We start from the raw sequence: 547222 nt of genomic DNA, 5'->3' as shown, positions 1-547222 counted from the left end.
GCTGCTGCTTAGTTTTTTTTTTCATTTTTCTTTCTTTTCGCTCCTGACAGTTATTTATACAGATAAAGTCATCACTGACATCCCCCGCGGCTCGCGTCAGCGTGCGTGTGAGCGAGCGCGCGATATATTAGCTAAGCAGCTCGCACTCACTGCATAAACTGGCATAAAAATGTTGCCGTAATGTGGAAAATTATGTGCTGGAGTTCGCGCTGCTCAGATTGGGCTTGGCAGACGATGTCGGGGCTCGCGGGCTCGCGGGGGGACTCGGTCGAGTTGCCGACTGCGCTGCGCTGCGCCGTATCTTAAGAAGATAATGACTAAATTAATGCTTTTATGTTTTTGGCAACACATAAACATCATTATGCGCTCAATCCTCGCTCGGGCGCACGCTCCTCCAGCGATGGGCGGCCGGAAGGGTGGCGGCTGCGGCTGTGTCTGCCTATATACGGGCCAGTTGAATGTGGTTAGCTTGTATATAGAAAGTGTGGTAGAATCCCGAGAAGTCGGCGCCATTTACTGATTAATTGGTGGGAGTAAAGGGGCGAGCATTACGAATTGGTAGATCCAACCATACTTATGCATGTGTGTGAGTGTGTGTGTGTGTGTGTGTGTGCATATGAAAATATTTTAATCTAAAGTTTCCACATCAAACATGCCCAAGTGCAAATCCCAAATTTCCTCGAGGCACAGAGAACCAAGCTCTGACTAATGATAAATGCAATGCCAGCCAAACTGGACCCCAAAAACTCGATGTGTCAACTACATGGAAGCAGCTTATATGCATCGTGCATACTTCAGCTCCAAGGCGGAGCTGCAGTGTTCGTATGTAACAAACTGATTAGGTGGGCGCCACAGCCACCGCCACCGCCTGCGCCGTCCTGTAAAAGGATGAAAGGATCTGAGCAACATGGGCGACATGTGCGAGCTGCTGCTGAGGCCACGCTCCGAATGTTGCCAATGCTTTTAGAAATTATTGAATAATTAAGCAGGCCAGCAGCAACTGCTGCTGCTGCGTTCCCCTTTCCCAGCTCTCTCTGCCTGTCAACCATTGGAGCGTTAATAGTCAGCATCGAGCTCGGCTGGCTTGGGGTTATTCGACTCCTCCGCCTGACTACTATTTGTTTTAGCTCTGAACTTCTTACATGTACCAAACCAGCCACTCCCGACGGGAATTGGCGACACAAACACACACACACACATTCTCGTTGTTGGAGTGCGCCTCGATAAGCTTAAAAGTTGCGCCAGTGTAGAGAAGCATCCAATTCTCGAACTTTACCACGTCCAGCATTTGGATTTTTATTTCAATGCCCTTGCAAAGGGTACCTTTAATATGTTAGCTTATGCGCAACGCACTCTACAAGACATTTTTGAGCTATTTTTGACTAAATATTCTTGATTGGGACAAACATTTTCTCTCTTTAACTATGTGAACTAAGCTCTACTTGCTAGATAGTTAAGAATCGAATACGAGGAAGCGTAGACTCCCAGCAGAATACTCTGTAATGTTTGTTGTATTCATCATATAGGAACGGAAACTATTCATCCATAGTTAGTTGAACAATATTTAAGGCAGAAAGGTGTATAATTACAGGTCGGTCTTGTAGGGACAGATATAATATTTATCTTATCTCAAGTTACAATAAATAATAATATGAAATAATTTGAGGAATAAGTAACAGCTATAATGATTTAAGTTCAATTTTTTTCCAGTTATTTAGAATAAACAAAAATTGCCTAGCTTTTCCCTTATTAAAGAAATTCTTTAACAATTTTGATAAGGTGTTTGGGAAACCCTCTGAATGGGAGGTTCTTTGCGGCTTTAACATTTTTAAGCGAAGGTTGACTACGGAAATGGTTAAATGGAAAATCATACTTCTTGGTACAGCTAAATCGAAATCACGAATGAAATATTCCATTTTTTTATGTTTTATATATTTCCGCTAAGTTTGCTGACAATTGAAATACTCTATAATAGAGCTTACATACGATCAATTGGTCGCAAATGGAGTTCTTGTATTATAGAATACTTTTACATATGTCTAGTAGAGTGTATTCTTCCTTTTTCTCTTCTCTTCTTCTTGTTCAGGCGTGGCTGAACTTTGAATAGGGCAATATTAAAAATAACATATTTCATATGTCTTAAAGAGAATTGTATCCATTGTATATATTGTGTGTATTCCAAGATCATTCGAATATTTAAATATTATGAAATAAGATTCAGATTTCACATAAAGTGTGTTTAGATTGCGGCACCTCAAAATTGAATTCTTTCTCTTTATCCTATCTTCTTCTTGGTCAGACATGTTAGAACGTTGGATATGAAAATATTAAAAATTGTACATACATATGTCTTAAAGAGTGTTTAGATATCGGCACGCCAAGAACTGTATGCTTCCTTTTTATACCCTGAACTCATTAAAAATGGGTAAACAGGGTATAATGTATTTGTGCAAATGTATGTAACAGGCAGAAGGAAGCATCTCCGACCCCATCAAATATATATATTCTTGATCAGCATCAATAGCCGAGTCGATCTAGCCATGTCCGTCTGTCTGTCTGTCCGTCTGTCCGTATGTATGAACGCAAGGATATCAGTACCTATAAGAGCTAGAGACTTGAAATTTTAGCTGTAGGTCCTCCTAGCGCTGATCGAGTTTGTTCCCGATATTAGATAACTTGCCCCGTTTCCAAGTAATCGATTAAAATCGATATCGAAATCCTGTTTTTTGGGCAATTCCGGCAAATAATGTAAGCTAGAGTCACCAAACTTGACATGTAGCTTCTAGAATATTATGTATACATCAAGTATTTATCATATGGTACCTATCGCCTGTCGGAAGAAGAGGGTTCTAGGTATCCCCTAGTCGGGAGCTCCCGACTAGAACCTCTTACTTATTTTCTTATTGTTGAGACTTGACAGATCTTTGTAATATGGGAATATTATCCATAAAGTCGTCCTTTTCTTCTTCTCTTCTTGTGGAGACATGACATATTATTCGATTTTAGAAGAGTGTTTAGATATCGGCACGCCAAGCATTACATTCTTCCCATTTTTTTCTGTTACGTTCCTCATCAGATTTTTTCTCGTATTTTTTCGCATTTCCTTGTTTTGCAAAGTGAAACTTTGGTTTCGTTTTGGCTGTGTAACCGGGTCTCTGGCACTTTTTGTTTTAGTTCGTAGATTGAATTTTAAATAACAAATTAAATTAACTCGTCTAAGTATTGTGCGACTCTTTGCCAAACGATTGCCACACCCTGCCCCCCCTGCTGCACGATCTACCCCGCACCGCGTGCCTCGGCCAGTTGGAGAAAAAGTTCAATTGGCAAAGGACTGTGTAAACACTGTGGGAATAAAAGGTTTTTCTACTTTCGTACAACTCCGTGTAGTCCGGCTGCCTTCTGCTTGTTGTTGCCATTGGTCGGTCGCTCCTGATTCCTTGGCTCATGATGGATTTTTATTTCGATTCTCAATTCGATTTTGATTTCGTTGCGCAAAAATGGCGCCGCCGGCTAAATTTGTTGCCGTTTGCTTGAACTCTGCGCTTGCGAAATTAGAAAAGTTTTCGCTTTTTTTTCTGTATACCCTGAACCTATTGAAATTGGGTAAGGGGGTATGATAGTTTCTTGCAAGTGTATGTAACAGGCAGAAGACATCGCTGAGCCCATAAAGTACGAATATATTGTTGATCAGCAACAACGGCAAGGTCGATCTTAGGGATTATAAGAGTTAGAAGCTTGAAACTTTGAACGTAGGTCATCCTGTTGCCCGCGCAGATCTAGCTTGCCTTGAAATTATCGATAACACGATAAGTTTCAACAAAATCGATAATAATCGTTATAGACATTCTTCTTTTTGGTTATATCTCGGTGTTCTTTAGAGCTAGAGACACCAAATTTGCTTCAAGCGTGCATCAAATCACCGATAACAGGAACATCTTGTGTAAAATCGATAAAAATCGTTATTGACATTCTCATTGTTGATTATATCTCGCAGCTCTTTAGAGCTAATGCCACCAAATTAAGTACGTTGGCCCTTTTATATTATATGCATGTCTAGCATATTTCACTTTTTGACTAGCTCCTCCAGCTTCCCTCAAATGTGTGAAAATTATATTTTTGTAGCCATAGTCTTGGGCATTGGTATTTACACACATTTTGATGCTAAATTAATGCCCTGAAAATTGTATACAGATCCGAGCATAAGAACTCGAGTTATTCAAGAACGCATATTCTAGAAAGTGGGGTTAGGTAAGAAGAAGCACAGCTTGTACAGCTTGGAGCGTGGTATTGTGTGTGTGTGTGTGTGAAGGTGTTTAAGTGTATGTATGTACATATGCTTAGAAGAAAGCTGGAATGTTGGGAAGGGCAACTGGGCGTGTGGACCAGCGTATCTCCTAGTCGAGTACGCCCGTCTAGAGCGCCTTTAGTTGTTTTTTCCACTGATGATTGCTTGGCTAGCTAAGGTATGGGTGTGGGTGTGTTGTGTGTGGTGTGTGTGTGAGCTTTGGGTATTTGTGTTGTTAAAAATTTAAGCGAATTTCGAGTGGAAGCCAAAAGCAGCCGTCTGCTGCCGCTGAAGCTGACATTGATATGTTAATGGAATCGTCGTCAGCCAAACGCCTAATCCTCAACAGCAGCCACCACCCCGGTTGGCTGCCAGTCACACCGGTTCTCAATTTGTATATTTCTTACTCGTCTAGTCAATTAAATGTTTAATCCAAATATCGTTTTATGCGTCGCAGTTGCTGGCATCAAGGGATCAGGGCCCAGGGCCCAGGGGTTTAGCGATCCGGATCAGTTTAATCTTGCGATATGCGTAAGCGTGCAAATTGCTGTGATTACGCATGCGTCGCTGCCACAATTGATGGAGTTGTTGTGATCCGATGAGCCCGACAAAGATGACGATAGCAACAACATAGCCAGAGCTAGATCCAGAGAGAGCGTGAGAGAGAGAGAGAGAGAGAGAGAGGCAGGGCAACAAAAAGGTGCAATAAAAGCGAACGTGCGGCCGTGCCGGAAAACTGGAATTGCACAAAGAATTATTTTGTGAGAGAGACAGATTGCATTGTCGATGAATGAATGAAGCGGGGCGTGAGGGGCAAACAAAATGGTTGCCCACCGAAATGTCGATCCGGGCACAAGCCGCCCCGCACAGCAAAAGCAGCTGCTTTTCCCTAAACACAATCCAGAGCAAATATGAACACACTTTGCTCTTCAGAGACCAAAATATTGTTTGTGTGTGTGTTTTGTGTGTGTTTGGGCTCGGTTTGGGCATAAACAAATTGTGAATTGAGCATATTTCTGGCATTAATTTCAATATCAATTGTTATATTCTATTTTTTTATAATTATTACTACAGTTTATTGCCAAAAATTAACCAGACTTTTAATTTGCAACTGCCCAAGTTCCTTGGAAGTGCTCCTAACCGGTAAAAACTCCCGAACATATGTCCAAACTGAAACTTTCGCTCAGGCCTTACTTCATTATTATCACTTGACTTTATATATCTTTATATACCCCCATAACTCGATCAAAACTCAACGAATTTTCATAAAGACTTGTTTTTTGTCCATGGTTTGACCTCGAGATCAATTTGTCTTTTAAAGCTGGCATCATAATTTTTGGTCGAAATTCATGTAAAAATGTTACTCTCAAATATCCTAAATAGGCATAGGTCGAAATTTCCCACCCCCATAACTCGGTCAAATCTCATCCGATTTTAATGAAGTTTGGCTATTTCTTCATGATTTGGCATCTTCATCAATTTGGCATCAAAATCTGACAACATTATTTTTAGTAAAAAATTCATGTGAAAATGTTACCCTCAAATATCCTATATATAAACATAGGTCGAAATTTCACACTCACATAACTAGGTCAAGTCTCTTCCGATTTTCACGAGATTTGACTCTATAGCCAAAGGATTGATTATATTTGTTTGAAATATTTTTCCATTTAAAGTATACGATTTTTTGAGAATTTTCTTACTTTCTTTTTTACCCATTTTAAAAAGGTTAGCTCTTCAGCAAAAATACTTCAAACTTTCATAACTTTGCTAGCAAATCTTCATGCTTTAAGGAATAGTTCTTATAGGAAATTTGTATATGGAAATAAACTTTCATTATGAAAGAAATATTAGTATAAAAGAGTTTAAATAAGAACAGTAAACAGACTGGTTCCCTGTGGGTCTGTCATAATTTTTGTTGATTTGCTGCGTAATTAAAAATTTAAATTATGTGCCTTGAGGATGTGCAGAAGGAAACAAATGGGCGGCAAATATTTGCGCACGGCAATGACTGGGAAAGCCGAGCTGAGAAAATCATATTTTTGGCAAGCCGAAAAAGGCTGTGAATAAATCATAAGTGGCAAAAGTGAAAAGTGGAAATGTGAAATGTAAGTCGACTCGAAATTATTTCAACTCAATTAATTAGCCCGTCCTGCGTGTGGCCCGCTCTGCGGAGTTCCAGTTTTCTCGGTCTGGTATTTGCCTTAACTCTTGCCTCTTGACAACAATCTCACAAGCGGCCACAGGAATGGGGCATTGTTTGGGGTGTATCGACAGCTACGCACCTTTTGTCAAAGGCAGCCAAAGCCAAACAGTATTCCACTTTTTACACTGGGACACGCAAACAAACAAACAAGCAAACAAACAGACAAATAGACAAACGAGAAAAGGCTTGCAAAAGATGCCAGGGAAAACATAGCCCGAGCTGCAGAAGCGGCCGCAGTTGCCACCGTTTGGGGCAGGCAGGCAGCTCCTCGCAAGACACGCGGCGTGTGTTTGTTTTCACAATTGTCGGAGCCTAGGTCCTCTATTTATGCCCTGAACCGATTGGAAATGGGTGAAATGGTTAAAAAAAGGGTTTCATGTTTTTGTGCATATGTATGCTACAGGGGAAGGACTCGATGAAGAATCAACATCAACCGTCGAATGGATTGAACCATATTGGAAATTTTGGCCGTATTCATATACGCGATAATCTCGGGGGACCTGAATTCCTTAATGTAGAACATGTAATGCCACAAAAAGATCGAGTTTAATTCAAAGCATTGATAGCTTATTTTCGTTCCACAAAATCAATAAAAATCTATATGGATATCCCATATTTTGGTTATATCTCGAAGTTTATGAGAGCTAGAGACACATCAAATTCGGACTGCAGGAGATCTTCCACTAAATACAGATCCAGATTATGATACCTTCAAGTTACTTTCAACATGACCCACAAAATTTGTATGTCGTGAAAATGTTAAGAGAATCGGACTATAGCAACCAAAGTTATTCAGGAATTTTTGGAGGCATGGTCTTGGGCTTCAGTATTTACACACATTTTAGTGCCATTTTTATGTTGCGAAAATTTCATAAAGATTGGACAATAACAACCTGAGTTATACAAGCATTTTTCGAAGCATAGTCTCGGACTTTGGTAATTACACACGTTTTTATGCAATATTTATGTCCTGCAAATTTTATAAAAATCCGACTGTAAAAGCCCGAGTTATTCAAGAACGCATGTTTCAGAAAGAAGGGTTAGGGAAGAAGAAGTACAATGTGTGCAGCTTGGAGCGTGCGTGCGTGTGTGTGAGTATGTGTGTGTTCTGTGCTTGTATGTATAGAATGAAGCTTGTAAGAGCAGCTCGGATATCTTCTGAATAGAGGATATCTTCTAGTCGGGCATTCTACCCTGGAGCTCTTTCGCTTTCTTGTTACAAATGTCGGAGTCTACGCTAGCCTACACTATCCCTCGGTCTCCCTTTCCCTCTCTCTCTCTCTCTCTCTCTCTCTCTCTCTCTCTATCTCTGTTTCTCTCCCTCTCTCTCGCTTCGTGTTGTTTTGCTTGTTATGCCGTGTTCTGTTTTGTTGCCTCTATTTGCCGCGTCGGCCATAAAAAACAATGGCAAACAATGGCAGCTACCGAGCTGCCGCTGTTCTGGACCAGTTGCCCGGCTGCAGTTGATGCATTTGCTTCTGCTTCTTCTACTTCTGCTGGTTTTTTGTTGTTGTCGTTTTCCCATTATGAATGCGAGATCGTTTTTCTGGTCGCTTTTCAATTGACCGTTCAAATCGCAACAAGGCTCAGCCGGGATAAGCCCCGTTCTAGCCGCAACACACAAACTATAGAGAGAGGGGCAGGGGCAGGGGCTGGGGTAGGGGCAGGGGTAGGGAGCAAATGCTGCTCGGCTCTCTCTTCACACGGCGGCTTCTTCTGGCTCTTCTGGCTGCCACTTTGTGCTGTTTGCTGATGCGCATTTGATTGCTGTTGCCATTGTTGTTGTTGCTGCTGTTGCTGCAGTTGCTGGCGATCCTGCTAAGTCCTTGGAAAATCGCTTCAGTTGCGTTTTTTGTGCGCTGCCTTTTCTTTTTATTTTTGCCAATTTCCTGCAACTAATTGCGAGAAAAATCCTTAAGAGCTGGCGCAGATTAGTCGAGCCTCCGTTGGATTGGAGCTGGACCAAGGCCTGAATCGCAGATGGGTCTGAAACACTTCAGCCTCCGCAGGCAAATTAAGATAGAGAAAAAAAAGGGTGTGTGTGGTGCGTGGTGTGAAGTGGTGCAGCGGCGCGGCCACTTGAAAATCTCGTTATCCTGTCAACGCCAGAGACAAGCGGCACTCGGCTGCCGCGGCTGGGAAAACTGCCAGTCATTCCGCCTGAGTTTTGGGGTTGGGGGTTTGCCCGGCCCCAGCAATTGGCAGCTGCTTCTGGTCGCGTATCGCTTACAGCCAAGCTGAATGAAAAGAGCAAAACAGTTGCCCGCCTACAACCACCAAGTGGATCAGCAGCAGCAGCAACAGAAGAAGCAGCAGCCCTTTGTCCCATTGTCTGTTATGTCCTACGCGCTGCTCGGATTGCCGCTCGGTTTGGCTTAGGACGCGTGGTTAAAGCACAAACTGAGTGCACTCAAACGCCTCGACGGGACTCAATTGTTTTGAGATCAATTTGCAACTTAATTGAAATCCATTTAAAGTAATGAGAGTTACTAACTTGCCTACCCCTGGCCCAACTCTGCCACTCTACCCTTTTTTTTTTGCCTATCTTTTGGCTAGTCTGGGCCAAGCTGCAGCTCATCCCATGCTCAAGAATTATAATCCCACTAGCTTGTACCTGCCGTTCGGCCGCGGACTAGATCAATTTGCAAACCCCTTTGTGAAGGCAAATTGTCATTTTGCCACGCCCGAAACTTTTTGCATGTAAGGCGTGGCATGCGCCCGAGCAGGGACTTAAGTGTTGGTTAATGCTTGGAAAACATGTTGGAGCTGTACCGCAGATAAAATGAAAACTATGCTCATTTAGCAGCGTCATTTAGAGAGTCTAGTGCTGGAAAGGCGCCCTAGCAATGAGTTAAGTGTTGGTTAACGCATGAAAAGTCAAGTGGGGTATCATGTGTTGGGTATAACAGCTAAAGTTGTGAGGATACCCACTTAGCAGTTCCATTTCGAGGGTCAAGGACCTGAAATGGGATTTAAGTGTTAGTCAACGCATAGAAAAAGTTTAGTATTATGTGTTGGAGCTTTACCGTAGATATAATAAACAGACGTCCTTTTAGCAGCGAGAATTCGAATTTGTAGAGCCAAAAATGAACTCGAGTTGGAAGTTGAGTGCTGGAAAATTCAGAAAAATATATAAACTAGTTAATTAATTGATGAATCTATTTAAACGGTCAGTTTGCTAGCCTTTTAAAGACAAATTGACATATCACAACCATTTGGCCGCATTCCTAGGCAAAGGCATAAAACTGCAGTGTTGGCAAACGCATAATAACCACACTTGCATAGCCTTTTCACTGACTGTACATCAAGAAATTCAATATGCGAGTTGAGTAAAGTCCAATTTTCGTTTTGCCAAGCTCAGGATGCTAGTGTAAAGCGTTAAAAGCGCCCGAGCAGGGACATCAGTGTTGGCAATCGCTGACGAAAAAAAAAAACCGAGGGAAAAAAGTGGGGCATTATCCGCCGGAGCTGGCAAATATATGCGACAAAAATATGCAAAAAAATTGGCCCAAAAATATCAGGCGGAGTCCATTAAAAGGGAATAAGTGCGTGCAAATCCTGACCGCAGGATATTTTTCTCATATTATCAGCGCATATTACTTCATCGAAAATGAAAAAGCTCGCCCCACAGCCCAACAGAGCCTCCCCCCTCACCGCCCACAAGCTGCCAAAGTAAACATGTGCGGAGTGCCAAGGCTCTGAGTAGCTCGTGCGAGTAGTTGAGGAGGATTGAGGATTGCTTTTTATGGCCGCGTCCACGCGCCTTGCCACACACACAAACACACACACACACACCCACACCCTCAAACCCACAGAAATATAGAGCGGGAGAGAGAGAGAGAGAGAGAGGGAAACTCTATGCTGGACCACATATAAGTTGATCCCTTGTAAATCTCTAAATTGTTTTATGAGCATATTGGAAAAGTAGGTGTAAACCTAATTTTCCTTTATAGCTTGTTGCCGTGCGTTCGACCTGCGCCCGTCAAAGCAAAGCTCACCCAAACGACGACCGCAGGAGCAACGAAAAAAAAGGACATTTGTTGTTCCGGCCGGCCGAGTGCACACAGCAGGATGCACTCAATCGGCCGCTTCCGCCTTTTGTTTGAACGCTTGTGCTGAGCCTCATTTAAATCATACCGCTGGCCAATTTGCATTCGCACCACAAGCAAATTGATCCGCCCTAATCCCAGGCCAAAACTACGAACGCAGTCGCAACTCCTTCGAGCCCAGCGCAGGCCGGCCATAGAGCACGGCCGAGGGCCGAGGATTTGAATTTAAAAGAACAACACAACAATCTTTGCCTTTCAGCGCAGGCCTTCGGCTTCCAAATTGAAGTCAGTCGGGCGAGCAAGCTGCTCAGCTCTGGCAAAGGGGTTCGCCAAAATGGTCAATCTGCCCATATAGTCCGTACAATAGTGTTGCAAAATGTTCGAAAGGGTCTCCACTCGTTGATTTAAATTTCTTAAAGTTGATAACAATTATACCATCGATCGATTTTCATTAGTATTTCTATAATTGGGCATATATTTGATTAGGAGACTGTACAATAGTGTTGCAAAATGTTTGAAAGGAGCTCCACTCGTTGATTTCGTTTGTTGATAACATTTCTACTATCAATTGGTTTACTTAATCAAAATAATTGGGCATATATTTGATAAAGTGACTGTAAAATAGTGTTGAAAAACGTTCGAAAGGGGCTCCACTCGTTGATTTCGATTGTTTATAATTGATAAAAATTATCCCATCGATAGATTTTCATTAATATTTCTATAATTGGGATTATATTTGATTAAGTAACTGTATAATAGTGTTGAAAAACGTTCGAAAGGGTCTCCACTCGTTGATTTAAATTATTAATAATTGAAAACATTTAAACTATCGATTGGTTTTTATTATTATTTCTATAATTGAGCATATATTTGATTTGGTGACTGTACAATAGTATTGCAAAACGTTCAATTGTGGCTCCATTCATTGATTTGGATTGTTAATAATAGATAACATTTATATTGGTTTTAATGAAAATTCACATTATGGGGCATAACTATGATAAGGTGACCTCAGGTTTTAGATGGATTTCCTGAGCAACCTTCTTTTTGTCATTTTTCGTCCATTGGAGAAAAGGCACGTTTTCGAGCTTTGTTTTTTTTTAATAGGTTTCATAGTACAGTTTAAATGATAATTAGAAGGTCAAGAAGTTTTCCCCAGAAATCAAAGCATTGCTAAAGAGTTTTAAAAGATTAAGAAGAAATAGATTTTGAATAGAAGGCAAAAAATTCTTAATTTCACCATTTTTAATATAAATGTAAGCATATGACTTCCAAAAACTATAGAAACTTGGTAGGGTATAATCACAACAGGCAATGTAAACGTTCTGATTCGCGAGTGAACACTGTACATGAATGACTTTTTAAATTTGAAACGGTTAATTGAAAAGGTATGACTGGCGCCCTCTGTGTGTCATTTCACATTGAGTTAAACCAGCTTTGCTCAGCTGGCAACGCTGTCACGCACAGCTGTTGCTGGCAGACATCTGGCAACATGGCGACGATAAACACAACATTTCGATAGACAACAAATGCAGCGCAAAACGACAAAATAATAAACAAAATAATGCGAAGCACATAATAAATAACATATCAAAATAAAAAGGAGAGGAAAAGCCATGGAAATGGGCAGGCAGAAGAAGCGACGCAAGCAGCGCAAACGCAAACATCAGCGACACAAACAAAGGGCGTCAGCAGCGGCCGCCGCAGCGGCTGTGGGCGCGCCCAAGCTGCCCGCCGAGATCTGGAGGAGCACGTACAAGACGCTGCTGCAGTGGCATCAGGCGCAGGTGCGCAGCGTCTGTCGTGGACAAATGGAGCCGGCGCAAGACGAGAGCTTCAGCGAGGGAGAGGAGGAGGAGGAAGAGGAGTCGGCATACGAAGAGCAAGAGCTGCAGCCGGAGGCGCATTTGGAATGGGATGATGATGTGGATCAAGTGGATGTTGAGTATTTAAAATTTCTGGAGGTAACGCTGCAGCATCAGCAGGAGTTAAAACGTCTGCGCGCCGCAGCTGCAGCCGCAGAGGCATGACTGCCAAAAAAAACCCGCCGTAAAACTTGGTTTAAGTTTAGGTTTAAGATTCCTACAGTGAAAGCTCAGCCACAGCCACTGAGAATAACAGTACAGTAAAAACTCTGTTAACAATTAATTTAAACGTGTAGCCAAAACTTAATGTTTGTATTCATAATTTGACACAATTTTTTGTTTCTTAATGTCATAACTAAATGTATTTTTGAAAAGTTTTCTATTTTGGATAAACAATTTGCAAATTGACGACTGTAATAAGAAATCTAGCTGCCATTCAAATTCCAAGTACACTTTTTGATGAATGTTTTCGACTAGGATAAGTTTATTGATGGATAATATAAATTAATTATAAATTAAATATTTTACACTAGTTCTGACGCGAATATATGTTCCAAATTTCAAGTCACAAAGGCAATATGCTCTTTAAGATTTATCTGGAATTTATCAGCTTGGAAAACTGTTCGTTAATAGAGACATCACTGTATACAGTAGTCTAACATCTGGCTGAAAATGTTGTACTTTGCATCACAAAAGGCGCCTTTAGCAGCCAGGGCGTGGGCGTTGCGTATCCAACTGTAAATGTGGCCAGAGAAGCTGCTTTGCCGCATTCCCAGAACATTTTTTTTGGCCAGGCTAATGAAGTTGGGAAGACGCACATTAAACTGACCAAGACAAATGGTGGGCAATTTGTAAACAACACAAAGAAAGCCTTAAATTAAGGCTACAAAGCCAGAGAAAGAGATCGCGAGAGTGAGAAAGAGAGACAGGGTGGGAGCAAGAGGAAGAGAGTTGAAGTTGAGCTGGGATTTCATCAGGGCAACCCAAAAAATATATATAACACTGTAAATTTATGCGGGACGCCCATTAATATAGAAGCTGATCCCTCACTCTCTCTCTTGCCCTCTCTCTCTCTCTCTCGCCCCTCTCTCTTTCTCTCGCTGACTGGGTCATCAGGGGCGTGGCAACGCATTAGCCGCCTTTCGCGCCGCTTTTCGACAGAAAAACCTAATTAAGTTATCCGTGAGGTGTCTGGTAACAAGAGCTCCAAGAGCGACCTGTTTGTGGTGCTGACAACCATTTGCCTGGCTTAGCCTGGCCTGGCTTGGGCCGCAGGTGTCGCAAACTAGAGACAAGAAGCGACCTTTCTATAACTGCCCGCTGCATAAATCATGCAGTGGAAGCAGCTAACAGTGGGCAACAGCTGAAAAAACTGCTGCTAATGCGATGAAAATTCAGGGTAGAGGCAGAGATAGATGGGAACTTATTTGGAAAATGTGAACGGAAAGGCGAAACTTTTAGTATTCGCCATTACAATAAACCTCTTTACAATAAAATCAAACTTAAAACGATAAAAAGATTTTCTACAAAAAAGTCAAGTCTAAACGTGAACCAAACCAACTCTTGAGAAAACAATACAATTGGTTCTTTTGAACCTTTCTTAATGCAATATGAACTTGAACTAAACCCAATTTTCCAATATTTTTATTTTTTCACCAAACCTGAACCAAAGCATTACCAAAAAAAAACATGTAAGAGGTTCTAGTCGGGAGCTCCCGACTAGGGGATACCAGGTATAAAACGAAGAATACTTGATATATATACTACTCTAGAAGCTACATGTCAAATTTGGTGTGTCTAGCTCATATTATTTGCCAAAATTGGTCAAAGTTCAAGTCTCTAGTTCTTATACGTTCTAAGATCCTTGCGTTCATACATACGGACGGACGGAAGGACAGACAGACGGACAGGGCGAGAACGACTTATGGGGTCGGAGATGCTTCCTTCTGCATATTACATACATTTGCACAAATACATTATACCCCTTTTACCCATTTTCAATGGGTTCAGGGTATAAAAAAGAATTTGAAAACATTTGGGCAAATATTTTACTGTCTAACGAATATAAATATTTAAACTAAAGCTAATTAAGTTAATAAAATAATAAGAATTGCTTTGTTAAGAACTAGAATCTGGTTTTGTGTTGTGTTATCCAAAGAGCAGGCATTGGCAAATGAACAAAAAAATTGTCAGTGGTTCGGTTCACGGTTCAAATGAACTCCATGCCTTACATTTCGGTTCGTGAATCGGGCACTTCACATCTGTGAATCCAGGATTTGGCTTGAATCTGGGCTTATGCCTGGCAACTGAGTCGTCTTTAAAAGCGTTTCCTTTAAATTAATTGTTGTATGTGGTTCGGTTCGGTTTGCGTGTTCTAGTTCGGTTCTTAGTAACCTTCGAACCTCGAACCATGAACCATGAACCAAGGTTCGAATTTTTTTTTTGGCTCTGACAGCAATCATAGAATTTGCTTGAGCCGAAGGGAAAGCTGCTGCCCAACGGGGAAACTGCTGCAGTGCTTGCAGACACTCATTTGCGCCAGGATGATGCAAACATTATTGAAAATGGCCGCCGGTTCCGGCTGCTAAGTGACGCAACAGTTGCCAATGTTGTTGTTGTTGTTATAGTTGTTGTTGTTGCTGGGCGACAGCTATGTGAAGCAGAAGCAGCAGCAGCAGCAGAGGCCTCTAATTAAATGGGTGTAGCCGCTGAATGCTGCTAATAACCAACAGGGCAGCAGCAACAACAACAGCAACAACAGCAGCAGCAGCAGCAACAACAACAGCAGCAGAAACAACAACAACAGCAGCAACAACGAGCAGCCAACGATGTGGAAAACAAACAAGCCAAACCCAAAGGGCTGCTCTTGTTCTTGCCACCTGTTGCCATCTCTTTCGGCATGCGGACTCTTCTTTTCTTGTTATGCCTCAACAATGGGGTATTTCGATTTTGTCACTTAAAGTGTGACATATTGTAGGGAAACCAATCCGAGACCTTAGAGCATACATACATATATGTATGAACATTGTCAAGAAATAATATATATATAATCATATATATTATCATAATCTGTGAACTAAGCTTTCGATAAGGCTAATTTAATGCAACTTGGTACTGAATCCTTCAGTTGATATAATAGGTTGAAGCAAAGCTAATCGGTTCACTATAACTATATATATATATCTACCATAGTCGAGAATTGAGGTGTTTTATGTACAAGCTTCTTGTTTTTCTAGACTTCCTTCAAGACTGCAACAACAACATTTTGATGATTTGATTTTGAGATATATTATTACAAAATTTCCTGTTGGCATTTTATAAAATTTAATGTTTTATAATTATGGGTTAAAGATTAATTTTTGTATGATAAACATTTTAGTTCTTCACAATTTATACAATTTATCAAAGAACTATATAATATATTTTCCCTTTAAGTAATAAAGAACATATATCTCTATAGAACTTAATCTGATAGCTTTAGATTACTTTAATGTATATTTTGCAGAAGGAATTAATATTTTAATATTTAAATTTATGATAGTCCGTATATCTATATATATATATATATATATATATATATCTTCTTAAGGTTCGACCCAAGTTTAGTCTCATTTTATGTCCTAATCTCTATATATATGTATAAGGATATAGTATCCTGTGGCACTCACACATGTCTCTCTGTTAGGGTATTTAAATGTTCGGTAATCGCTTAGCTTCTTTCTTCATTTTGCTCCTCTGTTGTTTTTGTGTGCTGTGCTACGTGTTGTGCCGCCATGTTGGCAAGTTTGTGTCGCAAGTCTTTTGATTTAGCATGCGATATGAAACACCCCCGACACAGAACAGAGATTTTTGAGATCTGGGCGATCTTGATGTGCTGTATGTTATGCATATATAAATGTTATGACACACACAAACTGAAAAAAACCTGCTGCCAGGCGAATGGAGGCCAGCGAGCCAGATTTCTGGCTGCTGGAGATACGAAGGCTTGTGGTGCCAGACAAATTGTTGCCTACAAATCAATTAAATTGCTAATGCAGCGCGACAACAAACAAAACGGCAGCAGTAGCAGCAAGAGCAGTAGCTACAACAACAACAGCAGCAACAACAACAACAACAACAACTGCAGCCAGCAAATCGTGTATTAGGCTCACAATTTAATGGAGCCACATTCCAGTGGCCGGGCAAAAGCGCCATTGTCGTAGCCAAAGTCAGCCAATGCCGCCAAAGCGACCGCAAGAAATGCATAAACATATTGCAGATTGTTTTTTGGCCACAGCCACAGCAGCAACTGCTGCAGCAGCAGCAACATGTTGCATGCACCTTGAAACGGACACTGCGCTGGGAATACGAGGCACCAAGGCGTTGCACGACGGAGGGCAGCAACGAAATCAAAACACAAACTGAAACAGAAGCTAAATTGGATGAATAGGAAAAAAGAAAAAAGAAAATAAAATTGACAAAAAATGATTTTCTAATCAGCGGGCGGGTGAGCTAAGTAGAGTGAGTGAGACAGAGAGATGAGATTAAGTAAGATCAAGACTTATAATTTACGCTAAGATCATCAAAGGTTTACGTTTAATATAAAAATTTTAATTATGATTTAGATTGTATTCATAATTCTCTCATTTGAATTTTTTGTATTTGCAACGTTTCTATTTCTGTCTCTCTTTGATTCTCTTTCCCTCTCACTCTCTTGAACGGTCACCCTCTCTTGCTAGAAGTAAAGTAAAGTCCTATCTAAATTTTAAGCTTATCTAAATCTAGAATTCTGCACTTTACGAAAACATTTTTCTTTCTCGACTCCGCTTTCAAGGCTTAAAATTTCCATATCTCTCTATTACGATCTCTCCCCCTCGATCTCTCTATCGACATATTGAGAGAAATAAAGTGAAGTTCTCTAACTTACATTTAATTCACCTCTTATGAAAACATTATTCCTATATTACCTATTTTAAGGCTTATAATTCTTAACTATATCTCTTTAACTCTCTGTCCCCCTCGCTCTTCTCCCTCTCGCGAATTTAAGTTAAGTTCCCTTATCTTAGATAAGTTATCTAAATTTAATTTCGCTGCTTCAATTCCGCCCCTTCCGATTCTGCTCGTTTCAAGGTTTACTCTCTTTTACTCTCTCTCTCCCTTGATCTCTATATCTTCTTCTCTCTCGAGAGAGAAAGAACTTAAGAGAAGTTATCTTATATATATTTAATTTCGCTCTGTCCCGAAAACATTCTTTTGATTCCGCCTGTTTCAAGATTAATAATATCTAGCGAGATATTCTTTGATTCTCTTTCCCGGTCTCTCGATCAGCCTCCCTCTCGAATTTCGAGAATTAAAGTGAAGCCTTCATATCCAAATTTAATTTCGTCCCTTTTTTTCATTCCTGATGGCGCCCGTTTCAAGGTCTTAAACAACAAGGGACTTTCCCTTGTTTTCACTCTGCAGATCATCTTTGATTGTTTTTATGCCTTAAATATTTTGGTTTTTTTTTTTTTAATAAGTTGTACATTCTCTCCAGCAATAGTAACATAGTTTGCTAACAAGATAAATAGGCGATTAAACTGTTTGGGAATTATAGTTTGGAAATGACATTTATTACACTCGATTTGTGAAGAGTAAACCTAAACTGTGGGAGAATAGAGTTGTTGAGTCTGTTTTTAGAGATCTCTACAAAATTTGTTAGCGCTGGGCAGATAAGTTCTCTTACTTCTCTGAACAACGAGCAACTGGATTCGTAATCCCGACTCCTGTACGGATAAAGAATTATCTTAACAGCCAGCGCTATTTAAATGTTATGAAAATCATAATATTAAAGATAATTTCAAACTAAGCATTCACATTAATAATGGGCAGCAGCAAAACAGCAGGACGAAAATCTATATGCATAAAGTTATTGTTATATGCTAACAGATTATATCATACGATATCGTATTATGATGATTGTCGATAGCTGTTGCCCATTTAGTTCTATAGCTATTTATGGCTAGTGCTGGCCTGAACGCTCTAATTCACACATAGCCTCCCACTGTTTGGGCTGTTGTCGTTGTCACCAGCAGCAACAGCAGCAACAACAGCAACAGCAACAGCAACAACAGCAATTGTAAACTGGTTGTTGGTCAGGTTGTGTTGCTGGCAATTCTGGAGTTGGCCGCTGAGTCGCTGTCGAAATTCATTGAATTCAAAACCAATTTCAAGTCCAGTTTCAAGTCGCATTTGTTTTTTCTATGTGTCTTTTTTCCATTTGTCGGGGCGGGGGAAGCCTGAGACAGACACAGAGAGAGAGACGGAGAGAGAGAGAGAGAGAGACATCTCAGGTACAAACTGCGGCAGTGCACGCGTTCAATTAGCTGCAAATTGCAAATCGTGCGGCGCATGCGCAACGTCCGCTGTCCAGTGGCAACAACATGTTGCTGCGGCTGCTGCTGCTGCCGTTGCCAGCAACAGTTGCTAATGTGTTGTCAACAGAACTCGCGCTGACAGCAGCATCGAAAATATTTCATTTCAAATTTGCGCTGCGTGTGAGAAAGTGTGCGAGTGAGAGAGAGAGCACAACTTGTGGCAAGAGTGAGCAACAGTTGTTGCTGTTGCAGTTGCAACAGTTGCTGCTGTTGCAGTTGGAGTTGTTTTTAATTGTGCGCGCTGAGTTATGTTATAGACCCAGAGCTCACATCCTGTGTGCCTGGTCTCAAATGTCGCTTTGTTGTCTGTCGCTCATTCTAAGCTCAAGCGCTGCTCGTAACTCAGCTGCAACATTTGCATCTGCAGCAGCGACAGACAGCAGCAACAGCAACAGCAGCAACAGCAACGTTTCGCATTCCTTTTGCAGTTCGGTTTCAGCGCGCATTCGCCTGGCAATTTTTGTCATTTGAGTGAATGATAACTGACAGTTAAACAGGCGCCCCCTCGCCAGCTGCCCGCTTTCAGTCTACGCTGCGGCAGCAACTGTTGCTGATGTTGTGGCCCTGGCCTGTCGTTTGCTGTCGCTGCCGCATCCTGAGGGCATTTTTTTTCGTTGTTGCTCTTGTTGCTCCGGCCAAAGGTAAATGTCAATAAATATTGGCAATGCTGCCTGCCGATGCTGTCATTGTCATGGCTGTTGCTGCTGCTGCTGCTGTTCGGCTTGTTATCCAATCCGCGCTCAGGCATAAATTCTATCAACCAAGCAAATGGAAATATTAAGTAAATTTAGATGTTGCACAAAGCCAGGGGAGTGGCAATCCGGCCGTTGACGTTGCTGTTGCTTTTGTTTACGCGCTCAAAGCGACCGCCGCCAATATTGCTGGCTCTAGCAGCAGCAGCACGCTTTGGTTCAGGCTCAGGCTCGGGCTCAGGTTCAGGCTCAGGTTCGAGCTGCAATGCGAAACCAACCGCAGTGTAACATACATCATTTTCACACCGAAACGCAATTGATGATGAGACCACGACGTCGACGACGACGACGACGATGAAAGGAAACCTGTGGCAAACCTCAAGGCGAGAATTATGAGCGACAACAACAGCAGCAACATCAGCAGAAACAGCAGCAACAACAACGCCGGCGCAGCAAATGACTTTGAACTGAGAATTTGCAGCTAATAATTTACACAAAAGCGTTTTTAATCATCCTGTGCCGTGGAAGCCTACACGAACAGCCAATAAATTGCCAGCGTGGCAGCAACAGCAACAACAACAACAGCAACCAGCAGCAACAGCTAAGAAATATTTACAACAAAGCAATCAATCAGCGCATTGCTCAATACGCGCCCATAGTCAATGATACCGCTGCATTTTGTACCACTGTGCCGGGCCTCCAGCCACTGGCCGAGGCATTGTGTCAGTCAAGAGAGACGGACAGAGAGACATCGGGACAGAGACACTGGGAGCAGTGGGAATGCCATTGGCAATGGCAATAGCATTGCCGATGGCCACCAGATCATTGATAATGATCTCGAGCCGCAACTAGAGTGCAAGCTGCAAGCTGCTAGCTACTCCTCCTCCTCCTTCTCCTCCTCCCCCGCCATGCCCCCGAAATGGTGGAGAGCGCCAAAGAGACCAAAATCACAAAAGTATGCGTAATGGCCCCAGGGAGCTGCAAGGCCTGCGGTTGTTCGCCTTTTGTCTAGATTCTCGCCAGCGATGAGAAAACGCGTCATAAATGCGTAAAGTTGACGACAGCAGCAACAGCAGCAGCAAGAGCAGCAAGAGCAGCAGCAGCAACAACTGATGGACAAGCTGTGTGCGCATGTGTGGGTTGGGCTGGTGCAGGGGGTCTTGCAGGGGGTCTGGGCAGTGTGTGCTTGTCTCGGCAGTCTTCATCATATTTAATGGTTGTGTGATAATATGCCACGTTGCTGCTGCTGCTGCTGATGCTCTGACTCTTGCTGCTTGTACGCCAGCAACATGGCCATAAACAGTCTGTTGCAGTTGCAGTTGCACAAAATGCAACGCAAAACTCAATTAAAGAACGCATTGCAGTCACATTGCAGCCATGATACTTTTAGAGCTACACGCGGCAGCAACAGCAACATGATGATGAGCAACTGTTGCTGCTGCTGCTGATGATGATAAACAACTGACATTTTGAAGTGCCAGTTCGACAGCGTTGTTGCTGTGGCTGCGGCTGTTGCTCATAAATATGGCAATTGCTGAGTCGTCCTCATCATCATCATCATCTTCTTCAGCTGCAGCTCCAGCTTCAGCTTCAGCTTCAGCTGCAGCTCCATCGTTGTGGTCATCTACAACTTGGTTATTAGTCGCCCGGAATGTTGGCGATGCGCGTTAATTAACTCATCAATTTTTTCTTCTTTTTTTTTTTTATTTCGCCTGCCAGCAACATTCGCGTATTGCCGCTGCTGCTGCTGCTGTTGCCCAAAAGGATTTTGGGGCCTTAGCTAACAAATCAACCGAGCCGGACAGCCTTTGCCCACCCTTCAAGTCACACCAGCAATTGTTGCTGCTGCTGCTGCTGTTGTTGTGCGTGTGGTGTGGCATTCCTCTTGCACCCTCTTGGCTTGTTGTTGTTGTCGTTTTTTTCCCTTGTTGCGAAATTAAGTACCTACTAGAATGTAGTTGAAAATGTCTTTAATAATGACAGCAACTATGTGTGGAACTTGAAAAGCGCGTAAGCATCATCAGCTTCAGAACACGTTCATGTGTCGTCGCTCATGTCCATGACTGTGCCCCCCTGCCACGCCCCCAACAGACCGAGCCGTTGTCCCAACTCGCGGCTTGTCCTTTAGCTGGCTGCGTGCTAGTTGCTGATGTTGCTGCTGTTGCTGCTGCTGCTGTTGTTGCTGCTGCTGCTGCTGTCTGTGCGCAATAATCTGGAACGTCATTTTTATTGCTGCCACTCGCTGGGGCATTCCTCGTGGCTCGATTCGTGTGTCCATTCCTTGATGCCATTCACATTCGTGTGCGCACAGCTCACTGGGCCACAGTTCAGAGCCACTGACTCAGCCCCAGCTCCCAGGTTCTGGCTGCCTCTCAGCCTGCTCGTTGTCATCTTAAGCAATCATCTCATAATCGGCAGTGGCAGCGACTCAGACTCAGACTCAGACTCTGGCTCAGACTGAGACTCCTGCATTTAAGCGGCGTCTTCGCTGTCAGCAAATCCCAAACAGCAACCGGCGGCAGCCAAATCGGTGCAACAGCAGCAGCAGCGGCAGCGGCGGTGGCAACAACAGTCGCTGACACATCGTCAAGGCGCTGATATAAATCTACGCATCGGCTCCGGATCTGGAGCGCATTTTGATTGATTGCTCTGCGCGGCCTGAAGGCGGCAGCAGCAACAGCAACAACAGCAGCAGCAGCGGTGGCGACTTTTTGCCGCATTTGGTGTTAATAATAATTATTTGAAGCGAATTGCCAGAAAAAGGCAAATAGAAAGAGAGAGAGGACGAGAACGACATATAGGCATAATATAAATATACATAGAACTGATATATATATTATCAAAAGAAATAGATGGAATATGGATCAAGGATAGAGAAATAGAGAAAGAGCGTAATATATGAAGGGAGATAGAGAAAAAGAAAGAGCATGGCAAAGTGGCAGAAAGAAGAGTGAGAGGGAGACATAGGGAGAGAGAGAGAGAGAGAGAGACAGAGAAAGAAAGAATGAGAGAGAGAGAAAGATAAAGAGGGAGAGAGTAAGAGAAAAAGAGATATAGAGACAGAAAGATACAGAAATAGAGAAACAGAAAGAGAAAGTCAAAATAGAGAAAGAGCTGCAAAGAGAGAGAAAGATAGAAAAAGTGAGATAGATAGAAAAGAACAGAGAGAAAGAAAAGAGGAGAGAGTAAAAAAACATAGAGAAAGATAAATCTAGAGAAAATAGGGTCAGAAAGGGAGATAGGAGGAACCAGAGAGATATACCGAAACAGAGAGAGAGCAAGAGGTAGAAAAGAGAAAATTGGGAAGGATAAGAATAAAGAGAGACAATAAAATCAAAGAGAGAAATAGAAAGAGAGAGAGCAAAATAGAAATAGGGAGAGACAACATAATCTAAGTTGCATGCTTTGCTCCAAAAGCATCAACACATTGCATAAGGTAAGAGAAAAAGAAACATAGAAAGAGACAATGAGAGAGATAGAAAGGAAGCGAGAGAGAGAGAGACAAATAAAGAGACATGCAGACAACAGATAAAGTGAAAAATACAGAAATATATGAATCGAGGGAAGTGGGCAGAGATATAAATATAAGTAGTCCAATTGAAAAAGGAGAGATGAGAATGTAGACAAAAATATAGTGAGAAATATTGAAGTAAAGGTACAATATTAGTCCAACTAGACAACGAGCTCATTTAGTTAGTTCTAATATAAAATGCTGGACATGTTGCTGATGGGCTGCGGCGACAACAATAGCAACAAAGCATTTGGATGAGAGTAGTCAGAGATGAGAATGTAGAAAAAAATGTGGAGAGAAATATTGAAGAACAGATACAGTATTAGTCCAACTAGACAACGACGAAGTCTTTATATAATTTGCTGAGCTCATTTAGTTAGCTCTGATATAAAATGCTGGACATGTTGCTGATGGGCTGCGGCGACAACAATAGCAACATAGCATTTGGCATTGGCCGCGACGCTGACGTGTGTGGCATGCAACCAAAATTTGTTGGCTGCTGTTGTTGCCGTTGTCATTGCTGAGGGAGCAGCAGCAGCAGCAATGTTACATTGCTGCAATTTAAATAAGTGCCCAGCAGCAACAGCGCCAACAACAACAACAGCAGCAACAACAACAGCAGCAGGCAGAGATAATTGTCGCTCGTTTTGTTTGTTTCGTTTCTAGCGCTCGTCTTTAATTTAATTTTTTTTTTGTTTTTGCTTTCCTTTTGGCGACGCCGGCAACACGAAGGTCAGCGGCAGCCGCAGCAATTGTTGCCGCTGTGGCCGCTGTTGCCTGAAGCCTTTGGCCAGCCGCTTACAAGCGTTGCAAATTCCGCGCGTCTGTCGCCATAATTGTTGCATTGCCCCACTGTCCCTCAACACTTTGAGAGATCAGCAATTGCTGCGGCTGTTTAATGAGTGCAACAGCAACAACAGGCAGCAGCAGTAGCAGCAGCAACAACAGCAACAGGCAGCAACAGGCTCTGGCATGCGAGGTGTCTAAATTAGCTGGGAACGCGTTTTTCGGGTGGAGAGCGCGGCCATCAAAAGCGGCATATCATCGCCGTTGCCGTCGCTTGTAATTAGGAACAGAGCAGAATGCCAAAAAAGTAGCAGCAGCAACTGTAACAGCAACAGCAACAGTTGGTGGGGTGTAGAGCGGAAGCTGCACACAAGATTTGTCAGTCACAGCGGCAAATAATAAAAATCGGTAGCAATTGCAATTGTTGTCGAATGTTCTGTTCTGCTGCTGCCGCAACTGTTGCTGTTGCTTCTGCTGCTGCTGTTGCTGTAGCTGGTGCAGCTGCACAAAGGGTTGCGGCTGTACTGTGGTCTTCCAGTGCTCCTGGTGGTGGCCATGGCAACATGTTGATCACTGATATCGTCTGCACGATTTGCCAGGCACAGGCACAACAGGTAGACTGCAGCGCCAGGAGAAGCTGCTGCCAGTTGCTGCTGCCAGTTGCTGCTGCTGCTGCTGCCCGCTGTTTTGTGTGGACAGCTTTTTGTGCTGCTGCGGCTGCGGCTGCTGCCCGTTGTTGTGGGTTTTTGTTGATCTGGCAACTTCATTACTTGACAGCGCACGACTTTGATATAGAAGCCCCAGTTCAACTGCAAAAATGCATTTCAAATGACCAACAGCAGCAACATATTTATATGTATTTTTTGTGCATATGGCTGTAATCAATTTTACAAGTTTTTATTGATGGCAACATTGTCGCCGCATGTGGCAAGCTGCGTTTGGGCCTGTTGCACGCTGGTGTGTCCTTGAGCCACAAGCAAACAAACAAACGACGACCCACTAAGACAGGCGAGCAGCACGCTCTTGTGTGGCATTGTGGCAAACGCGGCTGCAACGTGCCTCAGCTGACACCTAGACACATTTTTGCTGTGGCACAAATCAAAAGGCAAACATTTTCACTTTCAATTACAGCAATTAAAGCGAGCAATGATAATAACTTATTTAAGACGCGCTCGGCCACAACGTGGCCAGTTGTTGCTGCGGCGGCGGCAGCAGCCACAGGCCAAAACTGGACGCGACGAGGATGTTGCTGCTGCTGCTGCTGTTGCTGTTGTTGTTGTTGTTGCTGTTGTTGTTGTTGCTGCTGCTGTTGCTGGCATTCGCAAAACTAGTTCAGCTGCCTTGCTCGCAAATTGAATTTTCGAAAACTATGCAACACTCATACGCCCCGTGGGTCCTTGAACCCCGTCGCGTGCTGCTGCCGCATGCCGCCTGCCGCATCTCAGCAATTGCAGCATAAACGCTTTTTAATTGAATACGAATTCTGTTACGGGTCGCCACAGCCAGGCTCCCGAGTAAGGCGGGGGGCAGTCAGGGGGCAGAAGGTCTGTCCTCGATATGCGATTCGCGATCAATGTTGCTGCTGTCGTTGTCGTCGTCGTCGTCGTTGTTGCTGTTGTTGTTGTTGTTGTTGTTGTTTCTGTTGTCGTCGCTCGTTTTTGAAGTCATCGCCCAGTGGCTCACTTACAACTGGCCGCCGGGCATCCTTTTTGGTTAGCTGCTTGTTGATTTTTTGTGTCTATAAAGTTATATATATAAATATATATGTATGCGATATATATATATATATATATACATATATATATTGTTAATTTATAGAAGTTTTTTGTGGCTGTTGCTGCTGCTGCCGTTGAAATGCCTTGGTCGTTGTCATTAAAACGCGCGATGGGACATCGATTTGTTGTTGTTGCTCCTCTTTTTGTTCTTCTTGTGCCTTTTGTTGTTGTTGTTGTTGTTGGTGTTGCTGCTGCTGGTGCAGTTTCTCGTTTTGTGTGCTGCGTTTTCTCTTTGCTGCTTGTTGATTTTTGTCGTTTGCCTTTTAAATGAAAATAACGATAAATCAAAGGTCGCTGTCCACAGTGTACCCAAAAATTGCATTGCATTTTGAGTGTTTCATTTGGCTACACTATGCTACACTATTCCGATACTTCAACTAAGCCCTGCTGCAGCTTGAAATCAAATTATATTTCAAAAGATATTAAACAAATTTATATGTGAATTTAACACTTAAAAAATGGGGAATAAATTAATATATTGATTTGTTTGTTGTTTAAATTAACAGAAAAAGAACACAAATATTTGTGCTTATTTACAAAAATAACAATCTTTATAAAATTCAATATATTTACACAACCAAAAATAACATATGCTAAGGAACATTTTAAACATATTTAAGAAATATATTTACACAAACTCAGAAATTCCCGTGAAATTTGATTAACTTTTCATTTATTTCTACAAAACTGTTTGCAATGCAGTTCCACGCCTCACTGTGGAAAATTGGTGGAATAAAATTGGTGAATCAAACATTTAAGTTTACCTTTCGTTCGACTTTAAATGCATTGTTTTTTTTTGTAATATTTGTGCAAATTCATTTGGGACGTGTTTCACATTTATGTCTTGATATAAATTTTCATTGGGCGGAAAATGGGTGGAAAAGTCTTATGTCTAAAATTTGTGGCAAGAAACTTGGCCTTGGAAAAGTTCTATAAAACAGCCATATTTTATATAGAAGAAAGAAAAAAATATAAAAATAAATTTTAGCCCATACTTCAATAGACATATTTTAACTATGCTTTCTTTTTATACCCTTGGAGAGGGTATTATAATTTGGTTTTGAAATGTGTAACGCATAGAAGGAGACATCTCCGACCCCATAAAGTATACATATACATTCTTGATCAGTATCAACAGCCGAGTTAATATAGCCAGGTCCGTCTGTCAGTTTTAAAGCTATCGTCTTGAAATTTTACATAGGTCCAGAGAGACTGTTGCAGGTAGTACATATGTCGGAATGTTGAACGATCGGTTGATAATAAAGTTATTGTATGGAAAACGCTTTTGTTTTTCAAGATATATTGACCAAACTTGGCCAATGGGAAATGTTCGGTCTGCAAGGTTGTTAAATCTGTGGCCTGTTGAAGATAGCCCTTCTTTCTCGTTTTTATATGAGTCTTGGCTGGCCTCAAATGGGCTGCTGCCCAGCCAACAGGTGACCAGGTGGACTACCTATTAGAAACATACCGACACACACATGTACAGTCACCCACAGCAGCGACGCCTGTTGCAGCCGCCACTCTCCAAGTTTCTGCTGCTGCTGCTGCTGCGGCTGCTACTGATGAGGCACGATGATTAGCTGAATCCAAACTGAATCTGCGATGAAGCACGAGCCGCATGCAGCAAAGCTAAGCTAGATCCTCCAGCCAGCCTGCCTGCCTGCCTGCATACATATGCCTGTCTGTTGCTTTCCAATTGCAACTCGAGCGAAAGTGCAGCCCAGTCACCTGTGCCGAAGCCGGAGCCAGAGTCTGAGCCTAAACTTGGTATTCGCGTATCGTTTGGCTATGCTGCGAGTAGGTGGCCCACTGTAACGGTGCCCGATCCTGAGAACCTGGCACAGAGGTTAAGGCAATTGTCGGCGGCCAGACCAGAGCACAGCGATAGCCTCCACCGGCTGCCAGTTGCTGTGCTTTAGACTTCAGACTGTGGATGCCAATGCGGAGGCCTAATTAATTACCACGCCGGTGGCTTTCTCTAATGGCTGTTACGTCTGGCAATTGCGCCCGCCCGCCTGTGCCGCCCCAGCTCCTAATGTAGATATTCCATTTGCCATTAACCAAAAGAGCTGCGAGTGATGAGCGACTGACGACGTCATAAGCCCGACGTATGCCTCCCCCCTCCAAGGGGGGGGGGGGGGTTGCCGTTGTCGATGCTTGATCTGCCTGCGCCTAACTCTGACTGCTGCACTTAATCTCTGAGACTGGGAGACAACAACAACAATCGAGATTATATCTCATCAAAGAAGCACGTTTTTGAAATTACCGTACTAAGTGGGCGTCTAACTGTGCCAGTGTGTGTGCCTGTGTATGTGTGTGTGTGTGTGTGTGTGCGTCTGTTGTCCGCTCTATCTAACTAACTTAACCCCCCCTGTCCTCCTTTTCCACTCATTCAACAAGCTCTGCAAATTTTCTTCAAATTTTCCACGCTTGCTTTATGCAATTTGTCTACTTTGGCGAATTCTGCGCCTACACTAAACAACACGAAAATTGCACGCAGTTTACTAAACAGCACTGAAAAATGTTGTTAGACTCGCGAACACGCCCCTTTAGCGCAGTGTTGTAAAAGTCACAAGTCTCATTTCGTCTACAACAAATAATTGGGAACTTTCATGGGTTGATGTTCTTTTTAAGATCTGATCGCGAATTCAGCTGTCTTTTATAACTTGCAGCTCAGTGTACTACTGAATAGTTGTAATATACCTAGATAAACCGCAACTTCGGCTCCATTGCCGAAATCAAAGTCAAATACAAACAGGAATATCTTCGAGTGGGGCGCCGTACTTATAATACCCTGGCAGACATATAAATGTAAAATTAAAATGTACATTTAAGAATTATTAAGCTTATCCATACTAAATTCTATATAAGTAGGGCTCAGAGATAAGTAGGGTTCAGTTCGGTTAAGTTAGGTTATGTTAGGTAAGGTTAGGAGTCGTTAGGTTGGATTAGGTTAGCTTAGATTTAAGGTAAGGTTAGGCTCGGTTCGACTAGATAAGGACCTTAGGTGAGGTTAGGTTTGATTAGGTAAGGTTTGACTTAGTTAGATTAGTTTCAGTTAGGTTGGGTTAGGTTAGAAGAGGTTAGGCTATGTTAGGTAAGGTTAGGTTCGGCTGGCTAAGGACTTTAGGTGAGGTTACATTAGGTTAGGGCAGGAGAGGTAAATGGAAGAAGTATTCTAGTTTTTTTCTGTAGATTTTTATGACGTTTTAGCTGTAAATCATAGACAAGCTTGAAAGAAAGTTATCAGGACTTGCTGTATTTTTAACGTAGAGTTGGGCTGGTGTAGAAAGTGCCGTTTCGACTCTATATTGGGGATTTATGCTATTGTAAGATATTAATCAGATTTCAGCTTTAGTATTTTGAGAAATGTTAAGTTTGTTCTTGAAAGATCTAAATTTTGGAATGTTTCTGTCTATAAGAACTAATTGTTGAAAAAATGTTGTTAAGATTTTTTTGAAAGCGAAGCTCGAAATTACTGAACCTGGTGAAGATAAATAGTAAAAAAAAATCATATAAGTACTCACATTTCTTCCGATAGATCCCTAGGAAGCTTTATGTTGTATTGTTTGAATCCATTCAACATTGAGATATAGAATGCAAATGAAAAGAAGTTAAGCAGCTGCAGCTTCTTTTATTAGAAGAGATTCCCCAATAGCTGAGCTCGTCTAGGTGCAGACGGTAGGAATCGGTCCAGTATATTTATGCGCTTTGGCTGCACCTTTAACTGGCATCAGTCTCTTATCAGTTAAATTACCCGCTGTCTTACTAGTCCAGGGTATACAAATGTTTTATTAAAAATATTTTAATGCCATTTAGGATTAAACATGAGGCAAGTGTATTAACCTCTGGCGTTGAGGCAAGGGGGGGACCACACCGAAACAGCTGACCTCGAAACCGCTTGACTACCGGCGGGGTCAAATGTGGCTACCAATGGCCATTGGCCATTGGCCATTGACTTGGAGCTGGAGCTGGAGCTGCTGCGGCGGCGTTTCGCATTTCGCGCGTTGCGTTGTTGTCGTCTTCTTCTTATGCTGCTGCTGCTGCTGCTTGGGGTCAGGTTCAATTTGGTGCGTGGAGAGACGTGCAGAGAAATGGAGGCGGTGCTTGTTGCTGCAACTTGCAACCGGCAACTTGCAACTGGCAACGGGCAAGTGTTGCATGTTATGTTTGGCAGCCCACTGACCAACAGCGCGTTGCAGCTGCAGTTGCGCCCCACAGTGCATGGACAATTTCTGGCTAATTTCCCAATGCTGCGCCCCCTTGAACACCTTCCTTACTCCTCACTTCCCCCCTTCGTCGCGCGACTCTCGCGCATTTCTAATAATGCAAATCTCTGGCAGTGCATCTGCAAATGGGAAATGCGCCTGCTGCTTCATGCAGAGCGACAGATAGAGCGAAAGAGCGAAACCAGAGAGAAAAGCAGAGCGAGAGAGGGAGAGAGAAGCCATGCTTAACAAACCAAGTCAGAGGCTGGGGCAGGGGCAGGGCGGGTTGAGGGACCTAGCAACGGCACTAGAATCGCAGCAGACAGGAAAAAATGTTCGCAATGCTTAAATAAATAAAATGAAGAAATTGTAGAATCACGACGAGGCAACAGCAACAACAACAACAGCGAGCAGCCAGCAGCAACTGTTGCTGGCTTGCCATTGGCAATCGCTGCCATATTCTGGGCATATCCGAGGCATATCCATGACTGCTTCGGTTTCATGGCCATGGTTTCATTAGGGCCAAGATTATGCAAACAAACTCCGACAATTGTTGCTGATGAGGCAGCCCCAAAAGGGAGGGTGTGGCGCGGGGAACTACCGGGCAGTCCCGTTCCCGTTGCCAATGTGGCATTTGATTTGTGCCATGAATGAAACTTAACTTGCCATCGTTTTGATACCCTGGAAAAGTGTCTAACAGACAGCATGTTAAGCTGCGAGACCATAAAGTATATATGCCCATATCTTTTTGATTAATCTCAGAGAGAAAATATATAGAAATTTCAAATTTAGTGCAAGATACAAATCAAGTACTCAATCAAACAAATGTTGTACATCCATTGAGAAGATTCTACGCTTATTAAAATAATGTAAATTCTTGCCAAAAACATTTATTTATATTAATTTAAGATCAATTTTAAGATCTAGAGTAATTTAAACCTAATTCAAAAATATATATGAGCATAGTTAGATGCAGAAAACGCATTGGAAATTTATTTAAAGCTATCGATATTAATCGTATTAATGATGACAGCAATCGGTTACCGATTAAATGTTTAACTTAAAAACTAACTAACCAAAAAACTATTCAAATTACAAACGAATGCTATTCTTGTTATCCAACTTGCTAATTTAATTTGTTTATTATTGTTTATCGTAAATAATATTCATATACTGTAGACTGTCGATATACATTCTATTATCGATAATTAAAGATTATTGATAATTGATTATAATAATGTCTATTATACCTTGTGTCAATACCAACTTATTTATCAAACTAAAGTTTAAAGGCTCTTGGGATACAGATATAGAGAAACTTATCGAAATAATTGAAACTACGACAATTAGTTTCGATAGTGCAAACTTATCGACTATTCAAACTATCGTTAGCAATATTTTTGCAATGCTGCATATAAACTAAGTAGGAATGTGTCTTGACACACTCTTCATTTACCTACAGGGTATCTGCGAGTCGTGCTGATGTTCCCATTGAGCGCATTCTTGACTTGTTTCATAATATGCCGTTAACTGCAACTGGGCTAACGGCAACGCTTGTAATATGTCCAATTGGTTAGCCAGTTGCCTTATCATTGTTTTTGGCAGATTAACTAGCCGACCGCCCAGAGGGGCGGTAAGAGTCGAGGTGGCAAGGAGGCGGGTCGATGGCAGCAGCAGCTACTCTGCTTTTACCAATTTTTCTCACAGCTCGCCAGCGGCGACTGCACTGAATGCATGTTAAATGATCTTATCGCCGGGCCTAGCATTTAATACCAAATTTGTTTTATGCAAATGAACCGAGCGCAGGCAGCAATTGCAATTGCCAACTGGCAGCAGCAGCAGGCAACAGCAGCGATTGCAACTGGCAACAGTTGGTGACAAAGTCGCAGCATATTGCAGGCGTTAGATTTGATGTTGCTGCCACTGGCGCTGCCACTTTACGTTATTTAATTGATGTTTAACCTTGGCATGGCCCACCGACCGACCGACCGCCCGCCCGCCCATTGAAAAACGATACCCGGCGACAACATGCAACGCAATGTTGCAGCTAGCTGTTGCCCCAACTTCTCCCCTCTGCTCTGTAGCCCAAAAAGGCAGCCACAGATCGTGTGATTTTGAGCTTGCGATAAGCCTCGGATTTGCTGCCCGCCGCCGTCGCCGTCGCTGTTGCTGTTGCCAAAATTGCCGGCTTTATTTAATAAATCTTTTTATGAATTCAATTTATTTTTCAATTTTTCAAACGTTGCGACCAGCCCCAAGAATGAGGCACAGCTAGGGAGGAGGAGCCGCAGCAGCAAGGTGTGCAGAGGCAAGCGCAAAGGCGATTGCGCTGCGATGCGGCTAAAGATTTGTATGGTGGGTAGACAGGGGAAGCAGGTGGTTCGTTTGCGTGTTTCATATTTAATCAATTTTTGTTTTTTTTTGGTTTATGTTGTTGCCTCAGTTGTTGTTGCTTGCGCTTGAGTCGCACGCTCTTTTATCTGATTAGGCTTCAATTTCTCAATTTAGTCCATTGAATGTGGATTTGGGCGCGGATTTTTTCGGATTTGGAATTTAAATGTGGAACAGAGCCAGGAAATTAGAGACCCAACACGCAGACGACTTATTTCTTGTTAACATTGAACTTTTCGTGTTTTGCATCGGGTTTGGGGAGGGTAAAAAATGGCTAAGCTAACCTCGGTGAATCGATGAAGCGATGCTTATCGGATCGAGTAAGTGTTATATAGTGGGGAGAGGGCGACCAGGAGTTGGTCTGTAACTAGGTCTAGTCGAATAGCTGCGCCTTTCGATGCCTTTGTAGCACAGATTAACAGTTCAATTGTTGCTGAAATACTATCGATAACGCTGTCGATGACACTATCGATAGTATGATGCATTTTCAGCTTGTCACAAACGATTGCCTTTTTGAACTATCGATATCTTTAACCATGTCACTATAACTTCACTAGCGAGTATACCCCGGCTTTGCCCGTGGTACGTATAGAATAAATTCTCTCAAAGATCTTTGAACATGTGTTTAAAACTGATCGGACGTTAAGCTCATCCCTAATTGCTGAAACATGTGTTCATTAAGTCTTTATGTTGAGTTTTGACCGAGTTATGGGGGTGGGAAATTTTGATCTATGTCTATATAGGATATTTTATGATACCATTTTCACATGAATTTTGACTAAAAATAATGTTGCCAGATTTTGATGCCAAATTGATGTAGAGGCCAAATAATGAAGAAAGAGCCAAACCTTTTTAAAATCGGATGAGATTTGACCGAGTTATGGGGCTGGCAAATTTCGACCCATGTCTATATAGGATATTTGAGGGTACCATTTTCACATGAATTTTGACTAAAAATAATGTTGTCAGATTTTGATGCCAAATTGATTAAGAGGCCAAATAATGAAGAAAGAGCCACGCCTTTTTAAAATCGGATGAGATTTGACCGAGTTATGGGGCTGGCAAGTTTAGACCCATGTCAATATGGGATATTTGAGGGTACCATTTTAGCATGAATATTTACTAAAAATAATGTTGTCAGATTTTGATGCCAAATTGATTAAGAGGCCAAATAATGAAGAAAGAGCCAAACCTTTTTAAAATCGGATGAGATTTGGCCGAATTATGGGGCTGGCAAATTTAGACCCATGTCTATATAGGATATTTGAGGGTACCATTTTCACATGAATTTTGACTAAAAATAATGTTGTCAGATTTTGATGCCAAATTGATTAAGAGGCCAAATAATGAAGAAAGAGCCACGCCTTTTTAAAATCGGATGAGATTTGGCCGAGTTATGAGGGTGGGAAATTCTGATCCATGTCTATATAGGATATTTGAGGGTACCATTTTCACATGAATTTTGACTAAAAATAATGTTGTCAGATTTTGATCCCAAATTGATGTGGAGGCTAAATCGTGAAGAAAGAGCCAAACCTTATTAAAATCGAATGAGATTTGACCGAGTTAAGGAGGCGGGAAATTTTGACCCATGTCTATATAGGATATTTGAGGGTAGCATTTTCACATGAATTTTGACTAAAAATAATGTTGCCAGATTTTGATGCCAAATTGATTTAGAGGCCAAATAATGAAGAAAGAGCCAAACCTTATTAAAATCGAATGAGATTTGACCGAGTTAAGGAGGTGGGAAATTTTGACCCATGTCTATATAGAATATTTGAGGGTAGCATTTTCCCATGAATTTTGACCAAAAATAATGTTGCCAGATGGGTAGATAGATTTCAGTAAGCTCTAAAGGTTTTTCTGCTGCATAAAGTTTGTCGTTACAGTTGTATTTTAGAAACAAGTTTGAATTTATCGAAAAACATTCACATGCCTCTGAACAGGGCAGAAAGAAACTTGTGTACAGCTCCCTGACTTTCAAACTTGTGATTTCTTTGGGCAAAGGCAATATCTAGAGCAACTGGCTGCAATTCGCTTCAAGCTTCATAACCAGAAGGGGAATCAAAAGTTCGAAACCATTTTTAGATGTAAAACAATTGGCCGATATTTGCAGATATTTTGCAGCAAATACAATAGATTTTCGTACGATAGAATTTCTTGTTATTTATCTATTACAAGCTGGGGCTTTGTGTGTTCCCATAGTTTGTTGAAACTGTTTTTGGAGCTCGTCTAATGAGGCGGCTGGAAAAGTATCACGCTGCTGTGCTGTTGTTTCGACTGTTGTCCGGTCTGGAAAGTCGTGCAAGCAGCAGCGGAAACAAGACAAATCCCAAGCCCAAACCCAAACTCAAGCTCAAGCTCAAACAAATCCAATTCCCAACCAAATGCTAAAGACAATGCCAAACCCCAAACGCTGCACATCATGACTTATGCGCTGAGAGAGTTTTCCGCGAAATTTTCGCCCGAAACCCGGCAACAAACACCTCTCGCTGCAGCCCCTGCCCCCCCCTTCCCCTGTTGCTGCTATTGCTGCTGCTGCTGGTTGCATTGATTCAAATGGCAGCAGCAGCAGCGACATTGTCGTCATTCAAGGCCAACAAACTGCTCACAATGAAACCTGGTCTTGGACTTGAATCTGGCTTTGACTGTGCCCAAAAGCTGAGGCCATAAATTAATCAAGCTCTTGGGCCCTTGTCTCGCTCTCTCTCCCTCTGTCACTCTCTCTCTCTCTCCTGCTCTCTCTGTGTGTATCCTTGTCTATTTGCCAGGGGCGCACTTTTGCTTTTGGCTGCCCAGCGTCTGTCTTGAATGCGTCCATCTGCAAATCGAGCCGAGATTCGGTTATTGACAGCCGGCGGCGGCGGCGACGGCGGCAACTGTTGCTGCTCGGTTAAGCTTTTGTCTGCGCCTTTTGGCCCAATTGACAGCCAGCGACGTGGAGTTGGACTCGGACTGTCTTGGTTCTGCATCGGTTGAGCATTTTGTCCGCCGCCTGGGCGTAGATAATTTATGTCCTGGCATTTTTGCATACACTCGTAATCGCAAGCGCACTTATTTTTACTTTTACTTTTGCCCAGTTGCTGCCGTGTTGCTGCTGTTGCAGCTACTGTTGCTGCTGCCCTTTGTGGTTGCATCACTTGAAGTAGCCGCCGTCTTCGTCGCGTCCCTTTTTGTTTTAGTTCTTTTGTAAAAAATAACTCCTTTGTCCTGTCAGTCAGCGGTACGGACGATCGCCAGCTCGACGCTCGCTTTCGGTTAACCCCGCCGCGCCCCTCCCCTTACCCACCAATTGCTGTCGCTTTGCATACATAAATTCATCTGTGCCAGTTGCACTGGCTGTTGCCCTCGCAGTTGGCAGTTGCCTCAACTGCGGCGGCGGCAGCAGCAGCAGCAGCAGCAACTCTCGGCCTGCACATTTTTAGCATCTGTCGCTGTTAGGGTTAATGTCAATTGGCCTGGCTACTGCCAATGCCATAAATACGATTGCAGTTGCTGAGGGCACAAAGGTGAGCAGGCACAGGTAGATAGAGTGCGAGAGTGGGATAGAGAGAAGGGGAGAGGGAGAGCGAGTGAGCCCTAGGGGCTGATTGCATTGTCTCACATCCTGCAATACAGAATCCGCCTTCAATTTAATTAGTAGGTTCTGCGCTTACTTTCTAATTGCCTGGCGAGAAGAGGCAAGAGCATAGGCATGCTATAGGGAGGGTTGGGGTGCGGGACGGGGCGTTGTGTTGTAGTCAAGGCAAGTCAACTAGTAATCATTGTTGACAATCACGAAAAGTCTGTGCAGCCAGCAACAGCAACAATTGCAACTTGTTGCTGCCTGCATTTCAATATCGTGCGCGGGTCGACAAGCAACAACAGCAACAACAACAACCACACACAAAAAACATTTATACAAATTCAACTGGCAAACTAACAAAACGCCAATTAATTGCCAAATAGAATGTTTATCTATGAAATCGTACGCGCAGCAGCAACAACGACAACAACAGCAACAGCTTGTGCTAGGCGATAAAGGCGTGAAGGAGTTGCAATTGCTACAAAAACACAAGAAGAAAAAAAGCATTAGTAAAAGTTAAGCATTTGTGACCGTAACACATTTGAGTTGGCCAATTGAAGTTGCTGCTGTTGCTGTTTTTTGCCAGCAACAATTGCTGCTGCTGCTGCAACTGTTGCTGTTGATTATTTGCAGTTTTTTCTTATTTCGGGTGAAAAGCAAAACAGTCGACAGTTTAGCCAAATGGCAAAAGTGCGGCTGTGGTTGTTGCTGCTGCTGTGGCTATTGCTGCTGTTGTTGTTGCTGTTGTTGCTGTTGTTAGTCTAGCAGCAACATCGGGGCGCTGCCAGCAATGGTGACGATCTAAGCGGCCAGCGTGCATCGCAAGCGGCATCTTAGATGCTTATACGACTCCACACATACCAGCACACAACACACACACTTACTCACACCAACACACACACATAGACAGCGCGTCGTGCAGATTAGATGCCTCTTCATACATATGCAAAAGGCAGGCCGAAAGTCGTGTCGGTTGCTGCTGCTGCCATTGTTGTTCTTTTGTGCTGATTGTTGTGGCTTTTTTTTTATTTTCTTGTTGCAGAAGAAATGGCTTCGACTTGTGGCTTGCCAAAGATCAAAAGTGAGTGAGTGAGTGAGGGAGAAAATTGTGTGAATGATCGAGGGCGAGAGCGAGAGCGAGAGGCGCGACTTAAGTGCAACTTAAATTTTAAATGCCACTTTAATAGCATCATTTGCACGCGGCGAGCTTGTTAAGTTGAACATTTGCAAATTTCTGGCCAAGATTGCAAAACCATGAGCCAGGCACACACAAGGGAGCAGGGGCAATTGTTGCTGTTGTGTAGCTTTAAGTTATTGTTTAGCATAAGGAACTGCTACGCTTCGCTTCGTTTATTTGCAAATGAAATATCGAACCGGAATTGTGAACGTTAAAATTTTATTTATATTTTTTTTCATTTTATTCAGCTACGAGTCGCTGCGAAAATAAATCAAATTCACGCAAATTGCTCAATTAAAATTACTCAACATTTTGGCGGCTGCAGCAACTGTTGCCGCCGTAGCTGCTGTTATTGTGAAATTAGCATTTGAATAATGAATAACAAACTGAAATGCGCTGCCTGCAGTCCAGACTTTAAGCCTGGGCCAACAAACTGCTGTCATGTAAGCGACTAATTAACATGTCACTCAGTCAGCAGCAGCAGCAGCAGCAGCAGCAGCAGCAAAAGCAGCAGCAGCAGCAATAGTCGCAGCAATTGCAGCACCCTCACACCTTGAGCTACCCCTTTCAGTCTGAGCATTTACTGTTACGTATGCTACGCATGACAACTCCACAAATGCAACTCGAATGGCTTAGAAGCAGCTTAATGAACGCCAGCAACAGCGGCGGCAGCAGCAACCTGCACAAGTTGCTGTCGTCGAACTATACAAATCTCTCACGAGTTTCAAATTTGCCAAGGCAGTCGCAACCAAAAATCGCCGAAAACGTTTAAAATTTTTGAATTTATTAGCCAAAAATGTGCCAGTCTGCGTGATGCGAAGGGAGCGGGTTGCGGATGCAGCAAAAGCAGACAGCAGTAGCGGCAGCAACAGTTGCAGTCAGTCAGCAAGCGAGCGACTGTTGCTGCTGGGTCTGGACTGGAGCCTGTGCTTGAGCTTGGGCCGTGTGGCTTCCTGTGGCAATCTCTGGGCTGTCGTTGCACGGCGCTAATTATCGCTGCTAATGATGCTTTAAAAGGCAGTCGTCGACGACAGGCGGTCGACGCGCCAGCAACAACAGCAACAACAGCAACAACAGCAGCAACAGAGACTGGCCAGCCCGCAGTTGCGCAACTGTTGCTGCTCCTTTCGCTCATCGCATGAGTAATTGACAATTTGCTGAAGTCAGCGTGTCTCCTGCGTCTGCTTTGGACCCTCGTTTCAAGCCGCACACGATACGTGACCGTCTGTTTGCAGCCAGATTCGGCGCAAGAGAGAGTGAGAGAGAGAGAGAGAGAGAGAAAGGACAGTCGCGTTCGCTTCCTGCAATATTTGTATATGTTAATTGTGTGACTAATGACAGTCAACTTGTCATATTTTTATCAACATGTGAAGTTAACATTTTTGTTTTGCCGTCCTCGTTTGCTGTTGTTGTTGTTGTTGCTGCTGTTGTTGCTTGCATCGCAAGTTCGGGTTCTAAGTCTTTCGTTTTTCATCCTCGTCTTTTGCCGCTTTGCCGCCAGCGGCTTTAATCGGGTCACTTGTGTCAAATTAACGCTTTTAGCGTATGCAACGCAGATAACGAGACAACGGCAAAAAATCGTCTATATATATATTCACTATATGTATATATATGTATATGGCATACCCCTCCCACACACCCATGCACACGGTCTCACAAAAAAGTCGGGGGTCTGGTTGCAAAAAAATTCGTTAGTACGAAAACTCAATCAAATGTCGAAACTTGAAAATCGTGATCATGGTCCTGGCTGCTGCCTTCCTCTGTTAGCCCCCCTCCCCCTGTTCACCGTCGACCCCTCCCCCTTCCCTCCGTCCGTCGGCCTGTCTATGCCAGGCGTAATGGCTGTTGCTTTGGGCGCACAGTAAAAAACAACAAACGGTAGCTGCAAACAAGACAAAAGACAAACTTATCGTTTGAATTATCGGCATTTATTTGCATTTTGGAAACCCCACAGCCCTCTTGCCCCTGCCCCCCTCTCTGTCTAACTGGCCGTTGCTGTGGCTGTTGTTGTTGTTGCTACCTATGCTCTGCCTTTAATTCACTAAAAACTTTAAAGCAAACAGAGAACAGGAGAAAGAGTAGGAGAGAGACATCCCGTGCTGGGTTTGCAGATACCCTATAGCTAGCATTTCAGTTATTTCTATATAAGAACAATCGTTGAAATCATAAAATAAAATAATAGCCACAAATTGATATAAACAGATTATAGGCACTGAGATGGACATGTTTGAGCAGAATTCAATTTCTGATCGGCGAGAATTCGAAATTTTAGGAAACTACACGCCACACAATTATGTGGTTAAACTCCCTTTTAGCCCAGGTCCCAGGTCTTTCTAATTTATTATTTTTATTATTATTATTATTATTATTATTATTATTATTATTAATATTACTTTTATTATTATTATTATTATTATTATTAATATAACTTTTATTATTATTATTATTATTACTTTTATTATTATTATTATTATTAATATCATTATATTATACTGATCTTTATTATTATTGTTCAACTTTTAACACTGTCAGAAATTTGAAAAAATTTCTATTATTTTCCTATTAATAGACTGAAAAATATACAAATCAGTTGGCTCTCTTGCCATATAGCCCTTCCACACATATTAGCTACAGGGTATCTATTGTAGCGGAAGCAAGAAGCAGCAACGGCTCTTCAATGACAATTGGCTACTTGATGGCAAGAGTTGAGCGCTGTTGAACAAAATCACACATACGCGTTGCCAGCAACAGTTGCTGCTGTTGCAGTTGCTGCTGCTGCTGCTGCTGTTGAGTTTCATGCTTCATGGCTCACTTGGCGAGCGCCTTGCGTTGCATTTTACAGTTAGCATCGAGGGCCTCGCAGTCCTAGATTTTATATATATATACTTATATATATACGCTATAGTGCTGGGCAGTCACACAACAACAACAAAAATTAGCATGCGCAAAGGCAGTAGCAACAGTTGCTGCTGCGGCAGCAACAGCAGCAGCAGCAGCAGCAACGCTTGGAATGTCAACGGCAGCCGCAGCTGAGATTTTTTGTTGCTGTTGTTGTTGTTGCAGCGCTTTTCCTAAGGATTTTGCTGCTGCTGTTTTGTAGCTGGGGAAAACGTGATCACTTTAACATTTTTGCTTGTTGCTGCCGCTGCTGCTGCAGTTGTTGCTGCTGCTGCTGCAGTTGTTGCTGTCGCTGATTTTGAGTGGTTTTAGCAATTCTAATGCTGTTGTTACCCGGCACAGCTGCAGCTGAAGTTCTCATATCGATGGCAGACACATGCCCCAATAGCTGGCAATACCGTACGATGAGCGGTTTCTGATGGTTACACTTGAATTCGCCAACATTTCTCATGCCCAAGCACAATTTGTCTCTGCCTCTCTCTCTCCCTGCTGTCATTCTCTATCCATCTCTATCTCTATCTCTCCCTCTCACTCTGTGTCAGTCCGGAAATGTCTGCACTTCATTTTGGCTATCACAATGAAATGTTGTCGCTGAAATTAAAAACAATTGCAATGTCAAACAACAGCAACAACAGCAACAACAACCACGTGATTGCCTTGTTTTGTGGGCTGTGGCTCTCAGCTTGAACGACTGTCATGCTTTAAGTTCTAGCATTGTTCCATTTATGCAGAAAAGATAGTCCAATCGGTGAAGGGGGAGAGGGGTTGCATGGGCAACAGACATCAGCGTCATATTCTCCACCCACATGACAACAGCAACAGACACGGATACAGATAACAACAACAACAACAGGAACAACAACAACAATGTCAGCATCATGATCATCATCTTCGTCATCCTCAGCCGTCTTTCTGTTCTAATGTCTGTTGGCGGCACGGCAATTAAAAGGCGCGCTCTTGTTGCTGTTGTTCCCTCATTGTTGCTGTTGTTGTTGCCCGGCTGCGGCAGATGAAACATTGAAATCAACGTTGTCTCCGGCAACAAGATGCGCGTCCCCAGCCAACATCTGGCGACTGCGTCTCTGCGTTCATCTAACAATCACAGAAACGAGAAATGAGAATGAGAAAATCGCGCACGATTGCGATTAGGAGCGACGACTCGAGAAAACGAACAGACGAGAATCTCGCGCGCAGTTCTGACTATCTAATGCCCCCATCTCTGTGTGTACCGCAGCAATGTCGATGTCGACAGCGCCACCTACATGTGAGCGACTCCTAGAGGAGTGGGGAGGGGTGTGTGTGGGGGGAGTAAGGCAGTTTGGGTTGAAAGGGGCGTGGCGCGGGGCGCTCGCGTTTGGTTGAGGGCCCAGGCTTTTGTGACTGCCGCCCGTTGCATTCAACTTGCCGAGCTGCTGCTATTGCTTTCTCTATCGCTGCGGAAGTTGTCGCTGGGCTCAAAACTATACTCCTTAAGCATAAGGCTGAAAGGGTATATTGTCTTTAAGAATATTTGAAATCAACTCTACTAAATACTCGAGGAAATTACCCAAACCAAGACTTAAAATTTGCTGCTGGATTTGAACCAGTGACTTAAAGATTTTCATTGCCTTTAAGAAAATTTTAAACCAATTTAATTAAATACTTAAACTGCAGGATTTTAACCGGCGACTTTTCGCTTGTCAGTCCGACGTTCAGAAAGATAATTAATGCAGGCTTATGACGTTATGAGCTTAGGTTGGTTGCGTTTCTTTCTGATATTTTTTATAGAAACTTTGACGAGCGTTCCCTTCGCCCCCTCGGTCATCTGGAGGAGCCAAGCGAACGCTTCACTAGCTTCTTCAAGTTTGGGCTGAGCATTGATTAAAAATCAGTCAGCCCGAACACAATCTTTCATATAAATAATCACATAGGGCTTTAAGATCCAGATGGACTTCCATTTGCTTTCCCACTTGTCTATTTTACGCTAGGCTAGGGTATCTCGCAGTCAGTCGCTTGCGTCTAAAAGTTTCTATTTTTTATGCATTCGCATAATTGTGCATAATTTGTGCAGATCAAACAGGCAACTGCAGCTCCCCCCTCCCACAATTCTAAGCTGAACGCACACAATTTTTGATTAGCTGCCTTTTAGGAGTGCGGGCGGGCGGGGGGTGGGGGTGTCGGTTGTACATTTTCCCCTGGGCTCTGCTTGGTTTTTCCGTTTGGGCGTTGATTGGCGTCCATTTGCTGTAGAATTTCTTGTATTGAATGCTAATTTTGCGAGGCAAAATCAAAGCGCCGTTAGAGCCAGATCCAAGAAGCTGGGCCAGACAATGAAGCGTACGCTCCATTAATAACTGACAGGCGCAGGGCGCAGCCAAAGAAAGGCGGAGGAGTAGGACCAGGACGAGGACGTGGACGAGGACAAGAACTGCTCGCAGTCAAAGCCAGCGACAGGCAAGAGACAGGCAGGCAGACAGAAAGACAGACAGACAGACGGACAGGCAGGTCGAGGAGTGGTGGGCGCATTAGCTTAGCTTTTGTTTTGGGCGGCAAACCCTTTTTCGCTGGCAAACAATAAATAATGAAACGTTGACACGACAACGTCATAACCTTTGAACGTGAAACCTAAAGCCAGCCACACGACGCAACGCTGTTGTTGCCCCAGTTGGCGGCGCATGGTTGGCCCATGCTGCTGCTGCAGATGGTGTTGCCAGATGCTGTTGATGCTGTAAACACCCCCACCCACACACACACACACACTCGCAAATGCATTCAATTAGTTACCTGTCCTTCTCCCCCAGCCCGCCCTTTACTCTTGATCCTCCATGTCAGTTTTTTGTGATCTGCTCTGAGTTATGGCCAATTGCTGTTGATTGCTTTGACATGTTGTTGACTGTTCACTCGCTCTATCGCTGCATCTTTTACACACACACACACACACACACACACATACACGCTAAATTGGTAGCAACTGCAACACAATAGCAACAGGTGGCAGCCACAGCTTCCAATTGCCAACTGCCAACTGCCAATTGGCAATTGCCATTGGCCATGTCGCACGTCGCTCATTACATGCCTGCCTCGGGCTCAGCTTAGATTGGCATGGACCTCTGCTGTTTTCCATGTTTGTTAATCGCAAATGAAATCGAAAACTACGCGCAACACGTATGCATATGCGTCAGCCGCATGTTATAGACTAGCATATACCCTGTACAAGTGCATGCAGCGAATGATGAGTTTGTTTCGCTCCAGATTTGAAGCATAGGATTCCGATCAATCTGCCCCGACTCACACAGACAAGAACTCGTTTACAAAGAATAAGAGGAAAAGTAAATTTTTTGGAAAAAACCCGAAAAGTTTCTATGTATATCGACTAAACTGCAGTTTCAGACGATCAGAAATGCCTTTTTGACTAACTTCGGTATTTTCAATCAAATTCTTATGTAATTTTCAGTGCTTAAATATGTCTGGTCAGGTTTCTTTAAAAGTGTCTAAACACAAAAGCCCACGGCGTTACCTTTTGAAAATGGGATTTTCCAGTTCTTTGGGAATGGCGCAATGTACCTAAAAAGTAATTTATTCTTGATCTGTTAATCCTGTAGTAGAGGCAAGATACCAATTCTAGGGTGTCTAGCTTCTATATTCGTCGAGTTATGCCTAAAGATCCATGTCACAAAATCGATATTTATCGATATTTTGAAAATTATGGGAGATATCGAACAAATATAATACACTTTTGTTGCGCATGGTATAGGAGAAAAGATATTTCAAATTTCCCAACTGGCCTTAACTAGAACTCGAGTCCTTTTAGTCGTCCCTTAAATGAGGAATGAGCTAAGACAAGTTTATTTAAAGGCGGTTACATACGATCGCCTGCTGTTGTTATGCCTCACTTAACCCAAATTTTATTGTTTACTGGGTATACAAATCACACAAAAACTTGCCACATGGATAACGCTGCGTCTTCTACCCCTCAGCACGTCCCTGCCACACACTTCAGCTTTGGCTTTAAATCAAATTAAAAGTCCAAATAGTGTGTGTGTGTGGCTTGTCCGTCGTTCCACTGTCTCTCTAGCTGTCTGTCCGTCTGTCTTTGAGTGTGTCTGCGTTTGATTTTCATTTCGATTTGCTGGCATTTTCAAGTTTAGTTTAGTCTCGTTTAGTTTTTTGTCTTAATTGGTTGCCTGATAAGATGTGTTCATGTCGTTGGCCGTTTTGCTCAGCCACTCGTCGATAGGCCCCCCCGTTCCCTGCCGACTCCTCGCTCGATTGGACGCTGTCCATTCACCGGGGCGCAAGTAAGCCCCAATGCGATTAGCCAGCGCAGCGGCTAATGAGCCTTTTTTTTCTGGCTGCTGCTGCTGCTGCCTCCCGTTGCGTATACGCAACGTTGCCGCCGAGCCAGACACGAGTCCCAACGGCTTCGGGGGCCGTTCTAGCTGTTTGCATAATTCTCTCATTAGTCAGCTGTCGTTGGCTTTTCGAAAGTCGAAGTTCAAGTTTTAGCACAATGTGCGGGTGCAGCAAAGCTCCACATAAACACGTCACCAGCGGGACACAAACAACAACAACAATAACAGCAGCAGCAGGGAAAACCAAAACAAAAATACTCGGCCACTAAACACTTGGACGACGGCGAGATGCAATGACACTGGCTTAAAATGACACTTGCCTGGCAATAAAAGCTGCGTGAAAACTTTAGTTAATCAAAGTCTTTGTTTTTTGTTTAATTGAGCGTGAGGGAAGAGCCGAAATTCTTCTCTTTCCCTCCCTTTTTCGTTCCCTCTTTGTTCTTTTTATTACACTTTATTGTTTTAAAGCCCAATTTTGTCGGCTTTTTATATAGATCACATCCCGCTTTGTGATTGCATCCACTAAGAATTGATGTAATCGATATCGATAACTCTTATCGCTAAACCAATTGATATCAGTTGTTTACAAATGATTGCATTTGCAATCTATCTAATCAATAATAAACTTCAATAAGTATGTCTAAACCAGTTATCGATTAAACTTATCGCCCAACCGACTGGCGGATCGGTAAAAGTCATTAATGCATAAGTCATTAATAAGAGCTGAATATCAGTTTACGATGGATGCCGCTGCAGTCATCGAAAGAGCCATTTATAATAGCTTAGCAGTTAATAGTTATTGACTGATAATATAACATTTATCGATATATGTTATGGATTACAGTTGTGTTTTCACTTAAATAAAGTTACCCAAAACAATAATCGATAATAGGGGAAGATTATTGATATCAGTCATCGATAATAGTCATCCATAACAGTAATCAATAACAGTCTAAGTCTAACAACAATCGATTATAGCCATCGATAAAATACTTTCTTTAAACTTGACATTTATTGTAATCAGTGGTCGAGAACAGAAATTGGTATAAGCCATGAATAACACAAATTGAGACTTATCTAATTAGTTACCTTCAGAAAATTATGAATAACATTCGATTTTGCTGCTCAACATACATATCATTATATGGTTGCAACAATCGATTAATTTGTTGCAAAGTTTTATATCTATCGATTTACGAAGGCATCGTGTCGTGCCAGCTGGTGTCATTGCAGCTTAAACGTATTGTTAGCAGGCCGTTAAATATGAGATAAACAACTCGTGTGTGCGCCACATTTTGGCAACAAATTAAGTGGCACAAATCGATCAGCCGTAGAACAATGTGTGTGTGTGTGCTGCAAGTGTGTGCGTGTGTGTGCGACTGTGTGTGGGCTGCTTAGGCAAAAAATAAAAAACGTTCAATTGCTGCGGCGACTGCGCAATGTGTCAACGCAGCTAGCCAAAATGCCAAAATGGCTGCCAGCTAGATCTGTTTATGTGGCCAGCAAAGGGGGCAGGAGAGAGGGAGGGGAGAGGTAAGTGTGGGGGGGGGGGGTAGATTGTTTACTCGCCTGCAGGCGCCAAGTCTTGCGCCTTTGTTATGCAAATGCTGCGCGTTCCTGATGCCCGTATGCCAAAAATACATTGAAAAAAAAATATAAAGAAAATCAACCAAGTTGCGATACACGTATGTGGCGCGCATTTGTGGCAACACTCCCGCCAACCCGCCCAGCCGGCCGCCTTGCCACATGTGGCACAGCACTTTGCTCGGCATTGGTTTTTGGATTTTTGGTTTTGGGCCAGTTTCACGATGCGAATGCAAATTTATTTTTCTGCTGCTTTGCCTCAAATATTTTGGCATTTGCGCATTCATTTTAAATTTTCCCAATCGGCTCTGGCTGCAACTTGGCGTCTTTGCACGGCAAGTTATTTTTTATTTTCATTTTTTCTTTGGTTTTTTTGTTTTTGTTTTGAGTGTTTTTTCGGTTAGCTGCTTAACCGGTTGCCGTTTCGGCCCGTCTCATAATTTGGTTTCTGTGGCTGTTGCTTTGCCTAATACGTGACTATCATGTCATAATAGCGAATTATTAGAATTTAATGCGCCTTGCAATGTGGAGCCGTGCTGCCGGCTAACAGCTAACAGCCAACACGGCAGACGGCAGACAGTAGACATCGGGCGGCAGACAGCAGATGTGGCCGCACCACTGAACCACTGAACCACAGTGCCATATTTATTCAAGCCTAAAAACCAATAACTGGGTCAACAACTGTTTGCCAGCCATCGTGAGGGGATTCCGAAAGCAATGCTTAATGAACAAAAAAAAAAAAACTAACCAGCTTTGGTTAGATAATAATATTTCTTTCTAAAATTGCTTTAGCTTTTTGCATCTAGCATCAATGCGTTTGGCTGCTGCTGCGTGTGGCTGCTGCGTACCAATTGGCCGCAGCTGATTGGGAGTCGAAGCGGGTCAGCGCACCAAACTGGCCAAGTTAATAAAGCATGAGGCAAAGCTTTTCCTGCTTTGCAGTTGAGTATAGTCCAGTTGCTGGATGCTCTTCCTTCTCTCGGCAAAACTATGTTTATCCGAATTCATGGCCGCATGATAATATTCAGTAGTTGATCTAAAGGTTTTCCTTTCGAACTGGTTCCGTTTAAAAATCTTCCTTTTATTTCTCAGCATATTCCATATAAATAGAATCACATCCTGATGCATTTGAAGATATTTGAGTTCTCTTCATATAACTAATTATATAGAGTACATATGAATATATTTAAATTATAAAAAATATGGTACGAATATATTAGGACTATAAAATGAGAACGTGACGAGTATTTTCTTAACGAGTTTATTTCTAGTATAATTCGAGTGTATAATTATGAATAAACAAGTATTTTACGAGTATTTTATGACTATATTACTACGAGTATTTTCTAAGCATAAAACGAGTTTAATTCCAGTATAATTCAATAATATAATGGACTTTGTAAACTAGTATACTATGATTATTTTATCAGTATATCACGAGTACATTTCGACTATATTATGAGTATGTATCGAATATGTTACGAACATTTTTCATATATCTTACGAGTATATTATCAGTTTATATCCCATTTATTACAAATACATATCGATAACATTACGACTATATTATGTGTATTTTAAAGATAGACATCGAATATATTATGAGTATATTGAGAGTATAAACCGAGTCCATTATGAGTACACTACTCAATGATAAATATATTATGACTCTATGATTCTTTGATGAATATATTATGAGTATACGAATCATTGATAAAAATATTATCCATATATTAAGAGCATACTATTCTCTGATGAATATATTATGAGTACGCGATTCTGTGATGAATATATAATGAGTATTAGATTCTTTGACGAATATATTATGAACACAATATTAATGCGATTCTTAAATATATATATCTCTATATATAAAACTGACTGACTGGTCGAAATTCTATAGAATAGATATATAATAGATATAGGTCGAAATTTGCCAACCTCTTTAACTCGGTCAAATCTCATCTGATTTTTACGAGGTTTGGCTCTTTGTTCATGGTTTGGCCTCTCGTTAAATTTGGCATCTAAATCTGGCAACATTCTTCTTGGTCATAATTCATGTGAAAATGGTACCCTCAAGGATATTTATCCTATATAGACATAGGCCAGACATTTTCAAAGCACATAAAGAATGCTTTTTTCAGCGATTTACAGCGACTCTTTGAGGATTATATCATAAATATACGACTCTCGGATGAATATATTTCGAGTATACGTTTCTCTGATAAATCTATTATGAACATATTAAATGCATACGATTCTTTGATATATGTAGTACATATGTATGAGTATTAGATTCTTTGATGAATGTAATATGAGTATATGATGCTTCGATGAAAATATAACGAATGTATTATGAGCATACGATTCTCTGGTGTATTTTTGAGTATCTAAGAAACTGTTGCTGCAATCGCAAGGCGTTTTAGTTTTGGGCGTCGCAACGCTTTCGCCAGCAATCGATTCTCGTTATCGATTGCTAAACGGGGCGCAACTGATTAGAGGCATGAATATTCATATCTCTGGCTCAAGATCTGCTGCTGCTGCTGCTGCTGCTGTTGCAGCTGTTGCTTCAATCATCGTGATCATGGTATTGCGCCAGTTGGCGGCTTATCTTTGGCCACGCCCAGCGTTTGTTGTCGCGCATTATGTCTTGATTAAGTATACGCCGTGTGCTTATTGATTTAGTTTCACCTCAAATTGCGCGTTTCACGCTTTAAGCGAACATAGAGCGAGAGGGGAGAGTAGGAGGGGGGGGGGGGCGATTAAAAATTTGGAAGTCAGCTATTTGCCAAGCGCTCGCTTTGAGGGGAACACCTGCAGCTGTGGGTCTCACGTTGCCGCAACTCCATTCCAATTGCAGCGAATCGACTCGTTCGAGTGACGTTTACATGTTCACACTTTATGCTCGTTTTGGTGTAGTTGTTGTTGTTGCTGCTGCTGCTTGCATACCCTGTAGTAAATTTAAATGCACAAAAAGGGTGTAATAATGTTGGGAAATGTGTTTGTAAGAAATCTATATGCATAAGCTGTAATATTTGGCTTGTGGAATCTTGCATGCTCTCTGAAAACTTTTGTCACTCTGATAAAAGTTGCTAACATAGAGTAACAGGATACTAGATTTCGTAATAAACAAAATATGTTCGAAAAATAAATTACAAAAAATCTGAAAACTTTACTCAAGAATGGCAAAAAAGTTTAGGACAGAGTAGCATTTCACGTGTGCTTATGTGAAAGGTTATATGGACTGTTTAAAAGTAGCGTGGGATTATATTGAATATTTTTATTGGATAAATGTGAAGAGGTAGAGAATTCCAAGAAGCTGACCAGATTTCGAGTACTGGGATCTTTTCAGCCGCATAAGAGTTATTCTTTCTATTTATAACAGTCTCTACAGCAATCGATTGATAATTTGACGATATTTTGACATAAGCTCGAATAAATCACATGTGCTTACAGGGTATTAGCTAGTCGTTAACACTCACGCAACACAACAATATTATTTATTATTTTTGTTATTTGGCAATTCTTTTATTTGTATTTGGTTGCATTTTTTGACTGCTCTTGACAACTGCCGCAACTGCAGTTGTCTCTCCATATTTGGCAACAAATTATGGTAAGGGGAGTGTTGGCGAGGGGAGGGGGGGGGGCGGGACGGTTGGCTGCTGCAGTGGTGCGGTGGTGCGCACCACTCGCCTGTTGTCAACGGGGGCGTCTCTCTTTTGGCTGCAAAGCCAAACTTGTAGCGAGCTGACAAACGGGAATCGTTGCGAGGCGTTAAATTTCATGTAGGTATTGATTTCCATTTGATTTGTCGACATTCTGCCTACCCCCCTCCCCGCACGCCATAAGGCCAATTCTCACTACCTCCCCGGCCCCCCACACACCTGTCGGGAAAACAAGCAACTGACAATATTTCACAACATTTCACCTCATTAATCAAACAAAATGCAAGGGCACAAAACTCCGAAAAGCGACTCCAACAGCGCGTCTCACATTCAGATTGTTGTTATTCTTTTATTTTTGTAAGTTTGGAATTTTTTTTTTGTTGGGCATATTTTCGGCAAGTGTCAGACCAATTTACAGTTAGCTGGCGAAATCGGCAACGAGAATCACCTTCGTCGTTTTGGGGCGGCCGTTGACTTTTTAATTGATTAAAATGAGAAATCGTTACGATTTGTGTGCGCTGATTGTGCGAATGATTTTCAACAAGGATCTGATTTCAGAACTATATACGTACATATATATGTATATATATAAATGGATAATGGGGCACAAAGAGAAGCTGCCGGCAGAGGTCACTGCAAATTTGCCATTGTTCGGCATCAGAATGACAAGTGAACGTTGCTTTCTATAGGGCCAAAGCCTGGGACACAGGAAATGAAATTCGATACTTTTCCCAGTTGTTGTTGTTGCTGTTTGGGATTCTGCGAAATGCCAGGCCCAAATGACCAGCTCCAAAGCTCTCCAAAACTGACCAATAATAAGCAATAAAAATTCCGCTTGGATTTTGTTATATGCGCTTGAAGATTTATTGTCGGCTTAGCCGCTTTGATGAGGCACCCGAAAATTCGATGGACCATTCGGTGCATTCGAGCAGCATTCGCTGCCTAATTGTGTCCTTTTGATGCAACTGTTTCGCATATTTGCCAAGCTGCCAATAGAACTCGCTGAAAGTCTCACAGTTTCCCCTTTTCTTTCTCTCTGTTTCTCTGGCGACCTCTAGCCTGCTGCCGCCTCTCCCCTTATTGCCCTAGCCTTTGGCTGACAACTTTTGTACATTTCTTGCTAAATTAACTGAATTTCTGACCCAGCGCAGGACGAGCGACAACTGCCCAAATCAAAAGAGAGAAAGAGAGAGAGCGGGAGAGGGAGAGAAAAAAAAAGAGTTGCCAACAACAAAAGCGAATCGTTAAGAGTCCAAAGATCGCATAACTCGCACGCTGCACTCCGCTCCGCCGACTGCTGCGACTCCAACTGTAAATTTCGAAAAGACCCAAAGCCGAAACTTGGCTGCAGCTGCGCCTTGACTGGCGACTGGAGCCTGGAGACTGCTGCGGTGGGGGCCCAGGCAACTGGCCAGCGGCTTGGGGAGGGGAAATATGCGCAAACTGCTTGATGTCCACTTAAAAGTGTCAACGTGAAATTCTTGGCTGCCCAGTGTACAAAAAGTGAGTGTTGCCTGGTCGCGAGCCGCCGCAAAAGGGAACGAGCTGGAGGAGCAGCTGCAGCAGGCCAGGGAGCATTTGCAGGAGCAGCAGCAACAGCAGCAGCAGCAGCGGGCGGGTGCAGTTCTTTTGCTCTGGTCGACTTCTGTTTTTGGGGGGCTGCCACTCGGAGTGGGCTGAGTGCAGCCAGCCTGGGGCTGCCAATGAGCTACAATTGTTAATAAAGAAGCTAGCGAGGCGGCAGATAAATCCAGGCCTCAAAAAAAGTTTGCCAGAAGGTTCTTGACGCGTGGCTTCTTGGTCGCAAAGGTACGGTACGAAGTGTGGAAAAGTGAGTCAAGGTTTTTTTCATGGCTTTCCCATTAAGCACTTTCCGTTATTATAATCGATTTAATAATCGATAACGAATTCGATTAAGATTTATTGAAATCAAAGCTGCAATTTATTAAATCGATTTTAAAACTTCTTTTAAATGTATTAAAAAAAATAAATGCTAAAACAAAATGATTTAAAAAAAAATATTAAAGTAATATATATATAAATAAATGGAAATATATAATAAAATTAAAAATATATGAAAAATTAATAAAATAAAAATAATTATATAAAAAATAATAATTAAAAACAATAAAAACCAAAAAGAATTCTAGAGAAAATAAAAACAAAATTGAATAAATAAATACAAAACATAACAATAAAATTAAAAGAAATTCCGAAAATTAGTTTGTGACTTTAGGCTAAATAATGCTAAAATTTAAGCAGAAAGTAAACCCCATTGAAACCCCCTCATTTATATGTGATCTTTTATAGAAGACTTCCAATTGGATTTATAAAGGAATCAACTTGCTTAAAGGAATCAACTAATTAGCAAGCTTTCTCGTGCGCTGTAGGGCATTGATTAATCGTGTCTAAAGAGCCATTTGCCATTGCTCAGCACATTTGTTCTGGCTGCCTACCCTTTTGTATACCCTGTAGGAATTAAATATCTTTAAAAAGAGGGTAATCATGCTGTGATAATATGTGTACTCATTAGAGCCATGAAACTCTCTTCTTCAAAAAGTCGATCTAGTCGATCAAATAAGTTCAATTGTCTATCAGCATCAAGCTCTAGATTTGTCTATTCCTTCAATTGACAAAGAACTCAGCGATAGTCAAAGCTAGGGACCGCAAATTTTGTATGTAGATTCTGTTTACCAAATGAAAATTAAATAAAAAATTTCACACTGAAAGCTCTGAAACTAATTGTCCGGAAATAAAATCTGAACAAAATATATGTTAAATCGAAATTTTTTAAGCATTCCAAAATCTAAAATTTCTAATTAATTTGAGAGCAAATATTTCTTTTATTGATGCCTCTTTGGGAATATTTCAAATATATACTATATTTAAAATTTATGTTTTAATCTTATTTATTATTGTTCGTAAATTTATAAACAAAATTTAATATATATATATATTTTTTTTCAGGAATCGATTTTGCTTTTACAAACACATTTTCCTTTGGGATTTTTTATATACGAACGATCACAGCCATCAAAATCGGTAAGTTTATAATTTAATATATGATAGGACGAAAGTAAAAATTTCATCCTAATTTACAAAAATTTTAATATTATTTTTTACTGTTATATATCATTATTTTTTCTTATTATATTCTTCTTATATCAATTCTTCTGCATCATTTTTTCTATATTCTCTCCTAATTATTGCTATAATATTTTTAATATTTTATTAAATCGTTTTTGCTGCACAATTTTTGGACATTCTCCATATGCTGTTCTCTACAGGGTATCCGAAAGTTATGTTCTTTTAGGTCTGAAGCATTCTTGTTCTGTTTTTTTGTGTTTTTTTTTGGCTTTTGTTATTTTGGCAGTTGAATTGCGCCTTTCGCCAAACCATTCGGCTCATTTATCTGAAACTTTTCTTCTTTCATTTCGGCTGCAGTTTTGTGGCCAGACATTGGCCCAGCTGGTGGATGAGGGGGGGGGGGGGAGTTGGGGAGGAGTTGCACAAACTTTGGCTGAAGACTTGTGTGCTTTTTTTTTGTTTTTCTGCTGCTGCTCTCTTGCGGGCCAAAGTTGCAGCATTTCGAGAATTTGGGTTGCTCCTTTTTGCTGACTGTAGCTAAGTTAGTGTGTGTGTGCGAGTGTGTGCTGGTGTGTGTGCGCTTGGCATTTTGTTGCTTTGTTTTGTGGGCAACAAAAATATCACACGAGTATAATTGAGTTTGACACAATAAATTGCTCATCGCGGACGAGAGCTGGGCCAAAGCAACAGCAGCAGCCGCAGCCGCAGGAACAGCGCGAGCTGCCTCATTGTTGCTGTTGTTGTTGTTGTTGCTGTTGTTATCGCTGACCTTTAAAGCCGCTGATTTATAAATTGATTCTGTTTAACTTTGTGGCACAGCGGGTTAGCTCCTTGGGGCTACTTCTTCGTTAACTCTCTTCGCATTCTGAGTTGGGCTGTGCCGCCCAGCTCTGCGGCTGACAACTGCTGCCTCGTTTCATTTGGCACATTAACACGTTTGTGCTTAAATTCCAGCTGGTGAAACTCTTGCCCCCGCCTCTCTCTCTCCCTCTCTCTGTCTCCCTCTTTCTCACGCGCTGCATGCAAAACGCTGTTCGCTGTTCGATTCCTAAGCGCTGCTTTAATGAGTATCAAAAGCGACTGACATTGACGACGAAGACGACGGCACGAATATTTCAATTAACTGACAGCTCGCCGAAAATGACTGAGCAGCAGCTCGAAGGCTGCATCTACTGCTGCTGCTGCTGCTGTTGCTGCTGCTGCTGCTGAATCCAGCTTCAATTGCAAAACTGAGCGACTGTCAGCGGGCATCAAAGAGCGACAACGACAACAGCGTTGCTGCTGCCTGTTGATTTTGTTATTTCCGCTGCGCAATGCGATAAAATGCAAATCTCTTTTGATGCTAAAAGGACAACAACAACAACAACAATGAGCTGGCGAAACAATGGCTGCATGTTGCTGCTGCTGCTGCTGCTGCTGCTGCTGCTGACGTTGATGTGCCACCAACAGCAACAGCAGCAGCAGCATCACAATCTGGTGCCGGGTAGCCAGGCTAATCTTCATCAGCCGCCGTTTGTAGTTGGCATTGGATTTGCGGTTGGCGCAAAGTGTAAGCCGCACACAAATCCCTAGACACATGACCAGCAGCTAGGCCAAAGGGGGGGGCTGTGTGCGGGCTGTGTGTGTGTTGAGTTAGAGAAGAAGATGGTGCTGCTTTATCTGCGCAATAGATGGACATTTGGATAGATTGTTCTTGTTTAGCTTTGACGTTGCCTGCGCGCACACACACGCGCACACCCGCACAGCTTGACTGGCTTTATGAGATTCGATCATCGCAAGCTCCTTTTGGGCCAGCTCAGCTGGCTGGCTGTGTCATGTTCAAATTGTTTGGCCACGGTAGCTGCCGCTGTTGCCTTTGCAGCTATTATTATATTTTAATGGCTGCCTTTGTGCGGAATTGAGTTTTTGGTTGCCGTGGACGGGTTGGATGGATGGATGGCTGCACATCTATTGGCCAGAGCCCGCTTGCCATTATATGGCAAACATTGCGCGTGTTTCATTATGCGGCCGCCTTGTTCTATGCTGCTGCTCCTTGTTCCAGTCTCTAATGGCAAATGCTGCCCCTGCCCCTGCTGCGGAGGAATTGGTATTGGTTTTTTGATGCTTGAAATACAAGCTGGCGCAGACATCGCTCATCTTTGGTGGGGAGCGGCGCCAGTGCCAACTCCACAAACGTATCGAATTACATGCGGCGACGGCGACGGCGACGGCGCATCTTTTCTTTGATGCATGCCACTCCCCCCTACCCCCTACCCACTCCCGCCCCTCTCGATGAGTATATGCGGCGCTTGAGATGGCCAATATCCATGCTGTTCCCAGGCTGTGGGCAGTTATTGCGCTAGCGGAACCGGAAATGGTCAGTGCCAAACAAAAGACTTAGGCAACGAACTTGTGCTGTAAATATAAGCAGCAAAAGAAATCTCTTTATTGTTGTGCATTTGTTGTTGTTCTTGCTGTTGCTGCTGCTGCGTTTCTCGGACTGCGACTACGCCAATCATGTCGGCAATTAGCCAAAGCCTCGCGTTCCAGCCCACCTGCCCGCGCATCTTTTCGTGGTAGCAATTATTTTCGCATTTGTTGCCCACTTGAATGCTAATGCCAAGGCATCTTTTTGAGGGGAAGAGCTTGCTGCTGCTTGAAAGGACTGGGAAACGAGCTTATTAGTGCGCACATTGCAATAAATTTTGGACAATAATCAAGCGTGCGCTACAATAAAAACTGCTCGCACATTAACTGAGCCACAACTTCAAAGGATTTGCCAAAGTGTTAAACTGACAGGCGAGACGGACAGATGCAGGTACACAACAAAAAAATGTACAGTACATTTATAGAAAATGACAAAAAATTAACTTAATTTTAAAATATTTTTTAATAAATCATTGAAAAAAGTTTTTATTTATATAAACAATATTGTGAAGCGCCTGGAAAACCTTTCCTTTATAGTTTTTGGAGCTATTTAGTGCTTTTTTTTTTGCTGAGTGTAGAGATGCAGCAGCAGCTGGGTGGAGAGCGAGGGAGGGAGGAGTAGAGTATAAGACTGTAAGCCATAATTCTGAAGGTGTTCACGCCGTGAGTTAAGCAAAAGTCCAAGCTGCTGATGGCTGCCAGACAACGTCCCGGCTGCCAGTTTAGCGTCAGCGACAGGGGTTAGGGGTGGGCCAGTTTCTCTCCTCTCTCCCTCTCTGTTGCTCGCTCTCTGCGCCCCCATAACTCTGACACTTGCAATGAAGACATTAGCCGCTAATGGAATTGTTATTAAGCCGCCGTCGCAGTCGAAGCGCGGCTCAGCTTAGGCTTCTGACGGCTGCGGCGGCTTTAATTTTCTCATCAGGCGATCATTTGAGTATAAAATAAAATTATTATTGTATTTCCAACAATTCAAGCGCAGTCGTCGCCGTTGGCCAATGTCAAGAATTTGGCAGCCGGCAGTCGACAGTCGGCAGGATGCTGGAGAATGGCGATTTGAAGGCTCAGCTCGTTGCCAACGTTGGCAACGGCCAATCGTAATCGTCATCGTAATCGTAATCGCTTTATTGTGCGCTTGAAATATTGACAAATTATAAAGGCATAAGGCATGGCCGCAGCATCGCATCGCAGCACGGTTCTACGACTGATTGCATCTTATCACGCAGCAGCAGCTCGCAAATCACTTATTTTGCCATCAGCTGGGCCAATTCGCAGGCGCAGGCGCAGGCATGGAACAGGCCCAGTTTCAAGTTCCAGATCCTAACCCTCAATTCCAAGCCGTACCAATTGCTGCGAAAACTATGCAGCACACTCTCAGCTATAATATAATATGTTTGTAGAGCTTACGACTAGCAGATACCCTGTACCCAAGCTGCATAAACATTTTAGTTATCTTCTGAACATACATATTCTCTATGTATCTGCTGTGCATCTTCCTTTTCCTTCTTTCCCTTAGCCCCACTCTATGCTTGGGAATGTCACTCTTAAATTACTTCGGAGCTTATAGTCTGATCGTTTTGAGAATTTCAGGGCTTGAAGATTGTTTCTAAAAGTGTGTATATACCAAAGCTCAATACGGTTTCTTTAAATAGAAGATCTTTTCCAATTTCTGGGAACAAATGGGGACGGTGTCCAAAAAGTGAAATATTTGTATTTTAGGAAAGATTTATACAACTTGCTAGATTCAGCTTTCGAAATGGGCGTGGCAAACTATTATGCCAAATTTGTAATACCAAATTGAATCGACCATTGAACAAAACCTATATACCCCATAAGCCAACTTGGCTACAGCGTTTAAGGGAAGCGGAATATGGCCAATGCACTGCCTAGAGTCGCGAGTGCGTTGGTAAGGGGAGGGGCAGGGCGGGGCGGTGCATGCTCTGTTGCGGCTGTCAGTGGTGTGGCCTGGTGGCGCTGCCCTGTTTAAAAGCTGTCGATGTCCCGATTTGACAGGCCCAAGTGAAAAATGTCCATGCGTCCAACGCGCAGAACAATGTAAAGGCCCGGCTAGTACGTGTACGTGTACGTGCTTAAAGCTGAGACAGGCGCACACAGCCACTTAAATGGCTTTAAAAATAAACCCAACGGGCCTGGTCTGTTGTGGTTGTTGCTGTTGTTGCTGTTGCTGTTGGTGTTGTTTTTGGCCTGTAACAAATTAAGGCTTTTCACTTTCCGCCGTCGCGTTGTTGTCTGCCGTACACACCCCGAAAAAGCCAAAGGAATGCTGCGTGCCCCAAATGAATACCTAGGCGAGAGAGCATACCCCATAATCATCATCAGAGATGTTCCTGTTCAGTTGTTGTTGCTGCAGCTAATCCCACAGCTAAAGCTTCTAGGCTGCACTCTGAAAAATCAAAGTTGTTGTTATTTGTATTGGCTGTAATATGTATTGACGCGGCAACTAATAATAATAACCCAGTCAGGAGTAGAACGCCAATGTGACCAAAAAAAAAAAAAAAACAGAAAAAAGAAAAACAAATTTCCGCAAGATCCACTGCAACTGATACCAGTAGGAGCCGCAGCAAAAGCAGTCCAAAACTCGAAACTGGCAAATGGAAATAACTCAACTGGTCAAAAGGAGTGTGCAGCAGAATAATGATAATGACGACAGCAGACAGTTAAAGGGCTCGAGGGGAGTGTGTGCAGGGAGGAGGACAAAGAGGAGGACGAGGAGGGCGTGTTTGTGGCCAGAAATCAGAAACAAATAAATGAGTTCATGCAACGGCTTTGAAATGAAGACAAACTGCGACGTCGCGTTTGGCTCCCTGACGCCGCTCTTGCCCCGTCCCCGTCGCAGTCCACCGGCAACTGTCGCTCCTTTTGGCTGCTGAGCGTCTAGAATTTGAGGCAGCAACTGTGGCAGCAGCTGTGGCAACAAGGCGGCCACCGCCTATCGTCGACTCAGATTGCAAAGCGCGACAACAGGCCAGCGTGCAGCAGCAGGAGGAGGAGGATGTTGCAGGTTGGACTGGGGCTTGTTGGTCTCCAGTTGCTGCGTATGTGGCATGCCGGTTCAAGAGTTCAGCTACGTTTTTTGCCACCTACAACATGCGCGAACAGCCGCCATACAAGAGCTTTATTGTTAACCTTACCAACATTCTTCCTCTGACAGGGGCATGGCGACCACTTTTGCTTTTGGCCCCCCGAACAAATGTGAATAACAAGTGAGAAGAGCAAAAATTTCATACACTCTGCATGTGTTTTAGACATATTTTAAAGAGGAAGGAGCATTGCTTTATAGGAATATTCTGTTTTGGGTGGGTACAAATTGAATAGCAACTATTTTGTAAGAAAGCAAAACATATTTTTTAAGGTCTCCCGAAAGGTGATATGAAGAAATTGATATCGGATTTGGGAAAGAAACAGTTTTCCTTATGATAAATCGATTTTAATCATGTTAAAAAAGTATATATAATAACAACTTAATAGATATATAATTAAATTTTGTTAAGATTATTCTATTTTAATTGGATTAGCAAAAAGGCTTAAGCCATAATGCATAGAAAATATATCAAGATTAGGACGTGCATAAAAATACCTTGTTTTATAAACTGAAAACTCTGTTTCTCTGATCCTTTCTTTTCCACCTAAATGATGTATGGTACTACGATAATGTTAAATTCTTACAAATTGTAAAGACATAAAACCATTTTGAAGTTCAGCTGAACAAAGATTTTGTACAGCTGTACGATATAGAGGATACGCTCTCGATCTGCCTGAAGTCTATATAAAAGCTACCAGGAGCAGATTTTAACTCACATTCAATTCAGTTCATGTCCATGATTGAGATTAAGATTTATATGGCCTATGGGCTATATGGGCATATATGTGTCTTCTTTAATGTGTAACACATTGCGTGACATAATTATGGGACCCACTAAGGGTAAGGGCATGCAAAGAAAACAACTGAAAAAATAATAATAATGAAGGCGTTCGCCCGGCAATCCATTTCCAGGTCGTCTCACAAAATGCATCGTCGATGGCCACAAATTTGCAGTCCTTGCGTTTGCCAGTTGCGGCTCGGTGGTTGGCGGTTTGCCGCCTGGGGCCATTGAAACCTTAATGGAAATTAATCACAAACACAACAGCAATTTGTAAGAAGCAAGAACTCGGCTTGTATTTTTTTTAAGTATATTTCATATTTATTTTTTGATTTTCTTTCGCTATTACCAGCTAAGGCTTAAACCTAATGCTATCGATCTAATGGGCAATACAAAGTATATAAATTTATATATGTATATGTATTTATTTATATTTAGTTTTAAATTTTTACAGCTTTGCTAGATCGTAAGGCAATTACACAAGTAGCATCACACATAAAGTGAAAAATAACTAAGAAACTAAACTTAAAATCGAATATCGTAAAACAAATATCGTTAATCGTATACCGTATATACTTATATGGTATATATGTACGAACTCTTCGCGTGGAAAAACATTTACAAGGGCTCTCCAATGATTACTAAAAACAACTTTTTACAAATTCCTCCCCTGACACAACACTCTACGCTCTTTCTCTCTCCACAAATTCTCGGTATCTCAGTTGATTATTCTCTTTATTTTGATAATGCGCGATATTATGGTATGGGAGGGAAGGGCCATGGGGAATGGAGGCAGACATGCGAGCGAGCCTTGCTTATTCTTCCTCTTGTTCGATTCTAAATGGTAATGTTTAATGGTTTAAGTGCACTTGGTTCGTTTAGTCGCGTTTCCTTTCGTTGCGATGCGAAAAACTAGTTTAGTTCCTAGGCTTAACTCTACGTTTTACGTACTACTTATTACGTACTACGTTAGGGTCTACGTTTATTTTTATTTCGTTTTTCGTTCTTTTTTTTTTCTGTATCTTTTAGCTTTTAAGAAATGCTTACAACTTATGGCTGGCTTGGTTTTTTGTCTGTTGGGGCCCGTTGGCGCTTCGAGGCGGCCAACCAAGCGTATTTATCAGAGAGTCTTTGTTGGCTTTGTGGTCGTTTACTACTACAATCGTACATATGCTATATATACATTACATACAACAACTAATGTGTGTGTGTCTGTGTCTGTGTGTGCGTGTTGGTGTGCGTGTGTGTCTGTGCGTATAAATATGTTGGTATGTTGATCTGGCTAATGAGTTCCCAGCAACACTCGGCGATAGAATGCGGCATCAAAGGCATGCCTGACATTTATAGAACTTAATTTAATTATGTTTACTTTAGTCGCAGACGACTTGAAGAGTTAACAGCTAAACTGATTAAAATACAAGCATAAAATTCATGGGCACAGCTTAATCAAAAATCGCCCAGCTTGGCAATTGTCAATTGCTTGCATCGTGTTGCCAACTATAATACAGATAGTGCTAATGTGTTGCCAACACTTTAAAAATGTTAGCTATAAAGAGATTTGTTTTAGTTTAATTAAAAATTAATTTGAATAATAATTTTTAGCATGAAGTTGGCAACGTGAACATTAATATCATGCTGTAGTTGGCAACGTGAACACAATTGTTATGCTGTAGTTGGCAACGCGATTCAAACATCTAATGCATATAAGCTGTTAATTAGAACTCGTTTAATTTTCACCTTGCTTTTCTAAATTGAGATTTTCTTTTTATAACATAGCCTGAAAGCTGCCTGTACTAATTATGCCCTAAATAATTTGTCTACAAGGGAATCGAACTCTAAACCCACACGTATCTGCTTATTAAAGAGCTCGTTTAATTTTCGCCAAGTTTTCTTCAAGTTTTGTAAATTGCCTTTGTTTTGTTTGTTTTGTTATTGGAAGCATACATTGCCTTCAAGGATCTCGAACACCAAGCTTCCTGCACAGATGCCCAATACGCTGCTTAAGAAACTGAGCTTTCTTCAAGTCTTTTGCAGCTAAAGCAAATATTTTAATCAAATTTGAAATGTTAAGCAGTTAAGACATGAGGTCATGAACTCTATATACTACTATATATTGGGCAGAAAGATAACTACGATTAAATAAAAAAAATAAATATATTTAAGAAAAATATTGATAATAACCAATATAGGAAGAAGAGCTGAATAAAATATTAAAATAGTTGGAGAGATGAGGAATATTTAAAAGGGAGTATAAAGTGTTGCTGAGACTCTGTTGTGTAGGCATGTTTATAAGTATGTTAGTGTGCGTATGTGCATGTATGTATTTGTGTGTATGTGGGTGTGTGTGTGTGTGTGAGGGTGGTGTCTTATTGTGTGGTGCAAGTAATACTATGCATGTGCAGCTGCGCTCCATTCAAATTCAAGTCTCTGGCACTAACTAGAACTAAGTACGCTATGCTAAACTCTAAATGGTGATCACACAGATTTTGGGGGGAATTGCGGCTTCAGTTCCTGGTTCCTGCTTTCTGGTTCCTGGTTCACATGCGTGTGCCCACATTGGCGCGCTGGCTGGGCTGTGGGGCGTGGCGCGGCAGCGAGACATGCGACATGTGGGTGGCCGGCCCGCCCAGCGGCGATATCGACGGCGAGCGCGTCGCCAGCGGCGACAGCGAAGGCGAAAACGACGGCGACATAGCCGAGGAGGTGCTGAAGCCGCCGCTGGCCTCGTGCCCGATTGGGGAACGCGGCAGCCCGGACATGCTGAGATGCGGCGGCAGACGCAACCCACCCACCGCATTGCCCAGCGCGGGCAGATTGATGGCGCGCGGCGCCACATTAGTCAGCAGAGGTGGGGGGATGTGCGCAGGCGGCGCCTTCAGCACCACGCTGCCGGCGCCGGTCGAGGAGAGCGAGGAGTGGGCCAGCGATTGCTTGCTCTTGGCGCTGGACGAGGCGCCGCTGCCGCTGTGACCGCTATGCTCCGACATCGTGTCGTCCTTCAGTCTTGCGATCTCGGAGAAGACGTGCGCCAGCGGCTGATACTGCGGCCCCCAGTCGAGCAGATAGTCCCAGTTGTAGCTGCCCGTCAGCTCCTCCTCGCTGTGCACAATCGAGCTGAGCGAACCGCCCACATTGCTGCCCCCGACCACAACGGGCACAGGGACAGGAACCTCGCCGTAGCTGGCCATCACGCCGTGTCCATGTCCGTGTCCGACGGTGCCGATGCTGCCCGCTGTGGTGGCCGCGTCGTCGGCGCTGCTGCCACGCTCGGAGCCGGCGCCGCCGGCCACATCGTTCAGCTTGGCGTAGATCAGATTCGTGATGTCCGAGCGCGCCGTCTCGTCCGCATCGAACATGTGCAGCGTGGGCATGGGCATGGCCATGGGCATCGGATGACTGGAGCCGGCCATGCTGGAGGCACCGCCAGTGCCGCCGCCGCCGCTCGGATCGTGATCGACAATGCCCAGGCGTGCCAGATACTCCTGTGTATTCTGCACCGAAATGTCCGAGATGCGTCCATCGTCGCTGCCGGCGCCGGCGCCGGCACGATGACTCAACGGCCCCTCGTTGATCATGCGTATCTCCTCATCCTCGCCATCGTCCTCCGCCGAGCCGCGTCCACTCGAGCCCGACTGCTCCGAGCCGGATAGCTCCGATGTGGTCGCTGCGCCCGAGCTGCCCGCATGCGGTCCAAACGGCGGTATTTCATCGTATTTGGGCGGCGCAAACTGACCCGAGGCCACTGCACCACCGCCGGCACCGCCGCCCGTCGACGTCATGCCGCCGGCGCCACCACGTATGGGCATCGTGTCAAACGCACTCGGATCCACATAGCTGTTGGAGTTACCCACGCCCACAGTTTCGCTGCTGAGATGCGGCTTGACCGCGTTGCGCGGCCGACGACTGCGCATGTGGATGAACAGAAAGATGCCGGCGGCGGCGCACAGAATGAGCAACAGCGTCACCAGCAGAGCCACAATCCAATCGCTGGGACCGCCGCCGCCGCCGCTAGAGCCGCCCGCACCAGCTGCGCCCGCGCCGGCAGCCGCAGCACCACCAGCGCTGCCAATCGATGCCAGATTCGTGTTGGGATGTGCCAACGGATCGAGGGCGATCTCGACGACGGTCATGTTGGTCAGCGAGTTGTGGCGGCCCGAGGAGGCCGAGATCACCAGACTGATATCGCGTCCGTCGTCGATGAGGCTGTCGTCGAGCTTCCTTTTGATCAGGACCGCGCCGCTGCTGCGATTCACCTTGAAGTGACTGTGCGGTGCGCTTAATTGGTAAACCACACGCCCGTCCGCACCGCTATCGGCATCTGTCGCCGTCACCTGGCCGACGACAAAGCCCAGCGGCAGCGCCGCGGATGCCGGCAGCACAAAGCGATATGTGCGCTCCGTGAACTGTGGCGTGAACTCGTCCCTCGACTCGATCTCGATGCGCACCGCCACCCGCGCACTTCTTCCGCCCATGTCGCTGGCCCGCAGCTGTAGATGATAGCGTTGCCGCTGCTCGTAGTCGAAGACCGCCGCGGAGCTGACAATGCCCGTGACGGCATCGACGCGAAACAGACGCCACGAACTGTCGTCGACGTCGTCGGCGGCCGGCACCAGGCTATAGTTGAGCTGGCCAAAGGCGCCGCGATCCAGATCGCTGGCGCGGCCGCGAAACACGGAGCTGCCCAGCGGCTCGTTCTCGGCCAGAAAGTGTACATACTCGCCGAGCGGAAATTGCGGCGCATTGTCGTTCTCGTCGTGCAGCGACAGCTGGAATCTCTGCAGGCTGCACAGCGGTCGCGGCTGATGGCTATCGCAGGCGCGTATGATCAGCTCGTAGCTGATCGCTCCGCTATCGTAGTCCAGGCGATTGTTCACGAACAGCACGCCGCTGACCAGATCGATGGTGAACATGTGCTCATCGTTGCCGGAACTGATGTCGTACACCACCTCCGAGTTGGGCGTATTCTCCTGATCCGCATCCACCGCCAGCAGCTGGGCAATCGAGTAGCGCAGCGGCGCCAGTTCGCTAATCTCCGCCTCATACTTGGCGCTCGGATCAAAGATGGGCGCATTATCATTGGCGTCCAGCACGCTGACAAAGACCGTGATGCCAGCGCTGGAATTCGAGCTGGAGCTGGAGCTGGCCGTGTTTCCGGCTTGACTCAACTGCAGCTGCAGCTTGTAGAGATCATTGCGCTCGCGATCCAACGGCTTGACCAGCACGAGCGCCTTGTTGGGCAGCAGCTCGAAGGCCTGCTCCTCGTTGCCCGCGGCTATGCTGAACGCCTGATCCCGGACATCGTGTCCCAGCTGCAGCACCACCGCGCCCAGCGGTGCCGCCTCGCTAATCTGTGCACGGTACTGGGTCTGCTGGAACTGCTGGCGGCCCGAGCCGCTGTCGCCGGGCTGCACGCGCAGCAGCGTGCTGCCGCTCAGTTGAGGTTTGCCCGCATCCCGTGCCACAATGCTGAGGAAGTAATCCCCGCTGCTGGACACGGCCGCCGGCAGCTGGCTCATGTTGACAGAGACCACGCCCGTCGTGGCGTGTATGCTGAAACCGGCCAAAGGTGGTTCGATGTGGTAGCTGAGCTGCGAGTTGCGACCCTCGGCATCCGCATCCGTGGCATTCACCGACAACAGCTCCACGTCCATGGAGGAGCTGCTCTCCAGCAGCTCCGTTGCGGCGGGCAACAGGGCAAAGTAGGCCGGTGGTCGCTCGGCTAGAAAACGTGGCGCATTGTCATTCTCATCGGCCACGCGCACCGTCAGCGTGGTGCGTGCCTCGTGCGCCGCATCGGATGCTATGATCTCCAATTGGTACTCCTGCTGCAGCTCGTAGTCCAGGCGGCGCTTCAGCACCAGCTTGCCGCTGTAGCGATCCAGGCCGAACAGCGACAGGTTCTCCATTTCCACGGGCGAGTCGCTGCCCAAGCGATAGGTCAGCGTCGGATAGGTGTCCACGTCGTTGGCCGATAGCGAGGCTATCACGGCGCCCAGTTCGGTGGCTGTGAAAGACAAGCCGAAGAGCAAGTGGGAAGATATTGGGGGTTAGTCGGGAATCTCTGATGTTCAGCTAAAGGAAGGTCTACAGAACACTATTCTTTTGATCTAGCTCGATTATCTATAGGGATTTGATCAATTGGTTAATCAGCTGATTCTTTGGATCGTTTGGGATTACTTTTTACACAGTTTTTAATTACTTATGAAAATCTAAACGCCTTGGCAGAAAACATTGCAGATGATCTAATCGTTCCGATGAGGTATATATCTTCTTTATTGGGACAAACTATATTCTAAATTTGTTGGCTTAAGGCTCGTGTATTCCATAATTCCATTATATGCCGCTTTTAAGCTAGATCCAGCTGAGCACATTTTTTGCTTTTAAAGATGCAATTTTTCTTTTTAAGTATGTTTTGTTGGTATGGGAATATTCCATATAAATCGGACCGACCAAATCTGATAGTTATATCATTTAACTAACATAGATATTATTGGAAAAGGGGCAGTATCTGTTCATAATCTCTATATTTGGCTTTGCTTAAAAACCCATGCCTCAAAATCGATATTTATCGATTTTATGAAAATCTTTAATATTCAAAGTTGTTTCTAATTTAAGAATTGCCTTTTCTCTCACTTATATGATTTAACTAACACACAAATTATTGAAACGGAGCGAGGTATCTATTCCTAATTTTTATATTTGGCTTTGCTTAGAAACTCCTGTCTCAAAATCGATATTTATCGATATTTTTAAAATCTTAAACATTCGAATTAGTTCTTAATTTAAGAATTGATTTTACTCTCACTTACGATTACAAATTGAAAACTTACCTTCGCTGACGCTGACCACATTGTTGGGCGGAAACGTGGGCTGGTTGTCGTTGACGTCCACGATGTGGACGCGTATCGTTGAGGTGCCCGTCATCTGGGGCACACCCTCGTCCGTGGCAATGATCTTCAGACTGTAGACATCACGGATTTCGCGATCCAGCACAATATTCGTTCGCACAATGCCGCTGAAGGCGGGCTCGATGACAAACGCGTTGTCATGATTGCCGTCCACAATGTGATATCGTAGCCGGGCATTGGCGCCCTCGTCGGCATCGAAGGCCTGCACCTGGGCCACGAAGGTGCCCTTGCTGTTGCCCTCCCAGGCGGTGGCCACGAACTGACGCTGCGAGAACTGCGGACTATTGTCGTTCTCGTCCTCCAGCTCAACCACCAGCTCCGCATAGCTGGACAGGAAAGGTGCCTCCGTGGTGCGTGCCACCAGCACCAAGCGCAGCTCGTGCGGCTGTGTGGCAGCCAGGGCGAACGAGGATTGGGCCAAGGCGCGTTGACTGCGCGAACTGTTCGTATTGTCCGGCTGTTGCAGTTGCTGCTGCTCCGACTGTTCTGCCGGCTCCGTCTGCTCGTAGTGCATGGCGCGTCCGCGACTAAGCGGCGTCAGAGTGGGCGTGGCAAAGCGATCATAGTCCAGCAGCTGAGGATTGGCTACACGTATCTCACCGGTGGCTGCATCTAGCGTAAAGATGCCCTCATCATTGCCCGCGCCAAACGAGAAGTTCAGTTTCTGGCGGCGCCCATCGCTGCGCACAGCGGCCACATGAAGCAGCCGGGTGCCCGCGGCTGAGTTCTCGCGCAGCTTGCTGCGATACGTTTCGTTCTGGAAGTGCAGAGCTGGTGCTCCCGGGTTGGGCTCACCCACCAGCAGCTCGATAAGACCCACGCTGCTCTGCGCTGGATTGCCCTTGTCGCGCGCAATTACCTCCAGCTGCAGCAGACGGCCCGTCTCGCTGGCCAGGCTCTGGGTGGCACTGAGGGCGCCCGTGTTGGGATTAATGCGAAACTTGCTGCGCATGGCGGGCGTTGTCAATGTGCTGTCCGCCTTCAGGGCATAGAGCAGCTCGCCATTGGCGCCCTGGTCCGCGTCGTGCGCCTGCACCTTGAGCAGCGTCTGGCCGGGCTGAATGAGCGCCGGCACCTGCCCACTGTAGGGATAACGCTCAAAGACGGGCCTGTTGTCGTTGATGTCCAGCACATTGATCTGCACGGCAACGCTGCCGGAACGAACCTCATAGCGTCCACAATCGGTGGCCAGCACCATGAAGCTGTAGGTGGACTGCAGCTCGCGATCCAGTTTGCTGTTCGGAAGAGCATGCAAAGAAATGCAGGCAATTAGTGGGTTGAGCGTCAAGTGGCATTCGTAATTAAGACAAGCAAGATTGAGGGCTAGCGAAAGGGAGGAATTCCAATCTAATTCAAGCTATGGGTTGGTTTAGGCTTCCGAAAGGGTATCTGTAGAGGAATTCCTAGCTAAGTCAAGCTGAATTCCTATCTAACACACGCTATGGGTTGGCTTAGGCTCCCGAAAGGGTATATGCAGAGGAACTCTGGGCTAACTCAAGCTGAATTAGAGGAATTCCTATCTAATTCAAGCTATGAGTTGACTTAGGTTTCCGAAAGGGTATATGTAGAGGAATTCCGGGCTAACTCAAGCTGAACATCTGTGGGATCAATGATTGCGAAAGGGTTTCTTTAGCGGAATTTCTAGCTAAGTCGAGCTGAATTGGATGAGTTCCTATCTAACACAAGCTATGGGTTGGGTTCCAAAAGGCTAGCTGTTGAGGCATTCTGGGCTAACTGAAGGATCAATGATTGCGAAAGAGTATCTTAAGAGAAATTCCTAGCTAAGTCAAGCTAAATTTGAGGAATCCCTAACTAAAGCAAGCTATGGGTTGGCTTAGGCTTCCGAAAGGGTATCAGTAAAGGAATTCTGGAAGACCGAGGAATCAATGATTGAGGTTATCGTTGGGCTAACGAAAGGGTATCTTTAGCGGAATTCCTAGCTGAATTGGAGGAATTCCTACCTAACACAAGCTATTAGTTGGCTTAGTCTTTCAAAAGGGTATCTGTAGAGGAATTCCGGGCTAACTCAAGCTGATTGTCTGTGGGATCAATGATAGCGAAAGGGTATCTTTAGCGACACTAATTAGTCGCCCCGTTGCTATGCCTAAACGTAATCCTAGCCACAATTAGCCGCACGAAATGATGTGGAATTAATCCAGCGAACACACACAAGAGACGACTCATGATACGAAAAGGGAGGGGGGGGGGGGGGGGGGTTATCTGGTAATTAAGTCATTTGCTTGCCAGCAAATATTGCTGTTGAAATGATCCACTCGCGTTGCAGCTAATCTGACTGCACGCTGCACGCTCTCGAATCCCTCCCCTGGCTGCGGCTGGCTGCGCAACTGGTATTCTGGTATGTGGTATCTGCCACAAATAATAAACCAAAATGATTAAAATCCTAGCCATAGTCAAAGGGTTGAGCAAGTTTCGCTGTGCTCGTCGCCGTCGCCGTCGCGATTGCATGTCGTCCAATAAAACGAATTTAGCAAATTACGAGCTCATCCAGTTTCAGCTGTAGCTATGCGGCTCTGCAGCTCCAGCTCTACCTCTAGCTCCAGCTCCAGCTCCAGCTCGAGCTCGAGCTCTACAGCTCCATGTTACTGCTGAACCTCATTATACCCTAACAGTGGGGTTTCAATATTTGAGCAATAGCTATGCACTCTCTCGAACCGAGCTATCAGTAAAGCTGGTTATATGAAACTTATATCTGCTATCGAATTTACATAAATCAAAGTCTGCTCGGATCGCGTTGTAAGCTTAGGGATAATGGATCAAAAATTAAGCTAAATTACCCAAAGGTCTGCAATGCCTATAGTCAAGACTTGAGCTCCTCGATTAAATCTTCCTTAGCCTTTGGATAAAGGATTTGACCCTAGGATTGAATATCGATATTGTTATTGAATTTTAATCTCTATCAACGCTTTCTCTAGATGTCAACCCTTTGCCTAACTGTTAATAAATATTGCCCTGGGCTTGTTAGGGTATTTATTGGGCGTTATGCCCTAGTTGGGCTGTGCTTTCTGGTTTTATGAATTGAATCAGTCAAAGTGAAGGAACTGGCTGCAGAAACATTCCTGCGCTCGTCGCTAGCAGTTTGTTGTTGTCTATTTAAAACAACAACAGAAATGATTTTTCCAAGGGTCAGTCAACAGTTTTGTTGTTGTTGCTGCTGTTGTTGTCATTGTCGGCTGCGCTTGCTGATCATCAGACAGGCGAAGCAACAAGCGAGAACCGCAGCAACTGCGCCTAGTCTTGTCCAGCTTCAAGCGGCCAGTCAGTCAGTCAGTTCGTCAGAGCCTGCTGCTGCTGCAGAAAAAGTAGCTAGCAACAACAACACATTTTGTTGTTGTCGCTTTTTTTTCTCTCTGCCTGCTCCAATCCTGACTTTATTTAGGCCCCAGCAGCGGGCAGCGTCCAACTCCAAGTCCAAGTCCAAGTTTAAGAGCGCGACCGCGAAAGCGATCCAAGACTAACAACAACGTCACGAATTGTCTGTCCCGTCGGTACGTTCCTGCCTGTCCCGCTGTCCCGCTGTCCGTCTGTCCACGTTGTCCACGCTGTCCAGTCTTGACTGTCGCTCTACAATTCTTCTACCTCGCCATGTGGTGGTGCTCGGCTCTGTTCTCATCGCTGTTCGCGGTGGTTGCTCGCGTTGGTTGGGTTTCTTTTATTTTATTTTTTTTCTTCTGTTCTGGCGGGGTTTTTCGTTTTTATTGTTTGCCGACAATCAGCGCAAGATAAAAATTGGTACATGACAGCGGATCGCGTTTGTATAAATGGCAAACACTGACGCTACTGTCAACTCAAGTGTGCTTCCAGCGCTAAAAAGCTAAGGCTAAACCCAAATCTAGAGAGGCTCAGGCGAGTGCAACTCTGCAGCTGGAGGTGGAGGATCTGCCCAACCTCCCCCCCCCCCCCTCGTTCGGGCCGGAACTGAGCAGCTAGTAACGCACCCCTCCTACACAACCTGCTCTCCTCGTGCCCTGTTTTGTGGCATCAGACGGAACAAGCAATTGTTGTCATCATTGATTGTCAATAAGCATAAATTTGCACCAGAGGGGGCCCCCAAGTACAGGCTTTTCAGACCAGCTCCGAGGCCTCAGACCTTATAAGCCAGCTCGCTGAAGTAGCAAAAAAGTAGGGCCCTATCCTTTTTGTGCGTATGCGTTAAACACACACACACACACACTCGCACACACACAGGCAGCTACAAGCCCTATTTATAGCCGCAGCGGAGGGTTTTTGCCGGATTGTCGCTGCGTAGGATGTTGTCGACTTGTAGTTGTAGTCGCAATCGTCGCAGTCGCATTAGTTCGCGTTGTTATTGAGGAAATTAAGTATTTCAATGTTGTCCTTGCGTTGAGATCTGGCCCGCAGATAAGATGTCGCACTGCATTGACCCAAGGCAAACCACCTTTTACCTTTTGTCTTAAACCAAATCCGTTTAGACTCAGTTTGCTGTCGACTTGGCGTGCACTCAAAAATTGTTTTGAGGATTTAATTTCATTTTTATTTGAAATTAGGGATAGAAGCAGGCTAAATGTGGGATAGGGTTAAGTTTCTAGGTGTGTTAGGAGCTATATTCAGTCGTACAAGCAGGCAGTATTAATAGGAGTTCCTGTGCTGTTAGATGGCACATTTTTGGTTCTTAGGTGATTCTGTTTTGTTTTAGCTAGCCTTTAGATTTAGAAATTATCTAAAGAGCAGCTACACGGCCTAAGATCCCAAATGTCAGTTGAAGGAATGTTTCAGTTTCAGATGAGCATGAGATGAGGAGGCTAAGATTTTAGGAAAGATTCTTTTGGAGGAACCTTTCTATAACCGACACGCTATAGACTCTATCGTGTCATTCAGTTAAATTAAGAGAGACCTCAGTATTTGTAGGCTTCCGTTAAAGATGTGCGCTTCAATGGGTCAAGATTCTACTATTAAGATCAATTGGATTTCCGATTCCTTGGTCTGGCTTAGACTCTTACTAGCCTTGACATAAATAGCAATAAAACAGTAAAGGGGAATATATATTTGTGGAAACTTACCCAACAGTTGTAATCAGACCACTTTTGCTGTCGATGGCAAACTGCCATTGCGTCTCATTGGCCAGGGAGTAGACCAGTCTGGAGTTAACACCCAGATCCGCATCGCTGGCCTTAATGCTCAACACGCTACTGCCAATGGCCGCATCCTCCGGCACACTGGCCACATACTTGGATAGCTCAAAGCGCGGCTCATTATCGTTCTGATCTTCGACAAAGACACTGATATTGCAATGACCCTGCTGGGTGATGGGCTGACCCCGGTCCGAGGCCTGCAGCTGCAGCGTGTAGCGAGCGTGTTGCTCACGATCCAAGGAGCGGGCGCTCAGCTCGCCCGTGCGTGCATCAATGCTAAACTTGTTGCCCAGATTCCCACCTGTACGGAGGAGAGAGAACAAAGGGAAAAGCTTGGCTTAGATCTGTGTCAAATACGGGATTCACCCTCAAGCAAGAACTTACCAATAATGCTATAAACGATCTCCGCATTGGCGCCCTCGTCCAGATCGCTGGCCACCACCGTGTGAATGACGGAGGATTCGCTGTTCTCCGGCACGGATAGACCGTAGCACGCGCCGGGTCGGAACTCGGGCGCATTGTCATTGACATCGCCAATGCTGATGATCAGCGTGGCCACATCGAAGTGCTGTCCACTTGCCGGCTCCGAGTTGCTCTCCGACGATCGTTGCTTCCGTATTGCGCTTGTGGGCGTGGCAGCCATGCGATTGGCATCCCGCACATATATGGGCAGAGTATACTGTGACTGGGTCTCACGATCGAATTGGCCGCGTGTCGTCACAATGCCGCGTTGCCAATCCACATGGAAATGATCAGCGGCCACCCCAGCTGGTATTTCGTAGCTGAGATTTGCTGTGGTTGGGCAAGTAATAGGAGGGATTAGAGTTGGAAGTTAATGACTGTTTAAGTTAAATGTAAGTTCCTAAACTTCCTATATATCAGAAGATATAGCAATCCTCGATCTGATAACTTTATAGTATATGCAATTCGAAACTTAAGTTATAGGACCTCCTGTAAATAAAGTAAGACCTGGGAAAGGTCTACCTATAATCTCGAGAGTTCAGTAAAACAATCTCAATATGATTTTGTGTAGCTTAAATTTGAGCCTTGAATATATAAAGAATATATATTTCACATATCAAGTCTCCAGTTGTATTAGTTTCCAAGATAGACACTTTTATACAGACGGACAAAAGGTCATGGTTAGATGGACTCGACTCGTCCATCTGATTAAGGTCGGGGCTGCTTTCTTCTGCCTGTTACATACTCAATTTAAATGTGTTTAAAGCTACATACCGTTGTCCGCTCCATGGAAGGCTTTGGCGGCCACCTGCAGCACAAAGCTGCCGCTGGGCACGTTCTCGAGGATGGTTGCCTGGTAAACAGCCTGCAGAAATCTGGGCGGATTGCTGTGGCTGCCCTGCACCAGCAGCTGCAGGCTGAGCGTTGTCTGCTGGGCTGTCGGAGCGCCATGATCGCTGGCACGGATCGTCAGCATAAATCGGCCGGTCTTGTCCAGCTGCTCGGAGGCCGGCGGCAGCGTCTTGGCCAGCTCAATGATGCCCGACTGTGGCTTGATGCGAAAGCGACCCTCACCATTGCCGCTGACAATGTCGTAGCTGATGCGTCCGTTCTCGCCGGCATCGCGATCTACGGCCACAATGTGGGTGACCATTTCGCCAATGCGCGTGGCATCGCTCACATAGACCGTGGCTGCACCACCTGCACTTGTGCTGGGCACCACAAACTGTGGTGCATTGTCATTGGCATCCAGTATGCGCAGCCGCACCGTGACCGAGGTCTGCAGGCGTTCCGTGACGTTCGAGGATTGATCGAGAGCCTGCACAATGAGCAGATATTCCTGCAGCGATTCATAGTCCAGCGGTGCCTGCAGGCTCAGCGAGCCCGTCAGTGAATCCAGGGCAAATAGTGGGCTGACCTGCTCCAAGCTCTCGTTTAGTTGCGGCGTATAGCGCAGCAGACGATACTGCAGCTCCCCGTTGGTGCCGGAGTCCGCATCGGTGGCCGTAAAGTTGTGTAGAATGGCGCCAACCGGCAGCGATTCGCTCACCTCCAGCTCAATGGGATCTTTGGGCCAGCGGGGTGCATTATCGTTCACATCGGCCACCTCGATCTTGACGGTTATGGCGCTGCTCTGCGGATTATTGCTGGCCGAGGTGTCCAGGGCGCGTATCTCCAGCCGAAATTCCGACTGCAGCTCACGATCGAGCTGACGGGCCACAACCAGATTGCCGGTATTCCTGTCTATGTCGAAAGCGCCTTCAATGAGATCCTTGCTCAGCGGATTTAGCGTGTAGGTGACGCACAGCTGGTCACCCAGCTCGTCCAGGCTATTGCCATTCACAGGCGGCAGCTCCGCGCTGCGCTCATTGGGACTAATCGAGCCAACCACATGACCAACGACCGCATCCTCGCGTACCTGCAAAGAGGCACCCAATGAAAAAAAAGGAGTAAATAATGCAGCAAAGGCAATTATAGATTATTTGCTGTTTGTGGGGGCATTAAGAGAGAGGGGCTCTCCACAGTTCTCAGGCTGGACGCTCTACTTGGTCGCCTCTGCTGCCGCTGCTGCCGCTGTTGTTGGTTGTCGTCTGGTCCGGGGTATCTTAATCTCAACAACAGTGTTGAAAATCCAATCTTAAAGCAATAATTCATACTTCAAGATTACGAAGGCAGCAAACATTTAAAAATTTCATTCCACCAAAAAACAACGTTGTCTGCCGCTTGCCCCGCTCTCTGCCCAGGCCCAGGTGAGCGGTTGATCGGTTGAGTGGTGCGCGGTGTGCGGTAAGACGGGCTGGCCAGCACCAGCCAGCCAGCAAGTCCGTGGCATTGGCCATGGCCCAGACACAGACACGGGCATTGGCAATGGCATTAAAAAGAAATTATGCATTCCGACCAAAAGTTGCCGGCCCCGAAAAATCACTGAAGAAAAATGTGAGTCGACTTGGGTGGAGGTGAAGGAGGGCAAGGGGGAGGGGGGGGTCAGTGTGTGGTGGTGCAGCGCATATAAGAATTTAATATGCAAAACCGCAAAAACCGTTTCGCAGCATACAAAAAAAAAACAGCACAAGAAAAGGTTTTGCGTTCTTTTTGGCTCTTCTGCAGGGCTCAGTGCGGTGTGTTGAGTGTGTGTGTGTGTGTGCATCGTTATTTTTTCATAATATACATTGAAAATATTGTTTGGGTCGCCAAAATGGAGACACAAAAATGACAGTCACGAGATTTATGCCGCAGCCAAGATTACGCAGCAAGAAGGAGAACTTGGAGCTGCGGCTGCGGTGGTGCAACTGCCGCAGCTCCTGCTGCTGCTGCTGGCTTTTGGTTTTGCTAACGACTACTGCGCCGGCTGAGGCAGCAAATTATGCACGGGCATATTGCCACAAAAATGGACACTGCCAAAATGGCGAATGATTTGTTGTGTACTTTTATAGCTGACTGCATTTAAGGAGGAGGGCGGGCTGCATCATTGGAAATTGCTTAATTACAACGACGCACATTTAGAGAGGCGAGATTTATTTGTGAGCCGCCAAACGGACCCAGCTCCAGCTCCAGCTCCAGTCAGAGCCACAGTCAACGCCAACGCATAAGAACAAAGCGAGAAGAATGCAGATGCAGTTGAGGACAAAGCGAGTGGAATCAAAGGCGGCCGCCAACGAAACGCAACGAAATGTGTCAATTTTAATTGTTGCCGCAGCGGATTTAAAAGGCGAACCGCGCCAGAAAAGCCAGAGTGAGAGAGAGAGACAGAGAGTGACAGAGAGTGTGAGCGAGACAGAGAGACAGAGAGAGGGCGAGGCAATTAAATGCATGTCAAAGCGTCGCAGCCATCAGTGCCTCGGCTGGCTTTTCGTCCTCGTCCACATGCACACACAGTGTGTATCGGAAATGATCAACAGAGCAGAGTGGGGGGGGGGGGGGGGGGGAAGTGGGAGGAGAAGCGTGGGGAAGATGAATTGGTCACAGGAGCAGTCCGAGCCTGGGCATTGGGAATGCTTTCGGTGCCGGATTGCTGCGGATAGGCATGTGTTGTATGCAATAATGTGCGGGGTATGCAAAACATGTGCGAATCGAACGTGATAAAAATGTTAAAAGTCGCAGCATTTTTAACTGCCGCGCGCTGCAACATGCCGAAATCTAAACAGCATGAAAAGATACTGCAGAGCACCGAACTGTTTAATACACTCGCTGACATAATCACTAAATGGGCAGACATAATGTAAGCTGTTCTAAGGCAAATTCTCGTCAATTATTTAAAAGGATTTAGATTAAGGATTTTGTTTTCTATCTTGGTAATCGGTTTGCTAGCCCCAAGCTGAGCGATAAGTTGATTAAATTTGGAAGCTCTCAAGTTTTCCTTTTTAATTTTAAAAGCAAGTTTCTTTTTTCAATAATTCGTTTGTTCTTATGTGAATCTTGTTGCCCAGTAAAAATTATATAATGGTATATGAATAAGATATCGCAAATAAATATGATAATTGTTTCATACAGTTCCTTTTGACAGATAGTTCCTCTGACAGCTTTACTAGCCAGATCCGTCATTTGTAGAAGCACCAGCATAAAGAATCACAGCTGCCAAGTTTTGCCAAGCTGGCTTTACTGTGAGCTTAGTTCAAATAGGTTTAGACAGTCCTACATGGCTATAAGGACTCTGAACGACTTCCTGTTTGGACAGATATAAACTTAAAGGAATCCAGAGAAGTCTTGATATATTTCATATTGCATTCATAATACTCTTTGGTAGAGTATAACAGTTACGAATCGCAGTTAATGGAAAAGGGCCAAGGCCAAGGGGAGATAGAGGGGGGACTGCAGTCACAGTCACAGTTCACAGAGTGACAATTACGCGTGCGCCATGAACAACGACAGGCAACGAAGATGTTGCTGCGCCCTCCCCCCTCAACCCCCCTGCCCAGCACAGTGCATGCAAATCGGGAAGCGTTTGCCGCGCTGACCACCCTGTGCCGCCCGAGCTGCTGTGATGTCTGTTTCCCCGAGGCTGTCGCTGGCAACTGGGAGCTGGGAGCTGTGAGCTGGGGGAATCGTGTTCTTGGCCATTGTCACGTGACGCCCGATGCAACAAATCATCCGCACAAAAGGCAGGCGACAAACGCGCAGATCACGACTGGCAAAAAAAAAAAAAAAAGACAAGAGTAAGAAGAAAACGAGAAGCAGGAAATCAAACGAGAAACGTTGAACGCGTCGCGTCGCGTCGTGTAAAACTAGAAGCGTCAAATAGACAAAAGTTTTCCTGGAAAGAGCAGAGGGACCTGCCACGTCTGCCACATCTTGCTGCCTGTCGCTTTGTGGCCGGGGCAAATGACCCGCCCATAAATCTCTCACTCACCCTGAAGACCAGACTGGAGCTGGTGAACGTTGGCCGATTGTCATTCAGATCGAGCACCTCGACGCGCAGCATTCGCAGCGTCTGTTTGGGCGGATTGCCGCCATCGGTGGCCGCCACCGCCAGGCGATAGATGCTCCGCTCCTCGTGGTCGAGCATGACGCGTGTGCGAATCAGGCCCGTGTTGGCATCAATGCTGAACAGGCCGTGGCCATCCGAGTCACGACCCTTCAGCAGCGAATAGTTGATGGATGCATTCTGGCCGTGATCGCGATCGATCGCGCGTATGCGCACCACCTCGGTGCCCGGTGGCTGCTCCTCGCGCACGCTAACCACATCCTCCTGCGGATCGGCTATCTCCGGCGCATTGTCATTCACATCTGTCACATGGACACGCACCGGTGCCCTGGCACTGCGCATCGGTGTGCCCTGATCCCGTGCCTCCACCATCAGATCGTATAGTTCGCGCATTTCCCGATCCAGCGGCTCGCGTGTGCTTATCTCACCTGTAATTGAAGGGGGGTAAAGAGAAGGATTTTTGTAATTAATCAAGTGTCAATAAGTTAGAGTTTTCTAGTCCGCAATGGTCGACTAGCAGATACCCTTAACTCAGCTCTCATGTTAAAATTATTCTACCTTTCTTCTATGCATACATAGACAAAAAAATATACACACACACACACAAGATCTCTACAAAGGGACTGCTCTTCTTCTTCCCTTGGTCCCACTCTATGAATAGGAAATGCACTCTTGATTAACTTCGGTGCTTATTGTCCGATCTTTATGGAATTTTCTGTGCTTGAATATTGTTTATAAAAGTGCGTGCATACCAAAGCGCAAGGGTCTACATTGGAAAGGAAGTTTTCTTTAGTTTTGGGTGGGAAAGTAAGGAGATATTGAAAAAGTGAAATGTTTTTAATCTGTATTTCATATACGAGCAGCTACACACCAAGTTTGGTGGATAAAACTCTTATGATTTTCGAGCTATGCTTAAAAAACAATGTCTAAAAATCGATAATTATCGATAATATGAAAATGGACGGATATATGGAGAAGACAAGTGATAAGCTCCTTTTCCTATTGGTACAGTAGAATAAATATATAAAATTTCAAGGCTCTAGCCTTTGTTGTTTCCGAGATCAACTCGTGTACACAGACGCAAGGAGTAGGATAGAGGTCAAGAAATATGAAAGGAGGGTGGGAGATGTCTTTTCTGGTTGATATATGTAAATATATTTATATTCTGCGCCATTTTTTGAGTACCCTCGTTTTTTGCTAGACACTCCAAGCTCTCTCAACAAGCGGCAGCAAGGGAGAGAGAAACAGAGAAAAGAGGGAGCGAGACAGAGTGAAAGAGAGGGAGCGAGAGCTAGTGCTAACAATTGTTGATTAGTTTGGAAAATGTGGCTCGTAACTGGGTCGCAGATGATTAATGCCAAAGTGTTGGCTGGTGGTTGTGGTTGTGCTGGTGGTGCCTCCGCCTGTTGCCATCAAAATGTCATGCCTGGCAGCGTGGCGGCCAAAAGAAAATCATGTCAGGAAAAACGAGTTTGCCGGAGCCTCTGTTTTGGCTGCTGCTGCCTCTGTTGTTGCTGCTTCCAGGATTAGCTGCACGCGATTTCCATATTTAATTTAAATGAAGCGAGACGCTGGCGCTGGCACAGACTGTGGCTCCTTTGGCAGCAAAGGCCCCTAAAGCGGACACGCACACACACACCTGCACACACACTCGGACACAGTGGCCGGCAGAATGTCAACCCAATGATATTCCATTGACGGATGAGCTGACAGCGTTAAAACTGTTGTTGCTCAAACACTAATGGTCATGCGCTACTCCCGGCCTGCAGCCAATGCAGCCAGAGCAGCCCGAGATAGTTGCCCGCCGGCTGCCGGCTGCCCCATCTAGCCATATCTCAAACAGATCGCATTTTATCGCTTCGCCCCATCGCCGCATCGTCAGAGAGCGGGAACAGGTTTCCGTTTGCTCGTGCGCGTTTGATCTATGGGCGACGTGGGCAATGCCAAGGAGCAGTGCAGAAGCGACAGCCAAGTGGAGCAGTAATGAATGACCATGGGTCATGGCTGCTGGCTTGACAGTGGCTTCTCCTTGCCTTGGACACGAACTCTAACGGCCGAGCTGAGCTGAGCCTAGCTGAACGGAGCTGAGTGGAGCTGAGCTGAGCTGAGTGAGTTGTTCGACTGGGACATTTGCTTGGATTGGATTGGCGGCTACCGCGCCGCGACACTAATTTATGGCAAGAGGATGCATCGACTCACCTGTGACGGGATGCACCTGAAAGCTGGAATTCGCTGGCAGCAGGCTGTAGCGTATGGCCGCATTCTCACCGAGATCCGCATCGCTGGCACTGACAACGCCCACAACGGCGCCGCGTCGCAGATTCTCCTCAATCCGGAACTCGTAGCTCTCACGCTGAAAGCGCGGATCATTATCGTTCGCATCGAGCACACGGACGAGCACACGAGCTCGTGCATGTGCCGCCGGTGTCCCATTGTCGGTGGCCAGAACGGTTAGCTCATAGCGATCGCGGCTCTCTCTGTCGAGAGCGGCGCGCAAATAAATCCAGCCGGAGTTGGGAAAGATGCCAAAATGCTGGGCAAGTGCGGCATCCGGGCCGCCAACACTCGCCAGGCTCGGGCTGCTGGCATTGTCCGCACCCGCATCCACAATGCGGTAGGTGATGCGCGCATTGTTGCCCGTGTCCAGATCGCTGGCATTCACCTGGATGATCTGCAAACAAACAGAGTTAAGAGTCAGTGTTAATTTGGAACAGCCCGAGAAACAGTAGATAGCGGGAGAGAGAGTGAGAGAGAGGGAGAGGGGAGGCAACGATCTACATGCCAAACACGGCTGGCGGTCATCAATCATCCGCTGAAGCGGCGGCATTGGAATCTCTGATGCATGTCTGCGTAAATCTCTAGAGGAATCCCTAGAACTGCTGCAACTCGTTTCAGCCTCGTGATGCCAAAAGATATAAAGTGATTTTATGATCAAAACTAGTTCAGCGCGAGGCAACAGGCAAAAGGCAGCAGGCCGCATGCAACATGCAACACAGGCTGCCATTTGGCTGTCCAGAGCATGGACGTGGCTGCAACAGCAACAGCCGCAGCCGCATCTTCTCTGGGGTGTTGAGATATTTTAAAAAAGATATGACGCCTGCCTGACAAAAGCGTGACTTTTACGGGCTGTTAATCAAATTTATGTTGCGCATTTAGTTTGCATTACAAAAATTTATTTTTCAATAAAACTTCAGGCAGCCAAACGTGGCCAGTTGGCCAATGTTGGTGGGCGGGCGGCGGGGTTGGGTGTGCGGAATAAATGCACTTGGAAAAATATATAGAAAAATATAAAATGAACTTAGATACGGCCATAAAAATATTGTCTTCAGATCATAGAACAGAGCTTTTGCCAGATTTAATTTGTTTTCCAACTTCTTCTTGCCAAAACGTTTATAATGAAGTATGGAATATAACTGAAATATCTGGGATATTGTAAGTAAAGTTTCGAAAAGATATGCCATTGTGGACTCATACGGATAAGTACTATAGATTCCCAATCTAAAACTTGAACTATTTTCACAAAAATGTTTCGGTTCTGATATCAAATATTGGATATGCCAATTTCCATGTTCTTTGGAGTTTCACGATTTCAAAATCCCATTTTAGTCTAAAATCGAATTTCATTTACCCCGAGTCTTAGTCATCTTAATATTTTGAAAAATAATTAAACTCAATTTCTGGTGAATTTTAAGTCGGATTTTCGACCTCTTTTATATATATATATACCTCTTTTAAATCGAACGGATCACAACTATCGATTGGCATTCAAAAATACTCGATCTAAAAATTGATCTGTTTTGACAAAAGTGACAAAAGGTAACATAAAAATTTTTGCAAAAATGTGGTAGGCTATAAAGTGAAATAATTCGTTCTATGGAGTTTCACTAGTCCAAAAAGATATATTTCTCCAAAATCGGACGTTATTTAGCCGAGTTATAGACTTTTAAACTTTGAAATATTATTAACGAAAGAACTCGGGTATATCTAGACCCAGATAGCTCGGGTATATCAGGACTATGAACTCTTAGGCTATGAAGGCTCTTCTTGTCAAGTTCTTAATACTGAAAGCATTCGATTTTGGGCAGCTTTCCAGAATTGGAGAGCAATTTATTGAACATGGCAGAACATGGAAAAAACTTAAAACTCAGTATATCATTGAAAAATCTTTACAATTCTATAATCAGAATTTAACCAGATTAGCAGACATAACTTTTTCCTTTTAAGATGATTCGCAAATATTTTACTTCGCTTATAAACTTGTAGACTTGAGAACTCTTTTCTATGATTCAAGTAGACTTATTTTTTGAGTGTAATCTTACCTGTGCATTGATGGCTCGCGATTCGGACACATTCACCGCATACTCGTCGCGCTCAAAGACGGGCGGATTGTCATTGACGTCCTGGACATCGACGAGTATCGTGAGATCCGCCGAGAGAGGCGGCAATCCGGCATCGGTGGCCGTCACTATTAACGAGTGCCGCTGCGCCGTCTCGTAGTCGAGATGCCGTGATAGCACCAGGTGGCCCGAGCGTGCATCGATAGCGAAAAGCGGCGTGGAGCCGGTGGCCAGCGCCTTGCCATGCTGCTGGGTGGCATTGCCCTTGAGGCTGTAGGTCACCTGGCCGCTGCTGCCCGAGTCCTTATCGTGGGCATGGGCCGCAAACAGCGGTGCGCCCAGCTCGGCATTCTCGGGCACCGAAATGCGCACCATGCTCGTCTCGAACTCGGGCGCATTGTCATTGACATCCTCCACCTCGATGTTCACCTGCGTGTGGCCATAGACGGGCGGCTCCCCGCTGGTCGCCTGTATGTTGAGCAGAACCTGCGCCTTCGCCTCATGGTCCAGCGAATGGGCAATCCGTATATTGCCCGAGGCTGGCTCAATGCTAAAGTAGCCATCCGGGTCGCCCGAGTATATCGAGTAGCGCACCGGACTGCGTTGAGCTGCAAACAGAGAGAAAGAGAGAGAGAGAGAGAGAGACAGAAAGATGAGCACAAGACACAAATTGATGAAGAAGAATGTCAAAGGAGGGGGGTGGCGCGGGGTTAAAGGGTTGCCCAAAAGGTGCCTCATTAAAGGCAATTCAAATGCCAGCGATGCAAACAAAGGACGCGCAATGAGTTTGCAGATGGAACAATAGAACGAAAGAATGAACGAGCGCTGGGCCTGGTTCCAGATTGACACATGAGCGCGGGGCACTGGGAAGGTTTTTGAAGAGATAGATGGAGGGAGGGGGAGGGGGGGTTGGGGCAGCAATGAAAGGAAGTGCACAGCGAAAGCAGCAAATTAAAGCTCAAAATTCATTTTGCATAGCCGGGCACACACAAAAAAAAAAAAGAGACTCCCAACTTCAGCCAAACCGCTTCTCTCTCCCCTGCCCCTGCCACTTGATCGCCTGTTCTCCCCCCCTCCCTTCCCAGCAATCGGTAGACAGGCACTCGAGCTCGTGTCTTGGCCTTTTGTATCAGCGAGCGCTGACGAGGACGTGGAATATTGTTGATGGGTGCAGATTTCTGCCGAAATTTGCGTTTGAAGTGTTTTGCTTTTGCTTTGTTGTGCCAGTAAGACCCCCACTCTGTCTGCCCCCCTCCCCCATCTCTGCTGCTCGTTCCCCTGCCTTGTCACTGACTGTGCCTCTCCCTCTCCCTCTCTCTCTGACTGTCTGTCTCTGTCTCTGTTGGCCAGTGGCCCATTTTGTTGCAAGCAAGCGCTTTTTGCTTGTACAAATTTTATTTTAATTTTTCTTGGCTTGTTATACACTTCACAAAGGGCATTTCAGCTTTTGCATGTTTTGTGCAACAGACTTGCGCTTCATTTGGTAAATATACTTAATCTGGACCTAGAAATACTTTATCATGCAGCTGTCATAGGAACGATCCATGGAAAACCGAGTCTTCCGACTAAACAAATTCTGCTTTTAGTCTTCTATCCATCAATCCATCTTTTTAGAATAATGATTCTACCACACTCAACAAGTAAGAGTTCACTTTAGTATATATACTTTGAGTTTGCCCAACATAATGCTTATATAGCATAACATTTCGCTATGCAATTGATCTCATATATAAAAACTTTTTAGGTTTTTCTAGATTAATACTTGTTCTTTCTTCAACTCTGCAAATTATAAGTTTTTTACTTTACAATTTTTCACAATTTTATAAGACTCGGACTAGTATATCATATAAGTACTATAGCAACAATCTAAACTATATTTCAATTACTTTAATTACTTAAAATCTTTTGTAGATTCGAACATGGTTTTTAAGATTTGGCTAATTATTCTGGAAATTCTACAACTATATACTAAGTATAGAAGAAGTTGGGCCAAAATCCATTTCAGGTAAGTGCGAAAAACAAATTGTTTTTAAGACCTTACCTAAGCTACTTAGTCTGAAATGTTTCAATTAATTTGGGCAATGGGTACTGAAGGTTTGATGCTTAAAAGAGTTCGCGTCTTTAAAGTTAACTACATAATATATAATTGAAGTTCGCTCCCAGCTAGTTGACTAAGACTTGAATGAGGTCGGCTTAAATGCCCAGCAAATCAAAGCAAGGGTATTTAATATTCGCTGTATCTAACGTAGGCTGTTCTCGTTTGCTTCTCTTATTTTTTTTTGTTGGCTCAAACATTGGACCATTCAACCGTTGGTCCATTCGATCGTCAGTCCGCTCTGTCGTCCGTCCGTCTGTCCATCATATGCGCATATTTTGTTTTCCAGCTCAGTGAACTAATGAATGCAATCCAATACAAAGACGTCGCGACGCTGGCCACGGTCAGACTTAGGTAGCCACGGTCAGACCCAGCATACATGCACATAATTTGGCCAAACAGATGAGTCTGCTGCACTCCGAGTTGGGGGTTTTTTTTTTATAGAACTCACCCGTGTCACTGCTGGTGGCTATCACGGAGCCGACGACTGTGCCGCGTGGCACATCCTCCTTCACGTAGTAGTTGTAGCGCGCCTTCTCGAAGATCGGCGGCCGTTGCTGGGCATCGATGATGCTGAGAAAGACGACGGCATCGGTGCTAGTGCGCAGACCGCCGCCGTCTGTGGCCGAGATGTTGAGCATGTGCATCGCCTGGGTGCGCACCGAGAGCATGTCCGGCCGTATGACGAATATCTCGCCGCTGGCGCGATCGATGCGAAAGATGCCCGCCTCGTTGCCGGCCACAATGCGATACGACACCTGGCCAAAGCTGCCCGCATCCGGATCCGTGGCCACCACGGCCACAATGGGCATGGGCGTGCCGCTGGCCTGTGCCGGCCCAGACTCACGCAGCGACACATTATATTCGCGCGGATAGAACACGGGTCGATTATCGTTGACATCCGTCAGCTGGAGCTTGATCATGGCCGTGGTGCTCAGGCCGCCGCGATCGGTGGCCAGCACGGGAAACTCGTAGCTGTTGCGTCGCTCGTAGTCCAGTTCGCCGGCAATGCAAATCTCGCCCGAGGCGGAGCGCACCTCGAACTCGGTCAGATGCTTGAAGCCCTCGCCGAGCGTATAGTTGACCATGGCATTGACGCCGCAATCCGGATCGCTGGCCGAGACCTGCGGGCGAAAACAAAAAAGGGAACGCGATATAATAATGATTATTATGGTGGTTGTGGTGGTGCTTTTTTTGCTGCTGCTGCTGCTGGTTAAACGGTTGCGCTGCCAATTACAAATGAAGTTGTCAAAATCTTAATTTGATTTAAAGGCAGCGCGGCTTAAGCCGCGCACAGCTTAACTTAATTTGCAACAGTCCGTGGAGCAATTTGTTTTGGTCATGCTTTGTTCTCCTCCTCCTGCCCCAACTCGAGCTCGAGCCTCAGGCGGCGGCGTATTAAGCGTATGTCAACTTAAATTTCGGTTTTTATTTATTTATTTTTTTCTCATATATATATATATGTTTTTTTTTTTGGGGGGGGCTCGCAAGGGAGCATTGACCTGGCTTTAATGGCTGCCAATTAGCTGGCATTTGCGTAATCAACATTTACATTTTACAGGCTGCACGCCGCTGGCCTACGCCACCCTAAAAATAGACCCAGACCCAACAACCAGTAGCAACCGGTGGGTAGGTGGTGTAGGTCGACGGGGGGACAGTCAAGAGTCAGAGCTCTGGCATTTTGACGCCAACGAACAAGGAGCAACAAAAAAATCAGCAATTAAAACTGTCATTATTTCACTTTAAATAGTGGAATATACCCCCCGTCCCCTCCCCGCCCCCTCTCAGACAGTTGCAGGGCTAAACAGACGACAACAAGACGAGTGATCCCCACCAGGCTGCGGCTCTGTCCCTGTCCCTGTCCCTGTCTCTGTCTCTGACTCGGTCTGGGTCTCGAGACTCCCAGACTGATATGCATTTAAAGCGAAACGTGTCCACGTCGCGGCGACTCCTCACGTTCAATTTCTGCGCTAATTACACTTTTTGTAAGCCAAAGGCATCGAACTGCTCGGCTTCGGTTGGGTCCGCCTGGCGAAGATCTGCTTAGATTGTTGCTGCTGGGCTGCCGGACTGCTGGGCTGCTGTGCTGACTAAAGACTTTCATTAAGCTTAGTTGGCAGCCGTTTAAACCCGTTTAACCCGAGCGAAATTGTCGCCAAGCCAAGACGTCGACGACGACGATGTCGTCAGAGCCAACAGATTGGCAATTTTATCTGTCAACAACATGGAACTGCTGTTGAGAAACACGGCCCAAAGACAGTTCCCGACGGCGACGGCGACGACGAGGTTGCCAGCTGCAAAAACGCCCACACGAATTTCGAGCGGGGATGAGCAGCAGCCAACGCCTGGCCGGGCCTGGCCTGGCCTGCCCAGACGCCTCGTGGGCTCAGCCTGGGCCACTGATAACTACCAGCAGCAGCAGCAACGGCAGCAGCTGCAGTGAAAGGTAAATCAAAACGAAGCATTCGCCAATTGCCAGAAATAACGACAATGAGACAAAATGTAGAACCAGTTAAAAAACAGTTTTCGAAAGGAACAAACACATTTGACCAGACCAAAGGCAGTTTTTGGTTATATTAAGCTGATCCTAGCTAATCCTAACTAACATGTGGCTAAACAATATGTTGGTCTTTTTAATGTTGTATTTCAGACATGAACTCAATTGACAATCCTTTATTCTTGTGTGATTTACATGCGAAGGTAGTCAAATATCGATAACATCATAAATTTGATGGAAACGGGAAATGTTATGTTAAATGTGATATATAAAACAAAATAAATAGGTGAAAATGGGTTGTTATAGGACTGAAAATCTCGACATATTCTCAATTAACTCAAACTTGAAACCGATATTTATCGTTATATAAAAAAAAGCGCAGTTGTCGATTACAAGAAATATAATTGAGCTGCGTTCGGTAGAAGAAAATATATGCTTCGAATTTCTGCTTTGTTTTAAGTCTTATAATCCTCCACGTAAGGCCAATGAAATCAATCTAAAAATCGATATTTTTCGGTTTTAGCTTAAAATGACATCGGTTTTAACTTAAAATGACATTAAAGAAAAACATAGATGTGTTCCAATTGTTATGTTAACCTAATAGTTTTCGAGATTAAGGCATTTGTATGGACAGACGGGCAATACATAGAGGAACGTGATCCTAATTTAGAAGATTTGTAGAGAAAGACATAGGTAGACATAGATGGATGGTAGTTATCGTGTTGTAGTCCGTTTTAGAATTTTGTCAAGCTACATAAACCATAAAGAAACGGAAACTCTTTAATTTTCATTGCTCTTTACGACCGATTGAGCCTTGGCGGACTGTATGATATAGAAGTAATAAGGTGGCCGATATCAAAAATATTTTCTATATGCAGAAAAAACTTTCTTGCAGCCTTAAAGCTTGGTTCACCTAGGGAAAGGCTAAGCGAATAAATAAATAAAATAAACTCAACTCTTCTTTAAGTTCGAAAAAAATATATATTCGAATGGATTTCGAAATGTCACACTCAATGCGTTACGCATTTCGTCACTTAAGTACTTCACAATACAAGGGCTGAGTTGTCTGATAAAAATCAAGTTCGTTGCTTAAGTCAGTCGTTTTGCCTGCACACAGCCGAAGAAATCGAAGCGAAGTTGTCGTCAAAACTTCTCAAGAGTTATTCATCTTTGTCAGCACGCACTTCCGCACACACTCAGGCGCAGCACTTGTGGGGTGTGTGTGCGAGTGTGCGAGTGTTTGTGGTGTGTGTGGTGTGTGCAGCAGCAACAGCATTCAATAACCAATTATGGCCTAACAAGGCCTCAGTTTCTCGACCTCAGCTGTATCCAGCTACTGCGACCGCTGTTGATGTATGCAAATAAGCTGTCAAAAGTAATTTCATTCAATTACCTTATTTATCGTACGAAACAACCAAAACGACGGAGAAATTCTGTCATGGCCAAAACCAAACACGAAGCACGGCCAACAACAATGCGGTCGAGCCTCAAACACACACACACACACACACACACAGCAGCAGCAGTTGGCCAGTTGATTGCCCCGCTTCTCTGGCTAACTGGCGTGTGAGGCTCGAGGTGCTGAGAAACTATCCGAGCAAAGCTCCCCATGCAGCCAGCCAGCCATCCAGCCAGCCACATCCTGAGCCATCGGATCGTGGTTTGGCTTGATTAACACCTCGGCCAAGCGACGGGGAGTGGACTGCGGGGAGCGGGCATTGCATTTGGGGCTAATAGAAGGTGGCCAAATGTCGGTCGTGTCTCTGCCGTGGATTATCAAGCAGCCAGCGCTTTTGATAAGAGTCGGACATGTCTTGGGGCCCGTGGCTTACTGTAGTTGCACTGTTGCAGCATTTCCATTCCTGCCCCTGCCACATGCAGCATGTGGCAGTTGTTGCTGCTGTTGTTGTTCTTGGCTAGGCCAAGCAACAACGCAGCCTTGCATATTTTTATGCAATTTCCGGCAGATGTGGATGATTTACCTGCCCCATGAGTGTGCCGCAGCGCGTCTGATGAGAAATGACTACGTGCCACAGAGAAGAGCGCCAAAGTGAAGACTGGGGCGTGGAGCACGGAGAGCGCGAGTGTGGAGAGTGCAGGCTGAAGAGTGCCGAGTGCCGAGTGCTGATTGCCAAATACTTTGTGCTTATCCGCAACCATTTGAACAACATTCATTCTCAATGTTAAATGTGAGTCGTGTTTGCCTAACGTGACACGTTAGATTAAATGGCAGCTAGCTCTGCTGATGCCGAGAAACAACGATTAATCGGATAATCGAAACAGCTTCGATTCGCATTCTATTTGAAATTTACAGGTACTTAGGAAAAAGGACGGCTCGGGTCTTATCTATTTTACTGTGCAGATTTATTAGTTCCCATAGAAATGAATTGCTTTTATTATAAAATATTTGAAATGTAATGTGTGCGTAAATTTCATGGCTTTTTTAAGGTTCGACAAAAGTCTTTGAAAACTTTTTATAAATTCTGCAGCATCATATTCCTTTTTTCTGTGCAGATTTATATCCCCATATAAATGAATAATTTATATTATAATATATTTAAATGTGCTGATCTGTGTACGCCAATATTTTAACTTTTTAAAGTCTCATAGGCAATCTCCATTCCCTTTTCTGGAACAGGAAATTATAAGGAAAGGCAATTCAATTGTATACATTTTAGAAAGAAAGTTTAATGTATATAAATAGGGAACTTCTCAAGCTTTTAATGCTCACACAGAATTTTATGTGAAACCCGTATCCGTACATTTAAAAATTGTTTAGCATTGGCATTCAATTTATTAATTGTCTTGCAGAATATATTTTTATATATTAAAATATATATTATATGTGCGCAGCTTGTGCTCGTGTTGCCAAAAATATGCCACACGTGCCCATCTCTAATGCTCTTGGCTTAGACTCTAAGCTTTGAGCACTTTCTGTCTCTTGTCTATGTCTCTTGTCTCTATGGGGCATTAGCATACCCTACTTATGGATCAATCAAGAGTCTCTGGCGACGCTATCGAGCGACGCTGTAATCCAATCTGCATGGCACACATTGCAATTGGGGGCAATGAAAGTGTTTGCTTGTTGACTCTTGCTGCTTGTGTGGTTGTGTGGTTGTGGTTGGTGTGGTGGTGCGCGTGGGTGGTGCGCAGAGCAGCCATGTTGTGTGCAGAAAGCGTGCAGTTGTATCGATGGCTCGTTGGTTGACCAGCAGGCGAATTAGTTTATAAAAAATATGAGACCTACGCAAGCTGACTCCGAGAAGCCCCTTACAGCTTACAGCTTGCAGCTTGCAGCAAGGAGCATGCCACAGTTGTGGCTGCGTCGTGTGAAGATTTCGCACTATTACATTGATTAGTCATGGGTCCCCATCAGACCCGACTCCAGTCTCCATATTTCCGCTATGCTCTATGCATTTGCTTGTGCTGCTACCTCTTCTTCCTCGTCTTCTTCTTCTGCCTCCACATGCCACCTGATTTATGTTGACGCCTTATCAGCGCCTCTCAATATTTATTGCAATTTTTAGAAATTATTTTTTTGAACAAAATTCAACGCGTTCTCGGCACCCTTTAGCCAGGCCGCAAGATTTATATGTGAGCAGATGTGAGGCTTTGATGAGGAGCTCTTCCCTCTCTCTCGCTCTCCCCTTTATAGCTGTGTGTGTGTGTGTGTGTGGCAACTATTTGCGATTGCAATTTAAAAGTTGAACCACATCCAACATTCACATTCACCGCGTTGTGTTCTTTGTCGCTGCTTTGCTGAGTCGCAAACACCGAAAAGCAATTCTAACAGTTGTTGGCAGCGTCAGTGTACCGCCGCACCACTGCACCGCCGCACCACCATGCTTGTCGTGTTATTAACAATTTTTAATTTTCCGGTATAGATTTCTGAGCCACAAGTGCGACGATGCGACGTGTCTTGAGCCTCAGTCTCTCTCGGTGTGTGTGTGTGTGTGTGTGTGTGCTCCACCTTGTCGCCGGCTGTGGCTGCGGCTGAGGCTACGGCTACGGCTGTGGTTGTGACTGTGACTGTGACTGTGCTTGTGGCTCGGCCGGAGACTGGTTGCATCATCAAAATGCATCTAACAAGGTTGTTAGGTGTTAAATAAGTGTGCTTAAAAATTTATCTTGTACATTTTCCTCCATTTGATTTATGTTTTGCGCGCCCCAGCCAAAGAAGTCAAATGAGCTGGCGGTGCCTCGATGCCTCGGTGCGGCGGTGGTGCGGCGGTGGGGCAGCGTTAGTTTTAATGTTAGTCAGCCATGGAGACGGGCATTTGGTGGCAGGCAGCTGTTGCAGCTGTCTGGCCACGGCCAGGCCACGTTTCAACTTTGAGCCAGTCGCCTTTCGCTCAATGCAAACTTTTGCTTTCGCCGCAAAACAAAACAAAACTTCCCAGCACCGAGTCCAACTCCATTTTGGACTCATTGGGCGCCCACTGCCATCTATTGATAAATCAAAATTCCAATACATGCGTGCCGAGTGGTGCCGGGGCGAGGCGGCGCAAGATTTGCATAGAGCCGCGCAGAGCTGGACATGGGGCTGAACCTGGAGTCTGTGCCTGGACTTGACTGTGACTGCAACAACAACAACAACAACAATAACGATCGCAACGCCAAATGGCCAAAAACATGCGAAGCCCAACTGCCAGACAGGCAACTAAGTATGCAAAAGCTCAGTCAATGCTCAGCCTGGCCAACATCAACAACAACAACAACAACAATAAACATGAAGAGGGGAAAAACCTCAACCTCAGCCACTGCCACTGCCACAACCAGCGTCACAACCACCGCGAATGCGTTTCTTGTGTTTGCGCATTGGCTAAAAAATGCTTTTTTGCTGTTCCTCTCGCTTTGTTTTTGTTGTTGTTGTTTGCAGTTGCAGCTGCCACCCGCCGTTGTCCGTCCAGACTCCAAAAAACAGAAAAAAAAAAAGGAAAAACAAATCTTGGCTTAGATGATGGATCGTTGCATAAACTCGTGAACGTTGCCAGCTCGCATGGAATGTGCACGTCCTCACGTCGCTTAGAAATGTGCGTCGCATCGCAGCTGGCCAATAGAGGGAACGTATCCAAAGTGCTTGCGACAAAGTTCAGGGATTAGATATGCATGGAGCGCATAGAGTGGAGCGCGTGTCCACTTTTGCTGCGTGTCACGACGCAACACACAAGTCGTGCGTGCTACGATTTTACACAACGGAATGGAACGGAGTGTTCGAAGTGTGAAAATGTTGCGTGTTCGTCTTTATCTCAGTGGGCAGAAGTTACACGAAAACACGAGTGGTCTAAATTCAATGCGACCTTATAAGAACTGATACTACTAACCAAGCTCAGCAAATCAGCACGAAAACACGACCCATTAGGAATTTACATGACCAGAATAGGGCTAAACACAGGGCCGACACGACTAAACTAGTCTTAACACGATCTTAATTGATTTAACACGGTATTATATGACATAACATGACTTTATTGGAGTCAAGCACGAGTTCAACACGACGTAATTTCATTCAGCAGGGCTTGTACGATATAGTGTGATACTCAACACGACGTGCTTTTTCCGGTTTGTGTTCGTGTTCGTGAGTATTGATCATGAAAACAGTCCTGACACTATGCTATCATAAGAAGTGGAATATAATTTATGTATTTATATTAAACCGTACAAACTCTCTTTTATAAGCCACATTCGTGCTTGCAATTTGTTGTTCGTGTTCGTTTCAGATTCCCCGTGCTTGACATTTTAAATTCGTGTTCTTGTTATGTTCCCCGTGCTTGCAATTCGTTGTTCTTGTTTATTTAATGCTCTATCACGCGCTCATCTCTAGAACTAAGCTAGCGCCAATGGAGAACGCTTATCGATGCACAGCCATTTCTCATTAAACTGAAGTTCCTCTCGCGCTCAGAGCTAATTAAGTTGGATGCACGCTTCACGGGCTCTTCAACTCGTCCTGCAGTGCTCGCATCTTTGCCGGCGCAGCCTACGCGGCGCGTTAATGAAATCAAGAGCGGACGGAAGTGATGCGGTCATGGACAAAATCAGCAACAGAGCAGCAAATGATGCTGCTGCTGCTCCCGCTGCTGCTGCTGCTCCTTCTGCTGCATGCGGGTGCCCAGTGGCTGGCTCTGAGTCAGTGGGAGCAGCAGCCTGGCTGGATGTGTCGTCTGGCTGCCACACAAAACATTCTAATTGGCAGGCAGCGTGGGGCCACAGGCCAAGCAACAACAGCAAAAAATCTGATTTGGACATGGCGCCCGCTTCTGTTGCTGTTGTTGTTGTTGTTGTTGTTGTTGTTGCGCTTGCAACGGGTAGCTCAAAACGCGGAGCTCGGAGCTGAGAGCTTGAAGTTGGGAGTGTTTTGCTAAGTGGAGCAGCAATTAATCAAACTATTTCAAATGTTGCTTGGACAACATCAATTAAACTGTTGTGGGAAATTAATAAGAAAAGCTTTTGACGAGCGTAAGCGATTACAAGATACCCTGTAGAATCAAGGAGTGGGCATATGTGCATAAAATGAAGACTTTTACTGCTATAATGTATTTATAGAAGGTTAATATATCAGCAATTGATGTTGATATTAAATATTTAACTAGCAGAAATTAAGCGGCGTCGGGCACAAACTAATGATCTACTTTGTGAATAACAACAAATGAAGTAATCGTATGTAAAAATTTAAAATTTCCCTCTCAATTTGCACCTGCCGCTTGCTACTCCAATGCTCAGACTCTTAAGCCACGCCTTCACATGACGTCATGTGCACACTTTACAGGGTATAATAAATGACTTTCTCATTCATGCACCATAAACAGTTTTATGTATGGCTGCGCCTGATCAGCTGTCGCGTTTCTCAAATGGCAATTTGCTTCCGCCCCAAAAAAAAGAGAAATAAATAAAACCAAATATAAACAACCAAAAACAACGAACAAGGTACGCGTTGTCGCATTGCCAGTTGTTGCGCGATTTATCGATTGAAGCACAAAACAAAAACAACAACTGAAAACTGTTAAAAAGTCTGGGAAACTGCGTTCACTGGGCTTTTCCTGCACATCTCTCAAACAGCGACAACAACAACTGCAACAACAACTGCAACAACTTTGTTCAATTTTCCTGTTAGGTTTTAATAAAGCACTTTTTTTTAATGGCCAGCATTTGTGTTTGTGGTTTTTGGCGCTGTTTGACTTTCGCCTCTGCCACAATCAACAAAAGTCGCACCAAAAATTGTCAAACTAGGAAATTGTTCAATGAGCTTCGACTGAGTTGTTGTTGTTGTTGTTGTTGTTGTTGCTGCCACAAAGCTGTTGCACTTGCTGCTGCAACACACTGTGAACTGACCATAACTGCCAGTTGCATCTCCAACTGCAATTGCAACTGTGTCGCCTCTGCTCCGCTCTTTCGCTCGCATGTCTCCATCTATGTCTAACTGGAGCAAGTGGGCCACACAACGCGCGCGCCGGCTGCCAGCAGCTGGCACAGTTAGCCGGCCGTCTGATCCACTCCTATTCAGCGTTTATATCGGGCCTTTAACTAAAAGGCATACGATAAAAATCACAGCAGCCCTTCCGCGGATGCCGATTCCACAACTCGCATTCGCAGTCCCAGTTCCAATTCCGAGTAGGAGCTCAACGCAGCTCAACTCGGCTTAGCTCCTACCACGCATTCAATTTTGTCCGCCCACGTGGTTCCATGTTTCGATCGTCGATCGCTGATCGCTGATCGTTCTCTAGGCCAATAACAATCACAGCCAGAGTTTGTGTTTTGGATATTTGCATAAATTCTGCTAGCAGCAACAAAAAAAAAAACAGAAAAAAAACTGGCACTCCACGTCCCAATTCCCCTGTGTCTCCCCCCACCCCCAGTTCTGGACGCAGCAGCCGCCGACTGGCGAGCGAAAAAATTGCAAATTGAAAATGTGAAGAAGAGCGCATAAATTTATTGAGATTGTGTAAATATTTGCGCAGCATCGCTTGGCCGCAAATCAAAAACGTAGACAACGTATATAAAGGCTCCCGGAAATTGGATGCTAGGCTCTATAAATCAGCCGGCATAACGAGAAATTGCCAAAAAAAAAAAAAATATAAAAAAAAAATATTCAAAAAATCAAAGTAATGTTGTTTTGATTAAAGGCCGGAAAAGTGAAGGAAGCATTTATCAACTGCGAAAAATTTTTGAAAAGTTGTTGCATGCAACTTTTATTTGTTTTTCGGGGTATTAAAAGCTTTCTTCTCAAGCAATAAACTTAATAAGCATTGGGTTTGGTGAATTTAGCCTTGAAGTGCGCAAAATGGGCGGAAAAGAATCGTTTGCAACTCTTATCTTTCCCCAATCCATTTCGCATTTCGCTTTATAGTGAGGTGAATGGGTGGAAAATGATGCTATGCAATTTATAATTTTTGTGGTCCGTATTGCGGACATTTCCAATATTAAAGGCACATAACTAATTGACACGAATTTTTCCAATTACGGACAAATTGTTAGCTTAATGTGGAAATAATGCTCCAAAGTTTCCTTATTAATATATGTACATATATTTTTTTAATATTAAGAGACAATTATTTATGCCGAAAAGTATTGTATGAAAAAGCGAAAGATACGAAAAACTATTTCTAAAATATAAACATTTTTTGCAGTTCTAAGAATCGAGTGCTTGGAAAAGATTCTTTGAATGAATTTTATCTTTATGGTAATATTTCAGGTAATACATTTACATGAATAACCGTAAATTGTAGTGCCCGTTAAGGCTAATAAATTAGGCAACATTTTATGGCATTTTATTTCATTGTCGCTGACTTTGGTCACTTTCGATTTTCGAATTTGAATTCGAAGTAGGAGTTGCAGTCGGATTCGGTTTCAGTTTCAGTTTCATTCGGCTTTGCCATCGCTGGCTGATAAATGCGCGCAATGGCACGTAAAGTGGACAAGTCTGGAGCTGGCAAGTGCCAGGCACAACCAGGCAGGCTGGGTGGAGTGTGGGGTGTGGGGTGGTTGGGTAGCAATCCATAAGTTAATCAAAAGTTCAAGTTTTGCCAGCGACTCGCTGCGGTTCGTTGTTTCGAAAATTTGCGTAATTTAAAGCAATTCCTGTTATTTGGCGACGCACCCACACGTCCGCGCCCCCGCGCCATTCGGCCAGCCAGGCGGGCAGCCAGTGGGTCCAAGAGTCGCATAAATCAAACCACAAAGTGGTTGCAGCCGGAAAGCCAGCAAAGTCTGTGGAACGCATGTGGACTGCAAGTGGAGCGTGGAGCCACAACGATTTATGCGATTTTAAATATCGATTTTGTTGATTTTTACAGGCGGTTTTTCAGCCTGGCAGGTGGTGCAAGTGCTGTCTGAGTGGTTGCTCTGCGCTGCGCCAGCCGATAAGCCTCACAGTCAAATTAATTATGAGTGTGGCCCCCTCGCCGCCCCTCGCCACCCCTTGCAGTCGAGGCAAATTCAATTTTCACTTTTGGGCCTGGTGTTGGTCGCAAGTGTTTTTCAATGTTTGGCTTGAAATATTTTCAGCCATTAGCCAGGCGCAATGCAAGCGCACTTTTTCACTCCTAAAAGCATTATGCAAACACACTCTGCAATTAAGTTGCCAGTCGCCCCGATAGAGCAGCCCCCCTCCACTTCTCCACTCTTCTCCCCTTCCTCTTGTGATTTATCTGAATGTTAGGCAGTGGGCGTCTAGCGGGGCGTGTGTTAATTATGCGCTAACAATGACAAATGCCTGTCAAGTTAGCTAATCAGTTCGATAGGCTGGCAGGAGTTCAATGGCCACCCTGCTTCGTCTATAGATTCCCCCCTCCCCTCCCCCCTAATAGACTGACCACTGAGAGGCCATGGAAGAGCGCACATTCCATTGCGAGCAGGCTTCAACCACAAACCGCAAATATCAATTTTATTGTCTGGCCCGAGCTGAAAACCGCAAAGAGTACAGATCGACCGGGACAGGTCCAGCAGCAGCGGGAGCGGCAGAAACCCAATCAAAATCAGCTACTACTCATCTGCCTCGGCTGGCGATTTGTTCCGACCACAGGAACAAATGACGGCGATAATGAAAATGTAAGAATCACAACTTGGCAGGCAGCCACCTATTCGATTTCCATTGCCCAGATATCACTTTCACTTGAATCTAGTCGGGAATTTGGACTTGTCGACTTTTGATAGACCGCAATTTACGGCTGACTTCAGCGAACTATCTGTCTAGTATGTGTGTGTGTGTGTCTAACTGTCTGCCTAGCAAAACATTTCGTTGTACAATAATTTTTGGCTGCTGCTGCACAGCTGCTGCTGGCGGGCATAAATTGGTTTGGGCTTTATATTAATGCAAATATCTGTTGGGGTCTCTGCGTTGGCGACCCCCCGCCAGCATCAGCATCAGCAACAGCAACAGCACCAGCCACATCCACAGCCACAGCTCGAGCAACAGTCGCTCAGCCTGCCATTGGCGATGGCTGTGCCGATTGTCTCTCCTGGCCAGTGCGCAACATGTATATAAGTACAATATTTTTATACCCTGTACACATCAAATTGCCAAGAAGGGCATCTAAATACTGAAAGTCTAGACTAGATCGCGTCTGCTGTGTACCACCCACATCTTTATGGGCTATCTATAAATATCACTTAGTCATATGTCAAATAGGCAGTATAATATAATGTATGGATACATCGATACAAAACTAAAGTATCGATATATACATATATATAAGACCTTGGAATATATTGATAAATTTCGCTTTATTAGATATTTTACAGATGCATAATGTAAAAAAAGCATTCCAATCTAAGGACATGGCAACGCCAAATTACAGGGTAGCTGCTGGTGTGGCACTCCCAGCTGCAGCATTCTGACTTGCTTCATTTTTTTTCGGCGCTGTAGCTGGGTGCCTTCCGTTAGCTTCCAGAGCTGTGGCCGAGCGCTAGTTACAAACGAGTTACAAACACCTGTCATTACTATGGCAAATGGTGGTGCATATTGCTGTGGTGCATATTGCTGCCAGAGACGTGGCCGCTGCCCAGACTGGGCCGAGTCTGACACTCAGAATTGCATAAGTTGGCGCGTTCGTCGTTTTTATTGTGCAGTTGTTTATGAAAATGATAAGCAGACGCGATTTATGACCAGCAGCAATAGACAACAGCAACAACAGCAACAACAACAACAACAGCAACAACGACAACAACAACGGACAACAAGCGACAACAACAATTGGCAAAACAACGCGCGACTTTTTAATTGGGACGCGCTCCATTGTCGTTGAGTGGGAGTGTAGGATTGTGTGCGGGCAACGTTTTGCAAGTTATGGGAACTAAAACAAAAGACTTAGGCAACGAACTTGCGCGTGCACTTCCATTGACCATTAACAAACATCTTATGCAACGGCCCCGAAACTCGTTGCATCTAATGACGGAAATATAATGCGTTTGACTGCACCGAAAGCTGCACCGCACTGTCGCACCACTCACTCGGCTTATCGCATGCCATTTTAATAAACCATTTTTTCAATTAGCCTTCTCGTCGAGGGAAGCGCTTGCCACAAAAAAACAAAAAAAAAAAACAGAAAAAAGCGAGCAAATCCGATGCAAAAATGCGCATAGTTTAGGCCAAAAAGCCAGCCAACAGCTGCAACTGGGGCAAGTGGGCCATCGACGATGCGGTGGCCTAATGGAATGGCCAACAAGTTGACTTGGCGGACTGCCGCCTGACTGCCGGACTGGTTGCCCAGCTCCAACCAGTCTCTCGACCGTCGAGCTGTTGTCCGAGTTATGAAGACGCAGCCAAATAGTTTTTGACAGTTTCCAATTGGCCGCGAAATTATGTCGCTGCTCATGGTGGCCCCCAGCCTCATCATGATCATCATTATCATCATCATCAACATCGTCATTGTGATACGGTCACAGAGTTAGACATGGACACGCACACATCAAGTTGACAACTTCAGTGAACGGCTCAAGTAGTGCAATGAATGACAACTGGAAAGTAGAGCTGGGAGACAAACAATGCTGCTATCGATAATAGCAATCGATAAGTAGGCAAAACTGGAAGACAAATAATGCTGTTATCGATCAAAGAAATCGTTTGGTGGGTAGAGCTGCAAGTCAAATTATTTTATCGACAATAGCAATCGATATGTAGTAGCAAAGCTACAAGATAAATAACGCTGTTATCGATAATAGAAATTGTTAGGTAGGTAGAGCTGCGAGGCATATAATGACATTATCGATTATTACTATTGCAATCGATGGTTATGTTATGTTGTTATCGACAATAGGAATCGATAAGTATGCAGAGCGTCAAGATAACCCATGTTATCGAAAAAAGCAATAAGCAGTGCAATAAAGTCGGGTTGAAGCATACACTATTTTCTAAAAGTCTGACATAAAACTTTTGAATTATCGATCTACTCTGATCACTTTTTAGTCTGCACACTGATATTCTCACTAAAAACTATCGATTTATCGATCAATGTTGCAACACTTAATTAAAATGGCAATTGTAATCAATGAAGCGAGCTTTTAGTAGATTCAACTTGCACTTACAGCTAAACCAAGTGTTTAGCACATCCGACACCCCTTTTGATAATTATCGATTTTAATCGGACAACCGATCAGCTGCAGGATCTCTGAATCGTTTCAAGCTGCTCTGATGGACACTAATTGATCATTGGAATAGCTTAATGACATTGGTATTCGATGCTGGCGTTTGGAAAGTTGCCGCAAAGTAAATAAAAATAAAAGCATTGCATTGCACTTGTAGCTGCTCATAAATGGCACGCATGAGCTAATGGCGGGGGTTAGCTTGGATGAAGGGCGGGTAGGGGAGGGGGGTAGGTGGAATGTTAGGCGCTGGTTTGAACGTCTTTCAAGAGCTGGGAACAAAACTTTTTTGTTAAACTTTCAATTAAAGTTTTTCTTATTGTACACAATAATCGACTTTCTATTTGCCAGTTGTTGCCAGTACTTACTTGGCAGGGGGTGGGTGAGGGGGAGGGGGTGGGGTCGGAGAGGCAGGGACAGGGGGTAGGGGCAGTCAATGCAAATGGTATTTGATTGCTCAACTTTTGGCAAAAAAAACAAAAACAAAAAACCTCGCAATCTCCCATTGCAGCGTTTTGTGTGCCAATTTTGGTCAGCGATGCGTGACTTTGTCGATGTCGTGTTTGTTTTTGTTGTTGTTGTTGTTGTTGTTGTACGGGCGGTGGGCGGTGTAGGCGGCAACGGGGGCGGGTCAGTACATGGCAGCGACTGCTGCTGCTGCCGCCACGGCTGCTGCCAGTCAGAGATGCCAAAATGCCAAAAGAGCCACAAAGACTATAAAACAAATTTGGTCAAGCCAAAAAGGAAGCCTTTTTTGAAGTGATTTATGCTAATTACGAGCAGCAGCAGCAGCAGCAGCAACCCACAAGCGACAGCAGCAACAGAAACGGCAAAGGCAACGGCAACGGCAACTGTTGCAACAGTCACAGCAGCAACAGCAACAGTTGCTGCTGCTACAGGAAAGGGCGTTTAGCAAACAATTTTCCGACTTGCAGCGACTGCACGTGTGGGAAACTCTGCTCTAACCCATACACACACACACACACATACGTGCACAATAATATATATCGTATCGTTCGCATATGTTCGTTATATATAGAAAAGTAATTTATTTAGTGACACGCCCACCAGCGATATAAGCGAAATAATCTTAGTTTTTCTTGGCGCTGGCGCAGGTACTAAGCAACCGGGCAACTGGGCAACTGGCCTCGCCTCGCCCGGCCTGGCCAGCCTGGCCTGGACTGAAGTGGTCACAATATATAATTAAAATCAAAAAGGCCAGATGTTACCAGCGCTGGGCTCGCAGCGAAGCGTAAAACAGTCAATGATAGCAGCAGCAGCGGCGGCAGCAGCAAGGCGTGCAGGCAAAAAAGGGAATCAACGCAAGATCGATAGAATAGAATGTGGCAACAACAACAACAGCAGCAATAAGTAAGCCCGATCTAATCGAATGGGTATAACTTACAGATACCCTAAACTCAGCTCTAAAAATCATGAGGCTAAGCTAAGCATTTAAAAATATTAAGAAGCCGCTGCAGAAAACCGAATTATGAGAGCTTATATTCCAAATTTTTCTCGTATAGCTTTGCAAATCGATAATTATCGAACTTAAATTCTCAATTTTGTGTGTCTAGCCTTGTAAATCAATACTTATCGAAGTCAAATTGTATGTCTCTTGTGTCTGGCCTTGCAAGTCCATGGTTAACAAACTTAAACTCTAAACTTTCTGTGTCTTGCTTTGCCATTCGATATTTATCGATTTTGTCATCGTAACTTTGTTTGTTTAGCTTTACAAATCTATCGTATCGCACTGTAATGTCAAATTTCTTTAAAAGCAATATATATCGAATATATATCGAGACATATTTTTTGTATCTAGCTCGCAAATCGATACTTATCGAACTTAGAGAAACGGAAAAATTATACAACAACCAATATACCATATTAATGTCATCTTTTTATGCCTTGAACTTAGCTGTAAATCAATATATAAGGATGTGGGGGAAATGATAAGAGTTGTAGGTTCAATAAAGACCTCAATCGACTTGTCTGACATATTTGTTCTCTACGATCTAATATGCTGTCCCATTATATCCTCTCCTTACGCATTTTCAATGAGTGCAGGGTATAGCAACAACTTGCTAAAACAAAGAGCACAAACTGGAACTCGAACTCGAAACTTGAAGCTTGAAATGTGCAATGAGATTGAAAAGGGCGCAGATTGCCAGTTATTAGCTTAGCTAAAAGTGGGACGAGGAGAGGAGAGCAGGGGTACTCAGGCTATAGCCTGCTATTAAGGCAATAAGTTGGACAACGAAAATTGCACATTGAGTAACGCAGAGTGCTAGGAAAACGAAAAGAGGCACTGGAAAATGGGCAGCAGGCAGCACAGAGCCGAGAGCCGAGAGCACGGCATGAGCCTGGAATGTGGATTGAGTGGCTGCCATGGCGAGTGCGTCACCGCGCGGCAATCCCGACAAGAGAAGCGTGCGCTCTCGCTGGCTGCTCGTGCGTGTGTGTAAGCCCAGTCAGGAGCCATAAAGCCGAGTTATGTGGTAATGATGGCAACAAATGGCCAGAATGCATCGGAGCCACGCATAAAGCATGTGCGGCCACCTCTGGCCAAATTACTGTACTTGCAATTGATGGCCAGCAGCCGTGTAATGGTCAGCGATCAGCCAAACAAAGGGCACCATGTAGACTGCCAAGGCACAAAATAAAAAGGAGATATCAATAAACTGTCGATGGGCACCAGAAGAAAGTGTTGGCAACAGGTGCAACTTGCCAACTGCAACCAGACAAGCTTTCAAGCTAGTGAGCCAGCAAAAATGGTCTATGCTGCTCGAATTCCAAAGTGCCGATACTTTTTCTTTACTTCAACAATAGAAAAATACCGCTTAATAAATTTATGAGCAACTAGAATATTGGTCGAAGAAGAAATAAGAAAAGCAGCAGAAACTATCGATAGAAATCAACCATCGCTTTGATCGGAAAATATCGATATATAACGAATATAGCACACAATTCGATATCGACTAAAATTATCGCAAAAAATAGAGTCGTCTCTGGCAGAGTAGCAAAAAGCCCCCGAGCTATAATATATTGATTTAATTTTCGATGAAGAATTGAGAAGAATTAATCCTATATAATAAGTATATGAGATAACACACTTGATATTTAGAAAAGGAATTGCATAAATGTAAAATATATCGATAAATATGTCAACTATTGACACTATCGATAGTTTCACCACTTGCACTCTGACTGTGTCCATTAAATGCGCTTGGAAAATTGAAATTTCCAAACATGACTGGGATAATCACCGCCCCCAAATCGCAGGATGATAATGGACAGACTATAGGTACGCTCAAGTGCTCCAGTAATTGCAGCTGCTGTTGCCGCTGCTGCTGCTGCTGTGGAGCTAAACAACTTCTAGATGATTTTTCGAGTGAACTAAACAATAACAACAAGTGCAACAAGTGGTGGGCAAGGGGGAGGGCAGGGTCTCCGTTAATGGGTATGCGAACCAGATGCGTGGCCCGGCGATAGTTGGGGTTGGGGCTGGTTCTCGCTTCATAGTCTCAAGTGTTTGATGGTACTTAAAAACTACATTAAAAAATAATAACAGCAAGCGACGCCGAAGTTTATTGAAGGCACAGATAAGTGATCTTGTAATCATCGTGTGGTGGACTTACGAGGGGGAAAGAGAGGGGTGGGGGTATGAAAACAATAAGAAATAAAATCGATAAAAATGCTAAAAGAAAAACGAAACGAAACACAACGAAACGAAACGAAACGAAAAGTTGGCATTAAAAGCTGATGGCCTGTCTGAGACGTAGACTGGGAATCGGTTTGGTCTGCGTCGGGTGCGTGCACTGCCATTGTCTGTGGCCGGTGCGGGGCTGAGTTCAGGGAGTTGGGGGAAGGGGTCAACATGTAAGCCAAGTTAAGGTGTGTATTTGCCATAATTTGCCACAGCGAACACAAGAAAATGGCTGCATCGAAATGGGGCGGGCGAAAGAGAGAGAGCGGTGAGAGAGAGAGTGGGGCGAAGAAAAGGGGAAAGGGAGGAGCGCTGCGGCTTGTTGCATGAATGAAAGCGAGGACAAGTCAACTGTCGAGGAACTTGAAGACCACTCGGACCACTGACAACGGCACGTCATCATCAGCAGCGTCATCAACTTTGATGGGGCACTCGAAGCGACGGGCAATGGTGCAACGGCAGCCCGAAAAATAACATTACATATTTTTTGGGGGCTGAATAAATATTTCTCTCTGCTGCGATAGCAATCACAACACCAACACAACACAACACAACACAACACAAAACAGACCTGACTGCGTGGAATGTAGGCAGCGGGCGCGGCGCGGCGGCAATTTTGATGGTAGATGCAAGATGGAGACGTAGACGGCGCTCGCATGTGCGCTAAAATTGAACAAAATCATCAAGAGTGATCGACATGTGAGCCAAAGTTAATAACAAAGCCACAAAAGGGGCATTGGGCAAAAGGGAAGAGCGACTGCAAAGCAGAAATGAAGATTTGCCAGGCCTGAGTGCGTGGTGGGAGGGGAGGGGGGGGGGGGGTGCAGCTGCTGCTGCTGCTGCTGCTGATGGAGGTGAAACTGAAATACGAAGAGCGAAATGATTTTTAATAAGCGATAAAGCAAAACTGCTTATTGGCTTCTCGCAAAAGGCCAGGTGGAGCCGATGTGCCACAGACAATGTCGGGCTGGGTCTTTGCCGCAAATATTTATGCGCGCACGTTTGCTGCACAGGTCGCTCGAACGGGCGACAGGCGGCAGGGGGCAGGGGGCAAGCGGGGGGACACGGAAATTATATTGAAAGCAAATCGAAAAGCCAACAGCAGCCGTCGCAGGCAGCCGAACACAGAGAAAATAAAGGACAAGCGGACAGAACATTTTCGATCATACTCATCATTTTTGAAATTGCTTTCAACACCAGTTGGCTGCATTGCTTGGCGGCGGTGGTGCGATGGTGGTGCGGCGATGATGCGGCTGGCTGCAGGTTGGTGGTGCACTCAATCCACGGCTGGTGCGTAAAACCATCAACGGCGACGCTTGCATCAGCGATTGGCAGGCTCTCAGACAGCCGTGGCGGCACGCAGGGTGGGGGCGGCGGCAGCGCGCGTGGGGTGTAACCCACGGCGGCGTACGCGCGCTTCGTTAGCCAATGCAACCGCCAGAGACTCCATTTGGACACGGCTCTGCGGTGGTTGTGTGGCTGTGTGATAAGCATTTTGCGTTAATTTGCGCGAATGTTGCTTAATGTGCGCTCCACAAAAATATATATATAAAAAAAAAAATGTGGCAGATCGTCCAATGGTGAGGGGGAGGGGGGTGGTTACGTCCATTCTAGATGGCTTATCGCTAATTGGCGAAAGCAAGGCATATATAAAAAGCTTTTATTTACTATAAGCAAATAACAATTAAAATGGCAAAAGCAAAAGCAAAACAAGTTCAAAGGCAGCTGCTGCAAAACAAAACAAAAGACTTAAGCAACAAACTTGCCATGTGCTTATCGCAGTGGAATCTGCTGATGCTGCAACCAAATTGATTGACAGCTACGCTAAATCATTTGTGCTGCCAAAGTGTCAGGTTCAGGTCCTTGAGCAAACCCAAACGAGACCTGAGAACAAGCTGCAGCTGAAGCTCAAGCTGGGAGCTTCAACTGAAGCCGGAGCTGGAGCTGAAGCTGAAGCTGGAGCTGGAGCTGGAGCTGGGCGCTGGAATTGAAGCACAAAGCGGCACCGACTGCTTCAAGCGATCCACATAAATACACACAATTGACAATGATAATCAAATGTTATGCTAAAAATCTGCCAATGCCAATGCCGAACAACAACAACAACAACAACATCAGCGTATGCAAACGATGAAGAAGAAGAAGCAGCAGCAGCAGCAATGCGCGCAGACAATGCGTACAAATCGTTGACAAAAATTTATAGTAGCAAAAGAGGCAGCCAAAGAAAAGAAACTATGGTACAAAAGGGGCTTGGTGGGAGAGGGGGCAACAGCGAGGGGGGGGTCTGCAAAACTAGACAGCAGTCGCAGCCGCCGCATGTTGCTGTTGCCTTGTCCTTGTTGTTGTTGTTTCTGTTGTTGTTGTTGTCGTTGTTGTTGTTGAACAACAACAGAAGACAACAGAGCTGAACAGCTCCAAGTCAAGAGCGCTGCGCATCCTTGCTGCTAGTTTGCATACCAGACTGCACAGTTCCCCTCGCAGCTGATACACTTGGAGAAAAAGGAGGAACCAAATTCTAGTTTGACAATGCGAGAATTTAAAGTATTTTGGGTTCTAATAATCAAGTGAAATACACTTTTAAACATTCTAAAATTAAGCAGAAATAATTGTTAATTTTTTAATTGAGCGTAAGTCTAAGTTTTTATCTGCCCGATCCATAAACTTCTTGCTTAGTGTACCAAGGATAAGCTTTCAAGCAATTAGGTCAGTAAAAAAAAGAAGTAAATAAAATGTTTGAATTAAGCGTTGAATACTTACAATAAGAATTTGTATGCTTAAAATAAGCATAGAAAAAAGCATTTAGTTCTAAGAGCAACATTTCTCAGTTTTGAGTTCTGTATTCGAGTCTTTCATTAATAAAATCTGGCAAAGGAAATCATGTTTAATGGATTAGAAATTTCGTTCTTAGTCCAAGAAATCTTGTAATCGATTTGAGCAAAACAAAATTTTGCATTTTTTCTGAGTGTAGCAAGTCGAGTCGCCGCCGAAATCAGTCAGCCATGCGGCTTCCGACGACGACAGGGACGGAGACAACGATGCTATCCCTACGATAAGAAATTAAATTAACGAGATATGTCAACGATGAATTCATTGCCAAGGTTTAAGCGCAAATGCCGCCATTCTTGAGCTGCTGCTGCTGCTGCAGCCGCACCACAGCCTCTTACCCCTCACCCCTTACCCCGTTGCCCCTTTGCCGTTGTGGTACGTTTTTGCATTTGTGGCTTTGCGGCATGCTTGGCGCAGCGATTAGCTATGCTTTGGCATTGCGTTTAGCCCAGCGCAGCCAAGCAGCGACCCACATGGACATTCAGTCAGTCACAGGTAGCACACACACACACACACACACACAGCGTCAAAAGGGTCTCGATTTGAGCTCCTTTTAGCATTTGCCTGTGCCTGCTTTCAATGTCAATGTCTGCCCCTGGCTGCCATTCTTCAATATAATGACATCACAAAAGCTTCAGCTACGGCTTCTCCTTTCAGCAGCCAATAAGCCGCACGGCTGGCAGTTCCGTCCGGCCCCAAACCAAACTGTGGCCGTCCGGCGCAGTCCTGCCTGCCTGCCTGCCAGCCTGCCTGGGCTGTACGATTTTAATCACATTTCTTTTGAATTAGATTCGAATTGTTGTTTCAGCACACACACACAGACGCTGCGCTGCCTTTTCATGAGTCAATCAATAGTCGCGTCTTTTGCATATGTAAGCAACCCTCTCCGCCCCACCACCGCCCGCGCCCTTCTCTGCGCTTCTCAGAACTAAACAAAAATGTGCATATATATGTATATATAGATCTCTTTTTATTCGATTTCGATTCAATTTAAGCTGCCTCGCATTCGATTTTGTTGCAATTGCCTTTCGCTTTTCTTGGGCAGGCAACTGTCAGCGCAGGTGAATTTATGTGCACAAACCTAACTGGACAGTAAATCATCTGCACCACCGCAGCAGCAGCAGCAGCAACACAGTGGTGCAATGGTGCGCTGATTGTCTGGCACCCAGGGCCAGGCCAGGCCAGGGCCAACAGTTTGCCTTCTTCGATTCTTTCTTTTCACTTCATTTCTGTATAAAAATATTTGAACTTCTGGCTATGGCAATGGCGACAAAAGCAGCAGGCAGCAACATGTTGCTCTTGCACATATTGTCGCTGTTCCCCGTTTGCTGTGTTGCTGTGTTGCTGCGGGCTGCTGTTGCTGTTGCTGTTGCTGCTGCTGCGGCTGCTGCTGCTCTTAGGCTCTTCTAAACTGACAAAAAATGTTCATATTTAAAATGCAATACGCTAAAATCAACTCTAACCCCGGCCCCATTTAAGCCAACAGCACCAAACGGCAATAGCCATGCTTATAAAACACAACAGCAACATCTACTGCAGCAGCAGTCGAAGCAAAAACAACAGCAACAACACACTTCGCAAGAGGTTAACATCATTATTTCACCTTCTAATCAAAATCTAACCATGTTTGTGCACATTATAAAGTCGTGTGTGTGCATGTTGCTGGCGTGCTGTTGTTGCTGTTGCCGTAGTTGCTGTTGTTGCTGCTGTTGCAGGCGGCGCCTTTTGCTTGCTTAAATGTCAAAAAAGTGTTCACAGCCTTTGCTGTGCCTGATATCAGGCTCACACTTTAAAACGTATTTATTGCCATTTATTGGCAAAGCAAATCATGCGCGACTTGACCCAAAGACAAGGCCCCAAGAGAGCCGCGGTACAGGCCTGTCCGATTTTTCTGGGCAATTTGTGTCATATTGTCGATTGTCCAGAAATGAAGCCATTACTAGCCATGTTGTTGTTGCCAGTTGCCAGTTGTTGTTGTTGTTGTTGTTGTTGTTGTAGGTGCAGTATCAAGCTATCGACTGGGCGCCTGGACTAGGGCTGTGGCTGCGACTGCGGCTGCGGCTTCGGTTGCGGCTGTTGCTCCTTTTGGCATGTTTAGACGCTCCGCACTTCATTAGCGTGCAATTTAATTTGCACACACACTCGAAACTCAACACTAACACATGTACATACTCCTATATATATATATATATATATATTCATATATATAGATACTGCGGCATGCAGCAGGAAGTCGTTGCTTGGGTAACGTCTGCCAAAGTTAGCATTTGCCGCTGCCCCCAAGATTTATCAGCAATATTTTTGTGGCCTGGCTGCAGCATGGGATGCCTCTGCCTGCCTGCTGCCTGCTGCTGCTGTTGCTGGCCAGTTGTTGGTGCGGCTATTTAGGCATGCGCATGGTCAACAATGTACAGGTTTCTTCAACTTGCAACTGCCGCATTTGCTCGTATGTTTTTTTGGACTCTCTTTGGGTTTGTTTGTCTGTTTGCTTTTGGTTATATTTACTAATTGAATCGACACCAAAAATGTAAATGCAACAACAAACAACGCGCGCTCGCCGTCTTCTGCTGCTGCTGCTGCTGCCCGGACCAACTGACACTGACAACAACAATGGCAGCAACAACAAGCAGCAGCAACAGGCAACAACAAGCTGCGGCCACTTCCAGTTTGGACTTTGCCACGAATCAAGTGAAGCAGCAGGCAGATGCAGCAGCAGCAGCAACAGTTGCTGCCATAGGCTCAGTCCCTGCCTCAGTCCCTGCCTCAGTCTCTGCCTCGCCAAGTAAACAATGAGAAAATTTATGTTAGTCAAGTGCGCTTTTCAGCGGAAAATGAGCGAAAATATATAAAACTATTGCGCGTAACGAGCGCAACAAAATGCTAAAGTTGTCTCTAGTTGTGCTCCCTCTCTCTATCAATCTCTCTCTCTCTCTCTTTATGCCCTTGCAGAGGACATTATAATTTTGTCGCAAAGTGTGTGACGCATTGAAAGAACATCCCATTGATCAGTCTTAGTGTAGCCATATCTCTCTGTGTTTGATCTTACAGCTTTTAAGCTATATTGAGAGATCTGGGGAGCGAATCGAACGGATCAGCATATCATATAGCTGCCAATCGCTCGAATCGCTGAAATTTTTACTAAAGCTACTTTTTGGGTTATAACTGAGATCTAAGACGGGGATTAGGAAGTGGAGAAAAAAGCTGAGTACGCTTTGTATGAAAAATATCGACAAAAATGCAGCTTAGGTTTGTGAGCGTCGGACTAACAAGCGTGAGGTCGCCGATTCGAATTCAGCAGCTATTTAAAATATCTTTATTTGTTTAATTGCTGTTATTGTGAGGGAGAACAACAAGTAAGAGTTCTCCTGTCTTCTGTTAGGGTATTTAATATTCGGCAAGCCGAAGTTAACTGTTCTTTCTTGTTCTCTTGCGCTCCATTTCGCTCGCAGCATTTTTTTTTGTGTGGGGTTTTCGGGGCTGTGCAAAGTTATGCAGAAAGTGTGGCGGGCAGACTGAAGAGGAGTGCAGTCTGGGTAGAGAAGGGGACAACTGGTGACAATCAGGCGAAGACGACAGATGTCGCAACAAGCTGAAGAGCATCAGCTGCAGCTGGACGCAGATTGAGCCAGCTTCTAACTGTACTTGTGTGTCTATGGCCTTGCCGCCGCCGGCATGCGATGTCCGAGACGCAGACCGAGAAGAAGACAAAGACAGAGCTTGATAAACAACAGCAACTGCAGCAACAACAACAAGCTCGGAAAGCAGCGCACGACACGCAAAACAGGCATCAATCATGCGGCAACTAACCACCATTGAAGCGTGTGCTCTTGGCCAAAGGGGGGAAGGGGGCGGGCAGGTGGGTTGCGGGCTGTTGCTAGCTGTGGGCACTGCGCCATTTACATGAGGCGACACCTTGAACTAGTCGGCCAAGACAGGCCGTCGACTGTCTTGCAGTCGGAACGCTTTTGGCCAGAACTTGTCATACGCAATCATAACGTGGCAGCACTAACAGAGGGGCTGGGGTTGGGAAGTGCGGGACTTGGCATAACCGTTTCCCGTTTGATAAGCGGCGCGAGTATCAGTTGCTCCTAATGAGGCTGCGGCTAATTTTGCCGCTGCTACTGCCGCTGCTAGTGGGAAGTCGACTGATGCGTTCAAATGCCCACGCCCCGTGCCATGCCTCAAAAGTGGGCGCACAAAAGTCACGCGAAATGCAAATCGAGGCAGTCTTGACAGCGACTGTGCGAGTGCTCCGGCCTAGACGGGCCGTGTAAACGGGCCAAAAAGCTCAAAGCGCAGCAGCTTGGCCCTGGCTTCAAGGGCCAGCTGCAGCTGTTGCTGCTGCTGCTGTTGTTGTTGTCGCTGCTGTCCGTAAAAGGGTAAAATGCCGTAGAGCACATAGACACAGATGCTGTGGCCACAAGAAAATCTGCTAGAATTTGCCATTTTGGGCACAAAACATTTAGCCATTTGGCTGCTGCAGTCATGTACCCTGTTCCATTCTGGCCCTGTCTTTGGCCAAGGGGTCTGGGTCGGGGCTGTGCAGTGGCCAGCACAACACACACACACACACACCAACACACATGCATATGCATATGTGCAGTGTACATGCAAAGCATGGCCATTTGTAATTACCAACATGGCCGTCTGCCAAAACAAAAGACTTAAGACACAAACTTGAGCCAAGCTACTTTTTTCTTGTTCTCTTCTTGTTTTTTTTTTCGTTTGGCAACTTTTGTGCTCGCAAATTGTTGACCAATTTGTGACCCAAAAATGGGCTAAAACAATATGACAGCAGCACCCACAGTGAACACTCGCTGCACGCACCCGTCGAGCCACTTGATTGCCCACAGCAGCAGCAGCAACAACAACAACAACAACTACAAATGACCACTGACAGACAGCAGTCAGTGTCGGGCGTCATTCTCAGTTCGAGAATCTCACAGTCACGTCATCAGCAACATCATTATCAGCGTGCAGATCATGATGAGCAACAGGCAGCAGGCAACCGACAGCAGCAGCAGCAGCAGAAAAAAACTTGACTGCTGCTGTTTGTCAAAATGGCCAACTGCGAAGGTCTGAGAAGGCGGTACATGTGAGTACCTTCTAGAGGCAATCAGTAGCACTCCAAGGAAAAGCATAATATGAGAATGTAAAGCAGGAAAGACAAAAAACAAACAACAACAAAAAAAACTGGCAGCACAAGAGCTAGAATGGGAGACAGTGAGAGAATGAGAGACTGAGAGAGAGAGAGGGAGACGAACAGCGAGAAAATGGCTACCAAATTTAGTGCCTCCTTGGCCAACTGGACTTAAGGGTTCGGCCCCAAATAACATATGCACGTACTATAAATAATACGCCCTCATGTTGTTGCTGTTGTTGTGGTTGTTGCTGCTGCTTTCTTAAGCCGCTTTTGCGGCTTTTGGCTCTTGGCTCTTAACTCTCACCTGGCAAATTATCTTTAACGCTTCGTTCTTTGTCTTTTTATGGCCAGCAACAGGGCGTGGCCATAATTGTCTTAGAGACAACAAACATTGTTTGAGTTCAGCTTACCTGCAAGTTGAAAAGAAAAAGCAAATGTGAATGCGAACATTTTTCTAGCTTTTAAATGCTACAACTTAAAACTAGGCAGCAACTCAATTAGCTATTCACAATTTACATAATTTATATTGTGAACTGCGATAAGAGCTAAGTGAAACCGTCGGGTGGTCCCGAGCAATGTGATTAATCTATGTGAAAGTGGAAATTAAATATTTTAAGACGGTGAAAGGATCGGTGTGAGAGAGAGGGGGGTGATGGAGAGAGAGAGAGAGAGGGCGAGTGACAAATGCCAAATCACATGAATCAAAGATAGGTCTTTGAGAAGTTGAGAATGATACAGATGGGATGCACACTAAGATATGCCCTTTAAATGAAATTTAAAGAATTTCGTTGAATTTCATTTATTTATTTCATCAGAAAAAAAGGGGCGAAGGAACTTTGATCTGTGTTTAACTAACTATTAACTAAAATCTAGAGCTAACCCTTATTATCTCTGAGATGTGCTGAAAATATTTAGTTGGGGAATGGTCGAAAAAATTAATGTATTTTCTATGTGCAAAAAACGCGAACTTCATTTTGCGAGCTAAATAATAATATTTATACGAGGGCAAACTTCAGGATAAACATTAATCAGACGACCTCAAAAAAAAAGACGACAAAATTTATTTAAAGCAACTGCTTGATCTGCATTAACCTCATTTAATTTATCTATTCACACAAAATACAAATATTAACATACCCTTTTTGAAGCCATGCCAAAATAGTGCAGGGTATACAAATTAATTAAGGCCGATCGGCTGCCGAACAGATTGAGATTTTTGTCTTAGAGCTGAGCTACTGGCGCAGCGTTTGCTTTCGCCTCGTGCAAATGTTCTCTCTTTTGGCTCGATGGCACTTCATCAAATGACACGCCCACGCCGCCCATTAAATGCCACCATATTTGGCCAGCTGAGGAGTGTGTGTTTGTGTGTGTGAGAGCAATTACCGGCAACTCATTTCACTAAACGACAAATGAGTGCGGCGCCCACTCGGCCAAAGGCAAAGCTTTTGGCTCGTCGAACTGTCAAATTTGTTGACAGCCAAAGCTGGGCCACCAGCGAGGGGGAGGCGTCAAACACGGATGCAACACGCCAGCAGCAGCAATCTGGCTGCCAATGAAAGCATCTTGAACTGTGTCAGCTGTGGGTGGGTACGCGAGGCGGGCGGGCGGGCATTGGGATTGTCGGTTACGCTTCACAGTACGAGTAGCTGCCATTCCAAGTGGCCATAAAAAAGCATGAGCAGCCCATAAAACTGAAAACTTAAAACTTACAACTCGAAACTATGGCAGAGGCAATGCTCGAAGCGCTCGCAGCCAAAAAAACAACAACAAAAAGAAATAAACATTTGTGTGATTTAGTTAACGAAAAATGAAATAACAAGAAAGAACAGTTAGTTGGCTGCCACTCGCCGAAGATCGGATACTCTTTTTTGTTATTGTTAATTAGTCGCAGACTGAGCAGGAAGTTAAGGAATCGAACCTCAGCAAACAGAGAGAATACAAAATATTTGCTGGGTTTTAAATGAAGATCACTAAGTTGGGAGATCGAACTCCAGTAAATACAGATTACAAAATATTAGCTGGTCTTTAAGTTAAGGGCACAAAGTTGAGGAATCGAATACTATTTTTAATGAGATTAAAGTTAAGGGATAAAGACAGAATATAAAATATTTGCTGGGTTCAGAATATAGGGGTCGAACTTCCGTATATACAGAATATACAGCCTGCAGCATTAAAAAAAAAAACAACTTTACCAAGTATCTTCGTACTCAGAGCTTGGTTCTGTATGGGTATAGAAAATCGAGCTTGACTAACTTGGCTTTTAAAGGGCTCAGCGATTTCCTAGGCAAAGCGTTACATATTTGATGGCAAATTAAGTGTGCTCTTGCGAAGGCAGTGCAGTAAAAATGAAATAAAACCCAAAGCTGGAAAAATCTTTGCTGCGGCGCAGTCAGAAGACAAAAGACGGAAAACAAAGAGACATAAACGTCCACCCACTTGTTGCTGCCTGTTGCTGTTAAAGTGTCAGTTACAGCCAACAGCCAGCCGAGTGGCAGTCGCAGTGGCTGCGGCTGCGGCAGTAACTGCGGCAGTAGCAGCTAACAGTGGCAAGCGCTGGGAATTTGGCTTCAACTGGGTTATACGTGTGTGTGCGCCGGTCGCCCTTTTTAATTCGTTGCTATCGCTTCGGCCTGTAAATATTTGGCATTACTGCTGGCAGTAAATGAAGTTGTTGTTGCTGCTGCTGCTGCTGCTGCCGTTGCTGCTGGCAACTCATGTAGTGCAGCGCGCAGTTTGGCCAAAAATGTTGCCAGCCCGTTCGACATTTGGCAGCTTAGCTAACGCCCTCGGGGCCCACAGGCAGTCACTGCCACAGCGACTGTCTACTGCCAACTGCCAGCCGCAACTGCAACTGCAGCAGCTCTCAACTTCAACTGCCACTTGAATTGCAGCTCCAAGTCGAGGGCCCATCCGAGCTTGTCTTGGCCGCTGCTGCTGCTGCTGTTGCTGTTGCTTTTTTATTGACCGCTCGTTTACTTCAATTATTTATGTTTAGACACAGGCACGCCCCCCCCACCTCCCCCTCGAAAGCCCACACTGCAAGCGTTGCTTAACGGTTGTTTTTTTCGGTCTTTGACAAGCGACACTTTAATGTGTCACTGGGTTGCCTAACCCCCCTCTGATAGCCTCTGTGCCTGTCGCTGAGTGTGGGCGCAGTTTCAGCCATTATATTGGGCAATTAAAGCCAGCGAAGGATGATAGCAACTGTTGCTGCTGCGGCTGCTGCTGCTGCTGCTTGGTGGCATGCCCCGCATAGCTGCTGCATAAATTCCTTTTCTAATTATTGCGCCATTTTGTTAGCCATTTGCTTTGGCGCATTCTTCATCCACTCATTACACGCATATTAAAATTTATTGCAAAATTTCTAAAGTAATTTCTCATAGAAGACGAGTAGCCACAGCCCACAGAAGAAGCAGCTGCTGCATGTTGCTGCTGCTGCTGCTGTTGCTGCTGCTGCTGCTGTTGCTGCTGCATGTTGCCTGATGAGTACTCAACGCCTGCAGTTCCCTTTCTGGCGGGCAAACGATGCTCATTGCTTTTGCAGTAATTAAAGCGATTCAATTTTCTGATTAGTTCGCCGTGGCCATGAACACATTACAAGCCGGAGTCGAAGCCAAGTCGAAGCCAGAGCAAGAGCCAGAGGTTCGCGCTGCCGGTCTGCCGGTTGGGTTTCGTTCGAAAGCCTGAACCATAAAATGCAAAGATGCAACCACCCATCGATGTGGCAACAACGTGGCGATAGCCAAGCGGAGCAGCCTTTTCAGCTATCAAGCGGCACTTGTTGCCGCTGCGACTGTGTGTGTGTGTGTGTGTATGTGTGTGGATTGCATTTACGAGCATGAATACTATGAGAGTACTCATATTTTATGCCCATTGGGCATGGGCTCGTACAATTTTGTCACGAAATGTGTAACGCATTGCAGACATAACTGTACACATATAGAAGATATATAGATAAGAGATACATATATATATATATATATATATCAGGAATTCCTTTAACCATGTCCGGCTAGCTCCTAGTTTGCCTTTCTGTAATAGGCAGTACCTATGGCGAAATTGTTCCATATACATCTTTTGGCTTTTAAGATATGTAACCAAGCTCGACACGCTTAATAGTTATTTTAGGCTCCCTTAATATAAACAAATCTTATCAATATCGTATCACTGTATCATAAAACTGCCATGAGAATGAGCGCTCGAAAGTTTAGTTCTTGTAAGAGCATCTTTTTTTTTAAGAGTTTTGCCAGGCTCTACACATCTTGGTGCGGAGATCTTACGTTTGGAAACGACATAACTCCGCCGTTGACCATGGCGGGATTATGTTTCTTTAAAGCGACATAACTCCGCCGATCTAGAGACGAGATATCTCCGAGCGGAGATATGAATTTTTAAAACGTCATAATTTCGGGCGGAGTTATGTCGTTTGTAGAACGGCGGAGATATTTCGTGCGAAAGTATGTCGTTACCCCAAACCAAACCTTATTAAAATTGGACTAATATATGAGATGGTGGGAAAAGGTTGGAAAATGTTTTTCTTTTTCAAAATATTTTCTCAAAACCCAGCACTTATGAGCTTTACAGTTTTCCTAGCATTTCTAAGCTAAGCCATTAGTCTTTTGTTTATAAGGGTATTCAATTTTCGACTTGCAGATGATAGCCATCTCTTCTTCCTACTTGAGAACTTTTCTATATAATATTGCTGACAACTATTTGACAGGATGATGATTAAGACGCTTTAATCTTTAATCCCATTAGCTGCTCTTGCTTTGTGTGGCTATAGCTGCCAAACTATCGATTGCACTATCGGTTTATCGATTAGTATCTGTCACTATCGACAATAGTCATTGGACTATCGATACTTTCGAACTAATTTTCTAACCTATTGATAATCTAGTTCCTATACATATACAAAAATTTTACTTTGTTAGTTTAAAAATTGCGATAAAATCGATAGCATTGTTTTTTCTTTGTCAAAACTATCGTCTAGTTAGCAGCTATCGGAGTTCAACTCTCACGTTACGACCTGTTAACCCCCCTAGCTTTTATAAGTCTGACTCACAGTCTGTTTGCTTGACCCGCAATTATGAAATAATCTGATGGCTTTGTTGCATTTAGCCAACTGCATTGTGGTTGCATTTTTGTGCGTTAGCCTCGTTGAATTTTAATTCACGAAATTGTTTCAAATGTCCAAGAGAGACCAAAAATGGGTTCACGATTTACGCAACGCACACACAACACGCTGCAATTTAGTTGGGTCCAGTTGTTGTTTTCGGATTGTTGCGGTCAGTTGGAGACGTTGTCCGTTTGACGTTTCGGCCAGGCTATTGCGATTTCATTCATGGAGCCAGCCCGGCCATTCATCGCAAAACTGTGAAAAACTCAATCAATCGGCGCGCATGCCGATGCGTTGCTAAATTGCCATTTGGTGATTTGGTCATTTGGCGGATTTGATACGAACCGTTTTTAATGGCAACATTTTCCAGCGACACTTTTGTCATCAACTTCAAAAACTGAAAAAACTGTCAGCCAGTGCCTACGGCCTACTCGTCCCGGTCTTGGCCAAATTTGAGCTGTACGCCTATTTTTGGCAGCAATAAATTACGCACGGTTCGATTTGAAACTCTTCGCTATCGATTGGGCTAAGCGGGTCCCACAGCTCGTCTCGCTGCGGCGGCTGCTGTCGCCGCTGCTGCTGCTGAGGCTGCTGTTAATGAGCACTTTGGCATTTTGGCCTGGCTAAAATATTTGCACGGCGCATTTGTTGTTTTCTATAATAAGCGTTTGCTATACCCCGAACCATTTGAAACTCAGCATTAAGGCTATGATGTTTTTAGAGGCATGTCTGACACTGAAGAGTATATCTATTCTTGATCAGGACGAAGAACTGATTTAATCTAGTCATAACTGATTTTCCGTTCTTCAACAAAATCTATAGGATTGGATATTCGATATTCGATATCTCTTCTCATTTAAAAATTAATCGATAGCAATAAGATTGATTAGGAGATAACGAAAAGATAATCAAGATATATCAAAAAGATAAAGAAAAGCTAGCGAATTGGCATTTTAAATATAAATTAATTCTTTTTGATATCTCCTTTCATTTCAATGAAACGCGCAAAGCAATTAGATTGATGAGGAGATATCGACATATATTTTCAATAAATCGATAAAAATCGATTTAAAGACAAGTTTATTTGAGGCTAACTCAAAGATTATGGGAACTCGGTACATCAAACGTGGTATGTGGGCTCTCGTATTGTATACTCAGATCAATAATAATTCACTTATTGGATAGCTCCACTCTTTACGCCCAAAAGTGGAAAATACCCTAAACTTTTAAGAGGTACACACATAAACCTTGGTATATAGACACTTTTCTATGCCTTATTTAAGCCCTGAGCATTTTATAAAGATCGAACAATTAACATCATAGTTTACGAAGAATGCACTTATCATGTATAGATGGCAGCTTAGGGCTGGCTTTAGGGTATCTTCTAGTCGAGCACTTCCCAGTAAAGCGTGGTTGTGCCTAGAAATTTATTTAGCAGCGTTTTGGGCGTTGCGCTGCCGTTCGACAGGCAGCAACAGCAGCAACAACAGCAACAACAACGACAGCTCATAATTAATTGAAAATAATAAATTTATGACAGATTTTCGACTGACGTTGCCGCCTGCATGTGAAGTCGATTGTGTGTGTGCCTGTGTGTGTGTGTGTGTGTGTGTTGTGTGTGTCGCTGGGCTGGTTAATAGTAACGGTTAATGGTGTAACGCCAGATGAGAGAGCGCACAGCAACAACAACAACGGCTTAACAACATACAAATAGGCCAACAGAGATTTTTAATTAAAGCATTTTGTCCATTTTAGCCATTTTGACTTTAGCCGCTGCCTTTAGCCTGTTCCTGGCCAGCCAACAATTTGTGGGTGTTGGTCGCCATTACCAAACATGTACGAGCACAAGTATCTGTATATACATGCATCTATATACATTAAGATACATGAGTAGCTAACTATCTATAAGTTGGCCAACGCACCGCATTGAACCTGGCCCAAGATGTGGGCAAAACAAGTGGCTGCTGCGGCTGGCCTAGCGGTATTCAATGGGATATAAGGAAGTGGAGTAGAGAACGGCTTTGAAAAGTGTATGAAAACAAAAATAGTTAACAAACCGACTGCGCAATGCTCTACATAGAGACTGTGAAACCCTGGGCAAGGACTGTGAAACCCAGAGTGTCGTGACACGGCAGCTCACGACGCGCTGGAAACAGTTGCACATTTCAATGGGTATTTGATTAAATTCCATTTCTATTCCAAGTGGAAAACCTTTAATTTAAATGCTACTTTCAGCTAGTGTCATTTGTGGGAGATTCGAGACGCCAGCTCGAGCTGGGCCTAATGCTCATTTAAATATATGGCCTCAACTCTGCTCCCGACTCTCTGTCCCACTCGCTGCTGCGGCTGCGGCTGCTGCTGGGGTTTACGTTTGGGTTCCATTTAAATTTCCATTTTGTGTTTATTAATCAATGGATGACAAGGCCCAACGATAAGCCTTACTGAGTCGCTTACGCCGGGCCTACCAACATATATTTATGGGTAGGAGCTGACTTTTTTTTTTGGGTTTTTTGGTTTGTTTTTTTGGTTTGTGGCTGCAGAGTTCGACTGCCGTTGCGGCTGTCCAAATGTTTCTGTTTGGTATTTAAGTCCAATCAATTTGCGGCCCGCTTTTGCTGGCCATTTTCTCCACGGCCCTGGCCCTGGCCCTTGCTCTCGGCCTTTCTCTTGCTTTTCTCTTAATTCCAATGCGCTATCAGCGCAATTAATAGCAGATTATGCAAATCAAATGCGAGATATATGTGTGGTATACGATAATATTATATATGCATGCATATGTAGAATATATGAAATACGTTTCGTATAGTATATGAGAAGACGTTGCTGTTTTTTTATTTAACCCGTTTTTGTTTCAGCCTTGTTTACAAGAATTTGAGGCCAAACTTAGAAATCTAATTAAATTCTTAAGCTAGGCAAGAAGGAGGGCTGGCTTTGCCTGGCAAGGCGGGCCAGGGTTAAGGGGTGTGGGCTAGCTCATTCTAAGTAAATGAGTGCTAAATTGAAAATTGTCTTGTGTCGATTAGGCGCGTAAATCGATAAGCGCAAAACCAATTTCCGATTGGGGCTGAGTTATGTGCGGCACGATTTATGGCTAAAGGGAGCGCAATTTACAATTTGCAATTGCATGCAAGAGACAGACAGAGAAAGATAGTCAGAGAGAGTGAGAGGGAGAGAGAGAGTTGTAGATGTGCTGGCCAGATGCTTCAGCCTCTGCTGCTGTTGATGATGCTGATCAGCAATCGGCAGCAGCAGCAGCTGCTGTCCAAAACACAAGCGCGAATAATATAAAATTAATTAAAGATGCTAAAGATAATTGATTAGGCAAAGCGATTTATAACGCTTCGTTTACTAGAAGGCTCACGTATACTCTACAAAATGGCACCAATTACACGGCAATTGATAAACAACTAACGAGACTTTCATGCAGTCCATCAATTCAATTCATGTGATGTACTTCGTTAACATGCATTCAGCCATTTGAGATTTCGAGATTTATCGGACAATTCGATAAGGAGCTGGATTTATTTTAAATTGAAAATTAAATGCACCGAGCCGGACAGACTGGCCGTTTAGATCAATTTCAAATTTTACTTCAAGTTCTCAGCAAAAGTCACTTCTCAGATCCGGGTATCTTTAAGTTTTATAAGACTCAATTGATTTTCTTGGTTGATATTTATTCTTTTTATTCGTCTAGATAGTTGCTGCTTTCTCAACTGAAAAATTGTTTAATGAAAATTTTTCTGAAGTCGTTTTGGGAAAAATCGTATATACTCTCCTCCTGCTCTTTTTGGTAAGTAACGTTTTCTCTCTTTTTTTTCAAACTCAGAATCTTAAAGTTTTCATTTTAATCAATGTTTGGTGTGAAAATATGTATAAAACAATATTTCAAAAAGATTTTGATGATGAATAATTCGGTTAAAAATCATGCTAAAAATATCACAAATTTTTGCATATAAAACTCTCAAGTTCTCCAATCTCCTCAAAAGACTTCCTATAACGTGGTCAAAGATCAACGACATTCATGATTGATCACACTTTAGTCATGGTTTGAACTCTAGATTAATTGGGCATTAAAGATTGAGATTTATAAAGATAAATATATTGGACATATTTTTGCCTGCATACTTGGAATTACTTGGGAAAACCTTTTTGTTTTAAATCGATAAAATATTTCAATAATTATTATATTGTTTTGGCTCTTTTTGATTTGAATTGTATCAAATCCAATTTTGTAACTTTCTAATCCAACACTAATCCAATAAATTGCGACATATCAAGTGGGTAAATATCAAAAATAGATTCATTCTATGAATAAAATTCTGGACATTGAATATACAAAAAAATGCGAGTTAGATAAAAAAACATATTTGGCTTGGAATTTCATTTGGCGTATTCATTTCTACTGCAGAGTACATTTCGACTTGTACTCGTGGCTGGCTGCAACTTGCAACTTGCAACCTGCCACTGGATTCTTGCAACGTGCAACTGGCCAGTTGCAACTGTTTAACTAAGCAGCTTCCTGCAATAATTCGCCGCTGCCTCATAAAATTTTGCAAATTATTTGCCAACTTTTGTTCTGTTCTGCTTTAAGCATACAAAATGTTAACGACTTTGCGCGGCACGGGCTGCGGGATCTTGCCTGCATCGGGAATCGACAGGCTGCACTCAAGTTTGGCTCTGCGCACGCCGTGCAACTTGTGTGGCTGCTGCTGCTGCTGCGGCTGCCTTGCCAATGCCAATGTTGTTATCTTTTTTACTGCAAATTATTAGTTTTTTACGCTGACGACAAAAAAAAAAAATAAAGAAGAGAAACCAAAAACAACCGCAGCAAAAATACGATAATTAAAACTCTAATTGTATGCGCTACCGCCAAGTCGCAAAGTCCAACTGCAACTTGGAGTCCGACTCTTCGAGTCGTAAACTTTTCGATTGCTGGCACAGAGAGCGAGCCCAGAGCCCCGTGCTGTGAACAGTTCACATTGTTGGCTGCTCCTGCACATTCCCCATTCCCATTTCCAGGCAGGCAAACAAAGTAACCAGCCCCCAAAATGGCCGCCTTGCCGATGACAACAACTGCAACTGCAACAACGATGAAAAGTTGTTGTCTTTTTTACAGTCTTCGCTTGCATATTTGGCAACTGCAAACCGCAAAAGTGTCTGTGCGTTGCCCCCGCCCCCTCCCCTTCCTCGCACTCTGTCAGCCTGTCTGTCAATCCGCAGCCCAGAACCGACACCTGAGCTCAGCCATCAAAAAAGAAAAGCCAGACAACCCTGAGCAGCCCTGAGCATGAGCCCGCTTTGATCATTTGCATCGAAGCGCGAAATCAATTCGTCTATTTCACACACTCCACAAGCTTTAGAGTAGGTGTGGGGAGGGGGGGGCATCTCCTAAGTACCGAGGCGTTTTGTTTTACATTACATGCAAGCTCAAAAGCCCACGAGCGTGTTGTTGTGTGGTTAACTAAACACTTTTGTTACAACTGTCTGTCCGTCCAGCTGTCTGTCTCTGTCTCAATTGGAATCTCTGTCCCGCGTCTCGCGTCTCGAGTCGCGCGTCTCGAGTCTCAGTCTGCTGGCCCCATTAACGAATTGAGCTGGTAATCCGATGCTGCCGGCTACGTTGGCGGCCATACAAAAATCCCATTCATAAATAGCCAAATGAAGTAACCCAAAATACGCTGCGCGGAGCGATAAACGATTTCAATTTCAAAACTAAGCCAAGTAAAAATTTTAGGTAAATTACCTTTATGTTGATCTGGAAGTATTTATATCATATGTGATACATGAATATGTCATAATAACTATGGAGAGAGAGGAGGTATCCAAAATGTGAAATATTCTTTATCTGTGTATACTTAACGAAAGGCCACATACCAAGTTTCGACTATCGAGCTCTTATAATCTTCGAATTATGCATAATGAACCAAGTCTCAGAATTGATATTAAGAAGAAAATGGGGAGAGATATGGAAACAAAAAATTGATAAATTTATTCTGCGAATAACACATGAGTAAATATAATTCAAATTTCAAGTATAGCTATAGAAATGTCCGAGATCAACATATTTACGCAGACGGAGAGACTGACAAACCTGACTAGAACAATTCAGCTCGTCGTCCTGATCAGGAATATATAAAACTTAGGAGCTCGCAGATGCCTATTTCTGCCTGTTACACATTTATAGAGCAGCAACATATCCCTTTAAGCCATAGGTAGAGGGTATAAAACGAAGAGAAATGCAGTTTAGAAGCTGACACATCAAAACAAAAGACTTAGGCAACGAACTTGAAAAATGAAATCAAAGTTGGTTTCGACTAAGTTAAAATTGTTGATAAAATACCAAAATCTATAAAGAATATATACGAGAACTAGTTGCTGTAGATCAAAATAGTTCTTAATCTTTGTGAAACGAACTTTTTGTCAAAATATGATCAAGCTCATTCTTTCTCTGCTTTGTTCCTTTCCGCTCTTCATCTTTCTTTGTCATTCTTGTTCAGACTTTTGCCTAATTTGAGGCAGAAAGGAAAGAAAGAGGATGCAGAAACACAGACAGTTGGTAATTTTCAGTTTTTATTGCACCTCGGCAGCTCCCCGGCCCGACACGGCGCTCTGCACCTTTTCAGGCCCCGATTGCAGCATGATTATTGCGTTGATGAAACTAATTATATAGTGCAGGGAGACGACGACGCAGACGCCGCTGCCGCTGTAGGCCCCCCCTCGCAGAGCCTACACGGCCAGCTAGCTCTCAGCCCCAAATGAAATATACACGTCAAGCATTTTGATATATGAGTCGGGCGATTGCATAAGTCGCACGCAGCGGGATCTGATGGATACGAGTGTGTGCGTGTGTGTGTGTGTGTGTGTGTGTGGAACTGTGCTTGGATCTGTCCAATGTGCTGGGTTTCCCGCATGGCTTATCAATAGCAAAACTTGAACAATGCCAAGATGCATTTCATGTGCATCTCGTTGATGCTTGGCGATAAAACAGAACGGGCCACAACTCTATCGATAGTAATCAATGTCATATTTAATTCATTGTTATGGCCTTCATAAATCTGCGCTGCGCCTCGCTCCAGCGAGCGTTAACGGAGTTGCCGACATGCCCAAGCATAGGGGGGAGGTGGGGGAATGGGTGCGTATGTGTGTGTGAGTGTGTGTGTGTGCAGGCCGTGCGACTAGCTGTTGTGCGTGTGTGTTATTAAGGCAAGCGTTAATAAAAATGTCAACGCGATCATAAACAGAACAACAGTCGACATTAGGGCGTCGCTGTTGCTGCGAGCGTCGCTGCCGACTGCGCTGCACATATTCATAGACAGCATTGAAAAGCGCACATAAAAGTCTAGAATTTCGTTCATGCGTGGCTTGAGCCGAGCTGATACCAAAATAAATGACACTGAGCGGGCGAGAGAGAGCGAGAATGGGAGAGAAAAGGAGAGAGAGAGAGAGAGCGCGCTTGCGGCGCTGTTAAATTGGTAACATGCGCGCCCGTTGGTTAGCTGAACGCGTTGCTCGAACTTTATGGCTTTATGTGCCACAAAAGTTTTATTGCAACAACAAAAGCTCAGCCTTGCCACAGCAGGGCAGCGCGTAGAGAACTATTCTTCTTCTTCGACTGCTGCAAACAGCAACTGACGTGTAACACAAAGTGAACATGGCATTATTATGGCTGCCTGAGCCCCATAATGACAGCTGATTTGAGCTCCGGCTTCCAGCTGAATGGGGTGTGGTCAGTGGGCGCAGGTGGCGGCGGCGGCGGCAGCGGCCGCTGTTGTGCCTATTGTTGTTGTTGCTGCTGCATCTACTTTAGTTAGCGGCAACTTTAGCCTCAGATCTTGACATGTGTTGACAAACGTCTGACAGGCAACCAGAGAGAAGTCACATAATACTCACGCATAGCTTAAATTTAATACGCCTTTAGTTTGCTTAATGTGCAAACGCAGCTTACCTGCAAAGGGAGAAAGAGCGAGAGAGGCAGCGTATTAGTTAAGTGCATCAAAAGAAAAGCTGCAAGGAAAAATCATGTGCTAATCGTGTTGGCAACAATCGATTGGCCAGCAACAATGTTGCCAAGCTGTGCGCGGCAACAAATCAAATGTGGCCATGCAATGTGGCCAACACGAGCAGCGGCGGCAGGCAACAAGCCAACAGCCAGCAACAACATTTATGAGACAGCTGTGCCAGCGCCAGCTGAATTCTACAATTTCCTCCCAAAGCAACACACACACTCACACACACACTTTGTACAAGCCTGCTTGGCTGCTTGGCTGCAGCAAATGCGAGAAATGCAACAAAATTAACATCATCAGACAGAAATAATCTATAATGAACATAAATCTCTTTTACAACAACAACAACAACAATAAGAAGAAGAACAACACGCCGCTGCCTCCTTTGAGGAAATACAAATTTACGTTTGGTGTTGAAATGAAATGCTAGAACCGACTCTGACTACGTCTCCGAATCCAACTGCAGCCCATAGCTCCAAGATCAGACCCCAACTATAACTGCGAGTGCGATCTTCATACTCGGGCGTGTGTTAACTGCACGTGTGCCTGTACTTGTACTTTGTACTTATATTTATTGTGCACGTTGGTGTTGTTCTTGTTGTTATTGCTGTGCTTGTTGTTTTGATACACTGTTGCCAACCGAAAAGAAAGAGTATGCGATGTATTCGTTCTAGCTGTTACTGCAGATATGCTTTTGTGTGCAAATTATTAGACTACAAAGCTATCGATATGCATAATTTCGATAGTCCATACGTTTAAAAAAGTTCCCATTATCAATGCTGGGGCTGTCATATAATGTTTTTATGCTGCTGCAAAGCTATCGATAGTTGCAGCAAACGATACTTTCAATAGCCGATAGCTTTTCATTGATAGATATTACAATCATCTACCGTCAGTCGATAATATTATAACTTTTGATAGTCGCTACCATTGATAACATCGATAGTAGCAGACAGATAGACAGTTCGATTTGAAGTGCAAGTTATCGCTGTCATCGATAATATCGATAGACGCCCCATCAATACCATATTCTGCTGCATCGATATTATTAATAGTGTCAAGTGCCCCAAATCTATCGATAGTGATCCACTCTCTAGTTTCGATAGCAAGTTGTTTAATTCAAAGAAACTATCGATAAATCTAATGTATTTCGATTAATGTTTCCTTAACTAACGAAGCCCATTCGCAAGTATTATTCCACTCAAAAGAGAGCATCACGCCGTCTTGAGGTTTTTACTCTTGGATATTGTCTTTATCTGGCCGAGTCGTGTTTTTGTTGCTGCCTTCAACGTTGAAAATATTTGAGAAATTTATGCGTTTCTGATAAATAGAGGAAATGTGTGCACAGACATTGAGCAAATTATTAGAAATATGCGCGTTTAATAATCAGCCAAGCAGGCGGCCAGGAGACTGCCAGGAGGCTGCCAGGCAGCCAATCAACAAGCTAAACTAAGCAACTAAACTAACCAGCAACTAAACTAACTGACGACTAACCAAGTGGAGAAATTTTTCTCTCTAGTCTCGCAACGTTCGTCGCGCATCGCTCGAGCTGCTCACTCAAAATTTATTAAGTTGTCATCGCAGCGCGGCTCGCAAAAATGTTGGCAATGTCTTTGGCAATGGCAGCGATCACAGTCAGCGGGGCGAGTGCGTGAGTTTTTTCTTTTTTTCTTTATTTTTTTATAAGTATGGGAGCTGCCGCTGCTTCTTCTTCTTTTACCTCTACTGGTGCTGATCGCGCTGCTGGTGGGCCAGTGTCCAGTGAGAAGCCGTGGCCATTATTTGCGCCGTCTTATTTGGCTTTGACTCCTCATTCCGCCATCACATTCATATTTATTTGTGTTTGTCTTTGTTTTCTTTTTTGTGCGTTGCGTTTAATGAACTTTAACAAATGTCGGCAAGAACTATGATTTGTTATACCCTGTAGTCGCTAGACAAACGCAGGGGTATTATTAAGTTGTGCGAATGCATGTGACAAGCAGCGGGAGGTATCTACGGGTATGTCCATCATAAATTGCAGAGCTGTGCCAGGTCCTTCTAGGCCTCGTATCTGTGCATTTTGTACTGTGAGAGTTATACACACAAAGTAAGGTATGTAGGTTCTCGCAACTCAAAGATATTTTAGTTTTTATAGATTACATTTTTCGTGAATATAACAAAAAGGCAGCAAACTTGCAAAGTTCACAACTCAAATATATTATTTAGTTTTATAGTTTACTTTCTTCGAGATGAATATAACAAAAGACTTAGGCAACAAACTGGCACACTCCACAAAGAAAACAGAAGTAAATATAATAAACTTTTTTCCTTGGCTGCTTAAAGACAGGGTATTGCCTAGGCGAGCACTCTCAACTAGAGCACTCGTATTTGTTCTTGTTCTTGCTTCTTTCTTGTTTTTTTCCAGGCAGCAGCATTTTGCTTACTAGCTTATTTGCATTTTTAATTTGATTGCTGTTTCCACCCCGCTTTAGCCCCGGCTCATTGTATGCCCTGTGAGCATTTCCGATTTGGTGTCCGTTAAAATTTATTTATATGTGTCTTAAGTGTGTCCAATTGTCATTAAGAACGCAACATTTAAAGGCGCGCGCAAATTATAGGGTCGCCCACACACAAGCCGAACGCAACAACTCGAGGCAAAAGAACAAAAGTTTCTTGAGCTCCAGAGCAGAAATCCCATGAGAACGCATAATAAAGGAATGCAAAAGATCAATATTTGATTATGCAAAATGTTTAGCTAGTTTCAGGCACTCCCCATGGATAACAACAAGCTGCGACTGCAGCTTAAGAGGGCGGCCAATTTAACACGCACGCATCTTGCCAAGCCAAGTGGCCAAGTGGCATACACCCGCCCTCGCTGCTGCTGCGGCTGCGGCTGCGGGTGCACGCTTAATGCGCATCAAGTTGGTTAATTTTAAGCTGATTGCCAACATAAGTGGAGAGCAAAGCAAATAGTTGCGGCTGCCATGCACAATAAATGCTAGCAGGCAGCAGGCAGCAGTCGCTAAACAAAAGACTTAGGCGACGAACTTGCCAACGCATTTGAAATTAAATGTTTGCTAATTTGCCCGATTGCTGGCGTGTTCGCTTTCGTTCTGCCCATGGCAATGCCAACGCCAATGCCAATGCCAGTGGCAATGAGAATGAAAAACAACAACAACAAAAAAAAAAACATAGCAGCAACAAGAAGAAGAACATAAGCTAGTAATACTCCAGAGAGTTTCCACTTTCAATTTCAGAGGCTGCATTCGACTCGTTTTCAGTTCGGGATTCGCAATGCCCATCGGCGCTGCCTAAAAATAGTGTTGAGCCTGAGCCCACTTAAGAGTTTGTACGCGTTGCCCCAACCGCAGCCAGACCCTGCCGCAGCTCATCCCCAATCCCCAATCCCCAGACAGGGACACGGACACGGACACGGACAGGGACATGGGCTCGGACAGCGACGCTCTGCGGCTTTGAGCTTTTTTTTAATTGTCGACAATGTTTGTTGCAGTTTTTAATGAAATTCATTTGTGCAACGATGTCGATTGCAACAGCAACAGTCCAAGCGACAGCAACAGCAGCGGCCTTTGTGGCATGGCCCTGAGCCAGTGCCTCGCGTTGCCGTCCGTCTGCGGTTTGGGTTTTGGCTTGTGGCTTGTGGCTGTTCCTTTCGTTCCGTTCCGTTCGTTTGTTTGTTGCCCTCGCCTGGGCACATTGCGACGTGTCCTCCAAATAATTCATTAACACTTTGTCTTGTTAACTTTAATTTGATGCTGCTGCTCTGCTCCTGCTGCCATATCCCCTGCCCAGCCTCTTTGGCACAGTTTCAATCCCCTTACAACGCAGCTGCTGACAATTTAAAGGCTACGCTGAGTGAAGTTTATTACTTTGCTTGACAAATACTTTGGCAGGCGTCGCGTAATCCAAGTATTTTCACTTTATTTCCATTGTTGCCAACTCCGATTCTGTGTGAGCCGTAACCAACTCATTTGCCTTCTTTATTTAGTCAGACTTCTTAAACTGATATGATTATTTCTGCTCTAGGTATAGCTGATTTTATGGTTTCATTTTACTTATTCTCGTAGTTGTACTCTTATTCAATATCCTACTCTTTCAACGCTTTTCCCACCTTACCATATTTCTGCTTACTTCTTCACTTTTCCTTTCTTCTGTCTTATTTTTTTCCTTTCAGTCTGTCTCGTACTTATTATTCTCTCTCACTTACTCTTACCCTTTCTCTTCCTCATACTTCTACGTCTACTTCTCTTGTTTCTTTTGCTATTCCTACTCTTTGCCCTTGTCTTAACCCTCTCCCACTTTCATTTCTCCTTTCTCTCCTCTTGCCGCTCCAATCCTCACATTATTCGTAGAAATAATTACTCATATTTCTTGTCCGAATCCCATACCTTTTCCCACTCCCACTTCTATTTGCATAACATAATTCGTTAATTTCTTGCCTAATTCTACTTCTGCTTCTATTTCGTGTCCAACTTCCATTCCTCAAACTAGGAATATCTTTCATTCGGATCCTTTGCATACTTTTACTCCCGCTCGTATTCTTTCTCTGGTTTCCATGAAATTTTCATCTGCTAACCTAATCCACATTCTTCAACTCATCCTTGTCTTGACCTATCTACCTCTTCTCCCTCAACTTCTAGTCGTTGCCAAATTTCTATTCCTTCTCTCATGCTCACAATTCTCCTTCTAGTTTTTTTCCTCCTCCGTTCACTCTGACTTTTATAACATCTTTTTCTTTATCTACTTAACTTTTTGCTGCTAATTCTTCGACTTTCACGTCTATTTTTTTCCTTTTACTCCACTTTCTTCTGTTTCTCTTCCAATTACAGCTCACAATTTTCCTTCGTACCATATATCTCCCCCTCCTAATCCCACTTTAACTTTTTCACCTCCCAGTTCTATTTATTTCTTTCCCCCAATTTGCCTTATTTTGTTGACTTAGTTTTTGTTCAAAAAGCTGAAAGAATCTCTTAATCCACCTCCCATGTGTATAAAATTTCAAACATGCCATCATCGATCCACTTTCGTGTCCATCAAGCCTGGCTCCAGCGAAACGAAGCCGGCGATCGCCTACGTCTGAGCCTGAGCTTCTATGGAAGTAAAGAAATATGTTCTCGCTCGCAAACTCTTTTAGCCTTTCTCTCCTCCTCTCTCTCTCTCTTTCCCTCTCTCTTTCTCTCTCGCTGAGCAGTGTTGGTAATCGGATACTTTTGGTTCCCTTTGCTGTTTAATGAGTTGCATGCACAAATTTATGATCCGGTGCTCAGGCGCAGTTCTGTTTGAGCATTGCCTCAGATATTTATTAACATATATATGTTTGTAAATATATATAAATCGATATATATATCGATATATATGGTATATAGCTGTGCATTAAAGTACAGTTAGGCGGACAGGCAGCTAGCTAGTTGGCTGCAATTGATTGATGCCAATTGATGGCCCGTCAGAGGTTACAATTCGACTAACGAGCGGCACGGCCAGAAGACGTTATAAATTTAACAATAAACACTGCCAACAACAACGACAACATCGACAACTACAACAAAACCACAAAACAACTCGAAAAGAGAGTTGCAAATAAATTTGTTGAATTTGTGCATAAAATGAAGCCACAAAAAGGCAGCGGAACAACAGCAACAGCAACAGCAGCAGCAACAACAACAGCTGCAAAATAAACAGGCAGAAGAAGAGAGTGCAAAAAGTGCATAAATAAACGTTTAAATAAAGCCAAACGGCAATTTCGACACCCTGTGCAAAACAGTTACTTTTTAATCGCCGCGCGATGTCCTCGACCGCAAAAAAAATAAAGTTGGGAGTTCAATTTGCCAGCGCGTCTGAATTTAAGGCTGAATGTGCCACAGCGCAGCTTCATGCCACATAAACTATAAGAAAAGCAGCAACCCGCCGCCCGCCCCTCCCCTCCTAACCGCACTCTGGCCCCGCAACGCTGCCAGCCAAATTAAAATGTTCTTTCAACTACGAACTTTCGACAATAAATTGAATTGAACAACAAAAGCAGCCACAAGAACCAGAGTCAGGGCCGGCATTGGGCATAGGGGCAGGGCGAAGAAGGGTGCAGGAGGGGGTAGGGGCTCTTGTTGCTGCCTTTGGGTGTCGTCTCTCTTGGCCAAATCGCAGTTTTTTTTTTGTGTGTGTGGAGTGTCAGTTGCAGGCGCTGGGCTCTGGTCAAAGACATTTGTCATGTCATTTGTGTGTCGGCGCAGGAAACGACATGCGTGCTAATGTGCGAGTGAGACGCGCGGAGCTTGCTGCAGAAGGGGGGGTGGCAATAACCCAAACCAACAGAAAAGAAAAAAATGAGGATGAGTTTATCGATATCAAAAGATCAGAGGCGAAGCGGGTGCAGTGTGGCCGCCACAGCCAAAGCGAAAGCACAAAAGGTGAACCAATGCGAGCAGGCGCGAGTGTATGCCAGGAGGAGCTGCAGCCAGGCCCAGGGCCAGGGCGACTGCGGGCGTGGGCTGCCAGGGCTTACACTCAACAGAAAGAAAATCAAGAATATTTTGCTTAAATTAAGTAAAATCTTTTTGAAGTAAGTAGAAATTTTGTAAGCTAAGAACAAGAGTCTAAATTAAAAAGCTTTGTTGAAGTCTCCTAAATAATCATAGAAACAGAACTCAAATAGAATTCTCAAATTATGTAATGTTGTACTTAAATTAAGAACATTTAAAGCTGGCTCTAAATAATATGTGCTTAATTCAAGCAATATTTTCTGAACTATTCTCAACATTCTAGAACTTTTTCTGTGCTCAAGTAAATGAAATATTGAACTAATAAATTTCGAAGCTAATTTAAGATGTTTTAGATTTTATTTGAGAACGTTCTGTAATTGTTTTAAGAATGTAGATACTTGTAAAATCTTTTGGACTCTATTCAAGCATATTTGCCTATTTTTTAAGCTAAGCCTTCTTAAATCAAGATAAGACTTAAAACAATATTTAAGAAGGAAAAGTGTTTGAAATTTTGATAAGAAAATGTTATGATTTGCAGCCAGTCAAGCTAGAACTTAGTAGGCAGTTTTTCTCTGAGTGTAGTGGCAGCCCAGCTACAGCTGCAGTCACAGCTACAGCTTCAGCTTTAACTTTAGCTTCGGCTTTTGCTGGTGTCACAAGTTCGCACTGCGTCCATATACGCATTTTTTCTGCGGTTATTGAGGTCGCAGAATATGTGGGGGACTCCGAGTTGAATGTGGAGTTGAGAGTTGCGAGTTGGACCCGAATCGGCTGCGTTATCGCTTCACAAATTAACAATCAGCGGCAATAAATGTTTGCGTTTGTTTATGGCGAACCATTGAGTTCAGCAACTGGCCCACAGGCAGTGCGGTGTGAACTTGCACGCCGCACTTCTTTTCCCTTTTTTTATTGTTTCTTTTTTTTTTGATTGTAGGAAGTGCGAGAGTACGTATGTGGAACTCCTTGGTGCTCCTTTGCTTATCTGGCGGATTCGGCGCTTCGCCGTCTTTTTGTGTTTAACAAATTCAATTAAGCATTTTAATATCTCTCTGTACCAAAGTAGGTGTTACCACTGGGTGTTGCGGCGAAGCGACACTGAAATATTAACTTGATTTAATTTATGAATTCCAACGGACTATCGAACTCGACTCCGCCACACAATATTTCAATATCAAGCGCTTTTGTGCCCAACAATAAGAATCGCGCTTTTAATTAATGCGATAAGCAAAACTTTCCCGACCGCAAATAGAAAGCTGCGCAGAAAGTTGCTCATAGAAATACTGCAAAAGTATCGATGCTATCGAAAATCAAACTTGATTGTGTTACATTTACTTACATTGTTAGAAATGCCAATCTACCCATAATTGGCTTGCACTATCAAGCATATAATTTTACTGTTACAAACAATCGATTCATTTGCAAACAGTGAGTATTAAAAATACCATCAATAGTATCGATTTTATAACAACAATCTATCGATTCTTCTAAGCAACTATTCGTATCGATAACATCATCAAAAGTATCGATGACAGTTACAGTTGTTTGCTACGACAGTCTGTCTATCTCTATCTTAAGAACTCGCTGAATCGATAACAGTATGAAAAGCATCGATAACACTATCAATAGTATTAGAAAAGTCAATAATATCGATGAGACTTTCATTTGTATGCAACTAATAAACGTATTTATCTATCTGCTACTATAATTATAAACATATCTTCGACACATTGTTCTCAATGACACTTTTATTTGGATGAATACTGCACTTTTCTTTATCAAAAGTATCGCTAGCAATAAAAATTCTCTCAACGGAAATGTCAATGGGTTAATCGATATTTACAATACCAACTATTAAATTTATTGTGTAGATACCTCAAATAATCATCTTACACGACTTTTAACAACAATTTTAACTGTCTAGAATATCAATAGTGGCATATATCGACTATCGATTAATGTTAAAGTCTGCCCTTGTCGATTGCTTTAAAGCTTTCATTTGAAGTGCTTCAAAGGTGGTCACCTTTTTGGCTGACTTTGGCCTGCTGGGCTGTCTAGTAGCGCTTTGGGTTGTGTGTTGCCCTCTCCCAAGGGCAAACAAGGTGAAAACTTGAGCGACCAGCCGCAAGTATCGAGTATCGAGTTGCGTTGCGAGAGCTCTAGAAAGCCTGTAGAGCCCCGGCGCGGCTTACTTTTGTTTCGTTTTGCAAATTGCAACTGCAATTACTCGAATTTGGCTGCACAGTTATTTTTTGTTGTTGGGGGGAGATTCTTTCAACGCGAGTTTTTGTTTTTGATTTTTCGATATTTTTTTGTGCTGTGTTTGCGTGTTGCTCCCTTTGTGATTTGTGCTTTGGCTTTCAATCAGCAATTTTGCTTTGTTATGGCCCTTAATCAATAACTGTGCTGTGGTGTGCAAAACCCCCCGCTCCCTCTCGCCGACTGTGCCTTCCTCCCCCTTAGCCCGCCAGCTACAGCGGTTCGCTGATGTCGTGGCAGCTCATCAACAACTTACAATGTTGCAGCTTTATTGCCACCGGACGACGACGACGACGATGGCGACGGCGGCGGCTGCTGCTGCTGCCGCGGCACAAACAAAGTATTATTATGTTTTACTGCTGCTTCTTCCACTTTTTGTTTTTTTGGGCCAAGTTTTTAATTTTTACGGTTTTTCTTTTTTGTATACATTTGCAGCATGCAGCATGCAGCGCGCATCGCGCATCGATAAAAGCCGCTTTGGCATTCCAATTGTTTTTGAGGATTCTTCTTCTTTTTTTTTTGTTGGCCAGCACGCGCTTGATTTATGGCCAAGTAGCTCATTGGTAGCGGCTATTGGCCATAAACACTCAAATCAGCTAATCACTGTGATTTTTCAGCTCTCTGGCCAAGTTTTGCATAAGTCACCTAATAATCAGCATAACTCATTATTTATATTTACGCGTTCACTCAGCAACCGAATACCTTAAGATCGTTAGATCTTTGTCTTTTTAAATATATATGTGTACTTCTTTTTTTGTTGTCTGTCTATCGTATCTTCCATCATCGTCAGCGTCGTCAAATCGACAAAGTGCCAACAACGGACAAGAGACAACAAACAACAAGCCTGCCAATGACTGTTTAAAATTCAAGCAGCGCACACAGGTGATATGACTAGAGTTATGGGCTAATAGATACCCTGTAGTAGATCTATCATATTGCTTCATTATGGTTGCTTAATAACGATGCATAAAAAAATGTTGTTGTTAAAACCTGGAGATTTTCATTTTATAAGTGCTTTAAGCCTGTCTATAGTTCAAAGAAATATCGATAGTTGTGCAGCTTTTTGTATTGTTAATTGACTAATGATATTTTTAATAGAAAATTGACAGTTGACATTTATTCCATCGATAGTTATCAATGTTATTTATATGTATATATTTCAAAGACCATTGATATATTTTATACAGGTGAACTAACATAGTCGATCTAAAGATGTTATCAGAGCGCTTGCTACAATTTTGAAGCTTTACTTATACAAACTTACAATGGAGGTAACAGAAATACTTAATATTAATATATATACAGTAATAATAATAGTATCGATATGGGCAGCAACAAATGATTGTCACAAACAAGATATAATCTATCGATACTAATTGCGATACTTTTGTAGCAACTTTTTCTAACTGAGCGTACGGCAAGACAAAGGAAATGAGCCTTTGAATATCCTAGCTCTTAATTACCTGATAACTCCAGAAATCTGTCTAACTCAGCTGTCGAGGCAGGTCAAGAATGCCCCTCATTTCATGCTACCCACTTTCAACACTCAACTGTTTACAGGGCATAGCTAAACATAAATACTTGTATATCTTGTATCTATAACTATGCTTTTTGCTTTTCACATATCATTTTGGCATTAACTTCTTTTCACACAAGCACACACACACACAATCACACATACATTCTCGTGAGCTGTGGGCATGTTATAAAAATGATTGACAATTTAATTTCGAAGTCCGCTGCGGCTGTGGGGGATTTATGAAATATTTGGCTTTGATTCGAATATTTTGTTTGTTATTTGTTGGCCCATTGAAAATATGCAAATCCGTACACATGTTAACAGTCTTTGTTTTCTTTTTTATTTCGGGGAGAATAATAATTTGTTAGAGTCTATTGATGGGCCCACAATGGTCCGGCAAATCACAGACATCTCTTGAGCGCAGCAACCCACACGCTGCGGAATTTAGCCGAAAATTGTAGCGACTGCTGGTCAGATGTCGATTTCGAGAGCTGCTGCATGCCGGACCAAGGCGGAAGCAGCAGCAGGCGCAGCAGCAGCAATCGCCAAGCGAATCAGTTAAGGCAAATGAAAAAATCAGTTAAAAAGGGTGCCACGAGAAGAGAGAGACTTAAGACCAGGACGACAAATAACCAGGCGTAGATGAGAAGCTCAGCGAAAGAGAGACGGACAGAGCGAGAGAGGGGGAGAGGGAGAGGAAGAGCGGCAAAGGGCGCGCTGCGGCAACTGTGGCAAGATGCACGTATGCAGATTGCCGGCCATGGCTAAGAAACTAAGACTGTGTCTGGCTTAGACACAGGCACTGGCTGCAGGCTGCAAGCTGCAGGGATTTTTTGTTTGGTTTTCGGGTTCAAGCTGAGCCGCTGCATGTGGGATTTGGCCAAAAGCGGCTGCGGCTGCTGCTGCTGCTGCCAGTTGCCTGTTGTCTGTTGACTGCTTTTTATTTGTCGCTGAAATCTTGTTTGCTTAAAAGTAAAAATAATTAACTAATTAAAATTGTGAACTCGCTTGTTGCTGTTGCTGCTGTTGCTGTCCGCATGCGGCGCTATGCCAAATAAACAACGACAACAACAGCAGACATTAGGGCCAAATAAGCTGCCAACTTGCTGTTTGTGCTTTTTTTTTGTCTTTTATTTTGCTGTGGTAAATACTTCGACTGCGACCCGACAACGATATGCAAAAGCTATCAACGCTGCATCTTGCCAGGCAGCCAGCGAGCAAGTTTGTGTCCTCAGTCTTTCGTATTTCGTCTGTAGGTACTTGTTGCTGCCGCTGTTGCCGCTGCTGCTGCTGCTTTTTGTGTGTGGCTCGCTGGTTCGTTGCCTTGTGGTTTTGGCTTGTAAGCTGTTGATATGCTCATTTAGAATCGCACGTTTTTCAGCAGAAATTGTTAAGAACACACGGCAGCAGCTTCAGCAGCAGCAGCTGAAGTGTAGACGAAGCCAGAACGAGCTGCTGCGTTGATTGCTACTCCAATATGCAAATGCCGCTGCTGCCACACACACACACACACACACACACACACTCAAACACACACATACACACGCACTTGACCTCCAACACCAATTGGCCAACTAGCCGTGGCCAAGAGGTACCCAAAGCAGCCCATCAATCAACGCACTTTCAGTTTTTTTCTTACGCTTAGCTAATGGCGGCTAAGCGCGTTTTGAGCCGCCCCACAAAACTATAAAAAAGAGCAAGTGTGTTCTAGTCGGCAGTGAACGACTAGCAAATACCCTGAGCTAAGCGCCAAGCTGTCGTGGCAGAGATTCCAGCTTCCTTTTTTAAATGCATATACATATACTGCTTTTTTATGCTTCTTCTTGGATCATGCCCACACTATTCTATATAATGTATTTCTTTACCCAATAAGAGAAAGTTTATTACCAGGTTTGGTCTATCTAGCTCTTATAGTTCTCGAGCTATATCGATATTACTAAAGGGGAGCGAGATATCTTAATATTGCATATGGCCTGTGAGACCATATATACATACATATTCAACCTTTTAATTATCTATTTCTTTATGTTTTTGGTTTCGATTTGTTTTTTTATATGCGTGCGGAGAACCAGGCTACATCGCTACATCAATCCTGATTAGGAATATTTATGCTTTATGGTTTCAAATACCAAAGACTAAATCGATATTAATCGATATTACGAAAAATAAAACGAGATATCGGGAAAATAATAAGGTCAGTAATCGTATGAAATATTTCAACTTTCAAATCTCTAGCTTTTAAAGATTTTGGTTTCGATTTGTTTTTAAAGACGGACGACTCAGCTGATCAAGCCTGATCAACAATATATATATATAGATTTTAAGGTGTCTTCTGTCTGTTACACACATTTCCACAAAGCCAATACACCCTTTCTGCCAATTTTCAATGGGTTCAGGGTATTAAAGAATAAATGGCGCATAAAGTGCTAGGCGGAACGCGGCTGTATTGATTTTTGGAGCAGGCTGCAGGGGGGCGAACGCTTGAGCAGCTAATGGACAGCGAGACGAGTTAATTGTTTGAGCTGTGCACACTTGACAACGCAGCCAGAAACAGCTCCAGCTCCAGCCCCAACTTCAGTTTGAAAAGAAGCTATTTTGGCCAACATAACTGAAACTGACGGCCAAAGTCGGGCCAAAAGGTACGGGCAGAAGGAGCAGCAGTGCATATTTTGTGCTGCCTGCTGCCTGCTGCCAGGGCCTGTCTTTCTTTCTTCGCCAGAGAGTGAAGGGGAGAAAGAGACAGAGAGAGAGAGAGAGGGCGAGCGAGCGAGTGAGTGGCGGCGGCTATGCAAATGCAGTAGCCAATGCCCTCGGGTTGTTGTGATGTGCGCAAGCGAGCGAACGGGCGCGCGCGCGCCTCTGCTCCACAGTTTGCAGTCCTAACAGCATTTCGCGATATATATATGAGTGTGTGTGTGTTGGTGTGTGTGTGTGTGTGTGTGTGCGCTTTAATTGCACGTTTAAAGGCAGGCTACAGAAGCGGCATTTGCTAAATATGGCCAGAGCCAAGGCAGAACTTGCAGCAGCAGCAGCAGCAGCAACAGAGCTCAATGCTCTGGCCCAAAAGCGCCGCCGCCTGCCTGCCTTGCCACAATGTTGCACGCGTGTCTGGAACGGGGTTTTGGGCCAGAGTACGCGGCCTGTTGTCGCGTTTGGGCCGCAAATTGATGCGCATTTGATGTGTGATGACGACGTGCACAACCAGACAGACACACACAGAGAGAGAGAGAGAGAGAGAGACGCGCTGCAAGAGTCGAAGAGGATGACGCAGTTTTCGGTCAGTGGCAATGCAAAATGTGCAACATCAACTGTGGCAGCAACTGCCGCTCCTTTTGGCCGCCTTGGCCGCCTCGTCTGCCTTGGCTATCAGTTAAGGTTTATTGATGTTTTGATTGTGATCAGCGCTTGTGGCTATTGTGGCTGTTGCCCGGGCAGCGCTTGTGGGTTGTTGGTTTCTGCATGGTGTTTGTTATGGCTGCCTCTTCATGTCGCTGTCGTTATTATTATTACTGCTGCTGTTGTTGTTGTTCTTGTTGTTGTTCCGCATGTTGTTGTTGTTGTTATCCGGCTGCTTTTTGCATAGCAGGAAACGCTCGGGTAACTGGCGATTATCTGGCGATTTTTAACTTTGCAAAATTGTGTCAAAAATTATGTTGTTGTGCGTGGCGTGGTCATTCAGCTTATCGCTGCCCCCCTCTCTTTCTCTCTCTCCCTCTCTCTCTATGCCTGCGGGGCAGGCGAGGCGTGGCATGGTGCAACAAGAAAACACAACTTAATTAATTTATTAAGCGTTTTAAATATCAGCGCCAGTTGGTAGCACAAATGGTAGCCGCAGCCACTGCATATATTAGGCACCCCGCAAACACAAATACAAACAAGTCGAGACAAACACACACACACACATACGCAAAGTTGTAGCGCGTTGTTTGCTATGATACAAAAGACAAGTACTACAAAAATATCGAGCCCAAAAACCGGCTCGGCCGCTGCGCCTGCGCCATGATTTTCCAACCATTTTGTCTCACACACACACATACGCACGCACACTTACAGAGAGAGCGAGAGCGGGGCAGAGCTAGAGAGACAGCGAGCGAGCGAGAGAACGCGCTGAATTTCTGAATGACAAACGCTGAATGCGCCGTTTGCCAGCAGCAGAAACAACGTGCCGCAAGTGAGGTGAATTCAAGACGCGCTCTCTCTCTCTCTCCCACTCTCTCTCACTCTCGCACTGTGTCTCTGCGCTACGCTCTGCTGTGGCATTTATGGAATGTGAGCGCACAAAAATGCGTTAAAGGTGTTTATAAAATTAAAATTGTGCAAAACAAGTTGCGTACGCAGCGCAAAAGAGAGCGGGAAAAGAGAGAGAGAGCGAGCGAGAGAAAGAGCGTCCTCAGAGAGCGAGAGAGAGAGAGAGAGAGGGCAGCCTGAGCCCATGTTTAGAAAAAAGTGAATTGATGCAGGAGACAAAGAAAAATTGGTGCACAGCCAACGCATGTGCAGCAAGTGGACCCGCAGGGGGGGCGGCGGCAGCTGTGCGGGGGGCTGCCAAACGCAGAGGGGGCGCGGCAAACCTGCCACTTGCACCCTCGGCACAAACCAGTTCAATGGCATTAGAGGAGAAGCGGCCACATAACTCGCCAAATGGGCTGGCCGCAGTTCGCAGCTAGAGCCCAACTAATATCGTCTGCCCCCCCCCCCTACACCTACCCCTCCCCGCGCAGCAGCTGGCACTTTTGTAATTGTGGGAGCCTCTAAAATGAGATTTACGTAGATTAGCCAAACAATGCGAAATTACAACAACAACAGCAGCGGCAGCGGCAACAAATGCAACTAATTTCAGCGCCGGCTGCTGCAGCAACAACTTTGGCTGCCAATCTGCTCCGCGTGCTGTCCGTCGTCGCCGGAGTGGGACAGGGAGAGGGAGAGGGAGAGGGAGAGGGGGGTGTGTGGGGGGTGCCAGCCAATTGCCAGTCAACTAGCTGCAACATGTAATTGCATGTAATTTAGTGTGTAACTGCAGCAACAACAACAACAAGAACAACGGCAACAAATCCGAAATGACAACAACACGCTGAACAAATTATGTTGTCTTAGAAATCAACTGACTGCTGCGGGGGCGGCTGCAAGGGGGGACTGCGGGGGGGCGACTGCGGGAGGACCAGAACGTAGGGGACGCTTCGCAGTTGGCGCTCCAATTCGTATTGTGCTTGGACTCTCGCTGGCAATTTGCATAATGAGTTTTTAATTTTGTTTTTTTTTTTTTTCATTTCAATATTAATGCTGGCATAGCTGGGGCAAGTTCGTTGCCTAAGTCTTTCGTCTTGCGGCCCGAATTAAAGTGTAATTTGGTCAGCCATTAGATGGCTACCAGGCCAAGTAATAGTCCATCTCGAGGTCGCAGTCAGACTTGGAATTGGAGTCGGCGTCGGCGTCGGAGCCGGAGACGGAGTTAGGCGGCATTTGATCGCCTCTAATTAAATAGCATTTCCGCTCCCGCTCGAAAATGATACACTCGCTGGCGAAATAGGTGTGGCCTAGATGGGAACGGCAATGGACGGACGCGCTCCGTCTGCCTGTCTGTCCGTCTGCCTGTCTGTCTGTGTGGAGGGCGAAACTGAGTCGGGCAACATTCTGAGTTTGTAGGGCACCGAATTTGGAACAAGTACGTGGCATTTGCCATCAATTTGTGGCATTTCATTTGGTTTAACAATTTGCATTATGATCCAAGTAGCTGCCACAAGAAGTGAGTGAGAGGTTCGAGCTCCCAACTCTTAACAATACTTTGCTCTATTTACAGCTAAGCTAGAGTATTTATAGCCATAAAAATTGTGGACTTCGCTTTTTACATGCGAGTTCATTTAATCCATTACGAATAAAGAACTTATTGGCAATTGAGCCTGGGAGCTTGAGCCTGACTTCAGTTACTTTCCTTATACTAAGGGAAAAACTTCCAACTTCTCTAATAGTCAACAGAAATTTAAGCGTACAATACATTGATATCTGTTACGAATCTTAGAATTTGTAGTGTAAGACTTATGCATCTAATGGATTTCTTAGCTTTCTTTTAGCATATTTCTTTGCACTTAGCTCAAGACTTCTCATTAAAAGCTGTACAGCTTTCTGAATAGTTAGGTAAAGGGTTCGAGTCCCTGATTAATATTGTTCTATATAGAAAAGTGAAATTGTTTGTTATTTTTTAGAGCTTCATGATGCGATTTTGAGTACAATAACTGATCAGATATCTTTGCCTTGTCTTTAGGCTAAATTATGGACTTTAATGACAAGCGATATGAATTACTTATTATAATGGCAGAACTTTCCCTGGGAAACTCTCAGGGTGCTGAAAATGTTGTGCTCTGTTAACTTTCGCAGCGCTGCTCTGGCATATTTCTTTGCACTTCCCATCTGGAGCAACCCGCCTGTTCTGCGCTGTGTTGGAAGGAACGAAATTAAAGTCAGCCTCGTCTGCGGCTGCTGATGAAGCTGCAATTATCCTCGATGATGATGGCGAATTCCATTCGCAGCTGCGCTGCCTGGCTGCCTTACTGCCAGGCTGCCCGTCAATCGATGGAACGCAGCGAGTCGTCTCGCCACGCCCCGCTCCACCCCGCCCCGACTGACTGACCGCGCCTTGCGCCCACGTGCAGTGCCAAAAGTCGAGCAAACAATGACGAGCAGCTGGCAAGTATTTGTTGTTCTCACTCGATCGGGCAGCGCAGTTATTCGGCTTGGGGTTTTGGGGCCCAGAGAACTGGGCCCCGTTGCCAAGTTTGTTTTAGTCAAATATTTGGCTTTTTGTTTCAGAATTGTTCGGTTTATTGTTTGTTTGTTTGTTGGCTTTGGCGTTCTCCAGTTCTCTCGTATTAAATATATTACGAACTTTTTTTTTCACTTTTTGGTTTTTTAATTTTCTTCTGGTTTGCGCCATAAAAAATGTTTAGTTCGTCGTCGTTTTTGTGTCTCGGACCCTTTGGAACAGCTTGTTGCCCTTTTTACTTGTTCTGTTTTTTTTTTTTATTATACTCCAAATTCCGATTTGCGTTTTTTTTTTTTGTGTTTGAGGTAGCTTCGACTTTTTATTGTGTTCACAACCACAGATTGGCTTCAATATGAAAAAGAAGTAACCCGAGCACCGAATTTAGTTTTTGTTTTTGTGTTCTGTTTTTTTTTTCTGCTTGCGACCGCCGCTTTTATGATTATGGAACCCCGCGCTCTACGATCCGGCGATATTGCTATCTCTTTCCCAAAACTCAAGATGTGTATCGCAGACTGAATCTGAATCTGAATTTGTTTTTTTTTTTTTTGTTATTATTATTATTTTGTATTTTTGTATTTTTTTCATTTTTGCGTGAGCCAATTATGCGTTTTGTATTTCGTATTTTGTGTTTCTTTCTGTGTCTGTGGTTTATATTTTGCTTCAAGGGCTCAGCGAGGAGGTAGGGGGGAGGGACGCTTGGGGGAGGCGGCAACACCGAGACACAACTGATTTTCTTTCATTGTAATTAAGGAAACGTGACTTTTTTCAGATTTCATCGAAAATTTTGTTGTTGTTGCTGGCGCAGTATTGGCGTTGTTATTTCAAATTGTTGTTGTTTTGGGCCATCGCAGCCTTTAATTTCGTTCAACTCTCGCATTTGCTGTTTCTCTTTCTTTGCAGAGATACGATTTGATTTGATTTGATTTGCGGAAATGTCTACCAGAGCGCCCTGTAATTGTTTATAAGTAGCAAAACTCGAGATTTTTGACTAACTAAGACCAGGAAATACAAAAAATATGAAATCAGCTAACAAGTTGAGTTTAAATACACTTACAAAGCGCTTTGAAACACTAAAAACTGTTGACGAAAAAACACTTAAGGTAGTTTTATATGTAAGTAGAGCATGTATTTGTGGTCAAACTTAAGATTTGCAAAATTAATGATAAAAAGCCTAGGAAATACCTAAAAAATGCAAATATGTTAAATGTTGGCATTTAGAGGCGCTTTACAACACTGAAAACTCAAAACAAACCCGAAAAATACTAATTTTATATATGCTACTTCTATTTAAAAATGGGTTTTATAAGTTTTTTTGTCAACTGACCTAATTTAAGATTTTACACCTAATGAGATTCCGGATTATACATAAAATTGGAGACAAATTCTCAAGCTTACACTTACAAAGCGCTCTACAACACTAAAAATGTTGTACGAAAACGGTAATCAATGTTTTTTTTTTATATGTTACCCGTATTTATAAATTGTTTTTGTTGTTGCGTTGAGTTGAAACTCGTGTTATTAAATTGCTGAGAAGTTTTTTTTTCGGAATCTAAGCAACATTTTAGATGTTTTTTTTTTCATTTCATGGGCTTTTTTCTGCTATTTGCGGCTGGCGCACAGCGAGAGACAAGAGACAAGAGAGGTCACATTTGATAGTCCGAACAAAATCTTGTCGACGTCGTGTATGTATATGTATGTGTGTGTGTGTGTGTGTGTGAAAGAAAAAAAATGGGTGATAGAAAGACAAGAGTCTGAGGCGGGAACTGAGATGGAGACGGCGATGGAGTTGGAGACTGAGACTGAGAGCCGACCAACAACAGCGAACAAAATGCCTTCGTTAAGCGCTAGAAACGGTTTTAGGCCCCGGTTTGATGCTGTTGTTGTTGTTGTTGTTGTTGCAGTTGTTTCTTTTTGGTTGCCCATTTGTATTGTGAGCGGGGAAAAATGTTATAAAAATGTAATTACCCGATGATGAATGGATTAACTACAAAAGAGTGAGAAGCCTGCATTGCTCCGGGTGCGGATGGCAACGGGGTAACGCCAAGGGGGTTGCGGGGACCCGAACATGCTGGAAACGATTTGGAATTCGACTGCCTAAAACAGTTAACAAGGAGGAAATGCCAACAGGTGAGCACCGAAGCGGATATACACTAGTTGTCAAGTGAGCAAAATCGTAAAAAGTAATATTGACTATCGAGAGAATTCAGGCGTGCAATAAATTTGAGTACATAGTCCCAACTATCGATATTTCAAATGTCAAAAGTATTAATTTTGGCCTATCGTCTATCGATGTAATCGTTGTTTTCGGAAATTTCGATTACAATTATCGATAAATAAACTGTAGAGCACATCAGTTGCTGATTATATATATAATTATATAATACTGAATGCCACAACTATCGATACAATCGATCAATTTGCCCATACAACTCAATTAATGAAATCTATCGATATTTAAACCTTAATGTTATTGATATTGATATCAACTATCGACCTCATCGCGCATCGACATTATATAAACGATATAAACGATATATAAGTTTATTCAGTTCAAGTAACTGTAGACGTAAGCTATTATAATTTTGTAGATTTACTGACCACACAACATCAATATTTAGAGCTTGTTTAAAAAGAAATATCGATCGATATCGATTGTAAAACTCATCGACTTATCGCATGAAGTAATTTAGGCTAGTTTGATAGCATTCTCAGTCCTGGGCTTCATCGCACTTCTTTTCACCTCTACCATTTCTTGGAGTTAGGTTTTTTTGTGTATTACAAGCTTGGTTCGAAAGCACAAGTGCCTCTCACCTGAGGTTAGGGTATGCGCATAACAAGCTGTGCACAAATGTGTCTACGAGGCAAAAGGCAAGCGGCATGCGGCAAGTAGCCGAAACGACAGCCGCCGCAATTCCCTACGGATGTCGATGTCTGAGTGATCGGTCAGAAAGTTTTACTCGGACTGAGACTGGGACTGGGACTGGGTAATTGATGCATGAGATTAGCTTGGGTTTCAAGTACGTAGAAAATCCATAAGTGACGCTCGTTGTGTGATTCGAGTCACTAGGCGAGCCGAGCCAAAAACAAAAAACATACAAACAAAATGGGTCAAACAAAAGCTGGTAAATAGGTAAATAGATAGATGGTTATCCAGATACAGACATCTGGTACCCTTGGTAGATGGGGAAGTGACTCACCTTGAGTATACACCTGCCCACGGGCTCGTTCTCGGCGACGGACACGTTGTAGAAGCTCTGATCGAAGATCGGTTCGTTATCGTTGACATCGTGTATGGTGACCAGCACCGTGGCCGTCGAGCTGAGCGGCGGCTGGCCGCCGTCCCGTGCGATGACCGTCAGCTGTGGCACCGGCTCCGTCTCGCAGTCGATGTGCGAACGGGTGGTAATCAGCCCGGTCTGGGCATCAATCTGAAACCATTGAGCATGCGTGTCGGGCGTATCCGCCAGGGCGTAGCTCAGTGCCGCATTGTTGCCCTCGTCCCGATCGCGGGCCAGCACCTGCAGCACCGAGGTGCCCGGATCGGCCACCTCCATGACATTCGCATGGTACACGTCCTGCTCGAACTCGGGCGCATTGTCGTTGACGTCGGTGACGCGCAGGAAGATCGACTTGGTGGCATGCAACGGCGGCGTGCCCTTGTCCGTGGCCACCACGCTCAGCGTGTAATTGGAGGTCGCCTCGCGATCCAGCGGCAGATTGACTATGACCAAGTAGATGCTATTGTCGCGCGTAGTCAATGCGAAGTGGCCATCGCCGCCTTTCAGCGAGACATTCACGTTGGCGTACTCCGTCTTGGAGTCTGGGTCATGCACGGAAATGCGTGCCACGAACTCGCCCGGCTGTGCCGACTCCGAGATCTTGGGCGAGGCATCCTCGCTGAGAAATATAACATTTATAGTGGGCTGATTGTCATTGACATCCGTCACGCGTATGGACACAAAGGCTGTCGTTTCCAGCGGCTGTTCGCCGTGATCCTTGGCCACGACGACCAGCTCGTGCAGCTCCTTGGTCTCAAAGTCCAGCGGCTTGTTGATGTACACAGCGCCCGTGCGCGCATCAATGCGAAACATTTGCTCCTTGTCGCTCTGCCTGCGATTGATCGCATACTCCACGAGTCCATTCTCATCCGCATCCGTATCGGAGGCATAAACCTGCAGCACACTCGTGCCCACGGTCGCGTTCTCTGGCACCGTGGCAAAATACCGACTCTGATTGAAAATCGGCTGATTGTCGTTCACGTCCTGGATGGTTATGTTGACGGTCATGAGGCCACGCAACGGCGGCGTGCCGCCATCCAGAGCTTCTATCAGCAGGCTATACGCAGGCGTTGTTTCCCTGTCCAAGAAACCGCTGATCTGCAGATCGAGGTAGAGCACGCCGTCCCGTTCCCGATGCGAGGACAGGCGAAAGGCATCGTTCACATTGCCGGACACAATATTATACCTTTGCGTATTGTACGGCTCCAAATCCAAATCTCGCGCGGGGAGCAGCGTACGCTTCACCTCGCGCGGCGTATTCTCGGGGAACTCGATGTGCATGGCGGGCTGTGGAAACGTGGGCGCATTGTCGTTCTCATCCCGCACGTCGACCACAACGCGCACATTTAGGCCACTCATGGGTATGGCCACCAGGCCATAGGAGGCGCGGGTCTCCCTGTCCAGCCGTACCTTGGTGCGTATTTCGCCCGAGATGTGATCAATGGCCAGATCCGATTCGACGCCGGGATTGGCGACTATGATGTAGGGCGGACCGCTGTCAATGCTGTCAAAGTCACCGATATAACCAATCTGATGGCCAATGGGCACGCCCTCAAAGACCTCCAGACGACGTTCGTGCTGCTGCTTTTCCCCCGCGCTACCCGCTGCACTGCACCCAAACAGTTGGCTGCAGGAGACTAGGAGCAGCCAAAGCAGCGTCCAGCTCGTGTTGTTCTTCTTGTTGTTGCTGCTGCTGTTGTTGGCGGGTAAACTTGACCTTGAGCTGTGCCGGTTGCGTCGCCGGCATCTGTGAAACATTGTATAATCTTTTTGGGGCGTTCTGGGCGTGGCACGCCGGCTTGTGTTTGCTTTGCTGCTGCTGCTGCTGCTGCTCTTGTTGTTGTTGTTGTTGTTGGAGTTCACAGAACTCGCACTCGAGCTGGAGCTCGAACTCGTATGCATCTCGTTGGGTTTTTTTTGGGGCTTTCTGTCGCTTTCGCTGTTTCAGTTTGTCTGCGTTTGGGTATTCTTCTTCCTGTTTCTGCTGCGTGCTAAGAACCCAACATCACGCTATTCGCATATCACCGACTGCGTATGCCCTACGCTACGTCCAGCAGCAGGCGCCATTTTGGGCTGCAAATGGAAGGAGACAAAATTTTGAAAATTAGAAAATGTTTATTTTAATGTTAATAGTAAATATATATTCTATGCTCTTGTCCTTGACATGAAGCGTTTAACGCATAGAAAGAGACACGACCGAACCCATAATATAGATATATTTATATATATAATCTTGAACTCAAGAATACATTTTTAGTCTTAGCCATGTTCTTCCGTCTGTTTCTATGCAAAGTCTAGTCTCTAAGTTTTTAAAGCTCTCTTCATAAAATCAAGCACAGGTCCATCTTAATGTGGCAAGATGTAAGTAAATGGGAACTAACTGAAACAAACTCCTATATCATATAGTTGCCAGGGGAAAAGCTTTCTGTTATTCCAATATTCTCATCAAACTAAGTAATAACGAGCTTCGAAGTTCTTCCCATATATTTGCACAACTCTTAGTCATACATCTATACGAATATTTAATCTTTGGCTCTCACAATCAACCCGTGTTCTTTCTTGTTGCATTTCAATTAGAAACAAACTACATTTTCTGCTCCTACCGAACACACCCTAATTAATACAAAAGAGTCAGGAATATTACGAACTCGGCTCAACACATGCATAAGTGTCAACACATGGCATTGATTCACCAAGCGATCCTTCGACAAACTGTGATTAAGTACTGGAACCGGGCTTATTTTTCTTTTCGAAAAACAGGGACAAATGGGCGACTATAAGCGTAGAGCATAAACGTGACCAACTAATCGCTGCCCACGCTGCAACGACTTGGTGGACAGTTGGTGGGTCTTTGCGTTAGATATCTTCTTCTTAGGCCCGTGATAGATGGCAACTAATAGACTGATAACTGCACTAACGCGCTTAGCGGACTGATGAAGCTCATCACGTTGATGGTTCTGAGAGCGGCTTACGCATTGTCCAAGCATCTGCAGCACAATTTGAAATTCAAACGAGACAAATGCCGATAGACCTTTGGGGTGGGGAGGAAGAAACAAGACTGGATACACACATAAACTGAACGAGCTGAAGACAAAAGAAGCTCCGGCAGGCAGCAACAAAAACTACCTGCGCGTCCAAAAGGTTCAAAGGCTAAAAGGGTCTGAGACCGAGGCCGAGTCCGACTACGAGTCCGAGTCCGAGTCGGGGGTTCTGCTTGGCTCTATGCTGGTCTGAAATATTAATGTTCTAAAACTGTTGGTAACACACACACACACACACACACGCTCACTCAAACATTTAGAAATCGAACAAATAAAATACAAAACTAAAGTTTTTATTGTATTGAAATTGGATTGGATAGCATGGGATCAGCCAAAGAACAGAAGAAAGACAGTGTGTGTGTGTGAGAGAGAGAGAGAGAGAGAGAGAGAGGGGGCGAGTCTTAACTGCGGCTCGGCTGTCCAGCGAATTCGTGGTCAACAATTTAGTTAACAAGACCATGACTAACACTTTTCATATTCGGCACATTCGAGTGGCCCCGAAAAAAACAAAACAAAAACAACAACAAACAACGCTGTGCGGCGGCTGCTGCAATTTTATAGATTTTTCTCGCGCGATAAGCAAAAAAATACAAAAACAAAAAAGGAAAATGAAAGAAGTAAAAATACTTCAGACGGGCATGCCGCACTAGTAAATACCCTGCAAACAAGTTTGCTATTGAGTTGTAAAACATTCAAGAAAAGTAAATAACAGAAGAAATGAAAACATTAGCTCAGTAAAAGTGGATGAGGGAATGCTTCTTCAAATTATCAGACTGCGGGGCATAATAATTATTTAAACTCAGCATTTCAAAAGTGTACAAGATTACTTTGAACTAATTTTAACAAGCTCGTTTTTAAATCAAGCTGCTAGCATGCCAAGTCTTAAGTTCCCAGCTCTGATTGTGACTGGGATCAAAAGGATGTGCACATAAAAGTAGATGGATAGAGGTGGAAATGTGAGCTGGTGTCTTTTATACTTAGAAGTATAGAATCGCAGCCTTGTCATTAGCTTATTTTCATAGAAATTATATGCTCTCAGATACCAAATACACATAAGAACTGCAACAAGAGATATGCGGTTCACATCCCAAGAATGAAGATTTATTTATGATAAGTTAAATCATTTCTAAGCATAATTCAAGAACCAAAACTATACAAAATTATAAATTAGAAAGAAAAAAGATAAGTCAAACAGTTTAAAGAATTTTATAAACTCGTTTTAAAAATTATGTGCTATTTAGAAGAAAATAACAATAACAATTTAAAATTAAAGAATTTTATTTTATGGAAACTCGTAAGAATTTAACAGATATATATTTATTTTAATTTGGTAATCTACCAATTAAATAGTTAAGACACCCCTCTTACAAATTTTCTCTTAAACTCCAGGGTATAATTATGATTATTTGTTTGTTTCAACAGGCCGTAGCAAATGGTGGAAATGCCCAAAATAGAAATTTGTTAGTTTCACATGGTATTTGGGTTCGTGATGTTCCTAGCGATAGAAATCTAGCATTAAGGGCGCCCTCCAAGAGAAAAGAAAATAAAACTGCCCGCTCATCGCCAGATGAACGCAGGATCAAAAAGAAAGCGAGCAATTAAAAGTGAATTAATAAATAGACTATGCGAAAGGCAATGGCATTGCATGTGTGAGTAGCTTGCCTTCCGCGGCAGAACTCAATTATGTGACAGCTTGAATGCCTGATTGATATAACGTACAGGCAGGGGGGTACAGGGTATGGGGGGCAAGGCAGGCTGCGTGTCCATCAGGCCTCTAATAACTTAATAATGATGGTCCGAGTACCTTCCTGGAAACGCAGCCATGACATGAAAATGTAATTTAATAAACTGCAAACCGGGTTGAAAAATCGAAAAAAGAAAAAAAAAATATGAAAAGCACATTAGACATGAACCCCCGGTTCTGGCTGGGGCCAGGCTTGACACTTGACGGCGGCCCATACGCAAATTACCTCTGCAAGATCGAGGCTTGGGCTGCTGCTGCTGCTGCTGCTGCAGCTACTGCGGAAATGTCAGTTTGATTTGCACTTGTCATAAGTTTAGATGAACTGCTAATACCCAAACACATTAGAAAGCGCACAGAGCGCAACTGGTTGCGTGTGTGTGGCTCCAACAACTCGGCTCCACTCGGCTCCACTCGCCCCGCGGACTGTGCACTGTGCCGTTGTCTAATATCGAATGACAAACATGTAATTAGACATATTGTAGTTTTGGCTTTGATTTGCCTGACCGTCTCATAACTTGGGCATTAAAAAAAATATTACTTTTCCCAGGACTGTGTTCGCCTCTTTTTTTTCTACTCTTTTTACGAGCACAAAAGCTCGTAAAGGCTGTTCGCGTTAATAAAATCTACTTAATGGCAAATAAAAGTTACAACAAATACTATATAACCATAACCCCATCAGAGTGGGGTATACACACATATACGATATTAAAGAAAAAAAAACAATAACGAAAAGCGCATAAACTTTACGGCTCAACTAATTAGCCAAAGGGGGGCTGGCACAAAACTGACAAAGGGAGGAAAGAAAGAAAAGCCACAATATTCTCAACTCTCGACTGCTGTGCACAGTGGACACTCGCCTGGCATTGCTCTGATATCAAACGAACATCAGACGCAAAAGCAGGCGCTTTTTGTGAGCGTCCAAGCATGGCCGCCGCAATTCGGGGCAGCCAAAGGAGCCGAGGCGCCTCCGTCCAGCTGCCAGGCAGGAAGCGGCCCAGAGCGCCGCGTACAGTGCTTAACATGAGCACTGCACATGTTTCGAGTGCCTAGGATTCAATTAATTGCTTATAAAAACCAGAAGAAAAAGACTCTATTTTGGTCTGCCTTTTAATACCCTTACAGATTTATGGCAGATATAAAATATGTTCATCTGATCTGAAGCAACAGCTCGTGAAATAGGCGGGCAAAAAGTGCATTGCCAAAATATTGAAAGGGGTCGTCCACATAAGCATTCAATTTACAAGCAATTTTCAGTTGGGTTTTCTGTCGAAAAGCTAGACATGTAATAAAAATCTATTGGGAAGATTAAATGCCCTATATATTTGTAAAAAATATGCAAGATATTGGGCAGATTAAAATGCCTTGCATAATTATAGATCATATGCAGTATATCGCTATGCTTAGCACAGAGCAGTTTATCTTCCATGAGCTCTATTCTTAACCGATTATTCCTATATAAGCTATATGTTATGACAGTTGTGATAAAATTTAAGTGAAGCTTATCATCCCTGAGTGGGATAAAGATAACATGAAGAATAAAAAAGGTTTATCATTCAGAAAACCTTTTTGCTAGATCGATCGATCCTATGACAGCTATTTGATATAGTAAGCCGATCAGTTCGGTTCTGTCAGAATAAGACCAGCAATTATAAGAAGCAGCTGTTAAAAGTTTCATAAAGATATTTGCACTGAGATCTTAGTTCATAAAGTTAGCGGAAATGTCCTTCTCCTGGGGAAAGTCCTACTATATATATTATATTATACTCTATTCCCATTTAGTTAGCTATATATTAATTGAATACTTATATAACTATGATATATTATCGGGAATTCCTTTCTCCCGGGGAGAGTCCTTGTCAGTGCAACTAAGAGGATCTCGCTCTTCGCTCTTTGATCACATCCAAATATAATTTATGGCTTTAGAGTTGTCTTGTTCAACGCGTTACATATGCCTTAACGCAGTTACAATACCCATTTAAAGGGCATTAAAGAAACTTCAACTTGTACAATTAAAAAAGGCAAAGAAACGAATCAGATAATCAACTTGTCGTCTGTTGTTGTCGTTGTTGTTGTTGTTGCTGTTGTGTATTCATGATTTAACTTCAAATTATGCAAAATTGTTGTCTAAAACCGGCGGCTAAGTAGGTGGTAAGTAGCGCTTTAGAGCGTGTTTAATTAAATGTTGAGTAATTTATGAAATGTACGAGATGGAGCATGCCCAGTTGCCCCTGCTCACTGAAGTGGCCAGTGACAGTGCCGGGCAGCGGGGTGGGGTAGTGAGGGATGGTGCTCTTGGTCTTGTGGGGGCTGCGGTTGTTAATAAGTTATTTCTAATGGCTTTCTAATTGCCGTACACGATACATTCGAGACAGTCGCGTTGGACTCGTGGCATTAGCCATAAGCAGTAACATTTTAATTGTTTGCATATTAATTGAGCTCATTTAGATGCAAATCTGCGGCGTACATATGTGCATATCGTCTATAAACTGAGTCGCTGTTGATGGCCAGCCGAGCAGCAAAAAACACGCAGACATGCAGACGGACGGTTTTCAGAAAGCGTGAAGTTCGCATGAGATTTTCTGCAAGAAAAAGTGCGAAAATGCAAGTGAACGCAAACGGCCCAACACCTAAACGCTTCAGCTGACCAGCAAAGCACGAAACGGTTTTCCATTTTCATTTAAAATTTTCACCATAGATTTCGCTTTCAAAGGCAAAAATGGGGTCTATCTGTGTCAGGTTGTGATATTTGGAAAATATAAGCGAATAAACAATATGTTTCCGAGAGATATAGGGATATATATTAAATTTTAAAATAGTTTTACTGCATGCGGAATTATATTCATATTAAGAATTCTCAAATAAACCCTAGAAAACTTAACTGAAGATACTAGTTAATAAACCTTTATCAGGTTATCGATATTTATCCATATGAAAAATCGATTTTCGAAATTGTCAGTAAATCGATCGATATTTATGCGTTTGATATTCAATCATTGGTATCATGTTATCGACAGAAGTCAGTTTGACTTATCGATTGTTATAAATGAGCTTCTTGGCTTATCGATAGTTTGCTTCGTCGATGTCTTTGTTAGCAATTTATCGATTTTTGTCTATGTAAACAATCGATATTTTCTTAAGGAGAGTTATAATATCGATTTTGCGCTAAGTTTGCATCATGTTGACTAAGAAATCGATATTTTTCTGTATCAGTTATCGATATTCATCAGCCTAATTAGAGAACTGCCGAACCTCTTCATGCAATAACAGTTAAATATTGAAATTTAGCCAGGTACACATAACTATTAGCTAGAAAAGCGCCCTGTTATTGCAATTTTCTCGTAATTAGCCTGCAATGAAAATGGCAGAGTTGTCGGGAAAAAAGAAGCAGAATGGGGGGCAGCACACAGGTTCTCTGGGAAGCAGCAAACAGTTGATCTGCCTATATTTAGCATTGGCATTGGCTCTTTTCATATTAAAGTGCCATTAATTAGCGGCATTTATTATATTATTTATCATATCTTATCGGAAAACAGCGTCCGTCAAGACGTCAAGTGCACCAATTCCCAAAGTGTAAGAAAATATGAAATGACGCTCACACAGATTACAGATTGCCCGCCGAACTGAACCTGAAGCTGTAGCTGAACTGGAATCTGAATCCGAATCCGAATGGGCTGCAGCTTGTCAAGTGTCTGTGTCTTCTAATCTCGACTATGTGTGTGTGTATGTGTGTGTGTGTGTGTGTGTGTGCTGCACCACCTGCCTTACCTGCCCCACGTTTGTTTGCGCTACCCATTGCGGTTTATGGGGCTGCGCCCAGTAACATCTTTCACAAATTTATATGGGATATTAATAGATTTGCGAGAACCGGAAGCTTCGGGCAGCAGCAAAGATCTAGCTATAAGGAGCGTGTTTATTTATTTGTATTTTTGTTTTCGTTATTTTTCGGGGGTAGCCAAAAGCATTTAGCAATTATTGCCATGGTCTGTGTGTGTGTGTGTTTTTTGGCCATTGTTTGGCCACGTTTTATGGCCCATCATAAAACTGCAAATCAGCCAGCGAGAAGCTAATCTCGCAGCGCGTTCATTAACCCGCACGCGATGCCATAAAAAAAAAATTAAATACAAATATGTTTTTCAATCGAAATCGGAAAATAAAAATTGGTAACATTTCGTTATATTTATCGCGCTATTGAGCTGCGACTAGCTTGCCTCCATAAAGAATGCTGCTCCCATTAAAACAATCAAATTATGTAGACCGAGTGTTTATGGGCTCGATGTCTCGATGTCTCGATGTGGCCACAAATGCAAATGCAGACAAAATGCTTTGCCACACCGAAGCCACAAATACACTTGCTACAACTGTTTTGACGGGCAAAGTGCCCTGCTTTACGATCGTGCTTGTTCTTGTTATAGTTGTTATGGGCTTAATCTTGACTAAATTTAATACCTCTTCGTGCAATATAAACACACACACACACATGATTGCTACGTGGCCTGGCAGCACATGTGGGTCATAAAACCAAATTCCAAACTAAACTTAATCGAACTGAATTAAGTCAAGCTGCACGACTAATAAATACTCTGAATTAAATCATAAACATTTGTACACTAAACACATATACATAAGAAAATATATATAGTATTTATATATGTATATATATAATATGTATGTAGCGATCGATCTTTAATAGTAATAGTTGGGTTTTTATTCACATCTTAATGGTACAATGATACGTTTCTTCTTATTATACTCAACGAGATCACACGCACATCTCTTTACTGCTAAGCCCCGAACCCGAATCTATTCTCTATTATCGTATGCTCCTGTTAACATCCCTTCTGTTACGCTACAGGCTCCAATCGATATATATATATATATATATACATATATCTGGCAGAGTTATATATATGTATATATATATACTTATGTGATATATAATATTTATTCATATTCTCTTTACCCAGACACACAAATGAATACAGAGCAGCCTCAGAAAGGTGTATCCAAACCAGATTTTGATTATCTAGATTCAGCCTTATTTCTTTATTAAATAAGTTTGTCGTATATTAGGTTACATTCAAAATATATTCAAATATAAAAATTTATTTTCTGAAAGCCAAAGAACGTAGCTTTCACAAGAGTAACATCTTTGCCAGCCGAAAAAGACGAATGCAAGTTAATGAAGTATTAACTTAAAATATTTTTTTTTACCAAAGTTTTAATATGAGATGAAATTCAAAATATATTCATTAATTAAAAGTAAATGTTCTTAAAGCCAAAGAACGTTGTTTTTACACATAATTGCAGGCGTATTTATCTAAGGCCTTATTTCAATATAAGGCACAAGAACTTGAACAGACAGACGCGCGCGTCCAAATCGGCTCGTTTTCTGATACTGCTCAAGAATATATATATACCTTATAGAATCGCAATTAACTTCTTTTATGCACCACACAAATCTTAGCAAATAAAACTCATAGAACAATTAAATAATTAAAATTAAAAAATTAAATTTCATTACAAGTTCGTTGCCTAAGTCTTTCGTTTTGTTCAGCTCTAATTTCAATTGATTTTCATTTTTAGCCTGGAATAGTTAACTTGTATAGTAAATAATCAGAAAAATGAATAATTAAGTGTCATTAGCTGTTCTAGTCGCAGCTCTAAATCCCGATCCAAAATCCAATAAAACATCTCTATATAAGTTTAATGTTCTCTTGTCCCCCGCCCGTTGCAAGCAATTTGCCAACTCAAGCGGTCGCCTTTAATAGGCAAATGCACATCAACAGTGCCTGCAAACTGTAACTGCTCTGAAATTAACAATGTTTATTGTTTTATGCCTTTTAATACGCATAGAGAAAATATTTATGCGTAGTTAGCACGACCGAGCAGCCGCGGGCACAAACTCAATCACAATCCAGCATAGAGGCAGGCAGAGCCGGGCCGCAATCTCTCTCTCTAGCTGTGGATTGTGGCGGATGAAGACACTTGCACAAAACGATGAACATATTCCAAACTTAATCGCAGGCTAGCACATTCGTATGTCCGCGGTGCCAACTCGCATGAGACTCAACAAAGAAATTAGCGCTGAGCTCAGGGCAAGAGCCGGGCGGGTGTTTAGTTGTGGGCCTGCGCTTGCAGCAGCCAGGAGCAGGTGGCCATGGCCTAGGCATTGTATATGTTGGCTGCGGGGGGTCAGCAGGGGGGTGGTGTGTGTGTGTGTTGCATGGAGCTTGGTGCGTTGCTTTAACCGAAGAGCAAAGCTGAAACGTTTCCACGTCTAATGTAATTTTCTTGGCACGGTGCACGAGACGCGCGTGTGGTCCGCAAAAAGGGGGCAGCTGCTGGCCTGATGCCTGTTGTGCGTGCCTGTGTGTGTGTGTGTATGGGGCCGGGCAAAAATAGATTAAAGCGTAATTTTTGTTTGTATAGCGCTAAGCATTGCAGCAATTAGACAGGGGGAATGGGGCACGGTCGACGTCTTCGGCAATTTAAAGCGCATTAAATTGCGTTTTGCAAGTTCGTTGCCTAAGTCTTTCGTTATGTCGCACCGCATACGTCACAGCAATCGCAATCACCCGCATCTGACGCACCGGCGCATAAAAATGAAAAGGAAAATGGGCAAAGAGTAAAAGAAAAACGAAACGGTCGCGCGAGTCTCGACCGTTAGCTGCCATCCAAATGCCGCCGCCGCCGTCGCCGCCGGCGCTGATAAGGCAAAAATATGCAGAGCAGCAGCCGCAGCGCAGCAGCAGCAGCCGCAACGGCGAGCGTTTTGCTGTGAGAAGCATGGAATGAAAATGGGAAATGAAAATTATATTTTGTTCGCTTTTGCTGCCGCTTGCGCCTTTGCCTTTGGTCGCCGCCGACAAACTAGAGAACTCGGCGATCTTTTGTTTCACTCCCCATCTCTCTCTCACACTCTTTTCTCTACGCAACGCATTGGAAGGAAGTGTAAATTAAGGGCCATAAAAATACAGAAAACCCCGCGACTCGCTGCAGCCCATTGTTAGCCCAAATTTCAGTTTTTTCAGTTAGCCTCTTAGCTTGCCTTAATGTCAAGCTATTTTGGCTTTTAACAGCAGCACGAAAATTGGTTTATAAATGCCTGCGCACACCACACACACGCACCGACTTTTTGTAATAATTTCATATAATTTTCAGTGGAAAATTTAATGCACTTTAATGGCAACAAGCATTAAAAAATCCGAGCACGACGTCCACACTTCCTGCATTCTTTTTTTGTTGTAATTTTTATTACACCCCGAAAATAGACCCAAAAAGTAAGCCCTACATAAAATTAGCTGTTGGGCGTTTAGAAAATACTTGCAGGTCTCTAGCTGTCAATTTTCCGGGAATCCGCACGTTTGGCGACACTTTGCGCAGGCAGCTCACGTATTGCTCGCAAAGATAACGATAACTCACAGTTCAAATGGCCTATTGAGAGATTTACGCACCGATATATCTTTATGAACACAGGTAAAAAATAAAACGAACCAAAACTCGAATTTTTCAATACGAAAATCCAAGAGCACAACCTTGTTGGTTTTTCACATTTTCCTCACACAACATTTTTTCTTCTTTTTTTTTTTGGAACCAAAGGCAAAGCGGCAATATGAAAAAACGTTTGAGAAAGAGCAGAAGAAGAAGAAGAAGAGAAGGAAACAGATGCATGTAAAGAAACAGCAGCGGCAAAGTGTGTGTGTTTTGCTTTTCTACCTTTTCATTTTGTGTACATTTTGTGTCTACCGTGGCTCTGAACATTTAACGAGTCAACTTCGATTACCAATTTGACTATTTCAAGTTGTTTTCCTTGCTGCTGCAGCTGCCGACGCAGTTGTTGTTGTTGTTGTTGCTACCTTTTACTTTATTGAACATCTAATTAGGCTGCGTAAGTTGCGCTAACTAATCAAACAAATCTGATGAGTACTATGCCTGTTTATTTAAAGTACAATGCGTACTCTGATGAATACATTGAGTATAACTTTGCGCACAATGCGTATGTTGAAGACTACTACGAGTAAAAGTGTGTGTTACGACTAGTATTATGTGTGTATTACTAATGAAAGCTGTGCGTGTTTCGCTAAGTACTGCGCGAGTACTAAGTGTACTTTTCCGACTTTTATAAATACAATGCGTACTCGTACGAGTGAAATGCATATTTCGATTAGTACTATGCATTCATTGGAGTACAATGCGTACTATGCATATTTTTTTGAGTCCTATGCGTATTTTTATGAGTACATTGCATACTCTTATGTATAATTTACATAATTTGATGAGTACTAAGAATACTTTTCCCATTACGGCGCAACTCGACTATTTTTTTCAAATTTTTCCTGATTTATTCTTTGCTGTAGTTGGGAATAACATGAATTATCTGTACAACCATAACGATTTGGGCAGCAACTGAAGCTGTTGGGGCTTTAGAATAATTTCGCGTTCAAAAATGTCACATGTGTCCTTATGTATTATTTATCCTTTTTATTCTCTTTTATGCTGTGTTTTTCTTACATTTTGTGGCTAAATGCTGTCAATATTTTTCACCAAAGGCGCAAACAACAAAACTTGCTGCCTGCCACTGCCACCAAATGCGATGTTGAGTCGATTTGTTGTTGTTCTTGTTGTTGTTGCTGTTGTTGTAGCTGCTGCTGCTGCTGCTGGCCACACGGCCAAAGCGAGCCAAAAGAACTCGTTTGACTTGTTGAACAATATTTCTTTTCGCCTTTTTCTGGTTTATTTCTTTTTGTATTTTTTTCTTTTGATTATATATTTTTGGTGTGTGTATTTTTGTTGTTGTAGGGTGCACAAGCACACACACATACACACACACACACACAGAAACACATACACAGAAAAACGCGTGCACACACGGAAATTCTTGTGATTTAATTAAAATGCAAATATTGCAATTTTCTTAACATTCGGCATTTATTGACTCGCAGCCCACTCCGAAGTTTTCTCAAACTCAGTCAAAGACTTGAATTCAGATTCGGTTTTTTTGTTGTTGTTGTTGTTGTGTTTGCAACTCTTTTATTTTACATTTTTGCTGCACGGCGAAAGACGAAAACGGCGACGACGACGACGACGACGGCGACGGCGACGGCTGCGGAACCGCGACGAAAACAAAATAAAAACGCGGCGACAAACGCCAACAGATGGGAGTTGGGTGGGGGTCGGTTAACGCGGGGCGGGCGGAGACGCCTTCTATGGCTTAGAATTTATGCTTAGATTTTCTCGAAGAATGGAAATTTCGTTAGCACTTGTTTTGTGCCGCAGTTAACGCTATTCGGCACTTGTCTACACTTGCACTTCGATATCGAGCTATCGATATCGTTTCTAATACCGATAAACGGATTCTTGAAGCTGTGTTGTTGCGAGCACGACGACGACGACGACGACAACAACGGCGACGGCGACAACTGCGACGAGAGTTGCGTTAATCCGTTCGCTGCAATTGCTTAATGTTTCTGCGACGAAAACAAACGACAGACTGAATTCTCAGCGCTGGCTCTCTTCGCGGCGATGCCCGCAGCTCACCTGTGGTCAAGTGCATGCGGCAAGCGTGGTGAGTGAGTGAGCGAGAGAGAGCGAGAGCTTGTGTGCGTGGTGTGTTGGCGGCGTCTGGCAACTCACCAAAAGTGGTTTGGTCGGTTTATTTTGGCCACACTGAGCCAAAGGCTGGAGCTCAGCATCTTGGTGCGCTGCACAGCACGCGGTAGTTTCTTGGCCTGCAACATGGCAATTGCATACGAATGCCAAAACGGAGACAGCAGAGGCTGCAGCAGCAGCAGCAGCAGCAGCGGTGCAAGACAAGAATTTTAAAAGGCAGCAACACACCACACACAACAACAACAACAACAAGAACAGCTAAGAAGCCAGCGACGACAGGTCCACAATTAGCTACAAAGCACCACAGCAGAAACAGCAGCAGCAGCAGTCGGAGAGAGAGCGGCAATTCTTTGCTCAGCCGCGTTCTCACTCATGCTCTCTCTCTCTGGCTCTCTCTGCTGAGCACCCACACGCACTGTGTTGGCGATAGTTCGTGCCTGAGTTCGTGCTTAAATTCGTGCCTCAATAAAAGCATAAAAGTCAAGTCCAGCAATGCATCCAACGCCTCGCCAAGTGCTGCCCACAAGAATCAGGCTCAAGCTCTGGCTGAGGCAGCGGCAGCGACAGCGGCTGCGGCATGTAAATTAGCTGCACAAAAAAAAAGAGCGAAAGGGTGATAGATAGACAGAGAGAGAGAGAGAGAGAGAGAGAGAGAGAGAGAGAGAGAGAGAGAGAGAGCGAGCGAGCGAGTAACAGAGAGCGAGGCAGCACATGCGAGCATAAACCGGTTTGAGCGCTCTCCGCTGGCTATGCGCGCTCCCAGGCCAGCGCTCACCTGTGTACAAGTTCACTTTGTTGTTGTTGCTGCTGTAGTTGTTGTTGTTGTTGCTGTTGTTGCTGTTGTTGTTGTTTGGGCTATGTTTGCCGCCGAGTGCAGTGAAGTGGCCGAGTGGAGTGCGCTTTGGCGTTGAGTGTTTGGTATGCTGAGCTCTGCACCGCCCCCTGGTACCCCTTGCCTCCTGTTGCTTTTGCTGTTATTGTTTGTTGCTGCTGCTGCTGCTGCTGCGTGGAGTGCTCGCAGCCCAAATTGGGCTCAACAACAACAACAACAGCAGCAACAACAATGCGCATTAACAGCAACTTTGTTTCTTACGCAACATGTGCGAATTTGGCGCCCCCAACAAAAATAAAACAACAAAAAAAAACAACCACAGCAGCCTGAGCCTAAGCCTGAACCTGAGCCTGAGCCCAACCCAATCCAGCGACAAGCTTCCAACTTCTTAGCAACTTCTAGCCCCAGCTCGGCTTGTGGCCAAAAGGACCACCATAGATCCCATAGTGTAGATTCCGATTCCGCAGAATTCTCAAGCATTCGCCAATTCTGCAATTTGTCTGGGAATCGTACACGAAATGTGCGTGCCATCGTCAGTGTTTGTTGTTGTTGTCGTTCTTGTTGTTATTGTTGTTGTTGTCGTCTCTCTGTTGTTGTTATTATACCCTGTTCTGAAAGGGCAACAACAGAGGTATTTGCGACTCTGACTGCCTAGATTTATATGCCACGCCCAGTAAATCAGTAAATAAGCAAAATGTGAGGCAGTTAAATATAAACAAATGGATTTGACCGCGAAACTTCATCCACCAAATCCTGGGCCCTCATTTATACCTAGGAGAAATGGATTTTCAGAAAAGTGAGGCCTTTAAGTCAACTTTAATAAAATTCTTTGAAAATGAGTTTGAAGCTGATCGGACCTTAAACAGTAAAGTTTTATTCAAACGTTTTTCACGTATTTTCCACACTTGCCGGTGGAAATATCCAAAAACCCCATCTTAGCTTTCACCTCCTTTACATAAGCTAACTACATTGAAAATTTTAGCTTCCTAACATATAGAGGATCTTAAACCCTTTAATACTTTGGACTACCGCACTCAGATTAGATAAATTAGGGCATAGTAAAGAATCACGCATATAGTATATCCCCTGATAGTTTCTCGCACAGTTTTTCATGTAATCTTCCAATACATAAGAACCACCTATAATCCTCTAGCAAAAGATGTGACCAAAAGTTGGTCTATCTCTACACCGAAAACTCTATAACTGCCACCATTTAAAAACTAAAGTCTTATGTATAAATGATCATATTTAGCAACAAATAATTTTCTTGTATGCTAAGGCCAATATGTATGTATGCCCCGCCCACTTGCGCCCCTGTAAGCTAGTCTATGTATCTCATTTCAGAGCTGGACTTACCAAATTTTAAAATCTTTACAAACAGCTTATACCCTTGTAAAAGACACCAAGCTGTCTTATGCGAGACTATCTGTTGTCTTTCATATAAAGACTCATAATGATTTCTTTTAAAAAACAATCGAAAATATTTCAACTAAGATCCCGTTTGAAACCCCAGTTAGGCCCTCTAAAGGGTGCCTCTATAAATAACACAAAAGCTTTTGCTAAACTAGCTAGCTGATAAGCTTGAATCAACAAACTAGTTCATCTCTATATGAACTTGTGTATACCCTATAAGCTCAAGAACTTTTCTAAAGAGTCTCTATAAATATATATATATATATATATAATCAGAATTGACACAGGCAAATCCTCCAGCAATTAGGTTAGACTGTTACAGAGTATCTGCTGGTCGTGCGCTTGCAGCTGTAATTATGCTCACTTGTTGTTGTTGATGTTGTTGTTGTTGCTGTTGGCTTTTAGCTGGAATGCACGTTGGTGGCACAAGCTCTCAACCGAGCTCCGTGTTAGTCGTCGGCGCAATTTGAGGGCGTCCATTTAAGCATTTGGCCATTTGCTGTGCTGCGCCGCTTGTCAAAACTCTAAATGACGTCGCTTAGCTGTCGGCTTGCATTTGCACTTTGAAATGAATGAGTCGCACACAGAGCAACAACAACAACAACAACGGCAACAAGAGCGACACTCTGACAGGCACTTGAAAAGCAAAGCACATGAGATATATATATATACATATATATGTATATATGTATATGCGAGTATATCTCAATGTGTGCCAGTTGATCGGCGATCGTTGATCGACGCCACCCACACGTCGAGTCTCAGTCGGAGCCCCCTCCCTCGTGGGCTGGGGTAGGGGTCTATCTAAACAAATCAGGTAATGGTAATGGCAATGGACACAATTGCGCTCGGCTGGATTTATGCATCATATGGCAGCAGCAGCTATCCACAACAATATTTGGGCAGCGCATCTGAGATCGAACTCTCTGACGACATTTGGAATCTTGGCCAGCTCCAATGAGGCGCTGTTCGGGCCCACACAAAACGACCAAACCGAATCCATCATGCAAGTAATATGCAAAATCTATCGCAAAGCTCAAGAAAAAACATCTCCAGCGGGGAGCTGCTGCCGGCAGGCAGAGTTGGGGATGTTCAAGTTTGGCCGCGGCCAGGCCAAATCAATAGCTGTCCCGTCGACGTCGTCGTCGTCCCGTTCGTCGCATCCTTGGAATCATCATCGTCATCAACAACTGCAAACAACATTCGCCTGTCAGCGGCAACATCATAAATTGTTGTTCTGCCACATGTTGCCAGTTGCCTGGTTGCCTGTTGCCTGTTGCTTTGCAGGCTTCGCTCTGGCTGCGCTCTGTGTATGTTTGCTTGTTTTTTGTTGTTGTTTGTTATACCCTGTAGCCCGTTAAAACGGATGTTACTCGCAGCAAGAGGCAGCTGCTGCCCTTTAAAGCAAAAATACTAATGCACTTTAACAACCTCAAACATATTCTGCCTGTCTGATAGATAAAAAACTATACCCTGTGTCCCATAAATATATATATATATGGCATTGGAACTTGGTAGTTACCAACGCCAGAGTTCCTTTTAGTTTTTATCAATACTTGCAGTTGCCAACTTTAATTTTCTATATTGAAATCGTCAAGAGGATCGAATGTAAAATCTTTTTTATTTGAAATTTTTCTTTACTTCATTACAGGTGCAGGGTATCCGTCATATATATAATCCTCTTCAATTCAACATACTTGGTTATTTGGCTTTCGTACAGGGTATGTATCAGTCGCCTTAAGTATTATGTCAACATATTTTGTTATTGGTAAAGGGTATTCCCAGAATATTCAAATTATACATAGTTACTTACCAAACCCATCGTACAGGGTATGTATCAGTCTCGCCTTGCGCATTAAGTCAACATTTTTGTTACTTTTTTAAAGATACAGGATATTCCGAGACAATATACAAATATCATATTTTTTTTCATATTTTACATAGTTATTTACTGAAGTCTTCGTACAGGGAATCTTTCAGTCGAGCACCCACGGCTTGAGCATAATGTTAACATTTTTTGTTTTTGCTTCTACAGGGTATTCCCAGGTGACTAGCACTTAACAGAGTATCTTTTTGTCGATCATGCTCTCACCTAGAGCATAAATCCAACATTTTGAGATACAGGGTATTCTCAGACGGTATACATATAAATTATAATACTTCCTATTTTACATAGTTATTAACTACAGCCTTCGTACAGGGTATATTTAAGTCGTGCATGCTCTCACCTAGAACATTCCTGCCTGCTTTGTTGATGATGCTGTTTGTTATGAGACATTGGGCATTCTAATTCTCAATACGCTCAATACGTTCGTTAATTTATAAGCCATTCGCATTAATAGTCGCATCGATCTAAGCCCATAATCACAGGGTATGTGCTTAATGAGCTGCCGTCACAAATCAAATCGATGCGAGCTGCTCGAAATGGCAAGCCCGGCCGTGCTGTGCCGTGCTGTGCGTGGGGTAAACGGCAGGCAAATGAAATGATTTCTTTATTACAGGGTATACAGATATCGGTTAGTCAGATCGAGGCCTAGTGTGTGTGCTGCTGTTCGTCTTGTCTGGCTGATTTCTTGTGGCTGATGTTAACTTTTATTTATTTGCGTATTTGTCCTCTGCCCGGCTTCTGTCTCCCGGCCCATCCGCGCATATCCATCTAATCCATTGTCATCTGGGCATGCAAATGCCGCCGTTTCGGCTCTGATCGAACGACTCATAACTTTGATACGCTCCATATATATATATATATATATAGTATAAAGTTATTGGCATCGCCCCCGCTGATGACGTCTATGCGGGACGCGGATTGGCATCAGCTTCAGCTTCAGTTGTTGACATAAATATCGCTATTTTATTTCGGTAGCTGGCGTCGACCTCGGCCATATGTCGGCAACATTCATTAATCTATAAATTATGCGAATTTTTAATGAGCGCACATTTTGTTCGATTTTTCATGTGGTTTGTGCCCCAAGCCGCCCCCTACCCTACCTACCCCCCCTGCACCCATTTCATCGAACTTGTTGCTGCTTCTGCCTTCTGTTTTAGTTTTAATTGAAAAGCGCTTTCGTTATAAACTTAAGCTTGGAATGGCTCTCGCGACTGGAACTTGACTTCGGCTTTTTATACCCTGCACCCATGAAATGAGAATCTGTAGGAAGGGTATAAGTGTTTTTTGCAAATGTATGCAACAGGCAGAAGAAATCATCTGTGACGACCTCATACAAAGTCTATATTTTTGAAGGAGAAAGAGCTGAGTCGATCTCCGTCTGTCCGTCTGTATTTACGCTTCGATCCTGAAGGGTAAAATAGCTTGAGACTCGATATTTGATAAATATATACTCTTACATCCATACAAAGAACGTGTTTATCATTTTCTTTTCAATATCTTTTCCCATTTTCATAATATTAATAAAAATCGTATTGTAGATTTTTTAAACATTACTCGAAGATTTTAAGAGCTAGTCACACAAAACTTGGAATGTAGACTCTTGTATATACCACATTTAATGCTCGAATTTCATAGAGATCGGACTATGAGGACCGAAGTTAATAAAGAATGTGCTAAACCGTGTTCTTCCCACGGTGCAGTGGCCGCTGTATAAAGGGAAGCTAAAAGGTGTCAAATCACAGCTTGTCGCTGGGTGCAGGGTATTTGCTAGTCCAGCACTGGAGAGAACTAGTCTAGAACTTACTTGTTCTGGTTGGTATTTAATATTTAGTCGCTTTGATAAGGCGGCGTTCCAATTACATGAGTTTAGCTCGCATTCAGCGGCCACTTGGGTGGGTTCCCAGGCCTGGCAGCGACGGCTCGCTAATGAAGTTCGGTCCATGCATAAATAGTGGCATAATATATAGATATATATATATATATATATATGTATAAATAAATATATATAGATATTTCAACAAGAAATGAATTCTAATTTAGCTTAACCTTGTGTCTTGGCTCGATTTCTTTTGATCTTTGCTGAATGGCCGAAAAGGTTGTCGCTCGGGCCTAATAAAAGCGCCATAAAATACTAATTGACTCCAGCTGAGGATTAATTCTAGCGGTGAATTTATGTTACACAACACGGCAAATTAAATATTTACTTGGTTTTATGCGAAATTTATTGAAATCTCACCGCACAAATGAATTATGGGCAAGTTGTAAAAGCCAAAAAATTAAATAAATAAACTGCTCTATTGATCTGGCTCTGATCTCGCTCTGATCGATGCTTGTCCCCTGTTTTGCTCAGTCAAACAACAAGCATATTATGCATAAATTCACGGCATTTTGTCTTCTTAAGTTTGCCTGAAATCTGAGAACGCACAGCTGAGTTCCAACCTATTTGCTTAGGTTCAACGAACTGCACACTAAGTACCCCCAAGTATTGCGATGCCTATTTCTCATATTTTCTTCTTGTTTTATTTGACTCACACACTTCGAATGCACTCAGCGAAAATTATAGTAAATTCTTAGAAAAGTTGAATATGTTTCTTATTCAGGCTTTGAGGTTTGAAATAAAATGTTTGTTTACATAGTTTTTTCATTTTTTTCATGTTAAAGAAGCCCTAGAAACTTTTTGAGCTATTTGAATGAGAGAAAATTCTACACGGCTAAACTCCATTCAAAAAAGTTTAAAGCTCCATCGATTAAAAATATGCATCAACATTTGATTTTTAGATCTTTGTGAAAATTTCATTCAAGACTTGTTTTAGCCTTTTCGGCAAATCCCCTTTTCTGTGCGGAAATTTTTCACTATGGATTGGTGAGATTTAATGAGCAACAATCGAAAATTAAAAAAAAAATGTTAACATCCATCGATTTAAAGAATGCTTCATAATTTAACATTGTGATCTTTGTGGAAAATTCACTTCAGACTAATTTTAGACTCTTCGGCAAATCCACCTTTCTCTGCGGAAACTATTCTCTAAAGATTATTAAGATATTTGTATAAGCAAATATTCAAATAAACTTTTAACTCCATCCATCAAAATGTAAAGCTCCATTGATTACAAAAATGTATCAAACTTTGCACTAAAGACTTATTTCAGGCTTTTCGTCAAATCCACCGTTCTGTGCGGAAAGAATTAAATATAGATTGTATGACCGCAAAATCATTTTCCGTCTTGAATATTGCGATTCAAACGAATTCGGATTATATAAAATGCTTGCTATAATACAACTATCGCATTAGATTTGTATCAGAAATAGCTTATTTTTGCTGTATAATTATATAGTTTTATTTTTTAAGTGTAGCTTGTACGGTGGCTTTAACTCTGTGACTTTGCAATGCAAATTTGGTGGCAACCTGCGTGTGTTTGCGCATTATCCTTATAGGTGCACAGATCTTGAATCTCGGAACTTGCCATCCACATTGGCTCTGACTTTCGCCTCATATGCATATGACGCTCACACCCAGAGCGACAGAGAGAGAGAGAGAGAGAGAGAGAGAGAGAGATAGAGATAGAGATAGAGAGAGAGAGAGAGGAGCCTCTACTCCGCCCTGACGAGTCATCAATAGTCAATAGACAACGCCGGCTCGACGCAGGCATCAATCTATGCCTCGTCTCTGTGTGTGCTGCAGCGACCCAGGCCCAGGCCCTGGGTCCAGGCTTCATCATGGGCAACAAGCAACATGTTCCATGTTCTTTTTCCATCCTCGACTCGGTTGTCCGGCTGTCGGGTTGTCGCTGTCGTTGGTTTTCCTTCTTTTGTTGCTGTTGTCGCCATTACGAGTCTCAGTCTATCTGATGTTGGCTATCTCTGCTCCTGCTGTGCCTTCCGCTTAAGTCTCAATGTCGCTGTCGTCGCCAGGCCGGGAAGGAGCTGCAGTTGGAGCTGTGCTGCTGCTATGGCTGCTGCTGCTGCAACTGTGGCACGCATGTTGTAAACTGATTTCCCATATTTACTGACAACTAGACAAATTTCAGGCATAAGTCATGCCTCGTCTCAGCCTGGACTCACTCGCCATTCGCCGTTCGCCATTTGCCATTCGCGGTTCGCGTTTCGCCTTTTCCCATTTGCATAAGTTCGCGCATTATGTCCAAAAGTCGCATTTGTTCTTGGTATTCTAGCATTGCCTCCAGTTACTGCTGCTGCTGCTGCTGCTGCTGCAGTAGCTGCACTCCGCATAAATTATAGTTGCGCATTAAACAACAGTTTGTTAAACATTGCGCTTGTTGCAATTTGTTGGCTCATTTAGTGAAAGAGAGAGTTCCACTTGGCCAACTAACTAATCAAGCAACTAGCCAAGCACCCAGCCAGCCAGCCAGCCGGCCAGATGGCCATGTTGATAGCCAGATCTGTTCCATAGATTTCACTGCAAAGCAGCTCTCATCAATTTACTCACTTGCGTTATATCTCATCATTTAGGCATATTTTTTAATACCCTAACCCGCGTTGGTTATTTTCTTTATGTAAGGTGACATGTAACACTTTAAGGGAGACATCGAATCAAACCATTTAAACATATTCTATTCTATTCTAATCTAGATCGAACTATAGCCCTGTTTATTTTAGAGAAGCTGTCTTGATAGAAGTACGCTGGATGTTAGCCTGAAGAATTGATCAATCGTGCGGCTCACGGCTGAAGCCAACTCCCTTAAGGTTCAGCTCGTAAACTTCAATCTTACTATATCATAGAGCGCCTATATGAAGGATCGTTCTTGTATATAGAATAAAAAGATTGCTGAGTTATAAATGTGAGCCACTTATTGAGAAAAGTGAACAAGGCAAATTCAAATCCACGTCAAGGTGTTGAATATTATGACGTCTAAGCCAACGGTTCTAGAAGCTTATGCTATTTAAAAGCTAGGTTGATGCAAAAATCTTCTATTATCAGTCGACCCTGCTGTCGACTCTAAGGATTGCAATAACCTAGCTCACTATTCGAAACTTTAACTAGTTGGAAATTGTAAGCGCAAAACAACAAAGATATAAGCTAAGTTAATTCAAAAATCTCCCGTTTCTATTATCACTCTGCGAAGCTTCAACTAGTTGAGAATTTTAAGCGCTAAGCAATGATTAGAGCGAAATGAAATTAAATTTATTTATTTCTTACGGTAAATATTACAGCCGTCTAGTTTATCTTAAGATATTTGAACTTGACTGCAAAGATCTTGCTATATATATTCGCATATTCGCCAAGGGCAACCTGATTATAACTAAGCTCGTAAGGGCATTAAATCTTCGTCTATGCCACACTTGTCACACGGCTGCAACGTTTTGTCTGCCATTAAATTTCCATTTTCCATTTGATTAGAGTTTTGATTAATTGCGCTACAGCGCAGCCAACAACTTCATTAGGCTGCCACAAAATGATAGCGGACGCATTTTTGCCCCCCCTCCTCCTCCTCCTCCTCCGAACACACTCCAAATCATATTCTAATCAGCGGGCTTGCTGGGGCCGCCCGCCCCCTTTGGCTTTCACAGCGAACTGGCAACAACTTTGGCTAATTAAGCTACACAATGTCATTGTGTGTTTGGTCTGTTTGGTCAACGGGCTCGGGCTCGGGCTCGGAATGGGAATGGGAATCGGACTTCGTGGTGCTCCGAATGTTAGCGGCTACCAGTGCGACGCTTGTTGCTGTTCGCATATTAAATTTCATTGATGATCTATGTATGACTAGAGTTGCATTTAATTTTTCATCGCCACGGGAGATTTTCACACATTTGCTGCAGCTCAACAGCGGCGACGACGCGCCAGAGAGAGCGACAGAGAGAGAGAGAGCGAGGGAGAGAGAGGCCGATGCGAGTCCGGATTCGGCGCGTCTCACATGGCGTATGATTAATGGCCAGCATTTAATTGAGTTATTGTTGCGCCTGATGGCGGCGCATTAACCCAGCGACCTTGCAGAGAATAATCTAGATGCGAGTCTAAAGCGAAGGACACACGCAGGACATACCCTCAGCACCGAGAGGAATATGATGTGAAATGTGATTTCCAATTTGCCCAATTTAGTCTTTCTTAATTATTGCCCCGAAATATGACTAGAAATAATCATAGTCTTCCAAAAATCTTAAATTAGTATTATGTGCATGTGTATGTGAATGTGGGCGTGTGTGTGTTAGTGTATGCATGACTGTATGTATATATATATATGTATGTATGCATGTATGTTTGTTTTCTTATAACAAACGCAGACCAAGCTTATTTGTCGCTGTGCCTTCAAATTTAAATATAACGAATTTCTACCAAGTGCCCTACTCCTCGATTCTCAAGAACTCAAGTAGGCTCTGCAGTTTTTCATGCTTAGCTAGTAGTGTAGTGATTTTTTTTTTGGTATATGTATGTATGTACTTGTGTACAAATTTATATGCATACATACATACATATGCATATATGTATGAAATAATGTATATATGTATGAATGAATGTATATATGTATGTATGTATGTATGTATGTATTTATGAATGAATGTATGTATGCATGTATGTATGTATGTATGTATGTATGTATGTATTTATGTATGTATGTACGTATGTATGTATGTATGTATGAATGAATGAATGTATGTGTGCATGTATGTATGTATGTATGTATGTATGTATGTATTTATGTATGTATGTATGTATGTATGTATGTATGTATGTATGTATGTATGTATGTATGTATGTATGTATGTATGTATGTATGTATGTATGTATGTATGTAAGTATGTATGTATGTATGTACGTACATATGTAGGTATGTATGTATGTATGTATGTATGTAGGTATGTAGGTATCCAAACATGTATTCATACATGTACGCCTGCATGCATGTTTGCATATACACAAAACAAACATGCAATGTACAAGCAGTCAAATATACATATATATAGGCAAACTTAAAACTTTGCCCGAAGATTCGTTTAATCGCATTTCTACTGAGGAAGCTTGAATTCTACGAAAAGTGTGAAACACGTCCCAAATAATTTGGAAATGAATTTCAGTGCGAAACGTCACCCACCAAATTCTTTAACCCCATTTCGACCAAGGGGAGTGCATTTTTAGAGGAGTCTGAAACACTCCTTCAATTAATTTGAACAAAGATCTTTGAAAATGGATTTGAGGACGAAAATAAAGCAAAAAAGGTTTCATATAAATCATCACATAAGGTGTAAAGTTGTAGTTCATAGTAGAAATAAATTGGAATTCTCGGATCGAAACGCTTTGCAGCCTTGGTTGGACGCATTCCAAAATGTAACTTAATAAAATCGAACCACTTATTTCACATAGAATTCAATGGCAAAAAAGAGTAAAGCATAAGAAAATGGAATCAAGTTGTTGTCATGGCGAGGCTAGCGCTCCAGCTGCTTTGGCTTTGGTCAGTGGCCCCCAAAACGAACCTATAACCCAGCGCTGGAGCGGACATTTATCAGGTTTGCAGCGGACGCAGCAGCTACGCGTAGTTCTACATAAATTTTAATCAAATTAAAGGAAGCCACGCACTGCAAGGCGCAAATAAATTGAAACTCAGCTCAGGCTGAGGCAGCCCAGGCAGCCAAAGCAGCTCAATGCCCAAGTGCGCATAAGTAAGGATTACGGCCCGAATGGCTGGAGCCCAGTGCTTGGCTTGGAGGCTGCTGCTTCATGGGATAAATCCGCGACTGGTCGCGTCTGCGGCTCTGCTGCCCAACAATGGCGCATAATTTTCGCAGTTTTGACCTCTCAATTCGCCGTCGAGGGACCCGTTGGAGGCAGCCAAGCGGCCAGTCGAGCGTCCAGACTGTAGGAGGAGTAGGGCATCGGGCTGCAGGGGCACCGAGTGTTATGGGCCATACTCTCGGCCCGGCTTGGCGCTCCAGTTGCGCGGCCTGGGCTGAGCTGCTCTCAACGTTCGTCAATTCAAATTAATCAGAATTAGGCAATTACAGAAATTACAAAAATTACAACGTAATTTCGTTGGGCCTCTTCACTTTAAAAGCTTTTGAAATATTGCGCATGCGTATTGAGAGCGAGCTCCAGTACCCCGCATAGCCCGCCCCTCGTCCCCCCCTCTTTCTCTTCTGGCCCGCTGGCTGCATCAATCTGCAGCTTGTTTGTGGCCGAGACGCGACGCGTTGTCTCGCTTTCTTCTTCTTCTTGTTAGTTTTGTTGTTGCTGGTCAGGAATTTATCGCAGTGTTTTTTAGTGCGGGTCGTGTGGTGCGGTGTGCGTGTGTGTGTGTGTGTGTGTGTGTGTGTGCGGAAATAATTGTTAACGGCAAATTCAATTTTCGGCAACGTCAACACGTTGAGCATTGCCGCTAATTGGTTACGTCAGGCCATAAAAATGCATAATCATTTGGCATTTTGCATGCTTTTTGTGCCACTGTGCAGCGGCGGCCCATTGGCTATGGTGACCCTGGCTGCCGGCAGCTGCCAGCTTCTCCGCAGCCCTTCCTCGGGCCACGCCCCTTTTGCCCATTAAGCCTGTCCATGTCGCTGTCAATGTCACTTAATATACAAAGTCGTTAACATTCCGCCCTTTTCAAGTGAGAAGACTCCATTTGAGTTTCAGCTAAGAGTTACAAAGAATATTCTAGTCGGGTGTGCTCGACTGGCGAATACCCTGTGCTCATGTGATTAAGTGATTTGCTATCATTCAAGAATACTGAGTTTAACCTATTGAAATGAAGAAAATCAAAAGAAACGCAGCTAATAAATCGATAAGTTGATGTCGTCGATAAGCTCTTAATTATCGATATAGCCCATAAATCGATACTAATCGATGTCATCGAAAACATCGATTTTATCGAGACATCCATAGATAACACTTACTGATAAATCAATATGGAATATTTTAATCGATAACTCGTTAAGTATTTATCAATATACACATCGATAGTCAATACTTTTCGATTCATATCGTTCATGTAAGCATGCAAAAATATACTTATATAGTACGGAAAAATATGTATTTATATACCGATAGCATTGGTAGGAATATGTGTCATCGATAAATATTCTTTTTCTTGAACCTTTCGATACATCGATATCTATGAATAGCTTGAGTATGTTCGCTTGCATACATTGAATGGAATATACATCAAAATGAATAAATATCGATTTCTAAATATTCTTCATACATCGATATTTATCGATTATAAAAATATGTCAACATATTAAAATTGATAGAAACTGCACAATTCCCTATAACCCCTTTTTAGCAAATGTTAGACATTTACAGGGTATACAAGCCTAATCAGGCGCGTACAGAAGCTGTTAGCCTGGAGTTGAACCGCGGCTAACTGACAAAAGCAGCTTGCTATAGCACTGCACTGACAAATACGTCAACAACTCAATCGCAGTGGATCGAAAAGGCAACAAGGCTACCGTTTTGGGATATCGGGCTATCAGCTGCTCAATGCGCTTCACTTAGCGTATCGGCAAATCTCTAAATTGCCACAAATTAACAGATAATTCGCCGCAGTTGCAACAGAGACGCAACTGCCAAGTGGCAACTAGCAACTGGCAAGTGGCAAGTGGCAACTGGCAAGAGGCAAACGACAAGAGCGACTCGCTAAACAGATTCCGTTTGACTCTGGCGCGCAAAGGCGACGCTAATAGATACTTTGCGTGCTCACACATTGCCAAGGGAGGAGGGGTTGGGGCTTAGGGGTAGAGGCAGGGGCAAGGGCAGGGGGTAGAGAGAGGTGCTCCGACCAGCTGGACGGAGCCAACGAGCGAGCTGTGTGTTGCACAATACCCAAATCCAATTTTCGAATTCCCACATGCGTTCATTATCGGTCTGGACGCGGACTCAAACACACGCACACACACGCACACACACGCACACACACGCACACACACACACGCACACACAGTCTCTTTCGGCTGCTGTGGCGGGTGCGCGCGTGCGCATAACTCATTTCGCACTTTGTCCATTTCATAAGACCAATTAAAGCGCCTCGCTCTGAGCCAGAGTCGAAGCAGCAGCCGAGCAACCAGTCGCAGCTCGATGAGATTCGGAATCGCAGTTGGATTCGGCTGGAGGGGGCGCACCGTGGGGCGCCTTTTGGCTGCGACAATTTTCCATGCATACGCGCTGCCAAGCGACGCGTCGGATTAAGTGGGAAATTTGACAAATGCGCTGAGATTGGCTCCCAGCCTCGAACTGGATGATAATCACCTGCAGCCCCTGCCGCCTGGCAGCCAGTCGGAGCCCGTCTCGAGCAGAGATTTAGCGAACATTTGCGGAAACATACAAATTTGCGCATTTGTCCAAAGCAGCGTGAACATTTGCACAATCAGCGAGGCAACGAGGCAACAAGGCAGCGATTCAGCGAGCCCGAAAACCAATGATTCGCATCATCTTCAGCAGCGATTGCAGACAGTGGCGTCGCCCGGCAGGGGCTGACAATTAAACCCCCCTCAACTTGAAATAAGTAGCTATTGGATTGCAATTGTAAGCTGATGTTTCAATATGAGAAAACTATAAGTGAGCTTGTGGAATGTGGAACAATTAGGCTACAGGATTTGTATCCCAGAATGTTAAACTTTGTTAAGCAATTTACAATTTTCTGATTTTTTGCAGGATATTTAGAAAAACAACTTGAAAAAAAAAACATATTTTTCGACGGATCGTTCCTTTATTAAAAAACTGAAAAAACTTGAAGTGACCTTATAGAATGTAGCATAAGTAAGGTCCAGGGTTCGAACCCCAGACAGTTGTCTGAATGTAGTCTAAGATTAAAACCCAAAATTTCGAAAATTTAACCTAAATAAGATGAAACTTTCAAACTTGACAAATTTAATGGCATATTTCCTTTTGGCGGGTTTTTCTTAATGATATTTAGAAAAAATATAAATATACCTTGAATAGATAAAACCTATTCTGCGACGAATCGTTCCATAATAGTATATCTTATCGATAAACTTAAATGCAAGCCAAATTGTATAAAGTAAGCTTTAAGCTTGTTGTTTGCTTTAATATATATAAATCATCTATATCTTGAAAAGCGAAAAAATTGTATTATAGAAAACCTCAATTTTTCAAGTATACTCTCAAGGATAGTTATTATATATAACTATGGCTATAGCTTGATATAGTTGTAAGATTTAGCCATAAACGTTATATATGTTGTCTGTGGCTAACGCTGTGCTAAATTTCGTTGGGTTAGCTTCGCTGAGAGCTGAGCTCTTATGGGTTCATATAGCCTTTTTTTATATAGTCTCAACTTTTCATTCTGGCTAAAATGTTCTGTTCTGTAAAACCTACAAGACTTTATTGAATCCCTTAAATATTCTTTATATTATATTTATATGCATATTTTAATGTTTCTTTTTAGTTGGCCCCCCTTCAAAAAAATTCGTGCAGACGCCACTGAGTGCAACTGCAGCTACCAAAGGGGAGCCCAAGTTAAAAAAAAAAAACAAACGAGATTCTGACTGGCTCTTTTAATGCGCACATTTCGTTTTCAATGCGATTCGACCACGAAATTATGTCAATAACTGAGGTCATATGCATAAATTCTGGTCAGGGGCCGACGTCGTGTCTCGCCTGCCACGCAGACCCACAGACCCATAGAGAGCCAGGGCTTAGTCGGGGCCAGGGCTCAGGCCGGGGCCAGGGCTCAGGCCGGGCCAGTGGCTGCTGCATGTTTAACTGCATACTAAATGCAAGAGGCAGCCCGCTCGCCACACCCCGCGCCACTTGCCGCTGCTGGGCCCAGCTGGTGCTTTTCATTAAGAATTAAGTCAAATGCGGATAGTGGAGCTGCTGCGGAGCTGCGGACTCGTTTGGCAAGTGCACGTGGCTCGTGTTTGTTGTCGACGCCACCAAAAGAGCGCTGCAACAGACAACGGACAACAGACAACGGACAGCAGACACCAGAGCGAAGCCATCCATAATATAGCCCAGCAGCATACGCCCGCGCCGCCGCGCAACACAACGCAACCGCGGCATGCTAATAAAACGATATTTTATTGCTTTTTGGCGGCTCATCATGGCTAAAATGGTAATGGGAGCTGTGAGCACAGGCTGCGGCGGGGCAAGCGGCGGGGCATGGCAAATTGGCTGGCACTTGTGTTAGCCGGCAGTCGTGCGTGGCCAAACGCATTCATTTCCAAGCCACAAAGATTAAATGCTCCATTTGCAGCCGCCTGATTGACAGCCGGGTTGGCGGCGGCTGCGGGTGGCGGTGGGTGCAGCTGCTGCTCCTCCCACAGCTGCCTAGTTGTGGAAAGCAGGACTTGCAGGTTCTGACCTAGTAATTGCCTTGTAAGACCCGCAGCAGCAGCACCACCACCAACTCTTAACGGGGCGAATTGGTTAGAAACTAGCCCAAAACACGATTAACCCACATCTTGGACGACGCGATCATAAATTATTATGCAGCCAAGGCAGCCGGCTAGAGCAGGCATGTCGCAGCGTTTTTTCTTCTTTTCCATTTTTTTTGGCCATTTGGCGAATGCTGCTGCTGCTGCTCTTGCTGCTGCTTCTCCTTCTGCCAGCCACGAGCTCTGGGTACAAGCTGCAGCGGCACGAACATGACTTTCTAGCGGATTTCTTTGCATGCGCCTGGCGCGCTTTTGTTGTCGCTCCTCGCGGCGGCTGCCGGGTCTGAGACGGCCAGCAGGCAGCGGGCAGCGGGCGGTGGGCAGAGCTGGGTAGCTAGACACACATACCACGCTGCTTTTTGTACCCCTTAAGAAATTGTTTAAATGGGGTATATTGATATGACACTCAGCTGTGTCAATCTAGCCATGTTTCTCTGTCTAGAACTAGAGACTCGAAATTAGTTATAAAAGTATATGAAAAAACAAACATACATTTTTCGATAAATTGTATGTTGCTTAAAATCGATAAGTATCGAATTCGCGGCGATAAAATATTTCGATAGTTGTTTCATTTCCTGAAATCGATAAGGCAATAGATACATTTTTGTGAAGTTTATTTCGCTCTTTGCATGCTTAAGCGGATTTTTCGCAATTTATATCTTATTATGCTAGTATGTAATTGTGTGTACTCACTATTTTGTCAAAAACTTTAATTCAACCCTTTGATTTTTGAATTGTTTGAATGCAATTCGTTAGTAGGGATCCGCACGAGCTCAAAAAGGTATAACATTCCCAAATCGGACATTGTTTACCTGAGATAATCAAAAAGTCCGCGCGCAATTATGTCGTCATTAAAATTACAGAACTTTTTTGATCATTTTTTTTAATATCTCGGCTAAATAACGTCTGATTTTAAAATCTTATACCTTTTCGAATTCGTACGGATCCCTACTATAAATAAGCATTCAAACAAATTAAAAATCGATGGGTTAAAAAAAGTGGCTGACCAAAAACCGATTCGTTTGTAAAGTCAAACTTTTTTTGATAATTTTTTGGAATATCTCGGCCAAATAATGTCCGATTTTGGAATTTTACACCATTTTGGTTTCGTAAGGATCAGTACTATCGATTGGTATAAAAAAAAATAAAAATCCAAATATTGACCAAAACCAACAAAATGGCAAGAGGTTACATCACGTTTTTAACCTAAAACTGCGTTTGTTTGAATTTAATCATTTTTTGATGATTTTTTTTTAAATATTTTGGGTAAAAACCATCAGATTTTTTTAAAGTAATACCTTAAAAATAAAATCAAACAGTTTCCGCGCAGAATTATGTCGTTTCAAAACGTCATATCTCCGCCCGAAGATATGTCGTCGTTAATATGTCGTTTTCTAACGTCATATTTCCACGTGGCTCTAAAAAATCAAAATTTGTATTGCTCTGCCGATTTTCAAGGTTTTTTAAATTAACAAATTTTTCATTTTGTATATTTCAGCCAAACCTGGCGTTGCAGATTGCACATGGACAACATATAATCAGCAAATGATCGCTACTCATGGTACCTAGTTGACCTATATATCCTTTGTTATTCCATATCATGGATATAGTCCTAGCGAACCTAAAGGACCGAGCTCTCGCAAAATGCGCATGAAAATGGTCCAAAAATATGTATGCTTTTCTTTTACAGCCGCCCCCAGCAGCAGCCCCGCCCCCTGGATGGTTTCTAGTTGACTAATATATCCTTGGTCATACCATACCATTGATATAGTCCTTGAGAACCTAAAGGATCAGATCTCTGCAAAATGTGCATTGAAATGGTCCAAAAACATGTATGATTTCTCTTTCAGGAGCCCTTTTACATTAGCTGCAGCTGCAGCTGTGGTTTAACACCCGCCTTACAGCACTCATTTTACATGATCTGTTACTTAACAGTACTCATTTTTAATGAGTTACATTTCTGCCCCTTAGGGCTATGCAATAAAAATTTTTATTAAAAAACTCATCGACCTTCTGAGCATTTCTGTTCGCCTGGTATTTTTGGGAAATTTTAGTTAAAATTTGGCACCCAGCCGCGGACCAGGGCGCTCCTTTCGGGTATGCAATGAAATTTTTCGGCAGCTAAAAATATTTTTTGTCGACCTTCTTCTGATTTATGTTCGCCTGGTATTTTGTCAGATTTTAAGAAAAGTCTCGGCAGCCAGCGGTTGCCAACAGATGCCCCTGGCGGGTATGCAATGGATTTTTAATTTTTAAATAAAAAAACAGGATTTTCGTTTTTTATTTTAAATAATTGATTTATTTATGCTTTAATTTATAAAATTGTTGTTTTTAATTGTCAAATTGAGCATAAATTGTAATTGTTGCTTATTTGAACTTAAAATAGCTATATCTGGCTTAATTAAAGTCCGATCCTGGAAAAATTTGCTTTGTCAGTCGTCGAGGTCCTTAGAGCTCATTGTAGTCCTTTATTTGTTAGTCTGAAAAGATAAAAACACATATAATTTAAAAAAGTTGCAAATTATATGAGAGCATTTTTTGTAAAGAAAATAGGCCATAACTCGGGCATGTCCTTGCAGATTTTCAAAGGACATGGTGCGTTACGATCGTATGGACCCCCTGCATCGATCTGCATCATAAAAATATGGGGTCATCTAAGAATCATATGGCCCGAAATTGGACTTGTAAAATTTCAGTCCCGGAGCGCAAGGAAATGGCCCGAAAACACAAATCCTTGTATTTCTCCAAAACTACCAGGACGATCTTAATGAATTTTAGCCAGTTGATAGTCCTGGTCAATACAGTTTATTTGGCACAGGACTTGTCAGGATACGCCAGGATATGGCCGAGTTATGGCCTATTTTCTGTTGCAAAAATTGCCCTAAAAACTTCGCCGTTTGAAGGACTTTCGTCCTTTTTTTTGTATTTTCTTAAATGGGAGGACGAGCACTATCTGCTGTCCAAAGGACATCCCGCTAGTCCTTCAAATGGCCAATTTAGACCCGATTTTTACGATTTTGGCCACTTTTGCGACTAACCCCTATGAAAAATTTTGGTGCAATTTTTTGTCGAATCCTGGAAATTTTTGAATGCCAAACGATAGACCTGCTCTCCACGAGTTCAAAAAGGTATATCCTTCCGATATCCTTAAGGATTTGGCCGAGTTATGGCTAATTGAAAAATGTCCTTTTTAGTAGAATAGCCATATCGCCGAAAGTACAAGGACGATTTTGATGTCCTTTGGACAGTTGGTAGCTGTGATCAATACGAGTTGTTTGCCACAGGACTCGTCAGGATTCACAAGGATACGGCTGAGCTAGGGTCTTCCTAGTATACAAAATAAATGTCCTTATATCGTGGCTCTTAGGACGATTTTCGTCCTTTTCTTTGTATATTCTGAATCGGCAGGATGAGCACATTCTGCTCACCAAAGGACATCCGGTTAGTCCTTTAAGTGGCCGAGCTATCGCCGATTTTGATATCATGTCCTTTTTAGAAAAATAGCCATAATTCGGCCATATCCTTGCAGATTTTCAAAGGATTAGGTGCGTTAGGATCGTAAGGACCATCCGCATCGATCTGCATCAAAACATTATGGGGTCATCTAAGAATCCAGGACTTGGTGAAATTTAAGCCGGAAAAAAACAGAAAATCCCTGATATATCCGAAACTACATGAACATGATCTTGTTGTTTTTTGGCCAGTTTATGATCCCTGTTCATACAAATCGATTGACATAGGACTCGTCAGATTCCGCAAGAATGCGTCCGCATAGCCATAGCTTTGTTAATTGACAAAAACAATTGTTTCGGCCAAATATTGGACTCGCAAGGATCAGGACTATCGATTGGCATTACAAAAAAGAAAATCTAAATTTCAACCCAAAGCGAAAAAAAAACAAGGGGTTATGTTTTTTATAATATCTTGGGTAAAAAGAATCAGATTTTTGAAAATAATACCTTTTTGAATTCGTACGGCAGCAGTCCACCAGCTACATGGCCCGTCTTTCTGCTCACCCTAGTAAACTGGCTGGAAGGCTTTGCCGGAGAAAGTGCCGGAGAGTTCACAGGATTCATCCAATCGATCTTCCAAGCAGGGCACTAGAATAGATATAAATAATTAAATAAATAATATAAAGGAACGACGTATAAGACTTAAAAATAAATGTTATTGTTATAAAAATAAGAATAAATGAATGTTAAGTATGTTAATCCCCTAATTGTACCGTAGAATTGAAGGACTCCGAACGCGGAGGAGACTGCGAAGGTCTCACCCAATAGATCTCCCAGATCGATTTATATAGTCGCCACTGTAAATTTGTATATTAGACTTACCAGTAGAATAAGTAGTTTGTAAATATTCATATAAATTTAATTTAAGTTGTTCCTGATAATAACAGAAAAATTAAAATAAAGCAAAACTTAATAATAATAAAAAAAAAAAAAAAAAACCTAATTGTACAGCTAGGTTAAGATGCTAAAGAATAGTATGAAAAAATTAACGAATAAAACAATTTAAAAAAAAAATGGCATTAAAAAAATGAAAAAATAAATTTCGACACAAATCGACAAAAAAAAAGCAGCAAGATGTTTGTTTTACAGGGTATCTGCTCGTCTAGCACAGATTAGCTAGGCACTCTTACTTGTTAGTTGTTGCTGTTGCTGCAGTTCGCTGCCCGCTTCTCTACATTTAATTATTTTGTTTAAAAAGTTTTGACACCGCGACGCGCATGCAGATTTACAGTCTGGCAGATCGGAGCTTGGAGCTTGAAGCTTGGAGCTGGCAGCTTCTGCCCGCTGCCAGAATGACAGCCGTGGCCAGCGGCAGTGTTGCAAGTGTCTCTACGAGTGTGTGTGTGTGTGTGTGTGTGTTGCAAAGGGGGGCAAGACGTGACGCTGTGGCAATAGCCAAAAAAAAGAAACGAGAGAAGTTTTTTGCCATTCAATTTGAGTTGCGGCTTGTCGGAGATTGGATGGCAACGCCGGCTGATGGCCTCCCTGGCTCCTCGTTAGTTTGTTGTTGCCGTTGTTGTTGCCGTTGTTGTTAGCCAAAGTGTATCTAGATGAAGGCGCGACAATTGGCATGCATTAAGTTGTTGCCGCAACGGCCGCAGCTAGTTTTATGGCAGCGTGTGAAGTTGAGCGTTGGATTAATTTAAGTCCAAGATGTGACAATGCGACAATGCGACAATGGAGCCTACGACTAGGCAGTATTTGGCCAATTGAGTTGCATTTGTGTATACTAAATTAAGATGTTTTTTAATTTATTATTTAGTTGCAGCGAAGGCTAACTAGACGTGGCATGAATAGCAGCTCTGGCATTGAGGTTAAGGTTGGAATTCGCGCGGTCGACTAAAATGATAAAAGTGATAAGTGGGATATTCAATTGTAAATAAGAACCAAATTATATTTAATATTTGTTACTCTTTCCTATACTTTCTGCTTCTCATCTACAAGGCAATCCTTGGCCCTTTGTTGCGATATGGTCTCCATGTTTACGGTATAGCCGCAAAAACTCACTTGAACAAAGTTCGCATCATCCAGGTCAAGACCTTGCGTCAAATTTCTGGAGCCGAATGATATATTCGCACACGAGACACCGCGAAAGACCTTAATGTGCCGATGATAGGCGACATTGTCAACAGACAAGCAGCAAGGTACCTCTTTAAGCTCCACCAACAGCCTAACGTCCTGGCAAGGAACCTGCAAAGGAGACGAAGAGGAAGAAGGCTTAAAAAGACCTTCCCAACAGACCGATGCCTCTAGTGTCAGCCATGCAATTCCTCAGCCAAACAAACTGGAAACTAGTCTCGTCTAAATACATATACTAAATGCAAATATTATACTACTCAAGCAAAAAACTATTGTTAAGCTACCCGATGCTCACTCTGAGGAAGTAAGATAGAAAGTTAAAAGAATATATGATAGAAATAAAGATGTAAATAGAAGAAAAAGAAATCAGAATACTTTCTGCTACCAAAGTATTGTTATATTCAGATTGTTCCTACATCAAATCCCATTTATAAACATTTCACATTATGAGTGTAGGCTAATATTATGTAAATAACAACAAAATAAATGCTTCTTTAATATGCATTTGTGTCCCATAAATTGTTATTCCTAAATGCACTTAGCTGACATTTGCAAATGATTTATGCAAATTCAAGGAACTCGGCCCGCAGCCATGCTAATTATTTGCCCCGAAACTGAATAATAAAAAACAAATAAACTAACCAAAAGCGCTGGCAATTTTAATTGTTAGTCAGCGGAGTAGTTTTTTTGGCGCTGGAATTGAGCAGACGCAGAAACAAATTGAATTCGACGCATTCCACGGCTAATCAAGCGGACAACTGGCCAGCTTGAAGCTGGTGGAGCTGGTGGTTGCGGTGGCGGTCGCCGTTTGCACTGGAATTTTAATTGCAACGAAATCGAAATCGCAGCCAAAAGCCACATACGAGCATCGATACGCCCCAGCCTAAGACCAACTCGCAGTCGCAGTCGCACCTGTCGATGGGGCCAACAAATGCCACCGGTTACTCAGCTGTGGCTCGCGGTGGTTCACATTGGCTTTGTGGTTTACTTTCTGTTTCGGACCGAAAGTCAAATCGAGTCAAAAAGTTAATTACGAGCGGCCAAAATTGTGTGCACTCTTGACACCGCACGTGACGTGACAATATGAGTGGAGGAGGAGGAGGCACCGTCTCAAATACCCTGCATATTCCGTTTACACATTTACAAACATTTAGCTGCCTATGGGGAAAATTTGTTTTAAATTTTAAGCATTTTGCACTACGAAATGTTGGTGAGATATATGCCATCTCGCTAAAAATATCCATAAAAAAAAAAAAACAAATTTATTCTAAAACAGAAATTGATACTAAATTAAACAAAATTAAAAGTAGCCAATTCAATCCATAAATACTTACACAAAAAAAGGCTTTAATGGGTCTAATTTCTCCCCACCTAAAGATAAGGAAACATCTCTTGTTAAATTGAAGGAATATCAATAAAAAATAAGAAAGAAGTTTCGGCCCGCCGAAGATTTAATACCCTTGCAGACTAAAACTTTTCATACTGATCATTTTGCTTTGCACAGGAAAAATATTTAATGCCGAATATGGTTAAGACATCTTGGAACATAAAAAGTTGTTCCTCATTTTCGACCGTTCGTTCCTATGGCAGCTATATGATATAGTGCTCCGATTCAACCGGTTCCGACATATGTACTGCGCGCAACAGAAAGGATTTATGCCATGTCTTGAAACGATAGCTTTAAGACTGAGAGACTAGTTCACCTAGAAACAGACAGACGGACATACATATGTCTATATTAACTGTTGATGCTGATCTAGATTATATATACTTTATGAGGTCGAAGATGTCTTATGCGTTACACATTTCGAGACGTAATTATAATACCCTCTGCAAGGGTATTACAAAAGTTTAAACTTTTGTGATATTCCTTATCGCTTGAAATTTCTTACAGTGTATGGGAAGCTGGGAACTGGGAGCTGGCTAAATGTTTGCCGCTTTGCACTAGAATGTTTTTCATGCACTTAGGCAAATGGCAATTGAGAGCCTGGCTGCTCCTGAGGGCTCATTAAAAACTTTCTTCTGGCCAACATTGAACTCGACTTCTCCCGTGCAATCATTTTGTTGTTTTTGTTTTGTTTTTGTTTTTTGGCCAAAACGACTTCATTGGCTGCGGCCAGTTCATGAATTTAATGACAGCTTCGTTATGGCTGGGCAAATAGGAAAATTTATACATTTTGTTGTTGTTGTTGTTGTTGTTGGAAATCATCGTCTCAGCCAGACATAATCTCAGCCAGCGGTCAGTGGGTTAATCACTGGCTATATAGAGTTTGCGGCTGAGAGTTGCTGCTGATGTTATTCGCGGGGCGCCCAATTAATCATGCCCTCTGACTTGCACGGGGAAGAGTCGAACACAGAAGTTGGCGAATCAAGCCGAAAAGAGGCGAAAGTTAACGTTGATTCTATTGCTCGCGGCTCGACGGGGTGGCCAACACTTTCACAACTGAGCTTATGCTCCAGCTACAGCATGCAAATGCCTCATCAATCAGATACACACACACATATACATACAATGCGGCTGCTGCACGACCTTTTATGCAGATGCTGGCAAGTCAAACGTCCGGAACGTAGCTGACATTCCAGCTGGCTACTGTGCTGCGCAGCGCACGGCAATCAACGCGTCAAATGTGCAGGAAGCACTGACTGCCGCCCCCCTCAACCCCCCTCGCCGATGTAAACAAACACAGTTAGGCAAACCGTTTGCCGTTTGGCTTCCAGCGTTATGTGTGAAATCTTGACCAGTGGCAGCAGCAGCATCCGAAGTTAGCAAAACGTTTTTGACAGCTGCCTACCAAATGGCAGCCCGTTCCAGCTGGGCAGCTGGAAAAGAGCGGGCGGCAGAGAGTACTCTTATTAGCTGCACGCTAATTTATGCCAGAAATGGGAAGAGAGCTGCCAAATGGAAATGAAAGAAAGAGCGAGACAAAGCGGCGCCAGGCGATTTGTGAAAAATGGCAATTGCCTGCAAAATTAGTGCATACAATTGCAGCTGTGCGCTGACCTTGAAAATTGAGCGAGAAACCAGAAGAGAAGACGAGAGAGAGAAAAACAAAGGCAGAGAGAGAGAGAGAGGGAGAGAGCTGCCTCAGCTTAGCTGGCGCATATGTTGCCTATGCACATACATGCATATAAATAAATAAATACAATCATAAGTACAATTACACATACAAAAAAACAATTAAATACATTTTTATGACTCACCGCACAGCTAACTGTTCTTCAAAAGCGCACACGTATAACACAACATAAGCCCGACACGCACTAACCCTTCGGCAGCTGCGAGAGCACTGAACGCATGCGAACAGCGGCTCAGATTTAGCTCATTGAGTAATTAATATAAATTACTCAATGGGATTAGCTTAGGCGCCGTTACAGTTATGATGCGCTCTCAATTGCGGCCTGCATTGTTGTTATTTTTGGCGCTTTTTCTGTTCACTTTTGTGCATGATGCGTAAGTGACAAATTTGAGTGCGTATTAGAGTACCAAAAGCTGAGCAGCATTGCTGTTGTTTTTGTTGTTGTTGTTGTTGTTGTTGTTGTTGTTGTTGTTGTTGTTGCTGTTGTTGACGGGGGCTTCTCTATTGTTTCTAGCATGCGAGGCCAATGCGATATCGAATTGGAGTGAGATTTGCCAAGCAGCACTGTTATCGTTGTTTTCAAGGTGAAACATATACACCAAAACTGGTACTTTATTTACTTTATATTTCTTCAATGGCACACTGAAACTTTTTATTAGCAATTAGTTTTTGTTTTTTTTTCTTTTATTCATTATGATATTACACATTCTGTGCAAATGTTTACATTTCCTTTGTTCAACATGTGCCAAAAAAAAAATATATAAAAATATATGTTTTTTTTTCAAATGCCCAGAAAAAAAAAACATTGTTAGAAAAAAATTATAAATAAACAATTAGATCGAACAGCTTATATTTAAATTCATTATTCGCCTATATATATGAACATGGTACTTCTTCATTGAATTCTGCAATTTCTAGTGCAAGTTCGAAATCGAGTTAGAGCGCTTATTGAACAGCAGACCAGTTTTTGTTGCTTTTCTCTTAAATTTCGAGTTCGAATTTACACTGCTTTCATGCAAGTGACATGTACCAAACAGCCCTGTGACGTCACGGCTAATATAAATGTACACGCCTAACCTAACTTTCACTCGTCCCGAATCGAATCTTAGCATAATATTGTCCATTCTCTTTATCGCGCTCTCTCTCTCTCTCTCGCTCTCTCGATCGCTCCGCATTCACACTTTCGGTTTTTAATTGCAAGCCGAAATTGAAACGGGCAGCAAATGGCAGAGGCAAAGGTAACCAACTACAACCTAAACCTGTAACCCGCGCCCCCCAGCGACGTGGCGATCATTTGCATAAAACAAACAACAATTTTTCGCATGCAAGTTGTGAGTGTGTGAATTGCGCGATTGCGCGCGAGTACTCTAAACAGCACTGTAAATGTGGCCCGCAGCGACGACGAGTGCAAAACGAAATCGACAAACACGAGCAGCGGCCCGCGACTGCGCAGTCGCCAGCGGCCCACGCTGATAGGCCATGGGTGGGTAAAGAGCAGCAAAGTGAAGAGGAGAGAGCGGCAAGGCGAGAGCATATGAGGATGGCAGGGCAGCAAAAAGCGTCACATCAAACATGCATCAATAACTACACACACACACACACACACACACACACATGTGCGCATTTGCAAATTGCAAATTTTGCATAGCCAACCAAAATGGAGGCCGGCCTCAGCTCTCTGGTTGCGGGGCCCAAGGCAGGTGCGGCTGTTGTCGTCGTCGTCGTCGTCGTCGTGGCGCGTTGAAAAGGAAATTTTTCATCTGGCAAACAAATGGTCCGAATGGAGTTGTTGCCCCGGCCGAAAAGCGCATAGCACAAAAAAAAGGCTATCGCTATCGCTTGTGGCCAATCTGCATGCGCCGCGGCCCGGGCGAACGTTGCGCTGCGTGTGTGTGACCAGCCGTTGGAGCTGCTGCCGCTGCCGCTGTCGCTGCCGCCGCAAAGAGCGGACAATGACAACAATGAACAAATCATGAGCACTTTGCATTTGCCAACAATCCACCCACCCCCTAGCCCATCTCCTCCTCCCCCCCTTCCGCTGTGCCCGGCCCAGCCAGCATTACATGCCACACAAAAGGCTAAACAGCTTAGAGCTGAGCGCGTGCCAAACACGACTAAGCACGAGCACGAATTTTAAACAAATCTTGAAGAGTATTTGAAAAACAACTATTTTCAAGTTACATTTAACTTAAAATAAAATTGAAAATTTAAAGCAATTTCCAGGCTTTACGTATCAATAATATTTCGAGAATATATTATCCTATTCCAATTTCATAGCGAATGCATTTCGTAGCCTTTTTTTTAGGAAATTCATATTTTAGCCAAAAATCTTACCAAGTCCTATTAAGTGTCTTTTCCAGACTTCAAACTCTCGTAAACAAGGCAAAATTCAAGAGATTTTAATGATTTTTGGAGGGTAGAGTGCCGAGAGCTATAAAATAAAAGATACTTGAACTGTTTATAATATTCTAGAAGCCACATGTCAAGTTTGGAGACTTAAGCTCTGAAAACCCAAGAGATTTGCTCAAAAAACAGAATTTCGATATCGATTTTTATCGATTGCTTGGAAGCGGGCCAAGGTATCGATTATCGGAAACAAATTCGATTTGCGCGGGCGCTGCGGGGAGCCACGTTTCAAATGTCAAGTCTCTAGCTCTTATAGGTTCACTTTCATAGACGGACAGACGGACATGGCTAGATCGACTCGGCTATTGATGCTGATCAAGAATTTATACACTTTATGGGGTCGAAGATGCTTTCAGTGAGATTTGAAAGCACATTTCATTGAGGTTAAAAATTAAAGATAAGTTCGATAAGTCTTAAGTTACTAGACTCGGAATTCTAGAATTCTTTTTATTCCAGCTATTCATAGCTGCTTTTTGTTTTGATCACAAAGAGCACGATACACTTTTGAATACGTAGTTCGTGTCACGGCACGCGTTCATAGTTGCATAGAGTATAGATTGTTGTGTGTGTGTTAAAGTGAGTCGACAACAAATGGCATTTTTAGCTTTTGACATTTCACGCGTTGCGGCAAGCGTTGCCCGTTTAGTCGTCGTTGTCACACACGTCGTATGCGTGATGTGATAATTTTTGGCATGCCGTGACCCGGGTGCCAACAACAACAACAACAACCTGGTCGGCACTTGAAAGCTGATCGGCAATGGCAGTGTCAGCATCATCTAATGCCAGACATTTGATTTGGCCAGCTAATTCACGACAATTTGCGCTGATCGGCGATTGCACTTGAAGAATTCCCGTTGTTGCCGCGTGTTCCTGTTCCCGGCTGCAATTCCTAGCGGCAGCCAACGCGGCGGTCTACGCGCCTCTTTAGGCCGCAAATGCATTTTTAATTACATTGGCAAACATTTGCGCGTTGCCAAGCAGGAGCAGGAGTAGGTGCAGGAGGAGGAGCTGGAGCAATGGTAACAATGGGCTTCGACTTGTTGGCAGCGACTGCAACTCCATTTCCATTTGCCTGATTGTTGTATTTTGGCCCGAACTGTTTAATGCGCGGTTGCAGCTTGGCTCAAATGCCTCAGTTCCAGCCGCATCGAATCTGACCACATATCGATTTCAGACTCTCTCTCCCCCTCTCTCTCTCGCACTCTCTCGCACTCTCTCTCGCTGGTCGAATCGTTTTCCCACTCCCAGCGAGCTTTTTGCCAGTTCATCTTCGGCTGCTGCGCGTAAATTTTCATGTCGCTTCTTGATTTGCAAGCATTTAACAAAGTCAAAACAATTTTAATGCGCAGACGCGGCAGTTAATTAAAATTGCAACGAGCTGTTGACCATTTGTTATACCCTGTAACTATCAGTAATTGGGTATGCGACAGACAAATCAGCAACTTGTGCACGAGCAGAAAAAGGGCATAAAATTAAAAGAGTAAATGAGTATAAGAGTGTCTTAAATTAAAGAATGTTAATAAATAAAGGAAATAAATAAATAGAACCAAAAACTAAATAATTGAAATATTTAAGAAATTGTAAATATTTAAACAAAATAAATAATCAAAAACTAAAAATTTATATTAAGAAATTAAATTTTGAAATAAAATAAATAAATAAGAGCAAAAAGTAAAAGAAATAAATGTGAACAAAAATAGAATAAAATAAAATATTTCAATAACATATATAAATAAAAATAAAATAATAAAAGAAGTTTTAAATATTCAAATAAAGTAAATAGCCAAAAAAAAAAATAATAATAAAAATGAAATATTTAATAGCGTAAAAAACTACCTATAAAAAATGGATTATTAATACTATTAGATGCAACAAAAATGAGTACAGAAATTGGATATTCACATGCTCGTTAATTGTGCATTGATCTTGGTCAATTTCTGGTTTCGAGCTCTTGCAGCACAGCCCAGAGTTCTGGCTACAGGGCATCACATAGTCGGGCATAGACGGCAAGAGCATTCACTTGTCGTCGTAAATGCTTTAGCTGTTATTGCTCGCTTGGCTATTTTGGGCAGCTCCCAGGGCAGCAGCTGGCAACTGGCAACTGGCGACTGGGAACTGGCAACTGGCAACTGGAAGCCACCCGACACTTGTCAGGCGGTGCTCGGAGCGCCACCAACAACTCAGGACGGCAGCTTGGCGAATCTTTTGGCCGCTGGCCCGGGGCTGTGGTTGTTGTGCGCCTTTGCCTTTAACCAAATCAAATTAATTTTAATGCCGTCGGCAGCTTTGGCGCACATTAATTACCGCAAGCATCTTTCTGCAACTGCTCCCGGTCCCGGTCCCGGTCCCGGAGCATCGCGCATCGCGCATCTGCATCTCAACTTGGCGACTGGTTTATAATTCAATAAAATTTGATTAGGCATTAATTTGCCGTCGCAACTAATTAATGAGCGCACAAATGCGCCGATGCCGCGACCTCTGGGCTCGATCTTTGCTTCCGCCTCGCAAATGCAGCCCATCCAAGCCCAACTTCCCCCCTCCCCCTCCCCAGCTAGACCGATCTGAGCGCTTGCCATATTTGGTTGGATCTGAACGTTTAATGCCAACTTTTAGACTAAAACATATATTAAATGCTTTTCGCTGTGTCAAATGGGCGTTCAGCGGGGCTGGGCGGTGGGCGTGCCACACACACACTCTGCCACTAACAACAGCAACAACAACAGCAACAGCAGCAACAACAACAACACTCAGCAAAAATGTTAAGTACTTTGCGTTCGCATCAAGTTTCTAGTTCAAAGTCTCTTAAACTAAGCACAAAGTTATTATTTAAACAATTATTTTATTAAGTGACGCAATGCTGTAGTTCATTTAAGTTTTTTTTAACTTAATTTAATCACGTTTTGCACTTATTTCAAGCACGTTTTGCACTTATTTTAAGTATACTTTTCTTGATAGAAATATTTACTATTTTAAGTATTTTTGTACTTAGTTTAAGCACGCTTTGCATTTATAAAAAGTATGGCAGTTCTTGGTATAAATGTCTACTGCCGAATTGAAGATATTTGTTCTTATTTTCCAAACATTTCAGAGCATATGTGAAAACAAGAACAAGTCTTGATTTAAAAAGTATTTTAAATTTAATTTAAGCAGCTTTCTACTTTGTGTGAGAAAGTTTAAGGAAATGAATGAATCCAAATTCAAATAAATACTTTAATAAAAGATTCTTGTAGTAAGTATTTTGTGCTCAATTGATGCAATTTTCTTTAAGTCTTGTATTATAGAATCTAATTATGAGAAGTTCCATACCTGATTAAGGAAAGTTTCTATTTAATTTATATCCTTTATCAAGTATGTTTTTTGTTTTAAGTTCTTTGTGCTTATATTCGTTAAGTTCTTAAAATTCAAGCGCAATATTATAAAATTTAAAAAAATGATAATTTTAAATCAAGCATAGTAAAGTTAATTTGAGAAATTTCTTGCTTAGTTTAAGAAGTCTTGTCGTTAGGCAGACTCTTGTTAAAAGTATTTCGCGCCTTTCTCCTTTCTTTTCTGCTACATTAAAGAAAAGTTTTAATTTAAGAAACATAAACACTTAATTTAAGAATATTTTTGCTTAATTTAAGAAGTCTTGCAGCTTCTTGTAAAAATTATTCTGCGCTTTTTTTCCTTTTATTTGAAATTTAAGAAGAGTCTTAAGTCAAGCAATATTTAAATTTAATTCAATAACATTTTTTCATACAAATTGCCTGTAATTTTTGAAAAATCTGAATTCTCTAAAGATTATATTAGTTGTCTTTCTCCGAGTGTACTTGGAACAACAACAATGTTGTGGTACAGTACGACCTACTGCCTGGCTCTGTGGCATAATAGGCCAATTATTACTGCAATTTGCATTAGAACATAGCCGCTCTACGGACGGACACACACACACACACACACACACACAGAGACACACTGGTTGTTTGAGATGAGCTTTAGCTGCATATTCGCATTATGAGAAGGAAGCTGCAGACGTCCGCAGAAATTCTTTAGCTCTGCGGCAGCGTGTTGTTATTATGAAACCGTTTAGAGAACGTGTTTGTGAACACCACAGTAATTTAGTTAGATTACCAAGGCGACGGCTCTGACGCGGCGGCAACGTATGACGATGAATGCAATGTAAGCATATGACATGGAGCACGGGGGCAGGTTGGGTGGCTGCAGCTTGAAGCTTGAAGCTGGGGGAGCTGCCGCTGCTGCTGCCGCTGCTGCTGCCGCTGCTGCTGCTGCTGCGGACGTTGCCTGGAAAATTGGCAGCCAAACGCGACTCACAACGAATGTGGGCCAATCTATCACTGATGGAGCAGCAGCTCTGCTGGCGCAGAGTCTTCCAGGCTGTACCATGAAGCAATCGCGTTCCCGTTCCCGTTTCGGTCGAGGCGTGTGAATAGAAACGTTAGCGCTGGCACGTTCTGGTTGCCCAGCCTGATAAAAGTTGATTGCAAATTTATAGAGGAGCTCGGTGTGTGTGTGTGCGCGCACAGATTGGCCATAAATGTCAAGTTCCCTGTTCTCTCTCCCTATCTCTCTCTCTCTCTCGCTCTCACTCTCACTCGCTCTTTCTCTAGGTACCACAAAACAGCCAACAGCGGGAACAACTTAAGCGCCCAGTTTGATTAGAATAGCAATCTATCTACCGCTTCAGTTATCTATCTATCTATCAATTTATCTACACACACACACGTATGTATGTCTTTAAAGTGTCATGGTAAACTATCAACGTGATTCGTTAGTTCCAAAGAAATACATATATCTACATATGTTACTTCAAAACAATCGATAACTCTATAAAATATATCGATAACACAATCGAGCTCATTATCGCATATATCGATATTCATGTAACATACATATATAAATCAACTTGATTTGTTAGTTCCAAAGAAATACATATATCTAGTTATATAGTTGCAAAATAATCTATACATTTATTAAATATGTCGATAACACAATCGAGCTTGTTATCGAATATATCGATATTTATGTTATATATGAAAATCGGATTGTTTATATCAAATCAATCAATAGTATTGATTATTGGATTTATTTTAAATAGTATTTTTCCAACTCATGCTAACAATTTCGATTGCACCAATAATTTTCAAGTTTTGTTTAGATTAAAATCTTTAAATTAAAAATCCTACTTGTAGTTATCGATTATCAAGTTTCATTACATTCGCGATCCATTGGCTAACATTTTATGTCGCCTCTTTTTAACATTACTTTCTGAGTATCTATGTATAATAAATTAACATAACTCCTTTAATTAGCCATTCATAATGCATTTAGCTTTGTGTTTGTAGCAGTTTTAATAGTATAGAGATATCGATAGCACTTTATATCGCATCGATTGGCTGCACTTGTAACTATCGACTGTTCTTGCTAAAATCGATAGCTATTAATTTTTGTTATTTCTCCTTAATTGCAAAGACAACAATGAATCATGCAGTTGCAATTGTTTTTCAATCAATATACTGTGTTGATATATATCATATATTAGTTTTACATACCCCACTTCAAATATTTCCAACAATCGATTGAAACAATAATTGGATCTATCGTTAATTGTCAATTTTCGACAGATATTCGATAAGGGCAGCAATTGACTATCGATAGTCGTTAAAATGTCAACTGGCAGAAGTATCTAATGCATGCATTATCGATAACTTTGCAAATGGCCTATTTTCAAAACCAAAACACAGCGCTTCTATTATTTTTTCGATGCTATCTATCTTCTGTCCGTCAGTGTCCGTAGATAAGCTACCTGTCAATTGTCAACACGAGAACAACTTCCGCAAGCACTCAATCATCTGGCAGCTGCTGTAACATCAGCTTTAACGGCAGCGTTAGCATCAGCATTTGCCACGAAAGTGAAAACCGATTCGAGGAATTGTCCAAAGACTGCTCTTCTAATTGAATTAATTAGCGGCAGCTATGCAAATGCGGCAACTTGTTGCACATTTATTTTACGATTTTTATTCGACTCTAGATGGTTACTTACTTAACGTGTTCGCCAAGTGTCAACACAAACACAAGCACCACAAATAACGTGAGCTTAACAGTCGCGCATATATACATATTCACATGACTATTCACATAAGTATTCACATGAGTATTCACATAAGTAATCACATATGCTGGCCCATTATTCTTTAAACTGCGCCGCAAGCAGCCGCAATCTGACTGATCTCGATCTAGAGCTCTTACGGGCCATACTCTATCTAGAGATTCCTTTGGCTTTGTCATGCGCTACAGAGGAAAGAAGTTTGAATATTTTATATGTTAACTTTTTACCTATTCCTTTCTCATAAAATAGTATGGAAGACCCAGTTCTCTAGCATAAATAAATGGGCGTGGAAAAGCAAACGCACCTAAAAGCCGAAAGCTGGTTCGAACCGCAAAGCCCACCATCATCTTTGGCTTTGTCTTGTTTTACATATGATAGAAATATGAACATTTTATATATACTTTTTCCATATGTTCTTTTCTCATAAACTTATATGGGAGAATAAGAATAAGAATAATCCTCTAGCATGAATACATGCCCCTGAAAAACAAGGTTCATCAAGCGTATCTAAAAGCAGGACGCTGGTTCAAACCGCGAACCAAACCATCATCTTAATATTTCTTTTTTTTTCGATGGTTATTATGTTTATCCCAATACGAGTCCAATCAAAAGACATCCCTTTATTTTCACACCCTTTCAATTCTAAGCCTCTTGGCGTAATTTAGTAAAGGGCATCTGTGCTTCGGCGTGTCTAGCTGTGCATTCTTATGGCGGTTTGTTTGCACTCGTATTTCATTTTAACAGCAGCAGCAGCGACGACGACGGCGAAGGCAACGCCAACACACTCCAAAGCTGCTGCCAAGTAGACCTTCAGACGCCAAACACTCCAACGCCAGCCGCGAACAGCCAGCCAACGCGACAAGAGCAGTCAGCCAGTGGGACAGCTGGACAGGTGGGACAGGTGGGACAGGCGGACAGGTGGGACAGTGGGACAAATAGACAGCGAGACAGTTGGACTGGCAACAGCCGACAGTTGGGCTTGCAATTGCGCACTTTTGAATGCGACTACAATTTTGATATGTACAACACCACAAAAAGCACCACAAAGCACCACCGAGCAACACGCGGCAACACCACACACAGAGACCGCACGGTCTTCCATCTTTATAAGTAGAAAATAGCTTGCATTCAAATTTGGCAAGTCGATGCGTTAATGCCCTGCATAGAAAAGAGTTTGGCCAGACTGACTAACAACTTAACAAAATGTAAGAGCTAGCGGCTGGAATTTTGACTGCAACTACCTTTTGTGCCGATATAAGAGCTGGTTTCGGACAATTCGACCTCTAAGTGGAGGAAAGCATGGATCAAAGTTTGCGTGAAAACACAAGATCAACAACCGATCAATACAAGTTTGCTTGGCAAGCGTGACTTCATAAACTTGCGTGCTTTTCTTTTTTCCTCGCTTTATCAGCTACAATTCTGTCATATTCCTTGACAGGAAGTTTAAGAGATCGAACCCCATGAATAGAGCGGAGCAGGAAGTGTAGAAATCGAGCCCTTTGTGAGTAGAACGGAGGAAGTGTAGTAAAAAAACAAAGTATTCTAATAATTATAACAGAATACAATTCTGTCGTATGTATTCCTTGACAGGGTCTTGAGTAGCGCACGGACCAGGAAATATATGGAGCGAGCCCCTTGAGTAGAGCGGACCAGGAAGTTTAAGGATCGAACCCCCTTGAAAACCGAGTATCCCAATATAGTAATAATTAAATGGTTTTGATCTTGACTTAAATAAAAGAGGCTTACCATATGTAAATCCCTTTTTGGGATGTATTATTACTCCCAATCAAAATCTAAATTTAAGACCTTTAATCCTTGGGGATCAGCTATTTTATATGGAAAAGCAGCAGCTATATCAAGTTTCTGCAGATTGGCAAGCCTTTAAGTATTCAGCACACTTCATGCCCAAACGCGTATACCCGCATTGTTAGGGTATATGCATATAAGAAATATAGCCGCCATGTGTTTTGCAGCTCATTTGTTTATTCAGTGCTTGATTCATTCACCTGCGCTCGCAGTTCGCAGTTCGCAGTTGGCCTCAAGTGCATTCAGGCAGCGAGTCGGCGGGTCGGCGGGTCGGCGGGTCGGCGGGTCGGCCTGACTGTGGATATGTATGTATGTTTGTGACTTGGCGGATTGACACCTGACATGGCTGCAGAGCCGCAGAGCTGCACAGCTGATAGTCAGTCGAGTGGCCCGTAGCTCAAATTGCCTTATCTCTAGGGGGCTGCTCCGGCTGCGAGCTGCGGCGGCGGAGTCTGCTCTAGTTGCTTGCAAATATATACCTAAGTGTATTTATATTAGATACGACTCGTGTCTATATAATTATATAAGGCCCGATTTGGTTTGGCCTGTGCGCAAAACCACTCGCAGCGCTTGGCAGCGCAGGCGTTGAATTATTAGAATGAATAAACTTGTAGATGATTCATGCACTCATTTACTCACCCATCGATCGGTCGATCTATCACACGATTTATGGCCATGTTGATAGGCAAATATCCGTTTTAGCGCTGCAACTAATCAAAATGTCGAAATGAGTACTTAAGGGTTACATTTTTTATCGATTGGTGTGTAATAAATGTATCGATAAATCAATCGATTTGAAGGTGTAACAAGATATGATTGCTTAATATAGATATAGATTAAAGATATAGCTACAGATACAGATAGATATAGAAATGGATAAAGATTGATATAAATATATGGATAAATTTATATAGATATATTGATATATACGTAGATAGATACAGAGATACATAGATAAATAGATAATTAGAAATATAGATATATAGATATATACATAGATATATATACAGATATAAAGCTAAATATATATATAGATATAAGGATTTATAGATTCATAGATTTATAGCTTAAGATTTATAGATGTATGTAGATATAAATAAAAATCAAATGCAGATTGACATTATAACTTTCTGTATTTTTTATTGTATTCAGCGTATGCGTACAAATCGAATGTTGGATATGGTTTAGTATGCTTTATAAGTAAGTTTATATGTTTCAATATAATCACACTAATACTACTATCAGTCTACGTATGCATAAGGGTTATATAATCATATAGATATATATGTATATGTGAGTGTTAACAAAAAAAAAGTTGAAGGACTTTAACTGAGGTGGAGTCGAATAACTAAAACTAAAACTAGGCCAACTTCGTTTACAACCTGCGCATTTGCACTTTGAAATCATAGGTATATACATATAGATATAGATATAGATATAGATGTATATTAGGAAATTGTTATAAATCATAAATATATATTATAAACTTTCCACTTTCCGTTCTCGACGTCAATGACACAATCACAAAAATAGGTCGCCTAGCCGACCGAGGCGCTTATTAAATAATACCCATAAAGATTATGCATATAGTTTAAAACACATCACAAAAATGTTTGTTTTTCCTTTTTCTTCTTCTTTCGTCTGCTTGAAGTAGGTTTTTTGTATATAATAATATTTGTTGTCTACCATTTTTTTTTTTTTTTTGTTTTAGTTTTTCATATGCCTATTAATTGATTCATATGTGTGGTATATATGTCTATATATGCGAATCTGCAATGCAAGTGGACACTACTTTTTTTTCCAACTATTATTATATATTTTCTTTGCGATCCGAGTCGCTTGTATATATTTTTATCTACTGATATTTTGGTCAGATCTTATGGAAACACTGCGCTCAAAATTCAAATTCGAATACGTGCACTCAACGAAAAAAATTGTTACCCAAATTGAAGAAATATTTGCCACAAATTAAAAAGGTTTTTCCAATTTTCAACAAACTTTAAAAATTAAAATAATTATTTAAAAAAATTTTTTAAATTTGGAAAAAAGTTTTCATGTTGGCAAATTTTCAAAATTAGTAGCACATTTTTTTTTTTGAGTGTGTAAGTATACAAGTGCATATATATATATGGTGTATATATGTGTGTGTGTATATATATGATATAGTTTGCTTCTTCTTATTTGTTTCGGGGTGGGCTCAAATCATATTTAAATTCTATTTGGACAGTCTCTCAAACAGTTGGATTCATATTGCTAAAAATTGTTTTTCTATTGAAAAGTTTCTTCATCAAAAATCAAAAAAAGTCTTTCAAAAGGTGTTGCTGTTGTTGTTATTGGGGGAACACTGTGGTCTATTGGTGGTACTATACGTGCTGGTGCTGCATGCTGCATCCATATCCGGCTTAGACCCGTCGATTGCTCTGCTCCTGCTGCAGATTCACATTGTTCATCACTGCGTTCATGTCCACGACGACGGCATCGTTCAGCTGGCATTTGCCCGGCGACTCCAGCTCCGTTTGACCCTCGAGCAGGCCGACATGCAGTCCATTGGGCGTGCCAGCTGGCAGATCCTGCATTTGAATGCATCAAACATCAGAGGGGGGCTTGCTTGGGCAGTGCGAATCACCTGAGTTACCTGATAATTGACAGCAGCAGCGTCCAGGGCCATCAGCTCCTTGCGGGACAGCTCCTCGACGACGGCGGCGGCATAGCAATCCCCGAGCATGTTGTTGGTGGTGCGAATGCGATCACTGCAATATCTCAGCCTTAAAATATCCACGCAAATACAGTGAACACCCTGCCTAACGGACACAGCTGCCTTGCGAACTAGAGCTCTAATTTGTCTTCTATTTTCTCAGATTTATCAATATGATATATGTATATATGTATATATATATACTTATCATTAGATATTTGTAGATATTTCCTGGAGGTAGCTTGAAGCCTGCGAGATCAGTTTGCTTAGAAACGGACAGACGTACAGATAAGCCTGGCTATGACGAACAGTTAACTTATAATATATACTACTAAATATGCATTATAGTATCAGAATTATCTTCCTCTAAGCGAAACACATTTACAGAGAGAGAAATAATGACTCTGACTCACGTACAGACAGACCTGGCTATGACGAACAGTTTACCCATAATATATGCATCTATATATGCTTTATAGTAACCGAAATATCTTCCTCTAAGCGAAACACAGTCAAAAAAAAAATAAATTATGCCTCTGCATTGCTGGTCCGCTGAAGGGAGTTTTCACTGTATGTGTCTATGTTCACGTGGTTTACTTACACAAACCAATCCACGGCAAAGAGCAGCGTCACATCCTGAACGGGCGCATCGATGGCGGTGAGGACAACTAGGAGCAGGACCAGAGCCGCGCTCGGCACGCTCGCGGAGCTCATGGAGGCCGCCGTGGAGGTGAGCAGCACGGTGAGGAGTTCGCCAAAGCCGAGAACCATGCCGCTCATCTGGGCTATGAAGATGGAGGCGACGGCTATGAAGAGGGCGGTGCCGTCCATGTTGATGTTGCAGCCGATGGGCAGGACGAAGCGTGTGATGCGCGGATCGATGCGCAGCTTCTCGTTCATGCAGCGGAATGTGAGCGGCAAGGCGGCGGCGCTGCAGGCGTTGCCAGATCAATTGAAGTGCGTTTCGAGCGTGGTTTCAAATTCGTTATCGATTGTGATTTAAATTCGATGGTGTTGTTGTTTTTTTTTTGTGAGTTTTGTGAGTTTTCAAATCAAAAGAGTGTGTTTTTTTTTTTTATAAAAGACAACGTATGGAAAATCAAATCGAGTGGTAACCAAAAAGAAGGAAAAATACTTGTAACATGTTAAACGTTCGCATAACAACCAGAGAGAGAGTGAGAGAGAGGGGGCAATATATCTCTCCAGAGAGAGAGAGAAACAAAGAGAGAGAGAGAGCATAGATTTTAATGGCTTACGTTGATGCGGTGGCAAATGCGGTTAGCATGGCCTCAATGAGGCCCGCGTAGAACTTGAAGGGATTGCGTCGCACGAACACAAAGTAGATGAACTGCATCACAATGAACTGGTAGATGATCACACCGATGGCCACCGTTATGATGAACCAAACGAGCTGCGCCATCACCAGACTCAGATTATCGACACTCAGTATTTTGCCAGCGATGACCGAACTGATGCCCACCGGTGTCAGCCACATGACGCACGTCACCATTTTCATGATCACCTCGAAGACGGCCGCAAAGAAGTCCACAACCACCTGACCCTTCTGCCCGATGGTCCCCAGCACGGTGCCAAACACAAGGCAAAAGAATACAATGCCCAAAGTATTTGTGCCGCTGCGATATTGCACATCCCGCACCAGCACCTCCACCTCCTCCAGTTCCGGCAGCTGTCGTTGCGCCTCCACGCCGTGCACCAGCGCCGCAGCCGTATCGTTTGTCACCGTGTCATTCGGGCTGTGGACCATGCTCGGCTTGGGCAGGTAGACGGTGTGTGCCTGCTGTATCGATGCCTGGAATAGGTTGTCCGGAAAGACGTTTCTGCAAGCATTCAAAATATTCACAGTCTGTAACGGACGCCGCGAGAAGTTAACAGTATTGTAAGCAGTGTAAGCTAACAGTAAATTAAGCAGTGTAGCAAGCAGTTGTTCCAGTTCCAGTTCAAAAGGTAATAAGTAGTGTATACTATAGTCAAGCAGTTCCTGCTGCCAGGTAACAGGGTAATAAGCAGTGTAGTTTTGCATATCATTTCCCAGTTTTAATGCTTCAAAGCAGTTCATAATGCTTCAAGCAGTGGATTATTCATATACATATATTTACCGGAAAAAGTCCACTTTTACCAAATTTAAAAAAAGTCCTGTCTTTAACACTAAAGGTTATAAATAGGTTATTAAAATAAATACATAAAAATAAATGCTTCAAAGATCTATCGAACTTATTCCATGTGCATAAAAAGCTTGTATAAACAACGATAAGTAATCTTTTACTTTTAATCACTTTTCAGGACGCTTACTCTTAAAATGTTAAAAGGTTCTTTCAAAATATTTATATATAGGTTAATGGTAACAAATATATACACCTGCGGCAGCTGACACCTTCAAAACCTGGAATATTGCTACTAAAGAACAATTTAAAGCTCAAGCCTCAGAAAAACATATCTTCAACGTACGAAAATCATGAGTGCACCTGAAACCCCGCTTAAGAAACGTTAAGTTCTTTAAACTACAAAAAGCAGTGCACTGCTTAATATAATACGACTTGCAAGCAGTATATTTTCGCTCACCTGCCCAAATCCAAGAGGCTGTCCAACAATTTGACCGCACGCCTGTCCGACGCACGATCATCCGCATTGTGCAAGTCCGGATTACCCGGATGGATGAGCAGCACCAGAGCAATGCCCAGCGCCGCGTTGAACAACGAGGTGCTGGCGAAGTAGAAGAGCGTGCGCAGAGCAATTTTGCCATTCATCTTGGCATTCAAACTGGCCGAGCCGGCGATCAGGCTAGAGATGACCAACGGCAGAATCATTAGCTTCAGCACGCGCATGAACAGCTCGCCCGGATACGAGATCAGCATGATCGAGTCCTCGTGCAGATGCAGCGGACGCAACGAGAGGCCTGCGCAAAACGAGAAGAAAACATGTGAGGATGAGTAGAGAAAAAATCAAAGAACTAAAGTTAAAATCCGGTCAAGGTCGTTAGTACTTAAACTGAGTACAAAATTCTTAGTTCAAGCATTTTCTTTGGAATGGTCAACTTTTAAATGCAGGAGTCGGATATTGGGAAAGTTTCATGCTTATGCGAGCTTGCTAGTTCTTGTTATACTCTGTTCACAAAGTGTGAAAGAGTATATTGGTTTTGTTCATAACTTAAAACATTCTTCAGTTAAACATCTAGCGAGCTAAATCAAGAACATCTTTAATTTAATTAAAATAGAAGTAAACTTAAATTAAATTCATAAATTGATCTCAATCCCATATTGACTTGATTCTTAGCCAGCTCCGGTATGAAAAAAACGTATTTTTAAAGCTATCTTCATGAATTCTGGCATAGCTACGTTTTTTTGTTGCAGGCAGTGCATATGTATGTATGTGGAAACCGACTGGATCGGAGCACTATATCATATAGCTGCCATAGGAAAGATCGATCAAAAATCTATTTTTGTTTCAAAAAGTTTTTGTTTATCAAGATATTTTGACTTAAGCTAGGCATTTGCTTTTATTAACAATGGACCACTATATCATACAGCTGCCATAAGAATGGTTGGTCGAATATTTACTTCTTCCATGAATTCCTTTTTTGTTTATCAATATACTTTGACAAAACTTGGTATTTATCTGTTTAACTATGGTCCTTTAATATAAACAAACCCCTTTTAACAACAGGAACCCAGATTATGTAGCTGTCATAGAAATAGATCGTTGAAAATTTAGTTTTTGTTGAAGATATCTTGATATCTTATTTAATAATTTTACTATACTCCCTGCATATAAGCTTAGTCTTTTCAACAATGGATGAAAAAATTGTTCCCAAGATGTTTTAAACAAAATTGGCACCTGGTTTTACTCTCTTCTCCTTTTTATGTGGGAACAAATTTGTATGAATTTCGGACTACTATATCATAAAGCTCTACAGAAGGAATCGGTTGGGTATTCATTTTTGTCATCATTCCATACAAAGTTCCAGATATCATGACTGAACTCAGGACTTACGAGCTTTATATGTAATATGTCCATAAGAGTATTTTAAAGTCGAAGATTGCCTTTCTTTCGTGCGTGTTCATGTAAACAGTACTTTGTGCTTAATGCGAGCTTCTTTTCTAATAGCAAGAATAGTTAATTTTAATTTGATCATATTTATGAAGTTGATTTAAGAATCAAATGCTCGCTATAAATGTCAGCACATTCTCATTAAATTTTAGTTGGGAGCTGTGTCGGTAGAGTATATCTAAGTCTAAGTCTAACTAAGCCAGTTGGGCCATTTGAGGTCTACTCACCGAGAATGACGCCCAGCATGACGCCGGAGAGCGTGACAAGGAGCATGAGATTATCGCAGAGCCATTTTCGATATCCGGTCAGCTCGATGGGGGCATCGCTGCGCTCCGTGGTCTTCGGTGGCAGCTCGGTGCCGTGCACGGCTGCCGTCATATTCGATGGACCCATTTTGGTGAAGAGGTAATCTGAAAATTTCTCAGACTTTTCCATTGTACGCGCGGCCGTCGACAAATAACAAAAAGGGCAAAACTTGCAGCAAAAGCAACAACGAGAAGAACAAGGAGAACAAGCAATGCGAGCGAGACAGCTAGAGTTGTGTGCGTGCGTTGAGCGGAACGGAGCGTGTATCCCTTTTAGCGGGGGCCCACTTTAAAATAATACTTATATTGCTGGGCTGATAAGCTGTCTCCACAATTGACAGACTGTGCGCGCGAATTATTGATTTTTTAAGTACTTCACATTGAACTTGAGTATGTTAATTAGGTAAGCCATTTGGTTGACTTCAGCTCCGACTGCGACTGCGACTCCGACTCCGACTCCGATTTCGACTCCCACTTGGCTAGCCACGCCCACTGCGGCAACGCCTATCGATGTGGCGTCGTCTTTTTCAGCGTCAACGTGCGCGTTTTACTGTTAGCGGCGTCTCGGACAGCGCCTAACACCAAATCTCGCTCGTTGAATGGCTCCGTTGTTGTGGCTTTCTGTGCGGCCGCTTTCCCTAGAATTGGAGCAACTGCGTCCCGCTGGCCGGGCGCTGACTGCGGCTTGTTGCACCTGCACCTGCACCTGCCGCACTGCTCGAAATAATCGATAATGCTCCTGCAGCTGCTGCGACTGTGACTGTGGCTGTGGCAATGAGGCTCACGCGGAATCTGTGTCACACTGCCGGACGGACACGGCGCCTGAGCTGCACTCACTCCACTTGGGGACAACTACGGAGACGCAGACGGAAACGTAGACGGATACGTTGACTTTGACGGGCGAGAATGCCTCACTTTCTTTTAATTGGCCTTTGGCTGCACACTCTCCTTTTTAGCTGCACTTCTTTTGCTTTCGTTTTCACTATGCACTTTGCTTCGTTTATTTTTCCTTTTATTTCTATTTTTTTTTTTGTTTTTTTGTTGAGTTGCGTCTGCTTTGATTTCCACTTCCGTTTCCGTTTGCTGCGCTGCTCGAACCGTCGACTTGAAGCTTGCTCCTGTGAATGCGCTCCGCTCGGCCTGTCGCACGCTTTTATGCTGCGTCGTCCTCGCGGAGAGCGCGAAGTTTCGTTTTGCCATAATCTGCCTTGGAGAGCGCCACTCTCCCTCTCTCTCTCTCTCCCTCTCGCTCTCTCGCTCGCTCATTATGGCATCAAATGCCGGCAAGTCGAAGTGGAACACAGGCGACACGCATTTGCAGCTCGTTTGATTGACGCTCACAATTATCTTGAAGCGGAAAATTCCAAACGGACTCAAGACTTAAATTGATTAGCTTAGAACTGACGCTCCTTGAGTCCCCCCACAGCACCCACCCCCCCCCCCACCAGACTCCTCACCATCGCAATATTATTATCCTTGTTCCTAGGCAACTCTTGACTTTCTACCTCAGGCACCCCTCCCCAACGCAAAGCTTACTCAATTTAATCGCCTTTTTATGGTCTTGTAGAGGGTTTTATCACTTTGTTACGAAATGTGTGACGCTTTGAAGGAGACATTTAGCAGCTCATTAATTGTGTACAAATATTTCGGATCGGAACGATAAGCTGACTTTATTAAATACCAATTATTAACTTTTGTGCTTGTATAAATCTTCTCCTTTTGATTAAATTTGTTGTATATGTTTACAAGTGAATTCAAGTCATTCAGGAACTTATTCAAAAAAGGAATCAATAAGGAACCTATCTAAACAAGGTTCCTGAACCGTTTGAATTAACATCTGGACCCGATAGGTGGCGCTGCGATTTGGTTATATAGAATTTTCATTTAATTTTTTATTTTTGGCGTATCTTTTTTTTCGGATTCTTTTGGTGAATCTTTTTTTGTACTTTTTTTTTTTTAATATCAGAATATATATATAACAAATTTATAAAAACCTTGATATAGGTTGAATTTTGATACCCTTGTAGGGTTATTATATTTTGTCTTCACACGTGTAACGCATAGAAGTAGAAATCTCTGGCCCCATAGAGTATATATACATTTTTGATCAGCATTAACAGCCGAGTTGACACAGACATGTCTATATCTGTCCGCTTTTCACAATAAGTCTCGGTCTACAAGGTTAAAAAAGTTTCGGTTTGTCGAAGATATCCTAACTTTCACGTCATTTTGGTTTTAAAAGAACAGCTTCGGGCATCGACAGACAGCACAATATATTACTTAGGAAGAGAACATTAACTCACAGATCTGCCCTGCTGCAAGGGTATTAGAAATGCAGCTAACCCAAAGCTCAACTGTCTCTGCCTGTTAATGGTTTCTAATGAGCTGCCTGTGGTTGGGTGCTGTGGTGCAGTTGTTCTGTTGTCTGGCTGACTTGCGGCAAAGGTCAGACCAATCGATCCATTGCAGCGGCTCCTGTCAAGCTGTCATTTCTCAAATCATGTGCTCAGTGTGTTCTCCTGGCCATATTAACGTTTGGGCAGACATCCAACTGAATAGGGCACATATATATATTTGTCTATATATATATTTAACAGCGGGTCGCATCGATCCGTTTGAATTTGGTTGTGGCCTAAATTTACCGAAGCACCATGTGCCAACTAGATGACGAACGTCTGCAACTAGCTGACACGCCCGTCCGTCCGTCCGTCCGTCCCTTCGATCCTCTGGCAAATAATTAAGATAATTGCGCGATATGTTTGCAGTCGCGTATCCACCGCAGCCATCGGCTGTCCGCTTCGCTTTGATATACATTTTGTACGCTGTCAGTGGCGATTTATTATGATGTGCATCTATATCTATATCTATATATATATATATATATATTTATGTATTTGTATATTTATGGTGTGTGCCGCGAACTTGAACTTGAACCTGACATTGGCTGCGGCGCCCTGCGTACCCGTTTAATCGAATGTGCCACCATTTTCAAATCGAGCCCAAAATGTTTGCCAATTCAATTAAGTTGTGCGCTCATCTTTAATTCGAGTATATTTTTTTGAGTATGGCCGTTGGACACGATTTGCTTTTTGTGGCCCTCTCGAAGGTCATTTGGGATTCCCCCGGCTCAGGTGTGAGCTGGCGTGTGTTCCATTTAATGATTACCTTCGAGTCGTAGTCGTCAGCAAAAAACTTGCTGCTTCGAACACGGTGTTAATGTCCACAACTCTTATCTCTAGCTGTCTTGTCGATCGCATACACTAGCCTACAAAATATGGGCACAACTGTCAGTTGCCTTTTGATTTTGGCTCGAAAATGCGAACAAAAATTATATAAATATTTTTGACCATTTTTTGTTGCAAGAAAAGATTATTTTTAAATCATTGAAATTAAATTTAAATGATTTTTCACTTTGTTAATTATTTCCAATATTTTCATTTTATTTACTTTACTATTACTATTACTATTATTATTAATCTACTCAAGAAAAGGGGAAGTATTTCTAACCCTTGCTCCTCATATATATATAATTCTTATCAACATCGGACGATTTTATCATATAGCTGCCAGATGAACTATCGGTCGAAGTGTAGGTTCTTGTATGGTAAACTTTTTTGTTTATCATTGAAATCCTGATCAAACTCGGCTTTTATAAGTTTCTCTATGCTCCTCATACATATATACATATGCAACATCTTATCAGACCACTTTATTACTTAGTATTATTATGTATTCCAAGAAAGTTTCGACAAACTCAGCTTCAAAGTTCTCACATATCTACAAAATCGTTTGGCATATGACTACAAGAGTATTGAATCTTCGGCGTGCCTAAAATATCGCTACTTCCTTTTTTTATACATAAATTGTATTTCAATTTATTTGCTTGCTTCCATCTGTCTGTTTATCATCTTAAAAAAAAAATTCTAATATATGTCCTTAGCATGTCTTAAACATTTTATGTACGTCCTCTAAAGCCTGAGAAATGCAAATCGCATTTAATTTTGACGTATAAGTTGCCTAGGAGTATACAACTGCATGCCAGAGAGACTAGAAGCCGTGTGAAAAGTCTACAAAATTGTTTTGGACAGAATATGAAACATATCGAAAAGTATTTAAAAGAAATGTATATTTGAGATTAAGTACATTTGACTGAAAATAATAAGAGGCTTTGAATAATGAGCCGTCTAAGTATCTATTTTTACTAACTGAGTTGTTGTACTAGGATAAAACAGAGCATGGAATTGTTGCTGCTCGCTTGACGCTTCTAATTCCCAACAAGTTAAAGGGAGACAAGACGCTTGCAAGTCTAGAATTAAAAGCAAAGTGCGCTGCTGATAGAACCAGAAGTTTCTTGTAAAAACTATAGAGAACTTTCTGGTGTTCATATTTTATGGTCGACCTCGAGCCGGCCAGCTGCATAAAAACCTAACGATAATTGCATTTGAGTAAATTGTATTTGCCAGACTTTGCGAATGCCTTCAACGAATTGCTCAGCTTGAAGTTGACTAACAAAGTGGGAATTTATTAAAGTAATAATAATAAAACTAAAATTGTTATTTGAAGAAAGCAAAACAAAATTTTAATACGAAAAAAAAGGTTGTTTTCATTTTGAGTCGCATTTTCGTGTAGGAAATAAATTACAGCTGACTGGCATGCGAAATATTTTGTGGACATGTGTTATTTTTAATGAGCTTTTAATAACCATATTTGGACACATAATTTGTTGCTTCTGCTGCTCTGCTCTGCTCTGCTGACATTTGATGGGCTTGTCGCCAGACTTACCTCTAATAATAAGCCACAAGTTACCCAGGTTTATGCTGGTTTCTAAACACTTTGCACTCGACACTTTGGCGCCTTGGCAGCAGCTTTCACTTTCCACTTTCCACTTGCGACTTTAGCTTTAACTTTGAATTAATTTGTCGTTGCCACGGCGCGTATACTTAACGTTTGTGCCAATGCAATCAGCTGGTGGAACTTTCGCAGCAGCTTGAGCTGCTGTTGCATCAACAGTTGCAGTATGCGTTGCACCGCTGTAGCCGTTTTAGTGATTTTGCGGCTGGTTTGGGTGGTGCAAGGTCGAGTTTGGCTGTGGCCCTTTAATCACCTCTGACACCTGTGCGCCGCAAATTCAATTAGGTCAGGCCAGGGAAGCGAGCGAGCGAGCGAGAGAGAGAGAGAGAGAGAGAGAGAGAGCACGAGGTAGCCAGAGCAACGCAATCACGATGCAATAACTAAAGCCCGCAACAACAAAGGGCTTAAGATTTTCCTTTCGTATTTGTTTTTATTTTTTTTTTTGCCACGTTTGCTATGCTCTGTGCACCTGCTCGCTGTCTCTGGGCATTATAAGTTACGTGTCGTTACCTCAACACGGAAAAGCGCGAAACGGCGAAACCGCTCGAAATGGAAACGTTTTGTAAACTGCGGCACGAAATTGCGCAGGGATCGCGTTTTAACCAGACGATCGTTAATATATAGATTAGTACTTTATGCACACACACACACAATTTGTATGTACTTATATTAATCGTAGACACTTGCCAACTGTTTAACAACTGCGATTTGTTTGCTGGCTCGGAGACGCGTCAGTTGGGCTCGGCTATTGAATGCGAAGTGAGCGATAATACTTTTCTTTTAGGCAGCTGCACAAATTGAACAAGAAATAGGCGGAAAAAACAGAAAAAATAAATAAATTGTATTCTACATTTCTTTGGCTTTGTTTTGGTCACACACACACACACACATGTCGGAGAATTTACATACGTAGCCATTATACCCAAGCAATGGGGTACTATAAATTTGTCACGGAATGTGTGACGCTTTCGAAGGTGGGCTTTTATGATGCCATTAGCTATATATATACAAATAAATATATATTCCTGAATAGGGGAAGAGCTCATTAAATTGGGCGAAACAAGCTGATTCGTGGCCGTCTAAACGTGTGCCATTATTTTTAATTCAAATATATTTATACACTGAATAGGAAGTAAAGGGATCGAGCCCCGCTAAGACAAAGCTGTAATAGACTATAGTATTTTATTTTATTTTATTTTATTTTATTTTAGTTAATTCTGTTTCATTATTCCTTTGGCTACATACTATTATATTTAAATTAGGGATCGAGCTACCATGAAGAAAAAATAAGTTTAAATATAGTCTAAAGTCTTTTAGTTAATTTTAAAGTATTTATTTCCTTTGCTGCAGGTAAATATGCGAGTCGAGCGATGCGGACAACTCTTATATCTTATAGCTGTGATTGGCTGAAAACTATTTTTTTTTTTACAAGCAAATATGGTTGTCCTTAATAGTCAATATCGGACGACTATATTCTATAGCTATAAGATATATTATAGCTTGTTCTACACTCGATATTTTCCAATTTGTATTATATTTATTTATATTTTATAGTTTTTTGAAAGAGGAAAGAAAAGGCAATGAAAGCTAGTTTATTTTCATGACTTTTTCTTTGAGCTCTTTACTACCCCAATAATCGATAATAATTAATATCGACATAATAATCGTTAATAATCGTTGTTGGGATAATAATCGATAACAAACTTATTGAAAATTTCGTAATCAATGTGGCAGCTCGTAATTCGAGCTCTTAAACTTTAAAGCGACAAATTGGAAGAAAAGAAAACAGGATCAATACCTCGCTAGTCTCTTCAACATATCACAAAATAGATGTCAAGAGCAGCTGACTATAAAATGTTCTTAACTGCCGCAGGCCAAGTGTACTGTATTAAAGGTTCGGTTTCTTGAAAATAGATTCTTCAGGCTTATTTTCATTTTAAAATTCCCGCAAGGGTTAATGCTTGACAACGGTGCAACGGGGGGGAGGGGGGCTGAGGGGGTGGATTAAAGAGATTAAAGGGTGGATTAAAGAGAATCTTCTGGCGAGGCGAGAAATGAACAACCCCAGCAAAAGGTGACGATCAAGCAGCGTAAAAGTTACAGTTGAAATATATATACTATATAAAGATATCCACACGAGATCGTATGACGCTATAATTTCCATTAGTTGCAATTTATGCAAAACAAATTGAAATTGTTTTTCCACAGCGCTCATTGAGTCGACTTCAAGTGGAAAATTGTGTCCGAAAGGTGCGAGAATAATGATGATAAATGGGTTTGGCCGCCATAACGCAATACGCCTCACGTCCACCCCCCTGTGTCCACCTCCCCGCGCATAATAGAGAAAACAAATAAACGATTTAGCTCTTTCGTAATACGCATTACACTCTTTTCGCAGCAGAAGGCAGACGAAAACTAGAATTATACTCTATAATAAGTTGTTGTGATAGCTAGTCAATGTGTGAGAACTATTATTGGACTATAATAATTCATGTAGAAAACGTGGCCTGAGGGAGAAGGCAGCCTTATTATATATACATTTTTCATTTTATTTAATTGGTTTTCTCGTAACTGAAGAAATTTTTGAATAAATAAATAAAACAAAAAAAAAATAAAATATTAATGTTGAAAATAAATGTATATAGGTTATATATGACGAAAGCTATAAAATGAAAGTTGTTTGATCTGCTTATACGATTCGAGAAGCTAGATGTCAAGTTAAGTGATTCTAGCTCTAAAAACTAAGAAACATAATTTAGATATAGATTTTTATCAATTGCTTGGAAACGGAGCAAGTTTTGGATTATCGGAAACAAACTCATACAGCGCGGGTACTAGAAGGACCTACCTTCAAAATTTCTCTGGGTCTTATAGGTTCTGACATCTTTGTGTTCATACATACGGACGGACGGACAGACAGACGGACATGGCTAGATCGAATATATGGGGTTGGAGATGCATTCCTTCCTACTGCCTGTTACATACATTTACTTAAATACATTATACCTTTTTAGCCATTTTCATGGGTTCAGGGTATACAAAAATAAAATAATAATATTGTAAATTCAAATTTCAAATTGCATTTCATTGTTTTATTTTCTTTAATTTGTTTTTAATTGTTTTGTCACTCACGTTTTTTCCTTTGCTCAGTTAAATCAAGATAACTAAAAACTGAGCATTTCTTTTGAATTTGAGTTGGCGACTTCACCCTTATTGGTTTGACGCGCAGACACATCAAGCCAGGCGTACTCATGACGTCACATTCGCAAAGCACATTTGTATGGCTTGATCAGGTTTTTTCACCACTTGGTATCGTGGAATTTGAATTGTATTGGAATTTTAACCGCCTTAAGGCTCACTTTCGAGCCAAAAGAAAGCTGCTGTATTACATTTTAGCTCCTTAGTTGGATGAGCCAGTTAGTCAAAACAAACTCCTTTACTTATATAGATGTAATAACCCTCAATTTTGGAAGTTCTCCAGCACTTACTACTAATAAATTTCATGCAGATGACACTGAAATTTATATAAGCCAAGCACCTGTCAGAAACAAGGCTCGTCTTCCAATTGTCTTACGTCAGCTTTTATACTGTTTGCAGAGTATCTACAGGTGTGACATGTCCAACTGCGCTCTTCCCAGTTATTTGCATTTGTCATTATAATTATTAGGCATATATTATATGCATATTAGAGCAAGGCGGCCAGCTGACAACCCCCCAAAGCGGAGGGGTGCGCCCGCAGATTATAAAAATAAATCAGCCAACTCACTGAGAAAGAGAAAGCGAGACCGCAAGAGAGAGAGAGAGAGAGAGAGAGAAAGAGAGAGTAAGAGAGAAAGATAGTATGGCTGCATCGGGCAATTTGCATAAGTTATGAGCACGCAAATTGCGTGATGGGTCGCAAAATAAATTAGTAAGTAAACCAGGTAGTCAGGCGAATAGTTGGTCCGACTAACTAGTCTGTTTGTCGTTAAACAGTTAACCGATTTAAAAGGCTGGCTGACTTGCATAAGAGCCGACTGCCATCAGAAGCCAATTAGGGGTCAGTTCTAAAAATTGCACTCCAACGCAGCGGACAAAGTCACGCGCAGCTGGCGCATATCCAAGTTGATGGAGCCGGGCGGGGAGGAACGGGGCTGGGGCTGCACCTGACCCACTCAGCGCACGTAGTTGCGCTCTGTGACTGTCCCCCCACCCCCTTTTTGATACCCTGTACAAATTTGAAAAGGATAAGCTGAATTTGGTTGGTTGCCAAGTTATGTAACAGGCAGAAGGAGGCCAGAAAGAATCTATAGATCTATATCTATATCTATGCATATATATATATATTGGAAAAACTCTTGCGCGTTATATATATATATATACATATATCCATAAATATATCCTATGACGAATATATATTGCGTATGTCCGGCTCTGCAACCGTTATTATAAACATATATATTCTCGTTTTGCCCTCGCAGTTGAATTGCATTTTATGCTAACGATAACTCTTTATTTTTTCTTCAAAATCGATAAATATCGGCTGCCTGCACATATCTATAACATATATCGGGGCTATATAAGAGAAAGTTATACAAAATTAAGCACGAAGGTGCATACAAAAGCCAATAGTATTTCATTCTATTGATAACAATAAACCAAGTCTCAAAATCGATATTTATCGATTTTCCAAATAAGAAACGAGAAATTGAAATAAGGATAAACTCGTTCTGCGTATGGTGAAGATGAATAAATATCCCAAATTGAATGTCGCTAGCTTTTGTAGTATTCCAGATAGATTTTGGGCGTTAAGGCAAGGGATAGATAATAAAACTGCAAAGTACAGCCTTAATTTTTGGTATATGTATGAACGTGAAAGACATCTTTATTATGTAAAAGTTTGGTAAAGTTTGAACCATAAACACAAAGAAATTGAGCAATGCATTTAAGCGCGTGAGTGATTTGTCTGGTTACAGGGTATCTGCTAGTCGACCACTGTGCACTCGAGCACTCTTCGTTTTAGCCGTTTTTTTTTTTTTTGGGTTTATTCACAATGAGCGCACGCAAGAGGCGGCGCGCCGAGCCGAGCAGTACAATGACACCGAGCAGCTGTCTTTGTTTACGACCCATCTCTTTCTAGCCCTGAGATGGACAATCGAAAAACCGAGTGGTTCGCCGAGTGGCGTCCATTCAGTTTCAGTTTTACCGTCGTTTTGTTTACGATGCATCCCTTTCGCACCTGCTGCAGCGGGCGCTCTCGCTCTCGCACCTGCGCAATGCCCTGGCCGCCTCCTTATGGCAAAAAGCTGCACCCAAACGTTTATGGCGAACATTTTCTTTTTTTTTATGGCAGCTGTTAGCCATAAATTTGGGTGTTTGTCGCTGATAGCCCGAAAGCTGTGCACAGCACAGGGTGACTCGAGTTGGGACAAGGCAACAGCTGTGCTTTGTTTACGGCCGGCGCGAGAGAGACCATGAGAGAGAGAAAGAGAGAGAGAACGAATGCTCCGTTGAAAGCGCCCAAATTGAAAGTGGGATGCCCTTTCAATGGGATGCTGGAGCGGGCCTATAAAAGCAGCCAGCACAGCGCCAGGCAGCAGCAGTGCGCGTTTTTCCGGCGGCGGCAAATTTACTAAACTAACTAATCGGCATTAAGACATTTTTGGCCTTTATCTAACAGTAAATCAAGTGCGAGAGTGCGTAACCAAATCAATGCCAAAGCCAACACACAAGCGTCAATCAATGCGGCAATCGAGTTAAAACTGCAGCAGCAGCAGCAGCCTCCCCTTCCCTTCCCTTCCCTTCCCCGCCCCGAACCGCTACGCGCCCAAATCGAATCAGCCTCAATTTGTTGGGCAACAAAATTCAGCGCATACATTTCGATTGTGGCCCAAAAGAGAAAACCGTTTTGACTGCTCGCTAATTTAATAAAACGCGGCCCGGCCACAACAAAAACAATAACAAAAACAACAACAAAAACAATGAATAAGCCAAGGAATCAAATTTTATCAAGCATTTTATGCAATTAGCAAGAAAAGCGCCCAACAACAAATACGCGAAATTCTCCAGGGGAAAAACCGCCTCATAATTAATGCTAAAAAATATTTAAAAGTTTTCCTCTTTCTGCTGCTTTATAATATCGTGATAATATGTGTTAGACTTGGTAGAAGAAAACTTTGCAGCCCTTTGAGCTAAATGTACTCTGCTGGGGGCAGCCACATGGCCTATGTGAACTAGGCTGGGATTAAAGCTAGCTGGTTAAAACTTGGTACAGTTATTTCTTATATGCTGCGGATAGTGTATAATATAGAACCGATCCGTAGGTATTACTTTATCATATAACTGCCAAGAAAAATGCTTGGAAATTTAATTTTTTGAAAGCTTGGAAATTTCAATTTTTTGGTAGAAGGATATAAGCACGAAAATATCATTTTTATTTTAAGAGAATCAGAGCTTCAAAATTTAATTTTCTTGTAGAAGGTTCAAAGCTTGGAAATATCACTTTTATTTTAACTTGGATATTTTTTTTTTTTTGTAATAGGATCACAGCCTGAAAATGTCACTTTTTTGTAGAGAAGTAGCAAAGCTAGGATATTTCATTAAAAGGTAATTTTCTTTTTAAGAAATGAAAACTAATTTAATCAATTTTTCGAAAATGACTTTTCTTTGACTGTTAAGTGTTTTTATACAATGACAAATAGCCTTATATAATAGGCATAATTAAAATAAATTTTATTTCAAATCAGTTAAAAATTGTCAAAAACAATCAAGTATAAACACCACTCTATACTATATTACAGGCTTTCTGGTTAGCTATAGCATCCTTTTAGTTATGTTAGTCTTCAACGAAAAGGTTAATCTATTGATCCGATGCATCTACGTGCGTTAGGTGAACGATTTTATGCATTACAGGTCATTTGGAAATTCATTAGCCTTACATAAGTCATAAGGCAACGTCAGGGACAATGATATCCCCATATTCAATTCGTAAGTCAAACGTATTGGTGTTTTTACAGCTTGAGACCAGAACCCATCCTAATAATCGAACCGAAATCCAGGCTTATGTTTATAGCTATCATATATTTGCAAGAGTATTCAAGCTTCGGCTTTCGATCGACATGAAAGATTGAAGTTATTCTTTTTGAATTTTTTGTTGGCAAGAGCCTCTTTTGCGTATGGTTGGGGCATTTAGAGCAGGCAGCCCAGGTAACCACAGCAGCACGCATTAGGTACACACACACACACACACACGCACACGAACACACATACACATACATACAGAGTCGCACTGCCAGACCGTTTAGCTAACACTGTAAATGTGCAACACCTGAAAATTGAATATTTTCATTAAAAGTTAAAAGCTTCACATCGATGGCAGCCGCGGCTGCCAAGTGAGCCACAAAATGGCCGCACACACACACACACACACACACACACACACACACGGACTCAGACGCAGACACACACGAGACCCGCTAAGAACCAATAAACTTTGAAAGTGCTCGAAAATGTATTTGCAAGGACTGCGTGGCATCTAGAACGTCTGCTATGCCCAGCCTGCTGCCACGCCCATTCCGGTTGCTCTTTAAGCAACTAAACTAATTTACAGAAGCTTCAGGAGCAGCGCCGTGACTTGGACATGGACAAGGACAAGAAACGCACGTGTTGCTTGCCGTTGAAGTTTTGCGCTCCATAAGAAGCCGGGCGCCATCATAATCAGGCGCTGTGTTCATCATCGCAGAAGCGCCGCAACGTCACTAAATATGCTATGCTCTAAAAACCAGCTCGAAAACCCCAAGTCAGCTAACCAGCTAAAACCGCCCTTTCCCCCCTTCTCCCGTCTGACAGCCAACTCAGCGGCTCAGTCTATACGCCTGTTTTGCTTTGTTAAAAGGATTTTCACGGATTTCCGTTGTAATTTGAAAAGTTTTTTATGCAACTTTTTTCATTTACAAAACACAGCGGTGTTTGGTGGGGGGCGGGCGGTGGTTGGTGGGGGCGTGGCCGGTGCTGGTTTTTGTGGGCGGTGTGCGAATTGTTTGTTGGCTTGTGTGTTAGTTCTCAAGTAGCTGCCAAAAGCAGGCGACCAGGCCGACAAACAGGTGTTAATTGTTAATTGTTTTCAAGCCAATTTGCCAGAAATAAATGAATTTTTCGCCAAAAAAAAAGCAGAAGAAGAAGAAGAAAAAGTCAATTTATAATTAAAATGCTCCCAAAGCGACGCTTGATTAAGATTTAGATGCTTCGTTATATGCCGCTTGCATCGCTCAGCCATTCAGCATTCAGCATATTGCGCTGTTAGCCTGAAATGAAGCCGTTTTTTTTATTTGTATGCCACTTGCAAACAAATGAAGAGTACGCAAGTCGGGAGTGACCGACTGGGAAATACCTTCCATCTAGCTTACAAGCATTCTACATATTTTCTTAACATACATAAACACACACACAAGCACATGCTGTGCAGCTTACTCTGCAGCTTCTTCTTCTCTGCTGAGCTTCTTCTTCCCCCCTAGTGCCACACTCTGTATTGGAAGCGCAATCTCAATAATCTTCGGTGCTCATAGTCCGATTTTTATAAAATTTTCAGGGATTAATGATTTAGTTTTTTTTTAAGTTTGTGGGGAACGGGAATGGGAATCCATAAGAAGTTAGTTGTTATCATTTTAGTTATGCTTTAAAAACCAAGTAACCAAATCGATATTTAACGACATTTTAAAAATGGGGCGTAATGTTGAACAAAAATGAATCTAGTTTGTGTGAAACAGGGATGGTATCGAAAAGGAAATCATTTCTTATCTCTTCATTTACTATACGAGAAGCTGTAATGCCTATAATTTTCGAGTTATGCTTTAAAAACCATATCTCAACAGAGATATTTATATCGATTTGTAAATATTATAAATATGGGAGGAGATATCGAAAAAATAAATTATAAGCTCATTAAGCGCATGATATAAGAGAATATTATAACAAATGTAAGGTCTCTTTTGTAAAGGAATACAACTTGATCGACCTTCCTCGTCCTTCTGACCAAGAATATATATACCAAATAGGTTCGACGCTGCCTCCCTTTACCCGTTACATACATGTGCACAAAACCATTATACCCTCTTCCAGCCATTATTAGTGGTTACGAAGTTTAAAAAAGTGAGCCGCTGTTGTTGCTGTTGCAAGCACACCGCAGCCGAGGTACGCTTTGGGCGGCCCCTGCAAAGTGCCTGACAGACAATAAAGTTGTCGACTCTGACTGGCAAACTAACAACGCACCACCGCACCACTCAACACCTGCCGGAGACGGCCTTGAAAAGGCGACCAGGTGCGAAAAGTGCGTACAAAAATGGCAAAATACAACTTTAGTCAGGCTTCCTCTCTGCAGGTGTGCGTGTGTGTGTGTGCTAAAGATAATTGAATTCCTAATTTTAAGTGCTGCGCTGTTAGAGAACATACACCACACACCACAGCACACACACACACACACACACACAGACAGGCAAAGAGTGTGCGGCTAAACAAGTCACAAAAGTGCAAATTTGCGCCGCAAAGTATGCAACACTAAATTACGCATACGCCATGTGCGACGACAAGCAAAACGTGCAAAGTGCTCGAATCTCTGCCTACGCTTATCTCACACTGGCCAAAGTCCAAAGTTAGCAGTAGTCAGTTACCAGTCATCAGTTGCCAGTTGCCGGTTTTACTGTAGTTGTTACCACCTGACAATTTGCCAAGTGTCCGCAAACAAAAACAACAAAACCAAAGCAAATGAATGAGAGAAATTAAACTATTTTCAAGCTAACGAAGATTTAATGCCCTTGGATAAAGGTTATAATATTTTAAGTAAAATATATAAAGTATTGGTAACTGATAGATTAGATAGAAAACAACTAAAAGTCAAATTCAATTGGATAAATAATCGGGGCTTACATAAAAACAGATTGTTTTTGGCAAATTAATAAATATGCTAAACCTTAACTAAGATTTTGGAATAGGTTTTCTGCCTGACTGACTGACTGACTGAGTAAATTACTGACTGATTGACTGATTGACTGACTGACTGACTGACTGACTGACTGATTGGACGTCAATGTACAACCCAAACTGTAAGAGCTAAGAAGCTGAAATTTTCACTGTGGTTACCTTATGTAATAAAGGCGCAAGCATCTGTGGGAAATTGCAAAAAACGTTTGTATGAAACTTTTTTGTTTATCATCTGATTGGCCTCAAACTCAATTTTAATGATCATTGTTCAAATTCATTTGAGGTGTGTCTTATACTTTATGGAAACTCCATCCCTCCTTGTTTGATATATATTTGTAAGTTTTCAAACAAACAATAATCAACAACCAACATTTATTTCTAATAGATTATACTTAAAAATTGACGAAAAAATATTCGTCCCAAAATCTGACCTAAAAATTAAAGAAAAGAAAATGTTTTCTAAGAAATATCTATACTATGTGAAAGTATCTATAATATATTTTGTTCTTGTTGATATATTATTAAACTTTATGTTTTAACATCATTTACTAAATAAATAGCTCCATACATTTATATGCATTTTGAAAAAAAATATTAAAAACAAATGATTCTAAAATGAACAAATAGTTTCTTACGATAATCCGAACAGAACTTAAATGTTTAAGATTAATTTATTGAATATCCATAGAACTTTTATTAACTAATATTGATAGTTCGTTTTGAAAATTAATGCAAATATATAAATTTGTTAAATAAAGATACGGAAACGACAAAAAGATCGAGTCAAAATAAGTAATATAATATGAAAAGCCTATAATAAATTTCAGAAGAACATTCCGAGTTTAATTAATTTAAAAATATGTTGTCAGACTTCAATTTATTAAGCAATTTGTTTGTCAATGACAAGCATTTAGAAATGATTGTAGAATGCAATAGAATCAAAAACAAATCAGATTTTGCATGTGTGCATGCCATATATTTTATCGGCCAGAGAGTATACAAGAAAGGTTTATATATGTATATATATATATTTTGTGTGAAGCGCTTGACAAACGAGATTTGTGATTTTGTGTTAGCTTCTAGATAAGGGAGTAGGACACACAGCTGGCAAATCAATTTGGCTGATCGATTGCTGGGCAAATACTCGAAATGGAAACAGTTTGGATAACAGATTTAATTCGCATTTCTTTGCCGTTTGCCAGCGCAACGAACTCCATGACAGAATTATAAGACTTTATTTAAGCCCCTCAAAAAAAACAGCCGATGTGAATGTTTTTTGGCTACATAAAAAAGTTGCCAGCTTCATTTCAAATGCAAATGAGGTGTGTTTGTCTGTGTGTGTGTGTGTGTGTATGTGTATGGGTTCTCGACCGTCGGGCAAATTAGTTTAGCTAAGGCAACATGATATAAACAAGGCTTATATTTCACACATTAGGCCCATCAAGAGTCCCTCCAACTCTCCCCCTCTCGCTCTATCTCTCTACCTCTCCCTCTGGGCTGTCATGTTTGCCTTCATATTTGGCCATTTTCGAAATTCAACGTAATCCGCTTTATTTTGTTTTGGCCGCTTTCAGACTTTTCACCATTTTGCCCACTCGAGACACACGAAATGGAAATGGCCCCAAAACAAAGGCTAAGGCCGGAAGGGAGGTTCCACGTTAACTTCTTAAGTGCAGCGCAACTTTTTGACACTTGAAATTGAGTTTTGTGGTGTAATTGCATTTTATTTGAGCTCCAAGTTGGAAGAGAAAAAAAAACAAAAGCCCAAATTCCGCGCCCATTGTTGCCGCGTATAAAGTCGCATATAGTATTTATACTATATACTGTATATATTCCCAGTGAGAGCGCTCAGTTGCCCAGCTGCAGCTCCAGCTCCAGCTCCGGCTGTAGCCTAGGCAACCAGATGCTCTTCAGCTCCTTTGCTGCGCTGTTGCATCAAATTTGCATGAAGTGGGCCTGCCAGACGCTGTTTGGGGATGGAAGTTGTTTGGTCCTAGGCTAAAACTCAAGTCAAGTGACGATAATCGCAAGTTGTTGCCTGCCCTCAAGGCTAAAGGCTGCGCTCGCAGCGAGATCTCTTTCTCCTTTTAGCCAGCAAAAAGTTTGGCCCAGCAAGCAGCTTGGGCCTGGGTAGCAAAATGCATGGCAAATGGATTTGCCAGCATTGGGTGTTAAGTTTATTTGCAAATTGTGTGTGTAAATTGCAGTTTTCAGTTTGTTGTTCGCTGTTTACTCGGCACGCTGTGAAGCCCATTGAGAAATTCAACTCAATTTGCAGCCGAATCAACTGTGCGTGGCGCAAATATTAATTACTATCTTGTGTTTCATTTTTGTTGAAAAGCTTTTCGCATTGAAAGGCGCAAAAAAATGTATGTGCAGAGATCAAAAATCAAATTATTTATTTGTTTTAACTCGAATGCACAAGAGCTAAGGACAAACGCAATGAGCTGTAGCTCAGCTCTTAGAGCGGAGCGCGTGTCGCTCTTTCTTGCGTGACACGAATGCACATGAGAAGTTACACAAAGCCAGCGTGTCCTTGTTGATGAACAAACCTCTAATAAAACCGTTTACTGGCCTTACTGTAGATTCCAGATGTACAAAAGCTTACTGCTTACTGCTTAGCTGTTAATCTGAATGCTTAAACTCATTGGGAATTTCAGCGCGAAAAGCTTATTCGACCAATGCCTATACAGCATATTTGAAGGTACATCTTTCACATGAATATTGACCAAAAAACTTAAAGCCAAACCATGAAGAAAGAGACAAATCTTATTAAAATCGGTTGAGTTTTGACCGAGCTATGGGGGTGGGAAATTTTGACCATGTCTATATAGGATAGTTTAGGGTACCATTTTCACATAAATTTTGACCAAAAAATTATGTTGCCAGGTTTTGATGCCAAATTGATCTTAAAGCCAAACCATGAAGAAAGAGACAAATCTTATTGAAATCGGGTGAGTTTTGACCGAGTTATGGGGGTGGGAAATTTTGACCATGTCTATATAGGATAGTTTAGGGTACCATTTTCACATGAATTATGACCAAATAATTATGTTGCCAGATTTTGATGCCAAATTGATCTTAAGGCCAAACCATGAAGAAAGAGACAAATCTTATTGAAATCGGGTGAGTTTTGACCGAGTTATGGGGGTGGGAAATTTTGACCATGTCTATATAGGATAGTTTAGGGTACCATTTTCACATGAATTATGACCAAATAATTATGTTGCCAGATTTTGATGCCAAATTGATCTTAAGGCCAAACCATGAAGAAAGAGACAAATCTTATTGAAATCGGGTGAGTTTTGACCGAGTTATGGGGGTGGGAAATTTTGACCATGTCTATATAGGATAGTTTAGGGTACCATTTTCACATGAATTATGACCAAATAATTATGTTGCCAGATTTTGATGCCAAATTGATTTTAAGGCCAAACCATGAAGAAAGAGACAAATCTTATTAAAATCGGTTGAGTTTTGACAGAGTTATGTGGGTGGGAAATTTTGACCATGTCTATATAGGATAGTTTAGGGTACCATTTTCACATGAATTTTGACCAAAAAATTATGTTGCCAGATTTTGATGCCAAATTGATTTTAAGGCCAAACCATGAAGAAAGAGACAAATCTTATTAAAATCGGTTGAGTTTTGACCGAGTTATGGGGGTAGGAAATTTTGACCATGTCTATATAGGATAGTTTAGGGTACCATTTTCACATGAATTTTGACCAAATAATTATGTTGCCAGATTTTGATGCCAAATTGATCTAAAGGCCAAACCATGAAGAAAGAGACAAATCATATTTAAATCGGTTGAGTTTTGACCGAGTTATGGGGATGGGAAATTTTGATCTTTGTCTACATAGGATATTTGCGGGTACCATTTTCACATGAATTTTGACCAAAAAATTATGTTGCCAGATTTTGATGCCAAATTGATTTAAAGGCCAAACCATGAAGAAAGAGACAAATCATATTTAAATCGGTTGAGTTTTGACCGAGTTATGGGGGTGGGAAATTTTGATCTATGTCAACATAGGATATTTGCGGGTACCATTTTCACATGAATTTTGACCAAAAAATTATGTTGCCAGATTTTGATGCCAAATTGATCTTAAGGCCAAACCATGAAGAAAGAGACAAATCTTATTAAAATCGGTTGAGTTTTGACCGAGTTATGGGGGTGGGAAATTCTGAACTATGTCTATGTAGGATATTTTAGGGTCTTATAAATGATGGACCTTAAACTTAGGCGTAATTTCGTGACGCATTTGAAGAAATACGTGACACGCGCTCATCTCTAGCAGCTACCCACACATAAGCACAATCATTTTAATGCCGAGATAAAATGAACTCTTCGGAATAATAAAGTGGAAATTATGCCCCAAGTGGATGTACTATAAATACGATTTGTTTTCGAAATCAATGGCAACGAATTGTTTACAAGTGCGCAGGAAAATTAATGCTTTTCAAAGAAAAAGCACAAAAGAAATTCAAGTTGTTCAAGGAAAAGCTAACTAAACAAGTAAGAGGGCGCAGTCGGGACTAGGGGATACCCTGAACCCTTATAAGATGAAAGATTCTTGATATATATATATATTATTCTCAATGATTTGAGATCCTTGACGGACGGGCGGACGGACCGATCGACTCGGCTATTGATGCTGATATATACACTTTATGGAGAATATATATACTTAATGGAGTCGGAGATCTGCCTGTTAACATTTGCACAAATACATTAAGCCCCTTTTTACCCATTTTCAATGGGTTCAGGGTATACAATTATGAGTTCCCATTCATTTCACTTCGTCAATTGTTACTCTATCATTTTGTTTTCCCTATTGAAATGATTTTACTTGTTGTTCAATCAAAAGATTGAGCTACAAGAAACTACAAGCTCTTAATTTTGTACCCATAGAAGACAAGCCGAAAACAGAGTCTGCCGGCAAGCATTTTATCCTGTCGGGCATAATGAATAAATGTTGGAATACAAAATTCGAGAGACGTCTTCAAATGCAGCCATAATTAAAAGTGTCCTGGCTGTCAGCACGCACCAATTGTGCCAGCATCAATTGCAGCCTTCGGGCTGCTTAAGAAATGCATTGCGCATCGACAGGCTGACAGCCGAGAGGCCAACTGCCGACAGCTATTGTGCTCTATTGTACTTGCCCCCCAACCGCTTTCCCCCTGCGCCCCCTCCTCCCTGCTGGCAGAGCCTGCTGCTGGCTGTACAATAATAAATGAATTTTTCATTAGGACAGTTGCAAATAATTTAGTTTCCATGTTGGGCATTAATTTGCATAATTTAAAGTTAAAGTTGTTTGGCACGTTTTTTAAATTTCCCAGGCGCAACTTTTGCGTCAGCTTGTTGCTTATTGTCGGGGCAATACACACACACACACACACTCGCACACACACACAGACACTCTCGAGCGGAAGCTGTTGCTTTTCATGAATGAATTTTGGCGCCTTTTCTGCGACGCGTGCGCAATGCGGCGAGAGCATTGAAAGCCGATTGAAATTGTTGGACCATTTACGATTGAACGGCCGCAGCAGCATCCTTCAATCAGATTGACATCAATCGCAATGCTTCAACTTGCCGTTTTATCAGAAAAGCGGCGCGCATTCAATTGCCGACAACAGTTGCGGTCTGGAGCTCATCGCGTGCGCCTCGCCTCGTGAATCCAACGCGCAGCAACTTTTGGGGGCTGTTTATTTTCCACCCCGCCCCGCCCGCCCGACCGCTTGCCAACGGAAAATTAAGAAACAATTTACGCACAAAAGTTAATTAGCGAATTTTATGCAATTAATAATAATTGTAAGAATATTGTGTGAGTGCTTTCATTAAAATATGTGTGCGTTGTGTTTGTAAGGCGTATACGTAATATTGTGTTGGGGTTATTAAAAATATAAAAGAAGTGCGGAAACAAAATATGTAAATTATGCTAACAATATAAAAGAGAAATAATTAATAATTTAAAATAAAAATTAATTATAATAATAGTACGAAATGTAAAAGTAATTAAACAAAATAAAAGAATAATAATTGAATGAATAATAATAATTATAACAATAATAGTAATATTAATAATTTTAATAATAATAAAATAAAAAAATAAAAATAATAGTAATAATAAAAATTTAAATACTAATAATAATAATAACATTAAGAATAATAATAGTTAATAGTTATAATAGCAATAATAACATTATATTAATAGTAAAAAATATGTTAACATTTATTATTATAATATAAGTAACAATAATAAAAAAAATAATTATTATATTAAAAATAATTATGATAATAAATAATAATAATATTAAAAATAATAATAATGATAATTAATAATAATAATTATAATAATAATGGAAAGAATCATAATACAAAGATAAATTATTTATATAAAAAGTGCCACAATTCATAAGCCAAAGCTTGAGGCACTTCAAAAGCCAAAACTGAGTTAAGAATAATGCAATTATGCATACGCAACTCAAGCCTTAACTCGAGTGTAAATGGATCAAAAACAAAGCAAGCAATTCAAAATACGAATTATAACTAACATTGTTTTTAATCATTCAAAGTGAAAACTCAATTGTACATACCCGACTGTTGGGCTTAAGTCTTGCCCAATGCCAACATATTCTGCAAATATAAAAACGTTTTTCAATTAAATGAGTTCAAGAGGAACGACTTAGCCTACAGAGATTTTATTGGGAATTCATTTGTATTCGCTTTAGTCAAATCGAGTGGCAAATGCGTAAACGTTGTCAAACATGTTCTGAGTTCTAATTGAGCTCAAAGAACATACAAAGAACACATGACTTATTATATGATATTTATTATTATTCATGCTCTGTACTCCATGTGGCAACATTGGTCGTATCCTCCTTATTTAATTCGTGTTGTAAATTTTAACCATCCAATAAACCTTATCCACCAAAGATCTGACTCTTACATGCATATGAAATTCACATAAATTTTCATAGCATACTTTTTGGAGCGGAATTGATTTAAGAACTGACAGCTCTGTTGTTGGCTTCTTTAATCTATTTAGCATCTCTAAAAGTATAAAATATAAAATGTTAAGGCGTTAATTGGAAATATGGAGCTAATAACACGTGTTTAAACATTAAACATTTAGTGTTTTTGGGAATAGGTTGCCTCCAAGAGCAAGAGATAGAAGAGCATTGAGGCTTTAAGTAAGGCTTTAAATGGAAGGATCTTTATATTTAGAATATCTCCCAAGAGCAGCAAAGTGTAATACATGCATTTTAGGCCTCTATTAACCAGAAAAGCTTCTTGAGACTCACCCCAGTAACCGCACTTGTAGACTCTAAAGCCCAAATACCTGATACGTCAAGCATGATATATGTATATATGTATATATACATAGAAACTGTTTCAAAGCCTTTCCATAAGCCTAGAGCTATAAGCAAGATATACATATGTATATATACATAAATATACATATACATCTCGGTATATACTGAAAAACTGTCTTAAAGCCTTTCAATAAGCCCAGAGCTACAAGCAAAATATAAAGCTAATTTTGTATAAATTGAATATGGCTTTCAGTTTCTTGGCTTTTGAGCGCTCAAATATACAGAAAGACGACAAAATAAATACTATATTATAGCCAAGAAGTGCCACAACACGAAACAGGAGAGGTCACATGAGAAAGCTCAAATTCAATGTGATTTAATATATATATACACAATATAGATATATGTATGTATGTAATATTTGCTGCTTATTTTATTTTATTTTATTGTGTGGTTATGCCAGTGTAAATCCGGTTTTTGTGTTGCTTTTGGAATAATAAATGTTTTTGTGCGAGTGTGTGTGCGAGTGTGTTTGGCCAAGTAGATGCAGTGAAAAAACGTGCATAACAAATCGCATCAACTATTCAGCAGATTCAAGTGCATAAGAATGCACTTGGGCATCTCAATTTCGAGCAGCTGCCTTCGTGATTCGCTTGCAAGAAATGCCAACGAACTGCACAAGCGATACACACGCACACACACGCACACACACACGCACATGGACAAAGCTAGAAAAATGTAATCACAATTACAAATGCAGGCAGCAGTTTGCATAATTTATGTCAAGCACAACAACAGCAGCAGCAACAGAGCCCAGGGGAAGCGGGCGAGTAGTGGGTGGTGGTAGGGGGGTAAGGCGGGGCGACTGTGGTAAACTCACACGCTTGCATGCCCATAAATAAGTGCAGGTTTAAATACCACGGCAACAATTGTGAAATATGGCAGAATAATAGAAAGAAAGAAGAGAGCGAGCAGAAAGCAGAAAGCATAAAATAAAAATGTAAAATGTATGAAATGTAACTACAAGTAGCCCGCTGACATGCACCAACAACAGCGGAGGTGGGGGAGGCAATGTGTGCTCGCGTGCACAGTGGGGCAAATGTCAAGTTGCGCCAAAACTTTAGGCGACGGCAACGACATGTGCATTAAAGTCTTGTCAAAGGCTTTAAATGATGTACAGCTATATGTGAGGGCAAGCGAACCGTCCCGCACACACACACGGCACGCCACTGTGCTGCTGCTGCGCTGCCGCAGCGCTGCTGCTGCCTTAGCATGCAATGCGAAGCTAACGAAACGCAAAACAAAAGCCAAGAAACAAAATGGGCCAAAAAGTTATTTTAAGGACACGGCAAAAAGTGCGCGCTTCTCGTTTCGAGAAAACTAAACGAAACGAAACGCAAGAAAGCGCCCAGTTCTCTATATGTGTGCGTGCGTGTGCGTGTGTGTGTGTGTGTGTGTTAGTGTGCGTTTTTAGTAATCTCGAAACAATTATGCATACGTGCATACACAGAAATCTGTGGCGCGTGATGCTCAAAAGTAGCCCAAAAGCCTCGAAATGAAAGCGCAAAATGTTTTGCCATTAGCATAAAAAATAATGGCAATGGGCTAACTGGCAACTGGCAATGGGCATTGGGCAAAAGGCAACCATCGACAGCAACAACAGACGCAAAAAAAAAAAAATGGCAAAAAAAAATCAGCTACAACAGGCGAAAACTAAATACTCTAGCTGACAGTCAGTAAGAGTAAGCAATAGGCCCTCTTAATGTGTCTTCACTGTGCCGCAGTCTGAGGCGGCTGCTCACTGTTGAGCTATTATCCCAATAAATTTATACTTATACTCTTATACTTATACTCTTATAATTTTGGAATTTATTTAACATTTTGTAAGGGCTTGAATACTCGAACAGAGCCTAGAGAGCAGAACTTAGAGCTGCGATTTAATTCAAATATAAGGCTAAGGGCAAAAAACTTGGAAAAGTCTAAGAAATTAATTAAAAGTTTTAAAGTTAAATTGTAAAAAAATGTAAAGTTAACGGGAAGAAAGCACGTCTTATACGGAATATCCAGGGTATTCATAGCTGACCTCAAAGCTTAAGTAAACTTCTTTACTAACCTACCAAATGTATCTAGACTTAAACAAAATAATTCGAATTGCGATTTAAATCAAGCTTTAACTTCAAGACAATACATTTTAGATAATCAAAAAATCATAATAAACATACAAAGTTAAAATAATAAAAATAAATAAATAAATATAAAAATTAAATGGGTAGTAAGCACATCTTATGCCAAATCCGTAGGGTAGCTATAAATCTGCATTCAGAAAACTTGGGTAGATTTGCTTTCATAAAATATATTTCTCAAACTTCTATTCTATTTCGTAACTGTAGACTTGCAAAGCTAGTGTTGGTAAATTACTTCTTTACTCTCATTAAATTCCTTCAGTGTTGATTAAAAGTCAAATAAGAGAATGTTTGGGTAGTAATCAAATCGTATACCAAATCCTTAGGGTATTTGCAGCTGCATTCAGAAAACTAAGGCAGCTTTATCTTTTCTTAATTTATCTTAATCTGCACTCTGTAGTCTTTTGAACAACTTTCTATTCCATTTCTTAACTGTGGACTTGCAAAGTTAGTGTTGAAAAAAAGCTGCTTAATTCTCATAAAATCCCTTCAGTGTTGATTTAAAGTCAGACAATAGAATATTTTGGCTCGTTGAATTTGGAAAGCTTGTTAACGCAATGCCAGAAAACATTTAAAAAAAAGGAAATACAGCCCTAATTCTATTTAATTAAACAAACAACAAATTCAATTGTACAGCAAAGTTTCTTTTAGCCAAGCAGTTTTTTGGGCCACAGGTAGTTCGAGATTCACTTCAATTATCCCTGGAACACTTGAAATGCTTTTGTAGCCAGCTACCGCAAAGGACTCCAACCACGCCCATTCATCAGGAAATGCGAGCGAGCGTGTGCAGCAGTCTCTTGTAGTTGCCATAGAGATCTCGACCACAGGGTTTATGCACTGGTAGAATTCTCGGCAGCCTGTCAAGCAAGACAAAAAAAAAAACGTATCAAAGGCAAGAATCCTCAAAGGACGACGCACCACAAGCCACATGCCAGGAATTGAACTTTCGATAGACACAAACTCTCCTGAATTGTAGTTTGAAGTCTGAGCTGAATGGGCATCAATTAATGCAGCAAACAAACGCTAAACTAAGTGATAAATACTTTATGTGACCAAAGGTTTAAAAGACAAAATCAAGCTTACGACAACAATACCCTTTAACTATAGACAAGGGTTTAAGAAATGGTATCATTAAGGTGCACATATATGTAACTGGAGTCGATCTAGAGGGGTTACGGGAGAGCAAGAGATATTCAATTTGTGACACAAGCCCTGGCATATGACATAGGCAAGACATATATTTCATATATCGCCGTTATCGATAAATGTCGATAACCAGTCTTGGTTTGTTTTTAGCAAACCTAATAGGTGATAAGGGCACGAGAGCTCATATTTCCTATAAACTCTTTTATAAAATTATAAGATGAATGTAAATTCAATTTGTGGTACCTCGCCACGCTCCGCCATTTTTCCGATATCGATAATTTTTATAACTTTTTATAACTTTTTGTTATAAAAATCCTGTTATGCTTTACATATAACATGACAAAATGCATGTACTCCATTTAAAGGGCATAAATGGCAGCAACAACAAAGCAACTCGACAATCTGAACAAAAGTCTATGGCTTTGGCATTTCACGATAGCCTTGATAGCCACGAGTGTGTGTGTGAAAGTGTGTGTGTGTGTGTATCTGTGAGTGTGTAAAGGGTGTGTGTGTGTGTGTGATGGGTGTGTGTGCGGCTATTTTCATTTCATCGAAGACTTAATCCTTTCTCAACTGCCAACTGGCAATTGTTTCGTTTTGTTTTTTTCTTTTTTGTTCATTTGCAAGTGCTAGAGGTTGTTTGGCGGGCAGAGGGAGGGGTAAGGGGTAAGGGGTAAGGGTTCTGCTGTTGGGCGTATGGGTGCATATTTTTATGAGCCACTTTCCCTTCACAGTGTGTGCCCAGTGCGAGAACAGATAAATGGCAGCCAGGCAAATGGTCAGGCAAACAAAATGAGACCAAAAGTGAGGCCAATAAAAAGGCGATAAAATTGACGCCAAATACAGAACGCACAAACGGAGAACTGAAGTGGGGCAAGTGTCTACATAAAAGAGCCATAGATAGACCTACATAGAGGGAGAGAAAGAGATATATAAATAAACGACGCCTGGACAAACATTGTTTATTGCCATCCGTACATCCGTGCGAGAGATAGCGGAATTCAAATGCTGGGCTGATTAATGGGCCAGTGGCCATTTAGCCAAAACGGTATGCGCATAATTCACGTGAGTTCCAGCCCAAATGGCCAGCGCCAGCGGCTGCTGCTGCTGTTGACGGCGCTGCTGGCGCTCGGCCTGGCCGCCGCCGGCATGGAGTCGTCCGCCGAGCTGCAGGCGCTGCAGCTGCCGGAGCCGCCGTCGCCGGACAGCGAGACGCATCGTGCCGCATTCGGTGGCAATGGGCGCAAAGTCAAGCGGCGACAGCGCCTCAATTCGCACAGCAATTTGCCGACCATCACAGCGAACACGGGTTCGCTGGCCACGAATCTGAGCAGCTGGCAGCAGCAGCGCTATTTGAAGGTGAATCAGGTGTTCGAGAGCGAGCGACGCATGTCGCACGCTGAGATCCAGCGCAATCATGGCAAAATTGTGCTGCTCGGCCTGTTTGAACTGTCCACCAAGCGCGGCCCGCGGCTGGACGGGCTAAGCGAACTGGGCGCGGCCACCATGGCCGTGGAGCACATCAACCGCAAGCAGCTGTTGCCCGGCTATACCCTCGAGCTGGTCACCAACGATACGCAGGTGAGACTCGCCCACAGCTGCTGCTGGGGTTGGGGTTGGGTTGGGGTCGTTTTTCCATTACCAAATTGAAATTTCATTTAGTGGCGCGTGCAACATTAAAACTTAATATGAAAAATCTGCAAGCGCAGCAGCAGCAGCAGCAGGGGGCAAGCAGCTAAAAAGAAATTTGTCATCAACGTTTTTTTCATACCCTGTTTGAAGAGTGTTAAGGAGCTTATTTGGTTTGTCCGTTTTGGCTGTATGTCGGCAACTGGAAACTGTTTACTTTCAGCTGTGAAAGTTTGACACGTTCGGCAATAGTTTTAGGGCCACAGTTTAAAAGTCAGTTACAATTTGAAAGTTTAAAGGAATTATGTCTATAGTTTACGTGCTTTGCTTTATAGTTACTATGTTGAAAGGGTAAAAAATTTACGCCTACATTTTCAGAGTCACACGTTTAAAATCACAGCTACAAATTCACATTCTTGGCTTCACAGTTTTAAGGACACTTATGACAACAGGTCTGTTTATTATTTCTTTTCACCTCTCCCTCAACACTTTTAAGTCAGTATATACATATACACACATACAGTTTTGAATATACCGTCTTGGATTTACAGTTTGAGCTTTTAGCTCCTTTCATGGACATGGCCCTTTTAAAGACACAGTTTAAAGGCCACTATATATATGGCACAGTTTGAGAGCCACATGTGCCGAAAAGACTGATTTTAAGCTTCTTTCAAGAAGTCTGATCTATTATAACACTGCGAACAGAGTATTACATATAAAAAGATTCACATATGCAGCTTTCAAAATCACAGTTTAACAGTCACTGCCGTAGACTCAAAGTTTAGTAGTAACTTGTGCCAAGAAAGTTCTAATTTGTATCTATATTCAACTCTTTACACTGCCAACAGAGTATTAAACAGTGGGGAAATTTATACATGCGGTGATAAGAATCACAGTCTAACGGTCACTGCCTCAGAATCACAGTTTTAGAATCACTTATGCCAAGAACGTTGAGTTTGTTATTTTTTCAACTATTTTCACACTAAGAACTGTGTAATAAACAGTGGAAAGATTGAAATATGAATTTTTTAAAAGCACAGTTTAACAGTCATTGAATATTCATCACAGTTTCAAAGTCACGTATGCCTCTTTTAACATATTTTAGCTCTGTGAACGGAGTGTTGCACAGTGAGAAGATTTATGAAATTAGTTTAAGCAAGACAGTTTTACAGTAACTGAATAAGAGTCACAGTTTGATAATCACAGGCTATTTGAAGGCTTTGCCGTCTGCTGCTCTATAGTCGTAAACAGTGTATTACGCAGTCGGTTGCATCCGACTGCAACTTTTTTTTACTCGATTTCTTATTGCGAACAGCAGCAGCAGCAGCGGCAACGATAAGCGGGCTGGCGGCGGGCGCGGGTTGTGGGCCGCGATTTGATGGCACTTGGAGACACACTGAACGAGACTTGGAGTCGCTGGGAATCGCCTGATATCGGGGCGTCGGCATCTCCTATCAAAACTTGAAAGTCGACATTTTAAAAATGTTTATTGCGCCATCTTGACGCGCGATTCTTTTTATGGCTGTCGCTGCTGCTGTTGCTCCAGCAGCTACTCCTTAAGTTAACCCCAGTCGGTGCGTTTTACACCTTTCCGTTTTACTTTTTCGACTGCAGTGTGATCCCGGCGTGGGCGTGGATCGTTTCTTTCATGCCATCTACACGCAGCCCTCGACACGCATGATGATGCTGCTGGGCTCCGCCTGCTCGGAGGTAACCGAGAGCCTGGCCAAGGTGGTGCCCTACTGGAACATTGTGCAGGTAAGTTCAGCTCAATCAGGCTCTTCTGGTTTTCAGGTGGGCGTGGGCATGGGGAAATACGCTGATTAAAATATGCAAATATGCTGGGGCGATTACTCAAAAATTTAATCAACTCACGTGCCGAAAGGAAACTCACTCGATTAGCATAAATACCACGAAAGCTAAACTCAAAAGGCAGCCAATAAACATTTCCGCGCTCAAATAAACAGCCTTCTACAAATTACACTAGACAGCACAATTTTCTTTTTGGCATTTATAAACAGGCAACATTCATTCTGTTTCCCCTACACATGTTTTTGCTGCTCAACAGAACGGGGGAGAACCTTTAATTCGGTTGAGCTTGAACATTTTTTGAGATACCTATTTGTATACCCTTTGCTGTGCCGAAATTAGCTTTTTATTTAATATTTGTACTTTTATTGGGATTTATGTGAGCCAAATAAGGCAGCATAATGAATTTAAATTAGTATTTTTTTTTATTCATTTGATTAAGGTGAAGCATTATAATTTATAGAACAAAATAAAATAAAAGTAAGAATAGAAAAAAAAAAGTTAATAATTTAATTGGGGCTATTTGTGGGATTACAACATATTTATAATTTAATATAAAAACAGGTTGAGAATATTTTGTCAAGGGAGGACTTTTTACTCAGTGTGCCAAGGTTTATTTTTGTTGTAGACTTCAAGTTTGAAATTAGTTCCAAATGAAATCGAAATGTATTACTATAATCATTATTTGATCCAAGCCAAGATCACGCTCGGAGGTTCGAACTCTCAAGCTTATTTTCTTTCGATTTCTTTCCATTTAAGGCCTTAAAGTAAAGTTTTATATCTTATTTCAAGAGAAATCGAAATACTTAGTTATATGTTGTATTCATTACTTAATCCAAGCAAGTTAAATAAACTCATAAAATGTTATGAAGCTGCCATAAAAAGTTCATAATTCGGTAGACCCGTGTTATTAGACAAGAAATACGTAAATATGGCTGTGTTTTTTGAGAGGGGGATATGGTTTGACTTCCAGAGGAGTGTGTGGGGGGTGGGGCGGGGGAGTAAGAGGGGCAACATAAATTCAGTGGGAAGCGCGCTGCATGCAAATGCCGAGTTGTGGCCTTTGAAGTTCAGTTTTCGGCTGCTTGAGTCGCGTATGTGGCGACTAAATGGGCCGAAACTTTGGGGCGCACACATGCGTGGCACAAAACTTTGTCTGCCACATGCGTGCAGGCAGCAGGCAGCAGACAGGGGAGGGGTAGGGGTAGGGGTGGTGTATTGCTTGACTTGCTAACTGGCTGTTGATTATAGGTCTCCTTTGGCTCGACATCGCCGGCGCTGAGCGACAGACGCGAGTTTCCCTACTTCTATCGCACAGTTGCGCCGGACTCGTCGCACAATCCGGCACGGATCGCGTTCATCCGTCGCTTTGGCTGGGGCACGGTGACAACATTCTCACAGAACGAGGAGGTGCACTCGCTGGCGGTCAACAATCTGGTCACCGAACTGGAGGCGGCGAACATCTCGTGCGCGGCGACAATCACATTTGCGGCCACCGATTTCAAGGAGCAGCTGCTGCTCCTCCGGGTAAGCGTCGATTAACGCGTGTTGGTCAAATTGTGGAAAATATGTTGTTGTTCTGCCACGCAGGAGACGGACACACGCATCATCATTGGCAGCTTCTCGCAGGAGCTGGCACCGCAGATACTCTGCGAGGCCTACAGGCTGCGAATGTTTGGCGCCGACTACGCCTGGATATTGCACGAGAGCATGGGCGCACCCTGGTGGACCGACCAGCAGACACCCTGTACAAAGCACGAGCTGCAGCTGGCCGTCGAGAATCTGATTGTTGTCTCTACGCACAACAGCATTGTGGGCAACAATGTCAGCTACAGCGGACTGGTAAGCACGGACAATCGTTCATCGTGTTTTCTCTTTGCGTGACACGAACCAGCACGACTTTACACATGTTTAAGAAAAACATATCGTAAGAGTATAGTCCAAAATTGATGGTTCATACATTTTATCTTGAGGATAATATTTTAAAATATGGAATAAATTCGATTATAAGGCATTCAATGTCCTTCCCACGGCTTGGCATACTTTACACGAAATCGATAAGTATCGATTTACACATTTTTTTTGCGCACTTATCGCTTTCAATAACTATATATAAATTAATATTTGAAATATGGGATTAATTCTATTACAAGACATTCAATGTCCTTCCCTGAACACGGCTTGGCATACTTCACACGAAATCGATAAGTATCGATTTTTTAATTATGTTTCTTTGCGCGATTATCGCTTTCATATGGGATGTAGATTGTTGTAGAGAAAACACAGCTCCAGATTATTTTACTTTTTGGATATATATCCACGTTTCCTCAAAATTCGAAAAGATTTTAAAGATATATATTTTGGGCTTTGAATGACTTATTTATGCCCCGAAAATTTTTGATAAAGATCGAACTCTAATCACCGAAGATAAAAAAATGCAGTTCCCATTAATTGTGTGGCATTGAGGGAAGAAGAATCATAGTCTCTTAGTCGGGCATTTCCGGCTTCAATATACCCTTTTACTTAGCCTTCCTCAATGGGCACAGGCTAAAACAAGAAATTAAACACATATTAACCTTTAAAGATTACAAGCCATAGAACTCGATAGGTTTGTTTTTTTTTTTGTTCGAATGAAATAAAGACATAACATTAACACAAATCCAGCACGAGGCCAGATCCAGCTGCCAACTCCCCACGCGCAGAGCCCAAATGAAATGCTACATTTGATTCGAAGCGGACCCGAGGCAATGATAAAAATGGTTTTTATTATCGTTTTAGTGCCAGCCATGAAATCGGCGGCGCATAATGAGCTGGCAATCTCATTACGATTGGGGGGACGATGGGGAGGGGGACTGTGGGGGGACTTTGGTTCGGCTCGTATAGTTGATGAGCGGTCGATTTAATCGTTGCAATTTTTGCATTTCCTATATAGAACAATCACATGTTCAACTCGCAGCTGCGTAAACAATTTGCACAGTTTCACAGCCAGGAGCCGGCGGCACCGCAAGCGGATCTGCGGTCGCGCCAGAGGCGTGGCACTGCCAGTCATCATCATCTGCCGGATGCGATATCCCGCTATGCGCCACAGACCTACGACGCCGTGTGGGCCATTGCGTTGGCGTTGCGGGCCGCCGAGACGCACTGGCGCCAGAATGCGGCACAGTCCAAGCTGGATGGATTCGATTATACGCGCAGCGACATGGCCTGGGAGTTTCTGCAGCAGCTGGGCAAGCTACACTTTCTGGGCGTATCGGTAAGTGAACGGCGGCGGTTCAGCAGCCCAGCTGGTTAACTAACCCACCCATCCACCCACTATTATACTCGACAGGGTCCGGTCTCGTTTAGTGGTCCGGATCGCGTAGGCACCACAGCCTTCTATCAAATACAACGCGGCCTGCTGGAGCCGGTGGCGCTGTACTATCCGGCCACGGATGCCCTCGACTTTCGCTGTCCGCGCTGTCGACCGGTCAAGTGGCACAGCGGGCAGGTGCCCATCGCCAAGCGGGTGTTCAAGCTGCGCGTGGCGACCATCGCACCGCTGGCCTTCTACACCATCGCCACGTTGTCCAGCGTGGGCATTGCGCTGGCGATTGCGTTTCTCGCCTTCAATCTGCACTTCCGCAAGCTCAAGTAAGTGTCAAGTTTTGTCTCCGTCCACACTCAATGCGGCCCCGTCCCAGTTGCTCGAACATCCTCCTGAACATCTCTCCATCTCCACAGAGCAATTAAACTTTCGAGCCCGAAGCTGAGCAACATTACCGCTGTGGGTTGCATTTTCGTGTATGCCACCGTCATCCTGTTGGGGCTGGACCACTCAACGCTGCCCTCGGCGGTCGACTCCTTTGCCACGGTTTGCACGGTGAGTTCTCAAGTGTCTGCCAGGCTCTCTGTGAGCCTTTGTTTGAGTTTCGGTTATGCAAGCAATACAGCCTCCAAGTGGGAGTTAAAAAGGGGGCGCACACACACAATACCACCTACATTCGCGCCTCATCAAATATGACTTTCAGTTTCAGCGCAACTTTCACGTCGCTCTCATGTGTTTGTTATATACCCAGTAAAACCATTTGGCTTCAAGCAGTGTGAGCATAACAGACCGAAGGAAGCAGCCATAACAGTCAAGTCATAAAGCACAGCTGTCTCTCAAAGTCAAAGAGTCTAAGTCCCAAAAAGGCAGGAAAGAATAATAAACACAGTGGGTTTTCCAGACAACTTTTCCGTCAAGAACTTCGAGAGAAACTTTTTATTTTGACTGGCTCCCTTAATGATTGTCGGATGCATCAATTCGATTTGGGATAGAATTCCTTTCTTTCCGTGTACTCAGATGATAAAATAACCATATTCCTTTCCTCCATAAATTTATTTTGCTTGGCTCCCTAAATCTTCGATTTGGGATAGAAGTCCTTTCTTCCATATCATAGGTCTTCCGTATATTCAGCAGATAAAATAACAATATTTCTTTCTCTTTAGAAAAGCAACCTTAGTCTGAGTCTAGCTTGGATGATTTGATGCAGGGTATGCTTCAACAGGGTATCTCTTAACCCAAAACTCTTGGCTTAAGTACTTTTGCTTATTTTATTTATGAAAGTTGTTGAGTTGTTGGATTGTTGAATTGTTGGATTGTGTGTGTGCCGCTGCGCCATAAATAGCTGCAATTTTAAAGCCAAATCTTTTTGCCGAGCTTAATAAATCTTTAACTTTACCGCGCACTTTGGGCTAGACGAGCTCTACCAGGCCGGGATCATAAAGTCCAATTTGATGCGCTTGTCATCGGCATTGCGTTTTTTTCTTGTTGTTTGTTTTTTTTTTGGTTTTTGTTTTTGCCAGCCTACCGTCAAAAATGCGACTCGAGGGAAATTCAGAGTGTGCTGTATGTTGGGCATGTTGTTGTTTTTGGCACATGTAATGCCCAGAGTTTGTGGGGGGTTAAGGGTATGCGCGGGGGAGGGGGGGTGGGGGTATAGCTAACAACAGCAAACACATGACACGGACACGTAAATTCACAACTTTTGTGATATTCTTTATTTTGCATAAATTTGAGAATGCCTCCTTGGAGTCCTTCGGCTGCTGTTGTTTTAGCTTGTTACGCAGCCCATTGATGACTTGTTTAGGAGCAGAAAAACACACACATGCACACACACACGCACACACACACAACCTGACACCAGCTTATGCCTATTCTCATTGCCTCTCATCCTCATCCCATCCTCTAGGCACGCGTGTATCTGCTCTCGGCTGGCTTCTCATTGGCATTTGGCTCGATGTTTGCGAAAACATATCGGGTGCACCGCATCTTCACACGCACCGGCAGCGTGTTTAAGGACAAAATGCTGCAGGACATTCAGCTAATACTGCTCGTGTGCGGCCTGTTGCTTGTCGATGCCCTGCTCGTTACACTGTGGGTCGTTGCCGATCCCATGGAAAGGCATTTGCATAATTTGACACTCGAAATCAGCGCCATCGATCGAAGCGTTGTCTACCAGCCGCAGGTTAGTCTTGTGCATCTCCTACTCCAAATCCTTGTTCCACGTAAATGCCTTGTTTTTATACCCTAAGCCTATTGAAAATTTACAAAAAAAAGGGTATACTGTTTATGTGCAAATGTGTGGCACAGAGAGAAGAAAGCATCTGAGACTCGATTTTATATATTTGACCAGGATGATGAGCTGTCCGTCTGTCCGTCTGTGAGAATGCGCCGAACTTGGGCACAACATAAGCTCAAGAGCTCAAATTTAAGAAATTTTATTCGCCTTTACCCAACGTAGTACAAATTTATCTTATTTGTTTCGATATCTTCCCACACTGTAAGTAACATTTGTATATATAAATTTTGAGACATATTCTCTTAGGAATAACTTGGAAGAGTTTTATATACCAAAAATGGTATATAGACTCTCCTATAAAAAAGGCATGCAGATCGGACTACAAGCACCGAAGTTAGTGAAGAATGCCCTTCCCATAGATAGTGTAGAGCATCTCTAAGATCAAGATATACCAAACTTGGTATGCAGGTTCTCCTATAGAAAATTGCATACAGTTCTGACTATAAGCCTCTAAGCTACATAGATAGTCTAGGGCATCTCCTAGTCGGGCACTATCGACTATACCGCTCCTGCTGTCCTTGCTGGTGTCTTTTGACAGACTCAGCTTTGTAAATTGACGCCCACATCTATGTTCGACCTACTCCTCCGGCCCCCCCTTTAACATGACTGCCTTTTCGTTTGCCATTTAACGATAGGTCGAGGTTTGTCGCTCGCAGCACACCCAGACCTGGCTGGGCGTGCTCTATGCCTACAAGGGCCTGCTTCTGGTGGTGGGCGTGTACATGGCCTGGGAGACGCGTCACGTGAAGATAGCCGCCCTGAACGACTCCCAGTATATAGGCGTATCGGTCTACAGTGTTGTCATAACCAGCGCCATTGTTGTCGTTCTGGCCAATTTGATATCGGAGCGCGTAACGCTCGCGTTTCTGACGATAACGGGCCTGATTCTAACCTCGACGACGGCGACGCTTTGCCTGCTCTTCATACCCAAGCTGCACGACATTTGGGCACGCAGTAAGTGTGCGAGCTGCGAGTCGCCAAAATTGGGTAATTAGCTTAATGCTCTACTCCGCAGACGACATCATCGATCCTGTGATACACAGCATGGGCCTCAAGATGGAGTGCAATACGCGTCGCTTTGTCGTCGATGATCGCCGGGAGCTGCAGTATCGCGTCGAGGTGCAGAATCGCGTCTACAAGAAGGAGATACAAGCGCTCGATGCCGAAATACGCAAGCTGGAACGCATGCTCGAGTCCGGCCTGGGCACGGCTTCGACGAACACCTCCTCCTCCACCTCGCTGCTGGCCGGGCATGGTCATCTAAAGCCCGAGCTGACTGTGACCAGCGGCATCTCACAGGCGACGACAGCCGCGGCTGGGTCGGGGAATGCCAAATCGCGTACGCCCAGCATCTCGGGCATTTTGCCAAATCTGTTGCTCTCCGTTTTGCCACCAGTTATACCACGCGCCAGCTGGCCATCGGCAGAGTATATGCAGATACCGATGAGACGTTCCGTGACCTTTGCCTCGCAGCCGCAGCTGGAGGAGGCCTGTCTGCCGGCACAGGATCTGTTCAATCTCCGGCTGGCCCATCAGCAGGCCACCGAGGCCAAAACTGGGCTAATCGATCGCTTGCGTGGCATCTTCTCGCGCACCACGAGCAGCAACAAGGGCTCCACGGCCAGTCTGGCGGATCAGAAGGGTCTAAAGGCGGCCTTCAAGTCGCACATGGGCCTCTTTACACGGCTGATACCCTCCTCGCAGACGGCCTCCTGCAATGCCATCTACAGCAATGCGAATCCCCTAGGAGTTGAGGGCAACAACAGCTTGGAAGCGGTTGAATGTGGCGCGAATGGCGCCCATTTGCAGCCCATACACCGTGGCTCGCTGACCAAGAGCGGCACACATCTCGATCATTTGACCAAGGATCCCAACTTTTTGCCCATACCCACCATTTGCGGTGAACGCTTCGATCTGCAGCAGGAGGCGAATGTGACAGGCGGCAAGTACGTAAAGCTGCCCGAGACCAAGGTGAACTTTCAGCTGCCGAACAGTCGACGTCCCTCGCTGGCACAGCCGGCGCCCAGTTTGAGGGAGCGCGTCCGTGGCTCTCCGCGCTTTCCGCATCGCATTCTGCCACCCACCTGCAGCCTGAGCGCTCTGGCCGAGTCCGAGGATCGTGTCGGCTCGGAGGCATCCACACTGGCCGGCAGCTGCAAGTCCATACCGCGCATATCGCTGCAGCAGGCGACCAGCGGCGGCACCTGGAAATCCATGGAGACGGCGGCCAAGTCGCGACTCTCGCTGGACTCGCAGGAGGAGCAGCCGATGCCGCCGCCGTCGTCAGCGGCCGCAACAAATGGTCTTGATTAATATTGTAAGTTCAAGCACACACAGGCCCACCCAACATTTTCCGCCCAATCCTTGTCAATTAGATGTGAACACCAAGCAATTATTTTCCAAACACGCGCCCGCCACGTCCTCCTCCTCCAGCCCGGGGAAAAGAGCGCGCGCGTGTTCAACTGACCAATCATCGGCTTAAAGCAATCAAACGCATTAGGATAAGTTACGATACGCGTAATCCTTCTACAAGTAGCTAGTCACGAGTTCCCCTTATTGACCCTCCCCCTGCTCTCCCCACCACCTCATCATGCTCTTCCTAAGACCCATAATGTGATTCGACCTAAGCTCATTCTAGAATTTTTGCTCTTCATAGGCTAAGTAGAGGACTTTGCTGCATTAGTTGCACAAATCGTAAGGCAACTCCACTTCCATTTCCGTTTCCGTCTCCGTTTCCGTTTTAGCATAAGTTTGATGTTCCCTTGTGCCAAACGGCACCAAGTTTCGTTGTGCCCATCTACGGTATCCCATAAGCAATACTATAATATATAGGCTAAGTCCAAAAACAATCTATGATTAATTAGCAAACGGGATTCGAACCGCCCACTTTTAAGCAAAAGGGGACACCTAACGATGCGTCTCACCAAAAAAAAAAGTAAATAAATAAATGCAAAAATAAAAACTCTGTTGTAGCCGTAGCTGTAGTTGGTAGTCGTAATTGGTAGCCAGCTCAATAGAAACCATAGCATAAGTGACTAAGTTTTAGCATTGTAATCCTTGAACCCGAAATTCTACCCTACACACAACAGCCCACTATCGATGCTATGCGGCATTAAGTCAATAAACAACAAAAAAAAAAAGCAGAACAGCCCTGCCAAAAAAATAATGATTAATTAATTAACTTGTTTTATTGGGTGGCGCCAAGCGGGTGGCTAGTCTAAGTGGGCGTGGCATGGAGAGGGGGCGTGAATGCCAGAGAAAACAAAGAGAAATGACTTTCTATAGAGCCGAAATATAAGTTTACCTACACACAGCATGGACGGAGCAGCTGCCGAGCAGTGCTGCCAGACTTGAAGTAGCAAAAATTGGAATTGGAAAAAACGCTAAGAAAAAAAAGCTAATATATTGTGGACTAAGGCAATTCCTGAGATGTATGGAATCTTTGAAAGTGTCTTGTGGCATTAAGAGTCAAGAATTTTTATTTTCTTATTGCCAGCCTAACAAGACTGCACAGATTTAAAATGAGTTCCCCGTGAAAATATAGCTTAGCTTAATTGGAGCACCTCTTCTAACAAAGTGTTGCATGGCGTCTGGTCCATATATTCTATGAAACATATGCCAAATGCCGCAATGCCTCGTTAAGTTGTCCAACAGTATCAGCTCGCCTTTTCCTACAGAAGCTCGGCTGTTTTCTGAGTATTTAAGCGTCGCCAGACTGCTCAAGGGCCATATAACTGTTTGCGAACTTTCCTGACATTTAACGCTTCGTTTATAGTAATTCATTTTGAATGTGTTAACACTTGCAGCGGGCATTAAAACTTTGTCACCAAGCTCGTAACGCATAGCTGTAGACATCTGCAAATTTTTGTATAGCCATACCTATTTCTGCTGGGCAATCGTGGCAATATACAAATGTCTATCGATAACTTATAGACAAAACCCGATAATATATCAAATATAACATAAACTAGCTATCCATAGCCATCAAATGTATACTTCGCTTTGATGTTTAGTCAATCAAACACAACAAACATAACTTATGGACAAAAATCGAGACTATATCGAAGACTGTGTCGACAAGTTATCAATAGCGGTAAGCTTTAAGTACTGTATATAAGTTGTAGGATATAAATTGATAACTTATCGATAATACATCGTAAACTACGTCAACTATTTATTCAAAGTCGTTAATTTTAAGCAGTTCACATAAGTTTTGTAATAGAAATCGATAACATATCGACCAGCATTGATAACATGTCAAAAAAATTATCGAGTAGTTATCGTCAACTTAAAGCTAGGAATATGTTTTGCGACAAAAATTGATAAATAAGAAAAAAGAATCGAAAGTAAAATCTATATTTTATCGACTACCGACAATGTGAATCTCTACCTATATATTAATTTAAAAAGCTAACAAAAGTAAATCACATTGAGAAAAAGGCTAAGATTCCCGCTGCTCACCGCATTCACGTTCAGTTCCGGCAGAATAAAAGCCGGAATGGCCGCGACAGCAGCAACAGTATTAGCAGCAGAAACAAAGAGCCGAAACTAATAGAGTTCGGTGATTAAGTTGACATTGCAATTTGTTACTATAAATAAATAAATAAAATCGTATCAACGAAATACCAAGACGGTCCAGAGGCCAACAACTGAAACGGTGCTGACCTGGTCGACCTGCTGTCGAGCTCGAACTCCCGCAGCCGGATCGTGTGAATTTATCTTTATGCTCGTAAAAACAAAAAACAACAACAACAGCAGCAGCACATGAAACGAAATCGTCCAAATAAACAGCGACAACTGGGACAGTGGAGGCGACGCCTGTGACCCTGTGGGGCGGCGATTGGAGGCGATGGAGGCGACGCTGGCGATGGCGATGGCGTTGACGGCAGCATCCGCAGCCATGCCGAATGAATGCTCCCGACATTTTTCATGGCTCCATTTCGCAATGGCTTGGATGCGGCAACGAAGATTTATCTCGCCGACACGTCGCTACCAGGCACGCCTTCCGTCCATCCCCTATCCCATCTCCCTACTCCCCTCTCTATCACCCTGCAGCCAGCCCCATACAGTTACCGGCTGTTTTCGTCGGCCGCACATTGCGCATACGTCGCGTGTGCCGCATCAATAAAAGCGAGCAGTTTGGTAAGTCTTACATTTGGTTTATTACAGCGGTACATGGACCATGAAGTACCTAGGGCCGGCGCCTGTCACATTGAGAACAATAGCCAAGAAGTGTTTATTTATTGTGTGTGTGTGCGTTTGTGTGTGCGAGTGTTTGGGTTTGTGTGCGTCGTTTCCCTTTTGGCAGCAGCTGGCGACAGCAAAGAAAAAATAAAAATAAAATACTTGGGCAAATATTCATTTTAATCAAGCTAATTAATATGGTCCAGTTATGCGGAGGAAAACCCCAAAATACAAATGAATAAAAATGCGACCTTATAAACGAGCCGGTGACAAATGACATTGCCACGCCCCGGCCTGCACTATAGCCCGCCCGCCCTCAGTTGGGAACGAGGCCACAAAATTCTTGCTCGTTGCGGATTCCCATTGTCCCGGACGACCCTCAAATGCAGCTCATTAATGTTAAAGGACCCGAACTCGGCGCACTTAATTAGCAGCTGCTTGGTCGGCACTTGTACAGAAGCTGCTCCTCATACCCCTTAACTCAGCCAGTGCCTGTCTCTCCCGCTCTCCCTCCTCTCTGGAGGCTCAGTACACATTCAGATCGGATTATGTTAAAGATTATCGCAAGACGCTCAATAAATTAAAGCTGCATACAATGCCCAGGGGCAGCTGCTCCCGGCTTTCCTCAGTTCCTCAGCTCCCAGCTGAACAGTTTCCTCTATATTCCGTCGCGTCCAGGCAAAAGACTGTGGCACGTCGTGTCTTCACTTTATTTACATACCTTTGGCATAAACTGGTCGAGTTTATTTCGTGCTGCCTACCCATTCCCAGCTCAGCACAGCACACACATAAAGCGGCACTAAGTTATTTTCAATCAATAAAAATAACATAAACAACAAGTATGAAGCGGCATGTGCCAAATGCCGAATATCAAATACCCTTGCAGGCAAAGGAAAGGCCACCATTTGTGGTATGATGATATAAAACAACTTATCAAATGCCCCAGTCTGACAGGTGTTTCTTATAAAAAGCAAAATTTGTAGTTGATTAAAATCGATAATTATCGATCTATGAGCAATATGATATATTGGTATACTAGCATATTGACATGATGATGGTATATGATTTTAATCAAATCTCGTCAAGATTTTTAAAGCAAATAAAACATCGATATTTATCGATTTTTTGTACGATATCTGAAATGAAACAAAATTCAGCTACGAACTCATAGCTATATGATAAAGAGGACCGATAAAAATACAATTACTGGAAAATTTTGAGATAAACAAAGCTCAAAAGCTCCATTATACTTGATGAAAAGAACATTAAAAAGAAAGAAACATTTAAATTGTTAATTTGAATTTCCTAATAAAAAAAAGATCTCGAAGTTAACAAAAAATATGTTATAAGATATGGTATATTTTTAATAAATGTCGTTTTATATGCGGGCTCTGCTACTTGGAAAATTGAGCGAAATATAATTTAGTAGGATGGTTAAAAAAAGAGATTAAAATATCAAATAAACGTTGAAAACAAAATGTTAAGGTATATTAAACTGACATTTGGCCAGTTTTCAAAAAAGCAAATATTTTATATACAGATTTATTTTTTAATCCTTATGGAGATAATATTGTATATTTTGGCTATATAAATGGATGCGTTAACCAAGCAATTTCAACATTCTCACCCTCTACACAATCTATTCCAAGTTTCGAAAAGAAAGCTTCAGTGAAAGATAAGATCGCATAGGTATGAATAAAGCTAAGCACTTTTATTGACAAATTTCTTCGCCTTGAGATTAGATAAAGTTAAGCAAATGAGCTGTTCGATATCCTGCAGTTAGTCACTCTTATAGCAGAAATCCTGATTTATATGTCTGTTCAGGATGCATTCAGTAATTCAGACCTTAATGTAAGAAGTCAGCTCTGCAGCAATTCAGACTTTCAATTTGGAAGTCAGCTCTGAAGCAACGCAGACTTTAAAGATGGAACTCGTCTCTCTTAAAGCGTTGCACATTTCGTAACAAAATTAAAATACTTGGCTACGGCAAAGGGCATGACAAGCTGTAAAAAACACACTCAAGTGCTTTTCACACACATCTCTATACACAGTCCCACACACCCACGCGCACACACAAGCCCACACACACACCCACACAAACCCACGCACACATGCATTAGTTCTGCTGCTTGAGGAGCAACAATTTGGCTTTGCCTTTTGCTTTTGGCCCACCCATCGAGTGGAGCACAGAAGGAAAAGCACTGTGCTCCCAATTTGCCAATAAATTTGCCTGCCAATGCATGGCCCGTAACTCAAAAGAAGCGAGTTCAACCAGAAGAACCAGACAAAAAATAAAATTAAAAACCAAAAAAAAAAATTAGAAAAAGCAAGAAAGCAACAGACGTCGACAAATGGGTGAAAAATATTTTTGGAAAATGCGAAAATGTTGCTAAAAAGTTGCTCATCGACTTTCCATTTGTGGCGCGCCACGACAAATGAGAAAATATATGTTCACATATTTGGTTAGCTGGCAACTCTGCTCAACCCTCCTCACCGCCCCTCGCAGGGCCTAATGAGGCGTGAAAACATGCAGTTGAACAATTTTCGAGCACACGCTTTTAATTGGTAAGCAGCACGAGAGAAGATGTCTGAAAAGCTGTTGAGGATTATCGAAACGAAAGGTGTTCTAATTGGTTATCAGACAACAAGCATTAAATGTCTTTAAACTAAAATAGGAATGGGTAGCTGGCGGGGTCTGCTCAATTCAATCGGCAAATGACAAGCGGAAAACGGATTTCTGAGCGACTGAGTCCATGATTGACGTTTCAAGTGCCACAGCCAAGTCGCTGGCGGAGAATATGCGACGGCGTTTGAGACAATCCGTGCGACAGAGTCTCACGCAGAGATTGCTACACAGAACAATCGCAAGACATTATCATGACTCATGCAAATGCTGCTCATAAACAGCAGAGATATTCCGCTTTTTTATAGCCGATTCTGGCTTTACTGGGCGGTAGAAATGCAAAAATAGCCAGAAAATGTTATTTACGTTTCTCGATTTATATTAAATTTAAATACAAATAAACAAAAGAAACTGTGGGTAGAGCGTAGTTCATGCATTTATCGATAGCATGTTATCGATAGTTATCGATATTCGTTACTGCACTCAGCCAATAAAATTATTCAGCAAGTTTTCCTTATCAGAATTACCGTTTGATTTGGCACCATAAATTCTCAAACAGTGCTCGAAAGCACTTCGATATTCCGACAGCGATAACATGTTAAGCGATCTGGCAACCCTTTGCCAGCTAAACATGCAGCTGGCTCCAGCTTTAACCAGATTAGTATTTCTTAAACTCTATACAAATAAGATGAGAAATAGGAATGGACCAAAGTAAAGAAAACAAAAGAGTAAAAGTAAACCAGTCTGACTGGAAGATACCCTATATCTATATATAAATATACTTATTGACGTGTTGATAAATACAAAATTTTATGTAAATTCATTAAATAAATCGCATAACAAGATCTGAAACTTTTCTGCATTTTTTTAAAGCTTTTTTTAAATAAAACTTGTCGGTTTTCTCATTTTTAGCCGCTTAAACCTAGCTATTTATTTGACAGCCGCAAACGCTGGCAGCACTGTTCAAAAATGCACGCTGAAACAATCAGCATATGTGCGTGGGAGATTTGAAAAGCTGCTCCGGTATGAAGCACACAAACTTACAGGTTATTACATTGAAGATGAGTGCTGCAGACGAGAGAGCGGGAGCGAGAGAGAGAGAGGGAGAGAAGGCTGGGAAAGAGACAGCAACAGGGACAAGTTGTTGATTTCATAGCCAGAAGGCAAATGAAAAGGAGTTGAGCGAGTCGCAAATTGTTGCGACAACTGACGGTGACAGCAGGGGAAACGTTGTGGATGGGGGATTGGGTTTCGTTGGGGTTGGGTTTGGTCTTGGCGCGAACAGATGCACTCAAATGTTCAGATGCGTAAAAATACCATGGGAAATTACGCGAATGGAATACCAGCCGAGCAACACATACACACACACACATGGAACGCGTGGTAACATATGTGAGTGTATGTTGAGTGCGGATACCAACGTATGTATATAACATAATGCTGTTGACATACTGCAGAAAAGGACGCGTCCTGAGCTAAAGCTAACAACTAGCAGCGGAAACGGAAGTAGCAACAGCGACAGCGACAGATGCGCTGGAAAAGCGAAAGAGAATGTTGCCGCGAGTCTCTTAGAACTGATTGCCAAAGCACAGAAAACAGGTGAGCTATGCAACTGACTGATAGATACCCTGTAAAAAGTGTAAAGCTAATGTAGAGCTCTTATTGCAAATGTGCTGAGCTGTTCTACACTTTACTATAGGGTATAACTTATAGGGTATAACAGCGAAAGCAACGACGCTGGCAACATTGCGGCCTGCCAGCCCAAATGATTAATTTCGACAAGCTGCCACAAGCGTTGGAAAGTGTGGCGGAGCAGCGGCTTGAGGGGCGAGGCAGCGGCTTGAGGAGCGTGGCAGCACACAATAACAATGTCTCGCGCATACGTGCCAGCCAGTCTGAGTTTATTGACTATGTAAACGGAATGCAAAGTTGCGACAACGTGCGTTGATTTTGTGCTTCAAAAAATAAATGAACCACAAAATAACACAAAACTGCAAACGTAAGGATAAAAGGATAGACACATATATATCTATATGTGCACAGGCAGCTAGAGGAATGCTAACTGCAATTCGTGTCATGTCTACAGTCAAATGCATTTCTGTGCAGCCTCATGGATGTGGATGTGGTTTTGGATGTGGTTGTGTCTAGACCCTGGTGTTGATTGTCAGCTGCAATTGTAATTGATGGAAATGCCAGTATTATTGTACCCCGTCATGCTCTTATATATAAGATATCTTTGTCTTGGCTACAGGCCAAAAAAATAACCGCCTGTTCGATTAACGAATGGAAGCTCAACTTTGTCACATTAGAGGAAACTAGATTCTGATTGAATTCACATTTTTTTTATATTTAAAATCTCCTTTAGTGTTATGGCAATTACTTTTAGTAACCTTTTTAGCATAAATACTAAAGATTTTATATAAATACTAACGGGTATACCCAGGCCTTGCACGTGGTACGTTTAAATTATTTCTCTTGAAGATTTTTGAATAATTAGTTTGAAACCGATCGGACGGTAAGCCAATTTACCACTGTTGCGGGCGAAATATCCCAAATCGCTGAAACACAGATTTTTTAAGTTCTAATGTATGTTAAAACAAGAAGAATATTGCCAGATTTAGATGCTAAATAAATCTAGAGATCAAACTATGATCAAAAACCCAAACTTTAGGAAAATTGGTTCAGATTTGACCAAGTTATGGTGGTGGGAAATTTTGACCTATGCCTATATAGGATATTTGTGGGTATATTCATATGAATTTTGACCAAAAAATTATGTTGCCAGATTTTGATGCCAAATTGATATACAGGCGAAATAATGAAGAAAGAGCTAAACCTTATACAAATCGGGTGAGATTTGGCCGAGTTATGGGGGTGGGAAATTTTCATCCATGTCTATATAGGATAGTTTAGGGTACCATTTTCACATGAATTTTGACCATAAACTTATGTTGCCACATTTTGATGCCAAATTGATCTTAAGGCCAAACCATGAAGAATGAGACAAATCCTTTTAAAATTGGTTGAGTTTTGACCGAGTTATGGGGGTGGGAAATTTTGACCATGTCTGTATAGGATATTTGAGGATACCATATTCACATGAATTTTGACCAAGAATAATGGTACCAGATTTAGATGACAAATTGATGAATAGGCCAAACCATGAACAAAGAGCCAAATCTCGTGAAATTCGGATGAGATTTGTCCGATATGTCTAAATAGGATAACAGCGGGTATAACCCGGCCTTGCCCGTTTAAAATGTACGATGCTTACACACTTAAGAAAGGCCATAACTGGCTACAGGGTATCTGCTAGCCGTGCACTCTTTTCCCTTTACCATTCCTTAGTCGATGTTTGAACTGCTCTGCAAATGCTGCCATAGCTAGGCAACATTTTTGGGCCAAGAAGAGAGACGCAAACATTGCAGACAATCGAAAAGTGGCAAGCCGGAATTCTAGCCCCGGCGAACAAATAACTGAGCAGAGTTCAAGCTCATTTCGGTCTATTTTCTTACCTGGCTGACAGCCTAAAATTTGCCCGCACTCGCATCTTCTTGACCATTTGTCTGAATTTGATTTGCGGTTGTGCATCCATTGCACTGCAAATGAAGCAAACGAGCCGTGCGGTCATTAGATGCCCAGTCCGGGGTCCGAGCCCGTGCCCGTGGCCGTGGCCATGCCCGAGTCCGTGTCCGTGCCACAAGAGTGTTTGCTCAACTGTCCTCTGGCTTGTCATTGTGCCGCATTGGCCCACGCCAGGCGAGCCGCGCCCGTCGTCCAATCACCTTCTGCTTGCTAAGCGAGGCATTAATATTGGTACACATTAAATCCCTGGCTGACGGCACATTAAATTCAGCTCTATCGCCTCGCATTGGCCGGCAGCAGCATCATTAATTTGCGGCCGCTGAAATTTTAATTAATGCCAAATGCGAATCTGACGCGCCGACAAAAGCAAGGACATGCAAACAGATAGACGGACAACCAGACAGACAGTTGGGAGTAGCTGGAGCTGAAAGCTGAGCGAAGAGCACAAAGGGTAGGCGTGTCAAACGCAGTGGAAAAGTTTCGGCAGCTGCGCTTCATTTAACTTTTCAGTTAAGCTAAGTAACCTTTATGCCAACAACACTTGACACTGACACTCACACGCACACGCACACATATAAAAAGAGTTCGGCAAACACGGCGTATGCGTAACCTGCAGCAAGTCGAATGCAGTTTTTGCTGCGATGACTTGATAAATATTTTCATTGACGCCAACAACAACAACAAACAAGAAGAAAGGGGGGTTAGCACAAGAAATACGTAATTGCAGCAGCCAGAAGCGCCCTTTGCCTTGGCAACTTTAATGAGCGTAAATCAACACGACTTGTAGTTACCCTGCAGAAAAAAGCTCAAACCCCTCATATTCAAACCTAAAAATACAATAATATAAATTCAATGTGTATGATAGCCTGATTAGCAACAGCGATACTATCGATAGTACCAGCTATCGACTACCGATATAGACATTATCGATTGAAAGTGTTAATGAACCAGAAGATATATCGTATGTATTCATTTAAGCATATTCAGTGCTATACAAAATATTAATAAATATTGTCAAAAATCAATACTTTTTCTATTTTCATATGAGCTAAAGGTTTAAAACTAAATGTTAAAAACTATCGATATTATTCCGACTATCGACTTTATCTGTCAACGATAGGATTGTTTCAATTAAAATATACATCATTTTAAGCTTTTCTTACTGTATTTAAAGCTTGAGTTTTCTGGTTTAAAAATATTACAACTACGTAGAGAAAAATTTCAATAATCGATAGCAGCTATCATCAGCACTATTGACAGTGTTATCCGTGTCAAATAGAATATATATCGAATATAATTTTCATAGTTTTTAGAGCTACATTTTTTTGCTTCAATGCATCAATTAAATTGATAGATCATTTTGATAATCAAAAGATACTTTTGATTATCTTTTTTATTATCGAAAGATGACTTTGGTAACCGATAGCCAACATTATCTCTCTCTCTTTCTCTAACATTGATAATTTAGCAGCCCTTTTAAGTGCATCAGCAGTATTTTTTAGACTTTCATCATGCACGCTGAATAAAAAAATGCAAGTCCTCTTTAATTTCCAAATATAATTAGTATTTATCGATATCAAATGTTAATGAAAGTCGTTCAGCATCTAAATATAACTTGATCTGCCCATGGTACACAAGAATCTACCGGCCAAATTTGATGCATCAGGCTCTCATACACTCTCAGATCGGATAGTTAACTATGAAAGATCGTAGCTGTAGATCGTAGAATATATACAATTGATATGCTTTTCAATCCCCATTTCTGCCTGCAGCATGCACCAATAACACACTAAGAAAACATTTTTCTTATCACGTTTACAGGGTATTCAAAAGTCTTTTAATTAGAGGCGGCTACACGTTGTTCTCTGTTGGCGCAAAACTTTTTGGCTTGGCGTACGCGACGTATGCGTAATCTGGCAGCCAAACGCAACTTTTAATCAAAACTTGTGCAGCGCTGCTTTTGGCAATTAAGCGACAAGAAGTCACTTCAAGTGCATCCCCTTTCTTGTCTTGCTGACGGAGCCCACCCCTTCGGAGCCTTCCCCCTCCTTCACTAAATATACGCGCTTTAAAGTACACTTTTAATTAAGCAATGCGCAGCATTTAAGAGTATGAAAATGAGGCAATGCAATATTAATGCACACACACGCACACAATAACACCCACACCAACACACTCACACACACGCACACACCCACACACACACACGAAATATGTGCGCCTATTCTTGCTTACCCCGCGAATGGGCTATGAAGCGGCCAATGACAAGGACACAAAAACCAGGATCTAATAGCTCCTTTAATGCCACAGTTTAGTTGCTGCTGTGCACACGTAGGCAACATAAAATTATATATATATATATATATACTTATTTTTTTAGACAGCCGCCGTGATTATTATGAAGGGTCGAAGGTCGTTTGGAGCAGAGCCAGTGTCAGAGTGGGAGCTGCAGCTAAAACTGGAGCTGGAGACATGCCAGGAGAATGCTCGTAATTTCATTAAAATTTTATTAGCTCGATATGAGTGCGGGTCGTTATGTGTGTGCCGGTGTGTATGTGCGTGTGTGTGTGAGTGTGAGTGTGCGTTGCTCATGTTTTGATATTATTTGAGCAGCTGCGCAAATGAAATTATCACCTATGTGCATTTTGTACATAAAACCAACTCTCGAAAGCACTTCTAAACATTTTTTAAGGAGCTGCACTTTAAAGCACGCAACGCAATGTTTATTAAATAACTCTGAGAATATTAAAATAATTTTGTACACTCCATAAATTAGCTATAAATAGCCAAAATTTATATTTTTCTGGTTGGGCATACAAAACATCAATTTACTGCGATTGAGAGCTATTTGCTGTAAAGATTTCTTCTATGCATAAGAAATAGTTCTCATAATTGGTCGCTTTTGTTTGAATCAGGGCTGCAAAATATAACAATAATTTGTCGGTTCAAGCCTTTAGATTCGGTTCGCAAAGCTGTTTCATGGAGGATGAGCCCAGGTTTTTGTTGAAGCCTGGCTTTTTCATAATTTTTCAAAGTTTTTATGACCCAATTCAATTTTCTTTTTTTTTCATAATTTAAACTAAGTGCAATGTTAAGTTTATATACACTTGTATAGAGTATTATAGTGTTGTCATAAAATGTGTAAAGCATAAAACGAGATATATCCGAGCCCATAAAGTATATATATTCAAGATTAGGAACAACAGCCGACTTGATATAGTCCGTCTGTCTGTTTCTATGCGAACTAGTCTCTCAGTCTTAAAGCCATCGTCTTAAGACTTTGCATAGGTACTATGATCTCTATATCATATAGCTACGATCGGTCGAAAAGTAGCTTTTTGTATGCCAACATACTCAGTTTGTCAGGATAATTTATCAAGCTCAGCATTTACGAGCTTCACTACTCTCACATATCTGCAAACGGCAAATGTCTACAAGGGTATTAAATATTCGGCATGGCGAATTGATTGAAAACTATTTGCTTGCCCAGCCAACGAAAGACTTAGCTCATCGTTTAGATCAAAAGGGATGTATATAATTTTTGGCATCATATATCCCTTATTGTGTATCCATTGTATGCCTTAATAATGAAAACAAATGTAAAATAATATAATAGACTCCGCTCTATGCTATTGGCATAGAAATTTCAATTTAGTTGCATTTCACTTCGATAGTTGAATTTTTAGCAGAAAGTCGATTTTGACAGGCAACGTTCTGGCCATAAAACAATGATTTTATTTCCAAATCGAGGTAATATTTCATATTTTCAATTTCTGTTTAATTATCTAGAAATCAAACCAAAATTTGTTTCATGTGTGTGTGTGTGTGTGTGTGGGCGAGTGTGTGTGTGTGGGACTGTGCATGAATTTGGCATATTTCAAAGTCCATTACGAGGCACACGCTTATGGCACTTACAATACCGTTGGACGAAGGGCTTTTAATTTACATTTTGCTATTAATTTCAACCTCAAAGGTTGCACAGGTTGTGCGTAGGAAAAGCTGGGAAAACGGATGCGGATGCGGAAAAAGGGGAGGGGAGGGAGGCGATGGGGTGTGGCAGATGTATCAGTGTTGTAATACACAAAGCCGCAAAGCCGAACATGGGCTTTGCTTAATCCGGGCAGTTAAAGCGGCCGCCGCACACACACAGACACACACACGCACAGACACATGCATAGGTAAGCCCGTAGCCCTGGTTACTAATACAGGCACAAGGTGAAGGCAGCATTGAGCATATGCAGGCGCTGCCTTTATGTTTTCTTGATTGAGTTTCACCTTTTGCATATGAAATTCAATTTAATCAGTTTGCCAGGTCATAGGCTGCCATCCTGTCAGTGTATCACAAACACGCACACACACACACACACACACACACCCACACGCACACACGCGCGCGCACACACAGTGCAGCCAATAATAATGAAGTCCTTTTGTTGTGCCCGACATTGCGTATACGCAATGTACAATTTCTCCTCCACATTCGGCAATTTGCCGACCTCAATAATGTTTTCACTTGGAAATCAATAAATACAAATAACAAATATAATATGTATATAGGTTTGTGAGTCTGGGTGTGTATGTGTGTGTGTGTGGGTGTTTACATACAGCATCCAAAAGCAAACAGCAACCGCAAAACCAAAAGCAGCGCCGGGCTCTTGTAGCCATAAACGGGCAAATTGTATGCAAATAAAGCGAAAGCGAATGCCGCAAGATAAAAAGCGTCGCGTGCCAACGACCACGCCCCCGCCTCCAATACAAAACGCCCCCTATTCAGGCCCCTCTATATGCCTCCAGTTTGAACGGGATGTACTACAACAGCTGAAGCAATAGAATCGCTGACGCTGCATTGGCTCAAGCCCCTGCTCAGAAAATATGCGTGAAATATCTAGGCGGGGCTGCTCGACTATGAGCTACCCTGTAGACATTTTTTTAAATTTATAAACAATCTTCTGTTTTTCGATTAATGAGTAGCCAAAAAGAAAAAAAATTGAAGCTCAATATTTTATTCTAATAGATAAAAGTTGAAGCTCAATAATATATTCTAGTTGTTCACATAAAATGGTTTTTACTATCGCAAATGTATCTTCCTGGCGATACTGATCCTGATGCGGAACCATTGCCTTTCTTCCCACCAGCAAATGGGAAATCGTAGAAGTCTTGTCTTTTGTTAACTGTCACAAATGTATCTCCCAGTCGACACCGATTCTTAATGCCCTTTAAAAGATTTTTAAAATCGTAAATCTATCTTCCAGGCGATACTGAACGACTTGCTTACCACCAGCATAAACAAAAGAGTTTTATTTAATGCAATTCTATCTGATGGAAGATACAAAAGCGATACAAACGCGATACAAAGACAAAGACAAAAATACAAAGACGATGCTGATCATGCAGATATGTCTGAAGATTCTCCATCTGCTTGGCTTATACAAGCCACTCTACTAGCTCCAATGCCTACAGGGTATCTTGGAATAAGAACAAAAACTGTGCGCGTGGCGACAAGACAACTTTTTATTAACTCTTTGGCTCTCTGACCGCAGCTGCGGCAACTTCAACGCCCCAAGCCCCGAACCCACAAAGCGGCTCGAAGACTTTCTCTGTGCTTTGTCTCAGCCGCACAGAATTGGCAAAAAAAATGTTCGAGACGTACAACTTGTTGTCTTGTCTCGTAAAGTTTGTCCGGTCATTTCTCATTTCTCATGCTGCATGCAAATCATCATCAGTTAGCAGGATTTCGGTGGGGTAAATGTCGAAATGGTCGTTTTCTGGGTTTGGCTTTTGTTTGTTTTTTTTTGAAGGGTATTTTTTCTCATTTGTTGGCCGTTTAAATGGTCGAACAATCAACTGAAATTGCGGCTACTATTGATTTAAGTCAAGATGGTTGGGGGACTACTATCCCAAGGGCAGGCATATGTTACACACACACCCCACACACACACACACACACACACACACTGAGGCACACACATATTAGTTGACTTGAAGCACAAGTCCTTATTGTCTGTTAGTTGACATGTTGTGAGCTTTCGTGCCCGTTTATAATAGCGTCTGTCTGTGCAAAATTTAATCGCATTTAGCTCATTTAGCGACAAATTGAATTTGCCAGAGCACATCAGCACACCCGCCAGCCAGCCCTCCGCCAGCGTCTCTTGAAAATGAGAAATTCAATTAAAATCAAATTTTGACTGGCGCGTTACATATTTATTTTGTTTTTTTCTTCTTCCTTCTTTTTTTTTTCGTTTGGCCAACTTTAAACAGATTTTCGTGGAGGCGGCTTTAATGCCAATTGCCAGACAAACACACAAATCAGCCGAAAAAATAAATAAGGCAAAAATAATTGAGCCAACGAGATGAGAGCCGGACTAAAGACAGCTTCCCAACCAGCTCCAGCTCCAGCTCCAGCTTCGGGCCCACCCCGCCGCACAGGGCAACATTGACGCAACTTTTATCAAGGACAAGGAGATAATCCTGTTGCCGCTTCCATCAACATTTTTTTTTGCTCTTCATATTTTGTCTATGGCTGGGCCACGAGCTGCGGCTTGAGGCACATCCCACCCGCAAACTCAATCAACCCAATGCTGATTAGTTCTTTGCGTTCGTTCATATTCGGCCAGTCCTCAAGCGATAATTAGGCGTTTACGAAAAGTTGCAAGCTCTCTGGTCCAGAGATGATTTATGATGTGTGCACTGCAACAGTTCAGAGCCTCTCGATTTGTTATACACAAAGGCGGCTCAAAGCCCGAAGTGCTGCTATGACTAATGCTTTGGTTTTCGCACTAGATCTGCCCAAAGCCTTAAATTATGCCAAATGCCTCTCACTCTCTCCTCTTCGCTGTATCTCTTTTTTTTTTGGCTCTGTCTCTCTGCTGGGCTGCTGGACTGCACTTAGCGATGGCCACACACGAGTTCGGTATTTCTTTAAAACAGATTTAGACTTTCCCTCTTATTTTTCTTGCATTATCTTTAATTCGTTTTTTATCTCTTTACCAAATATATCCTTACATCTGTCTGTCTCTCTACATCTTTCTCAGTGTTTCTTTCAAGGTTCAAAGTTAATCTTCCACAGAGTTGCACTCTTTAGTTTCCTGTGTCGCCTTCGGATCCATTTCTCTCTCTCTCTGTCTGTCTATAATATGTCTTTCTCCTAAACTGGTTTTCTCTTCTTCTAACTCTCCCCTCTCTCTCTCTCTTTCTCCCTCTCTCTCTCTCTGCTTCTTTCTCTGTGTCTTTCTCTTTCTCTCTCTCTCTTTCTCTATCTTCACCGTCTCCGACTCTCTCCAGCTTCAGTCCTCTCTTGCTATCTCTGTCTCTATATTTTGCTCTCTTTTTTCTCTTGCTAACTCCCCCTTTCCATCTCTCTCTTCACCTCTCTTTCTCTCTCTCTTTCCGCTTACAAAGCTGCAGTTAAAAATTTGAGTTATTCTTGTATTCTGAGTTCGTCGATAAGCAAATATTTTTTATAAGCATGTTTAGCTTTTTGTGTAAATGATATTTTTAATAATTTTGCAATCGATAGTTATCGATGTAGTAGATTAGTAGTAGGGATATCGCCCTTTGTGTGGCTGTGGCTGCTCGTGCTTACTCGTGTCACGTTATGAACAAAACAAGACCTGCATTTGCGGCAAGTCTGTGTGCCGCAAAGTATGCAACACTTGCTGTAGCAGCTTCTTTATGTTAAACCACTCGAGCGCAAATCCCAAAACCATTCCTACCCCTCCCCCCACTCCGCTTTACCTTCTAACGCCCCGTACAAACAGATGGATGCCGCTGTAAGTGAGTGTCGCATTCCCGCCCCCCCATCTGCTGGTCGTGTTTTACAAACTGCTCGCCATTTGAAACAGCAGCTGGCGACACATCAGCAGCTGCAGCTTGCTGCTTCCACTAAATTTGTGACAAACGGGCAGCTGTTGAGTTAAGTTGCAGTCTCAAATGGCTACCAGAATGAAGGAGCGCGGTCAGGGACGGAAGAGTTGGGGCTAAAGACGAATGCGGTGGCACATGAAATGCAGCCAATGCCATACACAAAGTCGTCCTTATCACAGTTAGCGGTTGGTCTGGAGCAGTGCCAGAGGCGGCTAACAGACTGGACTTGCAGGAGAATTGGATGGAGAACGTCAGATGTGAGCATGGGCGCTGTGCCAAATGAAAGAAGGGAAGAAAAGCTGAAAAATAAACTATCGATAATACCTATCGAGAGTATCGATAGACCACGCTACGATTGGGACAACCGACTAATTATCGATAATCGATATCACCAAATACCAATTTACAGGGAACCACAACAAACATCGATAAGACTAGGACTATCGAATATCGGAGGTATCAGTTGATTCCAAGCACTGTGCATTAATTGTGAACAGAGAAATTTTAACAAAGTCAAGTGCATCCCTGTTAAACATTCTGCATATTCTAATTTACGAGAGACCAATGTATAGAGACTTACAAAATAAATTAAAAGTGTCGATAACATTGTTTAGACTAACTATCGATTGTCTTCGGCATCAAGTGCAGCCACTGTTAAACATTCTGCATATTTCGATTTACAACCGACCCGTGAAGGAAGGCCTAAAAATCAAATTAATAGTATCGATACCATTGTTTAGCCAGCCAGCCACTGCAAAACGCTTTACAGCACTGTACATTATGTCTTATTTGTAGTGCTGTTAAGCGATTGTTTTTTGCTACTAACCCCTAAGCCAGGTTCCTGGCTACGCCCATGAGTCTAGCGCAGCCAGCCAAATGTTCAATTGATTTGCATGCGCTGCAAGCGAATGCCAAGCTGCGTTTTACTACCTCCACAGCCTGTACTTCAGCTGCTCCTCTTGGCTTGGCTGGGGCTATTAAGCCGGTTCGGCGAGCGAGGCAACAGCTCGCTGGGGAATTGTAAATCACGTCGAGCGCAAAGCGCAAATTGGTAAGCGAAACATACAAATATGCATGTGTGCGAGTGTGTGCTTCGTTTGTGCTGGCTAAACTCGCGCTTTACAAACATGAAAGCTGCTCCAGCAGAAAATACTAAAGCAGCAAAAGTAATCTGTTAAAACGAAGCAAAGGACTGGCGCCAGAGGCGAATGGAGGGGGGTCTAGAGCGGGCAGGGTGCATGTCAGTGTGTGGCAAGTGGCAGTAAAATCATATTACCCTTATATAGTATACGAATTAGTTGGCCATCTCGAACAGGAACATTGCTCGGGCAGGATGCAGGAAGCAGGATGCAGCAAACTGCTCGCACATAGTTTGCTGCTCATCTTCAGCTGCACACAAATTGGAAATAAAAAAGGCGGCAAGCAAGCATTTTACATTGAAGCGGCTGCCACAACATAGTTTGGCCTCAACGGCACATCCTGACAACAACAACAACAACAACAAGGGCGACAGCAACAACAATATAATAAAAGGAGCAGCAGCAAAAAACAAACGTCAAATAACTGTCAAGTGAAATGCAGCGCATGCGATCGAAGCCGTTGAGATTTTTCTGTCCCCTTTCAAAAAATAATCACAACAATTGTCAGCGAGAATGCTCGACTAGCAGTTATTCTGTAAGCAGATGTCTATATCTAATTTTCACGCGGAATGCCGAAAATCATTAAAACACATTTAATATAATTGCATTGTAGATAATGAGTTTAAAGCTTAACGGACAAAACAGCATTTAACCCATATTCCACAGCGTAAAGTGGATTGCTGGATAAATAGTTTAAAGCTGAAATGAAACATTCGCTAATTTTTCTTAAATAAAAGTGAGTTCTTTGAAATCACTGAAACATGTGAAAGTGCTGAAATCGTTGAATCACGTATAAAGAAACATTGGATGGAGTGCTACGAAGGTTTAGATATGCGATATGTATAATATATTTTCAAAAATAATCGGATTGCATTTAAGGCAGAACAACAGTGAGTAAGAAAAGTATATTCACTATCATGCAAGAGAAGAACAGATGGGTACCAGCAGAAAAGAGTAAAATTAAGAAAGCGTTGGCTTTAGTAATAATATAGGTACATGCAATACCTCATAATTTCACAACTTTATGCTACCCATTTCGCAAAATTTTATGAGTACAGGGTATAATAATCATAAATATTGCACGCTGCTCAGCTTGTTGTGCCCATTATGCTGACAGGAGTGAATGCATGCAGCTGCCATTAAGTATACGCCACGTTGGCTGACAAAAGCTAAGCCCACACACCCCTCCTTAGCCCACCCCTCGACCAGCCCGAAAAAAATAGCTCATACCCGCCGCCGCTACCTCGCAATATTTACAAGGCACTACAGCCATAGAGACTGGGTATATTCGAAAAGCGCCAGCTCGCCGTAAAAATGATTTGACGCCAACGAAACGAGGTTAAAAAGGTGTTACAAGCCACGGCTATGCAAAGAGCATTTAAGGCGCTTCGGGTTGTTTCCACTTTCAGCAGCGAAAGTTTCGTGCAGCAGCCCACACACTGCCATCTCAGCCCAGCCGCCCATTTGATCCGCCGGCTTCTTAAGGATTTGGTTTTGCGACACCTTTTTCGCCATTCGAGCACCTTGCGAAATTAAAAGTTAAATGCGTCAAGTCAATAAAAGCATGATACTAAAAATAAAGATAAAGATAGCTGCGAATGGCAATGCAAATGGAAAAACGAGGGAGGGATTTGCGGAATTGGTGCCGACCAGTGTTGCAAAGTTTGGCTATTTGAAAAATGTATAGAAAGCGGGAATTATTTTTGCAATGACTGAGAAGGAAAAGTGTTGATAAGCTTTTTATGAAGGAATGTTAAAATTAACAAAGGAAACCGACTGAGCTTAAATTTTCATTTATATTGAATATTGTTTTCTATTTATTACGAGTTTTTTTTAGAACTTTTGAAACTGAAAAGTTTTAACTGAACGATGTATCGATAATTATATGTTGACAACAAAGATTTATCTAAATTTATCATTCTAATCTGCAGCACTGGAATTCACACATTCTCTAAACGATTCACTTCGATTCACTTATCGATAACTCGTATATAGAGATGTCAATTTATTTTGGGCATGATGTACATTTAACGATAGGAACAACTAGTTAATATTTCTCTAAATACTTTTTTAGGCACAAACTCAAACCGAACAGGCGGAAAACCTCACTCTACTCCCTCAAAAGAGAGCTTATGCTTTTCAGCACTTTTCTTTGGCTTTCTTTGGCACAAAAAGCCAGCTTTTTATTCTGCCTGCTCAAGAGTTGGCAGCACTACTCGGCACATTTATGCCCGAAAAATCCCTTAATGCAGCTAGCATTTGCATGGCACACCAACGGCAAGGACAATGGCGACACTTCATTTATGTCTTTTGTGCGCCCAATGCGACGCCAACTGTTGGCCGAAAGATAAAAAACAAACTGAAGCCCGACTCTTTAAATAGGAAGCAGAAGTAGCTGAAGCAGCTGCAGGAACAACCAAAAAAAACTAGGTGCAGAGCTGACTAATAAAATGCAGTTTGCTTTTTATCTTTGCCAACTGACTGGCTGCGTTTGCTTTACTAATTGATGCACTGGCATTTGTATATCCTAGGAATTATAAAAAGCAGCCAGCAGACGAGAGGCTGAGAGTTGAGAGCTAAGAGCTGGGGCTATGGAAATTGCACATCGTCAATAAACGGAAAGATGGATGGTAACCAAGCCAAGTAGACTGGCAGTCGTCAGGGACGTATCTACTTATCAATGCGGCTGATCCAAATGCCAATTGAGGCACAACAAAATCACCCGCAGCAAATAATTGAAGCCAGTTGCCAGCAGCTCATCCGCCAACTGCTCGCCATAGCAATCGAGGCTGCGTTTCACTCAAGCGAATATCAATAGAAAGCGCATTGTGGCACGCACAATAGCAAAAAAAAAATAAAGCGAAAAAAAATAAAAATGAAAATCAATGGAAAAATATGCAAAGCGTTTTTAATTAAAATTTGAAGATCTTTGCCAAGCGGCTAAGCCGAGGCAAAAATTATTACGTGTTCGCCGAATGAACTAGTGAGCGCATCGAAGCGTGGATTATTGCAGGCCAAATTGTTAAAATTCTGAATGTTTAATACCATAAAAATAAAAATGCAGGAAAGAAAGGCGAGAATTGAATACCCTTGTAGACAAATGACTTTAGGTGTTAAGAATCTGTGAAGAGAATTGCAAGTTTATTTATTCATTTAACCAAATTGATTATTTATTTACTTAATTTTGTATTCACTTATTTATTCATTTCGTTAGTTTATTTATTTATTTATTTGTTTAGTTATTTATTCATTGATTTATTTATACACATATTTATTGATTTATTCATTTGTTTCCTTATTTATTTTTTAATGGCCGACTAAACATATACCTAAGCATTGTATACATTGCAAGTAAGGGGCTCTAGTCGGAAGTTGGCTATAAAATGAAAGCTTGTTCTATAATTGATCTGTTTATACAATTCTGGAAGCTACATGTCTAGTTTGGTGACTCTTGCCCATAAAACGAAAGAGATTTGCTCAAAAAACATAATTTCGATATCGATTTTTATCGATTATTTGGAAACGGGGCAAGTTATCGTACTCGTACTCGTATATACCAAATTGGAGTCCCTAGCTCTTATAGGTTCTGAAATCCTTGCGTTCATACAAACGGACGAACGGACGAGCGATGCTTCCTTCAGTCTGTTACAAACATTTCCACAAATACATTATACCCTTTTTAACCACTTTCCATGGGTTCAGTGTATAAAAATACACAAATTAAGAGCTAAAAGTCTAATAAAAATACACAAATTACTAATAACAATTAGGTATTTTATTTGCCAAGCTTGCAATTAAAGAGTTTGGCTAGGATATCTTGAAAGTCAATCAATTTTTTCATTCAAACACCTTTTTTTTTAATCCAAGTTTGGTCTAGATATATTGTCACGATTACAAACACAAAAATCCAGCAAAATTAACCCAGTTAATTGCATTAATACTATTTAAACTTTAAGGCTTATCAAAAAAGTTAACCTTGTTATGCATTGCACATTCATGACCCAGTTATAACAACGCCGCATGGCAAAGGGCATACAAATTAAAAGCGATTTGTTGCAAGCATTTTAATTGCAATTGTGCGGCTTGCATTAAAGCGCTGCAAATGCCAAGTGCAAATTCAATTTTCATTTGCAGATCGAAATCGGAATCGGAATCGCAACTGGTTGGGATTTTGGGCGCCCGTATGGGCGGATGTCAAATAAGGAAATTAGTTTGGTAAATTCTTGCACCGAATGCCGGGCAAAACATATGCATATGCGAGCAAATGCATTTATTTCCGGTCTTGAAGCGAGTGCTGTGTTGCACTCACACACACACACACACACTGAGGCACTTGCTTTTAACACTAATTAGTCAATTGATGTATGTGCAATTTGCTAATTTGCCAATATCCCAATTGGAAGCCGGTAGGCAGTTAACCAATATGCTGGCCTTTGCTGCCCTATGTGCTGGGTCCCACAGTGCGTATGATTAATATTTAATTGCATTATGCTTTTGCAACTAGAGTGCTCCACTGTCTGTCTGTCCATGTGTGTGCCCTTGTGGTAGTTGCAATTTAAATGGCATAACAAAATTAAATTATAATTTATATATATTTTACATTGGCAGCACATAAAGTGCATCCGGTTCCTCCAGCGCACAGCTTTGAAAATTTCGAGATTGGCCACAACCAAAAGCCACACGACTGGCATCAATGATGACAATAGACAAAACACATACTCACTTCAATATCATGATTACATTTGTGTGTTTTATATTCAAGTTTGGTTTTGGGTATACGTTGTCAGATAAATGGCCAATAATCAAAGCAGCAACTGGTTGTAAATTGTGAAAATTGCGCAAAATTCGTGTCAAGTGCAAAATTCACTTTGCAAACTGTTTGCATTACGCGACAAGACTTGAATTTAATATTATATTTTCTGCTGGGTGTGATTTAGGTTTAAGTTTGGAAAACCAGAACTTGCCAAAAGCAAAACCTTTTTGGTTTGTGGCTTGATTATAATATAGATATTTTTTTTAAAATTGATTAGCTCCTTGGCTGACCAAGGCAACTCTCAAGCTCAGCGGCGACCTTTGTTAGCAAGTTTGTGGCTGAAAGTGTCCCAAGATGAATGCCGCCTTTGAGAATTAAACTCATGAACTTTCGACGCTGGGCACAGCTTGGAACTAGTCCTGTTCAGGGTCATTTATAAGCTAAACGCTTGCGTCAACAGTTCCATTTGCAATTTCTATTTCACTCAACAATTCTAAATGACGCAGAACTTTAAACTTAAGCTTGTTGCTAGATGTAAATAATTTTTTATATTCATTTATTATCAGGCAAATTTGTGCAGGCACATGTATTACGCTGTTATTCATAGAATTTGCTATTGATATGATAAATCTGTATTCAATTACTTGTGTAGAGGCTGAAGCTCACTCCGCCGACCACTGGAAGCTAATCTCAAATGCCATGCTTGCCTTATACATATTAATAAAAGTTTTTCTGTGCCCGTGCAAAAATCGAATGCTGAACACATTTTCCGGGCGGATTTCAAGCGATTGCGACAGAGACAGTTGCATAATGCACTTCTAGCAGGACGGGGGGCGCAGGGAAGTGGTTGGGACAGAGAGAGAGGAAAACGGAAATCGAAATGTAATTTGTTCGCTGCACAACGCAATGATCAGCTCCAGTTGACAGCTGGCGGCCATGGCAGCTGGCAGTAGATGTGACAGTCGTTCATGTGGCAGCCAGACAACGAATGTGGCACGTACACAGGCAACGAAGAAGGCCTTGAAGTTGAAGCTAACTCGCCAACAGCAACAGCAGCAGCACGAGATGGCAAGGCCCAACGCAAAGACAGAAACGCAGCGCAAATCCACAGACATTCTGCTGCTGGCAGGACCTGGCCATAGAGCTGGCCGCGTGACACGAACAGGCACGACTTGAATAGTTGGGGGCTCGTGCTCAAAAATCGAATTTCTCAAATGGACTTTAAGGCAAACGGTATGTCATTAAAAATTGAGTCAAAATATATTAATAAATAAATATGAAAGATTGCTCTCGATTAGCAAGCGTAGCCGACTAAAAGATACCCTCTGTACACAGATCTGAATTGGCTTAAATATATATATGTACTGCACTGAAGAAATTTCATACTTATGTTCACACAAACATGCACAAAAACACACATGAGTATCCACTTCTTCTTCTTGTCTCAACCTTACTTTTTTAAGAATTAACTCCTGAATAACTTCGGTGTTTACGGTCCGATCGGTATGAAATTTAGGACACATAAAGAGGCGCAGTTCTCCAAAATTCGTAATACACCTCATACGCGTATGAGGTGGCGTACAGGAATATACATTCTTTTTAGAATCGAAGCTGTCTTCTTTCGCGAATTGCATTTTATTATGGCAATCTAAAAACGATTCGAATTGGTCTTAAGAGACTGTATATCTTGATAAATGAATATATATACATATATGAATTGATAAATTGATAAAGAAATTAATCTAGTACTTGATAGTATTATTGGTTCATATACAAAATTTTGAAAGATTTTTTTTTTATTTATTAAAAAATTCATATTTAATAGTTAAATTTTTTAATAATAATATTAATCCCACACGCACCCATCTCCAATTGCAATCAAGTTGGCAGCGCTTTGGCTTAAAGTTTGGTCAAGGGTTTTTTTTTTTTTTGGTATGCCTTAAATTTGTGCACATCTTCCGGCCAACTTGGCTGCAATTATGTCACACAAAATGTTTATCCTGCACATCCTGCCATAAAAAACAAGCTAAACACTTTATTTATTTGGTGCTGCTCGTCGTTAGTTCTCAAAAGTTTTCGCATTAAACGAAAGCAGAGTTTGCCAAACTATTGCAATGAAAATAGCACAGACGACAACAACAACTACAACAGCAGCGGCAGCAACAGTATGAAGAAGTATGAAGAATAAGAATAGGAGATGCAATGCAAACAAGAGAGACAGGGGAGGAAATTGCAGTCGAAAGCGCCCAACGGCAAGATACCCTGTTTGGAGGGCAAATTTAGCTCAAAGCAGTTGGGCAAATTCTTGTGTTTGTTTTTTAAAGTGGTTCAATTTTTCAAGAACCTCCTCTAACATAGCCTAGGCCGACATATTTTCTGACCATTAGGCATAGACTTGATCCTCCTCAAACATGTAACATTTTTAGGGACTCTTAACTATACATTTGGAAGAATATAAGCCTGCAATAAGTAATTTTTATTTTTAGTTTGATTTTCGAGAATTCAAAACAAAACAAAATAATTAATTCGAGGAATTTATTGCAAAAATAAATACTAATCTCACCTATAAAATATTTCTGCAGATGTTTAAACAGACGATCAGACACATAGCACTATATAAGCCCAGATTATCGACTTAAACAAATGATATATACTTTATACAAGAGACGATATTTTGACCTTCAAAATGTGCTTTGATCTGAAATGGGCTGCAAAAGAATCAATCGATTGAAGGTTTGAACCAGCGCTTAGCCTTTGGGTCCGGTGCCTGAAGCTGGCTTTTTACATTCCCAAGATTCAAGTTTAATTCGGTTTACGATTCGATTGTTATTTTGTTACAGTTAAGTTTAGGTTCTTAGTAAAAAAAGTGGTATTAGAATTTCGGGCACAAACCGTTTCTGTGCATAACTGGCTTGCTTTTTTTGCATTTAATGCGTAACACATTTAATGACAAAATGTTCATACCCAATGCAAGTGTCTAAAATGCCAAAAAGTAGGCAACAGTTGGCCAGGCGCCCGAAAAATTAAATGCTGCCTTTGAAGTGCTTGGACTTGAGCAAAGTCTATTTTAAACACATTTCAAATGTTGCTGACTGTGCACAAACTGTGTGTGAATGTGTGTGTGTGTGTGTGTGATTGTGTGTGTATGTTGAGTTGCTGCCAGAGTCAGGCACAGTGTGATCTCTGAGCTAGCTGTTGTTGTTGCTCCTGCTGCTGCTGCTGCCTCAATACACTTTGGCTTAAGTCTTGAGCAGGCCTCAAGTTGACTTTGGCCTTCAATAACTCAGGCAGAAATGGATCAAAAGTCAGGAACACACACAAACAGAGAGAAAGACAGGGAGAGAGAGAGAGAGAGAGAGAGAGGGGGAAGAAGGGCATACGACGGGGCGAAACTACATTCATTGGGTCAGCGGCGGCACAATTTTTATTGGTCATTAGTGCGAGCCTCTATCGGGCATTCGTAAGCATTTACACATCGTTAAACTTTCATTTCCGGCAAATTAAGCGCATTCTACGTACCTTCTGTCCCGGCCCAAACACAAACCCACACACACACACACGGACACGGACAGAGGGTCGCAGGGGCGCAGCATTATTCACACCAAGTCCTGCCCCCGACTAGGCACCCGTTCGGCTCTTTGTCAGCAGAACGAGCACAGGACACACTCAGAAAAAACCAAAGAGCCCGGAATCGACTTTACATTTAGAAATTCGCCTTTGAAATGGGGCCTGAGGCAATGCGCCCTATTTTTTTTAGAAAAATAAAATTAAAAACAGTTCGTAGATTTTAGAAAAGCACAAAAAAATGTCTGAAAAAGTTCTTTAAGAGAAGTTTCTTAAAGAACAAATAAAAAGCTTTCTAAAGTATAGGAAAATTTTATGTATAGAAATTTTTTATGCTAAAAAGCCGAAAATATTTTTTGGAGAATTGCAATTTTTGCTTCTAATAAGTAAACATTTTTTTCTGAAAAATTGTAAGAAAGTTAAAAATATATTTTCTACAAATTTATATTATGGCAATCATTTTATATGAGATCTAGAAGTATCTTCTATAAAAGATTGCCATAATATAAATGTGTAGTAAATATTTTTTAATTTTCTTACAATTTTTCCGAAAATAAGAGAATTATAAAAAGAAAAATCTGAGATATTCTAAGAAAAACATTGTTTTAAGTAATGTTAATTTTATGGTGGATTTCAATAGCTAAATATTTTTGAGTGCAGACCGCGCTGGGCACAGTCGCGTCGCAGCAAATGACCACAACAAACCCCGCCCCAGGCACATTTACAAATATATATATATATATATGTGTATATATATATAGCGGGTCATATTTAATGGACAGCAAGCAAATAGCGACACGCCCCGTGGGCGGCATATTCGCACTTTTGTTTGCTTTTCAATCAAAAGTCAATAGCAGAAGCGACCATATAAAAGGCAACGCAAGAATTGTGGCTGCTCCGCTTCAGGCTCTGTCTATTGTGCTCGTCATGTCCTTCTGGGCGGTGAGTCGCGGTTTAACGCCACCGGGCAAGGTGGCGCCCATGTTGAATCCCAATCAACGCCAATTTCTGGAGGATGAGATGCGCTATCGTGAGAAGCTCAAGATGCTGGCGGACGGCACAGACCTCGAGGATGGCTATGTACGCAAACCGGATACCGTGGATGATCCGTTCGAGCTGGACAAACATGATGCATTCTATCGTGCCACCAAAAGTCTGCTGGTGCTGTTTCAGGTCATGGGCGTGATGCCCTTGATACGTAATCCGCCGGTGAAGAACCTGCCAAGAACTGGCTACTCCTGGACATCCAAGCAGGCCATGTGGGCCATGTTCATATACACCATCCAGACGACAATTGTGGTGCTGGTGCTGCGCGAGCGTGTGAAGAAATTCATAACCAGCCCGGACAAGCGTTTCGATGAGGCCATCTATAATGTCATATTCATCAGTCTGCTCTTCACGAACTTTCTGCTGCCCATCGCCAGCTGGCGCCATGGACCGCAGGTGGCCATCTTCAAGAATATGTGGACCAACTATCAGTACAAGTTCTTCAAGACGACAGGCTCAACGATTGTGTTCCCGAATCTCTATACGCTGACCTATGTGCTGTGCAGCTCCTCCTGGGTGCTGAGCATCGCCATAAATCTTTCGCAGTATTTTCTCCAGCCGGACTTTAGCCTGTGGTACACGTTCGCCTATTATCCGATTATAGCCATGTTGAATTGTTTTTGCAGCTTGTGGTATGTCAATTGCAATGCGTTCGGCACGGCCAGCCGTGCCTTGTCGGATGCTCTGCAGGCGACGATACGTGGCGATAAGCCTGCCCAGAAACTGACAGAGTATCGGCATCTCTGGGTGGATCTCAGCCATATGATGCAGCAGCTGGGTCGTGCCTATTCCAATATGTACGGCATGTATTGTCTGGTGATCTTCTTCACCAGCATCATTGCCGCCTATGGCAGCATCAGCGAGATTATCGATCATGGCGCCACCTACAAGGAGGTGGGTCTCTTTGTCATTGTGTTTTACTGCATGTGCTGGCTGTTCATCTTCTGCAACGAGGCGCACTTTGCCTCGCGTAAGGTGGGCCTCGACTTTCAGACCAAGCTGCTCAACATCAATCTGACAGCCGTCGACACGGCCACGCAGAAGGAGGTGGACATGCTGCTGGTTGCCATCAGCAAGAATCCGCCCACCATGAATCTCGATGGCTATGCGAACATCAATCGCGAGTTAATCACCACAAACATCTCCTTTATGGCCACCTATTTGGTTGTGCTGCTGCAGTTTAAGATCACGGAACAGCGCAGATCCAACATTGCTTAACAGATGATCGTCGTTTATTTGTATAGATGGATTATAAATTGGATCAAAAATAGCGTACATTTTAATTACAACACAATTGGCTTAGGTGATGTTTCGCCAAGCCTACTCTCTACAATTAATCGGAGAGTTTGGAGCACATTCTACGGAATAGCAATAAATACCAGTAAATAGGCATATTGATTTGTAATTCTTCTAAAATAGTTTCACATAATAAAAGGGTAGCTTAATAAAAGGAAAAGGCCGTTCGTTGTAGAGTGTCAGAGCTATATGATAAAGTAAACAAGTAAGAGGTTCTAGTCGGGATCTCGCGACTAGGGGATACCCGGAACCCTATTCTTCCAACAGGCGATGGGTATAAAATGAAAGAAACTTGATATATATATATACATATATATATACTTTTCTAGAAGCTACATGTCAAGTTTGGTGATTTTAGCTCTTATTATTTACCAAAATTGCTCAAAAAACACGATTTTGATATCGATTTTTATCGATTACTTGGAAACGGGGCAAGTTATCAAATATCGGAAACAAACTCGATCTGCGCGGGGACTAGGTCATGGCTAAATCGACTCGGCTGCTGATGCTGAACAAGAATATATATATATAATATATATAATCTATTGCCTAAATACAACAAAAAGGAAGCGCTGTCGCCTCACCTATCAACGCGTGGGGCAACATGAGGAGTTGTCAGTATGTGCTTGGGTTGGGATAGGAGAGCGGGGAGCGACAATCAAAGCAAGCGCATGCGCAAGCATTTTTAAATTCCATATAAAAATTTTTAGTTAACTCCTTTTAGTTCAACCTGTGCCCTATGTGTCAACCGCAATGTGCGATAGAGATGCACCGGACTACAGTGGCAACAGTTACTTGGGCATCCACATGGATATGGAGAAGATTGAGGGGTTGGTGCTAAATGCCGAACTCCAGATGACATACAGCGCCGTGGTACGCTTCGATGTGGATCTGCACGAGTATAATACCACAGGTGGTGCCAATGCACGGTCCGAACCGAACGAATATGAAATAAATCCGGTAATGTATATCAAGGCGCTGGACATGCTGTTGAACTGTCTGGCAACACAGGGCGCCGATATGCATTCGGTGGCCGCAATTAGTTGTGGAACGCATCATCATGGCGCCATATATTGGTCCCTTGCCGGTTTTCGTGCGCTCTGTGGCCTAAGTCCAAAAATGCGCCTGCACGAACAGCTTACGGAAAAGTCATTTGCGTTGCCCACGCTCTATTGGATGAACGACTCGCTTGAGAAGCAGTGCGTGGCCATGGAAGATCAAGTTGACCCCATTGAAATACAAAAAATAACGGGCTCCAAGCCGTCTGTGCGCACGACGGGCCCCGAAATCCGTAAAATCTATGAGGTCTATCCGGAGAAATATGAGCAAACCGTACGCATATCCCTAATTAGCAGCTTTCTGGCATCTCTGCTAATTGGGAACATTGCGTCCATTGATTACACCGATGGCTCCAAGATGAATCTCTTGGATATAGGCAATAAAAGTTGGTCGCCCGAGTGTCTGGAGGCATGTGCGCCCGATTTGCAATCACGTCTGATGCAGCCAATTGCCACGAATCGGCTGCAGGGACGCATTGCCAAATACCATGTGAATCGTTGGAATTTTCGACCCGACTGCATGATCGTTGCCGCCACGGCCATCAGTGCCAGCATGCTGTCCAGCGTGAGGGAGCAGAAAGATTTTTTGATTTTGTCATTGTCCAAATCGGACCGGATCATCATGCACTTTAAGGATCGGCCCGTTGTGCACGAGGGCTGTGTCATGTGCCATCCGACAATGCCCGATGAATACATGGGCTCATTTATCTTTCGCAATGGCAGCGCGGTGCGCGAACGCATCTGCCGGGAGGTGGCCCAGGGCAAGTGGTCCGTCTTCAATGAGATGTTGGCCGCCACGCCCAAAGGCAATGCGGGCCACATTGCCATACATTTCGATGAGATGGAGTATTTACCGGAGGCGTGCGGCTCGCTGCGCTGGGATAGCGACATCAATGAGCTGTTGGAGGAGGCGTTGCACGGACGCCAGCAATTCCCTGAGCCCAGATTTGAGGCTCGCGCCGTCATCGAGGGTCAGTTGTTGCATCACCGTGCCGCTGCCGCCAGCATGGGCCTGAGCTTCTCTGCGGAGACCAAAATCATTGTCACGAACGATTGCTCCAGTAACGATAGCATACTGCAAATAGTTGCCGATATCTTCAATGCATCCGTCTACCGGCTGGAGGGACCGACGGAGGCGAGCGTTCTGGGTGCCGCCTATCGTGCTCGCTATGCCTTCTATCAGCATCGCGAGGTCAACTGCAATTGCCGTAGATGCAAAATACTCCGTGGCAGACAGCCGCAACTCAGCTACGCTGAGTTCTTCCAGCGCACTCCGGACAATCTGAAGCTGGTGGCCCAACCTACGCCTGGGTGCAATGCCATCTACGATCCAATGATGCTGCGCTGCATGCGGATGTGCCAACTAATGGCTGCCAGCAAATCCATCGACGAGAGCCGCATCAAATACAGCGATGACAACTCACTTCGGCCCCTCTAAAGGAGCTCTTGTTAAGTTCCCATATTAAAATCTAATTATTGCAATAAGTCCAAAGTCAAATTAAGTAGTTGAAATAAATTAGTTAAATTTTGACCAATGTCTATATGGGATATTTGAGGGTACCATTTTTACATGAATTTTGACCAAAAAATTTGTTGCCAGATTTAGATGCCAAATTGATTTAGAAGTCAAACCATAAAGAAAGAGCCAAATCTTATGAATATCGGTTGAGTTTTGACCGAGTTATGGGGGTTGGAAGTTTTGACCATGTCTATATAGGATATTTAAGGGTACTATTTGCACATGAATGTACTCCAAACAATCTTTGTTATATTCGAAAAACATTCCAAAAACCTAGCACTAAAATCGATATTTATCGATAAGTAAGGCTTGTTATCAAAAGTGAAGATATTCTAATGTGCTTTTATTATCTTAGAGCCTAAATACCAATTTTTGCGAGCCTAACTCTCATAACAACCGATACATGCTCAAAATACTATACCTTAAATCGATATTTATCGATGTACAAGGCGAGTTATCAAATATTTGAAATAAGCTTGACTACACAGATCAAATTTTGTAACACTAGCTGTTAACGACGGGCGAACAGACAGGCAGACATGTCTAAATTGCCTCAGCTCGTTGTCTTTATCAGGAATACGTATACTTTATGGAGTCGCAGCTGCGTCCTGTCGTATGCATTTTCACAATATCAAATACCGCATGTCTTTTCACTATAACTCTAAAAGTCCGCATCCCAGCCGGAGAGCTCATCCGGCGGCTCGCTGGGATCACAGGGAAAACGATCAAAGTAACGCACGTCCGTGGGATGAGCAATTGGTCGCACGAAAGGCGGTATCAGTAGCTGACTGGCCAGGCCATCCCAATCGAAGCCCAGAAACCATCTGAAGAGTGCAGCAAATTGGAGTTTAAGTAAATACGAAGCCCAGCTGGAAGTAGATCCACTCACTTGTGCTTCTTGATGTCCTGTATGCCGCCAGTCTGATAGCCCAGACGCTCGGAGGGCACATCCCGGCACAGGCGCTTGATTAGTTGCACGGCCCAGCGTGAGATGTGCTTGGGAAAGGTGATCATATCAATGCCTCTTAGGATGAGATTGTACGTCTGCATGGGATCGGGAGCGGTAAAGGGTGGACTGTTAGGGAAATAATAAAGGAACTGTTAGCTGGAATAGGTGGCTTGATTGCACTTTCCCTGCCAGACTTACGCGCCATTGAGCAGCTCGTGAATGAGTATGCCCAGTGCCCAATAGTCCACGGCGCGATCGTGTCCCTTGTTCAGTATGATTTCCGGCGCCACATACTCCGGCGTGCCACAGAACGTCCACGTTTTTGCGCTATTGCCGATATACTTGGCAAAGCCAAAATCCACCAGCTTTACATAGCCGCGCTCATCCAGCATCAGATTCTCCGGCTTCAGATCCCGATAGAGTATGCCACGTGCGTGTAGATACTCAAAGGCTTGCAGAACGCAGCCAATGATAAACTGTGCGGCATTGTCTTCAAAGGAGCCGTGATCGCGTAGCATGGTCCAGATCTCGCCGCCCATGCATGCCTCCAGCAGCATATACACATACTTCTCGTCCCGGAAGGTGCGATAGAGACGACAGATGAAGGGCGAATTGGAGCTGAGCATAATGGCGCGCTCGCTATAGATGTGATCCTCCTGCTTGGTGTCCACAATGTGCCTCTTCTTTAGGCATTTCAGCGCGAATATATCCTCACGGCCCTGATGATGCGCCTTCACCAGCTCGACACGTCCAAAGCCCCCAATGCCCAGTGTGCTGACCACCTCCAGGTCGGTTAGCTTTAGATCCGGATACTCCTGTTGCGCCTGCGCACCAAATGACTCCTCATGGTGAGCCTGAGCCTGTTTCATGGCCAGCATGCGATCCTCATCCCCGTAGTCCTTCTCCTTGAGCTCGCACAGATCACCAATTAGCCGCTTAAACGAATCCCGATCCAAGCTGAGACACTCCACGCCCGGCGCCAGGGCTATGATATTCGCCGTACGCTTATCCTCATTGATGAGCGCCTGTTCCCCAAAGTAATCCCCGCGGCTTAAGGTGCGCAGCTCGGTTTCCTCCAGCGCCGAGGGCGTCAATTTCTGCGTAACCCGAACATTGCCCTGCGAGATGAGAAAGAAGCTGTCGCCCGCAGTGCCCTGGCGTATGATATAAGTGCCCGCTGCATAGAACTCCAATTCCAGAACATCGGCTATCTTGGCCAGCAGCTGGTCGCTGAGATTACGCAAAAGCGGCACCGACTTGAGGAAATTCACGCTATTCTCAATACGCTGCAATCCGGTGCGCATCATAATCTGCTGAAAGACGCGCCGATCCAGCACCCACACACGCGCCGCCTCGCTCACCACACGAATGGAGGCGGTGCGCGTGCAATTGTAGAGTATGGCCAGCTCACCGAACGCCTTGCCCGGCCCCATCTTGTCCAGCACTTTGCCCTGCTGCATGACAGCAAATTCACCCGCCGCGGATACATACAAATGGGCGCCCGCCTCACCCTCACGGATGACAAACTCGCCCGCATCAATGCTCTTCGAGTACATGGAGTCCACCAGTTCGCGCACCTGTGAGGCATCAATATTCTTCAGAAAATCATTGTCCATAATGGCATCCTTGATCTGCTGTTTGGCGCTGCAAGAGTTGAAGGTTTTTATTTAACGTGCCGTGTCGGCAAGTAGTCCGAGACATTATTAGACACTGGATGTTGGGCAACCATGGCGCTAGAATCCTGCGGCTTAAAGAGACTTTTGCGGAAGGAAGATACGGGTTCACAGCTCATTTTCACCTGTCCAGCTCTATGCGTAACTAGACGCCCTTTTCTTGGAAACTATTTTCTTTTGGACTTATCGGATCTCTTCAAGCAAAGTCCCAAAGTAGACTTCATCCGTGACTAGTCGTAAAGCTGAGTCCTTCATTTATTTTTCCTTTGTTCTCTGGGAAGCGGAATTTGGAGGCTAAGCTCCAGTCGAGGGCGACTAGTTAAATGTTTCTTGCGGGTACCAATTGAATGCATGTTGGGCGGACTTGAAGCTTAACCTAAATCTCTGCTGATCCATGGCTACAGCCCTCGATTGATACGCAACTGCTCGCAGAAGTTGTCTAAAGGTCGGCTCACCTGAAATCCTTCTCATATTTTGGTATGGTTGTGCTGTAGGATTGCTGTTTGGACTGCACAGAGCTTTCGGCAGATACACCCTGTTTTTTTATGGCCGCCAGCAGCGGCTTTGGACGCAGCTCCACAGGCGTCGCCACATCCTTTTGTAATGCATTTCCCGCTGCTGTTTCTGTTGGTGCTGTTGATGTTGTTGCTGTTGAGTCCTGGCTTAGCGCCTGCGGTTCGAGCACTGTGCTGGCGGCCGGCCTCACCAGACCGCAGGCGCTGCAGACATCCTCTTGCTCTCGACTGCTGCTCACCACGTCACACTGTTCCGGCGGCTGTTGTTGCTGGCTGGACAAGCTCACATGATTGTTGGTGGTTTGCTGCAGCACACTCTGCATGGAATCAAACGGAATGACAATTGAAAGGCGTCGATTAATCAATTCGACAGCCAATTGAGCGTTCAATTAGCGACACATGTGATGCAGCCGAAACTCAATTTCAAGCCAACAGCCAATAACCCCGACCATGCCACAAAGTGCGGAGGGCTGGGCACGACCTTCGCCTAAAGTGGGCCAACCGTTGTTTTGTCCGTCAACTTATCTTACACGCCGCGCAAATAGCATGCAAAAATTGACCCCAAAATGAAAAAAGGCGTAAAGATAAGACTGCCAAAATCTGAACACGGCTCGTACAGATACATATATATATATATATATATAAATAGCCGAAAAAAACTAGATAAGCCAAAAGTCGCGACACCCTGGCATTCCCCTGGCTAAACACACACATTTTTGTGCTACAAATTATTTACATAAAAATTAGCAATTCAAAAATTGTCTGCATACCCTATAAACGCAAGGGAACAAAGGGTATATTGCTTAAGCCGTGTTTTCTTATTGTTGAGTGTCTCCTGAACAACGAAGATCCGAGTTTGAATCCCGACCTAATGTTAACATATTCCAACGGCGACGCGACCGGCTGCTTACAGGGCACCTGATAGTCGAGCACCCCTGCACCTACTACATTTGAACTATTTTTATATTTTATTATTTTGTTCATTTTTGTGGCATTTGCTTTATTCTCTTCTGGAGCGCGCGTGCTGGCGCCCGTCGAAAGTATGGAATATAGCATGGTATTTATTTACACCAAACAAACACACAGAGCGCACACAGCTCGGCGGAAGAGGGAGGGCTGACTTTGGGGGGAGAGGTAAACGCACGACGCGACGTCCAGCTGAAGTCGGACTCGCAGACGCAGTCAAAGCTAAAGCCGATGGTGATCCGGCAATTAGCAGCGCACAGCAGCAAATCCCGCAAACGAATCTGTATCTGTATCTTTATCTCCAGCTCTGTATCTGCATCTGTATCTGTATCTGGCTGTGGTCTCTCTGCGAACTAAGCGCGCAACTTTTGCTCTTTGCGCGACGGCGCTTTGAAAATCTCACGAAGAAGTGCTAATCGCTTAGCTCAATAAAAACGCTTTACAATTCAAATACACACGCACACACATATACACACGCACACTAACACAAGCTACGGCAGCTACGATGAGCAATGCCAAATGCTGTTCAAGTACAAAATTAACAAGAAAGCACCGCCAGCCCAGTGAGGCCGAAGATGAAATACCCTTTTGAGAAAGTAGATTTCCATTAATAAAACTTAAACTATTCTGAGACTGGAAGAAATTACTCGCGCTTGTTATCGTCAAATGAAAATTGTTGAAACCGAGATTTTCAAATATAAGTAACACAACATGTATACTTTTTTTTAGCGGGTTTGAACCCTAAGCTTTGTGCCTAATGTAGCGACCCTTCGCCTAGCTCAATAGAAAGAATAGTTGACAAAACAATCAGAACAAAAGAATAATTTAAACTATTATTTTTTTATTATTATTCTTGCTTTGTTTACTGTGAATATTTAACAAACCAAATATGTAGAGAAAACAATATTTGCTTGATTTGAACCGGCGACCTCTCGCTTGTCAGTCCGACGCTTAGAAACTCAAGATTTCAGAGGATGATTATGCTCTGTCTTTAAACGACAGTTCACATAAGAGTTTCAAATTGAGACAGAAACTTTTTATGCTCTATCTTAGAGCGATAGTTCACATAACAGTTCCGAATAGAGACATACAAACTGTTATATGGTTATGCCCAGTTTTAAGAAAAAGCCTCAAAGCTGAGATACTAAATTGACATAACTGTGAGCACTGAGCAGTCATATATTTGTATACCTTATGGGCCTATAAATCTCCACTTCAAGACGTTACATATTTCACTACAGAATTATAATACCCCGCGCAGTCGAGAGTCTATTCTCTCTCGTGCCCAAACAGAACCCAACTGAATCCAACTGAATGATAGCCACAAGCTGCTAGACTAGATATCACCGGACTGTTGCAAGGCCATAGGGCAGGGGTATCTATATAATATCTAATGTTGTCTGCTGTCTATTAGATAGTATCTAATATCTGGTGCTTAGCTGCGGCTGCTGCCGTGCTTGAGATAACGACATGCGACGCAATTGATGATATGAGAGTGTGCAAGCAATTCAGATACTTTTCTGTATCTATACAAATTAGTCGAAAACAAGAGAGAAAAAAACAAAAACAAAACGCGAGCAATTGTTGCTGCTGGTGTTACCGTGCCGTTATCTGCGGAGCGACAACAATAAACAAACAAAACAAACGGCAAACAAAACAAACAAACGATGCACAATGACTTGGGACATCTGCCCCCCATTTGGAAAGGGCAGCGCTTCTCCAGGTGACCTAGACTGAAGTAGTTCTCCAGCCAGTTCTCCAGCAACCCAAGTAGTTTTCTGTATGGCTTTCTATATATTCTTTGTAAGTGTTTCTTCGCTTTTAGTTTTTGTTGCTGAAACTTTATGACTTCAATTTTTATTGCACTGATTCTTTTTCCTGCAGTTGTTGCCCAAGTCTCTTGTATTCGTTTTGTTGTTTCATTCAAGTTTTCTATTAGTTCGAATCGAGTGCTTCTCGCAGCTAACTCAATGCAAGCTTATTATATTTCCGCTTATTTACACTTCTCTGGAAATGGCTCTCAGCTCCCACGTCAATCCCTAATACTAATGATGCCTTTGTGGGCCGTAGACCGTATTGGTTTCCTGGTAGCTTATTAATAGTTCCCTGGCAATTCCTTGTCGCGTTCACATCATGAGTTTATGTAGTTCCTAATGTCCAATTAGTTATTAGCGAATTGCTTGCTTCAACAAGTCTCATATTGTTCTACTACATGCCTAGTCATTCCCTTAAAGTACGCTAGTGGTCCTCTTTTAATTCCCCAGTAATTTATACAATTATTTTTAAATTCCCTACTAATGTCCCTCATAAATCTCGCTTATTTCCCTTGTAGTTGCTATTCAGTGCCCCATCACTTCTTTAGTAGTTCCCTAGTTGTTCTTTAGTAGCTCCTTAGTGGTTTATTATGAGCTCCCAAGTAGTTCCATTTGAAATCCTTTTTAGTTCTCTTCTAGCTATCTAGTAGTTCCCTGTTACACTCGCATCTTCAGCTTGTGTATTTTCCCATGCTTTAATTGTATTTTTCACTAGTATTTTCACTATTTCAATAAATCCCTAAAATAAATATTCACTAGTTCCTTAGTAGTTCCCTAGCGATTTCTTGCCGCGCTTACTTTTTCAACTAGTTTATATCCCGATTCCCAGTTCCAATTTTACGGCTTGCCTTGTCTTTAACAATGCCCTAGTTCTCTAGTGATTCGCCCCTTCTATCTCATTAGTTCCATAGTTCGCTAGTAATTCGTCGTGTCTCAGTACTTCCCTAGTTCGTTCCATTTGGTTTTCTGGATGGCTTTCGCGCCATCGTCTCTCACCTTTAACTTGTGAATTTCCCGGTGCAATTTGATTAACTCGTTCTCCTTTTCGCGCAGCTGCTCCTTCAGCGTGTGCACCTCACTTTTCAGACTGCTGACGATCGCATCTCGTTCCCGATCATCGATTGTGTCGACCATGTCAGCTGCTCTCTGTAATCAACGTATCGTTCGATATCGAATCCCAATTAACAGCTGGATGTCCCATTCAGGCAGCCATGCACGAGTGTATCTATTTGTTAGCTATCCGACTCGTATCGCTTTCGCATGCGTTTCGACAACGACTGCCGGCTGTTGACTGCCGAATTCATTAGCCGATCGACGCGGCGTATGTGTGATTTGCCAAGAGACCGAGCAAAAGAGACAGAGAGCAAGCCGAAAGAGAGCGCCATGAAGAGAGTGTGCAAATGTGCGAAACCAAGAGAACTGAGCGTTCGCTATCAGCTAAAGATAGTTACAGCGAGATAACTAAAGGGGTTGGGCGAATCCCATTTAATTTGCCCACTAATAAACTGATAATAATAGCAAGTGCAGAAATGCTAGACTAGTAAATGCCCTGTAACTAGGGTTGAGCTCTAAAGGTACTATGCACATTAGCGTTGAGTAACAAATCGATTAATATCTATTATAGCTATCGATAGTCAAAAGGCAACGTAATCGATACTAACGATTGATTCATATCTTATCCTAAGGCTATTTAAATCAAAATTATAAAGTATTATAAGAAATAAAATCAGACAGTAGTATTATTAAAAAACAAAAAAACAGCTCGACTCTAAGATACCCTATAACCATGACTAAAGCACCCCTGCACAGTACAAATATTCTATTTAAACAGATTGATAAAAATCTAGGATTTTTCTCACAAAATTGACAATGCAAAACGATTATTTATTGAGATCGATATTTATCAATCTGACCGACCGATGTGGGTTATCGATAAATCGAAATAAACTTGAGCTTTACTAATGCTACATTTAATGCCTCCAAATCTCTAAATATTAGAGCCCAACTTTAGGTTTCCCCTTGTGGCAGCGGATTTTTAAAGCGAACAGGGTATAGGAACAATAATCAGCGCAATAACAACAAGAACAACAGCGGCATAAACAAATGCAGAAGCAGCGCAGTAGCTTCTTTTGTGCTTTCGCATTAAAACAAAACTGCGAGACAAAAGCTGAGCGTAATTTGATGATGACAGCTACGCTGGTTAATGGTTAGGGATGGGTTGCTCTGGGTTAGGTTGAGGTTGGGGTGGAACAGGGCAAAGCCGGGCACAAAGCGTAAAAATACGAAATGAAAATGAAAATGGCAGCGCAGATGTGAAAATGAAAGCTAAACGAGGCGCGGGCCAACAAACAGCCAGAAATAAAATTGCTTTACAGCCATAATAGAATTATAGTGCCCAACTATGAAGGCGGCGACTGGAGATGGACCGCAACACGGTTGCCGAGGACACAGCAGCACAGCGCGTCGATGGGTGGAGGGGGGAACGGTGGAATAAAAAGAAGAAGAAACATTGCTGCTAAAAGCAAGTGAAATAAAATGCCAGCATGCCAAACGGCAAGGCAAGGACACTGATTTGCTGGCGGCAATGGCAGCAACCGGAGCATCGCTTCATCCGCTTCGCGGTGGCCCACATTTAATGTGGCCATATCTGCGGGCTGAACGGGGTAACGGGTGGGCGGGCGGGTGGTGGCTAACAGAAGCAGACAGTGATATATGTGGGCGGTGAGTGCGTGCCAGCTAAGAAAAATGCTATTGCGATTTGTGGGACGTGACAACATGGAAAAATCTTTAGGCGCCTAAAGGCTGGCAAAGGATTAGCCAACGACACACACGGCGTATGCGTAATGATGCAGCAAATGATCTATTACAAAGAGAGAGGGGGAGAGTGACAGAGAGGGGGGAGAGAGAAAGAGAGAGAGGGAGGGGCAGAGGGAGCCTGATGGAGCCAAAATATTGTATTTCGTAATTTAATGGAGCTCCGACTTGAAAGACTCCTTCAAAAAACTTTGACACTTGAGCGCCAAAAGCTGCGATAATAATCTACAGCAAAAATGTAATGAATGAGCCACGCCTAACCCACCTTCCAATACCGCCCTCAATCCCCATCCTCACCCCCCTCCATCCATGAAGCAGGAGAGCGAACTAATTGCCCCAGGGACATGTCGCATTACTTTAAACGTCAATCTGCAGGGCGACTAATTAATGAACGCTAATTTGAACTATGCCCCGAGCCGAGGTAATAACAGTTTACTGAGCTTGCCGAGCTATCATAAAAAGTCTGTGGCACATTAAGTGCAGGATGCTGTAATGCAAGGATTTGTTGGTCATAGAAGCGCCGAAGCCGAAATACATAGATAACTAGCAGAGTTTGGCAGCGAGTACTTGTTTGCGTAGTACTCATAACTACTCATTTGACTGGGCTTGAGTACTCGCCAGTAAATTTGCGAGAAATTCCCAACTACTCAAATAATTGGTAATGTACTAGGTAAACTACTTCTATGGTTGGGAATTAGTATATTTGTGAGGGCTTCTACTCAAAGAATTTGGAATTTTCAGTCAAAGACAAGAAACAAAATTTGAGTTTGGTTAGCAATCTTTTAAAGTAATTTGCATAACTTTAAATTGATTGAGTCAATTAATTGATTTAGTTTAATTGATTGAGCACTTTAAATATATCGAAAAAAGAGCTATATGCATGATTTATTGTTTTGCGTATTACTCGTACAACTCATACATTTTGTACTCATTAATACTCAAATTCCTTTTGGGAGGCACGCTAAACTACTCTAATAAATGAGTTTGACTACAATGAGTAACTTTCGACTCATATAAAAGGTAATGAGTAATAAATAAACAAAACTAATCTTATTATATCCGTGTCTGTTTTTCGAGTATATATGCTATGCATACTCTTTTTGACAGACTACTCATAAGTACGCTTTTGAATCTCCAATCATGCATTTGCGCTTCGGGCACTCATTGCATATGTCTGATATAACGAAGCAAAGCAGACCTTCAATTACAAAGGCAAATCCTGGTCATGGCAATCAGTCTAACGGGCTAACAGGATTTGTTCACCAATATTTACATAATAAATATTGCATGTCAGTGACAAGATGAGAAACAAGCTGAGGTACAGAAGCCCCACCCAGACCACAGGCCATAGCTATCGTCACAGCCATAGCCATCTCCATATCCATTTGCGCTTTGCATTCCATTCCATGCGCTGTCACTGGCATATGCCAGAAATGTCATGCACTAGCGGGAGACGAATCAGGGAACTGAGCGGAAGATAAGTGTGATAAGTGCCTCACACAAACACACACATACACAAAATACAGGCAAAGACAATAAAGGAACAAGTAAGAGAGTGCTCTAGTCGAGGGTACCCGATGATAAAATACCCTGCACCCGGCGCGGAGAGGAACATGCGGATGCAACATACCTTCTTTCTTCTATTCATGCTTTGGAAACGTTTATCGAGAATAATATCGTCCGATAGTTTAGAGAAAGAAATCGGTTTTGATAAAAGAAATCGGTATTTAATGAAGAAATTGATATTTCTCAAAGAAATCGACATATCTCGAACACTTGAATATTTCTTGAAGAAATCAATACTTATCGAAGTTATAAATATTTATCGATTACGGAACAAATATGAAAGACATAGCCAGGTAAAGTTAGGCTCACATCAGATCCTTTGGTTCTTTCCGAATTTATATATTTAATGGGGTCAGAGATGCTTCCATCTGAGTGTTCCATACACTAACAAAACTTTTTTTTTAACTTTTTCAGTGGGTACAGGGTATAGGAATGCCCAAAGGAATGCGCATACATGCATAAAAGGTGGCAAATCAAGTGACAAACTATGGTTATGAGTTTATAAGTTTTTTTTTTTTTTTTTGGTTTTTCTGTTATTCTACAGCCCTATCATATTCATATATGTAAACGAGAGCTTAGGCAGGCTTTGACAAATTCCACAGTCAGAACACAAACAGTTTCAATTGTCTCAACCTAACAGTAGGATAGATATTACACAATAATTTTACAAAAATATAGCAACGATTTTCTATATATTTTGTAATTTAGAGGGAGGGAGACATATGCAAGGAAAGGCTCAAGACGCAAGACTTAAGGATTTCGTCACGCACACTAAACGAAACCCGTTTTAAGTAGGTGAGCAAGAAATTCCGCAGCTGCAGCCGCAACCCTTAAGCCTGGCGGGCCTTAACCTAAGCGTTAGCTCAAGCCGCCGGGATACCAAGGAGCTGGACAGGATAAGGCGAAACAGACAGTGAGCAGGTACGCACAAAATCCGTCTGACATTCGTATAGTTCTTCAATTAAAATCCCGACGCACTTCAAATCCAACGCCACAAAGTCCTCTCACGCATTGTTCACACAGGTGTAAGGCTGTGCAGGGCGGGCGGTAAAAAATGCACGCCTGGGATTAATTCCAGACAGACAGCCAGCCAATAGCTGGCCTCCAATCCGGCCTCAATCCTCCGGCATTATACCACCAACACCAACACCACTCTCTCCACCAGCGCCACCTGTGCCGTGTGCTGCTCATTCATTTTCGGGCTTTTGCTGTTTTATGCTCGGAAGTCGGTATCTCTTTTATTGCCTCCTGTCGTGCCCTTTGTCATACGCTTTCCCCGTGCGGAGCAGACAAACTTTTCACGTTTCACGAGAGAAGTTAAGGCAATCAAGATATGACTTCGAGTGTATTTCGCACAAGTGGACTATACGTATTTGTATACCGACTGTGCATCGAATTTTACGACTTTCAATCGACACAAATCAGCGAGAAGATTTATCGAAATGAACCACTTGAAATACTATATACAATTACAATATACTGCCACTACAGTCTCCGTTTCTGTCAATGAAAACTTTTTCGTACTTTTTTTTTATAGTCTCATTGAAGCAGACACTAGAGTTTTCACGTAGTATTAGTATAAATTTATGATCAGAAGGACGAGCTGGAAAGGTACATCAGATATATAACAGATATATCTAAGTTTATGTAAAATGATCTCTCAGTTAAACTATATTAAAAATGAATATGGGCAATATAGTCTAGTATAGGAAATATCTTACATCAGATTACTGTGACTAAGAGAGAAATTATAGGGGTAGGGTATATATTGGTTTATATATTATATCGCCCCATAAAATATGGATCAAAAAGATTTAAAAATATTAAAAATTGTATGCCAACTTACTCGACCAAACTTGATTATCTTTTAAAGATAAAATCTAACTCAGAAAGCAGAATTTCCATTCTATTGCGAAAAATGCGAAAAAAATATTGTTCCAAATGATTCTAACTAATTTTCATTATTAGTAAGAACAAGCTACGGCTTGGTCGGTAGTAAATGAGGTCGAAAGTTCAATTTCATACTTATGTTCGATGGCATAGTGAAATAAAATATATGTGCTGTTGATGGAAAACTGTTTTAGAAAACTCATGTTTTCTAAGATCTTTGTAATATATAGTTTTCACCGATTTTTATAAAGCTTTACCTAGGTTTGGGAAATGGGTACATAACTGTAATAGGCAAATTTTACTTTCTTTTTTGCTTCGGATCGGGCCTAAAAATTATAATCGGGTACTAAATTAATCTATTAATAAAGAATTTAATTAATATATATAAATTAGAACATACGGGGAAGGCAAGGTCAGATAATATCCGCTTAATAAATAAACAAATAAATAATTAACCAAAAATAAAACATACGATTCAGCCAAAAGCGGGAAGTATAAGCTTTAATAATGAATAAATTATATTAAATTAACAAATTAAAACAAAAATAAATTATCTACTTCAGCTATATTAAATAACTGTATAACAAATTATAGAGCCAAGATTTTGGATATTATTATTTATCCATATATGTGCTCTCACAAATTCCAGTCAATTTATAGTAATTGCCAGCAAGGGTATTAATTCTTCGGCAAACTCAAAATAAGAAATTGCCTGCCTCTTTTCTTTGTTGAAATTCTTTTACTTTTGTTTTTTTTTTGTGCTCGCTTTTTTTTGTGCTTTTGTGTGTTGCAAGATAAATAGTAACACGTTTGCTTTGGCTGCCCAAGCTCGGGCAGCATTTTAGCCGTTGCCCTGCCACGGTCAAAGCCAATCTCAATGGCCATAAACCCAGCTGATATCAGCGGGACATACATCATGTGGCGGCCAGTTGAATAATTCAATGGGCAATGCTTGAATGAGGCGGCTAATTTTCGTTATTTTCCTAACATGCAACATGGTTTTATTTTATACAAACACACTAACTATAATCTCTTTTCACTAGATAAGTAGCTGAGCCGCAGTAAAGTCAAGCAGACTTGTGTTATACACTAACCGGGAGGTTTTTTTTATAGATATTTTATGTCATGGACAAAAAACTGAGGTAAGTTGCAAACTTTTCACACTTTTCATTTGATTTTCTTTTTGCCCGCGGCTAGAAGGAGGTCTCACGCTTTCGCTTTGCCCCCCCCCCCCCCCCTCTGTCACCACTCTTTCTCTCCCTCCTCAAACTTTTACTCTTTGTGATTTTCTGTTGCAAATAGATTTAGATTTTTGCCTTTCATGATGGTTGTGGACTGACTGCTGGTTTCTGGACTGGATGTGCTGCTGGCTGTGCATGTTTTTGAAGTTTTGCAAATTGCCAGGCACACTCACACACGCACACACACATATGCATATGTGTGGACAATGATAGATTAGCTGTGTGAGTGTGTGTGTGCCCTTAGCTTTCCCTTCATATTTTTCTAGCTCTCACATTCTCAGTCAGAAAACTTCAATTGGCAGTTCCAACAAATTTCTTGCAACAAAATTAAACTGTAATTGAAAAAGTCAATTAAAAAGTTTCGCATTTTGCCGCTCAATGAGGGCCAGCGCAAGACTTGACAGAGATAGAGATAGTTAGCCAGAGGGAGATAGACTTGGACACTTTCTCCTTTTCTTATTTTTTTTTGGCTTTTGCCTTATTTTAGGAATTTTGTACAGCGATTTTTGTTGCCCGGAACTTGGCAAATTGCCAATTAGCGTTAAGTTTTCATAGCCGTAACTGATTTTAAACAAGTTTCGAAACGGTTATGAATTAATTTCATGGCAAACAATTCACTCGCCAAATTGCACAAATGTTTATATAGGTTAAGGTTAGGGTTTGCGTTGGTTGAGTTTAGGAATTGTTTTTATAGCGTTTTTTTAGTTTTGGCTTAATTATTTAATGGCGTATCGATTTAGAGTCCATGCTTCATATTAGATATGTAAAAATAATAAAGTTCTTCTTTCGATAAACAAATAAATAATTATGAAATTGTTTTTTCGATTATTAGATTCGATAAGTCGATAAATCGATGTATTAATATCTCTCGTTATATCAGATCTAGTTTTAAAATTATATCTTTAATAAAATATATTAATTACTCGTATTATCCTTTATAATTTCTGAATAATCGTTTTTAGATGTTTTCTTAACCTCAATCAATAGCATTTCGATTGTCCTGATAAACATATATCGATAAACTTTATTTTTTGCTTTCCCAATCCCATTTATCGACTTTAGAAAGTACAAAAACGTTCAAAATCAGTTATCGATGATACAATATGTATTTTTACACCCAATTCCTATTTGATACATTTGTTCCTGCTTGCCTAATAGAATAATATAATATAGTATAATTTTCCATGCAGCTTACAGGACTATGATGCATTCTATAAGAGTGCCCTGTTGGCCCGTCAACATGTCTATTTGAATGTACCGAATACAATTGGTAGATTGGATGAATACCAGCAGATATGTCGAGTGTGCGGCTGCCCCAACGATGGTCATTTTGTTGATCTGGATAAGTATCAGGAGTTCGAGTTCGAGCCTTCGATATGCAGCTACCGTATGCTCTTTCAGCGCGCCTCGTTGCAGTTTGTAAGTGTCCAGAGCATAAAATCAGTTAAGGAGTATATATATAAATTGAGAATTTCCCTTAACCAACAGCAATTCCATACCATGCCCGATCTGCCGGCCTGCATTTGCGGCACGTGCGCGTACAAGGCGAAAATATTTTTTCTGCTCACGCGTCAGTTTCTGATCGGGCAGCAGGTAATGCGCGGAGCCGTCACCGATTTTTACCGGGATAACTATGGCATCGAGCCGCCCGAGCAGATGGAGGATCTCCTGCAGCTACGCAAGCAGCTGGCACTCATACCCAAAGGCAGAACAGCGCCCTTTAAGGCAAAAACCAACAAGGAACTGATCAGAGCCTGCGGCGGCAAGCGTCCAGACAAATTGAAGCGTTCAGCTTCCGAGGATAGTCGCTTAAATGCAGTAACTGGTACTTTTAATATGCGTGCGAATGACCAGCCGAGCAATATGACAAGTCGCCGCAAACCCAACATGAATTGTCAGCTGACACGATCAACTGTCAATTTGCGACATCAGCCGAACAAGAGTCCCAGTCCAGTTAAGAAGGTGCCGCCCATCCAACAGGGATCAGTCATAGCAGTGCCGCGCATTCAGACGCAACGCAGGGAACGAAATGTGACCCTTAGGGGAAGCGGGCAAACGGAATGCATTGTAACTCCGCGGGTGACAGCTAAATTCGGTCGGATCGAGGAGCCGCTTCATAAAACTCATGTAGCACATACCAAATTACCGGAGATCTGTAAAGCGGAGGTTGCAGCACAAAAACCAAATGTGCCGCCATCGAAGGCTCAGTTGCAGAAAAAGCTTCAGGATCGACGGAAACAATGGCGTTAAATCTGACCCGGCTTTATTCTAATCGATCGCAGTTTCAATTCATATTTTCTTTTCTTTTTTTTTTTGGGTGAGTTGTAGTGTTGTTCGGCTTGGATTTCGATTTAAACCATCTTGAAATTATTCACTTTTAAATTCACGTATTTCACCAATTTGTGAGGGTTGCCGCAGCGCTGAACCAGAAACAAAGCGAGGCACCAAAATAGGTCAAAATAAATATAAACTGTTAAAGCCAAAGAACACGTTAAATTTCTAGGAATTGTGAGATATACAAATATTGTACATATAGTACATATATATCGATTATTGAAAATCGATAGCGAAACCCATTCAAATGGTTTTCTCAAATTCGTTTCTATATATGTGTATTTTGCGATGTATCGAATCTTCGAGCCTACATCGTTGCCGTGATCGATTACCTGCCAATACAATATTGGCATATCGATCAAGCATACTCTAGTTGAATCGAAACGTGGAGGTGATATCGATGTTACCTGGCTATACAATTTGCATTCATTCATTTTCATTCATAGTCACAAAGTAAAACAAGTTAAATGAAATCGTGCTTTAAGTAAAAGATAGAGATAAAAATGTTTTAACTGAATTAATCGAAAGGCTTGCATTTTATCGAAATATCAAATCTGGCCACTCCTTAAACGATCAACCCTAAAGATACTATAGGGAGACTATCGGAGACTATAGATATACTTTCACAACTATCGATATTGCTCATTCGATTATTTGTTGCCAATATCCCGAACCTTCTTGCCGACTATTCAAAAACTATCGGCACTATTATTATTATTACAGCACTGAAAGACCGAACATAACAGGAAATTTTACGAATTGTTCAACTCATCGAATCTTAATAGAATCTTAAAAGGCTAGAAAAGAGTGATCAACTAGAAGATACCCTGCAAACTGTTAGTCCTTAAAATAAGATATGTATTCTCCTTTCTTGAGATAAATGACTTGAAGAACTCCGCTTTTGATGCAGAGAGAGAACATTTCTTAATAGAGAGGTAAAGGCATTTCTTCTGCGTGCTGAACACATTTTCATAACCTCAAATCAGCCCCTATTTGCCATTTGTAATGTGTAGCCTTAGCCTTTGGCGTTCGACTTTTGCAAATACAAAACTAAAACTCGTTGCAGTAACAAACAAACAAGAAGTTTCTTTGACAGGCGGAAGTACAAACTAAGATGGATTCGTTGCTGGCCTTGCTCCTCCAACCCCCCTATCCCCTGTCCAACGACGAACCAACCGACCGTATTTAAAAATGCAACAAGCGAACGCAACTGAATGGAAATGTTTTCTGTTTTTTTGTTCGGTTTGTGCTTTGAGATCGGGGGCCCAAAATCGATAGAAAGCAACACAACACATGAGGAAGAAAAAACAGGCACTGCGAATATTCACAGCACACTGTGGGTCAAAAAGTGTTGGCATTTCGTAGTATGAGGCGTTCCTCTATGGAGCTGTGTGTGGGGGAAGGGGAGGGGGTGGATTGGATGCGAGGAATAACGCCAGCCAAAAATGCCAAACAAATTGATTGGAATCGAAAACGTAACGCAAACGAAAACGATTCATATGATTGACTAGCTGACTGATGGACGCCGGACAATATGATGAAGGCGACCCGTACGAGGAGCAGCATATGAAGTTCAGTTCGATTGGAACGGATGGCATCTGATATTTGGCATGGATTGCATGCTTTTAAGCGCAGCACCTGCCAAGCCAGCCAACGGCTTGTGCCAACCGTACAATATATGCTCACGAATGCATGGGGCACAGAAAAGTCCAACAAATTTTTGCACTGCATTTCATTTGATTACATTGAAAAAGTCAAAACTGCAAAAAATTAAAACAAAACCTATGAAAAGTCCTGGAGAGAATGCACGACTAGTTGATATCATATGATGGACAAGATGCACACCAGGAAATCGCCTTTAAATTAAAAGTTCTCTGATGTGATGAAATCTTTTTGAATGTAACATTTCGTTTTATAAAAGAACGTTTGAAATTAATCCAAGGAAATCGATCTTTATCGATTTGTTACGCAAAATTTAAATGATCGATATACTCATTGCATAAAAGTAGCGACATATTAAATGTCATAATTTTAGCCGGTTATAACTTTGACATCAAGTCGCATAGACAAACACAATTAGATCGCTGATCACGAATATATATGCTTGCTACGGCCTGTTGCATACACTAGCTGCACCCCAAGATACTCTTTTTTTACACACTTTTAACATGTACAGGGTATACTTAAATGAACATGCCTTTGCATTCATTTTGATGAATGCAATTACGCAACGAGCTTTGTGCCAAATTTGTTGAGCATTGACGTTGTTGTTGCTGCTGCTGTTGTTGTTGCTTTTATTGTTGTTGCTGTCACTGGCATTGAGAGATGCAAAATTTTGCATTATTTGCTGGCCATTGCCCGAGGCTAAAAGCTGCCCGCGGCGCGGTAGATGCGTTGCCATTCAGAACGAAAATTGAATTGAATCGAAACGAATTGAATTGAATGGCATTCAAAATGTGAGTTTCATACTAGCACAATGCAGCACAAATACATACACACGCACACACGCACACACACTCAATGCTGAACTCTTGAACGAATCGAACAAACTCGACGTGTTTATTCACTGCATTTCCTGTTGATATTCAACAAATGCCAACACCACATTCACATAGCTCAGCAGTCAAACGTTTCCACCCTCCCCCCTTTCAACCCCTTTCACGCCAACCCTTTCGCTGCCATTTTAACTGCATCCCGTTTGGTGCTTCCCCCATTTAAGGAAACAGGAAGCGCATTTGCAGCAGCCGCCGGCATTGCCCAGAAGTTCTCCATTGATTTTTGTCACTTATTGTTCGCAGCTCGCAGATGTCCTCGTTACCAGTTACCATTCACGTTGTCCCCTCCCCCTACCCCTACCCCACCGCACACAATGGCAACCCATTTCTAGGAACCGAAAAAAAAGAAATTTAAGTTTAATCGTTTCTGGTTCACTGTCTCAGGTTTTCAACAATTTAGACGATGCTCCACTGCGCTGAGCTCCCGCCAACCCCTTTCCAAGGGCTTCTTTGTTGCTTACCTTGGCGCACAATGGATTGTGCCACACCCCGCCCACCGCGCCCCATCTACAGCTTTTGTGCTGTATTTATAGACTGTACTTGATGGCTTCAATTGTTGTGCATAATATTATTTTGAAATTATTAAATACAATTGCTTTTGAGTTGCTTTCTGAATTCTCTTTATGCTTATGAGCGAAATAAGCTGCTTCAGCTGCAAATAATATTTCTTGAGAAATGGCTGATGATATTATAAAGGAAAAATAAAATACAAATATATTTAGTTCCTGACATTTTTAAGGTACCACACAATAAAAGGAAACTATTGTGTGTACCACAGCTGGATATGCAAAATTTATAAAATATTTTATATTAGAAACAATTTTTAAAAATATTCGCCGAAGTAAAAATTATAGATTTAAATATTATACATTATTTTTGACGATAATATTATTGGGGAAATTTTAATTTTGTGGAAGTTATTTTCGAGCAATGAATTGTCATAAGTTATATTTTTCAAGTTAAGATAACATTTCAAGTTCCTAAGAATGTAGAGTATATATATTTTTTTAATAAATGTGAACAAACTTACCTGTTTTTTATAGAAACGAATGTTTGAATGTTTAAACAAATAGCATAATAATGTTATAAATGTGGAGCCCATCATTTTTTCGGTTCGATAGCATAGAAAGAAAGAAAAACAATTAATATAATTTATACAGATTATAAAATAGAATATACATATATAGGTAATAGTGGGTAAAGCTAAGAAAAAAAAAAGTAAGTAAGGATAGAAAGATTTAATAACTATCTAGACAATTGCCTTTTACAGATATGTGAGAATAGTGAATGCTGAGTTTGAAAACATCTAAGAAAACAGAATATTCTGCCATACAAAATCCTAATTTTCGAACGAAATGATAGAGTGGTCGGATGCTGATGAGCTTGTCCATACATGTAGAGAGCACGATGAGACGTTTTCTATACAAGGAAATACTTTTCGACCGATCCTTCGTAAGTATCGTTATATTATATAGTGGTCCGATCCGACATATATATCGTCAGCAACAGAAAGAGGGACCTCTGCAGAGTTTCAAGAAAACAAACAGAGAGACGAATATGGCAATATGAACTTGGCTTTTGATGCTGATCTACAATATATATGTGCTTTAGGGAATCGAAGCTGTCTCCTTCTATGCGTTACACATTTCATGACAAAGTTATAATACTTCTTTACTCTGATACCAGGAACCAGTTGCTTAAGTATATATTATTTGTATATTTCTCATGTGCACTCAGTCCATCTAGAAGCAATAGGGCAATCAAATTCGTACAGCCGAGTAATCAATAATGTTAGGTTGCATTTTTCTTTATTTAAATTGTATTATTTATGTTTATTTTTGCGCTTGCAGTTTTCAATTTTTAAGCTGCGAACGGACCTTGTGGCCATTCGTTGTGCTTTGTTCATGTGACCAAGCGGCATGCAAAAACATTTTCTGTATTGTTGGCTGCAGCTGAAGGACCTGCACGGCCCGCCTGCCACGCCTACCACACAACCAGTGCGTCGGGCAGGGCAAAAAAAAAACGATACATATATATGTGTATATAAAAAATAAAATGGAAAAAAATATAAACTAAAAATGTTTTATGCATGAGCAAACCACAACAAAGCGCGTAAATGTCATTTCCTTTGCACTAAAAGGATACTTTGAAATTGAAATTGTGGTATTTTTCACACACACGCACACACACCCACACACTCTCGCATGGAAAGACCAGCCAAAGAGCTGCCACGTTTGCCATGCAACGCCTGATGTTGCCCTTGCGGCCTGCCGTTGCAGCTGGCCGCAGCTAGCTCCACAAGCACCACGACCCAACCCGTTCGCACCTCCAATCCCCAGCCTTTCCGACAGCTGGGTAGAATGTCTCAATAAAGGCAATTGGCGATAGCGTTGACCATGCCTGGCTGCACAAATGCAAGTTGCATACTTTGCGGCTAATTACGCTCGACAAATAGCAAAGGCGGGGGAAGCGTGAGACTGGAAGCGTAAGACAGAAAAGTACACAGAGCGAAAAGTAAACATATCAATGATATTTAAATCATAACTTGAAAGCTCAACACATTAGACACTTTTTTCAAGTAAGACAAATTATGAGGGCTAGGAACTTTTGACTTATGTCTACAAAGGATATTTGAGGGTACCATTTTCACATGAATTTTGACCAAAAAATTATGTTGCCAGATTTTGATGCCAAATTGATCTTAAGGCCAAAGCATGAAGAAAGAGACAAATCTTATTAAAATCGGTTGAGTTTTGACCGAGTTATGGGGATGCGAAATTTTGATCTATGTCTACATAAAATATTTAAGGGCACCATTTTCACATGAATTTTGACCAAAAAATTATGTTGCCAGATTTTGATGCCAAATTGATCTTAAGGCCAAACCATGAAGAAAGAGACAAATCTTATTAAAATCGGTTGAGTTTTGACCGAGTTATGGGGATGCGAAATTTTGATCTATGTCTACATAGGATATTTGAGGGTACCATTTTCACATGAATTTCGACCTACAAATTATGTTGCCAGATTTTGATGCCAACTTGATCTTAAGGCCAAACCATTAAGAAAGAGACAAATCTTATTAAAATCGGACGAAATTTGACCGAGTTATGGGGGTGGGAAATTTTGCCCTATGTCTATATAGGATATTTGAGGGTACCATTTTCTTATGAATTTTGACCTAGAATCATGTTGCTAGATTTAGATGCCAAATTGATTTAGAGGCCAAGCCCTGACCAAAGAGCCCAATCTCGTGAAATTCGGATGAGATTTGATCGAGTTGTGGGGTTGGAAAATTTTGACCTATGTCTATACACTAGCATAACTCGAAGAAAAACCGTATAATAAGAAACTTATGTAGAATTTATACAAAACTGAGAACAACTCGAAGAAAAATTATATTATGCATAAAAATTATAAACATGACTACTAATTTTCGTGCCAAATTTTTGTTCAGTGTAAATACTTCTTGACTTTCGTGCGAACCAAACATCATCGTTAGGAAAGGACAGCACAATGAAAGTTCTCAAGCTCGATGCTGAATGCGTTCGCTTGGCGTATGCCAAGGAGTAAAACAAGAAGAAGAACATTGTTGTCTGGCATCGAGTAGAATTGGGCATTGGGCATCTGGCTGTGTGTGTGTGTGTGTGTGTGTGTAGCTGTGTGTGGCTGTGGCACACTGAAAGCGCATAAATTATTCAAAACTTTGTCCTCAACAGTTGCAGTCATATTGCCCCGACTACTTGCAACAACTGAAATATTCATGCGTATGCAGAGAAGGGCCAGTGAAAACAACGACAATTATGCAAAAATAAAAAAAACTCAAAAATTCCAACAAGAATTGCACAAAAATGCAACAACAAATGAAGGGTGGCGGCGGCGGCAAATGAAAACAAACAAAATTAAAGGGCAGTCGGCGACGGTGTTTGGCATTGTTTGAGGTTCGCGGCGGCATTTGCATTGCGAATGAATGAACTTGGAAGTGGCGCGCGAATTAGCGATGCGGAAGGGTATGGCAAATTGGCCAAAACCGCGACGAATCACGACACACACACAAATCAACAGCCACGAAAAAGGCCGAGACAAAAAATACGAACCTCAAAACCAACGGAAAGACCAAGCAGCTAACCCAAAGCCCAGCACCAGATCCGGTTTTTGGCCAACATTTGCCACAGGCTGTGCGCCGAAAACTTTTGCGTGGCTGAACCACTCAAATGAGCGCCGAAAAGTTTGCTTTATGTGCCGTCGACGATGATGATGGCGATGGCAACAGCAAAGTTCAATTACGGTCAGCAAATTGTTTCGCAATTTGAAAACACATTTTCATAGTTTTTACGCTGACAGCGCCTGAAAGTAGGCAGCAGCTTTTCTCAGTCATTGTATTTATGCACCGACAAGGCACCGTGGCACAAATTGCCATAAGTTGTGACCAAAAGTCTTCAGGCTCTTGAAAGTAACAGCTCGTGTGTCCATCAAATTGTCATATTCTAACGTAATATATTTCATTTAAGCATAAATATTGCCTACACTCGTTGGCAATCCACTATGTCATCGAGTTCTGGTTGAAAGCGAAGCAACTCCCTGCCTTTAGGTTCAATTCGTGAGCATGTTTTTTTCTCATACATGAAGGCAGGTTTTGTTAATTTTTCAATTTGTAAATAAACCATTCTACAAAGTATTGGCAAAGATTAGATTACGGTTAGGTTGTTTTTATTTCAACTGGCTTAAGGTTTGATTCAAATTAGAAAATTATAGATTTGAACCGGTTTGCAATTCGAACATTGCAACAAGCAATGTCGAGTTCTTGATAGCCTTTCGGTTCAGTTCGTGCGTCTGCTTTTCATCCTAAATGAAAGCAGGTTTATATTGATTGATTTTAATTTCTAAATTTTAATGAAGTTATTCATTTTTCAGTTTATAGAGCAACCATTTTCCAAAATATTCAGTTTGGATTTCGGTGGGACTGTTTTTTAAGCAACTGCATTGGTTTAAGGTTTGCTTCAAAGTAGAAAATTGATTGGAATTCCGGGCTCGAACCTTAAAAGCCTGGTGCAGCCTTATTTGAAAGTAGTCTTTAACAAACAATAGCGAAATCTTGATAGTAATATATTATATTATTACAGCTTAGCTCACATTTGTTCTTGGAAGTTATTCTGTCAGCTAAGACTGAAGAAACTTTTGGATTGCTTCGGGCAGAATAAGCTGCGCAGAAAAGTTGCAAATAATTGCAGATTTTTATAATACAGAGAAAATGACTATATATGTAATACTTGGTAATTCGACAGCTTGTGGTCTACATTTCCTGGGCAAGAAATAATTAAATAAATTAAATATTTATGTTCACATTTAGGGCTTTTTACACTGCGTTAAATCCTGCTCCAATAGAGACCTATGCTCGTTATTTAAAGAAGCTATGCGAAGATTAATTCATTCAGCATGAAACAAATGCTTGTTACCAATCCTAATAGAACCCGCCGCATAGTTAGATTACATTCCACATTATATGTGTGCCAAGCAGCACATATTAATCTCTTCAACGTTCTCATTAAATAGTTGGCTTAGTTATGTGTTATCTCGCCCAGGTTTTGAAATCCCCTTTCATTCGAGCAATATGCACAATAATCTTAAAAACATTTAATTATCACTTAACGCCACAAAGCGTGTTAATTTAGCCCACAGTGGCAGGAGCTTAAAGGCGGCTTGAGTTGAGCAGGGGCAGGCGCAGGAGTAGGCGCTAGAGCAGGACTGGAGCAGGGCTGGAGCAGGAGAAGGAGGAGGAACAGTTGGAGCTCACCGCAAAGTATGCAATGAGCGAGTAGCACGCACAGGATTTTAATCACGATTTGCGCATATTGCGTAAAATTGAATTTTCAAGTAACCAAAAAGTTTGCCCAAGCTTAGCATTTGTATTTCTTTGTATAGGTGTTTGTCTGTGTGTGTGGGTGTGTGCGTCTGGGTGTGTGTGGGTGTCTGAGAGGTCGAGGGGGGGGGAGGGGCATTATAATGACAGATGCAGTTGTTGCACAGTTTGATGTGTTTACATGGTCTGCGCCAACAGCTGCCTCGCCCACACAAATTGTGCAGCTATTTGCTTCCACTTAATTGAGGCATTGCCAGGCAGCAGCAGTGGAGGGGGGAGAGGGGAGAGAGGGAGGGGGCAGTGGCAGTGGTAGCTGCAGCAGAAGAGTCTGGCAATGCTTACAATACTAAGTCCTGGCGTGCTGCAGAGTAATCTCTTGGCTGTCAGACGCCCACAAGCAGCAGTGGCAGTGGCAGGAGTAGGAGTGGCAGAAGCTCAGCTGGAGTCTTCTGCTTTGCTTGCCACTGCCCCACCGCCCCCTTCCCGGACAAATGCACAGCTTTTAAGCAGCTGCAGTCACGAACAAAACACGGCAGTTACAGTTGTTGCTGCTGCTGCTGCTGCTGCTGGCGTCATTATATTTGAACAGAGTTTTAATTTCATTTGAAATTCATGAGCTGCATCGTCGCCGCTTTAAGTTTTAGCCAATCTGCAAATTGAATTCCGTGCGAGTTGCCTTAAAAAACGAGAAACAACAGCTTCTTTTCAGCAAGCCAAAGTTTAAATGTGAATAACAGCTAAAATACACACAATAATATATTCTTCTAAAGCTAAAACAGTTTTAAAATAGCCTGAAATGCAGGCCGCTGCAAACTTAAAGAGCTTCCGGCTGACGACCATTGCCAAGTAGCCAAATTTAGCTAGAAACTAGCTGATGTGCAAAGACAGAGCTGAAAATCGAACTCATAGTTAAATGAATCCTTTTGGCTTTATAATTTAAAATTTGAGTTGGTTTTTTTATATTATCCAGCTTCAAATTGTAATTATAAGGCCATCTATGAATTAATTATAATTTTATCTGCATTTTATTTCATTTCATTTCTATTTTTCTAGATAAAAACATCAAGTACCCTTGGTTAAACATTAACAAAACAATTGTATAAATTTTAAAATTAACTAGACTCACTTCGAGTCAGTTTAACAATTGAGAATAAAATGAACTGGAGATTATCAGCAACAAATATATCAATTATTAATCTTGGGCAATATTAACATGTTTCTGTTACTTATCTATTTATTGATGGTCAACAAAGTACTTAATGTATAAGAATACAAAATTAAACGCTAAAAGCCTAATGAGAATGCAAAAATGTCTAATCGCATTCAAGGATGGAAGGTTTTCTTTAATAGAATTCTTGTGCTAACTGGGTTAAAGTGTAATATGCAAGTCAAATGTGCTTGCCAGAGAACAATCCAATATACTCCTTACTCCACTTGTGTACAGGGTATTCAAAAAGTAAGAACAAACAGCTGTAGCTTGATTTCAGTCTCGACGCGAATTCAATTTCGGCTCAAGTCGCATCGCGTGGCGCGGTTTTTAATAAGCTCGCATTTTTTATTGTTTTCACTAAGCCTTTGGCACACAACACACCCACACACACACATGCAGAGGGGTGTACTGTATATAGGTAATATCAAAGGCTCGTTTTTGTTGCAGCATAAAGGGGCGTATGCGCGACATTTGCAGTCGCGCTGCAAATGAAACGCACTTTTTAATTTAATATTCATAACCGGCAGTTAATGAAAAACACTTGTAGTCATGATTAGCCCCGACCTCAAGAGAGCCGTCCACGCAATATCCGTGCCGCAATATGCCCGCCCCCAATCCCGACGCCGCCCCGTTGCCATAATAAAATGTCAAATATGTTTGGCGCAATTTAACCGCAAGAACGCAACAATCTCCGCCAGCTTCAGGCAGCAGGCTGCACAGCTTTGACAGCACTCGAGGACGCTTAAGGACACTTAGGGATGCTATTCAATGTCGAGCAGGCGGATGAAGTGGAAACACAAACGGCAGCATCGAGATTGTGTCGTGCGGCAGGTAAAGCGACCAAAACGGGCGCGACAGAGATGAAGTTTGAAGTTTAACCTACACTAACAAGTTGCACGTGGGCGAAGGTGAACCGCCGCCAATTGTTGTTCTCGTTGTTCTTATTAGCATTAAAGAAAAGCCATACGTGCCACGTGCTCTGTGGCAAGCTTAAATAGCAGCCAAAAGCGTGCCCAAATCCAACTATTGATTTTGCTAAACATATTTCACCTACAACCCATACAAACCGAAGGTCGCAGACAAAAGACGTTGCATGCCGCACTACGATATGTGTGCGTGTGTGTGGAATCGACATTGCATGCCACTTGAGCAGCAAAAGGGCGAGCATGCCACACCATTCGGACAGTCGGACAGTCGGACAGTCGGACAGCCGGACAGTCGGTCAGTCGGTGAGGCAGCCAGTCAGGCAGCTCAGTCAGGAAGCAGTCAATAAAAGTCCACTTGAATTTCAGCTGACATCTCAATTATTTTTGCTCTTACGCTTCTCCTTGGGTTTACCTTTTAAAATTAACGCTAGAGCGGAGCGCGTGTTGTGCGAGGGCACGAACGTGCACGACTCGAAATTTATGCATGTTGAGTTGTTGTCGTCTTTCATGCGTGCTTGAGTTAAGTGCAGCAAACACGTCCTAACATAAGCTGGAAATTCGCTTCATTACACAACACTTAGCACTACTATTTAACACCACTAAGCACTACTGTTCAACACCAGCTTAAACGAATCAAACCGTGTTTAGCGTAACATAACACGACGCAACACTGCTTAACACGAGTAAATGCGGCGTGGCAAGACCTAACACGACTTAACTTAACTGAACACGACCACGACCTATTATAAATTTATGATTATAAACAAATTTGCACAAATTTCTACGAGCACGATATGGCACAACCTAAAACAAGCTAACATTCATTAATCAACCAAACTTAACACGAGTTAACGAAATAGTAACTCTCCCTACTCAAAACGAACTTTAAAAATAGCACACCTAAGCACGACCTAATACGAGCGAAAACGACTCTACACGACCTACATATATAAATTTATCGCTGTCTAAGTATAGAACATCGATGGTTAGATCGTGTAAGGCTTAATATAACCAATGTACGCCCATCGCTAGTGGGCAAAGTGGAGATAGACAATGAGACAGAAGTAGAATAGACGGAGAGAAAACGAGAAGGAGAGAGTAAGAGTTAGTATAGGTTAGAGAGAGAGAAAGAGGCATACACATAAGAGCAAGACGTGCCCATCTCTAATGGATACAAAGAAAACGAGAGAGACAGGGGTGAAGAAGGGGGAAAAATAGCTAGTAAATGTAATCAGAGATAGGTTACAAAGAAAGAGAGAGAGAAAGAAATGGAGGAAAATACAAATCAGACTCTTTTGTAGTACATACGAATGAGAAACACATCAGCAACACGCGCTCATCCCTAACAGATAAGCAGACAGAGAAGCGAGCGCGATAGAAACATAATCAGCACGTGCCCATCTCTAGCACATACGCAGACAGAGACACAGACAGACACAGAGTGAGAGCGAGAGCGAGAGTGAGACAGCATCTACATCATCTTGAGCCACCTGAAGGATCCAGGTCTCAAGGTCTGAGCTACTGTGACAGCTTCTGACACCGTGCGTGGCGAAAAATCACTTTTGAATTATAAACCACAAATCGCACATAGCATTAAATATTTAATTGGCTCGCGTGGAGCTGGGGCGGCGGCAGGCGGCAGGCGGGTGCCAGGTGGAAGTGTGATTAATTAATTATAAGCGACACCTACACATGTGCAGCTGCTTTGCGGCAGACAAATCCCAAAAGGATGCACAATTTGCATGCCACACAAATCAAAGCGCAATTAAACGCAGAAAACAACAGAAAATTTAAGCCCAAGCCTGAAGGGAGTTTAACAATTAATCCAGGGAAAACTGAGTAAAAACTGAAGACAACTGAAAGCAAAGCATTTGGCAAACATTTTATTTTTGAAGTATTTTCCTCTTATTTTTCTGTGGCCAGGAAACATTGCCAAAACGAAACAAACTCATTTGACCAACTTAAGTTGATTACGCCCGAAGAGAAATGCGAGGACGGGACATGAGAAGAGCAAAAACCGGGTGAGGGGGGGAGGGGCCTGATAGAATGAGGGTGTAGGCGTGCAGCATCGAGTAACAAGCATAACAAACAATTCATTTTGTAAGTAGAATTGTGCGTCGCGGATTTAGCGACAAAATCCGACCCAGTGTTACGTGGGAAAAACTGAGATTAGAGTCGGAGGCGAAATGGAGACATTTCAATGGACGGCTGGGCGACTGGGAAAATGTAAAGGAATTCTGTCAAGCTGGCATAATCTGCGCTCAGCGCCGTTTGCTTATTTGCATAAAATAATTGAAAGGCGAAATTTAAAAGAATCAACAAAGGCGCCTAAGCAAAGAGACGAGAAACGCTAAAGCGAGAAAACAAGAACCAGCAACGAGCCAAAGGACCACTTCAAATGGACAAAGGCAGCGCACTAAAATCCACAACCAAAGCAATTATCGAGAGTGTCTGACAAGTAGATATCCCGTAACCAGTAAAGTGTTGCATTATATATGCGACAAGTGGAAAGCTGTCTCTATTACCCGCAGGCTTACACTATGAACAAATCTTATTTGACAAACATCGGTGTTTATTGTCCGATCGATATACGATATACAGAGACTATTAAATATATGCTTTTACATAAAGTGAAGATCATATCTGCATTTTTTTGTATTACGGAAGATAGAAAATGTACCAAAAAAAAGTGTTGCATACTTGATTTGTTTGTACATGAGCCTACGTTCTAAATTTGGTATCTATAGCTCTTATAAGCTTCGAGATAAGCTAAAAAATCAAAGCCAGCTAATCGATATTTATCGATATAGAAAGTTATCAATCATTTAAAGGAGGCTTGAAATAATTAAGTATAACATTTAGTGTCTAATTAAATAAATCTTCAATATATTCTCTTATGATATCCGAGATATGCTAAAAAATCAAAGGCATCAAATCGATATATATCGGCTTCGAATAGAAATAGACACTTATCAATCATTTAAAGAAGGCTTGAAATACTTAAAAGTTACATTAAGTGTCTACATCAATTAAGCTACGATATGTGCTTTAAAATCAGTAGCTATAAATCGATATGTATCGATTTTCGAAAAAAAAAAAAGGGAGCAATTACTAAAAAATAACTTGATTTACAAGAAATACACACAAAATCTGTTCCTTCTAGCTATTACAATCTCTCAGCTCTGCAGACAATTTCAATATGCCCATTTTGACAAATTTTCAATGTTTACAGGGTATAACAAGAAAAACTGTGAAATAACAACGGTCAAGTGAGCGCGAGCCCAGCAAGTGCACTAATTACTTGTGCAGCGCGTCCCAGTGCAGGAGTCCCAGGCAGCCGGCCCCTACCAACAAAGGGAACGTTTCCTTTTTTGAACAGGTTCATCATGATTATGATGATGGGTTAGCCTCTGGGGTGCCATTTGCCAATTTAATTGCTCGACCAACGACATTTACTGGTTAAGGCTGATGTAAAATAACTGTCTGCTGATTGACTAATTGGCCATGGCTTTGAGCCAGCTCCCAACAGCCCGCTTTTGGTTGCCTTGTGTATGTGTTGTGGCAATTACACGATTTGTGCTGCATCCTTCGCTGGGCAATTAATAAACGGCAGCAATTCAATTAAATGGTATTAAATATGGTCAATACCTGAGCGGCCATTAAAACGTGTCTGCCCCAGTGCATGTCTGGGCCCCAGCCAATGCTCGTCGCCTGCACCTCAATTAAACTCACAGCTACAGCAATTCAGAGTGCACAAGTCAAGAGTGCTCGACAGAAAGATACTCTGTAGCCGAAACCAAGCACAAACATATTTCTAATTACCCAACAACAGAAAGGCATTTACATATTTGGGATGTGTGTGGATATTGCCAAGGAGAGGCTGCATTTCGATACTTATCGAATTATCAGAAATAATATTGAAAATCTTATTCAAGAGGTGAAATATTCTTGGTCTCTGTACACTATAGAAGAACCTAAATAATAAAATGGGTGTCTCTTGCTCTTTTCTAAATTACAACTCATTTAAATTAATCGATTTTGTGTGGGAGCTCTTCGGGAAATTAATCGATTTTGGAAGAAATTATGGAAAATTATCGAACCTAAAAATAAATTAAGTATATGAGAACATACTATATATTTCATATGCTCAAAAAGGGGAGGCTGCAAATACATATTAATCCATTTTTGTGGAAAGGGTAAAAAGTTATCGAAAGAAAGGACACTCCAGATCCAGGTCGCATTACCCATATCCGTCTGTGTTTTTCGTTCTCAGGATATCAGGATATATTACCTTATGATATCAGAGATGCCTCCTTCTGGATGTTACAACTTCATAACACTCTATTTTCGCTTGTTAATGAATTACAGGGTATCACAGCAAACAAGCAACTGTCCCAGTGGTCAATAGTGAATGCTGCGCTCGCCATGCTCGCTGTGGGTGGGCGAGTAGAGAATGGGCCACATTGAAATCGCATCACGTCAACAGAAAGCTCAGCACTTAACTGTCACAATTAATTGACACACACGCATACACACGTTCACAAAACCGTATTTAAATGCCAAGGACGACAGACAATCACAAAATGCGAAGCCTGGCCGGCGGACAGAAGCAGCTGTATAAATACGCATTGAGATTTACACCTACCACGTCGCACCAACCGACCCCCGACCCCCGACCCCCGCCCGCCGACCATCGCCCGCAACGCTTGTCACTTGCCAATTGTCGTTTTCATCAACTTAATTGAATTCAACTTCGAACATTAAAAGCAGCGTATAGCGAGGGATGTGGGCGGGGCAGTCGTTTGGGGGACTGGCAACCACGTGTTGCAGCTTTGTTGTTTACCCAGTTAACGCAGACATCAAATTCGGGCCAGTCTTTGTATAATTTTTTAAAATCCCCACGCACGTCTCCGAGAGCCGCAGCCGACACCTGAGACAGATTTGAACGTCACCGTCTCAGACTGCGCTCCGGTCTCTTTTCAAAAATAAACAAGAAAAGAAGTCAGCTATACCTGACTGCGAAATACTCTGTTCGCAGTTTAATAATTGCATAAAATTGTTAGACGGTCGTTTTGGCTTAATTTTTTGGATTGGTGACTCTCAAACTGTAAGCACAAAGGCAATAAGTTATTGAAAGGCAATAAGTTTGAAAGTCAAACGGTGAGCCTGAAAAATATCGATGTGTGCGGTTTTTTGGTCTAAAAGACACCAAAAGACGTATTCATTACTTCAGTTGGTTACTCTCAAACTGTTACCCCCAGAGGTAGTGGCTTTCAAACTGTGGCCGTAGAAAATATCGTTGTGACTAATGGTGGCTGTACGCGGTTTTATTTGAATTATTCTGCTTGATTAGTTGAAGGAGTGACTCTCAAACTGTAAGCCCAATTGCGGTGGCTTTCAAACTGGGAACTTAGAAATTTTGACGATGCCTAATATGTAAATGCAGCTGCTATCAAACCGTAAAGTTCTGAAATGTCGATATGTGTGATTTTGGTATTGGTATATTGCCTCTCAAACTGTAACAAACCGTGAAAACATATACAGTTCCTTTAAAACTGTCACCCAGGAAAATATATATGTCTGGATTTATGGTGGCTACAGTTGATGTGCACTTCATTTTTATCACTTGGTAAGCTCACGTAATTTATGTCAAACTTGTTGACTGCAGCTTCAGTTCTAGCCGTTAGCACGCCCTTCCAAAGGGGGCGTGGTCAACAAACATTAAGCACCTTGTACGCCGCACATACACAGGAGTATAATTTGCTAGTTTTAAGGATACGGATATGGTGGCAAACGATATACTCCTTTTCACTTTGTAAACGGGCATAAAAAAAGAAGACGAAGAACAAAAGCAACAACGGCTGACGCAAACAGGTAACGCATCAGATTTTAATTATGCAAAAAGCTGGCGCTGAAAGACGCTGATTGATTGCCGACACTCAACACCAATGATGAAGCTTAAAATGGCACTGAAAGTGGGAATTGAAACTTAAGAAAGGCAACTGAAACAATTGACGTTGTGCACAAAAATCAATAATTAAAGTTGTAATTTCGCAAGAGCACAAAAGTGGACTAAAAACTTATGTGCTTCAGTAAAAAGGTGCCTTTTTTGTTGTCTTCTAAAGGATTTTCAAGTTGAGATAGATATTTGGGTAATGCGAAAAATCAAGTCTTGAAAAGGTAAGGCGAAGTTCGATATTTATCGATTTATGGATTTATCGAAACACAGGGTACTTATCGAAAATCGTAATCAACCGTAATTTGTGTATTCGCCCTATTAATCAAGTCCATTTTTGTTATATCTTTTACATTGTTTACACGCAACTTTATATATACGTTCAAAGGCTTTTGAAAATCGATATTTATCGAAAGATAAGCAGAGTCTGAGTCGTATTTAGAGTGCATTTATAAGCGAGCTTATATAGAAACTTTTGTCTCTTCTGCTTTTAAATACCCCAATATTACCCCAAAATACACCTCTAAAAGTAGCTTGGGAAACTATTTTTAGAGATTTGACTGCAGAGGGGAAACGTTGCAGTGAGCAATACCTAACGGAGAAACAGAAAATGCAAGTATATTTTTATTGCAAATGAAATACAAAAACTTAAAGAACACTCTCTGAGACTGGAAGGCTTATAAAGATCTACATAAACATGTACATATGTAGCCTCTTTATAGGATTGAATATCTGTGCTTTAATCTTTTACAACATTAAATAGCAGGTTGGCAACAGAAATGTTCCACGAAAGCGGGGAAAACGTATTCCATTAACTATCCAGCTTTACGCCGGCATTTAGTGCCTGACATTCTTAACCAACGAAATAATTGTCTATGAAATTCCGGAGCGTTGTCCTGCACCCATTTGGTCGTCCTGCGTTAAGCCAGGCACTATGCGCAGCCTGGTTGGAAACACCCGAAAGGCAACGCACCGAATAAGAAGTTATGAATACTGACACTGCCTGCCATTACCGTGACTCTGCCGCCGGGCTGACCTGTTTGGCCAAAGGCTTGCACTGCTCCTCGCTGTGCATTCGCCTTCTACTCCTGCTCCTCGTCCGCCTCCGCCTCCGTGCTCCTCCTCTTGCAGACTTATTGGCGCTATCGATGTCGCCGCACTTTTTGGTAAATGACAAAAATGTCCATTAAATTTATTGGACGAATCTGTGCTGGCTGCATCATCAGCACTCCGCCGCTCCAACATGGCTCGCTTTTCAGATTTTTGTTGTTGTTGTTGCTGTTATTGTCAGTCTGTCCGAGCGTCTGTGAATACTTTCGTTAATGGCTGCATTTTTGGGGTTTGGTGTGGCGGGCCAAGCACTCATCGCCATTTCGGCGCTTTTACGCAACACTTTCGCATAAAAACAGATTTTCATGTTATTTCAACATTTCCTTCAACTCGGGCCAGCTCCTTTTGGCGCACTTCAATTTTATTTAAAAGGAAAAACTTTATGCGCGACGTTTCCTTCTTCTTTTTTTTTGCCCTCAAAGAAGCTGCACAGGACGCATTTCCGAGCTCGTTAAACTTTTTTTTTTTTTTTCATTTTTTTCTTGACTGTCAGCGGGCATTGAAATTCGAAATGTCACAGCAATAATCTGTCAAGTTGGATTCGATGTAAGAAATGCTCGCTGCTCTCTCTCTTCTCTAATCGAAAATGCATGCTCTCAAATTTGATTTGGCGGAAGTGCGCTTCGATCATGGGCCATACGAGGACGAGTGCGAGCAACTTTCAAATTTCCTGCCAGGACTTGAGAGTAGGGCCTGCCGACGCGCCTCCTGACTTCATAAAGTCCGTACACACACACATACATCGCTGCACATTTTATTTCCGGCAAATTAGGCTCCGGCTCTGGACCTGACCACAGCAAAGTCGTTTTCCTTCTTAGCAGCAGCTTTTCGTTAGCGTTGACATTGCTCATACGCCCCCTTCCCCCTTCCCCCGCCCCCTTCGCACTCGGACGATAGACGACAGCCAATACTTAACTCCCAGCAGACCGTCATCAATACAAAAACATGAAAATGATAACAGACAATTTATTGAAGCGCAGTTCTATGTCAGTTCAGCCACACCCACCACAAGCAGGCAAACCGCACACACACACATAGAAATACTGCCAAATGAGTGGGCAGCACATGCCTTGCCTCACAAAAGTAGGCAACACAAGATTTGGGCCAGGCACAGTGGGCCCAACAAACAGCATAACAAGCACTTTTTTTGATTAAATCAAATATTTAAAGGCTTTTCTAGGCTGACCGAAATTCACAATATTCTTAGGCTTAAACATGTTTCTTTTTTAACTCCACAAACTTTTGAAGTAGGCAGCTAAGGAAATCAGCCGTTCCATGCTTTTCGTCCAAGCCTTACGTTTTGAATTCACTTGATGGATTTTTGAAAATGGTGAATAAGTTTTACAGAGATTAATAAATATATATATATATTGTGAAGAAGAGATTAATTTCATATTGAGAAGCGATGGTAACAAATAAAGTGATGATACCAATAAAACATTAGTGGAAATATTGTAGAAGATTCGAAGGGAAATTCACGTACCGATCAAAGGGAAATTCACGAAATGAATCAAAACTCAATGGGTAATTCATGCATTTGCTTCAAGTTAACTAAACTTGTAAAATATTTGAAAATAAATATAAGCTTGTTGCCAGATGCGAGATTAAAAAGCAATGTTGATTTGGGCAATTCGAAGGGAAATCGAATAAAAAAGATTGATTAAATCGTAGTGAATAGGTGAATCAGGCCCATGCGGTATTGCACATTGCTCCAAAAAGCAATTTTGTAGACATGTATTTATTATTATTTTGCCCAGCCTAGTGTTTCTATTATTTTTAATTTTTCCTCATCATCTTTCCACCCATTTTTCACCAATCGAAATTTACTACGTTGCTCTCCCAGAGGGGTCGATTTTTTGCAATCAACTTAAAGTCTTTTCACATTTTGGCAATCTAAGCACATCTTTCAACCATTGTACATTGCACACAATACTGTGCTAAGCCGGGAATCGCAATTGTAGAATAGGCCAGCTCGAGTTCATGATTATTATGATTTGTCGATGCCCGTTTCGTATCTGTATTTCATATTTTGCTAGAAGTAAAAATCAGACGCAGTTTCTATTCCGCTGCGTGCGGATGTTTATTTATTGCTGGCAATTTATCGATTGTATTTGGCATTGTCGAAATCAGCTTAAATTCGATGTCATGTATTTGTTATCGGGCGTCGAACTCCCAAATGGAAAACTCATTCGCAAAACTCAAGTCATGAATCTCATTCACAAAATTCACGCACTGACAAATGTGCGCGCGGGCCCATTTTGCAATGCAAAGCTATTTTGCATGTATTTTGATTTTGTCGCTGGCTTCTCTTGGCCTTGTTTTTGCTTTTGTTGTAGTTGTCTGCCAGGTGCAAAACATTTGCCAGACACCCCACGCATTTCCCATGGCCACCCCCTTCAAGCAGCTTAGCAGCCCGTGTCAATGGCTCGGTGCGTGCGAATTTGTTGCTTGCCAGGCTTAGGGGCAGGCGCTGAAGCAGCCGAAAAACCACTGACAGGCAATTAGAGCCGGGCGCTTGTCGTGTTTTTCCTTTCGTGACACGAACACGCACGACTCATTGGGAGGTGTATTGTTAAGGTTAAGGTTTAAGGAATGATTAAGGAATATGAATTAGGAACAAATCTAAGAAAATGAATTAAATTAAATTAAATAAATAATTAATCAAATATATTATTATCAATATAAACAATACAATATTGTAGAAAAATCCAAATTCAAAAAAAAAAATACTTTTAAGAGCCGAACCAATCGAATATATTTAAAGGAAAGACCAATAAAAATTCAAAATCTTGTTAAATATCGTACGTGTCGGATATATTTAATTCGTCAAAATTATGCTTCATGTGTTCATTTTGCGCCCATCTCTAAAGAGACTGTTGGTAGTAGCTGAAAGAGGCTAAAAGATGAAGCCGACCTTTAGCTAGCTGCTCAGACATACAACATATATCATGGCGACGACTCAGCTGGGGCATTTCACCTGCAGCTGTGCCGCAGGACGAGTGTTAAACAGACATTTTTATTTACGTTGATGGCCATAAACATTTGAATTACAATATAATATTTAAGTCAACCCCCACAGAACGCAACCAACAGCAATAACAAAAAAAAAAGAAAGGACAAAGCCAATGCGAGAGCTGCCACTCCGACTCTGACTGGAAGAAGGATTTATGGCTGCTGCAAATCTACGCTACTCACTTAATGCATTTTAATTTATTAAGCTGTCAATTCACACACACACACACACAGAGACACACACACATGCTGTCTGATGTCTGACTTGAGCGTATGAATACCATTCAGAAGAACAAACGAGTGCAGCTCATTCAGCGACCACTTAAATGTTGTTAATTAACAAACAACGCCAGCTCATACATGCATATATCTCCACTCTATATATCCATCCATCCATATATATACAAATGTATATGCATATATATAAACCGTGTTCCATGTTGAGGTTGCATTGTTGTCCGTCTCTCAGTTGCGCACATCAAGCATTTATGCGTGTTCGCCGCTTGCTGCAGGGCTACCAAATCGTGTTGCCTGTCGGCTAACAGTTTGTCGAAATGCCACTCAAATTGTTGCTGCTGCTTCTGTTCGAGTCCTCTCCCCCCCATTTCAATTAGATACGTGTAAGCCACAGAAACGGATGCAGAGAAACACACATGCAGGTAGAACTAGCATGAGTGCTACAGTCAGGAGTGCTCGACTTAAAGATACCCTCAAACCAGAGCCAAGCTGCCGTTGCAAGCATTTTAGATATGTTTTTATAAATAAGTACATACATATGTAGATACATGCATATAAATACATATACACCTGTGCTTCTTCTTCTTCTATTTGTGCTACTCCATGGGATAGTTTTTCTTGATTAACTTCGGTGCTTATAGTCCGATCTTTCTGAAATTTGCAGCCCTAACATATGACATACAAACCAAATCGCGCGGTCCTGTGTTTAGAAACGAATTTTTCCCAATTTTGGGCGGAATGGGTGGAGATGCTCAAAAAGTTAAACATATTTTTAGTCTGTATATACTTTATAAGAAACCCACACAGCAAATTTGGTGCATCTAGCTCTTATATTGTTGGAATTAGGCCAAAAAAAACATTCTTTATAATATAAATTTTTTTTTTTAATTATAGAAATAGAAGACATACATAATTTAAACGTCTTGCTGGTTACATTATAAAAGAATATATATATTTAAAATTTTAAGTCTCTAGCTTTTTAGTTACCAAGATCGAAATATTCACACAGACAGACAGACGAACAGTTTCGGCTTGCGATGCTGATCAGGATTGTACCAATATAGCATATATATGGTTATACCCTTTCTTGAACACAGAACTAAGTCATGCAGGGTATAATTCGAGTGACCCTAACAGAACCAGAATGCTGAGCACTTTTGCACACACGTTTTGCTCCTTTGCTATATATAGCTGGGCAAACTTATGCATATGTGTCTGTGTATCACACACACACACACACACACACACACACACACACACACACATACGGTTAAACCTATTGTCTGTTTAAATATGAGCAACAGATTAAAATCTAATTTAAAGTTGAATCGGTCAAGTTTTTGCATGTTTTTCCACTTCAAGTTTAATTAATATGTTAAGCCCATAAAAGCTTCGACTGTAAACTAAAGCCCTGGCAGCTTTTGTTGTTGCTGTTGTTGTTGTTGTTGTTATTAAGCCTCTGTAAACACATGGCCTTAAGCACACACACAAAAGTTGTAGTAGCTGAAGTCGAGGCAGATTTATGCGTTTGTTTTTGAAAAAGCTATAAAGCTATAAGAATCACACATTAAATCAGCATAACATATAATAATTAAATAAACAACGACGACAAGTTGCGCTTTGTGTCTCTAATGCACATTTTAAAGTGTTGTTAAACACTTGTAGAGCACACACACACACACACACACACACAAAGCGAGCAGCACTCGACGTGGCTGTAATTTGACGCTGAGAAGTAGGCAACAGAAAATTTTAAATGCATTTCATGCACTGCGGTTGACGCCCGCCCCCCCCCCCCCCCCTGAGCATGGGACTATTTTGCCACTGTCTGCTTTTTCAGTGTCTGCCAGTGTCATCGAGTGTTGCACGTTAATGTTGACATGGGCGTGGCACATGCCGCCTGTTAAATTTTAGGCATTTCGCAAGCACGCATTGCAAATGCCACAACCCAACCCGCCCCTCTGCTGCTGCTGCTGCTGCTGGTGCTGCTGCTGCTGCTGGTGCTGCTGCTGCACAGGACACTTTTGAAAAGTTTATGCAAATTTCAATTAAACAAGCAACCCCTCTGCCCACATCGCAGCCGTTGTTCAACTATTTTTATCAGCCAGCTTTTACGCTTATCCCCGAATGCAAATGTCCTGACAACATTTTGATGCCTGCCAGCGACCAGAGCCGACACCAGACGCATTATCCGTTCACGCCCGGCCAGATGTGATTTATTTATTAGATTGGCTGGCGAACTAAGGCCTGCGGTCCTAATGTGGCCACAGCCAATTTTGGCGGCTATGTGTTTCTGTGTGTGTGTGTGTGTGGCGTATGCGTGATATTTTAGAGCCTCATTTTGCGGCAGAGGGAGCGACAGTTTTTGGCATTAACATACTTCGAACTTGTTGCACTGCGTTTCGCTATTATTATTGCATTAGGTTGATTATAAAAACATTATAAAAATATATGGCGTCAGGCGTATTAGTACACTTAGCCAAATAAAACAGTTAAAACGACAATTTATCTAATTTATGTCATTTTTATCATGTATGTAATCTATGTAACAGGCAAGATGCAGTTAACTCTTAACTTGTAGGTATGTTTGAATGTAAGTGTGTAAAATGCTCATTAGAAATTTCGTATGTGGAAATGCTTCCCTACTATGCGATTCTCATAAATTCAAGTTAAAAATTTTTGTTTTCAATCTAATAGAAAATATTTCTGTTTATTAAATTAAATTTACAATCGTCCTCTCGCCCTCTCTCTCTTTCTAACTCCCTGCTATTCCCTCTCTATCACCCTATCTCTCTCTATCTCTGTCTCTCTCTCTCTCTCTCTCTATCTCTGTCTCTATCTCTTTCTCTCTCTATCTCTTTCTCTCTCTCTATCTCTTTCTCTCTCTCTATCTCTTTCTCTCTCTCTATCTCTTTCTCTCTCTCTCTCTTTTCTTCTCTTTCTCTCTTTCTGTCTCTGTCTCTCTCTCTCTCTTTTTCTGTCTCTCTACCCCTCTCTCTTTTTCTCTCTTTTTCTTTCTCTCTCCCTCTCTTTCTCTTTCTCTCTTTTTCTCTCTGTTCCCCTTTCTCTTTTTCTCCTTTCTCTCTATATCCTACTGTCTCTCTCACTATCTCCCACTGTCTCTCTCGCTATCTCCCACTGTCTCTGGCTCTCGTGCGCCCTTCCTCTCATGCTTCCATTGACTTCTCTCTCTTTCTCTTTCAATCCTTTTGTTTTTATATATATTAAATAAAGTGACTTAAAAAAGCACCCTTTTTTGTCTCAGTGTGTTAGTGCATGCAAAAATTCTTACACATGTGTTGTGCAGGACTTGTTTAACACTTTTTCATTGGAATTGCAAATTTTTTGTCAGTTACTTGAGAAAGACACATGGCAACAGCACAGCACGCGTCCCAAACACACACACACACACACATACACACACTCGTTGGGGAGGGTTGGTTGGGAATATGTGACATCAAAAAGGTAGCGAGTCCATGCGCAGCTGGTATTTAACATATTTAAGCCCAAAACTAAAAGAGCAGAATTAAAATTCAGCCCAAATGAAAAGGAAGCAAATGGAATAAATTAAGTTGAAAATCGCTTTTATATTGAGGCCGAGAAACCTCCACATCGCATTCCACCAATTGTATTCCCGGAACTTGTATGTGTGCTTCTTATGTACACTCAGAGAAATCATAAAAAAAAAATTAATCAAATGAAGTAAAAATGCTGACAAAATCGGTGCCAGATTTCGAAATCACCTGCCTTATAATATTTTAGTTTTGGAAGATTCAAGAACGGAAAGAAAATCGTATAAATTCTATCTCGTTTATGATGTCCTATTTCTCTGAGTGTATTTATGTATGTGCGCGTGTCTTCAAATGTTCCCCGAGCTGAATTGTTGCTTTTATTGCACGTAAATAAAGTCATAAAGTCATCATTACACGCTCGCCAACAAGCACTGACATTGAGCACAAAGCGACAGACAGTGGGACAAAGGGCAAGCAACCAAAGACAGAGGGTGGGCAGGAGGGCAGGAGGTCAGAAGGTCGGGGGTTCAGAGGCCATCATCAGTTTGCAGTTGGTGGCATTGTCAAATTCAAAAGGACAAAGTTTTGTGGCCGCGATAAAAATGCGAAAATGTGCACAAATTACTTAAAACATATTAAAATGTGGGCGTATCATACACGCCCATCATACACCCACAACGTTGTCAAAATTAACAATAAGAAAAATAATCCAACACACACGCATAAAAGTGAATTCCTTTTGGAAACTTTTGCTCTTGCTGCCAAAATGCGGGCAGATTTCATGCACTTTAATGGGCCGTTTTGTCGCTGCAATTTCACAAAAATTTTACGTCAAGTTTTAACTTTGTTATTAACGTTAGTAAATTCGAAATTGCAAAGAGAAGCGTTTTTTTTTTTGTACATGATATACCTACAGACAAAAGCAGATAATATCGCAGTAACTTAGTTTATCTGTGTTAATGTGTTTCCCAAAAACCGATGTATTTTCCGGGGCAACAGATAAATCTGCATGGAAAAATGCGTTTATTTTTTTCCCCTATATCGAAAGCCATCAGCTGCTGCGCTGAAAAACTTTCTGCCAAAAAAATTTCAAGAGTTTTTTATAGTATTTCGGTTCCAGTAAATCGAATACTCAGTCGAACATTAAAGCTTTTTAGAAACTATCCCCTCCTTTTCTATTCATACATATATATGCTTTAATTAAAACATATTTTCTTCCCTCCCTTCTGTTTTGATAATAGTCTTGTGTACTAAATATCACTTGTCCCCTGTCCCAAGGCTTTCTAATCTATATAAATTTAAAGCTTAAAATGTTAAAGCCCCTAACTTGACCATTTAAAATTCATATTTTAAAATCCTTTCCTAGGCTACGCACATTTTTCTTATATAAAATGAGATTCAGTAATTTAATATTTTTCACGAAAAAAAAACCAACAAAAACTACTTGGTAAGTACCAAAAGTGCATATTTATACTACAACAGGTGAAAATAGAAAATAGAATAAGCAGTAGCTTTTGCAGACAAGCAGGTCCGACTGGGTCTCTGAACGCAGGTGCGTGCATGTGCCTGCAAATGTGCAATGCACGTTTATGTTCATGGGTACATATTCATTCTTTTATTGCATAGACATATTTATGCACATATATGTATGTATGTACATACATACTTTAATACTTGGCCGAATTGCTTGCACTTATATATATGTATGTATGTATGTATATGTATTCAATTCTGACTTACCGCATGCACCATATGTTCTGATCTAGGCTTGTGCCGGCTGCTCTGCTCATGCTGCGTGTATATCGCAGAACTGCACATTCGTTTTGATTACATATTGTTATTATATAAGCACTTAAATACACATTAAACGAATACACACACACACTTTACTTAAACATATTTATTTTTCACGCACAGCTCAAAAATAAAACTTTACACTCGCGACATTTGTTAATTGGCGCGTACAACGGTTCTTTTTGTTATCGATATACGCTGACAGCCAGCACTGCAGCTGTGGCCTTTTCCAACACTCCAATTCCGTTACATGAGCCCCAGCAAAACAAAAACAGCTGACTGCGGCGTGCAGCGGCAAACGAAAAAAAAGTGTTTGGCGGCGAAATGTTGCAAAATCTTTCGCGGACATTCTTGCGCCGGCAATACGCCAAGGCTGCCGCACAAATCAAGACAAAAGAATCCGAACAGAGCCACAGTAAGCCGCTTATTAGCTGCCGACGCACACAATTCAATCTGCTGCAGCATGAGCGAGCGGACGCCAAGTTTGGCACCCTGCCACTGTGCTCCAAGGGTTGGCTGCACAATAAATCCAAGGGCGATCACTTTACTCTTAATGCCAGCATCACAAGCGCGCAGCTGAAGGCGGAGATGAAGAGTTTGAGTGACTTCCTGGCCACATCGGAAATTCAGATGCATCCGCAGCTGCTAGAGAACCTGCAGCAGGAGCTGGGCATCAAGCAGCTGACGGGCATTCAGGCCCAAGCCATGCCCATTGTGGATGGCAGCTTTCACACACTAATTGCCGCCGAAACGGGCTGCGGCAAGACTCTATCCTACCTGTTGCCCGTGCTAAATAGAAGGCTTAAGGACCAATCCCCAGAGCCCGGCGAGCGACGCTTCAATACGCCCAGCGTACTGATACTCACGCCCGGACGGGAGCTGGCCACACAAATCGCACAGGTTGCCCAAAAGCTGTGCGCGAACACGGAGCTAAAGGTGAAGGCACTTCTCGGCGGCAATACCAAGCAGTTAATGCTGAATCCACAATTCGAGGAGGTGGACATATTGGTGGCGACTTTGGGCGCCGTCAGCAAGCTGGTAACAACTGGCATCTATCACATGGAGCAAGTGCGTCATGTGGTGCTGGACGAGGCAGACACGCTGCTGGATGATTCGTTCACGGAAAAGCTCACCTACTTCATGCGAAGATTTCCCGTAAGTCTGCATATTCCAAACCCAAAAGCAGCTGCCTAAATTTATGCTCCCTAGTTCCACAGAAATCACGTGCAGGATGCGAGCATTGTGGGCACCCAGCTGCTGCTCGCCTCGGCCACGATGCCCACCAATACACGCGAGATCCTGCAGCGCGTCATCGATGTGGAAACTATTCACGAGGTAGTCAGTCCACATTTGCATCATCTGATGGCGCATGTGACGCAAAAGTTTCTGCGCATGGCCAAGGCGGATCGTCCGGCCAACCTGTTGAACCTGGTCAAGCAGGATTTGGCCAAACTTCGGCCCCTGATTGTCTTCAGCAACAAGTCAGCGACCAGCGACTATGTCTCCATTTTTCTAAACAACAGCGGCATCAATTGTCTCAATCTAAATGGCGATATGTTAATGAAGATACGCTTGGGCCGCTTCGAGGAGTTCCAGCGTGGCCAGTGCGATGTCCTGTCCACCACAGATGTGGGCAGTCGCGGCCTGGACACAACGCGCGCACGTCATGTGCTCAATTTTGATTTCCCGCTTCACATCTCCGACTATATACATCGCTGCGGTCGCATTGGACGCGTGGGCAGTTCGGAAAAGACGCTGGTCACGAATTTCATTTCATCCCGTCGCGAGATTGATGTGGTGCAGCGCATCGAGCATGCGGCACGCACGGGCGGCCTGCTGCCCAATGTCAATGCGAACATTAAGAATATCATCAACAAGCGCATTATGGCTGACATGAAGGAGGCGGGCGTGCCGTTGCCGCAGGAGGAGGCCTTCTAGTATACATTTGTTAAATAAAGTTTTGTCACATAGAACACGTTTCCCATGATCCATATATTTTCCTGGTCAGAAGCCAAGCAGCTCCAACCAAAAATCAGACTTCTATATCATATAGTTCCTTTAGAAACGAATCGGTCTCAATTTGTTTAAAACCTTCGTTGGGTAGTTAAGTTTTTTCTTCATTTATTTTAATTTTATTACCTGCTTCAGATGCGCAAATAGTGATAGCCACTGTTGGCCACCGGGCGCCGCCCATTGCTTGGCGGCCTGAAGATCTTGCGCTTGGCAATGAGTATATCGGAGTGGATAATGTCGCTGCCGCCATTCGTTGAGGGCGAGTCCATGAAGTGCATTGCTGCCACACCCTTTGGCTTGAGCAGCACAGGCCGACAGCCGGCGAATTTGAAGCGTATGGTGCCGGTGCAATTGAGCCGCAAATTGGGCTGTACCAGCTCGGGAAAGGCCTCGCACAGCGTGGGCTTCGGTTTGAGCGCCTTGCTGGGATCATCGCCATGGCACATGGCTGCCGCCAGCGTGCTCCATTCCAGGCGACGCACGCCTGGCTGTGCCACGAATCTGAAGGCCGGCTGTCTGGCATGTATATAACGTTTGGAGATCATTTTCTTATATGCATCTGCAAGCACATTCGAATTAGTTATCAATAAGCCAGGTGTTTTGGCGCCTACTCACTCGCATAGTGTACTAGAAAGGGCTGCAGGCTGCCGGCTCCGCAGCCGTATTCCAGCCACTCGTACAAATGTATATCATCGCGCCCGCCCAGGTATACAGCAGCTGGCGCCAAATCCCGCCAGAGACTGTCGGGAACATCGTTAACATTCAGCTTGTATATGTAGGGTATAAACTCCCGAAAGGCGTATTCACCCAGCGCGATGAGCCCGCGTATGGCACGACTGATGTACTTGAAATCTGCAGAAGGACAAGGAATATGAAGGAATATATATATATATATTGAATGAATTAATACAAAAAGTTGTTTTTATAAAGACAATCGTCTTACCCCGCTCATTGCACACGTCGCGTCCCTCAAAAAATCTGTTCAAGCGTCGATTAATCAAAAATAAACACTCCGCATGCAGATATCCACTTTGTGCCGCCATTTGGCCAATTGTTTCGCAGAGCTCATCCACGTAGCTGTTGCCCACGGGGCTGGCAAAGTAGCTGGAGAGCTGCTGCGGCTCCTGCTGCTGCTGCTGCTGCTGTTGCTCGGCGGCTTCGCTGCTGTCATCGTCCAGCTGCAGTTTGTAAATGGTCTGCCCATCTGAGGTGTCGCTGGTGATGGTAATCTCTGGCACCGTTGGCTGTGACTGTTGCGGCTGCTGTTGCAGCTGCTGCTCCTGTGGCTGCTGTTGCTGCGGCTGCTGCGTGTCTAGGTCCATGCCTTGACTGGGATACTGTTCAGCCTGCGCTTCGCTGCCCAGGCCCGGCTCAAGCTTAAGCACTTTGTCTAGCTCCATTGGCACCGATGCTGCTTGCTGTGATTGCGGTCTGCCATCGGCCACCTTGATGGTCTCATACGGCGCCATCAGCTGGCTGATGAGCACCTCGGCCAGATGAAAATACTCCGGACGGCAATTGATGTGATTCGCCTGCGTATTGTAATTGCAGGCGCGCAACAGGCGCCAGCAGCGTTGGCTCACCTTATCGTGCTGCTTGAACGCGAGCAACTGCAGCAATTTGCTGACTATTACGCGATAGCAGGCGCCCATTAGCGGCGTTTGAAACGCCTGCGTAACGGCCACGCTGCGTGCCTGCGAGTCGCCAAAGATTGCCGCTAAAAGAGAGAAGTATTTGCGATGAACACTTAGAAGCAACAGATGATCCAAACACTTACCAGTCACCAGGCTCTGCACAAACTGTTTCAACTGTTCGGTATTCTTGTCCTCCACCGGGCAAATGCAATGAAAATCCGCATCATTTGGCAGCGAGAGCGTAATGTTCTTTTGAAACTCATCGCGTAGCTCAAATATCTTGTCCGAGTGAAAGAAGTAGCTGCCATCGTAATCAATGCAATCCCAATCGCTGTCAATGGCGCCCAGCATGGGCGGCACATCCGCATCCTTGAGCACCTCATTGACCAGATCGTAGGTGACCACGCCGCCCGAGTGACGCGAGTAAATCTTTACATTCTGTGAAATTATATGAAAATAAAGCAATTTTTATAAACAGCAAATCGGCGGACATACATTAATCAGCTCCCAGACTTTGTAGGATGCATCTTCCGCGAGGCGCGCGCAAACATCCTGCGAGAGCTCCACATCCGTCTGGTCATGTTGCTCCCAGAAGATTTTTATGCTGCGCGGATCAAAGCCGGCATAGCTTTTGTGATGACCCTGCAATGCGACAAAAAATGCTGAAAACTTGACAATCTCCAAGTTTCCTTTACCTCCTCCTACCACTTTGCCGGGATTGTTTGCCATTTCCGCAGCCACACCCACGCCTTGCCCATGTCCAGCCACAGCAAAGGAAGCATCAAAGAGATTATAATTACTTAAACTGGTCGTTGGCGTTGTGGGCGTTGTGGCCATATTAACATGCGTGGGCGTGGCTGGCAAGCTGCCCATGGGCACGCCAACATTTGTGGCTGAGACAGCATTTTTGCTACCAGGCTCCAATTTGGTATTCTTGGAACGTGACTTTGTAGACTTTTTGCTGATTTTGCTAAGCGACGATTTGGCCGGCTCCTCCGCCGAGCCACCGCCTGATGTTTTCATACTGTTTTCTTATATTATTTGCGCTATTTATTTCACCTTTGCAACTGCGCGACGTTTTAGGCGATATTTTATAAACAAATTTGGCAAACAGCTGATTAATGCGGCCGATGCCTTGTGGCGGTCGGTCGATAGGCAATCGATACTTTGATCGAGCCAACGATACATTAATAAAAGTACTCGGACAATTGTTGCGGCTGTCCGCTTAATTCTTATCATAAAATTAGCAAAGGCACCAGATATTATTTGACCCACTGTCAGCGCCATGGCGGAGGCAGCCAATGTGCGTCAGAATCTGCAGAATGTGCCGTCGATCTTTGAAATATCAGCAGCTGAGACGCTGGACAATCTTATCTATCCGGCACTGAGCAAAGTTTTCGATTACTTTGGCCTGCGTTTGGACTTTAAGCTTTGGGGCAACATACGCGTACGCGAGGAGCTATCGCCGCTCGTTACATGGATTCTACAGTATTTGTATTTGCGCAAACGTGCCTCCTCCTTCGGCGAAAGCTTCTACGGACTGCAGCGCACGGCCAGCACAACCGGAGAGCTGCTCACCCGCCGGCAACAGTTCAGCTCCGCGACGCTGTTGACTCTGCTGCCCTATGTCGAGCGCAAGCTGCGAGCGCGTAGTGCACAGCATGAGGACACCTATGCCTGGGAGTCGCAGCTAATTAATCTGTTTCATGTCTATAACGCCTCGAAGGCGGTGCACACATTCCTGTACCTAATCAAATATGCGTCCAGCCACTCGCCCGTGTTTCGTGCGCTTCGCCTGACGCTGCGCTATCCCAGCGAGCCGCCCAAGGAGGACAAATGGACGTATTTGTTCCTAAAGATGCTCGAAGTGCTGGCCTTTTTCCTGCAGTTCATACAGTGGTGGTACTCGAACGATCAGCGCCGCAAGCTGGGCGGCACACTGCAAAATCCTGATGCCATGCCGCAACGTGAACTGCCCCAGGAGCTGAGAGAAATATTGCCAAAGTGCGGAGAATGCCCCGTTTGCCTGCTGCCGCTGCAAACGCCAACAGCGTGCGCCGTATCCGGCTATGTCTATTGCTGGAAATGCATTGTGACGCATCTGAAGGAACAGGGCACATGCCCCATGACCAGCTATCCCATTACCATTGAGGATCTGGTGCGCATCTATGAAGCGTAGCAGCCACAAATCTGTATTCATATATATTTAGTATTGTCTTAAAAAGAGTTTATATTCCATAATTATGCGTCTGCCAAAAAGCAACCAAAATGTAAATTGAGGCACAGATAGACATCATAGAAATCCAGATATGATGTCCATATATGGCACGCTATAGACAAGGTCAATATGTATTCACAAAACGAAAAAACGGAATAGGCTGTAAGTAGAAAAAATATAATATAATAAATGCATATTTTATTAATAAATATTTATTACTAATAATAGCACACAGTGAGAAGGAAGTCAAGGGAAGACGGACAATATTTTGAAGATAACCCCGAGATCCAATTAGATCCCACTTTCTTATAAGAATCGAAGTATCTGGGATACTGCTGTTCAAATATTTGCGGAAATCAGGTCCATATCCTCACATTCTGATAAGAAACCATTTTCTTATAAGAACCAGCGTATCTGGGATACTGATGTACAAAGATTTGTGGACTTTAGGGCTATATCTTCACTTTCCTAGCGTATAATTTAAAAGATATATTTTAACAGACACTCGGACACGTCTAGATCGAGTCTTCCAATGATATTGATCAATAATATATACATATATTTAGTCGAATAATTAAAAGGCTTCATCCAAAGCTTACCCATTGTCAGACAAAAGTTGACGTGCAGCACATAAAATGGCCACATGACCACCATGGCGGTGCAGTTCGTGAATAGCATCTTGCGCTTGATGCGATTGGAGAGCCTCTCGTGCGGACCCATTGGCTCATATGCACCGAATTTCTGGCTCATGTGGGAGAGGCCTATATAGCCAAGGCCCGTTATCCAACTGGAAAGTGCTGTCGCATTGTGAAATGTGCCCGAAAGATGACCATATTGCACCGCTGAAATGGAGCTGACGCTGTTATAAACCAGAAGCAACAGCGACAGGTATTTCAGTATGCGTGCCCGCAATGGCAGCCCGCGTCTCCGATAGCGCCAGTAGAGCCAAGCCGCTAGCAGGCGAGCCGGCAGCTGCGCCCATATGATGAATATCCACAAGGGTTGTTGTTGTCGGATCACCGTCGACATGGACGGCAGAATGTTCATCACCTGGCAGTGCGTATAGGTGGAGCCCGCATAGTCGAATATCAATGTCATCAGTATAGTATAGACCATGGTAAAGGGCGCCAGCGCGCAGCCAACCAGCAAAAGATTGGACATCGAGATCCTCAATTGCCGGACAGACGACTTCGTCAGATCTTTGTCAGAGATGGGCAGCAGTTTCTCCATATTTAAGACATTTACAAGTTGACAGTTTTCTTCGTTTTTTTCTTATTGAATTAAAAGCTAAATCGATTTCTGAATGACAATGTGATTCAGTTGATTTCTTAAATAAAATTAAGTAAACTTTGAGCTTAAGCTAATACCGCATATGTATATACACAATACGCCGGAAATACGGTCGCTGGACGTGGAGCATTCGTTGGCAGGCTAAGAACGCGTTATATGCAGACCGTTCCGGGCATCGCAGACAATGCTGAAGGCATAAAAGTCCCAATAAGCTGTCATATGGAAGCCCATATTGGTTAGCACCACAATATACTCGAAGAGCGCAAAAAATGTGTAAACTGTGGAGGGTAAAGATTGGATAAATGGATGATTCGTTTGGAGTTGGAGTTGTTTTGCTTACCGCCGGCCTCGCAGCGCGCATTGTGCCGCATGAAGCAGTAGCCGGCCAGGCCGAAGGCCAGCACATTGACCAGAAAGAGATTGCGCTTGTAGCGCAGCGACTTCTCCTCGTGCGGCAACAGCACGGATTTGCGTGCGCCCCGATTCAACAGATACGAGATCAGCATATAGCACTCGCTGCTCGCTATGAAGACCACAAACGAATTCCGATGGATCTCATAGTTGTCCGCCGAGGTCCACAGCGACAGGCAGAACAGAGCAATGTCCTCGATAATGTTCAGCGTGCAGGCCAGAATGCCGAACATGCGACGATTGCGCTTAATGTGCTCCCTATAGTATTCCAAGTACGTGTACGCCACCGTCAGACGCAGCGGCAGATGCAGGATTACGGCCAGGCGCCAGACCGTCTTCTGTGGCTCATAGTTACCAATTGCCGCCGATACCGAGGGCAAATAGTTGGCCACGTCGCAGTGCGTAAATGTGGAGCGCACAAAGTCATAAAATAGCGACCAGACCACACAGAAACAAAATGCGCCCAATGGCAGGCTGAGGGCAATTATCGATAACCGGGCAAATGTTAGGCGAAAGAACGCCTTTTTGGGGTCGTTCAAGCGCTCGTAGGTGGGCAGCATGGCGGCGCTTTAAACTCTACAACAATTTTTGTTGGTTTCTTTTCTCAGTGGGCGATGGGCGACTCCGCATTATCCGCACGCGCCCAATTGTTGTTGCTGCGAACAGTTATTAACCTTTCAGACCGAAGCTACATTTTTGATTGCCAGCGCCAGCGCGTAAACAAATGGCAATGTCTGGTATGCAGTTGCGCAAAAAATTTCCCATCATCTATTAAAAAGTACCAAACAATAATTAGCCAGCTAATTTTAACATTCATGTTTATTAAGTTGCGTACGATTTTCAAATGATCACATTAACGGCTTGCAATTTAAAAAAAAAAAAACAACCTTTAATTCGATTAGCAAATATATATCAGCTTATCGCTATATAAAAAACCCCTTAAATTACTCGATTAACTGGCAAATAACTTTTACTTAATTCAAATTTATTATTGCATCTATGCACTTAATATGCATACGAAAAGTAAGGTGTAAATATTGCGCTGTTGTAAATCTTTTTTCTTGGTTAAAAAGTAAGTTAATCATTTTTGTTGGATTTTATTATTATTTTTTATTATAATTAATAAAACTAGCAAATCAATCTGGCTAGTAAGACACCAGTTACAAGTTTTATAACTTGCAGGCACTGCATACTTGCTTTCTTATCCAAGTATCGATAAGCAGTGGCTGATTGCAATGATAATATCGATACTTTGGCGTGTTATGCCAAAAAGAAAAAAGAACAACAAATCCCAAAACAACGCGCTCTTTTTTTTTTAGTTTTTTTATGAGCAAAGTACCGCATCGACATGGATATACTTTTGGCGAACGTGAACAGTCTGCAATTCAAGGCGGAGCGCGACCTGATTGAACAGGTGGGCGCCATACCGCTGCCGTTCTATGGCATGGACAAGTCCATTGCCGCAGTCTGCAATTTTATCACAAAAAATGGCCAGGAGTGCGACAAGGGCAGCGCGTGCCCGTTCCGGCACATACGAGGTGATCGGACCATCGTCTGCAAGCACTGGCTGCGCGGCCTCTGCAAGAAGGGCGACCAGTGCGAGTTTCTGCACGAGTACGACATGACCAAGATGCCGGAATGCTATTTCTATTCACGTTTCAATGCCTGCCACAACAAGGAGTGCCCGTTCCTGCACATCGATCCACAGAGCAAGGTGAAAGATTGTCCATGGTATAAGCGCGGCTTCTGCCGCCACGGGCCGCACTGCCGGCATCAGCATCTGCGGCGTGTGCTCTGCATGAACTACCTGGCCGGCTTCTGTCCGGATGGACCCAACTGCAAGCACATGCATCCGCGGTTCGAGCTGCCGCCCCTCGCCGATCTCAGCAAGGATCAACTGCACAAGAAACTGCCCACCTGTCACTATTGCGGCGAGCTCGGACACAAGGCGAACTCGTGTAAACAGTATGTGGGCAGCCTGGAGCATCGCAATAACATTAACGCCATGGACCACAGCGGGGAGAACAACGAAGACGGTGTACCCAATCATCCGCCGCCGGCGTTTATAAAAGTGCCTACGCCGCTGGAGGAGATCACATGCTACAAATGTGGGCACAAAGGTCACTATGCCAATAAATGCCCCAAAGGTCATCTGGCCTTCCTATCGAATCAACATAGTCATAAATAATGTTAAGCCCTGAACACCCATTGTACATCTAAGAATTCAGTTAGTAGTACAGATTAAATCTTCCGTCAGACCATCAAGCATCTCAACTGTTATACATTCCAGCGATAACATGCGAGCCCATAAATAAGCTGTTCTCACTGGTGCACATTAATATAACGAACTGTTTTCGATTGTGTTCATTCTTGCATTTTTTAAAAAGTCTAGCTACTTGAATATATTAAATAAATAAATGCCTTACAAGTTCAGCTAGAATACAATAATAATAAAAGAGAAAAACAATTGCAATCGCAACACGTCAGACCATCAAACATATCGACTGTCATACTGTACAGCGATAACCAATATGCCGACTGTCCTACAGTCCAGCGATTAATAACGGTAAGATATCGATATTTGGAGAAACACTTGTTCCCACTGGAACGCAACAACTTGTAGTGCGCAACTTACAAATGCACCAATTACTTAGTTAAAAGACTGTTGGAATTGTTTAAAAGCATTTAGATACTGTAATTGCGTAGGTATATAAATTACTCATTATTAAGAGCAAATATAGCGGCTGTCTTCGTTACTCGATAGCAACATATCGATAATGCTAATGCAAGTAACTGCAAGCAAGTAAGAACGATATATCGGCTACTTGGCTACGCAGTTTGCTGCGCAATACAAAAACAAAGTGAAAAAAATAATTGAAGAGTAAACACATTACAGGTGTAGTTGGCAGCAAACGTCTGGGTTTTTTTCGGTTAACTATTCAACAAAATTTCAAACGAAATTGCTCAATAATCTAGAACACACCGAACATAAAGTTAAACAAGGAATTATGACGATTTTGGCTAAATTAACAGGTGAAAAGAAGGATCTGGAGAAGGTGCCGTTGCCATTGCATCTAAATGACGAGGCTATCATGCATCATGGCTCACTAATCAGTGTAAGTTATGTGCAATTAGAAAGCACATACATACATATATATTTTGCGCAATCGTTCGTGTCCTTGTCAGCCCTTACATATCCAGTGTGTCCTTCGTGCAGCACCGCTACAAGTTTCGTTTTCGTTTGCCTTCGCGTGTGTTTGTGTGGGCGGGCGTCTGCTGCTGTGAGATTTTCTATGTACATGCATAAGTATGTATACGTTTATGTGTGTGTGTGTGTGTGTGCTCTCAGCAGCATGCATATCTATCGATTTTTCCATGTTGGAATTCCCATGTGTGTCCTTGCACTCCTTACTTCGCTCCTTTTGAGGTCGCGCAGCGTTGGCATTGCCAGCCAGCAGCACGACTTCAGTTCTGACTGCCTCCACCCTCTCCCATTTTCCTAGTCTTCGTTTCATTTGGTGACTAAATGTATGCATGTTGTTTTTTGCTCTGGTTCTTTGTAAATGCTTCCATTGCAAGTTTTATATGCATGTGTGTTGGTATGTACATGTACATATGTAAATGCAAATATGCATTCTGCTGCAAAGCTTTTGTCATTTGCATTTGCGTTTTGTTTTTTTCTTTCTCCAATGGCGCCGCTTTTCATGCATGGAAGTCAATTTGTGCCCTTTGCTCATCAGCGATAAATCCACACACACACACACTCACACTCACACACGCAAGAAAGCGCATATGGCGGAGAGCTCAGCAGTGTTGCCAGAATAGAAGAATGCGTAAACAGCTAAAAAGTTGCAGTAAAAAGCTAAACAGAGTAACAAAACTGAGTTTAGTATCCCCCAAGTACCGTTTAATAATATTTAAATAAGGAAAAAGAACCTGGTTAAAAACCCATGATAAATAAACAAGCACAAGGAAGTTTATATTCAAATTGATTTCCCTTATGCATATTCAAATATGAAATTCGTGAGGTTTTAAGCTAAAAAAAAGGTCTTTAAAAATGTCCCGGCTTCAAAATAGCTAAACTCACAACACTAGACCACAGCCATGTTTATATATACATATGTATATGCAGATGCATTACATATTCATGTATTAGTAACATTCTGCATGCAAGTTGCTGTAATTTCTGTTTAATTGGAACTGATTGTATGCAGTGTTCCCTTTTGAAAATCCGTTGGATCCAATAAGCGAAAACGATAAAGAACGTGATAAGAAACGAACTTTACTTGAGAACGTGCAGAAACGGACCGTTATTAGTCATTAGAAATTCATTTACAGTCCTGGCCATGTAATTAGCAACACTTTGTTAATAGTTATATTTTTGGAAGTATTTTCAACAGACGCAATATAGATAACATACAAAATAATAAGTTTTACTTGAAAGATATATTAAATTAAAGTGTTCCTCATTATATGGCCACCACTGTCTAGTATTTATTGTGCATAAATAAAATAAATTTATTGTTGATTTTCTAATCGCAGCCTAAAATAGCGTACAGCGATGCGGACACAGAATCGATGGTCTTCAATCGGCCGCAATATAACTGTCTGAAATCGTTTCTCTTGTTCCTGATCGCCATTATCGTAATGCTGATGGGCGTCCTGGGGGGCTGGACACTTTACCGGCTATATACACCGAATCATTCGAGCATGCGCTACCATGCCCTCTGCGATATACCCTATGCGGAGGACTCAATGGAGATGCCACGTTTCTATGCGCGCAACGATGACGCCTTCACCCTAAACTGGCGCTCCCTGTTGCCCCAACTCTCCGGTAACAGTGCGGGCAGCCAGTTGGGCGAGGTCAACGATAACTACTTCCGCGAGGAGATCGAGCTGGATAGCAGCGATGAGGATGGCTATGCCAAGATCGATGTGCCCGACTTTAAGGAGGGTCGTCACGGGCGTTTCATGCACGACTTCAAGGAGAACCAGTCGGCCATCATCGATACCATCACCAACCGCTGCTTCATCATGCCGCTGGACCGCGACACCACCCTGCCGCCCAGCAGTTTCGTTGATCTGATGCAGAAAATGGGCTCCGGCTACTATAACATCGACACGGAGCGTGTCCGTCGCAATATGCGCATCATAACACCCCGCATCACCGATCTGTCGATGATCTCGGAGCGCATAGCCAACGAGTGCTACGACATGAAGGTCTACATGATGGAGAAATATGTGTCTGGCGGTAAGTGAAAGTACTTCTAGCCTGTTCCCATTCAAATTCTATAGTAGCAAAGATATTGTCAACTGGTTTTTATTCTTGATCAGCAAAAATTATCGATTCGATCCAGGTCCAAGGTTCTGTATTAAATTCTCAGATAATAGTTCTCGTTTCCTCTAAGTAATATATATCGCAATCCAACTCGATTTAATCCCAGCTTTTACATCTTACAAAATCGCTGAATATTGATTTCCAATTAATCTACGGATAACAATTAAGGAAGCGATTTCCTAGGAACCTTATAAACAAGTATTTATATAGGGGTATATACTATATACCCGCAAATCTTAGAATGTTGAACAAAAAAAAAAGAAGTTATTTAAGAATTATTATAGTATAAGGCAGAGTTAATTTTTTTTACGCTTGGGTACAGGGTATCTCCACAATCGGACACGTCCGACTAAAGCACTATAACTCATTTTTTAACGATTGTTTGTCCTTTGCAGTTGCCAAGCGATCAGCCGAACCTCTTCCAGATGCCGGCAAGTATGCAGAGTTCATGGGTAAGGGCGTAATCGAATACGACCTGTCCAACATAGCCGAGGTGGAGGCCTACGAGGCGAACGAGGCCCGCCAGCAGCAGGTGGCTTGAGCTACAGTTGGTCGTGCGCCGCAAATGTTTTAAATTATTAACATATGAAGAGCAAAAACAAAACTAAACGAAAAAAAAAAACAAAAACAACAAAACTAAAACAACAACAAAAACCCAAACAAAGACAAATTAGTATTGATTTCCGTAAGTTTGTGTGTAAAACGATGATCTATAGGCGAAAGCCTCAACTTGTGTAGTCTTTAGTTCTACTTAGAGATGGGCGCGTGTCTAACATTTTAAAGCACGACACGAATATCAATTTATCAAACACGCGAGCAACTGGCTCGATCATTGATGTTGAGGGCGCGACTTTCTGTATATTCCTGAAATTGAACTACATTTTTTATAGAATATTTATTCTTGTCTTATTTTTATTTGTGCATATTTTTATATTTTTATTCAAGACTTGATTGCTTTCAAGTTAATTCAATTTACTAAATACTTTTGCTAAATTACATTAATATATATATTATTTTAATCATTCACACATTAAAAAAAAAAACAATGTTATGTATGAAAAAAAATATTTCTTAATTTTAATTCGAATTTTTCTAAAACTTCAAAATATTTTCTTCCTTCCTTTCGATTGAGTTTACATAATTTTAAATAGCAATATAAGCCAAATTTATAATTAAAGATATTTATTCCATATATGTAAATTGTTGTCGTGCGCAATTTTGTTTTAAAACACGAGCATGTCGTGTTCGTGTCGGGCTAGAAATTAAGACACACGCCCGGCTCTCTATGTACGATGTAACCATGCTTATCAACCGGAAACAGATCGTATTGTATTGGCCAAGCGGCTCGACGAGCTGTGCGCTTCCTGCACTGCCGCTCGTTGAGCTCAGTTAAGAATAGCGAATCATATACATATAAATATATATATATCTATATATATATATATAGAGAAGAAACCCTGTTAAGAAATGTACCTAGAAAGCAATTAAATGCGATTGACGAAATTGTGACAAATACTAAAAAATACGAGTGCGAATTGGGTTTGATAAGAGTAGAGATTTAGGATTGCTGCAACTTTCTATTGTATATTTAAATATAAAAAGGGGAAACCAACCCAAATAAAACCCATTCCCAACTTGATACATATAAATACACACTGCATTCGATTCCAAGTTCATATTTTATATTATATACTCTTTAAACTCTATAACTATAAATGCGTACGCGTGCTAAACAATTATTTATATAGAAAACAAAAATCGAAAAAAAAAGAAAAGCTATTTACATTTGCGAGAAGAAACAAATGACAAAAACATTATCAAGAAAATAGAAAAAGGAAACCTAATCTAAATGTTCTTTAATCGATTTAAATGTATTAAAAACGCGAATTTGTGATCTTTAAATATTTTTGGCTTTATTTATAAATGTGGCCGGCATAAAGCAATGGTATGATCCACGCCGTAGGCCACCTTCAGCACCTTGCCATTGATGGCCGCCTTAAAAGGAAAGTACTGATCCTTTTTGTGGCCCACGCCCAGATGGCCAAAGCGATTCTTGCCCCACATAAAGAGATCCCCATCGGAATTGATGGCGCCCATGTGAAAGACACCGCAACCTATCGACACCACAGTGGTTGCATTGCTGAAATCGTTGCGTCCGAACAGAGGTGGCAGCAGGTGTTGCGGCTTCGACGTTTGCTCCACAAACGGACCGAAGCCCAGGATGCCGTAGCCCCAGGTGTAGACCAGGCCCTGATCGTTCAGAGCCATGCAAAACGAGCCGCCTGCAGCCACATCCTTAACCTTCCCTATGCCCCTGGTGAGTTGCAGTGCTCGGGGCGTGCAGATTTGTGGCGCTGCATCGGGTGAATCATCCAGCTGGCCGTATTCCGAATTGCCCCAGCCAAAGACTTCGCCCTGCTCGTTTAGCGCCAGCACACAATCCGAGGCACAGGCAATGCGCACAATGCGCTCCTTTTCAATGTCGCCGCCAACAAGCGTAAGCTGACCGGCGCTGTAGTAGTTGCCCTGCCCTGTCTGGCCATCGGCACCCCAGCCGCAGCTGTAAACGCGTCCCAGCTTTGTCAGCAGCATGGTGTGATCCTGTCCACATTCAACGGCAACAATTTCATCCTCCGCGCCGCATATATCCGTCTGGGCTATGCGGTGGATGAGCGAACTGCCCGTGTAGGCCTCGTCCTCAATGATGGAGCGCGCACACTGGCCGTACGCATTGTGTCCCATGGTGAACACGGTGCCGTTCTGCGTGACCACAACGAGGTGTGCGCGTCCGGCAGACATACAGCGCACTTGCATATCCTCATCCGTTTCGCCCTGCTCGCGCGGCAGCTGAATTGCAGTAGGATAAATGATCACATCCAGGTTGGGGGGATCCTTTTTATCGCCCTTGACTTGAAAGCCCAGCTGCGAGTCGGTGTTGAGTCCGCTTCCAAACAAGGTTTGCCCATCGGAGCGCTTCACCGCATACACCGTAAATCCATAGCCGGCGGTCACATCGGTTATTTCATTGTTATTCGAGAACTGCAGCCGGGTCGGATGATGCACCATTTCCGTGTAACGTTCTTTGGCCTTCTTCACGTTTGTTTGCAGCCCGAGAGCTCCTGTCTCCTGGAAGCCCCACACATAGACGCGATTCGTATGGGCATCACTTGTCTTTGGTTCATAATCTGAAAGAGATTTTGCTTAAAAGCCAAACTCAACGTGCTTATTCCGCTATACTTTTTATTTTACTCTGGTCCTGTAACAAGACGCTGCGCTTAGCCTTCGACGTGTACTGGCGGCTCAGGCGGACGGTCGCCGTTTTCACGCCGGGCAACATTTTTAAATTTAACATTTTAAACATTAAATTAGCGGTTATTTAAATAAATAAGTTGAATGCTTCGATGCCATGGTTATGGTTATGTTTATGTGCAATAACAAACAATGTATCGAGTATCGATTAATTTTGGTATTTTTTAAATACGGCTAACTGAACAGTTGTGGTATTTTGGCAGTTGCAGTAATGTGGCTGGATAACTGTAAAATTTGAATATCATGTTAACTGTTAACTTCAAAGCACTCGCAAATTTAATTTAAAAATGTTTGTCATTTAAAATCTATAAAACTTTATTCTTATATTACTTAGGGTTCCCTTTTTGTTGTGACTTGTATTCTATAACTTAATCCTATAACTGATAAAAAGTTATTTAGCGCTTCATTTTCTGCTCAACATCTATCTGTAAGCCCAGCATCATTACTGCAAAGGATTGCCCGCAGGCAGCCCATTCCCAGCTTTAGTTGGCACCGCTTCTTGAGGAGTTGGCTTTTAGACACCAGACCAATGCTGAGCCAGAGATCTGTGCCGTTTCCATCATCGCGAGCCTGTCCCCTTATGATCGTCCAGTCGTCAGTGTCACAGTCCAGATTCTGCCGTTTTATCATGTCCAGTACCAGCTGGTTCACTAAAACTGGAGGAGGAACCCACACCTTAATGGTCGTACGCATGGGCAGCTCGCTTCTAGCGACAACATCGATTTTCGCCCCTAACCAAAGTTCGCGAACGCCCTGGATAGTGTCCCTGAGGAAACTGACGGTTGCCTCGTTGGCACAGGCCACGGCTTTGGCGCCCTTATACCACTTGATGCCATTGAACTCCGCGATAAACGGGTTCTCGCTGCGGGACATGGCATCATGCTGGGCCTGCATGATAACTTTTTCCAAAATGAGCCAGTTATTGGTTGAAATCTTCCCTTCCGGGTCGTTTCGATCAATAATTATCACTTGGAGCTCCGGATTGGAGCCAAGGCCGGCCAGAATATCTTCCGCGTACCGGCAATTGGCATCCGTGGTCTTTGCTTTGTCATCAAGCCTTTGCCTACCGCCGCTTACGCCGTCTGTTCTCTCCCTTTTGGGCAGTGTAGTCGACGTTGGAGCTGCTTTCGGCTTGGGAGGTTCCATTGGTGCCGTTTCGCCTGGCTGAGCTGTCTGCTTCGGCCCAGGCGTTTGAGCGTTCGTACTTTGTGTGGGGTCAGCCCTGGTGAGCCGCTCATATCGCCGCACGTTGTACACGTGCTTTTTTTTCAAATGCAACTCCCTCGCGGTCAGCGATTCAGGCTTACGGGCGTCAAGTCCCCGCAGGTACTTAACCGACGCCCTGTAACCCGAGCGCTGTTTGCGACGGAGAGCGGCGGCCGCTTCGTCACCCGGTTCTACTTGGCCTGCTTCCGGCATATCGGAAGCGTAACCGACACGCCACACGCTTCCAGATTTTCTCTCACCCATAGTTTTTTAAAGCAAACAAATCTTGTTTCTTTTTGTTCTCTATATATTATTGTTAGTTAATTCGATAAATATCGCGATGATGCGATAAGAAATCGCAAGCACGAGCTTGCCTATCGATGCCACAGCTGTTCACAATAAGTACTCGATTCGTGAGAGTAAAAATATCGATGTGGGCGACACATAATATCGAAATTGTAGAGAGCGACGAAGAAGTGGCTCCGGTAAAATTGGTTAAAAATTATTAATCAAACGCGAAATAATTCTTAGAAATTATTGAATAGCATACATTGAATGTAACGTAGTGCGGTTGCGTCATTAACAACAAACGAAAAGTGTCAAATACAAGCGAAAACGTGATTTTCAACTGGCCAGCTATTATATATATACACATACAGACGAACAGATGTACACATAATGTACATTTAATGTAATATTATTATTATTAGTCGAGTGAACGTATGTTAAGTGAAAAAATACTGTTTGGCAGGCGCCTGAAAAACATTTGAATATTATTCGCAGTTGAGTGAAGAAAGTGCATTTTTATATGGTCGCTTCTGCTGCTGCACAAAGGGCTGGGGCCGTTGGCTGCTGCTAGGAGTTGCCGTCGTCATCGCCGTCGTCGTCGTCGTCGCCAAAAACTTTCGTCGTCTCCGGTAGGTACACACAAAATATACGGCTGCTCCTGTTTAGCTCCTGTTTTGTGTCTCGCTCATACTTACTCGTGTGCTCCGTGCTCCGTGCTCCGTGCTCAATCACTCTCTCTCTTTCTTGCTCTCTCTCAGAACTCGCTCGTATTTGTTATGTTTGGTTAAACTGTTCTCCCCATTTACATATTTATCGATTAACAGCGCCGTTTCGATTGCTCCACACCACCGACCAATACGGTACTTTTCCCAGGATAACACACATATGAAGGTGTCTGAGAAGGAAGCAAAAAATTGCGTATCTGCTGCGCTGCGCTCTCTCTGCACTTTCTCAGTTACTCTCTCTCGCTTACTCCGACTGCGTGCGCAAAAGCAACCCCCATTCGACCTAACATTTTTCTCTTCGAGCGCAATCCTTTTTATGCAACGCCTGCTCGTGTTTTCCTTCCGCCTTGGCTCGCATTGTACCATCTTTTGCAGTTTTTGGTAACCATGGTCGTCGCCATGCACACCGCCCGCGGCTATATATGTGTGTCAGCAATCTGTTCTCGCCACCCGCTCAACCCCCTGTGCGTTCAAACAACCACCGCCCGAACTTCGGATGCGCAGTTCACTTCGGGGCGCAGTTCAACCCACGACCCAAAATACACATGTCACAGGTTTCTCTTCAGCATCCATTCTAAATTCAAACTCTGGCGGCAACAACAACAACAGCTGCGCAAAATAACTAAATCAACTCGAATGCACTGAATTCAGTTCCGTTATTCTTTTCTATCAGTGCTGCCAGACTTTGGTCGTGGATATAGCTATATTGACACGTTAAAGTTGCCAGAAAAAAAGCTAAACATTTTTAGCTTTCTTCGGCGGATATCTCCTTAAGCCGGCTAATTTAATTAATGCCATTTCATATCTTACTTTTGAGTTAGCTTTTTTTATTATTATTATTATTTTTTTTTTCGTGCAAAAAGCGGTGTTAAGTAAACCACTTTTGTGGCAGAAAAAAGTATACGAAAATTACGCAAAAAAAAATCGACAATCTTTTTGAGGCACAAAGCTCCGAGGAGCTTTCACTCAGATTTTTGACGGGCTAAACTTGTTAAACCTTTTTCAGCAATTTAACTTTTTAATGGCTTAGTTAAAAGTAAAATGTCAATATTTTTAGATGAAAATATAAAAATTATAAGTTGAGCTATTTACATTTTTTTTTTAATTTTCTAGCTACTTGTTCCTTCTCATTGCTTGATCTAGCCATCTTTTAGCAGCTAGAATGCCAGCACTGATTCCGATGCTTATGTCCACATAATAGATGCACATTCATTTATAGAAATATATGTTTATAGCTTTCCACGCAAGCTGCCTGTGGCTGCCCTTTGGCTACGATAACGCCGCACCCTCGACTCACTCAATTTTCTTGTTGTTTTTAGTGCATTTCGTTGCACCATTTTCTGTGATTTAAGAGTATATTCGCCCCAACTCTATGAAGATCTGAAATAATAGAGAATTGTTTACTTTGTTTTCAATTAGTTTCAATAATTTTAAGGGCCACTTTTTCGTGTATTTCTTGATATGGTTGTTGCGTTGCCCATCCGTTGAATGGAACGAGCATTTCCTATCCGTGAAACAACTTTCCGCCTCATAAACCCGTCGAGCACGTGCAACTCTTTCAATTTTCTCTTTGACGAACTGTCTCCGAAACAAGACAAAGGCACTACCTTGGCAATGTCTTGACTCAAACAAAACATACAACAAATGCGACAATATAGATCGAAGTAGCAACTAGACTCAGCCCAGTTCAATGGCCATAAGCAGTAGCCATCCAAGCATTTCAATGTTTTAGCTCTGTTGGTGGCCTTGTGCCAGAGTTGCGCAGCGCCAGCTGGTGAAGCGCTACACGAAGTCACGTTTTTCTGTGTAAAATGTAAATTGTGCATCAATTTTATATAAGCTGCAGCCTATTTATTTATTTAAAAGTTGTTTAGTATAGTAAAATGTTAACTGCAGCTAACTTGTAACATTTGCAAGGTACTTCATTTGCATTGTAGATTGTACATTAATCTTACATAGGCTGCAGCTTATTGTGTATTTTACAGTTGTTTACTAAACTACATGTAACTGTTACCATTTGCAAGGCACTTCATCTGCATTGTATATATTTTTTGAATGCGAACTGAATTGTACATAAATTTTACATAAACTTCCGCTTATTGATTATTTTGAAGCTGTTTACTAAACTAAATGTTAACTCCATGTAACTGCTTACATTTGCAAGGCACTTCGTCTGCAATGTAAATATTTTTTTTTAAGCGATTTATATTACACATCCACTTTATATAAGTTCCAGCTTATTGTTTATTTTAAAGTTCTTTAGTATAGCAAAATGTTAACTGCAGCTAACTGGTCACATTTGCAAGGCACTTAATCTGCATTGTAAATATTTTTTATTAATGCGAATTGACCGCACAGCGATAGTCAGGCACATTATTTGTACAACAATGCGATTAGACATCTCAGCACTTGCCAGGCACTTTATCAGCCTGGTAAATATTTACAGTGCGATTATAAAGATAGTAATGCCGCCTTGTTTGTATGCCCCTGTAACTTTTGGGTTATCATTTCCAATTTCTTGGTCTCCAGCATAAACACGAAATGTCTGCACTTATGGTTTTTTGCTCATGTCTTCTCTACTGTCCCTGATATATTTATCCCCATGGCAGCTATCATCAACTGTACAATGAACATGAGAAAACGAGTCTTGCGCAAATATGAATATAATCTATTAAGTGGTTCTTTCGTTGCGCTCAGCTTTCTCTCGAGGCCAGACACTAAGCGAAAACCGAAACGAAAAACCCCAAAATAGACGGAAATGCTGACAGCGATACGGAAGATAAAATCACATTGTGTCAAACAAAAAAACAAAAAATGCTTTCGCCTTCACACACCGTACACATTTTCTTTCTATTTCGGAAAAAAAAACACAAAACTTATCGCTGATGACAGCAAATCTTTTGCTTTTGGCGAAGGTGTTGGTCGAAACACGCTAATCAAGCTTGCAGAACTTGCGAACTTGGCCTTCAACCCTGTCGAGTCACAAAAGTGAAGCCACAAAAAGCCGACTGAAAATCTAAAAATGTTCAATACCTTTTTGGGTCGCATAATTATTGATCTTAGCAAATGTTGTATGGCCTACGGCTGTTGACATTGACTTTGGTTACGCTTTGGCTTTGGCCAACAACCTCGCAAAGTTGGCTTCATAATGTAAACTGTCGATTATCTCTTTGCCATTTACCATTTACCTGCTGGGCATTGCGTAAACAGCAAATGCTACACGTCTGTCTCATAGAATTATTTTTGCTCTGCATTTTTGCGCTCGCGCAGGGCATGAACATTTTCTCATCAAGTATGTAACGCATGGAAGGGGGTTTTAGTTGTTCAGAAATAATAGTCTGTTGGCTGCAGGCAGTACTAATTTAAAGACTCAAAAGAATCGATGTACTATATCATATATATATATATATATATATATATAAAAGCTGAGGGAGCAATAGGTTAAAAACTAACTTAAAATGTCTTAAATCTATTTTGCTTTTAAAATCTCTTTACTCCAACATAGCTCTGGCATATCATATAGCTCCCATACGATCTATCAGTAAATTTATAAAACAAAACAATATTCTTTTAAACAAAGTATAGAAATATATTTCATTTTAAAGGGTATTCAAACTTCAGCGACCCGTTCATTATTTTTTTTCGCTCCTCGTTGTGCTACTTGTCCAAAGAGTTATTTACTTGAACAAAGTTAAAGCAAAGAATAGAAATATTTAATTTTAAAGGGTATTCAAACTTCACGTTTATTATTCACACGCTTATTATTCTTTTTTTTTCTCCCCCTCGCTGAGCTACTTGTCCAGAAAATATTGTTAGTTGGTTTGTCTTTGTGTTAAGTACGAGTCAACCCAATCCAATTTCAATTCCAATTCCATTTCCAATACCTGTTCGTGACTCATTGAGCGTTTTGGTCGTTTGCTCGTTTGGGCCAGTCCCAGCGCCAGACGCAATCTCGGCCGCGTTTCATAGCGGGTTTTTTTCTTCTTCTTCTCCGGTTATTGCTGCTGTGTGGATGCTGTTGCACGTACTGTGAGGCGACTCCCCGCGAGCCGCGTTGCCAAATCAATTGAAAATTCATCAATTAAAATCAAGTGGTTCCTCGTTTTTATACGCTAGCCTCAAGGGGTTGTTTGCCTTTTGTCACGAAATTTGTGAGTTGCAGTCAAGCAGGCAACTCCCAACCCATGTGGCATATATTATACCTGATCAGAATGTTAAGCTTAGATGACATAACTGTGTGTTGACCCTGGTGAACTAAGCTCTCCGTGAAGTTATCTGGCTAAAACTTGGTACAGCTGCTTCTTTTGACTACAGAAAGTGCTCAAATCGAAATGGGCCGGGTGGGATTACTATATCATAACTATATCATATCCTTCCACAGAAGGAATCGCTTGAGCCAGTCGATACAGCTGTGTGTGTCTCTTTTGACCCATGTGAACCAGCTCTCAGTAAAGTTAAAAAAATAAAACTTAGTACAGCTTCTTCTTTTGGATACAGATAGTGCACAAAACGAAATGGGCCGGATGGGATTAATATACTTATTGTCTATAGCTGCCATAGGAACAATCTGTTGATCTCAATCGATCTTTGTCTCTTTTGACCCATGTGAACTAAGCTCTCCGTGAAGTTATCTGGCTAAAACTTGGTACAGCTGCTTCTTTTGACTTTGGTGGGATTACTATATCATAAAGTTTCCATAGAAAGAATCGCTTGAGCCAGTCGATATAGTTGTGTGTGTCTCTTTTGACCCATGTGATAAAACTTGGTGCAGTTGCCTCCTTTGGCTAGATAGTACATAAATCGAAACGGACCATGTCTGATAATTAAATGATATAGCTGTCATAGGAAGAATCTTGTGTCTTTTTTGACCTATGTGAACTAAGCTCTCAATCAAGCTATCTATACAAAACTTCGTACAGCTGCTTCTTTTGGCTACAGAAAGTGAACAAATCGAAATGGAAAGGGTGGAATTACTCTATCATAAAGTTTCCATAGGAAGAATCGGTTGAGCTCAATCGATTTTGTGTCTCTTTTGACCCAATGTGAACTAAGCTCTCAATTAAGCTATCGAAAGAAAATTTACTTCCTACAGATAGTCCACAAATCGAAATGAGCCGGGTTGGTTTACTATATCATAGGAACAATCGGTCGAAAACTCGTTCCTTAACAACTTTTTTGTTTTCCAAGTTATCTTAACCAAACTTAGCATTTACGAGCTCCACGTTGTTACTCTCACATAAACAAAAATTTCAACAACATCTGATTGCTATATCGCATAGCTCTTATCTTTTATGAAGTCTGCAATTGCGAGCTTCAGCTCGCATAACTATATGTCTGTAAGGGTATCTTGACTTCGGCTTGCCGCTGTTAAATGTTCTGTGTTTTTTTTCGCATGTTTTTTATTTTATTGAATTGAATTCAATTACGAGTTTCAAATCTGAGTGTTGCTGCCCCATTTGAGTGGGGGCAACTTTCACTTGGCGTCCATTTCTCGCTTGGCCACATTTGTGGCCAGCAGTTGTCTGCCTCCAAGTAAATATGTCCATCAGCATAATGATCATTGCCATCATCATCATCATCAGCATTATCATCCCTAACACACACACACACACTTTCATCAGATCTCTGTCATATCCTAGCTCGAAGGCCCGTTTTTAATTCCTTTTATATATTTGTGCTTAAATTTGTTTTTTGCTTTTTTTTGCCAAATATATATGTATATATAGATATGTGTGTATGTATATCTATATTTTTAAGTATTTAAGCACTAGTTATAAATGCTTTCACGCAAATGCTTTTTTGAGTAACACACACACACAGCCAGACACACATACACACACACACACACAGACACGTATTAAGCTAAACACACACAGCTTTAATTTCATCTTGTTTACATTGTTTCTTCTTCTTCCTTTTACGTTTTCTCTTTCACATCTTTGTTTTGCATTCGCCGCATTCGTAACGTTTAATTTGCTGCCAAACAACAACAACAACAATTATCACAACAACAACAACAACAACAGCAGCAGAAATATGCGTTGGCTGAGGAAGCGGGCAACATGCAGCAACAGCACCAACAACAACAACAGCAACAGCAACACACAGCGTAACACGAACAACAACAACAACAACTACTCACCATAAAAACAGCAACAACTACAACTACAACATCTTCATCAACATCATTATCATAACAACAGCAACATAATCATCTTCATCTTCATCAACAACAACAACAACCGCGAATTGTTGTTGCTTTTGCTGCAACTTCTGCTGTTGCCAACACTTATTTGTTGTTGTTGTTTCCACATTTTGCCACAATTTGTATCTTCGACGCAGCATTTGGGAGCACATCAAAAGGAATTTTGTGCCCCATTCGCGCTTCTCAAGCCTTTGAGGAGCCCACACTGGAATGTTGGAATACCCACAGCGATTCGCGCGCAACATCCCCAACTCCTCCTCTGGCAACGCGAATAGCTCGCCGCAGTATCCGCCACAGCTGCCGCAGCACCAGAACTATCAGAGCTGTCGTCAATTGGCACCTGGCTCGCCCGCTCATCATCAGCGACACTCTTCGCTCTCCCACCACCATCAGCAGCAGCAGCAGCAGCAGCAGCAACAACTGCAGCAACTGCAACAGCAGCAATCGCTGCAGCATCATCGCACACTGTCGACAGCCTCCAGCTGCAGTGCCCAGCACAAAAGTGTGACCTTTGGCCAGCCAGCGAGCAGCGGCTGCCCGGCGCCGATCGACTACAGCAACGGCGGCAGCAGCAGCGGTAACTCCAGTTGCAGCGCCGGAACTGGCAACGCTGGACAACAATCAATGGCGGGCAACATGAAGCACGGTGAGTTATGCACATAATACTCTAAATATGGGCAATTCCGGCAGCTCGCGCTTGATATAAGGCAAAGATAAAGAAGAGTTCTGGTAACTTGTTCTCTTTTTGGAAGGCAAAGCTTTCACTAAGGAGTGGATCTATTAGTTCAATATATGCAACCATAAATATCGATTGTGCGTAAGAGAAGAGAAGAGAAGTCAGAAGAGCAGAGAAGATAGAAGATAGAAGTTAAAAGAAAAAAGTTAGAAGGTAGCAGATAGAAGGTAGAAGATAGAAGATAGAAGATATAAGATTGAAGGTAGAAGGTAGAAGGTAGAAGATAGAAGATAGAAGATAGAAGATAGAAAATAGAAAATAGAAAATAGAAAATAGAAGATAGAGGATAGAAGATAAAAGATAAAAGAGAAGAGAATATAGAAGGGAAGAGTATAGTAGAGTAGAGTAGAGAAAAGAAGAGAAGAAAATAAAATAAAAGAAAAGAAAAGAGATGGGATGGGATGATAGAAAAGGCGAGAAGAGAAGATTGAAGGGCAGAGAAAAGCAGATAGAAGAGAATAGAAAAGCAGATAGAAGATAAGAGAAAAGCAGATAGAAGAGAAGATAAGAGAAAAGCAGATAGAAGAGAAGATAAGAGAAAGGAAAAGAATATAAGACAAAGAACAGAATATATGATAGACAAAGAAGATACAAGAGATATTTATATCCGCTCTCTTCTATCGTCTAACATATAAATATGCTACCATAAATGTAACTGGATTCAGCGTATTTTTCATTATCATAATTAAAATTTAATGAAGTGGGTTTTGTGGTGGGAGCTGTTTCTAGGAAATGGGCAAATAAAATTGTGTGGCATATCTGAAATGGTTTTTGTAATATCAATTTATACTGATATAAAATTATGAGTAAATACTATTAAACCTGATAAATTGTTTTTCTTTATAACTTATTCAAGATTTTACTTACATCATTCTATATCTGAGCTTTTTTATGTGAATCAAAATGGTTTTCGCTTGAACCTATAAAAAAACAAAGTCTTCGCTTAGTCTTCCAAGTTTCCTAATGGAATTTATTTCAATAAAATCTGGGGAAATCTTTCATTCAATTTGTTATTATATCGTTGTAGTACCTTAGTTTGTTCTTCAAGCCATAAATTATTTAGTATTTTCAAAAGTAATGATTTATTGTTTTTATAGGTAAAGTTTTGGGGAAATTGGCAGAAACTTGTTTGGAAATTAATTTAATTTGGGAGACAATTTTTCTTTACTGGTTTTTCCATTAAAATTGGATTATAAATAAGTTCAAATAAGAGTAAAATGAAAGCAACAAAAAAAAGTTGTTTCTAGTTTTATGTTCAGCTATTTTCTGGAATTGCCCATGTACAAATACATGAATATTATCAATTGGAATTTTGACTAAACTGCATTTCTTTCTAACAGGCAAATCTCAGGAAGACGTTTGCTACGTGGTAGCCAAATACGATTATGCAGCCCAGGGGGCTCAGGAGTTGGATTTGCGGAAGAACGAGCGCTATTTGCTGCTGGATGATTCCAAGCATTGGTGGCGCGTCCAGAACAGTCGCAATCAATCCGGCTATGTGCCCAGCAACTATGTGAAGAAGGAGAAGCCCTCGCTCTTCGACAGGTGCGTGTTGCCCCCGGTTTCCGGTTGCAGAGCAATTCCATTCAGCCCATCCAACGAGTAAACCTCAAACAAAAAGAAAAGTGTATATAGCTATGAGAACTCACTAAAATTTAAGTATTCTTTTTATTCTGATTTCAGCAGAAAAAAGATACCAAAAAAAAAAAAGAAAAATATGTCGAGTTTGTTTTCTACTCCAAAATTTTTGCTTTCTTCTTGTAATTAGTTTCTTTTCGACTGCTTTTCGGCTTTTGTATTGTATAAACAAATTCGTTTAATGCTTTAGTTGTTTTTTAATATTCATTTCGAGTAGAAAGCCTTTAATATTTGTCCCTCCCCCACAAAACCCCGCACGCACCACAACCACACACAAATTGAAGCCCCACTCTGGTTGCCCCTCCACTGCAAGCCCAAGAAAGTAGGGCTAGCAAGAATCTCTTACACCCAAAAAAAAAAAAAGAAACCCCGTTGTTACATTCAGTAAAAATATATTTAAATAGTGGAATTATTTGTTATCTATATTTATGCTCCTTCTCTCGTGTCTCTCTTGTAGCATCAAGAAGAAGGTGAAAAAGGGTTCCGGCTCGAAGACTCTGCCCAATTGTTCGCCTTCACGCCAAATCGAGAGTCCAACCATGTCCCGGCGCTTGCCACCCGATCCGGCCGAGGCCATTGGCACCGCCATTGTTAAATACAACTATCAGGCGCAACAGCCGGACGAGCTCTCCCTGACCAAGGGCACACGCATACTCATACTGGAGAAATCGAACGATGGCTGGTGGCGTGGCCAGAGCGGCAATTCGGTTGGCTGGTTTCCCAGCAATTACACAACCGAAGATTGTGATAACGATGGCGAGATACACACCTATGCCATGGCGGAGAATGTGCTCGACATTGTGGTGGGTCTCTAGAAGCTAACTTAAATAAATGTAAATCCTTTCTTAAACTATACTTCCAATTCGCTTGCAGGTGGCGCTCTATAGCTTCACGTCGAACAATGACCAGGAGCTGTCGTTTGAGAAGGGCGATCGCCTCGAGATAGTTGACAGGCCCGCCTCCGATCCGGACTGGTATAAGGCACGCAATAATCAGGGTCAAGTCGGTTTAGTTCCACGCAATTATCTACAAGAGTTGAACGACTACTTGGCCACACCCTATCGCAATACCAGCGGCAATGCTGGCAATGGCAATGCCACCGGCAGCAATGGCGCCAATGCCACCGGCAACGGTGCCGGCGGCGGCGGCGGCGGAGGCGACTCCATGGAGCGCCGCAATGACTGCAATAACAAACAAACGCAGCCAAGTCAGCCCATCGAGCGACCCAATTTGGCGGGCAAATCCTGGTACTATGGCGCCATCACACGCAGCCAATGCGACACGGTCCTCAATGGCCATGGACACGATGGTGATTTCCTCATCAGAGACAGTGAGACTAATGTGAGTGCCCGCTGCAGATTCTTTGGGGCAATTCCCGGGTTAGCCAAAGACGACTCATATTTGTAAATCGTATCGAAGAAATAGCATCAAATTATTTTCCAATATGGAAATTATTATCTAAAGTGAGGCATGAAAATTGTACTAGACTAAAAGTATAAGTAAGTTTTGTTGCATTCGGATGGACTCCTTTGAGGAGCCCACCAAATAGACTGTACTCAAAATTTGGGCACTCGAGCTCTAGAAATTTCAAATATGTATTCATATAATCTGTCTGTTTCCAAGCGAGCTTATCTAACTAATCTCAGTCTTAAAACTATCGTCACATATTGTCTCGAGTATGTATATTTTGGAATTGCCCTTCTTTATATAAACCCCATCCACAAGTAACCAGCTTACTCATTATGCTATTTATCTTTCAGATGGGTGATTACTCGGTTTCCCTGAAGGCGCCCGGCCGCAACAAGCACTTCCGTGTCCACGTGGAGCAGAATATGTACTGCATTGGACAGCGAAAGTTCCATTCACTGGACCAGCTGGTCGAACACTACCAAAGAGCGCCCATCTATACGAACAAGCAGGGCGAGAAACTGTATCTGGTGCGGTCGCTGCCAAAGGCCAACGGCACGTAAATGGGCCCCGCTATCCAAACTCATCATCTATAGGTCATCAATTTAATATATTACTCGTAATATAACTAAATACAAACTTAAATACAACTTGATATGATATAGTATATACGTATCTAAACATGGCATAGCGCGTTGACCAAATTGTTTTCTCAGTTTTATATGCTTCGCAAGACAAATGGAAAAAAAATAGCGAGATAGAGAGAGAGAGAGTATGTATATAAATCGGTTAATTTCGATGCCGATTCATGTTCGAGTGCGTAATAGACAGACTTTTTGTACTTTTATAAAAATTATATACAAATTAACAATTAATTAATGCTTAATTCGGCGAGCTTTGATTCAGTTCTTTATTTTCATTTGTCGCAAAATTTTTTTTGTTGTGAAAGATAAAAAAGAAAGAACCAAAGGCTTCTTTTATTCGAAACACTCAATTCTAGATGTCAACATGCATTACATTTACATACTCTATATGTATAAATACATAATATACGATATTTAAACATTGTAGCCAAGTATTGTGTACACAGCAAAGCGCTTTTAAAAAACTGACTTAAGATATGTCTAGCTCTATGTGTGTGTGTGTATGTGTATGTGTGTGTGTGTCGTGTGTGTGTGTGAGTATGTGTGTGTGCACTGCAATTGCTTTGTAAACAATTTATAAAGCTCGCAATCCTGAGCCACATATATATGTATACCCAATCATACCAATATCTTATCGAGTATGTAAATATGTAGGCGGAACGCTTACAAACAGCTGAGAAAAAAAATAGAAACCAAAATTCAAGAGCTGCTTTGAAAAAAAAAAAGAAAGAAAATTTAATTGGCAAGATAAAGCTGCTTGACTTCTTCTTCTTCCACACACAGCCAGTCATTTTTTTGTTAAATTATATAAACATACGCATACCCATAATAATAATAATAATAATAAAAATAACTAAAGAAAAGCTGTTCTAGCCCCGCATAAATATAAACATAATCAACATCGTACGAAACACACATACTTAAGTGGAGCCTCCCCCTCTAATAAATTATAAATAAAATATATATATATATATGATACGCATATAAGCCATACTGTACAGTTGATGATGCAATGCCTAACCTAAGCACACTTTCATATATACATACTTTCTATTTATACCTTATACCTATTATTATTATTATTAATTTTATTAGTTTTATTATTATTATATTTATAAAGTAGAAGCCGCGATTCCAGCTTTAATTTTGTTTTTAATTATTACATTTTGTTTGACGTTTTATTTTTCCTTTATGCAATAATAATTTGTATTGATTTGTTTTTGATTTAGCTTAAGATTAGTGAGAAGTGAAGAGAATATCAATCTGATAATAGGACGGAACGCTGAGTGTTGACCAAAAGGTTGGCTCGTGGCAGGTTTAACAATAGGGTTTAAATGACTTTCGACTTTATTTCATATGCGAATTTTTAAAATATATATATATAAATACATAAAAATATAATGATTATATAATTTATAGTAATTTCAACAATTGCTAAAACCACAACTAGTACTAAAAACGAAAGAGAACAAACTAGAAATTATCCCGAAACGGAAATGAATAAAAATACATCAAATAAATTAAATGCAATTTGTGTTTTCCCCATTAAAGCTAAAGTCCTGATCCGCACAAGTCGAAAAACAAATAAATGTCATAATATAACCAAGATATTCAAACTTTGAATGGACTTTCACGAGTTCTGCCCGGGATCGAGCTTTATTTGGTCGAGATATAGCCATTTAAAGTTTTCGAAACAATTTCGATTTGAAATATGTATGCACATATTTATCTTGGGTAAATACAGTCCGATTTTAGAGTGATATACATATCTCTTTCAACTCGTGAGGATCTCGACTATCGATTGCCATTGGTATATATTTAAATATGCATTTTTATAAATGCAATTAAATCAAAATAGAGATTGAAATTATGTCCTTCTTAACAAAACAGCTATATCATCGATGCCATCCGCTTGCAAACTCCGTCCTGTGTCCAACAAATCGAATGATCCACGGTTGTCCTGGCAGTTTACGAGACATCAAGGAGATTTTTCATCTCACCCATACATATGCGGATGCTTGGTTGCAATTAATATTTAAAATTTAACGGTCGCTAAAATCCATTCGGCATGTCGGCTGTGTCGCAAAATTTCAACAAAATTCAGCTGAAGTAACAGGCGAACAGCAATGCCAGCAGGTAGCCAAAAGTCGGAGACACCGGAATTAACACAGATTGTGCCATTGGTCATATATATGTATAATGCCAAGCGAAAATGCATGATGGCTGCTCGGCGCAATAACTTTTGTTTTGGTTCCTATGCACATTCGTCAATACATATAGGAGAATCATTGACTAATAGTGATGCCTAGATACGGAAGTGATGCGTCGGATTTGGCTGAATAATGCAATATCCGCAAAAGCTAGCTATTTATTTTTATAAATCTAAATACTCTCACAAGCCCAAGAAAATCATCGGGCCAAGATCGGACTCAAGTTACTTAGTTTGTAGGCATACTTAAAAATAAATCGCTAGTTTTAGCGGATACGGCATTATTTAGCTAAATCCACAGCATCACTAGCGTGTATGGGCATCCCTATTAGGCAATGCTTCTTTTATACAGTTTTGCGACAACAACAATGCTAACGGTCGATATGTATTGACGAATGTGCTTAGGAACCAAAACAAAAGGATAGTTACAGTTATTTCGCCGAGCAGCCATCATGCATTTTCGATCGACCAATGGCGCGCCGGCGCACAATCTGTTTTAATTGTGCTGTCTCCGACATTTGGCTACCTGCTGGCATTGATGTTCGCCTGGTAGTTCAGATTAATTTTGTTAAAATTTTGCGACACAGTCGACATGCCGAATGGAATTTGGCGACCGTTAAATTTTAAATATTAATTGCAACCAAGCATCGGCATATGTATGGGTGAGATGTAAAATCTCCTTGATGTCTCGTAAACTGCCAGGATAACCGTGGACCATTCGATTTGTTGGAGTCAGGACTCATCGGAGCTTGCAAGCGTAAACTTAATATCAAATAAATTTAACCCGATCCAGGAACTATATATAGTTTAATTTAATCCGCATTGTAATACTTGACCCAAATTAATCAAAAAATGCAGTGGTTATCACGTTTCTTGCTAAACTTTTGTATTGTGTATTTTTTAATGCCAATCGATAGTACTGATCCTTGCGAGTGCAATATGGTATAAAATTCCCAAATCGGACAGTATTTGGCCGAGATATTAGAAAAAATCATCAGAAAAGGTTGACTTTACAAACGAATCGGTTTTTGGTCAACCACTTTTTTTAACCCATCGATTTTTAAAATGTTTGAATGCAGATTGATAGTAGGGATCCCTACGAATTCAAAAAAGGTATAACATTTCAAAATCTGACAGTATTTACCCGAGATATTCAATAAAAATCATCAAATAAGTTTTGATTTTCGAACCGACCGCGAATTTCCGAAAAAACGTGATGTAACCCCTTGCCATTTTGTTGATTTTGGTCAAAATTTAGATTTTTATTTTAGAGATCCCTACGAATTCAAAAAGGTATAACATTTCAAAATTTGACAGTATTTACCCGAGATATTCAATAAAAATCATCAAAAAAGTTTTTATGTAACCCCTTGCCATTTTGTTGATTTTGGTCAAAATTTAGATTTTTATTTTAGAGATCCCTACGAATTCAAAAAGGTATAACATTTCAAAATTTGACAGTATTTACCCGAGATATTCAATAAAAATCATCAAAAAAGTTTTTATGTAACCCCTTGCCATTTTGTTGATTTTGGTGAAAATTTAGATTTTTATTTTTTTGATGCCAATCGATAGTACTGATCCTTACGAGTCCATAATGGTATAAAATTCCCAAATCGGACAGTATTAGGCCGAGATATTACAAAAAATCATCAGAAAAGGTGTCCGACTTTACATAACAGAATCGGTTTTTGGTACAACCACTTTTTTTAGACAACATATCGCCATTTTTAAAATGTTTGAATGCAGATTGATAGTAGGGAGTCCCTGACGAATTCAAAAAGGTATAACATTTCAAAATCTGACAGTATTTACCCGAGATATTCAATAAAAATCATCAAAAAAGTTTTGATTTTCGAACCGACCGCGAATTTGCGAAAAAACGTGATGTAACCCCTTGCCATTTTGTTGATTTTGGTCAAAATTTAGATTTTTATTTTTTTGATGCCAATCGATAGTACTGATCCTTACGAGTCCAAAATGGTATAAAACTCCCAAATCGGACAGTATTTGGCCGAGATATTACAAAAAATCATCAGAAAAGGTTGACTTTACAAACGAATCGGTTTTTGGTCAACCACTTTTTTTAACCCATCGATTTTTAAAATGTTTGAATGCAGATTGATAGTAGGGATCCCTACGAATTCAAAAACGGATAACATTTCAAAATTGGACTAGTATTTACCCGAGATATTCAATAAAAATCATCAAAAAAGTTTTGATTTTCGAACCGACCCCGAATTTGCGAAAAAACGTGATGTAACCCCTTGCCATTTTGTTGATTTTGGTCAAAATTTAGAATTTTATTTTTTTGATGCCAATCGATAGTACTGATCCTTACGAGTCCAAAATGGTATAAAACTCCCAAATCGGACAGTATTTGGCCGAGATATTACAAAAAATCATCAGAAAAGGTTGACTTTACAAACGAATCGGTTTTTGGTCAACCACTTTTTTTAACCCATCGATTTTTAAAATGTTTGAATGCAGATTGATAGTAGGGATCCCTACGAATTCAAAAAGGTATAACATTTCAAAATCTGACAGTATTTACCCGAGATATTCAATAAAAATCATCAAAAAAGTTTTGATTTTCGAACCGACCCCGAATTTGCGAAAAAACGTTATGTAACCCCTTGCCATTTTGTTGATTTTGGTCAAAATTTAGAATTTTATTTTTTTGATGCCAATCGATAGTACTGATCCTTACGAGTCCAAAATGGTATAAAACTCCCAAATCGGACAGTATTAGGCCGAGATATTACAAAAAATCATCAGAAAAGGTTGACTTTACAAACGAATCGGTTTTTGGTCAACCACTTTTTTTATCCCATCGATTTTTAAAATGTTTGAATGCAGATTGATAGTAGGGATCCCTACGAATTCAAAAAGGTATATAATTTCAAAATCTGACAGTATTTACCCGAGATATTCAATAAAAATCATCAAAAAAGTTTTGATTTTCGAACCGACCGCGAATTTGCGAAAAAACGTGATGTAACCCCTTGCCATTTTGTTGATTTTGGTCAAAATTTAGAATTTTATTTTTTTGATGCCAATCGATAGTACTGATCCTTACGAGTCCAAAATGGTATAAAACTCCCAAATCGGACAGTATTAGGCCGAGATATTACAAAAAATCATCAGAAAAGGTTGACTTTACAAACGAATCGGTTTTTGGTCAACCACTTTTTTTATCCCATCGATTTTTAAAATGTTTGAATGCAGATTGATAGTAGGGATCCCTACGAATTCAAAAAGGTATATACATTTCAAAATCTGACAGTATTTACCCGAGATATTCAATAAAAATCATCAAACAAGTTTTGATTTTCGAACCGACCGCGAATTTGCGAAAAAACGTGATGTAACCCCTTGCCATTTTGTTGATTTTGGTCAAAATTTAGAATTTTATTTTTTTGATGCCAATCGATAGTACTGATCCTTACGAGTCCAAAATGGTATAAAACTCCCAAATCGGACAGTATTTGGCCGAGATATTACAAAAAATCATCAGAAAAGGTTGACTTTACAAACGAATCGGTTTTTGGTCAACCACTTTTTTTAACCCATCGATTTTTAAAATGTTTGAATGCAGATTGATAGTAGGGATCCCTACGAATTCAAAAAGGTATAACATTTCAAAATCTGACAGTATTTACCCGAGATATTCAATAAAAATCATCAAAAAAGTTTTGATTTTCGAACCGACCGCGAATTTCCGAAAAAACGTGATGTAACCCCTGCCATTTTGTTGATTTTGGTCAAAATTTAGATTTTTATTTTTTTGATGCCAATCGATAGTATGGGTCCTTAAGAGTCCAAAATGGTATAAAATTCCCAAATCGGACAGTATTTGGCCGAGATATTACAAAAAATCATCAGAAAAGGTTGACTTTACAAACGAATCGGTTTTTGGTCAACCACTTTTTTTAACCCATCGATTTTTAAAATGTTTGAATGCAGATTGATAGTAGGGATCCCTACGAATTCAAAAAGGTATAACATTTCAAAATCTGACAGTATTTACCCGAGATATTCAATAAAAATCATCAAAAAAGTTTTGATTTTCGAACCGACCCCGAATTTGCGAAAAAACGTGATGTAACCCCTTGCCATTTTGTTGATTTTGGTCAAAATTTAGATTTTTATTTTTTTGATGCCAATCGATAGTATGGGTCCTTAAGAGTCCAAAATGGTATAAAATTCCCAAATCGGACAGTATTAGGCCGAGATATTACAAAAAATCATCAGAAAAGGTTGACTTTACAAACGAATCGGTTTTTGGTCAACCACTTTTTTTAACCCATCGATTTTTAAAATGTTTGAATGCAGATTGATAGTAGGGATCCCTACGAATTCAAAAAGGTATAACATTTCAAAATCTGACAGTATTTACCCGAGATATTCAATAAAAATCATCAAAAAAGTTTGGATTTTCGAACCGACCGCGAATTTGCGAAAAAACGTGATGTAACCAATGCCAATCGATAGTACTGATCCTTACGAGTCCAAAATGGTATAAAACTCCCAAATCGGACAGTATTTGGCCGAGATATTACAAAAAATCATCAGAAAAGGTTGACTTTACAAACGAATCGGTTTTTGGTCAACCACTTTTTTTATCCCATCGATTTTTAAAATGTTTGAATGCAGATTGATAGTAGGGATCCCTACGAATTCAAAAAGGTATATAATTTCAAAATCTGACAGTATTTACCCGAGATATTCAATAAAAATCATCAAAAAAGTTTTGATTTTCGAACCGACCGCGAATTTGCGAAAAAACGTGATGTAACCCCTTGCCATTTTGTTGATTTTGGTCAAAATTTAGATTTTTATTTTTTTGATGCCAATCGATAGTACTGATCCTTACGAGTCCAAAATGGTATAAAACTCCCAAATCGGACAGTATTTGGCCGAGATATTACAAAAAATCATCAGAAAAGGTTGACTTTACAAACGAATCGGTTTTTGGTCAACCACTTTTTTTAACCCATCGATTTTTAAAATGTTTGAATGCAGATTGATAGTAGGGATCCCTACGAATTCAAAAAGGTATAACATTTCAAAATCTGACAGTATTTACCCGAGATATTCAATAAAAATCATCAAAAAAGTTTTGATTTTCGAACCGACCGCGAATTTCCGAAAAAACGTGATGTAACCCCTTGCCATTTTGTTGATTTTGGTCAAAATTTAGATTTTTATTTTTTTGATGCCAATCGATAGTACTGATCCTTACGAGTCCAAAATGGTATAAAATTCCCAAATCGGACAGTATTTGGCCGAGATATTACAAAAAATCATCAGAAAAGGTTGACTTTACAAACGAATCGGTTTTTGGTCAACCACTTTTTTTAACCCATCGATTTTTAAAATGTTTGAATGCAGATTGATAGTAGGGATCCCTACGAATTCAAAAAGGTATAACATTTCAAAATCTGACAGTATTTACCCGAGATATTCAATAAAAATCATCAAAAAAGTTGATTTTCGAACCGACCCGAATTTGAAAAACGTGATGTAACCCCTTGCCATTTTGTTGATTTTGGTGAAAATTTAGATTTTTATTTTTTTGATGCCAATCGATAGTACTGATCCTTACGAGTCCATAATGGTATAAAATTCCCAAATCGGACAGTATTAGGCCGAGATATTACAAAAAATCATCAGAAAAGGTTGACTTTACAAACGAATCGGTTTTTGGTCAACCACTTTTTTTAACATATCGATTTTTAAAATGTTTGAATGCAGATTGATAGTAGGGATCCCTACGAATTCAAAAACGGTATAACATTTCAAAATTGGACTAGTATTTACCCGAGATATTCAATAAAAATCATCAAAAAAGTTTTGATTTTCGAACCGACCCCGAATTTGCGAAAAAACGTGATGTAACCCCTTGCCATTTTGTTGATTTTGGTTCAAAATTAGAATTTTATTTTTTTGATGCCAATCGATTTTACTGATCCTTACGAGTCGAAAATGGTATAAAATTCCCAAATCGACAGTATTTGGCCGAGATATTCAAAAAATCATCAAAAAAGGTTGACTTTACAAACGAATCGGTTTTTGGTCAACCATTTTTTTAACAGATCGATTTAAAATGTTTGAATGCAGATTGATAGTGGGGATCCCCTTCCGAATTCAAAAAGGTATAACATTTCAAAATCTGACAGTATTTACCCGAGATATTCAATAAAAATCATCAAAAAAGTTTTGATTTTCGAACCGACCGCGAATTTCGAAAAAACGTGATGTAACCCCTTGCCATTTTGTTGATTTTGGTCAAAATTTAGATTTTTATTTTTTTGATGCCAATCGATAGTACTGATCCTTACGAGTCCAAAATGGTATAAAACTCCCAAATCGGACAGTATTTGGCCGAGATATTACAAAAAATCATCAGAAAAGGTTGACTTTACAAACGAATCGGTTTTTGGTCAACCACTTTTTTTAACCCATCGATTTTTAAAATGTTTGAATGCAGATTGATAGTAGGGATCCCTACGAATTCAAAAAGGTATAACATTTCAAAATCTGACAGTATTTACCCGAGATATTCAATAAAAATCATCAAAAAAGTTTTGATTTTCGAACCGACCGCGAATTTGCGAAAAAACGTGATGTAACCCCTTGCCATTTTGTTGATTTTGGTCAAAATTTAGATTTTTATTTTTTTGATGCCAATCGATAGTACTGATCCTTACGAGTCCAAAATGGTATAAAACTCCCAAATCGGACAGTATTTGGCCGAGATATTACAAAAAATCATCAGAAAAGGTTGACTTTACAAACGAATCGGTTTTTGGTCAACCACTTTTTTTAACATATCGATTTTTAAAATGTTTGAATGCAGATTGATAGTAGGGATCCCTACGAATTCAAAAAGGTATATAATTTCAAAATCTGACAGTATTTACCCGAGATATTCAATAAAAATCATCAAAAAAGTTTTGATTTTCGAACCGACCGCGAATTTGCGAAAAAACGTGATGTAACCCCTTGCCATTTTGTTGATTTTGGTCAAAATTTAGATTTTTATTTTTTTGATGCCAATCGATAGTACTGATCCCTACGAGTCCAAAATGGTATAAAACTCCCAAATCGGACAGTATTTGGCCGAGATATTACAAAAAATCATCAGAAAAGGTTGACTTTACAAACGAGTCGGTTTTTGGTCAACCACTTTCTTAAACCCATAGATTTTTAAAATGTTTGAATGCAGATTAATAGTAGGGATCCCTACGAATTCAAAAAGGTATAACATTTCAAAATCTGACAGTATTTACCCGAGATATTCAATAAAAATCATCAAAAAAGTTTTGATTTTCGAACCGACCGCGAATTTCCGAAAAAACGTGATGTAACCCCTTGCCATTTTGTTGATTTTGGTCAAAATTTAGATTTTTATTTTTTTGATGCCAATCGATAGTACTGATCCTTACGAGTCCAAAATGGTATAAAATTCCCAAATCGGACAGTATTAGGCCGAGATATTACAAAACATCATCAGAAAAGGTTGACTTTACAAACGAATCGGTTTTTGGTCAACCACTTTTTTTAACCCATCGATTTTTAAAATGTTTGAATGCAGATTGATAGTAGGGATCCCTACGAATTCAAAAAGGTATAACATTTCAAAATCTGACAGTATTTACCCGAGATATTCAATAAAAATCATCAAAAAAGTTTTGATTTTCGAACCGACCGCGAATTTGCGAAAAAACGTGATGTAACCCCTTGCCATTTTGTTGATTTTGGTCAAAATTTAGATTTTTATTTTTTTGATGCCAATCGATAGTACTGATCCTTACGAGTCCAAAATGGTATAAAATTCCCAAATCGGACAGTATTTGGCCGAGATATTACAAAAAATCATCAGAAAAGGTTGACTTTACAAACGAATCGGTTTTTGGTCAACCACTTTTTTTAACCCATCGATTTTTAAAATGTTTGAATGCAGATTGATAGTAGGGATCCCTACGAATTCAAAAAGGTATAACATTTCAAAATCTGACAGTATTTACCCGAGATATTCAATAAAAATCATCAAAAAAGTTTTGATTTTCGAACCGACCCCGAATTTGCGAAAAAACGTGATGTAACCCCTTGCCATTTTGTTGATTTTGGTCAAAATTTAGATTTTTATTTTTTTGATGCCAATCGATAGTATGGGTCCTTAAGAGTCCAAAATGGTATAAAATTCCCAAATCGGACAGTATTTGGCCGAGATATTACAAAAAATCATCAGAAAAGGTTGACTTTACAAACGAATCGGTTTTTGGTCAACCACTTTTTTTAACCCATCGATTTTTAAAATGTTTGAATGCAGATTGATAGTAGGGATCCCTACGAATTCAAAAAGGTATAACATTTCAAAATCTGACAGTATTTACCCGAGATATTCAATAAAAATCATCAAAAAAGTTTGGATTTTCGAACCGACCCGAATTTGCGAAAAAACGTGATGTAACCCCTTGCCATTTTGTTGATTTTGGTCAAAATTTAGATTTTTATTTTTTTGATGCCAATCGATAGTATGGGTCCTTACGAGTCCAAAATGGTATAAAATTCCCAAATCGGACAGTATTTGGCCGAGATATTACAAAAAATCATCAGAAAAGGTTGACTTTACAAACGAATCGGTTTTTGGTCAACCACTTTTTTTAACACATCGATTTTTAAAATGTTTGAATGCAGATTGATAGTAGGGATCCCTACGAATTCAAAAAGGTATAACATTTCAAAATCTGACAGTATTTACCCGAGATATTCAATAAAAATCATCAAAAAAGTTTGGATTTTCGAACCGACCGCGAATTTGCGAAAAAACGTGATGTAACCAATGCCAATCGATAGTACTGATCCTTACGAGTCCAAAATGGTATAAAACTCCCAAATCGGACAGTATTTGGCCGAGATATTCAAAAAATCATCAGAAAGGTTGACTTTACAAACGAATCGGTTTTTGGTCAACCACTTTTTTTAACATATCGATTTTTAAAATGTTTGAATGCAGATTGATAGTAGGGATCCCTACGAATTCAAAAAGGTATAAAATTTCAAAATCGGACAGTATTTACCCGAGATATTCAATAAAAATCATCAAAAAAGTTTTGATTTTCGAACCGACCGCGAATTTGCAAAAAACGTGATGTAACCCCTTGATTTTTTGATTTTGGTCAAAATTTAGATTATTATTATGTTTTAAGATGTCCAATCGATAGTACTGATCCCTACGAGTCCAAAATGGTATAAAACTCCCAAATCGAACAGTATTTGGCCGAGATATTACAAAAAATCATCAGAAAAGGTTGACTTTACAAACGAGTCGGTTTTTGGTCAACCACTTTCTTAAACACATAGATTTTTAAAATGTTTGAATGCAGATTGATAGTAGGGATCCCTACGAATTCAAAAAGGTATAACATTTCAAAATCGGACAGTATTTAGCCGAGATATTCAATAAAAATCATCAAAAAAGTTTTGATTTTCGAACCGACCGCGAATTTCGAAAAAACGTGATGTAACCCCTTGCCATTTTGTTGATTTTGGTCAAAATTTAGATTTGTATTTTTTTGATGCCAATCGATAGTACTGATCCTTACGAGTCCAAAATGGTATAAAATTCCCAAATCGGACAGTATTAGGCCGAGATATTCAAAAAAATCATCAAAAAAGGTTGACTTTACAAACGAATCGGTTTTTGGTCAACCACTTTTTTTAACCCATCGTTTTTGAAAATGTTTGAATGCAGATTGATAGTAGGGATCCCTACGAATTCAAAAAGGTATAACATTTCAAAATCTGACAGTATTTACCCGATGTCAATCATAAGTTTTTTTCGAACCGACCGCGAATTTGAAAAAACGTGACCCCTTGCCATTTTGTTGATTTTGGTCAAAATTAGATTTTTATTTTTTTGATGCCAATCGATAGTACTGATCCTTACGAGTCAAAATGGTATAAAATTCCCAAATCGGACAGTATTTGGCCGAGATATTACAAAAAATCATCAGAAAAGGTTGACTTTACAAACGAATCGGTTTTTGGTCAACCACTTTTTTTAACATATTTAACATATCGATTTTTAAAATGTTTGAATGCAGATTGATTGTAGGGATCCCTACGAATTCAAAAAGGTATATAATTTCAAAATCTGACAGTATTTACCCGAGATATTCAATAAAAATCATCAAAAAAGTTTTGATTTTCGAACCGACCGCGAATTTCCGAAAAAACGTGATGTAACCCCTTGCCATTTTGTTGATTTTGGTCAAAATTTAGATTTTTATTTTTTTGATGCCAATCGATAGTACTGATCCCTACGAGTCCAAAATGGTATAAAACTCCCAAATCGGACAGTATTTGGCCGAGATATTACAAAAAATCATCAGAAAAGGTTGACTTTACAAACGAATCGGTTTTTGGTCAACCACTTTTTTTAACATATTTAACATATCGATTTTTAAAATGTTTGAATGCAGATTGATAGTAGGGATCCCTACGAATTCAAAAAAGGTATAACATTTCAAAATCTGACAGTATTTACCCGAGATATTCAATAAAAATCATCAAAAAAGTTTTGATTTTCGAACCGACCGCGAATTTGCAAAAAACCGAATGTAACCCCTTGCCATTTTGTTGATTTTGGTCAAAATTTAGATTTTTATGTTTTTGATGCCAATCGATAGTACTGATCCCTACGAGTCCAAAATGGTATAAAATACCCAAATCGGACAGTATTAGGCCGAGATATTACAAAAAATCATCAGAAAAGGTTGACTTTACAAACGAATCGGTTTTTGGTCAACCACTTTTTTTAACCCATCGATTTTTAAAATGAATGCAGATTGATAGTAGGGATCCCTACGAATTCAAAAAAGGTATAACATTTCAAAATCTGACAGTATTTACCCGAGATATTCAATAAAAATCATCAAAAAAGTTTTGATTTTCGAATCGACCCCGAATTTGCGAAAAACGTGATGTAAAAACGTGTTTAACAGTGCGCTGCAACCGTTAATTTTTAAACTTTAATTTAATTGAGCATAAAGCTTTCAAGCTCATTTTGCTGGGATTTGGAACTATAGGTTCCCCAGGACCTTATCAATGGTATGATAAAGCCAAGGATATTTGGATCATCTAAGAACCATAGAGGACCCACCCAGTCTTCCCGGGATCGGACATTATTTGGCCGAGATTTGGCGATTTCTTCTATGAAAATGCTTTTTCTTTCGTAAATTAAATTAATTTTGGAATAACTATATGAAATCATATAAAATGTTATTCACCGATTGCAGAAATTCCACTCCGATGAGTAAAATGGGGCTGACATTCCATTTTGAATTCGTCAACTTGCACAAAAAATGAATGCAACATTTAAAATATTTTTGTTTTTCTTAGTTTTTATTGAAAGTTGTAAATTTAAATAATTTGTTTTAAGGCTTCGAGATAATGTTTGACATACGCTAAGGCTAAATATGGAAAAAATTCAACTTGCTTCTTATTTGGACTCGTATTATTCAAACAATCCCGATGTTGTATTGTTTTTTTTTCAGCAATGAAATCGCGCTATATCATAACATATATATACTTGTTGATAAGTATATAAAGAGATATATATATATATATTTTATTTTTTATCATCGCAATTAACAAACTTTAACTTCTTGTGTTGAGCAAACTAACCCATCTAAGTGTGTGTGTTGGTTGGTTGTGGTTTATTTATCATAGTTGATTAACACTTATTAAAACAAGAAGCATTTAATTTAGGTACAAAAGCATATATGTATTACATGTACTCGTATATATAGATATATATATATATGTATATCATATTAGGTAAGTATATTATATGATAGTTAGTTATAATGAACAGTTTTATAATCTTATTAAGGCCACACAATCAAGAACTGACAAGAGTTTCGTAGAGCGAAACAAGCGCGTTGAAAGGAAACCCCAAAGAAATAGGGCAGAGAGCTGACAACAAGTATGCGATGACAATGCTAAAGATAGGGTATACAATGTTCGACAAGTTTCAGGGGAAAAAAACAATTAAAAAAATTTAAACGAAACACAAACTAAACCCGCATCGGCTGAGGATGGGCTCTGCGCTACCAATAAGAGCTTACAGATACTTGTTTTTAGTAATTATTATAAATATATATAATGCATATATATATAAATATATATATATATGTATTAATATGCATGTATGTGTATGCATGTGCATGTGTATATGCATTTAGTTTAAGTAAGGCTAAACACACGAGAAAGTTAAGTTTAGTAAAAAGTCTACAGATGCTGAAGGCAAACGCTAATTACAAATTTTTAGTTACACGCAAATCGTATACATATATAAATTTATATATATATATCTGTGGGTGCATATGGATGTGTGCTTTTGCCGTATAAATATGTATGAGAGTTAGAGCTTTTGTAAAAGAATATATATATATACATGGGTATATATATTGCACGATCCGTTCAAATGGATACCAATTCAGCAAGTAGCACAGACTACGTTATCTATATATATATATATATATATATATATATATACACACACACGCATATGCCTATGTATATACACCTTTATATATATTTTATAGTTGTATAGCTATTGTTCGTAAAATGGACTAATTTCGTTTCACTTTATGCTTCATTTTTTCTTTAATATTTTTGTTCAGCGGCTTTTCTCTGGTCTGCTTCAACGCCTCAGCCATGATGCAAGCTCCTGCTGCTGTTGGCGCTGTTGCTTCGGCTGGTGCTCCTTCTGCTCCCACTCCTTTTGGTCCTGTGCTCCACACGAGACTGAATCTCATAAAAATGGATTATTGGTGTTCATAGCGCCGCTGGCCTGTCGAGTTAAATGAATAAATACATTAATATAAATATAATTAAAGTTAAGCAAGCGTGCTCTAGTCTAGAACGCTCGAATGGAAGCTACCCTGTATATTTATGTACACTAGGTATATTATTTTGACTCTACAGTAACTATTGTGTTTCTTGTGTAATTTTTATTTAATTTTTAGGGCTTTAAGGTAAGCAAATACCCAATTGCAGAGCTTTACCTCAATGCATACTATTCCCCATAAAATATGACAGAAGTAGAAGGAAGAGAGAGTTATCTATAAATTAAAATATGTTTTGCATATTTTATACACGAAGTCTACAAGCCATATTTGGTATATATAGATGTTATACTCCCCGAAATATGCACAATAACTTTGGCTAGAAATCGATATATATCGAACTTTTTCAAATGAAAGAAGCTATTAATATTTTGAAATAAACAAGCCAAATTTTTTGCCTATTATAAGCTGTAAGAAATGCTGAAAAAACACCGCTCAAAATCGATATTAATCGCGTTTTTATAATCAGAGCTGTTAATCGATATTTATCGGTTTTGAAAGAAATAGCCATTTCTAGCTTTTAACAGCTGCTACGCCTATAACATACATTTGCACAACGGGCATACATAACCTTTTTTAATATGCGAACAGGGCATTCAAAGCTGAGCACAAACCTACCGCAAATGGATTGTTGAAGCCCCCGGATATGCCGCCGGCGAGGACAGGCGCTGGCTGCATGCTGCCAAAGCCACAGCCATTGGGCAGACCCTGGGCCAGGGCAAAGCCGTTGTTATTGAAATTGTAGAAACTGTTGGCTGTCGTCTGCTGCTGCTGCAGTTGCTGTTGCTGCAGCAGCTGTTGACCTGCAGCCGCTGCTGCTGCTGCCGCCGCCGCCGCCGCAGCTGCCTGCTGTGGACTGCTGCTGTAGCCATTTGGTATGAGCGTCAGCTGGCCATAGAGATTCTGTTGCTGCTGCTGCTGCTGCTGTTGCAGTTGCTGTGCCTGGAATGGATTCACCAAGTGGCTGCTGTTGCCGTTAATGAGCAGCGCTGACTGCTGGCTCTTGAAGGGATTGACATGAAGGTTGTTGTTGTTGTTGTTGTTGTTGTTGCTGCTGTTGTTGGCTGTGAATTGTTGAAGGTTTAAGTTGCGGTTTTTGGTTAAAGTCTGGCTAAGACTTACCCGTGCCAAAGGCATCCGTCAGCTGTGTGAGGTTGCCATTGGTTGGCGTCGGCGCCTCCGACTCGCTGGCCTTCAGTTCGCGCAGCTGCTCGTCGAGGTCCTTGAGCGCCGCGTAGCGGTCCTCGCTGGGCGCAGCGCCTGCCTGCCGGGGGCTCTGCTTATTTGTCGTTTGGCTCAGCTGATGATGGCTCTGCAAGGCGGCGCCTGTAAAGGGTTAGAATTAGAAAGGATTAGTTGAAAGCAGCAGCAGCAAATACGCGAACTTTATTTCTATATTAAGGTAGGAACTCAAAAGGCAGCCCAACAGCACAAAATACGAGCAACAACAACAACAAGCCAAAAGTACAAAACAAACACAACTCAACTAAATGGAAATCAAACAAGTGTGCACTAGTCGGGAATGCCCGACCAGCAGATACCCTGAACCCAGCGCCAAAGCTGCCGCTGCCGACATTCTATCTACCTTCTGATGCCGCGGTCGTAGTTCTTTCCTAGGCCTTTTTATAGGTATAGTCCTTATAGTCCTAGTACAATCTTTATGCAATTTTCAAGGCCTAAAAATGGCACACAAAAGTGTTTACATACCCAATCGAAAGGCTCTAACGAAGCTTTTTATAAAACTGGAAGGAAATGACAATCTGTTCAAAAAGTGAATTCATTTTAACCTGTATATATTATACAACACATACCAAGTTTGGCAGAGCTAGCTCTTATAATTCTCGAGCTATGCTTAAATAACCGAGTCTCAAAATCGATATTTATCGATATTATGAAAGTGAAAGGAGTTAGTCAAGAAATTTTAAAGCTCATTCTGCATTTGTTAGAGGATAGTATGTTAATATACATATATTTCAAGAGTCTAGCCTAATAATTCTCGAGCTATGCTTAAATAGCCAAATCTCAAAATCGATATTTATCGATATTATGAAAATGGCAGTAGTTAGCAATGAATTATTAAAAGCTCATTCTGCATTTGGTATAGGAGAATATATAGTAAAAATTTCAAGAGTCTTGCTGTTCTCCAAGATCGCCTCATTTACACAGACGGGCAGACAGGAATTAAATCATCTTCTTCCAGATCGAGAATATATATATCTATATATATATATATATATACCGTGGATATTTCCCTCTCCCTGTTTGCATACATGAAAGCAAAAGCCTTTACCTTTATCTTAATGGGTTCAGGGTATACAAAGTCGACGTATAACTTACTCCACGTAAAGAAAGGATTGTAATAGGCATTTAAAATATTCGAATTCGAGTCGCACTCGGTATACTCTGCCGTCGCATTTGTTGCTGTTGCTGTTATTGTTTTTGTTGTTGTTGTTGTCGTTGTCGTTGCCGTTGTTTCTGTCTCCTCTGCGGAGCTGTGGAGCGCGCTCAAGGCCCGACTGAACGCTGTCTCCGGCTGTTTCAGCTGGTTCAGAAATGGATTTGTGGGCGTTCTGCTGGCATTTTCGCTGGAGTCTGGGCACTTGGCCGACTCCGACGACCCCAGCGAAGTCGCCGAGCTGTCGTAGCGTATGGCAGGCGGCTTCTCTGGCCAGCACTCGTCGCTCCAGAGCGTCAGCATGGAGTAGGCGGGCAGCTCCGGCTCCGAACTGGTTTCTGTTGCCGAGCGCAGCGTCGCAAATTCATTCTCGAAGGGATCTGTTGGGTCGGGCGTGCTCCAATCGCTCCAATCTGGCAGCGATGCCTTCGACTGGCACGTGCTCAGCGCTGGGACAAACGATTGACAGGAGCAGCACAAGAAAACGCACAGCGAGATCAGGAGGAGAGAGTACAAAGATTAACAATAAATGCTCTTTCACATGGCCAAAGGAGGTGGAGTTAAGCGAAATGCGATCTATGTGAGAAAACGCTCTACGAAAATTGCCAAAAGCCGAAAGCAGCCAGAAACTGGCATTGGATTTTTGACCACGTGCAGCAGCAGCAGCAGTTGCAGCAGCGGCAGCAGAAGCAGCAGTGGCAGGTGAGAAATCATCAATTGTGGCAGGTGAGAAATCATCAATTGTGACATGTGTGTGTGTTGTGCGTGTGTTGCAAGAATTGGAAATAAAAACTAAAAACAAACTAGAAAAATATAGAAAAAAGAAAAAAAAATACCCTTGCAGAGATTTGACAAATTATTGATATTTAAAAAGGAGAAAGTAAGGTGATATCCTCACATCTTCAGAACGCCGAAGATTTAATACCCTTCTAGTCATTTGCCTTTTGCAGATATGTGAGAAAAGCGAAGCTCGCACATACTGATTTTGTGACCGATTCTTCCTATTATCTATATAAGATATAGTGCGATCTTGATAAGACTAGGCACATGTCTAAGCAGCATAGTTTAAATATTGAATGCCTACTTTGGTGAAGATATCTTGATAAACCAAAGAGTTTTATAAACAAAAACCTACTTTTCTACCGATTATTCCTATGACAGATATATGATATAGAAATCCGATGTTGATAAGATTATATATATATATATTATATATCTATAAATTATATATATATATACTATGAAGAGCATAGTGAAACTAATAAATGCCGAGTTGATGAGGATATTTTGATAATCAAAATAGTTGTCCATACAAGAGCCGAAATTGTTCCTAACGCAGCTATATGATATAGCTGTCCGATCCGGTCAGTGCCGACATATGAACTGCCTGCAACAAAAAGACGGACCTATGCGAAGTTTCAAGATGATAGCTTTAAGGCTGGGAGATAAGTTCGCATAGAAACAGAGACGCGGACATGGCTTTATCAACTCGGCTGTTGATGCTGATCCAGAATATATGTATATACTTTATGGGGTCAGCGATGTCATCTTTTGTACGTTACACATTCCATGACAAAACTGTAATACACTCTCTACAAGGGTATACAAAAAGAGAAGAGAAACATTTTAAATTAAAGGTTTCAAATCTAGAGGTGCAGACAGACAGACTAGACTTTATATCAAATAAGTCCGATTTCTAATCAATAAAAGAAATGCACCCCAATTAATTAACACGTTCTGCCAGGGCTGATCTACATAAATAACATAACAAGCGTCCGGGATTGGAAGAACTTACCATTAGCGACTGCATTGTAAATGGGCGCATGCTCGAAATCCGCAAAGTTCTCCGTTCCATTGCCATTGAGCTGATGATGATGCTGCTGCTGCTGCTGTTGCTGCTGTTGGAGATGCGCCGCTCGGATGGGCTGCACCTTGGCATAGCCGTTGGTGGAGCTAACCGAACTGGCCGTGGAGACAGCCGGTGAGCCTGTGGAACGCGCTGAGGTGGCATCAAATATGTTCGCCGTACCGAAATCGGCAACGAAATCTGTTTCGCCGGCAAAGCCATTGCTGGCGCAGCTGCTCGTATCGGACAGGGCGCCCGTGGATGTGGATCCAGCGCTGTTGAGGCTGGTCAGGCCTAGGCCAATCCCAGACAGATTATTGGAGAAGGCATCATGATTGCCATTCAGTTGCGGCAGCTGCTGTTGATTGTGATGATGATGATGCTGCGGCCGGCTAATGGCCGTTGTGGTAGCTCCAATTGTCGCTCCGTTCTTGGACAGGCCATTGGCAGCTGTGCGCTGGGCGGCGGGCGGTGTCAAATGGATTGTGGCATAGCCATTGCTCGATATGTTGCCCGTGTTGTGATGATAGCCATTGCTGGACGACGACGACGACGACGACTTCAGATTGAGCGACTTGAGCGGACTGGCTGGCTCCAGATAATAGCGTTTCCTTTCGTACTTATCGATCATCAGCTCGCGCTGATCCTGCTGCTGGGCGGCGGCACGCTTCGGATCCCACAAACCCAGCCAGGTCTTTGCGCACAGCTCGTTCCCGTGCGCCTTCAGAAAGTCCAGCTCCTCCTGTGTGAATGTGGCCATCGATATGGATTTCACTCGATGCGGTGGCGTCAGGCCGCGTCTGCCAAAAATAAAAAAATTAAGCATACAGTTAGCGCAAAGAAATCAAGAACTTTTTGCTTAAACTAAGTAAAAATTTGATCGAAATAAGAACTTGTTCTAAAATGTTTAATCATATTCTGTAAATTCTTATTTAAAGTCCAAAAAATCTCAATAAAATGTTTCAATGCAAATACAAAGCTATATTTTCTTTCTAACACAAAGCAAGTTTTATTTATTTTAAGTATGCAAATGCTTGTAATAAACATATTTTACTTAGACCAAGTATTTTTCTTATATTTTTTAAATTAACTTTTCGTCTAACAGCTGTAGCTTTTACAAAAGCTGCAAACATTCTAGAGCAACGTCTACTCGAAATATGAAAAACCAAGCGTTAGATGTGAAACTTAGAACGGCATTTTTCGCCAAGTGTAGAAAGTCGTTTAGAAAGATGGCCAAAACAAGTGCCAAGCATAATTCGGGTTTTATGGCCGACACTTCAGCAAAACGGGTCAGAATGACCCGCTAAATGGATATTCAATTTCAGATAATTGCACAAATTAATTTGTCCGGCCTTGGGGTGATCGCTGCAATTGGAGCAACTGGCAGAGGCGGAGGCGAATTTATTGCCAGCAGAAGAAGAAGACGACGACGAAGCGGCAAAACATGAAAAATGAAACCGGCCACAAAATGAAACTCAAAGCGAAAACCGGCAACAGCGAAAAATTTGCCTCGCTAACGCTTAAAGCTAATTTCAGTTTTTCACGAATTTTCCCAAACGAAATGGGCACAGCAGCAAAAAAAACACACACACAGAAGCTCATATATGCATATGTATATATATTATGAAGAAACTGGACGTTTCACATGAACGCTTCAGTGGCTCACAGAGCCAATTCGTTATGGTAAGCGAGACGAGACGAGACGCGACGAGACGAGGAGATGGTTGGAGCGGGCGTTAGATGGAGAGGGAGGGGGGGGGAGGAGCTGCATGGAGGGGCTGCAGCGAAAAGCGAGAGGTTCGATCGACATTGCATGGTTCTAAATGACACGAGCTGAAGATGCCAAATACTCTGTTCGCAAAGCGAAAAAGAGAGTCTATATGGGAGCGATATGGGCCTTGTTATCGAACATGATTTCCTTGACAATCTACAAATTTCCTTTATACCACTTTCCAACACCATTATTTTCATTTTCCCTTATACAACACATTTTTTTCTTCGAATAATTAATTGCTTAGGTTGTCTTATTTTCAGCGAATGTAATTCAAGTATTTATTTCTACTCTACTACTCCGAAAGTTTTTGCCTTGATTAAACGATCTATTCAGATATATCGCCCATCTCTAACTTGTGCTACAGCCGCTACACAACACTGACATTCTAGATTAATCGATATGTCAATTTAATGCTTTCAGCTGGTGTCATGCTAGCATAGGGCATTGTCATTTTGCCCTTGTTAGGGTCTAATGCAATTTACAACTCAATTGCAATTTATGTCCGCTGCGACAAGTTCTGCAAATTACTGCGGGTCCGAGTCGCCGCTGAGACTCAACTGGGGGCAACTGGGGCAGCAGCTGTGCGCAAAAGTGATTCAATTAAAGACTGCACTTTGTGATGGAAAACTCTTTTTCGTAGCGCTGTCTCTCGCTCTCTCTCGATCTCTCTCTCGATCTCTCGATGTCGCAATTAGCGCTGACTTTTAAGTGGATTGGGAAATGTAGAGACGATTTTCGATATTGCAGGCACTTCCGCTCGATGTCAATTGATTTGCGAAGCGCAACGGAAACCGGGCCTGAGACCAATCCGACTGCAACTCACACTCGGGCTGATGCCTGGTGTCCAAGTGGCTGTTAGTTTGTTGCCATCTTTGTGTGTGGAGTGTCCAATTGTCGGTCTCCGAGGCACGCACACGCAATTCGTTAGCCGCAGCCAAGTGCCGCAATGTGGCCACAGCTATTTTTGTAACCCGAGTGAAAAGTGAAAGTTGCCCCCCTCACACTCGCACTCACACTCACACACACCCGGTTCGGGTCCAGGTCCAATGCCACGCCCATCCGCTTACAACAAGCATTTGAATTGCTTTGGGTCGACAGCGAGAGTAGCTGGCAAAAAAAAAAACAACACAAAACCAGCGAATGGCAGTTTGATTTTACACCCTGTACTAAGTCATATTGTCAAACAGAGGCTATACGTAAATTGTTTATATAAGATATGTTCCATCTTAAATAGTATACATCTATATATGTATATCCTATCAGCAATAGAAGATATCCTAGATCCCATAAAATTTCTTTATAAAAACTTCAACCTTTGTCGGCCAATCAAATAAACATTTTATAACTTTCATATTTGGTATGCATAAACCTAGGTTTTGTATAAATATATAACTCAAATTTCAAGCCAATCAATTCAATAACATAGAAGTTACGTAAGAACACATTTTAGTGTTGGAAAGCGTTAGCTTTGCTTCAAGATGGTTATCAAGCACAGTAGTCAAACAGTGTTGGTAAGCGTCAGCTTTTCGTCAAATAGATATAAATATTTGAGTATATGTAGTTTGGGCTATGGAAATCAAAGCTGGTAAAAGAATACAATATACAATACAATCATAGACCGCATTCCGAGTATGACTCTCAAGCGCTGTACTTTAAAGAATGTTGGTAAACGTTTCCTTTCCTTGATAAAAATAACGTTATCGAGTATAGTACTCATAGAGTGTTAGTAAGCACCAGCATTTCTTCAAAAAGATATAGTTATCTAAAGAAATATAGTTTGACTTATAAAACTTAAAGCATAAACCTGATTTCAAGTTTGACTTGAAAATGTTGTATGCAAAGAATCCATTTTATAATTATAAAACTCAGAAATGCAACCAATTTCTGGGTTTCTCTAAAAAAAAATGAATATAAATACCTTCCAGAAAACAGTAAATCAGGCTAATGTCATGAATCGAGTTTCCAGCTACGAATATTGTACACATATACATTTAGGAATCTCTAGCTGGGCTGCCTGATTGTATATGACATACATATGTCTGCCATATTTCTGGTCGTCTCTGGCTTTCCTCCCTGACCAGCTATGCCCATGTCAAGCAGGGAACAGCACAGGGTATGACTTGATCCATCAGCATCGACTGACAAGTTCCGACTTGTTCTCTTAATGTGCTAATTAAAAGAAAAGACGCAAGTGAGGCAACTGAACCGAAGGCAAACACAAGACCTAGGGGTCTCGAAAAGTACACAGCACTTTTAAGTATCTACACAAAATGATGCTAATTGGGCGGCTGAAGAGCAGAGAATTGAGTCAAGTCGCAGCGCACAACAAACTGTGTCATCATCTGACAGAGCCGGCGATCCACTCTCCGTTGGGGCTTAGCCCTGTCCCCAAAAGTGGTTTGCCGAAATGCAAAGGCAATTGCAACAATCGTCAACAGCTGTGTGTGTGGTTCAATGCATCCAACGACATGCGAAAGCTAAAGCTGCCGTTCACTAATTCCCCCTTCTCTCTCTCTCTCTCCCTCTCTCTCTTTCTGGAAAAGGCCGCGCGGGTTGTGGAGGAGTCAAGAGTTTGCCGTAAGCAAAAAGCGTCAAACAGCTGTCGGGTTTTCCAAATCAGCGCCACATCTTTCGTGCTAGGCACAAGTGGATACAAAATTAAAACAAACACACAATGCCAATACACACACACACACACACACACACACACTGAGATAAAGCTTAGTTTAGTTATATGTGTATGTATTGTATTTCAGTGTTTTTTTTTCGCCACAAAGTGCAAAACTTGTTTTTTGCGCATTTTGCGCACTCAGCGTAAAAAAACACAAACGCGAAACAAAACAAAAAAAAAACAAGAAAACTCGTCGCTGCGTTGCGGCAAAAAATAACAACAAAATTGTAGCGAAATATTATGCATAGCCAACAGATACAGATACAGATACAGATACAGCTACAGATCCTATATCTGTACATAGATACGCACATAGATATAGATACAGATACATTTGCAGCAATCTTTAAGAACAGTTCGTTAGGCACCGACGAACTAAGTATACCCTACCCACAATTATGTGTGAGATGCGCGGGGTGCGTGAGACTGACAAGAGAGAGGTTCCCGGTTCAAACCCAGTTGTAAATATTAAATTTTAACGTTTTTTTCTTTTAGTAATTTAAAGTCTTAGAATATTGAGACTGACAAGCGAGAGGTTGCCGGTTCAAACCCAGCTGTACATTTTCTAATCTTATGTTTCTTTTTGTAATTTAAAGTCTAAATATATTGAGACTGACAAGCGAGAAGTTGCCGGTTCAAACCCAGCTGTAAATTTTTAACTTTTATTTTTTCTTCTTTTTTTAATTTAAAGTCTAAATATATTGAGACTGACAAGCGAGAGGTACTCGGTTCAAGCCCAGCTGTGAATTTTCAACTTTTACGTTTTTACCTTTTTGTAATCCAAAATCTAAAGAGCTTGAGAAAAAAGATAACAAATAATTTACATTTATACTAATGCAATCCGGCCAATCTGAACGTTGTGCGTACTTAAGCAAAAAGAAGACTATATAAATATATTTGTTTATCAGTCAAAACCTTATGCGTTGTCTCAGAAATGTTTAGCTCAATGTCTGACACAATTCATATTCGAGCGTTAAGTACCCGCTGTAAGGGTATAACAATGGCATAGAATTTTCAGACCTACCACATGACGTTTAGCGCTGAGTCAAGAAATTGTGCAAAAGCAGCAACAATTCAAATAATAACAACAACAACAACAAAGTTTAAATTATGATAATAAACAATACGAAAAGCAAAAGCTACAAATGGCAAATGAAGAAAAGTAAGCGCACCTAGTACGAGTACGAATACGAGATAGAGATAGAGCCAACATATGGAGGGGGATTTGAACTTTAGCTGCGATTGCGAGTCATGAGCGTTAAGCAGCAAGAAATTATTTATTGCTGTGCCTTGAAATAACAAAAAAAAATGCCAATGAGTCATTTGGCGCGGCAGACAGAAGGCGTCCAACACGGCTGATAACAAGCCAAAGAACTGGCAATTAGTCAATTTTCAAGAAAGCAAAAAAAGAATAGAGAGAGGGTGAGAAAAAGAAACCCTTGCATTCGCCACTTTACGGCCAACTGGCTTGGCTAAGTAAATATTTCCAACGAATTTCTGTTTTTTTCTTTTTTTCTAATATCGCTTTTTAAGCTCCGCCACGCCTCCCTCTTCTCTAGAAATCTAATTAACAACGCCACACTTTCAACTTTTTAGTGAAATTCTTTTAAACAAACCATTTTCTTTTTAATTTACTTAAACCTAAAAACCTGTTCGTTAACTAACAAAAATCCCACAATAATAAGTTACTAAAATCTAGGGAATACCCATATTGCAGTCGGGGACTCGAACCCGTGCATTCTGGCATTTCAATTCTGATCCACGATACTTTATACACGGAACCTGATACATTTGCTGTCAATGTTGAATCAAGCGAATTGCTAGTTTTCGATCTAAACAGAGTATGCGTCATTATAATACGATTTTAATACGGACTCACTAAGTCATTAAATTTAAATTAAAGTCCACAATATGCACGATACACTTTCATGTGATTGCTTTCCCCGAATTTGTGCACGGCTATCTGTGACCATTGAGCACGAACAAGTAATCGGAAGTATACGACTAGCAGATACCCTAAAAGCAGCGATACCCTTCCTGCTATACACATAAGCAGAGGCACAATATAAGCTGTTTCTTTGCCTTTTCTTTTCACTCTGAACATAGAAAACTCCTTCTTGATAAACTTCGGAGTTTAAAGTCCGATCTTTTTGAAATTTTCAGGGCAGTCGGAGCTTATAGTCCGATCTTTTTGAAATTTTCAGGGCTTTTTTATATAGCAGCCAACTGTGTGTAAATGCTAAAGCTAAAGATTTGTGTCTAGTTTTGGGAGAAACGGCGGCAGTTATTAAAAAAGTGATATATTTGTAATATATACCTTACGAGAGCCTACATGAGAGGCGGACAAACACGCGGACGTTGACTTAATCGACTAAATTTGATTTCCTGATCAAGAATCTTATGCTCTATGAGCTCAAATATGCTCTCTTCTGGCTACTACATACATTTGCAATAAACTACTATAATCTCTTTAGCTCTCTACCCATTACCAAGGGGTTCAGGGTATAAAACTCAATCGTCATGTATCAGTTATTATTTAAAAACAAAAAAAATTAATATATCACACATCCATTAGTCTCAAAAATTCATTCATTAGAATAATTCACAGTTATAGTAATATTTAATCAAGCGGCAGACTAGAGTTTGAACCTGTCTCCCACTCTAAGATTGTGTTATCTCCTAGAACTAACATTTATTTACTTTGTTCTTTATTATAAATTCAGCCTAAATAGAAAATATGCAAATAAGTTTTCAAGTTTACTCTGCAACACATAATAACAACCGTAGACTAGTCGTGGATTTGAACCGTTGTCCTGCTTGTTCAATTGTCTCAAATAGTGGGTCACTTCGATAACTCAACAAGCGAGGTTCGTTCAAAATAGCAATAAACCAAGTTAGTTAAGTCTTTAAGCTGACTTTAAGGTCACAAATAAAAAAAAAGAAAATACAACTCAGCCAATTGTACTCGATATTTATATTGTTGGGTCATTGAAGTGCACCAAAAGCTGATGTATTTACTGAATGTTTTGAAGGTTGTTTAAATAGGTTTTCGCTTTTTTTTCCCCGTCCCAAAGTTAAACAACTTACTGCAGACTTGTTTGTGTTGACGGCACAGCTCGTTGATTTAAAAAACCAAAACAATAAAAAAGATTCCCTTTAATATGTGGACACGAGCGTTGTGGCCTGTGGCAAGCTTCAAGCCTAACTGTCAGCTGTGTTGGCGACGCCACAAAAAGTATGTAAAATATAAAAAAAAAAAACAGACGAAATGCGTTGCAGCAATTCATATTGCAATGGCAAATATTTGCGTGTGCGAATGGCGATAAGTGGATGTCAAGGGGCGTCTCAAATTAAAAATGTAATGCATATATATATTGCCTGGTTCGGATTGATACGTTGCTCGCGGAAATCCATTTGGAGTGTTTGCCGCAATGCATACGCCCTGAAGATAGGTCCCAGCCGTTACGCCCTTTCCAGCGGTCATTCGGTGCAGGCGTCGCTGACACGTGCTCGATTTACACACATATTTATATATATGAATTTAAATTAATTGTTTATTGAAAAAAGAAAACAAAAGACAAAGCCCTAATAGCTTATCTCGCAGTTGTCTTCCAGACAACAGAGCTGAGACACAACAGACATCGAGACAAACAACGAGTAAGATGCCTCCAACAGCTGCTCGGTTAATTGACATTGGCTTTCCCAGCTCTTGAGGCGAGTCGGGAATGGATCTGACCTTAAAAAGAATTATTAACTTGAAGTTCAATAGCATGCGGAAATCTTCAAGTCGCACTGTGGTTGCTGGTGCATAAAAAATGTACAATACAAAATAAAGTTCAGATAAATAAATAATCCAAAAACTTTCAAAATCAATCTTAGCTGGCATGCTATCGATTACTGTTATCGATATATTGGACAACAAACTATAACTGGAAAAAATGGCATAAATCTTGACTTAGAGTATCAAAGTCGTAAAATTGATTTCGCATCTATCGATTGTTCAGATCTTGAATCAACTTATAATCAATTTTTGATCTCATGTTACCGATTACTGTTATCGATGTATTGGAGGACCAAAATATAATTTTAAAAAGGACAAAACTCTTGAAGCAGAGTTTTTAAAATAAGTATTTACTCGCATTTTATCGATTGCTGTTATCGATATATATTTCTTTGAGCTATAATTTTATAATTTGTTCTACAAAATTTAAGTTAGCTTTGTACAATTTCTAGACACATTTAAAATTAGAAATATAAATACATTATGTGTAAGTTTTATCTCTATCCTATACGGAAAGGCGCATTTTTTCTGATTAAAGTATTCCCAGATTGTTTAATATTTGCATAAATTTAACAATTAACAATTAGAAAGAATAATAAACAAATAATTTGCTTAAAATTATTTATATTTTCTCAATTGTACTTTTTTCTTAATGATATTTCTTACTTTGCAGGGTAAAATGGTTCTTGAAAATTCTAAATATCCTCTGGCAAATGAATAATCCTAATCTGCACTAGTTTTTAAATAACACCAAGACCGATTAACATCTGGATATATTTAAAATCCTGATTCTGCATATATTCGAAACACTGTGCGGTTGAGCAAATGAATCATTCGACTGCCTCAAGCGTCAGGCGAGTGTGACAGCATTGTGACAGACTATCAAACGGCACCACAGGGCGGGGGATGAAGGGAGAGGGAGATGGAGATGGGGGGCATTCGGGCAACGGGCAACGGGCAACGGGTGCAACAACGCAGGGCTAAAAATATCAACTGAGTTTCAGTTTCAACCGCAGTCAAGTGCCTTACAAGGCAACGACAATGTCTTTGCAACCCTGAAGGCATGAAAAAGCTTTGGAATTGAACGATCCCAAGTGCGATATGTGTCATGAGTATGTAAATATATATATACACTATATATAAATGTGATGCATGTATGTAGTTGCTATGTAAATCAACTAAAATTGCGCCTAACTTGCAACGGTGTCGTTTTCGCTGCCTATACCCTGTAAAGTTGGCATTGTGAATGTTAATTGCGGCTTTTAGCTAAGCTATGCGTGGCAAAAACATTGTTTAGGCTATATTACTGCAGGGTAACATTTAGCTTAGTAGACAACTTGGTTGGTTTTCTGCTTTATTTTTTATAATTATACCCTGTAAATGTGCCAATAGAAAGGTTTCTCAGTTCTATTGACTCAGTAAGCACAAAGTTTATCACATGGTATCCCTTAGTCGAGCCAAAGGTGCTTCATGTTTGTTGGCTTATGCCCTATATACTATCTCTGAAAAGAGTATTTTAGCCTGAAGGAAAGTTTAAGGCTGAAATTGACACAGTTAATACCCATAGTTAATACGGGGTATTACTAGTATGTAGGAAACATTTTCCTTAGAGCTTTCTAAGCATATACAGGGTATCGTTAAGTCAAGAAAGTAGCATATTTTAGCTGCTAACACCCTGTAAACATAAAATCGACTGCAAATTCTTCGCTGTAACCAACTAACAGAGTATCGCTTAGTCGTCAATTGGCACTAACTGGTTCTTTGCAGCCACCGACGACCTCGACTAGTCAAATACTCTAGCCATTAGTGGAACGTGTGCCTTTGTGCCACTAATATAAACATCTACACACACTTGTGTGCGATGTAAACATCCGAGTGGCTGTGCCGCGACTCTCTGAAAAAGTTGCTCCTTATATAAAATCTGGCGGCACGTAACTGGCGTACAATAAAATGGAAATGTAGCAGGCCACGGAGAGTACGTGCTAGTCAACGTACACAGCGGGCAGAGAGTATAATTCGCCAAGAAACAACAACTAACGACGACGAGTCAATTACATTTCAAGGCTAACCGACGAGAGATAAACAAAGCGAGTGGCTTAAAAGCGAGTAGCACCGGAAATATTCGCTGCACTTGAAACACACAAATGGCAACCATAAAAGAAAACACGAGATTGATTAGAAAAATAATCAACAAACCCGAGCTAAATATGTGTAGCATTTGCCATTTACCATTTAAGTGCTGTATGAGATATTTCGCTTTAATTCGCTGACCCACTCGCAGCTCTCAGCTTGCAGCATGCAGTTGGCAATTTTCTGGCCATTCGATTTTCAGCAGACACAGCAAAAATTTCCACTCACATACACACAGCTGGAAGTGTGCTCCAAAGTCAGTTTGCGTGCAGTGCTGCCAAATTACACGCGGAATTTGGCTTTTAAAATAGCGGATAATTTTATAGTGTATGGCTTTTTTATCTAACAAAAAATATGGGCAAGTCCTAAAGGCAAAGCTTAATAGTTGGCATTTATTGAAAGTTTCTAATAGATTTAATATGAATATTTAAAGAAAATCAGCAATATTTTATTGACTGAAATGGGTTTTAAAATTAGTAGCATTTTAAAGACTGATATCATTGACTTTATCAAAGGTTGATAAAGTAGTTGTTATTATTTTTATTAATTTATAGTCGAATTTTACTGTAACTAATGATTTCTGCTATCCCATTTCATGGTTATTTCTGAAGATTCTATATTCAAACGTACTGAAGAACAGAAAACAATATAAACGTTTCAATAAATTAATTAAACACTTGTGACGTATACTATATATGCCAATTATGACTTTTGCAGAGTATCAATTTGTAAATTTGATAATGTTCCGCTTAAATATTCCTCTTAAATGCGTTTCACTTCGATTCCCATTTGTTGAAATTACAATCCTCAAATTATGAAAGTATTTTAAAAAACAACTTTAAGTATTAGTATTAGTATTTATAAATATTTATATTTCAAATATTTCTGGCTTTTTCCCGCTCATAAACTAGCCTTTATTACAGCGGAAATTGGCAGCACTGTTTACAAGCAAGCTAAGAATTTACGCAGCGCCATCTGTCCGGCGAAGGGAGAAAAGCAGCCAGTAGCCAATTAGACAACGCTAAATGGCAGGAGAATCCCACGCGGCTGTCAGGCACATCAATATCAATGTCCGCCATCTGCAGTTATCTCTCTGGCTGGGTTAGCGAGGGGTGTGGTTGCCACTTTTGGCGCAGAGGCGTTGAAGGCCCTCTGTCAGTGTTTGTCGCACAAAATAAATTAAACTTGGCACTGGCTGGAGGAGGACAAAAGGGCATGCGAGCGGGCGGTCAGGCGGCTGGTTGGTTGGTTGCTGCTGCTGCTGCTGCAACTACTGGGCTTGTGGGTTGCGGATGCTCTCCGTAATGGCGGCCCACTGGCTGGGCTATCTCCATGAATATTTTAATAATGCACCACCCAAGCCCAGCCCAGCCCAGCGCCTGCTGCAAATTGCTGAAAAAGCCTTGAGCTCCTTTTGTTGTCATGAAAAATGGCCGGCTGGAATGGTTGGGAAAATGCATTGCAAACCCTCTGGTTGGTCCGGACCAGCGTGGGCCGCTGTTCCACTCATTGGCATATTGGCCAAAAACCGTTGCCACCCACTCGTGCCCGGTTCAAATGTGCGCAAACAACATTCTGACAGGGCAAATATGTTTTCGACGCAATAAATCTCTGCTGCGTAGGCGCCGTTGCCACCCGTCGTCGCTTTCAACAAATACTAGGCAGGGCCCTACCCGCTGCTCCATGGGGAACCAGTTCCCCACATTAAAAACAGTTTCGAGTACTCGTTTTTAATTGGAACTCGCATCTGCATGAGCATCAGCATCATCAGCAGCAGCAGCAGCTTTCCAGCTGTGGAACGGCGCCTGCCACCCACTGCACGTTGCAATTGGGTTGCCAGATCGTTGACTAAACTGCATAATTCGCATGCTTCCGCACTCTCAAATGTAAGCATTGAGCAGCTTATCCCATGTACATATGTATATAAATATATATATGTATATACATACACATGTGTACATATACATTTTCCATTATTTATAGAATATAAATCTTGATTTCAAGGCAACGCAAAACAAACTCAAACGAAACGAATGAAACAATAAAACAAACGGCGATTACAACAACGACACCTTTTGTGCATTTGCCTCAATACCAAAATCGACAACAAAAACTGCGCAATTATTGCCAATCAGACAGAGCGAGATAGTGCGATCGGACAAGAATGTGAGGGGGGCAAATTAAGAACGCAAGAGGGAACGAGAGCGGTAGATGGGAAGAGTTTTGTTTGCTATTGCTAAATTCTACTCGTTATGCGATTCACATTTTCCAAATGATAATAAAGCGTGTTCGAGTTGCACCCATGCATACATGTAAGTATATATATATACATATACGTATACGTATGTGTGTAATCAGGTAACTGAATTATCAGCCAGACTGGATTCTGACAAGAAGAGCCTGACAAATGCGGAAAAGCTTCAACAAATTGAGACGCTAAGTGTTTCTGTGTGTGTGTAAAAATAGCTGGGAATTGGGCACACAAATAGATTTACATATATACATATATGTATACATTAAATGTATGCTTTACGTTTAGGTATATAAATATATGTATGTATGTATGTATATGTATATTTGTCGTTCATATATACGCCGTTTGTTTATATGTATGCATATTTGTGTTTGCCTTTGTGAGTGCGCTTTATACTCATACATAAATACATTTGTATCTATATGCTAGAGATGACATGAAACGATCATACATTTTGGGCACGAACAATTAAAAATTGGCATGCTCTATGCCACAACAAAAAGATAAATGAAAATAATATAGATAAAAACAAGAAATAGTGTTCCATATGTCAGATCCTACAAACAGTTGTTATATAGGAATTTGTGCCTCTTGCGACAGAGAGAGAGAGTATCTACTTTCTAGAGTCGAATTTCGAAGTCGTTTTTAAGCTCGTCCGTATTTGTGTCACGAACGAGGGCACGACTTGGGCTCATCTCTAATAGAAACATGTGTACACAAGTATTTAATTGCCATTACGAGACGCGTTTTCGTTGATTTCTTTGTTTTTTGTCTTTTATTTCTTATTATTTACCTTTAGCTTGGTTGTTTGTTGTTTTGGTTTTTGGTTTTGGTAGAAAAAAAGAAAACCCCAAAAAGGGCCCACACAGCTGACAACGTTTGGTGAAAGTCTGCCCCGCTCAATCCACTCACCACCATCGCCCGGCCCCAACGACCTTTGCAGCCATACGGCTGGGACGTGTTTATGCCGTTTCATAATCGACAAATTTACATATCTACAATTTGACCAGAAGACGTGCAGCTGATTATCGTGTGTATACACTTATGTACCTACGTAAGCGTGTGTGTGTGTGTGTATACGGTTCGTGTGTACAATTCCCCTAGTTTTAAGTATTTGTCAGCTGGTGGGCAGTTGCCGTTAAAGTCGCTCATGTCTGCAACTGACACACCTGAGAAAGTAGCTCAGCGCGGCTCAAGGGGGGCAAGTGAGGCGAGTGTTGTGTAGCGTCTGACAGTCTCTCTCATTCTGCAGAACAGTGCTGCCAACTTTTGCGCAAGCAAAAGCAGCTAGTTCTAGCAGGAATAAAGACTAAGCCGAAAAAAGCCGACAAACAGCCTTTTTATTTATCTTTATTTTATTTTATTTGTTTATCATATACATATGTCAAATATTATATACTTTATCATTCTCTGCACGTATGAGATTTGGTTGTTTTGTATATTTTATTTATGGCCATATTTGTATTTACTTTGTTTTATCGCTTAAAATGATTCACGAAAAGAAATATTTGTAAAATAGTTAAAAGTTAAGTGCCTTGTTTTATCCGTAATCGCACTTTTAAAAATAGCCATAGTTGACGGGGGAAAAAAAAAGCGGAACTGACAACATTGGTCGCATTTGCCGTGTGTGTGCATATGGGGCCTTATCTAATCAACAAGTTGCTTTGGCAGCCAAATGCCCTGCCCACCAGATGGTGACGCGCACAGCGACTGCTGCTCGATTGAGGTGCAACAATTTGTCTGCAATTGCCACAGCCGCAACAGCAACAACAGCAACAGTAACCGCAGCAACTGGCCCAAAAATACTTTAGGCCGCGCTTAAAAAGCTGTTTGACAGGTTTTTTGCCTTTACAGGCATGTCGTGTGGCCGGCCGGTATGCAGCTCGCAGCTCGCAGCTCGAAGCTGAAAGCCAAAGCTGAAATGCGACTGAATGGCAGTTCCTGCCACAGAATGAGGCGGCAATGTTAAGGGGACTGTAGAGAGAGGGGAGGGGAGTGCTGCCAGCCGAGGCAGGAAACATTGTAGCATTGAACATGCACAACAATTTTGTCTTGGACTTTGAGTTCCTTTTGTTTTGCTGGCAGTGAAGCAGAAGGGGTGGCAAGGCGAGCGCGGGTAGCAAGGGGCGTGCACTGCAGTTAAGTGGAGTTCGTCGCCTCTGTCGGGCGTTCGGTCTGTCTGTCTGTCTGTCGTCTGGCTGTTTGTCATGCCAAAAGGGCCAGCAATGAGGCATTTATGCGGCTTTCCATTTACATAGTCGTAATACTTATTTATTTCGCCCGCTGTTGCAAGTCAAGTTGCAGGTGCCGGGGGAAGTGGGAAGGGGGAAGAGGGGCAGTCGCACTCGAATGAGTCATGCAAACGGTGCTGGGGAGCATTGGCCAATGCCAGCGCCAGCTTTAAAAGCTGCATTCAATATAATTTACATACATATGCTGCGGCGACTTGTCATGAATGCAAAGAAAAACCGAATCCGAAACAACAACATTTCTGAAGGAAAGTGCCAGAAACTTTGGCCACATGCAAAACAAGAAAGAACAGTTATTTTCAAAGTGCGCCGAAGCTTGAATACTCTTGCAGATGTGAGAGTTGTGTAATGTGCGAAGTAGATACACAAAAGTAAACGCGACGTCGTGAGTCTGGGCAGTTAAGATGTTTGAACGTTGAGCTAGCAAGCGAAAAGTCGCTGGCTCAAATAACAAAAAGGAGCATAATTTAATAACAAAAGAAAGTAATGAAATATGAATGCGAAGGTATAGACGCATAGTAGCAATTCGAGCTAATGAAAGAATGATGATACTTAAATTTGGAATATGTAGTTGTCCTTGGACTTGAAGTTGCGTTAGCGGTATTTTGAAACTCAAAACAAAAAGACCAAGTGAGTAGTGTACAGAAACAGACAGACAAATGATTATAAACTTAGCCTAATTTTAAGAGGCAAAAATCTTTCCAACAATATATATTGCAACATAATTATGATACCCTCAGGTAGAGTATCAATAATGGCCAGCTACTTTGGTCACATGCAAAAAAAATAATCGTAAATGTTATCGTTGATCGATAGGCAAATGAGAGCGAGGAGAATGTAGCGAATGCCCGCATGTTGCCCAATTGAGGTGAAACAGGCGACGAGCTGGCAACGACAACAACAACAAGAACAACAACTAGTTTGTGTGTGTGTGTGTGTGTGTGTGTGAGTGTGGAGAAACTGGGGCGCAATCTGCGTGTGGAATGTGCATCAGCTGGGCCCAGTGCTGCCCAGTGCGGAAGCAGGCAGATTGAAAGCAATCAAATAATGAAAACGAGGTGTAGAGAGTTTCGTGGAGAGTGCCAGCGAGGGGGGGGGGGGGAAGTGTGTGGGCGTGAGAGCGGAAGTGCGTAAATCAAGTGGAAAAACAAACGGAAAAACAGAAAGTGGGCAACTCCCGGACAGAGGCAGCTAAATGTGCCAGGAGATGACCTCAATTTGCATTTAATCGCACAAAGTGCTCGTGAATAGTGCAGCAAAGCGCATAAATCGCAGCCAATTTTCCCAATTATTTGGCGTTTAGTGCCAAGGACAAAAACAAACTGAAAAATCAATTAGCAGCGAGTGGCCGAAAATTAAATACCCCTTACTAACAGCCGAACAATAAACCGAACTGTACGTTAATATTTTTTACTACCAATTTAATTTTTATTATTAATTTACAACAACGAGAAATTCATTTCTCTGCATATAAAAAACTTTTTTACGAATTTGGTTCAATAAAAATGTGCAAATAGAATAAATTGAATTGATCTATTTAAAATTGGAAGGGAAATTGGAATGTAATTGAAAAGTTGAAAATAAATTGGAATGCGATAAAGTTGGGTTCAAATCAATTGATGTAGCTAACAAGGATTACAAACCAAGGGCATCGTATTGGAGCTAATAGTTAATATACCCTACTCTACCCATTGCCAAAGGGTACAAAGTGCATAGAGAGCACGTCGCATGCACCACGACGTCTTATTCTGTTTTCGGGCTTTGCATGCCAGCCCAAATTAGAAACGCCAATGCCAAAATAATTTCATTTGATTTCAGACCAAGTGGCTCTGCCAATTGAAAGTTTGTCTGCGATTTGCATTTCCAAATTGGTGGCTCGACACAAATGGTGAAACGAAATTGCTTTCGCTTTCGCTGTAAGCCGCAACGCCCCCGCCACAACCCCCCCCCCCCCCCTCACTGCCTCCCTCGCTGAGCAGCGGACAGGTCTAAACGGTGCGGTGATGTGTTGCGGGGTCGGTCAATGCATTCGAACCAAATTATCGGTCAATCACTTGAGCACACAGATTGCAGCTTATCTGCGGTAAAGTGAGCGTTTATATGCACATTAAACAGCATAACAGCGAGTAGCGAGAGGGGGGAGAGAATGAAGTAAATAGTAACGAGTAACGAGTTACAAGTGTAACTGTTCTTATGAGGATAAGAGCAACGAGTGGAAAGTAAATTATTTATTCAAGAGATAGCGAGTAAAGTAGTTAGCTTACAATCGGCCAATTATACGTAAGTCATAGTTCAAACGAGCAGCAAGTTGCGAGTAATGCGTAGTAACAAAGTAATTGTTTAACTGCCAATACAAAGTATTGAGTAGCGAGAATCTAGTAAATGACAACCAAAGACAATAAGAGCAAGCACTTTGCTGGACTATTAGAAAGTATAAAGTAACGAGTCTAAATTGTCTACTTAAGTAAATTTTGTTCTTCACTTAACGAGTACTGGCTTAAGTATGTAGACGATATACATTTACATGAAAATGATAACGAGTACCTAGTGTAAAACAAGTACTGGCTTGGGTATGTAAATTTACATTTGTATGTAAATGGCATAACGAGTGAAACCGTTACTTAAATAAAGGATAAGTACAGATACTTATATTTAGCCATACTCAGCAAGTTACCAGTAAGTAACGAGTAATAACCAACGAGTAGATCTGTTGACATATGTATATAAAAGCAAGCAGGTAGTTTAAGTACTTACAGTACACCCGAACAGCGTGTGCAGACAAACGAGCCGATGGTCATGTTCACGTAGGTGGGCCCCTTCTGGTTGCAATCGAAGCACTGGCGATTGCCTGCGCCGCTGTTTACCAGCTCCCGCAGCGCTAGCAGGTATTTGTCGTCCTGTTTTTTGCGCACTGCCATATTGCTATTGCTATTGCTATTGTCGTTGTTGTTGTTGCTGCTGCCGCTGTTGTTGTTGTTGTCGTCGTTTGCTTTGTTTCCTGCTTCCGTCTGCTCGCTGTCCTCCAGCCACTCGGTGTCCGAATCGTAGGCGTTGCTGCCGTTATACCGTGTATGAGGCTGATAGATGTCAGCCGCGTGTGGGACACTGCTGTTGTAAACGTAGACGAACTGAATTTTGCCTGATTTACAGCTAACACGATCAAGTTCCAAACTTCGGTTACACGGGTGCGTGTGCGTGTGTGTGTGCGTGTTTGCGATTATGTGTGTCTGTCCGTGTGTGCGTGTTTGTGCAACCGCTTTACGCAACGCAACGCTTGACCTTTCTTCAGCTGCAAATCACAAAGAAGAACAACAACAAACGCCGCTGACACCGCCGCCACACATATACCAAAAATATATATAAATGTGTAAATGTGATGGTGTTTGTGTTTCTGTGTGTGTCTGTATGTGTGTTATAATTTATCAGACAGCAAGCAAAAATATTTTCTCGTTTATTTATTATTGTTTACGTTTAATTTTTACACTGCACTCTTTGCTCTCTCACATACACGAGAAAACCCAACAACACTGGTTTTCGTTTTGGCTTCTTTTTACATTAATTGAATTTATTTACACACTTTTGCAGCGCACTCTGCCCGCTGCTGCTGCGCTCAATTGCCCCACACACACTGAATCACACACGCTGCGCCTTGTCTTCGTTATTGTAGTTGTTGTTGTTATTAACAGAATTAAGCACAAACACAAATTCTCTTTTAATAACAAACTGCTAGAGACGCCCGTCCGACAATTCACGACACGACTGAACGTCGCAAACTTGAAAAATGAACTGACTATGCTAGTGTGGCCGTAGTTGGGTTAACCAGCAAATGCTGCTAGACTGACCAGGCGCCGAAAATACCAGAAATCAAGTTGGCAGCGCCACAATTCAAATTTCTATTCACAATTTCAATTTTGAAAATGTGTGTAAACAGTTCGGCCAACTTATCATATAGCTTCCATAAGAACAATTGATTATTATATGAAAATTAATCCTGGTCTAAAATGATTTAATTAGCTAAATGCTACAGGTACCACATTTACTCCTCCAAAGGCTTGCGCGCATTGCCTTTATTAGCAAATTTGCGTTTCTTAAATGTGGCGGGTGCACTGCTGGCCGTCTCCTCATCCAGACCCGATATTGTTTTCTCCTTGAAACGCTTTACAGGTGGTTCCGTCTCCGTCACAGCGGTAACAACAGGTGCTGCATCATAATAATCCATTTTGGGCAACTGCCAATCAATGGGCTCGGCTGGTGGTCTGCAAAGTAGTTATATGATTAATAATTATAGCATCTGGAAGAATTCTTTGAGCTTACCTGGTTTCGACCACCTGCCATTGGCCAATCTCCTTGGTGGCTGCCTCCTCTTCCGTTTTAAACTCAAGCCGTTTCTCTTCCTTTAGCTTCTTCTCCTTGGCATTCTCGGGATTGCGATAAAGTTTTGCGTGTCGCTCGCGATTAAAACGCGCCACCTCCTCGTCCGCATTGGCACGAAAGCGTAGCGATTCCTCTGCCTGTGTAAGCTGCTGTTGATCTATGGCCAACTGATTGATACGTTCGTATTCCTCATAGGAGAGAAAACCCTCCTTGGGGGGTTTCCAGACAGATTCATTTGTTTTCACATTCCAGTAATATGTATGGCCCTCATCCGACTTGCCCTCCACCCACAGTGATGCGTCTGGCACCGTCTCGGCGGCAACTTTATCCACATTTACCCGACGCTGATCCTCCGCATCCTCGTCGGAATCGCCCTCCAAACGCATTGGATCGATTTGGCGCGGTTTGCCGTATGGCCCTAGCTTCGCACTGCTGGAAGTTGTTGCGCTGAGTACCGTATTGATGGAACGGGCTGTCATGTCGCCGTGATAGCCGTGTATATCCTGCGCGTAGGACTTCATCGCCGCATCCTCCATTTTACGGATCTCTGCGTCCATCTTTTGCTTCTCCCGCTCCGACTTTTCGCTGTTGCGACTGATTTCTGTGATGCGTTTGGACACATTTAGCTTGTGTCGCTTGCCACTCTCGTGAAATGCAATACTCTGCAGTAGTTAAATAATTGTAATAAACAATTCTTTAATTTGTTCAAAATATTTACTCACGGCTTTGTTGTCGCTCAACCAGCATTTGCAGAAGTCGCAATACTTGCGTTCATTCGACTTCCAGTACTCCGTCCTGCAAGACGCAAATTTATTAATAATATTACTTACAATCAGTTATAAATAATACAATTTGTCTACTTACATTTTTATAGAATATTGTTTACACTTTGTTTCCTAAAATTTGTTTTGCCTGAGAAGTGTTGTAAAACGTGAACAGAGCAGCTGTGAAATGTGCTCCGATTCTTGAGTAGCAGTTCGTTTAACAAGGCAAATAACGACAAAAATATTCGTAATTAAAGTCAATACCTCGTTTTTTCAGTTGTGCGTACATAAAATTATAAAAAGTTGTAAAGTGATTGGCCGAAAATTCTGTCAGCGTCTAAACTGTTAACGTAATTGCGACTTGTGAATTGCCACATTTACTCAATATGGTTCTGTTATTACTATGTTAGCAGTTATTAGACCGCGAGCCAGCTATGTTAAATTTAAAAAACAGTCTTCTAGACAAAGTAATTTCACTCCAAATTACTAAACTACTTATTTATTAAAACTGTTACACAATTTCAACTCGAACTTCATTTAAACAGACAAACAAAATTTTAAAAAGTGCCAAAAATTTTCCAGCATTTGTATTGTCCAGGTACTGCTAATAACAGTTCGCAAAAATGTTAAGTTAACATTTATATTGTTGTTTAGAAAGACGCTCTGGCTGTGCCGAATAGTAGCAAAATTTCATTGTTTACGAGCGCTTGCTGTCCGCTCCGAGACGTCCGTCCCCAGACATGGCACAGGCCCGAGTCGCAACAACAACTTCTTTGAATGACACAATGACGGCCAAGACAAGTGAGAGAATTGGGCAATTGCGACCTCTGGTCCAAAGTTTGGTCCAACCTGCCAGACATACCGATTTCACCAGCGTGATAAAAAAGAAAAAAACAGCTGTTGATTTAAGCTAATCCAAAATATATACGTTTTTGTTGCTGCTGGTCGCTCATACGAAACTTTCGTTTGGCATTTTCAGATGGTGTATCTATGCCGATGTTGGGTGACAACAGCTGGGACGAGTTTACCATAGATGTGCCCTGGGGCATCGTTGCAGGTAAGCGAGCCGTCATAGCTCCAGCTCTGGCGGTCTGCTGAGTCATCCTCACTCAGCTTATCTAAGCTCACGAATCACAGCCGCACGTTCCCAATGGCTGCGATTACGCTAATTAAATAGCGCGACGCCAACAACAAATTGAAGAGCAACAAGAGTGCTCCAGACGAGCGCACCTTGGCCCGAACAATGTTGCCAATTATCGATTCCAAAGAAATAGCTGAATCCCAAAAACGTAATGCAGCGTAATTCAGCTGGAAAATAGCTGAATTGGCAACATTGCTTCTTTTTCTATACATGCAGACACATATCCACACGCATACACAGTCAAGTCATGACGTTCTCTCTTCCAGGTAAATGGTGGGGCTCTCGCAACACGCAACCGATTCTGGCGCTTCATGGCTGGCAGGACAATTGCGGTTCATTCGACAGGCTGTGCCCGTTGCTGCCGGCGGACTGCTCAGTGCTGGCCATTGATCTGCCCGGCCATGGCCACTCCTCGCACTATCCGCAGGGCATGCACTACTTTATATTCTGGGACGGCATTTGCTTGATTCGCCGCATTGTGCGCAAGTACAACTGGAAGAATGTCACTCTGTTGGGGCACTCGCTGGGCGGCGCACTCACCTTCATGTATGCGGCCAGCTTTCCCGATGAGGTGGCCAAGCTGATCAACATAGACATCGCTGGACCAACGGTGCGTGGCGTCAAGCGCATGGCAGAGGGCACCGGCAAGGCGCTGGACAAGTTTCTCGACTATGAAACTCTGCCGGAGAGTAAACAACCCTGCTACTCGTATGAGGAGATGATCAAGCTGGTGCTGGATGCCTACGATGGTTCCGTGGACGAAGAATCTGTAAAGATTTTGATGAAGCGCGGCATGCGGCCCAATCACAGCGGATTTCTCTTCTCGCGAGATCTGCGGCTCAAAGTCAGCTTGCTGGGTCTATTCACGGCGGAACAAACCCTGGCGTATGCGCGCCAAATACGTTGCAAGGTGCTTAACATTCGTGGTGTTCCCGGCATGAAGTTCGAAATGTCCGAATTTTATGGCGAGGTTATTGCAACGCTTAAGGAAAACGCCGAGCATGTGGTTTACCTGGAAGTGCCCGGCACGCATCATCTGCACCTGGTGACGCCCGAGCGTGTGGCGCCGCATATCACTCAATTTCTTTTAAATAAGTAGATAATGATCAAAATCCCGTTTGGCTCAGCTGCAATTTTAACATTCGCTGTAGCATATCTTAAAAAGGTCCGGGGTTTTTTTTGTTATTGTTGCGCAATGTGTTAATCGTACAGTGTGAGCTGACGGGCCTTAATTAAGTAGGAGGCTTGATACTGTAGATACATAATTATATTTTTTATGATTTGACCAGTATTACAAAATTTAACCGCTTGTTTGGGTAAATGGAATACATATTGGTTTTCGACAGTTGGGCAACACTGGCAGCTCCGTTGCTTAGCAACATTTTGTTTTGGCGTCATTTTTAATTGACTGCAATATTGCACTATTTTTATGTGTCTGATCAGGCATCACGCGTTGTTATAAAATGGACTTGATAAAGGAAATTAACGAGAAGTATCAAGCATTGGAGGCGGAAATTGATAAGAAACTGGAAAAGGTGTAAGTAAAGTGCGCTTATATTTTGTAAGGTTGTGTGCCGCGAAGCAATTGGCCAGTGTGTCTCTACTGCTTACATGCATTATTAATATTGTAACATACGTTGCGGCAATTTATAAAATAAAAGTTTTGTATTGGCAAAAAGTGTTTATTATAAAATTGTATGTAAAACTGTTTAAAACTTAAGCCATTTTCTTGATTTGGAGCTTAGCTTATATCTTTTATTTTAATTTAATAAAAAAATTATATGTAAGTCAATAGCCCGCCTTAAACTGCATTACACTACACTTTTTTGCCGACAGATGTCGCTTTCTATTGAGCGCCGTAACGGACTTTTGAAACTAAAAATGCTTGTGTTTATTATAGTCAAGCCGAGGAACAAAAATTAGAGCGTCAAAATGAAAAGCTGGCAGAGAAATCAACAGCTGCGCAGTCGCCCAAAATATTATCCTATGAGGAGGCGCTACAAAGGAACGCGAACACCCTAAAGGTAAGTATATTTCTAGTAAATAAAATCGCTTCTAATCGATTGTATTTTCTCTACAGTCATTGGAAATAGCAAAGGCACGCCTACGCTCACGAACTACATATTCACCAGTGGAACAACTGTTACAGCGTGCACTGGAGAACTATAAAAACGAATTGGAGATCCTTAATAAGAAACTTCCCACCGAACAGACACAAACTAAAAAGAAACGGGAGCTTTCTGGTCAGGCAACAGCAGAGAAGGAAGACTCGCAGGAGGAGGCAAGGCTATACGATCTGATCATGCATAATGTGCTGGAGGCTAGCAACAAGAGCAACCAGGCAAACGGCGAAAGTCGCCGCAATTGACAATTTCTGCACAGTATTTTTTTTATTTAATTATTTTTTGTGGAATTCTACGTTATGTACTTTAGCTAGTCAAGACAAGACGTGTTTCTACAGCCACTGAAAAAAGTTCAATTTGCAAGCTGAATAAATAGCCGCCAAGTGTACACACATGACCAAACGAGAGTTGTATGCTTTTCCCCATAGTAAACAAGAACCCAAAACGAATAAACACAACCCAACCAGCCGCTGTATCCAATGACGAAAACCCACCAGCCGCACAAGATCTAACCGAAAGCTAGCAATCCTGTCGCACCAATTTACTAAGTGTTTGGAACATGTTGCCGACGTTATCGCAAAGTATCTCAGCGACAGGTCGACAGAAGACAAACACATTACCAAAATTGTTGTCTCAATTAGTTGGCAATTATGTAGTTCTGGATCTGCTGCATGACCCACTGCTATCGATCCTCAAGATCGAACAGACAGCTGGACAGCCAGACAGCCGGACAGCTCCATGGCAATCATTGTTAGTAATAAATCAATTAATGACACCACGGCTCGTGCAAACATCAAAGACGAAAATTATGAGAGGTTTTTCTCGACACACAACATGACATGTTCGTTGATAAAGCCACTGAAACGCTTTTGTAGATCGACAGTGAGAGAGGGAGGGAAGGGAAGGGGAGGGGAGGGTCCAAGGGAGGGCCCCGACTATCACCAATGCAAACGTGTCTCGAAGAGTGCCTTGACGCAGACGTATGTATGTCGAGCAAATAGCAAACAACATTTCAGTTAAAGTCATTTGTGTTATGGAGCAGCACACACACACACACACATGCACACGCACACGCACACCTGCACTCGCCCTGCACAGGTAAAGGTATATGTATATAGATAGACGGCAACTACCTGCTGCTGATAAGAAGAGCTCTCGCTGCTCGAAATCTATTGAGACAAATTGTAATGCATATGTATATACATGTGACACAAAACTGTTCAAACTTTTCGTTAACGACATTTTCCATTTCATTTACCAATCAAGAGCATCAATGCCCAGTGGAAAATGCGACCAAAAGGTCTGAACATCTTAATGAAATTGCCTGCAGCGTCTTTCAGGACAGCTCATGCAGGACACTTTCGAGGACACGTCATGCTTGTTGTCTTGCCAGATGTCTTGCAGGACACTCTGAAGGACATGTCTGCTACGGATATGTATGTGTTGAGTGCAGAACTATTTTTGGATGTTTTTCTACTTTTTAAAATAAAACATTGCTAACATTGATAAAAATAATGATTATATATTAGCCTGATTATAAATTTAGCCTGAGTACCTACTACAGCTACAACACAAGTCAAGATCGTTGACATGTCATCGAGTCTGTATGCAAGACACCTTCGATGACATGTCATCGAGCACGCCATGTGCGCTGCTGACATGGCACAAACACTGCCGATTGCGTTTCCATCTGGGTGCTTTTAATTTAATAGCCAATACAAGGGCCACACACACACACACACACACACACACACACATCGCCCGCACACCTGTATGCCCTGTCGTAGTGTTATCTACAAAAATATTACCCACTTTTGCCCCACATTTATGCGTTCAATATTTCATATTTATTTGCTTTCTGTTTGAGCTTCACGCACACGAAGACACGGGGCAGCGGCTCCTCCTTCCACCTGCTCAGGTGTGTGTGCGTGTGTGTGTCTGCTCGAGCTCTTGCAATTCATATCAGTCAGGGAGCTCGTTTCTACCGATCGACAACTTCGTGGGCCGCCAACCAGCGCTGACGTTTTCAATTCCATCGACAAATCCAACGTTTCAGTTACGTTTCGATACGCGACAAGTGCATAGTGCCACGCGCTCCCAGGTGCGATCGCAACGAGAAGAAGAAGAAGAAGCAGAAGATTCGATCCGCCAATCAATATATACGTTATATATATTGGCCATGTGTCTCTGAGTGCGCGATCCATTTAAAGTTCGGGCAGCAAATTACTTGGGCCAAGGGAATGCAAACTGTCAACGCATTGCAACAAGTTTGTTCGTTTGGCTTAAGTTATTTTCATGCCTAACATAACGCCACGTGGAGCGATGGAGCGCCAGGCGAAGTACTTTTCCAACTGACGACCGTACCCATTTGCCAGCTAAGTCTGTGCTTTTGTCAACGTCATCTAGAAAACGTTTCGAGGATCGGCTGGGCAAAAGTAAATCTTTGCACCTGGCCAGTCTCAGAGAAAGACAGTGCCAGATAAGAGACCCTACCCAACCCAACCCGACCTACCTACCTCCAACCCGTTTACCCTTCCAATCAATCATATAAATTGCAGAAACTCTGGTTCTTTCATTCCCGGCAGTGAGCGGAACGATTGATAATGACACCGATACGCGACATGCAGGCCACTCACTCCCAATCTTAAACTTAAACTGATTGTGCTACCGTATATAGCCAGAGAGAGAGAGAGAGAGAGGACGAGATCGAGAGAGAAAGAGGGCGAGAGTGAGAGAGGGCGAAAGATTGAAGCTGTCGAGAATCCAAAGGCTACGTATACCTCTTACCAATACACATACCAAGACTCATACCAAGACCCATACCAAGACCCATTCCAATACCCATACCCATACCCATACCCATACCAAGACCCTAACCCATGCCCACATCAAGACCCATATCTATAGACATATATTGACGATCGGGTTTTGCTACTGTTTTAGTGGGGCTTTTTTATGGACAGCCATAGCATAGGGCCATAAATCTATTATCAATATTGGTTTGTACGATTTACACCCCCTGCCCCTGGCACGCCACGAGTGTAAAATCTGAGATTTTCTTATTTTTTTGTATACGTGTCGTTGACAGCTTTAAACTGATTTGACATGCCTGAGGTTGGGACTGTAAGCAGTTGCCGCTTATTTGGTTAGTAGGGTCGATAACGACGTTGGGGGTCCAGGTCTCATGCTAAAGCATGTTCGACCGGCGACGTGGCTTCTCGTGCCGCTATATACACAGATATATATATATATATATATATATATATAGATATTGTGGAGTGGGTACGACTCGAGACTGTAACTGAAATGGAAACTGATAATTGTGCAACGTACACAGAACCTTGGTCGTGTTATCAGCACGAGTGACAACCGGAAATTAAAGTTGAAATCGACACGATTACTTCATTAGCTGTATTTCTTCATAAATACAAAGTGCTGCCTGCTTTTTGGAGGTTAGGTTCATGTGAAAGGTCGACAAGGTCGCAAGGGTTCAATGAACCCTCCTTAACTGATAATTATTTAATGACTTCTATTGATTATTGATGGCCATAACCTAAACATAATTAAACAATTTGGTTGGGATTGATGGGTAGCTGGTGGGGAATGGCACCTCCACAGCGGTAGTGCTCCGTGAGGTGGCGCTCCAGAGGAGTTTTGCCAATTCAGATATTTTCTAGAAAGAGTGATAACCGAAAATTAAAGATGAGTTCGGAATGACTTCTTCATTAGCTACTTATATTGCTCTCAATATACAAAGTGATGCCTGAGTTCTTAAGGTTGGGCTCACGATAAAGGTCGACAAGGTCGCAAGGATTCAATGAACTGAACTGCCCCCACCAACTGATAGTTAATTTATAACATCCATTTGTTTATGCAGAGCCTAAACATAGTCATAATTTAACAAATTGCTTGGAGTTTATGCGTAGCTGGAATGGCACCTCCGGTAGTGCCCCGAAGGCTAAGGCCCTAAAGCCGTTGTTGTTGAAACGCAATTATAAGCTGTAAAAATAAAACTTGATCAGGTGCAAACGACAGACGAGGACATGAAAAGCACAACGCCAAATATATATTTGAATACCCCAGACCCAAATCGCTTAACTACTCGATGTCATTGGCGTCAGGTGGGTGCAGTAGGAAGGGTGCCAAGAAACGTCAAAAGAAATGAATTCCCTGTCCAAAGAGCCTAAGAAGCCTGATGACGAGTGGGCCCCAGGTTGTTGGTGGGCGGTGTTCGCTGCTGGTAAATGCAAAAACTTTAGACAGGGAATCAATTGTTACCTTGTTTTATTTCGCTCCTTTTGTCGAAAAGACACGCAACAACAATGGCCAATAGGCCGGCAGCCAACTACCCAAGCTACCCAATTGGTGGGGGTGGAGGCCGACAACCGTGAAAAGAACTTCAGGATGACAGTTATGGGTTACAAAGGCAAGGATTGAATCAAATAAATAAAGGCACAAGGTTTCAGTGCAGTCAAGGTGGGCGGTCGTTGGGGGCTGGGTCCTTCGATGACGGGTTAACCTTACCATGTCCATGTCCATGTCAAGTTGGCATGCGGCTGCAGGTAATTCTTCATTTCATGCCGCTTTACATAATCATAATAAATGTAGAAAGCCAATGAATGGCAAATCTATTAGCATAACATCGCATAAAATACGGCGTACAATGTCTGCTGTGCCAGGCCAACAAATCAGTTGCATTGGAGCCGTCGAATCGCGATGAACGTCTGGAAGGCAAAAGTGTTGACCGAGGTGCCATTTGGTCATGTGCTCGTCGTCGGTGGCAAAGTCAAGCCGCATCCCAATAAGTAGGCAACAATAATAATTTGCTCCAACCCAAATCCCAATCGAATTCCGAATTATTTGCAGAATTTCGCTGGACCTGACGGACAATGTGAATGCGCAAAATGAAAGCGAAACGGTTTTCCTCAAAATTGAGGCGAATTTCCGTGAGGGTCAAATCATACGCAGCATGTTCCAGCCGGGCGAGGGCTGGCAGCAGGAGGAAATCTCCAAGAATTGGAAATGCGATGGACCAAAGAATCCTTTAGTGCCGGGCCAATGTTTCACCTTTCGCGTGGCCGTGCTGCAGCGCTGCTTCGAGATCTACGTGAACGATCAGCTCTATGGGTCGTTTGAGTTCCTCAAGTTTCCCAAGCAAATCAACTATGTGCGCGCCTACGGGGACTTTGAGAAGATCACACAATTCCATCATCGGATGCTCTTTCCGCTGGTCTTTCCGCGCAGTCTCATGTGCGTGGATCGCGTCGCCTTCCAGAGCGACGTGCCGCGGCGCTATGAGACGGGCACCGTCGTGGCCATGGAATGCATTGCCAAGGGTCCGCCCACAACGGAGTTTTCCATTTGCTTCCAGTGCAACGACACGGGTCGCATGGTGCTCAAGTTCAACGTCAACTTCGACAAGACGACCGTCACGCGTTGCTATCAGCGCGAGGACAACAGGTGGGTCACACAACCGAATGACCCTTAACCGAAGGACCCTCAACCGAATGACCCATAACCGAGCAAATCCACTCACACTTTCTTCCCTTTCTTTTTGTGCAGCTATGCCAGCGATGATGAGGAAACCGAGGGCGAGTTTCCGTTTGTGCGCGGCAAGCTCTTCAAAATCGCCTTCGGCATTGGCGATCGCTCCTTTCTCATTGCGGTCAATGGACAATATTTTACCTATTACAATTTCCCGATGCGTCCGTTCTCCATATCCACGCTCAAGTGTTTCACCAACGATTTGGGTGACTTTTCTGTGCGAAGCTTGGAGTATCACTCGGATTCACCGCTGCTCTCACGTGTCGAGAAATTATCTATTATCTAATAGGAGGTTTGTTTTTTCGACTTTTTCGGAGCTATATCTAGTAGCAATCGCTAGTTGCAATCGTTGAATTTTTTCCTGTACACCAGTTAACTAACTACCTGTAGTCTATCAAGTTAATTAAATAAATTTAACTCTCTTAGATGACATCATAATTTCCATATAGAAACTGGACTCAGGCTTACAGCTTGAAATTAAATATTACAACGTCCTAAAACAATCTCATTTTTATGGAACCTGCGGGATAGTCTCATTTCTAATTAATTCTAGCTTTCTTAAGCTAAAAGCTAGCTAAAATGACAATATTGAACTTATCTTATAATTCATCCATTTAAAAAAAGCTAGCTATAGCTAAAAGTCAGCTAAATGGGCAGCACTGAAACTAAGCTTTAACAAAAAAACAGTGACAATCGATAATTATCGATAAAATGTACACTTATAGATAAATTTGTTTATGTAGGTTCCTTTAGTTATTGCAAGGACCAGGCTTTATTAAAACAATTGATTGCTTTCGCCGCCAGTCCACACTCTTTAAAAACAATATATATACCCTTGGGTATGCACTACTTACTTCCCGCTCTACTGTGATGCTGAGTGTGTGTGTATGTTTGTGTGTGTGTGTGTGTGTGGGTGTGTGTTTGGCTAAACTTCGATGAAGTACAACTTATAGTTAGTCTTATGGTTAGTTTCGAGTTCTCCATTTTAGAAAAAAAAACACACATATACAAATCGAAACCGAAATATAAGCTACGATTTTATGTAGGGCTCATTCCTTCGATTCCTTTTCGCATCAACTCTGTGGGTCATGTGTCAAGGTCAACTATTCGTCAATATATTGGGTTTCGTAAGCTCCTTTAAAAGTAACGGAACTCGCCCTTCTTGCCCAGATGCTTGCTACGCATCATATCCGTGGCATCCGGGGAGCGTTGATCCATGCTCGTATTGTCCTGAAGAAATTCGGACTTAGTTTATTATGTTGCATATAATTGGGTTTCCATTTCCGACTTACCACATTGCCGGCCGTCATATGACGTGACTTATTCGCGCTTGTCTGCTGCTGGCCATAGAACTGACCGTTGCCCTCGCCGTCGCCATAATTGAAGGGTGTGACAATCGTGTGGGGCACATGGGCCACCTGGCCGCGCATATTGCGCGCCTTCCACCATTTGCGTGTGTCATCTAGTATCTATTTTGGGGAGAGAGCAAACCATGAGAGATGCATATAAAGTGGCTCTAGTCAAAAGTAACCGACTAGGAGCTACCAAGGTTGGAAAACCTTTCTAAGTTTATCCCGATTCAAACCGATTACATTTGTTGCTATGAACTGAACCTTGAAAGGAATTCTAAGCCAGAGCCGAGTCATCGATATTGATCGATTTTGTGGCAACAGAGAAGTTATCGAATAATTGAAATAAGCTCGACCTGCGTACGATAAAGGGGAATTTCCATCCCTGTACCAAGGTTGGAAAACCTTTCTAAGTTTATCCCGATTCAAACCGATTACATTTGTTGCTATGAACTGAACCTTGAAAGGAATTCTAAGCCAGAGCCGAGTCATCGATATTGATCGATTTTGTGGCAACAGAGAAGTTATCGAATAATTGAAATAAGCTCGACCTGCGTACGATAAAGGGGAATTTCCATCCCAAGTCTTACCTCCGATGTTGGTTGGATATGGAATGATATGGATATCTTTATACGGACAGGCAGACAAGACATGGCTAGGATCTACTCGTCTGGGGATGCTGTTGCCTACATCTACCTTGAACTCCCTTTAATGGGAAGCTTGGGAACCTACCTCCAAGTATTCACCGCGCATGACGCTCAGCTCCTTGTCATTGTTGGCGGTACGCGGGTAGGTGACCAGAACAATTTTCGCGCCTGTTGACTGCAGATCCTCCAGCCACGCTTCCAGCAGCTGATCCTCGCTAGCATTGGCATTGCCCACACCACGCGCTGTGACAGCGGATATCTCAGAGACGCCGCCGCCGCCGCTCGGTCCATAATTGCCGGCGCCGCTGCTCACGTTGCGGGACTCGCGTGTGTGTAGATTCTGGAGACCCGCTGTAATTGCGCTGAGGGTGGGTCCAGCACCGGGTCCATGACCATGAGCGGCACCGCCAGCCACACCACTGGACGGGACGCCGCCGCCGCTGCCGCGCTCTATGGAATCGAAGGAGAGCTCGCTGCGTGCATTAAAATCGGAGGCACTTATGGCACCGGTTCGATCACGCTCCCGATCCCGATCCCGATCATTGCCATGGTGTATGGTGTACTTCTCGCTGAGGGAGATGCCGATGCCATTCGTGTCGTAGTCATCATAGCCGCCGGCAGCGCCACGTCCATTCAGACCCATGCCGGCAGCGGCCAAATGACCGGGCCCCGCCTGGACGTCAAGGCGACGCTTGCTGATGTGCGTCGGCGATGTGGCCTCCAGTTCGTCAATGACTAAATAATCGGGTGACCAGCCATCGAGAAATACCGGATGATAGGAGCCGACATCCTCCTTCCACTGGTCACGCGGTATGACCCAGGCATCGCCCAGGGAACGCCACAGCTCCGTCTCCTTGCTGGTGACACAGTTGATCAACAAATTGATGGCCTCGCGCGTCAGCAGGGGATTGATCACGCGCGAGGGCAGCTGCGACTCGTAGTAGGTGTCACTGGATGCCTCCACAATCAGGGCGAGCGGCGTGAACAGAAAGTGCACCAGCTCCGGCGCATTGGGATCGTGTATATGCGCCTTCAACTTGGCCAGCAAATTGAATGAAAGCTTAAACTTGGCGAATATGTCCACGAACTCCTTCTCGTGGGGCGGCCGGGTGCGCAGCGTGAGCAAACCCTCGCCGGGATCACGTTTCTTGGACTTGCGATTGCGACGACGTCGCTCCAATTCCCTGGACGCAGCCGCCGCGTGCTGCAGCCGTGCAATGAACTTCTCGATGTCATCGAAACAATGATTCAGCACGGCCACGTCCCGTTCGTATTTCTCGCTGGACGTGGAGCTCGTCTCGTCGCGATCATTGACGCCCCCATGCTCCGAGTCCGTCTCGAGTCCATTGTGGCCAATGTCCACATCGGTGACGGCGCCAGCCGCGGATCCGCCTCGCATCCCATACTGATCCACGCTGCTCCGCTGATGATGCATTTGATGTTGGTGTTGCAGTTCGCGTTCCCGTTCCCGTTCCCTTTCCCGCTCTCGGCCGCGCTCTCGATCGCGCTGTTCGCGCTGATGATGCTGTTGCTCGGCGCGACTGTGCGACGAGGAGGAGGATGTTTTGCTCATCATCATCGCCAGGCCGGAACTGGATGCGCCGCTTGTATGCTGCGTGGGCGTGGTACCGCGCTGCTGTGTTATCATTTTGCCGCTGCGCAGCTGCTTCAGATCCTCCACCAGATGCACGGCGGAAACGCTTTGTGACTGCAGAAGGAGAAAAGCACATGGTCAGTGGATGAACAAAAGCTGGCGAAGATTACTCACCTGAAATATGTGCATTTCGGAGCGCGAACCACCGCCGCCCGACACAATGAACACAAGTATATTGTTATACAGCTCCATGGCGTCGTTGGATGTGAATGCGGTGGGTTCTTGCACCAGCGACGCGGGAAAGCGTTCAATAATGTTCTGGAAAAGATGACTTTCATTAAGAACCCGGAATTATGTTTTAGTTGCGCCGACTTACCCCCGTTTCGTAATCCATAATGAGCACCCATTGATAGTCCAGGCACAGCTGCATCTTCTGCGACCAGATGCCCGTGGTCTTCTCCAGCTGCAACAGCCGTCGCATGCCGTCCGCGGGATACACAATGCCCGACTCCTTGTTCACGGTGAATGTGGCCAGATGCTCCAGCAGATATGTGGGCTTGTCATGCAGATCGCCATCCAGGCGCTCCCGCTCCCGCTCCTCGCCGCCGCTGCGATCATCCCCGGAATAGTCGCCGCCGCCGCCGCCACCACCATGGGCGCCACCGCTGCTATTTCCGGCACTGCCGCCACCATTCGAATGATGATTGACCATCTTGCCAGCGGTAATTGTGACTGTTTGCCCGGACTCACAGCTGAAAGTGAAAACGTTGGAATTCACTAAGCATCCTACATTTGCGGCCAGCACACTTTTTGGCCTTAGCTATTGCGCAGTCGATGTGGCTCTGACTCAGGCCACATTCCACGCTGAGCTCAAGGCACAAACGCAACAGCTATAAAATGTTAATGTCGGGGGTAAGCGACTGCGCAATACCCTGTTTGCTGTGTTATGACAGCCCGTAAAACAAGTCAAAAAGTCTGCTTCAATTCTTTGGTTGTCTTTCATCCTTATGATCGTGATTGTCAAACTGTGACTAGCAAATATTGCTTATATTCTATTAATATAATATTGTTGTAGCTCTCTAAATGTCGTTTTATATTTATTATATATATATTTATATATTCTTCACATTTCACACAAGCCGATATACTCATTTTTCACATTGGCGAACAGCGCATAATTATTCTCAAACTTTAACATTTTGTTCGCAGTCGCGCAGCTTTGGAATTTAAAAATCGCGCGCCCGCCACCGCCCAGGCCCCCAGCCCGCAGCTCGCAGCACAGGCCAGCTGTCAGTTGTCAGTTGTATAGAATCTACCTGTTTGTCTATGTGGCCTCTGGCAACCTTAGCGCTCTTTTTCTCTCTCTCTCTCTCAACAGTTTGGCAAGCCGCGAAGAGCGCGCAACTGTGCAAGAGAGAGCGGGCGTGCGCGCACACACACACACACACAGACGAACAGTGAGCAGAAACAGCCGCTCCCTCGACTTAAGTGACAGCAACTACTTAGGCGTGTGCCGACGGCGACGGCGACGGCGACTGCGCCGGATGCCCAGTAAAACAAGCGATCGCATATTTATACACACACATACATACATATATGCACATGTGTGTGCGTGTGGGAATTTATAATTTGAATGTTAGAGCCAAAGTATGTACCCGACTGTTATACTTGGCTTATTTATATTCTCGCATGCCAAATTGCATCATCGGCAAGGTATTTTTTGTTTTGACAGATTTACAGCACAAGTTATGCTTTAAGCAAACAGAGACAACACTGACGAATGAAGGTTATAAAAAATTATCACACCTAACTAACAAAAATGTCCCGACCATAATGAAGTGTACTAGCCCCATACATATGTACATAAAAAATCAGAGTTTCTTTGCTGTGGCAGCGTCAGCGTCGTAAAAGCACAGTAATATCGTAACGGTCGACCGGCCGGCTGGGCAGCTATTCATTAAGTACAGATAATTAATTAAGTCGTGATAAGCAACAATTTTGATAGTAGACAACACCATTCGTCTTAGTTAGCTAGTCGTTAGAGTTAAAATTTTAAAATCAAAGTGTGTGCAAACACTTAGTTATGTACATAGAGACATATGTATGTATGTGTGTGCGCATATATGTATGTATGTTCATGGCTTAAGCTGCAGTACAAATTTAGATAAGCGTTGCCTGACTTATTTTATTTTTCAGTTTTTTTGTTTTCAATTTTTTTTTTGTTTATCTTAAAAACATTCCAATGGTGCAGGCAAATGGCAAAACAACAAACGTTTTTATTATTGCTCTGTGTGCTCGCTATGGGTGTTGTTGTTGTTGTTTATTGTTGTTGTGCCCCTGTGAAAAACCAGCTTGTGAACAAGTGAGACTCGCGGCTCAGTTACAAATGGGGAGACATCGACACCGACACCCCAAGCAAGCACACTATGGCCATCCCGTTCGCACACATGCGCATGCGTGACTGCGGGCTGCCAGGTGCCCCGAGAGTGAGACTCTACTCTCCTACTTGGAGTCTGTCTGTGTGGAGTATGTGTGTGTGTCTGTTTTTTGTTTGTTTGTGTGTGTGCGCTTTAAAAAGGTAACTCGGATTTGTCCCCGCTGCGTCTGCTGCAACTATACTTTTTGACGACCGCATTTTTTAGCTTTCTTTTCCACCTGTTTTTCTCTTGCTCTGTTGATATTTTTATGATTTTTTTTCCACAGACACTCACACAGGCGGCTGCTTACTGTTAGGTACACATACGAATACCTTTATGTGCGTGTGTGTAGGTATTGTACATAGCATGGGCAATAATACCAAAGGTATGCACACAAACTGGGAGCGGCGGCAGGTTTCTCATATTGATTTTCAATGCTTTTGTTCAATTCATTCACTAATTCAACGAGACCTGCGCTATCTGTTGTGTCGCTGTGTGCGTGTGTTCTAATTGACCGCATTTAATTTTTGTTTTTTCTTTTTTTCGCTGGGATCTCTGATATGCAGATACATATGTATTGTATATTCAGATTTGTTATTATTTAGTCAGTATTTTTATGATAAAAAAAAGCTAACGAGAGCCATTGATTTAAGCTATCATTTAAAAATTGATTGATAATTAAACTAATTGACAGACTTTTATGATACCTGATATGTAAATTTGTTTATAGTTATTCAATATGAATGTCTCATGCATATCGCACCTGTGCATACACACACATACACATGTCTCTGCTCGTTAACATTTATCAATAGCTCACAAATGTACATACATACATATGTATGTATTAACATCTTCCTTCTCTCACTCACGCATTGCACATTCTTTGCTAATTAGCACGAATTTAAATTTTTGTTGTCACATTCGTTATGCATTTTTCCAACTGTTTTTTTTTTCTTCAAATATTCGATTGTGTTAGGCACAGGCACAGGCAGGGGCAGGGCAGGTTTGGCGCATTTGCTACATAAACACTTCACAGACATTAACGCTGCCTTATTATTTTCATTAAAAAACATAAAAGCTAACTGTAATTGGGCTTGCGCTTTTGTCTAATTTCTTTCTTTCACACTTGACATCTATCTGCACACTCCCAATCTCAGCTTAAGAGAGCTCGTCACTTTTTTGTTGTTTTCTTGTTTTTTACCTGCCGTTTACTTGTTGTGCTTTTGTATTCTCGTCCGCCTTCCTTCTATTTTGGCTTTCCACTTTCGTTCGTTCTTCTCAATTTTTACAACACTTTTTATAAATCAAGTCTCGCTTTGGGCTTATACATATGTATGGTTGTGTGTGTTATTTGAACACTGATTTAATTATTTTCACACACGTTAGTTGCAAATTATATGGAAAATATAAATGAATTAAAATAGCCGTAATGTCGCCGTAATTGTAATTATTTTTAAAGCACACGCGTTGTCCGCTGCGGCCGTGTTTAGTACGTCAGGCCAGACCAAAATCAAGATACTAACTTGGCTAACTCAACACGGCTAGCTCTAGCTCCGTTAGCCAGAGCCACAAGAGCTAAGCCTCAAAGTGTATGTCTCCCATGCGAGAGCGCACCAGCGAGCGGTGAGAGAGCGGAGAGCAAACCCAAGCGTTGCCACCTAGCGAAACAAATTTGTAATCAATATAAATACGTTTGCATTTTCTACACTAGCCTACAAAATGTGTTTAGATACTCAACATTTTGCTAGTATTAATCAAAATTGCTATAAAACAGTTTTTAACAGGTGACCAATTTTCTGATCAGCAAGAATCAAACATATGTGAGCTAGTGTTATTAATTATACATTTATTGTATTCAAAGAATTGATATTGGTTCAACTTTTTAAACAAAGTTAAGGCGCATTTAACTGATCAGCTTCTGTTCTTTTTATTTGCTTTTATTAGCTTTGCTTTCAACGCCTCGACGTCGACTTTGCTGGTTTCGGCCGGACGCTTGCGGCTCTGGCTGGGCGCATCCTCTGTTGGCGGCACAAAGTCCTTGTTGCGGCGCTCGTCCTGTTTCTTGGCTGCCTCCGCCTGTTTGACGCTGCGCTCCTGCTGCTTCTTGGCCTGCTTCTGCTCCTGGTTGAGGAAGTATTCGCCTGTGGCCAGTTGCTTGTCAATCTTGCTCTCCGGCTGTGCCGGCGGGAATGGTGTGTATTCCTTTTTGGGTTTCTTATTCTTGGGCTGCTTGCGTTTGCTAATGTTCTTGTTCTTAAACTTGGGCAGAAACCGCGACCAATCCTCGCTGGCCAGCTTCGGATCTTGCATCAGTTCGCGTTTGATCATCAGAGCTTTAATATTGTAAATAGGATGCACATTGTTCATGGTCTCCAGCACAATGTCGCGCACCTGCTGCAGACCTTTGTACGGGCCCAGCGCCGAGACCGTATTACCCTGTACCAGGACATAGCAATCGGTGAGCAGCTCGATGGACTTGAGCGTGGCGCCGTTGGGGCCAATCAGGCGCTGTCGACGCTTCACGAATTTTTCCTTTTTGTGCACCAGATTGCCAATTTTAATGATGTCGCATCCAATGTCATCTTGGAGTACACGTTTGGCCTGCTCGAAGGGCACACTGCGTGCCATCAGTTTGATCATGTCGCGGGACTTTATGATGATGTAGGGATCCCATGTTTTGCGTGTCGTCTTGACCACCATGCTGCCCTCGACCAGATCCAGTTCGGCTTTCAGATGATGCTCTGCCACGCACTGCTGTACCAAGGGCCACACTTCCTTCAAATATTTCTCACGGTATTTGGGAAAGAGCGTGGCAAAGGAGCTCTCCTCGACCAGGCCATGTGGATTGTCCTCTGCCTTGAATGTGGGTATTTTCAACGACCATGCGTTCTCCACTGGCTCCGTGCTGAGCTTTGTCGGCCCATCACTCTCATTGTCACTCATAATCGCTTAAATTTGTTAAAAAACAATTTCGTTTAATAAAAAATTTACAAAAGTTGGCCGTGCACGTTTGTTTTGAACAGCTGTCAAGCAGGTGTGGCCGTATAACAAGTATCGAAAATATCTTATGATTACGATAGCATATAACGATAGTTGTAGTGACAGCAGTACATACAATATAGAAGGTTACAAAAGTTTAACACAAACCAAAATAAAATAAACTTTGTTGGAATGCTTGCAAATTACAATTAATCCAAGAAAAATCAACAATGCATTTTATTTGTATGATAAACATTCCCATTTATATTGATAGTTAATGAAATCACATATACATTTCTTACAATAGTGACGTACATACTAAAGCGAAACAGTTATCGAAATATCGTTTCAGTGTTGAAACATCGATAGGTACTCAAATAAGGTGTGTCGAATGAAATTTTCCATTCATACTTCATTCTATTGTTGCTTTTGGGTGAGTTTGGTCGATGTTATTTTCGTAGAGGCACGGACTTTCACTTTCGCATATAATTTGAGACGCAATAAATTTTAAAACTCGTCAATATTAAAAATAAATAAGTTTAGCTGGCGAACAATTGAATTGAATTGATTTTTTGGTAGGTCATATTGCTAAAATTTCATCAATAAACGTAAAACCTGAAGTGTATCCGGATAAAAGAAAAAAAAGCCACCTGGGGGCGTGGATGTGTCGTGCAAAATTTGCATAAAGTTGATTTAATTTGGTAGTTCTCTCATTTCAAGTGGAAAATATTGGTATTGTATCGTTAAAATATACATTTTTTCGCATATTGCGTATTAGTGAGAAATTTTGTGAAAAACCAATATGGCGTCGATGACGCGTCTACGTGGCTACGGCACGGCGCTGCCAACTCCTTAAAATTAAGAATATCTCGAACACAAAATGTTTATTTGCAGCTAGGAGGCTACATAAAACAATTCAAGCGCGCGTTCATTAAAAATGTTCCAATAAAAATTGTTTGAGAAAAATATTTAATCATATATCTGCAGAAGAATTGTTAATTTCTATGCAGGGTTGCATGTTCATTCGAAGTATCGATTGCGATTAGTCGATTGCTTTCATCACTGCGTAGTTGACAAGAGCATTAGAACGCGAAACACGTTTTTTGTTGGAAGCAGACTGCTGATGAAATTGGTCGAACCGAAAAACATACAAAAATTAACTTGAATATAACAATTGAAGGCCATTGGTGCTCGTTTGGCAAATAAATGGACATGGATCGTACATATGCAAGAGTATTTAGCATATGGTTATTTTAACAATTTATTGCGTCGTTAGGTAGCGTTGTTGCAAAGTGTAGTTGAATATTATTTGTATATGTATGTATGTGCACAAATACTAAGTGACGTTTTCTACGATTTTAGATCTGAATTGATAAAGATTGCAATTTGATGGCCTAAATTGGTGCATTACGTAATCTTCGTGGTGTTTGTATTTCTATTAGTTGCACACGCACGAATCGACGCTTGCGTTAGAAAGAGACGACAGTAGTGCATTTTCTATTTGGCGTTGCCATATAGTTTTTTCAAACAAGTAAAATATGGTGAGTTTGTAATGCTGTTTTAAACACGTTTGATTTATTTTATTAATAAAACTTTAAAATAATTGCAGCCGCGCATAGTGCCCTTACAGTTATTAAAGTGCCTGCGGGTGCTTTTAGATACCAATGGAGGTATACTAAGTGCGACGGAAGTAAAACGGATAGCGGGGTAAGTTGTCAACACGTGCAACAAACAGCAAGCGCCCTCTAGCGTTAATTTTACTTACTTATTTATTTTTTCTGGTGGATTTTTATAGGTTGATGACGAAATATTCAAAAAAGCTGGTATCAAAGTGCGTTTACGTGCAGATCTTAAAGTCTACCAAAACGGAACTCCTGGGCGACTTTATGACAGTTGGCGGCTGGGGTCTGGTCTGCACCTGGCTAAGCGATGCGATACGAACAATGAACTGGCCACTCGTACAAGAGATACTTGAATTGTTGCTACTTTCCCCTGTTGATGTAAATAGATTAAAAATAAACTCGGCGCCCATTTTGGTCAAAGGGCTGTGCAAAGATGGGGGCAATGAAGGTAAGTGTCACTCCAATAGATCTATTAACTAAATGGCTGGCTGTATAACTGACTAATCTGGTAATATGGCTTTTTGCCCTTTTTCCTCCTTTTTATTTTTTGCTCGTTTTAGGTGTACGAATACTGGCGAAGCGGTTGGTTGAGCAGTGGTTGAAGATTGTTACGGAGAATCCCAGCGGCACAGCTGCCACCAGTTCGCCCGCGGGGGCAGTCGAGTCACAGCAGACGACAGCGTTAGTAGCCAGAGATACGTCGGGAGCGGAACTGAAGGACTCGAATATGGAGCACAGCTCGTCGGACAGCACGGACAGCGGCGGCGGTGCGCCCGTCAAGCAAAACTACACGATTACCTCCTCGGCTGAGCGCAAGCGCAATATAGTTATAACAATCAAAACTGTTGACAAATCATCTGCCTCTACGTTAACAACGGCAGATAGTGTATATAACGATGACGATAGTTCCTTACCAGCATCTGAGGCTGGCTCTGAGTCCAAAGGGACCGAGTCGAATGCCCATTTAGACAGTTCAGAGAAATCGAATTTAGATGATAGTAGTACAACGGCAGATTCAAAGCTTGATGACGAGTCTGATAAGAAGCATAAGAGTGCGCGGGACAAGAGTAGAAGTAGATCGGAGAAGGACCGTGACAAGGATAAAAAATCGTCCAGCAGTCACAGGTCCTCTTCATCTAGCCATAAGTCGTCTTCGTCTTCCTCCAAGAGCTCCTCGAAGGGCTCATCATCTTCGTCCCATCGCAGCTCCAGCGATAAGCATCGGGACAAAGACAAGGCACGATCAAGTTCCAGTTCAAGCTCAAGCAAAGATAAGGATCGAAAGGAGGGTTCTAGCTCATCCTCGACGGCGACTTCATCTAACAAGCACAAATCCTCAAAATCATCGTCGTCATCGTCATCCTCCTCTTCGTCTAACTCTAGCATGTCCAAAGATCGCAATCGCGATAAGGACAAAGAGAAGTCGTCGTCTTCGACGGCCTCCAAGAAGGAGAATGAAAAAGACAACAAACTAATGCCACCGCCCGCATCTTCCGAAAAGAAACCTAAAGATGGCGAAGCTGACATACAAAAGGCCAAATCGATAGCCATACCCAATAGAAAGGCTTCGATATCGATAGAAATACGCCGTGATAACGAAAAGACGGCCACGGTGAAGACGTATCAATCCAAATTTCGTTCCCACGGTCTCACCGAGGAGGCGCCACCCCCACCCTCGCGCAAAGGCCTTAAGAAGCCCACATCTACGACGACACCGACAATACCACCAACAATTCTGCCCTCAGCGACGGCACTGAAGCGTCCATCGCCACCGCCCCGGGATACGCCGGCCGAGAAGAAGCCCAAAATTGATATGAGCCATGTGATCGGACATGTGGAGCGGCCTGGATCGGTTAAGCTGATAGCGCCCAAAAAAAGTAAGCATCGTTCCAAAGAGCACGTTACTAATCCTCCTGTTATCTCTTTACAGAAACTCTGTCGGTTTTTTGCTTTTGTTGTTTTGCTGCAATTTGACACGAACTTCTTGTGTGTGTATTTTTGTTGAAATCATTTTAAGGAGTTTAATTTTCGCTTGGGGGTGGTTGATTAATTGAATCGATTGATTGATTGATTGATGATTGGGCTGGGTTCGGTTCGGGCAACCTGCAAATCTTGATTAGACAAGTTTTTGGTACAATCAATTATTTGGCCCGGATCGATTGGGCGGGCGGGCGGTCGGTTGTGTCGGTCGGTCTCCTCTTCAGGCGGTTTATAGAGTTGAATTTTTGATTTAGTTTGTTGAAGCCTACCTACAAATGTGGAAGGACAAACCGAGGATGTCGTTGGTTGTCGGCGCAGCTTTGACCAGCGGCGGGGCACACGATGTGGCAGGCCGGATGGCACGGCGGCGGCGACGGCCCCAGCGGCAAGACAGAGCCCAATTGTACGGCGCATGCGCTCCTCGGAAAGCTGGCGCGGCGGCAAGTCGGCTTTGGTGTTAAGTATTAAAACTCAACCTAAAAACAAAAAAAAAAACAACAAACAACAGATAAAAACAAAACAAAAAACCGAACATATATCTATAAATCTATGCAATACACGTTAATGATTTAGCTTATAAGGTATGTAGATGCAGCTTACTAACCTACTACATACAAAAAAAAAAAAGAAAACAAAACAAAACAGAAGAACAAAAAATAAATACGACTTTGCTCTAGAAAAATCTACTTTTTCTATTGAAATAAAATATGATATATGAAAGATATGATGATGATGATGATGATATATCTATATAAACATCAAACTTGAGCTGGCGTTTCTTAAAGTTTGGTAGCTAAAATGACGAGCACACACGTTACAGTTGCCGCTGGCTATGATGGTCGAAGCGATATTTTGACAAGCACACAGACTACTTAAAAGATATATAGTATATATATATCTATATATATATATGTGTATAAAGAAAGCAAAAGAAAATGGAAAACTGTGCTGTTGCATGTTCATGAGGCTACCAAGGTCTGAGAACATGGCCGCCTTTTCACTTGAGCTGGCCTTGCAACATGTGGCATATGCCCGCCCACGCACTGTTGATCAGTTTTATTTTTTTGTTTTTATTTTTTCATTTACTTTTTTTGTTTTGTTGATCAGCGTCTGCGAGGGGTGTACGAAAGGTTTTATGTTAATTTCTGTTTGATAGTTAAGCAAATCAGCTGCTTGTATATATTTTGTATATACTATTCGAGCTGTACGCAGTTTTTTTTTTGGGTGTCTGTGCAGAGGCAGCACAACATGTATTATATATGTATATATGCATATATATATAGATTCAGCTATAGGGTGTATAGATAACGCTAAAGTCTCGCGCCAGGCACGTCGTATTGTTTTTTTTTTTTCTACAGCTTTCCACCAATTAGCTGGGCATATAGGTATTTTGATTGTTCCCCTTTATCAGTTCCTAATATAATTCCTTTCCGCAGCAAAAGCAAAATCCCGAAGAGTGCGTAACGAAACTTGATTGCATATTATATTGTTTTAATTATTTGTTATATATTATTAATTAATATTAATTCCTTGCAGTTTCAACTTTGGTGGAGACAAATCTATTCTCGGATGCTTTGGCGGCTTCCATAGAGCCCAAGAAGGTTGTTAAGCGCAAGCGGCTCAATGCGTCTGCATCTCCTACGGATAAGGATGCGCCGCTGGCGCCGCTCAAATTCTATCAGGATACGCTGGATGAATCGAAGAGTGAGGACAAGTCCGATGATAGCACCAAGGAGAATGATGACAGCAGAACGGGCTCACCGGGCAAAGACACAGATCCTGACGATGATGATATACCATTGAAGAAGGTCAAGGAGGACATTGAGCAGAAGGTGCAAAAGGAGAAGTCGGCGGTGGAGAGCGGCGGCGCCGCTGGTGATGCCAGTCCGAGCGATGCGGACGATACGCCCGAAGAGCCCAAAAAGCCAGGACCCGGTTGCGGTCCAAATGGGCCACCCGGCGTGCTTATGCTGCACCGACGCCGCGGACCCAAAAAGAAGCTCACCTGGCAGCCGGAAGAGAAACTGACGCAGATTCGCTACTTTGAGGTGGACCGCTCGGAGCGCGTGAATGTGACGAAGCAGAGCTTCCTCGAAATGAAGAACATGGAGCGTTACAGTGAACGCGATGCGCTGAATATTGCGCGACGCGGCTTTGATGATATTATGGAGCCGCAAATGGAGTGGCGTCCTCTGATCGAGGTGGCCAACGTGCCCGATCATCCCAACGGCAATCTCTCCAAGCAGCGTGTGGTGCAGGCGGAACGTGAGGCGACCACGTTGCGTGCGCTCTACTTCTCGCCGGACATGATACCCGACAGTGCTGCCGAGGCGGAACTGGAGCCGCATTTTTCGCACGACATTCCCATTATACCCATTGATGATTTGACGGGCAATCCGGACGCGGTCAATGACTATAGCTCACTGCCCTGGCCGGAGCCGAAGGGCTATAGTGCCGCCAGCAACGAGCTGGGCTACAATGATAACAGCATGAACAATATTATTCCCGGCATGAATCCAAATCTGTTGCCGCAAAATAATCCCTTCCAGCCGTTTGGCACTAATTACATGCCTGGGCCGGGTAACATGCCACCAAATCCAAATCCACAGATGCCATTGAATATGCCACAGCCGCCGGGACCGCCGCCAATTTGGCAGAATCCAATGGTGGCGGGCAGTCCCATGATGAATCCCATGAATGGACCACCGGCCGGCATGGAGATGAACAATCCGCCTGGCATGCCACCCAATTTTATGGGCAATCAGTTTGGCAGTCCAGGCGGTCCGTTTGGTGCGCCGCCCGGTTTCAATAATATGAGCTTTCCCCCAATGATGATGAACGGACCCGGTCCGGGGCCGGGACTGGTGGGACCAGGACCCAATGGCCCCATGATGAACGGACCCGGACCCATGCCCAATGGCATGGGGGGACCCATGACAAACGGCGGCGGCGGCGGGCCACGCAACAACAATCGCAAGAATAACGGCGGTGGTGGCGGCGGCGGCGGCAACTGGCGCAGCGGTGGCAACAATTTTCAGGACAATTCCGGCGGCAATTGGCGGTCAGCGGGCTCTGGCTCCAATCGTGGCGGGGGCGGCGGCGGCGGCAATAACAACAACACAGGCATTTGCAAACAATTCATGCGCGGACACTGTCACATGGGCAAGTCGTGCAAGTATGTGCATCCGCAAAAGAAGAGAATGTAGGACTCATCCGAATCTTCCGAGGAAGATTCGAAAGTATAGATCTCACAGAGCCTCACAGCTTTGCACACACACACACACACAAATCTCTGCGATATGGTTTGCGACCCGCCGACAAAATCAAAACGGATCGGATCACAGGCCACACGCTGCCCCCCAGCCAATGAAGACTGCAGCCTGGGTCGCCAGGGAGGATCGCTGCCTCGCCGGCGCCCAACATTAGTTTTATACTGTACATACACACTTATATATATCTATATATATATATATATATATATATATATATATACTATGTTATCTATCCAATATCTATCATACATATATTTAGTGTAATGTAAAAAGTAGAAGAAACTCATTTCGAATTTCGTACATTTCGATTTTAATTTGTAATTTGTAATTTGTATTCGTAAGCTAGCTTGTTAATAATAAAGACCAAGTCATATGAAGAAATTTAATACACAATTTGTAATGCCAATATTGTATGTATCAAGAATTATATTATGCCACAAAAATGTTCAGTCCTGGGTTTGTCCTATCTTATCCGTTAATGTGTGTCTTAACTTATCGGTTAAAATCTTAGTTATTTGTATTCTCAAGCAACAACAATGCAATATCTGGTTCCGATCACAATAGATGCCGTGCTATGCCATTCGAATTTTTTGCATATCTCGGGTATTTAAAGTCCGATTTTCGAGTGATGTTCATACGTTGCATTTATAAAAACCCAAATTTAAAATCAGCTAATTTTAATTTAAATATATTCCGATGTCAAACGATAGTCTGGACCCGTACGAGTTGAAAGAGGTATATCACTCCGAAATCAGACTGTATATACCCGAGATATTTCAATTCGAAATTTTTTTCGAAAACTTTAAATGCCCATATCTTGGCCAAATAAAGCCTGATCTCGGGAAGATTGGGCGCGTTGAACTCGTGAATGTCTATAGAATAGAATGGCATCAATGTTTTTTGGTTTCAGAGAAAAGTTATTTTTAGCAAAAAAACGTAATGGGCTTAAAATACCCAAGATATTCGTATTTTAATATTTTTCAAAAACTTTAAATGGCCATAACTCGGGTAAATTGTGTCCGATTTTGGAGAGATATAGTATTTTGGACTCGAGAACCTCCATAGAATAGATTGGCATCAACAATATTTAATTTCAGAACAAACCCCATTTTCGTCAAAATTGTGATGTTTACCCCTTGCCATTTTGATCAAATTCGAACAAATTTTCGATTTGCCATTTTTGAATACCAATCGACGGTCGTGGTCCGTACGAGTCGAAAGAGGTATATCACTCAAAAATCAGACGTTAAATATCCGCGATATTCGCATTTTAATATTTTATTTTATAATATTAAAATGGCCATAACTCGGGTAATTAAAGCCAGAATTTGGAGAGATATACCTATTTCAACTCGTACGAATCCTGACTATCGATTGCAATCAAAAAATTCGCATTCTAAGACTTGACCGAAATTGATCAAAAATGCAGTGGTTACATCACGTTTTTTGATAAAAATAACTTTTTTCTGAAACCAAAAAACATTGATGCCATTCTATTCTATAGATCTCCACGAGTTCAACGCGCCCAATCTGCCCGAGATCGGGCTTTATTTAGCCGAGATATGACCGTTTAAAGTTTTCGGACAAATTTCGAATTGAAAGTCCGATTTCGGACATCTTTGAACTCGTACGGATCCCGACTATCGATTGCGGTTGCTTGGTTGCAATAAATATTTAAAATTTAACGGTCGCTAAATTCCATTCGGCATGTCGGGCTGTGTCACAAAAAGTTGAACAAAATTCAGCTGAATTACCAGGCGAACAGCAATGGCAACAGGTAGCCAAAAGTCGCAGACAGCACAATTAAAACTGATTGTGCGCCGGCGCGCCATTGGTCATATATATATATGTATAATGGCAAACGAAAATGCATGATGGCTGCCCTGCGCAATAACTGTAATTATCCTTTTGTTTTGATTCCTAAGCTCATTCGTCAACACACATAAGAGATGACCAGGCACGCAAGTGATGGTGCGCATTTAGCTGAATAATGCTGTATCCGCTAAAACTAGCCATTTAATTTGAATGATGAAATGCCAATCGGACATCCTGATCCGTATGTGTCAACTAAATTATATATTTCCTGGATCGACATATATTTAAATTAAATTAAGTTGATTTTAAATTTGCATTTTTATAAATGCAAATAAATGAAAATATAGATTGAAGATATGTCCTTTTTAACAAAATAGCTATAATTATGCCATACGCTTGCAGACTCCGTCCTATGTCCAACCAATCGAATGGTTATCCCGTCAGTTTACGAGATATCAGTAGATTTAACATCATACCCATATGCGGATGCTTGTTTGCAATTAATATTTAAAATTTAACAGTCGCTAAATTCCATTCGGCATGTCGACTGTGTCACAAAATTTAAACAAAATTCCGCTGACTTACTAGGCGAACAGCAATGCCAGCAGGTAGCCACAAGTCGGAGACAGCACAATTAAAACTGATTGTGCGCCGGCGCTCCATTGGTTATATATATGTATAAAGATCGGTGTAATAACTGTATCCATCTTTTTGTTTTGGTTCCTAAGCATATCCGTCAATACATATAAAAGAGGCATTATCTAATAGTGATGCCAAGACTCGCGAGTGATGCTGCGGATTTGGCTGTATAATACTGTTTCCGCCAAAACTAGCTATTTATTTTTATAGATGGCTACAAATTTAAATACTCTCACGACTCAAAAAAAAAATGATCTGCCCAAGATCAGACTCAATTTACTACATTTACAGAAATCCTCGCAAATTAATGGCTAGTTTTAGCGGATACTGCATTATTCAGCCAAATCCACAGCATCACTTGCGTGTCTGGGCATCACTATTAGGCAATGCGACAACAACAATGCTAACGGTCGATATGTATTGACGAATGTGCTTAGGAACCAAAACACAAGGATAGTTACAGTTATTGCGCCGAGCAGCCATCATGCATTTTCGCTCGACCAATGGCGCGCCGGCGCACAATCAGTTTTAATTGTGCTGTCTCCGACTTTTGGCTACCTGCTGCCATTGCTGTTCGCCTGGTAATTCAGCTGAATTTTGTTCAAATTTTGTGACACGGCCGACATGCCGAATGGAATTTGGCGACCGTTAAATTTTAAATAATAATTAATTACAACCAAGCAAACCGCATTTGAGTGAGCTGCGAAATGTGCTTGATATCTCGTAAACTGCTAGGATAACTCCTGGATAATTCGATTTGTTGGACTCATGGACGGACGTATGGCATATATAAAGCTATTTTCTAAGGAGGACATATCTTAATTCTATATTTTTACTAAAAGAAATTGTTATATATCTGCATGCCTAAAATAAGCTTAATATAAAATAATAATAAGCCGATCGGCAAAATATATAGTTTATTTAACACCTGCGGATGAGCATGTCCGATTACCCATACAAATTCAAATTTTTAAATTGGCAATATTCAATCAAATTAAAATACTCTCACGAGTCAAAAACAATCATGTGCCCAAGACCGGACTCAATTTACTACATTTGCAAAAATCCTCCCAAATTAATGGCTGGGTTTGGCGGATACTGCATTATTCAGCCAAATCCGCCGCATCACTTGCGTGTCTGGGCATCACTATTATTCAATGCTTCTTCTCTACAGTTTTGCGACAACAACAATGCTAACGGTCGATATGTATGGACGAATGTGCTTAGGAACCAAAACAAAAGGATAGTTACAGTTATTTCGCCGAGCAGCCATCATGCATTTTCGCTCGACCAATGGCGCGCCGGCGCACAATCTGTTTTAATTGTGCTGTCTGCGACTTTTGGCTACCTGTTGCCATTGCTGTTCGCCTGGTAATTCAGCTGAATTTTGTTCAAATTTTGTGACACAGCCGACATGCGGAATTTATTGCAACCAAGCAACCGCATTTGAAAATATATACCGATGGCAATCGATAGTCGGGATCCGTACGAGTTCAAAGATGTCCGAAATCGGACTTTCAATTCGAAATTTTTTTTCGAAAATTTAAATGGCCATATCTCGGCCAAATAAAGCCCGATCTCGGAAAGTTTGGGCGCGTTGAGCTCGTGAATATCCATAGAATAGAATGGCATCAATGTTTTTTGGTTTCAGAAAAAACTTATTTTTATCAAAAAACGTGATGTAACCACTGCATTTTTGATCAATTTGGGTCAAGTCTTAGAATGCGAATTTTTTGATTGCAATCGATAGTCAGGATTCGTACGAGTTGAAATAGGTATATCTCTCCAAATTCTGGCTTTAATTACCCGAGTTATGGCCATTTTAATATTATAAAATAAAATATTAAAATGCGAATATCGCGGATATTTAACGTCTGATTTTTGAGTGATATACCTCTTTCGACTCGTACGGACCACGACCGTCGATTGGTATTCAAAAATGGCAAATCGAAAATTTGTTCGAAATTGATCAAAATGGCAAGGGGTAAACATCACAATTTTGACGAAAATGGGGTTTCTTCTGAAATTAAATATTGTTGATGCCAATCTATTCTATGGAGGTTCTCGAGTCCAAAATACTATATCTCTCCAAAATCGGACAAAATTTTCCCGAGTTATGGCCATTCAAAGTTTTTGAAAAATATTAAATTTTAAATATTTTGCAAATCTGACTTTAACACGAGTTGTAGCCGTTTGAAGTCTCGAAAAAGAATTGGGGCAAGTTGAAAATTTAAAATTTAGCATTTTTATTTACGGCAAAACAGGCAAATCAAACAAAATTAAACAAAAAATCAATGACACATGTGTATGTGCATGTGTGTGTGTGTGTGTGTGTGTAATTGGGTATGCCTAGGTGGTTGTCTAGTTTGTTGCACTTAACCTAAAATTTGTAGGGCTTCATTCACGCTGGCAGCTTGGATCACAGGTTTTCGAGTTCAGTTGCTGTCAGCTATTTCATCAGACGACACAAAAATTTTTTTGGAACGCCATGAGGTTGTTCGGTTCGCTATTGATTCTGCTCACTGTGGTCGCTTTGAGCGATGCGCTGAGCTTCACTGTAACTTCCAGAATTTATATGGACGTGAAGCACAAGAAGCAGCCATTGGGCCGGATCACATTTGGCTTGTTTGGTCAACTGGCGCCCAAGACGGTGGCCAATTTCCGGCACATCTGCCTACGGGGCATCAACGGGACCAGCTATGTGGGCGCCACATTTCATCGGATCGTGGATCGGTTCCTGGTGCAGGGCGGCGATATAGTCAGCGGCGATGGCACTGGCTCCATCAGCATCTACGGCGACTTCTTTGAGGATGAGGACAAGGGCCTGGACGTTGAGCACAATCGACCCGGCTACCTGGGCATGGCGAATCGTGGTCCCAACACGAATGGCTGTCAGTTCTATGTGACGACAGTCGGCGCCAAGTGGTTGGATGGCAAGCACACGGTCTTCGGCAAGGTGCTAGACGGCATGGACACCATCTATGCCATAGAAGATGTGAGTTGCGGAACGCGATACATTTTGGGATTTGTTTACTTAAAGCTAAGCCACTTGTTTCTTAAATTTAATATACATTTGCTTATTGTTAAATAATATATATTTGGTTTTGTTTTTTGGTTGCAGGTCAAGACCGACACGGACGACTTTCCCATCGATCCGGTGATCATAACCAACTGCGGTGAGCTGCCAACGGAACAATTTGAATTCTATCCCGATGACTATAACATATTGGGCTGGATACGGGCGGCCGGTTTGCCGGTAACCAGCTCGTTTCTAGTTTTACTCATTTTTCACTACTTTTTCCGTCAGCTCAACATGTATTGCTGACGCGCTCTTTGGCGCTAACTATTTTTTGTTTTGTTTTATTCATGCACATAATATTTAATTACTTAACTAACGGCACACACATTGTCTGATTTAAAATAAATAAAATCCAGCTAACTCAAGCCTTGATCACGCCCCGCAACAGAATTGGCAGCGTGGGTCCCATGTGGAGCTGGAAGCGTAAAAAAGATGTATGTTAAAAAAAAACATAGTAAATTAAAAATAACAGCAATTAGTATATTCGGGTAGCCGAAGTTCTGATACCCTTGCAGAAGGCATATGAGTACATTTACTTGATCCAGAACAATTAATATTTCATATATGATAAGCTGTTCTCTGTTCTATGAAGGCATCACACGCAAATATTCCACCAGCAAATGCCTGTATAGAACAGATATTTATCTATAATACATTAAATATCGTTCAGTTGTTAATAACAAATTTGTTTAACTATAAACTATGCTGATTAAATTATTCATTCAAAACTTTAAACCGGAGCTGCTTTCTGCTTTTGTGATAAATTACAAAAGAAAATAGTTAATTCAACAAAACCCCAAATATCTACCCAGAGTTTCGATGACAGCTATATAATCAAGTAATCAAATCTGAAGGAATCACAAATATTTGATATATAAATCAAAGATAGGTATCCTCAAGAAGTTTCACTGCAATAACTGCTCAGGGAGATCAGCTAACATAGGCACAGACAGATGGACAACTCAAATTTAGACTGATCAAAAATATAAATATCAGCCAAAGCCATGCTAGATAATACATTCGACAATATACAAATCTATGCTCAGCAAATTATATGGTAAAAGCTGACTTACATCGACGTATATATAGTCCACAATGCGCTGGTCGAGCTCATAGTACTTGGACTCGGGCTTAAAGTAGCCAATCAGGCGCATATCGACGCCTGAGAAATTGGATAGCTTTGCCGTATGGATCTTGGCCAGCGTGAAATGATGCTTGTGATCGGGATAGACGGAGAGATTTAAGCTATTGTAATACTCCTCGATCATGCGGCGATCCTTGTCCGTAATATCGCGCTGATGCCGCACAAAAGAGTCGAAATCAAAGGAATGCGCATGCTTCAGCTTGGGATTCGTATCCGCGTCCAATAGACGCTCCCACATGTTGCGGTAGCTCTTGTTAAAGAACTCCGGCTCCGTACACTTCTCGGCCCAGTAGGTAAACTTCTTGTCGGGACTGTAAACGGGCAAATATTAGACTTTAGCTGCAAATATCATTTTGGCTACTCACTGGTTTTCCACGTTAAAGTCCACATAGAGTCCCGGAATACGGACTGCCGTGCGTGCGGCTGCTATGAGTTTGCCGGGTCCAAAGAAATGCAGACGCAATTCGAAACGCCGCAGGGTATTTCGGGTCAGCGGACCGAGATCTAGGACATAGGCCAGCTGCTCGCAGGGCAGCGGCTGGACCGTGAAGTGCCGGACATTGACCGGCAGCTTATAGCCCTGGGGCCGGGTCTGGTTCACATAGCTGTTGTAGACCTTCTGATGCAACGTATACAAATCGGGTTTGTTGCGCAAACGATGTACGTAACGCTCCGTGACGAGCATCTGGTTGAGCACGACAGCATTTGGCAGCTCCTGATTGTTATTGACCAGCACATAGGTCTTGAACATCTTGAAGAGCTGTATGTCATGAAAGCGCTGCCTTTCACTGGGCATATCCTCCTCGCTCGCGGACAGCTCACTAAAATCGCTGGACACCTGATCCTCCTGTTCGTCCTCCTCCTCGCCCTGAGCCGGCGGCTCTTTGTCTTGCTCCGTTATGCTCTTGAATATCTCGTAATTGTATATCTTGCGCATGAATTCATACTCCTCCAAAATCTCTGATATGCTCTGCTCCACCTTAGGCAGCGGCGTCGTTATATTCAAGATGGGCATGATGCCCTGGCCACGCAGCCGAAAAAAGCTGTACGCACTATTGTTGATCATCACGCTGAATATGCGCAAAAAGTTCTCATTGAAGGCCAGAATGCCGGACACTTTGACCTTGTCGTCGCCCAGGGGTTCCAAAAACAACGCCTCGTCCTGCATGATTTTGGCATAGCCATCGATCAGACGCGTCTCGTTGTTAGCTGGTCCCATTAAAAGCAAATGCAGCGGATATTTGGTCACATTGGCAATGCGCACAACGGTATTAAAGGTCTCGTACCAGGGCTACATAGATATGGATATAGATTAAGTGAGAAAATAAATAAAATAAAATAGGAAAATAAGGAAAATGAGAGAAAAGCAAACTTGAAATTGACGAAGATCAAATACCCTGTCTACCGTAGATAATAATATAGAAAAAATGCAAATAAGAAAAAAAAGGGATATGCGAGAATACCCAGGGTATAGATAGATAAGTAATATAGAATAAATGGGGAAAAAAATAAGTGAAGAAAATAAGGAAAATACAATAACCAAAAAAAAGGGGAAAATTCTTTAGAGAACTCAATTTTCAAGGGATCCCCACAAAGGCAACAACAACTAAAATATGTTAAGTCGAGGGGTTTGATTGAGAGACAAAGGATCTAAATAGACTGAGAGTTATATAGTTCTACAATATTTGCCTAATACGCACCCTGATGCTCAGATAGATATTGTCCTTGTAGTATTTGATTTTCTGTACCAAATTGACAAGGGTCACCGACAAATATTCGCTCCGCCCGCCAATGACATCCAGCTGGAAGAGCGACCTGACCTCATGGGAGCGACGCACATGCGGCAGATGAAGCAGGCATTCCTGATTGTCCAGTTTCTGGACTTGACCCGTCTTATCGTAGAAGTAAATGAAACGATCCGAGAAACAGTATTCGGAGGAGGGGTCAGACAGCTGCTGGCTGGACTCAATCTTTAGCCTATCCAAAATGTGATCGATTGTGTGCTGAACAAAGCTGGTGGAGCTGTGCCGATCGCTGTTGTCGAGCGACTCGGGCATATCATCCAGGGGTATGAGGAAGCGTCGATGGCCCAGATCGAGCTCGTTGATGATCTCATCGATGATCTCCCATATAAGGCTGCCATTTTCTTGCTCCCTGCGGTACTGGCAGCGACACTGCTGATAGCGCAACGTCATGTTCGGCTCCTCCTCGCAGGTGAAATTGTATTCCAGCGTGCGCAGGATCTCGGACAGAACCTCGGCGACCGCATCGCCCGAATTATCGCCACCAACGTAATGCTCCGATTCCTCGATGCGTCGCCACTTGAAATCGGCTGTGGTGCAGCCGTGATTGATGATAACCACATTATGATTGAAGGGACGACCGCGATCAAAGAGCACCAGTTCCGGCTGTATGATATGGATTTCGGGCACCAGCACGGTGAGGCGCAGCGACAGATGTTTATGCGTTTTGCCCACGGCATGGACATTGATGCGACCCTCGACCACCTTGTAGAAGATCTGCTTCATTGTCGACTTGTTCAGGCTGACGAAAATCTCCTTCTCCTCGCAACTCTTCAAAGACACTTGGATTTGCCTCTCAAACGTATGCTCATAGAGTTCCTTGATGCGGAATGGACCGACAACCTCGAGGACTACCTCATCAATGGGCAGGTTAACCAGACTGATCAGGTTGGCTGTGCGCATTTGTGAGCGCTCCTTGAGCGGATCATTGGGCTGGAAATTGAAGTTGAGCTGCTTGCGATCCCAGGTCAGCTGGCATTCGCCAAATTGTGCCTTGAATGTCATGCGTATCACTTGCTTGCGCTGCGGATATTTCAGATCCGTTACGACCATCATGAAGTCACAGAAGTAGGTACCCTCCTCGTAGCTGGTCATCATTATCTCCATGTAATCCTCGCCCTCGGGCGGCACCTCCAGCAGCTTCGGCTGTAGATCGAAACGTGCCGTCAGCGGTTGGTTGACACAGGCGCTCGTCTTCTTAGCCGGGTTGTAGGTGGTTAGCCGGGTCACATTTAAGCGGTAGGAGCGATGTCCCAGATTGGTCAGCTTCACCGGGAATCGATAGCGATAGATATTTGCCATAAAGTTTTCCTTGGTGTCCGTGAAGAGTAGACCCGCATCGAAGCCCTCTTTAATGTTGGGATCAAAGTAAATGGGCACTCCCTCCACCAGAAAGGTAATTGGTATTTCGATGACATTGTCAAACTGCAAATCTATATATAATGTGTTCACATATAGATCTGGATCGGGAAACATTGACACCAAGGTCGTGTACATGCTCTGACCAGTGGGCGCCAAAATGCCGCCGCGCGTTGTCAGATGCTGAAACTCGATGTCTTTCTGGGGGTAATGCGTAATATTTGAGTACATTTCAACAGGTATTCGATTTCGCAATTATATCTGATCCTTAGCTGATGAGAAAGCTAATATAAAAGAAAGCATTCGAGCAAAAGCTTTGAATCGAACCAAAACACGTTTCGGATACTCGAACAATTATTTTGGTCGTTCGAGTCAAGGCTCAATTTTATTTTGATTCGAGCTCTTCAAGTTGCAGACAAAAATTCGTATCATCCGAAAAATAGTTCGAGCTCGCTTCAAACATGACTATTTTCGAGTTCGAGCTAATCTTTGCTTTAGCTCGAACATGTTGCTGACTCGGGTTCGGTGAGACGGTTAATCGGAATTTGAAGCAAGTGAATCATGGTATTTGTTTTTATCATTAACTGCGAGCCATTGTCTAATTATACACTTACCAATTTCATAAGGAGCACTGTATTGGTTGGCGAACAATTGTCTATATATATATAAAATTTGCTGAGCTCAAAAACCTGCAGACGTACGTGGATAACACTCGGTGTGATGCATATTAACGTGGGCAAGACATTTGCAAACAAATGAAATGGTTGAGGATATGGATCGCCGACAACTCGTACAAGACCCGAGAGTTTGTTTGAACCGAGAACACGGAACGCAACCATACATTTGCCAACCGTATGGGAGTTCGGGCCAATGTAGAACTTCCAGCTGCCATCACGAAAATTCATCTCATTTGGCTGTGCATAATTAATAGATAGGTTAATATTATCATACTTGCATCTGTTCTTTTGTTAAACTTACAATCACATCATAGTGTACAAACCCGGCGATTTTGGACGTGTTCCAAAATATCATATCGAATGCATACTCCTCGCCGGCATAGATAACGCGATCAGTCAGATCGACACAGTTCTCCCAAGTGATTTCCGGCGTGCAGCAGTTGTACTCGAACCAGACCTTCGAGCAAAGGAATTCCGATTTGATCAGTGTCTTCAGGTGATGATCCTCCGTGGATTCAGTTGTTGCTATCGGCGTGGCCGGACAGATGCGCACGCTCAACGATCGATGAAAGTAGCCAACGCGATTCGGTACTATCAATATGGTAATGCTGCGTCCAGTGTTGGGTCTCAGATAGATAATCTCATTGTCGCAATACACCTCATTGGGATCAGTTGGTATGGCATTCCAGTCGAGGAATGTGAAATTGTCATGCTGCTTCATAATGTTAAAGTAGTTCGTGTTCAACAGACTGCTTAGAGCCTCTTGTATGACACGCTTGTCCGTTTCCGATTTGTCGAAAATCTTCTGTTTCTTTAGATTTTTCAACAGATGGGCAGCCATTATAGGAACCGGCTCTGTAAGACAGGAATTAGTCGTCAGTTTGAAATAGGCCAAATAGATAGCTCCGATATACCGAAGTTTTAATAGCAGATTTTCAGAATATGGAATAATAATTCGAAGCTGGAATAAACAGAAGGACAGATAGTTTCCTTTCGGATTACCCATGATATCCTCTTCAAACTCAATGCTATAAACGGAGTCGTTGACCGAAAGGGACTTCTCGGACATCATATCGGGCTCGGCAGTGGTTAGCTCAATTTTTTCATTCGCATCATAATTGGGGCTGCGCAGATCCTCGTGTACTTGTTGCAACTGTTTAATGGGATCTTTTATCGTTATGGGCAGCATTTCGGTGGAGTCGCGTATATTAAAGACCAAAGGCTGTTCTAAGCCATCATCCACGGCAGTCACCTGCAGGGTGATGGGCACGGCCAAAGGATTCATTAGCAGCATAAAACGTTTCTGGGGCACAGCAAAGGGTATGCTGCCGAATTCGACAAGTTGTGGAAATGTGCGCAGCTGAACATGTTGGCCAATGCCCCTGCAGAGGGAGAGAGAGAGAGAGAGAAACAGAAGGTTGAAGTTTGAAGCATAGGGCACAAAATAGAGCTCTGCATTGGACAAATTATTTGCTTCAAACTTTGATACTCAGTCGATTCAACCGAAAACCGAGTGACTCGAGCGAAGATTGAACAGGAGACTCACCAAACCTGAAGACATTATTACAAACGAAGTTCGAGCTGCTCGAGTTAGCAACATGTTCGAGATAACCAGCGATCAGCTCGAACTCAAACAAAATAGTTGAGTTTGAAGCGAGTTCGAACAGCTCGAACTTATCTTTCGGTCGATTCGCCTCGACTCGCTCGACCGAAATAATTGTTCGAGTATTCGTAAGTTCGGTTGACCCGATGATGCAGAGCTCTAGTTCGAAAGTCGTTAGAACTAACTTTATGATAACATTATAATACGCGCCGTTTTCCACCTTAAATCGCAGCGTCACAAAGAAACGTGAGCTTACAATGGTGAAGAAGGATACATGAAAGATGCCACGATCGCATGGCTCCAAAACGAAACCCTCTGGGGGCGTAACGCGAACTCCGCAGTTTTCCGGTTCCAGACAATCCTTGTACTTGACCCTGGCAACTACGCCTGAAGAGAGAGTGCGATGTTATATTTTTGGGAACTGGAGCAACAGTTCGCTTACCGACCATCCACATTTAAGATTTTGATGAAGGCGCAATGCTCCTCCCCCAAATAGATCTTACGAAAGTCGATTACTTTCGGAAATACCTCCACCTCGATACCACTGATATCCCCCTCGGCGACTATATAATGGGAAGTGATGCAATCGCTGAAATCCGTGAAACAGAAATTGATTTTCGTGCGCTGTACAAATGGCGGTTCGTCCTCTTCAAAAAAGGGCTCTTCACTTTCGACGGGTCGGAATATGAGGTTTATCTCATATGAGGCCATCGCTTCCAGTTCCGTGGGCGCCTCCATTCGGAAGTGAGTGGCAGCTGATTCCGAATATGATAGACTAACGCTTTGGCCCACATCGTCAAAATCGTAGAGGAGCACGCTGTGCATGCTGATGGCCGACTCGAGTAGTTTATCCGATATCGAATGTTCCGATGCTTCGTCCGACCCAATTTCATCATACTCTTCTTCTGATTTTGGTCCGGCATAGAAGGAGGTGCTCATCATGAGTGCATGGGGGCTCTCGTTGCATATTGTTATCGTGCGTTGCATTTCCTCGCCAAATTTGTTCTGGCCAAAGGATAGGTAGCCACGGTTTATGTACACGCTCATCGATTTGGGCACATACTTGAAGACCACCAGCCTGGGTGGAGCTGTAGAAAGGGGGTTGGTTGTTGTTATAGATCAGTCCTCTCTCGCTCGCTCCTTTGATACGTACTCACTCCAAATTTTACATTGAAGAAACCCTTGTATTCCTGCAGATTCTTTGGATCGAATTTGATCAACAGCTTGAAGTAGTCGCGCGGCACTATCACGTTTTTGTTCAAAGGGTGCAGGGTGATTCCCTTAAAACTACTGCAAATTATAGAAAAAGAAAATAAAGTCCGTTCAATTTGCATAGCTTAAGGATAATCATAACTTACACTCGGTATTTCACTTTAACGGGATCTTTGGTTGGATTGTACATTATCAATTCATAATGCGATCTGTCCCTGGGCACGGTGGGGGGCAGGGTTATGTGCTCGCAAACATACGGCTCGGTCATATTTTTCAAGACTGCGGATGAATTTCAAAGTAAGCATTAGGGCTGTAGTCGAGAGAGCTTGAATGGGAGTTACCCTGTACCCAGATCTAATGTGATTCAAAGATGTCATTTAAGAAAAATTCGCGTAAGGGGGGTAAAATCGATATTTATCGACAACGATAAAATATGGGTAACGGAATTTATCGGAAGAGATATTTGTCGGAAACGATAATAACTTTAAATGATATTTATCAAAATAGTTTTTGAACGTAACCGTTAATTCAATGTCGATAAACACCCATTTCCGATTAGTATCGTCTAATAAATCGAACGACTTAACAGTGGATTCTGATCACAATTATATATATAATATTGGATCGAATATGGCCTGAGATCCCTTTACCCCTTCCGGTTACAGGGTATTAGCACCACAATCATTTACACTCATCCATTTACCTATTATGGGCACTTGAAACGTTATGTTTGGATGAAAGGAATGAATAAATATGTGACGTGGCCGATTTATGTTGCGAGACGTTTTGCTACGAATGTTGATCTTCACATTGAGTTCCTTGTCTGTCTCAATAAAACGATTTAGGTCGGGTCGCGGTATCACAATTGTTGTATCGCTGGGACTATCCGTGGTGATCAGGATTCTACGTTGATACTAGGAAGAGGAGAATGGAAATAGTACGAATAGGTATAAAAATGTAATATAATACCAGTCCATTGTTTCGAATCGCTATGTTTAGGCCGTATGTTGAATTCTTTCGAAAGGGCTTCTTCTGTATTATCAAACGTGGCGCAATATGCAGACTGTCCACCAGATTGCCATATTCACTGTAGTCTGTGAAGAGATTAATGGTATATACGTACAATCGGTTGTGGGTGAAAACTTACACTCTTTGGCAATGCAACAGCCGTAGTCCCTCGAACGTGTGGTGCGATAGGATCGCTGCGGCACTCGGGGCTCGTCATCCTCAAAGCTAGCCTCATTGTATTCCTCAGTCACTTCGGTGCCATTTGTGCTCACAGTTTGGGATTCTGGCTTCATATTAAAACGTGGTGTTGGGCACGTTTCCATTTTTTATATTATTTTCATTGAAACTCGAAACAAAATTAGTTTGTGTATATTGTGTCATTTATATTCGGATGTGTATTAAATGGGCGAGTGTTTTACTGTCTTCTCTCTCTCTCTCTAGATGGTTTCCACCTATTTTCCGCACGTGGAAATGCATTGCAGTGTATAGGTCTTACATATTATTATACTTTGCTTTCAATAATTAAATTTGTTGCCAATTCTTTCGCTCTTTTTGTCCCTAATTTGTCGTCCTGATCAGGATTTTATATATATATTGTTTGTTGCCAGAGTTGCCACCATTTGCTTGTTACAAACATTTGCACAGCTTCTCGCATTTTTTGACATTGGGTAATGTGTCAGGTTAATTTAACTAAATTAGCTAAAAAATTAAATATAATAAAGTAAAACATATTTAAATAAAATTTTTTTTAAATCTAACATAGTATATATAAAGTATATAAGGAAAATATTTGCATTTGCTTTTTGCTCGGAGCACATGATTGTGTCATCCTCTTAACCAAACACGGACATCAACAAACACACACACACACACACACACACACACACACACACACACACACACGCAGAGATTTTTGGCAAAGGCAAAGACAATCTCATGTTACGTATACGCCCCGTTGTTGTTTGGGAAAACAATTTCAATTTGGCAAAACTCAACGCAGCGTGTGACCAACAAAATGTCGAACGTATTGGGCAGGCCAAAGACAGACGTGGCCGGAACGTGGCTCAGACTGAAGCTGATGCCAAGGCACAAATATGCAGCAACAGCAAGAGCAGCTGCCAATGCAGAAACAAAGTCGTTGCGAGCCTTATTTATTTGTTGGTCCCGTTTCGTTGATCGGTTCATTCCTGCATTTGGCAAAAGGCGAAATGTCCTTTTGTGCTAAATTAATGATATGGGGCCAGGCTAGGGCTAGTGGAGCGTGTTGGAACCGAACCGACGTGCGGTTAGCTCGGTTCGACTGGCCTCGTCTATTGCCATTGCCATTCTTATTGTCAAACGGACGCAAGTAAAACAAATAAGAGGACTATAGTCGGCAATGATCGACTGGCAGTTACCCTGATAAAAACTAAGGTTTGATAAAAAATTAGGTTTCTATAGTCCACGCTTAATGAAATTGTCGGGGCTTTACTATGCAAAGCACTATGTTATATATATTCAAAAATGTTCGACATATACAAATATACAAAAATTTTGGACCCTTTTAGCTAATTGACATACACTTGAAGAGTCTAGCTTATATAGGCGCGAATATGTGTGATACTTATCGATTTCGTGCAAACGGATAAGCTATCGATAATTAAAAATAAACTTTATCTTTGCAGGTGAAGTCTCTCTCTCTCTCTTTCTCTCCCTTCTTCTCTCTTTATCTCTCGTTATCTCTCTTTCTCTTTCTTTCTCTCTCTCTTTCTCTCCCTTTCTCTGTCAAGTCTCTCGCTCTTATAGACAGACATATCAGAGGAATATTATGTATCACTTATGGCGTAGACAAAGCCTCCTCCTCTTCCTATTACATACATTTGCAGTAAACCAATATACCCTTTTTCGCACAGTTTCAATGGGTTTAGGGCATAATAAAAAATTGGCCCCAAAGCCAATGCAACCGCAAAACGAACAAAGAAAATTGAAAGCAAGGCAAAAGGATGTGCTAAAGGATGCCAAACTATTTTGCATGTGTTGCCACCCCCCCCGCCCAGCTCTTGTTTGTGACCACTCCCCGCCCCCTCTCCTCCTCTTCTAGTCCAAGCAGTGGGCGTGTTTGTGCTCGTCGTCCGTCGCACTCGCCCTGTGTTTATTATCGCCGGCAAAGCGCTTATAAATCACGCCACTTCACATGCACCCGAAGCACGAACAGGACGACGCCCGGGCACAAGGACTCCGAAGCACAGATAATGGAACTGGCCACTGTCCACACATGTCAGGTTGCGGTGTCGGCGGTCGCCGTAACAAGATACCCGAAAATTGCAGAGTCTTTCAATGCATGCTGCAGCGCAGACTCGATACGATGAAGAGAAATATGTGCTCCTACTCCGGCTAAAATGACAAAGAGCAGCGACTTCTGTTCATGTTGCGCAAAATGCTTGCCAGGGGTATTCTTGTCAACACTCTCAGTCAACACTGAGCTTATATGGTCATCATAGCCGGGCTCAGACTGTACCCCACAGTCTGTCCGCAGCTATTTAAGCTCAGCTCCCAGTTAAGCTATTCTTTTGAAACATGGTACTGTTGTTGTTGAGTTCAAATAATTGATTGAAATATCATATTTTTGGGGTTCACAAATGTCTACTTTTTATAAGCTTATTTTTTGGGGGGTATTCTCTAGTTCTTAAAAAAGATATGCAAACTGATAATAATAACTCTAGGTGGAAGGAAAGTTAACACTAAAGAAATGAGAGCATTGAATCCGGAAAATACATATTTTGGTTCATGAAAGTTTCACTAGTGAAAGGCCTAATAGCAGCCTTAATAGAAAACAGTTCCAAAGCTTAAGGCTCTATTTAATTAAAATGGTACTAAAATATCAAGTTCAAGGCTAGGTTAGGTAAGATTTTCTATTCTTTTTTGTATATATGTTTTATTAGTTATGCGAAGAATCAGCCGTTAATATCAATATTTTTGAAGTCTTTTTTTTGCTCGATCTGGGAGATTGTCCTCAGTCCGTAGCTATAACTACTTGAGAATTATAAGCGACTAGGCTAAGCATCAGGTTTGATCTATGCCTTGATTTGATTAAGTATCGTAGTGGAAGGCACAAAGTGTAGAATTCAGAATCCTGAGAAGTCGATAGTGAAATAAATCTCTGCTCTGGATTAAAACTAACTCATTATTATTAAATATATTGAGTTCTGCGGAGAATGGAAGTAAGAGTAGTCTATGGCCGCATTACAATGGATTATTAGCTTTTTTTTAAGTAAGTCGAAGAATGGAAATAATAAAAAATAGAGTTTAACGTGTGTCCAATATATGTTCAGATTAGATAACTGTACGCCAAATACCTGAAAGGGTATTTAATTTATTGTCAGCCTAAAAGGACTTGTTTTCCTCTATTGTTCTCATTGAAATTTGATAGATAGCGTTTGCCCAGTTGCCTTTTGTGCGGCTGCTTCTGGTTAGCTCTAACATATATGATTCTATTAAGTGGTAATTTATGCTTACCCAATTGCCGCCAACAGCAGCCGCTGTCAATTGAATGTCCTTATTAAAGGACTCCTTGCGCATGACATTATTATAAACCGGATGCGAGTGACACTACGAATGAGGCCGCCAAAGTTTTATGCTCGTCTTCTTCCGGGTGGGGTTTTTACGACTGTTTGGCCAGCTCTGAGTGTAAAAAAAAGCCAAGCTCTGTTCTGTGTGTGGCCTGGAAAAATAAAGATGATATCAGGCAATGGACTAGTCAAGTGCTGGTCTAGGCAAGGTAAGTTCTCTCTCCGAAAAAAAAGGGGAAAAAAAACGTACCTTGGATGCGAACGAGGTTTTTATTTGTCCGGCTTATGTGGTCCTTACGACTGTAAAGTGGCAATTCTTTAACAATTTATGTTGCCAAACCAAAGTCGAGTGTGTGCCCGGCGAGTTGGGCCCTGCAACAGCTGACGCCAGCTGCTGCCCTTCGGTTGGATCCCCCCTCCAACCCTCCAACCCACCAACCCAAGTCCAACCCTCTCTAGTGCTGTTGAAGGGTTCGCGTTTTTTATATTTGGTTGGGTCCGTCGGCTGTGAAATTTTCGTGAATTTATGAGCACTTGAGAGCAGGCGCCATCGCCATCGCCAGCGGCTGCGTTGTCCTCATCCTCGTCCTGGCGACTTTGTTGGCCTAATATAAATTTCAACTTGAACAACAACTGGCCGAGCGCCTGGCAACATTTTAATGCGCGTCGCGGCTACTTTTTTTCATTACCCTGTATTAATTGGCGTAAAGGGGGCATACGTGCCTTGTACAAATGTATAGGTAAAAAAAAGTATCGTAAAGCTCGCTTTCTAAGCTCGGGCCGAAGACTGATATCGATAAGTATCGGTTTAAGAGTTCATTGAGCATTTCTCCGAAGTTTCAGCGCATATTTATCTTTTATGCTTGACAGCTTTTAGAGAAGTCTAATCTTTTGTGCTTAAAGCTTCTTCTTTAATCTACTTTTTATCGATAAATATCGATGTTAAGCCTAGCTCAATTAGAATAGCTCTAAGATTTCAGAGCAAGTTTACTTTATATCGATAAAGATCGATTTTATGACTAGATCAGTAAGCATATCGATTTTATATCGATTATATGTATCGATATATATCGCTTTTAAGCAAGATATCATAGAGTTATCTCTAAGATTTCGGAGTAGGTTTATATTTTGTGCTTCAAGCTTCTTTAATTTACTTTATATGGATAAATATCGATTAAAAGACAAGTCTATCGAGCATCTCTCTTAGTTTTGAGATTAAGTTTATCCCTATTTTTAGATGGCTGCTCTCATTTACTAAATGCCGATAAATAACGATTTCAGGCCAAGAAAAATTTGACTTTTGTAGATAACTGCTGAACATGCCACAAAAATAAAAGTGAGCATATAAATACTACAGAGTATCTTTTAGTCTGGCATTCTCGACTCATCACGCACGTTTTGATTTTCTTTTTCTCATTTACTTATTTTTTTTGCTTTTCTAAGTGGCAGCAGCAGCGCAATAAAACGCTCTTGCGAATGCTTTGAAAGGATTGCGGCCAAGTGTGGTGCACGCTCGTAAATCGTAGACGCAGACGCCGACCCTTTGCCGTCGCATAAAAATTAGTTTACGTGGCACATAATTTTACATTAATTTCATTTCAAATGACCCAAGCGGTGCACCACCAGCCACCCCGGGCCCCCCCAGCCAGAGTTGCCAAATGCACATGTGTGTGCGACACACACGCACGCACACTTCGATGCTGCCACCGACGCATTCGCGAAGAGCTGAGAGCCGTCGCACGACTTGCCAAAAACCACTTTGCCACATTTTAAAGTATCTGTCACATAAAATACACACAGACTCTTGCCTGTGGCCACAAGCCTGTACCAGGCGTGGTGCCGCCTAAGGGGGAGAGAGAGAGGGGGGGGGGAGAGAGAGAGAGAGAGAGAGGGTGAGCTGAGTAAACTGCAACAAAATATTTTGTTTTTCTCCAGCTGCTGCACATTGAAAAAACAGACAGGCAAACAAAAACAAACACAAATGCTTATAAAATGATAAGTTGCCCTGCAACAAGACCACAACGTCGACGTCGACGTCATCGTCGCTGCTGACGACGCTAACGTGGCAGTGAAGTCAAGTGAAATGGACGAGTAACAACTGCAGCTCCCAAGACAGCAGCAGCAGCAGCAGCTACAAGAGTATCAAAATCCTAAGCAAACAACTGAAAATATTTATATGCAGTTAGCCGAAGATTAAATACCCTTTCGTACATATAGCGTAATATTAATTTAGGCCAAAGCGATTCTTTCAATTAATTAATTTATAAGCTAAATGAATCTTCTCGTTAGTCGAAGCTTAAAAACCCCTTCATTAAAAATGGGTAAACAGGGTATATTGTATTTGTGCAAATGTTTGTAACAGGCAGAAGGAAGCATCTCCGACCCCATAAAGAATATATATTCTTGATCAGCATCAAAAGCCGAGTCGATCTAGCCATGTCCGTCTGTCTGTCCGTCCGTCCGTATGTATGAACGCAAGGATCTCAGAACCTATAAGAGCTAGAGCTGAAATTTTAGCTGCAGGTCCTCCTAGTGCCTGCGCAGATCGAGTTTGTTTCCGATATTCGATAACTTGCCCCTTTTCCAAGAAATCGATAAAAATCGATATCGAAATCCTGTTTTTTGAGCAATTTCGGCAAATAATATGAGCTAGATTCACCAAACTTGACATGCAGCTTCTAGAATAGTATATATATATCAAGTATCTTTCATTTTATACCTATCAACTGTTGGAAGAAAAGGGTTCACGGTATCCCCTAGTCGGGAGCTCCCGACTAGAACCTCTTACTTGTTTTATTATTAATTTTAAAATCAGGCGTTGTTTTCAATTAAGCGATTTATATACAAAATATATCTTGCGGTTAACCGTATATTAAATACCCTTTCATACATATAGCACAGGGCATTATTATTTAATATTAATTTTAAAGCCAAGCTATTCTTTATATAAATTAATTTATAATCAAAATAAACACAGAGCTCAACACGCAATTTGGGCTTAAAAATGTCTTTATAATATGTTGCATATATGGTCAGATTATTTTAATAGCCTCTGCAAGGGTATGCAAAGCAAATAAGAATGCTAAGCTGGCAAGTACTCGACTGGAAATATACCCTTTAAAGCCATAAGAGAATGTGATATATAAATGCGATGCCTGCCACAAACCGAGCCATTTTAATGAGTATAGCCAAAGTTGCAAAGCTAAAGATGATGAGTAGAAGGTTGAGATAACAACAAAATAATATAAATTTATAATTCTATATGCCAAGGAAAACCACGTGACAAATTTGTTGTTTCTTGTTCTTGTTAACCCAATGGTTTCCCTAGAATGGCGAACATACGACTGATAGTGCAGATCATTTTGAATTTAACTAAAATACTCCCCACATAGTGCAGATCAGCTTTATATCAAATAAAATGCCCCCCACCTACTTACACCGAATACAGGGTATGTGTGTATATATGAAAAATAAAATACAGCTGCACTAGCATTATCGCTGTCAACGTCAGCGTCGATGTGCTGAGGAAATATTTTGTGTTAAGTTAGTGCGGCAAGAAAAATGGCCGGGGTTACGGCTATAAGAAACTACATGAGCGAAGAAAAAAAAAGAAAGAAAGCACAACAAGTTGCATTTTAGAGCACAGCACAGAATGCAGACATTATAGCCTGCCAGTGCACAGCCCCGGCTGCCATACGCCGCGTATGCGTAATATTTGTGTGGCAATGCATGCAGCCACGCCCACAGGCAGGCAGGCAGGCAGGCAAGCAATTAGCGTGACAAATTACTTAGGCTATTGCCCCAAGCCGCAGGCGCCACAAAACCAAAAGCCCGGCCATGCCTCGATGTCAGTTAATATGAATGAAAACTAATTAAAAATTTACAACTGATTGACTGCACAATTTTCACACGAATATCGCAAAATTCTGACATTGTCCGGCAAATGGGCTGTCAAATGATGCATCCGGAGGTCAGCTGGCAACAAGCAGAGCCACATCCACAGCGTGACCCACACCGAGATCCACACCGAGACCCCTGAAAAGTGGCCACTGCAATTTATGCTAATGCTCGTTAGTGAAATCAAACAGCAGCAGCAGCAGTGCAACAATTATGTAAACAACAGGGCCGTAAAGCAAACTACGTGTACAAGCTGTCTGACGAATAGACGGACAGACGGACGGACAGACGGACGGACGGATCGAACAGAGCGTACATATGTTGGCAAGAACAGCTGTGACAGCTGTCGCACAGTGGGCACATCATGGAAAGAACTTGCTCAGCAGCTGTCGCATAGTGGGCATAGGTTGTACCTGAAAATGAGGATCAAATTGTGAATGCATACATTAATTTTCAATTGAATATGATTATCATATTAGTGGAGAATACTGCCCAATAAGATCAACTTACTTTTGCTATACTGCTAAAACATATTCTCCTCTCACAGCATTTCAGATAATGATCTTGATTTTTTTTAATGCAATTGTAAATTGGCATAAGATGCGAACTTCGCAAAATTCGTTCTACAGCATGGAAGTCGTTGTTGCAGCTTAGCACTGTGTTGTTTCCTAGTAATTGGTCGATCTGGTAATAAGCTCTATCAGCTTTTTGGATTCCTACTGCGGACTTTTTGTCCCTCTTTAAATAGTTATTCTAACTGCGATAATCGCGAGGGCCAGCAAATATCTCGAAATGAGCTTAAAGGCTCTGCATACCATATATAAAATTAATGATAATATTATAATAATTATTATAATAAAAACTCTTTTAAGTTTGTAAAATGATAAGGAAAAAACATTCCTATGATCACCCAAGAGAAATATTATACTTTAGCTATTTCTTCTATGGATTATAAATTTTGTATTATGTCCTTTATTAAATCGAGAGTATTCATTTTTGACTTTTATTTTAATTGCGCAATTTTCTTTATTATTTTAATAATTATTATTCAAATTGTTTTGATTAAACTATAAGCCAAACCGTCAAAGCAAGTGTAAAAATCAGTTATATAACTAAGAACTCTCCGCTTCTGGTTTAGCCCACTGTGGTGCATCGGTTGCACAATATATATTGACGCATATATTGCCAGTGACAATTAATCTGCTAATTGCCAATTTAAGCACGTAAACCAAACACAGGCGGCTGCAGCGACAGCAACGACAACGACTGGGCATCAAACGACATGAGGACAGCAAGGGGGGGGGGAGGGGGGGTGGGTTCTGGTGGGCCGGTCAGTAACTGGCAGTTATGGGCTAGCAAACGATTTGAAAAGTTTACGTGTGACAACAATTGGTGCAAGTGGCAACTGCAACTGCAGCTGGAACTGCATTTGATTTGTCGCAGGACATTCGAGTGCTCGACTCGGCGTAATTGAAGCTAATGAAAGTCAACAAGGAGCCGCTTTTGATGCTGGCAAACGTTGCACTCGTTGCACACAGGGCGTATGAATATAATCAGGCAGAGTCTGCTCTCGTAAATACATAAATTAGTTTTGTTGCTGACACGCCGATTTGATTTACGTAACCCAATGTCGGCGACTCCGGAAGTCGCACAGGCACACACACACACACACAGTCGCAATACCCGATTCGCAGGGTATACGCATCCTTCACACAATGGCTGCCTAATGAACACGCACTTCTTCTGCTTCTCCCTCTCGCTCTCTCGCTTAGTTCTTTTGCATTGAGCTATGTGCTCGGAATTTTCGACAATAATATTTTCTGCAATATTGTAAAGTTTTCTTTTTTTAAGGCGACTCTGGCTAAATGCGCACCATTGTTTGGTTTGACGTGAAGTTTGACATCCTTTTTTGTTTTTTTTATAAATTTTTTTTATTTTTTAAGGCAGGGCGCTTGCAATACCCTAACGATTGCCGCAGCTCATTAAATTTAAACAACGCCAAACGACAAGCAAAAGAGTAAAACCACAAAAGCCTTTTGCTTTCGATACCCTGTTGCTTAAACAGGGAAACGGGGCATATAGGGTTCGTGCAATGTTCTGCTGTATGTTTGGCAGGAATTATACAAGCCAGCGATACTCTATATTAGTATGAATGTGATGATAACGTCCACTTTAAGTAGCAACATTTACTAGATAAAGGTTTGAACCCTGAAGTTGGAAGACGCAGATTCAAACCCGGAGTTTCGAACCTATACTTTCTGCAACTGTTCAAACAACTTGACAACTCACACATATGTTTATTTTTTTCACAATTTCCGGGTGCTCACTTTCTTGATTGGCAAACAGAGTATCGTGCAGTCGTTGGCTAATGATTGCATTGAGTCTGGCTGCTAGCCTTTGCCTTTTGGCAGCAATTGAAACACAAAGAGCATCATTGTCAACTCCGTCGACGTCATTTACCACATTCAAAATGCCATTAAAAGCATACTAAAATTAATTTGTAGCAATTAGTTGCAAATTGCAAGAAAGCGAAAAGAAAAGGCGAAACAAAGCGGAGCAAACGAAGCAAAAGGGCCGCAGCAAAGCGCAGAAATTGCTCAACATTTTTATGTGTTTTTTTTTTTTTTTTTGTGCGCATTTAGAAAACCGTCCATGGAAACGTTTGGGGGCAAAATCATAAAAACTGCCACAACCAAAAAGGACCACAATTAGACCAGCATACCAGGCGGAGCAGGGGTGTAGAAGGGGGAGGGGGTGGGGGGGGGGGCGGTACGCACCAAGCGTAGTCGAGCATAAATAAATGCTGTGTTATTTTTGGCAATTATTTTCACATTCGAGTGTCTGTCCTACAATGGAGCTCATTTGTAATTTGCAGCCGAAAAATGCTCGCATTGTGCTCAGCTGTTGCCCATTGCTCGTATACCCTGTACTCGTAAAGAATGTTCCAGAAGGAATATCAGCAGCTGTATTTAAAAGACGGCAGAAAGGTTCAGTTGTTGATTTCATAGGGCATAGACATATTTCTTTCTGTCTTATCATCCTAGGCGATAAATGGACGATAGTTAAAGAGCAAAATGAAAAATTTTGTTTCTCATTATATAATACTTTCTACCAATTTTTCTATATACCGGCGTAAGCCTTTGCTTTAATCAAGGCGTTAGTTTAGAAGCTGGAAGATACGTAGGCGATAAGAAAGCGAAAACGATAACAATGGGAGATCTATAAGATTACACTTTATCCTTACTTTTGCAAGAAGGCATATTTTTTGACTGAATCTGTAAGTTGGCGGAATTCTGGCCAGTTTATAGGGTATTTGCCAATCTACAAGATACTCGCCAGGCCCGAAGTATTGTCGCTGGAAGATAAGTAGGCGATAAGAAAGCGATATGACTAAACGATAAGTGATCTAGACGATAACACTTCAGTCTTGTCAGCAACTGTGGACTGGCCTTTTTACAGGGTATTTTATAGCCTAGCACTTACCCGCAAGGACATGTTTACATGCTGTTCTTGTTGTTCTGTGACTGACGCCATTAATTAGGGTCCTTGTCGGCCTCAGTCAGCGCCAGCGAGCGATAGACATCTCGGTGCCAGCATTTGTCTTGAAAATGAGAATGCGTGAAGGGCATAAGGATTCGTTATGGGAGTATTCGGTATGTGAATATATATAGATATATGGCAACGGTTAGGCAGGGCGTATATGACACATGTTGTCAGCGTGCCCATCTTTCTTGTTACTGCTTCGACTGCTGCTACGACTACTACTACTATTTTCGCCGCTAATTGGAAAATGTCACAATTTATTTTATTTTTATGTTTAATTGGATTCTGCTTGGCAAAGTTTTACGCCCCTAACCAGAGCTGGGGGGGGGGTAACATCCTCCGTCGCCTAGGTACGATGCATGATAATTTTCTTAATTTGCGCGCCCCGATGAGCTGGCTGGCTGGAAGGAGGGAGCATGAGAGCGAGCGAGATGGCAACAAGAGCGAGAAACAAAAAAAAAGTAGATAGAAAAACCGAAACTTTTTCCATTTTGCTGATGGCATACGTGTACGTGTAAAAAGTTCAACCGCTGCGAGGACATGAGCTCTCACAAGGACGAGCACTCTTCAAAGGTGCAAATAAAGTAAATTATTAGTTTCTTCTTCTTCTTCTTATGCTTCAGATGCGGATGCGGATGCTGCTGCTGCTGCTACTTGTGGATTTCCGCTTCAATTACTGACGCTACTCGCATAAATTTCACTTGACAAACTTCTCTGATAGTTGGAAACAGGTGCGGAGACAGCGAGAGAGATTGAGAGAGCGATAGAGAGAGAGAGAGCAAGAAAAAGAGAGATAGAGGGGGAGGGAGTTAACACACAGATAAACATCTGTTTGTACGCATTGCCAAATTAAGAACTACCGCCGCGCGCCAAATGTAATTCCCATTGCGTCAGCCGAGAGTTTTGCTTCTATACAAGAAATTCCGCTTTACGTGCTCGGCAGCATGTCTCAAAAGTAGAACAGAAAATATTCAATTAATTTGGCTTGTTTCATACGTCATTTTCACCTGACTTGGCAAGTTGAGGGAAACTATACGAACAAGTAATACGATAGTCGACATATTTTTGATATACATCGTTATATAACGGGTTACTTTTTTGGTGAGTTTATGGCTAAAACCGAATAGAAATCACATCAGTTCGAAGTCGAAATACCATTATTCAAAACTATGAAATAAACTATATGTTTATATGGTATAGGTATATTTTCGATATATATCGGTTAACATGCTTGGTGAGTTTGTATGTAAACTGAATATATATCGAATCAGCTGGAAACAGACATACTATTAATTACAACTATGAAAGACACTATACTATACTATACTATTTACTATATATATTGGTTTAATTGCTTGGTAAGCTAATGGCCATAAGCTGAATATATATCAAATTAGTTTGATGCCAAAAGTCCATTCTTTATGATCAATATTTTGTATTAACTCAATTCAAAGAACATTTCATTTGTAATAATTTAAAAAAATAATTAACAAATGTTTTAGTATTCGAAAAAAAAAACGAGAATATATGAATTCTCGATTTTGAAAGGTATCTTTTATAGCACGTAGCCAATAAATGGGTTTGTCAGTCCGTTCGTGTATGAAAAGACAAGCTTAGACCTATGTTAGCTTATCAATAACTCGCCCCGATTGCCCGAAATGCATAAATAAATAAATTCACCACCAGTCTTTAAGCAGATTTCAGGTTTTATAAACATAATATACTCAGAATTCGATATATAGGCACAGCTCAAATTTGCTTTATCTATTCATTATGCTTATGTAGATCCCCCTGAAAATTACAAAAGCGAAAGCAAAAGCGAAGCGACGCAAAAGTTATTTACTTAAGAAATATTCCAAAGAGCGACAGATTAGTGCAAACAAGCAGCAGCAGCAGCAGCAGCAGTTGTGCTTACGAGTGGAGCACTCTTTTATTAAATGTGGCCTCGTTATATTTCACATGATTTACGCACTGTCCAAACAAATCTTAAGTCTCCGAAATCTAATTAAAGCCAGCTACACCCGCGCATTCACTTTCGAGCGTGTCACATACTTTTCTTGAAATGCACGCATCAAAAGTGGCATTAATTAGCCTTAACTTAATGCAGCAGGTGTCTGTTTTTATGCGCGAGTGTGGAAGTGTGTGTGTGTGTGTGTGTATTCGAGTATATCTGTCTAATAACCCAAAGGTGTTGTATACACGAGTGTGTGTATGTGCTGTATTATAGCAGCTCGAGCATAATTTCTAATTAACTTTTTGCTGCAAAGCGGCAAAGACGTAAGCGAAACGGGGCGGGGTTTGAGAGGGGAGGGGGGGGGGAGGGGAGGAAGGAGAGTGTGGCGGGACGTTGGCACTGAAATCCCTTTAGCACGTCATCATAAAAATGTTTTGCCAACACATTTATGGGTAGCCTCTCGGGCGCATAATGATGGGGGAGGGTGTAAGTGTGCGCTGGAAAAATGCGTAACAAATGAAGTAAAGAAATATGTACGACAGCAAAAACAACAACAACAACAACACACACACACACACACACGCACACACACACACACACACACACACATACACACACAGCAAACAAAGAACGAACTCAAAATGGTAATAAAAACAACAACACCTGTAAACCTGAGCAATGTTGTTGTTGTTGCTCTTGTTTTTATGCGTTAAGTCATTAAAATGAAAATTTATTATGCGCCCCATGCGCAGCGCCCACAAAGGGGCGTGCCACGGTCACAGCCTATACGGCGGCGTATACGCAACGCCGTCTCTCATTAAGCTTCTGTTGCGGACGCTGCTGCTGCTGCTGCTGCTGCTTGTTACCGCTGCCTAAATGAAGCCAATAAAGCTTTTTATCTTCCAACAGACGTGATTTATTTATATGCCTGAGAAATTATACTTAAAGGCGCCTTTGATTTCCAAACCAAAGCCGAGCTCGTATTACACATATGAAACGGCGCACACGAAAATCCTAAAAGCACATTTATATTTAACTTAAAGAAAAGCTAATAAATTATTATAATATATTGTAATATTATATTAGGCACTAGTTTGAGGTGGACACCTTTAAGCTCAGCATTTTAGCATTTCTCAGCAATTTTTTCTATGTATATTAATTTGAAGATAAACTTCCAAACGATTTCTGCGAGTACAGCTATATGCTATAGCAATTGGATCCAACTTGAACACATATACACATCAATATCTATATATATCTATATCATCTATATATTATATATATATATCAGCTGCAATTAGAATAAGAATAGAAAATAGAATTCAAAGAACTTTTAATTTTCCAGATATTTTCAATTTCAGGTGCCTTCCATATAAAATTCTTATTTGGATTATATATATATTCTTCTTCTCTGTATATTTTTGTAGTTTTGAATACTTTCGAGCATATATTTTAATAATAAAATATCCATTATTCATAAATATTTTTGAATTTTGTGTTTAGATAAAAGAGGGTCAGAAACTATTTGATTTAGTTTTATGTTTAAATAAAAAGTTTTCGCAGACATTATTTTAATCTAATTTTGGGTTAAACGATTATTCAGAAATCATTTTTATTTCATTTCGTGTTTAAAAAAAAGATTTTTTAGAAATCAATATATTTGGTAAATTGGAATTCGCGCTGAAAAGAAAGCTCTCTCACGTATGGGGTCAGAGTTGCCACACTCTTTTACAAAAGAAAACTCCATTTTTTTTCGTAGCTTACTAAACCAAGTCTTTGTCTAGTCACTAGCTTTTGCCTTGCCCCCCAAACTCTTGCAGACTATGAATTATTCAGTTAAATTCCGCAGCAGCCAGTTGCAGCTTTAACATGCGGAACCGAACAATTGTTGTTGTTGTTTTTATGTTTTGTTTGCATTTGCTGCGATTTGCCGGCGTTGCCAGACTCCGCACAGATCGCTATCTCTAACAAAGTGTGTCGTCGGCACACAAAGCGCAGCATAAATCCAAATGCCACGCCTCGTATGCTGCCATTGTCACTTGGCCTGGCGGGGCTGAAAATATGGCAAAAATTACACACACATACACACACACACAGTGTAAGGCTAAATTAAAAATTTTGCACAGCGCAAAAATCAGCGAGAAAAAAATATATATACATATATATGAAAAACCTTGCCTGGCTGCGCTGGGGAAACATAAGATTCACAGTCAATTTTCTTTTATGTGGCAACTACTCACACCGCTTTTACACTCACATACAGCAGTATACGCACAACGCGTGCCCAACATTTTTATAGCGCTAAGCATATTTTTTACTGTGTTTATGTGTGTATTTTGTGCTCGAGTTTCTTTTATTTTTGAGTGTTCATTTGCGCGTCTGGCAACGCTGCCAGCCTAGGTGTGTCCGTGTGTGTGTGTGCGCGTATTTTTAATACAGTTTTGCCAAAAGTTACACAACAGCAGGCCGAAAACAAAAAAAAATTACCATGCGGCCCTTATCAAAACACATCAAGAGTGTTTTGCTCAATGGCACTTTGGGGAGCAACTATGAACAGCCCAAGCATGTGTGTGTGTGTGTGTGTGTGTGTGTGACAGTGACTAATAAAAGCGCTCGCATATATGATCCCGTATCGCCCTGGCCCCCCCTGCAAAAGCAATATAATAGTCAAGAGGCGGCGCTGGTGTAATATGCATACAATATTTTCATTTTGCCGCTTTATTTTTTTTCACAGTTTTCATTTGTTATTGCAAAAAAAATAAACAACAATAAAGAAAAGTTATGTGAGGGTATGTCGAAGTTTGAATACCCTAGTATTGATATTATAGCAGAGTATATTTTCCCAAATGCTACTTAAAGGAAAGCAAGTCCCAATTAAATTCTATATTTTGGTATAAATGTCAGTACAGAATTTTACAGAAATCCTGATGCTTTTTATAAGGTTAAACAATCTTTGAATCAAATTTAACTGAAATTAGATGTGAGCCGAAACTGTGCATTAGAAAAGTTAAAAACATGCTTGACAAATCGAAATTAAAGAAAAACTTTGCTTCCGAAGGTTGATCGAAATGTCATGAATTAAAAAAAAAAATTTAATTCTATATCCAATATTTATATGTAGAATAGATTGCACACTTTTCTATTTATTATTTATTTTTGGCAATATTTAGCTGCTTTTGATATAATATTATAATAAATATATTATATATATTATATTTATTATATTATAATAAATATAATATATATAATATAAATAATATAATATAAAAAATATATGATATATATTATATTTATAAATGTATATTTATATAATATATATGATATAAATAATATAATATAAATAATTTATCATACATATTATATTTACAAATTTATATTCATAATATATATGACATAAATAATGTAACAATAATGTATTATATTTATACATAATATATTCTCTTCAGAGCATCACAAGCTGCTTTTCAAAATTATAAAGCCCTTTGGTAGTGTATGCAAGTAAATGCTGCTACGCTGTTGTTATCTGACTTGCCTGCCGCTCAGTCGGTCGGTTGGCCGCTCGAACAAATATCCTATATAGCCCCTGGCACACACACACACACACACACACACACGCTGAGAGCAAATAAACTGCTCATAAAGCAAAAAGAAAAAAAATTGGCAAAAAACAACAAAGCAAAGGCGTAAGCGACCAGTCAAGAGCTGGAGCTGAAGCTGGAGCTGGAGCAGGAAGGGGGGCTAAGGTTTTGGAGTGGGCATGGGGGACATGCGACTTAATCTCCATCTAAACGCAATGGAGTCGTAATAACAACGGAAAACAAATAAAAATACAAATGCAGACACATATGTACACACACACACACACACATCCAGACACACGCATACACATATGGCCACACTCATAGTTTACGTTTTGCCACTTCATTTTATGCGCTTTCCTCTTTTTTTTAGTTCTGTTTTTTTGTCAAGTTTACTTTTTGAGTCATCTTTGTCCTGGTCCTCTTTGTTGTTGTTGTCCTTGCGGTGGTTGCTGCGGTTGCTGACAGTAATCGTCGCAAAAATGGCCATTTTGTGTGTGCATGAGTGTGTGTGTGTGTGTGTTTTGATACACTGTGCATTCGTGTCTTAAGAGCATGCTGGGATTGCAAATTAGAACCTGGAAACTGTTTTAATTTATGAGACATTGACATGTATCACAGAATAAAATATAAATTACACTAAAAAAAGAACTTGTATCCCAACGGCATTATCTAAACATATTTAAACAGTTCTTAAACCGGAAACAGAGCATCTCACAGTTGGACGCAGCAAAATCGCAAAGTTTACTTGCATTTTTTATAGTCCACCGCCAAGTGACTGTCAGGGCAGTCGTCCATGGCCGAGGCTTCTCTGTGACAATGGCACTCCAGTGGGCCATAGGTGTGTCGAGTTGCCCAGCCTAAGTATGCGGAGCGCGTGTGCAGTTGCTTAGCTGATTAGCCCACTTGGGTGCCATTGGTGAGCTTCATTTGTTCCAGGGTCTGGCCCTGTCTCCTACTTGTATGTATGTACATATGTACATATGCACGTGTGTGTATGTGTGTGTGTGTTTGTACTTTTGTGGATTTTTATTTTTTCATTGCTCACTCACCCTGCGACCTGGCCTGGCCTGTCCTGTCCTGTCCTGTCCTGGCCACATGCCCGCAAATATGAGCGTATTGGGGACAACAAAGGACTCAATATGCTAGCCATTTGTTGTCTTCTGCACTCTAATTGTAGTGTGCGACGGGCATATTAACTACAGCAGTCAAACAGTTGCAGGTTAAGCGGAAAAAAGGCGGAACAATTCTTGCACAGAAAGCTTTAGTTGAGCGCAAGATATATGTCAAGATTTCGTTTCCATTCCTTTTAACCGAGTTTAACTTTTGTCTTTTTAATTATATGATATATTTAAGGGACATATTTAGTGCTGAACTGAAAACTATCGATAACTGATAGGTGAAACGAAATGGAATAGAAACATTCCATGGAGATGGTCAAAAGTTGTGGGTTAAATTTCCTAAAAGGCGCTTCTTACAATCAAACCCAACTATCGAATGGTCTCGCTACTTGGTTTCGATAGTCGATATATGAGCGTAACTATCGTTACTTCTTAAAAGTGAGGTATCGAAATTGTTGAAGATAGTAATAAAATAATTGAGGGTAAAAAAAACTACCAATAGTAGCAAAAGCAAACGATGATGCAGAGAGCGCCAAATTGATTTATCGATAGTTTTGAAAGAAATTGAATGGGTATATACGATATACGAATAAAATCGATAGCGTATATCGAACAAATATCGACACACTTTTGATGAAGAGTATGCAATAATCAGTGGATAGTTATTTGCCGTATGCTTGTTAGGTTTTTCTCTGTGTTTGACAGGTCAACAGACAGTCGACACATTTGTTCAGCGTCTTTTCTGCCCCCCGCCTTCCCGGTTGGACTTCAATTTTGTTCATGCGCTCCTCTGGTCAACTCTAATTTGGCCATTACCTACGTTGATTAGCTCGTAAAATGTGTTTGTTACTCGAGCATACTTGAGTGCCAAAGCAAAAAGGGACTGTTTTCAGGTCATTTAATTCAAAAGTCATATGCTGCCCTAATTGAAACCCAAATCGGCAGCAGGAGCAGCAGAATTGAACGTAGCTCGGACAATGTAAGCCACTGAGCAGCTGGGCATAATTTAATTAAATTATGAGCTCTGCCAAACGAAGGAGAAATCAGATTTTGATGCGAACCACACGCATGTTTTAAGGTTTTGCTATGGTTAAAGGACACACCACAAAATCTAACAAACAAAACTGATGGGCTGGTGGATGCCTTTACAAAAATATGACAGTGTTGCAAAACTAACGAATATATTATGGAGAGTATCGGTACCAAGTGTGCATCAATTGCTTTTGCTTGTTATTTTTTAGCTGATAAATATTTTGATAAAAAGCATACTTTTTTACGATAAGTTTCTCTCTACGACAGATAAATTAAAGAAAAGGAGAATAAGCGGCTGCACACATAGAGAATTTTTAGTCAAAAACTAGCTCGGCGTCAATTTACATTTTATATTAAGGCCATATAAAACCGACAAAAAACTGCGTCGTTTGTGGTAAATGGCAAAGTACGAAACTTTTAGCAGCTGCTGTGGTTCGTAAGCAAATCACTTTTTAAGCACTGAAAACTATGCAGGGGCTGTCCCTGGGCGGGGGTTTGTAAGCCCGAAGGATCCGCTTTGCCATTTCAAGAAGGTTGTTCCCACATCTGCCTGTAGCTAAGACAGAGAAAGCAGTGTTGCAAAATTCTTCAATATGAAATTATCCAAGAATGGAGGGGTTGGGCTTAGACGGGCATTTGTTAGCCCGAAGGTTTTCCTACATCTGTGTCTGAGTTGTGGGCACTGCAAATGTTTTCTGCTTCAAATTTTAGCTAAGGCAGTGAAAGCAGTGTTGCAAAATTCTTCAACGTCACTTTTTAAGCAGTGTAAACTATGCAGCTGAACGTGGGCTTACAAGTCCGAAGTAGATGGCAAGCTCGAAGAATTTGTTTTCGTATTTCTATAAAATTTTCCAACATCTGTGCTCTGCTTCTTCCTTACGCTCAGGCAGTGTTGCAAAATACTTCAATATGAAGGCATACAAGTATTTATACAATTATGCGTGGCATACTAACTGAAAAGAGCACAAAGTACATGCAATGCCATGAGATATAAATTCGTGCGATTAAACGACATCAATTAAAAAGAGGACATCAGAACGGACCACGGCTGAGCGATGCTGACAGAAACAGACTGGCCGGCTACTGAATATATATATGTATGTAGATATTTCGAATGGGGCTTGCACTCATGAATATTCATTCGCTATTTATGTAAATGGGCATTGCGCACACTTTTGATAATGTGTCGCGTTTTAATTATGAATTAATTGCGAATGATTTCAACATCATGCATTTTAATTGACATGCCATTCTCTCCCTCTGTGTGTGTGTGTGTGTGTGTGTGTGAGCGGGGCGATCTATCTGTAGGTGTCGCATACACACACACACACCCGGTCTATGCCACACACATCCACAATAGCTGCGCGCCACACACATAATTTATCAGCCGTCTGTCAGGGTTTGGGGCATGCGGCATGCGGCATGCGGCAGGGTCAGTCTCCATTGTGGTCGCTGCTCGTTTCAATCAATTTCATTCGTTATCGTTATTGACATTTTGTAATTTAATCGTGTGCTTTGTCGCATACGTCACACACACACACCAACACACACACACACATACGGGCACACACACACACATGTGCACTTTGCAGGCTGCACTTAACTTTATCAGCTTGTTTGGCCATGTGTCGCGGCCATCAGCCTGGCTTGGCTGCCATTTTTTGCGTCCTTTATTTATACGTGGCTGGTAAAAAAAACCATGAAGAGGCAAACAGCAGCAAAGAAAAGCGGGCTCTAGTCGGGTGTCTCCGACAAGAATATACCCTGTTCCCAGCGCTGAGCTGGGCAAAATTTTATTTTTCTTCTATGCTAGCACAGATCTTCTTCTTTTCTCCCATAATTTGGATAATTCGTTCGTTGATAACTTCGGTCTTCATAGTCCGATCATTATGAAATTTTCAAGTCATAAGCATGGCATACAGAATTATGTACATGATATATCTTAAAAAGATTATAAAGTTGAATCTGGGTGCATTAAACGAGTCTATTAACTAAATTGTATACATCCAGATCTTTTAATCTTCGAGATTTGAGCTTAAAAAGTAATCTGTAAGTCTATACTTATCGATTTATAGGAATCATAATGAGTTATCGATTCCTAGGAATCAGAATGTGTTATCGATGCTTTGCAGTACTCATTATCTGCCCAGGCAATAGGAGGACCTACATTCCCAATTTCTAGTTTCTAGCTTCTATATTTCCCGAAAAAGATGCCTACATAAAGACGGACGGATGGACATGGCTATACAAATTCTTTCGACCAAAAATATATGCACATCATGGGCTCGAAGCTGCCATCTTCTGCCTGTTACGCACATTTAGACAAAACCAAAATACCCACGCTCATTGGTTGCAGGGTATAACAACAACAGCGGCAACAGTCGCCTCATGTTGGCCATGTCAATGACTATGGCGGCGTCCAGAAATGGCAACAGCATGTCAACAAACTCGCCCTCTCTCTCTCTCTTTGCACCTCTTTCTCGCTCTCTCCCTCTCATTTGCTCTGTCAATGCAATTAATATTGGCTGCCATGCAGCAAGGCACCTTGCCACATCCTGATGACACTCCGTCACCCGTTCCTTTCATGCTGCTGCACTAATTAGCACAGGTCACAATGCATAAATAGCCGATATGCCACAACTGTGAGTGTATAGTAAAAGGCAGAGCATGCCCCAAGATGAGACCACAATACGTACGCCCACTTGCAACTCGGCCTGCGTGCGTCAGTTGGTGCTGGGCTGTTGAATAATTGCTGCACTCACGTTCAGATCCAGATGGAGTTTGTGTAAACACAATAGGCAGGCCATGCCACGCCTTCAATTGCCTTGATTTTTGGTGGTATTGGTATTTGGTTGAAGCCCACAGGCTGCGTGTGAAGTTCAGATGAACGAGGGATTATGAGATACGATACGAATTCCGATAATTTATAAATACAGGTCTCTTTCGGTTCTTGATTCCGATTTGATTCTAATCTTACCTATCTAATCTATGAAATACATTAACAGGGTATCCTAAAAATAATAATAAACAAATAGTTGGCGAGTTCTTCGCCTCTGTATAAAGTAGAGTAAAATTTCATTTAGCGAAGTGTTTCCACTTTTGAGTTTCCAAACTGTTCCTTACTTTCTTAAGAAATTTTCCAGCATTTTTCCTTATTTTCATAAAAAGACTTTTTGGTCCAAAAAAGCTCTCCGGTTTAGTTGATAAATCAAAATTATTTCAATACCAAAAGTTAGAGGATTTTTTGATGATAAATTTCCAATACCCCTCACAAAAGCAAAAGCGGTTGCGATTCGCTCAAGAGGGCTTTCACTGTACTTGTAACGCGTTTTGCAACACTGGTTCTGTTAAACACGTGGCTCCCCATGACTTACTAGATCGATTGCAAAGAGTAATATCTATATAATATGCCCCTCAAACATTGCATGTATCGTGTTTTCGAAATGTAGTTCGTGTTGCGGCACGCGTCCATCGTTGCGGCACACCTCAAGCACTTGCATGACATGCTAAAGTTTGCTTTGTTCCGAGCCACAAATGCTAGTTGAAAAGCCCAGCAGCAACATTTTTGGCACAAATTTGACGCTCGTCCCGCTGCCTGTCTCGGCCACACATAACCCTTTCATGTGCCGCCCACACGCCCCCGCCCTCTGGCAGCGAAAAGGCAAATGCACTTAAAAGCATTTAGTTGTGCGACAAAATTTTGCAACATTGAAATGTGGTTGGTGGTCCAAAGCATTTTGGCCAGCTGCCGTGGTTGCCTGCCCCCAACCAACCCCAGCCCCTGCCTCAACCTTCTTTTGGCCGCTGCAGCCCTTTGAAATTAATGTGCGTGCATAAACAAGAAGGCAGTCAGCAGTTGGGGCAGTTGGGGCAGCCGGCGCCTTGCATGGGGCACAGAGTTTTCTTAAGTTTTGCAACTTCAGCGCCTGGCCCCGGCGATGGCCCCACCTCTCCTCGGCCACCCTGCCGCCAAGCTGCTGCTAGTGTCATTTGCTGTTCTACCTAAATTAGCGCCATAAAGTATGCAACAAGCTTTATGCCAGCGCTTTTAATTTGTTTTCTCTGGCCGCGCTATCAAATATTCATTTGAGCTGCCGAGTCTGAGGGCCTCTCAAAGTTCAAGACAGCAGCCGGCACCACCCAACCACCCATTCAGCGGCCAGCGGGCAAAACTTTCAGCTAATTTGCGGGCGGCAACTAAAATATTTTGCTTGTAGGCCGTGGTTAGGGGGCAGGGGGGGGGGGGTATTGGGGGCGTGTGGCGTACGCTTTGTTTAAAACAAAATTCCCATTCAACTGTCATTTGTGGGCGCTGACATTCATTAGACTCTACACTACAAAAAAAAATAAGACAAGCAGGGTATTTGAACATATTTTCGTGCTTAATGCGCCTAGGTCAAACAGACTTAAAAAGAAAAACAAACAAAATAATACAAAAAATTGAAAAATAATTTGCGATTGAATAGGAATATTTGTTGGACTCCTTATGTGAATTCGATTTAATATTTAAGTGGAACATGGATGAATTTCTTCATTCATTTTCAAAATTATCTCAAAACTTGAAATTTGATGATAAATATTGAAAATAACAATTTTCCTATGTTCATTATGTGAGCTCGATTCGCAAATTTAAGTGGAACATGGGCGAATTTCTATGTTGCCCAGATAAATATCTGTACCAAAACATATAAAACAGAATTTCATTTATTATAAATATTGAAAATAATTAATAATTAAAAATAATCTACAATTAATAAGGGAGTATTTTTTATGCGCATTATGTGAAATCAATTCGCAAATCAAAGTGGAATTTTGGCGGTTTTCAAGCTGTCTAATGAATACTTCAGTTACATTAAATACAGTCCAATTCAAATAGTAACAAATTGTGTAGTTCAATTGATAGAATTCTTTCATCATAAAATTAAACAGAAACCAATTCTAAGATTTCTATTTCTTCGAGTGTATTCAAAACACTTGCTTTGGTTTTCTGAGGGGCTCGTCAAATTACTGTGGCGGCATAAATTATGCGTATTCCGCCTGCTGCCGAAACTTTGTCAGCTCTTTTCAATGTTAATTTCACAGTTGTTGTCATAAGTAAACTGACTGACACCTAATTAAAAGTGCGTTGCAAATTTTAGACAACTTGCGCCACAAACTTGCAAGAAGTCAACAAAAAAAAAAAAAAAAAATGCTGACAGTGCGTCAAAATCGTATGCGGCGTTTACTGTTTTTGGGATTCGATAATTTTGATTGGCGACCGACTTGAGGCACATCAAATTAAATAAATGGCAACCAAATTTACTATCAAATTGAATTTCGGCAATTTGTCCACGACTTTTATTATGCAAAAGGGAAGCCGGCAAAACTGCGCCATAAAAAAGAAGGCGGTCTTTGAGTGCGAAAGGAGTTGTGGGTGGTATTGGGAGGTGGGACGATTGGGGGGACTGGCTTGTTGGGATTTTGGCCTGTGCAAAATCACATTTTGTTTGTAAATCAGCAATTTACGCCAGGCAGAGTAAACGATGCTGCCACACACACACACACACACACACGCACATTTAAGCGCTCAATAAGATTGGAAAATTGATGGCGGTGACGCTCATTGGTTGGCTGTTTGGTTCGAACTACCCGTTCGTTTGGTTTACTGTTGTGGCCCGGCGTGTCTTCATGCTCTGCTCCGGTTGCTGTGCTTATCCTGGCGGTGTCCTTCGACTGCGCCTTGGCGTGCTAAATCCCTCATTTTCAGTGAAAATAAAAATTGCGCCAGCGTAACGCAAAATAAACACATTTAAGTTGCAAATTGAATTTTGCATAATCCCAAACGCTGTTGCTGCCTCTTTGCCTCCGCCTGTGCCTTTGGCTCTCAGTGCGTCTGCCCGTCCCCCACTGTCCCAGCGTATCCCCCCCCCCCCGCCCCGCTCGCCACCCTGGCCGGCAGCTCCTCTGTCCGTCGTCTTGCTTTTCTCTGCTTTTTTTTTGTGGAAATGGTCGCGCATGAGACGGAATTTCTGATTAGTTGCCATGGATCCGTGGATCCGCACACCACGACAGAGACACGTCAGCTGCCCTGCCCCTCCTCCCACAACCATCGCATAGACCCCCACAGCCCCCTCTTGCAGCCCATCAACTACCGCACTTGTTTACTCGGCTTTGACTTTAGCGGAATTCTATTTATTTTCAAAAATTTCCTTTTGGGACAAATTTCGCACTCACACATGCACTCACACGCCTACGCACACCCCCTTCACACACTCACAGACACACACTCCTGTGAGTGTATGCAAATAACGGTACACACTCGACATTCCTGCTAGGCGTGTGTCTGTGTGTGTGTGTGTATGCGTGTGTGATCCTGGGGATTTACAAAGTAGCTGCTGTTCGCCGCGTAATTGAATTTACTTTATACTTTGCTGATTAGAAAAAAAGAAAACGTTGATTGGATTTTGTCAGCGTGTGTGTGCCCGTGTGTGTGTGCCTGTGTGTGTGTGTGTGTTTGGTGTGTGTGAGTCACTTTTATTTTGAGCTCCATATGTTAGCGTAAATGTCTTTTCGTTTCGTCTGTTTGTCTAGCTTTATCAAAGTCAATTAGAATCTGACATTCATTCATTCTTTTTAAGTTTCATAAAATTTATTTAGAATTTAATTTTAAAAATTTAAAGCAAATGTTTTAGATGCAGAATCAGTTTAATGAACAAACCAGGACCAATTTGACATGACAAGAAGTTCAAATAGTAGAAAACGTTCCTACAGCTTTAGAGCTTTCTAAGATCAAAACTGGTGTAATTTTGGCATGTTGTATATTTGTACAAAGTTGTTATACTAAATTTTACCCACAATTAAAAGAATTACTTTTTATCCATATTATATTCCAATACGTTCTATAATTCTGGAGAAAAATAGAAGCCATAAAGTAAAAATTTTAGAAGTAGAATTTATAGGACATGCTTAAACTGAGACCAAACATGAAAATCGATTCAGTTTTTAGAGAGTTACTAGCTTAAGCCTTTGCAGTGTGCTATTCTAGTTATATTTTTTATATAAATATACTAGCGGCTATTTCTCGGCCTTGCCCGTGGTAGGTGTAAAATAAATTAACTCAATGATCTTTGAAAATTAGTTTGAAAACGATCGGACAAAATTTCCCAAACCGCTGATATACGCATTTATTAAGTTTTTATGTATAGCTTTGAATGTATGTCTCAAGCAAATCGGAAAAACCTAAAAACAAGAATAATGTTGCCAGATTTAGATGCCAAACCATGAAGAAAGACCCAAAATTCGTGAACATCCACATTTAAATGCCAAGTTGATTTTGAGGCCAAACCATGAACAAAGAGTCAGGCCTCGTGCAAATCTGATGAGATTTGACCATGTTATGGGGGTGGGAAATTTCGACCCATATCTATATACGAATCTTGGGGTGAGATTGTGACATGAGGTTGGACTAAAAAATTTGTATTCAGATTTTAATGCCAGATTATTCTAGAGGGAAAACCATGAAGAAAAACCCAAACCTCGTAAAAATCGGACGAGATTTGACCGAGGTATGGGAATGGGAAATTTTGACCCATGTCTATACACGAATCTTGGTGTAAGATTTTGACATGAATTTCGACTAAAAAATACGTGATCAGATTTGAATGCCAGATTTATCTAGAGGGAAAATCATGAAGAAAAACCCAAACTAAGTAAAAATCGGATGAGATTTGGCCGAGTTATGGGAATGGGAAATTTCGACCCATATCCATATACGAATCTTGGGGTAAGATTTTGACATGAATTTCGACTAAAAAATACGTGATCGGATTTGAATGCCAGATTAATCTTGAGGGAAAATCATGAAAAAAAAGCTAAACCTCGTGAAAATCTGATGAGATTTGACCGAGTTATGGGGGTGGGAAATTTTGACATATGTCTATACACGAATCTTAGCTAAGATTTTAACATGAGTTTCGACTAAAAAATTTGTATTCAGATTTTAATGTCAGATTAATCTAGAGGGAAAATCATAAAGTAAAAACCAAACTAAGTAAAAATCGGATGAGATTTGGCCGAGTTATGGGAATAGGAAATTTAGACCCATGTCCATATACGAATCTTGGGGTAAGATTTTGACATGAATTTCGACTAAAAAATACGTGATCAGATTTGAATGCCAGATTAATCTAGAGGGAAAATCATGAAGAAAAAACCAAACTAAGTAAAAATCGGATGAGATTTGGCCGAGTTATGGGAATGGGAAATTTCGACCCATATCCATATACGAATCTTGGGGTAAGATTTTGACATGAATTTCGACTAAAAAATACGTGATCAGATTTGAATGCCAGATTAATCTTGAGGGAAAATCATGAAAAAAAAGCTAAACCTCGTGGAAATCTGATGAGATTTGACCGAGTTTTGGGAATGGGAAATTTTGACCCATGTCCATATACGAATCTTGGGGTAAGATTTTGACATGAGGTTTGACTAAAAAATTTGTATTCAGATTTTAATGCCAGATTAATCTAGAGGGAAAACCATGAAGTAAAAACCAAACTAAGTAAAAATCGGATGAGATTTGGCCGAGTTATGGGAATAGGAAATTTTGACCCATGTCCATATACGAATCTTGGGGTAAGATTTTTACATGAATTTCGACTAAAAAATACGTGATCAGATTTGAATGCCAGATTAATCTTGAGGGAAAATCATGAAAAAAAAGCTAAACCTCGTGGAAATCTGATGTGATTTGACCGAGTTATGGGAATGGGAAATTGTGACCCATGTCTATATACAATATTTGAGGGTATAATTTTTATGAATTTTTGACCAAGAATAATGTTGCCAGATTTAAATTGATCTCGAGGTCAAACCATGATCAAAAAGCCAATCCTTATTAAAATCGGTTGTGTTTTGACCGAATTATGGGGGTGGGAAATTTTGATTTATTTTTATATAGGATATATTCAAATATATATATATATTTGATATATATATATATATATTCCTAATATATAAGAATATATTATAATAGTAATAACGTTCATATATTAGTAATAACGTACTTACCTGTAAACTCACACGCTAGATTACTTTAGCGTCATCTATCAGCAGGCAGACGACGAGCCTTTATATAAACACCTCCCTGAAAGAACAGAAAATCACAAATAGTGTTAATTAGTTTAAAAGCGCAGCTTGCTTATTAAACCTTACCTGAATTAGTGAGAAGCGCGTAGAAGAGCAATATTTATAAATACGTCGTTTGTTAATTTTTAGTGCAGATTGTTATAGTTGTTACTTTTATTTTAAATAAAATGAGACATGGTTATGCATAAACTACGTACCAGTTTTTCAATGGCTACATTTAAAATTGACGCTGCCTCCTCATCCAAAGCCATAGCCAATTTCTCCTCTAATATTAATCGGCTACTCCATTTCTCAATGCGTTCTTCAATTTAAATGTCGCCGCCTCCTCAATAGTTGAAGCCGCGGTCTCCTTCAATTTTAAAGCCGCCGCCTCCTTAATTGTCGAAGTCGCCTCTTTCAATATTAAAGCCGACGTCTCCGTTGCTGAAGCTGCCGCCTCCTCTAATATTGAAGCCGCTATCTCCTCCCCTTAAGCCTCCTCCAATGTAAAAGCTTCCCTTTCCTCCTTAGTTGAAGCCGTCTCCTTTGCTGCAATAGATTTGCCGCGTCCTCTAATATTGAAGCCACCTCCTCTATAGTTAAAGGCATCGTCTCCTCTATTGCTTAAGCCCTCACCTCCTGCGTTGTTGAACTTGCCTACTCGTGTTAAAGCTGCGGTTTCCTCCTTAGCTGAAGCCGGCTCCTCCTCCACAGTTGAAGCCGCCGCCAGCTATGAAGCCTACTTGAATTCATGAGAATCGCGTAGTAGGGCATTAGTAAGGAAAAGGTTTTTTTTTATTTGCAGCGCAGGTAGAGGTAAACTTGGTCTTGCATATAAACATACAAACTATATGCATATATTCATTTACATATACAAATGCATATATAATATATACATGTATATACACATATAGGCATACATGTAGGCGTACATACTTATATGAATAAATTCATAGCCACATTCATACACATATGCATGCACACATACATGCATACATAAATACATACATACATACATACATACATACATTAATACCGGCATGCACACATACATACATATAAAAAACATACATATTTACGTACACACACATACATACAGACATACATACATACATACACACATACATACATACATACATACATGTATACATACATACACACATGCATACATACATACATACATACTAATATACATACACACATACATATACACATACATACAGACACATACATATATCCATACATACCTACATACACACATGCATACATACACACATATATACATACATACTTACATACATACATACATACATACATACATACATACATACATTTATACATTCATACACACATTCATACATGACCTTGCCCTGGTAAGTTTTATGATTACAATTTTAGATATAACTTTTTCAATTATTTCCTGCCCTTGGAAAAGCAACCTGTACTATCTTGAAGTCCACGTGCGAAAAACGTATCGAATAAATGTCCACAAAAATATTTTAAAATAAGTTTGAAGCCGATGCGATATCATCGTCTCATTTTCAAAATCTTGACGGGTAGAGATTTGGTGGGTAAAGGTAAACTTGCGGGTTGAAATCGAATTCTAATTTAAAAAGAGAATTAATATTTGAAGTCTAGGAATAGAGACTTGAGTTTTGTACTTTTGGTAAATTTACCAGCTATGCGTTCTATTAATTTTGCAATTAATAATAATATATGAAATATGATTTAAAATTGTAACCACAATTTTTGTTCATTATTTATTTTTCTTTTTGCGTAGGTTGATGTGTTTGTAAGCTAACCTCAAATATGAAATTTCAATCGAAACGCTTGAATGGCAATTACCAAACGCAATATTACAGACAAACAAATAGATAGATAGATAGATAGTTAGATGGATGGGCGTGTACGCATTTATGGTTTGGAGGCCACAGGCCGCAGTGGAACGCTCGCTACCTGTCGCAATATAATTAAAAATCAAATGCAAAATGCGGCCAAATTGTTGTTTATGTTGTTTGTTTGTTAATGTTTTGTTTGCTTTGCTGTTTTTTGCTTTTTTGCAATTATTACGACAATGCAGCTGAAATATTGTCAATGACAACAGCCGCAATAGCGGGGTGGAGGGGGGGATGTGCGCGCATAATTAAACCAACAAACATTTGGTGTCATTCAATTGAATGTTGGCCTGTTTTTGATGAGCACCTGCCGAACCGTAATGAGTGCCTCGCCGTGTGCTGTTTGCCTTTGCGTTTTTGTGGCGTTTTAATTAATATATGCGAACGTTTGCGCCCGCTGCGCAGTTTATATTGTGGTCAAAATTAGCGACCGACTGCAGCTGCAACTGTATCAATGGGCTACTAATTAACTGGCCTAAAGTGCAAAACAAAAAAACAAAAAACTATGCATGTATGGGAAAAAAAGATGGCTGTTGTTGGTGCGTATGTGTGTGCGTGCATATACGCTATTTAGCCATTAGAGTGCGCGCCATGTTCTGTTTTCGTTAAGTTGAACAAAAGATTTGTCAACGAATCAATTGGAAGAGATCAGTCGCTGAGCTGTCGTTAAGTTGTTGAAGAAATGAACTCTTATATAGACAAGCTGGGAACAGTTTGTTATATTGTCGTTAAGTTAAAGATGAGCTGAGTTGGGTGTAGGAAGCAGAATTTTGCGACAGGCAGAAATGTTGTCGAAGAGCACCGAAAGTTTTCGTTAGGTAAAACAATAATTAAGATCAATAATAGTCAAGCATCAGATATTGCTCATATGATTAAGCTAATGAATTAGGCTTATGACTTGGATAATCATTGTGTCATTCAGACAAGTTGGTAACAGTCATATTAAGCTGAGTTGGAAGAGTTTTCGTTAAGTGGAGGCGCTGGCGACGAGTGTCACTGAGAGGAACAAAAGTTTTTGTTAGGTTATTGAGGAGCTAAATGATTCGTTGAGTCGAGATCAGCCCATAAACTGTAATTGAGTCGTTTGGATATGTTTGAGTCATTAAGCTGTTTCTGACTTGATCGAGGTAATTAGAGCTCAGCTAATGTATTGTATAAAACGATCCACTCAGGGCGAACTCTTCGAGCGAGAAGTAGAGCCTAATATTTGCTTTTTCGGATAGATTCCAGCGAGTCAATCGGAGATCAGCTTATGTATTGGGTTAGAAGTGTCCACTCAGAAGGAACTTTTTGAGCAAAAGAGCTTCAAAGTAGAACTTCTCGTGTTGAGCTTAATATACGAATCCAATCAATTTTAGGGCGCCAATCAGAGATCAATTAATTAGCTTTAATTGGGTCGATTAGTTGTTGAGCTTCAGAGACGTCGTTGTTAAAGAGAAAACCAATCAGAGTGGAGCGCAATGCTTTAAGCAAGCAAATTAATTAGCTACAGCAAACTCTTTGAAATGTAATTTTTACAAATTAGAAAATAAATCAAATAAATTGTAATTACAGGCTGCAGTTACGCAAACACACGAGCACTTCATATATGAGTGCAGCTTTTGAGTTTCATATTGCCTTAGTCTAGCGCCACGAAGCATGCAATGTTTTTGCTGCTGCCGCGAACTTTGGCAGCTTCCACTTGCTGATCTCTTTTTTATGTTTAATCAATTCAAAAGCAGCTACACAAACACACATAGTTGTTGTTGCCCTCGGTTTATTGGTGCGGCACGTACTTCAGCTGAGAGTTTGCTTGTGGGTGGTTGGAATACTAGCGGGGCGCTGGAAATATCCTCGAGTACGTTGAAAATCAACTTTGGCGCGTAATTATTTCAGCATTAAGCCAAGAGCTGCAACAGCAATAGACACAACAAGCAACAGGGAGGAGCAAGCAACTTTGAGCACAAAAAACAACAAGTCAACGAAAAAGTTGGGCATCAAATTTTGCCCCAATCCCGACCCAAGCAGCTCCCCGCACTTCAGTTCCGGCTCTAGTTTTTGTATCTTTCTCGGTTGGCAGAGGGGAATACTATAAGTGCTTTCAAGTCGACTTATTTCGCGCGCTTTCATCAGAGACGACTGCAAAAATACTTGTAATAAACAAAAGCATTACAAATATAATGTGTGCGGGTGGAGCGAGGCCGACTGGGAGATATCCTGTACCCCTGCATAATTATAATCTTGGACATCTACGTACTTAGGCTGAACAAAATAAGTTTAATATCGATATTTATCGATTTTAAAAATATCAGAAATAGGCACGAGTTGCGCATATTTACATCGAGCTACAAAGAAATGTCTTAGTATTAAAAGAAAGATTTTTATCGATCTAACAATTTTAATTAATGTTTAAGCTGACGAAAATAAATTGTATATCGATATTTATCGACTTTTTAAATCAGAAATTAACACGAACTTTGCTTATTATACTTCAAGGTAAGCAAAAATGTTTTGTTTTGTAACTTAAGAAAAAATTAGTATTGCATATCGATATTTATCGATTTTTGTCTGTGTGTCACGCATTTGCACAACTGTAAATACCCTAGTTATGTAATTTTTATTGGGTACACTGGGTATAAGAAATTATCTTTTCTGCTAATGCATGGCTTTTCTATTCATTTGCTTTTTTATTATTATTCTCTTATGTTTTGAAATAAGTATTTTGTGATTCTTTTTTATGTGAAAAGTGGCAAATTAAAAGCATTTTCATGCCCAAAAACAATAGACCATTCAATGGGCCTGCCTTTGCGCGCCTGATTGCCCAAATGCGGCTTTGGGTTTCGGATGCTTTCAGCTCATAATGTGGCCAGTCGGAGCCTGTGTGTGTGTCCTCCAACCCCCCCCCTCCTCCTCCACGGGCAGTTATTTAAGCCAATCGTCTGAAGAGGACTCGGCGACAAGAATGCAAGATACACATTCAACTCGAGCCACATTATTTACATACTCGTAATATTTGCCTTGAAGTCGGGCAAAGCTTTTGTGCATTTCCCTTATTGGCATGGAAGTGAAACACTAAACCTTTTATGGGGCACTACGTCCGAACAAAAGCCTTTAAAATATTCATAGAATTGCTTTAATAACGCCAAATGAGCAGGACCGGGCCGGGCCGGGCCAGTGGCCAAGTCGTTCAGTCAGCTATCAAATTGACTCTATCTATTGATGGGGTAGGCTTTGCGGCTCCACACAGGTTATGCGGCAAGCAAAAAGCAATTTTTATTTACCCCCAAACAAAACGTTCGGTGGGACAAGCTGGGAAGTTGACTGATTGGCGCAGACGGGCAACAACAACAACTGTAGACAGTTGTGTGGCGTCCATCTCAAGATGTGGCGCCCGAGCAGTTGGTATGCAAATCAGAGGGTGCGCCAGGACGACGACGACAACGTCGGCGACGACGACGACAGTCGAGCAGGAAGTTGATTAAATGACAAAATAAATAGAAAGTGAAGGATAATGTCAACATTCTAAGTGGTTTTCTTTTAAAAAGCTTAACTGACAATGAACCGCAGGGCAGTCAACGAGCGACCGCCGCGCCGCGTCTCCAGTTTGAATAAATTATTTTTTGTGACTGGCGGCCAGAAGACGCGACGAGCGTTGCGGCGAATGAAACTCGACCGATGTTGCCCAATACCGACCCCCCGCCCGCCTCCTTCGCCGTCCCCCTTCCGCAAGGCTTTGACTTGTGCCCTGTGTTTGCGCGGTTGCCCGGCAGGAAATTGACTTTGATAGTGCATGAAATTTGATGATATCGCCGCGTGCTGAAATTATTTCACGTTTTCCTGATTTTCATTTCATGTTAAGGCAGAGCCTTAAATGAAATACATAAAATGTGGGAATGTTTTGTATGAGAAAAATTATATATTTTATATTATTACAAGGCAATAACTTACACAAGGATTGGCAGAGGACTGCCTATATCCTCCAATCGTGTGCCCACTCCTTAAATGCAAGAAACCGAACAATGAGTTTATGGCAATAAATTCTGTTTTTCAAACTATTTTCAACAATCTCAGCATTTACGAGCTGTACTTTTCTCACATATCTGCATAACACTAAGGCAGATGTCTAAAAGGGTATTTAGATTCGGCGACACGAAGACATTCTTAATTTCTTGCTTTTGAATTCAGATTTTTGTATGTTGTTTCATAAGGAATTACTAAAAAAATTGGAAAGCCACTTAACTACACCCATGAGATAGGCTGAAGCTCGATCTCGGCACCTCAGCTGCCTTAGCGACTATCTCACTACGAAAACGCATCGAACCAACAACCAACAACTCATCCAAGAACTGCCAGCCCCTCCCTTTTTGTATACACACTTTAATTGCATTTTATAAACTTTTGCAAATGAACTTTCCAGTAAATGTACGAAGAGATATTGCGGCAATTGTCGTTGTGCTCTTGTGTTTTAGGCACTTGTAATTTTTTGGCACTGCTCCTAATTGGTTTTGAGGACTGCCGCGATGTGTCAGCATCCGGCGCTTTGATATACTGTCCAGAAAAAATGGCGGCGACACATGTGCATCATTAAGCAACTGGCCCAGCGCCAGCTAACACTCCACAGACGGTGTGAGATGTGCCAGCAGAAAGGGGCTAAGCAAGTCGCATATGGCCCACTTGCAGAAAGAACAAAGTAAAAATGTTGCACTTAGAAAGAGGTTCGACTGGAAGATACCTACTGTACCTACTGTAACAAGAGACCCAAGCTGTCTCTGATGCCTTTTAATGGAAATTGAGGTGACAAATAATTTTATACATTTTTAAATGTAAAACTAATTGACTTACTGATTGATTGATTGAATAACTAACTGATTGACTGACTGACTGACGCACTAATTAAATGACTGGTTGACTGAACGTCTTACTCACTGACTAACTGACTGACTGATTGAATGACTGACTGACTCTCTGATTGACTGAAAGCCTGGCTGACTGAGTTAAAGAACGAATCACCATTTGACTGACTGACTTAACAAATGACTGAATGATCGACTGACTGACTAATTAATTGACAGACTGATTAACTGACTGACTGATCTGATTGCCCGTCCGACTAACTGATTAACTGACTGACTCAGTGAATGACTTACTAGCTGATTGACTGACTGGATGGGTGATGGACTGTGAAGTGTCTTTAAGACGGAAAAATTCTGTGTGAAAACTAGTAGTGCTCCGAAATGCGAGCAAAAAATACCCTGTTTGGGAAAGGTCGGTTTAATATTGAAATATTTCTCTCGAGATTAATCACATCTCAATCTCTCAACATAGCTTGCTTTGCTTTTGGCTGCAGGGTAGAATGCTTTGACCTGAGCGCTTTTAAGGTCAAACAGCTGCTGATAGCAAATCTGCAGCGACTGCTCAGTTCGATCGAAGCTCAGTTGCTTGCGAGATTCAAACTGAAATCGAACGTGTGAAAAATATGAAATTCTTGGCACTTTTGGCGCTGCTTCTGATCTGGCAAAGTTCTGAGCTGGGCAATGCATTACCCAACGGTGCGTAGATTTGCTAACAAGCAAACAAACTTCAAAACAAATAATAAGCTGTTAATATATATTTCAGGTGAAGTCACTTCGTCACCGCCGGCAACACACACCGAAAACCTCAAGTTCAGTCCACGCCTTCTGGTGACGCCCGCTAATGTCACCGATAATCCAATTCAGGACACTGAGAATCCGGTTCGACTGGCACGCAAATTGCTGTTGGAATTGAGGCTATACAATCTGGTGGACGAGGTGGTGCAGGCCAAGCATATAACCGATACATATGGCAACGGGCTGCTCTTCGAGATGGCCAACCCGCTGCAGGTCAACGAAGTGGTGCAGGCCTGGCTCGATCCACCCGGAGAACTCCCCAAGAAGCTGCATGTTGGACAGGTCCTACGCGATTTCTACTAAGCACAGATATCGGATCGGATGTAGCATAATAAATTTGAAATTGTATACCAATAAAGCTGAGAGAAAGCTGCACTTTTTCTCTCGTACTCTCACTTGTTATATCTGCCAGTGTGCAATATATATGTTTATGGAGAGAAAAGAAAGGGCGAGTGTGAGAAAGAGAAAGTGCAGAGAGAGAGCGAAGACTGTGAGCTCGAATGGTTATCAAATAATTGCGTTAGCTTATTTCATGAAAAGAATTTTTCTTTCATAATATTGCTGATTATGTGTCATTCCACGGTTTATTGCGAATAATGCGTGGAAAGCTGTAGGTAAATACTTTTCACATGTGATTAAACTAACTTTTAAATGCTTTGAGAACATTTTCAGTTTAAATTTAAGCATATGCAATTATATTCCTTATCCGATCACCTTGAAACTAATTTTAATTGGCGTGCATGTTAAACTTATCGACATGCTTTGGAAATTCCAAATTTAATAGTTTGCAGCACTTTTGCTAAATAATTGAGTAAAGCTGAAAAAAAGGAGGACAAAGCAGAGCACTTTGTGCGCACAAAGCGCGCTTAAAAGCAGCTGCTAGTCGAACAATATGCAGCTGAAACTAGAGATTATGCCACGCCCACCTGCCTAGAAACAGGCCACATTTGCTCACTAATGGCGGGAGCATTCAACTAAAATGCTTACGACATAATCATATGCTTAACAATTCATATTTTCCTCAAGGGCCGCATGGAGCGAGGAGGGGGATGGGGTATGGGTGGATTGACGGAACGTAATATGTACGAGACAATCGGATTTCATGCTCATCATGATGATGTTCATGAGCGGGGACGGGGGGAAGGGGGCCTAGGAGGCAGCTTGGTGGGAGATTTGTGTACCATTTTTTGTGTTAACCCTACGTGAAATCATAGAGCAAGCTATAACTAACTGGATCTTGGGGGTGGGCTAGTGGGTGGTTCGGTGGGGTTTGGGTGGTTTTTGTGTGGGAGTTTGATGCTTGTCAAACAAATTATAAGCCGCTGTCGCGCTGCCAGCCGCAAACTCAAGTTGCCAAGCGAAAGCGGTTTATGTAACTGTTCTTGCTGCTGACGGTTGTTGTTGTTGTTGTTGCTGTTGTTGTTGTTGTTGTTGCTGTGGTTGTTGCATGCAGTTGCTGCTGCCAAGTTGTCGGCCCTGTGGGCGGCTCAGGGGCTTAAGACTAATCCGCATATGGAAAATTATATAATATGCATGAGAATTTCAGGCAGATACAAGCGAGTGTGCGGGCGTGTGTGTGTGTGTGTGTGTGTGCGTGTGCCTGGATCGACTTCGGATGGATGTGGACTAATGCTGACAAAGCAATTTTCACAGTGACACATTTTCAGGCTCACATACACACACACACACACACAACTAAATAGCGAGGGCTGCCTTTGCAGTTGTAATTCAAGCGGACATACAATAACTGTTAAGCTCTAGCATCTTTTAAAATCGAGACACGCCCACAATTGCTTCCCAGACAATTCTGTAAAATCTAGATAAATTTGAGGCACACAGTTTAAAAGCCACTGCCTTGGGCTTGCAGTTTTGCAGTCAACAACTAAATAATCAAAATAAACAGGATAAACTCAGCTTAAAATAGATGGAAATAGATTTCTAGATAGAATACATATATTATATATTTTCTATAGATTTCTATTTCCATCTATTTTAAGCTGCTTTAAGCCTGTCAAAAGAGTATTATGCAGTCGGCTTGCACTTGTTTTAATTACTTAACGCGCTACATAAAAGGCAACCCTCGTTTAAGGATACATGTGCTGTGCACACATATATTGTGTATGTTGTGCGTGTGTGTGTGTTTGTGTGTGTGTGCACTTTACTTTTTCGAGTGTAATTTATTTGCAACATGCACACACACAAACACACCCGAATAAATATAAGCATAAATAATAAAAGCATATTAGTGTACATTTTAATTCGTTTTTATTAAAATGCGCGCAGGTAAAAAGCGTTGCCAGCGGAAAGGGGGGTGGGGGTGGGGGGTGTGGCAATGGGAGGGGGGGGGGGTTTGTTAGCTGGTTTGTTTGGTTTGCGGCTGTCGGACGGGCGGACGGACGCGCTGAAGTGCGGAAGACGCACTTACATCAGTGCACAATTTTTACATTTATGTGCAGAGGGAGAGAGGAAGGAAAATAGAGAGAGAGAGAGAGAGAGAGAGAGAGAGAGAGAGAGGGAGGGAGAGAGGCAGCTTGATGAGGGCAAGCTGAAATGCATATTTCACTCTTCATACGCCCCGTGTGCCGTCGTGGGAAATTAAAATAAAAGCCAAACACACACAATGCACACACACACACACACACACAGCACATACACTCAGCACACACGCACAACGCACACACACACACACACATGTCTGCAATGCAATTTTTGACTTTTTCCGGCATGTCCAAAATGCGCAATAAAAATATATATTAAAAAAAAAAAGGCGAAAGTTTGGCACTCGCTGGCGAAAGGCAAGTGAATTGCGGTTTGATGGATTTTTATATTATTTCACTTATTTTCTTTTCGTTTTTTTACCCTTTTTCACATTCCACATTTAACGTACCTGGCTAAAATGTGTAAATTGCCGCTTGCGCAATTTTTGCCAGCTGAGCGAGTTCTGTTTGTTTTTTATAATACCCTTTCATACATTCAAAATATATTAAGACTAGATTAAGCACGACTGTCTTCCGTTTTAGTAAGACTAAAGACAGTACAAAGAAAATATTACAATTTAGGTACTATTTGTTTAGGACTCATGTGCAGCGTGATCAGGGCTTAAGGTCTAATATGCCGGTCCGTAGGAATTTGACTGCATCCATGTATATTTGGGCAGATTTTTAGATCTGAGAGAACATTATGGCTCTTGCTTCCCTTTACAGAATCTGCCTGTGTCTGAGATTGACATATCTGAGGATACGCTCTGTATATTGAGCTTATCTCTAGGGTACAATAAGTTGGCTTATAAAGATACATAGATCGTCTTTTGTTCAATTTCAAAAGTCGCATGGAGATTTTATATTCTTAGGGAACCTTTTGCCCTACCCAGGGTAGAAAAAATTAGCTTCAGGATATGTATATCATTCTTTTTTGAGGCTTTCAAATTGCATGTATGGAACCTTTTACAAACTTTGTTAAGATTCATAAGCCGCATGGAGTTTCTATTATTTCTCCAATCTGCGTTCTTCCGAGACGTTAACAGTCACGCTAAGGGCCGATTTGTGGCCTATTTACTAATCGTTTAACTAGGATATTGTCCATTTTGTTACCAGCATGCTGTTCATGCCCAGCAACCCATCCCACAAGATGGATCTGGAGTGCTCCACTAGGCTCAACCTGGCGAATAAGCCAATCTAAGCCAAACTTATTGCACACTACCTAAGCTAGTGCCTTGGTCTGGCTATTCAATTTAAATTGGAAGCAATTTTTGTGCATACTAGGAGCTGTCTGCTCCTAGTCAAGCCTGCCAAGTAATCCAATCGAAGGGAGTAATATTTCGGATGAAGATGGGCTCCAAAAATCGTGCATAGCAATTGTGCACTCTCTTAATCTGAGCATTATTACCTTATTAAAATTGCTGCTGCAGTTAAAAGCGTAGCCACAAATGTAGCCTGATTATCGAACGTAATTAGACTGACAAACGGAAGTATGCGCTTTATACGTTTAACTTGAGGTGCAGGGCATAAAATTTGCTGCCAAGTGTGGCATGAAATAAGTGCACGATATATTCATAAATTATGCGCCTTTCATTGCCAATTAGAAAATCCTGATTGCCAGCCGCACACACACACACACACACAGACACACACAGACACACAGACATCGCCTGCAGTCGCTGGCGACAAAAGGAAAAGCGCCACGCAGGCAGCCACAAGGCAACCCCAAATGAAGCCAATTAGTTGACGTAATGCTAACGACGATGCTGGGCTTTCGCTGAGAGGGAGTTGAAGAAAATGGAAAAGCGGGAAGGGAGTAGGGGACAGTTTTTGAACTGCCTGCAAAATGGAAACATTTGAAGCTAGCGTCAGCCTGTTCCAGTCACTCCCCCGCCCACCCCGCCTGCTGTCTACCTGTGTGTAGCTGGGGTGCCAGCTCGCTTCGAGTGGCTAATTAATACGCCCCGTTGCACCAAAGAGTGACACAACTAGCCACGCCCCAGAGCCAGAGTCAGCACCCAGCGTCTGTAATGAGCGTTCCGAGTTAATTGGCGTGTAAGAAAAGGTAAAAGGCAGGCTGCAAAATTTAACAAAATTTCATGCTTCTCCAAAGGACATTAATTAGAAGTAATTGCCGCGCGTCTAATGAGCTTGTTTTTTTTTCTGCTCCTTCGACTTACGATCTAATTTATAACCCGTCAATAGTGCGCGAAGAGCTCACGCCCCCAGCTCGTTATAATAGGCCGGCAATCAACTCATATTTCATGGCATGTTCGACTGTCATTTGGAGCGGAGCGAAATTGAAACGCGAAAAACAATCAAAACTTTCACGTTAGGCAAATCAAATTGCTAGCTACCCGGAAAAAAAAACAGCAGCCCGAACGCAGCACAAAATATCGAACGGCAAAACTTGTGCACACACTTCTATACTTCTATGCATATTTTTATGCAACGCCCACGAGGCACACTACCTGCAGCCCCGCCCGGAGATTACAGTTTGGGGGCTACCTGATATGCTCTATAGGCCTCACACTCCAGTCCCCAACAACAACAACAATAGCACAAAATAGACCGCCCATCAGTTTGGGCTGCCTTTGTTTTTATGCGATTTCAATCAATGAAACAACAACAATAACAAACTGGAATTTTACAGTCGAATGTTATCGACTTGGGTAGATACTTTGTATACCCTAACATTTTCTGCAACATTTTTTCACTTAAACGTATGTGAGCTCAAAGAATGCTTAGGTATCGATATTTATCGATTTTGACTTATAAAATCGAAGCTATATAGAAAATACAATAAATTTGACCGTTGCGAGAAGCTACTTTCCAAGTTTTGGGTACTTTAAGATATACATTTGCGGCATTTATGTCAAATATACAAAATTAAGTTAAATTGTCTATCGATACTTATCGATCAATAAAATATAATAAAAAGTTTGATATTAAAAAAAATTCAATTTAGCAAAAATATATAAAAGCTATAGAAATATTTTTAAAATCAAAATAAGCCTAATGTAAAGTTTATCAGAGTCTACTTACTAACAGAGCCAACTCCTGGACATCTTCAAGCTCTTCGGAATCTTCGTAGCCTTAAAAAAAAGGAAATAGATATAATAATCAATTAAAATTAATTTGGAGTATTTTATGAAGTATCTGAAATAAATATGATGCAGGTAGAGAACGAGATGGATCACAAAGTAAATTTGTAGTTTCCAGTTAATTAATCTTCCAATTTTAAGATCTTATTCTCAAAAATCACAGCTGGAAATTGATATTAATCGATTTTTTAAACCATCGGAGGAATTAAATGAATTAAATATAGAAATTAAATGAAGTTTTAGGAAAACTTTGATTTATTTGAGAAAATTAATAATATCTAGATGAAAGTCGATTTTTAGCAGGGTATATCTAAAAAAAGGAAAGTGTTAATTAATTTACGTTTGATATTTGAAGATCAACATACAAATTTGGTATCATTAAAACGTATAAATCTTGAGTTCTTTAGGTTTTACTACAACAATAAGCTTTAAAATCGATTTTTATCGATTTCAGTGCAAGAATACACATACATAAACCGACTCAGTCAAAACTAAATACACTTTATTCGCTTGCTCGTGTCTACCTCTGCTTACATGCACAACTTGACAACATTTTTATATCCTGTAATAAACAACCCTTTGTTAATGTTTTGTTTATTACAGGGTATCACAATGGCAGCAACATTGCAAGCAATTTGAAGCGGCGCCGCCTCAAATGACGCGCGAAATGAAATGAAATGAAAATTTCTTGCACCGCCTCCCGCGCACACCCTCCCGCCTCCTCCAACCACTACCGCCCCCTCCCCCTCTCGATCTAGATCGAGTAAAGTGTAACACTTGAAATGTTATTTGTGTTTCTGATTGTGTTCTGTTGTTATTGTTGTTGTTGTTACCTTTTGGTATTCGCTGCTTTTCGAGCATTTGGCATATTGAACTCTGACACGCAACACGCAAACGATATGGCTACGTATGGAGGGGGGCGTGACTGTGTGAGAGGGGGGGGGGGGGGGTAGATATCGCTGTCGAATAATGAAATATGCCAACTTTGATGATGTGTCATATCGCGCGATTGAAATGCTACCCGAACTGCCAACATTTGCCTTTTGATACATGAAATGTGACTGCCAAACACTTTTGGCTTATATAAGAGTGAAGAGGAGGTTTGGAGAGGTGAAAGGAGGGGGGTAGGGGGTACTGGTTAATATTATGCAATGGCTGTAGTATAAAGCAGAGGCAGCTGTAATTGAGTTACCCTTGGCAACAAAGCGGCTTAAATTCCATATTAAGTGGACCCTCAAATCTGTAAGGGATGGGGCGGGGGCGGGGGCGGGGCAGGAGTTGAGTACCCAGTGACTGCATATGCTAAGAAAATGCCAAATGTCAAAAGCAGCTTATAAGCAGCACAAAGTTTATTTATTCCACTAATGAGAACAAAAAGCTGCGCTCGCAAATTGGAGCCAAACGAAACGAAAGGGCATTTAAAGTATCGAAGCAGCAGCTTAATAAATCGATGCGTGGGGCTGAGGGAGGAGCGGTAAGAGTATGGAGCGCAGGGATATTGAAAATATTAAATTGAAATATTATATTAAATTCACATATTTAAATGTGGTTCATTCTTGGTACAAAATGGTAAATTGAGCATGTTGTCAAGTCAACTGAGTACTTTTCAATAAAGTATCGAAATTGTTATCGATATTATAAAATAAACGAAAATATTAATACAATTTTTGTATCATTACATAGCTATATTATCCGGTCTGAAATGTCTTCTATGTAATGCTAACCCTCTGTTAATATGGTCGTGCAACATTGCTAATCGATAGCTGTTATCGATAACAATTTATTGTATAAGTGTTAGGCAACTGCAATGAACGTCTGTTATCGAATTGATTAATGAATTGAGGCGGAAAGCACAGCTTAAGCCTTTTTAGCTGTCGCAGTAGTTATCAAGATGGAGCTTTTAAAAATGAACCCATGAGACAGGTTGAAAATAAAGAGTTTGAGTTTTAAGAAGAAGTCTTGGACAATGCCGTCTAATACTTGTTAGTTAAGATTGGTTATGTAAGGGGAGTGAGAGATTAATGTATTTATTTTTTTGAATCAATCTTTACTTTTCTTTAACCTGGTTTACTCTTGGTTTTGGCTCAGCGGTTTTTTGGGAGAGAAAATAAAACAGTAGATTTTGAAGTAGATTTTGGAGAGAGAGAGAGATAGAAGAAGATGTAGAAGTAGAGGTGGATAAGGAGAGAGACATAGAAGTAGATATTGAGATAGAGATAGAGATGGAGATGGAGATGGAGATAGATATAGAGATAGAGATAGAGATGGAGATGGAGATGGAGATAGAGATAGAGATAGAGATAGAGATAGAGATAGAGAGATAGAGATGGAGATAGAGATAGATATAGAGATAGAGATAGAGATAGAGATAGAGATAGAGATAGAGATAGAGATAGAGATAGAGATAGAGATAGAGATAGAGATAGAGATAGAGATAGAGATAGAGATAGAGATAGAGATAAATATAGATATAGACGTAGAGATATTTTGTAAAAGAAAGAAAGGAAAGTCGAAGAATGTGTGTGAGGCAGACAGACATAGATAAAAAAGTGTTGGACAGCGTCATGAGCTAAAGCTGTGCCTTCTGCATTTTCTGGAACTGTCTGACTTATGCTTTATTTAAGAAATGTTTTCGGTTGTGACTTGAGAGTTGGTTAGATCCAATTACGTGGGTAAGTAAATTTGTTGGCTTGCAAAGGATAATGCTGTTCGACTGCTCGCACATTTCCATTATGCAGGAATTAACATTTAATTGCCGTTTTCATGTTGGCGATGCGGAAAAATTCTCTAAAATGGCCGCAATTTAATTTTAATTTTCGACGTTTCTCGGCTGCCAGCTAAAACAACAGCAATGACCTTCGGGCTAGGGAGTCAAGGGGGCGTGGCAAGTGGCAGAAGACAGGCGGGCGGGCAACTTGTTTTGGTCATTTATTTCTGGCCGCAGAGGCTTTTGTTTGTGCGCCAACAACTGCTTTTGACATGGTCGTAATTACAATTTTCGTAGCGTTTTTGAGTGGGCAACGTCAACGTGACGACGGGGAGAGAGCGAGAGAGGGGGGGCTGCCCGCTAAAATATGCAGTAAAAGCCAAAAATATATAAACATATATATATTCATTTTTTTTCTCATATTTTTTGCATCGCCCGAAGGCGTCAAGTGCTTCGTTGCGGGCGTGGCCATCGTGCAGCTGCCTCAAATAGACTGCCGCACATAAATAGCGGTTATCGCGCTTGGTCTTAGCTCCATAAGCCATAAGCCATAACCCACTTGCCCCATCGAAGCCACCATTTCCGTGCAGGACATACAAATGCGGCGCATTTATTTTAATCCTCATGCCGTATACGGGTCCGGGGGCCACAGGACAAACACACAGTCATGTAGAGCTTGGGCCCGAGCTTGGCACGAGGCAACGGGGCGTATTAGTAATCGGCATTGGCATTCATACGAGCTCCTCTCCAGAGGTAGGCGGGCGGGGAGGGGTGGTTGGGGGCCTCAACAAAGTTGCGGATTCATAACTCTTTCATTTGGCCATATCTGCACATTTTTTTTTTGTTCTGCTTGTTGTTGTTGTAGCCCCTTGCGTCGTAAAAAGCGCGCTGAGATTGGCATTTGGCTGGCTTTCCTTGCCAATATTCTGGCTTTCATTTTGTCCTGCCGCTGCAGGGCGGGCAGCTTGTGCAAGGGGGGTGGAGGGGAAGCAGGAGCTACCTCCAGCTGGCGGTCTTGCCAAGGCATTCATCAAATTCAAGTCATGTTATCGTAGAAAATGAAACAAATTTTTGCAATTTGATTGCTTTTCGTGTTGATGCCGAGCGGAACGCAGCGTAGGGATAAGAGGGGAAGGGGAGCTGTGGCATGCTACCAATAACTTGCCAATGTACTTATTCTCGGCTCTTGCTCGCATGTGTGTGTGTGTGTGTGTGTGCCATGAAGATGAAGTGCGGCTACAGCTCGACTTCGGATTTCATATTTAATATGCATGCCTGCGGTATGAAAATTCCTGCGTCCTGCTTCGCGCTTTTCACCCAACTTATGAACTTGTGTATGCGAAATTTTTCATATTTTTTACGTGCCTAAAAAAAAAATCAAATGTGCTGATGTAAGATGTGCCACGCCCACATGCACACGTAAGCAACTGGAGTCGCGCAATGACTGTGGCAACAGTTGTAAACACGTGTTACCTCATTATTCTCCGGATGGGTCTCTCTCCCCCTCTCTCTCCCTCTCTCTTTCTACGGGCTGCCAGCTCTTCCGCCTGCCCTGCAGATATGCTGCCTGATGCCTGATTATTCGAGATATACTCTTGCGTGGGATGTTATGAATTGAATCATGAAGTGTGTTGCGCATTGCAGAAGAAATTTCTGACAGCCTAGATAATAACTAGCCGTATATGTCAGTCCAAACCTATGTGAACTCAGCTCCCATTGAAGCTAGCTTGAAGAATTTCGTTAGAAAAGTTTACTTTGGCCACAGGCTGAGCATATCCCAAGGGAAGTTCTAATTGTATTCATATTTCTCATGGTTGTGTTTAAAGGGATCCTTAGAAAATATGGAACTTTAATGTGAAAAACAATTTTATTTGCAAAGATATCTTGGTCAAACTTAACGTATTTTAGTTTATTGATTACAAGATTTTATTTAAGTTGTATTGGAAAAATGAATTTCATGATCGTTTAAGGCAAGACTTTTTTTTGGTTACCAAAATCGGACCACTTAACGATATATGGAAGACATGTACAAAAAAAAAACAAAGCTCAAATAGATAAATTTTAGAAATAATTTTTATATAATTTACTGGGAATCATTCTGTGCAGAACTTGAATTAAAAAAAAAATATTTTCTATATTTACATAGTTTGTTGAGTTATTAAATTCTGCATAGAGCATGTAGAATTGCGTAGATACATGTGGGAATTTAAGAGGAGGAAATCAAGGCGTATATGATGAATATAGTATATTCGGTATAAATATATTATATAGTATAGAATACAATATAGTATAGTATATAAGTAGTACAGTGTATAGTATAGTATATGGTATACCATATATCATAGTATATAGTATAGTATATAGTATAGTATATAGTATAGTATATACTATATATATAGTATAGTATATACTATATAGTATAGTATATGGTATAGTATATAGTATAGTATATAGTATAGTATATAGTATAGTATATAGTATAGTATATAGTATAGTTTATAGTATAGTATATAGTATAGTATATATTATATACTATATAGTATAGTATACAGTATAGTATATAGTATAGTTTATAGTATAGTAAATAGTATAGTATACAGTATAGTATATAGTATAGTATATAGTATAGTATATAGTATAGTATATAGTATAGTATATAGTATAGTATATAGTATAGTTTATAGTATAGTATACAGTATAGTATATAGTATAGTATATAGTATAGTATATAGTATAGTATATAGTATAGTATATAGTATAGTGTATGGTATATTTACCAATCGCAAAATAATGCAAATAATTAAGTTTTAGGCTTCGATGGCAATAATATATTATTTTATTTAAAAACAGAATATTTATTGTAGAGCATTGCGACTTCAGCAGCTCGAAAATCAAGGTATATTTTCTTATTTTCACATTTTTCTTACGGCACGCTGCCTGTTTTGAGATATGAGAATATGCGAAGGTGTGCGCATGAAGGCTGCGGGCCTATCATTGCATTGAGACTGTTGCCCATCTGAAGCTGAAGTTGTTGCTGTTGTTTATTTCAAAAGTTAATTTTGTGCTTTATCATAGCAGCAGCAGCAGCAGCAACAACGAGAACAACAATCTGGACTGCCAGCCAGCGTATGGGAAATGAAAGTTTTCAGCGGAAACGGATGCTGTACACGTTGCGCCCAGGCAGCAGCAGCCAGGACAGCAGCCAACTTACGCTGCGGCGTGTGAATAAAGTGAAACAAATGAAAAACTCCAACAGACCCCCAAACCAGCCCGACGTACCGCCCCGCCCCGCCTGCGCCCCTCTGCAGTGCCTGGTTCTTCTTTGGCAACAATTGCATTGCGGCAAACAATATTTTTGTTATCTTTTGCAATACATACGGGGGCGTGGGCGTGGTTGTGGGCATGGTCGGGTATGAGATTGGCCACGGTATACTTTACAGCGCCGTTTCCGTGGCATTTCATTTTTTTTTATGGTATTTTTTGTATTATTTTTTTTTTTTGTTGGCGCAGCCAAGTGTTCAATGCACAACTTTTAGCGCTATTGTTAAAAGAATTAAAAGCATGAGACAACAGAAATGAAACAAAGGCCAGATATGATAACAACTGCCAACAGTTCGGTTGTTCGAGGGGGGGGGGGCGGGACTGCAGCCTCTCCTGGTTGGGGTTGCCAAGGAGGAAACGGAAAAGCAGCCACACACATACACACACGCACACACTCTGTTACTTCGGTTAGTCGACATGCGAGCGAAATGTGCCGTGACGTAGCAAATGTAATGGAAAATGCTCGCCCAGGCATCGTCGCATTTCTTTCCAGCCACATCCAGCCCCCGCTGCCCCCCCGCTCAACAATTGCTAGCTGTTATTTTTATGCAGCGTGTCAATGTGCGAGCTGCCGTCGAAACAACAGCAAAACTGGCACACAACTGCCACAAGCAACTTATTTATACCTATACCCCCATGGCCCATCTCTTCACCTTCCCCTTCCCCTTCCCCTCTCCCTCACCTCACCTCACCTCACCCCACCTCCCCACTAGATGGCATATATGCATTCTGTTTTTATTTTCCATGACCACGGCTATGATTTTCCGAGTCGCAGCTCGGAATCTGCGAGAGATGCGCGTTGCGGCTGCGGCAGTCAGTGCCAAGTGCGTAATTTCCGCACTGAATATTTTTTCAGATACCCTGTATTTATCAGGCTAATACAAGTAAGGCATAAGAAGCTTGAGCAGACAATTTGAGCCAAAGAAAAGCCTAAGGAGTGCAGAAAATTCAATGAGAGAGCTACTGAAAAAACTTTTTTAAATTATTTTAATCTGACAATATCGAATTACGGCCTGGCAGATAAAAATGCGTTAAAAAAGCGATATAGCTGATAATCTAGCTAACCTGCTAAAGAAAACTTTTGATTATCTTCATATATACAAATGATTTGATGGGTTACTGAGGCAGTTTTATGAGCTGAAGAGTATCTCCTAGTCGATCACTCCCTACTATAGCATTATCATAAGCTGTTTAGCCCTGCACTTATTGAAAGTGTATTGGCTCGGAATATATGATAATCGCATATCATGTTTATTGTATTCATTTTTTCATATTATTCATAGCTCGGGCCGTTTTCCAGTTATCGATAAATATCGATTACTTAAGCAATTGCCTTGCTATTTTAGCTATCTAACCATATTTGAGTAACAGCTAAATGTACTAAAAATTTCACTGACTATCGAGCAATAAGCACAGGAGTTATTTAAGAATAAGGTACTCAAAATTTTTAGTGGTTTGAGTGAAATATCAGAAGTACAGCGTATCTTAAAAGGGAAAAAAAAGATTTAATTAATTGCTTTTATTTTTGGGATACCCTTAAATTTGAGAGTCATCTAAAAGTACCAAAAGCTTCAAACCAATCGAAAAATAAACACAGGAGTTATTTAAGAATGAAATATTTACAATTTAAAGCAGCGGTAAGAAGAATCAGATGTACAGGGTATTTGGCAGCGGAGTACACTCGACCGGAGTGCGCTTACTTGCCTTTTTTTAAGTTCACCAGCCGCCTCCTGTCTCTATAGCTACGGCGGGAGCCTCAACGCTAACAAGCAACGTTTATTGCCATAAAAGTTTACGACAAAAACTCATTTCCGTCACCAAGGCAATAAATGTACATTTGCAAGGCAGCCAAACGAACGACAAGGGCAGAGCGGGAAGGAAGAGCAGGAAGAGAGAGGGGGAGAGAGATCGATGCTATTATAGATCTGAAGAAAACTTGTTAGGCGTCAGCGGGCACTTGCTGAGCAACAACATGTCGCCAGAGTCACTTCCGGAGCGGAAATCCAGCACTTGGCCAAAACGGAAGTAGCCATTTGTTGGCTATGCAAATTGTGAACCAAAAGATGTGTGCGTGTGTGTGTGTGTGTGCAAAATAGAGCTAAGAACATAATAATATTTTCAGCTGACATCAAAACTGAGGCCAAAAGGTGGCCGTGAATGAAAAATGTGTTGGAAAACAATTTAATTATGTAGATGGTTTTTGGCCTGGACTAGCTGCAGGTCCTGGCTGGAATTACCTCGAGCAGGAACGGAAGCGGGAAGCGGGAGCAGCCCAGCCAATGCTCATTAGTGTCAATCTATTTAGCATAATTTTCAATTAAAGCAATATCCTGCAGCAGGCAGCTGCCGGCTAGATGACACGGCGGCGTTGTTAAACCGACTTAGCGCACTTTCTTAGAATAATAGAGCGCAAGACGAGAAGCCGAAGATGCGAAATGAGAAGAAGAGGGAGAAGCTGGAGAAAAAATGACTCGAGCAAAATTATGAGGGGGCCACTGTCAGCGCCGGCTCATATTTCAGGCCAGGCCAGGCTCAGCTCAGGCTAAACTCATTAAAATGCAAAATGAGCGGAAAATATATTAAAGACAGCCGCGCGGGCAGGGGCAGGGGCAAGGGCAAAAAGCTGGCGTTGCCACCCTGTCAAAACAGCTTTCAGGTGGAAAAATGTATTGGAAATACGCGCAGCTAATGCTCGAAGCAGCCATGTCCAATGCACCATGGGTCAGATATCAATTATTAGAATGCATTTGTTATCATCCCCAGCCTTTGGGTATACACTTGTTAAGGGTATTATAGTTTTGTCATGATATATGTATATGTAACTCATAGAAGGAGACATCTTCGATCCGATATTCATGATTAGCATCAACAGTCGAGTTGATATAGCTATGTCCAGCTGTTCTATGCGAACTTGTCGCTCAGCTTTAAAGCTATCGTTTTGATATGTCGGAGCCGGACGGATCGGCCTTCTATATCATAAAGCTGTCTTAGGAACAAACGGTGGAAAAGTATATTCTTGTGTGGACAACTTTCTTGCTAATAAGATATCTTCATATCTTTGCTCCATTGTGAAATTATATCAATATCATTTTACAATCTAGTAGAATATATAATAATATAGCCTCATAGGAAGAACCAAGGAAGTTTTGTATGGCAAAATATGATGTTTGCCAAGATATTTGCAAACTCAAACTCAGCCTTTACGAGCTTCAATATTTTAACATGTCCGCCAAACTGTAAGGTTAATGTCCACAAGGGTATTAAAACTTCGGCGTGCCGAGGCTTTCCTTACTTTCCCGTTCCACATTCAGGAATCAAGACTTTATTTCGAACCCTGATTCGGAAGAAACCATAAAAAATTGTAAAAAAAATGTAATTTGGTGTTGCCCAAACGATTGCAACATGCAAAAGGAAGTATATACAACAAAGTATTTTGATCAGACTGATTAACTAAGGCTGAATTATTTAGTCAATCTATCCTTGTTCTGTCTGTCCGCCTATTCGAAATTTTTGATCACGGAAAGCATATATTCTTAAGCATAACTCGAGGATTATAAAAGCTAGATAATCCAAACTTGATATGCAGGCTCTTGTATAGTATAATAAGCATAGGAATATTTAACTTTGCTTGTAACAAAGTCCCAGCCTTAGTTTCAGAACAACTGCTTCGGCTAAGATAAAGATGGATAGTTTCTTTGTCTAATAAAAAAAAAAGGCTGAAATTTGTATCCACAAAGAGAGTTCGCATTTGATGCCAGAGTGGAATCGCAGGGGTTGAGGCTTACGCAGAACTCAGAGCTTAATCCTGTGCTACAGGAAAGACACTGGGCATGTTTTGGCTGTATGAAATAAAAATAAGCATAAGCTTTTCGACCACGCTTGCCCGTTATAAAAGCAAACTGCAATATTTCCGCACAGCTTATGTGCCACACACACGCACACACGCACACACACACACACGCGCGCGAGTATGGGCTAAATCCCAGGCACAACAACAGCTGATGCTTAGCAACTGACATTTGTATGTGTGGTTATTCTGGCCAGGACTTTCAGCTCTGGCTAGCCACCTCATTGGTGCGAAAGGCAGCCAGGCAGTGGTTGGGTAGAAGGACGGGGAGCGGGGAGCGGGCGGGTTTGGTCGGAAGGAAACAGTTAATACTTCTGTCTGTTATGCGCTTACTTCCTGTCTCCATTAAAAGTCATTCTTTTGGATAATCCTTTTGGCAACATTATGGCAAGTATTAAAAAGTTTTTTGCACCAACTACACAACTCGCCGGCGCAGTCCCTCCCCTCCCCCCCCTCTCCCCCCTCCCACCCTGCAGCTGCCTGCTGTTACCTAGCAAAAACTTTTCTGCAGATTCTTCTGCAGTTTGCGGACTGGCTTTTGGATTTGGACTTGAATTTGGATTTGTTGTTGTGCGGCGTCGCCTCTGTCCAACTATGTTTTCTGTCTGACTGCCACTTTATTTCATATATGAGACCATGTTGTTGTTGTTGTTGTTGTTGCTTTGGCTGCGGCTGCCACTGCATGATAACCATAAATATTGTGTGTAATAGAAAATGTTTTGTAAGTGCTTTGCCCTGCCATTTTTTACGCGTTTTTCTCGTTTTATTCGCTTTTTATTTTTTTTTTGTCGGCTTGACTTGGCGCTCACCTCGCAGCTCCATTTGTTTGTCCAATTTCATTTGCCGTTTTGTCGGCGCAATTCAAGCAAAACAAGGCAGAAGCAAAAAGGTTTCAGATGCCGACTAGTCAATACCCTTGCCGAAACACTGCAGTTGCTGTAAAAGACTTTTCAGTCTTTTAAGCATTCATTTTGCAGAACAGCCTCAACTTAAGACTCGAGTGGATATGTCTATATGTCTATGTGAATACATCCCTAATAAAGACGTTAATGTTGCAGTTCAAAACATTAAAAAAAATAAAATAAAAACTATAATATATAAACTACTAGAGGAAAACTTCTGTCATTGACCAGATCAAATCATTCAAAAAGAAAAATAATAATAACAATGAATAATTAAAGGAAATTATCCGGCATTGTCCACTTCAAATCATAAAAAACAAAATAATAACAATAATAATAAATACATAACATAAAATGATATAAAATTCTATAGAAAATTACCCGGCATCGCACAGTTCAAATATGTGGGGAATATTCTCTTAAGCCCATTAGGTTTCCCTTACCTTCTCTTGTTTTAATCTGTTTTTGTTCTTTTTGAATAATAACAGATTACAATTAGAATCAATAAATATAATATAGCTGCCGGATTCGGATTCATAAAAATAGCTTTACTGAAGAAATATTGCTAATTGTTTAAAAATAGACAGAAATTAGCCTGCCTCAACTTGAAATAAAAAGGAATATGTATAAGCAGCTAATGAAGTCAAGAAAGTGACTGACAATACTTTGGATATTTTGTTAGCAATTTATATAAAATAATACGCAACGCAACGGGTCACAAAAAGCACAGCGATTAGCTCCCCAGGGGTCTGGCTGCGGGTGTCGGACATGTCAATGGCAGCCACTATTATCCTTGAAGGGGTGGGGGCCGCACCTCAATCACACGCAGGCAACAAACGACAAATGTTATTGCTGTGTGTGTGTGTGTGTGTGGTGTGTGTGGGAGGGTAAGAGTGCGTGTGGGGTTTGGTTGTGGGCCATTGAATTCGATTGAAAAGTGATGAGGTGTCAATTTTTCATAGAATAAAACCCAATGAGAGGCGACGGTAAAGAAGTAGGTGCTCGGGCGGGGGCGTGGACTGTTGTGCTGTGACAGAGGGGGGAAGGGGTGGAGAGGGGGGGGGGGGTGGTTAGGTTGTGGAGGTCGTCAAGAGCGTTGGCAGCGATATAAATTTGCATAGAAAACACATTCACTAAAAACACACGCACATTAACATATTTTAATGGTGTGTGTGTGTGGGAGTGTGTGTGTATGCGTGTGTGTGTGTGTGAAAACAAGCAACAATATGGCCGCTGGTGTCATTTTAGCCTTTGCTCTGTTTGGCTTTCAGCATTTTATTGATGCCAAACACGTTTCGAGCCGAAGTCAACCTTTTCCGAGCTGCAGCCCCAAATTTGAATAATTTGTCGACAAAGGCCAACAGGTAGCGAGGGGGGGAAGCAGGGGCTGGGTTCACTGAAGGATAATGCAAAAAGAACGTTTATATTCATTTCCATAGACCAGAAATAAGCCGACAGCTGGGCGGGTGCCCTTCATGGCCGGGGGCGTGGCACTTCTGGTAAAAAAACAAACACAAACCAAAAAAAAAAAAAGCACAAACTGTGTTGAATTGATTATGATAAATGCTGTTGACGATTGAAAGAATCAACTTGAAGGTGCGAACTGTGCCGTTGCCAGCTGCTCCTTTATTCATTATAGATTTTGCATGACCTGCTAAGGGCATAGAAGCTTCGAAAATTTATGTTAACGGAAGCACTTTTCAGTCTATAAAGCATATATATTCCAAAACAGCCTCAAATTAAGCCTCGAGTGAATATATATCCTGCCCTTCCATATGCCTGCATAAATACATCCCTCTTAGCGATTAAAGACCTAATTGCAGCACATGTGTAATATAAAATATAGTTTATTATAGACATCGATTTTCGATAACATTTCCTGAATACCCAAACATTGATATTTAGCGATAGTCAATTCCAGTTCATATAAGTGCATCCACCTGAGATTAAAACCCTAATTACAGTAGATGCGTACAAAATGTAATTTATCAATACAGATCGGATTTATTTAATTTTTTCGATGACTTTTTCGATAAATTGCAAATATCGATAAATTGCAAATATCGATAGTCAATATCGAATTGCAAAAGACTTCTACTATAAGTTAAAATTTATCATAGATAGATCAAGTTTTTTAATTTTGTTCGATAAATATTCCCAATTGCCAAAAAAAAAAAAAACTAAATATCGATATGTATCGTTAATTACTCGAAAAAAAACCTATAATTTCAGAGTACTAGATTTGATTGCTAATATATGCACACAATAGAAAGCCAACTTGAAGTCCTGAAAACTTCAAATTCGGACAATAAACGGGTTAGTCATTTAAGTTTTATTCAATCTGAGCGGGAACTGTGGAAGCTTTTTAATCGAAAATTCAATATTCTTCTAAATTCAAAATGCCTCTTCAACAGCTGATCGCATATAGATGTTCTCTTCTTGAGCACCTTGGCCGAAAGCTTTTCCAAAACAGCTGCTGTCATTTTCCATGCCTAGCACAAATGTGGCGCAGCGGCGATCCCCAAAACAAATATCGAGCAGCAAATATAGAGAAAAAGCTTCACAGTTTTCGGCACACTCTCGATGCGTTCGCCACATACGTAATACGAAAAATATTTGTGCCGCAAAAATTGTGTCCAAATTGTTTGCCGCAGAGCAACGAAAATTCCAGTAGAAACACAAAAAATATGTGGCATGGAATCATTGTGCTCTGCTGCATGTGGAGTGCATTTTTGTTGCACGACAGCCTGCAGCAAGAAATCAGCATCGGTGAGGCAACTACACAAAGATATATATGTATATATGCATATAGAGAGAGAGAGATATATAGTCACAAGTATTTCCCAACCAGGCGCCTTTTTCTACGACAATGAACTGGAACTGGAGAAGGAATTCATGGCTGTGGTGAATGCCATTAACGGGCCCGAGGCGGAGCAGACTTTAAGGTTAAATCCGTTGATAAGGCGCCTCAAGCCGGAAGATGGCAGCGTTATTCTACAGGAATACGGTGCGAATTTTCACATTGAAAAAGCTCAGCAAAACATTAAATGAACAAATACTCTTCACTTTTTAGCATGCGATCTTATAGATAATGGTGTCGCAGCTATTTTTGGACCAAGTTCACAGGCGGCCAACGGTGAGTACCAAAGGGGGGTTGGGGAGGGGTTCCATTTGGTTCCAATTTGAGGAAGATTTTTGTGTAGAACGTGAAAGCAAAATAGAAAAGAGAAGCGACGCAAAAAGCTCCAAAATGAGAAAGAAGAGCAAAACAAACAGACAAATTGATTTGTTTGTAAACAGAGAACAGAACTAGCTTAATCTCTTTTTTTGGAGAGGGTAATATGAGGGTATTTGCACTAAGTAACGAGATTTCTAACTTATTAATTAATTATTATTATTAATTTAATTTTTTTCTACATGAAATACGAGATATAGAGCTCTATACTCATACATCCATGTCATATCCATGTGAACTCAGCTGCCAGCGAAGCTATCTTGATGAAACTTTTTATAGATGCTTGCATTAGCTTAAGGCAGAATATATACCAAATTATCAGAATGGAACCCGACTATATCATATTCTCTTAATAGAAATGATCGCCATAAAACTTCTAATAGCTTCACAAAAGTGTTTGACATTAATGACAAACTATTTGTAGCTTGTTAAAGCAGACATTTTGGACTCCATAAACTGCATACATTGCTTATGAACAGTCGATTCGCTTTAATCTTGAGCCTGAACTATGTTAACTCGGCTCCTAGCAAAGTTATATTAATGAAACTTGGTACAGCTCTTTCTTGGTGCTCTAGACTGCACATATTTCGAAACGGGTCGAATCGGAACACTATATCACTGCTGTAAGAATAATCAATCAACTGAATACATCCTGTATAAAAATTGTATATGAATAATCAATTAATTAAGTAGATCTTCTGTACAATAATTATGTACTTCTTAAAGTATATTGGCTGGTATATACAGCTACAATTTAAAGTATGTTATTTAACAATTAGCTCAAGTTTGAAGCGCATGAAAATAATATATTAGCCAGATATATATATAAAAAACAGGGTTAAAAAGGATGACTTTTCGTTTAACCCAGCTGAATATGGTAACCAAAATGTTATTTAAGATAAGAATACAAAATTTTTGATATCCAAGTATCATAATTAATCCATATGTATATGCGGTATTTAATCTTCGGGTAAGAAAGAAAGAACTGTTGTTAAATTTGGGCTTACCAAGAAAAATATCCCCGACAAGGGGAATACATATGTCCGCAAGGGTATTTAATCTTCGGCACTTCGAAGCTTACAGTTCCCCTTGGTTGTTCATAAACTTCAAAAATAGAGAAACAAAAAGTCTGGTTAAAGTTGGGCTCAACGAGGAAAACATCCTAGACAAGCCCAAAATGTGTATCTAGCATTCGGCATGCCTCAATCTCTCTCTCTCCCTCAACTCTCTCAACTCTCTCTCTCTCCTGTTATCCCTTAGATATTGTCGCCTTGGTGTGCAACAACACGGGCATTCCGCACATCGAGTTCGATATCTCCGACGAGGAGCATCTGGAGGAGAAGCCCAACCACCAGATGACCCTCAATTTGTATCCCTCGCAGCTGATACTCTCCAAGGCGTACGCGGATATTGTGCACAATTTTGGCTGGCGCAAATTCACGATTGTCTACGACGCCGACGATGGTAGGTCGCCGACTAGCTGATACCCTTTCCTTTAATTGTTATCCTTTCTGCTAGCCAAGGCCACGGCACGTCTGCAGGATCTGCTGCAGCTGCGCGACGTGCACAACGATGTGGTGCGTGTCCGCAAATACCAAAAGGACGACGATTATCGCGTCATGTGGAAGAGCATCAAGGGCGAGCGCCGTGTCGTGCTCGACTGTGCGCCCGATATGCTCGTGGAGCTGCTCAACTCTTCCTCGGAATTCGGTCTGACGGGACAGTTTAATGTGAGTGAGGATTGCGCTCGTCTCTTGAGTCTAATCTCTTGAGTCTAATCTCTGGGTTTGCAGCACATTTTCCTGACCAATCTGGAGACGTACAACGATCATCTGGAGGAGCTGACCGCGGACAATGAGACATTTGCTGTGAACATCACAGCCGCCCGAATGCTGCTCAATCCGCAGCCGCCAGCCGTAAGCATGGCCTCTATTACCTCCATAATTCAGCCTCAAGTAAGTGTTCCCTTCGATCCTTGTAGCACACGCAGCTGTATGGCTATGTGACGCAGCGGGATAATGTTGTCTATGAGAACAATGAGCCGGCGCGCACCTTGATCCACGACCTGCTGCACGATGGACTCCAGATGTTTGCACAGGCCTGGCGAAATGCCACGTATTTCTATCCGGAACGGATGTTGGTGCCGCGCATGAATTGCGATTTTGCTGCTGCGGGCGGTCGCACCTGGCAAATGGGTCGATATTTGACGCGCCTAATGAAGGGGGTAAGCCAAAGGGGGGGGGGGGGCGCCATGGGGAGGGGTAGAGGCGTGTGATTGCATTAACACTAATCGCCCGACAGACTTCCGGCGTGAATAGCAGCAGCTTTCGCACCAGCCATTTGCAGTTTGACGAGGATGGACAGCGAATTAATTTCAATATTGAGATTTATGACCCAACCGATAATATAGGCGTGGCCGTGTGGGATACACGCGGCCAGATAACCCAGCTGGACCTGGACCAGAAGGTGCAGAAGAAGATTGTCTATCGCGTCGCCACGCGCATCGGTCCGCCCTATTTTAGCCGGAATGAGACGGCAATGGAACTCAATCTGACCGGAAATGCCATCTACAAGGGCTACGCGGTGGACCTCATCGATGCCATCGCCCAGGAGGTGGGCTTCGAGTACATATTTGTGCCCGTCGCGGATCAGCAGTATGGCAAGCAGGACAAGGACACGAAACAGTGGAACGGCATCATTGGCGAGATTATCAATAATGTGAGTAAGAGAAAGGAGAAGGAGGCAACCGAACTGAATTCAATTTACACTAAAAGAAATTGTGTGCAGATTTTAGAAAATCGTCGAAAAAAAAAATATCATAATTTTCCTTTAGCTTAGAAAAATTGCCAGTTTATAAAAAGTTTCCTTTCTATTTAAACAAAAACTAAATTTTTAAAAATTGCCAGCTTATAAAAAGATAAAATTTTACGAGCATATAAAAAGGATCTTTTCTATAGAGAAAAAGAAATATTTCTGAATAGATATAGATTTATCACCTCGAACAGAGTATAGTGTAGTCGGTTACACCCGACTACAAAATTGTTGCCTCTTTCAAATCGTATTGCAAATAAACGTAATACATTTTGAATTAAAAGTTCTCTAAGTGGCAACTTTCTGAAAAGTTTTTTACAAACAAAAGTGTTTAAGAATCGAACAAATTTGAAAATAGAAAGTGTTGGTTCTAACTGCAGCACACTTATTATTTATAAAGCAAGTACCTTTACCTGAGTTTATCTTCTCTCGAATCCAACAATTTGAGTTTTATAACAATAATATTGAAATTGAATATTTATCGACAGGATGTGAAAATAGAAAGTGCTGGCTCTAATTGCAGCACACTTCTTATTTATAAAGCAAGTACCTTTACCGGACTTTATCTTCTCTCGAATCCAACAAATTGAGTTTTATAACAATAATATTGAAATTGAATATTTATTGACAGGACGCCCACATGGGCATCTGCGACCTGACCATCACCCAGGCGCGTCGCACGGCCGTGGACTTTACGGTGCCGTTCATGCAGCTGGGCGTCAGCATATTGGCGTACAAGAGTCCGCACAAGGAGAAGGAGCTGCATGCCTATTTGGAGCCCTTCGGCGGTGAGGTGTGGATCTGGATACTCATCTCCGTGTTCGCCATGTCCTTTCTGAAGGTGATCATAGCGCGGTAAGTGAAGGATTTGACAGACAACCAGCAGCTGGCATATAATTTCTTTATCCTATATCATAGGATTGCCCGTGCCGAGTGGGAGAATCCGCATCCGTGCAACCGGGATCCGGACACGCTGGAGAATCAATGGCATTTGCACAACACCTTCTGGCTGACCGTGGCCTCCATAATGACGGCCGGCTGCGATATTCTGCCGCGCAGTCCGCAGGTGCGTCTGTTTGAGGCCACGTGGTGGATCTTTGCCATTATTATTGCCAACTCGTATACGGCCAATTTGGCGGCCTTTCTGACCAGCTCCAAGATGGAGGGCAGCATCACAAACCTCAAGGATCTCAGCTCCCAAAAGGAGGTCAAGTTCGGCACCATCTACGGAGGCAGCACGTACAATCTGCTCGCCGAGTCGAACGAGACGGTTTATCGCCTGGCCTTCAATTTGATGAACAACGATGATCCCTCGGCCTATACCAAGGACAACGATGAGGGTGTCGAGCGTGTCCTGACCAGCTTCGGGGACTACATGTTCCTCATGGAGACGACCACGCTGGAGTACAATCGCGAACAGCACTGCGATCTGCGCTCCGTGGGCGAGAAGTTTGGCGAGAAACATTATGCGATTGCCGTGCCCTTCGGGGCCGAATATCGCTCCAATCTGAGCGTGGCCATTCTGCGGCTCAGCGAGCGCGGCGAACTCTACAATCTCAAGCAGAAATGGTGGAAGAATCCGAATGCCAGCTGCTTTGAGGAGCCCGATCCGGATGCCACGCCCGACATGACATTCGAGGAGCTGCGCGGCATTTTCTATACCCTGTACGTGGGCATTCTGATTGCCTTTCTCATTGGCTTTACCGAGTTTCTGCTCTACGTGCAGCAGGTGGCGCTCGAGGAACACGTGAGTTCTTTTATATAGTCCTTGAGTATGTCCTTTAAAGGGTCCTTTAGATTAGCTGTGATATGTCTGTGATGTCAAGGTTCTTCGAGTCCATAAGGAATCTAAGTGCCTTATCAAGCAGGCTAGTTTAGCTCATATACGCAAGTTTGTCCAATTCAACCTATGTGAACTCAGCTCCCCGCGAAGCTAACTTGTTGAAACTTGGTACAACTATTTCTTATAGCTCTAGTGTGCATATAAAATAAGCCCTCTCATATCGCTACACTAGATCATATAACTACCATAGGAATGATTGTCCGAAAGTAAGGTTACTCTGGAGAAATCTAGTGTCTTTTGACAGTTATTCTGATATTTTATTATATTTCTACGATATTTGTAAAATTTTATGAAAATACAACCAATGTGACATGGTGTCAAAGGGATTATAGTCAAGTTTTCCCGATTCCCCGCGAAGCTAACTTGTTGAAACTTGGTGTAACTATTTCTTATAGCTCTAGTGTGTATATAAAATGAGCCCGTTCGTATCGCTACACTATATCATATAGCTGCCATAGGGATGATCAGAAACAATGAAGATTCTTCACAGAAAAATAGTTTCTTCCGACAGTTTTCCTGAGCACACTCAACTTTTTAAAGTTTTATCATATTCCTAATATATTTAGGAATATGATAAATTATTTTCTTAATATATTTAAAATCTTACGAACATACAACAATTATGTCGTATAGTTTTAAAAGGAAAGATCGCCCATAAGTTGAGTTTTCATTAAAAAACTTTGGTTCATAGTTAAGAAACAATTGACAACTATTACGTACAGTCCAAATAGTTGCAATAGGTTTTCATATAATTATTCTTTTTTACTAAAGTTAAATGCATTCCATTAACATTTTAACTTCCCTTCCAACAATTGTGCTGAGATTGAGCTCTAATAACTTTTTAAGTTTATCATCAAGAGCATGTCGGAAGCGTATTAAGAGTTCGTCGAGTCTCCTATTTTCATTAAGAGTCGCATCCCTTTGCTTCCCTTCACTTGCAGCTCACGTTCAAGCAGGCGTTGATTAAGGAAATTCGCTTCGTGCTCTGCGTGTGGAACAACAAGAAGCCCATCGTGAGCCCCGCCACGCCCATCTCCAGTCTGGGCGCCACGCCGCGTCCCTCGCTGGAGAAGTCCTTCTTGGAGCGCACACCGAAGTCGGCGCGTCGCATTGTCCTGGGCCGCTCCTCGGAGGAGATGCGCGAGCTGCCGCTGACCACGCACAGCGGCAGCAACAGCCTGGAGCAGCGGGAGCGGGAGCGGACACAGGAGAGGGAGCGGGAGCGGGAGCGGGAGCGGGAGCGGCGGCAGCGGGAGGCGCGCGTCTGATGTTTGCCTTGTTTACGAAATGTTATTTTTTTTTTTGCTCTTCATTTACTTGCAATAAAAACCACGCCCACCACATTTGGCGCATAATCAATTTGCAGCTTCTTTAAGCTTGAAATTACTTGGCAATTGCCCCAGGGCAAGATCAAGGGGGGCGAGAGGAGGGGGGGGGGGGCGGTAGTCGCAACAAAGTCGCGCTGCATAGCTCTGCTCTGGAACTTGCCACACGGCTCGCTGGGCAGCCTGCAACCAACTTGTCGACCTCAATCCCCAATCCGCACGCTCCCTTCACTTTTCGTGTCATTTTCGTTTATTGCTGCCCCGTTTTTCGCTTGCCACTTGCCACTTGCCACAGCAGCCACGCAGCTACCAAAGCTGCCTCAGCTTGTCAATTGCGTTATTGGAGCTTATTGACATTTTATATCCACCAACTGACGAGCGTCGTCTTTGTCGCCGCTATCACCCACCCACGCCGAATTCTTCTTTATCTTTTTGGTCTGTGACCTTTCTCCATGTCAGCGGCAAATACCCTGTAATCAACTTAAACCAACCGGGTTTAAACCTAAGCGACTTAAAACGAGCTGATTTTGACTCGAGATCCCCTTTTTTGATTGTCTTTAAGCCAGAATAATAAATTTATTAAAATTTTTTAAATTGTAAAATTAAAATTGCATTTCTAACATTTTAATGCCAACCATCTTACACGTAAACGAAAATACCCGATTCGATCGATCATGCGAGATCCAATTGGAAACTGGAAATTGCAACTAACAGCAGCTTAGCAGACCGCGCTGCTAAGCCAGGCTTAAGAGCTGATAACAGAAATATTATCTGTAAGTTTACAGCTTGAAAATGTACTTTGAAAATAGGATAATAATTTTCGGCAGATCCAAAATATACATGTACATATATCAAACTATATAATTAATCATTAACCGTTTAATTTCTATACCCATTGAACACTTCTACAGGGTATTATTATTATTAAAACAGCAACTGGTGCTGCAGTAGTTGCAAGTGTGTAAACTGAGATGTGTGTGGGTGGGTAAGGGAGGGGCGGGGTACGGGTCGTCGCCTTTTGCCTTTGTCGTTTGCTGTAACATGAAAAGCTTTCGCCAGTGACAGCAGCGACGCTGGCAGCGCAGTTGGCTGCATTTTGGCTCGCATTGCAATCTGTGTTGCAATTGACATTTTTCTTGTTGTTGTTGTTGTCTATTTTTTCTGCCCTTTGCAATTTTTTAATTATTTTGTTGCCATTTGAGTAACTGCAGCGAGCCACCCTCCCAACCTCACCTAACAGCCCTTAGCATGCCACTGTTAAGTCCAGCATAGCTCTACAAAAAGTCTCCACTGTTGCTGCAGCAAATTCAACACACTTGTTGCTGCCGCCAGCCTGCGCAAGGGCGCACAGCAGGCAGCGCGCACAAACTCACCACCGCTGGCCAATGGCTGAAGGCTGGGCGACAAAGCGACAAATTCCACACGTTCCACACACACGAAACTGGCGCAACCCCAAACGCAGGCAGCTAGCATTAGGTTGCGGGAGACGGGTGGCGGGGTGAGTTCTGGTCTTATACGCCGCTGGCCGTCGCATACAGCATGTCATTTGTTAATGCCGCGCACGTAAGCAATTTCCGCACGAAAGCGCATTCCTTGAGCCTTTAATGTACTTTTTGATGTTAACAAATTTTTGTACATTTGTTGTTGCCTGTCACCAAGAGAGAGCGTGAGACGGAGAGTGAGAGAGAGAGAGAGAGGGATATAGAGTAACCAGCGCTGAATGTTAAGCGGTTATATGGATTAGTGTTTGCCACGGGAGAGGGGGAGGGGGGATGGCTTGCAGTGGGGGGTTAGGTGAATTGAGTGCGAGTGATTAGAGGTGAATAATAAACAAATTAATAAGTGGAAACGTTTAGCAGCGCAATTCACAGCTGGAAAGCAATTTTCCTAGACTGGAAAGAAAATGTATGAGCTGCAGCAGCGGTGAAAAGTGTCTAATAAATGTGTTTGCGTGTGTGTGTGTGTGTATAGGAAAAGTAGAACGCAGAGGAAGACAGAGGAGAGAAACGAGAAGTCAAGTTGATAAAGCACTTGCAGGCTCTTGGCTCCGCGACAGGCAATCAAATAGCAACATACACACACAAGCACACACATACATTCACACACAACCCCCCCCCCCCCCCCTCTCACCACTCACTACAAATTGCAATTGAAATTGAAATTCACGTGTGGCTCCCGCGCCCAAAGCAGAAGGCGCTAAATCCAATTAGCCAACATAAATCCTTGGCCAAGATTTTTTAATTAACTGCAAGTGCGGCGAACAAGTCAGCCGGCAAAGTGATAATGTCCAGATACAGATATAAATCGCAGGCTATGGCGATTTATAGCAATAATTGGATGGGGAGCAGCAGATGGAGAGGGGAGGGGGAAGTGCAATGTATGTGTGTTTGTCTGAGAGCCTTAGGCTATGAATAGAAGGCTGCTCTACAGTTCTCTTAGAAATCAAAGAGAGAGCCAAGAAAAAAGCGCGCTTAACAGCAGCTTAGCAGGAGCAGAGTTGTGTTTAGCTGATCCTCTGTTAATTAACACAAGCTAATCCTCTGTTTACAGTGTGTATTTGTTTACATGAACGATAACAGCGCCTGGAATGTTGCTTGAACTGTAAATGGAAAGATCACATTGAAGCTGCAGCTGAAACGCTGCTTTACGAATGAAATAAACTAAAATTTAACAATAAAAATAGCTTATTAATTATGTGAAAGTATTCTTCAATCAAATTGATGCACTTTTTCATCAAATTTTATCAATATTTTAGCACGACATTCTCTTTTTGTAAATTTTCCAATGCAATTTAATTCACAGAATCATTGAACCTAATTTGTGTGCGTGCACTTTTGTGCTGCAGGTGTTATTAGTACATGCCACAGAGTTGCTGCAAGAATGCTTGATGGCTTCTGCTGTGGCTTTGCCACATGCAGCAGCAGCAGCAAAAATTCTTCAGAATTAAAACACAAAACTCGTGCAAATTGTGCATGAAATCGAAGGCTTGAGGGCTTTCCAGCCAGTTAACAAGTTTTGTGTTAATTACTCAGCTGCCGCATAAAGCGGCAAATTTGGCCCAAACTGCATTTGGCCATGTCCAGAACAGGCACAAGGCAACAGCAAGCAACAGTCAAGGGCAAAGAGGACAACAAGAACAAGAACAACAACAACAACAACTGCAGGGCCTTTCGGTCTTAGCCAGTTGCCAGTTAACAAGGCTCGTCACAAGAGCTCTAAGGCGATTCAAGTTTGCTTTGTTGCGTTTTGTTTGCCTGCTTATACCCTGTAAATATTGAATATGACTACAGCAAGTGGGGTATATAGACTCGAAGAAAGTAAACAGAAATTTGTGGAGTTTTGTATGTCAAATATATTTTTGTATATGTTTTACTCTTAAGTATGAAACGAAATAAAGGATCTTTCCTATGGGAGCTGTATGATATAGGGATGTGATTCGGCGGGTTCCGCTGTATGTTCTACTTATCTAAGTGCAACAGTAAGACGAACCTAGGAATAGTTTCAAGACTTTTAAAATGAGAGACAAACAGACAGACGAGCAGAAGGAGAAACTTGGCTTTATCAACTCGCCTGTGGATGCTGATCTAGAATATATATACCTTAAGGGCTTGGAGATGTCCCCTTCTGTGCGTTGCACATGTCATGACATTATTATAATACGCTCTACAATGGTATACAAATGTTTAAAGAAGTATCTGATAAGTGAAAGTATTTTCTATAAAGAGGAAAAATATTCTTAACATTAGAAATCATGCCTAAAAATCAGGGTATAAGGGTATAATGTATTTGTGCAAATGAATGTAACAGGCAGACGGAAAAATCTCCGACCCCATAAAGTATATATATATTCTTGTTCAGCATCAATAGCCGAGTCGATCTAGCCATGTCCGTCCGTCTGTCCGTCCGTCTGTCCGTATGCATGAACGCAAGGATCTCAGAACCAATAAGAGCTAGAGAAATTTTAGTTGTAGGTCCTCCTAGTCGCCGCGCAGATCGACTTTGTTTCCGATATTCGATAGCTTGCCCCGTTTCCAAGTATTCGATAAAAATCGATATCGACATCCTGTTTTTTGAGCAATTTCGGCAAATAATATGAGCTAGATTCACCAAACTTAACATTCAGCTTCTAGAATAGTATATATATATATGAAGTATCTTTCATTTTATACCTATCGCCTGTTGGAAGAAGAGGATTCAGGGTATCCCCTAGTCGGGAGCTCCCGACTAGAACCTCTTACTTGTTTTAAACTAAAATAATTGATGTAATCCATTTTAAAACTGCTTAGAGGGTATCTGCCAGTCGGACACGCTCGTCTAACTAGCTGCTTGTTGTTATTATTGGCTTGACTTGGCTGTCACAATGTAGCTGCCGCAGCAGTTGCTGCTGCAACAGTTGCCGCCGCAGCAGTTGCATTTTGGCTGTTTACAGTTATGCAATTCGTTGGCCCGAAATGCAGCCAAGCTGCTCATAAATTCATGCATTTGCACGCCATTGAAGGACGCACATTAATCAGGACAGGGCCAAAGTCTGCCAGCCTTCCAATGGCATTTTCCAGGCGCTTCCAGGCACGATCGTTGCAAGAAAAACACACACGCACACATACATTTAACATTCTGTTAAAGAAAAACAATTGCGAGAAACCAATGCAATTTTTCCTATGCCACGTGCTTGCTATGGATGTAAGTGTGTGTGTGTGTGTGTGTGTGTGTGTGTGTGTGTGTGTGTGTGTGAGTGTGTGCAAAGACAACATGGAAAACAAATAAACGCGGCTAAAGAGCTGCGAGCAGCCAAGACAAAGAGCAAACAATGTGGCTGCTCGCCAGCCGAGAAAAACGGAAACGGAAGCGCGTCACACAATGCCGGAATGTCTGTGTCTGTGTGTGTGTGTGTGTGTGTGTGTGAGGGAGAGGGGAAGATAGAGAGTGCTGTGTGGCTTGATATTTATTTCCGTGTGTGCTGTGTGTGTGTGTGTGTGTGGAGCACATATTTGCACATGTTTCGCATTTGTATTCCATGCGTTATTGAGCTGAAAATTGATGCACATTATTTACTCGATTGAATTACACATTAGCCATTGCTCTCTGTGATCCACCCCCTCTCCCCCTCCCTTCTCGCCCCCTCCCTCGTCGGCTCACCCCCGCGTGTGCAATAAATAATTTGAAAATAACAAAATAAGCAAGTGAAACAAAGACGACGCCTTCCCGCAACACAACGAAATCAACGTCAAGCGGCGGGAGACAGTGCGCCAGCCAGTGCTGCCCATTTCGCTTCTGTTTTTTTTTTAGAGCTAAATGTGGCTTATTTGCAAAATGCAGCGCCCCTTATAGCTCTTCTTTTTTAATACTTTTGTTATTTGTTTACAGAATAACTAATCATTTTTTGCAGTATAAACAACATTTATTCGTCAAGTGAGCTTGTTAGCGTTCTTTTGTGTAAGTATGCAGCGTTTTTCAACACTAGCATTACATTTTCTTTACGCTGAAATAGTTTTAAAGATGACTGACCCTAGATGACAGTCACACATATCTATAATTTTTTTTATTTTCTGTTAAAGATTCCATAAAGAGGAAAAATGCTGCCATGTTTAGCCAAAGATGATATAAACAAAGCTTGCCACACATAAAAATATAAGGAATTTGTCAGTTAAAACGTAATCCAATATTTTGCATACATTTTATATGCAATGAAAGCTCTCTTGAGTTAATACCAACACTTTCAAAGTTTATGTTCTGCTAAGATGAACAATAATTAAGTTTACTAATATATTTTTTTACATAGAAGTGTACAATTAATGTACACTCATTTTAAAACACATCCCTAGCCTTTTTTTCTTTCTAATACAACTTAGCTGTTTTATTTCCGACTTCCCGTTTAGAACTATCTGCTCAAAAATGGGCAGCACTGAGAACCGCTGACTGCAAATGCAGCCATCGACATGGCTTTGAATTATGCATGTGTGTGTGAGTGTGTGCGTGTGTGTGTGTGTGTAAACTCAACTCGATCCGCTGCTGCTGCTGCTGCTGCTGCCGCCTCTGCTGCTGCCCATAAATTGCCCAACTAAATACAATTTATTTCTCGTCGTCGCTGGTGACCCGTGTACTTTATGTATATATAAATATATATACACACATATATATATATATTCTAACTCTCCATGTGCGCAGTGTGTCGTTATTTATGCGCTGCTTTTAGCATTTTTTTTTGCCCGCTAACCCTTGACATTCTTTTTTTTGTGCTCATATAACGGCACATCTTCAATATAAAATTTATGAAGTTTTAAATAGTTGGCAAAATGCTTGTGGCTAGCATAACAGCGGCCTGTTGGAATGCAGCTGTTAGCGAGCACAGGGCTGTTAAGCAGCAGGGGCATGTTAACCGTTTCGTCGAACCAAACTGTGCTACTATGCTACCCCTGACAACAGGCGAAGGCTAACAGAAAACTGTTATGTTAGGCGAGCGGATAAATTTTTATAGCACTGTTATAGCAGGAGCGCCTGCGAGCGGATAAACTCAAATGCTGTTAAATTCAAATGTTATACTGTTGTGCCGGGCATATATAATAATGTGCTGTGCTGGCATTTACATATGTTTTAAGAGATCTGTTAATATGTTTATCTTAGTGTGTTGCTAATTATATAAATATATATAATAATAGTAATAAATTCATATATATTATGCCGCTGCCAGCAACCGAATGTTAATTGTCAAATTGAAATAACAGCTCAATTGGCTTTAACAGCCACTTAACTCACCACGTTCGTGTCCTCTGTGCGCTGTTAACCGTCGTTTAGTTCTGTTGCTCAACACAGCCTCAAATTGGGTTCGAGTCTGTGTTTTTGTGTGCATCGGCTGCGAGCGTATAAAATAACGAGTGCGCCAACTGGCCAAATTCAGTCTTCGTTTTGCCACTGAATCGTGCGGTCAGCAATTTGTTAAGCTGCGACTGCGAATCCACGCGTTGCGTCGGCCGCGTCGCGATTGGCTGAAATGAGCAAAGCAACAACAACAATAACAAAAAAATATTTTATTTAAATGCAACAACAAATGCTGAAAACGCACATGCAAATTAAACGTAACAGCACCCAAATTGAATTCGAAAAAACGCGTTAATTGCTTTAAAATCAAATAAAATTAAATTAAAAAAATAAAATAAAATAACCTGGTCTTAAAGCAGCTTTTAAAGCGCACAAAATTGTCGTCTCGAGCGCTTTGTCGTTTCTGTGCGCTGCCGGCTTCTCGCTGTCTGTGTGCGTGCGTGCGTCCGTGTGTGTGTGTGTGTGTCAGTGTGTTGGTGAGTGCAGATATAAATTCGGAATACATTTCCGCCAGTGCAAAAGAATTGTAACTGTAACCAGAAGCTGCAGCCAAATTGACAACAGGCAAGTAAACCAAAGGGGGGGCGGGGGGTGCGAGAGGGGAGAGGGTGCTTTAACTTTTGCGGCTTTTGATTTATTTATGGCAAATCAAATGCGGCGCTCGCTTCCCATTGGCCAAGCGTGAATAGCTGTACATTCGTGCCGCTGCCTGCAAGTATGCAATGCAAATTTAACTTTTAACTCGTGCGTGTGCGTGTGTGTGTGTATGTGTGTGCGTGGCACTTGGAAAATTCAGCAGCAGCGCGCTTTGCTTTTCATCCGGCTGGGCACAAATATTTGCACAATGCGTAATACGTGTGCCCCTCCCCTCAGCCCGCTCGAATTTTGCCATGCAAATCGCACAAAATTTAAATTAAATTTGCCAAAAATATAATACAAAAAACAACAGCCCGCTGTCTCAGCTGTTTTTCTCTGCTATTTAATTCGGGTTAAGGCCTCAAAAGAATAAACAAAAAACATATATATATGTGCATATATATAACCGCGTATTGGGCTAACCCCAAAAGCCGCGCATTTTGTTGTTATTGTTATTGTTATTGTTGTGTTAGGCAATTGTGAGCGGCAGCTTTCCAGCTTCTGTGTTTTTTTGCCAGCTGCCACTTCCGCTGCCGGCGTCGTCTGAGCTGCCGCTGCTGCTGCTGCTGCTGCTGCTGCTGCTGCCATATGCGGCAGCCACAAAACTTTTGAATTTTTAAGTGGCAATTCGTGTAGCCGCTTCCTTTGTACACACACACACACACACACGCACAGAGAGAGAGAGAGAGAGAGAAAAAGGCAACAAGAGGCACTTATCTGACTCTGGCTTATAACGATTCTCTTAAAGCCTCGACCTTTGGCCCCACAGCCGCCTTGTTTTAATTTCATTTTCAACTTGCAAGGCGCGTTATTGCGTTTATTTTTGTTTTCTTATATTGTTGCACTTTTGTCAAATGCTCAAAATGCAAATATTCATAATTTTTTTATTTTTGAAGAAATGGATTTTTTGTTTTGTTTTGAAAGTGTTGAGCATGAAATTTGATAAATAGTATATTAAATAAAAATAGGAAATTGTAATAATAAAGTAAAGAGTATATAAAGAATAAAATATACAAAATAGAAGGTCGCCAATAGGAACAATATAACTATAAAACTAAAATAAATATATTTTATATATTATATAGAAATAAAACTATACAAATTTTAAGTTAAAACGAAAGTCTTTCCAAATTTTTGTTGTTTAATAATCCAATTGTTTTATATAAAATTTATTGAATAATAATAAAAATTGTTTATAATTTTTGTTTGAGCTCTAGAATTCTTGAAATTGACGCACAAAAAGGTTTTAGTTTGTTGAAAATCAACAAATTTGATATTTTCGTTTAATACTTTTTTTTATACGAAAAATTTAATGATTGCTACTGCAAAACTTTTGAGCGTCAATTTCCAGGTTTTCTTTTTCAAAATTCTAGAGCCAAAAAAAAAAAATAATAATAAATATTATAAATAAATGTGAATTATAACAGGTAGATTATTTAACTAAAACATTTTTTGAAAGATAGCTGCCTGGACTTGCGACCTTAAAAAACTAGAATTTTTTATTCAAAATTCGATTTTAACAGAAGACACACAAATTCCTAAGGCAACAGAGACTCTTAAAATCAAAATTAATTTAATATTGTTGTCATATATTTATATAATTAATTAAAATTAATTTAATATTGTTGTCATATATTTATATAATTAATTTGAAAAAAAGTCTTTCTGCTAAATTGAAGTTCGGACTAAAACTGAATTGTTTTAAAAGTGTTCGCTTGTAATAAAACATGCAAATATTTATTAATATTATTATAAACAAATGCATTAAAATATTTACGCAGAAAGTTCTGTCAGCTGGAACTCTCTGAATTTGTTAAACTTCATCTGAATAAAAACAAACAAATGAAATTAAAATAAGCAAAAATTTAACAAACAAATCAAAATAAAGTAAATACTTTTAAAAAATGCTCGTTTTCACGACATCTTCATTTTTGAAATCTTTATTTAGCTGACACGAGAGTCGAGCTCATAAAATTCTGCCTTAATGTTGCTGTTCACTTTAGAATATATATTTTTTATTTTTACAACATATTTTTATATTTACAACATATTTTCAATAAAATAAATTACCTTTTGGCCAGCACATTAATATTTTTTTTGCATTTAGTTAGGCTCACAAAATAGTGCAAAAAGTGTGTGGCAAATAAATTGGAATTTACAGAAATCGGAAAATAAACAACGAGAAATAACATTTTATTTTATGAAAAAAAACTTAAATCTTAAGCAGTTTATTTGAGTAACAAGTTTGCTGCAAAGTTATTCATTTAGTAAATGTGTGAATTTATTTGTGTACGAAAAGTGTTTGCGAGTTAAAAGATTTCTCAAGTTAAAAGATTTCCAAGTGAGCCGCAAATTTAGGTGTAAATAGCTGTCCCCCCCCCCCCCCCCCCCGAAACCTGGCTGGGAAAACATTCTCTCTCTCTCTCTTTGGAAAAGTTTTCTATATTTATTTAATTCATTTGCATTTGGCCAGCTTTGGCCATAAAAGTTGTCAAATGCGGCTTCATTCATTCACTTTGTTCACTCATTTAGTTATTTTCTGCTCGGTGTGTGTGTGTGTATGTGTGTGAGTGAGTGTGCGAGTGTGTGTGTGTGTGTGTGTGTGCCTAACATTATGCAAATTAGTTTGTTTGTTTGCTGGCCGCATTGCGTTTTTCCTGCGCCCAATGAATAAAGCATAGCGAAATTATTGTATGGAATTCAATTAGCATGTTTTTCTCAAAAAAATATGTGTGTGTGTGTGTGTGTGTGTGAGAAAAAAGTGCAAAGTTTCTGTTTTTAGACGCACATAAATTACACGGGCTTCCAGAAAACAAATATATATATATATATAAAACCTAAAAACAAAACTCTAGTGTTAAATCTACTAAATAAATTATGCGTGTAATTCGCAGCGGCAACAATTAGATAAGTTTTTTAAGTGTCTGCCAGAGCTGAAAATTGTAATTAGAGCAAAATCGTGGCCAAAGTACTTATTTTGCATAAATCTCTTAGATTTTGTAATCAAACAATTAAAAGTGCTAAGCAGCTAGGATTAGTAATAAATAAAAAACAAGTGATGGAAAAAGAAGAAGCTTAAGATTTGGATTTAGATACACAAAGAAGAAACTTGAGATTTACACTAAGAAAGATTTGATACTTATTTATAAAGTGAAGAAAAAGGGATTTAATACAAAAGTTAAAATATTCCAAGCCCGATTTTGATGCGCAAACTATTTTTCTTATTGATATTCCTTTTATTTATGTTTTTTAAACGACATATAAAAATAAAACAATGCATTGAAAATCTTAATATAAAAATATATTTTAACAATTCGGTATCAAAAAGTGTTAAAAGAAGAATACAATTAAATGAAATTTTAATTTTCGCTTTAATATTAAACCTTTACTCAATATTTTTATACCCTCATAAGGCGAGTTACAATTTCGTTCTGAAATTCTAAAAAATTATATTATATATAATATTATTTATATATTATATTTATATTTTTATTTTATTTATATTTTAAATTATATAATTTAAGGCTAGTAGCGGAATTCAGGTTAAGGTTTGCTATAAAAAAACAACACAAGCTGAGTTTTTTTTCTCTTAAATATTCCTTCCAATCATTTCTAAACAATGCAGACGATAGCTAGTTCAATTTGACGAGTGACTACTGTACTTAACTGCACCCCAAATAGGTTGCTTTTATTGAGGAACTATTTGCCGCACGTTTTTAGAAACCGGTTTTAGAGAATTTGCTGCCAACGCTCAAATACTTGCGACTCGCAATTTTTGTGGTGCATTTGTCATCAAATAAATCGAAATGAAATGTGGGCGACAAAACGAAGCAGCCCACAAGCCGTCGGTGGCGAGTGCAGAACCCTTTGCAGCAAGAAGTTCAATGCAACTTTCGATTTTGCAGGAGGAATTGTGCTGCAACATTAAGTTGCGCCCCCCTTCACCAGCGGCCCCTCCGGCTCAAGCAGCTTGCTGCAGTTGCAGTTGGCAGTAAAACTGCAACTTTGTCCGCTTGTTGTTGCAACCGGGGCGGGGGCGGGCAGGCAGTGGGCGCGGCTGTTAGAGGTGGAGCAACTGAGGCGCCAGCTGCTCTAAATATGCAAGAAATAAAGAAAGAAAGAAAGAAAGTCTCTGCACTACTTTCTTGGCGCTCTGCGGCTGCAAATGCTAACCTTGGCTCTAGCTGCCAGCCTGCATGTGAGTGTGTGTGTGTGTGTGTGTGTGTGTGAGTGCAACCACAACTGGCTCACACACACACACACGCTCCCCCAACACAGCTGGCTGATCTGCAGGCGTTAGCCTTTTGCCTAGCTGCATTGTTTTAGGGGCCACAGCAGCTGTTGTAATCCACTCCATGTCCTGTGCAGGCACACACACTCACACACACACACTCACTCACACACATGCAGACACCCCTTTACAGACTTTCAAGTGTGGCGCTGGACTCAGAGAGACTCGAACTCCGCAGTCGCTGCGCGTTATGCAAAACTAACTTTTTCCATTATTTTGCCGCGTACCGCCGCAGTCGCTGGCTGCTGCTGCTGCTGCTGCTTGTGGTTTTTATTTATGGTCTATTTTTGTTTTCTCTCTGCCCATACCCAGCATCCATTAAAAATAGCTAACAAAGGGTATACTAGTGTGCTTACATGTCTAACAGGCGACGGCAGACTATCAAGCATACGTAAAGTTGTTCTAAATTTGATTACATTTTAATTATCTAAAATATTGATAATTTTCTCGATATCAATAGCTAATTGGCTTTCCGTCTAGATATTTCAAGGCATATCTTGAAGATTTACAGCGCATGTTTAGCTCAAAGTAAACATAGTTAAAATAAGGAAGGATATTTCTGTATATCGAAGTATTCGACTAAACGTTTGTATACAAATTGTGTTGATTGCAATATTAAAGTTATTTCAAATTCATACAGATCGGACTTTATGCACCGAAGATTTTTGGCAATGAACACTTCATAGTGTGAAGAGGGAGAAAAGAAGAAGAAGTTGGCTTCTGTGGGTGTGTTTATAATCTTATTTGTATAAAAGGAATCTATAACACATCTCAGCCCCTTACAGGGTATCTCCCAGTCGAGCACACACCACTGTTGCACTCTTACTTGTTTGGTTTTGCATTTTTAGTTAGTTACTCGACTCGAATCGCCTGCACGTGCCCCGCCCACACTTTTTTTTGCGCTTCGCACTGTGTAAACAAAAGCCAACCGCAAAGTTTTGACAACGCTTTTCGGTTATGTAGTCAACGTTCCCCTCGCCCCCGTCCCCTCGCCCCCGTCCCCTCGCCCCGGCACCACGCAACCAACGCACAGCCTCTGGAGCTACCCCTCTCTGAGAATTGGGTCGGCAAAACCGAAATTTATGTCGCAGCCGCGTGCAAAGTGACAGCGAACAAATTGCCGCGACACAACAAGCCGTGCAAAATGTTAACTGCAAAATGTTAAATGCAAAATGTAAAATATAAAATGCAAAATTCAAATTTTGCAGCGGCAAAACTTTCACGGGGCGCTAATCAAGTGTTGCCAGGGGCAGCACGAGCATTAAACAACAACAGATCGTCAGAGAAATATGTGATTTTATCTACCTATACGATAATATATTAAAGATATACTTATATAAAGTAATAATATATAGAAGTAGTTCTTTCAAATCAAGCGGCATATTAAAATAAAAATCTATGCACATACAAGTTTTCAATTGTACTTATGTATTAATAATATTTAAGCGTTCATCAAAAGATTTATAAATTGTTCACTTAGCTGGGAAACGGATCTAAAATATTTTTATACCCTGAACCCTTTAGAAATTTTTAAATAGTTTCTTTAGTTAACGTTAATCGTACTGAAGGGAAACCTACAAATATATGATTTTCGTTTGAAAGACGGGAAATTTGGACCCATGTCTATAACCGATTTTAAAGGGTACTTGAATTTGAACAAAAAATTATGTTGCCAGATTTATTTGCCAAATCAATCTACAGATTAAACCATTAACAAAAATCCAAATCTCGTGAAAATCGGTTGAGTTTTGACCGAGTTATGAGAAAGGGAAATTTAGACCTATGTCTATATCCGATTTTTAAGGGTAACATTATTACATGAATTTCGACAAAAACTGATGTTGCCAGATTTGAATGCCAAGTCAATCTACAGGTCAAACCATTAACAAAAAGAGAAATCTCGTGAAAATCGGTTGAGTTTTGACCGAGTGATGAGAAAGGGAAATTTGGACCCGTATGCGATGTATTATAATATGTAATACATAATATTTATTATTCAATAATTGTTAGAAAGTTGTATCGCTTTCTAATTTGTATACGTCTTTTTGGTCGTGGCCCTTTCAGCTCTGGATTTGCTGTGCCTTAATTAAAGAAACTATTTATAAACCAGTTCTCCAATTATTCTTTTCGAGAATAGGCAGAAACACAGCGTCCGCTTCGACAGCTGTGAAGCTTTAAAGACAAAGAATCCTGAACCTATCCCAGAGCCGGAGAAGTTCAAAGTTTTGTTAACATAATATTCATTTATGTTTTTTATTTATTTAGAAACAACTCAAATTAGAGAAAAACTATAAAAACAAAGCTTTTCAATTTGAATGCGTATACCGTACTTTATTTTATACACCCCATACGATTCCCATCCCATCCAATTGTGCTTTTCAGGTTTCACACACACGCGCAGCAAGAAGTTGGGAACGCTTTGTTTTTGTTTATGTTGTTTTGGGGTTAAAAAAAAAGAAACGAAAATAGTTTAGCAAAATAACATTTGTCAATGTCGCCGTTTCTCGTCGGTCGGAGTGGTGCGGGGTATTGGATTCTCAGAGTCAGCTCTGTTTGGCAGCGCTTCGAATTGAAGTGCATCAAATAAGTTTGGAGCATGCGAGTTGGCAATTTGTTTGCACACGATGCGGGAAGAGCAGGCAACCAGCGGGCGGGTTGGCTGCACATTCTCCTATTTTATCAATAATTCAAGTTCGGCTTGGGAAACATTAAAAGTTTGCAGCCTTGGGCCGCATTTAGCTACAGATTTAAATACATTTATGGCATGCACCTTGTTGGAAGAAGATGGTCTTGTAGAAACTAAATTCCTTTCTTTATACTTCAGCAATTAATGATGGTTTACACACTTTTTCAACTCCTATGCCTAGTCTTTAGGCTTCGCTCATGGTTCCAATTTTCCATTCCAGCAGTTAATAAACATTTCTTAGGTTACGTTCGACCGATTTCTGGTCAAATGAGTCGGAGCAAGATTCAGTTCATGTAGAGAATACGCAAATGAGCTACTTCTTGGAAAGGCAGATAATGAAGAGTTGGAAAAGCGAGATTTCCTATTATTGCTATATCGCTTACTTATCTCCCCAAGCGATAGTTTGGCGATAGTAATTAAACGAAGCATTGACTGCAAAGGAAGATTAGAAGGCGATAAAAAGGCGATAGCAAAAAGTATATCTATTATTCCTTCAGATTTCTGAGAATTATTATATCGCTTATTTTTCTCCCCAAGCGATAGTTTGGCGATAGTAAATATAGGGCACTTCTTGCAATGGCAGATAAGAAAGTGATAAATAAGCGATAGCAAAAAGTTGAGCGTTCTTTTCGTAAGGAATATTTCTTAGAACTCTCCAAAGAGTAAATTCGGCTGGAGCTTGTGCTCCAAAGCAATGGGTATTTGCTAGTCTATCATTTTCTGACTGGCGCCCGCCCACTTTGTTTCTAATTAGATTTTCAATTAAAATTAAAGCATAAATTAAAAACGCGCACAGAAAGTGTTAAGCACAAGCGGTTACCAAAAACTTGTTGTTGCCACACAAAATTGAAGTTTTCGGGGCCAAAAACTTTGGCGACTTTCTCTACAGCTGTCGCCTGTTACTGCTGCTGCTGCCTGCCTGCTACTGCTGCCTGCTTTTACTGCTACTGCTGCCTGCTGGCCATTTGCTTTAGGTGCTGGCTCAGTGGCAGTGTCAAGTAACGGCAGCTGTTGCAACAACCCAGTCGCATGCTCTGTGCTCTGTTATTTGAGCGCCAATGTGGCATGCTCTCTAATTTGCCAAGTTTTCTGTGTGTGTGTGTGTGTGTGTGTGTGTGTGTTGGCCTGGCCAAGACTGCCAGAGAGAGAGGGAGGGGGAGAGACAAGTGACCACACGGCGTATACACAATAACCTTAAGCTTTAAAGCCAGTTGGTCGCAGTTATAAGCCTCAGCTAAGCGCCACATTCAATGCTCTGCTCAGAGGCGTGCATAACGAGAGGGCAGCCAGTGTGATTGACTAGAAGATGCCCTGTAAGCAGGCGACAAGCTGTCGAGCTTCCTTTTATATTCTCTCTCTCTCTCTCTCTCTCTGTCCACATTTGCATAGCTTACACCAAAATCTGCCACGCCCACACATAAAGCTAGTCGAATCGGCAAATGGTATTGTGCCATATGCGGCGTATGTGTGATATGTGTAATTTGTAGTCGCAGTCGAGAACGTGGCCCGTGGCCCGCGGCAATTATAGCCAAATGCGCTAATGATATTCAATTTCAACACAAGCTGCCTATTCAACATTTTGTCAAAATGTCAAACGGGCGGCCAACAAAAAGGGCTAATACGGCGCCCGCAACAACAGACGTCAAGCTGTCAAAACGCGCGTCAGCCAGACAGAGACGACAGACAGGAGAGGAAGACGGAAGAGGGAGACAGGGGACGGGAGAAAGGAGACAGAAGGCAGACACAGCGATTGTTTCGGTGTCCTGTGTGAAGCGTTGCAGCTGCTTCGCCGTGAAATCTATCTACATAGTAAACGTAAAATTATTAAAAAAAAAACAACAACAACAACATAATGGAAATCAAAGCAGTGGGCGTGACAGGCGGGCGGGCGGCGGCAAAGAAATCACTCAATCGGACGTCTAACTGACAGCCACACATTATCAAATATTTATGAGCTGCGAGCGTGCAATGGCAGCTGACCGTTGGTGCGGGGTGGGGGATGGGGGGGGGGGGGCGTGGCTGCGTGGCTCATTGAAAACATTTGGCCCCGGCTTTGAGCGAAACTTTGACACCAACGCCCCAAATGACATGGCTTGAGGTGGGCGACAAATGGAAAAAATACACCAAAAAAAAGGAAAATAATTTGTATTTAACAAAACATCTGCTTGTAGCGACACAGAAAAATATAAAGTGAGGGCGGGAGTTAGGGGGAAGGGAGGGGGGATGGGAGGGGCTGGCACACATGACTAGCCATAAACGCGACACACAAACCGTATTCTCATTTATAATTCAGCAAAGTAAAACATTGAAATAATGAAATTACACCTAAAGAATTTCCAAGGCGACGTCGACATCGAAGTCTGAGCTGCACAGTGGGCGTCATATATAAAACATAGGCATAATCGCAGCAGATCGATATGCTATATCATTTGACTTGAAGTTAAGTTTTGGCAGCAAAATTCTATTAAGTCATGTTTATGGATAGAGTGTACTTAATCTTCTGCAACTCAGTTATTTGTTCTGTCTGTACCCCATTCTATTTCACGCGCTTTTCAGGTGTTTTGTCAGCAAAAAAACAACAAACTATTCATTAATAAGTAATAAGAGGAATCGACGAAAGCTTTCTTCATATATTGTTAATGAAAAGAATCACATTTCTTCACTCCTGTGAGACTTATTTTTCAATTCCTTAAATTCTGCCCGCTAAATTGTTAATGACACCCACTGTGCCAATGTCTTGGCGTAAGAGCCGCACACAGACGAACCGTTTATGCTCGGAAATATGAAAGCCGAATAAATAAAAATTTAATGAAAACACGTATACGCAACATGCGACGTCGCCACCGTCCTCAACGGGGGCCTAAACCCCCCTCCCCCCACACCATTATCAACCCCGCCCACCGAACTCCAACCCCCGCCATGTCCTACGCAACGCAATTGCCAACGGAGGCGGCCGTGTTTTGCATGCATGAAGCATTTTTGACAACAATTTTGTGTTAGCCTCGCATTGAAAAACGCAAATAATTGAATTTCTGTCAGCGAAATTAAATTACGCGCCAACGTACACCCACCCCCCCCCCCCCCTGCCCCACACTATGCCAAGCCTTTAAAGCGGGCAGCATAATGCATTTTAAATGCGCATAATTAAAATAAATGCAACAAATGATTTAAATTTATTAAAATGTTTGCAACAAGAAAAACCAAACAAAAGCCATTGCAAATGTGTGTGCATGTGCATGTGTGTGTGTGTGTGTGGGGGGGGGGGAGAGAGAGAGAGAGGGTCAGGCAGATAAATACAATAAAACTTAATGACAATGCATAAAAGTTCATTACCGACAGATATAAAGCGACAACAAGTTAAATATATGGCAAAAGGTACAACAAAATATTCAAAATGCAAACAAAGAGCAACAATAACTATTTTAATGCAGCCGAATATTTGATACTCTTGCGGTTATTTTGATTTTAAAAGAGCGCAGTTTTTGTTAAGTTAGGAGTTATTGCATTTCAATTAAATATAAAAAAAATATTATAAGAGTATTATAATTATAATATATAATAATATAATACAAATAATATAATATAAAATATATAAAAAAAGTTTTCTTATTCACAAGCTCCTACTTTGGTTTTATCATACTGAAATTTGAGCCCTGCTCTAAAATGTTTAGCTGCCTGAAATACTTAACATACTTATCTATCGTAAACTTTCGTCATATCTTGGCAAGAAGTAAAACATTTGAATTTCATTTGAATTCATCTATATCTAGCGGTCATTTCCCGGCTTTGCTCGTGGCCAGTTTTGTGGTTCATATTTTAGATTTAAGTTTTTCACCCAGTTTCCGCTTACGGAAATCTTAAGTCAAACCGTAGTATATTAAACATCACGTCTATTTGAAAATATGTTTAAAGTCCATCGAAAAGTGCACCAAAATTTGGAATCTACGGTTTCTATGTTCCATGTTCGTCTTGTGGTAAGAAACTTGACCCTAAACAATGACTCTTTGTTCAGTAAATCTTTGACCCGCATTTATCCAAGAGCGGAAAATTTGGGGTATTAATAAAACGTAATAAATGAATTCTCACAAGATCTTTGAAAATTAGTTTGAGGCCCTTCGGGTAGTAAACAACAAAATTGCATACAAACGTTTTTCGCAAATTTGTTCACATTTGCCCAAAATTCTTAGCTCTCACAGCCTGTCAATCAGTCAGTCAGTCAGTCAGTCAGTCAGTCAGTCATAACAAATAGTTGTATATATAGAGTTTGTTATTAGTAATATTAAATACAATAAACTAATATTTGATTACAATTCTCTTGCATTTAAAATTACGCTTTAATTAAATAAGCAGCTTTGACTAAGATCTGTTTATCTATATACATTTATACAGAAATATGAGCAGACGTAGGCCCTTCTCACACACACGCACATGCACACACACACACAATCACACTAATAGAATATTACATAAAAAGTAACCACTAATTAACCCAATTTTCAGCCTGGGAAATAAACAAAAAGTTAGACGCACTAATGCAGCAATATACGAAAGTGCGCGCAATATAGATAGATATAGATATATGTACGCATATACATATGTATATATGTATATGTATACGTAAATGGAGTCATTAAGCCAGCCGCAAGGACAAAACGATTCACAAATGCAAACACACACACGGACACACGCACGCACAGAGAACGAGACACAATAAAAGCATTTATTTTTATTATAATATCATATTTTAGTTTGGGAACATTTTAGGTAATTATTTATCAATATCAAATTATTTCAATATTAATGCAAACAACAAAAATTTCAATAATCCGTAATTATCGACGAATGTAGATCAAATAATCACATTTTAGCTCCAACAACAACAACAACAACAACAACAATAGCAGCGGCGGCAAGAAAATTAATTATGAAAATACAAATAGAAATAATTTACCATGAAAATAACAAAATGGACGGCAATCATCGGCCCCACCCCCTCCACCGCCCCTCAGACTGCTGCTAATGCTATTATATGAGTGGGAGTATATATGTGTGTGTGTGTGTGAGTGTGTGTCGGTGTGTAATTGAGGGTAAATGGGCACGACATTATTTTTAGAGCAATTTGAATTATTTCCTAATTGCGCTGAAAAGTATGCTATGATAATTGAAGAAACTATACAAATTTATTTATTGTCACGTTAATATACCCTGTAGATTTATGAGCTTATTGGGACATAGTTATATCTTACAGGCAATGCTCTTTCTTAATTGATAGTTGATATTTTCCATAGCCAAAAGGAAGGCCCGGTTTTATGATTTGGAGGATAAGAAAGAGATAAAAGGACGATATGCGAAATATTGCTGGAGGAATTGTTTTCTGTTCGTTTTTCTAGCTGCTAGGTAAAAGGATATCCATGGAAGATAGAAAAGCGATAATATAGCGATAGTATTTCTTTCAGATTTTGATTTGCCAGACCTATACACTTTTATATTTTCAGGAAGTGTGACAAGATTTCGCTGTGGAAGATAAGAAAGCGATAAAAACGCGCTAAATTTGTTTTTACAGGGTATATCCACAATCATGTACTCTACACTTGTTGATTATTTAAACTCATTTTGTAATTAGATATTGTTCTTTCTGCTTCTTCTACTTACAGTTTGGGCTCTCTTTACGGCACGCCCACTGCGTGTGGCAGGGGGCGCGTGGCCTGTTATGCAATTCGAAAGCAGAGCAGAGCAGAGCAGAGCATCTGTGGCCGGCCGCAGAGAATGCAAATAAATGCAAGAGCATACGAAGCAGCTCATATAAATTAGGAAAATCAACAATAACAACAGACACACACACACTAACACACACACACATACACACAAACACAACGAACACAAGAAAAAACGCACATGCACAAGACCGAAGGAAAATCACATAAAATGCAACGAAATCTGCTGCATGAATTAAACAACAACAACAACAACAGCAACAACAACAACAACAACAACAATCGCCAGCAGAGATACATGAAATATTCAAACTAACTAAAAGCAAGGCAATTCATAAGAAAATTCCGGAAAATCCAAAGCACAACTCAACAGTTGTTGCTGCTAGGCACATGACGCTAATGGAGCATCGCCTGGCTCAACCACTGGCTGCTGCACCACTTGCACCACTTGCAACACTGCTGCACGGCACAATGCTTGCCAAACTGTGGCCTTGGCTGCGGCAGGAGGCGTGGCCGTGGCTGCATAAATCAAAGTAAGTTGCATTTGCCACTTCTGCTTGTTATTTTCGTTCGTTCGTTGGTTCGTTTTCTTGCACGCAACAAGAAAAAAATGCAATTAATTTTAAAGTTTAGATTTAAACACTCTGTTTTTTTTGAGAATTAGGGCATATTGCTTTTACGGTTTTTTTGCTTGCGAAAATCTAGGTTATATACATTTGCCAATTTAAATAAATTAGGCAATTCAACTGAGAGAGACTGCTACTGAGCTCAAAGCTTGCGGTTCGAGAATAAATGAAAATATTATTTTTAATAGATTGTAAATATAAAATTTTTGATTTGATAGAAATTAGTACATAATCCATACGTATTAAAGTTTAAGCCACTGTTTCAATATTCCGATTTAAATATCAGATTCGATCACTTTTGATTCGAATCACGCCCGAGCTGCCGGGCCCACATTAAGAGCTTTACTCATGGAAAAACCGAGTATCTTGCAGTCCGTAAAATTTAACATTTATTTTATAAGCATGCCACTTTCTTGGTCTTTTTCTTGGCGTATGGCAAGTTTCTCAATAAATTTACCACACAAATGCATTGCGAATCGATAGGGAAAATGCAAAAGCAATATATGCACATATCCCAGACTTATGTTTACATATATATATATATATATATATATATATATATAGAAAAATATATAATAGAAAAATTCAAATTTGCGGTGCTGAAGCGCACGCTGAGCTATGCTATTTATAAAGGTGTCACAGGAAGCTGAAGCCTCGCTCTATGTGTTTTGTCCAGAAGATTTGAGTCAGAAATTGTCACCTGACATTCTGGGTTACATAAATAGCTCAACAGGAAATGAAATGATGGGCACAGTAGTTTTTTCTTTGACACGGGTAGCTGACGATTAGCAAATCGTTTTCTAACGTCAATTTGACAACAACTTAACTAGAACTTAAATAACAACAGCATTCCAACATTTTAATGATATAATTTATATTTAAGTGTGTTTAGCTGAACTCTTTGACTGTTGTTTCCCTTCATGTTGTATTTGGCTCAGGTGTTCTCTTGGCTAAATCCACGCAAATGAGCGGAAAATGGGTGAAATGCTCAAAAACTTAGTGTGATGCAATGCACAACCTAACAATGTTTAGTTCAATGTATAAAATCAACGCACAAAAGTGGAAAATTACAAAATATTCGTTTCCTTTGCTCTGGACTCTAGTAATCGAAAGATTTATGCCAAATTTGTTGTGACACATATATTAAATTCACGCACAAAAGTGAAATTCGGTTGGAATACTAAAATACTTTTTTCCCTTGCGTTGGGCTCTAAGCTTGCTTTGCAAAGATTTATGCAAATTTAAATGGAATGCATAATTAACCAAATTTGTGCTCAATGTAGATGACTTTTTGCGGATATAGTACAAATATATAGTAGAATCTGAGCGAAAAGTAGCTGTCAAAAATGTACTTTAATGAAAAGCCATAAAACTGAGCAAACCGAAAAATCAATGCGTCGAAATCCCAACCAGAGTCGCCCTGGCTGGTTGTGGCCAGCGGCAAGCCGCGCCACGCCCCCCATAGGCCAGTACATGACCAGCATCAATAAGTTTCGGAACGTTCAAACTTTGGGACAAACAGCTGCTGCTGCTGATGCTTCTCCTGCTGCTGCTGCTGTGGTTATGGCTCTGCTGTGAAAATGAGCAAGAAATTTATTTACACACACAAACACCCAACAGAGTCGCAAAGAGCATTTTAAGTTTTGAGGGCAAGAAGTCGGGGTATGCCCCGCAGCAGCAGCAGCAGCAGTCGATAATCAGTGCCAGGGGCGAGGTTCGGGGCAGTTGGGCAGCCCACGAAACCGAAATCGACTCGAGCAGTGCAAATTTGAGGTTAATGCACAAATAAATCTGCCACAAATTGAAAGACATCAAAACTGGCTGCTCACGTAGTGCCCACACCCCGCGCAAATAGCCAGTAAAAAATATATATTACTTATATATATAGAGAGAGAGAGAGAGAGAGGGAGAGGGAGAGGGAGAGAGTCGAAAAAAGAATGATAATTATTAACGCTCAACTGCGTCTCAATCAACAACATTTTATCTGGCACAGTCAGGCATGGCCCGAGACTGCGTTGCCGCTAAGTTTGAAAGCGTTATGTATTTTGTTGTTATACCCTGTACAAATTTAAAATAAGCAATACAAAAGGCATAACAATTTGTAGCTTCTGTGTGTAACAGCATGAATAATATCTGAACTGAATGTAGAAGAAGAAAATTGTTTGGAAAGTCTGTCGGCAGCTGGGCTTTATTTATTTCACAGCCAGATTTTTGTTCACGTTAACTACAAGAGTTAGAGTTACGTATTATGGCATATAGGCCTTATATATATATATATTATATACAGATAAAGTACATTGAGCATATTATGAGAACTTGCATAATTTGTAAGATATAAGTAAAAATCGATATACAACTGCAGTTCTGGGAGCTTAAGTAAGAAGATCTTGTAAAATTAAAGAGCCAAGTTGAAAAATTATAATACATAGGCTGTTTAATAAAATAAGCATATTGGATTTACTAGAGAATTCATAAAACGCAGCTCGATAAGTCGTTTAAGTTAATATTCCAAATTCAATTTTTGATTATGTGGTTGTTAGTTTGGTTATGTGGAGTTATAAGAGCTAGGCCTTCAAAATCTGGGCCTATATTTTCGTAAACGCCATCTACAGTTGAAGTTTATCATCCTGCAAATGCTCGGTATCAAATTAATAAGAGAATTCTTTGAGAAGTCCCGGAATCGATAAATTTAGTTTCGAATTTCAAAGAGAATACTTTGAGAACTGCCGGAATCGATAAGTATCGTTTTCTGAAAAGAACTTTTGGTCAGTTTTCGAAATTCAACAGTTAGAAGCACCAAATGCAGTGTGCGTGTAGGTTACACAGAGAAAGCACGAGTTTTTATTAGATTTCTCAAAGCTGTGGCCCGAATCGATAAAAATCGATTATCAGCAATCTTTTTAAAGGCTATCTCTTCGCCGCAGGTTTCCAGCTGCTGGGCATTGCTGGGTAACTGTTGGTCTAGCACTTTTGCCCAGTGTTAACTTACTTTTTTTTGTATATTTTTGTCTTGGGATGGCTGCGACAGACAGGAAACCGCTAGCTGATATCGTGCGCCTGCTAACTTCCGATTTCCGTTGCGCGCCGTGATTGAGCGTCGCCTTATTTCCTGTCAAAACGGCAACTCGAAGATAGGCGCCAGCTACGAGCGAGTCCTGCGCCTCTAAACACACACTTTTCCGTTTCACTCCTGGCCAGGCTCATGATAAACTTATTAGGCAGACTCTGGCTCGGGCTGGCTTGTTAGCGAAGCGTGTCGACTGCCTATTTCGAGTCGGTTAAAGTTTTGGATGTCGCACACTTGAATGGGGTTGGATTAGGGGTAAGGCTGGGGGCTGCCCGCCAGCCTGCCGGCCGTCCTGCCTGTCGGCATCAATGTCAGTGATTTATCACAAGGCGCAGGCACATAAATAAACACCGGCCTGACACTCGGCGGTCTTCAGAGTCGCAGTCGGATTCGGCTTTCTTTCACTTTTTTTGTCTGGCAATGTGCGTTGCTTCGATTTGGTTTACGCATCAATGGATTTATCCCCCTGGCCCAGGCGGAGCTGCGAGCTCTCCCAGCCGCTCCTGTTTCCTTTTCATTTGACGCTTTGTGCACTTGACTTTGGCGCTGTTGCTGCTGCGATTTGCTGCCTCTAACGACCCTCATTGTTTGACACTTGGCGTTGATTTTCTTTTTTTGGGAAATAGCAGCCAGACCCGAGCAGCAGGCTACATCTTATCTCGCCAGGATAATGGCAAAGCCCGCGCTTCTCCTCCTCCTCTTGTTGTTGTTGTTGTTGTTGCGGCTGCTGGTTTTGGCTTGCGACATTATTTTCACTTTATTGAAAACTTGTAGCCGAAATTGATTTTCTGCGTCTCCTGACATCGCATTCCAAGCCCAGGGATTTGACATTTTCGGTGTTACCCGCTCGTCTTCGTGTCGTCCCATCAGACCCCAACCCTCCTTCCCCTCCCCTCCCCTCCCCGCACCACCTGCCACAAAACTCTCCCCAAGCGCCGCCATGCTTGCCTGCCTTCTCGCTGTTCTTATACCCTTGCCGTGGGAATTTTCATTTATTCTACAAGTTTGTTACCTATTGAAGGCATCTTCTCTGGGCATGTGCATTTTTTATTAGCACAAAGAGCGGTAAGGGTATAGCGTTGTCTGCTTTTCAGCATACTCAAATTCATATTTTGGCTTTACAGGAGTTCGTTCCCCCAGGATTCAAATCCTTCGCTTTTAAAGAGTATTATCAAATTTAAGAGAAGTTAAAAACCTTTAGTGTATAAGGATTCTTCATTCTCATTCTCAAGAACAAACTTTCAAAATTTTGGGTAAATTCTTGATCTCTTAATCAAAATCAAACTGAAGTAGAATAAATATTCCAAAATTATGCCGTAAGAAAAGACGACGATTTTCCGATAAAGTGTATTTGAAAGTTCGACAATGTTCGGCTTAAAAATTTCGTTCTTATTTTGGCCTCATGCTCGTTTTGTTTTCTAGCAAATTTATTTCGCATTTAGTTGAATACTTTTTGGCATTTGGCTTGAAAATTTCGCATACATTTATTTTAAAGACTGTAATTTCATTTTATTCTCATGCTAATGTCCTGGGCGATTTCTCTCTGTCGCTCTCTCCCTCTCTTTCTCTTTGAGAGTGACTTGCACTTGTCGTGAGTGACTTTTCAGCTTGCCTGAGTTTGGTCTTTTGGTATTATTAAGTATTTATTTGCGCACATTCCGCTCTTAATGTGTTTCGGCAATGATGTGAGAATGCAATTTTTTTTTTTAGCTTTTAGCCAAAATCAATTGAATCTACGAACTTTGACAAATATCTCGCACAAATTCATGTTTTAGCATTTTGACAAATTATTGCCGCGTGTTCAATTGAAAAAACGGCCAACCCAAACCGAAGCTCGTAACGAGAAAAATGCAATTTCGTGCAATTCAAATGTTTTATATCAATAAATTAATATATATATATATATCAGAGGTGTACGTGTGTATATATATTTGGCTGGCTGTAAGAGCCGTAGTTCCCTGTTTTTGCTTTATTTTCTTCTTTTTTTTTTTTTTTGTTTTGGGCAACTGTTATCTCTTTTAGAATATTTTATATAAAATTCGCTATGCGGACGTCGTACCAAAGTCCTGGAACAATAAAAGCAATCAGTGCTTAAAAATCAAATTCAATTTGCGCATATTCAGCATATTCCGGACCCGGCATTCCCAGTCCCAGTCCCAGTCCCCGTTCCCGTCCCCCTCCCAGTCCCCGTCCCCGTCTCCGTCCCGGTGCCAGTTGCTGTTGCTTTCGCTTTTGTTATTGCGGCATTTCTCTTTTATTTTCATACAATATTTTTATAAAATTTATAACAAAAATGCCTTTAAAAAAATAACCAAAAATAAAAAAAGTAAACTGAAGAAATTTCGAGGCAATACTATGAATGGCTGAAACAAGGACAAAAGCGGTGGGTGTAGGGACGATTTTAACGCGGTTGAAACTGGCAAATCATAAATATTCCTGAATCAACAGAATATGATGAAAATCCATAAATCATTGTGTGTGTGTGTCTGTCTGTGTGTGTGCGTGTGTGGGCTTGGTTCGTGGATATTCGTTTGGTTGGGTGGCTCTTTGCAAGGATTTCGAATGCAAATCAACTGTGTCAAAACTTTGCTGCCAAGTGCGCAGCAGACGACGCCGCCGTCAGTTGGGCCGAGCAAACAAATAATGAAGACGAATGCAAACAGCAGACAGCAAAACACCAAGCAAATAGCAGTCGAGTTGCCCAACGCATTGGATTGCTACTTGAGGGGAATTGCGAAAGGGTGGGGCACGGAGGAAGGGGCAAAGCGGGGGCCTGATGCGATGAGAAAGTGTACAAATTTAAGCAAACAATGGACCGAAACCGAGCAGCCAGTGCCGAGATGCCAGGCAGAAGCACAGCTGAGCAGCGCTTGAGCAAGAGTTGCCAGAGTTTGGCTGAAGTGTAGAAACAAATTGTAGGAAAAACACGAAAACAAACTTGTTAAAATATCGCTCGACTATGAGATACTCACTATGAGAGATATGGGATACTCTCAATGATAAGAGACTTCATCGTTGCGTGCGTGTAAATCGCAAAACAGTTTTGGCAAGCTAGCTCAAATCCCAACTTTCAATAAAAAACCTGTCCCATAAAATAAAAAATCTCATCGATAGTAGACCCGATACCTCGATAACATAAATAGCCGACCTATCGATAGTCTTATACATTTTATATAGCAAAGCAATTTATAAGAAAACAATCTAGCGATAAAAATGAATGATAGTATCGTAAATTAACTATAAATAAAGTACCGATTATAAACTGCAATCGATAGTCCATAGATACAGGCAGCACCAGTGATATCCATATATCTTTTCAAATATATGAATATTAAACTTAGAGATGTTAAAAATAACATATGCAAGTTATCGATAGGGTCGATAATAACCCAAGGTTCAATAAACAAATTATCTGTAGGCGGCATTTTTTTTATATCGATGGTATCGAACCTTACCGACAGGCGTTAAACAAATACTCAAATGTGTTAGAGGCCGATAGTTAATATACTATTATTATTATTTTAAATAAACATCAAGTTTTTGCAAAAACTATCGATAAATAGCTTATAAACTGACAAAACTATCGATAGTACCGAAAGTGGCTGACAGAGGTCAAACCTATTCTCACATGTGTTAGTTATTATTTAATTTGAATACTTTCAAATAATTTCGGAATAAACATATTGTTACACAAATTCTGAAAACTATCGACAAGATTGAAAACAATCGACTCCTCTTGTATTATCGATAACTTTCAGCTTTTTATGGAACTTTTAAAACGGCTTCCGGATAAGTTTCTGACAAACACTACTTTTATGTACCGAAAGCCAATTAAGCCGTAATGTTTTTAGGAACAGGGTATTGAAAGCGCATTTTGTTTTGTTTTAACGCGATAATTTCATTCGCAAGAATTTAATGGAAAATTATTTCAGCTATTTTCATAACGCTTCCCGGCATTTCTTCACTCCCGAAAATGAAACTTTTGTCGAAACTTTTCGCTCATTTCCCCTCAATTTCGAATGGTTAACGACAATGGGATGAGGCAGCCAAGAGCTCAGCCGGCGCTGAGTAGCAATAGGATTCACTACAAATGCAAAGTCCAAATTAAAACTTAAATTCAAATGTGCGCGGCAAGGGAAAAGGGGTGCGATTTTTGGGTTTCTGCTAGCGCAAATTTGTTGCAGCGAATTTTCAATGGAATTTTATTGTGTGCGCTACGTTAGCAACTCTGGCACGCGTTGGCCAAGCGTAAAATTAAACGATTGCAGTCGACGGCAAGTTGTAGTCGAAATCAGTGCCAACTCCGAGCCAGTCGAGCATGCTGGTGGCCAGGCCAACCGACTTGTTGCTGCTCTTCTGGCCAATTGTATACCTATGAAAGAGGGGGAGACTACAAAAGCGATAGAAAGTTAAATTATATATTCATCTCTATCATGCACAGAACGGGTTTATCATACTTTTTCGATATCTCCCCCTATTTGCATAACATCGATAAATATCGATTTTAAGACCAGGTTTTTTAAGTTTATCTCCAAAATGATAAGAGCTACAAAAGCCTGAAGCCTGAAGCCAATCCCAAATATATATTCTCATATACCTTATATGGAAGAAGCCATCGATTTTTCGATAACTCTTCTCATTTTTATAATATCGATAAGTAGCAGATCGATTATAAGAGCTAGTTATACAAAAATTTGGCATGAAGGTTCTTGTATAGTGTACATAGATTTAGAAAACTTAAGTTTTTGGAACCCGCCCTCCACTTTCATGTCATGCTTAAGCCTTGGAACTTTCATTAAGACCGGTTTAAAGACACCGAAACTTATAAAGAATCCATTTCCTAAAATGTAGGACAAGGAAAAGAAGAAAAAGCCACATAAAATACAAAGCTTCCATTCATGTGAATATGTATGTCCTTGAGTATGTTATAACAAGAGAGCCAGAATGTTTGTAAAGACAGCTTAGCGCTGGGTTCAGAGTATCTGCTAGTCGGGCACTTCCGACCAGAGCACTCTCACTTGTTTTTTTTTTTTAACAGCTTAACTAAAATTTAGTTTCGGCTGGCAATTAACACGTGGCTATAGCAATTTTTTGGGCAGCTTTTGAAGCTGAATGCGGAATCGAATAAAATGAATAAAAATTTACGAGATGCGGACTCGAATCTGGTGCGAACAGCCGCAATTGGCAAAGCGACAGGCAAGGGCGAACTTGTCGCCATAAAACTTGAAATTGAAAAACTTTTACTTTAAATTCGAAATATGTACAATATGTATTTAATGTGTGTACATGAGATAAAGGCAAACAAAGGGCAGAGGGAGACCGAGCGAGAGAGAGAGAGAGAGAGAGAGAGGGAGGGAGAAAGTAAAAGGCATAAGCTCGTGTAGGCAAATGCCAAGGCAAATCGAAACACTTTCGCCTGATTACAAACGCGCAAATGATGCGTGCCTAATGCGCATCGAGGCCAATATATATGTGCATATGTACAAAAGGCAGAGCAACTAGGGGGCTAGGGGGCTAGGGAGCTGACTAGGGCTCGACTCAAACTAAACCACAAGCAGCGTGGCAACCAAATTGACTTTCCAGCAGTCAGCCACAGCATTTCTTTCCTTTTCCATATGTCTCGAGCTGTGCCTAAAAGTAGGCAACATGACAACGCAATGACAGGCACAAGCTGGCAGGCAGACATTTTTTAATAAAACAACTAAGCGCTGCTATCTCTGGTATGCCCTACTTTAAATACCCTAGAAGAGATGCTAGATGAGACGCTTAAATAAAGGCATCTTAATGTTTTTTATTGGATGTTTCTACTACATATAGAATTTACAGCGGTCCCTAGCAAAATAGAACGCATTCAATTTCATTCCTAAACGTATTTTGCTTTTCTGAGAGGTTTTTCATTTTAAATACATATTTGAAAATTGTTATAATTAAAGTGAAACATTAGAGATAATATATATAAATTGATATAAAATATAAAATTGGAAAAAAAAGATTAAAATAAATGGAATTTGTTTTAAGAGGATTTTTCGAGGAACCAACAGTATTCCAAAATTATTTCTAAAAGTGAAGACTTCTAGATTAAAGCCGACAAATGATCTAAAAAATTGTAAATGTATAGATTTTCAAAATGATAATAATAATATTAAATTAATTATTTTTGTTCTTTCTCATTTCTTCTCGGAATATGTCGACTTCCATTTCAGGAAAACTATATTATCTGTTCATATATTATATATATATATTATGTATATTTGTCGAATCATAAACGTCATATTTTACAGCCCAAAACAATTATATCATTATTAGTGTAATAATTACATGTTGTGACTAACAACAAATATACCCGCTTTGCAGTTCAACCTTGTAATATGCATAGAAAAATACGAGTAAAAATGTTGCGTCAGGCAAACGCTTAACATATGGCATACAGAGCGAAAACAGAGTGATAGAAATGAAGAGACAGAGACAGAGAGAGAGAGAGACAGAGAGGGAAAAAGGGAGAGTGAGAGGAAGTGAGGGAAATACCAAGACGCACACTAAGCTTCACAGAGCAAAGCCAAAGGGTGGGGGGAGGAAGGGGCGTCATATGGATATGAAGCGCAGACAACGTCGGCGGCAGTGGCTGGCATCATATTAAACGCGCCAGAGATAAACACAGACGGTACTAAATTAATTCTGCTCAATTTGCATTAAAATATATATATACACATACATATATGCGTGCGTGTGTGTGGGTATGGTAATACAGATATAGCACAGATATGTGTGTGCGTGTGTGTGTGTCGAGTCTGAGGCCGGGAGCTAACCGAGTGACAGAGCTGGGAAAAATTATCTGTGTATTTGATTGTGTGTGTGCGTGTGTGTGTGTGTGAACATTTTAGTTACATTTCCTTGAGTGTGTAGTCTCTGTGTGTGTGGGTGTGCATATGCGTGTGTGTGTGTGTGTGTGTGGCTGCGTGTGTTAGTTTATTTAATTTAAAAGCCTGCGGCCTTCGGGCAGACCAAATCTGAATCAAGACAAAAGTAAAATGCAGGCTTGTTCTAGCTTTTAGTCCACTCTGACAGCTTCTCTCTCTCTCTCTCTCTTTCCCTGTATCTCTCTCTCTCTCCTCTTTCTTTTGCTCGCAGCTGTAGCATATTTGGCACAGCTGCATAATTATATTATAGCTGAGCATTTTTGGGCTTTGAGGTCAGCCACAGGTATTTTTTTTGCTTGTTTTTGGCAGCAGCCTTAACTTCGCCCTGAGAATAGTAATAAGTAAGGGCAGTACAAAGATACCCTGTAGACAGCTTCCAGCGGCCATTAAATACATTTGAAAGCCTTCCATTCCTTATTCCCTTCGCCCTAAATAAGTATTTGTCGATTGTTTTCTTTTTCACATGGCCTTAATTATGTTTATTAGCCATAAATAAAGGCTCATATCGAGGGAGTTAAGAATTATTCAGAATTTGATCAATTTTTGATCTATTTATACTATTCAAGTGCCCACATGGGGAACTTAATGCATTCAGCTCTAAGATCCGCTACAAAACAGAAACAAAACCACAGTTGGGCATCGATATTTATCGATTTACTTAAAATGGTTGGCATTATGAAATTATGCTCTTTTTATACGTCTTAAGAGCACACATACCCTATTTTGTGTGCCCAGTTCTTAAAATCTGCGAGATAAGCAGAAAAAATGATGTGCATATCGATAATTATCGATAAGGGGCAAATTGTTATCAAGTTAGATCAGGTTGAGCAGGTTAAATCAGCTCGTGTTCGATCATATTTATACTTTATGGGATCGTAGTTGCCGCCTGCTGTAATATACCCAACTGCAATTCGATACTCAAATGTTTACAGGGTATCTTAAAACAATAAACGTTAAATGAAAACAGGTTTTCGATCTTAGAGCTTAAAAAACTGAAAACCATAAGGATAACAATATTAAGAGAGACAAGCAAATGAAAGCGAATACAAATATGAATATCAAAGTAGGTTATAAATAAAATATAATATATATATATACATATTCCTAAATGTACAATTACAGCACAAATATATGGCCAAAGAAATTGCTGCACACACTTTATGAAATGCCCAAGCAGGCAGAGCAGGGGGCAGATGGCGGGGGCCGGGGGCATGGGGCACGGGAGCTGCTGCTATGGCAGCTGAATTTGTGGCCTCAGTGGATTTGCTTACGCCCGGCAAAAAAACCCAAACTCCAACCGGGCGCCCCAACCCCGTCCGGTTATTGTCTTTTACATCATCGCTTTACTTAGCATAAGTACACGCAAAAACCAACAACAAATTGCCGCTGCCCCCCCCTAAGCCCCCGCCCATGTCTTTGTATCTGTGTTTTCATTCTTTTTTTTTCGGGGGGGGGCTTTTCATGCGCCGCATGAGTCTGACACCGCCGGCAGCTTCGGCAGCTCCGGCAACCCAGCTGAACGCCTTTTGCCATTGTTAACATTTATTTTTATTTTATGCACTCACAACCAACCTACCACCCCCCCCCCCCCCCTTCCACCACTCCACCGACTCCACACTGTGCGCCTTGAGCTCCAAATAAGTATGCACAGCACGGGGCAGACAACGTCGGTAGCTGCTCAGGCTCCACAGTCAGATCCACTGCCGCGACTTTAGCTGCTGGTTAATATTATTGACTGCTTTGTGCGTGAGGGGGTTGTAAAAGAGTAGGGGGGGGGGGTTGTTGGGGGGCGTGGGAGATGGGCAAGTACTGTTGTGGTGCGTGGGCGCGTGCCAAAGCCAATATTTAGCTAATGGTCTTCATATTTTAAATATTGGCGCGCTGCGTGCTCCAAACTTGTGGAAGGGGAGAAGGCAGAGACGGCGACTTACTTAAGGAATGGGGCGTGGGGGGGGTTCCTGGGGGGCGTGGAAAATGTAGACAGCCAGCGGAACGTGTGAATCGATGCACAGTTAAAGCAAATGCGTGTAAAATATTTGAATTAAAGTACAGAATTACAGACACACACACACACACACACACGCTGGAATACACTCGTGTATATGCAATTTCATTTGCGGCCATAAATTGTGGGAGAGAGTAAGAGAGAGAGCGAGTCAGAGAACACATGCAACAAAAAAAAAACCCGTGTCCCATTTCCTTTAATTCTATTTCCCTTTTTTCCTCCTTTTTTTTTGCTATTTATTTGCAAATGTCACGGCGTGCGATATACGCCCAGAATTGCTGTTGGGGGCGTGGCAAGCTGCGATTGAGATAAATGCATATTTGTATACACGCTCACAAAGTGGCAAAGAGTATATTGGTTGGAGAACTAAAATTTGGGATATATAATGGCCTCGTCAGAGAAATATCCTAGGATTCTGTGGCTAAGCCATACGAGGAGCTCTTACCAGATCCAGGGCATCTGTCAGATCTGTCAGAGTGCGAGAGCTCGAACGATCAAAATTAAAATGCAGCCTACTGATGAGCTACTCATAATATTGATCATAAATAATTGTTATACGCCCATTGAGTAGGCGTGGCAAATCAACAAACTGACTTAGCCGCATATGTCCGATCTTCAAACTAATTAAATAAAACTTAAATATTGAGCCCGGCAATGCGGGCTAATACCAGATAATATTCTTAATATATCCATAAAATATATACTCTCTTTATATTTTATATATATTATAACAATTATTATTATTCCTATAAATTATTGGCTACATTCGCAAGCTAACAAGCCAACTTTTTGCATAGCATTACCAACTGAGGCTAGCTGCTAGGAAAAAACAATATCCATACACAATACTGGGATTCGAACCGGTGTCCTTCCTATTGAATTGCCCAAAAGACTGTCTCATTTAGTTAACTTAGATAATGTTATGAATATAAATATTATTATATATTAAATATTTTAGACTTTTCAAGCCCCAAACTAAAAATTCATAGACAAACTGAGATAACTCATCTAACGAGCACTGCGAATAAATTGTTTTGCATTAGCTCCGAACATTTGTAATTTATTTTAAACTTTTTAAAACACAAACTAAAGATTCAAAGCCTTTGACACCTTTCGACATTATCCATCGACTCAATTGCTTTAAGTTGTGCCACAATGTCGATAGGTTTTCAGCGCTCTTAAGTACTAACGAAAACCTCTTGAGAGATGGACTTAAAATGGCCGCAACTACAGTGCAATGTGAGTGCAATTTCGGAAATGCAACGAATCTGAAATCCAGAGCCACAAGTTGCACGAGTGTAAAACCTTTGTGGGGCAAACAACAATAAAGCACACACGCACACACACACACAAACACACGCCAAATAAACCATAAAAACGTGCTGTAACCGCAGCAAAATAAACGCACACACCAATACACACACACACACAAACACACACACAGGCACACAGACACACAAAGCAAAGGGTTATAAGCATATGACAATTTCAATAGTTACAAAAGGCAAAAAAGGCAGCTTTGTGTAGGCGAAACAAGTGAATAGAGTTAAAATTGTACACACACACTAATACAAACACACACTAACACACACGTGCGATAACAGAGATGAAAACTAGCGGCGGACAAGTAAAGTTATATTGATGTCAAACATGCGCCAAAAACAAAAATATACAAAAAATGGCTAAAAAAAAAAAACCAACCGAAAACAAACAAAACAAAAGCTGAGCCAAGCGAGCGTCGCCTTTGTTACCAAAAGTGAGCACAAAAAGCCGCACACCAAATAACTGGAACAGTCGCAGCGAGGGGGGTAATGGCGGCAGAGGGGGGAGTGTGTGTGCTGGGTGTGGGTTAGATGGCAGAATTCTACTGCTACTGCTGCTGCTGCTCCCACTGCTACTGCTACTCCTGCTGCTACTGCTGCTGTTTGGGACGAAGCAATGCAAACGATTTTCAAAACTGCGCGCGTATACGTAATCTGCCATGAACCAAATATGCGAAGCGCCACAATAACGGTTAAGGGCGCGCTGGGCGTGGCACAATGGGCACAGCCACCGCCCACAACCATCTCCTGATGTTTTTTTGTTCTGTTCTGATGGAGCAGCAAAAAAAAAAAATTGAGGACATATACGCGGCAACAATTTGTGCACTCTCTCAAAAAAAAAAAAGAACAAGTGCAAATGCTGCCATTTGGAGCGTTTATGCTAACAGATACCCTGTAAACTTGAAATGGGCGCAAAATTGTACACACTTTCGGATATTTTGTAGTCCGTATCAGCTGAGTGTATAAATAGGCGAGTTCTTTCCAAATGCGAGAGAAAGCTTCTCTGCGACTTTGTTAAGTCTGAAAAGATATAAGTTTGTCAATAGGCATACGGCATTTGTTGCCTATTAAAGCCCCCACAACGTTACAGGGTATATAACGACAGAAAAAAGAGCACAAGCATGCCTGGGCTAAATGATTTGCCAATGGATGAGGGCGCTAAGTGCGCGCCTGCAGCTATGCAATGTTTTTTTCTTATGTTGCTGTTGATTTTGTTTCTACTTTTTTTTTTATATCGTTCGCTTCGGCCTAATTGCTTACGCCGTCAAGACACACACACTAGCACACACACACACACAATACACATGTGCATTTGCTGGTTGTGCATACATTTTAATTTGTTTACTTTTTGGCATTGTTGTGCCTGCTGCTTGGTTCCTGGTGCCTGGCACGGGCGAAGGCGTCGCTGAGCCTTTGCCTAAAACTAAATACACTTTTACGTGACTTGGCGACATCAACATATGATTTTGATGGCAGCCATCGCCACGTGCTCATTAATGCGCCACAGGGGAGCGCGCCAAGGGGCGCCTTACATGTGTGCACTTCCAGCCAGAGTCTGTGTGTGCGTGTGTGTGTGGAGTTTATAGATTAGAGTTCACGTTATTCGTTTGCTTCTTAGTCTTGTTATTAATATGCTCTGTGCCCAGCTGTCGGTTCGTATGTGAATAAAACTGTTTTCTTTACTTTGAATCTAACCCAGGCAATTTTAAAATACTTAAGATTTGTTTTTAATATCAGTCTCGCTTCCATACAATAATTACATAAATTATCTACATTTAAGCTTGACCAAAACAATCAACAATAACAGAGCATAAACATTAAATAAATAAACTAAACTAAGACTGATGCATAAGACTGCCTTGTGAAAGGAAACTAAACATTTTGATCACGTCTACAGTAGACATCTTAAACATTCGTATTGGCCTGATTAAAGTTGCTTGATAACAGTAACAGCATATCAGATAATAATTAAACGAAAAATAGAAGAAATAAGCATCTCACACTGCCATCATGGTATTCATTTAAGGGTACAGCCCGTCAAGATAGAGACCACAATACGAACACTCTCCTTCTCAAACCAAGATATTTGCACTGCCTACTTCTTCTTAATCTAGTTCTTGCATTCATTTAGTGGAAAAGCTGTCCATAACTGGAACCAATAAGTGTGCATGATGCCAGAAAATGTCAGCTTAGAAACTGAACTTGCCTCGTAACGTGTTCCCGGGGCTAATTTCCATTGGATTCACACAGTGCATCTATTAAAGTTAAACTCGCAGATCTCGCTGAATGCAGTTGTGAAAAACAAATTTCCTGCCCACATTGACACTGATTTCAATTCATTTAATGCCAGACCGGGCCAGGCGCATTTCAATGGCAGCGTGGGCATAAAAGTACGGAAAATCGGAAAATGCTAGCAAATGTGAGGCAATGCAAAACGCGGCATTTAACACATTTTCTGTGAAAGGAAACGCGAGCAGCGGCAGCAGCGACCAGGTGAATGGCAGTCTCCAACCATACAAACGGATTCATCGAGCCTCAAGCGTAACCTACCCTCAAAACCCCTTCATTCTCTATATGGTTACTCACACACACATCCAGCCACACTATGGCCCTATAAAATGCTTACAAAATGTTGTTTTATATCAGCACAGGGCTTTTCTCTGTGCGTGTGCTTCCCTCTGTGTCTGTGTGTGTGTGTGTGTGTGTCTGCGTGAAGCTTGCATTTTACATGTGGCGCACGTGTGCATCAGCAGCAGCAGCAGCAACAACAACGCTCCAAGCAACAGAGCCGGGAAGAGCTGGAGAAGAAGAAAAAAACATAAATCGCTTCACATGCGCAAACAAACTGCTCTGCAGCAGCCCCAACCCCAACCCCTTGCCACCATCTCCCCTCTCCACAGCATGCTTGTCTGTGTGTGTGTGTGCGTGTCAGCACTCATTAGGATTAATTTTCCGGTTGCAGCATAAACTGAAGCTTACAACAGACACACACAGAGCAGTTGCCACTGGCAGGGTAACAGACAGTCGACTGCGCTTAAGTGTTGAGCCCGTCTGCCCGACTGTCAGTGCCCAGGCGAGCCTTTAAATGTAATAAATGCCAAAAAAAACAATATATATACAAAAAACTATTCAAATTTATATATGCCAAGAATCGAATACACTTGTCAGATATTAAGAGCATCCCTTAATAGATCAACTATTCGCAGATAAACACTTGGGAGCTCTGCTTTATTAGATAAAATTCTCGCGGAGGTTAACATGGAAGAAGAACCTTTTTGACCCCTTCTTCTATTAAACATATATGATATTGTAAACCCAAACTTTGTCAACTATCCTAGCGAATTTTAGAGATATCTGCAAATATGAAATCGATTCTATATAGATATGTTGTAGTCATATGATTCTGATAAATATTGTTTACATATTCATTATCATTTTTCCCTAATGGCGTTTAATACTTTTTGTTTATTTCTTAGATATTTGTTTGTATGGAGAATAATTTTTATATATGTATATTTATATATAGCATATATTATATATTTAACTATTTAGTAGGCTGATTTGCTGAATCTGAAAACAATTTTGTTTTAATGTATTTCTTGTACGATTAGTCTGCGCTTTTGGACGTGGAGATTGAAATACATATTTATATATATGTCATATATTTCTACAAAGGTTTATTTCGTACAAAAACTTTTAGATCAATTTCTTATCATTAGTTTAAAATTTTACTGTATTTAAAGAAAGCTTATTTGCAATGTTTCATGCACTAATAATTAGCAGAAAATTAGTTTCAAAAACAAATGCTATTAATCTCCCTTTGAAACCATATAATTAAATATCTCTATATTATTAATAAGAATTTTATTGCAAAAATGTTAATTCAATTACAAAACTTTTAGTTCTTGCCAATTTTGCTTGAAGAAATTTTGGATAGCAAAAAGTTTTTCACACAAAAACTCCATTTTCCGTCTTCAATTTCTAGGGCAACTATAAGATATAGTGCAGCAATTAGGCTAGATTTATTATCAATATCACCTTCAGGCGTAAGCTTAAACAATAACAAGATTTCTCCAGCTGGCTGCACTGAGAGCTGAGATCACATATTGGAAGTAAAGATAAATTCTTATCATCAAATTTATCGACTTGTCTAAAGTTACAGATTTAATGACTGAATTAAGATGCCTTCATTCGTGTAGGGTATTATAAAAACCAGTGTATGTGAGTTTCCTTTTGCAACTCTGCGTCGACCAGCGCTCTGCCAAGCTTCACTTCTCTTTGTTACTGAGTGGGGCTGTTGGGCGGTGAAGGGGAGAGGGAAGATGGGCAGGGGTTAAAAAGAAATAGTTAAACTGCATAAAATTTAATCAAGAGCGTTGAATGTCAGCCTGGCCCTGGCTGGTTACGACTGCAGTCGACGGCTCGACCCAAAGACCCACGCACACACACACACACACACACACACACACACACACACACACACACACACACACTCACGCACACACACAAAGGCAGCCAGCACGTAAAGCAGCCAAATGACATTTTATCATCAAAGGTAGGAGACAAGCGCCGGCAACCAGCAATAAAATGAATGAGCAGCCGAACGCAGGAGGCGCCCGCTTTCCGCTACGCCCCTTAGCCGCCGCAAGGACGAAACGTAACGATGAAGAGCATTTTGTGTGCGCTGAAGGATAACCTACATTTTACTTTTCATTTTTAGTTTGCCACTTTATGCACGTCTGCATGTGCCCAGCTAGCAATATAGCTATAGAGTGTGTGTGCGTGTGTGTGTGTGTGTGTGTGTGTGTGTGTGTGTGTGTGTTACATTGCAATGACAAAGCAAAACTTTCCAATTAACTTTGATTAAAAAGTTTCCACTATCGCCGTACAATGTAAACATGAGAAATTTGTTTGAATCCGAATCCGCGCGCCCGCTCTCTCTCTCTGTCTCGCTCTCGCTCAGCCAATCAGTGGGCGTGTTCGGCTATCTGTGTCTGTGGTCTGTGGTCTTGGCCAGGTGAGCTGCACATAAAATCAATTTGCAATAAAATCAGTAAGTTGTATTTGTGCAGCACAAACAACACTGAGCCACGAACATGGGTCGCCGCCAAAGGCGGGGCGGCAGGCAGAGCGTGGGCGGGGCAGGACTGGGCAGGATTGGCCAGTGTCTGACGCAGGCTCTATCAAAGCGCTGCACTGCACACTAAATAGTAACTGGCTCGCAGCTGGCTTTGCTTGAGGCATCAACTTGGGGCCAGCAAAAGCCCGACGTCAATAAATCAACAACTAAATGAAATACATGAAATGAGTGCATAAATGCATTACAAATACACTCATACGCAACCAGATAGTGTGTGTGTCTGTGTGTGCGGCTTGCGGCGGCCCAGCCCAAAGGCAACCGCAGATGAGCGTGCAACAGCCAGTGGCAACATTCGACACACTGCAACTGCAACTGCAACAATGGCAACAACAACCAAGGCAATTGGCAACTTCATGTAGCTGCCATCTGTGTGTGTGTGTGTGTGTTTTACAATGAATAAATTTGCAATATTTGTTTTCATTTCATTCACTTAAAATGTTGTGTTACTTTCACAATGCAACAACAACAACAACAATCGAAGCGCGCTGCGACAACTCGTTGTCGGAGCTCACTCAATTGAATGCCGCGATTGATTCAGCATATCTCGTCCCCTTTTGTTATTATTATTTTTATAGCATCTCGTAACTATTCGATTCGCATTACCCGTGACCGTTGGGTGATCAGCCAACCGTAACAGTTACCTGTTCATATTTCTCTATTTCTAATGCGGTTTGCTGCTGAGCACGTGTCGTGCTCTTTAGCAGCGCAGCACGAAACAAATTCTAAATTATATTATCAAAAAATAAAGCTTGGATATTAGAAAATAAGAAATTAGACAATTTTTTACCTAATGTCTGTGTTTAGGAATTTAAGAAATAAATAATAAAAAAAAAAGAATTATTATCTTGGTAGATTGGGTAACATTTTCACGTGAATTTTAACCAAGAATAATGTTGCTAGATTTAGATGCCATTTAGATGAATTGATGAGGATGTTAAACCATTAACAAAAAGCCAAATCTCGTGAAAATCGGATGAGTTTTGACTGAGTTATGGGAGTGGGAAATTTTCACCCATTTCTATATACGATTTTTAAGGGTAACATTTTTACATGAATTTGGGCCAAAAATTATGTTGCCAGATTTGAATGCCAAATTGATCTAGAGGTTAAACCACCAACAAAAAGACAAATCTCGTGAAAATCGGATGAGATTTTACCGAGTTATGAGAAAGGGAAATTTGGACCCATGTCTATATCAGATTTTGAAGGGTATACTCCGCAATTTGCTTTTTACATGAATTTGGACCAAAAGTGTTGTTGCCAGATTTGAATGCCAAATTGATCTAGAGGTCAAACCATGAGGAAAAAGCCAAACCCTTTGAAAATCGGTTGAGTTTTGACCGAGTTATGGGAGTGGGAAATTTTGACCCATGTCTATATCAGATTTTGAAGGGTATACTCCGCAATTTGCTTTTTACATGAATTTGGACCAAAAGTGTTGTTGCCAGATTTGAATGCCAAATTGATCTAGAGGTCAAACCATGAGGAAAAAGCCAAACCCTTTGAAAATCGGTTTAGTTTTGACCGAGTTATGGGAGTGGGAAATTTTGACCCATGTCTATATCAGATTTTGAAGGGTATACTCCGCAATTTGCTTTTTACATGAATTTGGACCAAAAGTGTTGTTGCCAGATTTGAATGCCAAATTGATCTAGAGGTCAAACCATGAGGAAAAATCCAAACCCTTTGAAAATCGGTTCAGTTTTGACCGAGTTATGGGAGTGGGAAATTTTGACCTATGTCTATATCAGATTTTGAAGGGTATACTCCGCAATTTGCTTTTTACATGAATTTGGACCAAAAGTGTTGTTGCCAGATTTGAATGCCAAATTGATCTAGAGGTCAAACCATGAGGAAAAATCCAAACCCTTTGAAAATCGGTTCAGTTTTGACCGAGTTATGGGAGTGGGAAATTTTGACCTATGTCTATAAAGGAAATAGCGGGTTAATTTAAAAACTGCAATTGCTTAAAGCCCCATTTAGATTGAACTAAATTCCTATTAGTGACTATAAACTACAATAGAAATCTTATTATGAAAAATTTTTAATTTTATTTGCCAGGATAATTAAAAGAATTTAAAAATGTTGAGCGCTTCACAAAGTAAACATTTTAGCCCTAGTGTTGAGTGATTTTGTGATGGTATTTGTAATTTGTATTACGAATTGCGTGCCGAAAATAAAAATTGCATAATAGACGCTCATCTCTAATTCCATTTGTGATACCAATTCGTATGCGTATGCGTATTTGTATTCGTATTAAAATTTCGATTGATATTCTTCGATTCGTGCTGCATTCAATAGAACCACAAATGGCACATCCATTAGAGATGTGGCAGCTGCATGGCAATATACAAATTTGCAACAGCAATCCGCAATTTGCTTATAAGCAACAACAACAACAACAGCAGCAACAACAACAACAATGGCAACATGCAGCACTCAGTTACCCAACGAGCCGCCCCGCCCAGTTTATCGCCCGCCCATTTGGTGCACAAACAAATTGGGCAACTGTTTGTTTGTGTCCGTTTCGTCTGATTTAGCCCGCACATGACAAAAATGTTGCACAATGGCAAAAAATCTGTTAGTTGTCAATATGTGCACAGTTGGACAATTTTGCAACGACGTGCAACAAGAGGGGATGGGGGGGGGGGGGGGGGGGGAGCCATGTGCAAGGTCTGCTGTGTGGCAACAACAGCTGCAACCAAAGTGTGGCAAGGCGCAGGGCCAGCAGAGTCACAGCAGCAGCTGCTGTTGTTGCCGCTGCTCAAGGGAGAGCACACACACACATTTGCAATGCTGTACGTGTGTGTGTGTGTGTGTGTGTGGGTGTAGCTGGTAAGTAAGCGCTGTTCGTTTGCATTGCGAATCAATCGTTTTGAATGATTGATAGAAATGTTTGATATGCATTTGCCAGCTGGCAACACCGCAACCTGCAGCTCACACACACACACACACACACAGAGTGACACTCGGCGAGCACACAAAATCGATCGATCGCCAGAGGCCGAATTTAAAAAAAAAAAGAATATGCCAAAAAGAACAAAAATATATTCCACATACGCCCCATGTTCGGGAAAGGCGCGCGTGACAAATTTTAACGCTCTGGCGCGCCAAACGAATTGGCTGCTTGCGGCGACAGCGAATAAAGCAGAGCTATACCTAATAATTTGCTGCATTATACAAAAAAAAAAAAGGCAACAAATATGGGACGACTAGTAGATACCCAGTAGCTGAAGCAAGTAGTAGAGAAAGCAAGTAAAACAAATAATATGTGCAAGCTTTTGCTATCGTTTATCATCTACAATATCGCCTTCCTATCGCTTTTCTTACAGTCAAGAAGATGTGGCTCATTGAGGTAAATCTTCCGGCTGATAGACAGAAGTTTTGCGAGAAATACAGACTCTTTTGGGCATAGTAAAGCGCTATGCTTGGCGTATTGAAAGGCGTTTTGACTGTGGAAGAGTTTCGCCTGGAAGACACATACGCGATAGTCCAATAATAAATAATTTAGACACTTAATAATGCCAAACATGATTTCTTTATACTCTTTTAAGTTCGTCTTCACTTGTTTATTTTTATTCTCCAATTGGGCTATCGCCAGGTTTACGAATTGGAAGTCACAAACGCGATAATCATGTATATTGCCTTTTCACTTCCTCCCAAGTAAAGCGAAAGACTGTTCGCATCTTTATTATACAACCCATTTCATTATTCTTTCTAATAGCTACAGGGTATATAAAACCATAAAAGCCGTTTGCGTTGAAATTCGCTTGGCTTACAAGTAATATGAGGGTTTTTTTTTAGGTCTACATTTTTTTTGACGCCGCAGCAGCTGCTGCATAACCAAAGGGTCTTAAAGCTGCGAGCACATTATAAGTTTAAGGGCCTGGTCGGGTCGGCCGGGTGCTTTTCTTGTGGTTTCCTGTTCTGATTTAGTTCGGAAAATCTTGGCGCTGCACACTTTAAATTAAGAGCTCGACGCACTTTTACTCTTATTCATGCTTATGCTTTTTTGTGCCCTTTTCTTTTCTTTTCTTTTGGAGATGGGGGGCGGGTCTTAATAAATAATTTGGCAAGCATAAAATTTATGCCTCAACGAGTCTGTTGTCGGGCAGCGAGCAGCGGCAAAGGCAGGTGTGGGCACAGTGCCTTATAAAAGTAAAATGAAAAGAGTCCACTTAACGGCCGCCAAACGGAAATAATCAAGTTTGCACAGCGCTGAAAGCCACACGAACTTTCGATGTCCGAACGCACTTCAAAAAGTATTCAACACTTCTTTCTCTTGTATTTACCTTTATTTCCACTCAAATTTTGGCCGCCCGACCCAGCTCTTCTGACCCACTGTGCGTGCTTTAAACTTGAACAAGAGTTGGATAAAGCAAGAAAAGCGCACGTGGCGCAACGAGTGTTAACTTTGCTCGGGCACTTTCCAGTGCCAATTCTTTCATGCTTTTTATACGCTGTTCACAGCAGGCCAAAGGGGTTGATTGGCTTTTTATGTCTCAACAAGCCCAAAATCAAGGGGATTTTTATGCCACATGCACTTCAAATATGCCCCATAACTAAAATAAAAACAGGGCATTTTTAAAGTCCTGTTCTGCACAGTTCTTTGGCAATTTTCTTCTGATTGTCTGGAATTTCTTTGCCAATATTAATTTGTCAATTGAAGTTTATGGCTTCATTTTATAAACTCTGGGCATCAAATTTAATTTTGAGTGCAGCTTCAAACCAAATACTTCAAGTGCTTAAGTATTTCTCTGTCGAGAGAGTTTACTGTGTGTGCGAGTGTATGTTTGTGTGTGTGTGTGTGTGTGTGTGTGTGTACATGTGGTTGCTGTGGCTCGTTGTGCTCGCATTTAGCTGAGATATGCTGACCAAATTTTTGCAGTATAAACTGCGCTTAGCTATACATATGTACATATATTTTTTTTTGTGCACACAATAATATTTTAAGCTTTTATTATACCCTGTTATCATTAGGGATAGCTTAAGCATGGGTATATTAAAGTTGCGCAAATTTTGCGTACGCTTAACAGATATTACATAAGCTAGAGATTGTCGCAGAAAATTACTAAGAAATATATTTCTACGTTAAATCTTAGATTATTCTTAAATAAAGTATGAACTTAACTCGATTAAAAATAATTATTATTTAAGAATATAATATGGTTATAAATTTAATAAAAATTATAAAAAAATGCAAAGTTGAAATGAGTTTAAGACCATTTTCAGTAGAAGAACAAAGCTTGTTGGATTAAGTTCTGTAACTTTCTTATTTAGGATTTTCGACATTTGGCTGTTAGGTTATGAAATTTGTATCTTAATTGAAATTAGAGAGCGTTGCTACTTGTTTTCAGTAGAAAATTCTTGTTTGAATTTATTTGAACTATAAGATAATATGATATTTATACTATATTAAAAAGACGATTAAGTTCAGCGCTTGAGCTCAAGAACAATAAGATCTAGTTACGTATATCAGCTTTTAGTATACACAGCTTTACTTTCTTTTGTAGATTTTAAAAGCGCCCTAAAATTAATAAATGAGAGCTAATAATACCCCTATTAAGAAGAAGCCTCCCTTATGCTTAATTTAAGCACCTATTTATTAATCAAAGAGTATTTGCTTTACCATCTCATTATATTCAATCATACGCTCAAAATTCTACAATTTATAAAATACCATAAATTCATCATTTAATAGCACATTACAGGGTATCTTCTTGTCTAGCACACTGCAATAGTTCATATTTGTTTTCTCTTACCACCACAGCAGCCACATGAGTTGTTCGTTTGCCTGTTGGTTGTGCATAAATTGTGGTATGAATGCAGCTTACTCTAGCCCAGCCCTCCCAGCCACCCTTCCGCACACCTTCCATACCACCCCCCCCCCCCTCCCCCATACTCCTGTTATGTCATGGCCCTGCTCATGTGTTGCCTGTGTACGTTAAAACAATAAACAACGTGACTTATCACATTGCGTAACTTGTGATTTAATTGGATTTATACACACGTACGTGTAGTCGGCTGACAGCCAGACCCGCCCAATGCTAGCCCATAGATCTTTGGCGTGGGCGAAATTTTTATGGCAAACTCCCTCACTCCCCCCCCCCCCCCCCCCCTCTCCATTCAACTACAGCTACATAACGCCAGGGGATATGCGTATCCTGCCATTTCGCAACACATTCCGAACGCACGGCAATCGCCAATTGCAATTGCAATTGCAATCGCAATCGCAATCGGAGTCGCAATCGAAATCGCCATCGATTGTGGTTGCGCAAAGTTTTTAATTATGTTTGCGGTTAGCAATTGGATTTTCTTTACACGGCCACGTGACAGGTGCAGAATGTATTGCCGTTTGATGATTTTATATGGCCGCCGGGGCATGTGCGTCGTTTAAGTTTTATTTTTTTTCCATGCTCTGTTGCCCAGAAGCATGAAAGGAGTCAGTTTGGTTGGCCTAGATTACAAATTTAAATATATATATTATTATTATATATACAAATTGTATAATCTATATTCAAGTACATATAGAGGTTTATTAATGGATAATGAAATATTTAAATAATAGATAGTTGAAGAAGTTTCAACAAAGCAATCGAAAGTAATAGTTAAAGACCTCCATTCCGATGTTATTTATGTTGTTATCGATACTTTTCATAATTTAATCGATTACCATACTTGTTTTACTTTCCATATGTTATCGATTAAATCGTTAGGATTATCAATTAAATTTTTAAAATATATAATTTAGTGCATTTCGGCAATCGAAAATCACTTATTGATGGGAAAATGTGATATAAAAAGTAAATAAACGATAGGTAAGGAAACAAAAAACAATCGTTATGGGCAAAGCAATCGACATTGTCACTTACAGACAATCAAGGCTTTAAGTTATTGGTAGTTTCAATAATTTTATCGATGCTTTCAGTTATCTTACTGCAAGTGTTATCGATCTTGAGAATCAGACGTCGCACAATCAAAAGCATCTACAATATCTATCAATATTGATATCTATCAATAGTATCTTTATTGGTATTATTGATATCGTTATCGTTTTATCGATAGTCTTTTGACTAGTGTAAGACAATTCATTAATGGTTAAAAAAACATTATTTATGCTAGGGATGGTATTTTTCATGCTTTCAATAGTGTTACCGATGCCATATCTAATGAACTCGATATATAAATATATATACACCTAAGTCTGTTTTTACACGGTCTTTTTTTACACGGTTTTGATATAACACGGTTTGAAAATTGAATATTTTTAATTTTTTTACACGATTTTATTCCATTTAGCACGATTTGAAATTTTATAAACATACTTAAATTTTTTTTGTCAAATTTAATTTTTGCGAAGTATGTTCATATCACAAAAAAGTATTTATGAAAGAAAAAAGTCTGAAACCATCGATAGTATCGATAGTGCTATCGATAGTTTGCGAACACTATCTTAAAGATTTAAGTGAATTCCCTTTTAGCGCGTACAAGCAATTTTTACTGGTCAAAGCAAATGTGAATAGCACTAATTTAGGGGAATTCCCTTTATGTGCATACAATAAAATTTACTGGTCAGAGCAATTGAAACGTGTTAATATTTTGTGAACTGTCAATGCAATAAGACGTGTTTTGTTAAGAAATTTTTTGCAGGCAAATTTGATTTTCCATTAAATTTAATTTTAACGCATTAAGATAAAAGGTAAGCCAAAAAATATTTTGTATTTATTCAGTTATTTATGTTTTTTAATTTTGTAAAATATTTTATGTATCCCTAAAAGGAAATGTCAGATATAAAACTAAAACGGAAGGCAATTTCTTTGGAAACCAAGATTGAAATTTTAGATCGCCTTCGAAATGGAGAAGGCTCAACTGCTCTTGGTAAAACGTTCGGTTTAAATGAAGCCACAATAAGAACTATAAAGAAAAATGAAATTGCTATTAGGCAATCGGTGATTTCTGGAACGAACCTATCTGTTAAGTCTTCATCATACACTAGAGATGCTGTTAAAGAAAAAATGGAAAAAGCACTCATAATATGGCTGGAGGAAAATGCCCAAAAAAGAATTCCCGTAGACGGAAACAATATCAAACAGCAAGCATTAAGGTTCTATAAAATGATAAAAGACGAACAACCGTCTACATCCACACAAACAACTGCTGAGAAGAGCTACGTATTTTCTGCAAGCACAGGTTGGATGAGGGGATTTCTCCATAGGCATGCGCTTCATAACATAAAAATCAAGGGCGAGATTGCTTCTGGAGATCAGAAAGCCGCTGAAGAATACCAACTAAAACTTAAAAAAATAATAGCGGATGGTGGATACAGTCCAGATCAGGTTTTTAACGCTGACGAAACCGGTCTTTTTTGGAAAAAAATGCCGAGAAGAACATATGTGGCCAAATCGCAAAAAAGTGCTGGGGGTTTTAAAGTTGAAAAAGATCGAATTCAAGAAGGGCTTCAACTTGCAAATAAATTAGGACACCAATTCGTCAAAAATGATCCCAATGTCGAAAGAGCTGCACAATTCCAACGTGAGCTGAATTCTTGTATGGCTCGTTACAAGGAATTATACAAAGAGGTAGCAAGAATTGGCGAACAACGGCTCGAGTTCATTTTTCAAAATGTAGATGCCGAACGAGCAAGAGAAAGTCCAGTTCAAAATTATTCCAGCGATGATAGTGAATGTATACGCGTTCGAAGCAAGCGAATGCGAATAACTGATGACGACAGCAATTAAATTTATGTTGCTGTATTTATGATTATCACTTATTTTATTTTATTTTATTTTATTTTTTACCTTAAAAATTGAATAACCTATTCTTTTCGTTCACAACATAGTTGTTTAGTTGTTCCTGAACTTGCCATACATTTAATTTATATTATGTACTTTTAAGATTAGAGTGCATATCTTTTTTATCATTAATTACTATGCTTGTGAAAATAAGCATTATATATTTGATTTAATAAAATAAACATGAATTCTTGTTCTTAAAAATTCTTGTTTTTCACTAATTTTAATAGGTTTTAGAGATTAGGAACAAATCACCCATTTTTGTATACGATCAATGTCTTTTTTTACACGGTTTTTTTTACACGGCTTCTTCTGGAACCAATCTACCGTGTAAAAACAGACTTAGGTGTAAATATATACTATTTATGGTTATATCAATGCAATCTCTGCCTCAATTGTTGATAATTGTGTTATGCTTATTTTAGCGAGACTCCACTTAGCGACATTAGAAACATATTTACAGCTACTCTTCATGATATAGGAGCACCCAAAAATATTGTTGTTAAGCCAGCTTGAGTTCCTTTAACCCACTCGGACTTTTCCAACTATTTAACTTTTTACACAGAGTATCCCAGAGTCTATATATTCCCTCTACATATTTAATTTATAATTTTTACGCATGCAGTCAATATTATGCCGAGTATTTGTGCGCGGCCCGTTCCCTGATTTTCGCTGTTTGCGCAAGGCATCAAAATGTTAAATATTATATGGCAGCCTATTAAAGACCGTCCAAACGCATAAATAGTAGGCAAATGTGCAAATATTTACCCCAAACAGCATACAGCATGATGTTTAAAGAAAAAACAGCAGAAGGTTGATCTAATGCTGATGCTGCTGCGGCTGTTGCTGCTGCTGTGCAGTGGCAAATCAAATGCGCGCCAACATGGCGTATGCGTAATTATAATTATGTAATGCAAACAGCACAAAGCGAACACAGCGGCAACAGCACACAGTCACGGTCATAGACAGACAAATGATACACACACAGGCAAACACACACACACAGGCATGCCATTTTAATTAGCATATAGAGCATCACGCATACGCCGCGTTGGCCGGACTCAATTTCAGGCACTTGGCATTTGGACATGCCAGTTATAATTGTTCAACAGGCTTAAAACAGACAACGCACAAGTGTGTGTTTGCGGGGGGTGTGTGGAGCGGGGAGGTCTGCTTCGGGGTGTTGGCTGTCTGTATAATGATAAAGTGGGATGGCACGACAGTTGCGCATTCAATTAACGTAGCACACACACACACGCACACACACACACGCACACACACACAACTAGGTTAACAGCTTCGTTTTGTTGCCCGCTCCCTAATCCGCGGTCTGCCACGTGCACGATTATCGAGACGCAGCCTCGTGTATTTTCTCTCTCTTTCTCTCTCTCTCTCTCTCTCTCTCGCTCTCTTTCCCTCTCTATTTGGGTATTCATTTTTCGGCATTTTGGCCTAGCTAATCCAACTCCTTTCAATTCCCGCACCCGTTTGGGCTTGTGTGTGTCTCTGTGAATACATAATTAAACCATTCACAATTTTGAGCATTTAAATTAAATTATGACGGCAAAGTGTTGAAATTTGCCCCGTTTTGTTGTTGTGTGCGAAATGGTTGAGGAATCGTTTCCGAGCCGCGGGGTTTTGGATATTATGATAATTGCGTGTGCCACTTAAAGGCATATCGAACTCTGTTAATAGACAGATGCCAATTATTACCTAATAATTATTTATGTGCTTCGCTTAGTGTGGGGCGTAGATGCTTCTAAATGCATACATGTGTGTGTGTGTGTGTCTTGAGGGTGTAAAAAACATCGATTAATTAGACAACAAAGATTGGATTGGATGGTTAAAAGAGTAGTTACAGGCAAAAAATGTAGGTCGATTGAGAATGATTAATCGATCAAATTTAAAAGAATATATTTTGTAAATTGCAAATATGCTCAATTTGAAAATCAGCATGTACATATATATTACAAGGAGCATTTTCTGAAGCATTTTCTTATCCGAAGTATTTCTCTTAAAAATAATTGCCTTTGCTTAAACATATTATATGTTCATTTGAGGAGCTGCCTTTAATTCTTTTCTAAACAAATTGATTAACTATTAATGACACCAACAATAGAACCTTAACATAGAGTTGATAACTTTATATCGATGGTTAATAATTGTATATTGGGATCTTTTAATCATAAATAATTTAAAATATAAAGAGCTAATTCAGTTTTAATTCGACAACAGGTTAAGTTTCATTCATATCCATTAAAATCGAATGATTAACAACTAATAATAAAGCAACAGCACATATCCAATATATCGATGTTGTCATAATTGTAGATCGATATATCGAAATGTATCGATTTTATAACAATTGTATTTTGGGGATTTTAAATCATTAATTTTCGCAAATCAAAAAACCGATTCTGTATTAAATAGAAATTAATCGAAGTTAGCTAAATATATATTTCATCTATCGATTATCGATTATCCCTCATTATTTTAAAATTCTTTTCATTCATCTCTATGTACCATTTATCAGCTCGAATGATTGACTATTAATATGTAAATCGGACATATCGATTTATATCGATTTTTTTAATATTTGTATTTTTGGAGGTTTTCAATCATAAATTTTGTCAAACCTAGCAAACAAATTCTGAAGTAATTCCATATTAATCGAAGTAAACTTGCCAAAATTATTTTCCAATTCAATCGTTAATCGACTGTCCATCGATTTTGTTGTTTAAATTACCGGCGCACATGTGTGTGTGCGACTATGCGAAACATCAATTGGAATTCATGGGCTTGAAACAACTGCGACTGACTGAAAGGCTAAGCGGAAGTCGACTTTCATAACTTTGCTGAAAGCCGCTCGTCTATTGACTTTAGTGACTGCAGTGGGTGGGCGGATGTTGGAGGCGAGGCGATACGGTTTGATGGCAGGGGCAATTGCACGAATAGTTGGGCAAAATGTTGAACGAGTTACAAAAACCCAAAACGAAAATCGGCAAAATAAGTGCTGAATATGCCCAGAACGAAACGAAACGAAACGAAAAGTTTCGACTGCTGCGCCAAATATGAAAAGTTTGCGTCGAGTGGTTGCTGCCAGCCCCACAGCACAGCACACACGCCTCCCGCCTGACCCCAACGCCCTTTCAGTGGGCGTTGCTGCCTTTTTTGTGATTAGCATAAAACTGCCAAAGTCTGTGCAGAGCCCATAAACATTCGTACAGTCCAGACACACCACACAATCCCACACACACACACATGGAACGCTTTTTGGTTTTTAAATACCCAAAAATATTGTTACGAGTGCAGCAGCATTCGACGCTGACCATCCCAAAGTCCGGGCTAACTGACTGCCACGCCCCCCTTAGCGTCGCCCAGTTTAAGTCCGGCGCTCACAATGCGCCCAATGGGCCATTGGGCATTGTGTAGTCGCCGGCTCATGTTTGCATGTGTTGCGCACTTGCCGTTGGGCTTACCTCTGCACAGCCGCATCCGTGAGAGCACACCCACACACACACACACCCACTCACACACACGCACACACGTCTGTGAAGCTTGCCTTTTTTCTGTGGGCTTCGTATTTGGCAGGCTAAACGAGTTTAGTTGGCCAAACATTATCATAACTTGGTCGTTTGCAAGCCGCAATGGTGTAATCGTTTCATTTTTAAAACGTTTTCGGCATTTTTACGGTACTCACACAACTTTACACGCACACACACACAGCAATATGACTGCCTTTCCGTTCATTATTTTGATGTCCGGTTTGGCGCATTTTGATACCCTTCAGCAGGCAGTAGAACTGCCAGTCCTTACAGAAGACGGCTTCGTGCTGAAAGGCATATTTAATTCCCATAAGCAGAATCGAGCTATTGTGAACATCCATTCCTAACTATTTGAACTCAGCTGACAGCAATGATATCCTGCTGAATTTTGATGCAGCTGCTGCTCTTGGCTCTATCAATTACATGTAACCAAATCTTAATCGAATTCCCATATGATAAGCACATTCACGTAATTTAATTTTGTATCCATTTCGCTTTTATATTTTATTTGGGATAAGCTTCAAATACCTTGCCTGGAGAGTATAGGGACTGCGGCACAGGAAAGCTAACCATTATTTAACCCATTTTTGCTCAGTTCCTTTGCTCAGTTCATGCTACGTCTAAATTTACATGTGTGAACTAAAAGCGTTGCATACTTTTTGGCGCATAATAATGGACTTTCGCTTTCTGGCAAAGAACTCAGAAAAAAGGCGCCTCGCCCAAAAGAATATTTAGCTTTATTCGTCAGCAATTTGTGTGGCAAATGATTGGTTATATACTCAGCACCATTATATGTGTCCCGCATTGAGGCCCAACGGTGGGATTAATATTGGCATAGGTGGACAGTGTGACCATTTTTTGGGGGCAGTTAACCCCTTTTGGCCACAGTTGGCCCAAAACAGTCTGACGCCATATAATTAATAGCATGCATAATAAGGCAAAGTGAAATAAAAACGCCTATTAATTATAGTTTTGTCAGCATATTGGAGGCAAGCAGCTACCCCAAAAATTATATAGTAGGAGAGCAAAATGACTTCATTGCATATATTTTCGATATATACATATCATGACTGTGTGTGTGTGCTTCCATTGAAATTAATTCAATGCGCTTAAATTTCACGTCTATTAATCTCCCGAGTACGACGCCACTTTCTAATTTCCATAGATTTTTTTCTGTGTGTGTGTGAGCTTTACCCAAGCCCCGCCCTGCCGCCCACTTTTTGGCATGTTTTTGGTGCCCGCTGCTGCTGCTGCTGCTGCTGCCGCTGTGTTTGGCGCGCCAAGCAATTAATTTTGAATTTTAATACCCCACAAAGTCACTGAGCGCACACACTAATACACACGCACACACACACACACAGAGCTGGCTAATTGTGGCACAGCAAATGCAAGCCCTTTTATAAGTTGGTTCATTGGCGAAGAAAATACCAAAGGAGGGAGAGCGAGCGAGCTAGCGAGAAAGTGGAACAGAGAACAGGGGAGAACTGAAAAGCGCTTCCATTGCAAATCGAGACGACGGCTTCGACCTTCGGCCCAAGTTTTTGTGACATGAGAGGCAACAACATGAACTGGCAAACACACACCTTGCCACCGGAAACGGAAACATCGCGAAAATGTCAAAGGCACAACAGAGCAAGCGGGCTGAGGAGGGAAGGGGGCGCACAGAAAAACCATTAGGGGCAACAGCAGTTACTAGGTCACAGGCCCAGAAGCGGGACAGCGGCAATAAAAACAAGTGAATGTGCACCAGTCAAAAGTGATTGACTCAGAGATACCCTGTAGTTGTCGTGAGGTTTTGAAAACTTCAGTCCACATGTCCAATTGAAGGTCTCAGAGATAACATATAGAAAGCGAGGCTATACAAATCTAAATTTATCGATTTGTGTCTATACATCCGAAATTTGATAATTATCGATTTTGGGATAACTGTTCAAAACCGATATTTATCGTTTAGTGGCAACAATCATTTATGCTAAGAATAAAAAGGCTGGTTATCGATATATATCGATTTCGGTGAAATTAATCAAAGTAGGTATCGAAAATTGATCTGTGTATGGTATAAAAGAACCTTTATGTCAAATCTAAAATATGTGCTTCTGGCAGTGAGATGGACGACTTTATACAGGAAATCGAACGGACGGAAGCACGCAGAGGCATATCTAGACCTAGACTCAACTCTTAAGCTGACTTTCTGGAGTCGAAGAGTCTATCTGTTTGTAGTATACATTCGCCCAAAAACAATTAAACTTTATTACCTAATTATATTGGTTACAGGGTACGGCAAGTGCCAAATGGCAGCCATTAGATAATCTGCACAGCGAATTGTGTAAACAATGTTTAAAGTGTGACACACTCAGACAATTCGCGCTTATTTCATCAACAATAAAGGTTCAACATTCAAATGGGCAAACAATTACAACAACAACAACCACAAAAACTGTGATCCCCGGCGTCTTGGCCAACAATTTGTGGCCAAGTACTGAAGTTCACGTATCCTCGCAACAGCTCGAGACAATGAAAAGCCAGTAATTTATTGTGTGGCAGCGCTAATTGCAAAAATAAAACATGATTTATGGCCAGAGCGATAAAATGGCCCAAGCTACGCAGCCAGATGCCCAAAAAACAAAAAAAAAAAAAAAAAAATGCCAGCTGCCTACTGGGCTCGATAGGCACAGCGATGGGCTCAACATGTCTCGCTAGGTGTGTGTGTGTGTGTGTATGTGTGTGTGCCAAGAATTAAGTTGTTACACATGATGAGCGAGCAGCGGCGAACGCAGGGGTTGCGGATTTTGGAGCTTAAACCAACCTCTCCACAAAAATAAAAAACTGTATAAAAAGACAATAAAAGGAAATTGGAGTTTAAATGTGAAAGTGCTCGGCTGAAGAATACCCTGTACTGGAATAAGACAGAAACGAGAAAAAGAGAGATAAACTTCTGATTTCCTACAATTTCTCTATTTTTTTCTCTACAGTCTGAAAGTTTTCCATCAAAAGCAGAGCTCGGCATTGCTGAAGCTTCATTTGAATTTTTTTTAATGCTATTAAGTTTATATTAACAAGAATAAATAAGAATTATCTTTTAAATCCTGCAGATTTTTTTCGAAAGTGCCTAAGTAGTTCCTTAATAAAAGCTTGTGAAAGTGGAAAAGAAATGTAGAATTCATTTTAAGTTATCCCAGTACGTAAAGAAAAATTTATAGAAAACAATATAATTTTTTCTTCCATTTTCAATGGGTAGAAGCTTTAAAATAAATCATTTTAAAATGTACCTATAGCTTGGACTATATTTTGGGCAAGATATGGCTTTATTATATAGAAGAATTACACTTCGAGCCATATAGAGCTCAATATATAAACAAGAATGGACTACAAGTATATATTAGCTAATATCTACGCAGCAAGAGATTGATTTTAAGAACAAATACAGCTTGAGCCATTTAGGCTTAAGGTCCCTAGCATCTTAGACAATCTTTATAAGGACGTAAATCGCGGATAAATTAGGCCAAAACTTAAGAAAATGCTTACGTCAAATTTCTAAAGTGCTTGCCTTTATATTAATAACCCCTGTTAAATAATTTCTACCTACGCCCCTGTGCATGTGGTTAGCCTGAAGAGTTGGCGAGGCAAGCAAACAACGTTCAAAGTTCAGTTCAGTTCGTGCTAAGAACAAAGTTCATTTGATGAGATGCTGCCCAATTATATGTAGATAATTGCTAGGCGAGCGGCTTTTTAAATGTGTTAATAATAACGATAATGATGATGATGATGACTATAGGGATCATAATGAGCTTGATAATGCTGATGATGATTAGGCTGATGAGTATGTTAAGCAGTCTCAGCCAATGGCTTGGAAGCGAATCAATCAGGCGCACACAAAGCGGGGGGAGGGGGCGGGTTTGGTTGTGTGAGGAGGCAGCTGGTCTTCCTCTTCATTTACTACTACAACTACTATTGCTGCTGTTGCTGCTTCTTCTTCGACTTTGCTGACACAGTCAACGGCCGAGCAAAAGCAAAGCTCATCATTATGGCTCATTAGCAAAGCAATTTTTGTGTGTTACTCGCATTTTTTCGCCTGCTTCTCGAGCATCCCGGCAGGTTGTGGTGCGGTATCTGGACGAGTGTTGGTTATATTGAATGCTGCTAATTTGCACATAAGCCGCTTGGGGCCCCTCGTGCATAATGCGAAATCTCTTGCCAACAGGACTTTGCCGGCGTACTAACTAAGCCACCCCCTCACCCAGCCAAGCCAGGCAGGCCAGGCAGGCGCTGGGACAACGAGGGTGAGCCTAATCCAACTGCTTATTACGTGCATGTCTCTGGCCACCAAAAGTATGTCACATACATACACAAATAGATAATATAGTTGTGCGACGGTCAACAAAATGGACTCATTTCATCCCATTGATTTTTAGGGCGCAATTCACTCGGCTTGGGATTGCTAGCTCGCGGGCTTAGGCAGGACCAAAAAAATAATTAACCGCAAATGCTCAAACAAAACAAACTGACAATGCTGCCGGGTAGAGTGAGAGACTATGAGATACCCTGCAATTAGGCTTAAAGGCGTAACTAGAAAAGGCTCCTTAACCAGAAGAAACTTTTAAAGAGAATGCGAAAAAAAAAAATAATAAATAGAGAAGAAAATCCTAATCTTTTTATCATCATCCATTCACCAAAAACCAAAGAAATTCCTTTCCGTACAAAGTGCGCCTCTCATTGAACTTCTGATCTATATTTGAAATGTTCTTCAATCTTTATTGAGAACGCGTCATCTATTGATGCTGCTAACATCTGAAACATTCTTTATGCAATCAGAGTTACCTTTGCGTATACCTTAGCTGTACCCTCTGCTAAACCAATTTGTAACAGATACAGGGCATACAAAGGGAAGAAATCAGCCGGCATGCACGCAAAAGCGCAGGAAAAAAACGCAACAAACATCGTAAAGGGACGGTGGGAAATTGGAGTGTGGACTGTTAGCCAACTTGCGGGTGACTTGCCAGTCAAGGGGAACGGCTTAATGTGCCGGTGAGCGCCACATGAGGCTGGGGGGGCGGCGGCATGTGTTCATTATTTGGTGCATCAAGAGCAGCAAACGTTGCAACGTGAGGCCGGGTCCAGAGACATGCACAAGCATAACGTTGTTGATAGCCTTTATTGTCTGGCTGTTACAGCAACAACTGCAACTGTTGCGACTTTTAATGTCAACGAACGAATGGGGGTGGCTCAAGGGGGGCTGCATCCACATGTTGACGTTGGCAACCGCAGCAACAAATGTGCATAGAGACAGCAACAGCAACAGGAACAGGAGCAACAGCATCGTCCTGTTGCCCCGGCTGGCGCTCATTATGTGTAATGGCTGCTGCAACATCATCAACGGGTTGGCCAACTGCCGTCAGCTGAGGTCCAAATGCCAAGAGGAAGCGCCATGAATGCAACCTACCTGCACATTTTCACATAAAAGGAAAAGCTACTGCCACAAACTCTTGTTTCAATTTTTTGTCTCGTCTGCTGCAGCCGTTGGCAAAACGACGGCAACAACAACAATCATGAAAACCCAGAAAAAAAGCAGAGAACAAAATGGATAAAAAAAAAATAAACGAAATACGACTTATTGAAATGCTCATAATTATTTAAGCCACAATCCTAGGCAGCATGCCATATGTGCCCTCAAGCAATCATGGCAAGAACTTATTCGCAAACTCTCCCAATCGATTATTCTAAAATTAAAATACTTAAATAAAGTTCTTAAGGGGAACCCAAGAGCAAAGTGTATAACATTTAAGTAGTCAAAAAGTTTACGAGGAATTGCTGAGTTTTCATTTCTGATATTTAATAATAAAATATTTTGGTTCTTGCGATGTTTACCAACACTGTTTATGGATTAAATTATATAGGGTCTTGACTTAACAAGATTTTGATAATCCAAATAATATCAGATATACAGATGCATATCTGGAAAAGTGACTCAATTTTATTTAAATTATTGTATCCCATTATCTGTATCCCAATTACGCATCGAATTTGTCTATATGTGTGCTATATAGATCTTATAAATTTTTCCATTAGTCGCCTTCAGATTCAAATATACACTAAATACCATTCCTTTGGAATTTGTTTTTAGGATGGAAAGCAAAGATTATAATTCCAAAATTCCATTGGAATTTGTTTTTGGGACGGATAGCATGGATTCGGTCGGAATTTACTTTAATTGTGGATAGCATGGATTTTAATCTCTGAATTCCATCAGAATTTGTTTTTTAAGAGTGGATTTCCATGACTTATATTAATAAAAAATCTATTAATATATTTAACTATCTGGAAAACTTTTTACAATAAACTCTCAAATTATTTTCTTAACTAGGGAATTTGTAAATATAAAATAAACATTCTGATATTTTTAAAGTTTCTTTGCTGCTAAAACTATATTGATGCATTTTCTTTGCCTGATAAATATTTACTCAAATTAACACTCTATTTTCTTCTTCCTCTTGCTCTCTTACAGCATGGACTACACCTCGCTGCTGTGCTGCGGTCTGGCTTTCGTATTATATTTGAACACACTTAATGCGGGCTTTGTCTATGACGACAGGTAAGCAGCTAAATCAAGACCAACTCTTCACCAACCTTTAAGCTTTCGGGCAAATTTATGTATTTAACTGAAGAGCAAATACGCGCACACACACACACACACACACACGCTGTGAGAATCTTAAATGTCTAAAAAAAAAAAAATAGACAAAAATAAAATAAAGTAAAAATTGCTGAAATTGGGGCGAGTTGCTATGTGGCATGTGGCATGCCTGGTTACTGCAATGGAATTTCACTGGTACTTAAAATCGAATTTCAAGGCATACACACACACACACACACAGACACAGATATATATGCACACTTATATATATGGTACACACTGCTACATAGAACACGCTGCGGCTGACTGGCTGACAAGAAGGCGACTCGAGGCGACTTTGTGCGGCATTAGAATGGCATTTGTTTATGCGAACCACAGCAACACGGCAACATCATTCCCCAATAGAGGCATGGTACGAGCTGCTCTACGGGTTTCCGCTGCTTTCTCTGTCACGAATACCTCACCAAAATCCCACATAGTCCGCCTGCTGTGCGTGCAAAGTGTCCAGGTGTGCTTCCACAAAAGCAACCGCCCCCACACAACCAGCAACTGGAGCCAATGATGTTGTCGTTTTGGAAAGCCCGATGACACACTGACAACAGCGACTCACAGTCAAGCCCTCCCCTCCCTCCCCCCCCCCCCCCCCACACAACCCCGCTCTTGTACATTGTGGCGGATCGTATCAAGCTGTCAGTGTGGCTCGGAACAAAAGTGCAAAAACATGCAACGGGGGCTGCGTTGTTTCAGGCCATTCTATTCAATAAACAAAAATTTCTCGACAAATTTCCAGGCTGAAAACTATCAACATCAATAGCCACAAATACGACAGCGTATCAAGAAACTCACGCCCAAAAATCATTGACAATCAAATTTGTCCTGTAAAGTTCGCCATTCTCTAGTAAATTCGCTTCGTATGCGAAAAAAGTGTTTGAATTTTTAAAAGAGTTCGCATGTTAAGTTACCAAGTCCCTTACAAATGCCATCCATTGAATTTAAACTTTCTGAAAACTGCACCAATTTTGAAGTTCTATGACATTTTGAACCTGGTTCGAGCTCCAGATAAATTCTGCATATAAAATTTTAACATTTTTGATGATATCAATTTTTGAACATTTTTAAAACTAATTTTCTTTAGAGCTAGCTATTGAACTTTTGAGATACATTTCTGTTAATTTTTCGATTTTTATATTTTGCCTCACAGACGCGCCATTTTGGCGAATGCGGACGTCTCTGGTGGCTCGAGTTGGCAGCGCAGCTTTGGCAATGACTTTTGGGGCACGCCGTTGACGGACAGCGGTTCGCACGGCTCCTGGCGGCCGCTGTGCGTGCTTAGCTTCCGGCTGAACTATCTGTTGGCCGGTGGCTTTGCGCCGTGGGGCTTTCATCTGGGCAACAATTTGTTGCACTGCGTGGCAACGGCTCTGGTGGTGCGTGTGGCACGCACCCTGCTCGCCTCGTTCTGGGCAGTGCTGGCCGCGGGTGCCCTCTTTGCCGCCCATCCCATACACACGGAGGCGGTGGCAGGCGTCGTGGGACGCGCAGATGTGGCCGCCTGTGTTTGCTATCTGCTCACGTACCTCAGCTATATGCGGCACATGCGCTGGCGCGAATCAGCCGATCCGCGGCAATGGCTGGCACTGGCCACCACGCTCCTCTTCGCGCTGGCGGCGCTCCTCTGCAAGGAGACTGCGATAACCGCGCTGCTCGTGTGCGCAGCGTTCGATGTGATGCGCGGCCTAAGCGGACAGGTGGATAAGGTGAGACTGATCCATGCTTGTCTATACATATAGAACACTATTTACTTTCATATCCATATCCATATATTCCCTATTTTATAATTCATATTTGATATTTCGTTTCACATTCCATATTCAATATTTCATATTTCTTATTCCATTTTCCATATTCCATATTCCATATTCCAAATTCCATATTTATATCCATATCCATATTCATATTCATATCCATATCCATATCCATATCCATATCCATATCCATATCCATATCCTTCTCCATATCCATATCCATATCCATATCGATATCGATATCGATATCGATATCCATATCCATATCCATATCCATATCCATATCTATATCTATATCTATATCTATATCTATATCTATATCTATATCCATATCCATATCCATATCCATATCCATATCCATATCCATATCCATATCCATATCCATATCCATATCTATATCCATATCCATATCCATATCCATATCCATATCCATATCCATATCCATATCCATATTCCATATTCATATCCATATCCATATCCATATCCATATCCATATCCATATCCATATCCATATCCATATCCATATCCATATCCATATCCATATCCATATCCATATCCATATCCATATCCATATTCATATCCATATCCACATCCATATCCATATCCATATCCATATCTATAGCTCTATCTTTATCTCTATCTCTATTTCTATATATCCTTATCTATATATTTATGCCTAAATACATCTCTTTCTTTCTCAGCAACGTCTCCGCTCGCTGTGCTTTGTGCTGGGCGCGCTTTGCTGCAGCGCCTACTATCGCCTGGTTGTGGTCCCTGGACCACAGAGCGCCTTCTCCAGCGCTGATAATCCCATTGCACGGACCGCCTCGACCTGGACACGTCTGCTGACATTTCTGCACCTGCCCGTTGTCAATCTGAAGCTGATGCTGCAGCCGCAGGTGCTCAGCTTCGATTGGGGCATGGATGCCCTGCCGCGCGTGACAACGATCTGGGATCGACGTAATGCGCAGTCCGCCTGCTTTTACACTGTGCTGTTGGGCGTGGCCTGGCGCGGCTGCAAGGTGCTGCTGCACAGCAGCGACTATGCGGATGTGGCAGGTGTTAATGGCGTCGGCTATCCGCAGTATCATATACAAAAGGTGGGACGCAAGTCGCGCGCCAAGCGCAAGCGACTCGCCAACAACAACAACAACCACAATAACAACAGCAACAATAACAGCAACAAGTACCAAGCCTTTGAGGCAGCCTATCAGCAGGCGGCGCTGCCCTACGCCAAGCAGCCCTGCAGCGACTGCAACAACAACAACAGCAATGGCGCCTATATTTATGGCGATCAGCATTCGCATCCGCAGCCGCATCCGCACACGCATTCGCAGCCACAACTCGTGTCTTCCGCCGTCAGCCTGGCGCTGCACAAGGCCTTCCGCGGCTCGCGCAGCAGCAGCAGCTGCAGCAACAGCACAACGGCCAGCAACAAAAGCAGCAGCAGCAGCACCAGCTCCAATTGCAGCACCAGCAGCTGCTCCAGCTCCAGTTCCGGCTCCGTTTGCCGCTCCGGTTCCAGCTCCTCCACGGACTACATGCTGGGCGGCATGTCTGTTGCCGCGCGCAACGCCTGCATTCTGCTCATGTCCTGCGCATTTCTCACGCTACCCTTTCTGCCCGCCAGCAATCTCTTCTTCTATGTGGGCTTTGTGGTGGCCGAGCGTCTGCTGTACCTGCCCAGCGTCGGTTTCTGCCTGCTCGTTGGCTATGGCGTCTCCAAGCTGCTGGCTTGTCGTGCTGCTGTTGGCGCCCGCGCATCCACGACACGCCGTCTCCTGCTCCTGGTCGGCTTCAGCGTGCTGCTCGTCGCCTTGTGTGTGCGAACTGTGCGTCGCAATGCGGACTGGCGGGACGAGGAGAGTCTCTTTCGCAGCGCCATTAACGTCAACCCGCCAAAAGGTGAGTCACAAGTCGGTTTTAGATTTTCGACAATTTGGCTGCAACTTCAGTTTCCATACAGCGCTGGGCAATTTGGGCAGCGTGCTGAGCTCCCAGGCACGCTACGAGGAGGCCAAACAGGTGCTGCAGGAGGCCATCCGGTACAGGCCCAACATGGCGGACGTACACTTTAATCTGTGAGTATATCAACTAGTTGGGCATTTAGCAGCCAAATCTTTAGATAGCCAACTGAGTGTCGCTTTGCGGGCTACCTTTACACTAGTCAACAAGTTTCTAGAAACTGAGATTTGTTCGCTTTGTAAAATTGCAAGGATCTTGTCAGGTTTGGACTATAAAAACCCAAGTTATTCAGGAATGCATAGAACGATTATTTATTTATATATTATCCTAAATTAAATAATATTATCTTAAATAACTAACTAATATGAAACTTAAAGAAAATGTAAAATTAATTAGTTTTAAAGAAATAATTCTTTAAGTTTAATATGAGCACTATTGGCAGAAAAATCGAAATGCATTTCAGTTGGAAGATTGTTATAAAGCTCTAATGATTAAATTATTGATACTAACTATCAACTAGTTAAACAAAAGTGTTTAACTATTTGTCAGCTTTAATTTACATTGAAAAATATCGGAAATCGTCGAAGAAAGAAAAATTGTTGTACACTTGTATTCTGCCCAACTACGCTCAGTTATTTTGTTGCCAAACCTTGTTAGCTAGTGTTATTAACATGGATGTTTGCCGTTAGATGAGCTGCTGTCCCGCATGACATGCGACACACAACGCTTTAGCACGCTTCAAGTGCTCGGATAAATGGCAGCCTGTTTTCATCTTTCTCCTCATCGCTTTTTTTTTTTTTTTGAGTCCACGCAGCCATTTTTATTATCTGTGTCTGTGTTTTTGGCCTGTAGCTGGTATGCGCATTTAGTGGGACCATTTTGATGCTCAAGGCTGGCTGTCGAGCGCTGCAGCTAGACACTGTTATGGCCGTAATGCAGCCGGGATGGAGCACAATGCCCAACAAGCTGTCAAATGAAGCCCATTTTGTTGTATTCCGCAGGCTCTCTTGCCGGCATCCAAAAGGGTATTTACGCAGCAGCAGCAGCAGCGGGGAGAGGGGTTGGGAAAATTCCCTTTTTTTTTTTTATATATACGCCTTTTGCAAAACTATGCGCATTTCGTGCTGCTCACTTTTTCATTGCATACTTTACCCGGTGCTGCTCGACTCAACAAAAGTCCTTCACGTTTCACACTCTAGCCTCCAGGAAGGAGCCCTGTCTTTTTGTCAACCCTCAGACCAGCAGCCCAACCCATTCGTCTGTCAACGTCTGACAAAGTCTGTAAGCGTGCTGCTTTCTCTGTTGTCGGTTCGCATTGCATTTTCACTCATTGCGCATATTTCGCAGCGATGCGATGCGACGCGACGCGACGAGACAGCAAAGAAAAGCCAACAGCAGCAGCAGCAACAACTGCAGCAACAACCAAAAAATTCTATGCCATGCAAAAACAACAAGCAACAACAGCAACAACAAGTGTTTTAGTTGCTGCAACTAGAAATAAACACGGCAGAAAGTTGCATTTGCAAGCTGCACGACTGCGAGATACCCCTTTTTTCGCACACACTTTAAACAGACGGCAGATAAACAGTTGTCTAAGCCTTTTTTACTTGTTTGGATACAAGTTTTAAGCTTTAAAAATTGTCATAACTACAGTGAACGCTCCTTAATATAAACGCTTCATTTCCGAACATTTTAGATTGCTGCAAAATCTCCTCCAAATTTAGTAATTGAAATTAATAGATTTAAATAAATAAAACATTTAAGATATCTGCAAAAATGCCAGTCTTTGAAAACTCCAATGTTCGAAACTCCATTTTATATATACATATATATATATATATATATATATATTAAATAATTCCCGATAAATTTTAGAGAATATGCCAACGTAAATTGGCTTGGCATGCCTTTCTCTTATCTACAGGGTTAACCAATCGTCCTGCTATCACAATTTTGATGAGTCTACCTTTCCGATTTTGCAATTTATACATTAATTCTCTGATTTAAGCGTGCGGTAAAGGTTGTGGGTAAATATATATGAACTTAGTATCAAAGAAGTTCCCAAAAGTTCTTTAGGCTCAACTTGTTTACTTCAAAATGTCTATTTATACATATTCATATATTCACATTCCTCCATGACAATACGCAAAAGTAAAGTCGACATGTTACAACCCAGAAACAGGCAGCAACAAAAGGGGTATATCCCACAAAGCTCATTTCCGCCTTACAGGGTATTGAAAGTGGGAGAGCGTATAAAAACTGCACGCGGAGTTGTGCTTTGAATATTCAGTGCGTCATTTTGTATGCTCCCTGTGTTTTTGTCCCCTCTTTTTTTTTTTTTTTTATTTGCCGCCTGCAACTCCTGTCGAGTGCCGCAAGCATTGCTGCCGGAGCCTTGTTGCATGCCAGATTATTGCATGCGATTTTGGCGGCTAAGCCGCTCGACCATCCTCCCCCCCCCCCTCCCCCCACCACTTTGAACAGCGGGCTGCGCTGTTTAATGTCAAAGTACTCAAAAGTCAATGGTTTAGAATCGGGTCACATTGCTATGGCTGCTGTCATATCCTGGCTCTCCTGCTGCACAAAGAATACGTGAATTAGCCCCGGGCGCCGAAACCCTTCAATGTCCAAGAACATTAAATAACAACAACAAGAGGGACGGGGGGCAACAGGAGCCAGAGCAGCCACAAACGGTACGCAGGAAGCAACCGCGTGACATGTTTGCCCCACGCTAATCGAAAATCAATGTTGTCAGCAGCACAAGGCTGTCCGCGGGGGGAGAGTGTGGGGGGGGGGGGGGGAGGGGTTGTAGATGCTATTTCCTGTTTCGCGCTCAAAGGATAAACAGCTGTTTGCACATACTATATTATTTACTGCGATCAAGCCATCAATAGCAAATGCTAGCGGCATTCGTATTCGTTTGCTTGACTGATTACCGCAGCCAACCCCCCGACATGCCTCACCCCTCACCCCTTGAATATCCTGTACTCTGTCATGGAGCTGCTCTTGTAGCATGCAAGGACAGCCCCATCCATCTATTCAGACAGACGTTTGCAGCTGCTGCTGCGAGAAAAAAAAAACACGCGAAATTCTTTATATTAGCTGTATTTGCCGAGCATAAGGCATGGTAGGAGGGTGGGCGGTGGAAGGTATACATATATATGTTTATATACAAGGACATCCAACCAAACACCAAACAGCGATACCTGAAATCATCGAATCGTGTAATTTGATTTCTTATACACTTGCCGAGTGTATTAGAATTTGGATGTGAAATTTAGCATTGCGAGAGGTGAGCAAAGGTACACATATAACTGAGCAGTAACTAGATTATTATAGCCGTGTGTGTGAATTAAGGTCTCAGTGATGAGATATTTATGGAAGGTCGCTATGTAGTTATGCCATAGATATGATCGGTCAGAAATAAAGAAATATTGCAACCGGCTCCTAGTTTCTTTCCTTTGCAACAGTATTGCATTTATTTATATTCTTTTTTTTAATGTCTCAGAAAGCAGCAAAGCTTCTTTGGTCTTTAAGAACCAACTGCATTTGTTGGCTCAACTAATTAGATAAATCTGAGCAATCTTAAGTATGGCCCACTTCGTCTTGGGCTGGCCCACTCGTTGCGCCTTTCACTTGACGCGTTGACTGTCAAATACTTGACAGATTTCTAGGCGCCGTCAAGTGGCCACCGCCTGCCGCAGGGCGCTTTAATTAGATCTCGAGTTGGGGGCAGAAGTACGCGACAAGTTCAGCAGCCGTCAATTATATAATGGCAACGCTTTCGCTTTCGTTTCCCTTTTCTTAAGCGCTTTCTCTTTCATTCACTTGCAGGGGCATACTGCATCAGAACCAACAGGACTTCAAGTCAGCCGTTGAGTGTTTTCAGCGCGCCATCAAATTTCGGCCAAGCCTGGCAGGTGAGTGATTTATATAAATGAGGATACTCAAAACTATTCTATAACTTTAAATATATAAACTACTTTACTCATAAACTTAAACAACTTCAACTAGCCACAGTAGTATAAATAATCTATACGTAATCTTTAAGTAGCCAAACTACTCTATCTTTATACTCTAAATACTCAAAGTAGACTACATATATACCATAAGTACTAAGATAATTTATAGATAGACTACGCGATGTACTCGAAGTATTCTGTTTAGAGGTTTTGAGTGATAAATTATTCGACACATATACTTTAAAAATCCGAAGTCTCGTATAGATACATTCTAAATGCTCAACTTTAAACATATATGTATATTACTTATACAAAGACTACTCGATATACTCAAACTATTCTGGCTAGAGACTTTGAGTGTTGAATTATTTAACACATATACTCTAGATATCTAAGATACTGCACAAATACTCTCTTAATACTCAAGCTTTTTAACACACATACTCTAAAATTAACTATAAATAATATACTTTTTACATATACATAAAGTTTCTCAATGCGTGACTTCATATCTTTAGCGATTTACTACTCTATACATTTATTCGAACTAATCTTAATACTCAAACTACTTAGCACATGTACTTTAACTACTCAAAATTATATATATTCGATATATTCAATATACTCGAAGTACATTGTGCAAGTTTAAAGCTAGTTAACACCAATATACTCTTTGATTTTTAACTAATCTATAAATATACTCAAAGTATTCGAACCACTTTTTGCACATACTTAAAGTACTCGAATAAATCCATACACAAACTGGATATACTCTAACTACGCAATGCATAACGACTCAAACCAAACAAACTATTCTATATATTTTAGGCATTTAGTCGAACTTCTTTATGCTTATACATTAACTATTCTCTTCCCACAGTGGCCTACCTCAACCTAGGCATATCATTCATTGCGCTGGGCAAGCGTCAGCAAGCCATCGAGATACTGCAAGTGGGCGCCACGCTGGAGGGTGCAACGGTGCGCGATCGTAGTGCACACGACCAGGCCCGAAGCTCAGCGTATCTGCAACTGGGCGCACTTTACGTGGAGCAGGGCAAGCTACAGCGCGCGCTGGCTGTCTACCGTGAGGCACTGTCCTCGCTGCCGACGCCGCTGCAGCAACGCGAGGTGCTGTATCAGCGCATTGGCGATGTCTTTGGGCGTCTACAGCAATGGGACGAGGCGGAACGGCATCATCGCGCCGCACTGGAGCTGCAGCCCAATCAGGTGGCGGCGCATCTCAGCTACGGCATAACGCTGGCCAGAAATGTACGTAAAAAGGCTGTTTGCCAGTTGATGTTGTTTATTTAGCTTTATTTTCTCTCTGTAGAGCAGTCGCGCATCGGAAGCGGAGATGTGGTTCAAGCGCGCGCTGAAACTGGCGCCGGAACAGGCCAGCGTGTATCACCATTATGGTGGGTAGTTCCGCACGGTTCCATATCTATTTATTGCTAACAAATGTATTTTTTGATTTTCTTGCTACATTAGCTGAATTCCTGGCGCTGCAGTCACGACATCACGAGTCCGCCGTCTATCATCGACGCGCTGCGGAGCTGGCGCCCACGGACTATGCTCTGGTGGTGGCAGCAGCCACCTCACTCCGCCTGCTCGATCGCAAAGTCGAGGCGGAGCTGTGGTATCGCAAGGTGAGCAGGGATCTATTCAATGAAACCGAAATGTTTTTAATAGAACTCGAATTTTTTTAACTGCTCGCTCCAGGCTGTCGCCCTGCGGCCGGATGATGCACACGCTCACACGAACCTGGGCGCGATATTACATCTGCTGGGACGGACGAATCATGCGGCGGCTAGTTATAAGGCGGCGCTGCGACTGCAGCCGGGAGATGCCATAACGCTCGGGAATCTCGCCAAGTTGGGCGTGACGAATGTTTAGTGGATGCCAGACAGAGATAGCGACAGATGATAGCAAAACAGTTATTTTTATATATGCGCAGCAGGCCGGCTACAGCCGTTAGATAACTCTACAGAATTTATACGAAGGACTTGGATACATATATATATATATAAATTATGTATATCATTTAGCAGCAGCAGGAGGATCAGCATGTAAATAACCCAAGAGAGGCGACCAAAAAAAAGTCAAAAATAAAAAATCGCAAAAGAGAATTTAAGTGGCTCGATGAACTAGAGTAGAAAATGCAGAACAGGAAAAAAAGAGAGGGTATGCAGCAGTCGAGACAGAGAGAACAATAATTAAACTACCTAATTGTTAAGTAAAATTCGAAAATTCGTATATCGAAAGCCGGTAACCGGAAAGCAGGTGCTGTACAGTGAATATAGCCGTAGCAAATTATCAAAGCAAGTCTATCGAAATATCGATAGGCCGATAAAAACAGTATCGATAAACAAAAATAAATACATTGATCGTTTAATGTCGATATTTCGATTACAAAATATTGTTAGATCGATAACAGCATGATATCGATAACAAGAGATATCGACCTTTTGTCAACTTTATGTGCTTAATATGAATGTAAATTATTGTAAATATGCGGAACAAAATATGAAAACAAACTCAAAATGATATATTATTACGATTATCGACTATATGTATATGTATGACTGTATATGGACTATGCCTAAACATTGTGGTGGCTTCTGGACGAGCCGAGCGGCTCGTAATTCGTTTTTGCGTTATGTGTACATTTTAGTTAAGCGAATACAGAATATGAATGTAAAAAAAAATACAAATGTCAAAGGAAAGTAAGTATGTATATGGGGACAAGGAACAAGATGAAGTGAAGCATACATATATAATTAAAGAGAAAAACCTATTTGAAAAACATAAACAACAAAACTGTCGCATTTTCAATAACTCGCACTGCTTAAAGCTGTTTGGCTAAGCGATAAGCAGCGCTTGGGCCATGATATGCCCGATGAGGCGTGCCCCCCCTTCCCAACCAAGTGGAAACATTGAACCCATAATTGTGACCACTTTGCCCAAAGCACCACTTACCCAGGCAGCGCGTCAACTATACCCAAGGCAATGGAAATATTTTCAGTGCTTAACGGCTTAAAATGCCACCCAACGCCCAGCCAACTAACCAGCCAAGGATCCACCCAAGTACAAACACAATCAGTGTCAAAATTTTTTGGACCGAGAGTCGAAGTCGAAGGCGAAGGCGAAGACGTTGCTGCAGCTGGCGTTGGAGCATTCGAGAGAGACTTAAGCCTCAGCCTCAACCACAACAAGAAATAAAGCGTTTTGTGTCTTATGCCAGCTAAATCGCAGGATTATGAA

At 41.6% G+C, this 547222-nt stretch overlaps 31 protein-coding genes across 38 annotated transcripts; 18 read left to right on the top strand and 13 right to left on the bottom strand.

The window, feature by feature from the left end:
* Positions 1 to 11998: 11998 nt before the first annotated feature.
* LOC135429244 (uncharacterized) lies at positions 11999 to 12616 on the top strand. The gene has a single exon (XM_064683509.1). The coding sequence runs from the start codon at positions 12157 to 12159 to the stop codon at positions 12568 to 12570; it is 414 nt and encodes a 137-aa protein (XP_064539579.1). The 5' UTR covers positions 11999 to 12156; the 3' UTR covers positions 12571 to 12616.
* A 48370-nt stretch (positions 12617 to 60986) lies between these two features.
* Positions 60987 to 309811, bottom strand: ds (dachsous cadherin-related 1). The gene is made up of 12 exons (XM_064683579.1): positions 309672 to 309811; positions 221074 to 221113; positions 142661 to 144814; positions 83046 to 83718; positions 80482 to 81107; positions 78362 to 78833; positions 76088 to 76590; positions 72016 to 73159; positions 71164 to 71571; positions 70708 to 71080; positions 65591 to 66903; positions 60987 to 64764 (listed from the first exon to the last, which is right to left on the bottom strand). The coding sequence occupies exons 3-12, from the start codon at positions 144641 to 144643 to the stop codon at positions 61298 to 61300; spliced, it is 10962 nt and encodes a 3653-aa protein (XP_064539649.1). The 5' UTR covers positions 144644 to 144814; positions 221074 to 221113; positions 309672 to 309811; the 3' UTR covers positions 60987 to 61297.
* Eaat2 (Excitatory amino acid transporter 2) lies at positions 193711 to 204873 on the bottom strand. The gene is made up of 7 exons (XM_064683514.1): positions 204444 to 204873; positions 199584 to 199766; positions 197872 to 198205; positions 196548 to 197129; positions 195893 to 196222; positions 195232 to 195346; positions 193711 to 195166 (listed from the first exon to the last, which is right to left on the bottom strand). The coding sequence occupies exons 2-7, from the start codon at positions 199747 to 199749 to the stop codon at positions 194999 to 195001; spliced, it is 1695 nt and encodes a 564-aa protein (XP_064539584.1). The 5' UTR covers positions 199750 to 199766; positions 204444 to 204873; the 3' UTR covers positions 193711 to 194998.
* On the top strand, positions 210504 to 236720 carry GABA-B-R3 (gamma-aminobutyric acid type B receptor subunit 3). Its single transcript, XM_064683580.1, has 11 exons — positions 210504 to 210759; positions 225857 to 226703; positions 228366 to 228509; positions 229812 to 230087; positions 230151 to 230402; positions 231493 to 231813; positions 231889 to 232190; positions 232281 to 232419; positions 233771 to 234046; positions 234796 to 235114; positions 235176 to 236720. Exons 2-11 carry the CDS (start codon positions 226143 to 226145, stop codon positions 236471 to 236473), a joined length of 3888 nt encoding a protein of 1295 aa, XP_064539650.1. The 5' UTR covers positions 210504 to 210759; positions 225857 to 226142; the 3' UTR covers positions 236474 to 236720.
* Gr21a (Gustatory receptor 21a) lies at positions 263792 to 265139 on the top strand. Its single transcript, XM_064683532.1, has one exon. It carries the CDS (start codon positions 263799 to 263801, stop codon positions 265134 to 265136), a length of 1338 nt encoding a protein of 445 aa, XP_064539602.1. The 5' UTR covers positions 263792 to 263798; the 3' UTR covers positions 265137 to 265139.
* LOC135429266 (xylulose kinase) lies at positions 265860 to 267800 on the top strand. The gene has a single exon (XM_064683531.1). It carries the CDS (start codon positions 265968 to 265970, stop codon positions 267708 to 267710), a length of 1743 nt encoding a protein of 580 aa, XP_064539601.1. The 5' UTR covers positions 265860 to 265967; the 3' UTR covers positions 267711 to 267800.
* Pkg21D (Protein kinase, cGMP-dependent at 21D) lies at positions 268203 to 309801 on the bottom strand. 2 transcript variants are annotated; one of them, XM_064683576.1, is made up of 5 exons: positions 309672 to 309801; positions 270869 to 271245; positions 268939 to 270384; positions 268681 to 268866; positions 268203 to 268615 (listed from the first exon to the last, which is right to left on the bottom strand). In XM_064683576.1, the coding sequence occupies exons 1-5, from the start codon at positions 309747 to 309749 to the stop codon at positions 268453 to 268455; spliced, it is 2250 nt and encodes a 749-aa protein (XP_064539646.1). In that variant the 5' UTR covers positions 309750 to 309801; the 3' UTR covers positions 268203 to 268452. The 2 variants fall into 2 exon arrangements, with proteins under 2 accessions (XP_064539646.1, XP_064539647.1); XM_064683577.1 differs by lacking the exon at positions 309672 to 309801 and adding an exon at positions 274705 to 274989.
* LOC135429288 (uncharacterized) lies at positions 278698 to 283725 on the top strand. Its single transcript, XM_064683554.1, has 4 exons — positions 278698 to 279009; positions 281022 to 281120; positions 282410 to 282638; positions 282708 to 283725. The coding sequence occupies exons 2-4, from the start codon at positions 281104 to 281106 to the stop codon at positions 283467 to 283469; spliced, it is 1008 nt and encodes a 335-aa protein (XP_064539624.1). The 5' UTR covers positions 278698 to 279009; positions 281022 to 281103; the 3' UTR covers positions 283470 to 283725.
* Positions 309812 to 309983: 172 nt separating the features above from the next.
* On the top strand, positions 309984 to 311698 carry Dbp21E2 (putative ATP-dependent RNA helicase Dbp21E2). Its single transcript, XM_064683578.1, has 2 exons — positions 309984 to 310880; positions 310935 to 311698. The coding sequence occupies exons 1-2, from the start codon at positions 310050 to 310052 to the stop codon at positions 311661 to 311663; spliced, it is 1560 nt and encodes a 519-aa protein (XP_064539648.1). The 5' UTR covers positions 309984 to 310049; the 3' UTR covers positions 311664 to 311698.
* Positions 311699 to 311864: 166 nt separating this feature from the next.
* Saf6 (SAGA factor-like TAF6) lies at positions 311865 to 314480 on the bottom strand. Its single transcript, XM_064683581.1, has 6 exons — positions 314078 to 314480; positions 313868 to 314014; positions 313516 to 313810; positions 312682 to 313455; positions 312354 to 312590; positions 311865 to 312297 (listed from the first exon to the last, which is right to left on the bottom strand). The coding sequence occupies exons 1-6, from the start codon at positions 314393 to 314395 to the stop codon at positions 311870 to 311872; spliced, it is 2199 nt and encodes a 732-aa protein (XP_064539651.1). The 5' UTR covers positions 314396 to 314480; the 3' UTR covers positions 311865 to 311869.
* Positions 314481 to 314570: 90 nt separating this feature from the next.
* Positions 314571 to 315618, top strand: Pex12 (peroxin 12). The gene has a single exon (XM_064683527.1). It carries the CDS (start codon positions 314658 to 314660, stop codon positions 315549 to 315551), a length of 894 nt encoding a protein of 297 aa, XP_064539597.1. The 5' UTR covers positions 314571 to 314657; the 3' UTR covers positions 315552 to 315618.
* Positions 315540 to 316832, bottom strand: LOC135429263 (post-GPI attachment to proteins factor 2). The gene is made up of 2 exons (XM_064683528.1): positions 316190 to 316832; positions 315540 to 315750 (listed from the first exon to the last, which is right to left on the bottom strand). The coding sequence occupies exons 1-2, from the start codon at positions 316818 to 316820 to the stop codon at positions 315614 to 315616; spliced, it is 768 nt and encodes a 255-aa protein (XP_064539598.1). The 5' UTR covers positions 316821 to 316832; the 3' UTR covers positions 315540 to 315613.
* Positions 316833 to 316838: 6 nt separating this feature from the next.
* Positions 316839 to 317867, bottom strand: PGAP2 (Post-GPI attachment to proteins 2). The gene is made up of 2 exons (XM_064683529.1): positions 317221 to 317867; positions 316839 to 317158 (listed from the first exon to the last, which is right to left on the bottom strand). The coding sequence occupies exons 1-2, from the start codon at positions 317849 to 317851 to the stop codon at positions 317022 to 317024; spliced, it is 768 nt and encodes a 255-aa protein (XP_064539599.1). The 5' UTR covers positions 317852 to 317867; the 3' UTR covers positions 316839 to 317021.
* Positions 317868 to 318595: 728 nt separating this feature from the next.
* On the top strand, positions 318596 to 319556 carry Clp (Cleavage and polyadenylation specificity factor subunit 4). The gene has a single exon (XM_064683542.1). It carries the CDS (start codon positions 318640 to 318642, stop codon positions 319477 to 319479), a length of 840 nt encoding a protein of 279 aa, XP_064539612.1. The 5' UTR covers positions 318596 to 318639; the 3' UTR covers positions 319480 to 319556.
* A 604-nt stretch (positions 319557 to 320160) lies between these two features.
* LOC135429251 (integral membrane protein 2B) lies at positions 320161 to 323283 on the top strand. The gene is made up of 3 exons (XM_064683516.1): positions 320161 to 320407; positions 321834 to 322542; positions 323025 to 323283. The coding sequence occupies exons 1-3, from the start codon at positions 320300 to 320302 to the stop codon at positions 323168 to 323170; spliced, it is 963 nt and encodes a 320-aa protein (XP_064539586.1). The 5' UTR covers positions 320161 to 320299; the 3' UTR covers positions 323171 to 323283.
* Positions 323284 to 324089: 806 nt separating this feature from the next.
* LOC135429256 (RCC1-like G exchanging factor-like protein) lies at positions 324090 to 326060 on the bottom strand. The gene is made up of 2 exons (XM_064683521.1): positions 325867 to 326060; positions 324090 to 325814 (listed from the first exon to the last, which is right to left on the bottom strand). Exons 1-2 carry the CDS (start codon positions 325988 to 325990, stop codon positions 324547 to 324549), a joined length of 1392 nt encoding a protein of 463 aa, XP_064539591.1. The 5' UTR covers positions 325991 to 326060; the 3' UTR covers positions 324090 to 324546.
* Positions 326061 to 326352: 292 nt separating this feature from the next.
* LOC135429200 (uncharacterized) lies at positions 326353 to 327357 on the bottom strand. Its single transcript, XM_064683456.1, has one exon. It carries the CDS (start codon positions 327355 to 327357, stop codon positions 326353 to 326355), a length of 1005 nt encoding a protein of 334 aa, XP_064539526.1.
* A 241-nt stretch (positions 327358 to 327598) lies between these two features.
* On the top strand, positions 327599 to 340312 carry dock (SH2/SH3 adaptor protein dock). Of its 3 annotated transcripts, none has more exons than XM_064683500.1 (6): positions 327599 to 328061; positions 334500 to 335008; positions 336439 to 336643; positions 337194 to 337539; positions 337610 to 338077; positions 338497 to 340312. In XM_064683500.1, the coding sequence occupies exons 2-6, from the start codon at positions 334573 to 334575 to the stop codon at positions 338704 to 338706; spliced, it is 1665 nt and encodes a 554-aa protein (XP_064539570.1). In that variant the 5' UTR covers positions 327599 to 328061; positions 334500 to 334572; the 3' UTR covers positions 338707 to 340312. The 3 variants fall into 3 exon arrangements, with proteins under 3 accessions (XP_064539570.1, XP_064539569.1, XP_064539571.1); XM_064683499.1 differs by having other exon boundaries at positions 334184 to 335008; XM_064683501.1 differs by lacking the exons at positions 334500 to 335008; positions 336439 to 336643 and having other exon boundaries at positions 327600 to 328061.
* Positions 340313 to 353683: 13371 nt separating this feature from the next.
* On the bottom strand, positions 353684 to 376802 carry drongo (Arf GTPase activating protein drongo). Of its 3 annotated transcripts, none has more exons than XM_064683460.1 (6): positions 375774 to 376802; positions 358110 to 358960; positions 356257 to 356763; positions 355042 to 355245; positions 354538 to 354983; positions 353684 to 353864 (listed from the first exon to the last, which is right to left on the bottom strand). In XM_064683460.1, exons 1-6 carry the CDS (start codon positions 375935 to 375937, stop codon positions 353826 to 353828), a joined length of 2211 nt encoding a protein of 736 aa, XP_064539530.1. In that variant the 5' UTR covers positions 375938 to 376802; the 3' UTR covers positions 353684 to 353825. The 3 variants fall into 3 exon arrangements, with proteins under 3 accessions (XP_064539530.1, XP_064539531.1, XP_064539533.1); XM_064683461.1 differs by lacking the exon at positions 375774 to 376802 and adding an exon at positions 365693 to 365814; XM_064683463.1 differs by lacking the exon at positions 356257 to 356763 and having other exon boundaries at positions 375774 to 376798.
* Positions 376803 to 377004: 202 nt separating this feature from the next.
* Positions 377005 to 378514, bottom strand: LOC135429240 (WW domain-binding protein 4). Its single transcript, XM_064683505.1, has 4 exons — positions 378258 to 378514; positions 378116 to 378188; positions 377334 to 378055; positions 377005 to 377275 (listed from the first exon to the last, which is right to left on the bottom strand). Coding segments are annotated over exons 1-4 (1017 nt in total). The 5' UTR covers positions 378260 to 378514; the 3' UTR covers positions 377005 to 377055.
* A 297-nt stretch (positions 378515 to 378811) lies between these two features.
* On the top strand, positions 378812 to 380597 carry kraken. Its single transcript, XM_064683506.1, has 3 exons — positions 378812 to 378958; positions 379137 to 379214; positions 379565 to 380597. The coding sequence occupies exons 1-3, from the start codon at positions 378898 to 378900 to the stop codon at positions 380395 to 380397; spliced, it is 972 nt and encodes a 323-aa protein (XP_064539576.1). The 5' UTR covers positions 378812 to 378897; the 3' UTR covers positions 380398 to 380597.
* A 98-nt stretch (positions 380598 to 380695) lies between these two features.
* Positions 380696 to 381688, top strand: LOC135429242 (uncharacterized). The gene is made up of 3 exons (XM_064683507.1): positions 380696 to 380835; positions 381199 to 381322; positions 381379 to 381688. The coding sequence occupies exons 1-3, from the start codon at positions 380762 to 380764 to the stop codon at positions 381664 to 381666; spliced, it is 486 nt and encodes a 161-aa protein (XP_064539577.1). The 5' UTR covers positions 380696 to 380761; the 3' UTR covers positions 381667 to 381688.
* Positions 381689 to 385089: 3401 nt separating this feature from the next.
* LOC135429234 (32 kDa beta-galactoside-binding lectin lec-3) lies at positions 385090 to 387359 on the top strand. Its single transcript, XM_064683496.1, has 3 exons — positions 385090 to 386226; positions 386288 to 386881; positions 386984 to 387359. The coding sequence occupies exons 1-3, from the start codon at positions 386138 to 386140 to the stop codon at positions 387249 to 387251; spliced, it is 951 nt and encodes a 316-aa protein (XP_064539566.1). The 5' UTR covers positions 385090 to 386137; the 3' UTR covers positions 387252 to 387359.
* Positions 387360 to 387695: 336 nt separating this feature from the next.
* On the bottom strand, positions 387696 to 394476 carry aru (arouser). Of its 2 annotated transcripts, none has more exons than XM_064683497.1 (5): positions 394177 to 394476; positions 390932 to 391307; positions 390730 to 390873; positions 389047 to 390669; positions 387696 to 388434 (listed from the first exon to the last, which is right to left on the bottom strand). In XM_064683497.1, exons 2-5 carry the CDS (start codon positions 391265 to 391267, stop codon positions 388150 to 388152), a joined length of 2388 nt encoding a protein of 795 aa, XP_064539567.1. In that variant the 5' UTR covers positions 391268 to 391307; positions 394177 to 394476; the 3' UTR covers positions 387696 to 388149. The 2 variants fall into 2 exon arrangements, with proteins under 2 accessions (XP_064539567.1, XP_064539568.1); XM_064683498.1 differs by lacking the exon at positions 394177 to 394476 and having other exon boundaries at positions 387696 to 388195; positions 388261 to 388434.
* Positions 394477 to 394801: 325 nt separating this feature from the next.
* On the bottom strand, positions 394802 to 396010 carry dbe (KRR1 small subunit processome component homolog dbe). Its single transcript, XM_064683543.1, has one exon. It carries the CDS (start codon positions 395916 to 395918, stop codon positions 394887 to 394889), a length of 1032 nt encoding a protein of 343 aa, XP_064539613.1. The 5' UTR covers positions 395919 to 396010; the 3' UTR covers positions 394802 to 394886.
* A 1000-nt stretch (positions 396011 to 397010) lies between these two features.
* PNUTS (Phosphatase 1 nuclear targeting subunit) lies at positions 397011 to 403214 on the top strand. Its single transcript, XM_064683453.1, has 6 exons — positions 397011 to 397230; positions 397317 to 397495; positions 397564 to 397661; positions 397750 to 398024; positions 398137 to 399453; positions 401093 to 403214. Exons 2-6 carry the CDS (start codon positions 397493 to 397495, stop codon positions 402760 to 402762), a joined length of 3363 nt encoding a protein of 1120 aa, XP_064539523.1. The 5' UTR covers positions 397011 to 397230; positions 397317 to 397492; the 3' UTR covers positions 402763 to 403214.
* Positions 403215 to 407735: 4521 nt separating this feature from the next.
* Positions 407736 to 408617, top strand: ninaA (neither inactivation nor afterpotential A). Its single transcript, XM_064683513.1, has 2 exons — positions 407736 to 408277; positions 408404 to 408617. The coding sequence occupies exons 1-2, from the start codon at positions 407771 to 407773 to the stop codon at positions 408605 to 408607; spliced, it is 711 nt and encodes a 236-aa protein (XP_064539583.1). The 5' UTR covers positions 407736 to 407770; the 3' UTR covers positions 408608 to 408617.
* Positions 408618 to 408638: 21 nt separating this feature from the next.
* On the bottom strand, positions 408639 to 420806 carry LOC135429246 (uncharacterized). Of its 2 annotated transcripts, XM_064683512.1 has the most exons (15): positions 420662 to 420806; positions 417306 to 417453; positions 417128 to 417252; positions 416862 to 417072; positions 416305 to 416437; positions 416100 to 416236; positions 415393 to 416034; positions 415132 to 415333; positions 414346 to 414725; positions 413645 to 414198; positions 413281 to 413580; positions 411206 to 412867; positions 409871 to 410796; positions 409435 to 409816; positions 408639 to 408776 (listed from the first exon to the last, which is right to left on the bottom strand). In XM_064683512.1, the coding sequence occupies exons 1-15, from the start codon at positions 420722 to 420724 to the stop codon at positions 408723 to 408725; spliced, it is 5919 nt and encodes a 1972-aa protein (XP_064539582.1). In that variant the 5' UTR covers positions 420725 to 420806; the 3' UTR covers positions 408639 to 408722. The 2 variants fall into 2 exon arrangements, with proteins under 2 accessions (XP_064539582.1, XP_064539581.1); XM_064683511.1 differs by lacking the exons at positions 408639 to 408776; positions 409435 to 409816; positions 416100 to 416236; ... (3 more) ...; positions 417306 to 417453; positions 420662 to 420806 and having other exon boundaries at positions 409852 to 410796; positions 415389 to 415534.
* Positions 420807 to 452256: 31450 nt separating this feature from the next.
* LOC135429252 (uncharacterized) lies at positions 452257 to 452871 on the top strand. Its single transcript, XM_064683517.1, has 2 exons — positions 452257 to 452370; positions 452438 to 452871. Exons 1-2 carry the CDS (start codon positions 452298 to 452300, stop codon positions 452770 to 452772), a joined length of 408 nt encoding a protein of 135 aa, XP_064539587.1. The 5' UTR covers positions 452257 to 452297; the 3' UTR covers positions 452773 to 452871.
* An 18539-nt stretch (positions 452872 to 471410) lies between these two features.
* GluRIIC (Glutamate receptor IIC) lies at positions 471411 to 477984 on the top strand. The gene is made up of 11 exons (XM_064683455.1): positions 471411 to 471596; positions 471679 to 471834; positions 471901 to 471963; positions 473323 to 473526; positions 473581 to 473792; positions 473856 to 473978; positions 474044 to 474286; positions 474364 to 474780; positions 475505 to 475728; positions 475792 to 476620; positions 477658 to 477984. The coding sequence occupies exons 1-11, from the start codon at positions 471515 to 471517 to the stop codon at positions 477982 to 477984; spliced, it is 2880 nt and encodes a 959-aa protein (XP_064539525.1). The 5' UTR covers positions 471411 to 471514.
* Positions 477985 to 498630: 20646 nt separating this feature from the next.
* Tmtc2 (Transmembrane O-mannosyltransferase targeting cadherins 2) lies at positions 498631 to 546778 on the top strand. Its single transcript, XM_064683539.1, has 10 exons — positions 498631 to 498717; positions 536101 to 536187; positions 537431 to 537986; positions 538736 to 539939; positions 540001 to 540115; positions 543834 to 543919; positions 544842 to 545230; positions 545292 to 545376; positions 545450 to 545607; positions 545681 to 546778. The coding sequence occupies exons 1-10, from the start codon at positions 498656 to 498658 to the stop codon at positions 545852 to 545854; spliced, it is 2916 nt and encodes a 971-aa protein (XP_064539609.1). The 5' UTR covers positions 498631 to 498655; the 3' UTR covers positions 545855 to 546778.
* Positions 546779 to 547222: the final 444 nt, after the last annotated feature.

The sequence above is a fragment of the Drosophila montana genome, unplaced genomic scaffold (genome assembly GCF_035044405.1).
Source record: "Drosophila montana isolate Dmon_TW-CO22-7 unplaced genomic scaffold, ASM3504440v1 contig_2626_1, whole genome shotgun sequence".
Classification (NCBI taxonomy): domain Eukaryota; kingdom Metazoa; phylum Arthropoda; class Insecta; order Diptera; family Drosophilidae; genus Drosophila; species Drosophila montana.
This window is presented reverse-complemented; position numbering and strand designations above follow the sequence as displayed.

Coding starts and splice junctions, on each gene's coding strand:
- LOC135429244 (XM_064683509.1), top strand. CDS start 12,157: ATGGAAATGGGCAGGCAGAAGAAGCGACGCAAGCAGCGCAAACGCAAA.
- ds (XM_064683579.1), bottom strand. CDS start 144,643: ATGCATACGAGTTCGAGCTCCAGCTCGAGTGCGAGTTCTGTGAACTCC. Junction 76,591..78,361: donor TCAGGTGCATCCCGTCACAG/GTGAGTCGATGC, acceptor CTTCAATTACAG/GTGAGATAAGCACACGCGAG. Junction 71,081..71,163: donor GATCGTTTATAGCATTATTG/GTAAGTTCTTGC, acceptor TCCTCCGTACAG/GTGGGAATCTGGGCAACAAG.
- Eaat2 (XM_064683514.1), bottom strand. CDS start 199,749: ATGGGTCCATCGAATATGACGGCAGCCGTGCACGGCACCGAGCTGCCA. Junction 197,130..197,871: donor AGCCTCTTGGATTTGGGCAG/GTGAGCGAAAAT, acceptor GAATGCTTGCAG/AAACGTCTTTCCGGACAACC. Junction 196,223..196,547: donor GCATTTGCCACCGCATCAAC/GTAAGCCATTAA, acceptor CAACGCCTGCAG/CGCCGCCGCCTTGCCGCTCA.
- GABA-B-R3 (XM_064683580.1), top strand. CDS start 226,143: ATGGGCCAGTGGCCATTTAGCCAAAACGGTATGCGCATAATTCACGTG. Junction 230,403..231,492: donor ATGTCAGCTACAGCGGACTG/GTAAGCACGGAC, acceptor TTTCCTATATAG/AACAATCACATGTTCAACTC. Junction 234,047..234,795: donor GCGTTGTCTACCAGCCGCAG/GTTAGTCTTGTG, acceptor ATTTAACGATAG/GTCGAGGTTTGTCGCTCGCA.
- Gr21a (XM_064683532.1), top strand. CDS start 263,799: ATGTCCTTCTGGGCGGTGAGTCGCGGTTTAACGCCACCGGGCAAGGTG.
- LOC135429266 (XM_064683531.1), top strand. CDS start 265,968: ATGTGCGATAGAGATGCACCGGACTACAGTGGCAACAGTTACTTGGGC.
- Pkg21D (XM_064683577.1), bottom strand. CDS start 274,842: ATGGTCGACACAATCGATGATCGGGAACGAGATGCGATCGTCAGCAGT. Junction 270,385..270,868: donor AAATATGAGAAGGATTTCAG/GTGAGCCGACCT, acceptor CAACTCTTGCAG/CGCCAAACAGCAGATCAAGG. Junction 268,867..268,938: donor CACGAGCTGCTCAATGGCGC/GTAAGTCTGGCA, acceptor TTTCCCTAACAG/TCCACCCTTTACCGCTCCCG.
- LOC135429288 (XM_064683554.1), top strand. Junction 282,639..282,707: donor AGCGCGCCTCGTTGCAGTTT/GTAAGTGTCCAG, acceptor CTTAACCAACAG/CAATTCCATACCATGCCCGA.
- Dbp21E2 (XM_064683578.1), top strand. CDS start 310,050: ATGTTGCAAAATCTTTCGCGGACATTCTTGCGCCGGCAATACGCCAAG. Junction 310,881..310,934: donor ACTTCATGCGAAGATTTCCC/GTAAGTCTGCAT, acceptor TATGCTCCCTAG/TTCCACAGAAATCACGTGCA.
- Saf6 (XM_064683581.1), bottom strand. CDS start 314,395: ATGAAAACATCAGGCGGTGGCTCGGCGGAGGAGCCGGCCAAATCGTCG. Junction 313,811..313,867: donor AAGTCTGGGAGCTGATTAAT/GTATGTCCGCCG, acceptor ATAATTTCACAG/AATGTAAAGATTTACTCGCG. Junction 312,591..312,681: donor CGACGTGTGCAATGAGCGGG/GTAAGACGATTG, acceptor GTCCTTCTGCAG/ATTTCAAGTACATCAGTCGT.
- Pex12 (XM_064683527.1), top strand. CDS start 314,658: ATGGCGGAGGCAGCCAATGTGCGTCAGAATCTGCAGAATGTGCCGTCG.
- LOC135429263 (XM_064683528.1), bottom strand. CDS start 316,820: ATGGAGAAACTGCTGCCCATCTCTGACAAAGATCTGACGAAGTCGTCT. Junction 315,751..316,189: donor CAACTTTTGTCTGACAATGG/GTAAGCTTTGGA, acceptor TTCTACTTACAG/CCTATTCCGTTTTTTCGTTT.
- PGAP2 (XM_064683529.1), bottom strand. CDS start 317,851: ATGCTGCCCACCTACGAGCGCTTGAACGACCCCAAAAAGGCGTTCTTT. Junction 317,159..317,220: donor TGCGCGCTGCGAGGCCGGCG/GTAAGCAAAACA, acceptor TACCCTCCACAG/TTTACACATTTTTTGCGCTC.
- Clp (XM_064683542.1), top strand. CDS start 318,640: ATGGATATACTTTTGGCGAACGTGAACAGTCTGCAATTCAAGGCGGAG.
- LOC135429251 (XM_064683516.1), top strand. CDS start 320,300: ATGACGATTTTGGCTAAATTAACAGGTGAAAAGAAGGATCTGGAGAAG. Junction 320,408..321,833: donor ATCATGGCTCACTAATCAGT/GTAAGTTATGTG, acceptor TTCTAATCGCAG/CCTAAAATAGCGTACAGCGA. Junction 322,543..323,024: donor GGAGAAATATGTGTCTGGCG/GTAAGTGAAAGT, acceptor TGTCCTTTGCAG/TTGCCAAGCGATCAGCCGAA.
- LOC135429256 (XM_064683521.1), bottom strand. CDS start 325,990: ATGTTTAAAATGTTAAATTTAAAAATGTTGCCCGGCGTGAAAACGGCG. Junction 325,815..325,866: donor GGACCAGAGTAAAATAAAAA/GTATAGCGGAAT, acceptor AATCTCTTTCAG/ATTATGAACCAAAGACAAGT.
- LOC135429200 (XM_064683456.1), bottom strand. CDS start 327,357: ATGCCGGAAGCAGGCCAAGTAGAACCGGGTGACGAAGCGGCCGCCGCT.
- dock (XM_064683500.1), top strand. CDS start 334,573: ATGTTGGAATACCCACAGCGATTCGCGCGCAACATCCCCAACTCCTCC. Junction 335,009..336,438: donor GGCGGGCAACATGAAGCACG/GTGAGTTATGCA, acceptor TCTTTCTAACAG/GCAAATCTCAGGAAGACGTT. Junction 338,078..338,496: donor TCAGAGACAGTGAGACTAAT/GTGAGTGCCCGC, acceptor TTTATCTTTCAG/ATGGGTGATTACTCGGTTTC.
- drongo (XM_064683460.1), bottom strand. CDS start 375,937: ATGGCAGTGCGCAAAAAACAGGACGACAAATACCTGCTAGCGCTGCGG. Junction 354,984..355,041: donor GACGGATGCCTTTGGCACGG/GTAAGTCTTAGC, acceptor AACAATTCACAG/CCAACAACAGCAGCAACAAC. Junction 353,865..354,537: donor GCTTCAACAATCCATTTGCG/GTAGGTTTGTGC, acceptor TTAACTCGACAG/GCCAGCGGCGCTATGAACAC.
- LOC135429240 (XM_064683505.1), bottom strand. Junction 378,056..378,115: donor GGTTGAGCGACAACAAAGCC/GTGAGTAAATAT, acceptor TAACTACTGCAG/AGTATTGCATTTCACGAGAG. Junction 377,276..377,333: donor TGGCAGGTGGTCGAAACCAG/GTAAGCTCAAAG, acceptor ACTACTTTGCAG/ACCACCAGCCGAGCCCATTG.
- kraken (XM_064683506.1), top strand. CDS start 378,898: ATGGCACAGGCCCGAGTCGCAACAACAACTTCTTTGAATGACACAATG. Junction 378,959..379,136: donor CACAATGACGGCCAAGACAA/GTGAGAGAATTG, acceptor TGGCATTTTCAG/ATGGTGTATCTATGCCGATG. Junction 379,215..379,564: donor GCCCTGGGGCATCGTTGCAG/GTAAGCGAGCCG, acceptor TCTCTCTTCCAG/GTAAATGGTGGGGCTCTCGC.
- LOC135429242 (XM_064683507.1), top strand. CDS start 380,762: ATGGACTTGATAAAGGAAATTAACGAGAAGTATCAAGCATTGGAGGCG. Junction 380,836..381,198: donor GATAAGAAACTGGAAAAGGT/GTAAGTAAAGTG, acceptor TGTTTATTATAG/TCAAGCCGAGGAACAAAAAT. Junction 381,323..381,378: donor GGAACGCGAACACCCTAAAG/GTAAGTATATTT, acceptor TTTTCTCTACAG/TCATTGGAAATAGCAAAGGC.
- LOC135429234 (XM_064683496.1), top strand. CDS start 386,138: ATGAACGTCTGGAAGGCAAAAGTGTTGACCGAGGTGCCATTTGGTCAT. Junction 386,227..386,287: donor GTCAAGCCGCATCCCAATAA/GTAGGCAACAAT, acceptor AATTATTTGCAG/AATTTCGCTGGACCTGACGG. Junction 386,882..386,983: donor TATCAGCGCGAGGACAACAG/GTGGGTCACACA, acceptor CTTTTTGTGCAG/CTATGCCAGCGATGATGAGG.
- aru (XM_064683497.1), bottom strand. CDS start 391,267: ATGGTCAATCATCATTCGAATGGTGGCGGCAGTGCCGGAAATAGCAGC. Junction 390,670..390,729: donor CCGAAATGCACATATTTCAG/GTGAGTAATCTT, acceptor CTCCTTCTGCAG/TCACAAAGCGTTTCCGCCGT. Junction 388,435..389,046: donor TGCGCGGTGAATACTTGGAG/GTAGGTTCCCAA, acceptor TCCCCAAAATAG/ATACTAGATGACACACGCAA.
- dbe (XM_064683543.1), bottom strand. CDS start 395,918: ATGAGTGACAATGAGAGTGATGGGCCGACAAAGCTCAGCACGGAGCCA.
- PNUTS (XM_064683453.1), top strand. Junction 398,025..398,136: donor CAAAGATGGGGGCAATGAAG/GTAAGTGTCACT, acceptor TGCTCGTTTTAG/GTGTACGAATACTGGCGAAG. Junction 399,454..401,092: donor GCTGATAGCGCCCAAAAAAA/GTAAGCATCGTT, acceptor AATTCCTTGCAG/TTTCAACTTTGGTGGAGACA.
- ninaA (XM_064683513.1), top strand. CDS start 407,771: ATGAGGTTGTTCGGTTCGCTATTGATTCTGCTCACTGTGGTCGCTTTG. Junction 408,278..408,403: donor CCATCTATGCCATAGAAGAT/GTGAGTTGCGGA, acceptor TTTTGGTTGCAG/GTCAAGACCGACACGGACGA.
- LOC135429246 (XM_064683512.1), bottom strand. CDS start 420,724: ATGCGCAAGGAGTCCTTTAATAAGGACATTCAATTGACAGCGGCTGCT. Junction 412,868..413,280: donor CAGTGCTCCTTATGAAATTG/GTAAGTGTATAA, acceptor CATTACCCCCAG/AAAGACATCGAGTTTCAGCA. Junction 409,817..409,870: donor GACTTTAACGTGGAAAACCA/GTGAGTAGCCAA, acceptor GCCCGTTTACAG/TCCCGACAAGAAGTTTACCT.
- LOC135429252 (XM_064683517.1), top strand. CDS start 452,298: ATGAAATTCTTGGCACTTTTGGCGCTGCTTCTGATCTGGCAAAGTTCT. Junction 452,371..452,437: donor GGGCAATGCATTACCCAACG/GTGCGTAGATTT, acceptor TATATATTTCAG/GTGAAGTCACTTCGTCACCG.
- GluRIIC (XM_064683455.1), top strand. CDS start 471,515: ATGTGGCATGGAATCATTGTGCTCTGCTGCATGTGGAGTGCATTTTTG. Junction 474,781..475,504: donor TTGGCGAGATTATCAATAAT/GTGAGTAAGAGA, acceptor ATTTATTGACAG/GACGCCCACATGGGCATCTG. Junction 475,729..475,791: donor CTGAAGGTGATCATAGCGCG/GTAAGTGAAGGA, acceptor CCTATATCATAG/GATTGCCCGTGCCGAGTGGG.
- Tmtc2 (XM_064683539.1), top strand. CDS start 498,656: ATGCTTGCCAAACTGTGGCCTTGGCTGCGGCAGGAGGCGTGGCCGTGG. Junction 543,920..544,841: donor ATTTCGGCCAAGCCTGGCAG/GTGAGTGATTTA, acceptor CTCTTCCCACAG/TGGCCTACCTCAACCTAGGC. Junction 545,377..545,449: donor CAGCGTGTATCACCATTATG/GTGGGTAGTTCC, acceptor TTGCTACATTAG/CTGAATTCCTGGCGCTGCAG.